The sequence below is a fragment of the Lathamus discolor genome, chromosome 9 (assembly GCF_037157495.1).
Source record: "Lathamus discolor isolate bLatDis1 chromosome 9, bLatDis1.hap1, whole genome shotgun sequence".
Classification (NCBI taxonomy): Eukaryota; Metazoa; Chordata; class Aves; order Psittaciformes; family Psittacidae; genus Lathamus; species Lathamus discolor.
Window position 1 is genome coordinate 23,100,355 of NC_088892.1, and position 539,873 is coordinate 23,640,227.

The 539,873-nt window shown below is 51.4% G+C and overlaps 22 protein-coding genes and 3 long non-coding RNA genes across 89 annotated transcripts; 16 read left to right on the forward strand and 9 right to left on the reverse strand.

The window, feature by feature from the left end:
* Positions 1–47,068: 47,068 nt before the first annotated feature.
* GDPD2 (glycerophosphodiester phosphodiesterase domain containing 2) lies at positions 47,069–57,645 on the forward strand. Its single transcript, XM_065689438.1, has 16 exons — positions 47,069–47,144; positions 49,204–49,346; positions 50,390–50,493; positions 50,567–50,660; positions 50,894–50,953; positions 51,224–51,322; positions 51,696–51,789; positions 52,222–52,367; positions 52,819–52,901; positions 53,434–53,584; positions 54,079–54,294; positions 55,083–55,234; positions 55,574–55,721; positions 55,919–56,001; positions 56,457–56,485; positions 56,770–57,645. Exons 2-16 carry the CDS (start codon positions 49,233–49,235, stop codon positions 56,820–56,822), a joined length of 1,626 nt encoding a protein of 541 aa, XP_065545510.1. The 5' UTR covers positions 47,069–47,144; positions 49,204–49,232; the 3' UTR covers positions 56,823–57,645.
* A 459-nt stretch (positions 57,646–58,104) lies between these two features.
* On the forward strand, positions 58,105–126,907 carry DLG3 (discs large MAGUK scaffold protein 3). 10 transcript variants are annotated; one of them, XM_065690091.1, is made up of 24 exons: positions 58,105–58,174; positions 60,052–60,183; positions 64,994–65,133; positions 66,168–66,311; positions 93,990–94,043; positions 101,077–101,127; positions 104,002–104,126; positions 104,536–104,705; positions 105,033–105,169; positions 105,403–105,547; positions 105,691–105,850; positions 108,019–108,175; positions 108,387–108,489; positions 113,073–113,187; positions 116,450–116,626; positions 117,259–117,334; positions 117,907–118,006; positions 120,427–120,468; positions 120,971–121,021; positions 121,648–121,749; positions 121,855–122,027; positions 122,247–122,356; positions 122,986–123,077; positions 124,433–125,369. In XM_065690091.1, exons 1-24 carry the CDS (start codon positions 58,159–58,161, stop codon positions 124,537–124,539), a joined length of 2,679 nt encoding a protein of 892 aa, XP_065546163.1. In that variant the 5' UTR covers positions 58,105–58,158; the 3' UTR covers positions 124,540–125,369. The 10 variants fall into 10 exon arrangements, with proteins under 10 accessions (XP_065546163.1, XP_065546167.1, XP_065546168.1 ...); XM_065690095.1 differs by lacking the exon at positions 66,168–66,311; XM_065690094.1 differs by lacking the exons at positions 58,105–58,174; positions 60,052–60,183 and adding an exon at positions 62,846–62,906.
* Positions 126,908–129,156: 2,249 nt separating this feature from the next.
* Positions 129,157–158,832, reverse strand: TEX11 (testis expressed 11). Of its 9 annotated transcripts, XM_065689952.1 has the most exons (29): positions 158,774–158,832; positions 158,519–158,694; positions 156,691–156,775; positions 155,457–155,536; positions 154,935–155,015; positions 154,734–154,853; positions 153,453–153,533; positions 150,899–150,984; positions 149,423–149,480; positions 148,496–148,591; positions 146,940–147,021; positions 145,189–145,267; positions 144,553–144,704; positions 143,384–143,469; positions 142,169–142,306; positions 141,607–141,709; positions 140,384–140,508; positions 140,080–140,165; positions 139,402–139,455; positions 138,743–138,783; positions 137,453–137,539; positions 136,846–136,916; positions 136,220–136,336; positions 134,998–135,070; positions 134,442–134,591; positions 133,363–133,471; positions 132,249–132,369; positions 130,499–130,663; positions 129,157–129,487 (listed from the first exon to the last, which is right to left on the reverse strand). In XM_065689952.1, the coding sequence occupies exons 1-29, from the start codon at positions 158,802–158,804 to the stop codon at positions 129,413–129,415; spliced, it is 2,808 nt and encodes a 935-aa protein (XP_065546024.1). In that variant the 5' UTR covers positions 158,805–158,832; the 3' UTR covers positions 129,157–129,412. The 9 variants fall into 9 exon arrangements, with proteins under 9 accessions (XP_065546024.1, XP_065546026.1, XP_065546025.1 ...); XM_065689954.1 differs by lacking the exon at positions 154,734–154,853; XM_065689953.1 differs by lacking the exon at positions 137,453–137,539.
* A 159-nt stretch (positions 158,833–158,991) lies between these two features.
* LOC136019605 (nuclear cap-binding protein subunit 2) lies at positions 158,992–161,593 on the forward strand. Its single transcript, XM_065689961.1, has 4 exons — positions 158,992–159,146; positions 159,271–159,452; positions 160,022–160,160; positions 160,846–161,593. The coding sequence occupies exons 1-4, from the start codon at positions 159,018–159,020 to the stop codon at positions 160,942–160,944; spliced, it is 549 nt and encodes a 182-aa protein (XP_065546033.1). The 5' UTR covers positions 158,992–159,017; the 3' UTR covers positions 160,945–161,593.
* Positions 161,594–168,443: 6,850 nt separating this feature from the next.
* On the reverse strand, positions 168,444–176,747 carry SLC7A3 (solute carrier family 7 member 3). Its single transcript, XM_065689546.1, is given in 13 exon segments — positions 168,444–170,348; positions 170,436–170,544; positions 170,659–170,825; positions 171,405–171,616; positions 172,207–172,309; positions 172,389–172,528; positions 172,682–172,904; positions 173,567–173,679; positions 173,781–173,955; positions 174,042–174,200; positions 174,400–174,802; positions 176,630–176,690; positions 176,692–176,747. Coding segments are annotated over 13 exon segments (2,040 nt in total). The 5' UTR covers positions 176,733–176,747; the 3' UTR covers positions 168,444–170,214.
* Positions 176,748–183,191: 6,444 nt separating this feature from the next.
* Positions 183,192–188,413, reverse strand: SNX12 (sorting nexin 12). The gene is made up of 4 exons (XM_065689604.1): positions 188,227–188,413; positions 185,522–185,617; positions 185,186–185,310; positions 183,192–184,798 (listed from the first exon to the last, which is right to left on the reverse strand). The coding sequence occupies exons 1-4, from the start codon at positions 188,389–188,391 to the stop codon at positions 184,696–184,698; spliced, it is 489 nt and encodes a 162-aa protein (XP_065545676.1). The 5' UTR covers positions 188,392–188,413; the 3' UTR covers positions 183,192–184,695.
* A 677-nt stretch (positions 188,414–189,090) lies between these two features.
* FOXO4 (forkhead box O4) lies at positions 189,091–206,949 on the forward strand. The gene is made up of 3 exons (XM_065689587.1): positions 189,091–189,642; positions 199,530–200,765; positions 202,038–206,949. Exons 1-2 carry the CDS (start codon positions 189,262–189,264, stop codon positions 200,745–200,747), a joined length of 1,599 nt encoding a protein of 532 aa, XP_065545659.1. The 5' UTR covers positions 189,091–189,261; the 3' UTR covers positions 200,748–200,765; positions 202,038–206,949.
* A 3,171-nt stretch (positions 206,950–210,120) lies between these two features.
* Positions 210,121–216,551, reverse strand: LOC136019417 (sestrin-3-like). 2 transcript variants are annotated; one of them, XM_065689598.1, is made up of 9 exons: positions 216,184–216,551; positions 213,744–213,947; positions 213,380–213,562; positions 213,029–213,265; positions 212,838–212,949; positions 212,627–212,730; positions 212,064–212,254; positions 211,631–211,775; positions 210,121–211,170 (listed from the first exon to the last, which is right to left on the reverse strand). In XM_065689598.1, exons 1-9 carry the CDS (start codon positions 216,247–216,249, stop codon positions 211,081–211,083), a joined length of 1,332 nt encoding a protein of 443 aa, XP_065545670.1. In that variant the 5' UTR covers positions 216,250–216,551; the 3' UTR covers positions 210,121–211,080. The 2 variants fall into 2 exon arrangements, with proteins under 2 accessions (XP_065545670.1, XP_065545669.1); XM_065689597.1 differs by having other exon boundaries at positions 212,612–212,730; positions 216,184–216,550.
* Positions 216,552–217,046: 495 nt separating this feature from the next.
* Positions 217,047–220,965, reverse strand: IL2RG (interleukin 2 receptor subunit gamma). The gene is made up of 8 exons (XM_065689599.1): positions 220,803–220,965; positions 218,978–219,068; positions 218,554–218,738; positions 218,250–218,392; positions 217,993–218,155; positions 217,748–217,856; positions 217,593–217,677; positions 217,047–217,508 (listed from the first exon to the last, which is right to left on the reverse strand). The coding sequence occupies exons 1-8, from the start codon at positions 220,882–220,884 to the stop codon at positions 217,305–217,307; spliced, it is 1,062 nt and encodes a 353-aa protein (XP_065545671.1). The 5' UTR covers positions 220,885–220,965; the 3' UTR covers positions 217,047–217,304.
* A 752-nt stretch (positions 220,966–221,717) lies between these two features.
* On the forward strand, positions 221,718–257,902 carry MED12 (mediator complex subunit 12). 2 transcript variants are annotated; one of them, XM_065689575.1, is made up of 44 exons: positions 221,718–221,974; positions 222,285–222,389; positions 223,192–223,383; positions 225,083–225,242; positions 226,419–226,594; positions 226,866–226,976; positions 228,384–228,638; positions 230,178–230,324; positions 230,616–230,715; positions 231,157–231,293; positions 231,930–232,061; positions 232,458–232,584; positions 233,217–233,446; positions 233,926–234,006; positions 234,752–234,925; positions 235,203–235,347; positions 236,281–236,399; positions 236,540–236,683; positions 237,431–237,594; positions 237,855–237,986; positions 239,678–239,905; positions 240,104–240,248; positions 240,543–240,663; positions 241,355–241,456; positions 242,150–242,263; positions 242,528–242,691; positions 245,550–245,729; positions 245,908–245,979; positions 246,279–246,439; positions 246,535–246,696; positions 246,782–246,893; positions 247,138–247,227; positions 247,655–247,764; positions 248,227–248,362; positions 248,636–248,797; positions 249,349–249,726; positions 250,056–250,206; positions 250,410–250,615; positions 251,083–251,163; positions 251,384–251,601; positions 252,185–252,347; positions 255,063–255,236; positions 255,393–255,474; positions 257,474–257,902. In XM_065689575.1, the coding sequence occupies exons 1-44, from the start codon at positions 221,876–221,878 to the stop codon at positions 257,515–257,517; spliced, it is 6,486 nt and encodes a 2,161-aa protein (XP_065545647.1). In that variant the 5' UTR covers positions 221,718–221,875; the 3' UTR covers positions 257,518–257,902. The 2 variants fall into 2 exon arrangements, with proteins under 2 accessions (XP_065545647.1, XP_065545646.1); XM_065689574.1 differs by having other exon boundaries at positions 221,719–221,974; positions 255,060–255,236.
* A 3,660-nt stretch (positions 257,903–261,562) lies between these two features.
* Positions 261,563–303,669, forward strand: NLGN3 (neuroligin 3). 5 transcript variants are annotated; one of them, XM_065689582.1, is made up of 7 exons: positions 261,563–261,646; positions 279,967–280,698; positions 289,453–289,512; positions 292,028–292,177; positions 293,794–293,979; positions 299,827–300,616; positions 300,986–303,669. In XM_065689582.1, exons 2-7 carry the CDS (start codon positions 280,221–280,223, stop codon positions 301,821–301,823), a joined length of 2,502 nt encoding a protein of 833 aa, XP_065545654.1. In that variant the 5' UTR covers positions 261,563–261,646; positions 279,967–280,220; the 3' UTR covers positions 301,824–303,669. The 5 variants fall into 5 exon arrangements, with proteins under 5 accessions (XP_065545654.1, XP_065545657.1, XP_065545656.1 ...); XM_065689584.1 differs by having other exon boundaries at positions 261,564–261,646; positions 280,129–280,698; XM_065689583.1 differs by having other exon boundaries at positions 261,580–261,646; positions 279,970–280,698.
* Positions 302,779–307,381, forward strand: LOC136019228 (basic proline-rich protein-like). The gene is made up of 4 exons (XM_065689154.1): positions 302,779–303,050; positions 303,465–303,631; positions 306,268–306,419; positions 306,623–307,381. The coding sequence occupies exons 1-4, from the start codon at positions 302,779–302,781 to the stop codon at positions 307,379–307,381; spliced, it is 1,350 nt and encodes a 449-aa protein (XP_065545226.1).
* A 229-nt stretch (positions 307,382–307,610) lies between these two features.
* On the forward strand, positions 307,611–310,775 carry GJB1 (gap junction protein beta 1). 2 transcript variants are annotated; one of them, XM_065689602.1, is made up of 3 exons: positions 307,611–307,787; positions 309,022–309,137; positions 309,766–310,775. In XM_065689602.1, the coding sequence occupies exon 3, from the start codon at positions 309,778–309,780 to the stop codon at positions 310,612–310,614; it is 837 nt and encodes a 278-aa protein (XP_065545674.1). In that variant the 5' UTR covers positions 307,611–307,787; positions 309,022–309,137; positions 309,766–309,777; the 3' UTR covers positions 310,615–310,775. The 2 variants fall into 2 exon arrangements, with proteins under 2 accessions (XP_065545674.1, XP_065545673.1); XM_065689601.1 differs by lacking the exon at positions 309,022–309,137 and having other exon boundaries at positions 307,613–307,787.
* Positions 310,776–311,305: 530 nt separating this feature from the next.
* Positions 311,306–312,688, forward strand: LOC136019420 (gap junction alpha-3 protein-like). Its single transcript, XM_065689600.1, has one exon. It carries the CDS (start codon positions 311,561–311,563, stop codon positions 312,455–312,457), a length of 897 nt encoding a protein of 298 aa, XP_065545672.1. The 5' UTR covers positions 311,306–311,560; the 3' UTR covers positions 312,458–312,688.
* Positions 312,689–312,986: 298 nt separating this feature from the next.
* Positions 312,987–347,127, reverse strand: ZMYM3 (zinc finger MYM-type containing 3). 6 transcript variants are annotated; one of them, XM_065689579.1, is made up of 25 exons: positions 347,021–347,127; positions 336,349–337,254; positions 335,612–335,652; positions 335,148–335,220; positions 334,072–334,363; positions 333,453–333,630; positions 332,804–333,016; positions 332,074–332,224; positions 331,402–331,517; positions 327,796–327,882; positions 327,331–327,481; positions 326,580–326,752; positions 325,991–326,156; positions 322,187–322,245; positions 321,541–321,709; positions 320,543–320,658; positions 320,227–320,401; positions 319,543–319,689; positions 317,562–317,665; positions 316,853–317,021; positions 316,580–316,731; positions 316,013–316,127; positions 314,901–315,155; positions 314,696–314,813; positions 312,987–314,293 (listed from the first exon to the last, which is right to left on the reverse strand). In XM_065689579.1, exons 2-25 carry the CDS (start codon positions 337,238–337,240, stop codon positions 314,095–314,097), a joined length of 4,311 nt encoding a protein of 1,436 aa, XP_065545651.1. In that variant the 5' UTR covers positions 337,241–337,254; positions 347,021–347,127; the 3' UTR covers positions 312,987–314,094. The 6 variants fall into 6 exon arrangements, 5 of the variants coding, with proteins under 5 accessions (XP_065545651.1, XP_065545650.1, XP_065545648.1 ...); XM_065689578.1 differs by having other exon boundaries at positions 332,074–332,221; positions 335,612–335,655; XM_065689576.1 differs by having other exon boundaries at positions 335,612–335,655.
* A 1,010-nt stretch (positions 347,128–348,137) lies between these two features.
* Positions 348,138–363,299, forward strand: NONO (non-POU domain containing octamer binding). Of its 8 annotated transcripts, none has more exons than XM_065689590.1 (12): positions 348,138–348,294; positions 348,483–348,651; positions 351,213–351,433; positions 352,480–352,781; positions 355,015–355,110; positions 356,139–356,335; positions 356,606–356,690; positions 357,829–357,931; positions 359,287–359,329; positions 359,965–360,065; positions 360,620–360,679; positions 362,255–363,299. In XM_065689590.1, the coding sequence occupies exons 2-12, from the start codon at positions 348,492–348,494 to the stop codon at positions 362,390–362,392; spliced, it is 1,506 nt and encodes a 501-aa protein (XP_065545662.1). In that variant the 5' UTR covers positions 348,138–348,294; positions 348,483–348,491; the 3' UTR covers positions 362,393–363,299. The 8 variants fall into 8 exon arrangements, with proteins under 8 accessions (XP_065545662.1, XP_065545660.1, XP_065545663.1 ...); XM_065689588.1 differs by having other exon boundaries at positions 348,139–348,294; positions 359,956–360,065; XM_065689591.1 differs by having other exon boundaries at positions 348,140–348,294; positions 351,240–351,433; positions 359,956–360,065.
* Positions 363,300–368,334: 5,035 nt separating this feature from the next.
* On the forward strand, positions 368,335–374,503 carry ITGB1BP2 (integrin subunit beta 1 binding protein 2). Of its 4 annotated transcripts, none has more exons than XM_065689318.1 (11): positions 368,335–368,502; positions 368,718–368,767; positions 368,859–368,915; positions 369,485–369,633; positions 369,792–369,943; positions 370,157–370,215; positions 371,245–371,315; positions 371,535–371,637; positions 372,879–372,998; positions 373,455–373,517; positions 374,097–374,503. In XM_065689318.1, exons 1-11 carry the CDS (start codon positions 368,439–368,441, stop codon positions 374,340–374,342), a joined length of 1,134 nt encoding a protein of 377 aa, XP_065545390.1. In that variant the 5' UTR covers positions 368,335–368,438; the 3' UTR covers positions 374,343–374,503. The 4 variants fall into 4 exon arrangements, with proteins under 4 accessions (XP_065545390.1, XP_065545391.1, XP_065545393.1 ...); XM_065689319.1 differs by having other exon boundaries at positions 370,157–370,173; XM_065689321.1 differs by lacking the exon at positions 372,879–372,998.
* Positions 374,504–374,984: 481 nt separating this feature from the next.
* LOC136019371 (rho-related GTP-binding protein RhoG-like) lies at positions 374,985–389,363 on the forward strand. Of its 10 annotated transcripts, XM_065689510.1 has the most exons (6): positions 374,991–375,070; positions 377,490–377,525; positions 378,424–378,482; positions 383,177–383,247; positions 384,768–384,819; positions 385,045–389,363. In XM_065689510.1, exon 6 carries the CDS (start codon positions 385,064–385,066, stop codon positions 385,637–385,639), a length of 576 nt encoding a protein of 191 aa, XP_065545582.1. In that variant the 5' UTR covers positions 374,991–375,070; positions 377,490–377,525; positions 378,424–378,482; positions 383,177–383,247; positions 384,768–384,819; positions 385,045–385,063; the 3' UTR covers positions 385,640–389,363. The 10 variants fall into 10 exon arrangements, with proteins under 10 accessions (XP_065545583.1, XP_065545584.1, XP_065545582.1 ...); XM_065689509.1 differs by lacking the exon at positions 384,768–384,819 and having other exon boundaries at positions 377,448–377,525; XM_065689507.1 differs by lacking the exon at positions 384,768–384,819.
* Positions 389,364–389,515: 152 nt separating this feature from the next.
* TAF1 (TATA-box binding protein associated factor 1) lies at positions 389,516–428,501 on the forward strand. Of its 4 annotated transcripts, none has more exons than XM_065690022.1 (39): positions 389,516–389,660; positions 389,845–389,962; positions 390,534–390,650; positions 391,642–391,782; positions 392,236–392,477; positions 394,530–394,748; positions 395,181–395,399; positions 395,586–395,787; positions 397,136–397,252; positions 397,671–397,838; positions 399,412–399,539; positions 399,640–399,747; positions 400,591–400,764; positions 400,870–401,043; positions 401,128–401,232; positions 404,018–404,218; positions 405,099–405,240; positions 406,381–406,511; positions 407,109–407,189; positions 409,999–410,148; positions 410,304–410,423; positions 410,599–410,774; positions 411,436–411,677; positions 412,912–413,125; positions 413,391–413,556; positions 413,706–413,917; positions 414,142–414,250; positions 414,438–414,536; positions 415,272–415,449; positions 417,111–417,178; positions 417,566–417,688; positions 418,720–418,812; positions 418,888–418,972; positions 421,341–421,408; positions 421,494–421,610; positions 425,421–425,519; positions 425,791–425,938; positions 426,719–426,896; positions 427,931–428,501. In XM_065690022.1, exons 1-39 carry the CDS (start codon positions 389,535–389,537, stop codon positions 428,145–428,147), a joined length of 5,775 nt encoding a protein of 1,924 aa, XP_065546094.1. In that variant the 5' UTR covers positions 389,516–389,534; the 3' UTR covers positions 428,148–428,501. The 4 variants fall into 4 exon arrangements, with proteins under 4 accessions (XP_065546094.1, XP_065546096.1, XP_065546095.1 ...); XM_065690024.1 differs by having other exon boundaries at positions 392,404–392,477; XM_065690023.1 differs by having other exon boundaries at positions 391,663–391,782.
* Positions 428,502–429,799: 1,298 nt separating this feature from the next.
* Positions 429,800–458,036, forward strand: OGT (O-linked N-acetylglucosamine (GlcNAc) transferase). Of its 3 annotated transcripts, none has more exons than XM_065690026.1 (22): positions 429,800–429,976; positions 433,777–433,957; positions 435,018–435,261; positions 437,121–437,189; positions 440,210–440,326; positions 441,696–441,775; positions 442,684–442,879; positions 443,109–443,249; positions 443,453–443,553; positions 443,746–443,899; positions 444,002–444,103; positions 444,365–444,544; positions 445,790–445,948; positions 448,066–448,155; positions 449,998–450,123; positions 450,843–451,013; positions 451,138–451,254; positions 451,334–451,501; positions 453,590–453,742; positions 454,853–455,105; positions 455,911–456,034; positions 456,590–458,036. In XM_065690026.1, exons 1-22 carry the CDS (start codon positions 429,940–429,942, stop codon positions 456,762–456,764), a joined length of 3,138 nt encoding a protein of 1,045 aa, XP_065546098.1. In that variant the 5' UTR covers positions 429,800–429,939; the 3' UTR covers positions 456,765–458,036. The 3 variants fall into 3 exon arrangements, with proteins under 3 accessions (XP_065546098.1, XP_065546099.1, XP_065546101.1); XM_065690027.1 differs by having other exon boundaries at positions 433,807–433,957; XM_065690029.1 differs by lacking the exons at positions 429,800–429,976; positions 433,777–433,957; positions 435,018–435,261 and adding an exon at positions 438,820–438,964.
* Positions 458,037–458,157: 121 nt separating this feature from the next.
* GCNA (germ cell nuclear acidic peptidase) lies at positions 458,158–476,261 on the forward strand. Its single transcript, XM_065690030.1, has 12 exons — positions 458,158–458,309; positions 458,397–458,608; positions 459,718–459,762; positions 459,895–459,920; positions 462,207–462,258; positions 462,671–462,744; positions 464,205–464,636; positions 465,472–465,643; positions 467,842–467,986; positions 469,344–469,482; positions 473,246–473,450; positions 475,881–476,261. Exons 1-12 carry the CDS (start codon positions 458,295–458,297, stop codon positions 476,131–476,133), a joined length of 1,770 nt encoding a protein of 589 aa, XP_065546102.1. The 5' UTR covers positions 458,158–458,294; the 3' UTR covers positions 476,134–476,261.
* On the reverse strand, positions 475,605–483,499 carry LOC136019229 (uncharacterized). Its single transcript, XM_065689155.1, has 4 exons — positions 483,400–483,499; positions 482,302–482,932; positions 477,563–477,687; positions 475,605–476,647 (listed from the first exon to the last, which is right to left on the reverse strand). Exons 1-4 carry the CDS (start codon positions 483,497–483,499, stop codon positions 476,481–476,483), a joined length of 1,023 nt encoding a protein of 340 aa, XP_065545227.1. The 3' UTR covers positions 475,605–476,480.
* A 17,146-nt stretch (positions 483,500–500,645) lies between these two features.
* On the reverse strand, positions 500,646–513,882 carry LOC136019356 (uncharacterized). 12 transcript variants are annotated; one of them, XR_010614835.1, is made up of 9 exons: positions 513,796–513,882; positions 512,977–513,076; positions 505,331–505,431; positions 505,091–505,222; positions 504,224–504,321; positions 504,012–504,119; positions 503,279–503,425; positions 501,009–501,134; positions 500,646–500,828 (listed from the first exon to the last, which is right to left on the reverse strand). It is a non-coding gene; the product is annotated as an uncharacterized LOC136019356 (long non-coding RNA). The 12 variants fall into 12 exon arrangements; XR_010614842.1 differs by lacking the exons at positions 512,977–513,076; positions 513,796–513,882 and adding exons at positions 502,550–502,776; positions 502,908–503,151 and having other exon boundaries at positions 503,279–503,339; positions 503,453–504,119; positions 505,331–508,960; XR_010614836.1 differs by lacking the exons at positions 512,977–513,076; positions 513,796–513,882 and adding an exon at positions 511,243–511,414.
* Positions 513,883–515,045: 1,163 nt separating this feature from the next.
* Positions 515,046–516,095, reverse strand: LOC136019357 (uncharacterized). Its single transcript, XR_010614843.1, has 4 exons — positions 515,835–516,095; positions 515,399–515,588; positions 515,273–515,326; positions 515,046–515,140 (listed from the first exon to the last, which is right to left on the reverse strand). It is a non-coding gene; the product is annotated as an uncharacterized LOC136019357 (long non-coding RNA).
* A 1,493-nt stretch (positions 516,096–517,588) lies between these two features.
* Positions 517,589–518,045, forward strand: LOC136019404 (uncharacterized). Its single transcript, XR_010614862.1, has 3 exons — positions 517,589–517,634; positions 517,719–517,813; positions 517,897–518,045. It is a non-coding gene; the product is annotated as an uncharacterized LOC136019404 (long non-coding RNA).
* Positions 518,046–539,873: the final 21,828 nt, after the last annotated feature.

Sequence of the window (539,873 nt, forward strand, 5' to 3'; positions counted from 1 at the left end):
TTCTACAGATACTGGCAGTATCCTTCTGATAAAGACTATTGCAGATAAACAGAATTATTCCACCCAGACACTGTCAGGCATACGAACAGTAAAGAAAGAAAGAGAACGGCAAGCTTTGTTCTTTATCGTGTGTTTTCCATCCTCCGCCTGTTTGTAACCCTCCCCAGATACCAGCTGAGTCACCCTGCCAGGATCAAACACTGCGGGAAACCTCAGGGCAACTCCAAATTTGCAACTCAGATGAGGAAGCGTTTGCGATCCTCCCTCCTCCTCCTGCAGCTCCTCAGTCACTGATGCCTTGAGCTCTGCCAGAGCAGAAACTCGGGATCAGCAGCCGCAGACCCCTGCAAGCCCCCAGCTCAGCCCAGATGAAGTCCCTCGCTCCTGAGCCCTCCAAAAAGCACAGCAGAAGCCCACAGGAGACGAGCTGTATCCTAATGCACATGCACAAGGGGGAAGCATTTACTAAATTTTAAGTGCTTGAATTAGGAACTTCAATACTAGTCCCTTAACACAGTGCTCCGAGTGCAACGCACGGGGGGGGTTCAGAAGCCTTCCAACCCAAACCACTCTGTGGTGCTATGATTCTGGCAGCTACGGTCACAGGTGAGACAAAAACCTAGCTATGATATCCTAGGGAGCAAGGCACCAAAGAGTGCCAAATAACCCAACAGCATCATCGCTTGGTCACTGTACCCAGTCCCCGAGGACAATGAGCACAGGCTGTGTACACATACTGCACAGAGCCATCAGTGCTTCCAGCTCAGGGGTTCCCCACTCACCACAGCTCTGCAGTGCACCAACAGGGATGTTATCCCAAGTCTTCTACAGAGGAAGAAAGAAACCGCATTAAGTGATGAAGAATTTGGTTTGGGTTTTAGATATAAAGAATAAACTTCACCTGATGAATTCACTCTGGCAGGTTTCCATCTTTTGCTGTGTGACTGCACTGATGTCTGATCAGTACACCTAAACACCCTCTCTTAGCGATGCTCCTTTTCCCTGCCGGCTGAACAACCCGCAGTTATATCAAGGACCTTGTGTTTTGGCTGGTACAGGTGTTTACAATCCTCATGCACCAGCTACTCTCCCCCCAGCCAGGTCAAGCACCCAGATACAGCACCTAAGTACAGGAACTAATTGGTCTTTGACACATCCTTATCTTGTGCCTGATGAAAGCCGCTTGATCAGTACAAGAGCAGCCACAGAAAGCAATGAGAGGTGGTTCTGACAGCAGAACTGAAGCCACACGCTGTGGAACAGTGTGAGAGGTGTTCCTCTTCCCTGCTAGTTAGCTGTGGGCAGGCAGAGTGGATCTTTGCGACTGTATCAGAAACGATAACTTGTAATCTTGGAGTCCTCACCGGCCCTCACCCTGCGGCAGCCTCTCTGCACAGGTTTCATGAAGTGCTCAGGTGATCGCAGATGCTGGATGATGCCGGGTTGGAGGTGGGGATAAAAACACAGGTTTGTTTCCTCATTAAGAGGGGGAGAAGCAGAAGAAGAGGAGCTGGGACAGGCGGGTGGGAATTGTGATGAGTAATTATCGGGTTTTAACAATAACCAAGCTATGATCTGCAACACAAGTAACTGGAAGGGATGACAAGAGGTCAGCCGCTCCGATCTCTCGCAGAATCATTGTGATCTCTTCCAAGCAAGTCAAATCTGAATTTGTCCCAGACCAATTCCAAGCCCAAGACAACGGCTCCCTACCCTCTCCCACACACACTTTAAGAAAACGCATCCCAGCCGAACGAGACAGCTCACAGCGCTGCTTCCCTTGCTTCCTCACATAAGCTTGCTTTTTACCATAAAAATACGAAAAACACAGAATCAGCCAGGCTGGAAAAGCCCTTTCAGCTCCTCCAGTCCAACCGCTCCCAGCACTGCCAAGGCCACTCCTGCCCCATGGCACTGAGGCCTCATCCCCACGGTGTGCGAGCACTTGCAGGGCCGGTGCCTGCAGCCCTGCCCTGGGCAGCCTGTTCCAATGCTGAGCACCCTCTGGGGCAGGAATTGTTCCTCAGCTCCATCTGAACCTGCCCTGGGGCAGCTTGAGGCCGGTTCCTCTTGTCCCATCCCTTGTTCCTTGGGAGCAGAGCCCAGCCCCTCCTGGCTCCATCCTCCTGGCAGGCACTTGTAGGGAGCCATCAGGTCCCCCCTGAGCCTTCTCTTCTCCATCTGAACCCCCCAGGTCCCTCAGCCCTTCCCCATCACACTTGGGCTCCAGGCCCTGCCCCAGCTCCATTCCCTTCTCTGGCCCTGCTCCAGCCCCTCAATGTCTCTCTGCAGTGAGGGGCTCAGAGCTGAGCACAGGATCCGAGGTGCAGTCTCACCAGTGCCCAGTGCGGGGGCACAATCCCTGCCCTGGCCCTGCTGCCATAGCAATGCACAATTTACAACCTCTTCAGCAGACGGCCTCACCAACAGGTTATAATGCAGAGTTCAGGACATTCTGACGTAAAACAGGACGAAAACCAATCAAGGGGAACAGAAACCCATCAACACTTCAAGCATCTGTGGATTTTTGGGGGTGAAGGCACAGCAAATACCGCTCCCACAGATGAGGCGAGCAGCTGCTCCTTGGTCAGTAAGGATGTGGTGTAGGTGGTAGGTCAGGCTGTTTAATCCTTACAAGGTTTAACTGAAGTTGGGTGAAACGCTCAAGTAAAACCCATCCTAAGCTCATGTTTACCTCACTTAGCCTGCAATGAGTTAATTTTCTCTGCTAGCCCCCGATGAGACCAAACACTCTTTGGAAGCTGACAGCAATCTTGTACAGCGCAGTGATAAGATGCTATTTTTATCTGTGGCAGCCCACACTGATGAAGAAATGCTCAAAACACCCCACAGTTCACAGCAGTTTAACCCAGGGCATCGCCGACACCGAGTTACCAAGTGCTCTGTAACCACCCAGCTTCATCCATCTGCAGAAGGGTCCTTGGAATTCAGTGCACTGAAGATGGGAGATTCGCGACTTTCGCCTGTTGAACGGAAGGTTACTCAGGTTGCTGGGCTCTGTGTGTGTCCTTAGTGTCTCGCTCAGGACATCTACACCAGACTGAGAGCTACCTCTTGGGCACTGCTCCTTCTCTGCAACCTGCTCTAGTGGAAGGGGTCCCTGCCCATGGCAGGGGTTGGAACTGGATGAGCTTTAAGGTCCCTTCCAATCCAAACCACTCTGGGATTCTACAATATGAAGTATAGTGTATATTTAATACATAAAATTATACTTTTAATTTCACAAAGAGTTGGGCTTTGCTTTCTGCCTCTGTCCCAGTCACATACATGACTCAGACCAGTTATTCCCCCATTCAACAGTTATTTCCCCATTTGACTGCGTGGCTAACTTGAAGACAAGGTTTAAACCACGACATCTTCACAAGCCTAAATCGTCACAGAATCTTTAGCTTCCCCAGCGCCCAGCCAGGTAACACAGCAGTTCATGTCCCAGAGCAGCTTGTCATACTTGGTCCAGGCCTCACAACACACATAATGCCACACACCTTGTTTGACACCAACAGCCTCAGATTAACACAACAGCATCATTTCAGACATCTTTAGGTACTGCTACGTGTATTGGTCTTCCCCAAGGCACACACACGCTAGGCTGTGGGCAGCACCAGTGACAGCCTAAAGCATCCTTTGCTTTAAAACACTTCACATTACTTGACTTTCACAAATCCAAGCCAATCTATGGGACTGCTGCAACTTTGTCATTTGGTGGAAATGGAAGAGACAAAGCAACAAGATGCCAGCTGACAGAAGCAGCTCATTTGTACCCATGGATGGACTTGGAGAGAGCATGATCTAACCTTGCCAGAACCCCTGAGGGCTTTCTCCGGCTGTGTCCTTGCTGAAGCATCGCACTGAAGAGAACAATTCTGTCCTGCCAAGGAAAAGTGACTGAACCACAGAGCTCCACCACCCAAAGTCACCACAGCCTCACACTGGGGTTTCCACCAGCTTCATCCTTGCAGCAGCACAGCCCGAGACAGCTCCATTGTCAGAAAGCCCCCATTACATAAGGTTAACCTGTAGTGAGGGATTCCCTCCCCTTTACTAATCTAGGATGGAGCTGATGATTAAATCCTCATTTGCAAGGCTGACCACATCTCTTGCATAAAGGGATCACTGCTAGACAGCTATACCACATACCCAGTTAATGGTGATTTTTATGATTTGGGCTCCTAATGGTTTCTTAGTCAGAAAGCAGTTACAGAAAAGCTTCAGTACATAAATACTGCATAAATTATCATAACTTCAGACAAAAAACTGGTTGGCATTCTAAAGCTGACAAACTGTATGTTACAGTAGTTAGAAAGAGTACAGAGTTCACGTACAACCTGCAGAGAAGCACGTATTGCTCCTATCCACTTCTTACAAACTGGCAATCACAGATGGTCTCATAAAAGAATTGGAACAGAAAATAATCTTTGCATTTGGAATGTGCAAGTTCTCCATCTACATTAACAGATTCCTAATTCACAGCATGACATTCAATGAGAGACACCATGGTAAGGGGGTTGGACATTTTAACATACTTATATAATGAGCAATTACGTGGAATATATTCAAAAACAGAACTTTCTGTAGGTTGGGAAGAATCCACGATTAGTAACCATCTCCTCTCTAGAAACACTGATACCTTGGATGGATTACGTGGATTGTTCGGTGCACTGATGCTGAACATTCTCCGTATAACAAACGGTGAACCTGACCTGAAAAAGCACCAGGAAACTGAAAATGGAACAACACAATGACATCCTGCAGCACTTGACAGCAGCTTTGCAAACAGCCCTTTACGGCAGTTCAGAGGGTTCTTTTTTCCAGCCATCTCAATAATGCTACTTTTAGTTTGTTGTCAGGAACAGACAAGGGGCTGCTCCTCTTCCCCTGCCAGGCAGCACAATTCTTCCCTGTGAGGGTGCTGAGGCGCTGGCACAGGGTGCCCAGAGAAGCTGTGGCTGCCCCATCCCTGGCAGTGCTCAAGGCCAGGTTGGACACAGGGGCTTGGAGCAAGCTGCTCCAGTGGAAGGGGTCCCTGCCCGTGGCAGGGGTTGGAGCTGGATGAACCTTAAGGTCCCTTCCAACCCAAACCAGTCCAGAATTCCATGAAAACCAAAAGAGCCACAAACTCCACTCTTCATGCACACTGCTGCGGGAGGGAGATGGAGATGACCTGAAGAAAAGGGGTGTTCCACAGATGTACAAAGGAGCTGACATCCTGGCACACCAATTCCCTGACCCTTTGATTTCTTGGTACGTGCTGCAAGACCACTGCCCTGTTCCCAAGGAACAGCAACAGCACCCTCCTTTAGAGCAATTATCTGAGAAGTTCATCAATTCCAACATCGCCCTCCCAAGCCCCAGCCCACCTGCACACCGTTGCCAAGCAGAAGAACAAGGAAGGGCGTGATTTTGTTGATGGAAGTGAAAAAGCTGCCGTTAACTTTGTTATTCTTTGGTATCAATCATTCCACCTCCGGAAGTCTTACCATGCGATGTGTCTCGAAGATGAAGGACTGCATGGAAAGTGTGCAATTAGTTCAAGCCAATACCACATGGAGTCAAAGTGACCTTATTTCAATCAGTGAGAAAGGCAATAGAAAAGCACCCGCACCTGCAGTCACTCGCACAAGCTGCTTGTGCTATAAATCATTTAGTCAATAATGATTCATAACAAACACAGCTTATTTTAGTCACTTACAGCCTGAGCTTGTAACCTCAGGTGCACAGACACCGGGCTTCAAGTGGGAGCACTGTGCTGGAACTGCCACTTCCTCCCACTCCATGTGGGGTACCCCTGCAATTCCTGCAGTGTGCTTTATATTTGATCCTTGTAATCATCAGCACGTTGGCTTTGTTGTTGTTGCAAGCACACTAACACAGCTTTGTTACCTCTGTTTCTATGCATCATTGATCTTCATAAGCCAGGATCTTAAATACTAATACTTGAGCAAGAGTTTTGGTTTAATTTAGTTCTTCAGTGCACAAGTGATAGGTGAGGTCCGAACAGGACCTACAAGCTGCACTAAAAGCTGTTGTGATGACAGGAACAGCTTAGTCCCACGGCAAGGCATCGGTCAGCCATCCTAGAGAGCCTGCTGCTCAAACCCAGCCTGGACCACGCTTGTGAGCAGAAGCCCTGCACAGCATCCTGGACTGGCAGCAATGCTTCTCTGTGCTGAGGAGCTGGTAAGCCACACAGCCCACAGCCATTTATCATTCTCTCAGGTCAGAGGACTGCTTTGCAAACAGGATTTAGCCCATGAGTCACTATTTGACCTTCTGTCTCTAAAAAAAAAAAAAAAAAAAAAAAAATCAATTATCAGCTCAGATTGCCTTTCCTCTGACTCTAAAGCCAGAAAGAAAGCATCTTGGATGCTCTCTCTCAGAGTGGGAAAGAGAAATCTAAAGCAGCATCATGCCCGCTTTGATCTTTTCCTCTCTTATCAAGTTCTTTAATACCAAAGTGTAGAGACAAAAAACCCTTGACCTCCTGCAGCACTGGTCAGCAGACTCCATGCATTTATTGTCAGGGACCCTTGCACACAGATGATTAGCACAGAAGAGCTAAAACTGTCTATAAACAGTTACATTTGACTGCGGTGTAAGGGGCCACCTTAGCCTGGGAAGGGAATCCCCAAACTGGTTTGTGTCAGCTCCCCCCGTTCCAACCCCCTGCACAACGTCCCTCTGGTGCTGCTGCCCCAGAGCCGGATCAGGGCTGCAGGGGGGGTCTCCCCAGAGCGCAGCAGAGGGGCAGGATCCCCTCCCTGAGCTGCTGCTCACGCTCTGGGCACGCAGCCCCGTATGAATGAGGCACCTCTAAATAACCCCGGTGAGTAACACTTGAGCAGCACATCAGGGTGAGTCAGCAGAGCTGGGAGATGCTTCACTCAAAGGTGATGGCATTTCTCAATCCATTCAAAACCGTGACAAACCAGTGAAGGTCCCGCACAGCGCCTTCATCTCCCCTCCCCAGCAGGGATGCACATGGAAGTCACACACAGAAATGTCTTCCAAGTTAACCACCAGGAACATCACTGAGAACTCTTTAGCAAAGGTCTTTGTAGCTACAATGCATTCGTAAAGGTAAAATGCATTTTCCCAAGTTCAACCAAGTGATTTAGCACAGGAACATTGACTCATTTCACAAGCGCTTCACGTTTAGTTCTCAGCAAAATTAAACCTGAGGAAGGAAAGCTGCTCCTATAGTATTAAGATCTTTAGCATCGTTCTCATTCCTCCCTGCCTTGCCTCCTTGCTTTTATATTTTTCCACACCCAGGGAAACAAGCACACACCGCGAGCAGGAGTCGCTGTCAGTTTAAGCCTTGGCTTGCGGCTTCCAGCAAAACTCCAGGCTGTTTAAGGATTTCCCCCACGTCTCCGTGTCCTGAAATCACCCCCATGTCCCAGAATACTCCGTTCACTACAGCTTCAAAGCCCTGGAGGTTTCCACAGCATGAAAGCAGACACTCCATATGCTTTTATCATAGGAAACAGCGGAGAGGGGACCCGAAGCCCCTTCCCCCATCCCCCTGCACCAAGGCAGGGCTGAGGTATCCCTGGTGGGATGGACGGCTGTCACGCCACCTCCACAATCACGCAGAAGACAAACACAGTTCGGACGAGCAGCTAAAGCCGAGTGCTCCACACAGGAAGGCAGCTAGTCGAGAACTCCACGTTTGATTTGATAAGGGATAGCAGAAACAGCACGTTACCCGACCCCCTTCAGGGCCGGCGTGACACCGTGACACCGGGGCATGCCGCAGGGTTTTACATATGCGCTTTGGGAGTTGTGGGTGCCTGGGAACTGCATTCAGGATTAGCAACGTGGGGATCGCACGGAGCGGAGCCAGCCCCCGGCAGCAGGCACTGCTCGTCTCCAGCCCTGCTTCCACATCCCATGAAGGCCTCGGCCACGGCACAGCTCTGACACCAGCAGCTTCCTCTCCATCTGCAGGAGCAGCCCCATAACCCAGCTCCCAGGAGACGTTGGCCACAGAGGCTTGGCTGCCTTGGTCACCTTGCACCACATACTGTCATTGAAGGTTTTCATTTACGGCTCAGTCTTTACACGTCTTTAAACCTCATTTTTACTAAAAAAAGAGATTTTGTATGGGAGCAGGGATTCCCCCAGGGTCACGCTGCCCAGCAGAAACCTTTAGTCTGAAGTTACGATTGCAGTCACCTTTAGAGAAGATCATGATTTCTTCTGTGCCATGGTACTTTGAGATCTCTGCTACTGCATCACTGCAACACAACCTCTGCGCCATTACACACCCGTAAGTTCAAGTTTTACCTCACTTTGGACAGAAACATGTTCCTACCTCCCTTTGGTAAAGGCTTTTAGTCTGTTTTATAGGTCTCTATTTTGGGAATAATTGTGAATTGACTGCAGAAATGGACTGCTAAATTAAGAAGACGGAAAAGGGTCTTTTAAATCCTAGGCAGCTTTAGGAAAAGGGATTTTGTTGTAAGCCCAGAGAAATATAATAACTTTGATGCAAATTCACTCACCCACAGTCAAATAGCATTTCTTTGTTCAATAGGCTCTCAGCTTCCCCTTTGGAATATCAAAAATCCCCGCTTTTAGGTGCATGTCTGCATGTTAGCAACAAGAAAGAATTTTGGCACTAAATTCAAACTGCTTTCCATGCGGTTGGGAAATAGGGAAAAGTTGTCCTTGAATGCACAATCACCAGAACCCGACCAGACGTTTTTGAGCGACCTCTTCAGCTAAGCTGAAGCAGAAACACCACTGAGCCACCAATCCTCCTCCTTCTGGACTCAGCACCACGACATCAAGAAGCGAGCCATTTCAGAGAGGGGGGCCCACTGCTCCAGCCCAGGCGTGAAGTCCCTGCCTGCTGTCTGACAGCATGCGCCAAGGGCTTCTCAGCAAACATCCTTTCAGCTGCACGTCTCCAATATGAAGCTCAGATGGAGCTGATGCAGACAAGGCAGAAGAAAGGCCCTACAAACCCACTGCACATGTGGCAGTGAGCCGCTGGGGAGGCTGTGCAGCCGTCTCCTCTGGGGCTGCTGGCACAGGGGAGCAGTGGGACTCCAATGATGGAGGCAGTCAATGGGCACTTCCTACTGCTCTTTGGAGGAGGTTTAACCCTGCTCCGGGTGTCTCTGCACATTCAGACCACTGCCTCCACACAAAACCTCTTGCCACTGGGGTTGCTACAGAAAAAGCCTTAACCAGAATGATCCAACCCACCCGCAGGAGCTTCAAAACAGGCAAGGAAGAGCTGTCAAGTCATTTCAAAGGCTAGGCTGAGTTTTGATTTGTTTTTCATCGCCAACAATACAGCTTGGAAACAGTTACCAAGGAATGAAACGTGCACTAACAGAAGGAGCTGCACCCTTTTTGCAGGGAGAACTTAATCTTTTTAAAAAGCAAAGCAAAGACAATTTCTACGACTGTGACCCTCCTGCACTCCCCCCTTCTCTTACTCAAGGATTGTACACAAGATGGAACCATCCCTTTCTGTATTTTCTGGCTTTCGCAAGAGAAAAAGGAAGTAGCCCTTCATTTCCAAGCTAAACAGCATTTGGGAAACAGCTTTCAGCTGAATTAGGCTTAGAATGTGGTGCTTAATGAAACTCATCTGAAAGCTATGGGCTGGTACTTAATTAGAAAAGGTTTCAGCTCCTGAAGAAATCACTACTTTGTTTTTTGGCTGACAGCGATTTTGAGCAATGATGCCTCTAAAGGGCTGAGGATTTACAGTTCTTATAGAAGAGGCAAGTAAGAGGCCACGGGGGGCAGAGGGGATCCAGTCACGAAGTGCATCACGCGCACAGCTTTGCCATGAAGATTTGCAGTAACTTCCACCTTGCTGTTCAAGGTCCAACCCTCAAGACACCACCCAACTCTCATAACTGACTGCAGAAGGGAGAGCCAAAAGCACTATCCCATTCTGCAGTCAGGTCACTCCAGTGCTCCACTTTATCCCTCTTCTTTCAGGTCCAGGTTCCCGGTAACTGACACACAGTAAGAGGTGAGATTATCTGCAGCAACCATTTACTGCCAGCACAAAACCATCAAGAATGGAGTGAAGAAGAAAGAGAAATCATCCATTTATTGCTACTTCTTCCTTTCTTATTACTGCCATGAAAAATGACACATTGCAGCATGCTGCAGCACAGTATTTGCTGTAAGATACATATTCACCAAAAGGGTTGTCAAGCATTGGAATAGGCTGCCCAAGGCAGTGGTGGAGTCACTGTCCCTGGAGAGATTTAAAAGGGATGTAGATGTGGTGCTCAGGGACATGTTTTAGTGGTGGATTTAGTTACTTGTTGGACTCAATGATATCAAAAGTCTTTTCCAACCTAACCAATTCTGCCATCCTGTGAAGCGGGCTTTCCTCAGCACTGTGTTACCAGGAAGGCTTCACAGGTGGGTCTACACTGAAATATGTGACACTGTAGGTGCAAAGGACCACATCAAAGGCAAAAGTAAGAGGTCAGAGGTTCAAAGGCAAATACAAAACCAGTCCTGGAGAAGTGGGGTACCAGCATCTCTGCAGCCAGCATAAAATCACAGAATGGTTTGGGCTGGAAAAGACCTTAAGATCATCCAGTTCCAATGCCCTGCCATGAGCAGGGACACCTTCCACTAGAGAGCTCTGCAGAGGTAGGAAAATGCATTCTGATGTGGTTGGTGACAAGCTTCCCATTACACCCATACCATGCCTTCATTCTCACAGCAGCAACAGTGATCTCTTCTTCACTGTAGCATACATGAAGCAGAACATGTCTGAACATATCTTTGCAGACTCCAGACAGAGACTACTAGAGCCTGCTGCTCTCCATTGATTTTGCCATGCTGGCCAATTCTGTGCAGCCCAGTCTGCAGCTCGGAAATCAGCTTCCCAGAAGAGTTCCAAGGTTTTCCCTTGGAACAGTTAAAGAAGGGTTTTTTGCAAAGGTTCAGGTTATTGCAAAGTACCAACACTGCCGACCGTGAAGTGGCTGCCAACAAGATCTAAGGAATGAAGACGGACTTCTTGGCACCAAGAGCTGTAAGATATGCTGTAGCCTACCATAGAGCTATCACAGCTCTTCCAGCATTCCTCACTTCCTCTGTGTTTGCATATCTTGCATATATTCACATATCCTTATTTCCCTCTTTTATAGCAGGAGAAACCTCTCAAACCTATGTTTGGGTTCATATCAATGGCTGGATGTGGTTCTGGGCAACCTGCTCTAGTGGAAGGGGTCCCTGCCCGTGGCACGGGTTGGAACTGGATGAGCTTTAAGGTCCCTTCCAACCCAAACCAGTCTGGGATTCTATGATTATCTAACAGAACACAGGCGATAGAGCTCTTGGTAGGTATTTGGTGTGGAAAGACACAGACCCATGTCCCCTACAGGAAAGGACTGGGCTCAAGAGCACACTGGAGCAGCTCATATTCAGTTTCTCATCAACCAACGTCCCCCAGGTGCTTCTCCTCAGGCTGCTCTGAATCACTTCTCCACCCAACCTGTAGCTGGGCCCAGGATTGCCCTGACCCAGGTAGAGGACCTTGCACTTGGCCTTGCTGAACTCCATGAGGTTGGCACTGGGCACCTCTCCAGCCCATCCTGGCCCCTCTGAGTCCCATCCCTTCCCTCCAATGTGTCAACAGCACTACACAGCTCAGTGTTGTCAGCAAACCCACTGAGGGTGCTCAATCGCACTGCCCATATCACCAACAAAGACACAGAACAGGATCAGTCCCAACACTGACCCATGAGGGACATCACTCATTACTGGTCCACTACCTGGACATGGAGCTGTTGGCCACAACTCTTTGCATGCAGCCATCCAGCCAATTCCTTACACACTGCATGGTACATCCATCAAATTTATCTATCTCCAGTTTAGAGACAAGGATGTCATGTGGGACAGTGCCAAACGCTTTGCACAAGTCCAGGTAGGTGACATCAACTGTTCTGCCCCTACACATCAGATAATACATCAAGATCCTGAGCACACAAGTTCTGTGCTAGTGCCTAAATCTGCCCATAAACAATCCATTCACCCACCTCACTCAACCACAGTCTTCTCTCCCATCCACCAGATGCTCAACAGCTCCTCACCAAAATAGGACCTCAAAATTTGCTCGTAGCATCTATTCCTTCTCCACACAACTTCATACCTGAGGCACGCGTCTCCAGGCCCACGGAGTCCCACATTCAGCCAAACCCACGAGCCACTGAGCCCTCACAAGCACTGCAAACAGAGCACACTGCAGGAACCTTTCCGGAGCCACCAACAACCCCTCCCCTGCCCAGCTGCAGCTTATTTAGGGCTCTTCTCCTAACGAGTACCAGCATGATCCCTGCTGTAATTAGCATCCACCCCACACTGACCTTAACACCTTCTGCAATAGAAAGCAGTTGCTGAAAGCAGTTTTTCACGACTAGAAATAGCATTTTTCCCTTTCTGTGCTTTCCCAAGTGCTCCAGGAGTATTTAAATTCTTGGTGCAGACTGGGGAGGTGGGTGCTGGAAGCTGCTCTCCCTCGTTTCGTGCTAATTTGAGAGGAGATACTTGCCAGTGTGGTCTGCTCCCAACTACTTCAGTAAAGAGGAGGCTGCTGAACCAAACACATGTGCAAGGCACAAGGCCTTGTGCTTCTTCAGTTTAAACTCATGAGTCCTCGATATCAGCTTTCACACATGCGTGTAGCATCTATCATTTACTATTAAATACCATGAAAATGGGTGTTAAATGTTAATCTTACTGCTTTTTTCCCCTGCTCCTTCTGACAAAATTACGTGCTTTGACCCCACACTCCTCAAAGAAAGGAAAAAAAAAGATACAAATTGAGCTGACCTCTCAATTCCCGAAGGTTAAACCAATCTGGCACCTTGCATTACCTTCGGAGCCCAGTTGCCCAGGTGGCAGTTTGAGCTTGCAGCAGGTTAGGGAGCTGGTTAGGATACCTGGGACCCCAGGGCAATGGCAGTTCAGAACACACTGCAGGTGGAGCTGCTCTCCCAGTCATGCTCCAGGAAGGCTGATCCCATTCACTCCAACTGAAGGGACTGCTGGAACAAAGGAAGAGACCAGCCCCTCAGGCAGGTTGCAGCACTTGGCACAACTCCAGTCCTCAACGCAAACCAACATTCCCAGGGTTTTCCAAAGCAAGTTGTCCGGGGCCACTACAGCAAGAACTGAAAGGTTAACTCATGTAAATATCACGAAGCTGCTTCTTCCTCCACTGACAAGAGGAAGAAACATCTTCAGGCAATGGTTATAAATGGGACATTGACCCAGCGATGATCTATTACATCCAAAGACTGCTGCAATTGCTGGAGAACACTTGGACTGCATCTACACAGCCAGTCCTGATGGGATAAAATAAGGTCCCATGGGGAAGGTCAGGCTTTTGGGAAGATGACTTGTTCTAAGGAACCTGAGTGAATTTTTCCACTTCATCGGTCACATGTATTAGAACAAAAACCCAGTTACTGTTTCTGACTGATTTATTGGCAGGTCTTGGTAACCTCATTCCAGTAAAAATGCCAGGTTTGTGTCTTGCAGACCAGGAGGATTCAGAGCTTGGAACAGCAACCTGCTGCCACAGAGGAAGCATGAGATTGGCTATGAGAAGAGCAACATGGTTCTGTCAGCAGAACTTGCTGCAATGCTGGATCCAGTCATCAGAAGCATTTTTCAGCACTGCAGAGCATATGAAGACATGAACTCCTGTCTCTGCACACTGCATTCAACTGGAGGCTAAGTCATTTGCGGCAGATAGCACATTTCCAACTTGCTTTGCAGTGTTACCAGCCCGGCTTGCAGGAGGGACTACAGCGAGTTCCATACGTGCTTAGCTTCCCTAAGAAATGCCAGCTGAACAAACCCACCATGCTCTAAAGGCCATATTCCTGTTCTTTAGCACACGGGCTATGGCTAGAATGGGGGTAAGATTCCTTTCCCAAAGTGAAGTCTCACCTCTGTCCCCACTGCACTTTAGGGCAAAGGAGGGCTCACAGGAGGCACTGCCGGTGTTTCTTTGGCTCCAGGTCCTCCCTGGACCGGCAGCAATGGAAGGAGAGAATGAGAGCCAGGAACGGAGCCGCTCGCTGCCTCATTGCAAGACCCAGGCAAGTCGGAAGAGTAAGAGTGAGAACTCGTCGGCTGAGGCAAAGCAACAGCTGCTCGCACGAGCAAAGCAACCCAAGGAATCCATTCCCCTCTCCCCACCCGCAGGCAGCGGTGCAGCCATTCCCAGGCCAGCGGGGCTCCCGCACACAAGTTCCTTGGGAAGACAAATGCTGTAACTCAACGAGAAACCGAACACGAGCGCTTCAGCGTGCGCTCACAGCCCACGGACCACCGCTGGGCTGGGCTGCATCAAAAGCAGCGTGACCAGCAGGTCCGAGGACGTGATCCTGCCCCCAGCTTCCTCCGCTGAGCAGGATCCCATCTGGTCTGGAATATCCCTGGGGCCATTTGGGATCAGGTGTCCCCCCCAATTCCTCCTGCACCCGCAGCCCCCCTGCTGGGGACACGAGGACCGGTGTCAGTTTAATGTCACCAGTATCTTCAGCTGCCAGAAATGGTAAACCGATGTGATGAACGCCATGTGCGCTCTGGTCAGAGCCACCCTCACTGCAACGGAACAAGGGAAATGCTATAACCATGTTTGTGATCAGGCAGAGTATGAACCAGTTGCCGTGTTCCTGCAGACCAGCGTATACTGGTAATCCACCCACCAACAGGATCTCATTCCTAGCACGCTGCTCTACAACAATCTCTGCGACAACAGAATCCTTCTCACTAAAAATCACACTTTCCTCAGGGATTTGATCCCTGGCTTATTATTTTGCATTTGAAAATCTCCATTTGCTTTGCATGAGAGAAATGAGGCCCAATAAACCGGGGCAAACACTTTGCAAAAGGCCAAAACCATCACTGGCAAGGGCAGAAAATCCCCCTCTGGAAGCCATGAATCAAACCCACTCAAGCATGGAAGAGATACTGACTGCTCCTCCTATTACCCTGCAGAAACAAACAAGTTCAGAGCTGTGCTGAGGATGTTGCTCAGTAATTCCCTACAAGAATCAGACTTGATAAGTGAATAAACTACTTGTACCTTGTATTTGGCTATTTTATCTAATTCTAAAGGGAATTACTGTAAGAAGGAAGCAGCCCTCTCTAACAGAGCCTGCAGCAGTGCTGCCACTTCACAGGCCTGGGGAAAACCTGGAAAGTAAAAAAACCAACATTAAATCCCCTTCTGATAAGGCAACAGGGGAGACCTTATCATGTCTTTCAGTGCTTAGAAGGGGCCTATAAGAAGGATGGGGAGAGACTTTTCAGCAGGGCTGTTGCAGCTGGATGAGGGGTGATGGGTTTAAACTGAAAGAGGGAGATTGAGGCTGGACATGAGGAAGAAACTTTGTAGAGTGAGGGTGGTAAAATCCTGGCACAGGCTGTCCAGAGAGGGGGTGGATGCCCCATCCTGGAGACACTGCAGGCCAGGCTGGATGTGGTTCTGAGCAGCCTGGTCTGGTTGAACATGTCCCTGCCCATTGCAGGGGTTGGACTGGGTGAGCTTTGAAGCTCCCTTCCCACCCAAACCATTCTGCAATCTGTGGTATTCGACCCTTGCTCATCCTCTGAAGTCTTACAGGTTCCATGGATTTATACAAAACAGTGACATCATTTGATCTACTCAAAGCAAATAAACAAGTGTTTCCCCAAAACACCTCTTACATCCAGGCCTGAGCAGGGCTGCGCTCTCAGTTACACTGCCACAGCTCCTGACTAAACCCCCATCCACTTGCAGTCAGATGGTGTGAAAGAAATTGGAAGAAACGGGGAAAAACCAACACACAGAAACAAGCAAACAAAACTGCACACCCACAGCTGAACCATCCGGGATCACCAGCGAAGGGGGCATTTCTCTGTAAGCCAGGCTTCCCCATGGACAGAAAAACTCCTTCCCAGCGCCACGCTCCTGCCGAGAGCACGGCGTGATGCTCTGAGAGAGGCACCCACCCCTGAGCCATCCCTGCACCCCTTTCCGTACCTCCGGCAAGGGCCTGCAGGGCCAGGCCAAGGGGAATGGCTTGAACCTGCCCGAGGGGAGGCTGAGCTGAGCTCTTAGGCAGAAGCTCTTCCCTGTGAGGGTGCTGAGGCGCTGGCACAGGGTGCCCAGAGAAGCTGTGGCTGCCCCATCCCTGGCAGGGTTCAAGGCAGAGCGAGAGTCTTGAGACAACCCAGCAGGACCCCGAGCGCTAACCCCCAGCCACGAGGAGCGGGGGCAGCAGCGCTGGGGCCTCAGTGGGTCCTGCTCCCGCTGCCGGGCGAGCGGGCCGATTTTCAGGAAGCGTTTCTGGCTCTCACGGAGACTACCGGGACATTTTCTTTCCACACACGACGCACAGCGCGGGAGCAGGTGGCAGCGCTCCCTTTCCTGAAGCTGTACGCAGTCAAAGGGTTTGCAGACACGGCCGTTGCTGCTCTGCCCCATTCAGACTACTCCACACACAGCAGACAGCACAAGTTCGTGTTCTCCTGGGAGACACGGCACCACGCTGCGCGTCAGCGGTTCCCTCCCGTCTCCAGGCCTGCCTGAACTATGACAGCTTCAGTGCCGGCACAAACACCCGGAACACGTTCCCCCCACTCAGAGCACCAGATCGCCCCGAGGAGCCCAATTACAGCTCCCAGGGCACCTGAAGCCAAATTCCCAGCTACAGGACGCTCACGAAACACCAAAACAAAACCCAGTGGTGGACTGGTTACGTGGCTGCTTTTTCTGGTTCATCATCAGCACTCCCAGCACCGCGCAAGCGTGCCGCAGCACCCCCTCAGAAAGGCTCCTTTCTGCTATGATTTCAACAAGTTCAGTGACTACTGAAGGCCCTCTCAGCTCAGGGTGAATGACTTGGGCTGTTCCTTTCATGGCTGGCTCAGTATTCAGATTTCTCAATAGGCTCAATCACAGATCTCAACACGCTCATTCCGAGGCAGAGATGCAATGAATTTCTACTCTCAGGTGTAAACTACTCAACATTATGTGAAACTAGATAAAGATCAGAACTGAACCGTTAACATCTGCAGTATAGGCAAGAAAGCAAAAATAAAGAAAATATGTTTATTGTCTAGAAAACAGGAAAAGTTGATAAGGAAAAATGGAAATGGTTCTTCCCTTGAAAAAGGAAGCACAAAGCAGGAGATGTCAGTGCAGCACCCAGACAGCTGCGCCATTGTGTAACACAGATTTTCCCGATGATCACAGAAGCCTGATAATAATTCTCTATCTCAGACAGGAATAACAATTCTTTTGTTCTGGTTGCTCTTTGGCTGCTGCCTTTCAAGTAGGGAACAATCACTTTCAGTTTTCAGAGGGAGCCGAAAGAGATTACCTGCATTTCATCTCAATCAAAGCTGTCCCGTCTGTACTATGCTCTATATTTGAATCTTATTTACTTATGTGAAGATACTTCATATGCATTTAGCTTTACGCATTGTGTATTACTAAAAACCCAACAAAGCAGAGCCACGCTCTGTTTCCCTGACTGTAAATGCAATGTTGTACTTTGATTTCAGAGATAACAGCACTGGGGAGTGAATGCAGACAGGAGGCATTAGGATCAAACTACAAACGGTGCCTCACTGAGGTGCAGGTAAACTTCTAAAGCCGCCAACTGCTCTGCCAAACCTACAGACAGGCTCGAGGAAGAGTTTCAGCAGTGAACAAAACAAACACCATACCCCAAACCAGTCACAAACCAGTACCCCCCATCAGCAGGCTCCCACCATAGCCATGTGCATTTCTGCCCTATGCTTTACGCAGTAGGTGCCCTCAGGTGCGCTACTCCTTGTGCCCACTGCAGCCTGCCAGTTCCAGCAAATCCTCACCTTACCTGTGTTCCCGGACAGAAATGTGTGTGTGGTAGCACTGATCTGCTTCTCAGATCATCACAGTTTGTAAAATGGCATCCTTTGGTATGCTGACAGCTACAGCCAAGTATTCTACCTAACTTTCTTGCCCGTAAGATAAGAGAATCTGTTTCTTTACTTGCTGTTAGACATGATTTTATGCTCTTGTAAATACAGTGTGTACAAACACTTTTGGACGATTACCCTCAAGGATTGTCTTGGGATGTAGATAACTAGAAGAAAATGAGGTTGGAGCATTGCTCACTCTAACACTTGCTGGATTATGAACATGCTTTTTCCTCATAACTACCTGAATTCTTGCCAATCAAGAGCAATCGCTCACTCAAACCCAGAAGCGCCAAGACTGGCTTTGGGCTGGGGCTGCATCCAAACACTGCTTTCTCTCCACCTTTTGCTGACAACTTTCAGCTGAAGATAAACAAGTGGCAAACATGGCAAAAGAATCTACATATGTGCTATTCATCAAGCACATGTAGTTCAGGGCTGTACCTAGAGCTCAGCAGGTCAAATCAAAGCAGCCCTGGCACTTTTGACATCACCACCAGCACCACAGTAACTGCAGTCCTGAGGAAAGCCATGCTAAGCAGGTGGCTAATCAGCAAACTAGGAAATGATTTGGCAATTCCTACCTAGCTCCTGGGGGATAATCATGCATGTCACAAGCTGCCAGCGTGGCTGAGCATCCAGTTGGCAGGCGAGGCCAATTAAGGAGGGAGTAGATGAAGACATGAGAGAAATCTTCGATTAAACTCCAACTGCCTGGCGCATTTGATGGGAGACAGCAGGGACAAGGCAAGAGACCCAAGTCCTCAGGGGACTTCACTCACACAGCAACCGTGTGCTCACTTTGGTACAGCAGCTTGAAACATCGGGAAGAAAAAGAGTGGTGAGAGTAAGTGCCTCTTGCCAGAGCAGTGGAGCCAGGAGCATCTCTCTGTACATCACTCACCTACTGCTCAAGCTCGGAACCTCAGTTCTGCCTGGCTGCCTTGAAGCGGTAAGTCCAACTAGCACTGATACTGCCTCTGCCTTGCCTTCCTTTCAACTAGGCACTAAAATACATTGGAAGAATAAGGTGGTAAAAAACACAGCTAGAATTCAGTTTTGATCATCTCTGTTGGGCACTTGGAAAATCACCTTGGAAGTAATGAAATGCACTGCTGGCTGCCCTCAGCCAAGAATCACCTTGCTCTGATCAAACACCCAACAACTAACAGGTTCTGACTTTCGGCAGGGCACACGTTACATAGACCAACTCTTGCTCTGATTGCTTCAAGCGCTGTACTTTTCCTCTTAGCATAATTCATAGCACAACACAAGTACTTTAGCACATAAATTAAGCTACCTCCAAACAGACCAAGATTAAATATGCTAAAAAGCTTTCCGCAGGTATAGGTTGGCTGAGTCATTCATTGCATTTACAACATTGAGCTACAAAGCAAGCCTAAAGTGAAAAATATAGCACGGCAAATAGAAGTAAAAGATCCTTTTGGATATACTTAAGCAGCAGCTGAAATGCATGCTCAAAATAACCTGATAGCCAAAGCTTACAGCTTTCTAGTGAGTATTTCTTGCTTTGTATTACATTACTGCTTTGCAAAAGGACATTTGGAGAGATATTTGGTTGGAGGACAAATTGCTTTTTGAGTAGAAGCTTCACCTTATTTCAAGGGATTCTTTTGTGGTTTACATTAGTTGGGGTTGGAACTGGATGAGCTTTAAGGTCCTTTGTAACCCAAAATATTCGCAGTTCCGTGATACGTGAAGTTCAAACACACAGCACTGAGTCATCATCTGAGAAACGTAGACACTCCTGAAGGAAACGGGTCAGAGGATGACCAAGATGCTCTTCCTGTAATAGCATTTTCCACGACAGCATCACTTACTTGAGAGCGGGGCAGATGTCTACCTGTTTGCTTCCTGCCAAGCTCAGGGCTCTCAAATCCTTCTCAAAGGCTTGGGAAAGCAGGAGTTGCTCCCACCAGTGCGCTATTCTTCTCTTGCCCTCAGTTAATGCACAGACCGGGGCGGGGGGGAATGGAAGAACCAAGGCAACATTCTTACTTTTTTAATGGAAAAACTTGACCTTTTGTGTCTCAGGTGCACACTTCAATTGTAATTCATCCAAATGCAGAAGCTGGCACCTAGGAGCTGCAAGCTTTCATTATCTTTCACTACATTTCCAGGCCTAAATTCTCCAGTCTAAAGAAAAACTGATATTTAGGTTATTATAGACTTTTATAATACCCCCCTACTGGGACTCCTGCCGCGCACAGAGAACAGCAGGAGCCCCATAAGGTAACCCATTAGGTCAACATTTCCCTGAGAAAACAAGTTTTAAGCAAATGTACCAGCAGTTTGGGAAAGCAGCAGATTTTCAGTTCCTGGGCATTGCAAGTGCCATCAGAAGACAGATTGCAGTACCTGTCCTTCCCCGTTTCCTGGAAGAGACCTCAGTTAACTGCTTCTCAGAATCCTACTTTCCCAACAGAAATACTGCCCTGGTGCTTAGGTTTCTGCCCAGCAGCTGCATGGGCTCAGGATGTCAGCGGTGCCACCAAAGCTCAAAGCTGCCAGGGGGAAAACCGTGGCGCAAGTCATTACTGCCTGACCTTGGCCAGAGGCACGACAACAGTCACAGTGCAGGATGAGAACACTTCTCACTGAGGCAGCCAAGTCGCTATTGATGCTATTTCACTTCAAGGGTACGTTCTGAAGAACCAAAGCCTTTCAAGACTTCTGCTACATTAATGTTGAATACAGCCTGAGACACGACAAGGGGCACCAGGCACCCAAGAGGCTGCTCGTGAAAGGGAAACGCTGTTCCCTGAAGTCACAGAACTAGAAGGGGTCACAGAAAGAAAGCAGTCACACACAGCTCTGCCGTCCACTTGGCTGAAACTTGCAGGCAGGTCCATGGCCACATTTCTTAAGTGATTTGGGCAGATCTCTACAAACCCCTCAGAGCTCAACCTCATCGCTGCCATCAGCTGTTCTGACCAAACTTGTGCTGTTCCGCAGGGGATTCATTCGTCCCACAGCCAAAACAAATTGTTTTCCTAGCCAAATAGAGATAAGCAAAGGAAATCTCAATAAAACTGCCTTCCTAAGCCCAGCACTAGTCAAAATAATCAGTCAGGTGCATTCTCCTCGAGTTTTCCACCACGGCCACATCCGGCTCCTCTCAGACCAGAGGCACAAAAGCCCTGGCACCTAGGGAGGAGTGTTAAAATCCTCAGCATGGTTCACTCCTCTTCTCCTGGAGTCCAGACTCGCTATTACCAATGCGGTCCCAGCACAGCACTTGGGGTTCTTACCTTCACACAGACAGATCACAGAAGCAATCAGTGAGGCTGGGCACAGGTTCCTCCTCTGGGAAATGTCCGTGTCTCTGATGCAACCAAGCCCTAACCCTTCAGAGGGGCAGCGTGTTCCTCAGAACCCACAGTGACATCATTCTGGGCGCCTTGCTACAAAGCCCCAGAGACACAAGGAGAGCCAACCTCTGCCTTAGGTGCCTGGGTCATCAGTTCTGCCCCCTGCGAACACACAAAACCCTATCTGGGACCAGCAATGACACAGCCCAGCAGGTCTGAAGGGCAGCAGAGAGGCACACACAGGGAATCGCTCATGCCACAGGGTGTACTCCATAGCAGGTCACTTCCATAAAGCACACAAAAGGTTGCATCCCAGCTTCTCATACAAAATGCGGAGTTCATTTTAGGGTGACACATTAACTTAAAAGGCTTTTAACTTAAAAGGTACATTACCGTGACTGAAAGCAATATGCATTTAAAGTCTATGATAATGTTATTTTAAAGCAAATGCTCTTCCAGGGATGACTTCAAAAGACTAAATTGCAAAAATATCACAGGAAGTGATTAATATGCTAATAGTCATTCCAAAGGCAATGGGATTCTTTCCACACAAGAGAACTGGTTTGATTTCCCTTTCTAGATGCAGAAGTAATATATTGTTATAAACATAGATAAGCCTAATTTTAGAACATATGGACTCTGCCATGTGGTTGTTTACTTAGATGGGTGCTTTAATTTGTCTTGGCACTTTCTAGTGTTTAGGGTGTCTTTCAGGATAAGGAAGAGATGTATGGACACATTGTGGGCTAAGACAGGATATAATTAGAAAGAAAAAGCTTTACAAGATCCTTCTTTATTATATCCTCAACACTGAACACATTATCTAGCTCTGTATCCTATAATAGAGCACTCAACATACACGAAAAGACAAACCAGGAATTAAAATAGCACCATGAACAGCCCTCCATATGTATTTCTAGTGAGAAGCACCATGCAGAGGCAAGCCAGCTCAAAGAAACCAAATGAGTGCATGTTTTTCATGTATAAATTTTGACTTATCTGTTTAGAAGACATTAAACAGATCCCTGAGGAGCCCCCACCAGCATCTTGCTCACAAAAAACTAACTAAATAAATGCTAACTATAGCCTTTATAAAACTGTTTCTTCACCAAATAGAGCTGTACAGGCTATTTTAACTCAAAGATTCCCTCAGCCAGTAGGTTAAGATGGGCATAATTCGGCCAGATCAGTCAAGATGAAGGCCTGCAAGATGTGGATCCTCTTTCTATATCCTGGGACCATGAGAGCTGTGGAGGAGCAAAGGGAGGGCAAATACCTGCAAGGAAACAGCCAGGTTTGACATTAGCAGATGCTGTGCGGCTCTCTAAATAAACCGACACGTTACCGCCTTGCCATGCTCCTGCTCACCAAGAGCATCCATACACTGGTGTCGAAGGCAAGTTTTTAACCTGTTCCCCAGTCAGACAGCTGAAGAAGGTGCACCAGCAGTCAAGCACCATCGCAACGTGTGGAGCCACAGGAGGAGCTGCTGGAGGCTCTGGCTCATCACTGCCTGAGGGGCTGTTTGAGGAGCACCCATCTCTAAAGTTCATTGTACAAGAGCTTTTCACCTCGAGGCTTGCAGACAAACTCAGAGCAGTGCTGATGCCGGGCACTTCTCTGCTGCACCACCACCAGCCTTGGCCTTTGGCTCAAGTGCAAAACATAGAAGTTTAACCTGAAAACGGCTTTGCATTCAGCCAGTGCTGGGTGGGAGGCTTGTGTAGGTAAGAGGACCCCGAGGGCAGCGGAATTTGTACACAACTATGAAACATGAGCAACAGAAGTGGCATCTTCTGCACAGGGAGGAGTCGGATGGAACTGTAACTCAACTGCCTCCACAAAGAGGAAGGTAATCAAAGTGTGTTTGCATATCAAAGGATAACGGAGCCGCAGATAAACAACGTTTCATTTGCATTCTTACAAATTCCCAGAATTAATCAAAGCACAATATAAAATTTCCCTAACTTAATCAGCACGAACAAAAGAGAAGCGGGAGCCCCTGTGTACTGCTTTGAAGATTCATTACTGCTCAACAGCATCCTGATGGCGTTCAAGTGCAATTAGAGAGGGGTACCAGAGCAGAATGCATTCAGAAAGACAGAATCACAGAGGCAGAGGACTAAGGCAGTGCCAAAAGACACTGCAGAGAAACACAGTGTGAGGTGACAGCTTAATACCAGGCATATTCTCTTCAAACTGCAGCTTTTATTTGATGCTGCCTTTTTTTTCCCCCCTCTAAATTTATTCCAGCTTGTAACCACTTCACCAGAACAACATTTACCACTCCATTTTCAAACCATCAGCAAGAGGGACTCCCGCATACTGATACTGCTTTGAAATGAATCCCTTCTCTATGGTGATGTAAAGATACCCTGTAGCTGTCTGACACTTGAGACAAGTTGACCACTTAAAGTGCATCTCCCATTAAGCTGAGAGGGTCAGCGTGGAGAAATGGTATCACCCAGTGACAGGTCTAAGGCTTCCACTACAAGCTCTCTCATAGCAGTAGATGGTGTATAAACAGCCTGGACAACAGTGGAACAGCAGCAGTGAAAGCTGCATCATCAAAACCAGGACAAAAAGCTTAAACAAGAAAAACATTTCTCTGCAAAAAGCTTTCAAGAATCCATCACAGCAACTGCGAAAGGAAAACAGCATCACCAATCCCAAAGCTTTCCTCCAGAAGACTGCCTCATGCATAGAACGCGCAGGAAGTAGCGGCATGATAAGAAAACCCTGACTTCAAAGTACACAAGAGTCAAGCTATTGGTCATTTTCAGGACAGAAGAATCTGCCCTGTCATTTACATTGGACAAAGGACTTTGGGTTGGGGTTCTGTGACGTGGTTAATTTAAACCTTGGCAAACCATTGAGCATGTTGATGGGTTCATCCTCCAATGCTTCAAGATATCCTGTGTCCCTTCCACCACTGCCATCAAGGAAGCAGCAGAAATACTCCTTGGATTAAACCAATAACGTTAGCGCTTTACCAGAGGAGAGCCCTCACGTCCTTCCATTTGTAGTCGCTGCTGGCTTTGCAGTCAGTGCAGATCAGCATTTCTGTCGCTTCACAGAAAACCCCACAACAGTCAGTACCACGCCAAACTATTCACTTGAAAGAGAGATTGCACCTCCTGAATCAAATCCTCCCTTTTGCACTGCGTTAGTGACCAGGAATTTCCAGACTGGACAAAAGCTGCTTTCCTTCCGAGCAGAGAGATCACATCACAAGTCAGCATAACTAATCCTCTGCTGATTAAAACTGAATACAAATCAGTATTCTTCTCATCCACCCATCAGATTTAGGAATTCACAAACTAAGCCCTCTCAGGAGTCAGGAGAGAGAGAAATGTGGTCTCATTTGAGGACTGTTTCCATGCAGAATTAGGCAGGTCCATGTGGGCACGTTAATGGGGAGGGAGGGAACAAGCAGTGATAAAATCAGCAGCACATAAAGCACATGGCCTTGGTCAGCCTGAGGATGTCTGTGATGGGAAGGGTAAAACCCACCTCAACAGAAGTGCAGGATGCTCTTTTCCTTAAGGGGTTTCTCTGATGTCTACAGACAGTTCTCATCTGTATGGGGTTTATGTGGCAAGGTTTTAGTCACAGGGGGTGCAGGGGTGGCCTCTGTGAGCAGGGAGCAGGGGCTGCCCCCACATTGGACATGGAGAGGAGGTTTCCTCACAGGACCTGTGGAGGACCCATGCTGGAGCATCTGTTCCTGAAGGAGTGCACCCCATGGAAGGGCCCATGCTGGAGAGGTTTGCGAAGGACTGGATTTCATGGAAGCCATCCTGGAGCAGGGGAACAGCATGAGGAAGAAGCAGCAGGAAAGAAGCATTGAGAATTGGCTGCAACCCTCTTTGCCATCCTGCTGTGCCACTCAGGCTGGGAGGAGGTAGAGGAGCCAGAAATGATGGGGTGAAGTTGAGCCTGGGAGGATGCGGGATGTGTGGGGAAGGTGGGTATAGTTTTGTCTTTGTTTCTCACTATCTTCCTTTATTTTTAACTGGCCATAAATGAATCTCCCCCAGGTCAAGCGTGCTCTGCCTGTGCCAGTGACTGGTGAGTGAGCTCCCCTGTCCTTACGTCAACCCACAAGCTGCTTCCTCCCATTTCCTCCCTCCTACCCTGCTGAGGAGGGTGAAGGACAGTGGTTGGGTCTGGCTACCAGCCAAGGCTAACCCACCACAGCACCTTAATCAAGCCTGCTGGTACAGTTACAGCAGGGATGCAGTCCTGGTGACGGAGCACAGGGGTGAGCCAGTCTCAAGTTAAAGAGCTCTGTTATTCTCCAATTTGACACAATTACCGCTGCCTGCATCTTGCAGCTCTCCCACATTCCTGAAGGCAAGCACTCCTTTACAATGGAAAACTAGCTAGAAACAAGATTTCTGTAAAGGCTCCACCACATCCTCAGTTATATACTCAATTATTCTACCTGGGCATACTGCACTACATAGCTTGCAGCCATGCACGCTAAGGTACAGGATAAAAGGATAATGTTAAATACATAAAATGCCCTAGAGGAATAAGACTGAGAATAACCCATACATGAGATAGCTAGGAAGCAAATACAGTTTAAAACAGGTTGTCATGGGCTTAGAATGCTATTATAAACTAAAGGGACTTTCACCCAGTGCCCAAATACTTACACCCCTGCACTTCAACAATGACAAATACAAACTCCAATTTAACTGGGCTCCAGCACAAAAGCCTCCAGAGCAGCCTCAGTGCTGCGCTGCAATTGCTCTACAGGGGCACTACAGCTATCTATTACAGCCCAAGAAATGAGCCCCAGCAATCATTCATGCTGCAGCAGTGCCAAGCAACTTCACTGAGGACACTTTGTGCTCCATTCCACTCAGGAGTGCACTTGGGAGCTGAAACTCAAAACCAGCAGGTTGAGGGAGGGGATTCTGCTCCTTACTCTGCTCTGGCGAGACCCCCCTTCAGTCCTGCACCCACCTCTGGAGTCCTGAGGACAGGAAAGACATGAACCTGTTGGAGAGGGTCCACAGAAGGACCACAAAAATCAGTAGGGGCTGGAGCACCTCTCTTGTAAGTAAAGGCTGAGAGAGTTGGTGCTGTTCAGCTGGAGAAGAGAAGACTCTGGGGAGACCGTATTGTGGCCTTTCAGTGCTTAGAAGGGACCTACAAGAAAGATGGGAAGAGACTTTTCAGCAGGGCCTGTAGCAGCAGGATGAGGGGTGATGGGTTTAAAAGAGGGAGATTGAGGCTGGACAAGGGGAAGAAACATTGTAGAGCGAGGGTGGTAAAATCCGGGCACAGGCTGCGCAGAGATTCAGCAGTATCCTGAAGGCACTAACTGCCTTTCCTGCAATAGTGGCCCAGGCTATTTAGCCAGATTTGCCAATAAAAACACAGCCAAGACAAAACCCTATGAAATAATTCAGTCTCCTCCTTTATCAAGTTTATCCTTGCTGACTGCAACAAATCCCAACTGCTTCACTAAGCCATTTTAATTGAAAGCACAATCCCAGCCTGCTGGATTAGCATAAAAAATGAAACCATGTGTCTGTGTAAGAGAAATATTACTTTTCAGGAGAGCTGAGCAGCTCTGTGGTAGATACACAGCACTCTTTACAGTGCATTAATAGTCATTTATCGGCCTTAAAAGGACACCCCAAAACCAGAGGATGGGTCAGAAAGCCACGAACACATCAATGTAAAAAGAGAAACTGGCAACTCAATCTTCCTGTTGAGAGAGGATGTTAAAACAGAAAGAAAACATAAAAGGCCATTAAGTAATGTGGAATGGGAGAGCTAAGGGCACCAAATCAAAGTTACGAGTTCAAGCATATGTAACCTGCACAGGAAATGAAAGCAAACCAGGAAGGTATCAAAAGCAAATATGGCTGGAGAAAACTAAGCTGGGGCAGTTAAGGGAAATAAAGCTTTTTAAAATAGAGTGAGAACAAAAGGAATCTCAAGGCAGACACAGCTCATTGCTACATGCGGCTGATAAATCCTAACCAGGGATATAGACTAAGGAAAACACACAGATACGTGGGAACTGCTTGATTGGGTTTTTAAGCAGAGACACAGGCATCCTACCACACACAACACAAAGATTACAACCAGGAACAGAGGAAGAACCCACTTACACTGTTCATTTCCAACCAGCACATCCAGAAGATTTGCCTCTATGAATCTGTAAAGCACCACTTGGATGAACAGAAGCGTTCTAAATCCCGTGTTCCATAAATCCCATAAACTGAGGAATTTCACAAGTCCTGAAGGACTCCCCGGGTGCTTTCAAGATGTACAAATGACACAATGGAATCCCAAGGAGCTCTAGCCTGGATAACATGATGTGACTCCCACAGAACAGATACTGTGAGTCTCATGCCAAAAAGTGATTAGAAGCTAAAGCTCAATTAATGACAGTCAATGCGGTTTCCTAGTCTTTCTGTGCCTTTCTAAGTCTTCTTGAATAGGCCTGTTAGAGCTGACAAGAGCAAGGTACCTATTTTGATATACTCCATTTGAATTCCTCCAAGGTGTTCGGATGTAATTCCATCGGATGCAAGTCTTTTGGTTTGAGCTATTTGCTTTCCCCAAATATAGCAAGTAGAACTAAAACGATACACAAAATAGATTAAAAATTTACTTAGTATCAGGTCTTTGAGTTGTTAATGGGAAAATATCCATTAACATGAACATCGCTGGTGGCCGTCCCAGAGCGCAGTGTTCAACCAAGAGCTGCTCAATATTGTTACAAGAGGCATAAAACCTTTGCTGAAAAAATCTGCAGCTAGCCCAGAGTTCAGTAGGGTAATAACAGGTCACTGATGCAGGAGCATCTGCATTGCCTCCTGAATAGCCACAACCCAGCCAGATCTGGATTAACACAGCCGAACACCAGGTAATGGCGATAGGGTTAACCAGCTCAGGGTGATCTCAGCATCTGTCTGCAGCACCCTTCCTGGAATGGAAAATAACCATCAAAAGCTGTCTCATATCAGTGATCATATATCCAGCACTAGTAAAATGTTGCTAGAAAACCACATGCATTCCAAAAAAGAGGTACACGAGGACACAGGAACACGGGAATGCATTCACAGGACAGATATAAAAACTACCCAGGAAAGCAAATTCCATGGAGAAGAGCAAAAAAGCTTGGAGATGTAAAAAGGATCTGCAATTACCCTATGATAATCTCACAATGAAGTCAGTGGTGAGGGATTTTTCTATCTGATGCATATAACAGAATCCAATGGCTTAAGAGTTAAGCTTGCAGAATTTAGCCTTGAAGTTAAGGTTTAATTTGGTAATAAAGGTGAACAGTGGCATAGATAAATGGGAAATGCAGCGGAGGAAACTGTATCCGTTCAGATCTTTGAGGCAGTCAGCTCATTTGAATTCATCTTCACAGATGTGTGCAAATGAAGCAAAGCGGGGTTTGAGCTGGGGAATCCTGAACACAGCCTGGGAATGACAGCAAGACACGAAATGCCAGAAAACAGAGGACTGAAAGCAGACAAGCCTCTGCACTGCAGTTTAATAAACTCTTTGCTACTGCAAATATCAGTAGGTGCCTCATTAGGGTTCACTGCTACAGACACATAACAAAGATCAGGCGAGTTTTATGTTGCTCTAAAAAGGATGATCACAGCTGAGAAATAAGCACATAACATCTCAAAAGCATCTGAGTAATCTGCTCACCACACACACGGATCACTGCAGACATGCTGCCACCCAGCTGCAGGCAAGCATAGGAAGAGCCCCAGCTCCCAATTCAGCTGACTGCTCCCCTGCTAGCTGGAGCACTACCCCTTTCCCTGTCCCATTTTGGTTTCCACATTTGGGCTGCTCTCTATCTTATCTCCTTGTGCTTTAGTGGGTACTGAAAGAAATACTGTGAAACCTAATCTGGAGGCAAAGATCACAGAGAGCTGTGGATAGAGAGCCAAGTCTTGTACCATATGGCAAGATCCGTATCCCAACAGAAGGGGCAGCAGCCAAAAATCAGGCTTTACTGCTGTGTTGTATCAGACAGTACCAGGTTGCATCCCTGGTACTGTCTCCACACCCAGCATTAACTCTGGCCCTACTGAGGCAAGCTCTCCAAGGCAGTGAGGAGGGGTGATAGTCATCTTGGGAGCACATTAGCTCAATGCTAACTCCTCTCCCAGTGAACTTGTTTGTGGCTCTTCCACATCTGTATGATCATCCAGACTACCCAGATGAGCTAGTGAAGCAGCACCCAGATCCAGCCCTTGCACAAAACCAAAGAAGCGTAACGATGATGTGACACATGTATCTTCACCAAGCTCATCCCTAGTTTTCCTCCAGGGTAACAAAGTACAGCAGATGATGCATCAACTCAGCTATACACCAAATTCTGCCTAAGGAATCTAGGTTTAAGATTTTCCATTAGGTTAAAATAGTTAGAATCATGGAATGGTTTGGGTTGGAAGAGACCTTAAAGCTCCTCCAGCTCCAACCCCTGCCACGGGCAGGGACCCCTTCCACTGGAGCAGCTTGCTCCAAGCCCCTGTGTCCAACCTGGCCTTGAGCACTGCCAGGGATGGGGCAGCCACAGCTTCTCTGGGCACCCTGTGCCAGCGCCTCAGCACCCTCACAAGGAAGAGCTTCTGCCTCAGAGCTCAGCTCAGTGTCCCCTCGGGCAGGTTCAAGCCATTCCCCTTGGCCTGTCCCTACAGGCCCTCGCCCAAAGCCCCTCTCCAGGTTTCCTGCAGCCCCTTTGGGCACTGGAGCTGCTCTGAGGTCTCCCTGGACCCTTGCTGAAAACTTAGTGCCTCGTGAACAGTAAAAGAAAGGCAGATGACAAATGAGAAGCACCTTCTTGCACACTGCTCACACACACGGGCTCGAGGCAGCACTAACTACCGCTCTGATGACATTTCAATTGTTTCCCAGCACTTAAGAAGTAACCCATAAGCCTCAGACACAGCTTTCGGCTGTTCTTGCATAAGAACCCACATTATCCATTTCACCAAAATTCCAAGTACTTATAACTGGTGACAGCTTCTGTCCCATGAACATCATTATGCAGAAAACAGTTCAGTGTCAAATCAGCGGGATGTTAAGGACAGGCATCGGCACTCATGCACAGCGTGCAAGTGATGGAGTCAGCCCCCCAGGGTCTGTACAACCCCTCTGCATTCAACAGTGCTTCAAGGAACAGGGAGAAATCCCACAGGAGCTTCACATAATCAGACAGGAAGGAGCACAACCAGGGGCAAGGAATTCCCTGTGGATGTGTCTGTGGAATTTCAGCATTTCATCCTATACAGCACTTTCCCTGACTGGAAACCACAAGATTTCTTTTCTGAGGAAGACCTTCTCTCCTACGAGGCAAAACTGAGTAGGATTTATCCACCTTGTTAGGAGCTCAGAATTACCCTGCCTCTTTTGGAAGACCTCAATTGTATTACTACAGCATCAGGTTTTCCTGTGACAAGCCCTGCTTTGAGAGCAAAATGGAATGAAGCAGGTTTAAAAACAGGCAGACAGAAGAGGAGTGTTTCAGTATAACAGAAAGAAAATGCACAGCAGCAAAGCCAACTAAAGTTTGCCTGTTATCCCCCTGCTTTTGCAGCTCAGGAGACAAGCCATGGCTCCACCACATTTCACACTTGTTGCTTTGGGAAGTCAGCAACTTCTGTGCTCCATTAAGGAACTGTAGGGAGCACAGCTGACTGACCCCTGCATGGAAGCAAAACCAGGACATGGATCAGGGCACAGCCTGGCAGAGGCATCACACAGCTCAGTATCCATAGGGAAAAGTGTCAGGGACACTCCAGGGAATGTCCATGGTTTTCAGTGAGCTCTCAAAAGCCACAGCATAGACCAGACATTTAAGCAATCTCTCCATACAAGATGAGCATTTTCCTAGTTCCAGGAGTCTGAACCACAAAATCCCATCATGGGAATATCTTTAAACTGAGCACTAAATAGATGGATTCTAACCCTGGGGCGCTGCTCACCCGCGTTGCCCACAGAAAACTCAGGTTACTTAATGGAGTAGCCCAGTGTGCACCTACAGCCTCAAGTTTCCACCCATGCCAAGCAGAGAGATGCAGCCACAGAACAGCAGGTACTGCAAAAAGCACAAACTCAATTGGACCAGCGTTTCGGAAGGAGAGGTTGGCTGGTTGTACCAACCAAAGCTGTGTTCCACTCCAGTTTCCAAACGTGTTTTCATCATAACTGGAGCTACATAGCCCGAGGAAGCAGAGGTCGGACAACACACGGCCCACAAGGCGGAGGTCAGATGAGCCAGTTGCTTCACAGTTCTGTTTACAAGGGACATTTTTCACCTCCTTTGTTGACCCCGTTTGCTCTGACACATGCAATGGTTTTAATTCCCAGCTATGTTGAAACAGGTTCAGCTGCATTCCCGTGAAGCCAGAGGAATAAATGGAGATGTGCAATACAGGCAGGCTTACCGCTGCGAGAACTGCTGGCTCTGGGAGCCCTGCAGTGCCGTACCTTCATCTGTTTAAGAAAAAACAAGCTTCCAACACAAACCAGGCTGGGATCCCACAACCACGCAGCACATTCGGGGTAGCCCTGTTCTTGGTATCGCTCTGTGTAGAGGTCACTGCTCGGACCATAGGAATGCCAAGCCCTGCAAGTCACTTAAGGATGAAGCTGTTTCTCCACTTAAGACCATGGGATCAGGCTAAATGTTTTCGGTCATGAGCAAGAAGAACCCTGCCTGAGGTTTGCTAGCTTGTAGATCAATGCTTTCCTTTCCCTTTTAAATGACTTTCCAACTTCTGACAAGTCTCCAATCACCTTGTTCTTTCCTACAGAGGGGAATTCAGAGATCTGAAGTGAGAATCTCTGTCTTCTCAAGAGCGAGTCAATTAGTGGCCAACACGGCCAAAAGGCAACACTGTGGAGCCAGCCTGGTTATAGAACTTGCTGCCTTGGGTCTGCAGGACAGACATCGTGCACCAAATAAAGCAGCTGAGAGAAGATCTCAGTCCCAAGAAGTGTCTGGCTCTTCCGGACCGAGCTTTACTCAAAGTCTGTAGCTTCTCATGATCCTGCTCACCTTCCCCAGCCCTCCGCAAGGGCCCTGAGAATGATCTGTTTACAGTCTCGGACAGAAGCAGGTATCTGCCCAGCTTCCCCGGGCAGGAAAGCAGCACTGCTTCCCACAGACAGGCTGCTCCGAGACACAAGGTTTGTGCTGAGTTCACATCCAGGTGCAGCTCTAAGCCAGAGGCAGGATATTGCTTAACAGCTGATGGCTGGTATTTTACCTTGGAAGCAGAGCTTGTTCAGCAGTGCCTGCAAGGATTCAAGGGGGAGAAGCTCTAGCCTACAGCCATGACTCTCTCTGTAGAGCCTGATGTGCCAGACCAGACCTCATGTGTCCTGATACAGCCCAAGCACCTGAAGCATTGTTTATGGGTTACAGCAAAGCAGTCAGAAGCAGCAGAGCATTCTAATTGCTTACAGACATTGCTAGACAGGCCACAGCTGCCCTTGCTTCGACCTTCAATAGCCACACTTCAGCTTCTTAATTAAATAGAATTTATACAAGCGAAAAAGCCAGAATAAACAAGTGAGAGTGGTTCTTTCCTCTGCACTCTCAAGAAACTGCCATTTCCCTACAGTATCATTCCTCCATTCTCCCAAGACTGCACACTTGCAGCACAAGACCATGCTATGCTACAAGCCAGGCTGTGTTCTGCCCCACTATAACCAACTTTTCAGGTTAAAGCTTAGGCAGAAGCTCTTCCCTGTGAGGGTGCTGAGGTGCTGGCACAGGGTGCCCAGAGAAGCTGTGGCTGCCCATTCCCTGGCAGTGCTCAAGGCCAGGTTGGACACAGGGGCTTGGAGCAAGCTGCTCCAGTGGAAGGGGTCCCTGCCCGTGGCAGGGGTTGGAGCTGGAGGAGCTTTAAGGTCCCTTCCAACAGAAAACAGTCTGGGGCTCTGTGAAGTCCTGGACACTCACTTCAGAAGCTCCATCTTGTGCCTGTGAATGAGGTAGAAGAAGTTTTCATTAACAAGAATTTAGAGGGGAAAAAAGAAAAAAAGAAAATGAAAAAGACTCCTAGGACAGAGTCTTTACCCTGAAGGGTTCTTGAACCTCTGGAAGCTGCCTCTGAGTAACAGCAAGCTCTGAAGAGCAACACTCAAATGCAATGAAATGCACACTCCTTGTCCATTCTAACAGCATCTCTTTCAGGGTATGCACATTCTTTACCAGTTGTTAAGACTTCTTCATGCAGAGCTATGATCAATTGTGATAGTCCATCATGACGCTCTCAAGCTAGCTACTCAAGTTATAAACGAAAGCCTATGCAGTCTTCCAAACCTCCCTGGCAAGACCCTGTTAGTTTTAGACACTGCACACCTTTGGGAGGTTCAGCCTGAAAGATACAGCTGGCCTGATGCTCAAAGCTGTCACAGAACTCAGTGCCACAGGGGAGCACTCAGCAAGTGCCGAAGTGTTTTATTCTAGCATCTAGAGCTGAGAAATGGAAGAGCAGCTCCGTAAATTCAATCATGGTTGTTGGAAGAGCTGAAGAGAACCTCTCCATTTCTTATCATACGTTTTAAAAGGGGAAAAAGCCTGGCTTGTAAGCTGCAGCGTTACAAACACTGTGTAACTAGCACTGTAAATTCAGCACCTTCCATCGATTTGCCATTAGCATTCCATGACTCAGAGCCACCCACCATGTCAGGTGGGAGCAGGCCAGTACCTAATGCAGTGACTCTCCTAGCAGTAGTAGTACATGATCTTTTTCCTCCCTTTGGGATGTTTGAATTAGCACCGCACGGTGCGGCACAAACGTGCAATAAAGCACAATGAAGGACAAAGAAGTAAATGCTCTCAGCTCTGCTGCTAATCCAAATACAAATACCAACAAAGCAGTTACGCTTCTCTTATTCAGGAGCCCAGCAGTGCAGTGAACGCAATTTATTCTACAACATCCTCCAGGGACTCCTGGGAGGACAACTTATCCAGGAACTCCCGGGACGCTCTCCCCAGTGCTGCCTGAAGATAGCCTGTTTGTGGCATTTTACCACAGCTCGACAGAACAGGGGTAAAATCCCTGGCTGCGACTTCCCTGCACTGCAAACAGGGAAAGCCACATCAGTACTGCCCTGACTGGGGCTCCCCGCAGCAAGACAGGGAGCAGCCTGCCCTACTCAGGAACAACACAGGATTTTGCTAAGCAATTTCAACATAAACCAAAGCATAACAGCAGTGCATAAGGGCAGGGCAATGGGCAAGGTTAAGAGGCAAATCAACTAAAAGCCAAAAGAAAGGAAGATAAAACAGTGGGATCTCTGATGCGCCTGATGTCTACGGCAAAGCATTAAGTGCCAGCCCTGGTGCTTCATCACAGCCCTGACAGCACATCCAAGTAGGGCCTGCTCCTTCTCCTGGCCATTACCCTTCCTCTGCTGCTCTGTATAAGCTTTAGTACATTGCAGGTACCTTTAGCCTTTATACTGTCATCACATTAATGCACAGTGTATTTCACCACCATGTTCTGACTTCAGTGTCACACAGCAACTGTTGTGTTCAGGGCTCAGCTAGTTTCAGAGCAGTTTATGTCTTTAATAAGCTACTTGTGTCATTCTCCTAAAATCAGGCAGAACACATGCTTAAGGAATGGGGCCCATGTTGCAGGAAAACTTGTGTGGTTTGTCTGCTGTGAACACTCAAGGAATAGGGATACACTGGGAGCTTAAAGAGATGATGGTTATTCACAGAATCACAGGATGGTTTGGCTTGGAAGGGACCAATGCATGCAGAAGAGTTCTGGTGCAAGAGGCAGGCCAAGCATGACCACTCTATGACTTCAGCTGTCACAGCACATGTGGAAGCAGAGGGTGCACACAGCTGACCTGCACTGGCACCCGCAGGGATGCTATCAAGCTGGCTAAGCTAGACTGGCACCAGTGCAACATTCAGCTGGTACCATCATCCTCGTGCACTCTGGGTTTCCACACTCACACCATTCCAGTGGCAGGAATGGAATTACAGCCCCTGATGAGAACTGTATCAAGCAGCATCACTTTGTTTCAGTGAGTGATTATAACAAAGGAATACAGCACTGTGCTAAAAGCACAGCCTAGTGACTAGACTGAGGTACCAAAAGGTGTTGGTCCCATTGGTTTCAGTGACTAAGAAATTCACTCTCTTAAGTGTTTTTCTAGAATCCTGTTAAAGAGATTTGACCTTTAGGTATTTAACCAGATTTAAAGATCACATGCTTGGCCATTTCCTGGCACATAAATCCCAGGTAATACCTGCACCCCCAAGGGTTACTGTGAGCTGTGACGTGATCACCGCCATCTGCCCACTGCAGCAGGACACTTGGCTGTGTCTTGCTGGAAGTGTCCTTCCCAAAAGCCACCCCCTGGCACTGTAGTTCCCATATGGACATACCACCAGCAGTAGCTTCTACTTCCAAGCAAGACCCACTTCTGTGGGTCTTCTACTCCAGCCCAGGACCCTCTAGATTGCCTGCACACTCGAATTACGCATTGCTGAGGCTTATCTCACCCGAAGTCCTTATCACAGATACTTGTTTATCAGAGGCAAAAGGTAGCTTTCTGCTTCCACTGAAGACCACATACGGAACTGGTATTAAGACTCTGGAATAGAAAAATTGCCTGATGAAGTCTCCAACACAGCAGCTCCCTACCACAAAAATTTATTGCCAGTTTGGGGGTCCTTCCATTAAATTTGTTCACATTTAAGGGTCTTAAAGTGCATGTGCTGCCACAAGTATTTGCAGGAAGTATGAAAGGTGGCTCCCGGGTGTGAGGATGATGCTCCCTGAGTCGGAAGAGGTCACATCTCACAAAGCCACAAAGAAAAACTGCCCAAAGCACACAGGATTACCAGGACCAGGTAGAGGCTGAGTGAACAAGAATCCATCTGAGCTTATAGCGAGTGCCCTCCTCTGATCTCAGTCCGGCCCAGAGCTCCTGCTCCCACCACCTATCTCACACTTACACTTCCCCCCAGGAGCTTGCTCTTCGCTGCAGAAAAGCTACTCCAGACTTCGGGCGAGTCTCACACTGCTCCACAAACATCTGCTTCTCCAGCAGCAGGAGCTGGGAAGCAAACAGACTCATGCCAGGACTGATTCCACCAAGCCTGACCTGCTGACTCCAATGGTATACGCAGGGATGGGGCGAGAAGGTGTGGGAAGATGTTAACTTGCATGGGGAGGCTACCAAATAGTTCTGAACTCACTCATACCTCTTGCTTTCAAAGCAGTCACACCAATACGCAGCTGGATTCAACAGCCAGTCATGCACTGTGTGGGGAGCAAATCATTTGATACAGGATTATTTTTGATATAGAATATTCTGTTCCTTCAGATTAATAACTGAGCTGAGCAAGTGTCCTCCTTAGTATGCATCATTTTAAATGGTTTCCTATAGTTAATTTCCAGGCAAGGGCAATCAAGTGATAAGGTAAGTGATAATGCAAGCAGTAATGCATGATGCACCTTGAAGTGCAGAACCTTGGAATAAAAAAACTCATTTCATCATTAAGAGCAAATGTTTTCTCAAAGTCAGAAGAATCAATATCATCTGCCTTTTGGTGCAGCAGACACCTAGGGAATAAGTATCTCAGTTGTTTAATTTCTTTAAAGCCCTGGCAGCTTCCCAGAATTACTTATACTTCTTTCTAGTTATGTGCCTACAATTTTCTATCCACGTTTGCATAGAGGGTTTCTGTTCAAGTAGCCCAGAGTTACAACTTCCTTCAAACAGGGGCTTGAGTTATTAATCTTATTGCTTAATGATTAACTTCAGAAATTAAATAACCAAGGACAAAAGTTTTGTCAAGACTTGAGCTGTTGGCACGTCCCCGCGGCACTGATGGATGAGCCCAGGATCTAGCATTTCTTTATGAATATTCTATTACTGTAAAGGAATGAATTATAAGTATTTCCGCTTGTTGTTGACTTTCACTGCAAGAAGTGTCATTTATTTTGGTAGGATCTATGCAAGTGTGTCTCATGCCATCTGGCAACCTCATTTGCATGTATCACATTGTATACAGAAGCATCACTAAGTATCTGCTTAGGTTTCCTCAGTGTGATACTTCATTTTATTATCAGTAACTGTTTTCATTCTACTCACCAGCAGTAAATCCATCCATTTCCCAGCTAAGCATTTCACATTCCATTTAATCTCAGGCAAGTTTCTTCTTACACACTCAAACAGAATAAGACTGCAGATGCAGATGTCATTGCTTTGTAGGGTCCTGGCCTTCAAGCACACACAGAGGCGGAAGCCAACAGCCTGCAGGTTTGAGGTGGCTGGTGCACAGGCAGGGTCCATACCACACACTTGAGGTAGTGAGGGAAGGTAATGCAGTCACTGCCAACACACACTGGCAAAGCCACTCCCTTGACCTGCAACACCACCAGGAATGGCCTCCACTAGTACAAAAAAGGACCACTGTTCCCAATAATCCCATCTACCCTCCACATGAGATTCCTCTCAGGCACTGTACATGGGATAGCCAGGTCCTTCTCTAAAGCGAAAGGGAAAGGACAGCCCTGGTACTCCATTAACAACAGACACAGGGGTAGGAAGTTAATAAAGAGCCAGAAAGAACCATCTGCATCACCAAGCCCTACCATTTAGGAAGCTGCTCTTAATGTTTCACCCCTCTGTGACTGAACCAACAATGTTCTTGAAATGAACAGAAACAATGTGCACCACAGTTCTCTGGGCCTCACACAAAGGAAAACACCCTCAGAAAGAAGTCCTTAGAATGTGTCTCAGAATTAAATGTTAACTTTAACCAGCTGTGTTAACTAACACCCCAGGAAGTTCCCTCGTTAGTTACCGCAATACAAAACACCTACATAATGCATACATAAGTAGCTAACCATGCATTATTACTTCAGTAAATCCCCCTAAACAGCTAAAGATATGTATATTAATCAAGAGTCCTGATCTGAGAAGTTGGAGCATTCCTCGGCTAGGAACTTCTTGCTGGATTCAGCAGACTCCAGTGCATCTTTGCAATTAGCGCTTCCATTTCATTAGAGTAGGATGAATGAATGCAATAAGCACAACAGATGGGAAGAAGAGGGGTTTGCATTATTCTGTCCTTTCATTCTCAGAGGTATTCTAGAGTAGGCAGAGACAAGAACAGATTTACACCCTCAGCTGGGGGCAACTGTATTCAGAACTGTCCCAGCATATCTCGCAAGTATACTTGGCTGGCAATAACCAACACAGAGCTGAGTTTCCAACAGTTTGCCTCAGCTGAAATCCTAATTCTTTATTTCTAAGTGATAATTTTTGAGTGACTTTTCAAAGTGCTTTATCTAAATCATACCATGACAAACTCTAAATAAATAGCATTGCCTGGAAGTCACAGACCTAGTTATGATCCTTAACTTCTAGAACATGCCTATCTACAGACACTACAGATGAGCAAAGCTCCACAGCCTGACTCAAAGATCAAGTAGGATCTGTAATCTCTGGTCTCCAGAATTTAGGGGGCCCTAACAACTTTCCATATGTTTACCTCCTACATGAGGTCTCCATCCCTTAAAAGAGTCAAGGCAGAAGCATCCTCTTTTTGTTCACTTCATACACCTCTCTTCAATTAAGGTCATTTACTGACTACAGCAATTGCTAAATACTGACATTCACATGTACTTGAAATCCTGTAACTGCTCAGCTGAATAGATTCATGCTGAGTGTTACTTTTATTCCAGAGACATTGGAAATGCAAAGGAATCCCACAATGCATGTACTCCAAGCATCCAAGAACATCATACTTTCTCCAGCCACGTCAAGAACTGATTTTCATGCGCACCATTAACACACTGGCTCTAGCAGAGATATTTCAAGCAAAGATTTACTTTAAATGGCAAAACTAACACACAGGGAATCGGGTTTGGGGTTTTTTATTTTCTTTTTCCAAATACCTAAGTTTGGAAGAGGTCAATCATCACACACTTGAACAAGAATCTCAATTCTGCAGCTCCTCCTTTGCCTTCAATCAGCTACCTCAGTCACTTGAATTAGTGATACAAGGCACAAATGGTTATTCACAGCTCATTTCAGTTTTCTTTAAGATTTCATAAGCTAATACATATACAACATTTTCCTATTTCCACTATCCCAATGGCACCCTTTACACTGAAGTCCTACTTCCATGGCAGCCGTTTCATCACCAATTTTGTCAACACCAGGTAACTTGAACTGCAGACCAAGCGTGAGCACAAAGGAAAAAGAGAAAAGACTAAATCACGGGCGTACCCACAGCCTGAAGGCCGACAGTGATGCGCCTGCTGTGCTTAAGCTACTGGAGGACCACCCTCCCCAGTCATGGGACAAAAACTTACCTCCCTGTGCTGACAGGGGGACCTGGCCAGAACGAGAGAAAGCAGAATCCGGGAGCCTCCATTCCGAGCAGCGAGCGCCACCGACAGAGCCTCGAGTGCTCGACGGGACTCGCGCAGGAGCCGGCAGCGCCTTTAACGCGAGCCGGTGACTCAGCGGGGCAGCGCCGGGAGGGGGGGCGGCGGCAGGTTTAAACCGGTCATCGGTGGCTCCTGCCGGTCCTTTACCGAGGAGAGCGGCCCCGGAGAGGAGCCCTGGGCACCGGGGCGAGCGGAAGCACCGCACCCGGGAGCCTCCGCTCCGAACGGTGCGAGCCGCCGAGGGACCGTCGAGGGCGCGACGCGACTCGCGCAGGAGCGGGCGGCTCGTCACGTGACTCACGGGGGGCGGTGCCAGGAGGGGCGGCACCGTCCTGGGTGGGTGAGGCAGGCTCCGGGGCGCGCCCGTCGCAGGGCCCGGGCCCGGCCTGGGGGCTCGGCTCGGGCTGCCCCGGCGGTGGCCGAGCCGCTGAGAGCGGAGGCTGCAGCGCGCAGCTCGGGGTGCAGGAGGTGCCTGCAGTGGTCTGCGGAGGCGAGGGTGCGCAGTGGGCAGGGCTGCACTCGGTGGGGGTCCTGCAGCAGCGGCCGAGCTGCGGGAGACTCTGAGTAGGGCAAAAGATGTCAGGGGGGCTGAGAGGGAGCTGGACTCCTTGCTCCAGGCTCAGACTGTGCAGCGGCCACAAGCAGCTACCACAGCGCATACAGAAAAGGAGGAGGGTGTAAAGGCAGGAAGCTGGGGCTAGTAACAAACAAAAAGGGAGGAATAGGGCAACCAAAAGTAAGGGGCTTCCTCCAAAATGCAACCTCCCCACCCAGAGCAGCTTCACAGCTCTGCAGGGGGCTAATGAGGAAACACCACCGCACCAGGTGAACATCCTCCTGCTGATGCACCAGTAAGGAGGATCACTACTGGAGCTTTCAGGCGAAAGCGGTGGGTCCTAGCAGTGGGTGACTTTGCTTTGAAGGATACAGAGGCCCCTGTCTGTCTGCCTGACCCAGTCTTGAAGGAGGTGTGTTGCCTACCACAGGCTTGAATCAGGGATGCTGCTGAGAAGCTGCCTGGTCTACTAAATCCTGCTGTTACCCACCCAAGCACCTTCTTAACATAAAGGTAAATCCTGTGAGAAGATGTTAGATCTGTGTATAAGCATCTTCTCTAGTGAGCACTCCAGAGGGATGTGCCTGGACATTCTTAGTGAGTGAGAAGGTTTCACAGGAGGCAAGACAAAGAAAATTATACTTGCACTTTAAGTTCAGCACAAGAAAAGCAAAAAAACCAACCAACATGTTGGTTGATGTCAGGCAAATAGCATCTTCAGCATTGCACAAGCACCTTCTGCAATCTGAGGCACCAAGTATAAACACTTTGTCCATAAACAGTAAACATGAGAAACCGCAGGCAGCTGTACGAGCCCCAGAGATACAGATAACACAGTAGCTCTGAGAAAACACATACGCATGCAGACCACTAGCTAGAAAACCCCCATACACAAAGCCCTTTGTGTACTTAAAGGCTCATAAGAATATCACATAGAAGTTACCAGTAGGTATCTATAACAGTCAAGGAAGAAAACAGACTGCAGACAGTACTAAAGCTTATTTTCTTTAAGTACTATAACACTGCAGTTATATTAAACAGTTCAGTAGAACATTTACCTGAAGATATTCATAACTGAAAAAACTTCAAATAGGTGCAAGAAAATAAGCCATAAATTAACATGGCCAGAAAGGTACACTGACAGGGAAGAACAAAATTTAAGCTATTCTGGACCCAAAGTGCTGTCTTTGTAAGTAAAAACTACTGCTCTGTTAAAAATGCTATATACTGGCTTCAGTACAACCCAGCTATATCCCCAGCCACACACACAGACACTCCCCTCCCCTCCAGATTCCTCACCACTCCCTTGCAAGGGCCTTTATATGAGCCTACCCTCAGCACAGCTCTCTGGAGGCTGAGCCTATAAATTTGGCAATGGCAAAGAGCTGCTGCTTATGTACACTAGGGTCTGAAACGAGAAGCTCCCTCGGTCCGGTAAGTGCCAGTTTAGGGCCTTTTCTTGGGTATTTTTTTCAAGTCTGATGTGGGTTTTTGTATGCTTGTAGTAGTAAAATATGGGATCCAGATAAATTACATGTGTAGGAAAGTTGATTTTATAGAAGTCTCTAATAGAAGTGAATTGTCTCCCTTAAGACACCAGGAATGGCTCCAATAGTGTGAAACTATCTGATAATAACAGCTTGTAGGTATTAGGCGGAAAGTGTAGTAGTACTGCAGCTACAATGGGAGTACTACTGGCTGCAGCACATCATGACTCTAAAGTGTTCTTTATCCTTAAATGACATATCAGAGAATAAGGAAGTGATAGTAAAACAGACATGCAAGAGGGCTTTGTTCTCTCTGCCTACATTTATAGAGCAGAGAGGGTAGAACCCCATGAGTGATAAGGCTAGCAGGGGGTTAGAAGCGGCACTCTGTGAGCAAGGACTGGCTTGAAACTCTCTGTGTTGATACTTGAATATGAAGTGAACACTGAACAAGTTAGGAGCTTGGGCTGTATCTTAATAGGTGTTTGCGGTAGTTTGAGAGTTGAGTCTTTCTTTGTCAAGTATTTAAGCCTGGTTTTGACACGAATGCTGCTTCATAGTCTTATCCTCTCTAGACTGCTGTTAGCTTCTTACTACTGCTCTAATAAAGTATGCGGCTTACCAGTAATGTCAGTGAGCGGTAATGACTTCATGGAAGGCTTCCAAAAGAAGGAGAGAAGAAAGGCAGCTCAAGCAACAAGTAGAGTTTGTGATACACAGCGTGCCTTAACACAGTGATCTTGCAGTTGCTTTTATAGCCCCAAAAAGGGGTGGAAATGCTGCTCCAACAGTAACTGTAACCCAGAACAGAAATTAAAGATCTGTCAGAAGCAACCACCGGATAGCAAAGGCTTATCCCAGTGCAAAAATAATGGTATCTCTTAAAAGTTAGTTAACAAAAAAAGCTAAATAGGAAAGTTTCTGTAGGAGAAGAGCAGCAGGAAGTGGCAAATGAGATATTTTATGCTTATTGACAAGAGAAGCAGTGGTTTTTTTCCTGGAAAATCACAAGTAGTGGTCAGAAAATAGAATGAACTACTGATACTGCTCAAGTATGTTTTTCAGTGCAGAGCAAGTGGAACCAGATCTGTGGAGTATCAGTTACCCCATTCATTAAGCTATGCATACAATTTAACTTCCAGTAGAGGTTACTATCCCTATAAAGAGAATTGACTAACTAGAAAAACAGGTTTGCTGCAATTGAATTACTGAGCTTCCTTTGCAGACTATACAGAAACCAAAAATACGTAGTTTAAGATGTAGAGTTGCATGAGTGTACCATGTGAGTGTCCCTTCGAGAGCATCTTAAATGTAATGCGCAAGATTGGTCCAGCTTGTTGTTGTGTGCCTTCAGCTAAGTATGCAAGAGGGCAATTAGGAAATGGCAAATGATAAACATCTTCAAAATCTAAACTCGTTCAAGTTCCAGAAAGCAAAAGCTTCATCAGAACTAGAATAACTGTTTTGGTCCTTGAAACGGTCAACGAAGTCTAACATGCAAACCTCACAGGATGACCTCTGAGAGAAGCATCACAGTCTGGCAGCTAAACCTTTTCAAACGGAAGCAAGACTTGCCAATTGGGATTCTCTTTTTTCAGGGAGCCCCACAAAAGTCATCTTTGCCTTAACTAAGAGTTAGTTTCCTAACTGTACATATACTGCTCACTGAACAGATTGACTTCTGTTTTTCTCCTGGGCTCTTGTAAAAGTCTGTGTTCTCTACACATTAATAAATGTATCTGCATAAAGCACTGAGGGGTGCTAGATCCCTCTGGGGCTCAAAGCTGCGCTGGTGCAGTGTCCAACCTGGAATCTGCTCTTACCCTGCAGCCTGAACTCTTAACCTTCATCAGCATTTGATCTGCAGAGCTCCTGCCATTCATCTCAATCACAACAATGAATGATCAGCGCTCCTGAAAATCAGCCCCGTGCTGGTTTCAAGTGCTCAGGAAATGAAAACTGTGAGGACCACCCCTGAAAAGTTTGGGTCAAGTGATTTGCCTCACACCGTACAGGCTCAGCGGTGAGGCCTGAAACAGTTCTCCACGGAGGTTTTCCTCCCGCTGAATGACATTCTCACAACCTGCATTCCTGACTGCATTCCTGATCTCCTCACCCAGCCGGCTTCTAGGGGCAAATCTCTGATCCAGAGGTTGTTCACTGCACCCTTTAATTCCTTAATTCCTTCTGGCCTTTGGGAAAAAGTGAAGCTAACCATTGAGACGGGTGCCATGACCTGACGCCCTCCCTTAAGCAGGAGGTTTACCTTCTGAGTAACTCTTTCCAACAACTTAATTTCTTAATGTGCCTACACACGGTAGCTTCAAAAGGGAGCAAGTTCTGTGTTACTGCAGCATGTCAGCAAGGGGAGAGTTTTAGATTCCTGATGGAGAAGTCTTTGCCTTGACCTATCAGTGTCTGCAGGTCAGCTACCAGCTGGGATGGAAGCACAGCCTGTGCACTGGATGTGAAGCGCTGACAGCGGAGTGACACACTGCATTGCTGTAGTCCACTGCAAGCTGAGAGAGTGTGAAATAATGGTTTTAGAAACCTTGCCCTTTCATCCCACGCCTTGAGCCCTGCGGGAGATTACACGAAGGGAAAGCACTCCCTGACACAGTCAGCTTAAGGGCTGTATTTCTTGTAGATAGACGCAGGCCAGTGCAAACAGGAGTAGCTGAACAGGGGCTTACACCGTGGCAGGGGCTGGAACTGGGTGCGCTTTCAGGTCCCTTCCAACGCAAACGCTCCCTTGGCCCGTGCAGGCTGAGGGACTCGGCCACGCAGCATCCCCAGGGCTGGCTCCTCGGGGGCAGCCCGGGGCAGGCCGGGCCCGCTGCTCGCGCGGAGCGGAGGCGGCAGGAGGCGGGTGCGCCCCGTCTCGGAGCCCCCGCGGCTCGGCTGCGTTACCGCTGCCGGCTCCCGCTGCCCGGGCACCGGCTGCCCCCACGGAGCGGCCCCGGCACCGGCCCCGGCCCCGCCGAGCGGCCGGGCCCCTGCGGCAGCTCCCGGGGGCGGCGGGGCCGGAGCGGGGCCCGGCCGAGGCGGCGCAGCCACGGGCACAGCGCGCCCCCTGGCGGCTCTCCCGCCGCACGTGCCAGTAGCCGACATGGCTGCTGCGCCCTCAGCGCCTGCGCGGGGTGTTGCCCTCGCCTTCGGGCTGAGAGGGGCGCGCCGGGCGCTGCCGCTGCCACGGGGCCGAAGCCGGGGGCTCCCCAGCCCTGCTGCAGCCCCCTCAGTCTGGAGTCAGCCAGGCTGGAAAGGCCCTTTCAGCTCCTCCAGTCCAACCGCTCCCAGCCCTGCCAAGGCCACCCCTGCCCCACGGCACTGAGGCCTCGTCCCCACGCTGTGTGAGCCCTTGCAGGGCCGGTGCCTGCAGCCCTGCCCTGGGCAGCCTGTTCCAATGCTGAGCACCCTCTGGGGCAGGAATTGTTCCTCAGCTCCATCTGAACCTGCCCTGGGGCAGCTTGAGGCCGGTTCCTCTTGTCCCATCCCTTGTTCCTTGGGAGCAGAGCCCAGCCCCTCCTGGCTCCATCCTCCTGGCAGGCACTTGTAGGGAGCCATCAGGTCCCCCCTGAGCCTTCTCTTCTCCATCTGAACCCCCCAGGTCCCTCAGCCGTTCCCCATCACACTTGGGCTCCAGGCCCTGCACCAGCTCCATTCCCTTCTCTGGCCCCGCTCCAGCCCCTCAATGTCTCTCTTGCAGTGAGGGGCCCAGAGCTGAGCACAGGATCCGAGGTGCGGCCTCACCAGTGCCCAGTGCGGGGGCACAATCCCTGCCCTGGCCCTGCTGCCGCACTGGTGCTGATCCAGGCCAGGATGCTGGGGGCTTCCCGGCTGCCTGGGCACAAGCTGCTCATGCTCAGCTCCATCAATCAGCACCCCCAGCTCCTTTCCCCTGAGCACTTTCCAGCCGCTCTTCCCCACGCCTGGAGCGTTCCATGGGGTTGTTGAGGCCCAAGTGCAGGACCCGGCACTGCCTTGTTGAACCTCATCCCATTGCCCACAGCCCATGGATCCAGCCTGCCCAGACTGGTCTTGGTCTCATTGCTCAGTTCTCCCCTCCCCACTGCCTAAGCTCTTTCTTGGCTCAAGTGGTCCTTCGGTCCCCTCACTGCTCACTGCTTCATCTCCTATCACCTGCAGCCCTATCCCCGACATCAAACACCCGTAATCTGGTAAAATGGGCTCTCTGCATCCTGGGGGCTCTCCTGGGGCACCAGCCCATTGGGAAGACCCCTGCCCGCCAATCTGCTCTGTCCTCTGGCACAGTGGTTGGTCCATGGCAGACCTGGCAGAGCATAGAGATGGATGCGGGAAGTGAGCTGCTCACTGCTGATGAAATTTGGGCTGCGGGGCTGCTTGCTCGGCCTGGCAACATTCCTGGCCCGTGCAGTGCTTTCTCCCCACTCCTTGCATGTGGAGTAATGGGTGTTACTACACACCCCATCCTGCAGTGCTCGGGACCCTCCGCTGACAAGTCCTTGCAGATCATGGAGCTTGTTCCATGGTTTGTGCCAAAGCTGTTGTAACTGGTGTGGAACAGGATCAGCTGCCAGGGCTGAAGCTTCTGCCTAGCCTGGCAGTTGCTGTGTCACTGCAGGTGCTGTCACCCCCTGTCAAACAGCTTTCCTGGCTCCTTTGTAAGTGACAGATCCCAGAGGTCCCCTGAGATCCCAGTCAGCCACAGAGTCACAGAATGGTTTGGATTGGAAGGGACCTTCAAAGCTCATCCAGTCCAACCCGTGTTCAACCAGACCAGGTTGCTCAGAACCACATCCAGCCTGGCCTGCAATGTCTCCAGGATGGGGCATCCACCCCCTCTCTGGACAGCCTGTGCCAGGATTTTACCACCCTCACTGTAAAACTGATGGAGCATGTCACCGACATGGGCACGGCCAAGCACCCATCCTGCACCCTGGCTCACCAGGACCTCTGCCTCTGTTGAGACCCGGTAGGACACAGCAGCGCTGAGCCCCAGGCAGACGGAGGGCATCGTCCCGCCCGCCCGCAGAGCTGCCATCGGGCCCCTGTCTCGGAGCCCTTCACCTGCAGCTGAGCGCAGCGCGGTGCCGGTGCCTCCGCAGCGCGGAGCGCGCAGACACTTTCCCCCGTGCCTCCGGGAGCGCAGCGCGGAGCGGGACGTGCGCGCCCCAGCCCCCCCGCACGACGGGAAAGGCTCCCCTCGACTTCCCCCCCCCCCCCCCCCGCTGCCCCGGGCCCCCTCCCCTCTGTCCCGGGCGCGGGGCCCGCCCCTGCGCGGCGCTGCGGGCGGGACCGGCCCCGCGCGGGCCCCGCGCACACCCCGGCGGGTGTGAGCAGCGCAGCGTCGCGGGAGCAGCCGCAGGTACCGAGCGCCGGCCGCCGGGGCGGGGGGAGCCGGGGGGCCGGGCCGGCCGCGCGGGGCGCGAGGGCACTGCTCTGACCGCGCGGCTCTGCCCGGGGCGCCGGGGCACGCCGGGGCTCGGCATCAGCTCCTGCCCGGCTCCGCGGGGCAAGCGGGTCTTGCCCTTGGGCTCTGGTTGTGCTGTGCCAGCACCGCTGCGGGGTGCGAGTGCGTGCCGCCGGCCGGGGACTGCGGCAAGGGGTTTGTCACCCCTTCAAGCCCGCTGTGTCCCCCACGCGAGGGCCGGGGGGTGTCTGGGGGGAGCTCCTGACAAGAGTCCCAGCACCCCTTGGAGCCAGAGGCCAGAGCAGAAGCTGAGCGGGGTCAGCTGCACGCTTAGCCTAGCTCTGGCTGGGACCAGCACCCCGTACAGCGGTGGTGCGCAATAACTACTGGTGCTGGTGCTGCAGTCCCACTCGGAACTGGGGACAAGTGTTGGCATTTTCCTCCGAGCCCTCCAGACAGCACCGCGGTGAAAGTTTGTGGCCAGTCCCATGCCACCCCGCTGTCAAGCTCCAGTCCTGGCAGCAGTAGCCTCTTGAAGCAGCTGAGTGCCGAAGTTCTGCTGGTCCCCGCAGCCACTCCTGCTGTACTTTGTACTCTGTGGGAGCCAAGCCAGGCAGGGTTTCCCTGCTCTGCCTGTGTGAGCACCGAGAGCGGGACAATGCAAATCCCAAGGGATGCTGGCTGAGCCCAGGTGGAAGTGGTGTCCTCTGCTGCTGGTGACAGCAGGGATATTAACCTGGAGCCAGAGCCCCTGGGCATCAGGGAGGGAAACTGCCAGTCCCAGGGCTTCCAGTGCTTGCATGAAGGCTGGCTTCCTCGGTGGGATCACTGAGCAGGTCACAGCTGCTGATCTGGTCCGTAGAAGACAGAGGGGGCAGCAGATGTGGCCACCGCTGTGCTGCTCCCCATCCCCTGTGCCTTGGCTGCCTGGAGCTTATGCTGGCAGCCCCAGACCTCCCCCGCCTGCAGAAGCTGACTGGAATGGGGGGTCCAGCTCTTGGGACGGTACCTGGCTGTGCATGCCCCAGTAGCTGCTGCTTTGTGTGGGTTCTGGGAGGAATCTCTGCACCCCAGCCCTGGACACCAGTGTACTAGTGGTATTTGTGAGCGAGGTGCTGCCCTGGGGTGCTGCTGTGGAGGAGAGCAGGCTGACCTTAGCCATACACAGGGCACAACAGAGCCACTCTGGTGTAGCTGGCGGGGGCTGGGAGGGCCTGGGCTAGCTCTGCTCCCCTTCTCCAGGTCCCCGGCTGGGATGGGACACGGCTGTGCTGGGCACACCCTTGTCCGCAACACTGAGAGGATGTGGTCAGCTGGCTGCCATGCCTGGCGCAGTGATCACAGTGAAATGAGAGTCTGGCTTAATCTGTGGGGTGATAGTGCTGCGTGGGTGCCTGGCCTGTTGGGGAGGTTGGGATGAGGAGGGGCATCAGCTTCAAAGTAGGGCAAGCGGTATTAGACATGGGGTTTCTCAGGGTGGATAAAGAGAGACCTTATGTGGGGCTCCCCGAGCTTTAAGGTCCCTTCCAATCCAAACCATTCCATGATCTGTGACTTCCCAGGGTGTCTCGTGTACCCCTAGGGGCAGGAGCCCCAGGCTGTGGCATGGGGCTGTGTGGTCCTTGCAGCTCCTGGGGAGCCTGGGTGCAAGGTTATGTCGAGCTGGACAACAAGGCCGCAGCCCCTGGAGCCTGCCCAGTGCCCCTGGCTCCCGGTGGAGCACTGAACCCCAGCTGGGGATCAGGCCGGGCTCCTGCCAGCCCCGGGCTTGTTCGGGCTCGCTGAGCAAAGGGTCCCAGGGAGCCTGCTGAACAGGCTGGGCCTGCACCCCCTGCTCCCGCTGTCCCTGGCACTGCGCCTTGCCTGGGGACACAGCCAGCGGCCCCGCTACGCCACAGGGCTCTGGGCAGCGCTTCCCAGGGTACCTGGCCTCAGGGTGCTGCAGTGCCCCATCCCCAGGGGCAGGGGTGGTGTGTTGGGAGGTCTGTGCCAACGCGCTGTGTGCATCCCGCAGGATACCTCTGCCTGGGACAGCCCAGCGCTATGGCAGACCCTCCCGGCTGCGGCCGGCCCTGCGCCACGTGCCTGCTCTGCCTCTACAGCTGCCAGTGGATCACGGCCAAGAAAGAGAAGAGGAAGGGCCTGCAAACCACCAAGGTGATACCATGTGGTGGTGGTGGTGCTGCTGAGCTGGGGCTTGCCAGCCCCTCTGCGGGAGGATCAGTGGTGGCTGGGTGGGGAGCAGCTCTGGCTGGCGATCTCAGCCACTGCCACTGGTCCTGCCCCAAGGCTGAGCCCCAGGAGAGCTGGGGTGCTCCCTGGCACCCTGAGTGCGCGGGAGCAGTGAGGGGTGAGGCGGCTGTGCTGGGTGACGGCAGGGGCAGAGCGGTGATGCTGAGCAGCGGCTGTGCCGCGCTGCCGCAGGCTCACGCGTGCCCGGAGCATGGTGCTCCCTGCGGGCAGGTCCCGGGGTGCCGAGAGCCCGCCGAGGCACGTGGGAGGCAGGGCTGCAGGGCTGCGGGGCTGGGTGTGGGGTGCGGCGAGGGGAGGGGGTGTCCCTGCCAATTTGTGACTGCGGAGGGGAGAGGCCTGGGATTCTCCAAGGTCTCCAACTCCCATGGGAGCGGCTGTGCCGCTGCTTGTTCTGTCTTGCCTGGAATGTGTGAGCTGGGCTGGGCTGCTGGTGCCCCACGCAGCACCCCTAGCGCCCCTCACCTCCCCCAGAGCACAGGGCTGGGGGCTACAGACCCTGAAGTTGCACCCAGCTCCGGCTGGGCACACAGGAGCGGTCTGCAGGCTCGCCAGTGCAGTGACAGCTCTGAGGCACTGCACCCTTCTCATGCAGCCCACAGGTCACGCAGCTGGAAGGGGACAGAACCTGCCCCTGCCCATGTCCAAAGTCCCAGCCTGCTCCCAGGAGCTGCTGCATGGGGCAGGAGGCAGTCCTGCCGCAGGGACTGTCCTCCCCAGGCTGCCATAGGCAGCTGTTTTGCTTTGTGTAGGAGATGCCGGTCCATCTTCCTGTAGCATGGGTCCAGCTCCTGGGCAGCTCTGTTCCCTCTCCATGGGGCAGCTCAGTGAGCCGGTGCCTGCTGTGCCACCCTGTGGCTGCAGGCTGGGTGCTCCCCAGGGCTCTCAGAACGTAGCCAGCAGCTAGGTGCCCTGGAGGTGTGTGCATAGGTGTCATCTCTGGCTTTCAGTGTGACTGCAGCTGGTTCCTTTTCCTCTTCTGCGTCTTCCTCTTCACACTGGTGTGGCTGTACTTCGCCATCATCATCCTCAATGATTTCCACAACTTCAATGAGTGAGTAGGATCCCATGTCCAGCCTTGCTCCCCATGCCACCCCTGCCCCTCTGACTGTCCCCTTTGCTGACAGGTTCATCTTCAAGCAGAGGAAGTTCTGGCTGGACTGGTCCCTGGTCTTGCTCATAGCCACGGCTGTGCTGATCACCTACTCCTCTGTGCTTCTGGTGAGCCCCACTGGTGGCATTGGGACTGGTGGGGGTATGGAGCTGAGCTGAGCATGAGCTGGCTGCCATGGGGAAGCCCACAGCATCCAGAGCTGGAGCTGGCTCAGCCTGACCTTGGCCAGTGCCTCTGCCTGTGTCAGGGGGCCAGAGCTCCTGTGGCCGAGTCCTGTGCCCTTAGAGGGCTGAGGTGTGGGGTACAGCCCAGCCCTGACGTCTCCTTGTTCTTCTCACAGGTCCTTGCTCTGTGCTTGCAGCTCTGTGGCCAGCCCTTGAAGCTACACTGGCTGCACAAGGTGAGAGACTGGGGGTGCAGGGAGCTGTGACCAGCCCATGGAGCTGCATACGGCTGCTGTGTCACCAAGGGGTGGCTTTGTGTCCCCGCTCACCTGGGCTTAGTGCCCCAGCCATCTGTTCCAGATGAGAATATTCCCCTTGCTCAGAGCACGGGGTACAGAGCTCCTCAAATGGGGGAAGTGGGGTCTCAGGACTTGCAGGGGCTCAGCTGGGAGCTTGCCTGCAGGATACTGTGTGCTCCTCTAACTGCCCTGTGCTGTGCCCCACAGACCCTGCTGATCCTCACTGCCCTGGTGGTGGCTGCAGCCTTCGCAGGGCTGGGAATAAAGTGGGCGGAGGAGTGGAGAAGTGCACGTACCTCCCTGCAGGTGAGTGCACTCCCCGATACCTGGGACTCCCCCGCGGTACCCAGCCCGTGGGGATGAGCTGAAGGGTGGTGACTGGAGCCCCCAGCATGGCTCTGTGCCATGGGGGTTAACTCTCTGCCCTTGATTCTACTTCCTGGCAAGGCAAGGTGCTGAGGTGCTGCTCCTGCTCTTGCAGTCCTGCCTGCAGCACTGCAGTCAGGGGGAGGAATGGCGGCTGGATCAGTGGGGACTCTGTTCAGATCCCTCCCAGGAGCCCAGTCCCTCCCTGGCACTATGGCTCTTCCGGCAGTGGCAGATCCCTGGCATTAGAGCATGTGGGTTTGGGGACAGGGGCTGGGCTGCTGCTGGCTGACACCCTCCTTTGCCTCTCCAGGCAACAGGTCCCTTCCTGCACATTGGAATTGTGGGGGGAATGACACTCCTTGCCTGGCCCCTGGCCAGCTTCATCTACCGTACCCGCAAGACAGGTAATGCCCCTTCCAAGGTCTCTAGCTCCCACCTCAGCTGGTGCCCTGCTTCCTCTCACCCAGCTGAGTGGCACTGGTGGCACAGTGGTGCACAGAGAGCATAGGAGCAGTGGGAAGAGGTCCCCAGCTCTCAGCCTGGTAGTAACACCTACTTCTGGCTGCTGCTTCTCCTGCTCAGTGTTGGGGATGGTTTCAGCCCTTGCTGAAGGAGGGCTATGGATGGCAGAGTCCTGCAGAAGTGCTGGGCTGGAGTGCAAGGACATGTAGTGGGCCAGGAATAAATCTGCAGTATTCCTGAGGCTGGGGATGCAATGCCTGACCTAGGGGCACCATAAGTTAATGCCAGGTGAAGCCACCTTGGCTTATTCCTGACAGCCCACAAAACACTTCCTCTGCACCTCACCCCTCTGTCTTCTCTGTCTCTGCCTGCAGGTCTCAAGGTGTTTCTGCTGGTTCTGTATTGCATGGTGATGACTGTGCTGTATCTGGCTCCCCTGGGGATCACCTCCCCTTGCATCATGGAGGAGAACCAGCTGCCCCCCAAGCCAGCCCTGGTTGGCCACCGAGGAGCACCCATGGTGAGTGACCAGCACCGGCAGCATCCTGGCACATGGTCAGGGTGGGTGGGGCTAGTGAAAGCCAGGTTGTGCCTGGCTGGGGGAAACCAGCATCAGACCCTTGCTGCTGCAGGCCTGGATGAGTGCTGGGGTCCCCACACCAGCCAGGGCAGCACAGAGTTGGAGATGGATGAGCACGGGATGAGGAGGGCAGAGCTGTTTGCTGAGTGCTTCTGGACCAGGAGCTGGCGACCCTCAGCAGAAAGCCTGGCTATGTGGTGTGGGCTGGGAAGCAGGGACTAGGCAGGCTCTGGCTGTCTGCACCCAGCCTTTTCCATCCTCCATGTCTCATTATCCTGCTCTAGAGTCCAGGCAAGCTGCTGGATGTAGCCAGACGGAGCGAGTGCCTGCATCCTTCCCCTTCCTGCCCCTGCCCTCTGCACTAACACTATTTCTATCATACCTTTTCCAGCTGGCCCCCGAAAACACCCTCATGTCACTGCAGAAAGCTGTGGACTGCAATGTGCAAGTCTTTGAGACAGACGTCATGGTGAGGTAAAGGGGCAGCAGGGGCTCAAATGGAGGAAAGGGCCTGTTGTATGCTGGGATGTCACCTCTCATGTGGGGTGTTCCAGAATACGCCTGGAGGACTGGTCCAGCCTGTATCTGGAGCAGCCCTGTTCAAAGGGCTCTGCCATTCCCACCTTGCCAGTGTGGGACTGGCTCCAACTTGATGTCCCAATGATCTGGGAGAGGTCCTGGGTTTCTGTCCTTCCCATGCAGGTTGTCTTCCAGGGCATTACTAGGGAGGTACAGCTTGGAAAACAGACCATGACTCTAGCTCATCTTATGTAATCCTGTTACGGGGAGAGCTGTTGCAGTGAGCAAGGAATTACTTGGTTCCTGGCTTGGTCTCTAGGTGCTCTGTACCTTCCAGACACTCACCCTTTTGTGTAGAGGACCACAAGTAGGCATTAAGGGTGGGGGTTACCATAGCAGGGCAGCTTGGGAGAGGGCAGAAATGCCAGGGCAGGGACAGGAGAAAACAGCTTGCAGCACAGAGTTTCCCTCTTTGCTCCTTTGCCAGTGCTGATGGGGTCCCATTCCTCATGCATGACGAGGAGCTCACCAGGACCACCAATGTGCAGGATGTGTTCCCTGAGAGGACTTCCCTTAACAGCACCGCCTTCAACTGGACAGACCTGCAGCAGCTGGATGCGGGCAGCTGGTTCCTGGAGGTCAGGATGCTCCTGGGGTGGCTGGTCAGGGGTGGGTGAAGCACGAGCCCTGCCCTGGGGAAGGTTCCCGCAGGAGCACTGGTCCTGGCAGACACCTGGACACGGTGCAGAAGCACTTCCATGCCTTCACGAATCCTGTGGGTGCGGTTCTGCCCCAAGCTGGGGTTTGTTCTGACTCCTCAGCTGAGTCACGGAGGAGGCTGGTTTGAGGGGGGATGTCTCGTGTTCGCTCCGTGCTGCACAGCTTGCCTGGGCTTGGAGAAGCTGGGGCAAAGCTCTTCCCAAAAGGTGACTAACCAACTGCTGAGCTGCTTGAACTGTGCTGTTAGTGGGGAAAAGGGGAGAGGTGCCCCATGGATGTGCAGGGGAAGCATCCCTGTGCCTGTCTGCATGTGGACAGGCCGGGGTGGGGAACGGAGAGCCTGGGATGGGCACCAGCCTGGGAGGTGAAAGCTTATGGTGGGGCTGCCCATGACTGACTCTTGCCCTTGCAGCGGAGGCCGTTTCCCACCGTGCAGAGTCTCTCTGCTGGCGATCGCTACTGGGCAACTAAACAGAGGATCCCGTCCCTGAAGGAGGTGCTGCAGGCAACCAAGCAGAGCAACCTCTCCATCATGTTCGACCTCCGGCCCGAGAACCACAGTGACTACCAGAGCTTCGTCAATGCCACCCTGGAAGTGATCTTACAGTCGGGCATCCCACTGCAGCAGGTGAGCTGGCCACAGCCCCACCGCTGCCAGGCCCTGCTGTCACTAAACATCCCTGCCACCCCATACCCACAGCTCATAAGTGATCCCTGCTGGGGAGCACTGGCCAGCCATGGTGTTTCCAGCTGGGAGAAGCTGCCAATAATCAGAGGGTTAATGCCCACAGCTTCAGATACCTGAAATACTCTGGTTCCCCAGCACTGGCCACCCTGGCGTGCAAACAGTGACTCAGCCTAGGGAGGGGAGCAAGAGTGCCAGCAGGGGCAGGAAAACAGTGCTCAGGCTTCCACTCACCACGCTGGGCCACACCTCTCTCTGCAGCTGTTGGACTCCTGCAGCAACCTCCTGTGTTGCCTTTGCACTTCATCTAACCTCTGCAGCACAGGAGATGTGCTGCCCTGAGGGGATGAATTAGCACCCAAATGGTGCTTTCCCTTCTTGGCTTTTTGGGAATGGAGAGCTGGAGGGGATGCAGCAAAGTCTGTGTTGTAGTGTTGACCCAAGATGCACCCTTGCTGCAGAGTTGGGGACAAAAGGGTGTGCTGCTTGATCCACTCAAGGACCCAGAAAGGACATAACTGCTGCAGCTTTCTTAGGCTGGAACTGCTTCCTCCCCTCAGTGGGGTCTTGGCTGAGACAAGCTCTTAGGAAACCCTCCTGGCTGAGATCCTCGTGGAGGAGCTAAGCATAGAGACAGAGGCAGGGAGCAGCTGTCTGAGCAGAGCACGTGTGCCTGAACCAGCTCTCTGGAGCACCTCTCCTCTGCATGTGCTCTTCTGGCTCTTGCCTAGGTCCTCTGGCTGCCGGATGGCTTCCGGGAACAGGTCAAACAGCAAGCCCCAGACATTCAGCAAGTTTACGGACGGAAGAGACTCCAGGATGAGAAGGAGCCGCTACTGCACGTGAATCTGCCCTACCAGGACATGAGCTCTGAGGAGATCAGGTGAGAGCTCTGTGCCCAGGAGCTGTAGGGCCTGAACACTCCCCCAGCTCTTTCCTAGGGGCTGGCAGAGGTGGGGGCCAGCTCAGGCCAGGTGCTGAGAATGTGTGCTGCAGCCTTATGACAAACATGCTTTATTAGGCAGGGCTGTTGCAGGGGATGGAGCTGGCTGCAGTCCTCTGCCTTGCCAGCAAATCCACCCCAGATCTGGCTCTCCAGACAGTTGTTCCATGTGGCTGCAAATGCTGGATCACATCCCAGATATACAGTCCTCTCTGGCTGTACACTGAGTGTGCTGGCACCTTGCTGTCTGCTGCTCTGACCACGGCTATCCCTATGCAGGCAGTACCATCGGGACAACATCTCTGTCAACCTGTATGTGGTGAACCAGCCCTGGCTCTTCTCAGTGCTGTGGTGCTCTGGGGTGAGCTCTGTCACCACCAACGCCTGCCAGGTGCTGAAGGAGATGAAACGCCCCATCTGGCTGCTTGTAAGTGACCCCTCGATCCTTCATCATGCCCCACAGCCCTGTGCCTCAGGCACATGTGGGTCCCTTTTCTGCCCCAGCCCTGGGCAGCCAGCTGCCTGGAGGATGGCTTTTGCTCAGTCCTGTGCTGGCACGGAGCAGAAGGGATGCTGGCACACCACCCCTGGCTGGGGCTCATGGCTTGTCTCGTTTCCTTGCAGCCCAGCAGCACATACCTCATGATCTGGGTTGTTGTGGACTGCACTTCCTTCCTCACCATCCTCTGGGCCTTCTTCTTGCTCAAGTACGTTGGATCCCTTTCCCTCCTTGCACCCGCAGCTCTGTTGGGGGAGGCTGTAGCGTGCCCTGGGTGGGTGGTACACACTCAAACATGGGTGTAGCTGCTGCCACCCCTCTCTGAACTGAGATCCTGGGGGGCTTCTCCTGTCTGAATAAGTGAGAGAGCAGTGTGTGGAGGCAGCTTTTATCACCAGGCTGCAGCTAGAACTCTGGCCTGACCCTTCCTCAAGCCACTGGATGCCTTAGTTTGCGTTTAGTGAACACTCCACACCCCAGGGCTTAGTAGGAGGAGGCTGGGAGACCTTGGCCCTGCTTCTTTAGCAGTGCTGCAGACACAGAGAGCTGATTCTCGTATAACTCTTTTGTCCTGGGGGGCCCCACAGTCTCCGAGTGGGAGCTTGGAGGATGGGCAGGGAGGCCAGCCAGACATGCTAACATCGATCCTATTCCATCTCCTAGGAAATGCTCACAGAGAAGACGGCCGGCGGGTGAGTGTGCAGGAATGTGAGCAGCGCTCCCTCCCTCGCAGCCCGGCTGTGCCTCCCGGGCAGGCAGCTTTCTCCAGCTGAACGTGACAGAGTGGTTTGGGATGGCCTGGGGAGGGAAGGGAATCCCAGCCCAGGGAGTCCTGCCCTTAGCAAACAGCCCTCTGGGGCAGCACTGGGGAATCCCACATTCCCTGGGACTCCTCAAACCTGCTTTTCAGGCTGCATTGCCTGGGGCTGCGGGATGGTGCCCAGGATGACAGTTGGTTTTCTCTGTGTCTCCCCAGAGTCCAAGACAGATGTGCTGCTCACAAAGATCAACAGCTTGATGCAGGAGTGATCCCTCAGGGCTGCTGCGGTGGAGGGCAGCCAGAGCCCTGCACTGCTGCAGTGGGGAGCATCCCTCAGGCCAGCTTCAAGGCTCCCATCCCCTGTAGCCTTCCTGGCTCCTTTCATGGTGCACAACTGCCCTCAGCTGAAAAGGCCTGGAAAAGGGTTCCCAGTTCCCACGGGCAGGGAGGAACTGGAGTCTTTGCAGGGGTTTCCTGGGGCTGGCTTGTGCCTGGAGGCTGAGCACTCATTCAGCGGGGCTAGGGCTGAGACCTCTGCCCTGGCCTTTGGAGACTGGTTGGGGGTTTGGGTCACTGTTTGGTGCAGGGGAAGGGCAGCTTCTGCCTGTCATCAGCAACTCTGCAGAGAGGTGCTGGATGCCCCATCCCTGGAGACATTCCAGGCCAGGCTGGATGTGATTCTGGGCAACATGGTCTGGTTGAACATGTCCCTGCTCATTGCAGGGGGTTGGACTAAATGAGCTTCGAGGGTCCTTCCAACATAAACCATTCCATGATGCTAACTCTGCAGCCAGAGGTGGGAAACCTTGTTTGAAGGGCTGCTCCTGGGGGCTGCCCTGCCCCTTAGCTTGAGGAATGGGACAGGGGGGTTGGGGGGTGTTTTTTCACTAGCTGCAGGGGAGCTGAGCCCTGCACACCCTTGTGCTGCACACAAGTTCTGCCCCTGCTGCTGCTGGCTTCATGCTTGCACACCAGGGTGCTGGCACCCCATGCAGCACTCGGTGCCTGTTGCTGTGTGGGGAAGGGAGCAGAGCCTGGGGCTGGTGGCGGCTGGGGGGGCAGGACCACAGTCACGGTCCTGCTGCCCCAAGGCTGCGGGGATGGGCAGGGAGGGGAGTGGTGGGGCTCAGGATGCAGCAGGGCCTGGAGCTTGGGAAGGGGTCGGGTCAGTTCTGGCTGGTTGTATTTATGTCAATAAATGGGCCAAGTGGCAGCCAGCGCCCGCGACGTGACTCGTCCGGTAACTGCGCCCTGCACCGCGCTCCGCGCCTGGCGCCGGCGGCGATCCGCGGCACGCCCGTGCCACCTAGTGACGGCCGGGGGAACCGGGCCGGGCCCTGGCGGCTGCGGGGCCGGGAGGCCGAGCGGAGCCCGCGAGCGGAGCCGCGCCGGCTGCGGGCGCGGAGCGGTGCGGGAGCGGGGCCGGGCGGCGGAGCGCGGCTGTGTCCGGCCGCGGGTGCGCGCTCGGTGCCGGCGCTCCCGGGGCGGTGCCGGCGGGGGGCGGCCCCTCGGCCGGTCCCCCCGGGGCGGGGCGGGGCGGGGCGGGCGGCGGCGGCTCCGCGGGGGCTGGCACGGAGCGGAGCGGCCGCTGGCCACGGCGCAGCGATGATCCGCAGGGAAGGTAAGGAGCGCCCTGCCCGCCGCGCTCAACAAGTGCTGCCCTGCCCGCTCCGAGCCCCGCGCTCCCGGCCTGCCCTCCGCGCTGCGCCCGGGCGCTGGCAGCCGAGGACCGGGCGCCCCGGCTCCGTGCGCTCGCCGGGGGGTGCGACACGTGGGGTGCTGCGCTGGGGTGCTGCGGGGAGGGCAGGTTGGGGGTGGGCCCCCAGGAAGGGTCTCCTCAAAGTGGGGTTTGCACCTGGAGGCATGGCGAGGTGCGCCCTGGGCGCCAGAGGCTGTTCGGGGGCTGAGCAGGGGTCCTCTGGGCTCTCCCCCGTCCTGGAGGCGAGTCCCTGGGTTCGGTGGTCCAGGGCCGGTGCTCACTGCTCCGGGCGCCAGCAGCGCGGGGCTCAGCGCAGGCTGCTCGTTGTGTGCAGCTGGGGCTGGGATGTTCGCACCAGGTTTGCAGTGTGCGTGCCCTGCTGTGGTGGCCCTGGAACTCCACCTGCTCCTTTAGCTTCTGCTGATAAGGACCGGAGTGACCCGGCGAAGATGACTCAACCCTGCCCAGCGGATGCTGGGCAGCGGCTGAAGACGTTGCCTGATCTTGCGGGGAAGGAAGCCCTTAGTGGCAGCACAGGGCTCAGATGTCCATAAAACCCAATAAACCTGGAGCCCGGGGAAGTCCCTGCTCTTCCTGGAGCCAGCATGGAGCTATTCCCGCTTCCCCAGGCTCCTTTCTCTGTTCTGCTCCCATGATGACTCCATGTGGGCCAGTGTTGAGGCAGGATCTGCTTCCCCTACAGGCCAAGGAGGAGCTGGGTGGGCAGCTGGCCGTGGGAGCTGGGACAGCAGGTCACACACACCCCAGCAGACACAGGCCCCTTGTCTGGTGACCTGAATTCCCTGCTGGGAGCATTGGGATGAGCAGGGTCACCCTTTCTGCATGAGTTCCTGGGTTAAAAGATGAGTCCCCAGCAATGGCGGGGGACACACAGACGCTCTTTGTCTGCAGGCTGCCTGGGTGACAAAGGGAAATAGGCACTGATAGGGCTGGAACGGGCTCAAGGTCCATAGGAGCTCCCACCCGCCTGGGACATGGGTCACATCTGGAGCTGGGCTGGCAGCTCCAGGCATCTGCCCAGAGGAGCACCGAGGTGTTCTGCCACAGACCGATCCCAGCTCCACTCAGTTGGGCCCGAGGTTGTCTCACAGCTGTGATGAGCCCAGGCTTCAATGAAAGCACTGCTTCATGGCAGCCCCCAGCTCCCTCCTTCCCTGACGTCAAGGCATCGTGTTCCTTCCCCTGTGTCTCCTGCTGCCCAAGGCTGCTTGCTGCATAGAGCAGTTCTTACCTTACACCCTCCAGGAACCCAAATTTCGCCACTCCTATAGCTGAGCTGTTTGCAAGATCTTGTGCTACATCAGGAGGCTGTGCTCAGCTTTGCTGCAGCCATCTGGCCCCACAGACTGCAACTGGTAGTGTTCATAGCCCTGTGTAACTGGGACGTGTCCAGCTCCTGATCAGCTTCTCTGCCCGGGAGGTGGCTGAGGAACTGCGGCTGCCCAGAGCCACAGGGTTTAGAGGTGAATCAAGATGGGTTTAGCCCCTGATTGTCAGGGTTGAGGGAGGCCAGCAGGCAGAGCCACCCCCCTTCTGTCCTTGCCCAGCCCTGCCACAGCCCTCGCACCTCGCAGCAGGATTTGCTCTTGTAGGGAAGTGTAAGGAGGTGGTTTTGTGGTTGTCTGGCTCTTAAAAACCCAGAGCTGGAAGACAACTTGAGGCACTGTCCAGGTGAGCCCCTTTGTGCTGCTCCAGGGCTGCACTCGAGCCTTCCCTGCTGATGTCTGTCCATCCATCCTCCAGCACTAAAGCCTTGTTACCCTTGTGTTTCTCTGCAGACACTGAACGGGCAGTGGAAATCCTGACCAGATACCAAAGCACCCTGCGGTCCCCAGAGGAGCAGGAGCTAAAAGCCTCCATTGGAAAAGTCTCACACATCTTCCAAAGTGAACTCTTCCAGGCTCTGCTGGGTAAGGCCCTACCTTGCAGTCCCTGGGGCTCTGTGGTCAGATCCTGCACAGGGGCCTGTCTCTGACCAGGCTGAGTGCAAATACAGGAGTGCCTGTAACGCTGGGGAGCTGGGCTGTCCTTCCCCTCCAGAGCATGGGCAGGAGATACCCAGGTCAGGGCTGCAGTCAGGTGGTTGTGGACAAGGAGTAAAGCCTTCTTCAGGCCATGCCTCATCTATCCACCACTTACTGAAGGATGCTGCTGGGCAGTGCCTGATCTACCCAGCACCCACTAAAGGGTGCTGTAATGCTGTGAGCACCCTCTGTGCATCGCAGGCATGGTGTATCCACAGCCACTGCGGGCTTCCAGCTCTGCTGCCACACCAAGGACACCCCACCACGAGGCCTTGCTCCTCTCTGTGCCCCTCAGCCCCATCACAACCTGCCAGCCGGGAGGGAAACTAAATTTGTCTGTCTTTAAGAGAGACCCACACGCACCCAGCTCCTTTTGGGGTATCCTGGTCTTTCCTGCACTTAGACCCACAGGCATTTGGGAGTAACACACAGTGCAAGTGGCTCCACTCCACACAAGAAATCCTTGACAGCAAGGCTCATCCTGGGGCTGGCCACTAGGAAATGCCGGTTTGAGTGTGGCTGTTCCTCTTAGTGCAGAAGTGGTGTAGAGAGTGTGTCTGGGGAGAGCCCATCCTCACACACGCCCAGCAGCACAGGGATGCTGGGCAGGTTTCCCACTCTCCAGCCGCGTGTCCTGGTGGCAGCGGCGCTGTGCGAGGGAGTGCCGCTGGGTTGCTGGTGCCCTTCTCGCCTGGGTGAGCAGGACGTGGGTTCCCTTCCTCTGGCTGTGTTTACCTAACGAGGAGTTTGCATTAATTGCTCTGCCCCCCGGAGCGTGGGTTTGTGAATTCCTCTCTCCCGGCGTGGACACGGGTGATGCTGTGCCGGCCGCGCGGTCCCTGGGCCCGCACACAGCGCGGTCTCTTGGTGTCCATGGTGCAGCCCAGCCGCGACGGCTCTGGGAGGACGTGGAGCGTCTCTCTCTGGTTTGCTTTCCGCCCCGTTCGCAGCGAGCTGCTGTGTCTGTGTCTGTGCCCTGTGCCGGGGCCACGGCGCTGCTTCGGAGTCTGTTTGCGGGAGGATTTGCAGCAGAGCCGCGGGTCCGTGTCCCAGCGCAGGGGCTCCCTCTTGCTGCCCCGCACTGTGCTGGGCGCCTGTGGCTCTGGACGGGGCTCAGCACACAGCCCGCTCCAGTGGAAGGTGTCCCTGCCCCTGGCAGGGGTTGGAACGGGATGAGCTTTAACGTCCCTTTCCACACAAACCAGGCTGGGATTTGATGACGCTACGAACATGGGGCTGCCGTTTTTCCACCCCTGGGAAACACGAATGCGTGAGCGTGGTACAACCCTGTCCCCAGGTTGTATGCTCCTGCAGGTAATGCTCTCCTGAGACGGGTTGGCTGGCTTGTGTTTGAACACTGAAGTGCATCATTCCATAGTAGAGCCACCGGAAGTGCCAAACAGCATGGAGTTTTCCAAGTTAGTCTACATGGAAAATGCCAGGGATAGAGATGGTTTTCCATAGGGCTTTTTGTTCAGAACAAGCTGAACTGTGGACTGTAGAAGCCCCAGTTTGCCCAGCTCCAGGGGAGGATCTGCTGGGATGTTCACATAAAACCTGTGTGGTGCCCAGGGCTGGATGTATCCATTGCTGTGGACGTGTCCGGTGTTGCTCTGCACATGCACCATTTCCTACCAGGCTCCTCCGAGCACAGCCCAGCCCCTTTAAACCCTGGTGACCACCAGCACCCTGTCCCCAGAGCTGCCCCTGTGCCGGGGTGCACTGATCCTGCCCGGGCGGCTCGGCGCAGCAGCGATGGCTGCGGTGCAGGAGCTGCTCCGCACTGGAATGCACCAGCCCCAGCTCCGCACAAAAGAAATTCCTTGGCTGTGCAGAGGGAAATGGGCTGTGCTGCTCCCTCCTCCTGGCGCCTCTCCTGCGTCCCAGGCCATGGAGCCGAGCGCGTGACTTGCAGGAAACTGCCCTGCAAGGGCTCGAGGAGCCGGGGCTGGGGATGCTGCAGCTGGGCTGGGTGGTCCCAGTCCCGCTTCCCCTCTGCCCCACAGGGAGATGCTCGGCCTCCTCCAGTGCTGCTGACGGGGCTCGCACCCAGACCCTGACCTTTCCTTCCCAGAACCAGGGCTGAAAGAGGCCGTTGTGCCCTGTGCAGCTGCACGGGGCCTGTGTGCTGCCAGCAGCCCGAAGGGCAGCGCTCCCCTGGGAGCCCTCTGGGGCTGCGCTCCGATGCCATGCCCGAGCAGGGGCTGGTGCAGACCCCACCGAGGGCTCCCACCCTCCCTGTGGCTCCTGTGACCCCCGGAAGGGTTCCTCACACAGAGCCCTGCTGCTTGCAGAGGCTGGGGGAGAGGCGGCTGCTGCCAGCCCCGGTGCTGCTGGGATCCCTGGTTATGGCTTCAGCAGCTGCTGCAGGAGTCGGGGTGGAAAACTGGAGTCACCTGGAGGGTTCTGAGCCCTGAGGATGGCTCCTCCTGCAAATTAACCAATAGCCAAGGATGGAAACCAGGAGCTTGCTCAAAAGCTCTGCTGTGGCTTTCAGTCCTTCCCTGGCAGCATGGGGCTGGTGTGAGGCTGGAGGCTGTGCTTGGGGTGAATGCGGTGGCAGAGCTGATGAGAGCGCAACACTGGGCAAGAAATGTCATTTTCTGAAGGTGGGTGCGTGCACTGCTGGCTCCAGGGTGTTGCTGGCTCCAGGGTGCTGCACCAGCCTTCAGCTGCTGGTGCCACTGAAGTATGTAATGACATTTGTTTGACCCCAGGAGGAAGCTGTTGCACAGATTCTGGTCTCTGTAAATCTTGGTTACTCTTCCTTATTCGCTCCAGAGCAGACTGACAGACAGGAACGGAATCTGGGGGTAGGACAGCCCAGCTCCATCTTTTGCTGCCAGCGTTCCCTTCCTGAGGTTTTTCAGGTGATGCTGCTCTCAGAGGGCACAGGTGGGGCAGACGGGGCCGCGGCTTGTGATGCCCATCAGAAGTGCAGGAACCTCTTACTTATCATTAATGCCACTTGCGTGTGTCCTGAAATGCACCCCCGTCACAGCCATACCCGAACCTCACCGCCAGCCCTGAAGCTCCTCCCAGCAACGATTCCCTCTCCTGGCAAGCACCTAAAGTGGGCTGAGGGTGTCGGAGGTGGGAAGTGGCTGCTCGGGAGCACAAGCTTCCTGCTCCGTGGGCTCCCTGCCAGCTTGGCTGCCCGGGGCCGTGTTCCTGCCGCAGATGGGTGGCAAACAGGGACGCTGGCAGCCGTGCACCCCCACGACGGGGTTGTGCAAATCCTGTTTTCATTCCTGCGACGTTCCCTGCGTTCCAAGGGTAATCCACGCAGGCAGGAGCTCCGCTAGCCCGTTACGCAATGCCTATTTTCATAACCAGAGGGTTTTGCACAAAAACAAAGCCCCGTTTGTGTGGCTGCGCGATGGCTGCTGGCCGGGACCTCGTGTCTGACGGGGGGGGTTCGGGAGCTGCCCCCGGGGCAGATCTGGAGGCTCCTGTCACCACCAGCAGCCCCGTGGCCCCCGGCACACAGGGCAGAGCCTGGCAGTGGTGCTGCGTGAAGGCTGCAGCACGGCGCTACCTGGGCATGTACAGCAGCTCTGTCCCTGCAGCCGGGATGCGCCCAGGCAGCCCCCAGGAGCTGTGCGATGGGGGCCGAAGCTGCTCCTGTCCCGTCAGTGCAGGGATGTGCTGCTGTGCTGCATGGGCACGTTGTTCAGCACAGGGGGAGAATGGGGACTTGCATCTGGAGGGGTCAATCCTGCTTGGTAGAAGCTTCCCTGGGGAGCAGCCCCTGGCAGGGCTCACCGCGTCCCTGCTCACGCTGCCCAGCGCTCACCAGGTTTCCTCTGGAAACCCTTATAAAGAGGGCATTTAACCCCCTGCGGCACCTCCTGTGCTTCAGGTGAGCAGTTGCACATCGAGGGGCTGGGCTGGTCCCAGGGAGCACCAGGGCAATGGCCACGGTCCCTCCGTGCTGAGACCCCCACTCGCCCTTGAGGTGGCTCCAGGAGAAGGTCTCTCCAGCCTCCTCCAGGTACAGCAAATGGGCTCCGGCTCCTGCCGCAGCTTTCCCTGCTCCAAGGGCTTTCCCTGCTGCCATGACTTTGGGGCTCTGCTGCCCTTGCCAGGCTTCCTGTTTCCCCGGAGCTTGAAGGGATTTATTACCCTGTTGCACCTTCTGCAAGGCATTTACAGGCTCTCCTGGCTGACCTCTTGGAGCTTTACCTTTAACCTGGCAGCAGTTACCATCCTTCCTGGTTTTCACTTGGACGCAGGTGAATGCCTCCTTGTCTTCACCACCCTCCCTTCCCCTGCGGCCAGCCCGGCTTTCCTCCCTTTTGCCTTTACACTGTCCCCTGGCCGGGCGCGGGGTGTTTGACCCCGTGGCAGGGGTTGGAACTGGATGAGCTTTAAGGTCCCTTCCAGCACAAACCAGTCTGGGGCTCCGCTGCTGGGCAGGGTTCGGGTTTAGTTGCTGTGGGCTGTGTGGTCGCTGCCTGTGCCTTCCAGAGCTGTGGGGCACCACGGCTGAGCCAGGCACCCCCCTGCACCCCTTGCCTCACAGAGGGGACATAATGGGCAGCACAGCAAGGGTGAGGAGCCAGCAGAGCCTTGTCCCAGGCGCCATCCCCTCACAGGGAGCTCGCACTCGGGACGCTCCAGCGGCAGAGCGGGTGCCAGCGGTGCCGTGGGTGCTCGGGGCCAGCCCTGGGGATGTTTCCGTGCTGTTTTGCAGATATCCATGAGTTCTATGACTTCACGCTGCGCTCCGCGCCCCTGCAGCCCCGCAGCCCGGACACGCACCAGGGCACCGCCCGGCAGCAGCGTGGGGCCGGCTCCACCGTCCCGCCCGCAGAGCCCCAGCGCTCCCCCGAGGTAAGAGCTGCTCCGGTGCGGTGCTGCAGGGCCAGACCCTGCTGCCTCCTGCCCAGCAGGCGACAGGGACGCAGGGGCCGCTGCCAGCGCAGCCCACGGCCAGGTGCTCCCACACCTCCTGTGCCGCCGCTTGTCTCATTAAGGAGGCTCGTTCTCTGGGTCACAAGTGTTAATTGAATTACCCCTGGTGCACACAGCTCCAGTGCTAGATCCTGTCCTGCTGCTGCAGCTGGATTAGCTGCTCCCATCTGACGCTGTCCCCTGCAGAGGCATTGGGGCTCTCTGATCCAGCCGCCTCGCAGGCCGCTTTTGATAAATAAAGCAGGTTGAGTCTTTTAAGTTTCCCTTTTCAGGATTTTCCCCAGCTCTCAGATGACTCCTGTCCCTGCTCTCTGCCTTCTCTTTAATTTTCCGCAGCCTTTTAAAAGGTACGGCACGAGGTGGGGAGGCAGGAGGTGAGAAGTGAGGTCTCACCCCAAAGGCACCAAGGTAAACGAAATTGCCTTGTGTCTTTGCAGGCCCTTTCCCCATCCCTGTCTTGCTGCCACATGCCAGGGATGCCGTGGGATCCCCCTCAGCTGGGGATGCAGGGACATTGGTGCAGAAATGGAAAGATTAAGTGAAATAAACCTACCAAACGCCAGATTCCTGCCTCGGGGACTGAACTGGCTTCCCACCACACGCCTGTGTGGACAGCAGATCTGAGCGGCGCTCAGGGACAATGGAGCTGAACTCTGCTCCTAAGGAGACTGCAAGGAAGTTTGATCAAGAACAGGGAGGACAAAACTGCCCCCAGTCAGTGCAGGAGGTGTCTGTGTCCCTCTGGCTCAGGCCTTCCCCGACCAAGCCCAGCCCGCAGTGACCGCGCTGCCCAGGGGCCGGTGCGCGGGCGCCCACAGGCCGGCAGGATGCTCCCTGAGGGCAGCGCGGTGCCGTCCACCGGGGGCAGCTCCGTGCGGCCCCTGCAGCCGCGGCGGGCAGGGCCGCGGGCGGCCGCGCCGCTCTGCCTGCACGCACCGCCTGTGTCGTTCCAGGGCGGCGAGCGGAGGCTCCCCGCGGGGGCCGGGGGCAGCGCGCCGGGGACGCCGCCGCGGCTGGTGAAGGTGACGGCGCGGAGGACGGCGGCGCCGGCCCGCGTGTGCAGCCTGGTGCTCGGCTCCCGCAGCGCCCGGCCCCAGGTGAGCCCCCGCGCCGCCAGCCGGGGGGGCAGCTGAGGGGACGCGGTGTGCCCCCGGCACCGCGGGAGCCGCCTCCCCGGCCGGGCAGCGCTGCCTCAGGGCTGCCCTGGTGATGCTCAGGCTGGGAAGCGCTGTGCCGGGGGGGGTAGCACTGGAACCGTGCAGTCACGGATGAACCGGGTTGGAAAAGTCCTTTAAACTCACCCGGTCCAGCCCTTAGCCCAGCGCTGCCAAGGCCACCCCTGCCCCACGGCACTGAGGCCTCGTCTCCACGCTGTGTGAGCACTCGCAGGGCCGGTGCCTGCAGCCCTGCCCTGGGCAGCCTGTTCCAATGCTGAGCACCCTCTGGGGCAGGAATTGTTCCTCAGCTCCAGTCTATACCTCTAATTATCCCCTTGCATTAGCAGTTACCACGGCCCAGTGTCAGCCCTCAGGCCTTGAAGGGCTATGGCACAGAAGTAAAGAGGCTGTGTGGAGCTGGAAATCCTCCCAGCCCCATCCCTCTCGCCCCCAGCGCTGGCACACTCCCACACTGCAGATTTCCATATTTGTTTTCTCTGAGCTCTGAAATGGCAGGTCCATTCCTCAGCTTACCAGGAGCTTTTCTCTGCTGTCTTATTGACTTGGAAATGCTGTTTCTTTGGATGAGCATTGTAAATCTCAGCTTCCTCCTAGTGCAAGTGCATCGTTTGGGATATACATTGAAGGGGGCTTTTAGGGATGAGCCAAGGGCAAAATGCCTTTTTGGGAAGGGGTGAGGTGGCCAGGGTGGACAGATGAGGCTCACTGCGGATTTAAGATGATCTGAAAATGATGTTTGCCTTGGGATAGTTTGAAATGACGCTGTTTGCTAAATCAAAGTCTTCTTCTGAAGTATTTTAAAGACAAAAATTGCACTGCTGCTTCTCTCTCCTTTATAAATGTCTCCTTCTTACTCTGGACTGCAATAAAATGGGTAATGCCCCATTTGTTTTCCCTTCCTGTTCAATTTCTCCTTTTCTTCTTGCTTCTCTCTCTGTTGTCAAACATTCCCCAAATCTTTACTGGTTTGGAAGGCCGGGGGGATGGTGGCTTTCTGGGCACGACAGGAGGATGAGTCTCCATTCACCAGTGGGAGGGAACGCGACTGTGGATGAGGGGGTCACAGGGCAAAACCCACGAGGGCTGCGAGCTCGAGGGGTTGGGAACAGTCGCATTTTAAGGATTTTCTTCCTAACTGTCCCAGGCTGTGGAGCACAGCGCCTCGTGCCTCCAGCCCCAAACCTCTGGCTGATCTGCAGTGCCTCCTTTAGCAGCAGCCACCTCGCTTTATTGTTCAGGTTTCACGCGATGGGGACTCTGTTGTGTCCCCAGCCTGGCTGGGCTAATGCACATTTACCCTTCCCCTCAAAAACCTGCACTTTGCTGCTGCATTTCTCTTGCTTTAGCTCCCAGCCTCAGGAAATGCTGCTGTCTTTGTTTGCTAGGATAAAGAACTGTGGCAATCAGAAATGTTCCCAACATGTAGGTATTTATAGATGCATCTAAGTTCCCTCCTAACTTTCCCTTAGATAAACTAAACAGATTGGCTTCTTCCCTCCCTCAGTGTGAGCAGGTTGTTCCAGGCTTGAAATAATCCATGCATTCTTTTCCGAAGCTCTTTTTATTTTCAGCCTCCTTTCCCAGCCTGTGCCGGCACAGGGCAGGAGCCAGGGCTCAGCACTGGCACTTCTGGGGTCTGCCATCTATGGGGGCTGCAGGTGCCAGCCCCGAGCAGGCAGGAGATGGGGGGAACAGGCAGGACAGGCCTTGCAGGGGCCTGCGCTTGGCAGAGCTTTCTCATCCCAGAGGATGGCCACAGGCAAAGCAGGGACCTGGAGAGGAAACAACATTGGGATGGTGGTGTTCAGTGCTGGGCTTAGCCGTGCCCTATTCCTGATGGACAGTCAGCTTTCTGCGGAGACCAGCAGCTTTCCTGGGAGCTGGGACCAAGCGGTGCTGGATTGCTGCAGTCAGTGCTGCTCCCCTGCGGCAGCCCCTGTGCTGGGATACAGGGGCCTTTGACACAGCAGTGAGCCTGTTCCATAGGATGTCATCTTCATGGCTGAATGCAGCCCTTGTCCCAGCAGAGCAAGAGCATTTCCAGCAGTCCCCTATGTCAGCAATCTGGACCATGACCTGGGATCAGCCGTGCCTGGGGGCAGGCTGTGCTGATGGACCTTGCTTTGCATCCTTCACTCCTGCGTGAAGGCACTAAGGACACCTCATCTGCTGCCCAGCACCTCTTCCTGTGGTGGTTCTCAACAGCCCCAGCATTCAGGACAGCACTGGGGCTGGATAACATCTACACACTCAGCTCCTGCCCACTTCCACAGCGACTTCCTGCTCCCCAGCCTTTGGTGCATGATTTTTGCCATGGGCAGTTCCAAAGTGGGTTTCAGAACACCTGAAATGGCAAAGGGCACTTAGAAGAACTGGAGAAGCTTTTATAATGGATGATACTTAATGCTAGGGCAGGAGGGCATCAGCTGCAGGGCAGAGCAGCTGCCCCTGGTGCTATCAGCCCAGGAACAAGAGCCTGGCAGACATGCTGCCACTGATAAAAGGCAGGATGATGAACTGCTTTGTCCTGCCTGAAGTAAGTGCAATTCTGTTATTGCATCCATCAATGTAAATAAGTTTTCTGTTGTCCTGGCTTTGTCCTCATCCCTGCCTGCAGCTCTCCCCAGCAGTGATAGAGCAAAAAGCCACCACAACCTGCTGTGGCCAGCAAGAGACATGAGAAATAAATTGCCTCTCCACACAAATGCTTCCAGGAACAGAAAGTCTCCTGTCTGCTGGTGAGGATGTGTGTGTAGACACTGCGGTGTGCAAATGGCTGCTGTGAAGGAATGGCTCCCGGTAAATGCAGCAGCAACATGTGCTTCCTGACGGCGAGGCTTTGGGATGAACCCATCCCTCCAGGGGAAAGTGAGTGCTCAGCCCTCAGTGGGGCAAGAGCAGAGGGACTCCGCTGGCTGAGGTGCCCCGCTGAGGCGCTCGGAGGCACAATCGTGCCCGAGCAATGGGGTTTTCGTTTGCCAAATCCTCCATTTCAACCTCTCCACAGGCCCCGGGGCTGCTCCAGGGCTGCAGCGGGAGGAGCCGGAGGATGCTCCACTCGCAGGCTGGCAGGAGGCTGCTGCTCTCGGGAAGGGCCGCACAGGGAGCGGGGAGCGCAGCTGTGGATATAAAGGAAGGGGAACAATGATGCTGATGAGCAGAAGTGGTGCCTGCTGCGGGGAGGGGCTGCTCTTCCTCTCCACCCTCGCCTGCCGCGCCGCGCGGAGCTGCAGCCGCTTCGGCTTCATCCAGGGCATCGCCTGCCCGAGCATCCGTCTGCCCTATAACCCACGGCTCAAGCGCCAGCACGGTTGAAGGAGCTCCCGGGGGATATGGCAGTGAAAGGAAGGCTATGCACGGCGACCGGCTGTCTGCCGCCCCATCCTTCTCTCAAGTGTTTATTCCTGGTTCCTGATTTGCCTTTGGCCGAAGAGAAGGGCTTTCCTGTGCTCTGCGCCTGGACAGGATGAGGCTGGCGTGTGATGGATGCTGCGGACCTGCCCACTCCGAGCTCCCTGCTCCCCCTGCTTTAGGCCTATCCCTCTGCACCTTCTCTGCGGGGAGAGGGGAAGCACCAGGAGGCCACTCGCTATTGCGAGGAGCATCAGGGCAATGAAGCAGGTCCCTGATGCAGGGGAATGGCTGACAGTGAATGCAGACACCCACCATGAGGTTGCACGTGCCCTGCTGTCCCCTCCAGCCCGTGTCCCTCTGGGGCTGGCAGCAACCGCAGCCATTGCTGCAGGCCGGGCTGGCCACTGTTTTATGTCGGCTCCAGCTCAGCAGCATCAGCCCTGCAACCCCAGGACCCTGGGAAGTGGACAGTGCTCACGCAAGGGGAGCAGAGGAGTAACCAGCTCCTGGAGGGACCCCCCCTCCACGTTATATCCACCACGGCCCAGATGAGCCGGCTGCTGCTCCGGTGTCATCTGAACAGCTCTGTGCCCACAGGTCACTTCAGGGCTCTGCATTCAGATGCTCTCCAGCACTGCAGACACAGGCTGTAAAGTCAAAGGGCTGAAGCCAGAAGGGTGTCTGTCTGCAGTAGCATGTTCAGACTGAACCCTACGTCAGCCCTGCAGAGCACGGGCACCTGGCTGGGCAGCTGCTGCCGGTGCCCAGGGATGCTGCTGCTCACAGCAGGGTCAGCATGGGCTGTGTCAGTAAGGGTGTCACTTCAGTGGATGTTTTGGGGTTGAATGGCCTCAGCTTTACCGAGGGCTCTTGCTATTCCTGCTGCAGAGATGAACAAGGAGATGCTTAGACCTCAGTTCTCCCAGCTCGGTACAGAGCCACCAGGCTGTCAAACCAGAGGCTCGTGCATGGCCACCTGTTCCTACTCATCTGGGACCTTCTGTCTAAAACCAATGGCAAAAGGAAGACCCTTGGCAGACCTGAGGCTCTACTGGCTGTGCAGCCTCTGGAGGCCTTGACAGACACCGGGCTGTTGGTCCTTCCATTCATCCAAGTCACTGTCATTGTTCTGAAGTGTTGTGTGATGGTGGAGTGCATGCAGCGCTCCCAGTGCAGCGGTGGGAAGGGGACAGTGAGAGGAAGGAGCCTCACGCGTCATCCAGATGAGCCTGGAGTCCGTCCATCCATCCATCCATCCATCCATGCATGCATCCCCCCTCCAGATTCAGGCTGCAGCTTCGATTCCCTCCATCTCATGCCCATGCCCAGGGGAGCACAGTGCTGGGGCGACTCACACACGTATTCACATGGATGGGTTTCATGCGTAGCTCTGAAGACAAGAACTGAGACCGGTCACAGGCAGCGCACTAGGATTCAGACTGAACAGGGGCCAGCCCCACCAGTGCCTGGCCCAGGAGCTCCATGAGCCACCGCACTGTCCCTGCTGGGGCTCTGCCTGCCTTGCTCAGGAAGCTTCCAAAATGAGCCAGTGCATCCTCGGTGCAGGGCCCCCACAGCAGCACCCAGGTCCCTCATTTCCTGCTTTGCCTTGAGGGGTGACTGACCACGTTCCTGCTGTGACCAGAGCAGTGCTGGAGCCCATCTCCTATAGCACAAACCAACCAAGGGCTCGCAGAGTGCAGAGCCTCTGTGCCCACAGCAAGGTGTGTGCCACCCTTCACTGCCCTCACAACCACCCCAGCATCTGGGGAAGCTGAGGACACATCTCCTGGGGGCACTGCTGCAAAACAAGCGGCCTCTCCTCACCCTGTTTCGAAGGAACAAACCAAGCTCGAAGGCAGAGCCTGACAGGCCAGCTGCTATCTGGAGCACTGGAACTGGGAGAGCGTCACTGCATCTTAATGGCATCGGGCTGGACAGAAATCAGGATTCTGGTGGCAGAGGCAATACCAGCACTGTTAAAAATAGAGCAGCCACGATAACTGCTCATGAAGGGTTTTAGTCTTTAGGATTTGGAGGATCAGTATCAAGTATCTACGCTGAGAGATCCATTATCCCCGGCACTGGTAGGAGCTGGGGGAATTGCAGGGGCGGGAGGGCAGCAGACGAGTGCAGAGCTGGGAATCGTCCCTCATCTGCACCTGCAGATCCGAGTGCCCTTTGAAAGGTGCTCTCCGATGTGCGCTGCGCGCCCTTGCTCCTTGTTCCGCGCTGCCTGCCTGGGGTTGCAGCACACATGGCTGCCGCAGTGCAAAGCACCTCAAGCCAACGCATGCCCTGCTGACGGAAACCAGGGCTTGCTCCAGGGCAGCGCCTGCCAGAGCCCTGCAGCCTGCAGGCACAAAGCACCTTGCAGGAGTCTTGCTGGCATTGCACCTAAAGCTTATTCCAAGTACTGAGGCTCGGGCAGAGGCCTCCTGTGGTCCATGGCCTAGATAAGCTCTGGGGCTGGCACCACTCAGGCACAACGGTGCCTGTGCCCGGAGCACTGGCATGGACAGCATCATGCCTGGCTCGCTTTGCTTCCCAGCCTCACGACCAGCTCCCCACCTGCACGTGTCCAGACAATGCGGCAATGTCCGGCCAGGCTGTTCCCCTCTTGTGAGGCTAATTTTTAGAGCAGATCATCTCCCAGCCTGGGCTAGAGCAGGCTGCAGGAGCCGTGGTGGAGCGAGCGAGGGGCACTGCGCTGCAGTGCAAGGGGAGAGCCAGGCGGGTCCTGGGCTGGAGTCACTGCTGGAAGCAGGGGCAAGCTCTGCCTGCGGCTTCATGAGCATGTTGTAGTCCTGTTCCTGCTCCGTTTGCCCCCAGTCCCTTGGCACGTACCCACAGCCGGGTCCCCTCTCGGTGGGGGCACATTTTGCATTGCTGAATCGTACAGGGTGTTTTTGCAGGCAGATTTTGTAAGATCTGAGGCTCTGCTGCTGTGGGAGTGCTCCCACTTCACTGCTTTGGTTCAGAACAGGAGTGAGGTGATGAGCCCATTCTCCCCGCTGCCTGCTCTCACTGCACTGGGGCTCAGTGGCAGAGCTCACGGTCTGGCTTCCTTTGGGGTGGAACTCAACCCAGCTGTGTGCTCTGGCCCCTGGGGATAGCCAGTTGCTGGAAGCCAACCATCCTATGTCCAAACCAAGCCCTGAAGCCAAGACCGGGGGAAATGGCACATCATCCATCACCCAGGGCTTGTGTTGCTGGTGTGTTGCTCCTGAGGAACACATGCCATAGAATCACAGAATCCCAGACTGGTTTGGGTTGGAAGGGACCTTGAAGCTCCTCCAGCTCCAACCCCTGCCACGGGCAGGGACCCCTTCCACTGGAGCAGCTTGCTCCAAGCCCCTGTGTCCAACCTGGCCTTGAGCACTGCCAGGGATGGGGCAGCCACAGCTTCTCTGGGCACCCTGTGCCAGCGCCTCAGCACCCTCCCAGGGAAGAGCTTCTGCCTAAGAGCTCAGCTCAGTCTCCCCTCGGGCAGGTTCAAGCCATTCCCCTTGGCCTGGCCCTACAGGCCCTTGTCCCAAGCCCCTCTCCAGGTTCCCTGCAGCCCCTTTAGGCACTGCAGCTGCTCTCAGGTCTCCCCTTCAGGAGCCTTCTCTTGTCCAGGCTGCCCCAGCCCAGCTCTCTCAGCCTGGCTCCAGAGCAGAGCTGCTCCAGCCCTCGCAGCATCCCCATGGCCTCCTCTGCTCTTGCTCCAACAGCTCCGCGTCCCTCTGGTGCTGCTGCCCCGGAGCTGGATCAGGGCTGCAGGGGGGGTGTCCCCAGAGCGCAGCAGAGGGGCAGGATCCCCTCCCTGGGCTGTATATGGGTGTTACGCGCTTTTGGGGGGGGTGGCTCGCAACCGTGCGCCTTTAAGAGGGGCCTGTGAGGCCGCTGCGGTCCTGCGGCATGCGCGCTGATTGGCTGAGCCGCCGGTGGGCGTGCCGGGAGCCGGGTCAGCCATTCACAAATTTCCAAGCAGCGCTTCCTCCGTTAAAGGGGCAGCGTTGGGGCTCTCCGGCCCCACTGCCGGGGCAGCGGTCTTCGTTCGACCCCGGGCTGCGCAGGTTCCCAGCCCGCGCAGCGTGTCCTGGCGCTGCGCAGCCCTGACGAGGCACCGGTATCTCTGGGTTCCGTGGGCAGTGGGAGCTGTTGGATGGGTTCTGCTTCATCTGGAAGGGGCAGGGTGGAAGAGGGAAAGGGGACCCACAGAGCTCCCCTTCTTGTCCCCCATGCACGGTAGGAATAAGGCATCCCAGGGTGTGTGGAAAGGTCTCTCTGGGCTCGTCCGTGCTGCCCACGACAGCTCCAGAGCTGGGCAGAGTGGTGCTGACCCCTCATAGCAATTTCAGAGCCATGTGTTGACCCACTCAGAGAATGGGACTGGTTCCTGCAGGAACCTCCCTGTTGGGAGCCCACAGGAGCTGACTTGTGGGGCTTCAAGACAAGCAGGGTGCGTTTGGCTGCCACGCACGGACAGCTCAGGACTAGTGAAAGATGCAGGGAAACAGATGTCTGGTGAGGTCACACTCAGCACAACCAGTTGGAGATCAAGGTACAGGTCCAGAAACATAAACCCAACCAATTCTGTTGAAGACATGAGACTTTGGAGCACCTCACTGTGCCTCGGGGTGCTGAGGTTGTGCCCTGGTTGCTATTTCGAGTGTTCCTTCTGCTCCACCAGCCTGGAAATGTGCTTTGTTCCAAAGGAAACAAAGGCTGGGCACCCCCGGACCAGCAGACACCTCAGTGCTGTGACTGCTGTGGCCATGCAGCAGCCAGGCTCCCCCTGCACCCACAGCCAGCCCAGGATCCAGTGCAGGAGCCTCTGCCCGGTGATGGGAGGAGTGGCTGTGGGTGCTGGAGGCTGTCAGGAAATCCATAAGGCCTGCTGCAGCTGATTGCTGCACAATAGAGCCCCAGGCTCTGCTTTACAGGGCGAGAGCTTGGGCTCTGCTGGAGGGATCTGGTGCCGGTCTCCATTGCTCCTGTCCCCCAGCACAGCCATGGAACACGTTTGGTTGGCTGCAATTTGAATTGCAGAAAGCAGCTGGAGGGGTTGATTGAAGACCTTCGTGCTGCTGCTGCCACAAGGAGCTGCACAGTGGCACCAGGCAAAGGATGAGGGGTCATTAATGGAATGAAAATGGTTTTGCCCTGGAGGAGAATAATTTGCTCGGCAACTGCCCTGAGAGCACGGAGAGCCTCGGTCCCTTGGTGCCTGGTTATTGCTATCCCAGCTGCACGGTTCCCAGCATGAGTTGGTGCCAGCGGCAGGGAGGAGCAGTCGCAGGGTGAGGTGTTTGCGATCATGCTTCTTCCCACTCACCACGACTGTACAAACCCTCCATGGCTCACAGGAGCTGCTGGCCCCTTTTGCCACCAGCGTGCAGCCAGCTCTGCAGAGTGCTGTTCAGTCGGTCACAGAGGACTAAGCTGGAAGCGACCTCAAGCATCGTCTGGTCCAGCCTCTCTTGGCAAAAGCACGGTCTAGACAGGATGGCCCCGCACCCTGCCCAGCTGAATCTTGAAAGTGTCCAACCTTGGGGAATCCAACACTTCCCTTGGGAATAATCTCTTCAGTTTCTTCAAGCTTTCTTTGACAAGCAAATTGGAAGTTGCAGCTTCCTGCTCAATGGGGATCTGTGGTAGCGCTAAGGAGCTGATGGACCATGCTGAGTTCAGCTGGCTCCTCTGTTCTCAGCTCCCTATGGCTTGCTCCCCTCACTCATGTACCTCCCAGTGCTCCCAGTCCCCAGCGGGTGGCTGCAGACTCTCCTGCCAACCCCACGCTTTGGACATCGGGCAGCTTTTTGCAGATGGTCGCGGTCAAGAAAAGTACCCCCCCCCGCCCCAGCCCCATGAAAACCATCACCTGCCCATGGCAGGGGTTGGAGCTGGATGAGCTTTAAGGTCCCTTCCAATCTAAACCAGTCTGGAATTCTGTGATTCCATGACAGTGCTCATGTGACTGTCATCTCCGCAAGGAGCTGGCTGCCTTCAGCCTGCCCCCTCTGCTGCTCCTAGGGAAAGGCTGTAGGTGCAACAGCCCCCCAGCTCCTGGTCCTTCACACCTGCCTTCCTCTTCCCGCAGGACATCGTGTGAGAGGAAGGAAGCAACAACAGGGGCTGAAATGCCAGCAACACCAGATAGCACCTAGCTCCATGATGCCTTTGTGCCATGCAAACAGCATCATCTCTGGGGATTTCTTGATGCTTTGCTGAAATTAGCACCTGCAAAAAGAGCAGCTGCCAAAGCTGCATTTAAATCAGACGGGCAGGCTTCTGGTAGGAAGAGAGGAGGGAACAAGAGAGCTCTTGGTTTCCTTGAATTGCTTCCTTCCATGAAGGCACCTGCCTGGAAATCAGCTCCCAACTGCTCTCGCCCTGTTCAATGCCCACATCACTGGGGTGAGATGCCTGCGGCAGCACTGCTCACTGTGCCTGCCTTGCCAGGGCTGGGCACCCCAGTGCAAATGTCAACACTGTCTGGACTCTGGCACCGCCACTCCCAGTAGCCAAAGCACCAGTACTCACTGAAGGAAACTGGAGAAGCGCAGGGTGCAGATGGCCCTGGCCTCCTCTTGAGCTCAGTAACGTGTCTGAGTCCCACGCAGCGTTAGGGAGCGTTGTAAGCAGGCGGCAGCAAACAGGGATTTTACTTCTTCCTTTTAGTTCAGGTATGTATAGTTCACTACAGAGCAGTAGCCAAGGTGGGCTTTTACTCTCAGGCAGGAGACACTGGCCACCTGCATGTTTCTGCAGGGCTTATTGCTCTGCTTTGGTGCAGCAGTGGGAATTAAACGCCTCTGGAGGCAGCTAAAATGGGCCATGGGGGTTTTCAGAAGGGGAGCTGCAAGTGGAGAGGGAAGGGCTCTGGTAGAGCTGCAGCCACTGAGGCTCAAGGACCACAGACCTTCCTTGTGGAGGACGAGCTCCAGTCTCCCATGGCAGGGGAGGGGGATCAGGTGCTTCTCCCAGTTGTTCACTCTGCTCCTTATTAAAGCATTTTTCCTTAACAGGTCTTGTCCTTCGCTTTTGCACTTCCCCGCTAAGGGAATGACCGTGTCCCTGTGGCCCCCCTCCAGGCTGAGTGGAAGGAGGAGATGTGTCTGGCGCAGGGCAAGTGCCAGCACTTGGGGTTGTCAACTCCGTGTGTGCCCCTCCCGGAGCTCTCTCCCACCTGAGTCAGCCTCTTCCAGACACAGGTCTCCTCCCATCCCAGGGTGGGAACAGCCACGGGCAGGAGGTTTGCAGCCGGGCTGGAGCAGTAATCTGTTGTGCTTGTGTTGCTGGTTCTGGGCACACCTCATTGATGCAGCAGCTCCGAGGTGTCACAAGGTGAGAGGCAGTGGGCAGCCATGGTGGACTTTTACCCTCATGCAGCAGACACTGGCCCCCTGCATGTTCCTGCAAGGCCCTGCTTTGGTGCAGCAATCCCCTACCTCAGCTTCACCCCAGCCCCAGTCCCTCCCCTCCTTCCCACTTCTGCCCTCACTGCTGCAAGATGCCCTCTCTGCACCAATGACATCCCCCACCCCGATCCTCCCTGGCCGTTGAGGGGGTTCAGCACCTCTGCTGAGCACAGGACCCTCCTGCAGGGCCAGCACCCTGTGCTCTGGGAGATGACACAAGGAGCAGTAGAAGATGTGGAGATGATCCTCATTCCTTAAAGCCTGAAGGGTAAAGCTCTCTGTTAGTGCCAGCACTGCATGTTTTCCTGCCGTGCACACAAACACAGTTTTTCATTGATTAAAATAACTCTGAAGAAGCTCTCTTTGCATGCAGGCATCCAATCCTTCCCTGCCTTAGTGAGCTCCTGGGGTCTGCAGCATCCTGTGGCACTGAGCTCTTTAGGGCAGAAGCACTTTCTTACACACAGCTTTTGGCTTCTTGCTGCATCTCTGGGTCTTTGGGTCAGTGCCACAGTGTACCCAGGTCCCATAAATGATTGTTCACCAGCAGGAGGCCCTGGGAGCACAGGATGAGGCTCGCCAAGGGAGCTATTCCTGAGCTATCAGCTGCGGTGCTGTGCTGGCTGCTGGAGGCCAGCATGGTGGGGACAGGTTCTCTAGACTTGCTCACCAGGGCACATTGTGACTGGCCTATCTTGCAGCTGGGGGAATTTCAGTGTGGTGCAGCTGAGCTGCTCCATGGCATAGAGCAAGGAGCATGGTGGAGGTATCGTGAGCAGCCCAGAGGCAGTGAAGCACAGGCTGTGCTGCAGAGGATGGGACCTGCACCGTGCAGTGGAGATCATGGGGCTTGGGGACAAGGGATGATGGGGTGTGTTCTGCCCTCTCCTGTCTGCCCACAACTCACCATTTCACTTGGCTGGTTGGGACCAAACGCAGCAGGAGCACCTCTGTCTGTGCTGGGCAAGGGCAGCAGGGATTTGCCATTGCAGTTTGGGGAGCTGCAGGCATTTGCTTTTCCTCCTCCTACTGCCCTGCTTGTGTGCAGGGCCTTGCTGGACCAGCTGCATGGGGCCAGCAGGAGCCTGCAGCTCCTTCAGCCTGAGCTGGTCTGTTGGACCAGCACATCCTGCAGCTCACCTTGCAGCCCCCTCCTGATTCTGCCTCATTCCTTCATTGTAACCTGCAGGACCCCATTGTGCACCTTCCATTGCTCTTCTACGTAGTTATGTACCATTCCTTTAACTAATTCTTCATCCACCCTAATGTTTATTACAACCAATAAGCATTAGGAGGTCGGATTCAGATTCTAACTGGTCAGACATGGGGCTTTGTAATGTTCTTTTCTTTCTGCCCTTCAATTTGTGTGCCTCTTTTCTGAACTTCTTCCAGTCCAGCACTAATGTGAGAGAAGTGAGAGGCTGCCTGAGCAGAGGTGGGAGACGGCAGCAGGGGGAAGGCCCAGCAAAGGGTTTCTACACCCCCAACACATCTGTGGCTCACTGGGCAATTGCAGCATTCCCAGGGCGCTGTACTAGAGCACTTGGCAGCATCTCATAGAACTACAGAATCCCAGGCTGGTTTGTGTTGGAAAGGACCTTAAAGCTCCTCCAGCTCCAACCCCTGCCATGGGCAGGGACCCCTTCCACTGGAGCAGCTTGCTCCAAGCCCCTGTGTCCAACCTGGCCTTGAGCACTGCCAGGGATGGGGCAGCCACAGCTTCTCTGGGCACCCTGTGCCAGCGCCTCAGCACCCTCACAGGGAAGAGCTTCTGCCTCAGAGCTCAGCTCAGTGTCCCCTTGGGCAGGTTAAAGCCATTCCCTTGTCCTGTCCATATGGGCCCTTGTCCATAAGCCCCTCTCCATGTTTCTTGTAGCCCCTTTAGGCACTGGAGGTGCTCTAAGGTCTTCCTGTAACCTCTTCCCCAGGGAAACCTTATTTTCAGCAAAGCAGAATGAGAGCTGATGCGGGAGTGCCACAGAGATGCTGTCGCTGGGCTAGCTGCCATGCTCCAGTGTGGACCATTGCAAGCGAACCCCTCTTGGTGTCACCCCTAAAGCCGGCAGAGCTGCCCATCACCGCGGGGCCTGGAGCTGCCTGCTGAGGGTGAGGGCGGGGATGGGGACAGAGTGTGCGCTGCCGAGTCCTGTTCCCTCCGCATGCTGCGGGCACCCCCGAAACCCGCTCCAGGGAGCTGCCCGGCCGGGGCGCTGAAGGGACCGGAGCTCCCTACCGGGCGGGGCGGGCGCGGAGGCTCCGCGGGCGCGGATTGGGCACCGGGAAGAGCAGGAGGGGCCGGGCGGGGGATGCTCCGCGCCGCCGCAGGTGCCGCGCTCCCGAACCGCGCCGCGCCGGGCCGGGCCGGGCCGAGCTGCCCCGGGAAGTGGAGCGATGCCGGCGGCGATCACGGCGCTGTAACCCGCACCCCGCCTTCCTCCTCCTCCTCCTCCTCCTCCCTCCCGCGAGTCCGGGGGCGCCGAGGGGGCGAGGAGGCGGCGGCAGGCGCGGCGCGGGGCGGGGGCCGCCGCCGCCCCCCGAGCATCCATCCATCCCTCCATCCCTCCCTCCCTCCATCCCTCCCTCCGCGCCGCCTCCCTCCCTCCCTGCCGGCTCTATGGTGTGAGGGCAGCGATGCACAAGCACCACCACTGCTGCAAGTGCCCCGAGTGCTACGAGGTGACGCGGATGGCGGCCCTGCGGCGCATGGAGCCCCCCTCCTACGGCGAGTGGCAGCACGAGCAGTACGGGTACGGCGGGTACGGTTCGCAGACCCTGCCCGCGCCCGGGGGCGCCGCTCCCGCCGCCCGCGGCAAGGCCAAGCTGGGAGGGGGCCCCCCCCGGGACCCCGCCGCGCTGAAGCCGCCGCCGCCGCCGCCGGGGAAGAGCGCGCCCAAGGTGAACGGGAGTGGCCCGGGCTGGTGGCCCGAGTGCACGTGTTCGACCCGCGACTGGTACGAGCAGGTACGGGCCAGCCCCGGGCCGCGGCTCCCCGGTGCGGGGCGGGTGCGCGACGGGGCGGGCGGGGACCCGGGGCGCCCCGGGGCGCGCGGCGCGGCCGTGGCAGCGTCACCCCCGCGGCTCCGCGGGCGGCTGCTGGCGGTGCCGGCGCGGTTGTTGCGGCTGCCGCCGTTGTCGCCCGGGCTCTGCCGCCGGCAGCGCCGTCGCTGCCGGGCGCGCTCTCCTGGCAGCCCCGCGCCGGGGCCGCGCGAGGTCCCGCTCGGCGCAAGGCGGGCGCTGGGCGCGGTGGGTTCGGACTCCTCGCCCGGGTGCTCGCCGCTCCCGGTGCCGGTGTCCGAAGCCCCGGCGCTGCGGGCGCGTCCCGCCGTGCGCGTTCAGCGCGGGGTGCGCTGCCCGCTGGGCAGCCCCGTGGGCTGGCTCCCGACCCGGCACCCGCTCCCTATGGATGCGGTGCTGCGTCCCTGCTCCCCACATCATTACGTAACGCGGCTCTGGTGGCTGGCGAGCGGTGTGCGTTCTGCCCCGATTCACTGCCTCCATTTCTTCCCACACACAGTCATTTTATTAGTGCTGTCCTCCAGGACCCATTCTCAGGCTGTCTCTCTCTTTCTCCCCTAAATGGAGAGAGCAGTCTTGATTTGAGCCCCCAGCTCAGAAAATGGTTGGGTCTGTTTGCAAAGCGTTAAAATGGAGGCTAGACCCTGCCTGGAAAACAATTTACCCTGCTTTAGAGAAAGGGATCTCAGTTTGCTGCTTCTGCCTCTTTCATTCATTATCTTCAAACCTCACATGATTTCTTATTGATCCTTCTAATTATTATTTCAAGATGCTGTAGCAGGCAGACACACAGGAATCAATGGGAATTCTCTCCTCCTCTCCCCTCAGAAAACACAACCCTCTTCTTCCCTTCCCGTTTTTTTCTTCATTACAGTCTCAGTCTGTAGCTCTGGTTGAAATAATTAGATTCAAAGCTGATACGCTCAGATGATGTTTACAGAAAGCCACCCAAAACCCACCTTCTTAGCAGCCTGGTCCTGCTTTCTGTCTCTTTCTCTGCCACTCTTTGCATCAAAATCAGCCCCAGCTCTCCCTCGTTGGCTGATTCCTGGCAAGCATTCTTCCATCTTTGCTTTCCTATCTATCCCTTCCCTCTACCCAGCAGCAAGCTCAGGGATCTGGGGAGGAGCAGGGAATTGAAGCATGTCTGCTCCCTCCTTTCCACTCCTGCTTGCATGGCAGGCCCGGCCCAGGGCTCCTGTTGCAAGGGGAGGAAGCGCTGCCAGCTGCAGTGCTGCTGTGGCAGGCTGGGCAGGGAGCTCTTCATGGGTTTGCAGTGGTGCAGGAGAAATCATTGTCTCTTTGTGGTGCTGCCACGGGGCTTGGGCTGCTCTGAAGGTGCACGTTGGGAATCTCTACTTGGCCTCAGCCCTTCTGAAGCTGAAAATAGTAATAATAATAACAACAATAATAATATCAGAAGCTCCTCACGCACTGCAAGTGACAGAGGATGCCAGTGTGTGAGGCTACACGGGCATGGCAGGAGCTGCATGTAGAGTGTGACGTGTGTGCTGTGTGTGCTGCCTGTATCAGAGCAGGCAGCCTTGCTCCCTGGTGTGTAGCAAATGTATGCAATGAGTAAAGCTTTGCAGCAAGTACCTCAGCAATGCCCCCCTTCTGATCCGAGGGTGCCAAGTGCCTGAGCCGTCAGGAATCCATGTTCTTCCCAGTCCTGTGGTGGGCAGAGGGACAAGAAGTGGTAAAATGGCAATGGCTGGGCATAGCGTGTTCCCAGGCGGACAGGTTTGGCTCTGGGAGCTGCTCGTTCCTGGGAAGGTTTGGCCGGATGCTGTGGATGCAAAGCTGGTTTGCAAAAGCTTGAGGAGGCAGCTCCAGCCTTCGTGTCCTTGGGAGCCTTGGCTACCGGCAGGGCTGCCCCTTTAACTGAGCTCCCTGTCTCTGGAAGCGCTTCCAGCAGCAGAGGGGAGAAGAGGTGTGGGGCCAGAAGCCTCCCCAGGACAGCAGGGATGGGTTCGCTCCTGGGCAGCTTCACCACCTCTCATTTAAGCCTTTTTTCTCGCCTTGCTGCTCCACGTAAGCAGGGGAGCGTGCGCAGGCTGCGTGCGCGGGGCTGGCCGCGTGCGTGCATGCTGACATGGGAGGCGTGCTCACGGTTGCATATGGTGGTGGTGGATGTTCTCTGACATCATGTGTGCTCACAGAGCCCGTGTGCAGCGGGTGGGACGTGCCCACATGTGCTGCCCGACACATGGCATGGTCCCTGCATCCACCCGCTTTCTGCCAGCCCCAGTGCCCTCTCCCCCTGCCTCACCCTTTTCCAGGACACAGATTAGCTTGCTCAGGCAATGCCAGTAACTGAGAACGCCTAATCCTGACCACAGGGAAGGAGGAAATATCTGAGCTCTGGGTTTCTCATTTCTCTTTGCTTTGCCTTTTTGCTCTCTCTTCTGAGATCTCTTTCATTTCTTCTCCCTTATCTATCCGTCTTCCCTGTTCATTAGTCCCCGCTCCCTGCCCTTGCTATCGTTGCTGTGCTCCATTGTTCCCATGGCCATTCCTCTGGCTGGCCCTGCACCCTCCTTGTCCCCCCTTGCTCGCTGATGCCAGAGAGGGGTGACAGGAGAACTCCAGCAATGCTCCAGAAGGGAGCAATGGCAGTGCCACCCAGGGAAGCATCCCTGATGTGCGGCACTAGAGGACCAGAGCACTTGGACCACTGAGGGTCCGGCAGCAGCCGGCACATTTCCTTCCCACATCCTCCACAGGGAAGATCCAGCCCTGTGGGTTTAGTTCACCCTGAGGTCCCTGGTGCTGGGCACAGTGGCTGGAGCCTAGGGTTTTGCCAGTGTTTTCGTGTCCAAGGGTGGCTGGGGCACAGAAGCTTCCTCTAATGGCTGTGGAAGGGGCCAAAGGCAGAGCAGGTCCCAAGCATGTGGTTGGGAAGTGCCCCAGGTTTTCTGGCCCTGCTTGGCCAGAAATGCAGTGTCCTGCTGACCCCACTTCCCACAGCCCCCTTCTCCCTCTTGGAGGGGTAAGGAGGATGCAGAGTGGGGTTAGAACAGCATCAAAATGAATCCCTGACCACCTACAGGTGCCCAGAGCATGGAGGCTTGTGTGGCTCCCCTGGAAGAGGTCATGGCCAGGCAGGTGGAGGAGGGGGACAGGTCCTCCCTGCCCATCTCCAGCAATGAGTGTTCCACCAAAGGCAGTTTCTTTCCATGCACACACGTTGCTTGGTGTAGCTCCTCCTGTGCACTGGGCATTACCTGGAGGAGGTGGGCACAGGGCGGCTCCCCTTGTTGGAGTGTGGAGTCTCCAGGTGCTGCTGGATCTGGGGCTCCTGGCTCTTGCGGCAAAGGGAGGACGGAGCCTTGTGGAGGCCATCGGGCTGGGTGTCCGTGTGAGGAGCAGGCACGGCTGCAGGAGAGGAGGAGGGCGCCGAGGGCAGGCGGGACACGGCTGCTCCGTGCGAAATGGCTGAAGCCCCAGATGTTCCCTGGGGAGGTGCGAGGGAGGGTGAGAGGAGCAGGGTGCCGGGACACGGAGGCAGTGGAGGTGGTGAGGTTGGCAGGGTGATGTTGCTATGGCTACTCCTGTGCTATTCATAGAAGAAATTAGCTAAATCTTTGCACTGAAAGGTGGAGGAGGAGGGAGGAGGAAGGCGTTCTCCACGTTCGGTGGGAAGGAGAGAAGCCAAAACAGGAAGGGGGTGAAGTTTTCCTCCTTTGCTCTGTGCCTGCACGTGGAGGGGCACTGGGGGAAGCGCCGCTGCCTGCCCTGCCCAGCATCCAGCATCCAGCTCTGCCTCCCTGCAGAGAGCCCACACCGCGCCCTGCGCAGCAGGGCGAGCTCTGCATCGTGCCAGGAGCACAGGAGACATCCTGTTAATTAAAGACAGGCAATCTGTGGAAGGTATTTTTGGCAACCTAAATGTAGATACAACTGTAGTGAAACTTGCCCCTTGCGGCTGGCTCTGCAGCTGAACACGGCGCTCCTCTGCTCCTGACCCCGGCCACCAGCTCGGTCCCTGCTCCCCCTCCACCTCCAGCATCTCTTCCAGCGTGTCCTCCCACCAGCCGGAGTTCCGAAAGGGTCTTCCCTCTCCACCACCCCTCATCGCGCTCCACTCCCTCGTTGTGAGTTTGATTCCCATCCCACAGACCTGTTTGTCACCTCCTCACTCTCGATGTGTAAATCTGCGTGTCTGTTCCTAATATATCTCCATCTGATTTCACCTCTCAGCTCGTTTCTTGGGCATCTCCGTCTGGTGATCCTGCCGTCATCACCCAGTTGAGTTGCTATAACCAAGCTCTCAGCTTCTGTCCTGCCCCCAACCCCAGCCTCGCACCCACTCCTGGCCCCACAGTTCTGGGGGCAGAGGAGAACTCTGATGGCCTTGACCTTCCCCTCCTGCCACCCAGCTGGAGCCAAAGCCCAGTTCATGCTTTATAAAGTCATTCCCCATCCACATGCATTCCCTTGGGGAAACTTGGGCATTAACACCCAGATGCCAGGTGAGCTGGTTCCTTTCACCCACCCCAAAGCATCCCATGTCCTGCTGTCACCCCTGGGCCAGGCTGAGTAGGCCCAGATGTTCTCAGGTGCTCCTTCCCAAAACATACCGAGTTCATTTAGGAGAGGACAGTGGTGGCAGGGCGGTTGGAACTGGATGTTTTTTAGGTTCTTTCCAACCCAAACCATTCTATGATTCTATGATTTGTTTCCTTGGTTTCTTTGTTCACCTGTAAGACTTTTCCCCCTTCCCTTGTGGACGTGAATCCCTCATACAAGGGGCTGTGTGCTTGTGTTTGCTGACCCTTCTGACACATCCCAGTAATATGGTAAGGCGTAACACTGGAATTAAGAAAGCGGAGTTGAAGGACTTGAGCTTAGCCCTGCTGTGGCAGGATTAGCAGCTGTTTCAGGGGGGATGCAGCCAATGTGCAGGTGGCTTGTTGTGAAGAACCGGGCTGGCAGGAAGAAGACCTTCAGCCCCCACCAGCCCTCGCTGCTGCTGGAGGACTCTCCCTGCTCCCTGTGGCTGTGCTTTGCCCGATGGTTTTGGGTGTTACGTGGCTGGGACCTGCCTAAGCCCCGTCCCGACCAGCGCGGGGATGTGCCAGCCATGCTCAGTGTGTGCTCCAGGGCGGAAGGTGCCATGGGGGGGTGAATGAGAGGGAACCGCAGGGGGGGCTGTACCAGAGGCCCCTCCACGAACCCGGGCTGCAGCAGGGGGTGGGAGGTGGAAGTGAAGCAGAAGCTGCCGCCATCCCTGGAGAGCTGCCTTGTTCTGCTGCGCCCCTCTGCAGGGCATGTGCTGGGATGGGAGGAGAGGAGCTTCCGCTCCTGCTTTAGCTGCGAATGCTCATTTAGAGAGAGAGGAAATCATTAAGACTAATCAGGCCGTAATCAGCCAGGGCCGTGGCTGGGTGTTGGGGGCCTGCAGCGCACGGGGATGCAGGATGCTCTCCCTGGGGACTGTGGTCTCTGGATCCAGGGAGGGAGCAGGGCCAGCACTGGTCTGCACTGGGACATGAGGAGTTTGGTGTGGTTGGGGCATGCAGGGCTCTGTCTGCTGCCCCAAACCCTATGTGCTGCTGGGGGTGACAGTGTATTCCTGCCTCTGCATCACAGCTGGAATGTGGGAACAGGCATAATGCTATGGGCTGTGCTAATGCTCACAGCTGGTCTTAGCACATGCAAAAGGCGACGACACAGGGATCCCTCAAGGGCCCTCAGTGCAGATCCAACCATGTATTATGAACATATATGAGGGACTTGGAGGTGGAAACCTTTAATACAGCGTTTAACAAATTCAGAATCGCTGAGTTTGAAATGAAGTTCCTGGTTCAGTCTGCAGAAGCGCACTTGGATGGGGTTTGCTGAAGGACTGCTCAGCGGGTGTGATTATTTTGGGCTCACATGGTGCTTCAGAGCACCTCGGACCAGGCCCCAGAATACCCTTTTGTCACCTTTGCATTAAGTGGAGTTTGGTTCAGGGCTCTGTGGATGGATTTCAGTTTGGTTTTGTCCCACATAAACATTTTTTGTAACAGTTTGTAACAAGGAATTACTAAAGAAAAGGAAATGGGATATTTTGGTCCCAGGACCAAAGAAATCCTTATTTTAGTGATGTCTCTTATTCACTACTTCTTTTTCCCCTGTACATGTGTATTTGTCTGATGGGGGGAGGAAGCACATGAGTCTTTCAGATGATAATAACTCTTCCTGTGAAGAAAGGGAATTGAGTCCATTGCATTTGGTGTTGCGGGTCAGAGGGAAGCTCTGGAGCCCAGCAGCAATGCAAACTGGGTCACTTATTTTAGCGGGCTGAGCTGGAACAGGATGTCTGACTTTCAAGTGTGAGCACACCGGCCTCAGTGGTTCCTGAATGGAAACTCGGGCTCCGCAGGGCTGCTCTCCGGGGAAGCTTCCCCCTTCCCGCTGAGTGAAGGCTTTTCCCAGTCCCTGTTCGCTCTAAAAGAAAAAGGAACAAAAGACTAAGAAACGGCACCAAACCCAAGGCTGCCCCGCAGCAGCCGCTTGTGTCCCATTGCACTGTGGGCGCTTCAGTGGCTCTGCCAAACATCCTTGTGACCGGGGACCTTTCAAGTTCCCTGTTTCCGGGTGGCCGCAGTGCTTTGAGCTGGTGCCGAGGTGGCCTCAGAGCCTGCCCGTGCCACTGAGCCAGCCCAGCTCTGCCCCGTGCCAGGGCAGCCGGGACTGACACGGACCCAGGGCTCCAGAGCCGGCCCCAGCAGCATCCCCTCCGCTGTTCGTGCCACGTCTGGAGCTGCGCAGGAGGAGGGCGCGGGGTCAGGCTCAGCCTGGCCTCCCCTCCGTGCCTCCCCCTTCCCAAACGGTGTCACCCAACAGGGTGGAAGGGAGGGGAGGGAGACTCCTCCTGGCCGTGAAACTCTTCAGCCTCCCCAAGTTTCCAGCCTCTGATTTCTTTTGCTCCCTTTCCCCATCTCAGACTGTGGAAACCCCGAGGGATGTAGCTCTTCCTCAGGGCTCTGTAGCCCTGTGATGCTCCCAAGCACCCGTGGCTCTGGCCACCATGTAAAGAGCCCATGAAGGTGAAAAGAGGTGAGCACAGGGAGCTGTGACAAGGGGACCAGCCCCTGGCAGCAGTGGTGCCTCTGCCCTTGAGAAGGGAAGGGGTAGGAAGGCAAAAGCATGGATTTGGTACTGAGATGTAGGAAAAACCTTGCATCTCTTGAACCAGTGGTGAGCCAGGATTTGGTACAGGAAGGTGTGTGCTGTGTTTGTTAACGGGAGGTGTGTGAGGTGGCCTCCCTGGGCATCACCAGGTGAAAGACGATGGGGTCCATAAGCATGCAGGCATCTCAGGGGAGCTCAAAGCAGACTGGAAGGGTGATGCCAGAACCTCTCTGCTCCATGTCCCTGCCCTGCAGCAATGGCAGACCCAGGGTGCATCCCTTCCCTCACCTCGGGCACAGGGAGCTTCAGGAATGGGTTTCTGTCTGCCCTCAAACCCAGGCTGCTATGGAGGAGCTGTGTCTTCTTGGGTGCTCCGGGAGGTGATGTTTCTGGCAGTGACTTCTCTGTGTTGGAGCAGGAGCCAGCCCCAGTGTTGGGAAAAGCAGCATCTGTGCAGCAGGCAGGGAATGTGGCGTGGAGCAGATGAGCCTGTGGGAGTTGCTCAGGGTGAGTGGTGGTGAGCAGGGGCTCTCCATGTGTGCTGTGCTGGCAGGATCCGGGCTTGCTCCCGCGACAGGGATTCATCATTAGCTTAGTGCATCCCGCTGCTGTGTCAGCAGCACACCGCTCCTCTGTGTCCCAGAGCCGGTACCTGTGTGTTCACAGCCAGTGCCCAGCACTGCGGGGTGCTGCCAGGGAGCAGCTGCTCCCATAGCTGTGAGTGCACAGCTTTCTCCGTGCCTTCACACCCAGTAAAAGAGAAATCAGAGCAGATGGAGCCGGGCTACAAGCAGCCCTCTGTGTCCACCTTGTTTAGATGCTTCTGTTGGGCATCTCCCTGCTTGGCCTCTGCCCCTGAGAGCTTTTAAAAGGATGTAAGGATTGAATTTCCCTTATCTGCAGAGCCATTTCCTGTTGACTGTTACTGTTCTACCTCGGATGGTGTGAAGCAAGGGATATTAAAAGGCAGATTGACTTTCCACTCTGATCCAATCTGGGGAAGTTGCAGAAATAACGGAGTTATTGTTGGAGTTAGTACTTGGATTCTCATGCACTGGTACAATGTCACAGATAGTCACCCTGTCCTGTGCATCCCTCGGTACGTGGCACATGGGGCACACCAGCCTCCTGTGCAGACCAGCTCTGCACATTAGGCCTGCCATTTGTCTCCTCGCTTGACCAATCTAATAGCTTTTTATGACGAGATGGCAAGGTGGGTCAACAAGGGCAGAGCAGTGGATGTCATCTACCTTGACTTCAGCAAGGCTTTTGACACTGTCTCCCATAACAACCTTGTATGTAAGCTTAGGAAATGTGGGTTAGATGGGTGGACAGTGAGGTGGATTGAGAACTGGCTGAATGGCAGAGTTCAGAGGGTTGTGATCAGTGGAGTGGAGTCCAGTTGGAGGCCTGTAGTCAGTGGTGTTCTCCAGGGATCAGTGCTGGGTCTGGTCTTATCTAACTTCTTTATCAATGACCTGGATGGAGGGCTGGAGGGCACCGGCAGCAGGTTTGCTGGTGATGGGAAGCTAGGGCAGTGGCTGATACACCTGAAGCTGTGCTGCCTCCATAGGCTGGAGAATGGGACAGAAAGAAACCTGATGAGGTTCAACAAGGGCAAGTGCAGGGTCCTGCCCCTGGGGAGGAAGAACCCCAAGGACCAGCACAGGCTGGGGCTGACCCACTGCAGAGCAGCTCAGCTGAGGAGGACCTGGGAGTGTTGGTGGATGCCAAGTCCCCCATGAGCTGCAGGGCCCTTGAGCCAGGAGGGACAGAAGCGTCCTGGGGTGCATCGGGAGGAGCGTGGCAGCAGCTGAGGGAGCTGATCCTCCCCCTCTACTGACCCTGGTGAGGCCACGTCTGGAGTCCTGTGTCCAGTTCTGGGCTCCTCAAGGAGCTACTGGAGAGGGTCCAGGGGAGGCCACAAGGATGCTCGGGGTCTGCAGCATCTCTGTCATGAGGAGAGACTGCAGGGGCTGGGCCTGCTGAGTCTACAGAAAAGCAGATTGAGAGGGGATCCCATCAATGCAGATCAGTCTCTCAAAGGCAGGTGCCAGGAGGAGGGTGCCAGACTCTTTTCAGTGGTGCTCAGTGACAGGATGAGGAGCAATGGCCATAAACTAAAGCACAAGTTTCACCTCAACATGAGGAAGATTTTCTTTCCACCGTGGGTGGCAGAGCACTCACACCGGCTGCTCCAGCAGGTTCTGGAGTCTCTCTCTCTGGAGACATCCCAAATCCACCATGGACACGTTCCTGTGTAACCTGCTCTGGGTTGCCCGGCCTTAGCAGGGGGTTGGACTAAATGATCTCTAGAGGTCCCTTCCTACCTAATGATTCTGGAATTCTGTGATCTCTGGAGGCTCCTGTTTGAGTCCTGTTGCTGGTTAAGTTGGAAGTGATTTTATATGTGGGCACAATCCAGTTGCCATTGGCCAGGGATGTCTGCAGTGCAGGTTTGCTGTCTGGAGGAGGTGCATAATCCTTGACCTCTGTGGGCTGGCCTGTGCTGGCTGTGGAGGAGGTGAAGCTGCTGCAGAGCTTCAGGATTTCAGCTCTGGAGAGAATATCTTGAACTTTCTGTTCAGTTTCCCCGCTTGGTTCCCGTGTGCCAGACCTGAGAGCAGTCCTTGGGGAAATGAAGCTGCGGCTGCCCCATCCCTGGCAGTGCTCAAGGCCAGGTTGGACACAGGGGCTTGGAGCAAGCTGCTCCAGTGGAAGGGGTCCCTGCCCGTGGCAGCGGCTGGAGCTGGGTGAGCTTTAAGGTCCCTTCCAACCCATTTTTGTCTGGGATTCTATGCAATGCCACAGGACAAGGCTCAGCCCTTGGAAGCAAGCGAATGAGCCTCCTATGTTTGCATTTAATCCCAGCTTTTCCTGTTGTTGAAATTTTGGCAAATTCATCATATTCTGCAATTCCTACCTTTTTCCCAGCAGATGACAGCAATCGAAGCAGAGGTGAAGGGTGATGCCCATAGAAGTCTGGGGCTTGGCTGCCCCCAGAGGACTGTGTTTAGTGCCCGTCACTCATCAGGAATACAGCCCAAGGCAGGGGTCCCTTTCGGGTGACTGCCCAGAGGTGATATCTGAAGGTGTTTGTGAAAGGCTGCATCCTGCTCCTGAGGCGTGTCAGCCGGTGTCACACAGTGCTGCTCTCTGTCCTGCTGCTCCCTGCACATGCTGCAGTGGAAGTGCTCCAGCCCGTGGGGCTGTGGGCTGTGGGGAGGAGACTTCCCTCTGCCCTGCATGCAGACCTTGGCAGCTTTAGCCAAGGAGGCAGTGGCCCCAGAAGTGCTCCAGGCTCTCCTGGTTCCTCTGCAGTAACCTTGCTTCGTTAGTTCCTGGGCTGTGGCTGCCACTAGGATCATTGTGTAGTGCTCAAGCACTTGGTCGCTTGACACATGTGAGGCTCTGCTTCTATCAGCCCCCGTGAGACCAGAGAGCTCTTGAATCCTGACCTTCAAACCTCATTCCCCTTCACTGCTATTCCCTTCAACTCCTGTTGCTGCCCAGATTTTCCCAGCAGCTGTCCTCTGCCTTGCTGGCTTTGCGCCTGGATCGATCTCTCTGCCTTTGTGCAGTGACCCCCCTCACTCCCCAAGGTCCACCTTCCCTGCAGCCTCCTTGTGCCTCTTCCTGATGGAGGGAGTTCAGGGCACCTCCAGCTCTGCTGGGCTTTGGTGGTCCTGCTGACGTGTGGTTTGCGCTGTAGGGATTGGACCTCTTCTCTTTCCATTTGTAACCCCTCCAAGCACAAACAGGGCTTAGTAAATAATAATAATGTAATGAAGCCATTTAGATAGAAGATCTGACAGCCCCCATTGAATGTGGCCTGAATGCACAGCCGTTTCCTCCCTGCACGCAGCAGCCTCCTGCTCCTTAGGGCATAAATTACTTACCGTTCCCTATAGAATTGAGGGCATGGTTAATTCATCAGCATGGTCCTGCTGCCCAGCAAAAAGTGATGACGTTCTCTCCCCTCCCCTGGCTAGCAGAAGGCTCAGTACATGTGCCTGCCTGATAGAGGGAGGCAGAGGGGTTTCATTTTCAGGCCCTCTGCTTATTTCCGAATCTTAGGTCTTGCATGACCCGGTGGTAGAGTAGGCAGGGTGTACATGTTGGAGTCTTTGCTAGTGGAAGTCAAAGACAGTGCACAAACACCTTTCTTGTAGTAGCTGGAATAGCTGGCCACAGGAGGCAAGCAGGGATTTCCTGGTCTGAATTCCTCCTGACCATGTGTGACTGGGTTTCAAGCAGCTACTCGCAGCATCTCCTGGGTCCCATCTGGAGCCTGAGTGGGAAATTGTGCTCCTAGCAGTATTTTGAGCTGTAAGAATCACTAGTGTGGAATGGCTGCAAGGATGCTCAGTGCACAGCGAGCAGGCTAGACAAAGTATTTCCTTAGGGTTCACCACTGTGTGAGCGAGGCAATGTGATGTGTGATTTGTAGGCTATTAGCAATTCAACAGAGAGACTGCAGTAGGGCTCAGTGGAGGACTCAGGTTGGACCTGCAAAAGCCTCTATGACATCTTACAGAACATTTCTCCCTGGGAGGGATCCAAAGCATCATTTGTGGAGTTGAAGTCATATCATAAATCACAGGGCACGTGATGGGCTACATTCACTTAGACTGCCTCTCTTGCATCCTTCCTGGAAACTCATCTGGTAAGAGCTGACCTCTGGCACATCAAGCTTCAAACATCCATCGTTTGTTAATTGCTGGCAGTAGAAGTGCTGCTTTTTTTTGCCTTGAAATGTGGAATCCCTTCCTAGAATTGCACTGGGGACCAATAAAAGCCAGTGCCAGGTTTAATATATGCTATCTCACAAATTATCTAGATTAAATACAAGGACTGTGTACTGCCAGAGAGGGGATATTCCCAGCTCAACATTGCTTCTGGGCCATGGAGATCCCAAGACACTGGACCTGAAAATTGCAATGCTCTTATGCGTGTGGGAGGGGTTTGGCAGTGCTTGGAAGTGGTCATGTCTGCCTGAGCTAGAGAATTAACTGCCATAAAAACTATGGGTTTGTAACCAATAGTTACAGCTGCAGGAGCTATCAGAAAGCATCTGAATAAATCAGATTAACTCCCTCCATCCATGAGAGCAGAACCTTTCCGGGCAAGATTTAAACTATGATCTGGTTGGCCCCAAACTCTCCCGCCTATGAACTGAGGAGAGTGAAAAGTCCAGAAATATGATCAACTAAACAAGGGATGGTGGGGACTGCCGTGCTGGGTAACGTGGGGAAGCTCAGTTCATGTAAACCCAGAGAAGGGCAATGAGGCGGTAGCCTGCTCCTGTGAAAGTAGCGCAAGCTCACAGAGGCCATTGGACTCTGCAACCAAACCACCCGTGTTACTGAACAGTGGGTGCTATTAATTGCTGCACTACCCCACACCTTGACTTGCTTGGTTCTGACTCTGTTGTTTCGCAGAACCACAGACTGGTTTGGGTTGGAAAGCACTTTAAAGCTCCTCCAGTTCCAACCCCTGCCACTGGCAGGGACACCTTCCGTTAGAGCAGCTTGCTCCAAGCCCCATCCAGCCTGGCCTTGAACTATTCTGACACCCTAAAGCAGAGGACTCACCTCCCCTTGTAGCTCGTATCTTTTAGCATTTCCCCGTCTTGCTCTGGCTGCTCTCCCCGCAAGCCTTGGAATGACAGTGCAAGTCCTGGCTCCCTCCCGGCCGCTGCTTTTGCGCCACTTGCTGTTGTGTGCCCGCAAGCAATGTCGGCTTTGTCATTAACCTGAAGTTGCTCGCTCCCTGCCGCCTTTCCCTCGCGCTCCCGCTCGCACACAAGCAGCGCTTCCCCTCGCCCCGGGCAGGGGCTGCGCGGCGGGTTCCGCGCCTTCAGGAGGTTGCGGTGCTGGACAGCTCCGGCGCGGCGGCCCCCTCCGGCCCCCGCAGCGCCCAGCCTCTTCCTGCTTCCTCCTGCCTGCTCCTGCCTGCTTCTGCCTGCTCCTGCCCTCTTCTGCCTGTGCTTGCCCTCTGCACCTGTGTCCCTCATGCGGTATGTAACGAGCTAATGACCAGAGGGAAGCCCAGGAGGACGAAGAGCCTCTCTCTGGGTGCCCCTTCTCAGGGCTTCCCATAAACCTCACCTCCTAATAGGTTTAAAGCATGTGTGTGGTGGTGACCCGAGGCTGCTGAGCAGAGGGTTTACTCCAGGGATAACAAGGATGAGGGACCAAACACTGCCACCTCTCCAAGGGCATGTTGGCCCCATGCTTAGGAAGGGCAGCAGCGGCTGCTGGAAGGTATGTGAAGGCCTCGAGGCTTGTCTGCTGGCAATATATCCCTCCCTCCCTCAGGACTTCCTTTCCTACTGCTCTTATTTCCTAATCCCTCATGTGGGTTTCAAATAAGGTCTGGTGCTGGTGAAATTCTGGCCCAAAGCTGGGAGTTCCCAGTCCTCCCTGTCTCCTTCCCAGCAGCTGAGGCCATGGGGTGTTCAGGACACACCAGGCCTGAAGAGGAAATTGATGCCCAGATGATGTGTGTGGTCCTGCTCCTGCCCAGGGCTGTTGGGCACCTGGAGGAGAGATGAGAGCAGAGCCCTTCCTGCGTTGCTCCCTCCTGCCTGGCCCAGCGGGTCCATGGTGGCATGGCATGGGAGAGGCAGTGCACTGCGAAGGGCTGGGTTTGCCGCTCAGCTTGGTGACATCCCACTTTTGTCTCCTCACAGGCCAACCCCGCTCCCATTATCGTGAACCCAGAGTCGCTGGAACAAGGGCTCTCTGTAAGTCTCCTGGTTTTGTTTTGCTTCCTTTGAACAGGCGATGTGTTTTCCCTGCTCAGTGGTGTAGGAAAGGCTCCTTCAGCACAAGGAAGCCCTGGTGAGGTGGCAAAGGAGCCCAATACCTGCACCGCATCCCCACAGCACATCCCACTCCCAAACCTCATTGGGGTTGAGTGATGCTGAACAGGGCCAAGGCAAGCAGCAAGTGATGCTGGGGACTCCAGCGCAGGGAGGGCACAAGGCAGGAGGCACTTGGAGGGGCACACTGTGGGGTAAGCAGGCATCAGAGGAGCAGGAGAAGCTGGGCTGGTGGCAATCCCATTTCGAGGGGATCTTACCACCCTCTACAACTATCTGAAGGAAGGTTGTAGTGAGGTGGGGTTGGTATCGGGTCCCAAGGAATGAGGGATGGGACAAGAGGAACCGGCCTCAAGCTGCCCCAGGGCAGGTTCAGATGGAGCTGAGGAACAATTCCTGCCCCAGAGGGTGCTCAGCATTGGAACAGGCTGCCCAGGGCAGGGCTGCAGGCACCGGCCCTGCAAGGGCTCACACAGCGTGGGGACGAGGCCTCAGTGCCGTGGGGCAGGGGTGGCCTTGGCAGTGCTGGGGAACGGTTGGAGTGGATGAGCTGAAAGGGCCTTTCCAACCTGATTGATTCTATGATTCAGGGCTCCCACACAGCCACTTACTCAGCCTCCCATGCAGGGTGGCTGCTGGGGCACCCCTTGGCTTCCCACACTACCTCAGCCCCTGCAGCAGCCCCTGGGGAGGGAGGCTGGGCTCTCTGGCACTCGCTGGCATCTCATCCACTGGTCCTCAGGGCAGCAGGACCCATCGCGTGCTGCTCTCCTCTCCCAGCACAGGCTGCCAGCAGCTGAGCAGTGCTTGGGGACTGTTTGCAGGCACAGTGCATTTGGCACTCTTGGCGTAGTGTAAGGATAATCCTGCTCCGGTTGTTGCAGAGGGTTTGTGTGCTGCCGCTTCCCTCCCCAGAACGTTTGCGTATCCTTCCTGCTGGAGCAGTGGAGGGAGCAGGGTGGCCAGCACGGCTTCCTGCAGCACTAGCACCTTGCTCGTGGGGGGCTCCCCAAAGGAATTCAGTTGACAGCTTGCCAGGACTGGGTGCTTTGCACCTGCTTTTCTTCTGATGCAGCAGATTTCAGCTCCATTTCACATTAATGGAGCAGCACTGGGACTGCGAGCTGGGGCTGGTTTGTCTTTGGAGCCATGCTGGAGGGCTGAGGGTGACTTCTGGTGGTTGAACCTTCCTCGTAAAGAACTGCAGATCTCAGCCCATGGTGGGGTCAGTGTGCACCAGAGCTGAGCTGGGCTGGTTGGGCATGGCTATGAAAGGGAAGAGGAGCCCAGCTGAGACCTCTGCAACCCTGTATGGTTTAATTATGCTTTGGGTGCTGAACAGAAGACACCCAGCACTAGGGAGGAAGGTGATGGTGCCTCTCTCAGCACGGTGGTCCTGGGTCCAGCAGCCTTGTGTGAGCGTGGCACCAGAGAGTTGCTGTCCCCAGAGGTTTCCTTCCCAAAATGCATGGTGGGGCAGGGTGTTGGTGGTGTTAGAGGCTTCTTGCTGGGGAGCCCAGCTGCAGGGCAGCGCCGTGCCCTGCACTCACCTGCTGGTGCCTTTCTGTAGGGGGGTTCCACGGTAAGGTGGAACTGAGGCAAGGGAGGGCTGTGCTGTGGGTGTCCCTGGATGGGAAGTCTGCTGTCACTTTGTACCCTCCCCAGGAGGGACATCGCCTGCTCACCACCGCAGCCACCAGCACCACATCCCCTGCCTGACTTTGATTCCTGTCAACCTCCAGCCCGGAAACCCTCTTGCCTTCTATTTCATGTCATACCAGCATAGAAATGAGTCCTGCTCCATCCTTTCCTTCCTTGGGGTGCCAGGCTCCAGGGAAAATAATACACCCCAGAACCTCCCATTCAGTGGTTTCCTAGGTCAGCAAAGAAGCCACACCAGGGGTGTGCTGCAGAAGAGCACCCAAAATGACAGATCTGGAAGCATGATTTTTGTACAAACCCAAAAGGCAAAGCCTGTTGGTACAGTGTGTATTTGGAAGGGTTAAAGTGACATCTTCCAGTCTTTAATTACTTAACTATTCAATGCTTTCCTTAACGATAAACAGATGGATGTAGTCTAGTTCCTTCCTGTTCTAGCTCCATTGATTTCATTGGACTCCCTCCTGGGCTGAATTTGGCCTCGGCTCTTTATCAAGAAGTCTGCTCCTCATTTCAGTCTCTGTCCACCCACCTCCATCCCCAAGAGCGTGAGGCACCAGCAGCACCGTAAGGTAGGAGCTGCCGCACCAGGGCCAGGTCTCAGCTCTGCTGCTGCAGCTTGTGCAGACCCCAGCACCTCAGGGTGTAAGAACCCTGTGAGTGCTTATAAAATCCCTGGTGTATTAGAAGCATCCTCGAAGGATAAGGACGGGTGCTGGGGGGGGTCACCCAAGCCAGCTCCATGTCGTTGCTCACAGTTTCACCCTTGGTGCGTTCTGCCCAGCAGGTCCATAGGAGGAGGATGGAGCCCAGTTCCCATGGTGGAGGAGGATTGAGCCCAGTTCCCATGGTGGATGGGGTGTCTGCCTTTCCGAGCTGCCTCTCTGCGGCTGAACCAACCTCTTGCTGCCCAGGGTGCATGGCAGCTGCTGCCAGGCAGCCCCAGGATGGGCACAGAAAGTCACCCCAAAGCCCTTGGGAAGCTGACGATCCCATAGCCTCACTCCGGGGCGCTCTCTGGTGCCTCACTGCCCAGCTGCCACCTTCTTAGTCTCTAAGCCAGGTCTGAGGAAGCCAAGTGCTTCTCAGGCCTGATCCCAGTCAGTGAGTGCCACAGGAGCCCCAGGCTCTGCCACCAGTGAGCAGAGAGGCCACCTCCTTGTGTAGCACTGACTCTGCTGTCAGGCTTCAGACCCCTTCATACAACCCCAGACTGGTTTGGGCTGGGAGGAACCTTAAAGCCCATCCACTTACAACCCCTGCCACGGGCAGGGACCCCTTCCACTGGACCAGGCTGCTGCAAGCCCCTGTGTCCAACCTGGCCTTGAGCACTGCCAGGGATGTTCCCCATGCCCGGGCTCAGCAGACTCAGCCCCATGGCCCTGTGGCACCAGGCTGACCAGGAAAGCAGTGTCTGGGGACTGTGCACCCATTGGCCCTGTGGCCATGCACACAGCAGGGTGAGGCCAGCACTCAGCTGGAAGCACATTAGCAGGTCTTGGTGCTGAGCAGAATGCGGGGAGGTGAAGGGAGGGAGCGCTCAACCTCTTTCCTCTGGGCCCCTGCAATAGGAGAGATGCCTGGGGCATCACCAGGCACTCTCCACCCCCGGGCCGATTGGCACTGCTGGGCACTGACCCTTCATGCTGGTGCATGGCTGCTCCATCACCACATCCCAGATCCTGTCCCCATTGTACTAACTGCAAGGTATGCGTAGATCCTGCTCCACAAGCAGCTGCGGGCAGCGTTATCCTTCCTGCCAGTGACTTGCTCTTGCAGCCTGGTGGGCTGTTTGGCTTGGGTTTGAGGAGCCTCATCTTGGCCTTCTGAATGTGGCCTCCCTTTTTCATTTAAAAGCAAACAAACAAACCAAACCCCAAAGCAAATCCTGCCTCCATCAAACTGCACAGCGCGATCCACGTGCACTGGCGCGGTGCTGGCCGCGGAGCCTGCAGACAGCTTGCAGTAGCTCTGGAAGGTGTGTGCTCTTCTGTTTATCAAGTGAGCGTTAACTCTGCAGCCTTCTGTTGATGATTTAAATGTCATCACCGTTTCCCTGCTGCTCGAAACATGAGAGGGAAGCGAAGGCCAGCAAAGGAGGCCTCTTCCTGAGCCCCCAGGTGGGTTTGCTGTGTGGGAAGGGTTTGGGGAAATATAGCCTTACTCTTTTCCATGAGGAATGATGTGGTGCTCAGGACTGGGATACACCAGGAACAGCTAATTAGACCCCAACACCCCCATCAGCTCTGCGGGCGTTACACAGGGAGGTGGGAGCAGGGTGGGATGCACTCACCCTGTTGGGGGTTGGAGCCAGCATCTCCTCACTGTGACAGCCTCAGGCAGGAGCTGGGAGGTGCTGGGGGCACCAGCAAGGAAGTGGGGGAACAGTCTGCAGCAGGGCCAGGTCCCGGCAGCTCCGGTGGGAGCCATGGGGAGGCTTTGCCGTCATTGAGTGACTGGCATTCAATTTTCCAACGCTGGAACGTTTGCTTTGTTGGCTCGTTCCCTTGGTTACATGGTATATATTAAGTTCTCCATTTGGCTTCCTTATGCAATTAGCCAGCATTCTTGTTGCATGGACTTTGGAAGTACAACCAGAGCTAAAGCTCCGTGGTCAGGCCTGGCTGCCCCCGAAATGCCCGCCCGGAGCAGGCTGCCCCCAGCACCTGCCTCACTGGGCAAAGCGCCTGCAACGCTTGTGTTGGGGAGTGATGCAAACCAGGGCCCAGCCCCGGGGTGCAGGGAGCAGGGCTGCCCCGGGCTGACCTGCCTGCAGCGGGTGTCCTGCCAGGGTGTCCCTGTCCCCGCTCGCTCGGCGGGGCTGGCGCGCTCCGCGGCTCACAGATTGTCAGCGTTTCTGCACATCCCCATCCTGTAGGTATGTATGTGCTGTTCCTCTGCGGCCGTGGGTGTGCATATGGCTGGCTGTGTGGCAACTGTGCTGAATGCCAAAGCAGAGAGGACAATGTGTGTAGTAGCGAAGGGTGCCAGGAATCCGAGTTGCTGGAAAGCCGGGGAGAGGCGACGCCGTGCCCCACGCTCCCAACTGTGGAGATGAGATGAGCCTGGAGGCTGTGATGAGGGAGCCTGTGAGGGCAGCGCGAGCCCGCGGCTCCCAGGATTAGTCAGGACAGCAGGATGCGAGGAGGGAAAGGCAACCCTCGGCAGATGGGGAGCCTGCAGCGAGGGAAGTGATGCGGCCCTGCCCGCAGGAACATGGGCCAGGGCAGTGGGGTGGCAGGAGATGGCACCAGGCACACGTCCTCATCCCTCTGATGCTGTTGGGGATCCTGCTTTGGGTTCAGACCACCGTTCCCAGTGCTTTTCCATAGGAGGGTCCTGTTTGAGAGCTGACCAAAGCTTTTCCCTGTTTGCTGGGAGGATCGGAGCATCGTGATTTTGGAGCATCTGGATGTGCTGACCCTGAACCATGCCCTGAAATCTTCTCATGGCTGAGAGGCACCAGGCATGCAGCATATCCACAGAGGGACAACCGTCTCAGCCCATGTTCCCTAGAGCCGCCATCCCATCTGTCCAGTCTGGACTCTTCCCAACCTCATCCTTCTTGAAATGCAGTACCCGCAACAGGGTGTGGAATTGCTTTGGCTTCATCAGGCCTGAACTAGGCAGGGAATGAGGGTGCACGGCTCCATCCCTGAGCCTGGCATGCAGAACTGCTCTTCCAGCTGGGCATCCAATTGTTCTTGTGTAGAAAAGCTCCTGTTTCCTCTTCCTACCTGTGCATAGGGCCTCACAGCCACCTTGCTGAGTTTCCTGCCACAGTGTCAGATTTAGCATAAATGATGTTTGCTGTCCCTTCCATCTAACGACACAGGGGTTTGGAGGGAGGCCGCGCTGTGGCTCCACAGGGCTGGAGAGCAGGGAGCTGGGCCAGCAGGACAGAACTCGTGCTGCCGCTGGATAAAGGGACTTGTATCCGAACAAAGCCACAACAGCTCTGGATTTTGACTCGGAGCACATCTGGAGGTGGCTGCATGCATCCTACAAGCCATCAGTTAACGGTGGATGTAAAATCCACATGAGAACCCTGCACGTTGTCCGGCACCGCAGGCAGAGGCAGGGCTCCATGAGGGGAGAGCTGTTTGTCTGCCACGCCACGGGTCCCTCTGTCTCTGAGTCCCAGCCCTTGTTTTCCAGAGTGAGATTTGGAGGTTGAGTCCCCTCCAAAACTGTTGCTGTAGAGTGTAACAGCTCTGGATGTTCCAGCCATAGAGCCATGGAATGGTTTGGGTTGGAAGGGACCTGAAAGCTCCTCCAGCTCCAAGCCCTGCCACGGGCAGGGACCCCTTCCACTGGAGCAGCTTGCTCCAAGCCCCTGTGTCCAACCTGGCCTTGAGCACTGCCAGGGATGGGGCAGCCACAGCTTCTCTGGGCACCCTGTGCCAGCGCCTCAGCACCCTCACAGGGAAGAATTTTCCCTTTAGCCCCACTTTAGGCATTGGAAGACTGTTATAACAGCCAATTGCTTTGCAAATCTTGCCAAATTTTAGACCTCAGCAGCTGTTTATGGCCTGATCGTGATGAAAAAACTGCAGCCTTCTTTTTTTCTGTGCACTGTTGCTTATGGGGAAAATGGAAGGTTTTGAACTGTACATTCACCGTTTCTTATTTTAGAGCCCACAGTTGCATCCCTTTTGTTTCAAGCCATTATGTTTCCCAGAGCCCTGCTTTGCATGCTGGGTAGGGAGATTCTGAAGCCTGGGTGTCAGCGCTCTACAGCACTGAGAAGGCTACAGCATGTTTTAATCTAAAGGCATCACAATGTCTTCCCCTCTCGCTGTGCCCCACACTTGCACCTTGTTTCCTCTGCACCCAGCTAATTCGGTCAAACAAATCATTCTGCGCTCCCCGTTAAGAGTCATGCTCCTGAAGCATTTCAAAGATATAAGCTGTTAAGGGTGCTGATTATTTTTTCACTGTACACGGACCGACCCCTTTCTTTCCTTCCTGCAGCACTGAATTCCCGAGGTTAATTACACACTGCGTAACAAAGGCGTTATTTCTTCTTGTGCCTCCGGTTGCGTTCCTTTTCATGGCTGGAGAAATGAGCCAGGAGAATAAAGGCTTTGCACTGAAGTGCATTAAAGTCAGTGGGCTTTGGCTCATGCCCAGAAATAAAAGCAGTGCCCGGTTTCATTCCAGGGCAGGCTCAAGTGGTTGCGTTTAAGCTTGAAGGCACAGCTTTTAGGTTGGATTCTTGATATTCAGCTGCCAGAGGGGAAAAGCAATTCCCGTACCAGCACAGAGCCGTAATACGCTGTCCCCCTCTCCCCAGGTGAACGGCAGCGATGGGATGTTCAAATACGAGGAGATCGTCCTGGAGAGGGTAAGTGCTCTTTACTCACTCACCTGCAGCTTCTGCTGCCTCTTCCCACCCGCGCCCCCCGGCATCCCCATCCCCGCACCCTGAAAGGAAGGGCCTGGTCCCGGGTCCCTCTGGAGGTGTCGGGCTCTGCCTGCCCCTGGCACGGGGAGAGGGGCCTGGATGCTGCGCACCCGCAGCCCCTCCAGACCGGAGGGGAGGGTCAGAGGCGTCTCCCTCGCTCACACCCTTCACCCACACAAACCGGGGGGCTCATGGCTCATTGCCAGCGCCGGTGCCGGGAGCTCTGCTCGTGCACAGGCACCGCTGCCTCCCTGCTGCCCGCTTGCCCAGCACCCGGGCACGCAGCCTGTGATGCCAAGCGCCAAGGATGGGTTTTCTGCTGAAGCGGGGGCAGCTTCTGCTCGAGTCTTGTCTTGGCTGTTGGTACCACGGGGCTGATCATCGCACCAGCCGCACCTAAAATCACCTCTCCCTGTGGATGGGCCTTACCCAGGGGTGAGCCAGCACCACGCAGGGCAGAGAGGGCTTTCCCCTGGTGCCCAGGGAGCAGCAGGGATGGAGAGGGAGCAGGAAGAGCTGCCCAAGGGGGGGTTGGCAGGGGGCTGCCCATGGCACCTCTCATCCTCCCTGCTGCCTCAGCGGTGGCTCGGCGGGGCCGCGTCGCAGGGGAAGACGCATCACTCATTCTGTTCCTCTCTGCCTTTAGTCATCTCCCTCCTCCCCTCGCTCTGCATCACGGCGGTGGGTGGACGGAAGGTTATCTGGGGCTGCCGCCTCACCCACCGCTTCCCCGCGCGCCTGACGGAGCCAGCCCAGGGGATCCTGCCGCTTGGGCTGAGCGCTGCTCGCTCGAGGCCCTGTTCAGAAGCAAAAGCCTTGTTTTCAGGGATTCTTCAGAGCATCCTTTATCCACAGCAGGCGCAAGGCGGGAGCCGGCAGGGCTGCGTGGGGAGGCAGCACTCGTTGCTGCCCCCATTTCAAAGCCTCAGGCAGCGAATCCCTCTCCAGCAGTGAGAAACCATGAGGGAAATTCAGTGCTTAACAGCCGGGCCAGCATGGAACATACCCAGGTCCTTCAGCTGGTCCCCAATGGGATCCAACAGCTCTGTCTCACTGCAGAAGCATCTGGTGCCTGCAGATGAAGCTGTCCCCTTGCTGGGGTGTTTGGGTCCCAGAGATGACCTCAGGGTACACCAGAAGTGCTGGTCTGACACTGTTATTAATCCTTGTCATTGCTGTAAAGCTCATCCAGCCTCCACCCCTGCCACGGGCAGGGACCCCTTCCACTGGAGCAGCTTGCTCCAAGCCCCTGTGTCCAACCTGGCCTTGAGCACTGCCAGGGATGGGGCAGCCACAGCTTCTCTGGGCACCCTGTGCCAGCGCCTCAGCACCCTCACAGGGAAGAGCTCCTGCCTCATATCCAACCTAAATCTCCCCTGTTTCAGTTTGAACCCTTCACCCCTTGTCCTATCACTGCCGTCCCTGATGAAGAGTCCCTCTCCAGCATCCTTGTAGGCCCCTTCAGATACTGGAAGCTGCTCTGAGGTCTCCCCTTCAGGAGCCTTCTCTTGTCCAGGCTGCCCCAGCCCAGCTCTCTCAGCCTGGCTCCAGAGCAGAGCTGCTCCAGCCCTCACAGCATCTCCATGGCCTCCTCTGGCCTCGCTCCAGCAGCTCCACGTCCCTCTTGTGCTGCTGCCCCAGAGCTGGATCAGGGCTGCAGGGGGGGTGTCCCCAGAGCGCAGCAGAGGGGCCGGATCCCCCCCCCTGAGCTGCTGCTCACGCTCTGGGGGTGCACCCAGCACACGTTGGGGGGGGGGGGGGGTGTCTGGGCTCAAGCACACAAGGCAGTGGAAGCCAAAGCCAGTCTGAAGACCCCTGCATCCCCAGGGGGAGAAGCACAAGCCCCAGCACGCTGCTGTTGCTCGATGATCCTGGGAAGCTCCTTGTGTCCCTCCTGGTCACGGGTCCCCGTAAGGAGCACTTTCCCATCACCTAATGCTGCGCTGGGGCTGTGGGCAGCCGGAAGGGTGCTTGGCTCAAGCCTGTCTGTGCATGAGAGGCGGGTACGATCGGATGTGACTAAGTGTCAGCTCTTCCGCATGAGCAAACAAGGCAAAGAGCCATCTGATTTTCAAGGCAGAGCAAAAAAAGCAGGAATTGTCCACTTGCATCAAGCACAGAGCTGGAAGCAGCAGTTGTGAGCGTGTCACTGATGGGAATTCTACAAGCAGGAGAGGCGGCACAGGGTCAGGCTGCTCATCCCAGGGTGAGCACCTCATTCCAGCTGGAAGGGAGCTGGAGATGCAGCACGGCCCCTGCGTTCCCCTCAGGCAGACTTCAGCTCAAGTGCCCTCCAGGCACGTCCAGGAGGAAGAGGAGGCAGAACTGGAGACCCTGCCCCATCCCGGAGCCCCCTCCACTCATCCCTGCACAGTCTGGCGTCAGCACTGGCGCTGGCTCCGTGCCGGGGCTGCATCCCAGGGGCAGGGGTGGGCTGCGGGGGACTGGAACCAGCCCCGCTGCTCCGCGCGCTGCAGCGCTGTGGCTCTGCTGGGGAGCAGCCAGCGAGGGGAGGTTTTCTCCCCTTGCCAAGGACCACCCCCTCCCAGCTCCCCGCCTGCCTCAGCCTCTCTCGGCAGATGTGGTGGCGAGGGAGGTCCTGGCGGCTCCCACTCTCCGGCTCCATCTGCTCCGCGCTGCCGCACCGAGCGCCTCGGCCGAGCGTGCCGGCGCCCTGCGGCCACGCACCCCTCTGCGTGCCCCGGGTGCTGCAGGGGCTCCACGGCCTGGGCAGCCGCTGCCGGTGGGAGCTGCGGCGGGAGGACCGGAGCGGGGGGTGCCCACGGGAAACGACGGGTGTGTGGCTGCCCGCAGGGGAACTCCGGCCTCGGCTTCAGCATAGCGGGAGGGATCGACAACCCCCACATCCCAGATGACCCGGGCATCTTCATCACCAAAATCATCCCTGGGGGAGCCGCAGCCATGGATGGCCGTCTGGGGTAAGTAGCAGGCCAGGGGAGCAGCCCCGTCTGGGTATCACCCCGGATCTCCCTAGGGACCCTCTAGGCAGCTCCTACCCCACTCCCCTCCCATGGTCCATTCCTCACAGGGAATTGTCCCCTGTCACCAGCCTCCTGTCTGCTGTCGTCCCTCCTCCTCTTCCTGCGCCAGGCTCCTGCTCCCATCCTTCCCTCTGTAGCCCCACACCACAGCCTTTCCCTTCACCTTTCATCTCCATCAGGGTAGACCAGTCCTGCTGCCTCCCCCTTTCACCCTGGGAGTCGGGATCTGGCCAGCTGGAGCATCTCAGGGGTGTGTGTGGATGGCGGAGGGTGGCAGAGGTGTCAGGAGGAGGGGGCTCGGGCTGGTGGTTCCCCAGGGAAGCCAAGGGCTGCCCTGTGCCCACAGGGTGAACGACTGCGTGCTGCGGGTGAACGACGTGGACGTGTCCGAGGTGGTGCACAGCAAAGCAGTGGAGGCCCTGAAGGAAGCGGGCCCTGTGGTGCGGCTCGTGGTGCGCCGCCGGCAGCCCCCACCAGAGACCATCATGGAAGTCAACCTGATGAAGGGTCCCAAAGGTGAACCCCTCACTCTGCTTGCAGGACCGGGGTGCCCCATGGGACGGTGTAGGGTGACCCCTTGGTGTGGGATGCCATGGGGTGCAAAGAGGCATCACAGGGAATATGGGATGCAAGGTGGCATTGCCATGGTGCAGGGTGCCATAGGGTGGATGCTGTGGGGCACAGGGTATGGGGCAGCCCCACAGTGTAGCACATGGTGGCTGGGCTGGCCTATTGCTGCGTTAGGGGCAGGGTGGGGAGTGCAGTGAGGCAGAGGGGCTGCGGTGCCAGCCCAGAGCTCTGTCCATCTGCCTGTCTCTCACCCACCCTCTCACTTCCCTCAAGGCCTGGGGTTCAGCATCGCCGGGGGCATCGGGAACCAGCACATCCCCGGGGACAACAGCATCTACATCACCAAGATCATCGAGGGAGGCGCTGCCCAGAAGGACGGGCGCCTGCAGATTGGGGACCGGCTGCTCGCGGTAAGCCCCGTGCCACAGCCTTCACCGTGCCGCGGTGCTGGTCCTGACCCGGCGTTCCTTGTGCTGGCAGCCCCATGCCCCTGCCCGGGGTCCAGGGGACATGTGAGCTGGGGACAAACCATGGGGATGGGACCATGCCTCCGGAGCTACTGCAGAAAACTGCTTCTACCCACTGCTGCCTGCCCCCTGCCTGCTCCCTGCCTGCAACTCATGCAGCCCCTTCCCTCCGGCAGGTGAACAACACGAACCTGCAGGACGTGCGGCACGAGGAGGCGGTGGCCGCCCTGAAGAACACCTCTGACATGGTGTACCTGAAGGTGGCCAAGCCCGGCAGCATCCACCTCAACGACATGTACGCGCCCCCCGACTACGCCAGCAGTACGTACGGCGCTGGCCACTGCTGCGGCACCGGGCACCGCGGGGCCGGGGGGATGGAGAGTGCCGGGGCGATGCTGGGCTGGTCTCCACTTCCATGTCTGCGGATGGATTTCTGCTCCTGATGCCCTTCTCCTCTCTCGCAGCCTTCTCGGCACTGGCTGACAACCACATAAGCCATAACTCCAGTATGGGCTACCTGGGCAGTATGGAGAGCAAGCCTGCTTACCCTGTCCCCCAGCAGGTGACTCCATCTCGGTACTCTCCTATCCCTCGGCACATGATCGGGGATGATGACTTCACCAGGTAAGTGCCAGGCATGAGCATCCCTAATCTCTGTTCCTTCTCCTTCCCTCTCTTTCCCTCTCTGGCTGCTTGACCTCATCCCCGCTGCTGGTGCAGCCTCAGCTGAAAGCCTGTCTGTGGGTGCGCAGCACAGAGCTTTGGGCCCCGCAGTGAGCTCCAGCCCTGTGTACCCCTCAGCTCTTCCTCCTGCTCCTCCCTGAGCTCCCTTCTCTTGCTTGTTTTACAATAGCTGGAACTGTGTCCCAGCTGAGCTGTGCTGGGGACAAAGGGCTCGGGGGAGCACAGCTCTGGATATGAGCCCTCACTGAGCGCATCCCAAACCTCCTTGCACTGGCTGCAAGAGGCACGGCCCTCTTTTCCCTACCAGCACCTGCTGCATGGGCAGGTTTGTTTCCTGAACCCAGGAAATAGAGAGGAGCACATTGTTCTGAGCCATGCAGAGTAAAACTTCTCCAAAGCTTCGTGCTGGGGACAGGAAAGTGAGACCTCTCTGGCTGTGCTCTGCTTGCTTGACCCACAGCTTTCCCTCTCTACAAAAGGAGGTTGTAGTGAGGTGGGGTTGGTATTGGGTCCCAAGGAATGAGGGATGGGACAAGAGGAACCGGCCTCAAGCTGCCCCAGGGCAGGTTTAGATGGAGCTGAGGAACAATTCCTGCCCCAGAGGGTGCTCAGCATTGGAACAGGCTGCCCAGGGCAGGGCTGCAGGCACCGGCCCTGCAAGGGCTCACACACCGTGGAGGCGAGGCCTCAGTGCCATGGGGCAGGGGTGGCCTTGGCAGTGCTGGGGAACGGTTGGAGTGGATGAGCTTAAAGGGCTTTTCCATCCCGGTTGATCCTATGGCTGCTGATCTGTGGGAATGGCGCTGTGGTGGCCCTGCTGCAGCACGTGCTGGCAGGCACTAGAGGATGGCGCTGCTGTGCCCAGGCCCCTTTTGTCACTGCTCAGCCACTGTCCCCACCACAGCCCCCTGCCATCGGACAGGGGACAGGTTCACAGCCTGCGGTAGGCACAGCACTTCCCTCACCCACCCAATCCCAGCACTGAAAACCTCCTGTGCCCCACCGAGCTCCACAGGACAGCTTCATCACAGCGGCTTTGTTTGGTCATGCATCACCAAGGCTGTGCAATGAGACCACTGAGGTCCAAATGCATCGTACTGGTGTGGAGAAGACCAGTGACACCCCTGGGAAAGGAGCTGTCTCCCAGGAGGCTCCTGCCAGCTATTCCTGAAGGGGAAGCAGACTTCCAGGCCTGGATCCAGTTTCCTGCAGTAAATCCTGCTACCTGCACACATGAAAGCACCAAAGCCTTCTCCCATCTGTGCAGGTGACAGCAGTGATGCCCCAGCCTGGCCTGGTGTGCTGCAAAGGGTGTTTTTTTGCTCCAGTGACCCGGGAGCACGCTGCCAGGCTTCAGGACTTCGTGCTGCCTGCTCGGCCAAATCTTATTCCCCAAGATTCCTGATCTGCTTGTGTGCCTGAGCCCCATTCCTTCTCCGTGTGTCGCCAGCCCACCACAGTGGGTGTGCTGATGGTCCCCAGTGTCGTGCTGGCTGTAGTCATCACCAGCCTGCACTGGCATCATTGAGTCTTTCTCATTTTAATGCAGTGCTTGAGCTGAGAGCTGCCATTGTTCCCATCAGAGTTGCATTTTCTTTTCCCCAGGATTTTTGTGATTCCAGGCAGCCTTCCTGCCTTCGCCTGCCTGTTGTTTGAGCTGTGAAAGGATTAAGTCATCATTGAAAAATGCAGGACTTGTGTTGAGCAGTGCAGGGCCTGTGGCATGGGGAGTGTGGGGTGCAGGCACACTCGTTGTGCTGCAGGGGTGCAGAGGGACTCAATCTCCCCTGTCCCGGCACAGCCACACCGCTCCCGGTTCCCAGGCTTGCAGCATCCTGTGCCACCTCTCAACCCCATGGTCCTGTACATGATTTAACAGTGGATGCTCTGTCTCCACCCATGCTCAGTCTCCTGCAACTCCTGCTGTTGCCCACACCTCTCCTGGTTTATCATCACCTCCTCGGTGCCAAAGGCTGCATCACACCAGGCTGCACTTGGGATGACTCCATCCCTGCTGGTGTGCAGGAAAGCCTGGGCACAGCTGACGCTGTCACCAGCTTCACTGCTCCTTGCCCTGATGTCTCCCTGCCCCACGTCTGTCCTTTCAGGGAGCCCCGGAAAATCATCCTGCATAAAGGCTCCACCGGCCTGGGCTTCAACATCGTCGGAGGGGAGGATGGCGAGGGCATCTTTGTGTCTTTCATCCTGGCCGGAGGGCCGGCCGACCTCAGTGGGGAGCTGCGGAGGGGAGACCGCATCCTCTCGGTGAGTGCCCCCGGCCTGACCCAGCCCCAGGGACACCGGGACATGGCGCGGCAGGGCCAGGGTGGGTTTGAGCCCTGGGTGCCAAGGCTGGAAGCGGCCGGCTCGGGAGCTGTCCTGCGGCGCAGCGGGCGCCGGGCGGCGCGGCGCGGGGGCAGGGGCGGCGCCGGCGGTGCGAGCCCTGCGGTGCAGCGGAGCCGCTTTGTCCCGGCAGGTGAACGGCGTCAACCTCCGCAACGCGACCCACGAGCAGGCGGCGGCGGCGCTGAAGCGCGCGGGGCAGACGGTGACGATCGTGGCCCAGTACCGGCCCGAGGGTACGGCCCGCGGCGGGGGGCGGGGCGTGCGGCGGGGGCGGGGCGTGCAGGCGAAGGGGCGTGGCGCCCGCTGGCGCGCGGGCCGGGAGGCCGGATCGAGGCGCAGACTGACGAGGGGCGGGGTCTGGGGGGCGTGGCTGTCGCTGATTGGCCGGCGCGGCGGGGCGGGGCGGGGCGGTGGCATCCCGCCGGCGGTGCGTGCGCGGCTTTGTGCGCGGCCGGGCGGCTCCGGGGCTCAGGTGAGCGCGGCCACGCCGGCTCCGGGCTCGGTCCCCCTCGTCCCGGGGCCGCGGCGGCGGGCGGGGCTCCGGGGGGGGCTGGCGGGCCCGGGGCACCGCGAGGCGCCGCTCCGTGGGGTCCCGCGGGCCTCGCCGGGGGCCCGGGGCTGCGGCGGCCGCCCCTCGTCCTGCGAGCGCGCTGGGCTCTGGGCACCCCCCGCTGTGGCTGCGAGCGGCGCCTCGGTGCTGGGTGCGGGCTCGCGCCCTGCTCCGAGCATCCCTCCTGCTGCGCGGCCCCGGAGCTACCGGGCACCACGTCCGGCCTGCAGCTCCCTCCGCCGAGGTGCCGGGGGCCGGTGGTGCCCCGAGGGGCAGCCCGTGGCCCCGGGGGCGAGCTGGCCGCTGCTGCGGACCCCCGAGCTGGTGGGGCTGGGGTGTCCCGGGGGACGGCCCCTACAGGCCCGGAGCTGCGGCCGCGCCGCTGCCGTGTCCGAGCGGCGCCGTGCCGGGTGCAGCGATTCGAGTCGCTCCCGGGCCCCACTGGTTTGTTCCCGGCAGCTCTCGTCCTCTCGTGGCAGGCCAGTCTGCTGCCCCTCGTGTGCCCGAGCAGTCGGTGTGTCCCTGTCCCTGCTGGTCCTTCTGCATCCCGTGGCAGAGGCCACTGGGGCACGGAGCCCGTGGTGCCGCTTGGGGTGTGCTGAGGGTGTGGGGTTTGTTTGGTTTGGCGTGGGGTTTTTTCTCTTTCTTTTTTTCCAGGAAGCACTTCTTGCTTGTGTGTCTCTGGCTCCTTTTGCCACTCAAGCCTTGGCAAAGACGCCAACCAAGAGTGCTTCCTAAATGTCAAACAGGACAAAGTGGTTTGAAACCCGTGTAGACTGGGGCTGAAATGTCAGTGCTTTGTAGTCAGTGGCTTTCCAGGTCCGCGATGGTTCCTGGCACATGCGGGCAGCAGCACCCGGGAAGCAGAGACACTTAGATTGTTGTGTCTTGGGAGCTGACCTCAGCACTCTGGAGGCTCAGAGGCCTGGGAGCCAAGGGAAAGGTCTCCCTGCTGTGAGCCTCTTGAGCAGGTGAGGCTGAGTCCCCTTGAGGGGACGTGAGCTCCCAAATGTTTGCCTTTCTGTGTGCATTGTGTCTGCGGAAAAGAGCAGGAGAGCTGGATCATAGAGTGCTCAGAAGGAGGAGATGCTGGTGGAAAGTGGCTTTGCCTTTGCTAGCAGGGAGGAACTCCTCAGAGGATGGCACCTTGTCTCTTTACACATGAGCACAGACAGGGCTTGCCCGTGGGGTGCTGGTTGGGCATTGGAACAGGCTGCCCAGAACAGTTCTGGGGTCACTGTCCCTGCAAGGGCTCACACACCATGGAGACGAGGCCTCAGTGCCATGGGTTAGGGGTGGCCTTGGCAGTGCTGGGAACGGTTGGACTGGAGGAGCTGAAAGGGCTTTTCCAACCTGGTTGACTCTGTGAGTGCACAAGTGCTCTGCATCTGACCCCTCGGGTCCTGAGGGGGCAGAGAGGCTGCTTGCACAGGTCTTGGGGAATGAGACCTCACTGTGGCAGGCACTAGGAGGGGAAACAAGCAAAGACAAAGCCAGGGAAGGACAGAAAGAGGAGCTGCATCCTGCCTGGTGCAGAGCTGCTGCTGCAGGCCATCAAGGAGGAGCAGGCTGCTCCCTGTGAGTGTCTCTGAGCAGTTGTGAGCACTTCTCTCGCTGAGCACTTCTCTCTCTGACCTTTGTCTGCCACTATCACAAGTCCTTGTGTTTGGCAATTCCCTCTCCTTGTGCCCCACAGAGCCTCGATATTCCTCACCTGAGAAGAGAAAAACCTGCAGGGCAGCATTTCTCTGAGCAGCCTCTCAAAGGGAAGTGCCAGGACCATGCAGTGACTTCTAAGAGCTTCCAAGCTTTCCCCATGGCCACACCGCACTCTCAAACCCTACCCATCCATGAGCCTATGCCTGCATGCGCATGCCCCGTGCAGGGCCATGTCTGTACTTTAACCCCACAGCAGGTGTGTGGGTTCAGGGTGGGGAAATGCTGTGCTGGGGGGAAAGATGGAGCTGGGGTAGTGTATGCAGGTGGAGCCTGTGTCCAGGCATCCCTGGGCAATGCTGATGGCCTGGCTGTGGGCAGGCGTGTTGCACACCTGAGAGAGCTGGGCATGGGCACGAGGCTTCATCGTGGAATGGTTTGTGTTGGAAGGGACCTTAAACCTGCTCCAGCTCCAACCCCTGCCATGGGCAGGGACACCTTCCACTGGAGCAGCTTGCTCCAAGCCCTGTGCTGGATCAGTCCCTCTGCAACCTGGGCAGTGCAGAGTGGCTGAGGGTGGAGCAGGGTTTCTGTGGAGCTGCCCAGTGGGTGCAGCACGCGTCCCATCCCTCCTGGCACGTGGCACGGAGCCGCAGTGGCACCGCTGCAAGAGGTGCCCGGTCACCTGCTGCATATTTGTCAGTCTTGATAAGCGTGTCCTGAGCGCGCCTGGCTTCTGGGTCCCATGGGAATGCCGAGGAGGTGGGCATCAGCCCTGCCTCACCTCTGCAGGACATCTCCTTCCAGGCTGCGGAGGCAAAGAGGCTGTGAGCCAGGGAGCAGAGGCAGGAGCGCTGCTTGCTGGGGTTTATCTGCTGCTGTCTGCTTGGAGGCTGCTCCAGTGTGTGGATGAGGGCTGGTGGCAGCGGGGAGCATCCCGTGCTCGCTGCTGGGGTAGCTCTGCCTCCTCCATGCTGGGGTTTGCTTTCGGGGCTGGCTGCTCCGTCCTGTGCCCTCCACAGTTGGAGCAAGCACAGGTTGGGAGCTCTTTGGAGACCCTTCCTCAGAGACCCTTTGTTCCCTGGGGATAAAACCAGAGCAGCCCCTGTGTCCAGCAGTAGCTGCTTCTGGAGCATGCTCCTCTGGGATGTGGGACGTCCTGGGACAGGATGAGCTGTGCTGCAGATGCTCAGGTCACCCCTGTGTGAGCTGAGGGGTGTGAAGGGAATCTCACCTCCTCTGCCAGGAGCTCCATCAAACCCTGCTGCTGCTTTGGTGTCGCGCTTCCCTTTGCCTATAGAAGAAGCCTTGCCCGTGCCTGGGCGCTTCTGTTTCCTCCGCGTGCAGGGAGGCCGGCCGAGCAGCGGGTGCCCATGGGGTGGCTGCGGTCTGGTGACCGTGCTCAGTGTGCGGCACCCCTGACGTCCCATGGCAGGGAAGGGGCTTCGCACGGCGCCTGTCTGCGCTCCGAGGCTCTGTCACCCAGCCGGGGTTTTTCCAGCCTGGAAGCAGAAACGGGTCTCTGGGGGTTGGGTGCGGGAGGCGGACGCTCAGGCAGGTCTGGCTGCAGGGGTAAGGGCTGGAGAGGCCGGAAGCAGGGGCTGGCTCTCAAGCACAGCCCACAGCGCATTCCTGAGCAGCGCTGTTCCCCTGCCTGGTGCAGCTTCTGCAGGCCCGGCAGCAGCGAGCCCGGCCCCTCTGCCGGGGCTCCGCGCACTTGCCTCTGCTCCTGAGCCGCTGTGCCGCTGCCTGCCAAGCCGCAGCTGGGCCCTTGGGCTGGGGACAAGGCTTCTCTAGGCAAGTCTTACAGCAGGGATGAGGCCGGTCCCCGCGCTGGGACACGGGGCTGGAGCCGTGGGGTGCTCAGGCAGCAACCTCAAGGGTCCTGGTGCCGCGTGAGCTGCGCCGGTGCCGGCAGCCACCCTGGGCTGCTCCATGCCCAGCAAACGTTCCGTGGCCGGCCCTGGGTAAGCAGAGCTGGTGCCTCCACCCTCAGCCCGACCTTTACACAGGCTGAAGGTCGGGCTGGCGCAGCAGCAGGCGCCGGCGTGGAGGCTGCTGCCATCCAGGCGCCCAGCAACAGCTTCCGGAGGGTCCTGGCTCCGTCTGGGTCTCTGCCACGGGGATGTAGGAGGAAAAGGTGAATTCCTTCTCCCTGCTCCCCTCCCGTGGGCCAGGCCCATGCTCTGCGTCCCCCCTGCCCGTGGCTGCTGGGCAGAGGTGGTTGTGAGTGCTGCGGTTGTGCCGTGCTGCTGCATCCAGACAGTGACTGGGTCCTGGGGCAGGGGGAAAGCGTCTCCCTTGTCTCTGCAGGTCAGTGGCTTGTGGAGCTTGCGCTCTGTGGGTCAGTGGCTTGCGGAGTCCTGCCTGGTGCTCCCTTGCTGTGGTGGTGGAGGGCTCAGCACCCCTGGCCTGAGCTGCTCCTGCCAGGGTTTGGGTCCTGATGCAGTGCTTGGACTCTCCTGGGGTGCCTCAGCCTCTTTGGCATCATGCAGGGGCGGGCACAGGCTCATGGCGAGATGCCCATGGACGGGCTCGAATGGCCTCTGTCAGCACTCACCGATATGGGGGCAGCTCCTGCCTGCACTGACCTCTCCTCTCTCCCTGCAGAGTACAGCCGCTTTGAGTCGAAGATCCACGACCTGAGGGAGCAGATGATGAACAGCAGCATGAGCTCCGGCTCCGGCTCGCTCCGAACCAGCGAGAAGAGATCTCTCTATGTCCGGTAAGGCTCAGTCCCTCCTGCCTCCCCCCTTGCTCCAGGCAGCCAAAGGCGGGTGAGATAGTGCGTCCGTCCCCACCATGCAGGATGCAGGGTGGGATGGTTCAGCCTCTGGGCAAGCGTCTCAGAGGCCGAGAAAGCAAGTGCGATAGAGGCATCGAGGGGCCCGGAGGGTGCAGCAAGGGGAGCAGTGCTTCTGCACTGGTTTGCTGGGACTGGGTGCTCTGCACTGGAGAGCCTCTTCGAGGGGCTGCTCTGCTTTGGGAAGTGCTGGTGTCTCTGCAGAGCCCTGGGCAGCCCACTGGGGACCACCGGGAAATGGGAAAACTCTGGGCATCCAATGCTGCTTCTGCCCCATGCAGCTTTGGGCAGCATCTGGGGCGCTCTCCTCGAGTCAGTCCCTGTAACAGACTTCTCCCCATCTCCTCCCACCATTCCTGCAGCAGGATCTGGCAGGAGGGGAGATGAGCTCTTAGGAGGATTATTGCTCTGAGCCCTCAATGCGCGCTTGGTGCAGAGCCAGACGCAGGGCAGGCAGCGGTCGAGCAGCTCTGACTGCTGCGTCCTGCACCCTGCTCGCTGCCTGCCTCCTGCCACCAGCACGAGTGGGGTGGCAGCTGATGAGTAATTCTAACTGGGTAATTAAAGTAATCCTGTAAATCCTCCTCTGCCCAGCCTGTTGTGGGTGGGGGCTGGCAGACACAGGGGATGCCTCTTCTTCCCTGTGAGAAGGGTGACAAGGGGTGGGGCTGCATCAGCCTCAGCCTGCATCTCCCACTGCATGGCTGGATGCTCCATGCAGAGGGGCTTCAGGCTGTTGCTGGACCTAGTGCAAGCCTGTTCTGGCAGGACGGGAGAACTGCAGTTCTGGTTTGCTGCAATTCACCACTTCCTGTGGGGCTTTGCAGGCGTTTTGCTTCATTTAGCATCTGAGGGCTCTGTGCTGGGGGTGAGCAATGAGCTGGGTACCATGCTGAATAAACATCATCTCACTAGTCCTGTCCTCGCTCCCCTGCTGTCTCATGAACAGCCTTTTGGGTGGAGCAGGGTTTAGGCTGGGTCCAGCTTGAGTGGAGCCTGTGAGGCTTCTGTTCCCTGCCTGCATGTGTGCTGTGTGGATCAGGGCATGCCTGCGAGCCAGAGAGCTCCCGCTGCCTCCAGGCTGTGTGTAGCACCTTGCATCTCTTGGTGCATCCCTCCACGTGGCTTTGGTGGCCTCCCTAGCATTGCATCCCCTCATGTACAGCTTCAGACAGAGGCTGGGCAGTGCCTTGCTGAGGGGGTGATCCCAGGGGAGAGCTTTACCCCAGCACGGCCCTTCCCATCCCACCCGGTCTGTGTGGCTGCACACCCTGCAGGGTGCTGGTGCTCCCCGCAGCGCCTGGGCTGCCGGGCTCCCCTGGGCGGGGTGGTTTCGAGCACAGTGTACCCGAAACCAGCTCTGCTGCTGCGCTGCGGCCGGGACACCAATTACAGGACAGAACTGCTTGAGTCAGCCCCGCGCCGCTCTGTGGCACCCTGCTGCCGGAGCTGGGCACCCCGGTGCTGCTGGAGCCGGCTGCAGGTGCCGGTGCTCACGGTGTGCTCTGGAGCTGCACCAGCGCAGCACGGGCAGGGATGAGGCAGGTTCAGTGCTGCCTGCCTGTGCACTGCCCTGGCACCGGGGCCGTGCCGCGCGGGGATGGGGTGAGGTGGGCATTGTGCCTGGGCACCAGCAGGGTGCCGTGGGTGTCCCTGGCGCTGCTCCGCTGCCCTCCAGCCAAACCGTCTGCTCTCCTGGCTGCTTTTGTGTGCTGTGAGCAGAGCAGAGCAACCACGCTGCTGCCTGGGCCTTGCACCCTGTGTGCCGCAGGGAGCATCCAGCCACAGCACGTCCCGGGTGCTGGCACGGTCTGGGGCTCGTCTCCGGGAGCATCCTGCCTTGGGGAAGCAAATGCTTTGTGCCTCAGCTTTGCAGGGGCACGGCCCTTGTGCAGACCTTGCTGTGCCGCCCTGGGATGCCGGTGGCTGCTGGAGGAGGAGGCAGGAGCTGCGGGGCCAGCGCTGCTCTGCAGGACAGGGTGTGGGCAGGCGCCCTGCAGCCAGCCTGCTCGGAACCAGCCTGACCAGTTCCCCAGGCCTTGGCTCTTGCTTTGCTTCCTGGCTCCGGCCTCGCCGGGGCCTCCCGGCCATGCACAGCCTTATCTTCTGGCCAGGAGCTGCCTGCGAGGGCTGCTCACCTGCAGCAGGGCGCCCTGCGGCCCTCGGGTGCAGAGGGTCTGAGCACTCAACATCGAACAGTCCCGAGAGGCCTGAAAGGTTCCATTGCCCAGCGCTCCCCTGGCAGCGCTGGAGCAGGGATGGGGCCTGAAGAAGGGCCCTGCAGAGAACATGACCCATGGTCCCTCGTCCTCCCCTTTGCTCCGTGTGCTTTCAGGCCCCATTACGAGCCCGGTGAGCACAGCAGAGGGTATCCCTCCTGGCTGAGGAAGGCTCCTTAGTGCCAGCATTCAGCCAGCAGCCGGCCAGTGCCTGTGGAGCCTGGGCTCATGCTGGGCTGGAGGCAAGCGGGGCCGGTGTCCCAGGAGGAAACAGGGATTGCGCTGCCCACAGTGGGGCTTGTAGTGACTGTTCCCTTGGTTTGCCTGGCTGCAAAGTCGCTATCGCAAAGCAGACGCTGAGATCTGACATTAGTGGAATGAATTGCATGTGAAACCACTGGGAGCAGCTTGAGCGTGTGAGCTGCAGTGGGGCGTGCGATGGAGCCTGTGCAGGGAGGCTCTTACTGCTCCTGGAGTGAAAAACCAAAAATAAACCTTTTCTGGGGCCGGTTGGTTTCACACGGAAGATAATTTTAAACTAAATAAACCATTCTTGGGAGTCTGAAAAGGATCAGTTGTGGAAGCAGCTATGTATGTACCCTCAGCTGTGTTCCTGGGCTCTGGACTAATGTATCTCTGGACATATCCCTGGCAAGGGGCTTTGGGCAAGGGCCTGTAGGGACAGGCCAAGGGGAATGGCTTGAACCTGCCCGAGGGGAGACTGAGCTGAGCTCTTAGGCAGAAGCTCTTCCCTGTGAGGATGCTGAGGCGCTGGCACAGGGTGCCCAGAGAAGCTGTGGCTGCCCCATCCCTGGCAGTGCTCAAGGCCAGGTTGGACACAGGGGCTTGGAGCAAGCTGCTCCAGTGGAAGGGGTCCCTGCCCGTGGCAGGGGTTGGAGCTGGAGGAGCTTTAAGGTCCCTTCAGCAAAAACCTTCCCGTGATTCTGTGATCTGCTCCTCCTCAGAGCCCTCTTTGACTATGACCGGACCCGGGACAGTTGCTTGCCCAGCCAGGGGCTCAGCTTCTCCTATGGGGACATCCTGCACGTCATCAACGCCTCCGATGACGAGTGGTGGCAAGCCAGGCTGGTCACTCCGCACGGCGAGAGCGAGCAGATCGGGGTCATCCCCAGCAAGAAGAGGTGAGTTCTGTCAGCAGGAGCGGTCCCAGCCGTGCCTCCCGGAGCCCTGCAGCCCTCGGGGCTCTGCTCAGGGTGGGCTCTTGCTGTGGTCCCAGCCCGCTGTGGCCGTGCAGCCTGAGGGCACCCCAGCTGCAGGCTGGGGCTGTGTGGGGGGGTCCTCTAAAGCTGGGGGAGACTCCAGGGGAGGAGGGGAGTGCTCAGCCCCCGCTGTGGTCGCTGTGGAGATGAGAGCTGGTGTTGGCCAGGCTGGGGCTCCAAGGGAGGGCGAAGTCACAGACTCAGGCTGCTCCTTGCAACCTCTGACAACCTGCGTGGCTCTGCAAGCCGGGTCCCCTGGGATGGGAAGTCACAGGGAGCAGAGGAACCGGCTGCCGTTGCCTTCAGGTCTGCAGTGCCAGACCCGCCTCTGTCCTCCATCCTGTCCCTCATAGGAAGCTTGGCTTGTCCTCATTCCTGCTCCTGCAGACGCTGGTCTTGGCAGCTCCACATCCATCCCTCTCAGGGAAGGAGCTGCCCTTTGTCAATAGGGCCACCACCCGAGGGTGCACAGAGCCATCTGGGGAGCCAAGTGGGCAACACAGAGGGTGCCCACCTGGGACTAGCACCTCTTTTTGCCCTTTAACTTTGATCAGGGTGGAAAAGAAAGAGAGAGCGCGGTTGAAAACGGTGAAGTTCCACGCCAGGACTGGCATGATTGAGTCTAACAGGGTAAGTGCCAAGCTGGGGCTCAGTGGGGCACCCAGAGCTGGGAGCTAGTGGGGGCAGCCGGAGCTCCCAGTGGGGCAGCTGGAGCAGTCCCAAAGAGCAGCACTGAACCTGCCCCAGAGCTGCATGTGCTTGTCATGAATCCTCTGTGGCTGCAGGGGGTGAGCAGAGGAGCCCAGGATGTGTGTGAGCGCTGGGGAAGGAGCCCTGGTTGGAGTGGTGGTGGAGCAGAGCCCGTCCCACTGTGGCCCATGGCTAGGGGCTGACTGCAGGCAGGTCATGCAGGTGAAGGCAGCTGCCCTCACCCCTCACAAAGAGTGCTTCGTGAGTGGACAAGGAAGGGAGAACGGCCTGGCTACCCCTGCAGAGCTGCTCATTGCCTGTCGGCTTCCCAGCATCCCTGCCACATGTTTTCTCCATGCTTATTTTTTTCCCTGCATTACAGTTTTCATGTAATCTCCATTATTCCATTGAGGGTATCCGCCCTGACCCAGCTCCTCATCGTCTCTTCATTTTAATTTCCCCCCGTGTTAAACACCGCTGTTTTCTCTGTCCTCCATCTCCATGTTCTTCAGTCGATCAAAACGAAACGTAAAAAGAGTTTCCGCCTCTCTCGAAAGTTTCCATTTTACAAGAGCAAAGAGAACCTGGCCCAGGAGAGCAGCAGACAGGAACGTAAGTAGCAGCTGGCTAGAGAGGGCAATGCAGCCCTCAGGTCCCCTGCCTCGGGGGGAGAGGTGTCCTTAGCCAGCGGTCCTGGCTGCTCCGCAGCCGTGCGGCACCAGGGACGGAGCGGAGCTGGCACGGACGCTGCAGCTGCAGGCTGGCGCTCTCTTTCTCTCTCTCATGTTCAATGTCTTCATCCTTTCATCCAACTTCACACCCGCCTGACCCCGCTACGCCTCCCGCCGCCCTCCCTCCGCTGCGGGCTCTGCTCCCTCCCTCTGCCCGCCCAGGGCTCTCCTGTCCTCAGCTGCCGCCTCCTGCAGAGCTGCTCCTGCCCCTGCCAGGCCCGAGGAGCTGCAGGGGTCCCGGCTGCCCTCCCGCAGCTGCCCTAGAGGTGACCTGCACCCCCACCGCCCCCCGCAGCGCTTCCCCCAGGATAAACCCCGCGGACACGGGGGCGCGGAGCCCACCTGCAGCTGAGGCACATCTCCGGTAGCTGCAGGCCCTGGCAGCACCCCAGGGCTCCCAGTGAGGGCAGGGTCCCCCCCACGCTGACAGTGCTGGGGCTGCTCACCAAACCCAGCGCCTGCTCCTTCCGATGCTCGACTGCATCCACTCCCTGTGCGCGCACCCGGAGCGCTCCTCGCGCCTCAGGGCGGAGGAGCCGGGCTCTGCCCCGCTGCCAGCGCAGGGAGCACTTCCCCTGCACACCAGGGGCTCTCGTGGGTGTGATGCAGAGGCAGGAGGTTGATGCTGGGCTGCTCCAGGGGCTGCCCAGTCCTCTCTGCTGCCCGTGCCAGGCTGGCGCTGGCTTCCAACGAGCTTAGCAGCCAGCAAGAGCTTCTGGCCTGTGCTAGAGGCTGAGTCTCTGTGTCCGGGTGTCTTGTAGTGCCTGGGCTCCAGCCAGCTCCGTGCTGGAGCCGGGGGTCGCTGGGGCTCTGCTTTCCGGCAGTGCAGGACAGTGACTTACGGCACAGGGATGGGGCAGGCACCACTTTGCCAGCCCACGTCACAGTGAGCTCCCTCCTCGCGCTGTGCCGCTGCCCACCCCAGCTTGCAGCAGGGGGTCCTTGCCCCAGGGGCCCACAGCCCGTGTGAGCACCGGCTCACACGTCCCTGCCATGCACTGCAGGGCCGGCTGTGCCGGGGGGCACAGAGCCGCTGCGCCCGCTGCTGGCCCTGCTGCCCAGCCGCTCAGTGCCAGCAGTGCTGCCCTGGCCCTCTGCCCGCCCCAGACCCAGGGTGGCCCTTGGGGGTCGTTGGCAGAGGGGGTAGGCTCAGCGGGGATGGGGGTCCAGCCGTGCGAGGCGAGACGTTGGCAGCAGGCTGATGGTGTCAGCTCTGACGACACTTAACCTCACTTGCAGTTGCAGCTCTGGGCCGTTCTGCACTCCTGTCACTAATGCTGGTCTGGCTCTGTCTCCCCCGTCCCTCTGACTCCCCTCTCCTGCACTCTCTTCTCTTCCCCCTCTCCCCTTTCTCGCTGTCTGTGAAATCAGGACTTCCCTGGGTTAAGTGACGATTATTATGGAGCAAAGAACCTGAGTAAGTGGAATTTGGATGCGCATCGCTCTCTCCGTCGCTGGCATGCCTGGTGGTGCCTGGGCACTGCGCTGCCCCGGGACGCTGCGGGGCTGGAGGAGCCGCTGCTGCACGTGGGAAGGGACGGGGCCGTTTGCTTGGGATGCTGCTGTGCCCTGAGTGTGCCCAGCGAGGGCTGCGCTGCTCCTCATCTTCCTCTGCTCCTGGCTGGGCTGGCTGCTGGTTGTAGCGCTCGGAGCTGGGGAGCCGCTGCCAGTGTGGGTGGGAGGTGGCCGTGACCACAACAGGCCTGCTCTGAGAGGGGGTGACGGTGTTTGGAAGCGTTGCTACCGTCCCCTGGGGCACCACGTACCCAGGGCTGCAGAACGGTGCTGGCCGGAGCCCCTTGGTCCTCCCGGCTGACTGCGGGTCCAGGGCAGGCAGTGGCCAGCAGACCTGTGGGGCAGTTGCAGCACTGGATCAGCCTGAGCAAGCAAAGCCCCAGACTGTCCCCTCTTGTCACTGTCCTGTCTCTGTGAGTCCCAGCCCCAGGGGTAGGCTCCCTCTTCCCTACCTCTGTGCTGCCGTGGAGCTGTGCCTTCCCTGTCCCTGTGTGCATGCTGCACCCGCTCCCCCTGCAGCACCCCCCTGCGCCCTCCCCGTCCCTCCCTTGGCCTGGGAAGCCCAGCACCAGGATGTGCTGCCCACATGTGCCAGGCAGCCCTCTCCTGGCACCCCGGAGTAGCCGACTGTCCCCTTGCACATCCCTGGTTTCCTAGCAAAGGGTGGGAGATGCTGCCCATGCCCATGCGGGTGCTGGGGTGGGTGTTTGGGGTCAGTGTGCTGGGTGACAGCCGGGTGCCTGCTGCCTGTGCCCCTTCTGAAGGGGTATGTCTGGTTCTTTGCAGAGGGTGTGACGTCCAACACCAGTGACAGCGAGAGCAGCTCCAGTAAGTGCATCCCGCCTGCTCTCCCGGCCCTGTGCACGTGTGTGTGTGTGTGATGTGTTGGCACTTCCATCGTGTCCTGTCCTGGTGGTGTTTCTGCCCAGAGGCTGGTCCTTCCTGCTGGTGACACCCAGATGCTGCAGCCAGGAGGAGCAGGGCCTTGGGGCAGGAGGAATCTTGCCCATTGCTCTCCTGGCTTCAGGGCTCTGCTCCAAGGCTCAGTGGTAGGTTCCCATCCATGGTGGTCCCCATGGTGCCTGCTGTGGGAAGCAATGGCCAGAGGTCGGGTCTGTAGCGTAGGTCATGTAGCGTCTAAGCCTGTACAAGAGCATGGGGGTCCGGCTGCAGGGAATGCTCACCCTGTCCCTGGCAGCTCCTCTGCATACCCGCAGCTCATCCACCAGGGCAGATGGAGCATCCCAATGGGCCCCGAGCCTGCAGCAGCGGTGGGGTGGGGGCACTGGGGCTGGGCAGCGCTCACCTGCCTGTCCCCGCTCTCTTGCAGAAGGACAAGAGGACACCATCCTGTCGTACGAGCCCGTGACGCGGCAAGAAAGTAAGTCCCAGCGCTGAGCTGCGTGTGCCTGCTCCAGCGCAGCGGGACCAGTGCCACCTCCTCCGGCCCCGCCACAGCAGCACCGCGCCGGGGAGCACCAGGGGAGGTTCTGTTCTGGTGGTGCAGCAGGGGCCGGGCACGGCACCGCCCCGTGCGCTTTCCCTTTGTCATCAGCAGACAGTGCCTGTGAGCTGCCCCGCAGCACCAAGGGAGGGATCCAGAGCTGACCCTGGGCTGGGCTTTAGTCCCCAGCTGAGGACAGGGCTACCCTGTCCTGCCTCCGGCCAGGTCCCTGCTGCAGGGCAGCTCCCCCACCCAGAGCTCTCGGCAATTGTCCCTGCTCAATTCTGCATCCCTGCAGGCTCAATGGTCCCAGCCTCGGTGGCCTCTCCTTGCCAGAAGCTGCACCAGAGCCTTGGGCTCCCATTGCTCCCCCAGCTCCATGGCACCCTCGCCCAGTTGTGTGGCTCCTGCCCTGAGCACGGGGGCAGCTTTGCTGGTCCATGTCCTGGAGACCCAGCGCCCTCCCCGGGGCCACACGGGGGGCTGGGGTCGGACGGGAGGGAGGTGCTGGTGGTGGCCAGGAGCGGGGCGGACGCGGCTCAGGCTGTGGCTCCTGTCGGCAGTTCACTACGCGAGGCCGGTGATCATCCTGGGGCCCACCAAGGACCGGGTCAACGACGACCTCATCTCTGAATTCCCGCACAAGTTCGGCTCCTGCGTGCCCCGTAAGTGCCTGCCCGCGCCTGCGCCGCAGGAGGGGAGCAGGGGTGGGAGGGGGCCGGGAGCACGGGGCACGCAGCGCTCGGGCTCACCCCTGGTGCCCTCTGCAGACACCACCAGGCCCCGCCGTGACAACGAGGTGGACGGGCAGGATTACCACTTCGTCGTGTCCCGGGAGCAGATGGAGAAGGACATCCAGGACAACAAGTTCATAGAGGCTGGGCAGTTCAACGACAACCTCTACGGGACCAGCATCCAGTCAGTGAGGGCAGTGGCGGAGCGGGTGAGTGTCCGGTGGGAGCAGGACATGTCCAGTCCAAACCCAGGTGTGCCTGGCAGTTCTCCTCCTCTCCCCTAAGTGAGCAGAACCCAAGGCCACTGGGAGCTGGCTCGTGTCTCAGGGCTGGTGTTTCATCTCTGTGGTCCTCTTTCGGAAGCACATTGGAGCAAGCTGCTTTGTGCACTGTGTGGGAAACTCTGATCCCGACTGTCTCCTTTCCAGGGGAAGCACTGCATCCTGGATGTGTCTGGCAATGCTATCAAGAGGTTGCAACAAGCACAACTTTATCCCATTGCCATTTTCATCAAACCAAAATCCATTGAAGCGCTCATGTAAGTACAATGCCACGTTCTGTGCCTCTGCTCTGTGCTTCTCCAGGGTGAGCAGCTCCGGCACATCAGGGCTTGGCATTTCTGCTGCCTCTGCTCTTTAGAAAGCAGCAGAAGTTGCTGCTGGTGCTGAATTTGTCCCCTGTTAAGAGGAGCTGGGCCACTGCTGTCTCTGTGGTGTCCCTCCACATCTAATGCCATGGTGCATCCAGGCTCCATGAATTGCTCTGGCTTAAAGCATTTCATTCATCCCAGAGAGGATTATCCATGGGAAATCTAAAGATGTTCCCAAATGTGCCCGGTGTAACCTGAGTGCAGCCAGGAGAGGAGTGTTCTATGATTCTCTGTGAGGAGGCTCGGTAGCTGGAGATGCACTGTGAGATCAGAGACTGCCGGCACCGAGGGGTCTGGGTTTGAGTCCACTCGTGTGCTATGGTGGCAGGGGGGGTGGTGGTGGGCAGGGCGGGTGGGAGCCAAGGCAGCAAAGAGCATGTGGGGAAGGGTCCTGCCCGCGGGCGCTGGGCCCTGCGCAGCTCCGGGTGTCCGGGGGCTTCCCAGGCGCCCAGCTCCAGGGGTGGGCTTGCTGCTGTTCCCCGCTGAGGAGAGCTGAGCGGGTCTCTCGCACCCGGCAGGGAGATGAACCGGAGGCAGACGTATGAACAGGCCAACAAGGTCTTCGACAAAGCCATGAAGCTCGAGCAGGAGTTCGGCGAGTACTTCACAGGTGAGCGTCCTGAGCCGGCTCCTGTCCATTGACCTCGTGTTCCAGCAGCTGTGACCTCCCTCCCGGCACTGTCCCAACCACGGCGTCACGGGAGCGTGTCCAGCTCCATCAAAGCAGGACAGAAATGGTGCTTTGCCAGGAGGGCTCTGCCAAGGGCAGCTCCAGGAGCAGGGGACAGGAGTTAACCCGCTCTGGAGGAGGGGACAAGTCAGGCAGAGTCAGGGAGCGCTTAGTGCCAGCTTTAACAGCATCCCCAGGCCCCCAGCGCCAGGCAGGGGAGCGCAGCACAGGCTGAGGGCTGCAGGGCTGCAGGAACAGAGCTCCCTGCACAGGGGGAAGGTGTTTTCAGAAGAGAAAAGTGTCGGTTGCAAGAGGGAGGAGAAAACGAGTGACGTGGTGGAGACTGCCCCGAGTGACTGCAGAGCCTCTCCCAAGAGCAGAGCCAGTCCAGCTGGCTTCTGAAGCAGAGGGGCTGCCTGGCACTTTGTGCCTGCAGAGGCAAGTGGCTCATGGCACAGACATCCCTGGGCATTAAGAAACTAACGTCTGCAACATGATTAGATGTGAACAGGGCAGGGAGAGAGGCAGACACTGGGCTGTCACCTTTCCTCCAGTGCAGTAACTGTTCCATAGAATCCCAGATGGTTTGTGTTGGAAAGGACAGGACAAGCGGTGATGGGTTCAAATTGAAATGGGAGATTTAAGTTAGATAATAAGGCAGAAGCTCTTCCCTGTGAGGGTGGTGAGGCGCTGGCACAGGGTGCCCAGAGGAGCTGTGGTCCCCTCCTACCCATCCGTTCTGTGTGCATCTTCCTCCCTTGTAGGCAGCACAGTGAAGTGCTTTGTGTTGAGCCCGTACTGAGCAGCCAGGACTGTTGCTGGTCTTTGTGCGAGTTCCAGCTGGGAGCAGCAGCCGCACACTGCCCTTTCCAGCCAGAGAGCACTGCAGTTCCCACCTGGCTGCAGAGGAGCAGCAAACAGGAGGAGCCCTCAGCAGAGGCTGCAGGGGACGAACAGCCCCGCTTGGGGCACACGCACGGGCTAATCCATGCGAGGGCTCTGGTCCCCGCAGCAGCGCAGCCGCAGCCCGGGGTGCCCTGGCACCCTTTGCCAAGCTGATTAAGTGCCCGCTGTGGAGAGTGCTCTGCAGCGGGATCAGCTCTCGCTAATCCCCTTGGACACGCTGGGTTAACCCCCTGGTGGGGGTTGTTCATTCACTCGCTGACCGTGCCAGCACCGACTCCTTCACTGCGGGGCTCACCCCGTAGCTACCCCCTGCAGGAGCCCTTCCTTCGGCTGGTGGTGGGGAAGGCGCTGGCGGATGCTCAGGATCTTGCTTGTTCTCTCCTCTCCAGCCATTGTACAAGGAGACTCTCTTGAAGAGATCTACAGCAAAATCAAACAGATCATTGAGGACCAATCCGGGCACTACATCTGGGTCCCGTCCCCAGAGAAACTCTGAAGATGTCCCCCTCCTGCTTCCCTGCGAGCAGAAGATCTCTCAAGTCCCACCTCACCCGAGCCCTCTGCCCCAAGGGGGGGGATATGAAAACTATTCCTGCCCCTTTTTTAGATCGTCGCAAAATTGAGTTTTCTAGTCCTGTTTCTTTTGTTGGGATGAACTCATCTCATTCATCACGTGACAGTTCCCGCTGTTCCTGCATGGACCTTCCCACTGCTCCATTAGAGACAGATGAGAACCCATTCAAGGTCGTTTTTTATTACTATTATTATTATTATTATTATTATTATTAAATCAAGAATCGACACGGGAGGAGGTGGCTGAGGACTAACGTAAGGAACGTAAGGAACAAGTGAAGCGATGGACTCTGAGCACATGAGCTAGTATCAGAGCTCCAGGGGCATTTTTCCAAGTGTGACTGTCGGGCAGCTCTGAACAGTGCGACAGAAAGGCAGCAGAAAGCTTTTTATTTATCTGTATATGTAATTTATATATAATATAGAGAGAGATATTATATATATATTATATATATATATGGACGTGGACTGGGAAACCGGAGGGACCTCTCGTGAAAGGCACCGCGTTGCAAGGAGCTCTCGGCTCCTGTGCCCCAGCCCTGGGTGAGGGGAGTCCCCGTGGGCAGGAGGAGCTCAGCCAGTCCCGGGCACCTCGGAGGCGACTCCGGCCGGGCCCGGGTCCATCCCTCGCCCTTGGCTTGCGGGGCCGGGGGTGCAGCAGAGCAGCACCACAAGGCGCAGCTGCTCTGGAGCCGGCCCCAGCAAGGGAATGGATGATGCTACATATTAAATTGCACATTGTTTTCCACACCACGTACGTGTTTGCATGAGAGGTTTCCTTTTGGTTCTATTTTTTTAAGCTGATTTTAAACCAAAACCATGTTGTGTTGCTGTGTTGGCTGCTTTTTGGTTTTTTGGGTTTTTTTTTTTGTTTTTTCCCACTGTTCCATTTTTCTCTTGTTAATCATGAACTGAATGGGTATAAAATCAATTTTTTTAACTTACTTTTTTAAACTGGCTCTCTTGTAAATAGAATCCAGAGCGACAATGGTTAGTTAGGAATTACTGTACCGGCCACGTGGAACAAATGTACTGGCTGTCCTGTGTTGCTGTGGGAAACCCAGGACGTTGAGCTGGCCCTGTGCCTGTGGGTGCAGGTGAGGTGACCCCCTCCAGCTTGGGGCAGTGCACTGGCATTCCCTCTGCATCAGCCACGGGTAGGAAGAGCCGCAGCTGTGCCTTGGATGGACACTCACGCTTCCCACATCAGAAACAGAACTGAAGAGCTGCTTCCCTGCTCTGTGCCACATTCCCAGCTCTGCAGCCTTCCCAGGGGAAGGTCCATCCTTCCCACACAGCAGGGATGGCTCCGGCTGCTTCGGGAGCTGGGGCTCTGCCTCTGCCACCTGTGCATAAATCCTCCTCCTGACACTGGGCTCTGCTCCCACTCACGGTCCCCTTAGGAGACCAAGCTGGGTGCCCTGTGGGGCAGGCGCTGCAGTGCTGCACCCACTGCTGCACTTGGGGGCTTTCAGGGGAGGCGACTTCGCTGGCCCTGAGCTGAGGAATGTGTGGCTTTGAGGACAGTGGCTTCCACATCATGGGAAGAGCCTTGTGTGAAGCTTGGGGGGAAGTTGCGCAGCCTTGGAAGAAGAGCAGTGTTGGTGGGTACTCGTAGCACAGGGAGAGGAGCTCCCACCTTACAGAGGACTCGTGAATGCTGTTTCTTAGTCACAGTGCCAAGCACCAGAACAGAAGAGGTCACCCTGTGAGCAGAGCAGGTAAGTCTTGGTCCATTCTCCCTCCCCTGTTTTACAGGGATAAGTGAGGGGTGCTGGTCCCCATTCCTGGTGGCGGTGGTTATCAGGGTGTCAGTCGGTGGAGGCACACACAGGCTACAGGAGCTGCTGTAGGACTCTGTACAGCCTGGGGAGAAGCTGTTGTTACTCCTCCTGCACCACACGGAGCCATACAGAGACCGAGCTGCTTCCCGGGACAGAAAGCGGTGCCGCAGGCAAGGAGGATGCTGCTGGTGTGGGACTGACCCTGCATGAGGAAACTTGGCAACAGATTCCTGCCCCGCTGGTCCTGCCTCAGCTTCCAGTGTCAGCCCCTGGAGAAGTGGAGGGGGTGAAGCAGAAGCCCTTGAACTGCCAGGGACACCGCTCCTGCCTTCTTTTTCCTTTTCCTTTTCTTTTTCTTCCTGTCTCCCTCCCATGAAGTCACAAGGAGAAGAGGATGTACTCCATGGCATAGCTGATGGTTTCGAGTCGATCAGGACAACGCTTGTTGGTTACCAGTGCTTCTTCCAAGGAGACGTATATTTTTAATAAACAGAGAGTTACAAAGAACTCTGTCTTCGAGACCTTCTTGTTGGTTCCTTCACTGGGTGCTGGAGCTGGTTTCTGGTGCTGATCTTAGCGACTCCCCAAGCCGTTCTGTCCATGCAAAGCGGTAACAGTGGTTTAAAACAATAATAAAATGTGGTTTTTTGTAGTGTAAGGTGGTCACTGAGAACCTGCCTGAAAGGAGATGAGATGGGAAAAGAAAACCACAAAGGAAGGAGTGGGCTTGTCTGCTTATTTACAGCCATAACCAAGCCACTGAAAAGCTCTTCTAGGTGAGTGCTTGTAACACACATTGGCTCTGGTCTCAGACCATAGACATATTTTGGGTCAGGGCTTGTCTTTACAAGGGGACTCTTCATCAGGACAAGAGGTGATGGGTTCAAAGTGAAACAGGGGAGACTGCGATGAGCTCTTAGGCAGAAGCTCTTCCCTGTGAGGGTGCTGAGGCGCTGGCACAGGGTGCCCAGAGAAGCTGTGGCTGCCCCATCCCTGGCAGTGCTCAAGGCCAGGTTGGCCACAGGGGCTTGGAGCAAGCTGCTCCAGTGGAAGGGGTCCCTGCCCGTGGCAGGGGTTGGAACTGGAGGAGCTTTAAGATCCCTTCAACACAAACCAGGCTGGGGTTCTATTCTATGTATTCCTGCTCAGATACAGCAGCTTTGTAGGGTTTAACATGGTAGTTAGACACAGGGAGCAGAAAAGTTGTAATGACAACAGCTATGTTTTCCTGGTACCTCTGAACGCAGAGACCAGGAGCATTCACTGGAAGAAGAATGCGGTTCATATGGTACTTTATCATTGAGCTGCTTCAAAGGGGAGAGGAGTTTGGGGTTTAACTCTTGAATTGGATGTTATGGTTTCCTTTCAAACTGCACACAGAAGTGAGGTTTTAGGGGAGCAGGGGTGCTGTACCTAGCATGGGCATGGAGAGTGCAGACAGGTCACAGTTTATGAAGCTCATTAACCCGAGAGCCACCTCAGTTCCAGTGCACAGCCTGAAAAAGCTTCAGCCCTCTTCTAATTACCTTCATTTCACTTCAAATAGCCACGCTTAATGCTGGCTGCCTTTGATGACTGTGTGTAATTGCTGCTGCACTCACTGGGCAAACATGACCTTCTCCTCTGGTACAGTGTGACACCTTCACCTGTGAATGTGCTTGTGCAACTGAGAACTAGTGGCCAGACCAGCCCCTCTTCCTGCTCCTCCAGAATGCTCAATGCAGCCACATTCCTTGTGGCTCCATGGTAAAAATACCCTCTCCCTGGACCCATTCCCCAGGTCACTTTGCATTTCCCTTGTGCCTCTAAGGCTGTTGCTGCTCCCCTAACAGTTCAGAAATCATCAGATAAAGGAAAAAAGATGGGACATAAAATACAGCTGGGGAAAGGGGGGATGTGTGTGAACTCCTGCCCCCGAGGGTCCAGCTGTGGTGTCACAAGCAATGAGGAAGTCTACAGCTGCAGAGCAAGTGTCAGCACAGCTGCAGCTTCCCTCCACACCAACATGTCCATAAGAAACTGCTGCTGCAATGCCACCCTCTGGAGCAGCCTGTGAGCACCATGGGAGGATCACCCAGTTTCAGCCTTTTCAAGCCAGCAACTGATTTATATCCCACATCATCTGAGGTGGGCTACTGAACCATAAGGCAACGTTCAGCCTAGTGAAATGAAATAAGCCCTGGACCAGCCTGCACTGACACTGGCAAAGGCAGTGCACAGACACCTGCAAAGTAGGGCGCTTGCAGGCAAAGTGCCTGTTGGGAATGGTCACTGGAAATCCAGCTAATTGAGATCTGACCCAGCTAGGAGAAGAATTCTTGTCCTACTTAAAAGCTATGGGAAATACTAACTGTGAGTGCTGTGTGACAGTTCATAGATCTGATCGAGTAGTCAGTTTGAGTTCTCATCAGTAAATCTGGGAATGTAAAATATTTAATAAGTACAGATTAATTGGTGGTAAATACTATTTACTATTTATCAGTTACGCTTACAATATGTATCTTAAATGTGCCATGCATGCAAAAAATGCCACTCACCAAGCCATGGATGCCTGGTGTCAGGTAAGGGATCTCTCAGCCTCCAGGGGTAACCACAAGAGGTGGCCCTGCTCACCGGGAGATCCCTGTTTTATGTAGCAAGGCAGCTATGCCATCCAGAGGAGATGCCTGGTCTTGGAATACTTTTAATGTTCTCATTGCCACTTACTACTACAGCCAGGTATTTAACTCAGCCTGTTACACAGGAGCAGACTCATCTCATGAAAAAAAGTTAAATATTTATTTCTAACTGTTGAATACCTGCAGAGAATGAAAACTATTGCCTAGAGGAAAACAATTCCATTCACTCAAAGACTTCCTTAAAAGTACATAGCTTAATCACTAACAAGGAGATCCTGGCTTCTCTTGTACTGCTCCCGTGACACCATGCTTCCAGAGAGGTGACAGCCTCTTTCATCCAGCAGAACATTTCCAAGGGACGCTCCTGTCCTCCTTTTTGCACTTGTGACTCTCATTATCCTTGCTCGTTTGAAAGAAACCCTTTTGCTCTGTCCAGTTTGTCCAGAACCTCACTATAAAGACCAATCATCTGGAGAACATAAGCACCATAGTTGTCAATAAGGACGGATAAAGTTCTATCATTTAACTATATAATACAAGAAAGCAACAGGGAACAGAAGCAAGGGCATAGGTGGGAGATTACCACGAGGTTCTATACCTAAAACTGATATCAAGATTTTGGCACAGGTTTGAATACAGTGGTTTAAGAAAAAAAGAGTTAAATCAGTGCAACCTGACAAAGGTAGGTTTATTTATACTGCCATAACGCATAGTTTATAGCTGAGTCTTACATCAGGGAATAAACCCACTCACAGAACCACAGAATGGCTGAGGTTGGAAAGAAGTGATCTCCATACTTACTGTCTTAATGGGTGTACTTAACATGGTACAAAAACTGTGACCAGCTCTTGACTGCCCAGCTCATGCATAAGAGACTGAATGATGTCTGCACACACCAGCTAGGCTGAGCTGTGCTGCAGTCTGGGTAGGGGCACTAACCAAAAACCATAGAGAAGCTTACTTGTGACAGAGTAACAAACGGTGTCATTGCTTTCTACAGAGATACTAGCCCTGAAACTTCTCCACCACCTGTAGAAGTGGCTAAGCTACACCTGAAAAGATGAGCTTTAATAATTATATTCACATCAGTTTAAACCCTATTTATAAGATTTATAAGATTATACTAGAAACCAGGTTTGAATGTGTTCATACAGCTGATCTAAGTAAAGTGGTACAGCACCTTGACGTTAGTGAAAGCAAGCAACGTACAAGGGTTCTCCTATGGCCACAAACAGACAGAAGCTGATTTCCAGACAGGCATTCACATGACCCTTCCAGGAAAGGAGACTTCATTATGCTTTCTACTGTCTATCAAAACTTTCCTGGCCTCACTTTGAAAAAGCCTTTTAGCATCAAGCTCTCCCAGAATATGTAGGTACCATGAAATTCTGCTGTGGTTTCTTCAGGCAGATCCATATCTAAAATTCAGGCCAGACCTTAAATCCCACATCCTCAAATCCATCTGCTTATGCTTACTTACATGGCCTTCATAGGTTTTCTTCAGAGATCCTAAGTGATTGAGGAAGCGCATTCCTAATCCACACCACTGCTCAGCTTCCCTACATTTCCCAACAGTATACTGAAATATTCCTGTATTCCATGCTCTTGTCATCAACCAAAGGATCTCCATCTCTGGGTAAGCATCCTGGAGTAATAAAGAAGAAGCAACAGCTCATCAGAAAATAAACTTTTCACTTTAACCCTGACAAGTCAAGAGTGCATTAGAGTTTGGTTTTAGAGTGGGAAAACAGTAACTTGGGTTTTTTTTTCCTAAGCAAAGGGCAATTCCTAGAGTCGTCCTGTACTTCACAGTTCATCTGCACTACTGCCAAACACCTTGCTTCCAACATGGGTAAGTCATGTTGCAATTACCTATTGGTAGATCAGAAAATACAATTCTGTGGGACTCGAATGAAAGCTGCCTTTGTAACTGCAGAAGAGTAGCAACACCCTACAATGCTTGAACATGGTGGGAAACCGATTCAGCTGGAGAAGGGAAGGACAAGAAATTACTGATTTGTCATGCAAAGCCTTAAGGGGAGGCTGGAAGGACTTCTTTTCACCTTTGATAGATACTTCTCATCCTAAGTAAGAGGACACAATGAATTTCTGAACTAGAGCATCCGTTTCTGAAGAGGAGATGTAAATCATGAGTGGTGCACCAGCTTTCTAACTGATAACAGACTAACGTGATGCCCCAGTGTCCTCCTCCTATTACAGTACCAATTAGTACCTGTTGCCATGAGCAAGACTGCAAAAGAAGGGCACCCAGTGCTGTAGAGTTTTGCTGTTGTATCAGTCCACATTAGCATTTCATTTGAAGCCCTCAACAAGAACATTATTAAAATTAGAGGTGAGGACTTCAGTGGAAGGCAGGCATGAATGTGGGGACACTGGTTTTCTGGGAAGTCAGGAACAACGTATCTTTATGCCACTTTCATAAAGAAGAGACATTCAAACCTTAACCAAAAAAACAGCCATGCAATGGAACGAAGCTATGAAACATGGCATTGGTTTACTAGTCCTGAACAGGAATACTTCTTAATGGACTTTTACCTATCAAATTTTAAGTAGAAATGTCTTAACTTCCTCAGTACAACTGGCTTCACTGTACAGCATTTTGCTTCAGGCTTGAAAGGAGCAGCAGAAATGCTTAAAGAAAGAATGATTTTGCTCTCCATAAACCTGTCCTCACAGAAACAAAGCACGTAGTACCACAGGAACCAACAGCTCAGGTCTAGGAATCCGGTTCTAGGTCATTTGGATAAAACAATAATGTAGTAAGTTCCCAAATACATTTAACAAGACAGAGCTGAGAACAAAAGCAAGTCTGGAATCCAGATTTCAGCTGGCTTTAAACTGAGCTGGAAAAGTAATCTGCATTTAAAAAAACCCTCAACATATTCAGTGTGAGAATGTAGAAGCAAGAGGAGGAATGATGGGATGTCTCAGCTGCAGATGTTTCTAAAATAGGCACTGAAAACTTGGCCTTGAATGTCTCTAAAAAAGCCCTTACAAAATCCAGGGAACTTCATAATTTAGTCATAAATATCCAAGAGGCATTTCTTTTGAGGTAATGTCAGCGTATCTTCTACTGAAGAAATCTTGGCTGCTCAACACATCACACCATGCACTGCTCACTCTACTCATCATTCTCAGCCTGATGAGATTTGTTATTTTTCATGTGCTCAGGATCATCCCCCAGCCTCTTGTTCTCCTGTTCAACTCACTGTGCTGCTGATTATGCTCAGACCATCTTCAAAGTAGTCCCACACCTCCTGCAGTACACAGGCATCCAGGTCTGTTAATCCAGTTGGTAAAGAGAGATTTATCAAACTATGTAAGCATTTGCTGAGAATTGAAACAGAGCAGAAGAGGAAAGGTTAAATACCATGTGCACCAACAGCCAGCTTTTAGTATCAGCATCACAGTAACTTACGTCTCGGCAATTGTTACACAGACAAGTCCACCCTGGTGCTTATTACATTCCCATTATTCAAGCAGAAACATGCATTTTCCTAGTATCAGATCTCATTCATACAAACTATGCCAAAAGAGAGCCAAGAGAAGCAAGCACTTCATGAGTTTCATTGCTAGGTTCTAAAGTAACACAAAAGGAAACAATATTTTCTAGAGTGCTACATGTAACAGCAAGGAAAAAGTATGCTTTCTAACTTCCCCAACAAGAAGTAAGGAGTCAGCAGCCTCAGAAAATCAGTAATAAATACATGGCTCCTGAAATGGGGTTTTTCCTTCTCAGCCTGAAGGGAGAAGAGCAATATTAACAGTTGCCTTTGCCGAGGGGTTAAACTTGGAAAGGAAAAAAAAGGTTGTTTCTGGGATATGAATAAGTGAGAAGGCCATGTGCCAGGTTGGTTTTCAGATTCCATAAGGTAGAGCTGTTAGAGAGCCAGTTACCCAGCAAACTGATGGACTGTGGCATCGTATCACTAACTTACAACTCTTGGCTTTCTTCTCAGCACTTAATTTCTCTTGTTAATCATCTCTTCATTGTCTTAGAAATACCTAGTTCACTACTACCAGGGTACCATTTGAAATTAACACCTTCCTCACAAGAAACAGCCAGAGACCTCTGGATATAGTTTTCATTTTCCTTCCTCAATAGATTCATTTATGGGAAATAAAACTGTCTCAAAAAATATGCCCAGGAAGCACCTCCCAGTTAACACTATTAGACAGTCACGACTGAGAGGCACAGTGGTTGGCTAGCAAGAAGTGGAACCTTGCACATAACCTAAAACCCACTTTTTCTATTTGGAGGCCTTATTCCCTGTCAGCATCTCCAGGCACGGGCTCATGGCAAAGCTGAGTGATAACACTCACCTGAATTTCTCAACATCAATGACAGTCTGCTTTCTGTGAAGGTTTAATGCACTCTTGAGAGCTTTCTTACACAGTACAGGATACCGAGCTGGAGATTCCATTGCTAATGCTTAAAACCAAAAGGAAATTGAGACAAAAATTACTGGAGCCAGACTTTCATCTCATTGGTCACTAAAGTACAGCATGATGCCTGCTTGTGATAAACACATGCAAAGGGATGTGTTGAATGCCTGGGCTGGCCACAAGCTAGTGACCAGTCTACTACTTCCTTACTGTGCAGATCGTCAGTGAGGACTGTAAGGCAGAAGCACAGTGCATTTCATACTACTGCTCACTTCTGGTGCAGAAACCCAGAAATATTGCTGGGGGAGGGTGTCTAATGTAAAGACTTTTGTTTGTGTCCTTGAATGTAAAGACTTGATTGGAAAAAATAGGCAGGGGTGAGATGTCAGTATAGTGTTTTCAAGCCCAGGCGTGTACTCTCTCAAGACAACAGAGAGAAGCAGGTGTTCATGCAGTCCTACAGAATCACCTCCAAAGATTTGCCATGGTACTTTAAATTTTACTCATCTTCATTTGATCCTACTCTAGATTCTCAAGGAGGCATGACTAGGACTTCGTCATGAAAGCATGGTGCAGTATAGAAAAGTGCTATTTACATATTGACAACAGTAAGCTGAAACTGTGTATCTATCCAAAGTCCACATCTTAAACCAACTTAAGCCATCGATCAGATAGGGTCATTGTCTGGCCTTTGCCAGTTTGAAGCTTGTAAAAGTTTAGCGGAGTAATCTTTTCCAGACTCACAACCAACTCAAATGTCTCAGGGTCCAGAAATGGAAGGATGTCAGAAATTTCTGGTTCATCATCCATGTAATACAGTCTTTCAAAAGGCAGATCTCCTGATCTTACTGAGATCCTAAAGCGGCTTTGCTTCAGGACAACATACATATGGCTAGACCTGTTTTCTGGATGCTGCACAATACCCGATAACCTTGGTCATCCCAAACGAACAGGAAAGGGCAACAAAAGTTAGTTCATTACTTAGAGAACTACGAAAGCACAAATGCAGCCCTTACATGCAATAATTTCTAGTGTCTTGACCTCTATTTGTGGTTGCTCCCAAACTGACTCCATAAGGTTGTGGAGTGCTGGATCATTCAGTTTGGATCTTGCTTCAAATTCATAAAGCAGCAGCAATGTGTCTGTTGGGTCTTTAGCAAAATCTCCTACAGAAGAGACAGAATTACCTGAATGTAGGGATTCATTTTCTTAAAGGCACGTGGTACCACAAGGTATAAATTTTGCTTCCGACAGGCAGGAAAACCATTAAGGTACTCAGATTTCACAGCAGATCAAGTGGAACTCTGAAGCAAGCTTGGATGGAAGCCTCAAATGTCCAAAGCAAAACCCCACCACTATGCCTCCTCCTCAGTAAAAACCTCTGGCTTGTCCGTAAGTAGCTAAATTCACGCAACCACCCGAGGCAAGGTAACAGTTAGCAGCAAACACTTTTATCATCTGCTTCAACAGGCCTCAGCTGAGACAGCAATTCTGTACGTCCTGTACTTTTCATTGATACAGTGACTAAGTTTAAGAGTTGCATGTGCTGAACAGACACATGCTGTAGCTTACCTGTTAGCTTGAGAATTTTCCAGATCTCCTTGCATGCCTGGAGGTGCTGAAGAGCCTGACTCAAAAGCTCCACCTATTTCACAAAATTGAAGACGTTATTTTTGTCATAGTTTTAAAAGAGAAAGGAGTGTACATGTCACAGCAGGAAGGATCTTTATACCCAGCTATAAAATAAATTAAGAACCAGCCTAGTTAGAACATCATCTACGTGGGTTACTTTTCTTTGTTCAAAGACCTCCACAACTCAGACAAAGCCTCTTCACACCAAGCATTCCATTGGTCCAGAAAGAACCATCTGGGTTCCTATGAAAGATCATTTCTTTTACCTCCCAAAGCATAAAATAGTGCTATTGAGAGTGACAAACCCCTAAATCCCACAACACAAATTGCTGTGCATTGCACCCCACAAAATAAGTTTCTACCACAATCACTGTACAGCAGACTTCCATGCTTCTGTCATAAGCACTTACATCTTCCTTCATCTTACCACAGTAAGTGCAGCACCCCAAAAAAGGATGCATGCTTAAAAAAACAAACATAATTGTGAGCCTTATCACAACCAGACTGGTAACTACTTTCAGCAACGGCATAATCCTAAAGATGCAGTAATTATCTGCCTGACCAACCGATGCTCAGCAACAGACTCCTTACAAAACATTTTAAGGTAGGCTTAAGTTCCTCTAGGAGAAGGTACTGCCATGACCTTTGGTTGAAAGAAATCTGTTCAAACTCACAGAAATCTAACATTTACGATTGTTTGGAAAGCACGAGGTGCATTAATACTAATGAACTAGGTTCTCCTGCTTACATTCTTAATCTCTGGATGCTGGAGAGGGACTCTTCATCAGGTACTGTAGCAACAGGACAAGGGGTGGTGGGTTTAAACTGAAACAGGGGAAGTTAAGGTTAGCTATAAGGAAAAACTTTTCCCCTGTGAGGGTTCTGAGGCACTGGCACAGGTTGCCCAAAGAAGTGGTAAATGCCCCATCCCTGGCAGCGTTCAAGGCCAGGTTGGACAGAGCCTTGGGTGACATGGTCTAGGGTGAAGGCGCCCCCGCCCATGGCAGGGGGGTTGGAACTGGATGATATTAAGGTCCTTTCCAATCCAAACCATTCTGTGATTCTCAATATCCTGAGTTAAAAACCCCTAAGACTTCAAACTCAAAAGACAAAAAAATGCTCCGTGATACCTACAGCAGCAGTTAACTGAGCACTGCCCTACCTGTTCAGAAGGTGGTACTGGTTGTCTCGCCATTTCCAGATCAACTGCAGCTGCCATTAACAGGCATGTCTTCTGGGCAATTAGAACAGCTTTGTCCGAAGGACAAAACTGGGACAACTGACACCAAAAACAGGGAAAGATAATGAGAATTAAGCCCATATAAAACAATTTTGTCATGGACAGATGACTGCTGAGTCTCCTCGATGACACTTTCAGTAACTAGTCATAACTACATAATCATACTGCAATTGTACAACTACACAAGAAGATAAGATGTAAAACGTGAAGCAGTGTTGGAGTCCCCTCTCTACAAACACTTACAAAACTGACAGTGTTGGTACAAGCTCTGTCTAGAGATTTGGACTAGAGCATTTAATAGGTTTGTATTAATGATACAGTTTTCAAGGATCAGAATCCATTTATTTTAGAAAGTTCTCACTGAAGTCCAAGTTTCTTATGACATTTTTAAGCAACAGAATGTAAAGTATAACAACAAGTCAGATTCTTTGTGCCAAAGCACTCCACCTTCAGAGCCAAGGAGATACCCGATACACAAATGTAAATTCCAACAGACCTGGGCAGGTGACTATTCTTCAATCACAGATACTATCAGCAACAGTACGTACCTTGAATGACAGTAGGAAAAAATCCCTCATCTTTCCAGGGCAGCCCCTGAGCTGTACAGCCAAGTTCCAAGCTAGCAAAGACATAAAAAATGGAGGCTAGAGTACAAATCTTCAGCATTACAGGCATGCCCATCTAAGCCCCAGTTACAGGCAGTTCATTCTACAATTCAATGGGCAATAAGGGGGCTTTTATTGCTCTTAGCAGCATGTTTTTTTAGACACTGAAGAAAACCGTTATTCTTTCTGTTTGCCTGATTTTAATTTACTTCTGTAACAGTCCTGGTAGTGAAGGGCTAAGAGAAAAATGGTGAACTCTTCAGAGTTGTATCATGGACACATACAGTTCCTGTAGTGAAGGAAATAACGTATCAGCTCTCCCATCAGTCAAACAGACCATGTGTGAGTCTTTGTCTTGAGAACTAACTTAAAACATGAGCCGTACCAGACAGTTTCAGAAGACAGGAAATGCAGCAGAACTTTCAGACTACCTAAGGCAGGTGAGAACTTTTATAAATCTACTACATCCTTAAACACTTCTTTCTTCCTCAAGGTCTGGCTGAGTGGAGGCGGAGGGGATTCAGTTTAGGTTTTGTGAGTGCCAACCTACCAACTTTCCTAAACCAGTGAGCTTCGAGGACCTTCATGTCCCCTGTAAACTTTTCATCTGTGAAAGACTCAGCAAGTCTCTTGTGAGCTGCAAAAAATGTGTTCAACAGATCAGTAACACCTTCTGAGCAGAAGAAAAACACATTTCCAAGCCTAATAACTGCACTACAAAACAGAAGTTTCCAAAACTCCCATGTAATTACTGGGCAAGAGTTATTCTTACAACTTGCATCTAACATGCTTGACCAGAGAGGATACAAATAGATCAAAAAGTTCCTCAAACAGCATTTTTGGTAAGATAGATAAGGCTGCCAACAAGTTCTGCCTTTTCAAAGTGTACTGACACTGAAGCATAATGCAGAAGAGTTTTACTTAACTACACAAAAAGTTGAGGGGTTTTAAACTGAGTAACAGGTTTGAGGCCTTTCTGCAAGGAACCTGGAATTCATTCAGTTCCAGCCTTCATACTCTCCTAGTTGCAGAAGGAATGGCAAGTGTATCAAAAGCTCCTACAATCTCATTGACTTCCTTGACCAAAGATCAGAAAAGATTTAGGGAAAGTAGATCTTTCTTCTGATGGAGGAAAGGCCTCCGTGAAACTCCTGTGCCTCGCAAACAGACAACTCTTTTTCAATAGGCAGCACAACTTTAAAGAGGGAACCCATTTTGACCAAGCCTCTCCCACCATTCAGCAGTTTGCAGGTTTCTAGGCCTTCCAGGGCAACAAAAAACCAAACCCAAACCATTACCTTCATTTAAAAAATGCTCCCTTTTGAACAGCAGGAACAGCAAAGTCACCACTGTCAATCAATGTCATAGAAAGTTACCCCGCTAATTCAGTTTACAAAACCAAACTTTTGTGGTAGTCCTGCTGCTAGAGATACTAACCTTGGCCCTGCCAGTGAACTCAGAGTAACAGACTGTCACTTGAGGCCATCCAGATTGTGGCTTGTGCCCAAATATCTGTTGCTTGCATGCACGGCCTTATGAAGGATTAAAGGGAAACTGCCTGAAAGAAACTGTCCCTTTGCCTGACAGAAGCTCCCAAGTACGGGCTTTTCTAAAGTTTTCCCAGCACCAGCCTGCAAGCTTTCCACAGCAAAAACCTCTAACACTGAGATCCAACTTCACAGCACTGTTGAATCTCCAGTCTGAATTTCCACTTATTTCACAGTTGGAAACCTGGACTGAAACAGGGAGCGTAAACACCTGGTTGGTATGGACCTAATCCGATAAGAAAATGTTCACAGATGGAAGAACTACAGAAAATGTAAAGAAAACAAAAGTGTACCCAAGGTCAAGTAAGTCAGCATCGAGTTGATATCTTCATCTCTAGGATGGAGGAAAAATTAAGTTTTAGAAATTGTTCCATTAAGTTTCTTACAACAGAACACATTATTTATGTTGGAATACATCTCCCTAACTATGGATATAACAATTCTTCCCCTAACAAACACCTTGGGCATTAGAAACTTTCACCATTTGAAGATGCAAGAGTACTGAAAGACCAATCTGCAGCAGTGAAGGCTGTTGTAGAAATGCAGTAGGAGATTCTCTCAGTGGCTGGAGCTGCAGGTTAAACTTCAAACCCCACTGACACTGCACTGTTTCCTTAACAGTCAAAACGCTGCAGTACAGTTCTCCTAAGCTAAAGCACCATTTGCAAAGTGGCTGCTCCTCAGCAAGGGAGGTCCCGCTCTGCAGTTCTCACTCGGAGCTTCAGAAAGATACCACATCCCAGTGTCAAAGTGCCTTAGGCCACCTTCCCCATCAAACACTCCTGACATTCTTACACATTAATAAAAGTTGGGAAGTCATCTGGGTGGACTTTTTACCAGCACAAAAACTGATCTCTCGCTTACTCTGCAAGAAAATAAGCCCAGCAAGAAAATATTGCCTCATCTGTACAACGTATCCACCACCAGAAAATGATTTTGCAAATGGACTCACTTTTTCTCTTCATTTTCTGCCATGACCTTTGACAACGTAAGACGAACCAAACATCTAAATACGAGGGAAACAAGCAATGAAGAAACAAGACTTTTTTTCCAACAGTGTTCTTTGTCCTAATTTTCCAGAAAGAATCCCACTTTTCTTCCATATACTATCAGCCCATGAAACTCACAGAAGAATTCAAAGTGTCCAACTAAGAATATTATACTGTTTCTCACCCTATTGCCTTATTTTATAAATCACTCTATTAACTCATGGAACAGTAAGTAAATAAATGTACTTTAACACAGGTTTTAAGCAAAGATGGGAATAAATACATCTGTCACAGTATTTGTTGTTCTAAACATGATGGGAGTATTTCAGTAAAATACTGCTCCATCAGATGATACAAACTGGTATTTTCATCAAATATATCATTGGAATTTCATTAGAGTTGTTGTTGCTCATCTGTTCACAAAGTAATCCTAAAATTCAGAGCAACTAATGCTATTTGCTTGAGAAGGACTTGGAACACTGGTAGATATCAAAGTTCAGGCTTCAGATTCATCTGCAGCACCAAAAAGACTGATAACTAATCTCTCATCTACTGTTTACCACCTTCCTCAGTATAATACAGTCTTTTTGAAAAGAAAGCAGAAAAAAACATCTTTGCTCATAAATACATTCAATTCTCACTTTAAAGCTGCAAATAATTGTCGGCAGTCTTGTAAATGTTCAGCCAAATACTCCAAAGCTTTGATAGCCACAACTTGCTGTTCATTCTGAAAAGAAATTGAAACATGCTTTGGATAAACTGCATTACCTCAGTTACTACCAAAAAATCCCAAACCCCCAATTTCTACTTTGCATTACACAACACATTTGAGTACCTCGGAAGCATGAAATACTTCAAAATGCATGAGATACACTGAAATACTTAAAGTAGGCCAGGTTAGAGCTGTCCTACTTACAGCAATAAAGCAAAGACAATGTTGTCTACCTCTAAAGCGATTTGGGCAGCTAAACTCAGGAGGTTAGTGCCTGTATCTTCCTCCCCTCTCAGCTTGTCTTCATGTTGAGATGACTTTTCTGCTAGCTTCCCCATTTCAATAACTGCTTCCACAGCTGAAATATACATAGGAAACATTTAAATGTCTTTTTGTAGAAGCAACTGGAAGGTGCAAAGTTCCACTGTTTTAATGAGGCGTTAGCAACAACTTCTGAAAGGCTGTAATGTTTTTAATATGAAAAACCAAGACAAGAAAACCTGACCACAGCAGCACTTCCCCACAATTACGTGTTTCTTCCTAGAGAGGTGCCAAAAGGCTTTTCAAGCTCCTAATCTAAGGGAATAAGGATGCCATACAAATTAAACTAGCTCACATCCTTCATTTTGTTCTGCTAAATAACTGTCACCAAAGAGAGAAGACTTTCTCTAATACATTGTCTGGGCATGATTCCAAGCTCCCACATCTTGGCTTATAGCAAGTGTGCTGCTGCTTTTATGTTCACACTGTAGTGTGGTTCCCACTCTATAGTATGTGGGCAAATTAAGCTGTCATTAAAAAAAATGTATAGAGAAGAATTACTTGGCACAGAATTCATCAGAAAATAAGCTCTGCACGTTACTCTGTGTTCTAAGCAAGTATAGACTGTAGTTCTTAATTTTCACTACTTCAGCTAAGATTCTCATTAAAATATGGAATCGCAGAACTCATTATCAAGAAGAAAGTCTACAGAGATTTGTCATGCTGGAATTCATCTCAGTAATTCATGTATTTTCTGGTAACTTCAGGCTCTACTTGTCCAGAGAAACTAAGAGCAGCAATAATGGTTCTGTTAAGGTTCATTTAGCTCAGCATCCTTTTTTTCATATTGTATATACACACATAAGAATATTAGAGCAAGTAAGTCTACAACGATGCTCACCCTGGGATGCTGCTATAGCTTCTGCCCATGAAAAGGTTAGAAACTTCCCAGCCAGAGTCTCCATTCACACAGTATCAGCAATGGCAATGGACTCCACATATTATATATTGTGTGTACAAAGAATCCCACTGTCAGTTGAAATCTACAGCCTGACAGTTTCAGTGACTCTACAGACCTTTCTAGCTACCCTCTATGGTGTTTCGTTCAAGATGAACAGTCCAAATCTGCTTGGTATTTTCTAACTACTCAGGACTTCTGTTCCTTATAGTGAACTCCTTATTTTCCAAGTTCTACCTTTATTAGTATCTTTCTCCATCACTGCAATTTTATAGACACTGAATTTAGTAAAGATGCTGTTTGGATCACATCTCTCTGCTTCTTTAACTGCCTCTTTAGCCTATTCACAGAAGAGATTAAAGGAAATCAGTACAATGGCACTTAGAAATCACTAATATAATTTGCAATAAAACAGAGCTAAAAAGATAAACAAAGTGACTTTTTGGCAGGGCCTGTTGTGGCAGCACGAGGGCTGCTGGGTTTAAACTAAAAGAGGGAGGTGGATGCTGGACGTGAGGAAGAAACTTTGTACAGTGAGGGTGGTAAAATCCTGGCACAGGCTGTCCAGAGAGGTGGTGGATGCCTCATCCCTGGGGACATTGCAGGCCAGGCTGGATGTGGTTCTGAGCAACCTGGTCTGGTTCAAGATGTCCCTGCTCCTTGCAGGGGTTGGACTGGATGAGCTTTGAAGGTCCTTTCCCACCCAAACTATTCTGTGATTCTAAGATTAAGTCCCAATGACATAGCTACAAAAATAAACGCAACACAAATAAATCAGTATCTACACATATGTATGTACCTTGTCAACTTGTTTCAGGTGAAGATGGCAAGAAGCCATGTTCCTCTGCAGCTTAGCCAAGTTCTGATCTATCTGTCCAGGGGTGTAGAAACTGACAGAATAATTGTACCAGTGAAGAGCTTCAGAATAGCTTTTTGCCTGAAGAATTATAGCCAAACAAACAAACACCCTTATTGGGGTGATCAAACTGTCCAAATTAGGATAATCAAATATACTGCAGTGCAAGCTTTCTCCTAGAAGAGTGATCTACAGGCAACATTCACTGTAGAACTGCCCCTTTACCTTTTCCTACTCTTCCCTTATTCTATGGCCATTCTCAAAGACAGGACACTGGAATGAACGGGTCATCCATCTAACCCAGAAAGGACATTCTTAGGACTAAATACAAAATAGAACTATTATTTCAAAAGCCCTCTGTGTTCACAACACAAGGCAACTGAAACTAGGAGAAAAAGACAAAATGCTTATCCCATTTAGATTGAGAACATTGATGATACTCTGCTGAACATGGTACTCCCAACTATAGTTACAACTGGGACAGAGAGTTTAGTTTAAAAGAAGGAGGAAGGAAGCTGTGTCATCAGCAAAATTCCTTCATGACTAAACAGAGGAGAGGTAATGAAATGGCACATTTTGTCTTTATATACAAGAAACAAGCATATGACAGAAATACAAGAGTAGAACATGAGCTCATCTCCCCCAGAATACTGAAGGAATAAGGTTTTGAATAACTGAACTTATATACACTCACAGGGAGAATACACATGAACTAAGATACAGTGTAAGCATCCAAAACTACTTCACAGAAGCTAAAAAGAACATCAATGTACAAATGATAACAGTTCACTCTCTTTAAAGAAGCAACCAACCACCAGAGAGTAAGAATTGTAAACCAAACAGCTCAACGTAAAGACCATTTTCAGGTTTTTGTACCATTCCCAGGGCAGAACCAGAATGCTGGGCTGCACAGGTTCCTTGGCTGATCAGTTCTGGTCATAACTGTTCCCAGGTACAAACCTAAAGATGAGGCTACCTGAAACTTGATGTTGTAATGGAAAACAGCACCCAGCTGGCTGAAAATAAAACTACTGCCAAGTGGAACAGGATTCTTAGTAACAGTTCGCACTCCAACCAAAACCAGACACACCAAAGAGGTCAGAAAAAGCAGATCTTCATTTTCAGTCATACAAATAACACTACTGTTTGGTCCCAAACCTCATAATGTTTGGCAGCCATGTCCCACAAGATGATGTGCAGATGGTTCAAGGCTTCAGGCAACAGCTGTTTCCCAGTATAATGACCTGAAAAGATACTGCAAATCATCACTTTACAAGAACTTTTAAGAAGCACACTGAGAAGTAACTAAGAACTCTCTGAGAAAGAGTGTCCCACATCCTACAACAACCTTATAACAGTCTTCCAAGGGGGCCTACAAGAAACCTGAAGAAGGGCTTTGGACAAGAGCCTGTAGGGACAGGACAAGGGAAATGGCTTGAACCTGCCCGAGGGGAGACTGAGCTGAGCTCTTAGGCAGAAGCTCTTCCCTGTGAGGGTGCTGAGGCGCTGGCACAGGGTGCCCAGAGAAGCTGTGGCTGCCCCATCCCTGGCAGTGCTCAAGGCCAGGTTGGACACAGGGGCTTGGAGCAAGCTGCTCCAGTGGAAGGGGTCCCTGCCCGTGGCAGGGGCTGGAGCTGGAGGAGCTTCAAGGTCCCTTCAACACAAACCAGCCTGGGATTCTATGATTCTATGATACAATAAAGAAACACCAACCCAGCAATAGTTCAGCCGAGACTCAGTGCTGGTGCTGAGGGAAAATCAAAGGAACAAATAAACCAAAACAAAACCACAAACAAACAAACAAAAACCAAGCCCACACCAATACGGTGAGTAAGAGAAAACTGTTCTCATGCTTGAACAGTGCAAATGTAGCTCCTGCACCTCCCTGGATGTTATATAGAATACGGTCTGATTTCCAGCAGATCTGACAGTCAAAAAATATTACAGTGTTACAGGTGCAAGAGACCTGAAAAAGAAACTGCTGCTTAGGTGCTTAAAGAAGGATATGCAACATGGTTTAATACTGACAGAAATACATCAGGCTGAAGGAACAAAGTATTAACGTTACACAGAACTCTGATAAATATTTCTAATCCCACATGTATCAGCCACACACAGTCTACACTAAGAAGGAACAAGTGAATTTAAGACTGAGCTTTACCATGATTGTCATTCATGATGGAAGTGAAGAATTGCCATACAGAAGAAACATAAGGGAAAGCAAAGGAAGATGAGAATAAGCCAAAATAAAAGTGAAAATCAGAATTCAAGACTTCAGTCAACTAAATCCAGCTTTCAGCAAAGAGCAGCAGAAGATGGATACAGACCTATAATAATTTCTTCAACCTTCTGCTTAGCAAGCAGCTCTCTCTTACTCTGCAACAGGAACTCGATGTGGAGCAGGGTAATTCTTCCATGGTTAGGTGACGATTCAAATCGTTCAGAAACAGACTTCAGAAAGTCCAAACCAACTGATTCCCTGTTCACACAGATGTAGTTTTAAGAGGCTGCACAAGAAGAGCTGTTAATTTTCCATTCTAAAGAGTAACATATTCACGCCATACAGCGTGTTTCTCATTAACGCTACTGGCAACCACACAGAGTTAAGGTGTGAATTTACTGCAGTTCATCTATTTAGTTCTGACTTCATATCAGCACACGCTTGTTTCACAGTATTCACAAGAGTTTACTCCTCACAATGAAAGAGTGAGAATTTACTGCAATATGGAAGCATATCCATAAGAAATCATGATGGAGCATTCAACAGCGTGAAATGTCAGCCTTAAGTTGTTTTGCAGGAACTTGCTCACCCTTACACTGTTTTCCAATTATTCAAGGACTCCTTCTTCTGTGGGTTTTATTTAAAAAAAAAAGCATCAATGTATAACAGATATTCTTTGCTTATAAAAGAACATCATGAAGCCCAAATATTGTGTTCACCCCCCTAAGTGGTGCTCTCATACCTTCCATGATCCAGCAGCAGTTTGGCAGTATTCAGACAAAAGTCTAAAGACATCTCGTGGTACAGGAATTCTGCAACAGCTAGACAGAACAGAGCAGTAGAGATTACTTATCAACCTGGACACTTACCTGCTCAATTTACCATTTACCTCTTACAACTTCTTTGGAATAAAACAAATAAAACCCCCAATGTAATAGCTCTAAAACCAAAGGAAGACTAAAACATGTCTATAGTGCTTTGAGTTTCCTTTCACTGTACAGTTCTTGCAGTACTACAGAAAGGTGACAGACTGAGAGCCCAGGAATTCTGTCCCTGTGTCTCTCTGAACAGGACCAGCAAAGGCATTGGTAGCACAAACTTTTGCCTCAAGCTACTTTCCATCAAAATGACTCATCCTTATCCAGCAGGAACCACTTAAGACTGAGGTCAGTGCTCACATTGCAATGGGAACTACTTAAGCCTAATGCCTTTAGCATCAGCTGTCAAACTGGTGCTTAAAAATTAAGATACAGCTTAAAAATTGCTAGACTGTGCTGGATGGTTAATAACAAGATTTAGACATTTGTAGCTTGGATGAGATCAGAGAAGGAACACACAGGACATGACTTTAAGAGCTGTTGTTAAAGGAAGCATTTCTAAGGCACCTGTGTACAAATGCACAATACAAAGTTTTAGTCAAATGCCTAAAACTTGGCAGGAGCCTTCACTCAGAGAAGCTGCAGTGCATGGACAGACACCCTCCTGCCAGCCACACAAGACAGCTCATTAGTGAACGTGCTTCAAAACTGAGTCTTAGTAGTACTAACATAAGGTGACCATGCTGTGATAGACAGCACCGTGGCTTCACAATTCAAATGGCACAACAGAAGCCAACTATTGCAGTGGTAAGCTTTGAACAACTGTCCACTGGAAAGCTGGCTGAAATTCCCCAGGAGCAATGTGAAATGGAATTCACAGTCCTGCTGGTCTGGCAGCATCCAAACCAATCCACTCTCTGCAAGAAACTCCTCATCCCATCATACATTTATTTCTCATAGGATTCATTATGCATCTGATGCTTTCCAACCATACAGAGCCTCTCTTTCTTAAGATTTCATTACTCATGGAAATAAACTCCTCCTTTCTATATTAAAGTCCCCCCCAAAACTTTCTTCTCTCATGCCTATGGAAAAATCAGTTCTCTTCAAATGGCAAGTTTGAGGGATAAGGAGAAAAGAGCTTATTTGCCCTAGGTAAATTAAACTGGTAACATGGGTTTATAACAACACACTGCTGAGCACTTCACCTCTCTTGGCCAAAATCCGCAAAATCACGCACACAGCATAGCAGTGCTTTACAAGCCTTTCTTCTGTGCTGTCTGTGTGAGAAATAATCCACCTTCACCCTTCCTGAGTAACCTGTGGCCTATGTCTAAAATAAGCCATACCTTTACACTGCTGTATTTTCATTGTCGTCATTCTAAGAGGCTTCAGAGTCTTCCCTCTTCCCTATTTCCAGCAGATCAGTTTAAATCCCAACAATAATAAAACAATGCTTAATTCAAACTTACATTAGCACTTGGATAAATCCTCTGTGAACACTGACTACTAGGTCTCACCCTCCAAAACCAGAGCAATATTTAGCTAATGAAGACTCCTCTAAAACACACCAGAAAGGGATTTATTTTTTTGTCTTCTCCATTTACAGCTTGAGCTATTTCTCAGCACTGGCACAGTATGACCTTCATATGAGGCCTATACAGAGCCAGGATACCTGAGTTGATATCTTCATCTGATGCTCCACTTTTAAGAAGGATTTTCACTTTCAAGAAGAACCCTGCTGGATGCAAATCCTCCTGCACAACGATAAGCAACACATTACTTGGACAGCCGGTTGTAGAATAGAGATCCCATGAGAGTCCAGCACATTCCTAATCCACACAAGTATCAGGAAATCACAGAAACTCCACTGTATCCTTTTTCTGGTTTAATAACAGAAACAGTAGGCAGGCAACTGGTAATATTTTCTTCTTAAATGCAATGTGCATCTGTATTCTTTATTGTTATACTGTTAAAAGACTATAAGGACAATGAAAGCAAGAGATACATGATTCCCATTTTGCTGTTGCCCATTTCCAATATCTTTAAACAGAAGCTGAACAATACTGAATGATAGAAACATTTCCTGCTTTTCTATGTGTGAATTGGCTGGATTAGTCTGGAATTAATATAAGCAGGATTCAAAGTAGCTTATAATAATACAGAACTTAGGAAAGAACAACAATGGGCGCAAATGGATATAATGAAGCCTGTATGCTACAGTTCTCCTTGAAATACTGCACATTTCAGATTCTAGAATAAAAATTTTCTCCTAGTTTTCCATACCCTCATACAATATCAAAGCACATGTTAGCAAAAATGATTATTAAAACACTCCCACCTCAAAAGGTTTTGCAAAAGTAAATACAGTAAAAGCTGCAGAGGGCTCTGGTACTACAGCAGTGTTATGTGAATGATTACAGTACATTGTCTTTGACCCTGATCTCATGAGCACATGCATCATCATCTCTGTGAAAGTTTTAACAGCATGTAGAAAACTGAATTTGAGCTTTCATTTAAATGGGATTTTGTACTTCAAACTTGTTTTGCATGAAACAGATCATGGAAATTGTAAAATGGCCAAAGACAAGCAAAAAACCTTCAAATTTAAGTTACTCTAACCTGAGGAGATAGAAGCATAAAATTAATTCAAGTCTTTATATGGGAAACAGAATCTGTGCAACAGCAAGAAACCTCACTGCAGGGACTGCTTAGATATGTATGACCTTTCTTCAGGGTAGCTGGTATGTTTACACAGCTCATTTGTCAAGTTCCATAAGAAACACAGTCATGTTAGTAAGGTGCAACAGCTAACTGAGTTGTTTAAAATAAGACTGATGTAGTAGCATGGCTGCACAGCTTTCAAAACTGAACACTGTCTGGCACCTAAACATTTGTATAGATAAGACGGGGACTCAATATGTAGTAGAGTTCAAAACCCTTGCTTTGGGTTATAATATGACAGAGAAATTTCAGTCATATCATTGTCAAAGGACCTCACTATTAACATGAAGCACCAAGACAGCTCTACATCTACATGCAAAGAAGTATTATCTATTAAAAAGCTGTGAGTGCCAAAACATACTTATGAGTATGAAAACCAAACACAAAGCAAACACACATTCATCTGATGTCAAGGACAACACACCATTCATGTGGTCCATATTACTATGTTGATAAATGCTTGAGTTTCAACTATTACACACTATTAATACAGCAACACATCACTACCTGATTTGCCAAGCTCACAGCTTTCAATGCCTTGTCAAGATACAGATTGCAATCCCACTCGAAATAGGCTGTAGCCAACAACCGCAGCACTTTAGCCTGGAAAGAAAAACAAACTGGAAGTTTAAATGCCATGCAAAGAGAAAAAAAAATATAGCCATGCATGAACATACAGATGGATACAAGACTTAAAATATAAGATCATGAAAAATAAAAGTTCTTTGAGTCAAAAGAATGCCTGTCTGGTATCAGACATATCAGGTGATTGCTCAGTTCTGAAGTGCATCCAATCTTCAGCACTGCAACTCACACAGGACATTAATCAACTAGGGTTCAGAGGAGAACAGAAGGGTAGCAGGGAAAATCAGAGGTCTGGAAAAATAGAGTGAAAGAAGAAACTGGAGGAACAAGAGGCACAAACTTCACCGAGATGAAAACAAGCAAACAAACACCACCATCACAAAGACATATGTGATAATTGCCTTCAAATAAGTGATATATATAAAGAGGAAGAGATTAAAATCTTCTCCATATCCACTGTGGGTAGTAAAAGGAGTAATAAGGCTTATGAATGTGGCAGACAAACATTACCAGAAATGACACTGATGTAAGTGATGATGCCTTGAAAGAAGAGGGGAAAGGGAAGAAGAGATGGCTGTTCAGGCTCTACTTCAGCCTTACTCTCTACAGCTCAATTTCTGTGAAAAAGTAGATTCAAATGTGATTTAAGGGCACCCATCAGTGACTGAACTCTCAGATTGACACTCACAGCAACTGAACTTGCAACTCTGACAGACTTTCTAGCAGACAGTACTAAAGAGGAGGCCAAAGGATCACTGGTCAGGTTTGGCACAGTAGAGGCCAATGATACAGTGCAGTCAGGGCAACAAAATCCTGCTACTGGTAAAAAGCAACTTCTTTCTTTCTTACCCGCATTTCTTTGCCAAGAGAATATTTCATGTCCATCTTTCCAATGTCATAGCTCTGGCTATCAATGATAAGCAGAAGTTAGGATTAAATGAGAGGACAGAGAGAAATTCAGCCAGTCTTCTGACATGTGCAACATTCTTGTCCTTTCCCACTTCTTAACCAGTTAGAAGCCACAGAAATCATGCAAACTGATCTCAGTACTCACTGGAGAACAGAAAATTTTGTGTCCATTCTAAATCCTTACATTGAAAATCGTACTCGATCAGCTTCTCCAGCCTCTGCACCTTCTGCAACATCTGGTCAATCGTTTCAGTAGGCTTTATCAGTTTTAACTATAGGGGGCTTGAAGAAGCAAGCGTTCTCAATCTCACTTGACACACAATACAGTCATACACAAAATTATACATGACCCGCTCTCAAGATCACAGCAAATCAATATCAAAGACAGAAACAGGATCTGGAGTCATGATCCCCCCCTCTTTGCCTGGAAATTAAATGACAGCACAAAGGACCACCTGGGAGAAAACGCACTGGTAATTCCACAAAAGCAGATTCGATGGGAAATGGTGCGAATGAAGAACTGTTAGAAAGAAAAAGCAGTAACTGGATTTGTTTCCTAAAGCAGTATCTCCTCAGAACAGGAAAGTCGGAGCCCACTAGATGGAGCCACAGCTCTTTCTCCAGATAATTATTTGCAACTTAGAAAGGTTACTTCCTCCTCAAATTCTGCCATCAGCACCACAAGAACAAAATAGAATCTCCACAGCATCAGCTTTCTGAGCATTTCTACAAATGCTCTTTGACAACATACGTGACCATAACTATTCTGAATGTGCTCTGTTGCCATTCATTTTTTCTGACTATTTGAAAGAAAAACAGGAAGAAATAAAAACAAATTTTTTTGAGCTGAGGCTGTGGCCGTACCATGAGGATACTCCTCCCCATACCCTACATTTTTAATTCCTTAGTAGTACCTCATTACTTACTTGGATCCTACCCAAACCACCTCTAAATACTCCTTTTCACCTTGATGTTTCATCAGTCAGGGACTTACTCTCAATGAAGCACCTCCTCTATGAGAAATTCAAATGCTATTTAAAACAAATCCATTTTAAACCATTTCAAATAATTTGTCCTCTCTTTTCCAAAGTTTTCAAATCCCTTTACTACCATTTATGAATGGCACAAGAACTGGGAACAGCCTCTTCTCTCTGAAAGAAGTGTTAGCGAGAGAATTGACGAGAACCATGGAAAGACAACTTTCGTTCTAATGACATGAAAATCCGCATGGACAGCAGATATAAATGTTAGGCACCAGAATAAGACAGTCACTAAGTTCCTGCTCAGCTCATTTGTTTCAGGTAAAAACTTGTATTCTCATATTTTTAGTTAAACCTCTACTTCTCCCTTGCCCCTTCCCCTCCCCCAACTTTTTTACATCTCAAAAGCAGGATTTTGTTTGCCTCTGCACATTACCTGAGCCAGAAGGAGCTCTGTTCATACCTCTTCAGTTCATAGGTTTCCACTCCAAAATTGTAACAGAGGATTGACAAGTAACAGGTCTGTAATGAAAAACTCCTCTTTCTATAATGTTCTCATAGAAACATCATGAAAGCTCTTTAAAATGCACTTTACTTCAAAGATATATCCAGTTACCACTTCTGACTTTATACAAGGGGATATTGAGTATGACTAAAACAGAATCATAATTGTGTGGGAAAGTGAAGCATCAGTAACCAGTCCAGAACATGCAAACCCGTAGGATTCTTGAAGCACATAAGGTAGAACAGTTCCTCAAGAAACCATGCTGAAAGCACTAGAGCTGTAAACCAAACAACAGATGTTAAAACTTGAGAGGGGGAAACTGGAATATTGCAACTTCATTTTTTTAAATGACAAAAGCAGCTTTCTAGAGTTCAGTGTTGCACTTCTCCCATGGAAGGCTCCTTCCCAGCAGGTCTCTTTGGGGTTAAAAAAACCTCATCCACATTACAAGTTTTAGGAGAAAACTGTTTTGAATACTTGTCTATTCAGAGCACTGTACTTAATCAGTCAGCCCTGACGATGTCTGTTCATAACAACTTGTCTTTCCTCCGAAATGATTTGCAGCTGTCATATGTTGTCCAAAGAGACAGAAAATACATTTTATAATGCTAACAGGCTGCCATTATTTACATCAATTTTGCCTCTGCAGTAACTTGCTTTTCCGAGTATAAATGATGCTTCTTGCAAGTGACTCCAGATTTCAAATCCTCAGGCAAGAATGAGAGAGGCAGCACAGCATCTTGCTTCAAATTTGTTGTTTATCTCGTTTCAACCCAGAGACAAAAGCACAGGTGCAGGAGGCATGAACCAAACCCCCATCACTCTCAGATGTGAAACCCTTATTTTCATTAGTTCATTTGTGAACATTCTCTTTCCAGAGCAGAAAGGTCTCTGTACTGAGAGGGTTCCATGCAATAACAGTGTAGGCATACTGCGGCATATCCCAGACACTTACCTGCATGCTTGGAAAAGAAGTATTTCAAATGATAATTAAAATCCTATTTCAGTGAATGACTGTGTTCCAGGTGTCAAGCCTAACACTAAATATCCCCAGAAACCTGGCACCTCTCTGAACAACAAGTGTTTGGAACAATTCCAGCATTTCATCTACAGGGCAAGAGGTCACAGTTACGTTTCATAGATCACTGATGATCCACAAGCTGCAAATCCTCTCCAGCTGCTCGATGGTACCATAACACAAGCACCTCCTTGCGATGCTCTGCAAGGGCTTTCTAGTACAACAGGAGCCTAGAAGGGCCAAGGACTGAGGGCTTCCTAGTGCTCAAAAGGTTTAGAGTCACTCAGCCATCACCAGCTCTTCCTTCCTCCTCACTGTTTAAATACCACTCCTTAAGCCAGAAGTAAACTGTATCGCTCATGATTAGAAACCCTCTCCTTGTCTGCATCAGTGCTCCTGGTTTGTGAGGAGCATTCATCATGAGAAGTTTAATATTATTTAATGGAGGAGTTGAAGCAGAAAGCATTAATTTAAACTGAAATGATACAAAGATGCAGTGAGCTCTGCTCTTATGATTCAAACCAAAGCTGGACCCCTGCAACTGCCTCAATGCACTGAACAGCACCATGATCACTCAATGCACTGAACAACACACTGATCACACAAAAAGAAAACCCAGCCCAATTTAAAAGTGGTTGGAGTTGAATCGATTAAAACCCAATTAAACTCCAACCAGATTTCCTGCACTTCCCTTTCAGAATCCAGGTCTACTCTTTACATTTTATTACCTGTACCACAGAGACAGGAACAAAATGCTTCCTAAATATTGGGAAAATATTTAAGCAAGCAAACGAAAATGCATGTGGGGAAGTTTATTCTGATATAAATATATTAGTCTTTTATCTTTACCAACAAAGAACTCATCTGTATACACCTGAATTTATTTCTCTGGACATTGTTCTGTGACATAAAAACTACAAAAACCCTCAGTTTAATGCAGTGGGAAGCCTCCATTCATAGCTCTACAGCTTCATGAAGATGAAGATTAGTACTGAGAGCAGTGACAGACTTGCATATCAAAAACTTAGTGACTCAGCTCTTCTCTTGTCCCATCTGTCTCCAGACAAAAGTTCACGTGGGTACAAGTGAGGAAGATGAATATAAGATCAAGCTGTAAAATGCAGCTGGTTCTGTACAAGAGTAGGTGACACTTTCAATTTAGACATCATTTTATCCTGCTTGCTGATTTGTCTTCTCTCATTCTTTAGGAAGAGTTTATCGTTCTAGTTTGAATTATAAACTATGAGGAACAACGGCAACCAAAAAAAAATAACTTTGAAGAAAAAAAAATGCTGGTTTCATGCAAAATTTTCAGTAAGGAAGTTCAAATCAAGCAAGCACAGAAGAGAGAACACAGTTCAGGGTACTTTCCAGGATTGTTATATGGCATGTGTCATTCTTGAATATACAGAGAGGAAAGAAGACTTGCCAAATTTGGAGTGATAAAGAAGAGATTATTTCACTTACCTCTTTTGGCAATTTCATCAACATATCTTTGCAGCGCTGTATACACATCACTGCTTTCTGAAAATCCCCTTGAGCAACTCCCTAAGAAAGCAGTAGAGCATGCTAACAAACTGTACTGAGCAACATGGCTTTAAAATCCACTAAAATAATGATTCTCTAAAAGAGGACTTGGGTTTTTCACATTCGGTAAGGCCAGGTTTGGGATTAGATTCTGTCCTTACAGTAATACTGTGTATCTCTATATATTGCCAGATGATAGAAACATCCAGAAAAACACAGCAGTCCCTAGGTAGTGTGGAAAGGCCAGATGCATGGAAGAATCAGAATCATACAATCATAGAATCCCAGACTGGTTTGGCTTGGAAGGGACCTTAAAGCTCCTCCAGCTCCAACCCCTGCCACGGGCAGGGACCCCTTCCACTGGAGCAGCTTGCTCCAAGCCCCTGTGCCCAGCCTGGCCTTGAGCACTGCCAGGGATGGGGCAGCCACAGCTTCTCTGGGCACCCTGTGCCAGCACCTCAGCACCCTCACAAGGAAGAGTTTTTCCTTAGTACTTAATCTTCATCTCCCCTGTTCTTTCCAGTGTTAAGGTTTTACAACAGTTCACCACATCTCAAACCACCTCTCCAATAATTTAAGGTTCCCTTTTGCCTCCATGATCAAATTAAAAATTCTGGCCACTGCTTTGGCTGCTTAGGGAAGCTCTTGAGAATTTGGAGACAGTCCTCCTGGATACTGAGGTCAGTGCCATGACCAGCAAATGCAAGTAACTACATTTTCTATTTACACTCTTAGGTCTGCAGTACTCTGTAGTATTGATGAAATACTCAGAAACTTCAGTCAGGCACAACAATGCCTCGCTTTAATGAGTGTCCAAAGGGACTTGCCTTGCTGTGCACATGCTATGTGAATGCAGTGTGGGGACCCAGGCTCTACACCAGACCTATCCCCCTTCTTCAGCCAAGCATGGGACACCTCTGGAACTGACATATTTCTGATTCAGAAAGGCAGCTGTTTGCTTCCTAACAGCCATGTAAGCCAAATCAGAGAGCAACAAATCTGAACTAGCAGAAATGACTGCAATAAACGAGTCAAATTAAAAACCATTACATGATTGCAACACTGGATGCAAACACGAGATCTGCTATCTTACATCTAAATGAAGGAAACATATCGCTCAGCAAGTCCTCAGTGCCAAGTATTCATACATCTAATAACTGGGTCGGAGTTTCCCCTCTATACCCCTTGTGACTTATGAGGAAAACTGGGAAGAACACATACTGATTCAGCCTGATAAGAAAGTACTTTGAAGAGGTTCTTTTCCACATCAGCTTTGTGCACATGAATATCTGCTTCACCATCGCTCCCCTCAAGTAACTTCGCATACAGTTTTTCTATACTCTGGAAAACAAAGTGCAGCATCACCCATGGAACCTACAAAGAGATGTGTTTATAAGAAATCAAAACTGGAAAAGAACTTACACTCATGGCAATCTCCAGAAACTCATCAGCAAGATCAGGCTTTCCAATATCTATCCATCCTTTTCCAGTTTTCATAGACATCTGAAGAAGAAAATTGTATGTGCTTTGTGAAAGTAGTCACTCTCAGGAACAACTTTCAAGGCAATGTTAGATCTCATCTCACTGATGCACATATCTGAAGTAAGAGAGGGCTGTTTCACCTCTCCACTTTCTGACAAGCACTTCTCATGCCTGAATGAAGTCCTGAACACTTAGATGCACCGTAAGACATGGTGCCCTATTAGACAGTAAGATACTGAAATAAATTAGTGTGCTGCTCGTGTAACATTTTTCCATATGACAAAGCTGTAATGCCAACTGCACTGATTCAGCAAGGTATCCCTGTGATAACACAGGTTCTCCATTCAGCTGGTCTATTCCCCCGAAGTCCATTTACTCCCCTTCCAAAGCTTCCCAGACAGGGTTTGAAGGTTTCCCTTGGGGATCAGCTGTACTTCCCTGCTCACCCACCACTGGTCTTACCAAAATCTGTCTTCGGATAGTTGCCTCTGGAGGATCACTGCCTTCACAAAGGCACAACAACCTGCAGGCAACAAACCGTACTGCAAGAAAACAGGGCAGACATTCCTGAGTTCACTGTTCCTTTGGGGTTTTTGTCCTTCAGAAAGTCAGGCCCTGTGTTGCTGAAAGACTGTTTGCTACTTTAAATTACAAGAGAGAAAATCTGAAAGCTTCAGGAGTCAAAGCAGTCTGACTTTTAGCCAAGTTGCTTAAAACAGCTTTTCAGGCAGTAAGGAAAACAAACATATTCTCAGAATCACCTATTAAACACTTTAGAGAGAGTTTAAGTTAAACACACAGTATTAAAAGACTTAATTACATTGCAGGTGCTTACAGTAACATGTCTTGAGAGCCTCAGAATAGCCTTCAGCAAGACAGGGAAATGAAGTTTAATAATCTTTACATTCTCAAAGTAAAAAGAAAAAATATTTCCAGGCCTTCCTGATACATCAGGGGTAGAAAAGACATCACTTAATGTATTTAAAAAAGCCTCTCCCTGGCCCTTCAGGTGTGATAGAAGATCTGAGAACATTACAATTACTACTCATTTGGGGTAAACTTACCCTTTCCCTTTACCTGATAAAATTTATATAATGCAGATTATGCCTAATTTTGACTATAATCCCTTAAGACAAAATTGCAGGCCAGATGTTGCAATCCTGCAGAACCACATAAAGAACAGGAAAAGACCAAAAGCTCACTTCTGCTTCCCCCCAGCCCTCCTCCAAGTAAATCCACCAGCTGTGTACCTGGCTAAGGCAGGGAAGTAAAAGAGGGTTTAGTTTTTCTATATGATGAGATAGTTACACTAAATAAACAATTTCATTTGATGTAAATGAAGTGGCCAACGGTCTGAAATTTGTATCTGGTTTTCCCATAAATTTTTAGATTAAAACCATAGCATCAGAAGGCAAATTACTGCTTCCTTTGGTCACATCACCTCTTTACTGATGCTGGCATGAAAAGGGGGAATAAGAATACCAACACTGAACCTCTGTGTCAAGACCACTATTACATGGGGATGCTTCTTCCTAAACTGTTTACACAAGGCCAGCTGCATATATTCCTCTGCTTACACCCTATCTGCAAAGATCCAAACAGGTCTACAGCACCACATGTATGCCTTGTAACAGAGTTTCCTTTTCATGCTACAGCACACAAAACAGGTTGAGGAAAGTATGGAACACATACGTACGTTTAGCTCTTTGCTCATCATTGACAACAGAACCCGTGTGTTTGGTCACAGCCCAGTTCCACAGGCTTATTGCACCCTCTTCAACCTGAGTAGGAGAATTCCATTAGATTCAGTTTTGTCCTGGATTTGGGTCACATGGAAATTTACTAGTGGCAAAGGAGCCATCTTTCACGTGTATCACAGTAATGACCTGCCCACGTGTTTGTGCAACTCCCTTTTACGTTGGAGTCAAAGGTGTGAGCTTTCCATGAAACTGTTCTATGATCCCACAGGGAGATCTGGGACGGTAACCTGAAAACAGGCATGCTAAATAGACCACACAGCATTCCTTCAGCTAAAAGTATGGATCATTCTTTTCCATAAATCCATCATCGAAGGAGAACCCTAAGCAGCTGGCAGGAAGCACATGCTCTTCTCACACGGATATTCCATCAGATCCATTCGGTCTTTTATGAAAGGCTATTTCACAGCAAAACATGACCTACCCATCTGGGACCAAGTTTTCTCACCAACATTCACAGATACAAAATGTGTGCAAAAGCACATCACCAAACCCAGTCGATTCACTGGCAGCTTTCAGGATACATCATGTGCATTTTGAACACGCTTGAAAAGCTTGGAGGTTTTGGAAAAGAGCTCCAGGCATTGTATCGGGATGTGCAGTACAGCTTCACCTCCTTTGCCTATCAAAAAAGAAAACTAAGTAGTTTAATTATTTTAAATACCTCCATCAGGAAACTTAGCAAAGAACAAAGGCTACTGACTATATACTCTTGTTAAAAAGATGATTCAGTCTTACATCAAGGCAATAAGCTCCTTTAACAACCCAACTTGAACAGTTGCACTTCCATCACTTCTAATCCTTGTCTCTGTGGCAGATCTTGCCTACAAATATGCTCTTGCCTAACTAGGAGTCATTTCATGGCCCCTTTCATTGAAGAGATCAGATTACAAATGAATGATTACTCCTTTCTGTCAAACTGACAGCCCAACTGATCCAGTAGGAACTGAAGGTCACCAGTTCTATGCTCCTGTATTTCTTTACAGACTGCACCAAGAATTACTTTCTGTTTATTAAACTTGCAAACCTGCCCTGCTCCTGTCACAAACACACGACTTTTAAAATCACGCTTCCTTTGACAACAATCGCTCCGAGTTAAATCTCTTTCCAAAATACAACTATGGAGGAAAAGGTTGGGCAGTATCTCATCGGCCTTGCTTTTATTTCAGAACCATGATTTGCTCTTTTAGAGAAAAACCTTCTTTAGTTGACATTTACTGTTTTATAAGAACTCCTCTAGAAGAAACAAAGAACCCCAGCCTGGTTTGGGTTGGAAGGGACCTGAAAGCTCCTCCAGCTCCAACCCCTGCCACGGGCAGGGACCCCTTCCACTGGAGCAGCTTGCTCCAAGCCCCTGTGTCCAACCTGGCCTTGAGCACTGCCAGGGATGGGGCAGCCTCTTCCTCAAGCACCCACTGTTGATACTGGAATCCAAGTACAGGGTGAGCAAGACCTCTCCCCTCATCCAGTACCAACACCTCAGTGCACAGCGCTCCCTGCTTGTGTTTGTACTTGAAATTACAACTAGACACTACCAGAAAAGTGACAGAACAAAACCGCTCAACATCACTCAGGTACCAGCAATGCCGCTCGTGACCATGCACTTTCACACCTATGATGAACATGGCGCACGCACGACCCTTTCCGCTTTATTCCGGCCTTCCGAACTCGGGAGCTGAGGAGACGCAGCCCCCGTCCTGTTCACTGCCGCAGCGCTGGGGCCACGGGCTCAACCGGGCCGCAGAGGCAGCGCCCCCGGCCACCAACCTGGGCGAGCGCTGCGGCGTGCGGGGACGCTCCGTCGGGCGGGCCGGGAGCCCGCGGCTCCAGCTCGGCCGCTGCGCCGCCCTGCTCGGGGCCGCTCCTCGCCGCCTGGAACAGCTCCTCGGTGCGGGCGGCGATGCGGGCCGGCGCCTCCTCCCGCAGCAGCTCCCGCACCAGCCCTTGAACACAGGAGGGGGGTGAGGGGGGGTGAGGCGGGGCCCAGCGCGGGCGGCGGGGGCCGGGGCCCGCCCCCGGTACCTGCCAGCGCCGCCAGCCGCACGGCCGCCATGCCCGCGCGCGCCCCCGCCGGCGGCCGCAGCTGCGGGAAAGGCGCGGGGCACGCCGGGACCGGCGCCGCGGCCGCGCCGACGCCGCGCTTCCGACGGCTCCGCTCGCCGATTGGCTGCGCGCCGCCGCCGCCCCGCCTCCCCGCCCCGAGCGACAGGCGCCGGGGCCAATCGGGCGGCGTGGCGGCCGGTGCGGGAGCGGCGCGGTGGTGGCGATGGCGGCGGGGGGAGAGGGCTCCCGGAGCGGGCGCGGCGGCGCCTCGGGGCTGCTGGGCACCACGCTGAGCGGGCTCAGCAGCGACTCCTACTGCGAGATCAGCCAGTACCGCGACCAGCACTTCCGGGTGCGCCCGCGGCGGGGCCGCGGTGGGGGGCGGCGGGGCTGGGCAGGGCCGTGCGGCGAGCGGGGGGGGCCCGGCGGGGCCCGGCGCCGTGCTCACCGCGCTGCGCGCTCCCCTCCGCCCTCAGGGCAGCCGGCAGCTGCAGGAGAAGTCCCTGAAGGTCTCCTCCACGCTGTATGTGGGCAACCTGTCCTTCTACACCACCGAGGAGCAGATCCACGAGCTCTTCGCCAAGTGCGGAGACGTTAAGAGGATCGTGATGGGGCTGGACAAGATCAAGAAAACCCCCTGTGGCTTCTGCTTCGTGGAGTATCCTTTGCGGTGCCCCGCCGCAGACAGCCCGTGTGCGCGGCTGCCGCCTCGGATTCCTCCCTGAGCTCTTGCATGGCCGGGGCACATGTTCACTTTTCGCACCTTAACTTTAGAGCTGGGCGAAGTAGCAGGGTAAGCCATGGCAGCACTCCCAGGCAGAGGGTGCACGCTCGTACAAGTCATACCCTGAACTGTCTTTGCTCTCCTGTGAGGCCTGCCCCTCGTGTTCAAACTCAGGCAAGTTTCACAGAGTATAAGAAAACGTTTTACAGGTTTCTTGCCCTTAGCAAACCTTTGACACGTTTGTTTCATCTACTTTAGAAATAAGCGATCCTAAGCTACTTCTTGTCTGTGCAGGTACTAGCATTCATGTTCAGAATCCCTGCTGAGTGGGAGCTATCTTTAGTTTGGGCTTATATGAATACAGTATTTGATCCCATAGAGAAGAGCAGTTAGGGAAGGAAAGGCCGGAAGGCAAGAGTTTTCTGCCTCTCAAATACAATAGTTTCCTTTTATTATCCTTGTACCCAAAGAGTGTGCTTATTTCTCCTTATAGTATGCTCCAGGTACTACACAAGAGCAGATGCTGAGAATGCCATGCGCTTTGTCAACGGCACACGACTAGACGACCGCATCATTCGAACTGACTGGGATGCTGGGTTTAAGGAGGGGCGACAGTATGGAAGAGGAAAGACTGGAGGACAGGTAAAGGCAATCCCAGTTCATACCTTGAACTTGATCCCCCTTAGACTGTGCTAGTTTTGTGTCATGCAGAAGAGTGTGTAGGCTGTAAAGACCTGACGATGAACTTAGCCACTCCCAGGCTGTTTCAGTAACTGATGCCTAGGGTTAAAAGCTAGCAATGGAACTTAAGGCCATTTCTTTGTAGGACTCCAAACTTCCTGCTATGCAAGCAGAATGGCACCTACATTCAAACTAACATTCTTAAAATTATGTAGATTTGCATGGAGGGGGACAGTGCAGCTACCAGGCTAATGTCATCATCCAGCAGGCTGCCTTAGTGCAGAAGTGAGATTCCTTTGCACATCTGGAGAAAAAATACCCTCAATGTAGGGGAGAAAATACCCTGGAAGCCAAGCCTGGCAATCCAGAAAGCGGGATCACAAAGCTGAATCCAAATATTTTGGGATCTTGTTTGCTTCTTGTCCAAATTTAAGACCTCAGCCATCAGATGTATCCTCACTTACCATTTTCATCACAATTACCACCTTTTTGGTAGATTATTTGAAGAGATTTCAAATGAATCAAAGTACTTCTAACCTGAACTTTAGTTCTCCACCAGCTGAGCAAGGAGGGGGTGATGATCCTGAAGCCTAGCAGGAGACAGGCAGTGCAGGATGCTAATGCCTGTGTTCCTGCTGTGCCCCAGGTGCGAGATGAGTACCGGACAGACTACGATGTTGGAAGAGGTGGCTTTGGCAAGATCGTTCAGATGCAGAAGGCGAGTCATCAGCCTGCGGTCTATTAGTTGCCTCATGGATCCTAGCTCGTAGAGGGCTTTGTCCTTCCAGAGCTAGCCCTGTTCCCAGATTTTGGATTGGGGTAGGGAGCGAGATCCAAGTTCCAGCGAAAGGTGACCCTCCTTAGTCTGTGGATGTACGTGTATTCATTCCCCCTTCCTTCTGGGCTAGAGAGGATGTTCTGTGCTGGTACAGGACAACAAGGAGAAAAAATGGAGGATTCTGGGTGAGAAGAAATGCAGCATGTCCCACACACCTTGTGCTAGGATAGTCTTCACATTGCAGCTCTGCATGTGGCTTCCTTCCAGCTGTGACTGCAGCCATGCTTTCTCTCATGTGAAACTGAAAAGCTTACCACTGCCAGAGCCCTCCAGGTGCCTGGGCACCTTCTGCAGGTACATAAGAGATTGGGGTTTCCAATTTACAACCTCACCTGCTTACAAAGCAGTATCGCTCTTTGGCTGAGAGAAGTGAAACACGGTATTATCATCCTCGTGGAGGTGCTTGTCTGCACATTTAGCCCCTGGGTTGGTCAGGGCCTGCAGAGCATTTCTCTTTGTGATGCCCAAAGTGCTGTGTGGCTTTTCACATCCTCAGTGTTCATTGTGATTTTGTTAAAAGTGGCTTGTAATGTTTTAAATAAACAGTTGGAATATATCTGGCTGAGATGGAGTTAATTCAACCCCTAGCAGCCCTCCTAGTGCTGGGCTTTGTATTGCTAACTAGGTGTTGACAGCACACCAGTGTTTTGGCTGCTGCTGCTGAGTGCTCCCCAGCATCAAGGCAGTACATCCAACATTCCCCCATCACCAGTAGGCTGTGTATGGGCAAGATCTTGGGAGGGGACAGGGTCAGGACAACTGACCCCAACTGACAAAAGGGAATACATTCTTCCCTCTGAGGGTGCTGAGGCGCTGGCACAGGGTGCCCATAGAACCTGTGGCTGCTCCATCCCTGGCCGTGTTCAAGGCCAGGTTGGACACAGGGGCTTGCAGCACCCTGCACTAGTGGAAGGTGTCCCTGCCGTGGCAGAGGCTGGAGCTAAATGAGCATTAAGGTCCCTTCCAAAAGAAACCAGTCTGTGGATCTATGATACTCCATGCCATATGACATCTGCTCAGCAATGAAAGCTAAGAGAAAGGAGGAGAGGAGGGATATTCATTGTTACTACATTTGTTTTCTGGAGCAACTACTATGCTTGCTGAAGCCCTATTTCCTGAGAATTGTCTGGATGTCACCTGATGATGGGAAATAAAGAATAAATCTCCTGTTTTCCTTTGCTTCTGCACACAGCCTTGTTTCTGCTTTATTAAACTGCCTTTACCTTGATCCACGAGCTCTTTTCCATCTTAATTTCTTCCCCTCTGTCCTGGGAGCAGAGGGGAGCAGCTTGGTGGGCATCTGGTGAGCAGCCAAGGGCAGCCCACTGCTGTCCTTTTTGGTACCTAATGTGGGGCCTGAGACAAGGGCAGTTTCTGTACCCCACAGGCTATAGCTGCAGCAGTTACTCAGGAGCAAGCCTCTGTGCAGCTCACCAGGTTTGTTGACTGCTGATTTGGGAACACGTTAGTACAAACATGGCTCTGTGCTTTGCCCTGGCACTGGTGGCCTTGCTGTGTGGAAAGGATTAGGGAATACATCTCCCTCTTCCTACCTGGGATTCACATGGGTGGTTTTATTACACAGGCTCCTGAGGTCCTTGCTCACCCTTAAATGAGCTGTTTGATACTACTAACATGCTATGGGGTTTGTGGAATCTGGTGTCATCCCTGGGTGGGGCAATACTGGAGCGTGCCCTGAGGTGGCTGGTCCCTGGGTGCAGGGTGTGCAGAAGGGTTTGGGCAGGTATCACCTCTCGCAGCCTGGGACTTCATAACTGAACAGGCAAGTAACCCTGGGCAGCCACTGGGCCAGCTGACAGCAGGGTGCCTTGCCTACCCCTGTAAAAACCAGCATCTTCTAGCACTGTACTGGGGCTTGGCCTGTGCCTCCTGCGCCACTGTTCAGTACTGTCAGAGAACTGTGGTTCAGACAGGGACCCAAACCACCCCTGCGTACCCTGACAGACTGGGGTGCAAACTACATCTGAGAACATGATAGTAGAGATTGGGACCTAAACTGCATCTGAGGACACCAGGGTCGAGATAGGGGCCCAAACAACAAATTTATCCCAGTAGTGAAAAAGGTAGTGTGGACAAGGAGGGCAACAGGCCCATATCATCAGTGAGAAGAGGAAGAAGAGGAAGGGTTTGGCCAAGCAGCTCGTCCTTCAGACAGGAAACTGGAGGAAGAAGTGAGGGAATTCAGACAAGAAGCAGAATCTGCCTGGTCTCTGACCTCGCCAGAGCCTCGAGACGTGGAGAGATAGAGCTGCCAGAGGGGTGAGTGGGCTCCTGCCTGTCACCAGGAGCTGTTTGTGAAGCTGTTGTGACGTGTATGGCTGCTCTGAGGAAGACAAGTCCTTACTTTCCACACCAGCAAGTTCTAGAACTTTCCTTATCCTATCTCCTGTTCCACAATCAGAGGAGTGTTTGAAGCAAACCAAGGACACAGTGTGTGCTTCAGAGAGCAAGGAACCAGGAACTCCCTTCCCTGTGTTTCTGAAGAGCTTTCTTCCCCTTTTCAGAAGGACGTGACTGAAGAACCTGTTCTTTGGGTCCAAACAGCGGGCCAGAGGAGATGAAAACCCTTCCTGAGCTCTTGCCAACAGCTGGGCAGGTAACTCCACTGGGGAAGTGAAATCCTGCCTGTGACCTGGGGTTGTATTATGCAGATAATTGCAGCTGCTCCCTGCCCAGTAACGTGTAATCATGATTTTTCAGGCATTATCTTATCCGAGACAATAGAAACAGTTGCACACCCGTCTGTGGCCCAGGCACATAATTCAGTTCAGTTTACCACTCTCCTTACCCCCAGGTCTTGATAACTGCAGTCACATTTAGGTTGTTGAAGTGTCTCCTACCTGTTTGTTCTGGCGGTCGGGCTAGGGTTAGGGTTAGGGTTAGCACATGCAACTGTCACAGCCTTTGAGGGAGCTGCATGTTCGGTCATCAGGAGGTTGAAGCAATGACAGCGCTGAGAAGAGCCCGTGGTGCAGCCTGCTCCTGAGGTAGAGGTGGACTGAAAGGAGCAGGACATTGACTTAAGAGCAAAATCTACAAGCAGGCATCTGTCCAGCCTGGCAATGCAGCATCAGCAAGAGGTCCCCTGTGGAGAATGTGAGTTACAGAGGGAATACTTGCCTGGGCAAACAGCAGGGAAACAGGAAAAATAAGGAAAATGAGGAGAGGTCTCAGCCGTGAAACTCTCGGATTAGCAGAGGAATCTCTTGTGTTCGCTGCAGGGAAAGGTAAGGCAAGCTTCAGTTTTGCTCCTGGAAGAGCCTGGTGTGGCCTGTTGGACACATCAGTCCTATGTATCTGACAGAACATGGAGGAACCTGTTGAGGCAGATGCCTGGGCTGGTTTATGACTGCAGGAGGCATCTGCCCCTGATTTTGTGAGATGCTGTGATTTCGTCTTTACACAGATCTTCCTGTTCCACTCACTTCAGTCTGGAAGAAGAGTGTCTCCTTCAGCAAGTCCCAAACCAGAGCTAGCAATCTGTGCACTGTTCCTCTTTCAACATAACCTTTGCAAAGAGATTTGTGCTGACTTTCATTCAAATACATGTATTTGCCGAAAAGCATCCACCTCAAATACTACAGCTACAGCAAATGTCAGGATCCCTTCCTCCTCCTACAGCAATCCCAGGCAGAACCAAAGAGAGATGACAAAGCTCACAAGTCAGTAGCTGCTCACAGCTCTCTGCCTGTGCTGCCATGGGTAGGTACCCCCATGGCCTGTGCTGCACCGGTCAGAAAGGTGTCCTTGCCAAGAGCTTTCCCAAAGATCCTGGCCCAGCTCCTGGCCAGGGCTCACTCTGTGCCTTGGAGACTCAGGCTCCAGGGCTGCCTTCCAGCCACCTTTCACCAGCACACAAAGGTCCTGTTATGAGAGAAACCCCTTTGTCCTCACATTGCTTGGGCAGTGCCAAGCCAACAGACTGAGACCTGATGAGACCCAAGAGAAAGGGGGTGCAGCTTAGCAGCAAGCACATGGCTGCCTCCCCAAGGCGTGCTGGAAGCAGAGCCCTCGTTTCCCTGGCCAGCAGCCATGCTCCTTCTGTAATGAGCTGAGTTCACGCCAGCACCAATCAAAGGAGCTTAAACCATCCTTCAGGCTTCCTGGGGGATCAGGAACTGGACTCCAGTGAGTTTCTGCTGGATCCCTTGTGATCTGAGACATAATTCCTCCCAGACAGAGAAATTAATCAAGCGGAGCAGGTTGGCCAGGAAACGATGCTCCTCCTCAGGCTCCTCAGCCACGGTTTCTCTCAGGGACACCACACTCAAAGCCATCTGACTGGGGAGGCTGCCTCGGCAGCTTTCAGAATCCAGTGATAAGAACAAGAGCACACTTTAGAGGAATGGCAGCATGATCGCCATGGTGCTCCCCAGCCACCCATGCCCTTAGAAGACCCTGATGACCTTCCTTTCCCACTGGTGTCGTACAGGATCCCACCTTTTGCCATGCACCCCAGAGCCAGGCCCACCATGCTTGGCATCCCAGTGCCTGGGAGATGAGGTGGACTGCCTTGTCCTCCACCCCCCAGAAGCAGCAGACCAGCTCACGTGGCTGGGCACTGTCACACCCCAGGAAATTAATCATGGAACCCCAGCCTGGTTTGGGTTGAAGGGACCTTAAAGCTCCTCCAGCTCCAACCCCTGCACAGGCAGGGACCCCTTCCACTGGAGCAGCTTGCTCAGAGTCCTCTTCCCGGCCATCTCCTCCCCTGCCAGAGCCACCATCAGCTCCACATGCGGCGCTGGGGTGGCTGCACAGCTCCAAAGGGTGCTGTGGTCCATGCTGACTGAGCTGGGGCCTCTCACCCAGCCTGTGGCACCCGCATGCACTGCACCCGAGCCATCTCCAGCCTCCCCATCCCTGCTGCACCATGACCCTTCCTCTTGCACCGCCCGTGCCGCCTCCACCGTCTCCTCTGCACGCCGCTCGCCCCGGCGGTGGGGCGGGTGCGGGTGGGATACACTGCGAGAGGGACTCGGGAGCCCTGAGGGCCGCGGGCGCCGGGCACAGGCGCGGGGTCACCGCTGTCACCGCGGCGCTGCCAGCCCCGGGCCGGGCTGGGACAGACCCTGCCCTTCGGCCGGTTCGCAGCACGGGGGGAGCCGGAGCCGGAGCCGGGCCGGCGGCAGCCCTGGGGGGGCAGGAGGGAGAGGCGGGCAGCAGGTCACGGAGCCAGGCCTGCAGAGGCAGAGCGAGGGGAGCGAACAGGGGTGATGAGGGAGCTGCCATCCGCGGCGGCGGGGCCGGGAGCATGATCAGGCACACGCAGCCTCCCGCCAGCGCCTGGGGCCAGCAGCTGGGTCACGGTGAGCTGAGGGGTTGGGACCTGCCCGGAGCCGGTGAGTAAGGAGCGATAGGAATCTCCCCAGCACCGCCTTGATCTCGTGGGGCTCCCCTGCGCGGGCAGGGCCAGCAGCACAACAGAGCGCTGAGCCCTTTGCCCTGTCGCACCAAGGACCCCATCTGCACCGGGGGCATTCCCTGGATCCTGGGGCTTGCGCCCTGCTGATGAATGCATCCCACTGCAGAGCTCCGCTCCCCTGGCTGGTCCCCCGTGGGGAGGAGGATCTGAGGGTACTTGCTCACCGGTCCCGCAGGGAAGAAGGAAGCTCTTTAACTCCTCACGGTACAGCGTGGACCAGCAGCCTGAATTCCCAGAGCGAGCGCTGTGCCCACGGCTTGGGCCGAACGCAGCCCAGCCAGCAGCCCTTCAGCTCCCCTGTAAACCGGGGCAGGTGGCAAAAGGGAGGTCACGAACCAAGCCTGGCTCCCAGGGAAGCCTCCCAGGCGGCACCACAGCCCGGAGCAAAGCGCAGGAGCAGGCGCCAGCCCTGCCTGCGCTCCTGCCCGTGCCCGCTCTGCACAGCGGGCAGCAGTGGTAGAGGCGCAGGCAGGGGAACAGCTCCAGGCTTGCCTGGCTCCGTGCAGGGCTCCCCTGGGAGGCTGACGGGCGGGCAGCAGGCAGAGCACAGCCTGTGCTCCGGTCTGGGTGGAAATTCCCCCGGTGATGAGCAAACCGCAGGCAGCTGTGTGCAGGGATGGAGAGCAGGCTCTGCTGATCGCTGCCTTGCCTCAGCACAGGGAATGGCCCCTTCCACAGTGGCACTGGAGGGGAAAACTCATCCTGCATCCCCAGCATCCAAGAACCTTCCCCCGGAACACGCTTCCCTTCTGGGCCCTCTCTGCACAGGAGAGCCCCGGGTGCTGTTGGCACCTCGCAGGCCACACACAGGCTGGCGCAGCAGCAGCGGGAGCCAGTGCTCCCCTGTGCCAATGTGCCTGGGCTCAGCTGGGTGCTATTCACCAGCTGCTGCCATGCTGGCATGCCCCATCCCTGGCAGTGTTCGGAGCTCTGCCAGTCCCAGTAGGTGCCCAGGTTGGGAGCGGTGTTCAGTGGGATGGTCTGGAGCCAGGCACGGGCATGCCCGGGGCACAGACCCACATATGGCCATAGGCATGGCTGTGCACACGTGCATGGGGACACAGACACATGGGGGGCTGCAGCAGTGTCAAGCCGGGGCAGGGGCTGCAGCCCTGCCACAGGCCATTTGACCGCTGGGCTTGCACAGCAGTGCCTGAAGTTGGGTGCAGGGTCGCAGGGGGATTGGTGGCTCACGAGCTGCCCCAGCCAGGAGATCCCCAGCCGGCAGGACGGTGGGACCGGTGCTGCACACTGCGCGCAGGCATGAGCAGGGAGCAGGAGAGCCTGTGAGGAGCCAGTGCCAGAGCCCGCAGAGCTCGAGGGCTGCAGGCTGAGCCCCTGGCAGGGCACCCTGAGCCACAGCCCCTTGTGCTGCGGGCACAGCCGCAGGGCAGTGCTCAGCTCCAGCCCCGGGGACAGGCAGAGCTGGTGGCGTGGGGCCCGCGCCGCTGACCGTGCAGTGACCCTGCCAGAGAACAGGGAGCTGCCAGACCCACGCACGATCCATCTGCCCTGAATTAGTTTGGTTTGCAAAATAATCCGTCAGGGCTGACTTAGACCAGAGCAGAACTGAGGAATTATCTTCTCCCACGGCTGCAGCCCAGCTCCTGGCACGCTTCCTCGGCATTCCTCTGCCATTGCCGGAGCCTCCAGGGGATATTCCCAAGACCTTCACTGCCGCCGCTTCCCTGGGAGCTGGTGACACAGTGCTGACCACCCCTGTGCCTGGTGTCCTTGCACAGCGGTGCCGGCAGCGCTGAGTTGAGCTGGCCTGGAGCACTGCTGCATGGTTCCCTGCCCAGGGACAGGGTCTGGGCAGGGACCTGACCCAGCACCGCAGTCCCTGCTCTGCACTGGCACCAGCTCAGCACCCAGCCTGGCAGCAAGTGAGGTCCTGCCCAAGGGTTTGTGATGACAGGGCTTTAACACAGGAGGCAGCAGGACCAACAGAGCCAAGCACTTAAAAAAACATTTAGTTTAATAGGTATAAAAGTCAATATTAAAGTACCAGCTCTACAGAGGCATATGAGGTTGGACACCGGCATGGCTACACTGGACATCTTCACAGACACCCGAGCTGGACGCTCACACCAAGCAGCACTGCCAGGCAGCACGGGGCTCAGCATGGACAGCACCAGTCCTGACTGGTCCAAAACCCGCCCCAGGGAGCACGGCGAGCAGGGCGGGTGAACAGGGCATGGCACAGCAGCTTGCACGGGCAGCGAGCGGGATGGGGAGCACCGGCCTCATGGCCAGGGCCCGGTCTGGGAGCCCTGCTCTGGCTGCCCCCGCGGTGGCCAGCGTAGGCACCAGGCAGAGCCCATGAGAGCGGAGGCTGCAGCGCGGAGCTCAGGGTGCAGGAAGTGCCTGCACTGGGCTTGTGAGGAGAGGGTGCGCAATGGGCAGGGCTGCACTTGGTGCTTCCTGACGCAGGGGCTGAACTGCAGGATGCTGTCAATAGGCTGCAAGATGTCAGGGAAGCTGAGAGGAAGCAGGAATGCTTGTTCCAGGCCCAAACTGTGCAGGGGCCTCAAGCATCCGTTGTAGCTCATGCAGGAAAGAAGGAGGGCATTAACCCAGGAAGCTGGGAAATAGTAACAAAAAAACCCAACAAAAAAAGGAGGAAGAGGACAATTAAAAGCAAGGGGCTTCCTCCTAAATCTGATGTCCCCACCCAGAACTGCTTTGCTGTTCTGCAGGGGACTAAAGAGCAAACACACTCGCACCATGAACAACCGGGTGATGCACTGGTAAAGAGGATCTCTACTGGTGCTGCTGGGAAAAGGTGGCAAGTTGCAGTGCTAGGGACTCTGAAAGGCACAGAGGCACCCATCTGTTGGCCTGACCCAGTCTCAAGGGAGGCGTGTTGCCTACCAGGGGCACAGATCAGGGACGTTGCAGAGAGGCTGCCTGCTCTAGTAAGTCCCACTGACTATTACCCACTTCTAGTGATCCATGTGGGTGCTAGTGATGTAGATAGCAGTAGCCTGGAGGACATAAAGAAGGACTACAGAGCCCTGGGAGAGGTGGTCAGGGGCTCTGGAGCTCAGGTTCTCTTTTCATCAATTCTCCAGGATAAAGGGGAGGGCCTTAAAAAGGCTAGGTGGATTTGGCAGGTTAATAAATGGTTTGAACAGCGGTGCCATAATCAGGCGTTTGGGTATTTAGAACATGGGACTCGATTTGGGAGGCCAGGTCTACTTGAGGCTGGCGTTCCAAGGCCAGGTTGGACAGAGCCTTGGGTAACATGGTTTAGTGTGAGGTGTCCCTGCCCATGGCAGGGGGTTGGAACCAGATGATCTTAAGGTCCTTTCCAACCCTAACTATTCTATGATTCTATGGGATGGCACAAGAGATGGGTTCATCAGCTGAGCTTGTGCTGCCAGGAAGCACCAGGCAGTACCAGAATGAGCAGCCCCAGGCCTTGTTGCACAGCCTGGCGCTTGGAAAGCACAAAGAGGAGGTGTTGACCATGGCCACATAGACAGACAGCACAAACAGAGCTGCACCATTGTCACTGCCCTCAGCACGGCTGAGGGGGGCAGAGAGCAGCCCTCAGCCTCCTGGAGCTCATCTCTGGTACCGGTACTCTGAGAGGGGAATGCGCAACGCACGACCTGTCTCCGTGGTCCTGGCTCTTGGGACTTGCTCCCGTGGGAGAGGGGATGGATGTTCCGTATCTCAAAGCAGGAATACTGGCCGAGGTCCTCGGAGTGCCGGTGCCTGGTCCCTCAGACTGCAGCAGCGCTTGGGCCAGAGTTCAGTCCAGGCTGGTGCAGAGGCTTTTCTCCTGCGGCGCAGGATTCCTCCGCGGTTTTCCCTTCCACGCTGTTTCGGATCCCATAGCCAAAGTAAATCATAAAACCTGCAGGAGTTTCCACAATGAAATGCAGTGTAACAGCCCCCCAGGGGAGACCCGGCAGGCACCACGCTCCCTCTGCAGAACACCTACCCACGGCCATCCAGACAGCAAAGCGTACCCAAGTACCAGCGCTCAGCTGTACCATCAGCAGGATGTTCACAAAGATGCTGAAAATTGGCAGGAGGGGGAGGAATGGTACCTGCAAGGGACAAGACATGGTACCTGACACTGCTGCGAGCCCTGGCAGACCCTGCAATGGCCCGAACCCTGCCAGGGCCCGTGGGGGTGCTGAGCTGCTGGGGGCTGCGCTCACTTTGAAGTTCAACCGCACGTTGCTCTGTGGCTGCCTCCAAATGATGATGGTGGGAATGAGCAGGGCCGTGACGAGCAGTGCCAGGGCCGTGATGCAGCCCACGCTGCCGTCCTTCAGTGCCGACACCTTGAGGGTCAGCACCACGCAGATGACCGTGATCAGTGTGGCTGCAAGAGAGGCAGCAGTCAGGGGCCGCACAGCACGTGGGACCCTGAGCCTCACCAGTGGCTGGGCTGAGGCACCCGCTCCTCCTGGTCAGGTCCAGCATGTGCTGCCTCCTGCACCCACCCCAAAGCCTCAGGAAAGGGCTTTGCCGGAGGAATGCCAGCGCGAGTGAGGGCAGCCTGCACGTGGCTGAGCTCAGCCCCAGCTCTGATGTGTTGCCAGGCCTGGCTGCACAATTAAGCGCTGTTGGATGGATCAAACCTCACTGGCTGAGCCCGAGCACTCTCGGGGACCTGAGGCCACCTTACTGGGTGCCAGCCTGGGCCAGGCAAGTCACAGGGACCACCTGCACATGCCTGGCTCAGCAGCCACGTCTTCCATCAGCTCGCGTGCACGCCGAGCCCAAGCAGTGCCCTGCGCTGGGCACCCTGCTCAGGGCGCAGCGGGTCCGGGGCACGCAGGCGCTGTCAGTGCTGCCCAGCCGCTCTCCTCCTCCTCACATGCTCACTGTCCCCTCCCGGCCCTGCGGAGTCCCAGCGCCGGCAGACGAGCACATCAGCTGCTGGCTCCCGCACACTCACCGACGAGCGACACGCAGGCATAGACGATGCGCCCCGAGAGCGCGGTGGGGGTGTCCGTGGGAGGGTTGAAGAGCGTCGCCAGGGACAGCGTCTCCTTCTGCTGGGCGCTGGCGGTGGTGACGGTCGGGTTCATGATCACCCTCTCCTCCTCATTCCCGTTCTGCTCCAGCATTTCCATAGCCTTCGGGGAGTTCAGCTGCCCCGACTGGTACCTGAGCAGATGGGACAAGCTGCAGCAGAGCCCGGGGGGATGGTGGGCAACACGCTCATACCCGTCCTGCTCCTCCAGCCCTAGGAGCTGCGCTGGCAGCAGCCCTGTGACTCCATGGATGTGCCCAGAGGCACTGCGCAGGCTCTCAGAATCTTAGACTCAACCGGGTTGGAAAAGCCCTTTCAGCTCCTCCAGTCCAACCGCTCCCAGCCCTGCCAAGGCCACCCCTGCCCCACGGCACTGAGGCCTCGTCCCCACGGTGTGTGAGCACTTGCAGGGCCGGTGCCTGCAGCCCTGCCCTGGGCAGCCTGTTCCAATGCCTGAGCACCCTCTGGGGCAGGAATTGTTCCTCAGCTCCATCTGAACCTGCCCTGGTGCAGCTTGAGGCCGGTTCCTCTTGTGCCACCCCTTGTTCCTTGGGAGCAGAGCCCAGCCGCCACCTCACCACAGCCTCCTCCTGTGAGCATCCTCCACCCTGGGGCCTTGGTACTTCCCCTGCCTGCATCCCCCAGGAGAAAGCTGTGGCCACGGCCCGGGCTCAGCACCAGGCACACGGACCCCGCACGCCAGCACAGGAGGGGAGGCACCCACCGGAGGATGAGCACGCACACCGCCACCAGCGAGTAGGCCAGCAGCGTGCCGATCGACATGAGGTCCACCAGGTCCTTCAGGTCAAACAGGAAGGCCATCACCGCTGCAGTGAGGATGTGTGGCATGAGCACAAGTCCAGAGCACCACAGTGCCGATTGTAAGGCAGCAGCTGGGAGCCATACCTGCAAGGAGCCCCGAGGTGATGGTGGCTGACAGAGGGGTCTTTGTGCGGCTGTTGATGCTGGACAGGAACTTGAAGAGCAGCCCGTCCTCCGCCATGGCATAGATCACACGAGGCATAGGGAACATGGAGCCCAACAAGCTGCAGAGGGAAGAGGTGGCTCAGGGGTGCCAGGCGAGCTGTCCTCAGGGACGGGACCGGCTCTGTGCCCGGAGCAGGACAGCAGAACCCGCAGCCCAGGTGGGGCGCATGCTGCTGGTCCCCATGCCATGCCAGGGATGGAGCCAGTCCTACCTGGTGGAGAGGGCACAGAGCGAGCCAACAGCAACAGCGTACCGGGCGGGCTCCCAGCCCACTGCCTTGAAAGCCTCGGGCAAGGGGCTCTTCTTGTTCAGGAGGAAATAGGGCACCATGAGGGTCAGAGCTGCAGAGACCCCGAAATAAGCCACGAAGCAGATGAGGAGGGACACGATGATGCCAATGGGGATGGAGCGCTGGGGGTTCTTGGCTTCCTCCCCTGTGTGAATACACAAGGCAGCATCGGTCCCCGCTCCACAGCCCAGCCCCGGGGGACGAGCGCAGAGGGGCCGCTCGCGGCAGCGTGGGGCTGACCAGCAGCAGGCAGGGGCTGCTGCAGAGGGGCGGTGTGGGCGCAGACCCCCGTGCGTGTGGGCACAGCGAGCAGCCCCGCGGCACCGTGCTCCTGCCGGGGCTCCATGACCCGCGCAGGAGGGCAGGGGTGGCCGTGGGGCAGCCCGGGCCGGGAGGCAGGGGCAGGGGCTCAGGCAGGACGGTCTGTACCAGCCACCCACGAAGCAGATTCCTGGGAGGACGGGGCCGGCGGAGCCCCCGGGGCAGCGTGGGCCTGCAGAGCTCTCTCAGTCCCAAAAGATGCTGCACGGGGCTGGGAAATGACCCGGAGAGTGCAGCAATTCCCAGCGCTGGCGCGGCCTCGGCTCGGCAGCAGGGAGGCTCCCGCTGTCCCGGAGCTGCCGGCGCAGGCAGCGCAGCCCTGCTCCCACCCGGGCACTGTGGGGAGCCCCTGCTCCTGCGGGCCCTGGTGTGCCGGCGCAGCTGGGGACGGGGGAGCCCCGCAGGAGCAGCGGCACAGGCCGTTTCCCACAGCCCGGAGCGCCCTCCCCGCGGGCCCCAGCCAGCTGCGCTCGCCCGCGGCAGTACCTGTGGTGGCGATGCAGTCGAAGCCCACGAAGGCGTAGAAACAAGTGGCAGCACCGGTCAGGATCCCTTCCAGGCCAAAGGGGACAAACCCGCCGGAGCCGAAGTCTGTTTTCCTGGAAAGGAGGGAGGAGAGCAGCTGCCATGGGGTACCCGCGCTGCAGGGCCGGGGCCAGCCCTGGGCCGGACTCTGGCATGGCACTGCTGCTCTCCTCACTTGACCAGCGGCTGCAGGTACGAGAGGTTGATGTAGTCCTCCTCTGAGAGCTGCCAGTTCTTGATGTCTCCCTTCACGAAGCCAGCGATGATGACAAAGCCCAGCACCACCAGGTTCATCGCCGTGAAGATTTTGTTCACGATGGCAGACTCGTTGACGCCGAAGGCGAGCAGCGCTGTGGGGATGGAAGGGGTGAGCGGGGAGCTGCCGGGTCCCTGTGCCACCACCTGCAGTGCCCTAGAGCCGCCCGTGGGCACTCACCAGTGAGCATCCCGATCAGGATCAGGGCAAAGAAGTCCGGGCGCTCGGCCAGCACCCCTGGCAGGTGCAGTGTGGTCTTGTTCATGAAGAAGTTGGAGATGTGGTTGTCGATGATGTTGTCAAATGCCGCGCTCCAAGCTCGAGCCACGCTGGCTGTACCTGGTCAATGGCAAACCCGTGCATCAGTCTGCGGCCAGGACAGAGCAGCACCAGCCACCCCAGCACCCACCTCCCCACTGATCCCACCCCACACCCTGCACCCACAGCACCACATGCTGGCCCACAAGCCCCCCGCACTGCCAGTGTGGTGCTGGAAGGAGCCCAAGCACATGTGCCAGCACCGAGCCAAGTCCCACACCTATCACGTAGGAGAGAATGAGGTTCCAGCCAGTTGTGAAAGCCCAGATCTCGCCAACGGTGACGTAGCTGTAGAGGTAGGCAGAGCCAGTCTTGGGGACGCGGGCCCCAAACTCTGCATAGCAGAGTCCAGCCAGTACCGATGAGAGAGCAGCCACCAAAAAGCAGAGGACGATGGAGGGACCTGCCATATCCTTGGCCACCTCCCCAGCCAGCACGTACACGCCAGCCCCCAGCGTGCTCCCAACTCCCAGGGCTATGAGGTCCAGCGTGGAGAGGCAGCGAGCGAAACGCGTGTCCTCGGAGCTCAGATCCACCACGCGCCGGCGGATCAGCTTCTTCCCGACACTGGCCATTCTTCCCTCAAAGTCCTCTCGTGGGCGGTGCTCAGCTGCTCGAAGCCCCTGCAGAAGGGAGCGTAGGAGCACGAAGCTCAGTGTCCTGCAGGACCCACGCTGTGCCCACTGCAGCGGTGCCTGCTCCCAGCTGACCCATCAGCACTGAGCCCTGCCACGCTGGTGCGGCAGAGACCGGTGCTGTGCGTACCCCACGTGCGCAGCGAGCCAGGGCTGAACCCGGTGAGCCCACAGTGGGGACCAGGCTCATTGCACAAGCGCTGCGCGGGCCCCACCACATGGCCCTCGGGCACATCCCAGGGCTCGCCCACTGTCTCCCAGCAGCTCCCCACTAACTTGGCTGCCTGGAGATCCCTCAGCCCAGACTTGCTGCTGGCGCATCCCTCCGGCCCCGCGCGTGGGCACACGCAGCAGCAGTGCCACGGAGGAGCAGCATTCCTCCAGAGGCGGGTTTGGCTGACTCACTGGGATGTGGCCGTTCCTCCTTTGCTCCCAGCATCCGTGCTACGCCCTCGGCAGGGCTGCGTGGCCACACACGCAGCACAGGCACCGGAGCACATCCCTCGCGTGCCCCACAGGCTGCAGCTCTCCTCTGCAACATCCCTTTGCTCCCAGCAGCCATCTGTGCCCGAAAGCTGCCGGGAGACGAGCACCCTGCAGAGCAGGCACCTGGCACAGGGTGAAAGGAGCTGCAGCCTCCCAGTGCCCACAGCCATGGCTGGTATCCTGTGCCCAGTACCACCCAGCCTGCAGCACCTTCTCCATGCCGCCTGCTCCCTCCCCTGGGAAACAAAACACACTCCAGCTAGTGCTGGACTTGGCTGCCCTGACACCAAGCTGTGTGCATCAGTATCAGTACACAAGGGGACAAGCTTGTGACCCTTTTCCTCTGAGGGGGATGATGGTGTTTGCATTGGCAGCCGTCAGCTTGGCTTCCCCATAACCAGCAAACCAAAGAAGGCTCTGGGGAGACCTTAGAGATTCCAGCGCCTAAAGAGGCTCCAGGAAACCTGAAGAGAGGCTTTGGACAAGGGCCTGTAGGGACAGGCCAAGGGGAATGGCTTGAACCTGCCCGAGGGGAGACTGAGCTGAGCTCTTAGGCAGAAGCTCTTCCCTGTGAGGGTGCTGAGGCGCTGGCACAGGGTGCCCAGAGAAGCTGTGGCTGCCCCATCCCTGGCAGTGCTCAAGGCCAGGCTGGACACAGGGGCTTGGAGCAAGCTGCTCCAGTGGAAGGGGTCCCTGCCCGGGGCAGGGGTTGGAGCTGGAGGAGCTTTAAGGTCCCTTCCAACCCAAACCAGGCTGGGATTCTATGAAACCTCTGCTGGCACACACCGCAACCTCTATTCAGTTCTAGCCCAAGGAGCCGTCCCAGCCCGTGTGCGGCTCTGGGACAGGTTTCGAGGGACCACCAAGTGCCCGGAGGGTTCTGCTGCCCTCCGCAGCGGTGCTGGACGGATCCCACCACCTCTGACACCCGAAAGGAGCCATCTCCGCGCGCCGCTGGCGCGGGGCCGGCAGCGGGATCGTGCTCAGCCCTTCCGCAAAAACCGCGCCAACGGCCCCGCACAGGAGCGGCGCGGGCCCGGCTGCCCGCCGGAGCGAGCCCGTTAAACACCCAGACCCCCAGCACCCGTCAGAGCCAGCCTGGGGCAAGTGGCTGCGGGGGCCGCGGAAGCAAGTGGCCCCGGGGAAGCTGGCCGAGCCGCGCGGAAGCCACGTTGTCACCAAAGACGGGAGAGCATCGGGCGGACAGAGCGGAAACGTGTCGGGCGACAAGCAGCGCATCCCGGTACCCGCCGCACCCCGGTTCCCAGCGCGTACCGGCACCGACCGCCCCCCGGGGCATCCCGGTACCCACCGCACCCCGGTACTCACCGCACCCCGCCGCAAGCCGGGGGCCGTCAACCCCCCTCGGGACCCACCCCCCCAGCACCCGCGGCTCGTCTCCAGCCCCGAGGAGCTCGCAGCCACGCTCCATCCTGCCGGGAGCCCCGCGCTGCCCCGGCGACGGGGACCGGTACAGCACGTGCGGGCGGCGGCTGATGCAAGCGCAGCACCGGTTGCGCCAGGCCGCGCCCGGCCCGCCGGAGGCGCCCGCCGCGACTCACCGGTGGCGCGGCTCGCCTTGTACCGGCGCGGTCCCGCTCCGCTCGCCCCGGGACTGCCGCCGCTGCCGAAGGGGTTGGAGCGTGGACCGGGCTCCGCCCGCCGGGTTCCGGATCGCAGCGCCCCAGCCGAGCATGAGGAACAGGCACCGGCGCTCGGCCATGCCCCCGAGCCCCCGGCTCGCCGCAGACCCGCCCGCCGCCCCGGGGAAAGGGCTGGGCGAGCGGAACAAGCCCCGTCCCCTCCCAGCCCCACCGGTGCCCCGTGCTCGGCCGCCCTCCAGTCACTGATGTTTGTTCTTTTAACAAAACGAGGCATAAACGGCTCCGGAGCGGGGGTCAGCACGGCTCAGCACAGAATCATAGAACGACAAACTGGTTTGTGCTGGCGGAGACGTCAAAGCTCCTCCACGGGCAGGGGCACCTTCTGCTACAACCTGGCCCTGAGCACTGCCAGGGATGGGGCAGCCACAGCTTCTCTGGGCACCCTGTGCCAGCGCCTCAGCACCCTCACAGGGAAGAGCTTCTGCCTAAGAGCTCAGCTCAGGCTCCCCTTAAAAAGCCACCTCCTCTCCAGGCTGGACCAGCCCGGCTCTCAGCCTGTCACAGGCATCTCCCGTGCTGCCGGGAGAAAGCCATGGAGGAGGCGGCAGTGCCGGGAGGGCAGAGCCAGCCCCGCTGCCGTGAGGGGAGCCCTGCCCCGGTCCCCGCGTCCCCCGCAGCCGGGGGCTCCTGGCCAACGCTTCAGGCCGCGGCCGGGGCCCAGGCCCGCTGCAGCCTCCTCAGCTCCGGGAGCAACAGGCAGCGCCGAGAGGTGCGAAACGCGTCTCGGCGGAGCAGGCGGGAGCTGGCAGCATCCTCCGCAGCCGCCGGAGACTGCTCCTGCTGCAGCCCCCGCAGCCAGCCCCAGCCCGGCCCGCGGGCAGGGCTCTGCTGCGGCGCCACCGGCGGGGCCGCGACGGGCAGCACCAGAGGCAAAGCGCTGCGAGAGCAGGGCGGGCAGCGAGCACACACAAGGGCGGGGGAGGCAAAAAGCCTCCGCTCGGCAAAATGACCTCAAGGCAATGGAAAGGGGCCTGTAAGAGAGATGGGGAGAGACTTTTCAGCAGGGCTGTTGCAGCAGGATGAGGGGTGATGGGTTTAAACTGAAAGAGGGAGATTGAGGCTGGACATGAGGAAGAAACTTTGTAGAGTGAGGGTGGTAAAATCCTGGCACAGGCTGTCCAGAGAGGGGGTGGATGCCCCATCCTGGAGACATTGCAGGCCAGGCTGTGCGGTCGCTTAAAAAGTGACCAGCATTCCTGTTCCCCAATACCTTCAAACGCCAATTGCCAGGGCCCACACCTCAGCGGTCCAACCAGCTCCTTCAGCAGCCCCCGGCCATCTGCTCTTCCCATGCCCAGGGTCGAAGTTTTGAAGGCAGTTTTCCTCCTACCACCAATTATTTGAAACTCAACCACTTTGTGGTCACTGTGACCAAGCCAACCACGGATTGCCACTTGGCTCATGAGTGCCTCTCCATTTACAAATCTAGGGAGGCACCTTTCCTAGCTGTCTCCCTTAGTACCTGCACCAAGTTCTCTTCAACACGCATGTTAAAGGAGGGTACGGCAGACTGGAGTGCACCAGACCTGTTTGCCTTGGCTACCAAGCACTGAGCAGGTCTTGGAGAACAGATGGAACATCCCAGTGCAGCCACCCCTGGAACGGGCACAGGCTGCATTCCAGGGCAGCCAGGAACACCAGCCAGAGGTAACAGGGAGCAGGAGCAGTCTGCTCTTCCCAGCCCATCCTCAGGATGCTGCCAGCTCCAGCCAAGCCAGAGTCCCCAGGGTCTCACCCAGACGTTAGGCAGCGCAATGAGCAGACTGCATCAACCTGCCGAAGAGAAGGCAGCACAGCAGGGCCTCCAGCACTGGCTGGCAGGAACAGTAAGGGACTGAGTCCCCAGAGCTGCTTCCCCCCAACCTGCACCCACCAGCTGATAAATGATAAATTGCAGCTAAGTGGCTGCAGAAGCCCAGTGTGCCATCAGCCACCACTGGCTCTTCCCACATCCAGCACAAAGGTAGTTTTAAGGCAGAAACCTGGATGCTGCCACCACCACATCCAAGCATCCCACATGGAAGCGCTGCGTTTGTCCAGGAAGGCTTTCCCAGAGCCATGCCGTGCCTCCATCTACCAGCACCCACCTCCTCCACGCAACTGTGGCTGAGCAGAACCAGCCACCAGAACCACCGGGCACAGAGCTGCCCTGCCTGCCCAGGAGAACAGCGGGCAGCACAAGGTACTAGCCCAGCCCCAGGAGACAGCAAAGCCTCACTCACTGCAAAAAGACACCTTTATTTTAAATACAAGGTGTGTAAAACAAATTAGCTCAAAAGTTTCACATATCACTGTCCAACAGCTCAGGTGTGCAAACAAGTAGCTCTTGTGGGTGTGTTCCCATGTGCTGCTGCGAGGCTCTCCTCGAGTCACCACTTTCCTCCACTTCTGGGTCTTCCAGACAGATTCCTGGGGAGCAAAGGCAGCATCAAAGCTCTGCTGCTCCCAGCACTGAGCACCCACCACACAGAGAAGGCCACGAGCTGTGTGCCCCTTCCACCAAGCAGCCCTCAGTTACCCTGGCAAGGGATCACTGGAGCGTCCCTGCAGCCCGCTTGGGGCAAGGGCTCACTCCAGCTGGAGAACGTACCTGCTGCTCTGAGCCGAGCCTGCAAGGAGCAGATCGTCTGGCGATAGGCTTCACACTGGGCAGTCTTGTCAGCTGCAGGCAGGAGGCAAGCAGGTGTGTTCCCAGCCCATCCTGAACTCCCCACACCCAGACCTACCGGCAGCAGCACGTGTCCTGCTCTGCCCCAGGAAAGCCAGCTCCAAGAATTCTGGAGCCTACACAAAACCTGGAGAGGGGCTTTGGACAAGGGCCTGTAGGGACAGGCCAAGGGGAATGGCTTGAACCTGCCTGAGGGGAGACTGAGCTGAGCTCTTAGGCAGAAGCTCTTCCCTGGGAGGGTGCTGAGGCGCTGGCACAGGGTGCCCAGAGAAGCTGTGGCTGCCCCATCCCTGGCAGTGCTCAAGGCCAGGTTGGACACAGGGGCTTGGAGCAAGCTGCTCCAGTGGAAGGGGTCCCTGCCAGTGGCAGGGGCTGGGTGAGCTGTAAGGTCCCTTCCAACCCAAACCAGTCTGGGATTCCATGATTCTATTCCCACAGAGCTGCAGGGCCCAGCCTCCAGATACAAGTGCAGGCAGTATCATTAGGATTGAGGGTGTCCCACAGCCCCCAAACCAGCCAGCCTCATGTACCAAGCTCGCCCTTCACTCGCTCCAGCTCGCTCTTCACATGCTTCAGCTCCTGAGACAGCCGATCACCTGCAGACTGGCAAGGGCAGATTCTCAGTGTGATGCAGGGGTGGTCACCCCCTAAAACGAGCTGCAGCACAGCTCTAGCACAGCCCATCCTGTGGAGGAGCACCTCTGCAGGCAGCACACACACCCCAGCGGACCTCTGGGCTTAGGGAGCCCTGCTCAGCGCGCTCAGCGTGTCAGAGCAGAGCTCCACCTGACATTCACCCCTCTGCAGGAGCCTGAGCCTGCTCCAGCGCAGCACAACCGACACCCCGGCCTCGCACCCACCGCTTCCAGGGGTGCTTAGTGCAGCAGCGGTGCCTGGCAAAGGGGCCATTGGTCACTCGTCAGAGAGCACCTCCCAGTGCCTGTGGGTTACAAGAACCAACTGGCAGGAGAGCAAAGAGCCCCAAAACTGCTGGCAAAAGCACAGACGCATGCTGCAGGTAGGAGATTTCACACCCTGGAGCCTCACTTTGCGGCAAAGCTCTGCTCACCCCATCCTAGGGATGGATCAGGAGGTCTGAAAGTGACACCAAAAGGCACAGGGGGTGTGCACCTTTCAAAAACCTCTGAAAAAAGTAACTGGACAGAAGCCTGCAGTGCCCTGAGCAGCAGAGAGGGGGCAAAGCCACGCAGCAAATGCACAAGGTCTTGCGCAAACCCTAGGAAAAGGCTAAAACAGCTCAGGTGCCAACCCAGAAACTGGCAGCCGCAGGCGCCATCACCTCCCACCTCCTGCAGAGCTGACCCGAACCACGGGCTGAGCGGTGCTCCGTGGTGCCAGGTCACAGCTGGCTCTTACCTGCTCAGCAGTGACTGCATCCTCACACCCTGGGGTTGGGCCAGGGGGTATCTCACTACGAACCTCGTACACCCACGTCTGGTCAGCCTTACCTGTGGAGAGAAGCGTCGTCACCAGACACTGCCATTCCTGGCCCCTCCTCAACCACGCTGCTGCTCCGGATCAGGGGCAGAACCTGGCCAAGGGAGCCAGAGGTCTTCAAGCCCCTCCAGCACAAGAGCTGCTGCTGGCCTGGCCTGTACGGGAGCTGCTGGGAGAAAGTTCTCCTGCACAGCCCAACTCCCAGCAGCGCCGGGCTCCTGCCCACGTCTCCCCAGGCTCAGCCCAACATAAGGTGAGAATCCACCAGAGCCCAGTGCAGAAATGCAGACTCTCCTCACTGTGCCATGACCTGTGCCATGATGCTTGGTTTTCGGCAGGCCTTTGGCAGTCAGGAGCCAAGTAAGCCCCAGAACGGCTCCTTTCTACATGGGATGAGCTCCAACTCCCTGCTCCTGCATGGGACCACACCATGGAATACTGCTCACCTGCTCCCGAGACAGTCCCAACCAGCCGTTCTTTGCTCTCATCATTCTTCCTCAGCTCCTGGGTCCTATTGCACAACTGCTCCTTTGAAGTCGATCCTGAAGTGGTTGGAGAGCAGGAACGGAAAGCAAAGCGCATCAGCTTCTGCTCGGAGAGCCCTGGCAGCAACACGCGCTGCCCAGGGCCGCTCCCTGCCCCACGGATGAGCCAGAGCACCAGACCTGCAGAGGCTCTTTGCTGGATGCCTCTCCAGGGAAAGGGGCTCCCCTCCTCGGAGCCCAAGCACCCTCCCGTCCCTTCCTCAGGATCAGTCCTGCCCTGAGTGCCCTTCCCAGGGCAGCAGCTCCCCCCCCGTGACGCGGGGGCCTCCAGGCTCCTGCCCAGGCTCCCTCTTACCGCAGAAGCGCTTGGGGGAAGCCACCTTTCCCAGAGGCCGCAGCCGGGAGCGAGAAGCCGCGGCAGGGAGCGCAGCGGAGAGCCCCCGGGAGGGCTGCCGGTGCGCCGCAGCACGGGCACCACCTGCAGCGGGCAAACAAGGCACAAACGTCAGGCGCCAAAGCAGCGACAAATGCCCCGCGCCGGGCCAGGGTAACGCAGCCCAGGGCGCGCTCCTGCGCTCCCCGGCTCTGCCCCTGCCCCAGTCCCTCCCGCGCCCCGCAGCTGCCGTTACCTTCGGCCCCTTTGTCCCGGAGGGCGGGTTTGGGAGCGCCCGGAGGCTGCGGCGGCCACGGAGCCCTGCCCGGGGGCTGCAGCCTGGACTTGGCCTCCGGCACCGGCCTCAGCTTGGTACCTGCGGACAGAGAGAGGTCGGCGGCCGGCGGAAGCAGCCGTGCTGCGGGCCCGCCCCACCGACCCGGCTCACCTGCGGGCTGCGGGAGCCTGGATCCCGGGGCACCGAGCCCCTTCCGGCCCCTGGGGAGCTCCCGGACCAGCGAGGCCCGTGCCTGGGACCGCCGGCCGCCGCGGAGCGGGGTGCGGGCCGCGGGGCCCTGCCGGCCGCAAGGCTGCTGTGCGGCCCCGCGCCGGGCCGCGGCGCCAGGCAGGGCCTGCGGGCGGGCGGGCCGAGAGCCGGCGGCGCGCGGCGGGAGACACCGCGGCGAGCCCCGGGCCGGGGTCGGAGCCGCGGCCGCCTCAGGGCCCGGCGAGCGCGGGCGGGCGGCGGCGGCGGCGGCGTCCGGGGCCGCATCGCTCCCGGGCGGCGGCTCCGGCTGCGGCGTGGAGGTGACGAACCCGGCGGGTTCGAGCCAGAGCGCGCTGCACTCGCCCGGCCCCAGCGAGGGCTCGGCCGCCTGGCGCAGGCGCGCGACGATATCGAGGCACTCCTGCTCGAAGAAGCTGCAGAACAGCGAGGGCGACGGCGGCGGCACCGGGGGCACCGGCGGCACCGGGCCGCTCCCCTCCCGCAGCGGGCCCGGGCGCAGCGCGGAGTCCTCCCGCCACATCCCGCACCGGCCCCGCCCCGCGCCCCCTGCCGCCGCGGAGGAGCACCAGCACCCCCTCCCGCCGCGGCGCCCCCTGCTGCCCGGGAGGACCACCCGCACCCTCCTGCCGTTGCCCCCCCTGCTGCCCCGGAGGACCACCCGCACCCCTCCCGCTTCAACGCCTCCGCGCAGCGCCCCCCCGGCCCCGGTAGCGCCCGTTAGACGAGGCAGAGACGTGGCTTCACAGTGGTTTAATGCTAACGGAACGTTACACTGGACGGGATGGAGACAGCTGGGCGGGCAGGACGCGGAGGGCACGAGGAGGGGGCCGGAGCTGAGCCGTGATTGAGGCACGGGCGGCCGCCTCCGCTGGCACCCACTGCCCTCCCCGGGCCCTCGGGGCAGCTCCCTCCTGCTATCAGCTACTTCTGCTCCTCCCTGAGAGCCCCCCCCAGCAGCGCCAGTGCCTCACCGGAAAACCCAGAAGTGCAGGCCCCGGGGGCTGCATGGCAGGGATGGAGAGCAGTCACTGCAGGCACGTGCTTAGAGAAGGGCTCGACTGTGACACCACAAAGCGACCACACGCTCACAGACCAGCCAGCCTTGACCTGAGCAGCCCGAAGCTGAGGCCCAACCCCGCTCCTCACAGCTGGAGGAGCTTTCAAAGGACGGTTCTGCTCCAGCAAGTCACAGCCTCGTGGTTCCCCTCAAGCTCTGAACGCTCTCCTGACCAGTCCTGTGTCCTCACTTCCGCACAACAACTGCCTAGCTCCCCGCAGAACGGGGGAGAACACGCACAAAGCCTCACTCCTCCCGCTGCACAATCAAATGCTAATCCAGGACTCACTGGCCATTTTCTGCCAGTCCCTTTCCGGAGGTGAAAGGGACCTCAGCCCAGGCCCCACTGCTGGGCTCCTCCCGCGGCAGCCACCACACAACAGCCCCATCAGCCCCCCAGCCAGACCTGTCTGCTCCCCTCTGCTGCCGGAGCACGGACTACGATCACCCCGTGCAATAGAGCACCCCAGCACATGCTGCCGCAGCCCAGGCTACCCCAGCTTCCACACACCAAAATGCCCACAGAGAGCACATATCATGGAAACCCCTCGAGCTGCCAGCAGCACATTAGGAAGGAGGGAGATTAACACAGATACAGCACACGGGTCCGTAACGCAGGAGGCTGAGAGCAGGAATAGAGGAGGACCTTGCCCAGGAAAGTCTCAGCACTTCCAGACAGTGAAGAATGGGGGTTTCATGCAGGGTGAATGGGGTGGATGAGAGACCAACACACCCAGGCACCTACTTGCTGCTCTGGATAGTCACTAAAACTCTTAACACCTGACGTGATCCCTGACCAACATGACAACTGCTATTCTTCAGTCTCCTGCAGAGATGCCTGGGGGCTGCACAGACAGGGGGGAGTGAATGTCATCTCATACCTTCCTGTACAGGGAGAGAGGCAGCTCCTACACCATAATGCCATAAGCAAGTTCCTGCTCCACACCTATTCACACCTGCCCCTCGGCACAGGACAACACACTCACTTGCATAAGTCTTCATACTTTAGGCCAAGACCACAGCCCAGTAGAACTGCTGCCAGTTACAAAAGAGGAAAATACTGAACAAACTGGGAGGTTCAAGAGAGGAAAAGCTGGTTCAGAGAAGACAGATTTAGTGTAAAAATAAATGTCATTTTTGCAGGAAGGAGGGTGGAATGGAGGAAGACGCTGCCAGGTGCTCCTACTGGCGCACTTTCCCTGGGACGTAGTTCCTATCAATAGTCTCCTCTTGCAGGAACATGTGTAAGCAGCGCTCGTTCTGTGCCAGGGGGTGCCCAGCAATTCTGGAAGAGAATAAGATGTGGGGGTCAGCAGAGCCACCAGCAGGACCCTGACCGTGCCCTCCTCACAGAGCAGCCAGCTGGAGGCACCCAGGCTCAGGCCATGGTCACCAGTCAGCAGGGCCAAAGAGAGCTGTTTGAGCACAGTGTGCTCCCCCCACACCACATCCCAAATCCAGACCACCCTGTCAGTGGGTCTCTGCGGCACAGCTGTCCTGTAGTATCCATGTCACTCTCAGAAGAAAACACTGAGCAGAACGCACAGCCTCAGCACCGTGCTTTCATTACCCAGCTGCAAACACGGCACCTGTGGGCAGGCTCCCTCCCGGCCAACCCACGGCCCTCGTGGCTGGAAAGGCAGCACACAGCAACGCAGGACATGGAGCTTACTTGTTAATAAACTGTTCTAGTCCCTGTCTCCGCTCCTCAATGAAGGACTCCTCAAAGATGCCTTCGTCTCCCCGGAAGGGAAGCTGTCGTTTCAAAGCTTTTCCAGGCAGTGGTGGCACTACAATCTGAGAGCACAGACCCATCCTTGTCAGCACAACGGCCATCCATGAGCGGTTTGCCCATGACACTCACCTCCAGCCCCATTATGTGGCTAGAGATTAAACCCCAAGAGCTGCCCACCACCACAGCCTCTCTTCTGGGCGGATCAAGATTATTGCTACAACTGTTCCCATATGTCCTGGTTGCAGGAATAGGCAGGTCTCAGCCAGGCCTCACCTTACTGTCTCGTTCCAGCTCATTCTTCAGCCATTCAAAGTCACTGTACCGTCTCCTCACACACGACTCTTTCAATTTGAAGATCGGGAGGTTTGTCTGTAACAAAGAGAAGCAGTTAATGTGCAGGTTGCTTTGGAAGCCAGACAGGATTTCAACATGTAACTGAAACCTGAAGCTGTGTTTAGAAAACCAAGCCCCCTAAGAAAGAGGCATCATGAGCACACCCAGCTGCTTTATTTAGGACATAAGCACTGAAATACTTCAGAATCAAGCAAGTCCTTGCCAGGCTGCTCAGAACCACTCCCTCCCCTCAAGTGACTATTTCAGGAGCACACCCCCTTCAGGGGCACGCTGGAACCAGGGCTCACAATCAGAGAAGGCTGATTTCTTTCTTTACCCCCGATTTCTCTTCTTTTTGGAGTGATCTGTGAGAGAGCTTCACACCAGCCTGCAGAGCAGAAGAACCTCAGAGCCAACACTGGCACTAACAGGTAAGAGCTAAGGAAGGAAATCTTGTCCCAGCAACTGCTCAAGGTCAGACCTCACGCTACAATCCTCCCTAGGAACAGATCACTTGCCTTAACAAGAGAGCAGCCTTTTCATCTCTGGCTCGTGTCACTGGAGGAACGTGCAGCAATTCCCACCTTCCTCCCCATCACTGTCTGAGACTGATGGCTACAGCAACTTCACATTTACCCCATCAGCACAGCTGAGAACATCCAAGGAACAGAAGCAGGCAGACCTTCTGATAAGCAGCGCCCAGATGAACACAGGTACTGCTGCAATGTGTTTAACTATGTTCTTAGGAGGTCTGTGAAATAAAATCAACAGCTTTCCACTTTCCAAGTGTCTCTGCAAGAGCTAGTTTTGTGGGACTAAGAGGTTCTCCTTGCCCCCTGCCAGGCACCCTTTGGCTGGCTGATGGAAACCAAGTGTCATAACAGGAAAAGGCAAACACCCAACTCTGAAAGGCACCAGGGGCTTGGCCATTAAATCACACTGTGAGCAGGAGTCAGCACCAGCGCTGTAACACACACTACAGGGAGTTTGTTTCAGGGGAAGCTCAATTTTACTTCTTTGCACTATCAGATGCAGAGCTGTGAAGAGGTCGCCAGCTCAGCCTGGTTAAGGCCCAGGAAAGAGAACTCTGCAAGAAGTGCTCGGCCTCTCTGCACACGGCTGGATCATGGGTTCTCTGTAAAATGATCAAGCTGACTTGGCAACATGGACAGTGGGATCAAGCACCCTCAGTAAGTTCACCGACAACACCGAGCTGTGTGGTGTGGTCCACACACAGGAGGGAATGGATGGGATCCAGAGGGACCTGGACAGACTGTAGAGGTGGGACCATGTGAACCTCATGGAGTTCAACAAGGCCACATTGCCGCCTGGGCTGGGGCAATCCCCAACACAAACACAAGCTGGGGGAGACTGGATGGAGCAGCCTGAGGAGAAAGACTTGGGGGTGTTGGGTGAGGAGAAGCTCCCCATGACCTGGCTTCAGTGTGTGCTTGACCCCAGAAAACACCATGTGCTGGGCTGCATCCCCAGAGTGTGAGCAGCAGCTCAGGGAGGGGATCCTGACCCTCTGCTGCACTCTGGGGAGACCCCCCCTGCAGCCCTGATCCAGCTCTGGGGCAGCAGCACAAGAGGGACGTGGAGCTGCTGGAGCGAGTCCAGAGAAGGCCACGGAGATGCTGCGAGGGCTGGAGCAGCTCTGCTCTGGAGCCAGGCTGAGAGAGCTGGGCTGGGGCAGCCTGGAGAAGAGAAGGCTCCTGAAGGGGAGACCTGAGAGCAGCTCCAGTGCCCAAAGGGGCTGCAGGAAACCTGGAGAGAGACTTGGGACAAGGGCCTGTAGGGACAGGCCAAGGGGAATGGCTTGAACCTGCCTGAGGGGAGACTGAGCTGAGCTCTTAGGCAGAAGCTCTTCCCTGTGAGGGTGCTGAGGCGCTGGCACAGGGTGCCCAGAGAAGCTGTGGCTGCCCCATCCCTGGCAGTGCTCAAGGCCAGGCTGGACACAGGGGCTTGGAGCAAGCTGCTCCAGTGGAAGGGGTCCCTGCCAGTGGCAGGGGTTGGAACTGGGTGAACTTTAAGGTCCCTTCCAAGCCAAACCAGTCTGGGATTTTATGACCCAGGCGGGGTAGCTGTACTACACTGTTATCAGGTCCTGAGATACTGCTTAGCACTCCTTTCTCCTCTCCTGCTCGAGATACCCAGCTGTATGCAGTCACGCCTTGCTCAGCAACCACCCAGCAGTGCCCAAGTGCCAGGCCATGGACTCTCGAGGGCAGAGCGGCAGGAGCCTGCTGAGGCAGCACCCTCCCCGTCCCTGTGCACACCAGCGCTCGCTGCCTGCCGAAGGGCCCCTGCAAACCCACCAGCCCCGGCGCTGACCTTGAGCCCCGGCCCGCGAGAGCCGCAGGCAAGCTGCCAGCCCAGCCCGGCACCGCCGGGCCCGCGGCGCAGCTCCCCAGCCCCCGACCGGGCACCCCGAGCCCCCGGAACGCGCCCGGGACCGCCCTGGCCGGGTCCCGGCGCACCCACCGCGCAGGCCGCGCTCGACCCGAGCAGAGACCGGCCCGGCCCGGCCCGGCGCAACGCGTGCGGCCTCCCCTCCCCGAGCCGTACTCGCGGCCGCTGGCAGCGCAGCCCCGCCCGGGCCCCCACGACCCGCCCCGGGCCCGCAGGCCCCGCGAGGGCCGCACCCGCATCCGCAGCTCGTAGCTCGTGTATCTGGCGCGGCCCATGCCCACGGTCTGCGGGTTGAAGATGTCGATCTCGAGGAAGTTGCTGGGCGGCCCGTACGCGTCCGTGAGGTCCTGCGGCTTGGCGTTGAGGCGCCGGGTGTCCGCCACCGCCGCCTCCGACATGGTGGTGCCGCCGCCGCCGCCGCCGCCGCACCCGGCCCGCCCGCTGCCGCAGCCCGCCCTGCCTGCGCACGGCGCGGCGCCGCCCGCCCGCTGCCTGCATAACTCAGCGGGTATCCAGGGTTCGGGGCCCCTCAGCTGCCGCCGCGCCCCGGCAGCCAGCGCCACCGCCTGCATAAGCGGGGTAGGTATTCAGGGCGCGGGGCAGGACACGGCGCAGCCCCGGAACCTGCACGGCGGGGCCGCTGTCGGCGCCCCCCGGTGCGCTCCGGCCCAGTGCCCGCGGGACGATGCTGAGCCCTGGGCAGCGCCGGCCGCCTGGGCTGGCGACCGCGGCGCGGGACCGCAGCGCGTACTTAGGAACTGCGCCACAGCGGGCTCTGGGCGGGGCCGGCTCCGGGCGCTGTTCGGGGTGCAGAGGGCCGGGGCCCCGGAACATGGCTGCGGACTGGGGGGCTCGGGCCCGTCACGGCCCGCGCTGAGGCGTGCCCCGGAGCCGGGCTCCCTGCCGGGGCGGAGCTCCCGGACCCGCACCCCCGAGCGCGGCGGGCACAGAACCGAGGCGGGCCGGGGGCGCGCCGCCTGCCACGCGCACCCTCCGTGGCCCGGCCCAGCCCCCCCGGCCCGGTGCACGCTGGGGTTTGTAGTCCTCCTGCCGTGCCGCGCCGCGTACCCCCGCCTCGCCGGCACTACGGCGCCCGGCGTGCCCCTCGCGCGCAGGCGCAGTGCGCGGCGCTGCCCGCTGGTAAACAGAGCGGCGCGGCGGGGCCCAGCGCTCACAAAGCGGCGCGGGCACGGGCAGGGCCGATGCGCGGCCGTGGGGTCGCTCAGCCCCAGAGGCGACGGCGCTGAGGTGCGGGGTGGGCAGGACCCATGGCGGAGGCCGGCGGCGCCGCGGGGGCGCCCGACATCGACCCCGACTTCGAGCCGCAGAGCCGGCCGCGCTCCTGCACCTGGCCCTTGCCGCGGCCGGAACTGCCGGCCGAGACGGGCGGCGCGGCGGGCGCGGCGGAGGAGAGCGCGGGCGGCGCGGCGGCGGGGCCCGGGCGGGCCGAGGGGGCGCGGGCGGCGGCGCGGAAGGGCGGCTCCCGGCGCAACGCCTGGGGCAACCAGTCCTACGCCGAGCTCATCAGCCAGGCCATCGAGAGCGCCCCCGAGAAGCGGCTCACGCTGGCGCAGATCTACGAGTGGATGGTCCGCTCCGTCCCCTACTTCAAGGACAAGGGCGACAGCAACAGCTCCGCCGGCTGGAAGGTGTGCGGCGGGGCGGGAGGGATGGGCTCGGCCTTCGGCGGGGCGCCCGCGGCGGGCCGGGGCCGGGGCGGCGTGTCGAGGAGCGGCTGCCCGAGGCGCTTTCCCGCTCCCTGGCCTCGCCCCGGCACTTCCCTGCGCTCGCCTGTCGCCGCTCGTCCCTGCTGGGGTTCGGCGGTGGTGCCGGCGGGGGTCCGCGGCCTCTGCTCTCCCGAGAGCCGCTTGGCCGGTGCGGGTTTGTCCGCCCGGGAGCGCGCGGACGGGGGTTTCCAGCCCCAGCCCGGGCTCAGGCCTCATGCAGTTGCAGCAGGGAGGAGCAGGCGTCTCTGGGTGGGTGGTTACGGCGCGACCCTGCGAGACCGCTCCGTGTCCCCTTCGAGTTTGGGAAGTTGTCCGGGAAGGAGTCAGGGGCGGTTAAAAGGGCTGTGGTAACCGCTGTGCAGCGCGAAGCATCAGTTGAAGGGTTTTTAAACACAAGGCCGTGGTGCTTTGTCACATGACTGTGCTGAAGCTCCATATAAATAACTGTTTCATAACAGGCATTCTTGGCTTTCAGGAGACTCCGTTTAAAAAGGCTGCTGTGTCCCAGAGCAGCGTCAGTATTGCGGCCACGCAGGGATCGGCAGCCTCGGCTCGAGTTCAGGAAAGTGAAAGCAATATCCTGCTCTAGGGTCTCAGCGTTGTATTCTTCTCTTGCTCTGGAAGTAGGCGTGTGGGAAGCTCTGTTGAAAGAGCTGTTCTCAGTTTCTGTCTTCTGCAAGCAGCAGCCGGTTTGTTCCCATCTTTTTAGTCAAGCAGACTCCAGTGAAGAGGAAGGGAGATGTGAGAGTTTTTTTGCCAAATAGTCTCTTGGGCTGTCCTGATCTATTACAGTGGATGCTGTGGTGACTGTAGTCTAAAGACTCTGTTCTCCTGCTCTTCCTACAGGCTGGAATTGTGCTTGTTTGGCTCTCGGTTGCAGTGTACCTCTCCGTTTGCGGTGTTGGTTAGCAGTTTATCACAGCTTGAGCCAGTGTGGTTTAGGGCTTCCATGACTCCAGCCACGCGCTCCTCTGCCTGTATGACTGAGCAGTAAGTCAGCACGGAGAGTGAATTCTCCCTTTTCTAGCAGGTGAGCTTTAGCTGGCTCAGCTCTCTCAAGTGCACCCGATGTGGTTGCATGAGTAAGAATGTTTGCCCAAGGAGAAGGTAGGAATGCGGTGAGAGGGACACAGATGTCACAGCCTAGGCTGGCACAGGTAGATAGAGAGATTTAATCTTTTCCATGTATCCTACTCACTGACAGGCCCTGAAGAGCGCACGTTGTTTGACTGAAACTTTTTTCCCCTCTCCTTTGTGCAGGTTGAATCCTCCTAATTAAGTTCTGATTTGGGGCAGTCCTTGGGTGCATTTTCTTTCTCTTCAGAAGATTTGGTGCTCTCACTGGAAGATAGTTCTTGCTTCCTCAGGCTAGGTGTGCTGTCCTGGTCCTGCTGCCACTGTGTGGAGTCATTACTTTGGCAGACAGCTTATGGAGCTGGTATATTTTCTTTTCAGGAACATAGCAGTACCTGTTCGGCGGCAGTGCCCGAGACTAAAGTTCAGTGTGGCTTCTGAAATGCGCCCACTGATACTGTGGGGAAGGTGGGATATAGCTAAGTGTCCAGCTGGACTGGATGCTACCTACTGGAAAAGGTAGACTTCTGGCTATATTAAGTGTGGCTGTTCTTTTGCTGTATTCATTTATGTGCAACAGGACCATCAGTCTTCGTGTTTACTCTGTGGTTTAACTGTTTTGGGAAGTGCAGTTGGACAACTTGCAGAAAGGTAGGAATGAGAACTTGTGCATGTGTGAGATCCCTGCTCAGAGGCTGCTGCTGGAGCTGTATTGTGATGACTTTTCAGTGGCAAATTCAGTTGTAGCTTTTCATCCTGGGAACAGACTAACTCAGGCTGGCTTTAGGAGGGGAAGAGAACAGAAACCTCTTCCCAGGAAAGATGAGAGAGGGAAGAACGCCAGCAGTGGTGGTGGCAGTCAGCCTGCCTTTTGATTAGTGCAGTTTCAGACCCTTGATTTGAACCAGCAGACAGAAAACCATGGTAGAAATGCAGCTGGAACTGTTATAGTGCCAGGGAAAATGCTTATAAAAACTTATTTTAATTTTTAACAAATACTGTCAGAGTTTGGGGGGTGTGGGAGTGTGGTTAACCTTACGTGCTCAGTAAGAGGCTGCCCTTTCTTCCCTGTTCTCTCCAGTCCTGTTGGCAGGGCTTGGCAGCATGTGTGCCCCATCGCATGTGACTGCAGAGGTCTGAATTCTACTCTTGTTTTGTTATGTTAACGATGTTAACAAACAGCTCTATAGATTTGCAAGAGGTTTTGTTTGTTTTACTGACTTTAGTCTATTTGCATCAAGGTGCCTTGGATGGAGGCAGGTTAGACACAGTTTTAAAGATGAGGAATCAATCAAACCAGTTCAGTTTGATTTTATGGACTTCGAGTAAATTATTAGAGTTACTTAAATTTCATTTTAATGAATTAAATTTTATTACATTTATGTAGGTGTGTGTTTTATATTTAAGACAAACTGAATAAACATGTTTCCTCAGCTGAGGAATGGACCTGCCTGGCTCTTTGTTGTCGCTCTTCTGGTTATTTTTAAAGCTGTGGAGCTCTGCTTGCTTTTCTGTTTATTTATTTTTAATAATCTGTGAAGTAAAAGGAAATCTTCTGGAACTGTTTTTGCTTTATTGATTCCTCAGTTTTGAACTGAATGAGTTGGGATAAAGGAAATTGATGTGGAGCTGCAGCTAAATGCTGATGCAGCATTTGGATGCCTGTGAAGATTACAGCTCCTAGTTCTGGTATTTCTGTGTTGTTTGGGCAGAGCGGTACTGATAATGCATCCTATCTGCATATAGTGTAGCTTTAATAGGGAATTTTAAATGGGAATTTTAAAGAAATGTGCCTTTAAAAACTTTTTAAATCTACTTTGGTTAGTATAAATCCCATCAAGTCATTGTTGCTTCACAAGTACTTTCCAGCTGTCCTCCTCCACTATACAATGGGGGGAAATGCAGCTGTTGCAGACTGCCAGGGTGTAACCCCCGTGGATTCCGGAAGGATCTGTGTTTCGAGGAAGGTGGTGTTTGCTGTTCTTGAACTCCTCCGAGCACTTTGTAAAGGACAGATTTGCTGGTGTGCAGCTGAAGTTAAGAATTAACCAGCCTGAAAGGCAGAAATGACCTCTCGGGGATGTGTGTGGTGCTGCTTTGTAATCCTCCCCTTGGTTCTCTGCAAGCTGCTCTGTGCATAAGAGGATAATTCCTTCTGGCTTTGTGATTACTTGGAGAGGAAGGTGTTGAGGCTTTTGAATAAAGCAGAAGTGCATAAGCCCCTCTGAAGCAGCCTGATGGCTGCATTTCTCGCATCCATGAGAGGGTCCAGAGGAGAACCACAAAAAACATCAGGGGCTGAAGCACCTCTCCTGTAAGCAAAGGCTGAAAAAAATGAGGTTGTTCAGCTGAAGAAGAGAGGACACTGGGGAGACCTTATTTCAGCCTTTCAGTGCTTAAAAGGGGCCTGTAAGAAGGATGGGGAGAGACTTTTCAGCAGGGCTGTTGCAGCATGACAAGGGGTGATGGGTTTAGACTGAAAGAGGGAGATTGAGGCTGGACGTGAGGAAGAAGCTTTGTAGGGTGAGGGTGGTAAAATCCTGGCACAGGCTGCCCAGAGAGGGGGTGGATGCCCCATCCTGGAGACATTGCAGGCCAGGCTGGATGTGGTCCTGAGCAACCTGGTCTGGGTGGACATGTCCCTGCTCATTGCAGGGGATTGGACTGGGTGAGCTTCGGAGGTCCCTTCTCACCCAAACCATTCTGTGAGTATGAGCAAGTTGGACACAATGAAGAGCTGTTAAGGACAAGTTAAGGACTTTTCTTCCTCAGTGAGACATCCTGTGTATTCTCTCAAAGCTGTTGTCTTTCCCTTTGTAGGAACAGAATGAACTTTAAAGCTATCATTTTCACCCTCCAAAGATGCTTCACTGGAGCAGAAATTGGGCATTTCCTATGCTTGCATTGGAAAGGAAAGAACAAATGATGCTGCAGTGTTGCCTGAGGCAAGGGGGTTGGAACCAGATGATCTTTAAGGTTCCTTCCAACCCTGACCAGTCTGTGATTAGTTGCAGGGGGCTGAAGTCACACCTCTGCATTCTGGTACTTCACCTTGATTCATGTGTGTACCTGTAAATACACATACTGTATGTGTACAGCTCGGGTAGTTGTATTATGATTTAAAAATTGCCAAGCATTCTGCTTGTCTGAAACGGAATGTGTCATCCACCTGGAAACTCAGCTTGCTCTTCCTCTTTGTTACAGTAGGCAGCGTTTTACTTTCAATCCTTCCATTCCATGCTTGTGTTGTATGTGTATGCCTGCAGTTGATATTAACTGTTGACCACATGCATCAGGAGACCTGGCTGAGGGCTTTTGGGGCCTTGCATGTGCCCTGCAATTCAGTTTATGATGACAGTGACTTCACAGCTTCCAGTGCTGTGGTTCCCAGCTTCTCCCAGAGCTGAGGGTGTCTGACTTTTTGTCAGAGCAGGCACAGAGCTCCCTTGGGTTGGAGCAGCTGCTTGTCCTGTGGCCCTCTGAAGCTCTTCCATCTGGCCAGCAGACAAAAGCAAGCCTGTCTGTCTTCCGGACTCTGCCTGCAGTAGCTGGTAGGTTTAGCCGCATTATATTTATGTTTTGCTAATATATTGAAGTAGTGTATACAAAATTATGTGAACCCTTCTTTTGGTAAAAAGTTTATTGTTCATCTGTTCACTGTCCCGTTGACTACTGCTCCCCTGGCTTCTGTGGGGTTTAGTTTTGGTTTCTGTAGTCAGACCTACAAGAAAAAGCAATGGTTGGTTCCTAAAGCGGTCACATCATCTGTTTGCTTTTATCCATCTGGATTGTGCTGGAGTGTCCCCATATCTTTGAAGAATTTTTTTTTGGCTCAGAATTGTAGCTTCTTAACATGGGCAGGTGAAGGCCCAAATCACTCCTGGGAGAGCTTGCTTATTGCACAAAGAAACCCTTTACCTGGAAGAAACATCTGGTGGGAATGCTTCACACAGGTTTGCTCTTGACTTCTAGTAATGATAATATCAAGGTGATGATTTGAGAAGACATTCAAAGTATTTCCCAGTCTTTGCTCACAGAGGCATAACTGACTTGATGCTGTAAAGTAAAAGCTTGGTACAAATTCAGACCAGTTAATCGGTAGTGATGGTGTAGGTGCTGCTTCCTTCTAAATTGGGATTATTTTGGTTTCTGGAAGTTGCTGCCCTGAAAGGGGAGGGAGGGTCTGGCTCTTTGAATTCAGAGTAGCTGGGGCTGAGTGGAAACTGCTGGACTCTTGCCACTGCCTTGTATGCTCCCAAATGCATTCATGTGGTGGTAGTGATGTGTGCTTGTGGCAGCAGGATGTTCTCTGTCCCAGCTGCTGACAGCCTAGCTGGGTTTCGTTAAAGTAGGGGAGACAATAACAGAAGCTGAAGGACAGTTGTTCAGAGGCTGTAGTGGAGAGTTTAGCAGGAAAACCTGAGGAGCATGGGTGGGTTTTGTCCATCAGTCTTTCTTTTAACAGAATCTTCCCTTTTAATCCCACTAATCCTTAAATCATATGGCCACAGCAAGCAGTGGTGAGGAGGGAGGAAGGCAGCTGGTTATGGCAGGGTGTTGGCAGTGACAGGAGGATGGTGGAGTGCTGGATCTGGACAATGAGGCAGTGTGTAGGAGGAAGATGATGGTCTGAGTGTGGGGTTACCAGCTGTCCTGTTTTTCAGGTGGGATAAAACATACTGGCGAGTAGTCAACTGTGGTGAGGGCCCACCATTGCAATGAAGGAATACGTACTTAACCCTTGTTAAAGTGACATTAACGGCTCCTTCTCCCAAACAAGGTGCAATGGTCTGAGTAAGTATGGAAATGTAAGATTAACTTTTTCACTTGAAGCCTTACAGAGTGTAGTTGTTCCCCTCAAAAGCAGGGGAGAGCCTGTCCTTTGGCAAAAGGCCATTTGCCCCCTGCAGTGCCAATCAAATTACCTGGAGAATTTTCTGCTATGCTTTCCTGCTCCCTGCCAGTTTGTTCTGGAAAGCTGCTTTTCTGAAAGATTGTTCCTTGCAGCATGGCTTAATTTTCCAGGCAGTCCTAGGAAAAGGCTGCTCCTGAGCTGCTGGTATTAATGTGTTCCAGCAAGTTTTTTCTGCTCTGTCAGCTTTTGATATACAATAAAAGCTGTTCAGCTTTTGTGGTATATGCCTGCCTGTCCTGGTAAACTTGAAAATCGCCTTGGCCTTTGTTTTTTAAAGAGCTAGGATTTTCTTCTTCTGGGTTCCCACTGAAATCTTACAGAAAGGAAAACGTAGAGGCCCTGGAGACGCTGCAAGGGCTGGAGCAGCTCTGTTCTGGAGCTGGGCTGAGAGGGCAGGGCTGGGTCAGCATGGAGAAGGCTCCCCTCTTGTACTGGGGGAGAAGGAGCTGGATGCAGTGCTCCAGGTGGGGTGCATCTGTGCTTAGGAGAAAGTACATCGCAGGAGGTGAGTTTAAACTTGTTTTTTAGAATGAGGAATCTTCAAGTCTGAACAAACCATCCTGAATGTTCTGACCTGCTCTAAGTAAAACTTTGGGTTTGTGGTTGATTACCTCAGCCTTACCTACATAGCCATATAGTCCCCTGGAAAGGCTTTCACTGGCATGCTCTCTTCTCTTTGCGTTTTTTCATGCTATTTGGGTGTTCATGGCAGCTGTCCAGAAGGCTGATCCACTGGGATAGTTGCTTGGTTGTGCTGTGAGCTTCTGGGGGTAATTTCCCATCCTGAGACTGAAGCACTGTTTTTTCCCATCCTGAGACTGAAGCACTGTTTGTTGCTGGGCAGTGTCTGCAGCACCACTGATGCTGCTGTGGGGCAGGCCTGGTCCATTGCTGAGGAGTGCTCCTGCCCTTTAAATAGGGCTGGGAGATTTTATCAAAATACATATTCTATGTTGTGGTAACTGAGATGTGGCGAATCGTGGGTGTCTGCTGCTCGTCGTGCTCCTGTGGCTGGGCTGTGTGTCCTAGCTTGTACCCCAGTGGTTGAGGCCCAGTTTGAACAGGCTCAGTCCAGTGTACAAGAGATGTCTCCAGCCACACTCTTGGGTTTTTTTCCATACTGTCATGGATCTCAGATGGTTTTGTCAGAAGATAGCTCCAGAAGTAACCTCTGATCTCCATGGGTTACACATACAGACTGCCAGGTTTCCTCTGCAATGCTTAACATACAGTCACAAGAGCCTGTATAAGGTGTGTGAATAAACAGCAATAACCATCCCAAACTACTTGTTGAAGAGGTCCCTAAGAATTTGGAGGGTTCCTGCCTCTGCCTTTTCCTTCAGGTCATGTTTTCTTATGGTCAAAGATGTTGCAGAGCCAAGATTTTGTGTGGATGGCAGGTGCTCGGCCCACTGGGGATCCCGCACTGCTGAAGCTGAGCATCTAAAAAGTTAATGTCATCTGTATGTTTCTGGTTTGAGTTGCTCAACATGGAGCAAGGAAACACGTCAGGGTTGCCTGGGCAACTCAGCTCTGTCATTTCCCTCTCTCTCAGGTTTGACCTGGAGTTCTGTCATTTTTAAGGGAGGATAAGGTTGCTTTGCAGTTGGATTGGCTCTCTGAGCAAGCTCATAGGGTCACAGATGCTTATTTATTAAAGGAGCAGAGTCTGAAGATGAGGAAGGAGTACTACAACAATTACCTGTTTCTGCAGCTATTAGCTGTTATGTCAGTTCAACAGTAACGTGCAAAACCACTTTGAGACTGTTTCATAAAAGGCATTAGGCGTCACATATCTGCGTTCTTGTGAATCATACGCTTACTCCAAGATGTCTTTCTTCAAGCTGTTTTTCAGCCAAAAAATCTAGAAAACTGCTTACTAACATTGTCCCTTCTGATACCCAAAGTGGAGCTGTTTCTCTTGAGGTCTCGAAAGTGCCAGTGTGCCTTTGCTGCCACAGGAATCAAAACCTGCCTGTAGCCATGCAGGAGAAGATGACAGAATACTTGTGACGTTTTGAAGTCCTGGACCTACTGGTTTAAAGTTCCATTTTAGTAAATTAAGCTGAACAATGGGTGGTTATGAGTCTCCAAATGTACACTGTGTGTACAAGCTATTGGGTCATTCCTGACAGGACTGGGTGTCATCATGAGTTCACAGGTTCCTTTCAGAAGAATAAATGAAGAATTGGTGCCAACCTGGTGGTTCCTGTTGCTGCAGGAGTATGCATTCACAGTAATGCACATCAAGCTGGGAAAGGAGGGGGGGGGGATTCTTTGGAAAGGAAATTAACAGCCCTCTGGGAGACACGGTACCAGTCTGAATTGCTTTCTTCAACACTTGAAGGGAAAGCTTTATTTGGAGAAGATGCCAGCAGGAGTGTGGTATAGCTGTGACTGCGAACAACTCAAATCATAAAGCTGTGTGAGAGCATTGACTAACACATGTTCCATCAGGCCCTGGCTCTGCAGTAACCCTTGGGGCGCTCTCCAAGACAGAGCGCATGTATGCTTTGATACTGATTGCAACAAGCAGTCAGTCTGCTCCGGGTTCCCAACAGCCAAAGCTAACAGTGATTCTCGCACCTTCTTCCCTCTCCATGCAAACTTTCCACTTTCCCTGTATTGTTTATCTACATCTGCTTTGTTCTAGGATAGTACTTTTGGTGAGGTGGCCAAAATTAGCCTGGGGTGGACATGTCTGAGAGGAAAAGGGTGGGGAGAGGGAAAGCAGCAGGAAGGAAGAAACTGTTGAGAGGTGGTGGGAAAGGGTGGTAAAAGCACAGTTAACTTGCTTCAGAATTAAGAGAGAATGCATGAAAGCTGAAGGCTGCTGTTTGCCTTTTAGTTTGTGTGAGAAAGATCTTGCTCTTGGACCACTGCTATGCTACCAGCGTAGCATCTTTCAAAGATGTGTTTGACCATCTAAACAAATGAAATGCAAATATCACACACATGCATGACACAGGCCTCAAGGGGAGTTCATGGAGGATCTGTTCAAACGGAGTTACAGCTTGCTCATTCTAAAATACCAAGGTTTTTAGCAGTTGTAGGATGGAAATTCAGCTTGATGGTGGTGTACAGATATGTCATCTTGCAGTTTCCAGCAAAGCCAAAAGAAGGGAGTTAGGAGGGGCAAGGAATGTATGTTGCCAAATGGAAAGGTGGGAGAGACTCAAATTGGCATGTGCTGTGTCTACCGAACATCTTGCCCTATGAGAAACACAGGCAGAGGAAGGCGTGCTGCCTCTGTGCCCAGGGAGGCTGGCAGGCTCCAGGATTCTTAGGACTCTTGTTCCACAAAGTTTCCCTTGTTTCTCTGGCTCTGGGATGAAGATAGTGCTGGGTGTACGGAATTAGAAGTGGTTTGCTCTTTCTCTTCACACAGTCTATTTTATTTGCTGCCAGGCTGTGCATAAAATGTTCAGCCACGGTTATACTCAGTAGTGGGGTTGGCAGCAAAGTGGGAGCAGCATTAGCTCAAATTAGGCTTATGTTGAAGCTGCAACCTCTATTTGGGAAGGGACTTACTTGCTCTGGGGTATGCCTAGTTTTTGCAGATTCTGCATGGGCTTGAGAAGTTCTTTTGTTACAATTTTGCTAGTTGTAGTTTCACCCTTGGTGCTGTGGTGAGATATGGCACTGCATGCTAGTGCTGTCAAGCATGTTCAAGGAGGAATAGCAGGTTTTAATGGGTAGGTCTTTGTTATAAGTTTATTCTCTATTAACTGTCTGAATACGTTTGTGCTCGTGCAGTGTCTCGATGGGAAAGTTCCTCATATCCTGCTTTTGTGTTTCTGGTTTTCTGTGTCTTTTTCAGAACTCTATTAGACATAACCTGTCCCTGCACAGCAAGTTCATTAAAGTCCATAATGAAGCTACAGGGAAGAGTTCTTGGTGGATGCTTAACCCTGAGGGTGGTAAAAGTGGCAAAGCACCAAGAAGAAGAGCTGCCTCCATGGACAACAGCAGCAAACTTGCAAAAGTCAGAGGTAAAGCATCTAGAAAGAAGCCTCCTCTCCAGTCTGCTCCAGAATCTACTGCTGACAGTCCTGGCTCCCAGTTCCCTAAGTGGCCTGGGAGCCCATCCTCAAGAAGCAATGAGGACTCTGACATGTGGAACACATTCCGGCCTCGAACCAGTTCCAATGCAAGCACCATTAGTGCCAGGCTTTCTCCTATCCTGACAGAGCAGGATGACCTCCATGACGAAGAACTACTTCCTTCTCTGGTGTACTCAAGTGCATCCAGCAATGTTCCACCTACTGTGACTGAGGAGCTTGAGCTCATTGATGGGTTAAATTTGATGTCTCCCAGCTCATCTGTGTTATCTACCCAGCAATCTGCCTCGAGTGGTCAGATCCAGAGAGATTCCAGCTTTTCATTGCGGAATGCAGCTGGTCAAACCACTACTTTCGGCAATTCCCTGTTTAACCCTGTTGATATCTCACTACAAAGTTCTGTCAGCCATTTTTCTGCCCCTCAGAGCTTGGAAGCTCTTCTGACATCCAGCTCTCCACCTCCAAGGGATGTTATGATGACTCAGGTGGATCCAGTTCTCCCGCAGACTGGTAACAGGATGAACAGCCGAACTCTTCTGCTTCTAGGTGGACAAGCTGCCCAGAGTAAGATGAGCCCAGGCAATCCACAAGGAAAGCCTACAGAGCAGCAGGCAGAACCAGTCAGTGCCAGTGTTTTGCCATCAACACTTCCTATAGTAACGTCTCCTCAGAATACTGCCAGCATCACCAGTTTGAAGGCTCCACTTTCTGCAACAACTGCCCAGGCAGTCCAGCTGGGCAGTCCACTGCTTCTTTCTTCTGCTAGCCCTGCTCCCTTGGGATTGAACCAGGACAGGCTGCCCATTGACCTGGACATTGACATGTACATGGAAGACCTTGAATGTGATATGGATTACATCATCAACAGCGAACTTATGGATGGAGAAGGATTGGACTTTAATTTTGAACCCGTTTTGTCTACTCCCAGCTATCCCAGCACCTCACAGGCCTCCAACCATACGTGGGTACCAAGCTAACTTCAGGAGCACAAAAAGGTAGGTATAGTTATGTAAAATGCTACAGCTCTATGGTGGGAACAGCCCTGTCTGGGATAGTTCCTGTGCCCAGCTCTGCAGCAGTTAGGTGCCTCCTTGGAAGTGCAATGCTCTTTGAGTAAAAAAGCTTCTGGGAGAGCTGCATTATCTTTTTAGAAGGAGAAAAAGCTAGGTAGATTTAACTCACCAGGTAGTAAAGTAGTAAACTCCTTTATGGAGTACAGCAGCAACCTGAATGAAATTCCTGTTGTCTCTCACTACCACAAGAGTGTTTTTGAAATATGCAAGCTGTCCTGTGGTCCTTGGTGCCTTCATTGCCTGGGCTGTTCAAATATAAAGCAGGGAAGCTGAGGGAATGTTTACTGAAGGGTAGGGCCTAGTAGTGGTGAAGATGTGTCTATAATCAAATGCTTAAGAGGTAGAACATGAGCTCTTAACAACATAGTTCTGTTATAGGAGCTGTCTGATATTAAAATTGTAAAATCTGATATTATCTGATATCATAGTTATAGGAGTTATCTGATACTAAAAAAAAATGGACTTGCTTTGTTCCACCCATGAAGTTCACAGAATCTCAGCCTGGTTTGTGTTGAAAGGGACCTTAAAGTTCACCCAGTTCCAACCCCTGCCACAGGCAGGGACCCCTTCCACTGGAGCAGCTTGCTCCAAGCCCCTGTGTCCAACCTGGCCTTGAGCACTGCCAGGGATGGGGCAGCCACAGCTTCTCTGGGCACCCTGTGCCAGCGCCTCAGCACCCTCACAGGAAAGAGCTTCTGCCTAAGAGCTCATCTCAGTCTCTAAGTTTGTGGGTAGATGGAGGATTTCTTTAAGTGGATGAGATAAAGAGTTTTAGTGGAGGATTTCTAAAAAGTCCTTTGTTTAGTCTCTTCCCTGCCAGGTGCTGTTCGTGATTGCTTAAGGTAGAGAGTAATTTTCCTTGCTACTTTCTTGCAATGCCTGTGGTGTTAGCCAAGTCCTTCTTTAAACCTCCTTATCTTGCAGAGCTTCAGTGGTGCCTTCCAGGAGTACTTAATTTTTACCTTTGTGCTTTTGTCTTTCCTTCTCAATTGTACTCCAAAGCTTGAAGCTGAGCAGTTGTATCCTCCACTTGACTCTCCATTGGTCAAGGTCTCTTGTGATCTGTGCTTGTTCCTTGATGGAAGCTGGCATCCTTTGAGCAGCAGGGGCTGGTGAATAGTAATTAACTCCTTATCTGTGCATCCAGGATTCCCACTGAGACTGAGATCTAACTGTTCTCTTTATTCTTCCTAGTGTCCTTCAGGTTTGAAGATAGGGTTCTGACTTCACTTCCCACCCTGGCAGAGAAAAGAATGGAGCATGTTGGATTGAGTTTCCCTGCATACCATGCCTTGGGCAGAAGGGGCTGCCCGCCTGGGAAGAAGGGACGACCTGCATCTGGCTGCAACAGGAACAGCTTAAAGATAACAATCCTGTTGTGTGTCATGGCTCTTCCTACAAACCTACCCTGTCTTGAACCATCTGGAGAGACCCTGGGCTATACATGTCCGAAGAGGAGCACTGGTAAAAACCTTGGCCAGAAGACTCTGTGCCAGGCACTAGCATTTTCCCATGTTGAAGAGTTGGGTTTGCTGGAGGAATCTCTCAGTGGCTGTCCTCTCTCTGCTATGGCAGCAGGTCTCCCAGTGCCTCGGGCTGGTGGAAAGCTGGCTCTGCTCTCTCTTGGCGTGCCCTCGGGGGCAGAGTAGTTGGATGTTTTGGTTAAGCCACCAGATTTGCACTTGGTATCCCACAGGCTCGCAGAGGAATTGGAAGGAGCTCCCTGGTGGAAAGCCTGTGGGGAAAAAGGTGCGCTGTTTCAGGGCTTGGTTTCAGTGTTTTGGTGTGCCCACTCTGGAGCATCCAGCATCCTGCTGCAGGGAAGGGTGGTGATCGTGGTGTAGAAGGCTTCCTCTTGTCCACCTGAGTGGAACAGGAGGACATAGAGTTTTTCACTGTGCCATCTGAGCCCCATTGAATCAGAAGCATGTTTCAAGAAGTCCCTATGCTGTTGTCAGCAATTTCCTGATACACCAGGCTGCTGTAAAATAAGAACAGGTGCTAATAGCTGTTCCTGGGACATCAAAACATCATTTTGGGTTTGTTTCTGATCTGTCTTGCTACAGCAGAAAAATGGAAAGCCTGGGTGTGGCCTTAACAGAGCCCTGGTTGCTTTTCAGAAGGGCATTTTCTATAGATGAAATATTTTTGTACTAATCTGGGAACTTTCTACAGTGAATATGAAGCCAATGTTAAATGTGTCCCCATTAGGTGTATTAGGCATCTCTCCCTCTGAGAAGGTACCAGTGACAGACTTCTCTTTCAGAGCTGTATTAGGAACAAATGCATTTGATGTTTGATAATGTATATGATTAAGGGGAAAGAATTGGCGGGTCCCCGTGGTTTCAAACCACCTTGGGGAAGACTTGTACATTGTTGTAATCTATATGTAAAAGTAGCTGAAAATTACATAGATGCTTTTCTAAACCTTTTTAAATATATATTATATATTTTAATTGAAAATGAGAATATTGGATTAAAAAAACCAACAAAAAAACCCCACAATCCCACACTTCCTGCATCTGTCCATGTGATACCAGCTAACGGTACAGCATGGGAGGGAACAGGCCTAAGGCATTTGGGGCCATGAAGCTGAAAACATCATTGGAAGGTCAGGAAGGGCAGCCCAGTGTGAGTGGGGAACAGCTGCTCTCCCCAGACCAGGCAGGAGGTGCCTGCATGGCTCTGAATTCAGCCACAGCCACTCAGCCTCCTTCCTCGACTGGGCTGAGACCATGATGTGAGGAATGCTGATCAGCAGCAGCACACTCATTCTCAGCTCATCACTTCGGTAGCTGGACTGCAGCTGGTACATAGAACAGATTCCCTAGTCTGCTAAGAAGATGGTGTGGACTGGGTCATGCTTAGGTCTGCTGGCACTCTTGGTAGGCTTATATGAAAGGCAGGATCAGTTGTATTTGGTAGCTCCCTTTTTGATTTCTGCAAGGTTTTGTTTTCTTGCTGAAGTTTCTGCTTCTGTGGGAGGACTTGGAGCATGTAGGCCCACCCTTAGGAATGTGCCTGGGATCCTGCCCTGTCTTTTTGTTCTTGCAGGCCAGAAGGTAGGATTCAAGAGTTCAGTTCATTAGGTGTTGTGTCCTGTCTCGGGTGTTTGCAGTGGCAGGATCTATGTGAGACATGCTTTCATGGTGTTCTGGTAGGCTTGGTCTGGCAGAAAGTCTTTCCAATCCTTTCTGAAGGTTTGTATCATGCAGTGCAATGAGCCATACTGTTTTACCGCCTCGTCTGCTCTGTTTGCATGGGTTTAATTTCATTTTCATTTGAGTGGCAGTGGGAAAAGCGGTTTGTCTGGTTACCTGCAACAAGTAGTCTTCAGCAGTCTTACTTTTAGCATGCTGTGCCATCAGAGCCTTTGAATTGTTGGATAACCTTTGCTTTGAAGGCTGCCTCCCTGGCAGACCTCATGGTGATACGTTTCTAATTTACCCACAGTCTGCATGTCTGGTAACCCCTCATTGTAAAAACAAAAAAGCAGAGCCTAAGCTGGAACCCCAGGCCTTGCAGACTGGAGTCGTGTACTGGCACTCTCACTGCAGTTAGTTCATGACACAGATGGATAGATACCCTTCCCACAGTCACCTGATGGCATGTGCTGCACAGGAGAATCTGTGGCTGTTCTGTGCTGCAGTTCATAGATCCGGAGGGATTTGTGTTCCTTGGCACGTAATATGCCACCTTGTCAGCTTGGGCCCGAAGGGAAAATGAACCCCATGATCTCCAGAGCAAGTTGACTGCTGATGCTTCACAGCCACGTATCAAAGGACAAGGCACTGGTATGTGTGGTCATGTTACCTGAATCTCTGGCTCATTTCCCATTAAAATGGAGTCCAAAGCAATAGGAAGGGCAATAACACCTATTCACTGGGGGGGTTTCCCCATGCTCCCAGGCTGGACTCCTGGGGACACTGTTGGGGACAGGAGCACCTCTGGCTGGAGTGCTGCTGTGGCAGTGTGCTGACAGCAATGTCTGTCTTGCAGCAGTCTGCAGATGCTCTCTGTCTCCTCAACACAACAAGAGCCAGCAGGGGTTGAGGAAGTCTGAGAGTGTCCTAGCGCTGAGGATGGTGTTCAGAGCCTCATGGTGCTCCCAGAGTGCTCAGTAAATCATTGATATAATGTTGCAGGCTAAAGCAGGCAACTTGGCTTCTCCTTTCTGTGTGTGTGTAGCAGGATAGCTCGGATCATGAGCACAGAGGGCAGGGGTGCAGAGAATTCAGGACTTCTCCAGCCCCTTCGGAAATCACTTCCTTCTCATAAACTTGAGCTTTTCTAGGCTGGGATGTTTCCTTGTAGGACACAGGAGACTTTACATTTCCTAAACTGCTGCTTGCTGAAAGGCTGATCCTGGCTCAATATTTCTTCACTTTTTTATATTCTTGCCGGAAGTGTTTGCTGCTGAGTGCAGCCGGATTCAGGAGCATGTCTTGGTGTGTCTGCATCCTGCAGACCCCATGCCTGTGGGCTGGTGTTTGCTGTAGTGAAGGGTTGGGCTGGGATTTTGAGAGCATCTGTGAACGGGTTGGGGAGGGAGGGGGACAGTGACATGGGGAGTGATGCTCCTGGGTAAGTGCCTGAGGGGAGTGTGCAGGGAACTTCTGTTGTGCTGTGTGGGTTTTCCTTGTCCTTGCCTTGGGTGACAAGTTTCTTCATCTCCAGAGGATCAAATGCCATCTTCCATGATGTGAAGCCAGTGTGCACCTATGGGCTGCAAAGGATTTGGGTAACTAGGCCTGTGAAGCCTAGTATGAGGCAGACTTGTTGCCTTGCATTACACCTGGTTTAGCAAACTGCTTGAGCCTTCTTTATAACAAGTGCATTTTGCTCTACTCCCAGCTTCCTCTCAGAGCTTGGGATATTGAAAGCTTCTTGGAGCCCTTAATTTTCTTTGTTGGTGTGTCTAAAGCCATGTCATCCCCTACTCTGTGCTGAGTAAAACCAGCTGTCGGATCATCCTGGTAAGTGGGAGGAATGAAGCGTTTCAGAGCCCAAGTGCATTCATAAGCTAGTTTCATACCAGAAGCAAGTAGCACTAATCAGCTTTTCCAAAGGAAATGCCTAGAAAGCTCTCACGTAGTCAATAATTTCTTAATTCTCTTACTTAGTTGCTTATTTATAGCTACACTCCAATGCTTCAGGGCTAGCAGTGCTCCAGGAATGAGAAACCTGTGTCTGGTGCCACAGGTAGAAGTGCCTTGGCAGTGATGGCCTGGATGTCACCACAGTAATACTCAAGTTTGGGCCCATTATCAAAAAAAGCCCACAGGAAATCAGTCGGCGCTGGGGCATGAACATGAGCAGGGGTAGCTTACTTAGGGTTTGCCTCAGTTGCGAGGAAAACATGTTCTAATTAAGGTGGGGAAAAGCCAGCAAGAGGTGACTCCTGAAGCCTGGAAGATGTGTCCGTGTGAAAGCTCTGCGGCATGTGGCAATTCATGACTGTAGTTGCTCGCCCTTCAAGCAAGGGATCCCCTCTCTTCAGTAGCTTTTATGTCTCTCCCTGCAGCTGGTGTGTCTGTGGGTGGACAACCATCTCTGGGTGGAATCAAGCCTGCATCCGGGATTGTGGTGTAGAGCAGGGAGGAGAGGCAGCGGGAGCTAAAGCTCAAAGAGCTGATGGTGTTGCATTGGTGTTCTCTGGCTAAGGCAATGTTACGGTGTGCAGTAGAAAGGGATGCTTGCAGCTGGTGCCGTGGTGCTCCCCAAGGTGTCTTTGAGAGGTTTGGCTGCACAGAGATAGGTCACTGCTCCTGAAAGGAGCTCTGTTCATTGGGCGGTGGGGCTGGATCTGTGAAATGATGCTTGCAGCACAGTGGAGTCTTCACTGGGTGTGATCCCAGAAGGGCTCCTGCAGTGCTGGCACAGACATTGCTGTGCACAGGGCAGTGCCGCTCACGGTCGGTTTCCAGCATCCCCCTGCACCCACTCCTCACCATTCTGGTTTTTACATAGAAAAGTCCGGTTCTGTTTGCTCCTGGGAGCAGTGGAGCCCTGCCCCGCCGCAGGCTCTGGTACCTCTGTGCTGGCAAGGCTGTAGAACGGGCTAGACTAGGGGAGAATGTTTGACAAATAAAACCCTGTAATCCTCGCTGTGTCTCCTGCAGTTTGTTCTGCTTCTCTGGCATGGTCCAGTTATTTGCTCCTTGCCCTTGGCTTCTACCCTCTGCCTCTTGCTGGGGCAGCCCCCCTGAAACGCCCCTGAGCTGCCAGAGGTGGAGGGGTTGCAGTGGTGCAGCCCACAAAGGCTGTGGTCTCTGCAGTGCAGAGCCATGGTTACAGCTTGCTGGCGGTTTGTGGGGACCCGTGGGGATGCCAAGCCCTAAAACTGACCCTGGGGAGTTCTAGCTTCTGCAGGACTAGTCTAGAGTCCTCCTTGCCCTTGCAGAGCTCTGCACACAGGAGATGGCTGTTCATTTTATATAGCCACGTTCAAACGTGTTTGAGTGTCAGCAATTCTACCAGTTATCTTTAGGGACAGAGAAATGGATTTGCTGGTACTCTCTTCTTTCAGCCACCTCATGCACGAGCAGATGCTGACACTTCATTAGGACAGATGAGCACGTGAGTGAGCTTTTATCTTTGCTCGTGGGCCCCAAGTCCTCCATCAGCAAAAGGAAGGTTACTGCACCTGAGGAGCACTTTTGATATGAGAAGATAATGGCTTGGAGCTGCCCATCAAAGGGGACGTGAATGTCAGAGTGGAAGCCAGGAGCTGGTTATTGTTTGGGACTGCTCAGGGTTGTGCAAGTGGGTAAGAGGCCTTTCTGGGTAGGAGCAGGCTTCAGCTAAGTGCCTTAGGGCCTCCTCCCTTGACAGGAAGCAGGTAGGGATGCAGATACAGGCTGAGCCAGTGAAGCAGCTTTTGAGGAACGTGGTGGAGTCCTTGAATCAAACCCCATCATTTGAACTGTGAGGGTGCTGAGGCGCTGGCACAGGGTGCCCAGAGAAGCTGTGGCTGCCCCATCCCTGGCAGTGCTCAAGGCCAGGTTGGACACAGGGGCTTGGAGCAAGCTGCTCCAGTGGAAGGGTCCCTGCCCGTGGCAGGGGCTGGAGCTGGAGGAGCTTTAGGCTCCCTTCCAACCTAAACCATTTCTATGATGCAAGCAGGTCTGTGCTCACAGCGGGGATGGAGCTGCAGGACATTGAGCCACTCTGCCCTGGGGTGCTCTGTGCACCACAGCTCAGGACAGACCCTGCAGAAGATGAGACCAGAGCTTCGATCGTGTGGCTTTGGAGTGGAGGCAGGTAAGAAGTTCAGAGAGAAAAGGGTGAAGGATTGCACTGACCTGGTTAGCCATGGAGCAAAGTCAGGGTGTTTACAGAGCCAGCCGCTAAAAATGGGAGCTCCTTAGGGAAGCTGTCTGTTCTGCATCTGCTCCTTGGGCACTTCTTAGTGCTTCCTGCACAAGTGTAATGTGGGTGCTGTTGGAGAAGCAGAATGCTGGGTTGGATTTTGCAGATTGGGTCAGGGTGGATGCATTCAAAACTCGACAGAGCAGGGACCGTGCATTCTCTCATTTAGTGCTTTTTATGCCAATTGGTACTGGGTACTTCAGCATTGCCAGGGAGAGCAGAGCATGGAATAGATGCCAGGCTGGGACCAGGGTTCGTTGCTAGTCCCAACAGCTGTGTGGGTTCAGTGGACCTGATTTACAGTAGGTCAGCCTTTCTTGAGACCTCTTGGCTCCCTCCAGTTGCCAGCACAAGCATTTTGCCCTGTGGAGGAGGTGCCTGTAGAGCAGCAGTACCTGAACACAGTGCACCAACTTCACCAGCTTTACTGCTCAGCTCAGGTTCTGGCCAGGGACCTGCTTTCCCCTGCTGCTTGCTTGTCAATGAACACTGCTCCTGTGCCACCAGTGATGGGACCCTGTGTTAGAGCACGCTGGGAGCGGCCGCTGCGCTGTTTCACATGGCTTTTGTGGTGGAGGAGCTGGCACATGGGGAAGGCACTGCTGGGCAGTGGGGAGATGGTGGGGGCACGCTGCTGGCTCATGGCAGCCCAGGCTGTCCCCAGCTCCCATGTGCTGGTTTTTACCCCTTCCGCCTCTGTGGTCAGACCCAGCAGCCACTGGTCTGCTCCTGCTGGGTGCGTGGCAGGGCTGTGGCAGTGAGCTCTGCTGCGCTGCTCGCTGTTCTCTGCAGGCCAACACTCACCGTTCCTGAACCCCCCAGCCTGGGGCCAGCTCGGCTGCTGCAGAAGCAGTCCCGGCTGCCCTGCCCCTGCCTTCATGCTCCAAGCTCCTGCAGCAGAGCCGGTGACTGCTGCGGACGTGTGCCCGCACCCTCCCCTCAGCAGGTCCAGGTAAGGTCACGGTGTCCTGGCTCCCACGCAGGTGTGCTGGGCATCCTGCCGGTCCCCGCAGAGGAACGTGGCGGCTCTCCTCCCGGTCACAGCGCAACAGAGGAACAGCCTTGTCTGAGCAGGTGAAGGGGGCAGCAGGGCAGAGTCAAAGCGCTGAAGTTGGGTTTCAAAAGCTGACCTGCAGTTACTGCTGTGGGTGTCGAACTGTCCTGTAGTGTTTGGTCAACGCTTCTCCAGAATCCCCCCACCACCTCGACTCATCTGCTGCAAGACCTGCTTGGGGCCTGATGGTAACTTTGGTGACTCCGGAGTAGGTGGTTGCTTCATCTGCTGCTTTCTGCTGCTCTGAGGTCCCAAGAGAACAAGTTGTTTGTGTTGGGGATGGGGACTGGCACTCTCCTGGCCTTGCCAGCAGCAAGGTCCTGGTCCTGGTTAGGGTCACAGCCTGTGGAGCCCTTCATCTTGCTGCTGCAGCTGGTGCTTGTTCTGTGAGTTAAGAGTAGAGTGGGAGCTGCCCTGGCTCCTGCATAGATGGGGGCAAATGGGAACCTGCTTGCACCCATCCCTGGCAGTGCTCAAGGCCAGGTTGGACACAGGGGCTTGGAGCAAGCTGCTCCAGTGGAAGGGGTCCCTGCCTGTGGCAGGGGTTGGAGCTGGATGGGCTTTAAGGTCCCTCTCAACCCAGACCAGGCTGGGGTTCTATGATTTATGATGTCCTGGGGCTGGGCAGCCCTTGCCCCCACCAGTACCATGCTGCTGCTGCCAGCAGAGCTGGCTGGGGGTGCACTGCTCCCTTCTGAAGGGCTCACCCCTCCTGGGAGCTGGCTCCTGTGCATGTCCCCCAGCCCCGTGGGGACAGCGCCGCTTTGCAGGGGCAGAGCAGTGAGGCTGCGGCACTGAACCACGAGCAGGAACCCTCCCCAGCCTCTGGCAGAAATGAAGCACGCAGCCATGTCAAACATAATGTATTTATAGCAAAAATAGGCTTATTTTCTGTAGCTTCCATACACAAGGTTTTCTCCCCCTACCTTTACACAGTAAACACGAGTGCAGCAGCGAGCGCAGGGCTCAGGCTCCCCCATGGCCTAGCCCCCCGCTGTGGCTGCCCTCCATGCTGGACCCCCCAACCCTCCCACCGTGGGCAGAGGCTGGGGCAGGGGCTGCCTCCATTCACATGGGATGGTGCCCCCCTGGGGAGACCCCCAGCCCAGGGGCAAGGAGATGCTCCTGCACCACGAGGTTAAGCAGCAAGCGGGCAGCTTGGGCTTCCCCCTCGCGTGGTGCTAAGCACACGCACCTCACGCTGGCTCCGAGGCCTCCCCCGTTCCTCCGGCCCCTCTGCTGATGGCGGGCAGAGGGGGGCTTCGGGGCAAGCTTCCCCCCCAGGAGCTGCCCAAAGCCTCCTGCAGCATCCCCAGGCCTGAGCGCTGTCGGAGACCTCGCCGGGCACTGCCAGTGCCAGCAGCAGCCCCCAGCCGGGAGCTCTCCTCGGCCGGGGCTCTGGCGCACAGCCCTGGCGGGCAGCACGGGCCGGCGCCAGCGCTGCTCCCCCCGCAGCCCCGGACGCGGCTGCTCCGCCGCGCGCTGCCCGCCGCAGGGGAGCAGCTCTGCCCTCGGCCACGGCTCCCGCGGTGCCGCAGCCCCGGTGCCCTCCCGCCTCCCCCTGCCCCGTGCCTTTGGCGGTCCTCCTCGGCCGGGGTCAAGTCTCCGGGACCACACCAACATCTCAGCAGCACGGACTTGCCTCACAGTTTGGTAATTGCACGTAATGGGGCCACTCAGTGAGCCCCACGAGGGGGAAAAGGGAACAAGACAGTCAAGTAAACTAAATTGAGCAATCCCTCGCCGTCCGCCCCAGCACGAGTCCAGAGAGAGGACGCTGCCCGGCCCTGCCGCAGCGCAGCTCCCCACGGCCTAGGAGACCATGTACTGGGTGATGGCCTGCAACGCGTACAGCAGCTCTGCCTGCATCCGGGCTTCCAGGATGAGCAAGTTCACGTGGACCTGCGGGACAAGCAAAAGCAGTTGAGGTCACGGCAGGCAGGGCAGCGGGGCAGGCATGGGGCAGGCAATGGGGCAGGCATGGGGCAGGCAGGGGGCAGGCAGGGGGCAGGCATGGGGCAGGCAAGCACCCATTGTGGGGAGGGAGGCTTTTGGCACAGGCCAAAACGCCACCGCGTGTCCCAGCGCTTCCCCCCGGGCTCCTCCGGCCCCGCAGGCTGCGTCTGCCCCCGGTGCCGCGCAGCGCCCTGCGCCCGCCGCTCGCCGAGCTGCTGGAGGCTCTCCCAACGGGACGAAGGCGCTGGAGCCCCCGCAGCGCCGCTGTGCTCGGCGCACCGCGCGCAGCCCCGGCCCCGCTGACCCCCCCTGCACCCGCCTGCTTTGGTGCCTCAAACGCTTCCCATTGACCCCCGAGCACCTCAGCCTGCAGCCTCTGCCCGCGGGGCCTGCAGGCCCGTCCCACCTTCTCACTGTGCTTGAACTGCCTCCAGAACCTGTCAAACATTTCCGAGTTCGTCTTCTCCGGGTAGCAGGTTACAGTTTTAATGTAAACTTTGAGCACTCGCTCCAGGAGCTGGTTCACTTCTGCATAGTCGTAGTCATCGTACCTGCAGGGAGCACAGGGGCGACTCGCGGCCGGCACCACGTCCCTCTGCAGCACCTCACCTGTGCTCTGCCGCGGCCGGGGCACACGGCAGCGGCCACCAGGCACTGAAGTTCCAACCCTGAAGAGCCCTGGCCAAAACCGAGCATCTGTCCCCTGCCTGTTCATCGGGGTAGGCGACTCCCTTCTGCTGCTCTCCCAAGCCCCTCTGCGAGACAAGCCAAGTGCCCAACCCTCCTCCCTCCTGGCTGAGCTCGGTTCCTGCCCGTGACCACGAGGCTGGTTTCCCTACCTAATGCCAAACATGCAGTGGATGTAGTTCCAGATGCCCCGCTTGAAGACCGAGGGTTCGCAGCCTTGCCGCTTGGCCATGGTGCTGCTTTGCAGACCATCCACCATACGAAACTTCTCATCCAGGAGATGCCCGATGTCAGAGTAGAGGCGGTTGACCAGTGAGAAGCCGTGGTCCTCCCAGGAGTAATCCTGTTGAGCACAGCAAGAGCCTTTTACACCTGCGAACAGGGTCCTGGGGCGTTTCCAGGAACGAGGGGCTGGAGACCTCAGGATGCAGCAGAATTCAGTAAGTTTGCTCTGGGCGTGGTTTGCCACAAACCACAACTTCCCTCATCAGGCAGGTTTTGAACCTGGTGAAATGCGAAGGAATCAGCAGTCCTGGGGGACAGGAGCCCCTGGCCCCGTCCCTCTCCCCAGGGCTCACCGGGCCAGTCCCCTCCCAGAGCTGAGCTTCCCTGCACAGACGTAGCACAGCAGCTGTGCCAGATGTGTGCCGGACAGGCACCCTGCGGCCACAGGCAGAGCCGGGAAGAGCAGGAACCTCACCTGGACTCTGAATACCTGCGTCTGATCCTCATCACGCCGGGCAAAGTCCTGGTACCCAAAGTCGGGGTCCTGCATGTAGCACGCGAGGTTGGCAGCACTGGTGACTGCCCCGTCGGCACCTGTGAGAGGGGAGAGCCCCGCGGATGGGGCAGCCCGGTGCTCAGCCCTGCTGCTCCTCCCCGCCGAGCTCCCATCCTGCACACACACCTCCACTCGTGCCTCTCACCTTCCTCTCGGTCCTGCTGCAGCAGCCTGGTCTCCTCCCTGCCCTCTGTCTCCATGTGGATCCGTTGCATGCGTTCCCGGAGGGAATCCAGCTCCATGCAGGAGTCCAGGGACTGCACAGACACAGGCTTGGCGTGAGGGCAGCAGCCCGGCCACAGCCCTGGCCCCCACGCACCCACCTCAAGGGCTCACCCGCTTGCGGTTGATGCGCAGCAGCTCCTGGCTGCAGCCGTTGCCGGTGGTGGCTTCGCAGAAGCACTGGTTCCCGGGGGACAAAGGCTTCAGCACGCCCCGGCCCCCCAGCCCCTCGTCCTGCTCACAGCCACAGCCGAACACGAAGCTGGCGAGTGCATGGCAGTGGGCCAGGAGGACAACAGCGTGCACCAGCTCTGCCAGCGACCAGCTCCACTCACTGATCTTCAGCAGCTTCTGCAGGACAGGGACAGACCAACCATGGGACACAGGCAGGGCGCCAGCCCCGCCGGGGGATGCTGCTGCCCCTGCCACTGCCCTGTCCCTGTCTGACAGCCCCTCTGCCAATACCTCGATGTGCTCCTTGGTGATGAGCCATGGCCGGTGCGCCAGGATCTTGTTGATCTCGTTGAGGTTGCGGAGTTTTGGGGGGATGAAGTCGAGGCCACGCAGCCACTGGGGATCTCCCCCTGCACGCAGGAACTGCAGCACGTGCAGGTTCACCAGGTACCGGCACTGGTGCCGGGCGGCTGCCTGCAGGAGCAGCGCATCACCAGAGCCGCCCGGCAGGACCAGCACCCTGGGACCCCGCACCCACCTCCCCCAGCCCTGGCACACCCTGACTGCGGCCTCTGCAGAGCAGCCTGAGCACAGGCTCCCTGGCGATGGGAGCAGGGAGTCCCCCGTGTCCCCGGCCGGGCCTGGCAGCGCTCACCATGATGGCGATGTAGTGCCGGCAGTCAAAGGGCAGCGGCCCATCCATGTGCATCAGGTAGTGCTGCATCTTGAGGAAGCTGTCAAGGTACTGCGGGTGGTAGCCCATCTGCTGGGTCACCGCCTCCAGCCGCCCCCAGCTCGCCAACACCTTCACGAAAAGGAGCTGGGGCCGCTCGGGATCGCTGCCGGACATCTTCACTACCTGCGGGGAACACTCCGCTGAGCTCTCCCCGCGGCAGCAGCGCGGCCCAGCCGGGCCCAGGCTCCGCGAGGGGCTGGGATTCCCTCTCCTGGCCCGGTACTCCCAGAGGGACACCATGAGGCCAGAGGGCAGGGGGAGCTGGGCACTGCCTGGCGCAGTCACTGCTAGCAGCAGGCTGCAGGAAACACAGGGTGCTCTCTGCTAGGGAGAGGGCACTGCCTGGAGAGCAATGGGCAAACCACGTCTGATGTTTTCTTGCCGGCTGAGGCAAAGGCAACGCCTCCTAGGATGGAGCATCCCATCACCCTTCCCACCAGCGCCAAGCTGTAGGGCCCCTGCCCTGGAAAGCCAAGGGGGAAGCGATGTCTTGACACCCACCATATGGTCAGGAGCACACTGGGGGGCTCAGAGGCGTCCCCATGCACTGCACTCCTGACGCAGGTGCTGCAGCACACGAGACCCGACCACCAGTGAAAACGCAGGCGGGAACGCGGCAAGGGGCGTCCATCCGTGGCCCCAACACCACAGAGAAGGTGGCCGGAGCAGAGAGCAGGGATGTGCAGCCGGGCAGCTCCTGCGGCCCCACAGCTGTGCTCCAACCTCCCACCCAACAGCGGCTCTGCGCCTGCAGCCCGGCCACGAACCCCGTGCCAGAAACCACTGCTCCTGAGCCTGGGCAGCACCCTCAGGTGCGGTGGCTGCTCCTCCCCTCCCAGGCTCAAACCCAAATCTCTCCTGGGAGCAGCCGGCCTCACTGACACTGCTGTCACCTTCCTTCCACCCACCCGAAGGCAACCGCAGCATCGCAGCAGCAAACCAGGAGCACTGCTGGAGACCAGTGCCTGCTGCACTGTGACCTCGGGCTGTCCCTGCCCTGCCGAGCACGGAGCAGTCGCAGGAACAAACTCCGGCTGTTTTCTACCATCCTGCAATTCTGAGGAACACACCACTGCTCAGGATCAAAAGATTTACTTGATGCCATTTGGAAAAGAGCACCCAAACCCCAAATCAGAATGGTGAGGGGTGAAGAACACCGGCTTCTCTGTCACACAGGAGGAGGTGCAAACCAGAGACCTGTGAAAGTCCCCCTGCTCAGGGAAACACTCAGGACATCGGTGGAGCATCATGGACATGAGGTGAAATGTCCCTGAGGACACCTATGGACTACAGCCACTGGTCTTCTCCTGGCGGGCAGAGGTGGAGGAGCAAGGGGCCCTTCTGCTCCCCCAGGAGAACGTGATCTCCAGCAAGGAGCCATGCCAGCAGCCCGTAGCCCCAGGTCTCCTTGCTGTTTGTCCAGGTGAGGATGGAGTGAGGGACCAGGCAGATGTAGCTTAGAAGGGGGGGATGAAGGAAGACGCAGGGCAGCCTCCACCTCGGCTGAGCTCTCCTGCCTGCTCTCTACGGCAACGGCTCAGCGCGGCTTCCCCCCGGCACTGCCTCTCGCACTGCCCCCGGGGCCCCCTTCTTCAGCCTCTCCGGCTGTAACCCTCCTCCTCCTCCTCGTCCCTGCACGCTGGGCGGGGGGGGCATCCCTCACCCCCCCCGGGTCCTTCCTGCGCCCAAGACCCGTGAACCCCCCGCAGGCGCTGCCGGGCAGACAACGGGTGGGCGGCACCGTGCGTGCGGACCGGGCGGGAGGCCCTGCGCCCGGAGCGACGGGAGAGGGGCCGGGGGCCTCGGGCCCCCGCCTGTCCCCCGCCCGCCGCCCCCGGGGCTCCGTTCCCGCGCGAGGCGACTCCGCTGGTACCGGTGGCTCCGCCGGTGATGCTCGCTGAGGACGCAGCCACAGCGGGCACCGCTCGCCCCCCCCCCGCCCCGGCTCTCGAGGGGACGGGAACGCTGCTAGTGCGGGCGGTGGGGGTCCCTGCGGCGGGGCTGGCGGCCCGTAACCGGGGCCCCATTGTGCGAGCGGCGGCGGCGGCAGCGCCCCCGGTGCGCGGCGCGAGCAGTGCAGGCGGAGAGAGAAAAACAAGTTTGATTGGCAGTGATGGAGGCACGGCGCCTCCCGCATCCCGCACAAAGGGGACGGGGACGGCGCTGCCGCACCGGTACCGGCACCGGGCCGCCGGCCACCGCATCGAGAGAGCGCGACCCCGCCGACCCCGCGTAGCACCGCCGGGGGACGGGAGTGCCCTGGCCTGCTAGCGCTGCGGCCGGGCCGGGCCGGTGGCGGCGAGCAGAGCCGAGCCTGGTGCTCCGGTACGGGCTCCGGCGGCGGCAGGGCGGGTCCTACCTGCCCCGGCAGCCGCTGGCACCGGCTTCCTCGGGGGTGCTCCACGCTCTGTGGACACACGATCATGGTGAGCCCGCGCCGCGCCGGCGACCGGCACCGGTCCCGACCGCCGGCAGCACTGACCGGGCTCCGCGGTAGCCCCAGCCGCGGGGGGCGTACCAGCTGCCGCACCTCCGCCAATCACCGCTGAGAGGAGGCGGGGCCTCCGCCACCATCCCACCAATCGGCGGCGAGGGGGCGGGAGCCGGCGAACCACGTGGGCAGGGACGGAAAGTTACCTGTCCGTCAAGCACGGGGGACACGCCCACCCAAGGCCGCAGCTGCTCGCCGCTGGGGGGCGCTACGGCACCGCTGGAGGAAGTGAGCCCCCATCCCCCGTTCCCGTGTCCCCCGTTCCCGTGTCCCCCCGTTCCCGTGTCCCCCCCGTTCCCGTGTCCCCTCACTCTCATGCCCTCCCCTTCCCTCGTACCCCTGAGTCCCGGTGTCACCCCACTCCTGTGCCCCACCTCCCCTTAGGCCCCCGTCCCCGTGTCCCCCTGTCTCTGGGCGCTGCACCCCGCAGACCACCCAGTGCACCCCACAGAGCAACTGAAAGCAGGATGGAGCCAGGAGGGGTCTGCTCTCTTCTCCCTAGGGATGGGACAAGAGGAACCGGCCTCAAGCTGCCCCAGGGCAGGTTCAGATGGAGCTGAGGAACAATTCCTGCCCCAGAGGGTGCTCAGCATTGGAACAGGCTGCCCAGGGCAGGGCTGCAGGCACCGGCCCTGCAAGGGCTCACACACCGTGGGGACGAGGCCTCAGTGCCATGGGGCAGGGGTGGCCTTGGCAGCGCTGGGAGCGGTTGGACTGGAGGAGCTGGAAGGTCCTTTCCAAGCTGGGTGACTTTATGACTCCATGAGCTAGCACACGCCCGGTGCCGTGGCCCGCACGCCGCGCGCCGGGCAGGACACACACTGGCCCGTGCGGTGCCGCTGGCGCGCAGCCGGCAGCTGCCGGGTCACTGGGGCTGTGGCAGGCAGCGGGGCTGGGGGTCCCAGGCTTTAGGTGCGAGCAGGTAGCAAGGGCCGCGGAGCAGCAGGGCTCAGGCTGCGGGGTGCAGGCACGCAGGGCGCAGCGGCACGTCACACCCCCGTGTAGCTGCTCTGGTAGGGGTTGTGCTCGGGGGGGGCGGCCGGGGCCCCAGGCACCGCAGGCGGGGGGTGGTTGCTGCCCTCCCAAAGGGGCTCGTAGCTGGTGCTGGGGGGCAGCTCGCTCACGTAGCAGATGTTCTCGCTGTAGTTGGGCTTGAAGCTTTCCACGACATCTTTGGGCACTCCAGCCCATTCCTACAGGGAGCAGAGTGGGGTGAGAAGAACCAGCAGCCAGCCTGGCCCCAGCCTGCGGGGCAGGGCTGCCTGCAGATGTCTTACCTGGAAGTTGCCATTGTGGGTGATGAAGAGCTCATCAAAGTTCTTGCTAGGGTTGGGGATCCGCGGCATGAGGATGACCCACACCCTGTGCAGGACAGACGTGTTGGAGAACGGCCCCAGTGATGCTGCCTCCCATCAGCCCCCCCCCCACTCACCTTTCCATGCGCACCAGCAGGATGACAAGGACCAGCAAGATCAGGCAGGAGGCAATGGGGACTAGGACTGTGTGGATCCAGAACCAGCGTAGCTGCTCCTCTGCTGCGCCTGGAAAGAGCTGTGGTGACATGGGCCCACGCTGGTGCACCACCATGGCAGTGAGGTGGGCACGATGGTGGCCCTTGCCTGCCAATCCCAACCATCCCCCAGCCCACCCTGTCCCACTGCAGCACTCAGGACCTACCCTTGCTGGTGGAGTTGTTGCCCCAGACCACAGGGACGCTCCATTCGCTCCAAAGCTGGGTGCTGCCGCAGTAGCTGTTGATCTTGCTGCGCACATAGAAGGTGTAGTACTTCTCATGGTCCATGCTGGGGAAGGAGAACATGTCTCCATTCACCCGGTGCTCCTACAGGGAGATGTGGGCCATGTGGTGAGGGCCAGCACTGCTGTGGTGCATGGCTGGTCCCCAGGCACAGTGGTTGCATCCCAGGGGCTCTCACCGTCCAGCTGGTGTCCTTGTTGCTCTTGTACTTAACAGCGTGCTCCAGGCACTGGGATTTGGGGTATGGGGAGCTCCAGGTCAGCTGCAGCTGGTTGTTGCTCACATTGTGGATGGTCAGGTTGACGGGGGCCTCTGGTTTCACTGCAAGGCACAGCTGATGCCCAGTGAGTGCCGTTCCCCATGACCCAGTGGCCCGAACACCAACTGGGACATAATGGAGCAGCCCTGGAGACCCACAGCCCAGCTCCTGCCCCCTGCAGCAGCCCCACAGAGGAGAGTGTGTGCCCCCCACCACTCCGTACCCAGGTCCTGCAGCTCCATGCTCTTGCTGAGTATCTTCAGGGTCCTGCTGCCGAGACTGGCATTGAGGAGAACATGGAAAGGCTGGAACTGGATGATCTCGTTCTGACTGAAGCGGCAGCCAACGCTGATGCCATGGTCCTGCAGGTAGTGCTTGCACTCCACTACAGGGGATGCTTTGTCGTACCTGTGCCACAACAGGTTACCAGAGCTCCTCAAGACCCTGCATGCTCCAGCCCTCCCCAGCACCCCTCCCAACAGCCCATTCCACCCCTCTTGCTCTGGGGATGGAGAGTTCCCCACTCCGGGCTTGGAGAAGAGGAGCAGGCTGTTGCTGGGGCAAGCAACGCTGGCGGGGGCCTCCTATGTGGGGACCCACTGCTGGACACCCTGCTGTGGGGCTGGCCGTGGGGCAGTGGCACCTACCAGTAGTAGAGGGAGTAGTTGGCTGTGAGCGTCTCTCTGCTCCCCCACGTGCAGGTCATGTACTCCTCGTTGAAGAGGACACACTCCACCCCTGCAAGGGACAGGCACTGCTGGGCACCGCGGAGGTGGGTGGCCGTGCCAGGGGCGCACTGGGCAGACACGGCACAGGCCAGGAGGCCCTGCACATCCCTCAGCTTTCCTCCATGTGAGCCAAGCCAGCCCAGCTCTTCCCAGCCCACAGCACCGGGCTGCCACCAGCCCTATCACACAGGCTGTGCTGGCGATGCCCTGCATCCTGCTCCAGAGGAGCGCTGGCCAAGCTGCTCTCCCTGCCGCATCCCTGCTGTTGGCTCCTCTGCTTGGATGTGGTGTTTCACCCCGACGTCTTCATCCACTCCCTTCATCTGCTGTTCACAGCCCCAGGCACCGTGGGACAGGATGAAAATCCCTCCCTGCCAACCCGTTTTGATTGTGCCATGAGAAAACTGGGCATTTTCCAGGATTTGTGCCTGATGTCCCCACCTTGGCTAAATTCTTCTCGCTGTTGCCCTTTTGGGTGCTCGCAGGTGCCCACGTGTCCTTGTGTCTGGTGAATGGGGCTGTGCTCCCCACTGCAGCCCCTCCACCACAGACCCTGGCTGTTCAGCCTCCATAGGAAGCACTGCTGAGTGCCGGAGGCTGAGCAGCCGCCCCAGGCACCCACATCGTCTCCTCTGCCCCCTCCTTCCACCACGCTGTGCCAGCCCTGGGCCTGACACACAACCAGAAGCCACATCCTGGGCTGGCTGGGGGCTGCGGGGCCCCCCGCGTGGTGCGGGTCCCTGCGCCAGGCATCGCGCCGCGGTCCACTTCGGCAGCAGTGGCACAGCCCACTGCGGAATGAGCGACTGTAATGGACTGGGGCACCTCACAGCGCCCTTGCCAGCGTCACAGCAGCTGCTGGTGGCCGAGAGCTGCCCTGGGGGCTCCCCGAGGGTGGCATTTTCCCCCTAGAACTCGGGCACTGGGACACGTGGTCTGTTCTGTGAGGTCCAAGCCACCAGCCAGCGCCGCTTTCTGGGTTGGAATGTCAACACGATGGAGCAAACAGGCTTTGCTCTCTGGCTATTTGCACATATGGAGATGGAGGGCACCTCCCTGGAAGCCCAGGAGATGCAGGGATATGGAGGGGCTGCGGCTCCATGGGCAGCTGGTGTTTTACTGACACGTGCCAAGAAGTGGACTTTTCCTTAGGAAACAATGGCTGGGGTGAGGGTGCTGGTGGAAAGAGGAGCTGCTGTCCCCAGCCCCTGTCTCCTTCCTGAGCATGGCCCCACCGACAAGAGCAGGATGAAAAGGGCGACTGGCACAGATCCACCGTCTGATGCCCTCCCTGTCTGATGCATGGGGCTGATAGGACCTGCACATCCATGTCCTGCTGCTGCCCCTCGTCCTGGCCTGCCACAGGAGACCCCCATGGCCAGTGTCCCTCCTGTAGCACTGACAGGGCCAGCACCATCAGAGCCATAGGGCCGGGAGCTATGGGGCCAGTAGTGCCATAGGCCCAGGAGGCAGCCGGCAGCCATGCTCTAGCACTGGGGAAGGAGCAAGGACTCCCCACAGGGCAGCCAAGCGCAACGTGGCTCTCCTGGCAGTCCCACTCAAGGGGGTATCGAGGTGCTGGGTGTCCCAGCCACAGGATTCCCGGCTATTCCTAGGGGCCCGCTGGCCCACACAGCCCCATGCCTTGTCCTCAGGGTCACCAGGGACCAACATCCCCCAGCCCCACCACCCATGTGGCAACCACAGCCTCCAGCCCTGCGCCGAGGCCCATGCGTCCCCTTACCTGGGGGGCTGCGGGCAGCAGCAAGGTGGGGGCCCAGCCCGAGGAGGAGGACAGAGCCAAGGAAGGCGCCGAGCACTGCCATGGTGGGGTGAGCCGCAGGATGAGTGCGAGCAGCCTCTGCGCACAGCCCACCACGCAGGGCTGCTGCTTCCGCACCCGCGCTGCTTCCTGCCCCATGGCACCGCCCCACGGGTGACTCCTGTGGGACACACGGCTCACTCCAACAGGGCCTGAGCGCCCATCACTCTGGGGCCTTGCCACCCTTCCTGCCCAGGCCCCACAGCTCACCCCTCTGCGTGCCACTGCCTCATGCTGCCGGGTCCCCACGGCTCATCGCACGAGCTCTGTCCTCCACGAGCAGTCAGCGCGGAGATCGTGACCCACAGCCCGCCCGTGGGCATCCCGCGTTGGGCCCCGGGGACCAGGCAGCGCTGGCAGACACGGGCCGTGCCGGGGGCAGGCACCGAGGGCCTCACAGGAGCAGCTGCAGGAGCAGGGGACAGTTACAGGGGCGGTCTGGGGCGCAGTGGGGTGCCAGTGATGGGCAGTGACAGCGGAACGGTCACCAGCACAGCCACGGGGGGGGCGCTCGGGGGAGTCGGTGGTGGTGTGGGGTGTCCGGGGCTATGGGGGGTGTAGGGGCTATGGGGGGTGTCGGGGCTATGAGGGTGCCCCGGGCTATGGGGGTGTCCCGGGCTTTGGGGGTGTCAGGGCTATGGGGGTGCCCCGGGCTACGGAATGTCCCGGGCTTTGGGGTCGGCGGGAGCAGGACGGCGATAGCCGGGTGCTACCACGTGACCTCAGCCCGGCGCTCCGCCGGCGCAGCGCCCCTCGGGCGGCCCCGTGATTCTTCGGCACTTTCCGCCTCCGCTCGGCTGAGCTCGGGCCCTGCCCTGCGGTGCCTGGCGCTTTTCGTCTTTCCCCGGCGCAGCTTCGGGCCGTTCCGGCGCCTCTCGGAGCGCTTGTGACAGCACCGCGGCGCTCGGGCTTCTCCGGCAGCGCTCGGTGTCCCCAGCACAGGGCGCAGGCGCGGGCGGCCCCCGCGGCCCTTGTTGTGGCCGCGCCGGCCCGGGATGGCGGCCTTCGGCGTCCTCAGCTACGAGCACCGCCCGCTGAAGCGCCCGCGCCTCGGCCCGCCCGACGTGTACCCACAGGACCCCAAGCAGAAGGAGGTGCGAGGGTCCCGGGGCGCGGGGCCGGGGGTCGTGCCTGCAGCCCGCGGCGGGGCTGGGGCTGGGGCTGGGTGAGGAGCCCCGCGGCCATCCCCGTGGTGGCTGGGCGAGGGCGACCCTTGCCGGGCCCGGGGAGCCGGGGTTCCGGTGTCCCAGCGCTCGGCAGGGGCGCTGCCTGCCACCGGGAGCCTGGGGGAGGCCGGGATCCGCCGGGCCCTCGCCTCGCTTCGGCCCCGCGCTGGCCGAGCCGCCGTGGCCGTGGGGTGCGGAGCGGCCTCGGCGGGCCCTGCTGACCGCGCTTCCCTCGCAGGACGAGCTGACCGCGCTGAACGTCAAGCAAGGCTTCAACAACCAGCCGGCGGTGTCCGGGGACGAGCACGGCAGTGCCAAAAATGTCAACTTCAACCCGGCCAAGGTGAGCGCCGGGCGGGCGGTGGGGGCTCGGCAGGGCCTGGTGCCTGTGCGGGTGGGCTGCTGGGTCCTGGACGGTGCTGGGGCTCGTTCCTTCCTGGGGTCCGGGCCCAGGATGCCCTTCCCTTCAGGATGGGTGTCTCAGGACCGAACTGTCTCTCCCTGTAGAGTCAAAGTTCTGCGTTCTCTTGGAACTGTGTCCCACCTTTGAGAGAGTAGGTTCTTGTCTTGGTCTGTGTTAAACCAGCATCTGGAGGTCCTTTATTCTTATATAGTTCTTATATTCCATAATTAAAGCAGAGGGCTAGGATACTGGAGATGAGAAACTTACTGGTTTGGTTACATTATGGCCGTGGTATAAGAGAAGTAAGATTTCTTGAAACCTCTGGCAATTTAAACATGCGTTTCAGTTCCAGTTTTGTAATCTCTAAAATCAAGGTGTTGACTTCCTGGCCTCCCTGACCAGAGGACTAGTGGTGACCTGGGATGTAAGGCATCAGTAAGCACCATACATTTGTTTTCCTTGGCTGACATCTGTCCACGAAGCCTTCTGTCTGGTTTGACAGGTGTTTATAGAGAGCTGTGTCCATCTCAACTCGAGTCCCTACTTGGTCATTTTATGAGTTGTCTAGAAACATTCCTCTCTGCAAGTACAACAAAGGCAACTATGGCCTGGGTTTATTTTTTTGTGTAGATACCGGGGAGACTGCTGATAGGAATAATAAATGAGATCTTAAGCACATAGAATAGATCTCTGACCTGTGAACCTGTAATTCATCTTTTTTTTTTCCCCTTCCCCTCCCCAGATCAGCTCAAATTTTAGCAGTATTATTGCAGAAAAGCTGCGGTGCAATACATTGCCTGACACAGGAAGACGGAAACCCCAGGTGAATCAGAAGGATAACTTTTGGCTGGTGACAGCACGTTCCCAGAGTGCCATAAACAACTGGTTCACAGACCTGGCTGGAACTAAGCCCCTCACTCATCTTGCTAAGAAGGTATGTCACAGGAGAGGCTGCCTGGCAGGGCAGAGCATTTAATCTCTGCTTGTTTCTGAAATGTTTTTATAGTAGGAGGTTTTTATTATTTGGAGATGTTTCTTCTCCATCTCTTGAAGCTTTCGGCTTGAAAAGAGTATCCAGGGGTTGTAGTGCACTGGCTTCGTCATCCCCACTCAGGGAACTGGTTCCTTGTCTGTTGTCTGGAGGTTGTGCAAGCTTTTTGCTTGCATGATACAACTGATCTATTTAAAGGCTTGGCTGGTTTTTCAGAAGAGCTGCCACTGTTGCCTCTGCTCTGCTGTTTGGATTAGGGCTGTTCATATTGGGAGGGCCTGTCAAGTTCTCAAAAGCCAGTGAGAATTACTGGGCATAATCAGCTGAGTGACTTCCCAGGCTTTGGTTGCAGTGACACATTTCTGGTTTTAAGTTGAGAAGTGTATGTGTATTATAGCTTGGTCTCAGCCAGGCCACAGCATTTCTGTGCCCTGGCACCCAGGGCTAGGTAGTTCCCTGATAGCACTGAATTCTGTAGAATATGAAAGAAGATAGAAGGGTCTTACTCTGCATTGTATGAGGCCTGGTAGCAGGGGGAGCTGATTCTTTGTCAGGGTGGGCCTGTAAATAAGGAACTCAAGAATCGGGTTTGTAATGAGCAAAAATATAACTTCCAGTTGTGAAATGGTACCATAAGTAGCTTAGAAGCTGGAGCTTGGTCCTCAGTCTTCTGAGTCACTCTGGGGGGAAAATAATCAGATTTTCACAGAATCTTGTCTCTTTATAAGCTTAGTCCTTGTGTCTGTCTTTGCATGCTGGCTGTCAGTTTCCTGAGGTCACTTTGAAACCTTGAACCTTTTGAGGCCTTCCCCAGGTTTCTGCAATGGGCTCCATCAGTTTTCATGGACTTAGACATGGAAGCAGTGACTCTGTAGTCAAGTAGTCTGTCTTTGTGTCTCTGAGGCATCAGAATGGTTGGGAAGAGCATAAGAAACACAGCAAGTGAGTGATTGAAGCATTGGTAGTTCAGGTAGTGGGAGACTTGGAGCTAGCTCTCAAATGGACACATTCCATGTGAATTTGTCTCATTCCTCTGTGAACATGGGCATACTTTTGCTCTCCATAATACTGTGTGTAAGTGAGCCTACAACTGTGCTGTTTCTTGTGATGTGTTACTGCTTCCTGGTTTATAGATCTTCCGTGTGATGATTTCACTGGTATTCTCCCCAAATTGTATCTTGAATTTTGAATCTTGGCTTTATGAATCCCTTTTTACTATAATACTCAATTCCCTGTTTCTCACAGTCTTTTCGTGATGTTACAAGGCTTTTATAACCATTCCGAAGAGTCCTGTCTTCAGTCTGTAGAGTAGATACTGTATATTTCTGACTCAGTCTGTATCTTTTGTAGTTTTTTACATCACCACTGGAGGATACCCTCAAAGCTGTTTTCAGGATTCGGGGTGTGAATTTACAGTAATGTAATTGTGTTTTCTGTTTTCCTTCAGTTTGTTTTGTTTCTGTTTATACTGAAATGTGGATCTGGTACTTTGTGACCAGAGGTGAATTTTTGCGGTGTTTTGAGATGCAGAGCAACACAGTACCTTTTTCACAGCTTGCAGCACCTGCAGTGTGTGCAGTTGCTTTGGAATGCTTCCTGTCTCTGTCCTTGGTTGCAGTTCTCCTTCTCAATTTTGTTACAGGTGCCAATCTTTAGCAAGAAGGAAGAGGTCTTTGGTTATTTGGCGAAATACACTGTTCCAGTAATGAGAGCAGCTTGGCTCATCAAAATGACTTGTGCTTATTATGCTGCTATCACAGAAACCAAGGTGAAAAAGCGTCATGTCATTGATCCCTTCATTGGTAAGCACTGGTTTTATCCATCCCAGATGTTTTCTTCTCAGCCTGCTGTTGAATAGTAAGAGGTGGCCTGGGATTCCATATATGCTTGTTTCCTGCTTGTAAGTCCTGGTGCTCTGACATGAAGAACTAAAACAACGGGTCCCACCTGTGAAAGTACACTGTTGAACAATAAGTCTTAGCAGCCACAAATACTTCCTGAAAGCCTACCTCTTCGTTCTCCCCCTTAAGTTCTCTGTGTCTTTCTGCTGTACAACCTGTTGGGTTTTTTTTTACCTTACAAAGACTGTAAATGTTATAATTTAGCAATGACTGATTGGCTTCTTCTCAAGTGAGTAAGTATGTTTCCCACAGAATTCTGGTGTGTTACTCCCTGTTTGTGTTTCCAATTTGATTTAGCCCCACTGGATCCCATATCTAACATCCTTTGCATCCTGGCCTCCCCCAGATTACATAGTCTAGGAGAGCTCCTCTGGCTGTTTTCTGGTTTCATAGACTCCCAGACTGGTTTGTGTTGGAAGGGACCTTAAACCTCGTCTGATTCCACTCCCTGTGTCTTTTCCACAGGCAGGGACACCTTCCACTAGAGCACCTTGCTCCAAGCCCCTGTGTCCAACCTGGCCTTGAACACTGCCAGGGATGGGGCAGCCACAACTTCTCTGGGCACCCTGTGCCAGTGCCTCAGCACCCTCACAGGGAAGAACTTGTGCCTAAGACCTCATCTCAATCTCCCCTCTGGCAGGTTAAAGCCATTCCCCTTGGCATGTCCCTACAGGCCCTTGTCCCAAGCCCCTCTCCAGGTTTCCTGTAGCCCCTTTAGGCACTGGAGCTGCTCTAAGGTCTCCCCTTCAGGAGCCTTCTCTTCTCCAGGCTGACCCGGCCCAGCTCTCTCAGCCTGGATGAGGAATATTTCTTCCCAACTTTTCTTGTACAAAGTAACCATGCCCCCTAAACATGGAAGTTTTTCCCCTTGTTTCCTATTTCTTTGGATGCCTTTTCTTCCGTACCACCCCCAGGCCACAAGCAAGCTTAATATTGTGTCACTTAGTATTCTTTCTTTGTCTTTCTGTCCTTTTGAAATGACAGGAACACTTTGTGTTTCTTCCTCTGCACCAGCCTGGTTCTTTCCTGCTTCTGTTTACCACAACACTCATTGCTGACCTGTTTCCCCCCCTCCAGAATGGACACAGATCATTACCAAGTACCTGTCAGAGCAGCTGCAGAAAATCGCAGAGTTCTATAGGCAGCTCCCAGGGCAAGGATGTGGTTCACCGTCTGGTCCAGTGCCCCAAGAGGTGGAACAAGCTTTGAAGCAATGGGACTACAATGAAAAACTAGCTATGTTTATGTTCCAGGTGAGGCACTGAAGGGGGCTGCTGTCTGTGTAGCACAAGAAGGCTAGGAGAGGTGGTACAAAGTGACTTATTTTTGCAGAATATTCTATTTCTGTGAATAGACTTGTAGAACTGGAGGTAGTTTTGAGCTCAGTAGGAGGAAAGGGGTAGTACAGAACTATGCAAACTTCTAGAATGATTTCCACTGTTAAAAAGCAAGCAGCTGCTGTTGCTCTGCCTGTCTGTCATGTTGCTTCAGCTTTTGTTTTGCTCTGCCTGAATCTGTGTGCAGGATGGCATGCTGGACCGGCATGAATTCCTGACGTGGGTCCTTGAATGCTTTGAGAAGATACGGTCAGGAGAAGATGAATTTCTGAAAATGCTCCTGCCCCTGCTGCTGCGGGTGAGAAATATATACCTGGTGCTGACTTCCACTGTTGTCTGTCACCTTCCTGTCGCCTAAGGGAGGATGAGCTGTTTTGCACAGAGAACATTCTGGAAGGGACCTTAAAGTTCACCCAGTTCCAACCCCTGCCACAGGCAGGGACCCCTTCCACTGGAGCAGCTTGCTCCAAGCCCCTGTGTCCAACCTGGCCTCGAGCACTGCCAGGGATGGGGCAGCCACAACTTCTCTGGGCACCCTGTGCCAGCGCCTCAGCACCCTCACAGGGAAGAGCTTCTGCCTAAGAGCTTATCTCAATCTCCCCTCAGGCAGGTTAAAGGCATTCTCCTTGGCCTGTCCCTACAGGCCCTTGTCCCAAGCCCCTCTCCAGGTTTCCTGCAGCCCCTTTAGGCACTGGAGCTGCTCTCAGGTCTCCCCTTCAGGAGCCTTCTCCAGGCTGCCCCAGCCCAGCTCTCTCAGCCTGGCTCCAGAGCAGAGCTGCTACAGCCGTTGCAGCATCTGTTTGTTGTGGGCTTTTTTTCTTTTTTAATATAAATTATAATATAAAGGGCTCACCATTTATTCCTTTCAGATATTGCAAGAAAGCCTCCACAGCTCTGCAGTTTGTTTGGTTGGGTTTTTTGGTTTTGGTTTTTTTTTTTTTTTTTTTTTGGTTATAGAAGTTAGAAAATTGCAAATTGAGTATTTTGGCCATTAAAAAAAATTATAGAGAAAGCCAACATTGCCTCATGTTTTACAGCTGCAGGCCCCCTCCCTCCCCACTACACCCCCAGAGTCACCCCTTGAAAGCAGAATTTAACACAGTGGCCTTTCAAGTCAAGAGTAAAATGTTGTACAGAACTAACCAGGTTAGTTCCTAAACCATCAATTTCTATAGAAAGCACAAAATACTTCAAATGAAGTCAGAACCAGGAATGTAAAATGGGAGAAGAAGAAGGATCCATTGAACAGTTGCTGGGCTTCAGGGGTGGCTGGGAGCCACAGCGATCCTTGCTTATGGAAGGAGACCTTTTACTCCTGCTGTCTTCTGCTTCCTTCTCCTTTACCCTGTTTCCCTGCACTGGACTTGGTAATCCCTTGCCTGTGTCACAGCTGTGATACTTGGTCTCACTGTTCAACCGTACATGACAACTGTTTCTTTTTTCTTTCCTGTTGCAACACTTTCTAGGCAGACCTTTGGAACTGGGTGTGGGTGCATTTTGATACACAAAGTGATTCCCTTAGAGCATTTAAAAGGCTTTTCTGATGCTTAGTAGCGAGTGGCCAATACATGATGTTTAATGAGTTCTCTGTAAAAAGGGACTGTTATTGCAAGGCAGTGCCACACAGTATCTGCTTCGGACAGTCAAGTGTTTCTCTTGTGTTGCTTGTAACAAGGATTTTTTCCCCTTTACTCTTCCCCTGCAGTACTCTGGAGAGTTTGTGCAGTCTGCATACCTGTCCAGACGTTTGGCCTACTTCTGCACCCGCAGGCTTGCTATGCAGCTGGATGGTGCTGGTGGGCACCCACCCCACATCTTGTCTGCCCAGACAGGCAATGCTCTTCCTTCAACTCCCACCCCACAGCCAGCTGCTGGGAATCCTCCTCCCAGCCCTTTCAGTGACTTGCTGCTGTGCCCCCAGCACCGGCCAGTGGTTTATGGGCTCAGCTGCATCCTCCAGGTAGGTTTGAGTAGTGGCTGGTGATGCTGGCATCAACAGGGAGAGTTGTGTGCCATCGCAGAAACGTTGTTATAGTCTGAGTCAGCAACTTCCTGAGTACAGAAATATCAAACCATGTTTGCCTGAGGGCAGGTCTTTGCTGAGGTGTTACAGAGCTTTTGTACCAATCATCAGTGCTGTAGCAATGCCCTTGACTGTCTTGCATGAGAAAAATGGGTTGGAGTAGAGCCTTTTGCTCTATTCACAGGTGCCCCAGATAGCTGGGAAGCTTTGCTGACGAGGGGATGAGAAAGAAAGGGTTGTTTCACCTGGAGTACGTCAATAACAGGTTGTCATCTCGGGAAAGAAATTATGTCAAAAATGAAAGTGTGTTTTGTAAATTTGTGAGCTCTTCAAAACAAGCAGCCCCTGTCATGGGTTAAGCCCAGCCGGTAACTCAGAACCACACAGCTGCCTGCTCACTCCCCATCTTCTTCCCCATAACTCACAGAGGGATGGGGAAGAGTTCAGTTGTTTGGGTTTTTTCTAGTTTGTGTGTGATAAAACATGTCTTCTTAAACACAGAAATACTTTGAGGAGCTTTAGGAAAAATATATGAGCATATACACCTCAAAGATGTGGCTGATTTGGGGTTTAAACACAACCTGCTGAACAAGTTGGTTAACGATGGTCTGATCTTTTTTGCTATGTCTTAGAAAAGTTCTTCTGATAGAAAATCTACAGATCTGATCTGCAGATAGTAGATAAGGCTAAGGCAGAATAAGACCTAGAGGCTGGAAGCTGGAGCTGGGTAAAGTCAGGCTAGAAACATGCATTTCTAATGGTGTACATCATTAACCTTTGCTCAGGTGTTCTCCAGATGTGGTGAATTCTTTCATTTGAGTGTTTAAAACAACCTTGGTTGTCCATTTTAATGTCTGGTTCCTTGTGAGCCAGAAGCTGTAGGGGTGTATCCTTGGGACTGTTCAGTGAAGTCTTGTTTGTTTGTCTGGGTGTACAAGATCACAAAAGAATGAAAATAAATTTATGATAGTGTTATTAGAATCATTACTATAATCATACTTGTGATTATTAAATAATACGGTATAAAGTGTTTGGGTTTGTTGACTCATGTTTCTTCTCACACTTTGCTCTTGATGAGGGCTGTAAGCCACAAGTGTAAATGTTTCTTCTGGACCACACGGGCTGGGGTTGTGCATTGGCTGTGTGAGTTATAGAAAATAAGTTCTGTTTAGGAGCAGCAGGGAGCTCTGCAGCCATGTGTACTGCGTGTTCTGGTCTTGGCTTCCTAAGCATACCTAGGGCAAGAAACTCAGTGCAGCAGAAGTAGTAGTTTCTTCTTTTCTACTCTAATATGGTCTTTAGCCCAAACACTTTGAGAGCTTAAACACCCACCCCCACTCCCCCCCAAATAGTAAATACTTATGCAGGATGATGAATGTCTGGGTGTGGGATAAAGGAGTGGTTATTTCTGTAGAAAGTACTTGAACTTCATTGGTTTTGACCTTTCAACCATACTGACTTTTCTGTCTGCTGCAGAGTATAATTTTATGTTGCCCAAGTGCCCTTGTGTGGCATTACTCACTGACTGATAGCAGGATAAAGACTGGCTCTCCATTGGACCACCTACCCATAGCCCCATCCAACTTGCCCATGCCAGGAGGGAATTCAGCCTTTACACAGCAGGTGAGCAGCCTTCGAAAAGGGGGCTCTTGTTGGCCCAAGGTAGTAGCTGTATCTTAGCTCTTTCAGGATTTTCTTTTCATGTTGTGTGATAAGCAGAGCTGGATGTGCTGTCTCATTCACAAGGAATGAATTGCTCCCATTCTGCTATAAGCAAGAGAGTGATGCCCTTGGAGGATAGGCAGAATCTAACCTCAAGTAGAACTGCTGTCATGCTCTTTGTTTTCTGATAATTTTGTACCCAGTACTTGTAAAGCATCTTCTTGTATGTTTACACAAGTGCATTGCTTCCAGGTTCGGGCAAAGCTGCGTGAGATTGAGCAGCAGATAAAGGAGCGTGGCCAGGCTGTGGAGGTTCGCTGGTCATTTGACAAGTGCCAAGAAACCACAGCAGGTAACTTGCTGTAGGTTAAAGTTTCTTTCCCCGTGTTTCATGTGTTACCCTGAGAAACTTCCTGTCTGGCTGTTTTCTTTGGTTTTTTCCTGTGTGCTGCTGTTGGTGTTTACTGTCAGCAGTGGGTGAAACACAAATGGCTCTTTTTCTTTCCAGTGCAAAATCTTGCTTGGGTCCTATTCCCCAGGTATAAAGAGTTCATGTTACTGGAAGCTGGAAATGCGGATCAGAGAACTACACTTTTGTATACATGCCGTGTTCCGATGCTTTCCCCCTAACATCAGCTGTTGGCTGCTGTGAGAGTCGCGATACTAAGCTTGGTATCCTTGCCTGACTGGTACAGCTTTCCTTAGGCAGTCTCCTGAGCTTACAGGAACCTTTGCTCCAGAGTGTGTTGTGCCAGTTGCCAAGTATGCATTTCTCTTCTCTGTTCTCTTCTAGGTTTCACTATTGGTCGTGTCTTGCACACTTTAGAAGTTTTGGACAGCCACAGCTTTGAAAGATCTGACTTCAGCAACTCTTTGGATTCCTTGTATAACAGGATATTTGGGTTGGGTCCAACCAAAGACAGTCATGAGGTGCCTTGGGACTTTGCTGCTGGGTCTGGTCTTGCATGTGGCTATGTTCCTTTTTCTGTTCCATGGTTACTGTCCTGTATCTGCACAGAGCTGACCAGGCGGTGGCATTTGGCTAGGAGATGCAGTTGCCGTTGAAAAAGATTTTGTACAGCCTTAAGTTAGGGAGGTACTAAAGTGAGAAAGGGGGGTCCATTCTCTAGAAAGTCTGCACTAATAAATATGTGTAAGCTTGAGAGAATCTACACAGCCATAAGAAGAGGTCTTGTGATGGAGGACATGAGTCCAGATAGCACATTAATGATTAGGACATATTATGTGTCTGAGAGAAGTAAATGCTAGCCTCGTCAAATTCTGGGCTGGCACCTGCTTCCTGGCAGTCAGAGCTTACAGTTCAAGTTCCTTTTAGCCTAGGAGGTGACATACTTACAATGTGTAGGACCATAGTGCTAGCAATGCTGTATTGGCTCCTGGCAGTGAGCTGCAGGAATGATAGCCTGCATACTCTGTATACTGCTCGAAGCTGGTTTTCACTCTGTGCTGAGATTAGCAGTCTGTAGATGTCCTGCCTGAAGAGAAGATTTTCTGAACCTCTTCTGCTTGGCTCAGGTTCTCACTGCAGTGCTTGTATCTCAACAGATCTCCCCTGATGACGATGCAGTGGTGGCCTTGCTGTGCGAGTGGGCTGTCAGCTATAAGCGATCTGGGCGCCACAGGGCTATGGTTGTAGCCAAACTCCTGGAGAAGCGTCAAGCAGAGATAGAAGCTGAGGTACGCCCTTATTCCTGGAAAGCTAGCAGTGGTGAGGAGAGGAGAAGTTACCCAACTATGATTATCTACCTTGCATCAAAAAAAAAAAAAAAGGCTGATCAGCACCTCTTAATGCTGGTGCTGTTAATTATGGCATTTGTTCCATCTAACTCAAAGTAGGTCATAAATGAGCCTGTGGGATGGTGTGTATCCCATTTCTTGACTACATTTGAAGACAGGTGGTTGCAGTGCAGAAGTACTGGCACACTTGGAGACTGAAGTGGCTCACAGAAACCTGTGTGGTGGCTTTCCTATAAGTGCAAGATAGGAGAAGTCTCTTGAAACTTCTTTTGGGGGTTTATGGATAGTGATTTTCTCCTCCGAGACAGCTCGCAGTACTTTTATCTGTTTCTACAGAGATGTGGGGACTCCGAAGTTGTGGATGAGAAGGGCTCCATCTCCTCAGGCTCTCTCTCAGCAGCCAGTGCTCCTGTCTTTCAGGATGTCCTTATGCAATTCCTTGACACTCAAGCTCCTATGTTAAGTATGTAGTAAAAACTTGTGGTCTCACAGTTTCTAGCTTTCCCTCTGCTGCAAACTTTGTGCGCTCTTCTCTTGTGTGTAGGTCTTGAATGTACTTTAATCTCTTTCTGGCTTTCTTGTGATCCAGAGCATACCTTGGAGAGGGAAGGAAAGCATCCTGGAGGGCCAGGTGACAGAAAGATAATGCAGAAGCACTTCTGTTAACAGAGCATTGGCTGAGCATAAATGAGTGCAGCCTAATTTGGAATAGTTCAGGCTGAGAATTAGAGTGAGGTTTCTAACTAGTAAGTGACAAAGGTCTGGAATAGTCTCTCAATGGAAGTACTAAAACATATTAAGGGGGACAGGATACTGTCAACTCTGAATGAGGCTAGTTTGTACATGCAGAAATGACACTTCCAGGCTGAAGTCCTATGTGTCTGGTCTGAGGGATTAACTGGAGAGCTTCTGACTTAACTGCTACCTGTTGAAACTGAACTTTCTGGTTTTAGTCCCTTCTGTAATCTCACACCTGTGTATCAGTCGCTATGTTGAGATCTCTGGAAACACTTTAGTCCTAGGTTAGGTGGCTGCTGTTGCTTAGCATTGCAGAAGACTTCTGATAGCCCTGACTGCCTGTGCTGTCCTTTTCAGCTGATCCTGGGAAGGAAAATGAGAAGGTGGAGTTCTTTAACCTGGTGCTACTGTTCTGTGAGTTAATCCGACATGATGTTTTCTCTCACAACATCTACATGTGCACACTCATCTCCCGGGGTGACCTTGCTATGGATTCTCATGGGCCTCGCCCGCCCTCACCCTTTGATGACCCTGCTGAGGATCATGACAGGAAGGAGACAGAAGGAAACAGTGGCATCAAGCTAGAGGTGAAAGCACAAACATCATGGCCCTCCTCAACATGTCCCTGTGTTGTGCTTGCCTGTTTTTACCAGCTTTGCAGCCTCTTTGCTGTTATCTACTGGAGGATGTACCAGTGACTCATGCTTCTCCTTTCCCCAACCTATTTTTTTAGCATTTCAGTTTCCAAAGTAGAAAGCTATGTCCTGAGTGGCTGGAAAGGGCCTGCAGAATGTAAAAGGGTAGACAGGAAAATCTTACACTGCTCAGAGCAGAGCAGCATATAATGAGGTGCTGTGTGAGGCCTGTCCATGATGTTTGCAGTGTGTTAAGCTTCAACTTGGGTTGAAGGTCCGGGAGTGTGTTGGCATATTGCTGTCACTGTCCAAGTGACAGCAATATGCTAACTGTTAAATAAATGTTGTTCCTTTAAAATGCTGTGTTAAATAAATATTCTCCTGTTTTCTGGTACATCACCAGGTTCTAAAGCTGCTCTGTTTCTTTCCAGGACACAGGTCTTTCTGAGCCCATTGACATTGACCACAACTCCAGCATGCTTTTTGATGACATGGAGAAAACAGATTTTTCGGTATGTTTCTGCATTTTCTGCCTGCTACTCAGTAAGTAGGTCAGTATGTTGTAGTCAGGGCCAACAGGTGCCTCGCTTTTGTGTGTTTCCTCTCTTTTGTAGAGCCAGAGAAGTGACAGTGTTGTTCTAGTGTGCTGGAGGTGTCAGGATTGTTCCAGTGTGCCCAAGGCTCTGTGCAACCTGGCCTTGAACACTGCCAGGGATGGAGCATTTACCAGTTCTTTGGGCAACCTGTTCCAGTGCCTCACCACCCTCACAGGGAAGAACATCACCCCTTGTCCTGTCACTGCAGTCCCTGATGAAGATCATGGTTGCAGAATGTTTTGAAGCATTTAACAATAAAAATAACTTGTGTTGTTTGAAAAATCCCTAAGTACCTTCATTCCTCTAGCCATTTCTGGCCTTCCAAGATACATATTAGGCAGGTGTGATGTACAGACCTGTGGCTTTTCTGTGGTTTTCCCAGCATCCTTGCTTGTTCTATGGAGGTGGTTCCCAAAATATGAAGTCATAGTTACTTATATCCCACTGTTTTTAACTTGATACACAACATGGAGCAGAAGCAGAAATGAGAATAGTGTCTTAGCACATTGCCTTGGTCATTGCCCTGAGAACTGGATGTTTCTCCAACCCTCTTTCTTCCTGCTCCTTTTTAGGCCTGAGTAGGTGTACCTTCCTTCAGCAGTCTTCACTGTTGCATGACCATGTTCCCTAACTACCTTTTCTTGTTCTTACGTCTCCCTAGATGTTTTCTCCTCCAATGCATTGTGAATCTAAAGCCAGCCCTTCCCCTGAGAAACCAGATCCTGAAAAGGAAGCAAAGCCTCTGCTGAAGGATAAGTCTGTGGAAGGAATGCTAGCATCGCTGTATGACCAGCCTCGGCACATCCAGTATGCAACACACTTTCCTATTCCTCAGGTATGAGACCTGCTCATAACCCCTCCCCTGTTGCTGCCTTGTGCTCCATTCATGAGGCTGCTAGGTTTCCCTGCAGTACTGCTGAGGGTGGGTAAGGAGCAGTTATGCTTTCCTGCACTGCTGCAGGAGGTGTGTTACTCAAGATGTCTCCTTGCTTATACCCAGAACAACTTCCGAGATGAAGCTTTCCTCTTCCTTTGAGAGATGAAGATGTAAACCAAGATGAAAGCATTCAGGCTTGCGGTTGCTAATGCAGTTGCCTTTTCTGGTTCTCTAGGAGGAATCATGCAGTCACGAGTGTAACCAACGGCTGGTAGTTCTTTTTGGTGTTGGAAAGCAACGGGATGATGCTCGGCATACGATCAAGAAAATAACCAAAGACATTCTAAAAGTTTTAAACAGAAAGAGCACTGCAGAGACAGGTTAGTAGAGTCTGAGCTTCTGAAGTGGAAGCATCTTTCCAGTTGAGTTGTCTCCTTTGGGTTGCAGTGAAAGGATTTTGTATAATCTACAGTGCCTGATAAACTCCGTCAGTCACTGAAAGTCTGGAATGGTGCTCTGTTTCCAGACATACTAACCAGCAAGTGAGATGATTGGTTTCCTGCTGGCAATATCTGTTTAATTAAAACACTTTTCTTCAGTAGAGCAGTAAGTCATGTCTGCTCAGAGTGAGACCCTGGCCAAAGCTTCTGCTTTTCAGATTTTCTTTAGTCTTCCATTCAGATGCTTGCACAAGAAGTAAAGAGGACTTTGCCTATGCATATTCAGCAAAGACTTTGGTTAAATGTAGCATGCCATTATGCTTGGGGTACATGCTTAATACATTGGATGGGAAATTTGGATAGCTGTGTCAGGATCCATAGAAGGCCTCTGACTTTCATTGGCTGAGAATCTGGCTACAATTTTTTTCTTTTGTCTTTTGGTCTGGTTCTTGGAAGGTAACTTGAAATGTGATAGAAAGATGATTCTTTCAAAGAGATGGGGTGCTCTAACAGAGAAATTTGGAGGCTGAACATCTCCAATACAGAACATCTGTCCTCAGGGAATTAGTGAACATCTAAACAGAGAGAAAGTATTTTCACCTCCAAAGATTACCTTCACCTGCCGCTTGGGATAAATAAGATATTAACCCTGCTGTCATTCTCAGGTTAGGAGTTCCTTCCTCAGCAGTTTATTATTTTAAATTCAGGATAGTCCTTATCAGCCTAAGGTGTGGGACTCAGGCTTTTTGGCTATGCTGCATGGCAGGGGCTGATCTTGCTAAAGGACTGGCAGGTGCTAATGGTTGATGTCTAGTCCTCTTCTGGTGAGAAAGGTCACCTAATACTGTTTTCTGGTCCTCCCAACTTTGGTAGGTGGAGAGGAAGGCCAGAAAAGGAAAAAGAGCAAGCCAGAAGCATTCCCAACAGCTGAAGATATCTTTGCAAAGTTCCAGCACCTTTCTCACTTTGATCAGCACCAAGTCACATCTCAGGTATGAAATTTACGGGACCACTGTCCTTCTTCGGCTCTGTGTTCTTCAAGTTACTTACAGCAGCTCCCTGGAGGGAAAGGGAGATGGGCCTGCTGAGTGACTTCTTCACGGGGAGACTGTATGTTTTCTTGCACTTGCAGGTATCTCGCAATGTCTTGGAACAGATCACCAGCTTTGCCTTGGGAATGTCATACCACCTGCCTCTGGTACAGCATGTGCAGTTCATATTTGACTTGATGGAGTATTCACTCAATATCAGTGGTCTCATCGACTTTGCCATCCAGGTAAGCCAGTGTCCTTAAATGCTTTCTGGGTCAGGGCTCATCAGCCTGAAAGGCAGCAGCTCTGCACAGCAATAGTTGGGCTTCTGGAACTGTTGGTGACTCTCTGACCTGTGTCATGTCCTTGCAGTGCTCCTGAGCTACAGCTATTAAGGATAGGTTCTGGCAGGTAGTGTTACATGTTGTGTTCTGAGGATTATTCTTCTAGAGTTTCAGGGTTGCCTCCAAAGGACTTGCATTGCATCTCTGTCCCTGGCTGCAGAAAGGCCCTGTGCTGAGTGAGAAGGGAGCTGTCTGTCTCCAGCAGCTCTCCCACCTCACTGCCCTGGAAGGATCCTTGGCACATAGCAGTACAGGCTGCCTTCTGGATCCTGCTAAAATCCTGTTGCTGTTTCTGCAGCCTGTGTCAGCTGTCTCTTGAAGCCTTCCTGTGGTTGCTGATGGAATTAAGGCTGTTAGCCTTAAAAAGGGAGCTTGGTAGAGACTTACTCAGCGTAGAAGTACCAAACAAGCTTCCGGCTACTATCTGTGGCCATATCCCAATCGTTCCCTGATACCCTAGCACTGACAGCCCTTGGTACATGGCTCAAGTATGGCATAGCAACCATTTCAGGAGTACATCTCTAGACACAGAGCACCTGTCAGTCCCTTTCCTGGCAGGTCCTATAGGCTGGTGTGGTGTGCCTGCTCCATTTCTGACCATACCTTACCCCTGTGGCTGTTGAAGGGTTTTTCTGTCATTGAGTGCAGTTGCTGAATGAACTGAGCGTGGTGGAGGCAGAACTGCTGTTGAAATCCTCCGACCTTGTTGGCAGCTACACTACCAGCTTGTGCCTGTGCATCGTGGCTGTGCTGCGGCACTACCACTCCTGCCTTATACTGAACCAGGACCAGATGGCTCAAGTCTTTGAAGGGTAAGGGAATCTTCCCCTCACTGTGTGGAAGGAAGCAGTATATCTTCTGGTGGCTTGTAAGGGGCAGGGATATATCTGTATCCTTCCTAAATGGCAGCAGCTTTGTGTCTGGAAGTTCAGCTCATGGAATTTGTGGGGAGCAGGGTATGTTGCCCACTGAGCACTGCTGCTGTGAGGTCAGGAAGATATCTATGTAATGAGGTTACTCCTTCAGATTTTCTTCTTGTGTCCCTGCAGCAGTTATTTTTGTCTCTATGCAGTCTGTGCGGGGTGGTGAAACATGGCATGAACCGCTCAGATGGCTCCTCAGCAGAGCGCTGTATCTTGGCCTATCTCTACGACCTGTATACCTCCTGCAGTCACCTCAAAAGTAAATTTGGGGAGCTCTTTAGGTGAGTATGAGCGAGGTGGGATGCAGTGGGTGCTGACGAGTGTAGAACCTTGTCTTAAGCTTTGCTTGTAATCTTGTTTGATGGGGCTGTCCCTGAGATCCTCTCAATGGGGAACTGAAGTATCAGCTGTTTCACAGGCAGTATTTACCCATGTATAATCTTAGATTGTCAAATTTGTTTTAGTACATTGCCTTCAGTAGTCCTCTGTACCTCCACAGGTCTTTTCTTACCCCACTCCTAAAGAATAGAAGTAGAGAGGTCTATTCCTACCAAACTGATGAATGAGCAGTGAGTAAGTGAGTGAGTGCTGTGGCTGCAGGTGCATTGGAGTTCTTTGAAGGAGTTCATCACACATACGGAAAGGAGAAACCTCATCTTAGTCTACCTGAATTCCTGAAAGTTGGTCAGAAGGGCTTTAGAGTAAATGGCCACAGATGAAAAGGAAGGCTCTAGCAGGCAGCCAGTAGGTTAGAGATGAAGCAAAGGAATGGGAAGAAGTTAATAGTTTGAGGGTGATCCCTTCCTGAGGAGTCCTGAGGACTTTGCTAGTGCTTATGCTGTTCTCCTCATTGGAAGTTGTATGATTGGCTATATCAGAACTTTTCATATAGCTGTTATTCAGCATGTAACAAGAGAAGGTGGCTGCAAGTTGTTGTAGTAGGGCACAGTGATGGTGACAAGGTGATAAACTGGCAGATGAAGTTAAGCATAAAATAATTGCACGTAGGATTGTCCTTGACCCCTTCTAAACTCTGTAGGTATGGATATATACTACTGCCCGAGCTTTAACAGATACATAATTGAGAGTATCAGAGTGTTCAGTAACAGTCAAAAATGCAAATTTAATATTAGGTACTGTTTGGAAAGGAACAGAGATCAGATCAGAGAGCATCATTAGATCACCATTTAAGTCATGGTACAACCGTGCCTTGTGGTTTGGGGCAATAGACTCCAAAAAGCTTGAAATGAAGTTAGGGCCAAAGGAGAATGGATATATGACCAGAGGTTTGGAAGGACTTACTTATGAGGAACTGAATCTCCTCACCACATGAGAGGAGATCAAGGGGAATGATAGAAGTTTGTAAATTCCTGCTGATATGGAAAATAAACTGGATGTTCCTTTTTTATAATGTAAGTACAAAAAGGAATGAAGGGAAAACAAGAAATGGTAGGTTCAGAACAAAAGAATAAACTTCATAGTTCTCACAGTTATCATGGAACTCATTCCATGTTGTGAATGTAAAAAATTTATGGGATTCAAAAAGTAGGTGGGCAAATTTTCATGAAGATCTGTTGAGGAGAGCATTATCTTTAACTCTGAACATCTGTGAGCCCTAGATTGCAGCAGGGTGGTGAAGGATGTTGGAGCAGTATTGCTGTGTGCCTGCCTTGCTCTTAAACTCTTTGGGCATCAGCTGCTCTGACATGAGGGGCTGAGCTAGGTGTTTCCCCAGTCTGAACTGTAATAGCCATTCCTATGCTACATTCATCCAGTCCACAGGTAACTTCCAGGTGCTTCTACAACAAAGGACCACCTTCACTCTTCTGGCTGAGGCTTTGCTGGTACACAGTGATCTTGAGTTTCCCTTGTTCTTGCTCAGGGAGGACTTGTCTTTCAAGGATTGCTTTACTTATCAGAGTTCAGTGGAAGCTTACGTTTTTGTATTCCTAATCTTTCCTGTCCTGTTTAGTGACTTCTGCTCCAAGGTGAAGAACACAATCTACTGCAATGTCGAGCCATCTGACTCCAACATGCTATGGGAACCAGAGTTCATGATTGACACTATTGAAAATCCATCTGCACATAACTTTACATACACCAACCTGGGCAAGAGCCTCAATGAAAACCCAGCCAACCGCTACAGTTTTGTCTGTAATGCACTTATGCATGTGTGTGTGGGACACCACGACCCAGACAGGTGAGAGGCAGAACTTGCACAGTTCTATTGAGATAGTAAAATCTTTAGGTGAGGGTAAGAAAGCCAGTAGCCATTCCTTAGCTATCTTGGGTTGTGAGGAAGAAGGAGCAAAGGCTGGGGTCCCTTAGAGAATCACTGACCTGATGGCAAGCATGAGTAGCAAAGTTGACCCTCTGTTTTTCATTGTTTGTTTACCAGGGTGAACGACATTGCTATCCTGTGTGCTGAGCTAACTGGCTACTGCAAGTCTCTAAGCGCTGAGTGGCTGGGTGTGCTCAAAGCTTTGTGCTGTTCCTCCAATAATGGGACCTGTGGCTTCAATGATCTCCTCTGCAATGTTGATGCAAGTGCAAACATTCAAAAGGGGAAAAGGAATTGAAGCAGGAGTGGAGGGATCCCGTGGGAGAAGGCAGAAATGAGCAAGGGATGGAGGCTTTGTCTTCTGAGGACAGGGGAAAGGCTTTGAAAACCAGGGCTACCTTTTGGTGTTATACCTTTTGCAGCCTGGGCTGCTCATGGACATTGACCCGGGGTTATGGTCCTTCTGCCCCCCAGCTCCTAGGCAAGCTGAGAAATTGCTGACAGAGGGAATGAGGCAGAGGTTGTTGTGATCACTGGCTGGTATCCTCTCTTCCAGGTCAGTGACTTGTCTTTCCATGATTCCTTGGCCACCTTTGTTGCCATTCTCATTGCCCGGCAGTGCTTGCTGCTGGAGGACCTGATTCGCTGTGCTGCTATCCCCTCACTCCTCAATGCTGGTAAGTACATCCCTGCAGAAAACTGGTCTTTAGTCTCAGTTCTGGCCCAAAGGCCTGTGCTTGAAGGGTACTTTGTGGTCTTCATAGTTGTGAAACATGACTCCAATACTTCTTTTGTAGGATAGTACTAAAGTATTGAGCTTTTTGCTTTAGAGGGTTTCTGGCCTTTTGGTTTCTATCAAAAACTGGTTGTGCTGAGGTTTTTCAGTGTCTTGTTCTCTGGAGTTTTTAGTGCAAGCTGAAATAAGCACAGAGAGATGTGATCAGCCACACTGTCTGACCAGCGTACTCGGCTCTGAACTCCAGTAGTACTCCTCCCACTGCTGATGTGGTTCAGCTTAGCATTTTGGATAGAGCAGCCAGCTGACCAGCTGGGCCTACAGTACCTGAGTTACTTTGCCTTTACTCTGCCTTCCTAGCTTTGCCCGGGGGTTTGCAGTACTCAGACTCTGACAGGGTGAGGTTGGGAAGATGGAGCAAGCAGAATGAAGTGCATGTCACTGGGGATAATACTGATTGATTTGCTCACTTGCATGTGAATTGCTGCACATGCTCCATATTTGTAAACACAATAAGGCTGCTGCAGCTTCTCAACTGTCTGCTTCAGGGCAGTGCACTGTGAATAGCTTTTGGATTGAGAGTCAGTGTCCCAGTGCTTAAGAAGTCTCAGTGGACTGTTCTCTTTACATAGCCTGCAGTGAACAGGACTCGGAACCAGGAGCACGCCTGACCTGCCGGATCTTACTCCATCTCTTTAAGACTCCACAGCTGAACCCATGCCAGCAGGATGGCAGTAAGTGAATGGAAGTAGAACCTTTCTTTATTGTGAAAGTACTGAGGCTTTTGCACCCCAAGAAAAGAAATACTGGTCCAATGATTAGAGATCATAACCTGTTTGCTTTCAACAAAGCAGGCAAAGCCTGATAAACTACTTTCTCCAGAGAACAAAGAAGACTATCCTTCCATTTATGTCATTCCAAGGTATCCAGCCATGCTGGGGGAGAAGAGGCCTTGGAGGCAGGAAACCAGCCAGTAGAGGTGGCCTTGCTGTCACTAAACCATTAGAGTAATGATCACTTCTTTTTTGTCTTGAGCTTTGTATAGCTTCTTAACTTGGTGCCAGAAGCTGCTATTTTGCAGCGCTCCCTTTTTGTCTGGAAGCAGTCCAGGAAGCTCTGGTTTTGGCTCCTCATCAGTATCCTGATAGCTCAGATCTCAAAACCCAGCCTGTAATCCAGTTAGGGTAGTGTTTGAACTTGAATTCGTGCCACAGGCACTGCTCCCCATTTGGCTATCATGGTTTAGTTTCATGATTTGCAGTATGCTTCATGAAACTTAGTTAAATGGACCCCATGTTAAAACTGGGAAAAGGACTTGCCTCAGGATTCTCTGAGCTGGATTCTGAGGTACAGGCTGGCATATAATTCAGGCAGCTCTGGATTTCTCTCTTGCTGAGTATTGCCCTTCCTCATTGTCCTCTTTGCAGACAAACCCACGGTGGGAATTCGCTCTTCCTGTGACCGTCACTTACTGGCAGCTTCCCAGAACCGGATTGTGGATGGAGCGGTCTTCGCAGTGCTGAAGGCTGTCTTTGTTCTGGGTGTGTACCTGTGTTAGCCTGAACCTCTCAGAAGGTTTTTTAGGGGGTGGGAGAAAGGCACTGCATTTCATGCGTTTGGCTGTGTAGAAGGGCAGAGGAGGTCTGTTTTGGTGGATATGTGGCTTGTCTGAAGCCCTTTGGTTGAGCTGTAAATGTGCTTCATATCAGTTAGCTGCAGAGAGACTTTTAAAAAGCTCAAGATACCTTGTGGGTCAGTCTGGGTTTAGCATTGATGGTTAAGTGACACTTGTGCTTTTCTTGCAGGAGATGCAGAACTGAAAGGCTCTGGCTTTTCCCACCTTGGAGGTGTTGATGATCTCATGGATGATGAACTGGGTGCCAGGAAGTCCGGTGGTCGGGTAGTAACTGTAGAAACAGCTAGCTTGGATATTTATGCCAAGTATGTACTAAGGAGTATATGTCAACAGGTGAGTCTGTCCCATCTCTAGATTTGTCCTTACCCCTTCTGCAGTGAGATATATCCCATATGATTGGGTTTGGCAGGTATTTCTGTGAAGAAGCTTCTGCCACATGATGGTGCAAAGGACTGCTCACTCTTAGCAAAAACCAGAGGGACAAGCAGTTATCCAGAATTGGGTGTTGCAGTATGCAGGGATTGCACGTCCCCTTTGCTTTGGCAGCAGCACAGGGCTCATGTACAAGGGGAATGTCGGGAGTAGTTTGCTGAGATGTCTGCTGGAGTCAAAGAAGATAGGACAGTTTGTTGAAATGATAAATGGTGCCTTTCAGAATGCAGCTGAAGTGTTGCTTGCAGCTAGACTGTTAATGTGTCCCCGGACTTTGCAGTGCCCTGTTTAGTTAATTAAAGGAACAACAAAAATATTTTGCTTAGCCTAATCTGACAGTATTGGTGTTTCTGTTCCTCTGTGGAAAACTGACATTTGAGGAACCAAAACCTGGCTAATAAGGTACTTGGTTGCAGAATAGATTGGCTGTTACCACTACTATATGAAAATGGGTGTTGCAGGTTGTCCTTGGTTGCAAATTTATTCTGTCAACAGGAAAGATGCAGAGTTACAATCTAAAACCTATATTCTGTATTACTAATGTGTAAACACAGCACATAAGTGCTGTGTTGTCCTCGTGCTTTGTGGTGGTGTTGTTCATTAATTGGCTAGCTATATAGCAGTGTCCCAGCCCACCAAAGAAGATTTGGAGCCACCTGTTTATGAGCATACATTCAACATACTTGGTGTTACTGAAAAGTGGCTTGCAGCATTGGCAGAAATAGATACTTGCTGGTCCTAGCCTATGCAGGAAGGACTCACAGTAGGTAGAAAGAGAGTGTGTTTGTACATGAGGGAAGAGCAGTATCAGGTATCACTATTCATACCAACTGTTGGCAGGACCGGTTATGTAGAAGTGAGCATTACAATAGACTGCAGCGAGTACCACCAAGTCGTGCCAGAGCTGCAGGGTTCCTACAGCTGGAAGGGGCTGGTAAAATGATGCATTTAATATTACCACCTCCAGTGTGACCAGTGGATGCTGCAGGACTCACACTGTCAATTCTGGAATGTCTGTAGCATGACTTAAACCATGGCTTGTGATTTCTGAAGCTCTGAAAATGCAGCATCACATATTCAGGTGTATGTTTTGTAATAGACTTCATCATGAGGGGGTGCAGAAAAGGAGCAGATGATAGAATTAAATTAAAGGTTTCTTAGGTGCAAATGATTATGACTCAGTTGCTGCTCTGCCCTTAGGCCTGTTTAAATAAAGAAGCATAATTGTGACTGGCCTTTTGAAAAGGTTGGTTTCCTAGAGCTGTGATAAACCACCATGGGAACCAAGAGGGAGGCTTTGAGTCAAAGGTGCTGACTTGAATCTGGCAGTTGGGATGGTGGGGATAGTGCTTGGAGAATGTGTTCATAGTGCTCTCCTGGGAAGAGACGGATGAGCGGCCCTTTCAGTATTGTAAAGCCTACAGAGGTGCCTGTTTTGTAAAGAAATACTGCAGAGAGGGGCTAGAAGTCCCTCAAGGTTGAAGATGATAGTTGATTCCACCAATAAAGTGGATTAGAGTTGAAGTCTGAATTCTTTCAGGAAGCTGAACAAGTGACATAAAAGATCTTCCCGAGGATATGCATATTACATAGGTGAGGAAGAGAAGTTTCAAGGGGTTATGATGTAGCAACACTAGAGGAAGAAATGCAGTAGGCATTGGATATGCAATAGGTCATGTGTACTGGCAAAGTGAAGACTTCATCTGGGATGAAGCTGAAGTTCTGGGCTGTGGATTCACAGAGATTTAGCCTTTTCAGTCTTTGTGCTGTACTTAGTGCTTAGCATGCTGGCTGCTGCTGAGAGGGGCTGTTCCCAGCTTTCTAGGCTTAGCACCAGCACCTGTGCTTCATGAACTGGGTCCTCATCTTTTCTCCTGTAGTTGTCACTTCTCAGTGGAAGAATTTTCTGATCAGGCTCGCTCTGCAGCTGCAGAAGTGCTTGTGTAGCAGTCCTGTGTAGATTTAAATTTCATGAATTTGCTTAATTGATTTTCAATGTGAAAAAATCCTGCAGTAACGAGGGCTGCAGTTAACTGTAAATTGTGTGAAGAAGCACCTACCCCATGTTTGCTTTGGAAACTGCTGCCTTTATTTTTATTGTACATTTAGGGAGCACCAACTGAATTTGAGAGGCTGACAGCAATGGTTTTCTGTCTACCTTCTCATGATTTGTGACTGTAAGTGACTTGGGTCCAGTCAGTTGTTTCCCGATCCAGGCTTTGAGAAGTAAAGTCACTGTTTTTTACTAAGGATGGAGTGTTTTTTCCATCACAATTTGCGAATTAAGGGGTGTACTTTTCTGTAAGATACGTCCTAGTGTAGTCTTAGCTGTACCCCTGAATTTCTTAACGTAGGACAGCTCCAGGGCTTTGTTGTACAGGAAATAGACCAAATAATTAAAAGCGATCACCTCTGATCTTTTGAGCCCAAGCAGCAGTGTCGATGGAGCCTAGGCATGGCAGGGACTCTGTACTGTTAAATCACACCAATATTTTATCAAAAGAAAGAGCAGCTACTGTGTTTCACCACTGCTGACTTGTCAAAGTTGATGTTTCCTCTGTTGTGATTGCTGTGCTGTGCCTGATGCCTGCTGAATCAGGATAGTACAGTTCATGAAGAGAAATGATTATCAGGCATAACTGCTCACTAATAAGGCTTTTATGAGTTTATGTTCCCTGCATCTCTCTGAAATTGAAAGCAGAGGCGCCAGTTTGGAGTCAGACATCAGTTTGTCTGTGCTGACTGTCTTCGTCTTGCAGGAGTGGGTAGGTGAGCGATGTCTGAAGTCCCTCTGTGAAGACAGCAATGACTTGCAGGATCCTGTCCTGAGCAGCACACAGGCCCAGAGGCTGATGCAGCTGATTTGTTACCCACACCGTCTGCTGGACAATGAGGAAGGAGAAAATCCTCAGCGCCAGAGGATTAAACGCATCTTGCAGGTACAGGCTCCTGGCAGTATCTGAGCGTCCTAGCTGCCTGATGTAGCATTAGAGTGGGATTGTCCAAAATGCAGCCCTCTGAGGGGTCTGACATTCATTATCACAGGTGCTGAAGGTGTGGGTTGAGGTTGCTTGATGTGAGGTATGGACTCATGAAATATGCACGTGTGTGTTGCAGAATCTGGACCAGTGGACCATGAGGCAGTCCTCACTGGAGCTGCAGCTCATGATCAAGCAGACAACAAACAATGTGAGTTCCTGCTCAGAGGGACCATAGAGGGATGTGTGTTGCCATTGTTGAAGTGGCTACTTATGAGGTGGTGGGGAGGTGGCCTGGCAGAAGTGGGAATAGGGAGAAACTAAACTAAGAGGGTGTCAGGCCTGTAAAAGCAAAGCATGAGAAGGATGCAATGAGTCTGAGACCTGAAAAGCAGCAGACATGGAGAAGTTGGCAAACTGGGTTTATATTGAGTTGAGTTGAATTGTGCAAGCCCTGTCAGTGGGTGCTCTCGGAGCAGGACTTTGCTACCTCTTCTTTCCTATCTCCAGGAGATGAACTCCTTGTTAGAAAATATAGCCAAAGCCACCATTGAGGTATTCCAACAATCAGCAGAGACCAGCTCTGCTAGCTGTGCTGGCAATGGAGTCAACAATATCAGTAGCTCAGCAAGTGCTACGCCTGCCAGTAACAAATCCAAACCCATCCTTAGGTAGGTGTAGTCCCAGTATGCAGTTGCCTCGTATATAGAGAAGTCTGAATCGTATGTTGGATGGCAAACTGGTTTTCTCTCCTATGTTGTCACAGCTCCCTGGAGAGATCAGGTGTGTGGCTGGTGGCCCCCCTGATTGCCAAGCTTCCAACATCAGTGCAGGGCCATGTGCTGAAAGCTGCTGGAGAAGAACTGGAGAAAGGACAACATCTGGGGTCGTCATCCCGCAAAGAGCGGGACCGCCAGAAGCAGAAGAGGTGAGTCCTGGGGACGGGGCAGACAAAGCTTGCTGTGCTGATCCCCCAGCCTGGCAGCATAGCTCCACCTCTGTTATCTCTGCAGCATGTCCCTCCTAAGCCAGCAGCCATTTCTGTCGCTGGTGCTAACATGCTTGAAAGGACAAGATGAGCAGCGGGAAGGCCTCCTCACCTCTCTATACAGCCAGGTTCAGCAGGTAGGTGTCTTGGTTCTCCCTTCACTTCCCTTAAGGGCTTGCTCCTCCAGCAAGGCTATTGGGCACATCCTCAGGGATGTGGTCTGTCTTGATTACATGCTCAGCGCTGCAAAGATCTTAGCCTGGTTGGTATGTGGTCCTTGAACTGACCATCTCTGTCACTGGACAGTGGGCAGCGCAAACAGCTCTTTATAAACTTGAGCATGCAGTTTGTGAGCCCTGTCCTCTCTTGTACATTTCATAGATAGTAACAAATTGGCGGGAAGATCAGTACCAAGATGACTGCAAAGCCAAGCAGCTGATGCACGAGGCCCTCAAGCTACGGCTGAATTTGGTGAGCAGTTGCACCAAACTGTATGAGTTGAAGAGTTGCCTGCTTCTGTCCTTTCTCTGGAGCAGGCACATGCTGGAGGGGGCTATATATGTTCTGAGGCAAGGAAGTAGGAGAGGCACTTGTGCTGCTTCTGGGTGTTGAGCTCTGAGTGGGATTGGGTACATGGAAAAACTCTTTTGCTGTATTTTGCCAGGATGAAATCCACAGCCTTGTCCTCTGTTTTGGAGAAGTGCCTTCCCATTTCAATGCTTTTGCATTCCAAAGCACTACTACTTGCATCTGAAGTTTGTCCTGCTGACTGCAGTCTGCTTCAGCTCTCAGCAGGAATTGTTGTAGTACAGGAGTTGCTCTGGTTTAACTTCCTTTCTCACTTTTAAATTGTATTTATTCATGGTCTCCTTCTGACTAAATTACTTTTCTCTGCCAGGTGGGAGGAATGTTTGACACAGTTCAACGCAGTACACAGCAGACAACTGAATGGGCTGTGCTTCTCCTGGACATCATCAGCAGTGGCACTGTGGACATGCAGTCAAACAAGTAACTTTCTGTCACTTCTCAAGCGAGGCAGTTGTTAGCATGGCCCCTTTTCTCATGTGAACTAGCTGTCTCTCTAGATTATTTGTCAGAAGTACTGTGACAGCCAAAAGAGACTTCAGAGTAATAGCAGGCTACAACCTAGGTCATAGTATCCAAGTGCACTCTGACAAATCCAGAGCAAATATGGCTTTCCAGTTGCACAGAGGTAAGCAGGGGAGAGCTGTTTTTTGGAGAAGCTGAATGGATAGACAAGAGACCAGTCTTAATCTATGATACTGCACTTGACTCAAGTGTGGACACCCCGTGGTGAATAAGCAAAAGGAGGATTAGTGTGGGAGGTTAGTCTGAAGAGTGCTTGGCACTTCTGACTCTTGGCAATCTAGTAATGTTTGGTGTTACTATGATGATAGAGGCTTTATATCTGCTTCTTGGTGGCTCTGATCTTTCTGCTCTCACCAACAGTGAACTCTTCACCACCGTGTTGGACATGCTGAGTGTCCTCATCAACGGCACCCTGGCTGCTGATATGTCCAGCATTTCTCAGGGCAGCATGGAGGAGAACAAGCGGGCATACATGAATCTTGTCAAGAAACTCAGGGTGAGGGACACCAACCCTGTATGGGAAGCAGTGTATGATGTGTAGTGCTTGACAAGCTATGCAGATTTACCTGGGTCTCACAAATGGTACTTGTCCTGTTGCTGCTGTTCAGATGAAGCAGTGAGGGTGACCCCAATGGCTCTGTAGAGCTGAAGGGTGAAAAGGTGTGAGGTAATGCAAGGTTGGAAGTTGACACCAAACAAGTGGCACAGATGGGCTTTGGATGACTTTTCCTAAGCAATTATTCACGTCTTCTCTATTCCACTTGTGCAGAAAGAGCTGGGGGACCGGCAGTCTGACAGCCTCGAGAAGGTGCGACAGCTGCTGCCACTTCCCAAGCAGACCCGAGATGTCATCACCTGTGAACCTCAGGGATCCCTCATTGATACTAAAGGCAATAAAATAGCTGGATTTGACTCCATCTTCAAGAAGGAGGTTAGTGAAGCCTTTTTGTCTGCATCATAGCTCTTGAGTGCAGGTGTCACCTTGTCCTCTGATGCCTTGAGTCTGCACAGCTTGAGAGGCCTCTGTACGTAGTGCCTTGTTGCCTGTTGAGCTTGAAGTGGCTAGCTGTACACAGACAAGTTGGCACATGACCATGTCCAAAAAGGGCAAAGTTGGGTGTTAAAGCTCAATGATAAATGCTGCTATGGCCTTGAGAAGCTATTTAAATTATTAATTTATTAATTATTATTATAAATATTATGGCTATATAAAGCATAAAGAGAAACCTGTAATCTCTGTCATGTAAGTTACTGGGCAGTACCAGTGTGCAGAAGACTGGCAGAAATGGGATGAAGGAGAGTGGTAGTTATTGATGAAAGTCTTTAGAAATGACTGCATGTGGAAGAGCAGGGACCATTGATAAGGGCTCAGGCTGTTTACTCAGACACATGGAGTAGAGCCTGAAGAAAGCATTGAGTTTCCTGTACCCTCATAGGAGAAACAACAGGGACTTGGAGGTTCTTGTCTCTTTTGCTTTAAAGGGTTTGCAAGTCTCTACAAAGCAGAAGATTTCCCCTTGGGATCTGTTTGAGGGCTTAAAGCACTCAGCCCCCCTCTCCTGGGGATGGTTTGGGACAGTCCGGGTGGATCGCAAGGTGTCTAGGTTTGAGGAGCAACAGAGGCTTCTTCTGTACCACACGCACTTGAAACCCAAGCCCCGCAGTTACTACCTGGAGCCGTTGCCACTGCCCCCTGAAGAGGAAGAGCCTCCTACACCTGTGGCTTTAGAGCCGGAAAAGAAAGCAGCGGAACCAGCCAAGGCTGATAAAACAAGCTCCAATCCTGCCACGTCTACTGAAGAACGCAAGAAGAAACAGAGCAAAACCAAGAAACGCAACCAATCTGCCAGCAAAACCGAGGTAATTGACTGCCCAACAGCTATGGGCCTCCCCATCTGCTAGTCACAGAGCACTCCCACAGAGCTCTCTTCCTGAGGAGTCTGAGAGTGGCATAATGGTGAAGATGGGGTGTGTTTCCTCTCAGCTGGGAGTGCTGGAGCTCTGTCCCACTCTCGCTAGCCTGCAGCAGAGGAGATATTTCCTTAATACCTGATGGGAGGGAAGAAGGCTGCCCAGTTCAGATAGCGTCCTGGGCTTCCTCCTGTGGACTTTGCAACCCTTTCATATTCTTCATCCATCTGTGAATTCCCAGTGGACATTGATCTTTTACTCCTTCATTGTCTTTGCAGGATTTTGTCTTGGGCCCTAGCCGAGGGGTTTCATATGGAGTTGGTATGCCTACAGATCTCTTGCATCACCAGTCAGGAAGCACTATGTCAAGGCTGGCATATGGGCAATCACCAGTGGGTCTCTATGCTCAGAATCAGCCTCTTCCAGCAGGTGGGTGCATGGGAGAGGTGAGTGTATTGCAATTCTTTGGGAGCCTCTTGTAAGAACCACTTCTGTGAGATGGTGCTATGCAGGTCCCTCCACTTTCCCCTACGTCTCCCTCCCACTTTTCCTGTTATGTGTCTAGTGATGAGCAGTCATTCTGGATCAGCAATAGCATGGAACTTGACAGCCTTTTTCTCTTCCTCTTGCAGGTGGCCCTCGCCTAGATACATCCTACAGACCTGTACGCATGCCACTGGGGAAACTAGTTCAAAGTCGTCCTCCCTATAGTGGTGTACTGCCTCCAGGGATGGGGAGCATGATGGGCATTGACCCTTCTTACAAGCCAGCAGTGTACAGACAGCAGCCTCCAGTGTCCCAGGGACAGATACTGAGGCAGCAGCTTCAAGCAAAGTTGGTAAGTCAGTGCTGTGCTCTTGCTAGACCCCACAGTACAGCAAGCCCAAGCTGTTTGGTTTGCTGGGGTTGCTGTCCCTCCTAGCCAGAGCTCTCAAACCCTATCTGTTTCTGCCTGAAAAGTTGGTGTCTCCTCTGTCTTTTCTTCTGGTGCAGCACTGTGTGTATCACCTGCTTTGTGGGCCCATGTCACTAACATGGTGGAGGCTGTCACTGGGATGCACATGGGCATCTGTGGCAGTGAGAGGGCCACATCCCATCCTGGCTATGGAGGAGTCGGGATGTTAGTGGCCTGTTTGTCCCAGGCTGGGATGAGGCAGAAGTCATTAGCATCTGCATGCTGTGCAGCAGCCCCATATGTTTAGCAATGAAGCTACTTGTCTGGTTTGGTGGGAGCTGCCCAAAAGACAGCAACAATGTCCTGCCCTTTGCAGATGTTGAAAAAAGTGTTTCTCTGTGGCCTTCCAGCAGGGCCAAGGCATAATGGGACAGCAGCCTGTGCGACAGATGGCTCCAACACCATCCTATGGAGCACTGCAGCCCTCCCAGGTAAGTGTCAGCGACCACAGTTAAGACTGGCATCTGACTCCAGCACAGGGCAGCATCTTCATCTCTGCTGCCAAATTCTCATTTACCGAGCATCATGAATCTGAATCCCAGAGATGGGCAGCCTTGTGATAGTATTTGCAAGAGTCTGATGTCCTCTTGTACCAGATCCCTTTTGTACCTTTGACCCCATGACTGAAAAAGGCTTTTTGTTTCATTTCAGGGTTACACATCTTACGTCTCCCACATAGGCCTTCAGCAGCATCCCTCCCAGTCAGGCACAATGGTACCTCCTACCTACTCTGGCCAGCCCTACCAGAATTCCCACCCCAGCTCTAATCCTGCCCTGGTGGATCCTGTTAGACAGATGCAGCAGAGACCAAGTGGCTATGTACACCAGCAGGCTCCTGGCTACGGGCACACCTTGGGCAATACACAGAGGTACCTCCCACCCTACTGGATGTTAATAAGCTGTATTTCATCAGACAACCCTAACAGCAATTCATGAAGAGCCTGTTCTCTGTGCTTAGTTCACAGCATCTGAGTCCTTTGCACCCTCGGGGACATCTTTCTCTAACTTTCAGTCCTGGAAAGAAATAGAAAGAGAGGATGAAATTTGGAGATGCTAGTTGCAGGCAGGAGACAGTGTTAGCAGCCAGAGAAAGAGGTATTGGGAAGTATGAGAAAAAATACCTGAGAAAGTTATAGTTTTGGTTTTAATAACCAGCAGATCACCATCTAAGGGCTAGATATGGGATTTCCACTGCTCCTGAGCAGGCATAAATCCAGCATGGAAACCATGCAGAAAAGGGGGCCAAGGGCTGTTACTTACGGCTTCTAGAAAAACAGGTTGTTTGCAACCCTTGAGAGGCCCTGGTGTCCCTCACCTTTCTGCAGAGAGGTAGCATGGATTGCAAAAGGGGCTGTTTGGGCTGCTTTATTGATGGCAGAAGGTGGGTTTGGATTAAAGAAGCTGGCCGCCCATCAGTGTTTTACTCCATGAGCTTGTCCTGTTCTCTTGCAGGTTTCCTCACCAGTCAATACAGCAGGCCCCCATGATGAGTGGGATGAACCATTTGGGTCCCCAAGGAGTACCCTCAGGAATTCGACCCAGCCAGATCCTGCCTGACCAGCAGCAGCAGCAGTACTTGAGGCAGCAGCAGCAACAGCAGCAGCAGATGCTGAGGGTGAGTGGTTGCTGACAACAGAAAGGCTGCTGGGCCTGGAAAAGGCTTGCTCAGAGCTGCTTACCTCTGTGTCAGCAACTCTGCTCTGCCCCTCTGAGGCAGGAACAACGTCAACTCAATTCAGGCCTGTCTGTAACAATTTGCTAGTTGGTTCTTCCTTCCTTAGAACTGGCCATTTGGGGTGGAGACACATGCTGCACTGCCTTTTGCCAATCACCCAGCATGAGCCAAAGGGATGTTAGTAGCAGTAAAGGTCTGCCTAGACCACTGTGGCCTGCAGCCACCTCTTCCTCCTCCAACTGAGCCAGTAAGATTGCACAGAAAGCTAGCTGTTAATGTTGCAGGAGCTAGAAACAAAGTGAAAATCCCCCTGCCCACACAAGACATAGAGTTGTTCCTTACAAGATCATTTTTAGGGCTATAGCTGCATTTTCACAAGATTAAACACTGGTTGCAGTATTCAGTGGCAGGAAATCTGGTGTGAATCAGTCCTGCACATCTAACAGTGGATGGTGAAAAACTGGTCTAAAGTGAGCTTTTTAGACCCAACTCTAGATTTGAAGAAGTTCAGAGGCATGTGTCAACAGACATGAGTATTCCATGGATTTGCATTATGGTCTTATGAACGTTACATGCTTATATGATGTACAACTATGAATACATTTCTTGGAGTTACAGAAATGTATTGAACTGACAGAAACACAGAAATAGTTTGGTTGGTTGTTGAGTTGCAAGGTTAGGAAACCTGTAGAATATGGGGAGACTACATGGTACAGAGTGCTATGGCTTTGTATTCTGAGAGGGACCTGGGTGTGACAGTGGTTCCTGCAGAGAGCTGCAGTCCACAGTATTTGAGAATTGCTGCCTTGCACTGGACAAGCGATTGACCATAGGATGGTCAGCAGCTTTTAGTGCTTTTGATGAGTAGCACCACCTGACTATTCACTTGGTTTCTTTAAGCATTCTTCATCAGTCATAGTTAGGAAACAAACATGTCTCAGACAAATTGCTCCCACTTCTCCTAGCTCAGTAACTTCATGTAAACCTTCAGCTTTTAGCTGACATCGCTTGGATGCTTAAAAAACATGTGGAGTGCGTGAAATCTCCCGTTACTGGGACTCCTGCTGTGTTATTAGAGGCATACCAGATGCAGAGCAGACTCCTGATGCTTGGGTTGACTGTCATGGTGCAGTAGCTTGTAGAAAGGAGAGATGGCCTTTTGGTTTGTCTTGCATGGGTTGGTAGTCATCTCTTGCAAGAAGGTAGGACATGAAATCAGGAGAGGTATCCTGGCTCATTTAGCCAGCCATGTGCTTTCTTGTGAACCCAGGTCATAGCATCCATTTCAAGAACCTAAGTGGCCAAGCTGGTTTAAGATGAAAACTCAGAGGCTCTTCTACAAACTCATTCCCTTTTGCCTTTTAATCCTTGATCCAAGCCTCAGTGCATTTGTGACTGCTTCTTGTATCCAATTATTATTGTCTGCTCTGTTCTACTGTTTACTGGCTCCTTTTTCTCTCTGCTGTTTACTCAATGTATTCCTAAGCAGCACTTGCAGCTTCCGTAGGTCCAGGTTTTTCTAACCTCTTCATAAAATACTGTCCCTTCTCTTGATTGTATTTTTGTCTGTTTTCTGAGTCTGTTCAAGGTTTGAACTTTACCCTTTAGAGCCGGTGGTTGAGACAGTACCTAGCATCCCCATGGTGGTTTTCTGTGATATCATTAGTGGTTTTCTAGATCTGCTAGAAATTCTCTGTTGACCTAGAGTTCAAAACTACGTTTGGCAGGTGGGAGAAATATCTGAAAATTAGGAGAAATTTAAAACGCTGAGGAAATAGGTAGGTATATTCTGACTCCAAGTCCAACATGCTGAATACTCTTCTCACCATAACTAGTTCTGTCAACATCTAGGTTGGACCACTGCATTCAGTTGTATCTGCATCCTTATGCTGAAGTGCAGCGCTGACTGGTGTGAGGGGCAGAGAAGGGTGGCAGCAAGATAAATCGAGGAGCTGGGGAATGTAACTGAGGTGAAAAGGCTGAAATAGCTGGGCACTGAGCGGGAGGGGCAGAGACAAGAGGAGAGAAAAATCGCCAAAGTTCTTGTCTTCAAAAAAAAAAGCCAAACCTCCCCCTTATTGTGCCTTGGCTGGAGGACAGGAAATGGTCTTCAATCATAACACTGGAGAGTCAGGGTAGAGGTTAGGGAAAACAGTAGCAGGAGTACGTGTGACCTGCAGTGGGTTGTGTAGGGAGGTTATAGGAGCTCTGTTGCTGCCTCTGGAAAAATTTTGAGGGCAGGTCAGGCAAATACTCAGTGAAGCCGCTATTGCTGATCTTGCCCAGGAGGCAGGGGAGGAACCAGCTGACCTCCTGAGGTAGCTCTTAGTAGTTTTCTTTGGTTTTTTGTTTGCTGCTGCTCATTCCCCAGCTGACCAGTAGACTCGTAGCTCTCTTCCTGCTGTCTGTCAGTATCTAATCTTGCAGAAAAGCTTTACTTTCCTGTTACTGTTCCTGTATTTCTTGACTTTTCCCAGCCCAGGTCAGGGTCTTGGTGAAATTTGGGTAATTTAGGTACCTGTAGAGAAATTGGTGTAAGAGGGTTGTGTTACTGCATGGAACATCCTTCCTCCTTCAGTCCTTCCTGTACCCTGTTGCTGTGTGTATTGCCCAGAGAGTTCCCTGATGGTCCATTTTCTTTTGTCTTCACAGCAGCAACAGCAGCAGCAACAACAGCAACAACAGCAGCAGCAACAGCAGCAGCAGCAGCAACAGCCACAGCCACCCCAGCCGCAGCAGCAACCCCAGGTCTCCACAGTGCCTCAGCCACAGGCGCAGGGCCAGCCCCCAGGGCTGGGGATGCAGGCTCTTCCCCCCCAGCAGCCCATTGTGAGTGTTCGCTCAGAGGTAGAGGGACATGGTAGTCCAGCACAAAGCCAGCAGTGCTCCACCTGCATCCCCCCCTTCCCCCTCCCCTGCACTTCCCAGGGCTCTGTGTGTGCCAAGCATGGTGGTGTAGCTATAATGACACTTCTTTCTTTGCAGTTCCAGCGCCAGGGCCTTCAGCAGACACAGCAGCAGCAGCAGACAGCTGCTCTGGTTCGACAGCTCCAGCAGCAGCTTTCCAGTAAGCCTTAGTGTTCTTGATCCTGTCTCTTGTCTCCTCCCCACTGTTTTCTGTTGGTAGGTACCCTGTTGTAGAGAAGCAAGGCCAAGCCAGACTGTCCGTCTGAGGCCACAAATGATGCCGACAGGGAGGTGGCATCAGGACTTAGAGCTCCTGGTCCGAGGGGATACAGTAGCTGGGCAGGCAGTGCTTGCCAACTTGCGAGCAACCTTCCAGATGCTCCTGCTGCTGCCTGCAGAGGGAAGAGGGAGCTGAGCCTTTGTAGGGACTGCCATGGAGCTTGCCTGAAAGGAGCTGGTCTGGAGCTTTAAGGCATCCAGAGGTATTTCCTCTGCTGCTGATGACCTCCAAGTGGCACAAGGAGGCTGTAATGCTGGGGTACTCTCTTGGTGGATGACCCAGAGATACTGTGTTTATGTTGTGATTATGACAAGACTTCTTGGAGGCGGGGAGGGTGTTCTGGGAAGTCTTACTGCATGCTTGCTGTGTTTGCAGTGTTATGTGGGCCTCTGTGGCTGCCAGCAGAGACAGGGTAATGGCATAGATGGTGTTCAGTCTGGCACTGTATTCCTATAATCTGCATTGAACTACTGGCTGGGGAATCTAGAAACAGAACCCAGTGTCTGTGCTGTTCCCTTCCCAATGACCTGCTGTTTTACTGCCACCTCACTGGCTTTTCTGCCATAAAAATGATAGGCATACTATGAAAATGCCCAGAAATGGACTGCCAGGGGTTTTGCAGTGCTTTAAGTGTGGGGCTGTGCTAAATGTATTAATGTGGAATGGGGACTTGGAAATTGCACTTATACTTGTTCCCTAATGAAAAATTTGTAGCCCTTGTGACCAAAAAAAAAACCCATCCCCAAAGCAGCAGTTTTAAGTGCTGGGTTTCCTACTGGTCTGATTCACAAACCACAAGTCTGTGTGAGGATTCTAGCCAGGACATTCAAGTACATCAAGACCTCATATAAGCATCTAAATGTATCGTAGCAGAAGAGCCATATTTTTGTATGCTCTCTGTACAGCAAAGAGCTGGTTTACATGGGCCGTGTATCAGCATGCAGCTTCCATGCTTCCTCAATGGGTTTGCATCAGTTCCATCTGGAGTTCCTATTTGTAGTGTCTGGGATGCGGTGGAAAGCAGGACACAAACCAAGAACAGCCTGTAGGAGGGGCACAAGAATACTTTGGCCCCAGGATAGACTCTGTTAGGAGACTCCAGGGTATCTGAATGTGCTATTGTCCAGCAGGGTTGAGGAGAGCAGGCTAACCAGGTTACACTGGTCTCCTTTTACTTAATCTGACTTAGGATCAAGCGTGCTGATGGGGTTTCAGGAAAGAATGACAGAGTTCCATTGTAACGGGACAGTACTCGAGTGTCCTGTGAGTACTGTACATCACAAAACATCAGTCCCAGCAGTCTGGAAGTTCATGATGCTCTTGAATACAACTTTATCGTGTTTCCTGCCCTTTTTGTGCTATCTGGAAGTCCTTTAGCATGTTACTTCATTTGTACTGAGATACTGACAGGGGGCCAGGATGGTTGTCTCTGAAACCTTCACTGGCTTTGGTTTCTGGGTGTGCCGCAGGATGGGTGTTTGGCACTGGCTGAGCAGCTGTATGCCTGCAGGTGCTGTGGAATCTTACAGGCTGGTTTTTCTTTCCAAACTAGAAAGAACTTATCCCCAGACTCACCCTCCCAGCTCGCTGCCTCCTCTCAGGGTTTTGTGATGCTGCACCAATTCCACCACAAGGGATAGGGAGATTGCTTCTGGAGAAGCTTCAGCCTCAGGACTGGCACATTATCTGTGTCTTCCTCAAGGGATGTGGGTCTTGACTGTGGTGCTGCCTCAAGGCTCAGAGAAATGAGCAGAGCAGAAAGTGCCATAAAGGTCATACTTCATGCCTGTGACATGCTTGTCATTCGGTGCTGGTGGTGTGGGGAGAGGGATCTGTTTCCTGAACCAGACCTTGTGACTGTCTGTCTTGACCTCAACAGATACACAGACACAGCAGAACAACAACCCGTTTGGACGCTACTGATCCGTGGCACTTCAGCCTGATCCAGGAGGCAGACGTCACTGTGGACTGCACACAGCCTCTCCAGCCTGACCCACGAGCTGGGGCTGGCCCAACCTTTGTCCTTCGGCCAGTGCTGCTGCTGCCTGTCTCACAGGGAGGTGCCAGGAAGATGGTTTTGTTGTACAGAGAAAGTGTTTTTACTATCCAATTTCTACAGATGTTTATGGAGATCCCTTGTGGCTTATAGTCTCCCTCCCCACTTTAGTTTCAGTTTTTACTCAGTTTTTAGTATTTTTGTTAAAATAATGATTAAGACATTGTAAAATTTTGTATTTTATTTATACCAGATGAACCCTGTACTGCAGACATTCTTGGATGAATACAGAGAGCTTACTTTGCAAAAGAAGTGTGTATTCAGAACCTGCCTTTCCTCCTCAGCACTCCATCCAGTACAGCCCCGCAGCACCTCTACACATGGTCTCTTTTCCCCAGTAGAACTAATGTATGCCTTTTCAGCTTTTGTGAATGGCTAAATAGTTTGGCTCGGGAAAGAAAGCCCTTCTTCCCTGTTTGTTTCATGAGCTGGCGTTCATGCGCTTGCAAGGCTTTGCATGTTCCAGAGTTTTACTAGTGGCATGCTCCACCAGGACAGAGGCACAAAGCAAAGAGGGACTTGCATTGCAGGGCAGTCCTGGGCCCTGACAAGCCCAGCTTCCCAGGCACAGCAGGTGCTGAGGCTCAGGTTGGTACCTCTGCGGTCTAGGAGGAGCTGCAGCCCAAATGTGCTCACAGTACTTTTTTCACAGCACACTTTTGCTAATAAGCACCAAAGCTCCTCTGTTCACTCCTTCCTGACAGCCACAGTGCTTGTCTGGATGGGTAACATGCTGCATTCTCAACTTTTGACCTGGCTAATGCAGCGTGCTGGCATGGAGTCGTACCTCTGTCTCTATAGCAGCCTGCTCTAGCTTAGTGCTCTCTGTTCCTGCTGTCTGTTGGAACCTGGAAACCACCTTTCTTCTCTTTGGTTCTTTCTCAGCAATTTGCTTGTGGACCATTTGACCTGTGGTTCCCCGGGTAGCTTCTCTTGACCAATGTCTTCTGTCCCATCTGTGTGGGATAGGGTGAGGTTCACAGGGACTTTATGGAAAAATTACCCTTGATCTTAATCTGAGGGCACATAACAGTTTTGTAGGGTAGGCCACAGCAGGAAGGCAAGTTTAGGGAGTGGAGAGGAAGGAGGGATGCTGAGGCTCTAGCCCTCAGACCCATGTGCTGGCAGATGTATCTCTGGCTGCTGCTCCAAGCGTTGGATCTGCTCATCTCACACTGCATGTTCCCTGGATCTCTGTAGGCTCCTGCCACCTCGTTGCAGGTGGGGTAGAAGATGTTGCCGGCCAGGCCTGATGGAGATGGGCGCTCTTCCCTGTTTAGGAGATATGTGGAGGGCTGCTTCCTCTATGCATCCCTGCTCATCCCCTTCCATAAGGATCAGGCTGGGGAGCATCCAGGAGCTGGCTGCGCGGTCCCATCACACCCCAGGGGGAGGTGTGGACGAGGGGCTCTGCTTTCCTGCAGCCTGTGCTGGGTGCCCTAGGAAATGGAAGCCCTGCTCAGTGCTCCAGAGGAGGGCTGGGCTGGGCAGGAGTGCCTGGGCCAGCAGAGCTCACTCTGGGCAAGCTGAGCACTGGCTCTGGCCAGAACAAGCCCCTTTTCCTGGTGTGTGCAGCCGGGGCTTGCAGCTCCCTCCTTGCCAGCCCTGGGAGGCAGCTGGGTCTGCGCCAAGTGGCTTCTGCATCCATGCAGTGACAGAGGTGGGAGGAGGAGGGCTCTGCAGGCAGCAGCCAGCACCGGAGTGGGGTGGCAGGAGGCAGCACGGCTCTCAGCAGGGATGCTGGAGAGAACGGAGTCGGGTGCTGCCCTCCTGCTTTGTGTCTGGTGAAAGCACCCCAGGCCTGCTTGGCCTCCCTTGGGGAAAAGGGATGATTTGTCCCTTCCTGGGGCTCGGTGCCGATGCAGGATGAGCAGGACTCCGGAGCTCCATTGTGGTGGCAAACCCAGGGCTCCTGGTCTCCAACAACCTCTGGCTGCCAGAGGTTTCCAGTGGGTGCAGAGGCTGCAGCGTGCTGTGGGACTGGGCACCCTGGGAGCTCTGTTCTGCCCTTGCTGGCTGCATGCCTCGGAGCCGCTGTTGCTGTGCTGCACATTAGCACGGAGCAGCTGCAGCTTTCAGCAGGTCTGACGGCTTCCAGCCCTCCTCCTCCTCTAAATGCTGCTTGTGAAAGAGCCGGAGGCGACCGGGGGTGGGGGGGTTCATTAGATGCTGCCCATTGAGTAATGCAAGCAGCTGCCCTGCTGTGGCCACTGGTCCGGGGTGGCAGTGTTTGCTGCTGCTTCCCCGGGGTGGAGGGGCAGGCCCAAGGGGTGCTTGGGCAGGGTCCATAAGCGGCGTGGGTCCAGCACAAGGGGAGAAGCCCGAAGTTGTGCAAAGGCTCGGCACAGTGGGGTGATGGGCAGACAGGAGCAGGCTGTGTCCCACGCACTCCCCCCTCCCACTCTGCCAGTGCCCAGTGCTCCCAGTGTGGTGCCCGTGATACACCATGACCCTGTCCTGGGCTGGTTTTGCCTGGCAGTGGAACAGAAGGAGCCCGGCCTGCTGTGGGGCAGCTCTGCGCTGGTCCAGGGGCCCCTTCAAGGTGCTTTTCAGGGCTGATGAACCCTGGTGGGCACTAGGCAGGGTTGTGCATCCATCCCACAAGGTGCTGGACCGAGCTGGCTGCTCAAGGGCGTACGGAGTTGGCGGTGTGCTCACCCCGGGTGTAACCGGGCAGCAATTGGTCAAGCTGCCACCCATGGTCGCTGGGAGAGGGTGCAGGACGGGAAAGCTGGGACCTGTTCTGCAGCAGGGAGAAAGTGCTGGGGCCACTGAAGCCCAACCAGAGCAGGGTGCCAGGGATCTCCCTGTGGCTGGATGGTCAGCAGCTCACCGTGTGTGCTGAGGACACGGGAGCACTGGAACGGGTGCCTGCCCTCTGCATGCTGCCACAGGAGCAGCTTAAACAGGAACCGGCGGCTGCTCTGCAGAGCCAGGGTAGGGTCTGGGTTGCAGCTCTGCCAGCAGGAGCGAGGCAGAGCCCAGCTCCCCTCGTCGGGATCGGAAGACGTAGAGGTGTCTGCTGGTAACTGCATGTCCTCTTTGATCCGGCATCGCAGTCGCCTCTGTCCTGGGTACAGCAGGGAGATGCAGAGACCAGACGCATCCAGCAGGACTCAGATCCATGCCCTGTTTCAAATGATCTCTAATCCCATCAGGCAGCACTGGAGCAGAGGTAGCCCCGCCATGGGCAGAGGCAGGCTGGAGGAGAGGAGGCTCCTGCCAGTAGGCTCTGAGCGAGGGGAAGACATTCCGCACAGGGGAACGGGAACCGACCGGAGGTGCTGGGTCTTGCCGCACGGCGCTGCTGGGGCCTGCGGGGCTGTGGCTGCTGAGGCCACAGCCCTGTGCGTGGCGGGGGATGCGGGGGGGCAGGCACCTTTGCCTGGCCCCAGGGCTGAGGCTGGGACAGGACGTCCCTTACTGGGATCTGGCCAATCCTCTCTGAAGCCGCCAGGCGCTGCAGAGCAGCGGTAGAGCCTGGGGCTGCTCCCCTGGCGTGGTTCTGGAAGGTGTGGGATGCTGTGCGTGCAGACAGGTGCGCCGGGGCTGCAGAGCCTGGAGCTATGCGGGACGGGGGGCAGGACCCACGCAGAGGAGAGGAGGAGGGTGCAGGGCGCAGCGGGGCAGGATGCCGGGATCCCGCGGTGGTGCAGGATGCCGGGGTGGAGATGCCCGGGGCGCTGCAGGATGCCCGGGTAGCAGAGGTTGTCCCCGTGGGGATGCTCCTACAGACGGGGCCGTTCGCCAGGGATGCAGCGCGCCCCTGGGTGCGAGGGCGTCCGGCCGGGACGGGGGGGTCACGGTAGCCGGAGGCTGCCCGGGGGGTGCGGGGCCAGCGCCGCCGGCAGCGAAGGGGTGCCGCGGCACGGCCCCGCCCCCGCACGCCCCCCGTGCACGCGCCGCGCGCTCCCGCTGCCGAGGCCGGCCGGACCGAGAGGGGCGCGGAGCAGCCGCTGCCGCCACCGGCATGGCCCAGCCCCGGCAGCCCCGGCGGTGAGTGCGCCCGGGCCGGGCCGGGCCGGCCCGCACCGCGGGGGCTCCGCGGGGGAAGGGGCCGGGCCCGACGCGCGGGGGTCCGGGGCCGGCCGCCGCGGGGGTGATGGGGCTCCGGGGAGGGCGGGTGGCCGCGGGCCGGGGCCGGTGTGGGGGCGTCGGGAGCCGGGCTGGGCAGCGGGGCGGGAGTTACCGGGTGGTGCCGAGCGCGGCGGCGGGCACCGGCGGGGGTTAACGGGGCCGGATGAGCGGCCGCGGCGAGCCGGCGGGTTGCCATGGCGACGAGCTGAAAGGGGGATTGTGCGCCCGCCTCGGCTGCGCGGCCCCGGCCCGGCGCGGCCCCGGCTGGCCCCGTTCCCTGCGGAGCAGCCGCTGTCCCAGCGCCGGTGCTCCCGCTCCGGCGCCGTGCGGGGTGCCGGTGGGGGTGTTTTTTTGGGGTGCAAGGATGCGCCGGGTGCTGTCCGGCGTGAGGTTGCGGTCGTGAGCATCCCCTGGTCAAGGGCAGGCAGGAGATCCCCGTGGCTTAGATTAGTAGCCATTGTATGGGGAATTACATTGGCCACTGGGCTTCTGGAGCATGGGGAATGACATTGGTAGTCGGGCCTCTGGCGCTGAAGGGCATCATTCCCTGTCTCTCTCTTGGGCAGTCAGCCAGGCTGAAGGCAAGCTCGGTGGCAAACGGGCTCTATTGTGCTGGTGGTGCTGATCCCCGGGCCATGTGGTGGGTCAGGCTCGTGGTGCCGAGTTGCTGGTGGCTCCGTTGATTCGCACTGAGGCTTTCACCATTTGCCTTGAGTTTGGCTCTGTTGTGCTCGAAGCCATGGAGCAGGACAGTGTGGTGGGTGACGGTCAGCACCGGGGCCTGCCCACGCCTAGCGCAGTACGGGAGAGGAGAAGTGAGGAGGGATGCAAGGCCTTTGGCCAGCCGGTCTGTTTCTGGACTAGGATCTCCCATATGATAGCATCTCCTGGCGCTTCCACTGGCAGCCCTTCCCAAGGCCACAGGCCTCCTCTGAGGAGGTGGCTCTGCCATGGAATCCCTGTGGCACTGGAATTCTCTTTTTGTCCTTTGCGGGTGTCTCATTCGATGCCATAGGTGAGGGCAGAGGGGCTGGAGATGCCCTTATGGCCAGGCTGACACATCCAACTCTCCTTGAGCCCCTGCACTGGCCATGCTTTGTGTCAGCCTGGTGGGACCTTCCTTCCTCTGAAAACCAGGGTGGAATAGGGGGGCATCTGCAGCTGCGCAAGGGGTAGATGCGTCCTCGGGGGCTGCGGGGGACCAAGGCAGGGGTGATGCACCAGAGCACCCGTGCCAACCCTGAGGTCCCTCCTCCCACCCGCAGGCTGCAGGTAGCCACCCCCAGAGCTGGTGTCTGCAGAACGGTGGCGGGCTGACATTTAGAGGTCACACTGAGCACGGTGCATGTGTTTGCTTCATTTGCATTCGCAGTTAGCCCAGCTCGAGGCTTTGCCACTCACATGTGCAGTTGCCATGGTTACGTGTGCGGCCGGGATGTGGAGTTGGGTTGGACACCTGCAAACGCACAGCTCAACCCCAGAGCACCGGGGCACAGGCAGACGCCGCCAAGACGCAGGCGGCCCTTGCACCCTGCTGCGAAGCTGCAGAGCCCATCTCGGCATGGTCTGCCCGTGCCTTGCACAGCCTCAGCCACCCAGACTCAGCACGGCAATGGCTGAATGTGAATCTAGGGCAGTGCTGTGGAAGAGGAAGGTTGAGCCCATGCCAAGCCTGTTGCTCTGGGCCTTCCATTCGGGTCTGTCTCTTTCCCAGACCCCAGAGGGCTGGCGAGCACGTGCTCAGGAGCCGGGCAGGGCTGGTGGCTCGGTGCGGGCTGGCAGCGCCTTGCCCGCAGGCAGGGGCCTGCTGAGACTTCAGAAGGCAGCATGAGAATTGTCAGAGCCTGCACCAAGGCTTCAGCTGAGGCCGCTGCGTCTCTCCGGGCTCCTGGGGGGTCTGCTGCAGGTGCTCAGCTCCAGCACAGGCAGGGTCTGGGTGCATTTTGACCGCAATCGCACTGAGACCATGAGAGAGAACAAGGACACAGTGACAGCCAAAATCCTTTGGCAGGTCCACGTTGGCCTTGTCTTTGTGTCAAGTGAGGAGGAGTTTTAGGACAGCAAGTATGGAAGGCACCCTGAGGAGATCGAATCTCTAAGCTCTGTCTAAACCATCCCTGAGCAACATCAGCTCAGCCAGCTCCTAAACCTCCCCCACCACAGCAGTTCTGTTGCCTCCCAAGCAGTTTGCTGCTGTCTACCCATATCCTTCCTGCTAGGAGCTACTTCTTTGCAGTAAGTGGAGGAGAATGGAAGTCCTTTTTGCTCTGCAGGAGCAACTGTGACCTCAGACAGACCAGTGTGGGGTAACTGGTGGCAGCTGGAGGAATTCAGTAACGGGAGGAGGGTGGAAAGCGGTGGGGATGTGGAGCATGTGCCTGAGCATCAGTTGCGGTGGAGCCATTCAGGAGGCTGTGGAATCTCATAGCAGAGCATGGAGCTGAGCATGGAGCAGAGCTGAGGAGCTGCTGTCCTGGGGCTGTGCAGCATGGGCAGGGGGACGGGGCAGGAACAGCTTGGTTCTGTCCCTAGAGCTTTTGATGCCATTGGGGTGGGACAGTTTTTGGCTCTCTGCAGGATCCCAGACAGAGATTTCTCCCTTGATGGTCTGTGGTTATTGGCTGCTGCTGACAGGGAGTTTCAAAAGATGCTTCTTAAGCAGGGTTTGGTGTTTGTATCAAAGTGGGTCTTGGATCTGCATGGGGGAAGGTGGGGGTACCTCAGCAGAAGGAGATGGGTTGGATCCTGGTGCTGGGCTGCTCAGGGGGTGCTGCATGGTGGATGAGATGCTGTGGTGGTCTCCTAACATGGCCCCGCGGCTGGGGCTGTGCCCAGCACCTTGTGCCGGCCTTGGCAGCACCGCAGCGCGTGTGAGGGGAATGAGGAACAGGTCCTGCAATTGCCAGTGCTGGCAGCGCGACCCCACGTCATTCACATCCTGCAGTGAGCCTGACTGTGGGGTCATGGGGAGAAGTAGGAGCAGTGGGAAGACAAGGGGGCTTCTGGCTGTGGCTGCCAGGTGTGTGCAGCTCCTGGAAGCTTTCCTTGGCTGGGAGGAGATGTGCTGCTTGCTGGAGGCTTGTCTGGGCTCAGTAGCTATCTGGTATTGCAGCCCTTGATGGAACCTGCGCTCCTGCTTAGTCCTGCAGTTGTGTGGGGAAGCTCTGCCCTTGCACTATGCTTCCTTTGCCGTGTTGTCTGCCGGCATCAGGGCAGGGAGGGGGGTGTCACAGTGTCTGTGAGCAAGACTTCACGCTGGGGAGCTCTGCTTGGGCTGAGGCAGCCCTGGCAAGGAGCTCAGGGGATCGCAGGAGAAGAAGCCTCCTTCCTTCTCTCCAAAGTGCGCCTCGGGGGGTGCGTGCCCTGCCAGGAGCCGTGGCCCTGCCGGGGGCCGAGCGGTCACCACGGCCATGCCAGAGCGGCCGGGCAGAGGCTGGCGAGTGCTACAGTGCTTGCACTGTGTGAGAGCAGTGCTGGGTCTGGGCCGGGGCTGCCGCGGCTCTCTGAGGGTGAGGATGGTTGGCAGAGGAAGGCTTTTCACGTGGGCTTGGAGAGCGGGCTGCTGTGAATGGCCTTTGGTGTGTGACGCGGCTGCAGGCACTTTGCCTCCATTAGGCATTCCTCAGCTGCTGCTCTAAAGGAGTGGGAGAAGAAACTCAAGTCTGTAGCACGGCCAAAGTGTCTGCATGCCGCTCACATGGAGGTGGCCTTGTCCATGTCCTGGTGCTGGCACCAGTGCTAAAGGAGCTGTGGAGGTGAGTCTGTGAGGTTGCCCTCACACCCTTCCTCTACCCCTACGTGACCCCAGGCATCACTGAGCAACTTGAGGAGTCGTGGGACAGTGATGCAGGAGAAGAGGAACAGCCGCTCTGTGTGTCTGCCTCCAGAGCTGCCCAGGGGAGCACCGGACAGCCCTGTTGAGATCCTCGTGCAGTCAGATGCCTGGAAGTTGCAGCAGAAACGGTCACAGGTCTGATGGCCCCTGTGCAAAATGGCTAAAGAAGGCAGGGCTCCTAAAACTGGAAAAGAAAGAGCAGAAGATGAATAAAGTACGTCTACAGGAGGCCATGAGAGAAGGCGCACAGGTGAAGTGTTCAGTTTCCTTCTATGCAAGTCCAAGGTCACATCAAATGAAGCTGGCAGGAGGTGCCGAACAGGAGGAGGGGCATCGCCTCTTGCAGATGTGCTGTCAAATTGCAGAAGTCCTCAGAACAAGGTGGGAGCAGTGAAACCTTACCTGGGTTCCAGGAGAAACAGGATGAATGCAGGGAGGACAGGAGGTTCCCTCAGAACCAGGAAAAACACCAAGATGTAGCTCTGAGTCGGCAGCTGCTGAACTGCAAAGTGCTCATAGGTCTGAGTACTGTCAAGAAAGGACACTGGGCAAGGTGGGCCCTTGGTCTGACTGTTAGTTTCATAACGTTGTGCCTACCAGCAAGGGTGGAGCCAGAAGGGAGCACTGGGCTTTGGTGAAGAAGGATGGGTTTATCCTCGTCCATCTCTTGTGTTCCTCTGCTTGGCACAGAGTGACAGACTCCTGCTCAGTCCCACTTACTCAGCACAGAATGCTCTCCCCACATGATGGAGGTGCAGCCAGCTGGAGAGGTGGGACCTGTGTTAAGCACCAGTCCTCTGTCTCAGCATCACAGCACCCTTTGCTGGAGGCTTCTGATGGAATATTGTCCTCTGACCAATTGCTAATTCAGTTGGTTTGAAAATCATAGAATTGGTGTCATAGAATAGTCTAGGTTGGAGAGGACCTTCAGTGGTCATCTAGACCAACCCCCTGCCATGAGCAGGGACATCTTCAACTAGATCAGGCTGCTCAGAACCACATCCAGCCTGGCCTGCAATGTTTACAGGGATGGCACATCTGGATGGCAATATCCCTTCGCTCCTGTCTCACCCGGCAGTTCTGCCTGAGTGGTGGCACTGTGGCATCCTGGCCACAGGACACACATCTGACATGCTGGCAACAGAGCTGGAGTCTCATCCTGGCATTGTCCCAGTTCCCCGTGGGATCACCAGGGATCTGATTTTCATCTCTTTCAGTCCCCTGGCTCTGCCAGTTCTCACACACATCAGGGAACATCAGTATAGGGTTTGTTCCTGGTTTCATGCCCAGATGAGAAATGACTTGTGTCCTGCTACCAGTGAGGGTCCAGTTCAGCCTTGCCTAGGTGTACGTGTGGTGCCAGAAGGGTATCCCACGGCTCCTCAAGCAGTGCAAGGACAGCAGAGAGGCTTGGTTTGGGAGAGGTTTGCTTCTTGTGGGAGAAGTAGACTTGGAGAAGAGGATGCAGAGGTGAGTTAGGGATCTAGCAGTCCCCAGTGGGACAGCAGTGAGAGTGGGGCAGCAGGATGAGGAAAAGCAAGGCTGAAGCTCAAGAAGACACTCTTTCCCATCCTCATGATTTCCAGGAGGATCCTCTCTGCGAGGGCTGAGAGAAGTATCCCATCAGCACCGCAGCATCCTTGCAACCACAAAACCCACATCTGCCCTTTGCAAGCAGCCGTAAGGGACAGATTCTGTGCCTCAAGACAGAAATGATCTCTGTTGTTGTCATGGAATCCCAGCCCAGTTTGGGTTGAAGGGATCGTAAAGCTCCTCCAGCTCCAGCCCCTGCCACGGGCAGGGACCCCTTCCACTGGAGCAGCTTGCTCCAAGCCCCTGTGTCCAACCTGGCCTTGAGCACTGCCAGGGATGGGGCAGCCACAGCTTCCCTGGGCACCCTGTGCCAGCGCCTCAGCACCCTCACAGGGAAGAATTTGTGCCTAGCCTCATTGCCATTTTGGGCTCTGTCGCTGCTGAGCTGCCTTGATGAGGATCTGGTGTTGCAGATTTGGGCAGGGAGCTGCTGTACTTGGATGCTCAGGGCTTTAAGGTGGTTACCTGCTCTTTGTAACAAAAACCTCCTCCCCTGTCCATGAGGAGCAATGCTTCCAAAGTGGGCATCTGCTGAGGCTGAGCTGTGCTCGGGGAGCTCTGAAAAGAAGCAGGGAGCATGGGAGCTGCCTTGGCACTGGGGTTGCCTTCCCTTGGCATTGCTGGTAGTAGCAGCCTGCCCATACATGCTGCTTCATCCTGGTCTGCTCCTTCTGGAGAGACAGGGCATCTCCAGGCTGCTCCAGCAGCCTGTGCACTAAAACACAGCAAAGAATTTTTTCCCAGAGATTTTAGGCTTTCTGCTTTTTTTATGCTTGAAGAGAGAAAGTGTGGGAGGAGAAAGGTACAAGGGAAAATAGAGAATAAATTGGGATTAAATCTGAACAGGCTACCATCCTAGCTGCTGGCTTGCCCAGCTTCCAGTTCTTAGCAAGCCCAGGTTGCATGAGAAAAAGTCAGACTTTGTAGAGCTGCCCTGGCTGCAGCTGAGCCCCAGCCTGAGGGGCTTCCATGGTCTTCTGCTCAGTCATGCCAAGCTCTGGTTTCAGTTTGGGAATGTGAGCAGCCAATGGCTTTTGCTGAGGGCGGGCTTCCCTGCTTGAGCAAGCTGCTTCTCTTAGTTGAGTAGAGGCTGTTGTGGGCTTGGGCTGAGCCATCTGACTGCATGTTGTCCTTCCAACGTGACAAGAGGGTTGTGGACCTGCTCGAGCAAGTCCGGAGGAGGCCATGGAGCTGCTGCGAGGGCTGGAGCAGTTCTGCTCTGGAGCCAGGCTGAGAGAGCTGGGCTGGGGCAGCCTGGACAAGAGAAGGCTCCTGAAGGGGAGACCTGAGAGCAGCTCCAGTGCCTAAAGGGGCTGCAGGGAACCTGGAGAGGGGCTTGGGACAAGGGCCTGTAGGGACAGGCCAAGGGGAATGGCTTGAACCTGCCCGAGGGGAGACTGAGCTGAGCTCTTAGGCAGAAGCTCTTCCCTGTGAGGGTGCTGAGGCGCTGGCACAGGGTGCCCAGAGAAGCTGTGGCTGCCCCATCCCTGGCAGTGCTCAGGGCCAGGTTGTAGCAGGTGTCCCTGCCCGTGGCACGGACCTGCAGCTGGATGAGCATTTAAGGTGCCTTGCAACCCAAACCAGTCTGGGATTCCGCGGCACCACAACTGTGCAGGCTGGCAGCAATGTGCAGTACCTGTGACAACGGTGGCATCAGACTGTGACCCTGCATGAGCTGCTTGGGTTGCTCACGGAGCACGCAGCTTCCGCGTGTTTCCAGAGCTCCCGGGGAGACCTTCGGGGTTCCCGGAGAACCCAGCCGCTCCAGGGCGGGCTCTTCGCTGGCCGGCTCAGACGCGCGTCTCTGGATGCCGCGCCAGCGGCCCGCGCTGGGGGCCTCTGCGCCGGCAGCCCCGGGGCTGCCCCTGCCCGGGTGCTGCCCTGGGCCTGGCGGGCGGCGCCGCCTGCGCGGGGCCGGACCCTGCCCGGGGGCTCCCCCTCCCGCAGCAGCCGCGGTCCGCGGGGCGGGCGGGCGGCGCCCGCAGCGCCTCGCCCTGCTCGGGAGCGCGCGCGGAGCCCTGCTCGCGGGGGAGCCGCGGCCGGCCGGGAGCGCCCGCGCAGGGTCCGCCGAGCCGCGCGGTGCGGGCGCGCGCCGCGGGCCCCGCCTGCCGGGCTCGCCGGGGCTGACGTCAGCTCGGAGGAGCGGCGGCTGCCGCAGGACGCGGGTCCTGGCCGCTGCCCCGCGCTGCCTGCGGGCGCGCAGCCCCGGCGGGAGCCGCTGCCCCCGGCCCGGTCCGCCGGGCCCTGCCCGGCAGCGGCGCGCCGGGAAGCGGGAGGGCCCTGGCGCGCAGGGCGGGGGCCGCGCTGCTGCCGGCGGCGGTGCCGTTCCCCGCCTCACGTTCAGGCCTTCCCTTCCCGATGTTTCCGGTGACTGCCGCCCGCGGGCGGGAGCAGAGGAAACGCGTTACAGCGTTAGCAGATGCAGCTTGTCCCGGCCTGCGCTCTTTGCTCTGCGTGCGGTGCCACCGGCTGCCACTGCCCCCCTTCCCTGCCCCGGTCCAGAGCTTTCTGGGCGTGAGTGCTTTGCCCAGAGCAGCCCCCTGCGGAGATGAGCACGCCAGTGCTGTGGGGAGCGGAGCACGGTCACCCAGGCCAGCCAGAGCAGAGCTGGGACTGAGCAGTGCCCTGGGCCTTGGTGGTGACAGCCACTGGGGCTGTGTCCCCAGGCATGCTGCAGTGTCGTGGAGTGGTGGGTCACTGAAAGGGGCACCAGCGTCATGGCGACAAAACAATTGTTCTGTCTGGATGTTGCTTGCTGGACAGAGGAAGTGCTGCTCCCATGTCCCTGCTTGGCTCTTGCAACATGGTCAGAAAATCACGTCTGGCCTTTGGTCAAGGCCATTGACACTAACACACAATTCAGCAGCTTGCGTCAGGTGGGGTGTGCTGGGCACTTGCAGTAGGGTGACGGGCTTGGGCTCATCTGGGGCATCTCTTGGGCACAGGACAGGATCTGCAGCTCTCCTAGCTGTGGGAAATGAGGGATGTTCCATCCTGGGCTCTGGGTGCATGGGTCTGCATGGAGCCTGTCTGGGACTAGGGACTGTTGTAACAGGATGGAAGTGGTACGGATGGTGGAGGTGATGCTAGCTCAAACATCTCCTAGGTCAGCTTTCCTGAGCATTGCCACCGCTGACTCTGCAGTGAGGAAATGATTTAGTGCTGGACTGGAATGCTTGGACTTTCAAGTACAGTAAGGGAACATGCTGCCTGCGCTGTGACCTGGAGGGGTGGCTCTGTCAGGATGGCCCATACCTCATGCATAGGGATTTGCTGTCCCCATAGAGCCACCCTGCTCCATGGACTTGGTAGCTGCATTGGTGTCACGTGGTACAAGATAGGGTGGTAATGGGTGGTACAGGAAGGTGGTGCTTGTACACCAGCAGATAACTTGTAAACTTAGCACAGGAAAACTGGGTATGTCGTGTTCCAGTTTCTGTGGAAAAGTTCATTCCCACTTGTCTCCGGTTATTTTCCTCTTATCTGCTCTTTGCCCTTGGTTTTGTTACCTTTAGCCTGGGTCATCTTCATGACCTGGTTTACAACTCTGCCAAGCAAAACTTTGCTCAGCTCCCAAGGAGTGGTGGGTGGGCAGTGGTGTGAGGCAGAAATAGGTGTTGGGGCAGGTGTTGGTAAAGGAAACAATCCGTTTTCAGCTCTGCCACTGAAACCAGAGGCTCTTACAGCCATGGTCTGGATTACAGCCAGTGGTTGAGCAGTTTTTGCTTCCTAACTGAGTCAGCAAAACTGAAACATTGACAACTTATCTTGGGTGTAGCTGTTCCCATTCAAGGCACTCGGGTTTTGTTGCCCACCCTCTCTAGTCACATTTGCAGGAAGTCTCTGTATTTTAAGCTGCAGTGGGTTCCTCTGTGCCCAGCCCACCTCCTTACATTTATAGAGCCTCCTCCAGGCCATGCTGGTCCATGAAAAGCATTGGCTGTGCACACACTCAGCCTGCCTGCAGCCACCACTGCTTTCTCATCTTTCCTGGGAACATGCAGAAGGCGTCTTGACCCATTATAAGCACAGGTGGTGGTACAGGTAGGACAAGGCTTTCTGCAAATTGCCCGTGGCCCAGTTGGTTGGAGGAGGTCCATGTCCTTTGCGAGGCTGGGTTTCCAGAAAGGAGTTTGAGGGACTGCGGTATGAGAGAGTTTTGTGAAAAACATTCCATCAGCAGCTGGGTTTCATTTTTGTTGCTTTGTTTGGGGTCTTTCAGAAATGGGGATGTCACTGCATTGAGCCAGGCTCTTTGGGTCACTGAAGTCTCCTTTCTTTATTACATTTCAAACCTGCTTTTTCTGACATAAGAAATATGAAGGTGTTTGCACTCAGAGTTTCAGAAGCTTGTTTCTCTGAAGAGCTGTGTGATTGTGTAATTGCTCCCTACTGTGGTTCGGTCATAATGATCCAATTTAATTTAAATATCCGGGCCCATGGTAGTTTCTGGGGCAGTTGTTTGGGAGAGGATGTAGGAGCCCTGACTCTGGCAGATGTGAGGGGGATGGTGATGAGCAGCTGGGATAATGTCACAGCACGGCTTGCCAAAGCTGGAGAAGGAAGTGAAGGAATGCTGCTTTGTGCAGACAGCTCTCTTTGCTGGGTGAGATTTACACTCCAGTTGCTAGCTGTGGAGTGTTGATCTCGGATTTGTGAGTGAGCTTATATTGCCTTAAACTAGGTGCCGGTTGCCTGTTTGTGATATTATGGAGAGCAAGCAAGTTGTCTTGGCATGAACTTTGTGCTGGTGCCAAGGGCTTGCTGAAAGCAGATTGTCTGTCAGCTCACTCCTGAATAGATGTCTGGAAATTCCAGGGTTCTACACTTCGGCGTTGTCAGCCACCTGCCCGTGCAAAGTGAGTGCTGCAGTAATTCTGCCATTTATGAAGTGCCGTTTCCTCTAGAACAGAATATTTCAGTTGGAAGTGACCTAAAATGATCATCTAGTCCAACCGCCTGACCAATTTAGGGCTGACCAAAAGTTACTCAGAACACTCAGTGAAATTACTAAGGGCATTGCCCAAATGCTCCTCAAAAACTGAGAGGCTTGGAGGGCACCAACCACCTCTCTAGGAAGCCTGTTCCAGGGCTTGGCCGCGCTCTTGGTGAAGGGGTGGTCACACACTGATGTCTGGTCTAAACTTCCCCTGGCACAGCTTTGGGCCGTTCCCACTTGTCACCTCGCTGGATCCCAGGGAGAAGAGGTGAGCACTTCCCTCTCCATCTCCTCAGGAAGCGGCAGACAGCGGTGACGTTGGTCCCCTGTCTAGCCGAGGAGACGCAGCCTGCCCGGCAGCTGTCCTTGCCTGTCGCGCCTTTCCTCCGACTGCCAGCCGGGATGGAGCTCGAGAGCGGCCGGGCGCTTTCGCTGGAGGCGCTGGGTGCCGAGTGGCCGGGCTGGGGAACCGGCCCGTCCCCGGGCGCGGCGCGGCGCGGGCGGTGCTGAACGGACAGCTCCCGCCGCCTCCGCCGCGGGTGGGACCGGGGGCACCGGGCGGCCTGCGCCGCCCCGCACCATCCTCGGGGCACCGCCGGCTCCTGTGGGTCGGTCCTGCCAGGCCGGACCAGGCACGTTCAGGCTGGAATAGAGCGATGCCACGTCCAGCTGTTCCAGCGACCCCCCTGCATGGCTTCTGGAGTCTCCTCCAGAGCTCTCTCATCTTCCAGGCTGGGTCAGGCTCTCAGAATGAAACAGAATGGTTTGGGTTGGAAGGAATGTTGAAGCTCCTCCAGCTCCAACCCCTGCCATGGGCAGCGACACCTTTTACTAGAGCAGCTTGCTCCAAGCCCCTGTGTCCAACCTGGCCTTGAGCACTGACAGGGATGGGGCAGCCACAGCTTCCCTGGGCAATCTATGCCAGTGTCTCAACAACTCTTCCTTTGCTGCCTGTTGCTCTGGCTGGGGAGCAATTGTGTGCCTACCCGTGCTAGGGCCAGGGGACTGTGTTTGCTGTTTAGACAGAGGTTCTCATTAACCTCTGCCCTTGCAGGGAAGCATTTGTAAAATGGAAACTATGCAAACAGCAAGGTGAAGGAGAGAAGAGCTGCTGCCATTTCTTCACGCTGGGGTCAGGGAAGCTATAACATGAGATAATCCAGATTATTCCTATCCAGAACGTGGCACTAAATGGCCTACTTCCAGCAGTTATCCCTGAACCATGTGGAAACCCAGCAGCCCACCAAGAGGCTGCTGCCACTGCTGCCACTGACAGGCAGGGACCTGTCACACAGCAGCTGCTGGCTGTGCCACATGGCCCTGCTTCAGCTTCCCACCAGAACCTGGGAAGCAGGGAGTGGGAAGGTCAGTCAAAACCTAGACCAGCTGAAGGTGAGCATGGAGCCCACTCCAAAAGAGCCCAGGCTTTCAAGCACAGTTGTCCTGAGGTCCTCTATAGAGGCCCCCCTCTGCTTGCATTGGCAGGATTGGGTGCTGACCCCAACACTGTCCCTGTTGCAGTGCTCACTGGCTGTCCTTCAGCAACACTGCCAGTCTCAGCTCAGTGACACTGAGAAACCTCCTGCATTTTGGGGTCTTTTGGTGCTAAACAGGAGGTGGAAACAAGCCAGGCTATCTGACCTGTGGGGTAGTGTGCCTTCTGGAGCCAGGCATCGAGCAGTGTGCTGGCATTCAACACCAAAACTGCCTGGAAAGGCTGAAATGCAGGCAACGGAAAGGTCCACTTTGCCCCGGTGTCCTTCCCAAGGCAGGCTTGGCTCCTACATGAGGGAATCTTTAAAGGCCAAGGAGCAAATGCAGGTAGGCCATATTGCAGCAGGAGGCCATTGGCACCACAGCAGAAGTGGCCCTTGAAATGTCTGTTTCTAGAGATTTTGGTAACATTCTCCTGTTCTGAATGGGAGCTCTCGAGGATCTTGGCACATGTCTGGGAGTTGTCAAAGAGCTTCTGTCCCACATATGTTCTTGCAGCATTGAGGAACTTAACTGACACTTCTCACGTGGTCTCTCATCCTCTCCCCAGGGCAAAGGATGTGCAGTGGAGTGTGTTGTAGGCTTCTGACATCCAGCTTACTTTGAATACTGGTGGTGCTGTGAAAGGCAAGACACAGGGGTGTTTCCTGCACTTGAAGCAAATGAGGGTGACGTTTGTGACTGTTTTAGCTTGTGTCCCATCAGAGTGACTGTGGTGCTGACTGTGATAGACATCAGGGGTGCTGCAGATGTGCCTCTAGGAGAAACCTAGGGAGTGAGATGGACACCGAAGAGACATGGGGTGACCTCTGCAAAGCAGAGAGCAGATGTGTGCGGACTTCATGGTGCTGGGAAGCCCCCTGAGTGTTCTGCTTTGTCAGTGTCCTAAATGCTGAAGTCTTCATGGCTGGGGAGGCCGTAGTTTGCTCAGATGGTGACAAATACTGAACAAATGAAGGCAGGGACAGAGCTGCCAGCCGGGGTGATGAGAAGTGTAGGAGACTAGGCTGGAGGGGACACCGAGGGGGTCAAGATGGACTTGATCCACCCATCTGCCATGTAGCATCCTTTCCAGATATGCATGGGGGGCTTTAACTTGACTCTTACTATGAATGTAATGCTACTACCTAGCATGAAGTTCAACTTCAGACTGTTCTGACCTTTATTGCTGTGGCCTTTACGTGTTATTAACCTGTGTCCTCTGATTTGTCTAGACTAGCCCCACTCTTCCAGGTGTTGTCCAAGGATTTTTGGTGGTCTTGCTGGTCTCCTGTGGCCTCTGTTAGTTGGTCCAAATTTTTTGGGGAGGAGAACAGTGTAATTACTTGATGTGCCTTTATGAGCTGAGAGGAGAGCAAGGTAATTCACGTGTCTTTATAAACTGGCTGTTTGCACATCCTACTGGATTCTCCTGTTTTTAGGCGGCAATGACGTGCTGCTGTCTATTCTTCCGTGGTCTGTTTGTGCAAGTGTTTCCCTCCCGACGACTTACAGCCCTGCCCATCATCTCTCAGCCCTTTCCCCAGTCTGGTGGGAGTGTGTCAAATTCCTGCCCTGGTCTCCCTAGCGCTGGGTGTCACGTGCAGATTTCAAAACGTCTGTTCTGTCATTTAGCTCATTCATGGAAAAGGAGAGCAGGAGCAGCAGCAGCAGGGCTGACCGTTCTGAAACCCCTTTTCAGTGTAACTTCAAGCCACTGGTAGCCATATATTACGGTGCACCAGCTCTGTGATGGACCTGAAGTCCTGGGAATTGCTCTCACAGTGCTGTGGGACCAGGAAACACCTGCCTGTGCCATGGATGGGTAACTTGGGATGGGTCAGAAAGACCCACAGGGCACAGTCCATAGCACACAACCACCAGCTTCTCAAGCACTGGCCCAGGCCACAAGCATCAGAAGCTGCAAGTCAAGACCCTGCTCTTGCCGACAGGCTGGTGGGAAGGTTTGGACCTTGCTCTCCCTGGGCAGGAGGAGGCAGAGGTTTCTCATGCTGCTTGCCAGATGCATGTCTGCGGTGGGGTGCCTGGGCTGGCCGTTTGCTGCCTCTCACTGTGATACAACAGGGTCATATGGTGAGCAAAGCTACAGAAGGCAGAGTGGCCAAAGGGTGCAGTGGGACATCCTGTCTGCTTCCTGCTGGGAGGAAATCATCCACCAGTGCCAGCTGGGCGGTCTGAGGTCCTGGTCTCTCCTGCCTTTGGACCACGCAGAGGACGGAGCCATAGCACCAGCGTGGTGAGCTTGGGGCTGGTCAGCCTGAGTGCTGAGGGGCAGGAGGCTGGAGCCTGGCAAAGGCTCCAAGGCAAGGGCAGGCTGCCTACGTGCATCGCCTCGGCTGCCTGCCAGGGAAGGTGTGGATCCAGCTCGTCTGGCTGGTGTGGAGACGCCTGCCTGTGCATCTGCAAGGCAGGCTTCCAGAGGATCCCACCCGCCCAGGTTTCCATGGAGAGCATTGAGGAGGGAGCTGTCTGGCAGACAGCGCAGCCCTGGAAATGCGGATAGAGCATTTGTTTTCATGGCAGATGAATAACTCCCCCAGCAGCCTCGCTTCCTCTGCTCACCCACCGGCGCTCTGGCAGAGCGACCTGGGATACCTGCGGTGTCTTTCTCCTGCCGGCTCCTTGCTGTGGGCTTATCTGAGCATCCCCAGTATCTGCCCAGCCCAGCCCCGTCTCCCTTCCAGTTGGCAGGCACGGCTCCTGCTGGCGCAGCGCTGCCGGGAGCCAGCAGCCATCTTTGCTGGGGGATGCACTTGGCTTCGCAGCTGGAGGCAAGAATGGGAGCGCTGTAGGCGGGAAGTTGCGCTCCCACCTCCTGTGGGATGCGGGGGAATCGCTTCCCCGAACAAAATGTCCTTTCTCGGGTTTCCCAGCTTTTTGCTTCGGAAGGCCAAGGGCAAGCTTAAGAGCTGATGCGGCAGCGGGCAGCAGTGAAAGGCGCATGCAATGGCCCCCGGTGAAGGGGGCTGAACTCTAGGTTTCATGGCACTCTGTCAATATTAAATTAAGGTTAAATTCCCATCCGGCATGTTGTGTTAACATGAAATTACAGCAGAAAGCACAGAGCACAGAACAGCAGTATGAGGGTATATGATGTGTTACAGGGGTATTGTAATCATCCCAAATGAGGCGTTTGAAACCCAGGGAATTCCAGATTCAGGGTTTGTGTCATGTTGGGGGTTTGTAATTGAAAAACAGTCAAACATAGGAAGGCTCAGAGCAGCATGTCCCTGAGACTGTTTTGGGTGCCTGCATTCTGTGCTTGTGGAGACAGGGGCAGATGGAGGGAAAAAGTCTTTTAAAATGATAGAACCAGATGTGGAATTACAAGTGCTAGAACACCACGATCTCCATTTGGGTGTTAAGGCACCATGGCTCTCCAGGGGAATGTCAGGGCTACTGGGTCTTGACTGTGCGGTTCCGTATCTGGACATAGTTGGCTATCGCTAGCGTAACTCACCTCTGTGTCTGATGCTTCATAAAGCTCATAATTGGAGACAGATGCAAGTCCTGTAGTATCATTTTATATAAGTTAAAGATGTGTACTTGGAGCTTTAATTCTATCTTAGCTTGTGGGTTTTGTCTTCAAATTTACATGGTTTTCATAAGCTAGAAGAACCACGGATGAGGACTGAACAAAACCCCAAGGGAACATCATCGTAACGTAATTCTGAGGAGCTGCAGCAAGCAGCTGGGTTTTGGCTGTGTTTTATAAAGAGGTTCCTCCTGGTGCCGGGCTCGGGCGGTCACGCTGGGCGCATGGCTGCTCCAGGGGCACAGGGCAGGAGGTGAATTCAGCCCTGGCTTTGCAGTTGCTGGGAGCTGTGGAGCAGTGCTGCCTGGTGCTGGGAAACGGCTTGGCTGGAGGAGCTGGTGGACCAGTGATGCCCACAGCAGCGTGTGGCCACAGCCTGAGGAAGCTCTCAAGTCAGGAAACCAGCTGGTAAAGCCACCACAGGCAGGGCTGTGGTGCTCTTGCAGAGGGAAAACCAATGACGGGTCAATTGAAATGGCTCTGTGGGGAATTGTGGGCACTATCATAGAGACTGGAAGCTGCCTGTAGCTTCCAGTCATACAAATTAGATTTGACAGTCATTAGTAATGGGGCTTTATGCTAACCCACGGACCCTCAGCAGATCTGCGCTGGGCAGTTTGCCTTCCAGCAATGTCAGGCAGAGCGGTGGGTCTGAAGCACTTGTGAGAGCCCATGTGGGACTATTGCAGCTTTGGGGGTTCCCCAGCCATCATCGCACCCCTGGGATGTCACTGTTCGGCAATTGTCACTTCTCTGCTGCAAGGAATATTAGGTGAAGGATGGATTTCCTCCAGAGCTGGAGGCACTGTGTTGCAGGGACAGCTCCAGCAGCGGCAGGGCAGGGCAGAGCCTGGGGTCCCTGGGTGCCGCAGCTGTATTTCTGTCTCACGATACACCTTTTGTTTCTTAGGCTGTTTGGGTGTAACGCAGCAGGGCTGTTCTGCTGGGTATGTTGCTGTCACTGTTTGCTGGGGCAGGAGGAGGTGGAGCGGGACAATGGGCTGAGGCGATGGGGGTCAGGGGTAGAGCAGGATCAGCCCCAGTCATGATAGCTCAGCCCTCCCATTGTCCCTGTGCTGTGGAGGGGGCAGTAAGTGTGACTGCTTCTCCCCATCGTTTGTACCACCCTCCTTGTCTGGCATTGCCTGCCGTCCCTCCACGGCCCAGTCCCAGGAGGCCTTGGGCAGGCTGGATGCAGCAATGTGATTTTCTGGGCTGTTTCTTACTATGCTGGATTTCTGAGCCTGCTGTGTTCCCTGGGCACATCTGGAGGGCAGGCACAGCACAGGCCCATTTCCTTAGTGGCCAGCAGTGAATTGCCTGCACATGTGCAGTGCAGCTCTGAGACACCCTCTGTGGTGGGATTTTTGTTTGGTTGGGGTTTTTTTCTCCTGTGGATTTTCCTTGCTGGATGAGGTGCTCTCCATTCGTGGAGTCCCTGCACCAGAGCCGCATCCTCCCATCCGCATACAGCTCTTATTTTGTGCTCCAATAATTCCAAGGCAATTCTGCTCCCTTCTGAGCTTGGGAGAGATTTACCGGATGGGCGTGTAAGGATGCTCTGGGAAAGAATGGAGGTGCCCCATCACCTCTACCATCTCTCCCAGGGTAAGGACATGTGGCTGACACAAGACAAGCATCCCCTGACCTGCTACCAGGCAGGGACTGGGCTGCAAAGCCCGAGACATGGATCTTGGCCTGGGGCTGCTGCTGCTCTTGCCAAGCTGGGTGAGGATGAGAGCGGCTTCTGCGGCTGCCCTGGTCTCAGTCCCTGGGGAACGGGGTGGGGGGCGGGGAGGGGGCTGCCCTTGCATAAACCAGAATGCAGCAGGCAGCAGGGAGGTGAGGAGCAGAGCACTGGAAACCCACACAGCCTCCAGCAAGGGCTCTCCTGCACAGGAGCTCTGCATTGGTCCCCATTTGCAGCTCCTGCCTGCCCTGCCGGCCCCCCTGCCTTACCCCTTGCCTAACCCCGTGCCTGCCCCTGCCTGCGCCCCGCATGCCCTGCCTGCCTTTCCCCACGGGCCCAGGGAGGAGCTGCCACATCTGCTTCACACCCTGCTGACAGCCGGGTGTGGGGATGTGGGAGCAGAGCTCTGCCTCGCCAGGGACTGCTCGGGTGGCCAGGAGGCAGGCGGGTACGGGGGCTGGCACAGTGGGACAGGGGCTGTGCCCATCGCCTGGGTTGTGCCTGGGTTCTCCCCGCTTTGGCCAGCAGCAGGTGGAAGGAGAAAGGTGGCTGGAGAGCATGTGGATGGGCAGGATGGGTGTCTGGGTGGTGACTCGTGGGTCTGGTTTGCTGGTGTGTGAAGTGGGGTGGTGGCACACAGGCAGGGGAGTGATGCTGGGGTGCAGACCACCTGATGAGCACTGACTGCAGTGTTGGCTTAGCCTGGAGGGGAGAGGGGCCAGTGGGCTGTGCTGGAGAGCAGCGGCGCCCAACAGGTTCCTAGTGTGGAGGGATGGTGCCAAGGAAGTGGCACTGTCCTGCTTATCTTCACACCTGTAACCTGCTGCTGACACCTTCCTGCAGCACAGGGCAAGGGCACCACACTGCTGCCCAGGGCACTGCAGGGCTCACTCAGGTGGGGCAGAGGCTGGGCTGGCTTCTGAGCACTGGGGACAGGCTCTGCAGGCAGGGACAGATGCCATCTGTGTGTCTGTACATGCTGTACTGGTGCTGCCCGCGCTGGCCTGCTCCAGAGCTGCCTGCCTGGGTGGTGGCGGAGCCAACGAGCACCCATGGGTGGGAGGGTCTGGCCAGGGATCTGGCTCCTTCTCTGCGGGAGCTTTTGACTTCTCCCAGAGCAAGTCTGCTGTTAATTCCCTCCATCTCCCCACAGCAGCAGCAGTGCCCCCAGGGCTGGGCCGTTGGCAGGCAGGCAGCAGCAGCAGCAGGCAGTGGGGCGGCTTTGAGGACCCATCTCCCCGTGGTCACACTCCCAACTCACCCATCAGAAGGTGCGACTCCTGACTCCTGGCTCTTCTGCTCCGTCTTTTCCCAGTGGGCAAATTGGAGGCTTGGCATGACCGGGATGCTCTGAGCCCTTGCCCCAGGAGCTTCAGGCCTGGATGTTGGTGCTGCTCCTCCCGGACAATGTGGCTGATACTCTGGAGAAGCCCTCTCGTGTCCCCTGTTCTCCAAGTGCCTGAGCTGGTGGCTGGCTGGGATCTGCGCCTCGCCCTCTGGATCCTGAGCTTCACCTCAGCATTCGTTCACATGGAGGGCCAGGTCTACTCACCCACTGTCAACACGCACTATGGCAAGTTACGGGGAGTGCGTGTGCCGCTGCCCAGCGAGATCCTGGGGCCCGTGGACCAGTACCTGGGGGTGCCTTATGCTGCCCCCCCCATCGGGGAGAAGAGGTTCATGCCCCCTGAGCCACCACCATCCTGGTCGGGCATCAGGAACGCTACCCACTTCTCACCGGTCTGCCCCCAGAACATCCACAACGCTGTTCCTGAGATCATGCTGCCCATCTGGTTTACCTCCAATTTGGATATTGTAGCCACTTACATCCAGGATCCCAACGAGGACTGCCTGTATCTCAACATCTACATCCCCACGGAGGATGGTGAGTCCCTCCGGGGTGCCCGCAGGAGGGCAGGGGGGGCCGCTCCGCCCCTCCCCAGCAGTGGTTGGTCTCACCTGGGTGTTGTGTTTGAAGCATGTGGTTGTGGACCCTGCAGCATGCTGTCTGTTTGTTTCAAGCTTTCTCTAGCCACGCAGCTCGCCTTCTTGCCCTCAGCTACCATCTCTGTCTCGCGTGCTCCTGCTCCTCCACCACCTCCCAGCTCCCCCTCCCTCCACCTCCATGGCATTGTCACGGGTTCCTCTCTTGTGTTGCTAAATCTGAATCCGACTCTCTGACCGCAGATCCACAGAGTGACAAGCTGGTTTGTGCTCCCCAGGCGCCAAGTGCCAGGTTCTGTCTTGAGTTGGTTCGGGTTCGTCCCTCCCTGCTTCCCACCCTCCCCAGGTCCATGCGCTAGTTGTGGGTGTGGGCTGCGGCTGGGAGGAACACTCTCTGCCTCTCCCTGGGAAGGTGCTCTGGCAAGGAAGGGACCTCGGAGCCCTTTTCCGGGCCTTGGTAGCGATGGGAGTTTGGGGCACTGGCAGGCACATCGCCTGGCTGCCCCCCTGTCTGCCGGCGGGACAGTGGTGGAGCAACGAGCCTGGGGTGCCAGGGACCCACGGGCACTGTCCTGTTGGGGTGAGGCTGAGTGGGGCCGGGTGCCTCCTTGTCTAACCTTTTCCTTTGTAGGAGATCCCACCTGAACTGTAAGTAGAGGGCAGAGGAGGCAGCGCCTGCCCGTGCGCCCGCCCGAGCCTCACCGCAACAGGAGCCCCCGGGGGTTTTCAGCAGTCTGGAAGGACCTGCAGTGGGTCTGCTGCATGCAGCGGGGCAGCCTGGGGGGCCGGTGGCTTTTCCCAGGCCGACTGGCTCTGCTCCTCTGTGCCCGGGGCCCTTGGCCACGGGATGCATCGCGCCTTCCTTCCCGCCCAGCACGGCTGGCCCAGAGTTTTCCTCCCACGGCAACGCTCCCTCCCCACCTCCCGCGGTCCCGGGGGTGGCGGGAGGGTGGCAGGGTGGTTGTGATTGCATGCCCACTCCCACCCGTGGAGCCTCCTGTTATTTTGTAGTATTTTATTCATTTTACAGTAAAACGGATTTCCAAGGAATGCACCCGAAAGCCCAACAAGAAAATATGTAGGAAAGGAGGTATGTAGCAAGGCGACCGGCAGAGAGGCACAGAAAGGAAAGAGAGAGAGAGCGAGAGGGTGCTTGGCCGGGCCCCGGCCGCAGCATTCTCCTCCGGCACCTCTCTGTGCCGCCACCCAGACTGCGGGCCCTCCGAGCAGCCCATCCTATTGCCCCACACTTCCCACTCCAAGGAGCCACACAGACGCTCCAGTCACCTCTGCTCCCTGACCATGGGAGCTGGGACTGGTGCCTGCTGGGAGCACAGGTCTGGGAGCAGGTCAGAGGAGGATGCTCACGTTGCTCCAGGCCTTTCAGGAACAGCTTCTCTGGGGCTGAGCCTTCATCCCAGTGGCACCAGGAGCCTCCCAGTCCCTGGGAATGAGAGCCTCTGATGGCAGGTAGCACTTAAATGCACCCATCCCTTATGGATGCATTCCCCCTCAGGGGTGTATGAACCCCCTCAGGGAAGCATGAGTGTGATGGGGGCCTGCAGCCCATCCTGAGATAGGCAATTACCCTGTTGCATCCCTGGTCATTTTGCATCCAAACCTCCTTGGTTAAAAGCATCTCCTGGCTGCATAAATGCTACCTGCTCTAGTGGAAAGTGTCTCTGCCTGTGGCAGGGGGTTGGAACTGGATGAGCTTTAAGGTCTCTTCCAACCCAGACCAGTCTGGGATTCTATGTTCTGCCTCAGCTCATGGTCCTGCCAATGCTGCTCATGCTCCTGTGCTTCTGCCAACCCTGCCAGTGAGGACCTGCTCTCCACCCCTGGCATAGCATGCTTCCCAAGCCCCAGTCGAGCACTTCCAGCTCAGACACATCTCTGCTTTGCTTTGTCTCCATCCCCAGGGCTGCACGGGGCTCATCTTACTGCACTTTGGGGCAAAGGGGAAAGCTCAGCCCCCTTGCCCCAGAGTGATCCTGTGATCCCAGCCAGTGCTGTGGGCTGGGGAGTGGCGACAGGCAAATGGGAGCTGGCTCAGTGCCTTGTTGGACAGAAGACATTGCCCACCCCACCGCATGACCCCTTTGCAGGCAGGGAGAGCCTGGGCTGCTCTGTGTGTCCCCAGGCCGGATGTGTGGGCACACAAACAGCCACGCTCTTCTGGAAGGCTCAGCCCAGGGAGGGGGTGTCTGGTGGGCAGGGGGTCCCTGCATCCCGGCCACCACCTCCCTGCACCCCTGAGGTTGAAGGGCCGGCGCAGCTGGGCTTGGATGTTTGGGGAGCACTTTCCTTCCAGCCGTTTCCCCGAGGTTTGTTCCTGGATTTCTTTGCTTTGCTTTTCCTGTTGCTGCCCTGGCTATTCACACGCCATCCCTCTTGAGTGCCAAGGCTGGCCCTGAAAGGGCTGGTGCATTAGGGAGTCTCTGCACGCTGCCTCCGGAGCTGGCTGTGCCAGCGATCACCAGCCACTTCAAAGCGCTTCCTCTCCCGGCCCTCCCACCGGCTGCTGGGGCTGGCGGACCCCCTCCATCCCCAGCTCTAGGCCAGTGCCAAGGAAGCAGGGTCCGCATTATGGCTGGAGGAGGGGGATGATACAAGACGCAGTGAAACATCTCAGGCACGCTCATCTCTTGGTTCTCCCTCCCCGTCAGCTCTGCTCATGGGCAGAGTTTCTTTGCAGCCCATCTGCAGTTGCCTCTGGTCACCTCCCTGATGTGCCCTCTGCCCTCACCAGGCTTTGCTGGCTCAGGGACCAGCAGATCTCCTGAGCTGGCCGTTTGGGAATCCAGGCATGATGTGCTGATAATTAAAGCACCTGAACACTGACACTGCCATTGGCTCAAACCGAGTCCCTTGAGATGAGACACAGGCTTCCCAGTCCCTCATTTGTGCATCCGTTAGTAGTGCCTGAGGTAAGGATCGTGCACCTACAGTGCTGATTGTTTTGGGCTGTGTCATTTGAACATTGGCTTGCTCTGGAATATTAATGATTATTATTTGTAAGGCCACATATGAGCAGTGAATAAGCTCTCCTCTTACAGAGCAGTATTTTGGCGGTTTAAAATGCCTCAGCTCCCACCTCATTGGAGTTTTCATTATTTCTGCCACTCCTAAGCTCAGCATATTCCATAGCAGCCAAAGGACTGAGAATTTATCAGAATTTATCCCTTTGACAAAAAGAAAATCTCCATTTCCAGACCCAGTTGCCCACAATAATTTCCTATATGGACCTTTACTATGTGCCAGTCTCCTCCGTGCACACTGGTCCCTTCACTGGGAGCAAGGTATGGCTGGTGCCAGGGGAGTTGATAGCTTTGAGGCTCAGATTTTCTGTGAAAATAATGCTGCCCACCTGAAGAGCACGCGTGCACACACGGTACAGAACCTATGTGCAAAATGCAGCTCTGCCCTTTGCTTTGTGCTGCCAACACTTGCAGCCTATGCTTGGCTATGGTAGGTGCTGCTTTTCCCTTCACCACCAGTCTGGGCAGAAGCTCTTCCCTGTGAGGGTGCTGAGGCGCTGGCACAGGGTGCCCAGAGAAGCTGTGGCTGCCCCATCCCTGGCAGTGCTCAAGGCCAGGTTGGACACAGGGGCTTGGAGCAAGCTGCTCCAGTGGAAGGGGTCCCTGCCCGTGGCAGGGGCTGGAGCTGGAGGAGCTTTAAGGTCCCTTCCAACCCAAACCATTCCATGATTCTATGAGCAGGTGGATGTCATTTTCAGAGGCGAAAGGTGTGGCTGCCCTGCACATAGCAGCCCTCCCTAGTTTTTACTGCCCTAATCTCTCTAGCTGGGTCTGTGCAGAGCCCACGATGCTGCAGGGACAAATGTGCCAGTCCAGCATCTTGCTCTGCTGTGCAAGGCTGGCTGGAGCTCCCAGCAGCTCCTGGGCTCGAGATGCACTTCAGATGCTTTGTGGGAGAAGCATTGTGGCTTCTCCGCTGCTTTCCAAGGAGTAAACGTGTCTGAGTACTGGCTGAGGCTTCCCTATGGCTGTGTGACTCCTGCAGTGCTCCCTTGCTGGAAGGCTTCTCACCAGCCTCCTGTGTAACCTGGTGGCTTGCAGAGCTGGCCTGGTGCTCCTAGGGCGTGATTTGCAGAGGTGAGGGTGGGTGTTTGTGCTGGTGGGGGCAGGAGAGCGTGAGATATAGTGCTTTTATGGAGTGTGCACAAGGATGCAGATTAGTCCTCTACATCACCCATGGACAGGGAGGGGCAGGGCAGTACTGCAGGATGCTGCAGTCCTGGAGCAAGGGCCACCCAACACAGGTCCAAGGGCAGCTGCCCCTGCCTATGGGGTGGTGCAGCAGCAGGGTCAGCAGCTGTCACAAGTCCTGGTCCTATTCCTTGTCAGTCCTGGAGGAGCACCTGAGCCAGTGTGACCACCAGCATGTCTGCCTCTGGCTGTATGTGGCCATCAGATGTGGTAGCTGCTGTGGGGTCCTGCTCCCCATGGCACTGCTGCAACTGTGTGAATGCCTCCTGCACTGAGGAGGGGGTGCTGAGGCTGCCCACAGCCACCCTGAGCAGATGTCTGGGTCAGGAAAAGTGTCAGCTCAGGTTCCTGCTCTTCTCTTATCCACGCCATGCTGAGCCAGAGGCTCCAAGGACTGAGGCTCCTCTCCCTCCTTTATCTCTGTTTGCACTGGTGTCAGTGCTGTTGGCACAGTTTACTTAAGATAGCATAAATCTTGTGTGGATGCCCCTGCTTCAGGGAAAGTGATTTCATTTTTTACTGAACTTGAGCTTAAATCTTCCTAGAGCCTTCAGATAAGACCATGTGCATTCTTCCTATCAGCCTGAACAATGTCACTTCACAGTCAGCTTACAGTGAAGTGGAACAACAGGCATTCACACTGGGTGAGTGGAGGACATTTTTGATTGGTAAAGAAGTAAGAGCCTCGAGTCCTTTTGGTTTTTCCAGCTTGAATCCATAAGCTTAAACACACCCTCATGAGGGTGGGTGCTCTGTGGCTCTGTGTGGTGGCCTTTGCCAGTACAGAGGAAGATCTCTGGACCTGGGGGTCCTGGTGGACAAGTTGTCATGAGTCAGCAATGTGCCCTTGTGGCCAAGAGCAGTGGTGTCCTGAGCTGCATTAGGAGGAGCAGGTCAAGGGAGGTGACCGTCTCTCTCTACTCACCCCTGGTGAGGCTTCATCTGGAGCACGGTGTCCAGTTCTGAGCTCCCCAGTATAAGAGCAACATGAAGCTCCTGGAGCAGGTCCAGCAAAGGGCTACTAGAATGATTAAGGGTCTGGAACACCTTTCGTATGAGAAAAGGCTGAGGGAGCTGGGTCTGTTCAGCTTAGAGAAATCTCAGGGGGGATCTGTTCAATACATAAAGGTATCTGAAGGGAGGGTACCAAGAGGATGGAGTCAGTCTTTGCTCGGTGGTGCCACGCAATAGGACGAGAGGCAGCAGGTATAAATTAAATCACAGGAAGTTCCACCTGAACACGAGGAAGAATTTTTTTACTGTGATTGAGCTTTAGAATAAGTATCTGGGTGGGTTGTGAAGTCTCCTTCCCTGGAGATACTCAAGAGCGGTCTGGACACTGTCCTGAGTGATGTGCTTTAGGTGACCCTGCTTGAGCAGGAAGGTTGGACTAGATGACCTCTGATGATCCATTCCAACCTCAGCCATTCTGTGATCTCCTGGCGTTCTTGAACATGGCAATAACCACTGGAGGGAGGTAATGTAGCAACGTGCAAGACATGGGTGAGGGAAGCAAAGCTGTAATTGCTCTCAGGAGCTGTGTGGAGTCAGTGGGTCCTTGTGGAGGTGAACAATATAGCGAGAGGCAAAGAGCCTGCTGGTTGCAGCAGCCTGTGTTCACCATAAACCCCACTACCTTGGCACCTTCCTGCTGGTGGGGAAGGCTCGTGCTTTGCGTCTGCCATGCCCACAAACTGCCACTGTTCCTCTTGGGCTGCATTACTGCGCTCCTGCTTTGCTTAGCTTCTCAGCACTGCTTTCTACTGTCCCTTCTGTGGTGTGTGTAGCTCAGGTTACTTTAGGCTTGTTCCAGCCATCCCTAGGCTCAAGGGCAGCAGTCTCCAGCCAGATCCCACCTTGCTCAGCCAGGACAGTTGCTCGGGTCACAGGGATGTTGTACACTGCCCTTTCTTACAACCTGACAGCTCCTCATAGCTGGTTACTCCATCCCTGACTGCATGGAGACCTTTGTCTCCTGAAGGAGACCAGGCTGGAGGGCTGCCGTCCAGTTGATCCCAAGGTTTTAACAGCACCAGGGCCCTTGGCAGTGGAAATGGATCTCTAGCTGCTTGTGATGGGCTTCCCATCTCTGAAGCACAGTGCGGATGAAGGCTTGTGCCTGCAGTCTTCATTAGAGAAAACCCTTAGCAGTCCCAAGGAGGTTGGCGCACAGCATCGATGAGCCAATATTGCACAAGTACTTTGCATTTTGCTTTCTGGGCTTGCAGCTCTTCCTAATGAAGATGCAGTAGGTCAAGCTTGCAGCCTCCTGCAAACGGGCTGACGGGAGCGCAGGGAGGGAAGGAGGTAGCAGTAAGGGGGGATTCTGGGGCCAGGGGGCTGGGGTGAGAGCTTGCGGGGATGGCAGTGGTGTTGGGTGAAAACAGGAGAACGATGTGAGGAGCTCAGAGGATGGCTGGGTGGTGAAGCAGGAGTTAGGGAGGCAGGGCTGGGGCATGGAGGCGGTAGGCTGGGAGGTGAACTCTGAGTCAGAGGAAATCAGGACGGCACTGGAGACAGCAGAGCCATCACTGCCCCAGGCAGGAGCAGCTCCACCTCACCTCTTCCTGGCAGTGTGTGTCTCACCTGGTCACACCAGGCCGTTCTGCCAGAGCTTTCCTGCCCTTTTTGCCAGGAAGGTTTTCTTCTCATCCAGCTTCGGGCTGCCTTGGGTAGCCCCAGGGCTGCCTGTGCTCTGCACAGTGGAGGGGGAGTTGCTCCTCCACCTCACCGCCTTGCAGTGGCCTTTCCTGTGCTGGGGTGCTGCTGTAGTTCCCATCACTCTGCTCCCAGGATTCACATGACCCACCTCCTGCAAGCTTTTCATGCCTGCAGATTTTTCAGTCTTGTAAAAGGGATTTTTCAGTCCTTTAAAAGGGATTTTTCCAGACTTCTGGTCGTTGCTCCTGACTCTGGGTCATATCTGCTGAAGGTGTTGTGCAAGCATCCTGCCCTGATGGGGCTGCCCCACAGCCATTTCAGAAATCTTACTCCCCTATCACAGATCCCTTTTAAATGCAAATCCTGTCCCACTCCACGCTGCCATCTCTGTTATCTCTCACCCGGGTCGCCTGCAGGATCCCACTCCCGGTGTGGCAATAAGAATAACTGGTCTTCCTGTCCTGTACTCACCTCGTTGTAGCTCGATCCAGCTGTGGGGCTGCCCCTCGCTCACAGGAGCCTTGTTTGAGGCTGTGCGGATCCCTTGCTGCAGTGGCGATTGGGCCCTTTGGCGATGGCAGCAGGGATCAGCAGGTGCCTGGCAGGACCCTGCAGCCCTGTGTGTCTGGGAGAGGCCCCGGGGCAGCGCAGGCACAGGGCAGGCAGTCCTGCCCTGGGGAAACCCTGCTGTCACTGCCGAGGGCACCCTCACCCAGGGATCTTGTTTGGTGCAGGCACTGGGCAGCAGAGCACCGCAGGTGCTAGTCTGCAGCTCTAAAGGGATAACAGGAGCACAGCCTCTTCCGGAAATTTGGGGCTGATGGCACTCCTCGGCTTTGTGCTCACAAGGGCATGGAGCCTTGGTAAAGGTCTGCACTGTGTCTGCTCCCTGCCAACCCAAAGGCCACATCTTCTGGCCCACGCCAGCATCACGCAGCTCAGGAGGCGACGTGTTCGGTGCTCAGCATGTGCCACCTACAACAGCATCCCACAGTGCTGGGCTGAGGTTGCTGGCCCTGGCACCATGGGTTTGCTAAGCATCATGTAACAACTGGGGCACTCAGGATGTTACAGAAATCAGTATTTTTTGGGTTCTGCCTTGATCGGGGCCAGCTGGTTGGTGCCTTTGCAGTCAGCCATGTGCCTAGTGTCTGAGCAAGGGAGTTGGTACAGGGCACCGGGCCGTGCACGGAGGTGCCTGTCACAACGGCTCCCTGCAGTGCGCCACGGGGGGCTCGTGCTGCGGCACTCGTGGTCTGTGGCGTAGCTGTGCTAGGCAGGAGCGGCCATGTGCTGCGAGGTGGTGACAGGCGGGATCCCAGGTGGAGGCCAGAGGCTGCCCAGGGCAGCCCTTCACGTGGCTGTCTGTCGGCAGGGGCGGCAGAGCTGGGAGCAGGGGTCCTGCTTGCACCTGGGAGAGGAGCCTTGCCCTGGTGCCAGGAGCCGAGGGGCTGCACGCACGTGGGGCCAGGCTGGGGCGCAGGAGGATCAGCGAGCGCCTGCGAAGGCTGATCCAGCACCGGCGCCGGTGCCGCCGCAGGCCCCGTGCAGGAGCGGGGAAGGGGCCCGGGGGAAGCAGCTCCCGGGGCGGTGCTGCCGCTGCCCTGGCGCTGGCAGAGGTGCAGTGTGAGTACCAGCGGCGCTGTGGGGCACAGGCCTGGCCCCAGCGGCTCTGCTATCACGCTATTTTTGAATTCTCTTTTGTTGTTTTGTTTCTTTTTTGTTGTTGTTTTGGTTTACGTTTTTGTTCCGTTTTGGTTTTGTTTTCCTTTCTGTTCTGTCTCCTCGTGTTTGGTCCCTAGGAGCCAGCGCTAAGAAACAGGGCGAGGACTTAGCGGATAATGACGGTGATGAAGACGAAGGTATTTCTGTGCTTGAGGCTGCCACTGCATGACACGCAAAGCAACTCCGTTTGCCTGCCACCCGCTGCCATCCCCAGGGAGCCCTGTGTGTGTCCGTGTGCCGCAGGCGGGCACAGGGCGGGGGGCAGGCTGGCTGGCTGTGCAGGCGCCCAGGCCCTTCCCCTCCTCGGGACTCGTGGGGTGTCCTCTGCTTTAGGAGGAGTTTGCTCCCACTTGAGCGAGGGCAGGCAGGGAGCATGGCAGCCTGGGAGGAGAGGTGCCCTGGGGCACCTGGGCCATTTCACCCTGAGCCCAGTCACACCCCACCACCAGCCTCATCCCTCTGGACTTGGTGACACAGAGCTGGGAGCCAGCGACCTCCTCCCGCATCCGGGCCTGCCGCGGGCGTTGCCGTGGACTGGCCATGCCAGCAGCTTGGCAACCTTGGCGCCTGCAGGGCCGTGCGCAGGAGACCCACAGTGCGCTTGGACACGGTTTCTGTTCAGTTCTCTCCTTCTGCACTCAACATGAGCAAGGTCTTGCTTGCCACCAGAGCATAAGCACCGGCTGAGGCAGAGCGAGTGAGCTTTCAGCAGATGTGATCCTAGATTTGCGCCAGGGCTAAGCGAGCTGCAGAATAAGCTATTTTTAGTGAACCAGGGTTGTTCATCTGCAGGGTGTGGAGCCGGTGAGTTTGGCTGCAGGGATGTGAAGAGGAGGCAGCAGGAGAGGTTGGCCAGGGTGCAGCCCTGATGTGCAAGGACAGTAAACCCTCATGGTGTGCAGGAGTCCCAGTGCAGCTCAAGCACAACCTGGCAGATGGCGTTTAGGAAACAGACGAAAAGCTTTTTCCTTGGCAGGACCACAGCCCCATTGTTTTCTCCCACTGACCTGTGCCCCGGGATCTCTTGTACCAGGGTGTAAACTGGCATTCAGCCTAAGTAACTTAACTGTGCTAAATCCTGCACATTAAAACGTGCTGCAGCCACTGGGAGCCATTGTGGTACATCTGCACATTGCTGCCATTCTGCTGCAAGGAAGTCCCTTTGTACGCTGGTGGGAGCATGTGGCAGGGAGGAGAGGACACAGACATGGATGTTCCTGCACTTTGCATTTCAAGCAGGTGGTTTCTGGGAAGAGTTCTGCTGTAGCTCTGCTGCATGGGCAATGTCTGTCCCCGAGACCCTGCAAATGCTTTTTGCTCCCCAGGTCTGTGCATTTGCCTGGCTTCATCCTGGCGATAGAAAAAGTGCCAGCACAGGTTTTGGCATATGCTCATTTTCCCGGATGGAAGAGCTTTTCCATATGGAAGGGAGGCCACCCTTAGCCATGCCTCAGGCCACAGCTGGAGGTGGGGGATGTGAGAGGTACCCATCAGCAACCCTCTGCCATGGGCAAGACACAGGGAGGTGTGGACATGGGCAGGGGTTAGGTGCTGAGCATCCCTGGCCAAGCATCCCTGCTGCGCGGTGCTGCTGTACCTGCGGGACCGTGGCAGGGCTGGCTCCTGCCTGGGGCCTGGGGCCGGGGCTGGCAGCGAGCTGCCCCAGCAGGCAATGCAGCCCACCAGGGCGAGGTGCTGGGTGCGGGTGAGCGTGAGGGAGGGCAGAGTCCATCAGTGCTGGGCACCACAGCTGCAACCACCTCCTCCATCAAACATGGGCGAGATGGACCAGGAGCAGAGCATGGGTGTTCTTCCCTGTGCCTGGGCTTGGCTCCAGGAGGGACCCCAGGCCAGTGGGGCAGAAGGGGAAGGATGTTCCTCTGGACAGGGCCGGTCGAGAGAGGGAGTGTGGCTGCTCCCTGTCCCCTAGGCTCCCACAGTCCTTCCTCCCCAGCCCTCAGGGCCCCATTCCCCAGTGTCACTCCATGCCTCATGCCCTGTCCTCGTCTGGACGCTGTGCTCACCTCCCTGACACACACACATGCACACACTATCTGCCTCATCACCATGTGTATGTCTGGGCACTGGGGTGCCATGGGTTCACAGTCAGGCAGCTGGCAGGTTTCTACCTTCCCAGAATGGATGGGAATGGGGGGTGTGGGGAGAGCCAGATGTTGGAGCACCCACAGTTGCCCCTGCTGCCTTCCAGGTCCTGCACACCCCCATCCCTGCCCCCTGCAATGCCAGCTTCCAGGACTCCTGGAACTGAGGGCTTGGGTCCAGCCAAAGACAGGACATGGGGCTACATCCTGGGGCTGGGATCTGCAACTCCCACCCACAACAGAGGTGCCGTTGGTCTGGCTCCCACATACAGCCAGAGCAGCTGGGTACAGCTGGCATCTCTCCCAAGTGTGATGAGACCCCCAAGGGGACAGCAGGGCAGAGGTGGTGCAGAAAGGGGCTGGCAGGGATGGTTCAGTGGTCGTTGGCCTTGGAGGTCCATGCTATGACCACCAGGAGAGCTGTGGGTTTGGTTTCTAAGCCCCTGTCCCCAGTCCTGGCAGCTGGCATTGCCCTCGTCCTTGGTCTGCCTGTGGGGCAGGGTACTGCAGCCATCAGCAGGGTCCTGTGTTTAACCACCTCTCCTTCCAGACATCCGGGACAGCGGGGCCAAGCCGGTGATGGTGTATATCCACGGTGGCTCATACATGGAGGGCACGGGAAACATGATAGATGGCAGCGTCCTGGCCAGCTACGGGAACGTGATTGTCATCACCCTGAACTACCGCGTTGGAGTGCTTGGTATGGGCTGGCCAGCGTGGGTGCAGCAGGGCAGTGGGACCAGCAGCCACAGCTGGTGGGTGCAGAACCAGACATGAAATGGGAGGAATGGGACCCAACAGGACGGGAGCTGCACTGTGACAGGCTGCCTCCACCCTCTGCCCCGGACACTGGGGTGCAGTGGGGTCTGGTTCCTGGCACTGGCCCCCTCCAGGCGCATTTACACAACCTGGCTCAGCTGAAAGCAAATATTGGTCTGCAGTTAAATAAATAATAAATGTGCTTACCCAGCATCTCTTCCTGAGAGGGCTCAGAGCAGTGAGCTGTCAGTGGTACGGCCTGGCTGCCCCTGGGGACCCAGCAGCTCTCCCTCCTCAGGCACGGGCTGTCCCCAAGCCAGCTGAGCTACTGGGACCCCTGCAGCCCCCCACCGTGCCCTGGCTCTCTGCAGAAGGGGTCACAGAAAGGTGTTGGGTGTCATATAGGGGAGGGTCGCAGTTCTGATTTCATGAGCCCTGGTGACCTAAGGAGGTGAAATGGAGGCACAGGGTCAAAAGGCAGTGCTATCCCCTGTCTGCTGCAGCAGAACCCCCCATGACCTGGGACATGAGATCTGCCTGGAGCATCACTGCTGCCTCCCTTAGCAGCAGGTAGAACAAGGGGTGCGGAGGTTTGAGGAGAGCTCCTTCTCAGTCAAACTGCTGCAGGGCCAGCTCTCTCCCAAGCCATCCAATGTGGCACGGCTGCGCTCCTGACCAGTACCCATGGCAGCATATCTCTCTGACAGCCTCCAGACCCCACAGTCTCCTGGGGAAGATCGCAGTTAAAATAGGCTTTCCAGTAAAAACAAGCCTATTCAAGATATTTCAATATTTAAAGTCAACTCTCCTAAGACAGATAGGAGCAAATTTAAGAGACATACGTCACAATACGAAATAAGACTTTAATGGTGTCATTATTATCTCCATTGAGGTGGTGCAGTGTGCCAGGCCAGAGCACTTCCAGTGCTGGAGCAGCAGCATCAGCGCCACTCCCTGCCTGCCAGGGTTATCTGCCTGGATTTTACCTCAGCACCTTGGTTTTGGCTTCCTTCTTCGAGTCAAAGCAAATGAAACACTGATAGCTTATCTTGGGTGTTGCCTTTGCTATTGAAAACATTTCTCAGCATCTTCCTCACTGCGAGACATTGTATTTTAAGCTGCAGTGAGTTCCCCTCTGCCCAGCCCACCTCCTTACATTTATAGAGCAAATGCTAGTTTGCATTGCTAGTCCACGGACGGCATTGGCTGTGCCCACACTCAGCCTGCCTGCAGCCACCACTGCTTTCTCATCTTTCCTTAAGAGAGTGCGTGAGGTGTCTTGACGTGTTATTAGCACAGCTGGTGAGGCAAGGGTAAGGACAAGGCTTCATGCCCATCACTCACAGCCCTTCACCCCTCTGCGCTGCACAGAGGGTGGCTGGAGCTCAGTGGTGTCCCTTCTCCAGCTTAGAGCTCACAGAACTTTCTCGGTAATGGGGTCTCGTGCTGTGGTAGGACAGGGACCTATAGAAGCTCCTCTAGGCCAGGGGAAGGGAGGTGGGAGGTCAGGATACCCCCTGCTTCCTCATCCCTAACCAGGCTCCCCTTGACTCACAGGGTTCCTGAGCACGGGGGACCAGGCTGCCAAGGGCAATTATGGGCTGCTGGATCAGATACAGGCGCTGCGCTGGGTCAGTGAGAACATCGCCTTCTTTGGGGGAGATCCCTTGCGGATCACTGTCTTCGGTTCCGGCATCGGTGCCTCCTGTGTCAGCCTGCTCACCCTCTCCCACCACTCTGAAGGTAGGTGCCAGCTGTGCCTGAGGATGCTGCGGCTGCTGATCGAAGCTGGTACCAGCAGCCACCCCAGCCGAGTCAGGGCTGTGGTTTAAGTAGTCACTGGTGAGAGTGGAACCCAGGGCTGGGAAGCAAAACCTTCTCATCATGGGCAGGGAAAGGGCAGCAGCAGAGCACATGGGAGCCAGGGATGGAGCTGGTGCTCTCAGGACTTGGGGCTGCAGCCCAGGCCGAGCACCTGGGTGTGGGGAGAGGTGGGGACCCCTCCTGCAGCTCTTTGCCCATGTGCAGGTGTGGAGGGGGTGCAGGATATCTTGCAGGGCACTGAGAGCACAGATCACGGTGCTCGGAAAGGCATTCATACTGGAATAGAGGGGAAGCCAGACCTGAGTCTGGGGAGGCATGGAGCACCCCATCTTGTGAGACTGGGCGAGCTGTGGAAACGCAGTGGAAGTGATATGGTTGATATCTGTAAATATAGCGGAGTGTTTACTCTAGATAAAGAAATGAATTCCTTATGCTAGAAGATTGTGTTGCCATAAGAGCAAATGCATGTAAACCACCCACAAAGATTTACATTGAACACTAGGAAAAAAATTAACCATGGGAGTAGAGGTGTTCTCAGTAAATGTCCTAAAGGAAATGGCAGGCACAAAGCCTGAACTGGTACACAGGTAACTAGTCTGCCAGGGTCTTGGTCACAGGGCTTTGTACGAGGGTGCATCCCTCTTCTAGTGCTGTGCTTCCAAGCATAGTGCAAGGGAGAAGATTAGGCATAAGGGCAATGGATACAGGCATGAGTTTGCACCTCAGAGACACACACAATTGCACTTGAAGCTGTTGGAAAGAGCTGCAGCCCAGCTCAAGAGCCTAGGAACCACACAGGAATGGAGACCTTCAGCAATGCTGATGGCATGGTGGAGGGTTTATGGGAGGAGTCTGGTACTGGCCAGGCTGCTTGCAAAGCCTTCCTCTGGCCCAGGGAGCTGTTGATGGACTGATTGCCCCAGTATTGAAAGCAGGAATGATCTCAGACCAGGCTGCTGCAAAGGTGGTTGCACCAGCACCAGCATCATGGTCTGCCTGGCAGTACTTGACGTGGAGGTTTGCAGGTGCTGCTGGTGTTAGCTGTAGTAAGAGGCGGCAGAGCCTGTGCTCATGATAGGGAATGAAGGGCAGCATCCTGCTGAGCCCAGACCTGCCACAGAGCTCGTAGGATGCTGGTGCACCATGGAGTCAAAGGCAAGCCCAAAACACCTCTCCCAGTTTTATCCAGCTGCTCTTTATGGTTAAATTTGCCTGATTCCAGCATACCATTCCGCCACCCCCATGCACAGACCCACTGCTGCGCTGGGCTCTGCTTCCCACTGATGACCCTTCCCCAGGAGCACATCCCCGCTGCCCATCAGCGTGCCCAGTGGTCATAGCCAGCTGCCAGCCTCTCCCTGGATGGCCCGGGGAACTGGAGAGGCTAAGACATGCTGCCATGGCTCAGGGGATCAGAGAATGCAGAGGGGCTCCAGAGCTTTTCGTGTGGGGAGATATTCCAAGCATGGGATAACCCACCAGGTTCTGTGCTCCCTCTGTGCTGGGGCCAGGACACAGCCAGCACTAACTCACCCTGTGCAGAGTGCTCCTGCTCTCGGGGTGGCTGCTCCCACTGCTGAGCAACCCTTGGCTCCCCAAGGACCAGAGCTCTGGGGGATGCTCTGCCCCACAGGCCTGACAACAGAGGCATGTCTGGACCCTGGTGGGCAGCTGCTTCCCAAAGCTGAAAGCACATATGGAGCTGTGTTGCCTGCTCAGGCCACGTCTGTTCTGGGTGAGCCCCTTTCCCTGCTGCCACAGGGTGCTCAGGGCACTTGTGCTCTGCCTGTACTCCTGCAGGGGCACCCAGTGCCTGAAGTGACCCCCTCTGTCATCCTGCTCCCCTGTGCCAGCTCCTGAGCAGGATGCTCCTGGAGCTGTTGGCTTGGGGAAATGTTAATGGGTATTAGACTACAATAAACTTCAGGAAAGTGTGAGTTATACCCACATTGCCGCTGATGACGTTGCAGTGCTAGAGCAGGGTGGGACCTCACTGCTTTTGGGGTTTCTGGGGTAGGATTCTCAGCTACCGAAAGCCGCACTGGGCACTGGGCAGGCAGCAGCTCTTCAGCACACAGGAGGAGATGCTTTTGACAGACAAAACCAGAGGATGTTTTGCTTGTGTTAGATGTTGAGTAGGGTGTAGGAAAGGAGCACAAGTAAATCTTTGCAGATTTCTGAGCAACAGGCAGGGCAGGGAATGCTCTGCAGCTGCAGGGGCCTGTGTGGGGCTGTGCCACCCCTCTGTGGATACCTAGAGCTCTGTGTGCCCTCCTACCCTTGTACAGTCACCCTGGGCAGAGTGGGCACAAGGGCGGGGAGTATTTCATAGGCTGAAAGCTCCTGCAGAAAGAATCATAGAATGATTTCAGTTGGAAAGGACCTTAAGATCATGAAGTTCCAACTGTCCTGCCACGGGCAGGGACACCTTCCACTGGAGCAGCTTGCTCCAAGCCCCTGTGTCCAACCTGGCCTTGAGCACTGCCAGGGATGGGGCAGCCACAGCTTCTCTGGGCACCCTGTGCCAGCGCCTCAGCACCCTCACAGGGAAGAGCTTCTGCCTTATCTCCAACCTGAACTTCCCCTGTTCCAGTTTGAACCCATCACCCCCTGTCCTATCACTACAGTCCCTGATGAAGAGTCCCTCTTCAGCATTCATGTAGCCCCTTTCAGACACTGGAAGCAGCCTCAATATTCTCAGCCTGTCTTTATATGGGAAGTGCTTCATCCCCTGATCATCCCCATGGCCAACATAAGAAAAAAGGTTTTCTTTGTTCATGCTGAGTGTGAAAGGCCAGGGAGGGGATGCCAGGTGTAATGCATTCATAGCACTTCTTAGAGTGCTCCTCTCCATCACAGGAGTGGCTGGAGGCAGGCAGAGATTGCAGGGATGTGCTTTTGGTCCAGGAGTCTCCTCTCTGGGATTGGGTTCTTGCCTTGTCCTGCTTCTGGCAGGGCACCCAGAAGCCAGAATGCCCCTAAGGTTGTAGACTGGTTTTTATGGCCAGATGGTGACACCTCTTAGGAAGCAGGTCTGCGTGCTTGGCTGCCTAGGTAGCCTGGGTAGAAGGGAGCAGCATGGAGAGAGGCTGGGGATGGAGGGGCTCATCCCCGACTTTCCAGCCATGAAAAATACTGTTGTGCCAGTGTAGCGCTTCTCAAGTAACATTAGGCTTTCTGCCACTAAACACTGCATCTGCCTGTGATGTCCTTTGCTGCCCCATCCAGGCCCAGTGCCTGTGGTGTGGTCCTCCGTGCATCACAGTGACGCCGGGTGCCTGGCACCCTCACTGCTGTGGCAGGGGAGCTGCTGCCAGCTGTAAATGCTGTGAGGCAGGAAGGGAGTGCTCAGTGTTGCAGTGTTTCATCAAAGCAAAAGGCCATGAAATGACCTCAAAAAAGCTCTGCTCCAGAGCACCCATCTTCCTGGGGACAGCCATCTTCCAGGGCAGCCAGCCCTGGAGCAGGGCAGGGAAACTGCACTGAGATGCACCATGAAGATCAGGCAGATTTGTTTTTATTCCATCAAAATAAAACTCATTTTGATCAAGAGCTATTAATGAAGCTGCTAATTTGTGCCTGCTCTGCCAGGTGCTACAAGAGGCAGATGCTGGAGGCTGTTGCAGCACATGCTGTGTCTGGCTGCCAGGGGCACCCATGCCTTCCCTGCCAGCCTCAGCCCACGTAGGTGGGTTGGTTCCTCACCAAAGTGCTGCTTCTCTCCCCAGGCCATGCTGGGGCAGGACCAGTCGCTGCTGTTCAAACCTCTTATACTTCCTTTGCCCCATCTCCTGCTCTGTGAGGGCTGGTGCCCTTCACTGCCAGCTCTGTGTGTGCTCCATCCTCAGCTGGACAAGGCACCCAGCACCCTGCTTGGAGTGGGGCTTGGCACAGACAATCCCAGAGGTGTTTCTAGTCTCAGCTCCTGTGCAAAGCAAAAGGGAAGTCAAGAGCTGGTGGCAGCCTGCAGCACGAGGCACCACCTGGCACAGCCCTGGGCCCACTGTTTGACTCCCCTCTGCTGTGGCAGCCAGCTCTGCAGGACCTGAGATGCATTGGGACCCTCACCTTGGAGGGGAAGAGACAGGGAAGACAGAGCTGCATCTTCCTGCCTGGGCCCCAGCAGGCTGGAGAGCTCTGGGGTGAGCTGCAGGGTAGCGATGCCTCCCTGGGATGCTTATTGGGCTTCAGTAGGGTGCTGGCATGGAGCAGGAGGGCATGGCAGGACTGGGTCCTCACAGATTCCTGGGTCCTCCTGGATCAGGACATGGCCATGCAAAGACACAGCAAAGGGACTCCATCAGGGACACAGCCAGTTGGTGACACCAGCTGCCTGTGCTTCTGCAGACAGGGGTGAGCAGTGGCAGAGTCCAGTCTGGTGGGTCCATCTGGGAAGTGATGCTGCTGGCAGGGAGTGATTGTTGCTGGGACAGCATCTCCTGAGAGACAGGAAACCTCCATCCTGGCCCTTTGGCACGTGGGTGATGCTGCAAAGCAAGCAATCCCATGGCCAGTCTCCAGCTTGTGGGCTGGTAACGGCTTTCTAGGGCAGCAGGAGGTGAAAAACAGAGCTTGTGACTTCCCTTTGTCCCAGTGCATGGGACTGTACATCAGGTACTTGGCAGAGCAAGAACTGTGCGTACAGACAAGAGCTATGGGCATGGTGGCTGGGAGCCAGGAGCCTCCAAACACTTCAGCTGGAGGAAGGTGCATGCTTTCCCCTGCAGGGTGACATGGCCTTGGTTGCACAGGGAGTTTCATGCAGGCACTCCATGATTCAGGGGGCCAGGGGCAGCCTCACAGCCACCATCCTGCTGTGCCAGCAGCTTTCAGGGACCACCTGAGACAGTCCCTCATGCCAAGCTAGTGTCAGGGTCTGACAAGGGCGCAGGCAGCACCCAGGGTGCCAGAGAGGGCTGGCCCAAAAGCAGGGACCCCAGGGTGCACCCCAAGCCTGGCTGCCTTTCATGGCCCCGGAGGCTCCACTTCCTCACCGCCCTTTGTATTCCTAGCACAAGCGCCATTGACATGGGGTTGGAGCGTAGCCACACATTCCTCCGCCTGGGCCAGGGCCTTTGTGGCCCCGTTTTCCAGGGCGAAAGTCCACTCCCTCTGTGTTCCCAGTGGCAGAAAGGCCCTCTTTGTGCATCTGGCAGCGTTCTTCTGCAGGGCCGGCTTGGCACCGAACAGCCCCAGCTGGGCAGGAAGCGGCAGGGAGGGGGGTGAGGGGGACCCTGACAAAGCAGTAGGGTGGGACATGCAGGGTTAATTGTCCCCAAGCAGGCATTAACCCTCCCGCTGCTGCCAGCCTGCAGCCACGCTGCTCCAAGAGGCCACCCTGGGCTGGAGGATGCTCTGAGTGGGGCAGCACATGCCCTCGGGGCTCAGGACACCCTGGGGTGGCTGGACAGCGTGAGCTGCTCAGTGGGCCAGGCTGTGATGTAGCCATGGTCCCGCTCCTCCCCACAGCAGAGGGGTGCCAGGCCATCCCCGGCGGTGGGAGCACAGCAGCCCTTGGTTGCAGCCAGGAGAACCTGCTGCATGCCCAGTCATCACCTGGCCACTCAGTGGCCCTGAGCTGACCCCCTGTGCGAGCCTGCCTCAGAAGGCAGCACAGCCTGGGTCAGGGCCAGGTATGGGCTGGAGTGCTGGCTCCTTGCAGGGGTCCAAGGGCATCAATGTCTTCTCCATGGTGCATCCCATACTGCAGCGCTGGGGTATTGGAGTGGCACTGTGAGCTTCCCCTGCCCCTTGCCTGTCTTCCAGGTCTCTTCCAGAGAGCCATCATCCAGAGCGGCTCTGCGCTCTCCAGCTGGGCAGTGAACTACCAGCCCGTGAAGTACACCAGCATGCTGGCTGACAAGGTGGGTTGCAACGTGCTGGACACAGTGGACATGGTGGACTGCCTGCGGCAGAAGAGTGCCAAGGAGCTGGTGGAGCAAGACATCCAGCCAGCTCGCTACCATGTGGCCTTTGGGCCTGTCATTGATGGGGATGTGATCCCAGATGACCCAGAGATCCTGATGGAGCAGGGCGAGTTCCTCAACTATGATATCATGCTGGGGGTCAACCAAGGTGAGGGCCTGAAGTTCGTGGAGGGTGTGGTGGACCCTGAGGACGGCGTCTCAGGCAGTGACTTTGACTATTCAGTCTCCAACTTTGTAGACAACTTGTATGGCTACCCTGAGGGCAAGGACACCTTGCGGGAGACCATCAAGTTCATGTACACAGACTGGGCCGACAGGGACAACCCTGAGACACGTCGCAAGACTCTGGTGGCTCTCTTCACTGACCACCAGTGGGTAGAGCCATCGGTGGTGACGGCCGACCTGCATGCCCGCTATGGCTCCCCCACCTACTTCTACGCCTTCTACCACCACTGCCAGAGCCTGATGAAGCCTGCATGGTCTGACGCGGCCCACGGGGATGAGGTGCCTTACGTGTTCGGGATCCCCATGATTGGCCCCACAGATCTCTTTCCCTGCAACTTCTCCAAGAACGACATCATGCTCAGCGCTGTGGTGATGACCTACTGGACCAACTTTGCCAAGACGGGGTGAGTGGGGACGGGTGCTGCTGTTCTGGGGGGCAGTGTCCTGCCTGGTGCGGAACACTGAGGCCCCCGTGCCCAGAGGTTAGTGTGCTTCACCTCCAGTGGGGTCAGGGCACAGAGAAAAGCTGAGCACAGGCTAGCTCCTGGAACAGGACCCCACCAAACACAGGGGTGGGGAGGTTGGTTGGCCATTGGTCATCGTGCATGGGATTCGATCAGGATTGGAGTGCTGTCCAGCTATGCAGGACTTTTCACCAGCCCCGCCTTTGCCACCACTGGCAAAGGTCCCCCCAGCTTCCATTTCTGTGTCTGGCTCTCCTTCCTCATCTCTGGCTTTCCCAGTGCTAGCTCTGTTTTGCCTGTGTTTTGCAGGGACCCCAACAAGCCTGTCCCCCAGGACACCAAGTTCATCCACACCAAGGCCAATCGGTTTGAGGAGGTGGCCTGGTCCAAGTACAACCCCCGTGACCAGCTGTACCTGCACATCGGGCTGAAGCCACGGGTACGTGACCACTACCGGGCCACCAAGGTGGCTTTCTGGAAGCACCTCGTTCCCCACCTGTACAACCTGCACGATATGTTCCACTACACCTCCACCACCACCAAAGTGCCGCCCCCTGACACCACGCAGAACTCCCACATCACCCGCCGCCCCAATGGCAAGATCTGGACCACCAAGCGCCCTGCCATCTCACCTGCCTACAACAGTGACAACGGGAAGGAGAAGTGGAGCCCAGAGCAAGAGGCAGGCACCCTGCTCGAGAGCCCCCGTGACTACTCCACGGAGCTGAGCGTCACCATCGCCGTGGGCGCCTCCCTTCTCTTCCTCAACGTGCTGGCCTTTGCCGCCCTCTACTATCGCAAGGACAAGCGCCGGCAGGACACGCACCGGCAGCCCAGCCCCCAGCGTGGCACCACCAACGACATGGTCCATGCGCCGGACGAGGAGATGCCGTCCTTGCAGGTGAGCCAGGGCCACCACGAGTGCGAGGCTGTGCCGCCTCACGATGCCCTGCGCCTGGCTGCTCTGCCCGACTACACCCTCACCCTGCGCCGCTCTCCAGATGACATCCCGCTCATGACCCCCAACACCATCACTATGATCCCCAACTCGCTGGTGGGGCTGCAGACCCTGCACCCCTACAACACCTTCACCGCCGGCTTCAACAGCACGGGGCTCCCGCACTCACACTCCACCACGCGGGTATAGCCGCCCGCCACCTGCGCACACGCATGCCCGCACGCACATGCACGCACAGACACTGGCAGAGGGACTGCCGGGGCCAGCGGAGCTCCCCGGGAGGAGAGGCAGTGCCGTGGATGGTGCGGCTCTGCAGCCGGAGACCTGCGGGGTCCCAGCGCGGCCGAGGCCCGCTCCCCCCGGCGCTTTCTTTCGTTCCTGTCTAACTTTCGAGAAGTGCTTTGACTCTCCCTGCCTCCCCATGGGTCGCCTGGGGGCGCTGCTGGGATGCAGGGGGGACACAGCGCAGCCCCCGCGCCCATGCCCTGGCACAGGCAGGCAGGAGGGGACCCCGCTGGCAGCAGCCACGGGGCTCCCTGCACCAGGGCTGTGCCTCCCCCAGGGCGATCACATCTCCAGCGCTCTGCCTGCTGAGCTCCTCTGGATGGATGAGGAGCGATGAGTGGGGCTGGGCATCCCGTCAGCTGGTGCGCAGCATCCTTGGGCAGCTTGCTTGGCATCCCCAGGGCCCTGGAATCGGCTCCTTCCCAGTGTTGAGAAGCGGCCGTGGGTCATGGTGCTACAGGCAGAGGGAGCAGGCAGGGCCCAGAGACCTGGCCTCGTGCTGGGTGCAGGCGCTGGGGCTGGTGCCGGGGGCTGGGGACCCTGGGCGCAGAGCCCCGGGCTGGAGACTTGGCACATCCACCCCTCTTTGCGCTGCAGAGAATCTCTTTTGTGTCAGTTGTTTCTCTTTGCAGAGACGTTTTTTAAGCAGATCTTTAGTTCTTTACACAACTAACGGAGTCGCCGCGTTTTGTCCTTTGTAAAGATTTTAAAACCAAGTGTTCTTGATACAAAATAAAAAGCCAGTTGGAAGCCAGCTTGTGCACACGGTGCTGGCGCCCCACGGCCCCCACGGGCACAAGGCAGAGTGCTGCCTCCTGCCCTCTTTTGTATTTTTGATATTCTCCCTCCTCTGTCGCCCATGCCCACGTGTCTCAGCCAAACAGCCAACCCAATGGGCCGGACGGCGGGCACCCACGGCCCCAGCCCTCCCTGCTGCCACCACAGCCCCTGCCACCCACCACCCCGCAGGGGCATCAACTGCTGTGAGCACCATCTGCCCGCACCCCGAAAACCAGGGCAGACCCTCAGCACCATGTCCCAGTGGTCCCCAGCCCACCCTGCTCCCTTGGGGGCACCCCAGGTCTCTTCACCACTGCCCGCGGGCAGCTGTGCCCTCCCTGCTCCCCAGCGGTTTGCAGCTTGCGGCAGGGTGTGCAGCACTGGGGGCACTGGCAGGGTTAGGGTGAAGCTGCTCACCAACAGCTGCTCTGCCGCCCGCCTTGCTCCTGCTGGGGCCTTCCCCCCATCGTGGGGTGACCCCAGCTCTGGCATCTGGGGCATGCAGCTGGTATAGAGCAGGGCTGCTCGAGTGGGCAAATGGGGGTGATGGGGCTGGGAGACCCGCTCGGCTGGTGGTGGCCACGGAACCGCAGGCAGCTGCGGGTGGCAGGGCTCAAGGTTTTGGTGCATCTGGGTGTGGGAACCCACATGGGGCAGCCCAGTCTCAGCTCCCCCCATGGCGGGCACTGGCCCCCAGGGCAGGGCCTGAGGAGGCGTGAGGAAGGATCAGGTCCTGTGGGGACACCATAACTCATCCCTGTGCAGTCGGTCCGGCTGGCAGACGCTGCCAGAGCTGGCGGCCGTGACGCACCGGTGCCGGCTGGCCCTACAACCTGGGGCCAGCACACCCCGGCCCTGCACCCTGCCACGGCCCCGGGCAGGGCTGAGGATCCTCATTGGAGAATGTATTTATACCCTGTCACCCGCGCAAAGTAACAAATTCCAAATAAAACAGAAGTGATATTTTTAATAGTAGTGTGTCTTAACGTCTTCTTGGAGTGTGCAGGGGCCAGGGGCTACCAGGCTCAGGGGGGCCATGGCTGTGCCTGCTGGCAAGGGGTCTGGGCAGTCCCCATGTCTGCGGCACCCACGCTGCGGGTGCAGCAGGAGGATCCTGGGATCACCCCAGCACAGTACACATGCAAACCAGCAGTGTGGGACCCAGGTGCTGCAGTGTGGGGGGTCCCCGCTCGCCACCAGCTCTGCTGCCCCACCACCACCATGTGGGATCTCATCTTCCCCTACCCCCCCCCGCTTTTCCCAACCCAGCTCCCTTCCCCCTGCTTGCCAAACAGAAAAGCTGCTGGTTTCATTTCTTTTTAATGTAATTTCAACTGGAGTTGCCATGGAAACCAGGCATGGGGCCTGAATTGCCTGCAGGCAGCATGCAGGCAGCAGAGCCAGGGCTGAGCCCCAAGCCAGGGGGGCAGGGGGCAGGCGAGGAACAGTGGGGGACTGCATGGGGGGCTCTGCCCTGCTGTCCCAGGGCCCATTGCAGCTACCGTGCCACTTGCACATGTCACCCCACTCAGCACCGTGCTCCAGCCCCTGTGCCAGATCCCCCCAGTGCTGCCCAAGGCAGGGGTCCTGCAGCCCCTGCCAGCCTGTGCCCTGTGGTCTGGAACAGCAGTACATGGCCGGCAGCATGGGCATGCCCTGGGAGCACCAGCCAGGGATGCTGGTGGACCCCTCACTATGGGGCAGATGGGGAGGGTAGGGAAGGTTCCAGTGGCGGGCAGGGTGACATGCCATGCTGTGCTGTGCCACCAAGGGCAGGGACACTGCGGGGCAGTAGCCACAGAGCCAAGCTGTGATGGGCCGACGGGACTCCTGCCCAGGGCTTGGGGCTGCCTTCCCTTAGTCTTTTTCATGCCAACAAACAGAACTGCTCCCTGCAGGTTCAGATCTCTGGGCAAGAGAGAGCTGCTCATCTGAATCCAGACCTGCAGCCCCTTCCAGTGCTGCCCCAACTGCTGGCCCCTCTGATCCACACCACCTGGCAGCCGCAGGGCTGCCATCCCAGTGCCCTCCATTGCAGCCACCAAGTGCCCCTGGCTAATGACCAGCTGGGAGAGAAACCAAGGTAAAAAACTCACATCAGGCCACGGGGTCAGGTTTCCATAGAAATGCTGATGCTCTGCAGCATAGCTCCAACAACAGCCCCTTGCCGTGTTGCAAGCAGCAGGGCCAGCCCTGCCTGGTGGCGAGAGGCCCATCCAGGTGATGTTGGCATCACCAGCTGCCTACACTGCGGTGCCCAGTGCCCTTTTGAAGGGGAGATGCCTCCCTGCCCCACAACAGGGGCTTGCCCTGCCATTCTGTCCCCCCTCCTCATCCTTGCACAGCCCTAGCTGCCTGCTGTCCCTGTGTTCCAGCACGGCCACCCCAGCTAGAACCCTAAGGGTAATCTGGTGACAGATGACATGTTGCTATTACACTGTCTTTGCAAAACTCCTGAGCCTGCCATCTGTCCAGGGTGTCCTTGACCATTAACAGTGTTTTTTTGGAGACCTGACAAAGCCCAGGGGACACTGTGTCCCAGAGGGTACATGCCATTAACATCTCTGTGATGATTGTGGGACACCCTCAGCTTCAGAGGACATTGCCCAGAGCTGTGGCTGCCCCATCCCTGGCAGTGCTCAAGGCCAGGTTGGACACAGCGGCTTGGAGCAAGCTGCTCCAGTGGAAGGGGTCCCTGCCCGTGGCAGGGGTTGGAGCTGGAGGAGCTTTAAGGTCCCTTCCAACCCAAACCATTCTATAATTCTATGATCTTCAGGGCTGCTGGCAAAGAGAAACATGAGGAAACTGCACCACAAAGGTGCCCCTGGCATGGGGAGGGGATGAGTGAACTGTGCCTGGCTACTTCCTCCTCCAGGAGCCACAGCCAGGAGGAGGGCAGGGATGCTGCTCTGCACAGCAGCATCACTGGGACAGTGTCCTGGTCCCTGATGCACCCAGGACAGCAGACCTACCGGTGGCAGGACAAGCTGTTACACCATGCGCTGCAACCCACTCTGCACCAAGCTGCAGTGGCACAAAGGATTCCTGTGCTCACCTGCTGCCAATGCCTTTCCCAAGCAGAGGTAAAACACAAACCAGGGGGTTTGTCTCTCTGAGGACGGCAGCGTTGATCCAGGGACTCCTGTCCTGCCATCAGCTCAAGACTGGATGCCTGGTGGCCCCTACACCATCCACAGCCAGCCAGGCTGAGCCATGCTTGGGGCCACCCCTGCCCTGGGCAGGACAGCAGGAGCAAGGGAGCTCTGAGAGCCTGCTCTGCAGCATCCTTTGCCTCCTGGCAGTGGGGATGTTTCAGCAGTGGTTGGAGCTGGGTTTCCTCGCAGGCTGCTGGGCTCTGAGGTCTCTCCCTAGCAAGATGCCAGTAGCTGCATCACTCTGGTCCCACCATCGATGTTGGCTCAGCCCTGCCCATCTCATCAGCTTGTCTGCATGGGACGTGCTCGCGTCCTCGAGCTCTTCACTTGCAGCTTCAGAACTTCAGATACCCAATTAACCCCGTAATTAATGTCATTAACAAAGAGCCCGTTGCTGGTCCTTATGGGCACAGGTGGGGCAGATTTCTGCTCACTGGAGGCAGCTTCAGCTCCAGGCTTCGTACAGCTTGCCCTGGACGGGCGGCTTTTGCACAATCGCTTTGCAACGGGCGCCAGTGTCGGGAGACCGGGACCGGCGGTCAGCGGCGGCCCCGGGCAGGGGAGGGTACTGCCCGCTGCCGCCCATCTCCGGCGCTTCTGGTCCTTCCATAACCTCCCGCTGAGGACAACGGGCGGGCAGGCAGCGGGCAGGCAGCGAGCAATGGGCAGCAGCGGGGGGGCAGCAGCGGGGGGGCAGCAGCGGGGGGGCAGCAGGGGGGGCGGGGGGGCAGCCGCTCCCGCTCACACGCGGTTTTCTCCCTTTTTCAGGGGGCTCCAGGCCCGCTCCCCCGCGCTGAGCCCCCTCGGGCGCGCGCGGCCCCACCGCCCGCTCGGCCCGGCCCCGCAGCGCCCCCTACTGCCACCGCGGGCGCAAATGGCGACCACGACCCCGCCGGCCCCGCTGCCCGCAGAGCCCACGGAGCCCCCAGCCCTGCTCCCAGCACCCCGACTGCTGCCCCCCAGCCTGACTCCTGCACCAGCCCCCCCAAACCCCCAGTGCCCCCCAGTCTGACCCCCCACCAGGGCCCCCCAATGCCCCCTCCCCTCCCTGGCCCCTCCAGCCCCTTGCCCATGCTGTCCCCTCTGCCTTCTCCCGTCCACTTCCCAGGCGCATCTCTTCCCCGCACCCCGCTCCGGGCAGGTCCCCCCGAGCCCCGGGATCGCGGCCCAGGGCGGTGCCGGCGGCTGCAGCCGCTCCCGCTGCCCCCGGGCGCTGCTGACTCACCCAGCGGTTTATCGCGGGCCGAGATTGCGGCCCCGGCCGGCCCCACCCGCCCCGCATCCGCCCGGCCGCCCCCGGCCCCCGCCGCTCCCCGCACCCGCCACGCGGCGGAGGGACCTCCCCTCGGCCCCGGCGCCCCGCGGTGCCACCCCCGCCGTCCTCACGGGGGGGTCTGTGCGGGGAGCTCCGTGCCGGGGGTTCCGTGCGGGGTCCCCGCGGGCCACCTCGGGGCAGAGTCGCCGCGTCCCGGCGCCTCGCAGGGTGCTGGGCGGCGGGACCTTGGAGCGGGCCGTGAGCCCGGTTAATCGTTGACCGCGTGTTTGCTCATCCCCGCGGCGCTTTTACACACTAGGTCTGGGTGCTGGTGGCTCTGCGGGGCCACATCAAGGCGCTGCGGCTGCGGAGCGGGGCTCCGCTGAGGGCCATGTGCGGGGCTCGCGGGGCACGTGGCAGGGAGGGCGCGTTCAGCGGGGATAGCGGCGGGGGCGGCTGGGAGCTCGAGGGGCTTCCCCCGCAGGGCCCGTCCCGTGCGGCGCTTCGGCCGAGCGCGGCCGGGCGAGCCGCGGTGTTTACTTGGCAGGGAGCAGGCCCTGGAAGGAGCGAGGCTGGCTGGGAGGGGGTGACGCGCCGCAGGGCAGTATAAAGTCCAGGGCGCTGCGTGGAGGCTGAGGCCGCTGCGCTCCTGAGAGCTTTGCCTGTCCTGGCGCTGAGGTGAGAGCCTGGGGGGCGCAGCACCGCTGCGGCGCTTGCCACACGCCTCCCGACTGGGGGGGCAGTGGGGGATCCAGGGTGGGGGCCTCAAAAGGCTTGGCCATGGTCTGGGGAGGGTAGAGCCAGGGGTGCTGGAGCGCTGGTGAGCACAGAGCAAGGAGCAAAGCTTGGCTGGGGCACCTACTGCCCTCCCCTCCGCTCCACCAGAGGGGCTTTGCCCACCACTGTTCCTGCAGCTGCAGGCATTCTCACCCTGGGATAAGGGGTGAAGGTACCATTGGGGTGGCACTGTTGCCCCACCGATCTGTAGGTCCCCATCTGGTAGATTTTACTGGATGTGCTGCCCCTCGCTTGAAGCTGGGGACAAAACCCGAGGGACATGTGTCACAGAGGGGAGATTTAGATTAGACATTAGGCAGAAGCTCTTCCCTGTGAGGGTGCTGAGGCGCTGGCACAGGGTGCCCAGAGAAGCTGTGGCTGCCCCATCCCTGGCAGTGCTCAAGGCCAGGTTGGACACAGGGGCTTGGAGCAAGCTGCTCCAGTGGAAGGGGTCCCTGCCCGTGGCAGGGGCTGGAGCTGGAGGAGCTTTAAGGTTGTTTCCAACCCAGACCATTCTGTTTCATTCTAAGAGAGCCTGACCCAGCCTAGAAGATCAGAGAGCTCTGGAGGAGACTCCAGAAGCCATGCAAGGAGTCGGTGGAACAGCTGGACATGGCATCGCTGTATTCCAGCCTGAACGTGCCTGGTCCAGGCAGTCCCAGCACCCTCAACAGCTCTTGCTGCTAACACCGATCCCCTGGCAGCAGAGCCTCAAGGATATGGGGGACCCATGGGAGCTGTAGCCAGCTCACTCAGCCCCACAGGACCCCACAGACTGCTAAACACCATGCTGGGGAGCAGCCAGACCCCAGCTCCAGTCATGATGCCCTGTGCCATCCCTGCAGGATGCTTGCAACAGGGTGTCCATCCAGCCCTGTGGTGCCTGTGGCACAGGTCCTGATGGGCAGAGCGATGAGCACCCCATAGCCAGTGGTCAGGGGGGACCATGGCCGGTGCAGGGCTGGGGGGGAGCGGGTGTGGGGCTGTGTGGAGGGAATGCAGCACACAGGCACTTTGTTTGGCCAGGGTGGGCGGAAGTCAGGGTGTTGGATCTGAATGCTAAAGTGTGTTGTTCAGGGGCCGATAAAGGCCTCATTGTATGTAAATAGTTTATAAAGCAGCATATGACTTCCAGTGCAGGGCAGTGGCGGATAGGGACGAGGGCAGGCGGAGCAGAGCTCTCCGGTGGGAGACATGAGACCTTAGAGGGGCCAGTGGGGGCAGCTCGCGAGGACCCTTTCTCACCGGCAGGTATGCGCTGCTGGGACCCTCCACACCGGGGGTGGCCGGGGGCACGTCCCAGCCTCATGCTGAGGGTGGGAAGCAGCTCCTGGGGCTGCTCAGTGCTCGTGGGTGGTCCCAACAGGGTGGTGGGGTCTGCGCTTGGGATGTGGGATCACCCCATGCACCCAGGCAGGGACGGCACTAGGAGGGTGGAGATGTATGGCTTTGCAACTGCCAGCTTGGGGCTCCTTGGCCCCACTGCTGCAGGAAATGGGGAGACGAGAGCAGGGAGGTGCTGGTGCAGAGGAGCCTGCGCAGGTCTTTATGTCCGTCGCTAGCGGAGAGCTCAGTGCTGGGTGTGGACTGGGCATCCCTGCAAAGGTGTGGGAGCTTCACCTCCATCCTCTGTGGCAGCCAGGGGTTAGGATCCCTATGGCAGTGTGGGGTGGCAGGGCAGGAGCAGCTGGCACCAACCCGTGTCCGGCCTGCCCTGAGCCGTGTCAGCAGTGGGAGCCACACTGCTGTCTGTCCGTCTTGCTGCCCACCTCCCAGGGCTGCGGCGCTGCACTGCTCCCTCCTGGAACTGTGCCGCTAGGGCTGCGACAGCCCGGGGCCCGTCCCACTCCTAACACCCTCTTGCTGCTCGCCCCTGCAGACGTGAGGAACGATGAACTGGGCTGGCCTGTACACAGTGCTGAGCGGGGTGAACCGCCACTCCACTGCCATCGGGCGCATCTGGCTCTCCGTCATCTTCATCTTCCGGATAATGGTGCTGGTGGTGGCAGCAGAGAGTGTGTGGGGGGATGAGAAGTCCGCCTTCACCTGCAACACCCAGCAGCCTGGCTGCAACAGCGTCTGCTATGACCACTTCTTCCCTATCTCCCATATCCGTCTGTGGGCCCTGCAGCTCATCCTCGTCACCACGCCAGCCCTTCTCGTGGCCATGCACGTGGCCTACCAGCAGCATCAGGAAAAGAAGCTGCTGGTGCTGACGGGGCATGCAGATCCCAAGCACATGGAGGAGGTGAAGAAGCACAAGATGCGCATATCGGGTTCGCTGTGGTGGACGTACGTCTGCAGTGTGGTCTTCAGGCTGCTCTTCGAGGCTGTGTTTATGTACATCTTCTACATGCTCTACCCGGGCTATCAGATGATGCGGCTGGTCAAGTGCGAGGCTTACCCCTGCCCCAACACCGTTGACTGCTTCATCTCCCGGCCCACAGAGAAGACCATCTTCACTGTCTTCATGCTGGTCACCTCCAGCATCTGCATTGTCCTCAACATGGCCGAGCTGGTCTACCTGGTGGTGAGGGCCTGTGCCCGCCGAGGCCAGCACAACTCCAACCCATCAGGGAAGGGCTCCTTCTATGGGCACAAGCTCTCCTCCGAGTACAAGCAGAACGAGATCAACCAGCTGCTGACGGAGCAGGATGGCTCCCTCAAGGACATGCTGCGGCGCAACCCTGGGCTGCAGGAGAAGGGCGATCGCTGCTCTGCCTGCTAGGGCTAGCGTTGCCGTGGCCCCAGCCCTTGCCCCTGCCCCAAAGCTGCCCCAGGGCCCTGTGCTGTCCCTGCCCCTGAGGAACAGCATCCCTCAGGCGCCAGGCCAGCCCTTCTGGATGTCCAGGAGGGCATCTGGGGCCATTAAATCTTGTTTCTCAGGCACTGCCTCCCTCCTTTCTGCTCTGGATGGGACATGCCAGGGGCTTGGGTGCCAGTGTAGGGTGCCTGCCCCTGCACCCTAGCCTAGATGGGTGCCCCCAGGGGGTGTGGGTGCTGCAGTGCCCAGGTCGGCTCATGGCCATGATGCCCTGGCAGCTGTCATGAAGGAGCAAGTGACCCCTGGGTGGCATTGAGCAGTGTCCAAGGGCTCACGCTCCCCCAGCACCAGCCCCTGCAGCCCCAAATATATTTAGAAAAGTGCCCAGACCAAAAATAGAGGTAAAATATTTCTGCAGTGGCTGCCTCCTCTGCCAGTCACTGTGAGAGCCACCAATGGGGCACACAGCTGCCTCATGCCCCCATAACCCTGCACCTATCAAGAGCCAGGCAGAGCCGGGCGGACCCATCCGCATGCCGCCGAGGAGCCAGAGACCAGCCGGGAAGGGGCCCTGCAGCACCTGCACCACCTTGCCGAGGGAAGCCGACCGCGCGGGAGCAGTGGGCTCTGCCCCACGTGCTGGCCAGCGGTGAGGGGTCCCCTTGCCGCATTGCCCCCACGGTGCTCCCGGCTCGGCTGGGCTGCTTTCTGCCGGAGGTCTTTGCTCCTGCTGCCCTCCCCACGACAGGTTAGGAGGTGCCATGGGATGTAGGGCGAGGACAGCCCAGGGGCAGCCTTGGGTCGGGTCGCTGCACATCTGCCTGGCCAGCGAACGGGGTGGTGGCTCGGTGGGTTGCGGGGTGGTCACGGCTGGAGGGTGGCTGTCTTGCAGGGCACGGCGGCACGTGCCATGGGGGACTGGAGCCTGCTGGGGCGGCTGCTGGAGAATGCCCAGGAGCACTCCACGGTGGTGGGGAAGGTCTGGCTCACTGTCCTCTTCGTCTTCCGCATCCTGGTGCTTGGGGCAGCTGCTGAGCGTGTCTGGGGTGATGAGCTGTCTGGCTTCTTCTGTGACACACAGCAGCCCGGCTGCCAGAACGCCTGCTACGACAGCACCTTCCCCATCTCCCACCTCCACTTCTGGGTCCTGCAGATCATCTTCGTCTCCACTCCCAGCCTCTTGTACCTGGGCCACATACTGCACCTGGTGCAACTTGAGGGGAAGGCACAGCAGCAAGCGGTGGCACGGGCCATCAGCAGGGCCCGGCGGCAGCGCTCAAGGCAACCCCGGCTCCCTGCCAGGGACATGCGGGGACGGGTCTGCATGCGGGGAGCCATCCTGAGGACATACGTCTGCAATGTTGTCTTCAAGGCTCTCCTGGAGGTGGGCTTCATTGTGGGCCAGTACGCCTTGTACGGGTTCCAGCTGAAGCCCCTCTACACCTGCAGCCGCTGGCCCTGCCCCAACACCGTCAACTGCTACATCTCCCGGCCCACCGAGAAGACCATCTTCATCCTCTTCATGCTGGGGGTGGCCTGTGTGTCCTTGCTGCTCAACATGGTGGAGATCTACCATCTGGGTTTCACCAAGTGCTGCAAGGGGCCAGGCCCCAAGTCCTGCATCCTGCCCAGTCCTGGTGGTCCTGCAGGGCCCTGCAGCTCCCGTGTCACCCTGCCCAGCAGCAGCAGGCCCACAGCACCTGGCAGAACCCCCCCCAGCCTAGCACCCCTGAAGAAGGCGGGTGCATGGCTAGGGGTGGCCAGCGGGTCCCACAGGAAGGTGCGAGGGGCAGACTTGGCAGTGTGATCAGGGCCTGATAAGATGCTCTGGGATGGGCAGTGCATGGGTGGCCACAGTGGTGGCTCTGTCTCTGGGCCTTGCCAGGCTTGTGGCACGAACCCCACAGCCAGCATGAGAGGGGCTCTGTGAACATGGCTCAGCCACAGCCTGTGCTCCTGGGAGCAGGGGCGCTCAGAGCAGGGCTGGGCTGGGGCCTGCTAACCCAAGGGGAGCAAATAAAACACCTACTGCATGTCACTCGCCTCCTGCTCTGCCACAGTCACCCCGGCATCGCTCTCCAGGTGGTCCATCCCATGGGCAGGCTGCATGGCCATGGCAGAGCCACTGCAGCCCTATGGGCAAGGGCTGGTACACACAGGTACAGGGTCAGGAGCCATCCTAGCACACCCGAGCGGCCAGCAGCATGCCAGTGGCCAGAAAAGGTAGGAAGTGCAGGCAGGGCTGGACAGGAGCAAGGTGCACAGCAGCAACGGGACACCAGCCCCGCTCTCCTGAAATGCCCACTCCATCTGGCAAGGGGAAGCAGGGGCTGCCGAAAGTTTTCCGCATCTTTATTTGAAATGAATGGTTTCCAGAGACACAGGGTTAGTCCTACTGCCCTGGCATCACTACAACAAGACTGGTGAGTGGCTCACTCTCCACATGGAAACAGAGAACAGGTGGCCCCGGGCCAGGGACCAGAACAATATATACAGGCTCAATAGGAGACCCATGTACAGCTGAAGAAAACCGACCAAAACACAAGGAGGGGCAGGAGGCAGCAGCACAGCCGGGGCCAGGCTCAGGCACCCTGCTGCTGCAGGAGGGAGGGCGCAGGCCAGGCAGTGCTCCTTGCTTCTGCCCGCGGCTGCCTGAGCCCACAGAGGCAGCAGAGGGACCCACAGATGGCACCTTGCACCCGGTAAGGGAGGTTAGGCCAGGAGAGGGGACAGGGGGGAAAGGGGAGCAGCGATGGCACAGACCCGTCTCCATCAATTTTCCACCAACTCAGAAAATATTAACGAAACTGAGGCAGGTGGCCCAGTGGTGTACACAGGAGGTGTCCCCTCAGTGAGGCCAGGGCTCTGCCCTCATGTTCCAGCACAGGAACCTCTCCCACCCCTGGGAACAAGCCCTTTCTCTGACACAGCAGCTCTCAGGATGCCAGGGGTCCTTCCCAACTGGCTCAAAAACACCATCCTGCTGCAGCAGCAGAGCTACCCTTCCTGCTGGGGCACCTGAAGCCTCCTCAGGGGAGGTGAAAGGAAGGGGGGAACTAAAAACCTGAGGGCCACTGGTCCCAGACAGCGCTCTTCAGTATTGTGCAGTTCAGAGGGGGTAGTGTCAGGGCTCTGGGTAGGGGAAGACAGGGCTTGGCAAGGGAAGCTGCCCCAGAGGCTCTGCCCCACTGTGCTGTGGGGGCTGGCCCTGGGGAAGATGCTTACCCAGCAGCCAGGAGAGGGGGCACGACTGAGTGTGGGGGCCACGTACAGAGAAGAGGCCTGTGATGAGCAGGATGGGGTGTCCAAGTCCAGTAATGACAAAGGGACAGCACTACTGCAGCACCATTCCCTCGCACGCTGCACAGCCCCCAGCCTGTAGCCGGGGGCAGAGACACGAGGCATCCAGGGCTGGGGCATAGCCAGCCTGGCAGCACCTCACTCTTAGTCCATGTCATCCTCCAGACTGCTGAGACGACTGTGCTCCTCATAGATCTCCCTCACGACCAAGATGCGGTTCAGCATGCTCTCCAGCATGCTCCGGTCCATGGGGATGACCGAGTACCAGAGTGGGGACTCTGCAATGCAGGACCGTTCGGGCTGCAGGTAGAAGACGTCGTTGCGGGTCCGCAGACTCTCGGGACTGTAGAGAGAGAGTGAGGTGAGCCCTGGGAAAGCCTGGCCTGCCCTCAAGACTATCCAGGTGGGGCTCAAGGCTTGTCACAGCCTCTCATCCTTTGGCAAGATGAGGACACAAACTGAGTCTGCAGCTCCTCGCTCAGGGCCAAAGCCCCTAAGCAGCCAAGCTCGCACTGCAGGAGTACTCATACTGTACACTCCTGCCTGGCTGGAGAGAGGAAAGTAGTGGAAGGGGGCAGAGAGAAGCATTCTCTCAACCATGGTCTATACAAGCAGTGCAGACCCTGAGCAAGGCTTCACACTCAAGTACAAATGTTTGGGGAGCAGCAGCCACTCCACAGGGTCCCACCAAAACTGAGGTAGCCTTAAAATGGCATATGCCATAGTTTTCCAGAGAAAGCCTCACCATTTGGAGAGGTAAAACTCATAGAACTTGACTGGGCATCGAAGCGGGTTCATCCTGTTCTCCCGCTGCTCCAGCATCGGTACCTCCTCTTCACGTTTCCGCTTTCCAGAGCTACCATCTGCAGAGGGGGAGAGAGCAGGATCATGGCTGGGACCTGACAGGGGAGGCAGGGAGAGGGGCACAGAGATGCTCTGTCAGACCCTACCTCGGCCTTTCTTCTGCTTGGCAGGAGCATAGTAGCGGATGCTCACCACCTTTGACATGCCACGTGCCGTGGTGCACTTGCGGGACTGGCGCACCACGTTGGTGAAGGACAGCTGCATGTGCTCCTCTGCTGTCTGCAGCCCAAAGAACTTGGTGTTGAAGAACATGAGGGTGTTGAGGAGCACAAAGGGTGAGTAAACACCCAGCTGCTTGCACTCCCAGAGATGCTCCTCCTCAACACGTGAGAAAACTGTGTCTGCAACACACAGAGGAAGAACCAAGTCACATCAACAGTGCCTTTGTGGCAATCCCTTCATCCTGCTGAGGCAAGCTAACTGCAAAAGACTGATGCTTCACAACACCCCCTCTTCCAAGAAGTTATTTCTCCAGAGCCATCTGCAGAACTAAATGCTGGCTCTGGCCAGCCACAAGCTACTTCAGAGCACAGCCAAACTACAGGCCAGAACCCAAATCAATCTAACTACTCATTCCTATAGATGGCCATAAATGTCTTCCAGGCCAGTGCTCCACCACACTCAGCACAAGATGAATGAAAAGCAACAGGCAGGACAGACATTGCCAGACCAATATGCAGAGTCTAGACCTGTGAACTAACCGCTGCCAAAACAGAACAGGAAGGCAGTACAGATTACAGCATCATGAAAAGCCTCTGCCAAGGCTCTAAGTTAGTTTGCTCACAAGGCAGCAGCACAGGAACCCTGGCCAAACACATAGTACAGTGTGCAGGGCTCACCCATCTGCTGGGAACACAAATACATGTGCCCGCATGCCTCCAAGCTTGGTATCCTCTTTGCCAAACGGTAGAGACATCACTATAAAGAGCTGTAAAGATTCAAACTGTCCCAGGACGCAAAACAGCCATGCTCTGCTCCCAGCTACCCTGACTCTGGGCACAAGAAGCTACTGAAGCATGAACAAGGCCAGCTCTGGTGTCACTATGGGTCAGTATGACCCCAAGACACAGTGAGACTGTGCTGCCTATACCAAGGAAGAGGGTTGAGGCTGAGGGAGCACTATTAGACTGGAGGGATCCAAGGCTAGAAGCAAAAACTGGGTACATGTGGTGACTGAAGGTACTTTGGAGACACATACTATTTGGTAAGATCGTGGGTTGCCAGCCACTCAGGGACTTGTTCAGCTCCTGCACGAAGGTCAGGTAGTAAAGGTCTGTAAATATATTCACCATACGATTGTTCTCGAGCAGGTACTAAAAAGGACAGAACACACAGTCAAGAGAGACATGGTAGCACCTGGAATGCCAACCCATGCCAGAGAGCCCAGAGCCCACACAAAGAGCACCCCTCCTTGTAAAACCAGACCTGCAGGGCAGAGTCCTAAAACCAGCTGCTTCTGAGAGCTGTGAGGAAAACCCTGGGGTATGACACAGCAGGCTTCGTGCTGAAGAAGTGACTGAGTTTGGGGAGATCTCCCAGCCCTCCTCAGGGATGTGCGAAGCTGGGGAATAGCTGCCACCCTGCTACTGGGCTTGGGAACAAAGACTGAATGAGGCAGGCTGCTGCCCCGGGACAAGGCTCTGAAGGAGAGTTCAGTGAGCCTCTCTTGGTCCCCAGAAGGCAGAATAAAGGGTACAAGGTACCCCACACTAGATCCACACTAGGTCTGGCTGTGGAGGACTTGAGGCAGCAAGCCCTCCCTTACCTGCTGAATGCCAAGGCAGAGGTAATAGATGCTGTCTGGTTCGTAGCGCTCCCCATTGGGCCGTGTTATCTCCTTGACAAACTGGGCCAGGCCATAGTTGAGCTCAGCTGCTGTGCAGGCCAAGATATCTTCCTTGATCCTCATGGGCTTGGCTGAGGAGACAAGGAAGGCAGCCTCAGGCAACAGCCTGCAAGGGCAGGAGCACCTCAGCACCCCAGGACCCAGCTCCTGGGAGGTTTCTGCCACTCAGCCCCACCGAGACATGGCACTTACGGCCAAAGCGTAGCTCCTCTCCCTTGCTCGTCTCTCCTCCCGCATACTTGGCTTGCACCCAGGACTTCCAGGCATTCACACCGTACGAGTAGTTCAATACTGTGCAGCTGGGCTGGCTGCTCATTGAGTCCCGGGAACAGCTCTCAGAGAGCACCAGACGCTTCTGCCCCTGCAGAGAGTTGTAGTGTGAGACTGGGCACCTACCCGGGACAGATGCAGGAGTCCTGGCCACCCCTCAGACCTGCTGACTGCCAGCTCCCTCCCCACTGTACCTGTGTGTGTGCCAGCAAGCATCCTTGCCAACAAGGCCCATTAGTTATGAGGAGCACAGGCAGGAAAGAGGCCAAGTCTCACATGACCTGTGGCATTCAAAGCTCCTCTGAAGTGACAGGCAAGCATTTTCATTCCATGAGTGGCCCACAGGCCAGGCATGCCCCGAAAGGAGAGGGCACAACCTTCCCAGCACACCAAAGCCTCTGGCACACTTCACCTCATACACAGAATAACAGAATGGTTAGGGTTGGAAAGGACCTTAAGATCATCCAGTTCCAACCCCCTGCCATGGGCAGGGATGCCTCACACTAGACCATGTCACCCAAGAATCTGTCCAGCCTGGCCTTGAACACCACCAGGAATGGAACATCCCACAGAGCAGCTCCTACTCCAAGCCCAAAGAGCATTAAACAGGCAATACCTATTGAAAGCTCACCTTTCGGACAGCACGAGGCAGATCTTGCTCTGTGGACACATCATCTGGTCCCACCAGTCCACAGTCAAATAGAAAGTCCACGCTGGGGTTGATGTCTAGAGGGTCTGAAAGTAAGCACAGGCAGAAGGGCTCAGCTGAGACTTCTCATCCTGTCCCCTGCCCTGGTCTGGTTCTTACAGCAACATGAAGAGGGAACATGCAGCTCAACACTTCACACCATCCACCTCTGTCTGGCATGAACTTTTAGCCACAGCCCAACAGACGAAATGCAGCTCTGTCAGATGCTGCTAAGCTTTCTTAGACTAACCAGAGCCCCACAGTCTTCCTTCTGACAGCTTTTTTTGTTTGTTTGTATTTTAAACCTGAGGAACATTCCTCATGCTCTTGTGCCAGGCCAGCATGGCACAGGCACCCTAATCACAGAATCCCAAGGATTGGAAGGGACCTCAAAAGATCATCTAGTCCAACCCCCCTGCAAGAGCAGAGTAACCTAAAGTACATCACACAGGAACTTGTCCAGGCGGGCCTTGAATATCTCCAGTGTAGGAGACTCCACAACCTCCCTAGGCAACCTGTTCCAGTGCTCTGTCACTCTTACAGTAAAGAAGTTCTTCCTGATGTTAACATGGAACTTCCTATGCTCCAGTTTACACCCATTGCCCCTTGTCCTATCACTGGATATCACTGAAAAAAGCCTAGCTCCACCATCCTGACACCTACCCTTCACATATTTGTAAAGACTGATGAGGTCACCCCTCAGTCTTTTCTTCTCCAAGCTGAAGAGACCCAGCTCCCTCAGCCTCTCCTCATAAGGGAGATGTTCCACTCCCTTAATCATCTTTGTGGCTCTGCGCTGGACTCTTTCAAGCAATTCCCTGTCCTTCTTGAACTGAGGGGCCCAGAACTGGACGCAATATTCCAGATGCGGCCTCACCAAGGCTGAGTACAGGGGGAGAAGAACCTCTCTTGACCTACTAACCACATCCTTTCTAATGCACCCTAAGATGCCATTTGCCTTCTTGGCCGCAAGAGCACATTGCTGGCTCATGGTCATCCTCCTATCCACCAGGACCCCCAGGTCCCTTTCCCCTTCGCTACTTTCCAGCAGGTCACCCCCCAGCCTGTACTGGTCCATGGGGTTGTTCTTCCCCAGATGCAAGACTCTACACTTGCCCTTGTTAAATTTCATCAAGTTTCTCCCCGCCCAACTCTCCAGCCTGTCCAGGTCTCGCTGAATGGCAGCACAGTCCTCTGGTGTGTCAGCCACTCCTCCCAGTTTTGTGTCCTCAGCGAACTTGCTGAGGGTGCACTCAGTTCCCTCATCCAGGTCGTTGATGAAAATATTAAACAGCACCGGTCCCAGCACCGACCCCTGAGGAACTCCACTAGTCACAGACCTCCAGCTAGATTCTGCGCCATTGACCACAACTCTCTGCCTTCTTCCTTTCAACCAGTTCCTGATCCACCAATTCCTGATCCACTAATTCCCTGTCTTTTCCTGCTAGCATGCCTCAGCATTGCTGTGCTCCTGCAAGTCCCTGCCTCTTCTTCCATGTTCTGCCTGCTAATGGACACACAGCAATTCTGCTGTCTCACAGGATGTCATGTCCTGTCCAGGTCTCTCTCTTGCCTTGCTGGATCCTCTGAAATGATCATCCATAAGCATACCAGTGCCGCTGCTCTGGTCTTAGTGCTGTTAACACAGCTTCTCATACCCCCTTCTCTGCAGACCTATGATCACAACAGGTCAGTTAGTCTAGGCAAACACACACTCCTTCAGAAGTGTTGATCTCCTCACCCCTGCTGCAAGCAGTCATCTGCAAGAACTCTCAGTTCCTGGCCTCAATCCTGCTCAGTCAGAGGGGACAGGGAGGCAAGTTCACTCAGCTCCTAATGCTGCTGGCAATGGTCAGCCAAGGGCAGTGGGAGGACCCTGCTGCAGCATGAGCAGTCGTGCATGCCTGCTTCATCCAGCACTTACTCTTAGGGAAGTCAGCCTCCAGGTCCTGGCCCGGCTCATCGAGAACATTTGCCATCTTGACAGCCATAGCCAACACATCGTCCCGTGCTGGTCCAAACAGATCACAGTCCTCCAGGAGGCCCTCTGCACTTTGGTTACTCACCAGGTCTGCAATGCAAAAGCAGATCATAAACCCAACTTTTAAGAAAGTGTGTTGTCTGTTTTGCCTGTGACAGCTGGGAAATGAAGTCAGGCTCCCGGCAGCAGAGCAGGTCCATAACATCTGCACTGCCCAGCTTTCCCTGGACAGCAAGGAATCTGATGTTCTTCCTTGCCACAGCCCTAGTCACTAGTGCTTGAGGAATGGAGCCCCCAGTAAAAAGATCTGTGAGGTCAGGACTGCTGGTCTTCTGCCTGTGAAGCTGCTTTAGGCAAGAGCCTGAACCTGAATAAACAGTGCTGCACATGTGCCACAAGACTGGCATCCCCAAAAGGGACAGTGGCAGACACCACTTCCTGCTGCAGCTTTTCCCTGCTGGTACCTCCTCAGCAGAAGTTGAGGACTTGCTCTTTCCCGTTGCCTTTTCAAAGGCTTTGGAAAGCTTTAGGAGAGCTGCAGTTCAGGCAGATTATCCAGCTTCAAGAGCTGGCAAACCCCACATCATCCCAGCTGTTGGGCCAGACCAAACCACGGCAGAAACCTACCACACAGGTCTGAGGAGGCTTTGTCCAGTTCCTCAGCCTCTGCAATCATTTCAGCCATGGCCAGGATGTCAGCCTCCAGGGGATTGGAGGGGATCTTCACCTTCAGCTCCTCAATAGTCTCCACAATCTTATCTGTGCTCTCCAGCGTGGTGGGCAGGAACATTGGCACAGGTACCTGTCAACAGCAGCACACCAGGCAGAAAACTGACACTCAGCCAACTAGTGCAAAAGCAGAGGCAGGAGAAGAGGATGGACACAGAAGCAAGGCAGGATCAAGACAGTAAGGGAACACAAGCAGGTGGAGTGTGTCGCTTACCGGGACAGGCATGGAGAAAGGCACAGGTACTTTCTGGCAGTACATATGCATAGGCACAGGCACGAAGATCGGGACAGGGATTGGCAACACAATCACCTGGGGCTTCCAGTCAGCCTCTGACAAGAACAAAAGTACATCAGTGAGCTTGCTCCCAAGCAGCTCCTCCACCCAGCCCTGCTGTGCACTGCCACACCCCAGCCATCCAGCACCAAGGCCTTCTAGTCACCAGCTTTTATGACTCATGGGCAGACCTGGACCAACAGCAAGCCAAACAGCCCTGCAACAAGAGAAGCTCAGCAGAGGTGCAAGCCCTGCTCTTATGTGGCCCTACTGAGAGTTACCTTGCATATCACAGAATCCCAGACTGGTTTGTGTTGGAAGGGACCTCAAAACTCATCCAGTTCCAACCCCTGCCACGGGCAGGGCCACCTTCCACTAGAGCAGCTTGCTCCAAGCCCCTGTGTCCAGCCTGGCCTTGAACACTGGCAGGGATGGGGCAGCCACAGCTTCTCTGGGCACCCTGTGCCAGCGCCTCAGCACCCTCACAGGGAAGAGCTTCTGCCTAAGTGCTCATCTCAGTCTCCCCTCTGGCAGGTTAAAGCCATTCCCCCTTGTCCTACCACTACTTGGTCTTATAAAAGGTATTCTGGAGACCACACACACACATGCCCAACAGGAGCTACACAGTGGAACCTGCTCAGCAGATAGCCCCTCAGGCAAGCTGACAATCTCCAGAGGAAGAGTTGTCCCACAAGAGGTGGGATCATGCTGCAGTGCTCTCTGTGTCTCTCCTTTTGCTGCTGATGGAAATGGGCTCCCTACCTCCCACCCTGCTGTGTGTGCCCTGCAGCATCCTGAGACTCTTCAGCATGGTGCCAACAACCCAGCCACTCTGCACAGCATTCCAAGCTGGATTCACATTTATTCTGGAGCAGGGACATGGCACTGGCCTTTTCAAAAAGCTCCTGTAATCCTGTCATTATGTCTTGTTTTCCTACCTGTTTGACATCCTTTGGACTTCATTTCTATCTTGCAGGAAACGCCCCGGTTCTGCATCAGTGGCTTACACATGGCAGCTTTGTTTTTCCGAGGGGTGGCTGGAAGTACAGGGGCAGGGGGTGGCGGCGCAGCTGGAGACATCTGGGCTGAGGAGGCCTTTGCTGAGAGCTGAGGAAACACAGAAAGCAGGAGGTTGGTGTCCACCTGGGGCAGCACCACCTCTTCTCCACCACAGGTACAGCTGGAAGGACTCCCAAAGCACCTCCTGGAGTCTGGCACACATAGACCTGGAGAAGGACTGCCAAGCTGCTACTACTACAGCGAGCCTGTACTGCACCTCTGCAGCTGCCAGCAGGGAGCCTGGCACTGCTGGGACAGTGACTGTCCCCAGGCACAGGGGAGCACAGTGGCAGGCTGACTGGGAACCTATCATCAATTCCCAGGGAATGGTTATTCTTCCTTCTTGCAGGAGATATGCTGATGCTGTCCTCCCCAGCAGCTCTTACCATCTCCCACTACTCAGCCATCTTAGAATGTGCTGGTGGCAGAAGAATGAAATCTCCCTGAGCAATGGCAGATCTGCCCTCTCTTTGGGGACAGCCACTTTGTGCTATTTTGCAAACTCCTACCTCCAGTGTGCCTTACCGTGTTAGTCTCTGCCTTCTGTAGGGAAGGAGCAGGTGGCTTTGGCTCTGAAGTCTGACCTGTAAGAGAAAGCAACAGCTCTAAGTTCAAGAGCTCCTGGGCCAACAGGTCCCAGTGCTGGGACTGAAGGTGGCAGCAGCTAGAGCACAGGGACAAGCTCCCCAGAAACTGCTCCGGGCCGCTCCAGGAACAGTTAATGCTTCCACAATTTCTAGTCCTAGCAGCTCAGAAGACACTACACCTACAAAATCAAATTATTCCCATGTCATTTTGTGCTCCCTTACAGTCCACCCAATCCCCATCACAGCAGGTCAGGAGAAATCCCAGCCCCTTGTAGAGAGAATCCAGGGCTCTACTCCCAGCTCTGCCTATTGGCTTGCTGTACCGAGCCATGGCCCCTCCCTGTGCCTCCATCTCCCTGCTACAAAGATCTTGGCAAAGTGCTTAGAGATCCCTAGGAAGAAGGTGACAGAGCTAGCAGTAGCACTGTGAGATATCCCAGAAAGCAAAGACAGCTTTGCCCCAGCCCAAGGGATGCAATGGATTTCCCCTAGGAAAGAGGGGACCACCTGCAGGGAAGAGGCACGTGGTGGACACTAGTCTCAGGTGGTGACAGCATCATCCTGGCTTGGATGATAATTCCAGCTCATTTGCGCTGCAGAGAACCTGCACCCATCTCAAAGGCTGATGAGCTAAAAGAGCACCTTCATCCAAGTCTCCAGTGAGCCCTGGTTACCCATGTGGCTGGGAAAGAGCTGCCTTCTACAGCATTGACTAACCATGAGCCATGCATGAAGGAGAAACTTGCAAGGAAAACAGCAGGTCTCAGCACCCAAAGGGAGTGGCAGGTCCATTTGCACCTCCTACACAGATGGGCTCTCCAGGAAAGACCCAATGGACTTTTGCACCGTGCAGCTTTCCTCTGTCCCAAGGAAATGCAGGATTGCTCTTGAAAAATTGGAGGCCCAGAAGGCTTCATTTGCTGACCACCACATGGGGATGGGCAAGTTCCATTTGGAGGAAGCTCCTTAGCCTGCAGCTGAGCATTCAGCCATAGGATCTGCAACAGTCTCAATGGGTCCAAGAACTCCCCCTCACCAGCCCAAAGTAGACAGACAGCAGGTCTAGGTGGGAGACATCAATGGCTTGAATGAGAAAAGACAAGCTATGGAAAATGAGCAGAGTTTCTGCCACAGCAGAATCAAAAGCAAAGTTGATTGCCCCACAGACCAATGATTCAGAGCTAAGGGAAACAAGATCCTCCTGCCACAAAGCTCCATGTGCTACATGTTCAGGCTTCCAGGAAAGCTGCAGCCTGTTCTTTGCTCTCATCCCAGCACCAGCCAGGAGCTGCAAAGAAGCTGCACTGCCTGCACCAATCATGACTTCTGACCCTCTGTCCTCTCCAGCTGGATGGCCCCATGCAGAGCCAGTTCCCCTTGGAAGTCTCTGGGCACAGTTCTGTGGCAGAAGCTCCTCAATCCCTCATCACACAGACTGTTCCCAGCAAAGGAATGGCCACTTTCATTGTCAGCCAGCACTCCCAAGATCACTGGGGTGGCAGCAGCCACTGGGTCACAGGAATGAATGGTTTTGGGCAACCACTGGCTGCAGGAGAAGAAGCAAGTAGTCAGCAGCTCTGCTCAAGATGGGCCTGAAATCCAGACAGTCCCTTGTGAGCTGGCAACACAGCTACCAGGTACACAGGAGACCCTGGCTGGATGAGGCAGAAGCTATTCCTCACCATGCACTGACAAATTGCTCCTCCCAAAATCCCACACACAGCATTCTGGGCTGGAAAACTCTTTGTGTAAGCACATGGCAGGCCCTGGCTCCATCACCCTTCCTCAAGCTTAGCGGCATGGCACAGTCCTGGGACAAGGGTGTCCACAACTATTCCACAACTAGCAAGGAATGAGTGTGCCAGGACACACAGAGGGTCCAGTGCCACCAGCGTCATTCACCAAGCATGGCAGCTGCTGGGGCAGATCAACTCAGCTCAGCTAAGTGCTCACCACTGCTGATAAGCTTTTCGTTGGCTGCCCTCAAAGCCCTGTGCCTCACAGGGTGCATGGAGAGGCAGCTGTGGCATGGTGAAGGGTGGTGCCCCACATGCCGAAAAGCAAAGTTCTTGAGGGACCTCCACAGGTGTGGCAGAGACGCGGATCAGAGGGTGATGGTGGTGGTAGTGAAGGTACCTCTGTCTGTGGTCCGTGGCTCCAAGGAGAAATGGTGTGAAACATGCTTCCCTCTGCAGGCAGAGCTTGCTCTCTGTGCCTGTGTCCCAAAAGCAGTGTTACTAGTCCCTCACAGGAGAGATGCCTTGAAAGGAGCAGGCAAATGGAACAGCATGGCCAGGGCTGTGGAATCACCTGATGAGCTACATAAGCCAGCAAGTTTAACACCTCTTCCTCCCCTGGGCAGCAGGACAGTCTGTTTCCCATCGAGCAGACTCCCCCTGGGCACCCCTGTGCCAGCAGAAAGTAGAAACCAACACTTCCTTATCCAGGTCACTCCAGCGTGCTACCACTTGAGCAGTTGCCTCATGTAGCCTTTTATGGAGGGTGGCTCTTGGAGGGCAGGTTGAGAGTCCCCTTGCTGGGGGAACCTGCTGCTTCTGGCAGAGCAGCTCTGCTTTGCTGACTAAGCAGCACTGACATCCACAGCTTCCCCCATCTTGCATTCCATCCAGTGCTGTCAGAAGAGGAACCAGGAAGAGTCTAGAGATGGAGGATGAGGTCTCTCGCCGGAAGATTGTCTTGGTTTCCCCTTCTCGGTGCACCCCAGTCAGGGTTTTACACCTCATGCCTTTTGCTGCCAGAGAGGGCGGCAAAGCCCTGAGCCTGTGATGCAGGCATCTGTAGAAGCTTGACGAACCAAAGCGAGTCCCACCATAAGCTGCAGGTATTTTAACAAGATCACACAGATTATCTAGGAGATCATGGCCTATGAAAGACCAAGCAGAATGAGACTACACAAGTGTCCAAGGGCCAAGGGATGTCTTGTCACTGTCACTACGAGCACCTTCCATCCTGAGGGACCCCAAAGCACTTTGCAATCTTCCATGAGCAACTGGCTCAAGTTAATGATAGGAAATGGGGCAACAGGCAGTTAAAATCTCCTCTCCAGCTGGAACTCCACAGATGCAGAATGGGGTTATCCGGGACACGGGGTTGGCAACTCCTCAAAGCTGCAGCAATCTTTGGGTAAGTGGTAGGACTCCAATCTAACATCACAAGACAAGAGTGCTTCCAGCAGCTCAGTGCTCCCTCAAGATCGTTCTAGGTTCAGCTCTGGCTGAGGAGAGCCCACCTACAGCATCACCAGCACCACTTCCTGCAGCACCCTGCTTTTTCCTTGAATGTTTCCCATCCAAGCACTGACCTGGCCCAATCCTGATTAGTTTATGAGATCTGAGAAGGTCACAGCTCGGAGGTGGTGTGGGGCTGCAGGTGGATTATCATGCCAAACCACGCTGTCCCCTAACCCTGTAAATCGAGTTCTCCGCTGGCAACATGAGGATGTTAAATCCCTGAGTATCCTCGCTAAGAGTGTGAGCTACAGGCAGCACGCTGGCACCGGCTCCTCCCGTCTGGGCCCTGTGTGTCATAGAACCATAGACGTTAGAGATGGAGAAGCCCCATTAGGTCCCACTCCGTCCTTTTCCCCCCCCAAGGGCCAGTGCAGGATTGTTCCCTAGCGTCTCATCCAGTCCTGGGCAGGAAGCTTCCACCCCTTGCTGTTCAGTCTTCCCTGTGTCTCCTGGACTGAGCTATGCAGGTCCCCTCCCTCCCTCCTACTCACTGTTCAGCAGGCTCTCGGGCCCCTTCTGCGTGTCCAGGTTGGGCTGGTTCTGTTGGTTGTAAAATCGCAGCAGACACTGCTGGTTGCAGAAGTGTTTGATTTGCCCCCGCCAGTGGATGGTTTCCAGCAGCTTCCCCTGACGCTTGCAGGCATGGCACCGAGCTGCCTAAAGCCCGCATCAGCAGGAGAGAAACAACGAGTAACTAACCACACCCCCTCCGAGTGCAACACAACTCTCCGGTGAAAGGTGCACATAGCAAGGTGCTGTGAGCTTCCCCACAGCAGTGCCCTGCCAGTGCCAGCCGGGGCCTCCAGCGGTGCGAACTTCTCACAGCAGCACTAGCCGCGGATCCAGCACTGTGAGCTTCCTCAGTGCAGTGCTCTGGCAGGATCAGCTGGGGACTCCAGCTACGTGAGCTTCCCCGTAGCAGTGTCCCGTCATTGCCAGGCAGGACTCCAGCAGTGCCAGGTTCTCCGCAGCAGTGCCAGCCAGACTCCAGCAGTGCGAACTTCCTCAGTGCAATGCCCACATATCTGGGTGCTGTGCCCACCACAGCACTTAGCACAAGCTGCCAGTGCCAATACTGACCTTGAAGTACCAGAGCAAGTATTTGCTTTTGCAGTCTTCACTACAGAAGTCCCAGGTACTGCCCTCCAGCTGCTCGGTGACCGCCCGCTGGCAGGTCTGAGAACAGTAGGTGCACGTGATGCAGCACAGGCCCAGGTTCTTGGTGAAATCCTGTTTGTAAAGAAGCACACACCCTGCGGAGAAACAATAGGAGTGAAACCTTCCCAGGATGAACTGGGGGGCCTCCCTGACCCAAACATGACCAGAATCCAGGTCTGCGGAGACAACAGAGCACACGCAACACACTGTAGGGAACAATCCAGCACTGGCCCCTGGGGCTGGGATAAGATGGGACCTCATGGGGACTTGCCATCTCTCACCTCCATGCTTCTAGGAAGAGTCTGACTCCAACCTCCTGTGTGCAGGAACCCAGCAGGCAGGGCAAGGCCAGGTCAGGCCAGCCCAGACGCAAGAGTAGAAGTGCATGATGACAGGAGGAGCGGAGCTGCCACCTGCTGTCTCCCCAGCCCCCAGAGAGAGAAAAGCTGTGAGAAAGCCCTCCCCAAGGACACAATGAACGGTAAAGATCTTGCCCTAGGGCCTGGCTGGACAGCAAGCCATCCCCACGACAGTCCTCCCTTCACTGCATGGCAAGGCTCTCGCCCCAGGGCCTGGCTAAGAGTCTCCCCTCTGTTCCTCTCCATGCTCTCTTCTCCTCCCCCAGCATGGGCTGGCCTGGGAGCTCTGCCTCTCCTGTGCCCTCCCCAAGTACCTTCGCTGCAGAAGTTCTTCTCCACTCCAGAGAAGCGGATCTTCTCATGCAGCAGCTTCTCCTGCTTGCAGTGTTCACACTGAGACACCACGCCATGCAGCCGCTTGAAGTCCTCACAGCAGTCCTTGCAACAGAACTGATACACCTTGTCCTGCCAAAGAGACCACCACCTGGTCAGCCAGGCTTGGCAGGAGGTCCCCACGCTTCTCCGGGAAGCAAGAGCCAGACTACAGGTTGAGCCAAGTCCCCAGCTCTCCTGGCACAGAGTTTGGCAGAAGAGGTCTCCTCCTGCCCTTCTGACATGCTGCTGAACATCAGGAGTGCAGCATTTGGTGTGCAGTCTCCAGGCACATTTCTGCAGCTAAGGCCTTCAGAGCACTGGCACAGGAGTTCTGCTTTGAGCAGCAAGATGAAAGAGGTGGGGTTGGCCTCCACCTCAACATCTCCTTGGGGTAAAGTCCTCACCTGCCAGTCTAGGATCTCCGGCTTCCCACTGAAAAGATTGTGGCAGTAATGGCAGTTGAGGTGGATCCCACCTTCGGGGCTGGTGCGCTGCAGGAGACAGAGACAGCTCATGGAGAGAGACACATGCAAAGGGCAGCAAGCACCCGCTTCACACTGCCACCATCTCCTGCCTCCTCCACCACTCGCAGCAGCCCACTTGCCCCTGCTCAGCCCTGCGCTTGGGGCCTCTGTCAGTGACTCACAGTTAGTCCATCACATCATGTTTCGAGCTCCTGGCAAGCAGATTCTTGAGCAATTTCACTTTTCTTCCAGTGTACTGGGTCCAGCTCTTCTCAGGAAGGCAAGCTTTCAAGCTGCCGTCCCTCTGGATTTAAACACACTAAAGAGATGGGGGATCCACTACCTCTTCTGAGAATTCCGCTACAAGATTTTGAAACATAGGGGCCTAATTTCTATTTTCAAGGTAATGGAACTTCAGAATTCAAGCAGACATTCTCATCCCGCCTTTCTCTGCTAGATGAAACAGCCATTTAGCACTCAGTGTCTTGTCCACAAGGACATATTTATTAATAAAGTCATCTTCCTGATTTTCTTTCTGATAACCTCAGATAAGATGCTCTGTGACTGCCTCAGTACATGTATTTTTCAAGCCCAACTGTAATTTTTCTTTTTTTTAGCATACTTCAATTTTTTTCTTCAATATTGAAAATCAATTGGACATCTCATGAACACCCTCCCTATCTGTGCAACATTCTAGGCAGCTCTTTTGCTCCCTAGCCCCCAGACTTTAACTCTCTGTTCCTCTGCTTGTACTTGCAATATCTTAATTAATCCTTCTGTCTGTGCTTGTAAACTGAGATATTCACATTGAATGGCTTATCTGCTGTACTCCCAAGGCCTTTATAAATCCTTCCTTTCCCAGAACTTACATCCCCATACTACCTGAGTAAGGCTGATACAGGATCTTGCAGTAAAACAACGCTGTGTTCAAGCACATGTTAGGAAGAATCAGTCTTGTCAGGCAATCCAATTGCTTTCCTTTCTGTGACTGCCCTGACCTTAGCAGGAGTTAACACTTCACCGGTTTTTGTTTCATCTGCAAAATTTTATCATGCTTACTTTGACTTTATTGCCAGATGATTGATGAAGATGTTCAACCCCATGGGCTTAATACCAATCCCCAAGAAGCCATCTTGAACCACTCTTGTCAGTGGTTTTCCTGACACAAGCGTGTTCTAAGATCCGCCAGCAAGACAGCGTCCAATCCAGGTTAGGCACAGGTTTACTCATAGGTTACAATCCTGACTTCATAGCGGCAATAAATTCAAGTTACATGAATTAAGTAAAGACTCTGGTGACTGGAAAAGGGGAAACATTGCAACCATTTTTAAGAAGGGCAGGAAGGAGGACCCTCAGAACTACCAACCTGTCAGCCTCACCTCTGTGCCTGGCAAGCTCACGGAACAGGTCCTCCTAGAAGCTATGCTAAGGCATGTGGAGGACAAAACAACACGGCTTTACCAAGAGCAAGTCTTCCTTGACCAACCTAGTGGCCTTCTATGACGGAGGGACTGCATCAGTGGACAAGGGAAGAGCTATGGATGTCATCTGTCTGGACTTCTGTAAGGCCTTTGACACAGTTCCACACAACATTCTTCTCTCTAAATGGCAGTGATGTGGATTCCATGGATTGACTATTTGGTGGACGAGGAATTGGTTGCATGGTCGCATCCAGAGGGTGGTGGTCAACGGCTCAATGTCCAGATGGAGATTAGTGATGAGTGGTGTCCCTCAGGGGCTTTTATTGAGGCCAGTATTATTTAACATCTTCATCAATGACGGAGACAGTGGAAACGAGTACCCTCACAAGTCTGCCTCTGACACCAAGCTGTGTGGTGCTGTTGACATGCTGAAGGGAAGGGATGGGATCCAGAGGGACTGGGACAAGCTCAAGAATTGGGCCCATGTGAACCTCATGAGGTTCAATAAGGGCAAGTGCAGGGTCTTACACATGAGGCAGGGCCACCCCAGTATCAATACAGGCTGAAGGATGAAGGGATTGAGAGCAGCCCTGCCAAGGACTTTGGGGTACTGGTGGATGAAAAGCTGGACATGAGCTGACAACGTGTGCTTGCAGCCCAGAAACCAACCACATCCTGGTCTGTATCCAAAGCAGCGTGGCCAGCAGGTTGAGGAAGGTAATTCTGCCCTTCTGCTCTGGTCTGGTGCAACCCCACCTGGAGTACTGTTTCCAACTCTGAAGGCCTCAGCGCAGGAAAGACATGGACCTGCTGGAGCAGGTCTAGAGAAGGACCACAAAGATGCTCTGAGGGCGGAAGCACCTCTATGGAGACAGGCTCAGAGCGCTGGGGTTGCTTGGCCTGGAGAAGAGAAGGCTCCAGGGAGACCTTACTGCAGCCTTTCAATAATTAAAGGGAGCTTATAAGAAAGATGGGAACAAACCTTTTAGTAGGACTTGCTGCAATAGGACAAGATGTAATGGTTTTCATTTAAAAGAGAGGAGATTTAGATTAGATAAAAGGAAGAATTTTGTGCAATGAGGATGGTAAAATCCTGGCACAGTTGCCCAGAGAGGTGGTGGATGCCCCATCCCTGGAGACTTTGCAGGCCAGACTGGATGTGGTTCTGAGCAACCTGGTCTGGTTGAAGATGTCCCTGCTCATGGCAGGGGGGTTAGACTGGATGAGCTTTGAAGGTCCCTTCTAATCCAAACTATTCTAGAATTTAAAGTCTTATGAAGTCTACAAGTGTAGAGCCTCTACAGGCACTCTGCGAAAACCATTCATGATCGCAGCAAAGGATAACATCAAACAAACAAAAAACATCCCACCAACCAAAAACCCCAAAAAAGAAAACCCAACACAAGAAGCATAAGAAAAAATACCTCACAAACCCAAATGCTGCAACTGTCAGTAACTCTCTACCTTCGAATTCTCTAAGGTTTTCACAGTTGCCCAAAGCATGTCCTGACTTAAGTTTCCCAGGTCTTCCTGCCTGTTGTTCTTTGACAACTCTACAAAACTAGTATTTTTCTAGTTGCCTTTGAATACCACAACATTTCACATATGCTGAAACATAACATCAGGAGATTGAAAACCACTAGTCAAGCCTTTCAGGATTATTAAACATGAGGTATCCAGGCCTTCTGCTTGTCAACTTTAAGGCAACACATCCCAGAAGTCTTGTGTTCCTTGGTGACATCTTGCTCAGAGGGCAGCTCTGCCCCTTTCCACCCCACTAGCAGGTGCTGACCATGCTCTGTTAGCTTACTGCTGCGCTTTTGCTCATGTCTTCATAAAGCCACTACATCCCAAACCGCTCACGCAGCACAGCTCTGCACTGCACTCCCACTGGGCAGAACCTGACAGATGGGAGTGAATTACAGTCCACCTTATCCCAATGGAGAGAGAGGAGATAGGGCCAAGACTGAATTATGGGCAGCTACAGTCACTACAACTCTTGTACTCCATCAGAGACTTTCTTATGGACCCTCCCTGAGGAGCTTGAGGAAGCTGAAGCCTCTGCTAAGTGCGAAAGGAGGCACAAGCTCTATTGCCCAGCCCAGCATGAAGGATATTTCAATACCTGGAATTTGGTCCAGCAGCTGGGGCTGCAGAACTGGTAGACAACCCGGTCTGTCTTGTTGTAATAGCAGGGTTCAGACAAACTCTTTCTGCAGAAGCTGCAGGGTCTAGGGGCACCTGATGAAACAGACAGGCATTGGTGAGGGCAGCATCACAGGATGTGGGACTGGATTCTGAGGATGGCATGGAAGCTGCTCACTCATTCTTAGTATGTCAAGTTATTATCAAAGAGCAAGGGACAAGAACACCAGGAAACTAAGAGCAGATTCTGCTAGGACAAAAATGTTAAACATGGATGGAAAGCAGAGTGTTTCAAGGAAGTGACCCTGGCTCTACAGGAATTTGGACAAAACAGGCTGCATATTGCATCAGAGACCACACTCATTCCTGGACATCCTGGTACTCCATGTAATGGAAAGAGCAATGCCAGCACAGTAGAGCACTACAGCTGCCTTCTGCATTCTCAAGAACAGCAATGTATACTACCCCTCACTATTAAGATGTCTACATGCAAGGGTTCCTCCCTCTCCAAATCTCCTCCACTTCTCTCACTAGACTCCTCCCCAGGCAAACAACACACCTTCTTTCCAGCCTCATCCACAAGCAATAAATGGTACCAAGGAAGGAGCTAGAATGGACAGGTGACTGGTTCCCTGTATGTAGGTGCTCTTACCAACCAAGCCTGACTGCTTCACTTTGTGGGAGGTAGTGCAGCAAATGGAGCAGAACAGGCCCATCTTGCCACTGCGATCCACGTTGGGCAGCATGTCAAAGTTCTTGCACAGTGTCTTGCACCACATGCATGGGTAGACCCGAGTGTTCTTCTGCAAACACAGAGCAGATCAGAGCTCCCAGGGACACCATCACAGCCAAGGAGGTCCAACCCTCATATCCTACCCCACTACCACATTCACCACTGGGCAGCTCTCCTGCAGGAACACCTGATGCCAGAGCCAGGCTCATAGTCTGCAGGTTCAGGCTGCCTTTGGCACCTCACCCTCTCAATTCATGGATACTCTGGCAGGAATACAGAGTTTGGCAATCCCACCAAGACAGTTAAGCGCAGCCTGCTCAGGCTACTGAGAAACATGCTCATCTTTGGGGAGACATCCAAAAGAAGCCAGCCCATACTAGCTACATATACCAATGTCACTGCACAGTCCAGCTTATGGAGTGCCTGACCCATGGTCTGGTCCAAGAGGGGCTGCATACAGAATAAATAAATTCTGTTGGCCTGCTTTGAAGTTTCTCCACAGCAATCTCTTAAATGCTTTGTCATCAGTAAAAGGCCAAGGGGATTCAATTCACCTGCTACTTACTGCATGAAGTGCCCTGTACCACCCCAAGCAAAAGAGCTGTGTGCCCACAAAGAACCTCCACCCCAGGCAGCTGTCTCCACTCACTTTCTTGTAACTGCTGAGACAAGCAGAGTCGCAGAAGCGTTTTTGCTGGCCTTCATGGAAGAGGTACTCCAGCGGCAAGCCCTTGTTGTAGATGTAAAGTCCACAGTTATCACAGCAGTTGGTTTTCAGCCCCTTGGTGGCCCGGAACTTGGTGAAGCAGGCATCACTGCAGATGCGGTGAACCACGCTCCCATTGCTGACCTCATGCTGGATCTGCAGAGACATTACTCCTGTCACTCCCCCAGACCACCGTATGCCTCCTTCCAACACGTGTGCACCACTACAACCATGTCCCCTGGGAGAACAGGCTGCTACATGTAAACTGGGCCAAGTACCACGATGGAAGCTGGAGCAGACTCAGGCTGACCTCCATCACCAAAAGTCAGCAGAGCAATCTGGGAGAGTGGAGTAGCAGGAAGCAGTGAGCTTCAGGGTGGGGAGAGGCAGAAGCCTTACTTCTTCTGCTGTAACAAGGGCTAGTTCACAGCAACAAGGAAGGACCTGGCAGTGAGTCCAAGCCGATTCAGGTGCTGAGACCTCACACCATGGGTGAACCCAACAAATGCCCTGTGATGGCCTCCAGGCAGGACCATGGTCTGCAGGTCACGAGCACCTCATCCAGGACATGAAGGACAAGGGATCCATTTACCTCACCAGGTTTGTAGCAGACACTGCAGCGGCTGGTGTCCAATACATCTGCAGACTGATGTGCTGGTCTGTGCTGCTGGGCCTCATAGAGTGAGAGGCAGACGGAGGTGCAGAACTCATGGAAAGAGCCTCCTGAACCAATCTGGGCAACCACAGAGTCCTTGGTGTTCCAGATCTCCCTGGGATATGGAGGGGATGTGTTACAGCAGAGGCACACCAGTTCTGCCAGGAAGGTACAGGACAGCACACTGCAATGCACAGGACTTCCTAGGGTCCCAAAAGGGTGGCAAGAACTGTCTCATAGCACCTGCTGTCCCAAGCCAGAGATATGGTGCCTGAAGACGGAGCATGCAGGAGGTGGTTTTGAGAGGAGGCTGAGATATGGGGCATCACGTGTGTGGACAGGCAGGGAAAGGCAGTAACGTGAAGAGGGTGTAGGGAGCATGGGATATATGGTGTGAGAAGGAAGACATGAGGCAGCAGCTGGCATTGGACAGGAGTGAGGTAGATGAATGGGAAGCACGAGGGTCACAGGGATGGCGACTGGCAGGTAGAGCTGTGGGGTAGGTGGATGGGGTCACAAGCAGGGGAGCATTGAGGAGAGGGAAAGGAACACATACTTTTTACAGAAGGTGCATATCTTCTTGCCAGGTGGTCTTTTGGAGAAGGTGGTGAGACAGGAGCTGGAGCAGAAGAGCTGAGGGAGCCCTTTCCGCTGGTAGGCAGTCTGGCCCTTCTGCAGCAGCGTCTGGCAGTTGGCACAAGTCATCTTGGTGACAGTAGAGCGGGCAGCTCGCTGAGCCAGCTGAGTGCGTAAAGACATGCGAGTTGAGCGGCGGGTGCGAAAAGGAACAAAATCCTCATCATTGGGATCATCCACCATGGCATCAGAGTCTTCATCAGAGACCGGAACTGCAAAGCAGCATAGAAAGATGCACAGTAATCCCTCATTAGAAACTGAGACAAACCTCTGCCATGAGACACATGCTGAGGCTGTCTGGGGTCACCTTTCTGGAGTCCCTCTACATGCTTTGTGCCTGTCTGGGTGGAATGATAAAGGGACCCTTCAAAGATATTCTGTTGGAACTGGAGATGAGTCAGCAGGTTTTTGAGCAAACTGGACTTAAGTCCGATTTATCTCTAGGATCAGGATTTGCCAAGATTGAGCAGAAGTCCAAAGCAAACATTTACAGCAGGAAACCCTTCAAGCCCTTAAAAGGACCCAGCTGGATCACCAGCTTCCAGCAGAGGCAGGCAATCAAGGAGCAACATAAAAATACTAGGGAATAGCAGGGTGACACTCAACATCTCACCCAGACACTTCATGGTCTTCTGCAGGAAAAACCCCTAAATGTAATATTCCTTCAGAGAGCCTGCAGCCATAGAGACCAAAGGCAGAAAGTTCCTGGCTGAGGAGACAGAAGATGGATTTCCTGGGAACAACCCATCTTCCTCTATTACTTGGTGTTTGTAAAAATATCACAACCCTCCCTGTAATGTATGTGCCTTGAGAGAGCAAGGCAAGTACCCAAGGATGAAGACTCATGGGGTGAAGGTACCTATTCTGCATAAGAGGAAGGTCTGTACAGAAGCTCCAGCGTTCCCACTGCACTCACACCATAAGCCACCTGCCCACAGTAAGCCTGCACCCTGTTCTTGGGCTGAAAACAGGCACTGGCCAGCTCTAGTTACTCACTGCTCTCTGAGGAGTTCACAGTTTCAGGCCTGGCAGCTTCTGATCTTCTGGCTCGTTCACTTCTTTTCTGCTCCTAGGAGACATTAAAAAAATATCTAGGCTAAGCATCTGCTAGGACAAGCATGGACAAATATCCCAGATGATGGTGGAATTCCAACTTCTGGGATCTGCTTTCCCAGTAACTAGGCTGAAAACGTGTAATTCCACAGATACCTGACCAGAGTTGGCAACACAGGAGATAGGAGGAAGTAGGCTTATGAGAATGACATTCCAGCTGGAGGTAGCAGAAACACTCTGAAGACACATTACAGCACAGTGGCAGTGCACAAGGATCATTCCATCACAGGAGACATGCAAACACCAGAGGAGTGACGAGACAGCCAGTGTCCCTCACAGGGTCTGTCAATGCCAGCCACCCTCTATGCTCCTGTAGCATATACATACTTTGACTGCATTATCCTTACCTTCTCAGTTGGCAGCTCGCTCCCCTTCCCAGACAGGCCTTCTTCTGGAACAGAAGCACAAAAGACGTTTGCATCTAACATCTTGCTTTTCTCTAACAGAAGGGGACAGGCATTCCTCAAATGCAGCCACTCTTTGGGTCAGTCTGCACATAAGGCCTCAGACAGTCCTGGCTAAGAAGCACAGTTCTGGTGGTGATCAGGCACAGGAAAGCTCCTAAACCATCTACAGCTAGAGATACAAACACATGGCCTGGGAGAAGTCCTTTAAGGGGAGATCTCCCTGCAAGGGAGAGGCATGCTGGACAGTTGCCTTCAACTGCTTCTGACCAAGACTGAGCATCTCCTGAGGAGGTCCAGGCTAGGCAGAGGGACTTTGCCTACTGGAAACATCTTCTAGTTGACCCTCAGTTTCAGCAAAGAAGGAACTCCAGTGATGAAGCTGAGGTGCAGCTGCAGCTTTATCAGGGAACCTCCTAGCTGACACAAGCATCAAAAAACAAAGTTAAAGCTATGAAAGCTAGAGCAAAAGCTTGTGTGCATCAAGGGAGGAGCTGCCAGAGCATTATTCCCTGTAAGCAAGACTCCTTCCCCAAATCTAGCCCATCAGGAGCATTGACAATTTCCATAACAGGGGACGATGGGCAAAGTTGAAATGCAAAACAGACTCTAGCTTCAGCAATGTGCAGGATGACCTCCTGAGCAAAATGAAGCCAAATTCAGCAGAGATAACGACCTACCTGCAGGTGGTGAGGCTTCCTGTGCTTTCAGTACACTATTTTCTTTAAGTGAGCTGTTCCCACTATTATCCCCTTCCTCTGCCTGGTTTTCCTCTGTGGGCTCAGGAGGCAAAGCTGCAGTTCTGTTGTCCATGCTCAGTTCCACCTCTGATTCCCCTGTTGGCCCTTCCCTCTGCAAGGGTGAGCTTTTCCTTGCTGCCTTCAACCTTGTCTTCTTTGTCTGTTTAAGACTGGGTTGGGAGGGGGCCATTGGCAGACTTGACTGCTCTGTGATTTCTTTCACGGCTGGGGCACTGCTGAGGTTCCCAGAGTCAGGAACAGGCTGTTGGGGTGATTCAGGGGTGTTGTCATCAGACAGTGCAGGAATAGCAGCAGCACCATCTTTCTTAATATCCCCAGAATCACTTCTTGGTGAATCTCCCCCTTCTTTCCATGTTTCTGGAACAAGAGCTTCCCCAGAGAGGGCAGAGGAGTCTGCCGGTCTATCCTCCACTTCCTGGGAAGGATGTACCTTATACAGTGCATCCAGACCCTCTGATTTATCCTCTGATTTATCCAGCTCCACCAAGTCAGCAGTTTTATCTGAGTCATCCAAGGCATCAGGTTTCTCCAGCATATCTAAGACAGCAGGTTTATCTAGAACAAGGTTGTTTGATTTGCTTAGTTCTGACAGGCTGTCTGCTTTCACTAGAAGGCCCAAGTTCCCATCTGCAGTCATCTGCTTAGACTGGTCCCAGTCAGGGGGCTGAAGTACTGAAACTTCCTCAGTAGAAGCTGTTTGGGAGCCCAGGAGATCTTCACCAAACTCCATGTCAGCAGGAAGATCACCAATAAGCGGTTTGTCAGGCAAGGACAAGGGGTCCAAAGATCCTGGAAATTCGCTGGAATCCATTTAGAAGATGGCAACTGGAAAGGAGAGAAAGACTTGCAAGTTAATGAAAAGCAGTCTAACACAGCACATGAATTGTCTGCTCTTCTGAACAAGTTGGAGTAAAACAAGGCAGCAGGACACAGGAAACCTGTGGGAACTCTACAGCCTCCATACACCTCATCACAGCATGGCAACCAGACTTGCTTAAGATAAATGACACAGTGGGGTATTAGAAATGACTTGAGTACCAACTTGAGGCTTCACACAGCTGTTCTGTGGTGTGTAAAGCCCCCTTCCCTGCCTTTGTCTCACCAGACCTAAATAACCTGGCCTGTCCTTTCTCCTGGTCTTTATTCATGGAGCTAACATATCTATTTTTTAAATAACTTTTCTCTTAAACATAGAGGCAGAAAGATCTTTACAGGTCTGTAGACTGTGCCTTGAACAAGATACAGGATGAGAAGATGCAGGAATTTTGTCAAAGGACAGATATAAACAGATATGAACCATACGAACCATAAACTACAGCTATAGCATAGTCTCAAAACTGTAGGAGATAACAGTCACAGAATCCCAGACTGGTTTGTATTGGAAGGAACCTCAAAACTCATCCAGTTCCAAACCCCTGCCACAGGCAGGGACACCTTCCACTGGAGCATCTTGCTCCAAGACCCTGTGTCCAAAAGGGCCTTGAAGACTGCCAGGGATGGGGCAGCCACAGCTCCTCTGGGCACCCTGTGCCAGCACCTCAGCACCCTCACAATGACACAAGACAAGACCAACAAACTTAATGGGAGACAATATTGATCTTCATCAAGGAACGTAGTGATAGGACCAGGGGGAATGGGTTCAAACTGAAACAATGGAGATTTAGGTTAGACATAAGGAAGAAATTCTTCAGTGTGAGAGTGGTGAAGCAATGGAACAGGTTGTTTAGAGAACCATTCCATGATTCTGTGATTCTAAAACAAGCTGTTAGACACTACAAGGAAGGCACAAGAATCAGAAGATGTGTCACCAACCTAACCACCACTATTAGAAATATTCTAATTCTAAATTTGGCACTGTTTTAGGCCCTGAAGCAGAAGATTCACTATTCCTGTCTATTGGGGCTTACTATGGGCATAACTCACCTATGTGAATGAAGGAGGAAGGCTGAAATAATTTCACTGGTGAAGCCTGATTAATTCATTCATTGCATCCTTCCCCCTGAAAGAATAACCAAGTCTCACCCACGGATGGTTTGTTCAGAACTGAACAGGACACCCTTGGACAAAGTACCCAACTTCTGAAATTCGTTTAAGCAAGACTTTAGGGAATTGTACCCTACTCCATACCCAGGAGTTCAAAATCACTGCCTCCTTATTTTATCTTAAAACACAGAGACAATTTCTGTTTCACAGCAGCCGATAAGCACTGTTCCCACTATCACAAACTACACAAGATGTAATCTTCAGAGATTCCCAGCAAGTTTCACCACTGAAGACTTTGATGATTCCATTCACTCTTTAGTTACAGAGGAGACGAAGCTTCTGGAATGAGCCAATTCAAGAGCAATTCAGGAGCTAATATGTGTTTTCAGGTGGCTGACAGAAAGAATAACAAAGTAAAACAGAAATAAAGACATTTGAAAGAAAGCTCCTAAGGACTGGAAGCAGGTGAGAACCCTCCCAAGATGATAAACACATTTTTTCTGCTGTTCAGAAAGCAAACAATGCCTCCTTCTCCAAGATGCCCCCCACCCAGATTTCCAGACAGACAGCAGACCTTACAACAATAAGCAGCAGAAAGGTGAAGTCACCAGATGCATAAGGAAAGTTTATTTATAGGTATACTTAACAGGACTAACATCCTCCTCAAATTCACCTTCAGATACTCTGCATGAGTCTGCAATGAACCACAGAGGCAATACTCATACAGTAGTCACCAGTTTCAGCTGGCCTAGTCTTTACTTGGTAGAAATAGACTCTGGGAACAGTTCAGAGCATAAGAAATCCATTTGGGCATTCCCTCCCAGAGAATAACGCAAGCATCAGTTCAACTATGATCTTGCCATGCTTCTCATGTGCTCTACAAATAGACCAAAAGAGTCTGGTTTCAACAGTGCATACCTTAACACTGATTTCAAACTCTGGGTGCAAGACCATCATGATCATAGAATCACAGGCTAGTCTGGGCTCAAGGGACCTCAAAGCTCATCCAGTTCCAACCCCTGCCATGGGCACTGACACCTTCCACTTGAGGAGCTTGCTCCAAGCCCCTGTGTCCATCCTGGCCTTGAGCACTGCCAGGGATGGGGCAGCCACAGCTTCTCTGGGCACCCTGTGCCAGCGCCTCAGCACCCTCACAATGATGCAAGACAAGACTGACAAACTTAATGGGAGACAATACTGACCAACAAAACGGTCCTAAAAAGAATAAATAATCTGCAGATTAAGTTAACTCCAAACTATTGGTATGTGGTTGGGACAGATACACAGACCTTTCTGCAGACCCAGGAGTCTGGAGTAAGACCACTCAAAATGCATGCTCTCGTTGGAAGCACAGCACCTGCCCTTTCTGTTCAAGATCCAACCCACTTTCATCAGCTCTGACCAAAAGACAGCAGCTCTGTCTCCAGCAGAACAGCTCATGCATTCTGGTGAATGACCCAAAAATTTCTTCTTCACACACGCAAAGCTAAGGACTCCCGCAGTCAGTCAAACAAGAGGACCATGTATTCTAATACCCTGTTCCTACCAAGAATAGATACTTGGGAAGAGAGAATAAGACACAACTAAGAGGACATTCCTCTTTGGCACATCCTCCAATCAAGTGGCAATCAGCTGCTGAAGAACTGCTTGAGTTGCACTGAGACTCTTACCAATAAGAGTCTGTACTGGGCAAATCCTCTCTGAATCTGCCTAACCCCCTCTCTGAACCAGTGTCAGTGGCAATGTGTTCTGCAGCCCAACATTTAGGTTTAAAAATACTGTCCTTTTGTTTATTTGAAGCATGCTGGAGCAGAGCTCTGTGAGAAGGCAACACGGAGAAGGTAAGTGCTGACTTTTGATGTATTAAGCCAGGTTGTAAGGGGCTTGCAGCAAGCTGCTCTAGTGGAAGGTGTCCCTGCCCATGGCTGGGAGTTGCAACTGGATGAGCTTTAAGGTCCTTTCCAAAACAAACCATTCTACGATTCTATGAATCTGGAAAAGCTGATGGAGTTTGAGCTGAGGCAGGACCCAAGGAGGTGATGTTGACAAGCAGTCTGAGCAGGAAAGCAAGCAATGTCCCTGGCCATCACTGCAATTCTGTTTCCCTTCAGTGAAGTCTTTACAGTGGTTTTCAGCTGCCACCTGATGAGGATGAAAAAGGCATCCCTCAGAACAGGAGAGAACTATGCTTTCCAGCTCTGTGGGTCACTCTGAAGTCAAACTCAACTTGAGAAAATTAGAGCTGCAGAAGGGTAAGAAATGCTGCTTCTGTTTGCATTCATTCACATTCTTATTGGCTCTCTGCTGAGCTTCAAGGTGAGTTAGGCTTCCAACTGAACATCCACTTCACCTTTGGTAAAGTTTTATCTCATTTGCTCCAACAGGAAAAAAAAAATAGCTTATAGTTTCTGGCAATGCTGAAATGATCCACCACAAGTCATTGTCTTTTTTATTCCAGAATCAGCTAATGCACAGTTCAGTTGCTGAGCTCTGCTTGAAATCTTTCTCTTTTCTAGCCACATACCTGGCAGTGAGGAGAGCACACTGGAAAATGACTTAGCCAAACGAAGAGGACGCAGTAGATATGACTGCTCTGCTGGACATTTGGAAACTCCTTACTTAGGAAACAGCACCATCCTCTCCAGAATACTCGGCAACAGATAATCCTGGGAAGATCAAGTTCAAGGAGTCCCCTGCACAAAAGTCTGAAGCAGACTGCTTCTCAGGTAGCATGCAAGAGTTCCTGAAGAAGCTGTCCAAGGAAAACTGTAGCTGCCCCATACCTTCCAACCCAAACAACTTTGAGATTCTGTGATTCCATGATTCTAAATGATGGGAGGGCTGAGGGTCTGCCCCAAGTGGGCAGGACTGGCATAGAATGCAACACTGACAGCCAGATCCAACACGTTACTACCAAACCTGACCTGCATTTCCTGCCAAAGGAGGGGAACATTGATCTCCTCTCAGACCTGGAAGCTCAGAGCGAGCCACCTCTACCAGGACACCCAAGTACACCAAGCGACTACCCGAGACTTTATCTAGCTTATTAAAGACATCAGTGGTGCTGTAACTGTGCAGGTCTTCCACATCTCAGTGCCCTCAGGTAACTACTGGCAGAGGAATATGTGGCCTACCTCCAAAAAAAAGAGGAGCTATCATCAGACATTTAATTAAAAATGGTCAGTAAGAAAAAAATAACTGTAACAGATCTCTCTTGATGAAGTGAATACCTCAGAAGTCTTTCCTGCCCACAAAATAGCATGGCCATAAAGTTACCATTTTCTTCCAGCAAAGGAACAGCAATTGCTTGGGTACCTATCCTAGACTTTTGTTCATGGGTATGGATATGGATTCAGATTTTCAAGACCTTTGAAGGCTGAAGGGATTTATCTTTTTTGCTTCTAGAGATCATTTGAAATATGAGAAGTGTTAATAGCCACAAAAAATTAGAACACTTATATCAACATCCCAGGTAATCCCTACCTACAAGTTCTGTAAGACCTGAGCAGATCTATGGAGGAAGTTCCTACTTTTTGTGCCAAATTTTAGAATAAACAGTAACTCCCAACCCATCAGACCATTACCATCCCATTCTTGGCTAGTGTCTACACTTGATGACATATACTGAAAGAGCTGAGATGCTTCATAGAACCATAGAATGGTTTTGGTTGAAAGGGACCTTAAAGATCATCTGGTTCCAACCCCCGTGTCATGGTTTTCAAATAACAATAATAAAAAAACCCACCAAAAACCCAACAAAAAAACCCAACCCAAAACCCCCCCCCCAAAAAACAGTAATGCAAGAATCCCACTGCTTTAAGAATCAACTATGATTCAGGAAACACCTTTCAGTGATAAGCCTATTTTGTTCATTGAAAAGAAACGGGGAGCCATGACCCATCTCAAAAAAAAAAAAAACCCCACAAGGTAAGATCAACAGGAGAGGACTCTTTGGAGATACAAACAAACAAATATGAGGACTCAAACACCTGGATACCAAAGCTGGACAAACTCAGAAACACCTCTTTCCAGATTAATACTCCCTACAATTACCCCAAAGGAGGATGGAGCCAGGAGGGGCTGGGCTCTGCTCCCAAGGAACAAGTGATGGGACAAGAGGAACCGGCCTCAAGCTGCACCTGGGCAGGTTTAGATGGAGCTGAGGAACAATTCCTGCCCCAGAGGGTGCTCAGGCATTGGAACAGGCTGCCCAGGGCAGGGCTGCAGGCACCGGCCCTGCAAGTGGTCTTTTCCAACCTGGTCGATTTAGATAACTGACCAGAGATATGGAAACCCTCTGTGACCTGGAGATTTTACAGCAGCATCCTGTGACTGTCCAAGTCAGCTATAGCTACTGCAGATGTCACTGGTCAACTTCTTCAGCTTGTGCTCTGCAGGCAAGCCTCAGTGAAAAGTTGTCTCATCTCACAAATGTGTTATTGGTTCCCTCAGAGTGCACCCAGCAGTAGTTGTCACTACATACCCTTCAGGACAGTCTTCATTGTCACATGTGACTGGAACTGCCTATGCAACGGGAACTGGTAGAAAGGGTAAAGAAGGAACTTCCCAGAATATCAGCAGCAGCCTTAAGACTCCAGTGATGGCTTTTAACAGCCCCAAAGCCAGAAGGTACCAAGTTCACCACTAGACTTTTCTACAGCAGGAGCACCAGCTTAGGGTGCAGGTCTCAAACTTTGTGTAGCTATTTCCAGGATGGAACTAGAGGAATGAGGGGCTCTTAGGAACTACGGGTTGGAACTGGGTGAGCTTTAAAGGTCCCTTCCAACCCAAACCATTCTATGATTCTACGATAGCAGTCACTCAAATCAAGAAAGCCTGAACTCTCCAATACAGAGCAGATGGAGCTGCAAAACAGCAGAACTGTCTGGAATTAGATTTACCAGATTTCCTGCAACACTTCAAAAGGTACTTGACAGCATTGCTCGGATGTCAGCACTGGTTGCTGTTAACCCAACATCTCTGTATTAGTAGTAAACTCTAAGACAGCCAACAGGAGCATGCTCATCCATCCAAGACACCATCCTGGCAGCAGCTTCAGCTTGAAACTGCTTGAAGACTCTCATGTCTTTGCATAAGACCAAGATATCCCCCCTGCCAAGCACTAAGCATCAAGGCTTTGCAACAGAGAAAGGAGCAACACATCTAAGTACACCCTAACACAACTTGTTTTGTTTACATATGTTAAGACAAGAGTCTTAGCAGCAATGCCTGGAGAGCAATAGCTTCTAGAACCAACTGCACTTGAAGATCAAGTCAGAGAGAAAACTCTCCTGTTACTTGTACAGCTTTGTGTCTGTAACATGAATAAGCAACGTTTCTTCCAAGGCTCACCACTTGCCACTAACATCTGCCCCACCAAAATAGCATTATACACAGGGGAAGAAGGTGGGTGGGTAAAAAACCTTTGGGAATACTAGCTGAAGCACAACAGAAAAGCATGGAGGTGCACAGCATGTTCAAGCAGCACCTGTTGAAACTGCCTTGATGATAAGAAGACACTGATTGAAAGACAGAAATAGACAGTAGACCTGGAAGCGGCCAGAAAGAAATGGCCTCAGGGTTTCTGCCTGTTGCCCAAATGCTGCAGGAAGGCGTCTGACCAGGCTGGGAACAGGCCACAGGCTCCGGCTCTGAAGGTCCTCAAAACTTAACCAGACGAAGCCCTGAATGATGCAGTCTCAAGTCAGCTTTGCTGTGAGCAGGTCAGTTAGACTAGAGACTTCCAGAGGTGCCTTCTAACTCCAATCTGTGATTCTTTGAATAAACATTACTGCACGGAGAGAGAAGACAAGAGGGCAGAATCTCAGGAAGGGTGCACCTTTGAGAGCAAGCCACCTAATTTTTTGGCTTTACAGAGACAAAATACTGGAAGCTCAAGGTAAGCTGTCTCCTTGGCCTTGCTGACAAGTCTCAGAATGCTCTGCAAGGTGCCTGCTGCCAGGTCCCCAAACACGGATTCCAGTGTCGGGATGCTTCACCTCCCGTGCAGCTGTACAAACTGGCACTGGGTAAGGCTGTGTTGAACAGACCAATGTCTCACCCAGCCTAGTGACTGACTCTATTCATTCTCTTTATGCTGCTGAGGGCTAAGCAGCAGAACAGGCTTACAGGAAGTGGCCAGAAGACACCCCCAGAGCCCACGGCCAGCAGGACTGGTGAAGGTGGTCTCAAGCACTGCCCTTTTCTGACCTATGTTGCCAGCAGAGGGAGAAGTTAAAACACTGCTGAGATTAAAATACGACCTCAGTGAAACCTTACTAGAACAGCCTTTGCTAAGCTAACAAATTCCTTGTCACAGATGCAGCCTATTCCATGCTTCCCTTGGATTGCTTTTGCCATAACCCTTCTGCACTAGAGGCTTTTGCTAGCACACCTGTGTCCATCAGGGTCATGCATCCCAGCATCACTGACCACAGAACACCCCTGAAAGAAATTACACAAGGGGCTTTGCTCCCAAAGGCCATGGATGCAGCCTCAGCCCCTTGTTCTGGATGTGGAGGAATCTGCTGTGACTTACTGTCAAAGCATCCTCCAAAGCAAGGGCACTTGCAGTAAGAGGGATATAAGCAGCTGTGGAGAGAAACAGAGATGGTGCAAATATGTACACTGGGGCTGTGAGCTGCAGCTTGGCCATTATAGGCAGCAGCTCTGTAGGCTGTGGTTATTCCTTTAGTAAAGCTGGACTGGCAATAACAGAGCTACAATCATATCACCAGCTTTGGTCCCAGGATAAGCAGTGTTAGACAAGAAAATGCAGATTAGTTTTCTTGGAGAACGTAGCAGCCCTGAGAGGGAAAGAAGCTACAGCCTAAACCAAGAGGCTGAAGCACAGCAGGAGGAGAAGGCAAGAGCACAAATGAAGCAGCTCTCACCCTCATCAGAAAGAGATTTCAGAAACCGTTCCCCAGCACTCAGCTGAGCTGCCTATCCCCCACCATCACCTGACACAGCCCATGGTCAGCACTGCCTCTGTCCACACAAGCAACCTGTGACTGCTATGGCCTCTTCCCGTGCCAGGCACCCACCGCAGCCAGGTCCCAGCCTCGCCAGTGCCCACCGTCCTGTTTTCGGGGCCAGTCCTGCCTCTGCAAACCCATGGGAGACACTAATTCACACAGGGCACCTCGCTGGCCACCGCCATGCTGCTTACATGCAGCCAGTCAGAGAGGCTTCAACAGGTCAGGGCTTGGTCTCTTCCAGCGGCACCAGCAGCCCTGTAGAGCTGCTCCTTTCTCTCACAGAGCCTGGTCCTCGAGGGCAGCGCATGGTGCCCAGGAACCCACAGACTCACTCCAGGCTCCGCCCTGATCCAGAGCCACCATCCCCACACAGGGGGAAGCAAGACGGAGCAGGTGGCCAGGTCAACAGACCTGCAGCTGCATGCTTTCGGAGCTCCACAGGCTCCACTACTCCATGTGGTGACAACAGCATCAAGGCTGCGCCGCCCAAAGCCTCTGCCCAAGGCACGGGGAGAGGTGACCAAGGAAGGCGCTGGGGCAGAGCACCAGGTGGGCACTGCCCCACGGCAGGGGCAGGGCTGGGCACTACCGAGGCAGGTGCTCCAGGAGCGGCCATCAGCCCCACGAAGCCCAGCACGCCTCAACACGAGGCGGGGGACGCCCCCCCCCCGCGCCCCTCGCAGAGCGGCTGCGTGCGACGGCTGCGGCACCCCGAGGCCCGCGCGCGGCGAGCGCGGCCCGGAGCAGGGTTCCGCCCTCCCCCGCAGACCCTGGCGCGGTACCGGCCCCCCGCCGCAGGGCGCCCCCAAGCGGTCGCCACGACCGGGGTGGGTGGTGCAAGCCCCGCCCCCTACCGGAGCGACAGGCCCCGCCCCCCGGGCGGGCATCCGTCCGGGACCCGCGCCGCACGCGCCTGCCCCGCCCCCCCCCGGGGGGCCAAGCACCAGCGCCCCACGCTCGGGGCGCTGCGCGGCCGCCGCTCCAGCTGCCGCCCCGGCAGCCGCAGGGAGGAGCCTGCGGCCGGCACCCCTCATACCTGGCACCCAGCGCTGCGCCGCCCGCGCTACCCAGAGCCCGGATCGGGGTCGCGGCCCCTTTAAATGGAGGCGCCGCTCGGAGCCCTCAGCGCGCTGCAGCCTGCAGGGGGGCAGAGGCAGCGCCCTATTGGCTGTACGGAGCGAGGGACGCTTTTCTATTGGTCGTGGCGAAGCCTGGGCTCGCGAGACTCTCTTGCAGACGGCGGCCTCGGAAACGCGGAGCACGGAGTCCAGGATTGGCGCCTCAACCCGCACTGCCCCGGGCGGCAGGAAAACCCGAGGCGGATCAGAGCGGCGGAGCAGGGCCCGTGAAAAGACAGAGCGGAGCCGAACGCGGGCAGCGCCCGTTCCCCGGCGGGGCACGGCGAGAGGCGGGGGGCCGTGCGCGGCGGGAGGCGCGGACCGGAACGGGGTGCCCCGCTCCCCGCCGGTGCCCGCATGGCCACCCGCAAAGTGCGGAGAGGATCGCGAGTAGCAAGATTGCCACCCCCTCCCCCCCCCCCCCTTAACCCTATCGCTGCCGCTTCGCACGACCCGGGCCCGCTGCCGACCCGGGGAGGCCCACTTCGACCTCGCCGCCACAGCCTCTACCTGCCCGCGGGGGGAGCCGCCCAGCCGCTTCCAGGCACCGCCACCGCCTCCCCGGAGCTGGAGAGTCTCCCCGGGGCGGTGAGTGACAGCGCGACTGGGCGGAGCTTCCGTGGGGCCCGGGACGCGGCTCCGCCCCTAGGAGGGGCTGCCCCGGCCACCGCCTCCTCCGCCTCCCCTCCCCCGCTCAGGCCCCGCTCCCTCCCGTACCCGCGGCACCCCGCGGGCTCCCCGCACGCTGATGACACCCCCGACACGGGCTCCCCCGCCCACGGCGCCCTCCAGCACGCACCCCTCCCCCGCCATGCCCCCGCGTGCCAGGCCGTCCCTCCCAGCTCCCGGGGGCTCTCTTCCGCCCGAGGGTGATCCCACCGCTCCCCCCCGGGACACAGCCCCGGCCCGATTCCTTGTCCCCCGCGGGGTCCGCGGTGCGCAGCGCCGGGGGCGGGAAGAGAAGTCGGGGCGACCTCCGGGGAGGGGAACCGGCCACGCCGCCGGCCGCACTCGCTCCGGCAGGGCTGCTGTGCCCGGAGAGCAGGCTGACCACGGGCGCACGGCGCCCGGGCCGTTACTTGCGGCAGGGCGCAGGACGGTTTACTGAAAGGCAGTGAAATCGCCCACGCCGCGACCGCCCCGGGGCCCCGCAGGCCGGCTCTTCTTGTCGAGCCCTGCCCGCCCGCAGCGGGGCAGCACCGCCCCGGCCGAGGGGGCTGGCGGGCAGGGCGCAGGCACGGGGCTGGCGCTCCCCGAAGCTCGCCGAGCGCACCAAGGCCGCGGTTCTGCCGCCGGCCCCGGGCACGCAGCGGGGAAGGAGCAGAGCGTGAGCGCACCGCGGCACGCGCCCGGCCCCAGCTCTGTCTCTTTAAAGCGCGCGGCCCCTGCCGCGCCTGCGTGTGCTCCCATCCCACTGCGCCTGCGCCGCGCGCCCCGGCGGCCGCTGGGCTCCTTTGTCCCTCTGCTGCCGCGCACCCAAGCCTTGTGCCCGCCGCGATGATTGGCAGCGCGCGCGGCAGGCTGCCGCCGCCGCGGGGACCAATCGGCTCCACCTGCAGGGCTTACGGGGTGGGATGGTCCCGCCCCCCCTCGCCCAGGGGCTGTGAGTGGCGGCGAGCACGGCCAGTGGCGGCGCGGCGCTGGAGACGGAAGGCCAATGGGAGCTCGGGTGGTGGGCGCCGGGTTAGGTTGCGCGAGGAGTGCTGCCTGCGCCCGCGTTCTCTTCCGCGCCGCTGAGGGGATAGCAGGCCGCCGTCTGCCGCGGAGCCGGGGTCTGCCGCCAGGTGAGCCCAGACGCGGCGGGCCTGGCGCTTGTAAGCGGCCACTGCCACCGGGCCTTGCTGCGGCCTGCGCGGGCCGCCCCGCCGGTGCATGCGGCCGCTGTGGCTGGCGGGCAGGCCTCGGCGAGGCGGGGCAGGGGTCGGTGGAAGCCGCCTGGGGGCCGCGAGCGACCGGACGTGTCTGCTTTCAGGTGGGGAATATGCAGGGCAACAAGGGCTTCAACATGGAGAAGCAGAACCACGCTCCGCGGAAACAGCACCAGCCGCACCCGCCACCGTCCATCCCCGCTAACGGGCAGCAGGCCAACAGCCAGAGTGAGTCCCGGGCTCGCCGCTCCGGGCCGCCCGGCCCCGCTTTGGGTAGGCGTTGAGCGACGGCCCTCGCTGCGTAGCGTAACTTCGGGTCCCGGTCGGCTGCCGGCCCGCACGGGTGCGGCGGGTCTTGGCAGAAACTAACGAACTCGCTTTTTCGCTTTAAAACAATAAGCTCTCAGGCCCTCGAGCAAACCGCGCTTGCGTTCGCTGTCCGGTCGCAGTAGTCGGGCTTACCCGTTGTTGCAGGTGGGGGTTTGAATTGCAGCAGGGTTATTTTGGGGGCTTGTTTTGCTTAATCTGTTCAAAGATGGATACAGCTGCCGAATGTTTGACGGGGGTTTGTTCGTAAGTTCCTTGTGCTCCTGAAACTGGGCAGTGATGTAGAGGTTCCTTTGTCTCAAATTCTCAAGAAAAGCTCCCTTAAAAAAGGAAGTTCAGGAAGTCTTTGAACCTCTAACAGTGTTTCTGTAAACGTTGAAAATACGTGATGTCCCCTTTCCCTTGCCTCAGTTTCTTTTTGTAATCAAACCGTAACGGGTGGCTTCTCAACACACGTTTTTCTACGTGCTAGCAAAACGAATCTGCTGTAAGAGTACAGCTGTAGGAAGAACGTTGTTAATAGCAATTTGCAGTCGCATGTTAAGACGACATTTTTACAAGGGAGGGACCAGCTTTACTTAATATTTTGACATTCAGGTACTAGCAAATACTGAACTAGTGTGTTTCCAGGTTTTTTCTCAATCATTGTGGCCTGTAGTTCTGCTGTTGGGATACAGAGGAGGTGCTTCTGAGCTGAGGCAGCATCAGTGGCTTCTGGGGCCTTAACTGATCTGTGTTGATAGTTTAGAAGTGTGGCAGCAAGGTACTGCAATTAGCATTTTCAGGGGAAGAAGTGCTTTAGTTATATTAGTTTTTAACTTTTTAAGTTCGGACACTTTCACTGTTCAAACCAAAACACAGAGAAGTCTCGTGCGCTTTTGAATGATTCCTCTGGGGGGAAACACAAATCCTGGGCTAGTAAAAAAATTCCTGCATATTTTTATTAGATGGCTCCATTAAACAGGTTCCTTATCAGGTCACAGAAGATAATAGACAGGGATGGCAGTCCAGTCCTTTCCAGGCAGGTTGGGAACAGTGCAACAGAACAACTGTATTGTGGTATTCTCACAGGGATCAGCTTATAGTGAGGGACTGTATCTCAGATTCCTTTGAGTGAATCTGCTCAAGGCAGGAGAGTGATAGTGGTATAATTCTGCTGTAAGTCCCTCCTAGTGTGCTCACAAGCCTTGCAGTTAATCCCCAAGCACTTCTGCTAATGGTGTGACATTCACGGGACGAAACACTTATGCACCCTGCCTGTGTGAAGTAGATAACTTCCACTGCTCTTCCACAGGTAGTACTTTCAGATTGATTTTATTTATTATTTGATTGATTTTATTTGTGTGTGTGTGTATGTTAGTCATAGATGTGTGTTTATTCTATAAAAGAGTTGTCCTTACATGTCTTACATGAGTTGTCTTTGCATGAATAGCATTTCCTGATCAGTGCCATGCTTTATAGCGTGAATCAAGCCACTCATGATCATAGTTTTATTTCATATGTGTGACTGTGAGATGTCCTCAGCAAAGCAAAGGAGTTGCATTCTATGGCTTGCCATCTGTGTGAGGAGGTTTGATATGCATTCAGGAAAATGGGATACAGGAAGATAGAGTGATGATAAAGCCACCTCTGTATCTGGCATGTAACAGATCTTCCAGGATTGTGCTGGACTCTTGCTGAATTAAGGGTTAAAGTTTGTATATGCATGCAGGGATTTCAGAATGTTCCTACAATCTGTCCAGTTTCTTAGTGTTAGCTATAGCATCACTTACTGGATATAGGTTTTGTTCATGAGCGTTGTATTTTTTTCTGAGAAATCACCTGTATGGCTGGGTTTTGGGAGGTGGGGTTTTTTTCCCCACCATTTTCACCATTCCAGCATTCTCTCCAGCTTGGAGCCCAGGACTCTAGAACCCAAATCCCATCTCGCAGAATGACAGCTGTCTCAGATGTTGTCTGTGGGCAAAATTTCCTCTTGTTTGCATGTTTGTCTGGACATCTGGGCTTGGAGTTTGGGCAGGGGGGTGGTGGGGTTAGAGTCTTTGTTTAATTTAGTTTTGCTTGGTTTGGGTGGGGGGAGAGTTGTTTGGGGTTTTGGTTTGGTTTGTTTTTTGGTTTTTTTTTTTTTTTTAGTAAAAATCTGGTTGCTGGCCAAACTGGTATTTCTATAATTGTTCAGGTTGTTAACAGCAAAGTCCTGTATTGTGTCTACAGTTGATTTTGTTGCGGGCCAATCATCTTGACCAGATTTCCAAAAGTTGGGCGAAATATCTTTGAGCTGCAGTGTTGTCCTTTTCTCCAGTTCTAAGTTATCTTTCACTGTTGTTAATGAGTATTGAGGTCCAAGCACATTTCTTTAAAAAGAATATAGACCTATTCTGAAATCAGATCCCTTTGTTGCTGTAGAGATTTCTGGAGAGGATTGAGACTGAAGTGAATGGGTGGTGTTGCCTATGTTTCTGTGTTCACTCTGATGAAACCTAATAGAATTTATCCCCCAACTGTAGAGCAGCTGTGTACCTTATTCCCCTCAGATGAAGGCCTGACTATTGACTTGAAGAACTTCCGGAAACCTGGTGAAAAGACCTTCACCCAAAGAAGCCGCCTGTTTGTGGGGAATCTGCCCCCTGATATTACAGAGGAAGAGATGAGAAAGTTATTTGAGAAGTACGGCAAGGCAGGTGAAGTCTTCATCCACAAGGATAAAGGCTTTGGCTTTATCAGGCTGGTGAGTGACATGCTACCTTTGGGGTGTTTTGTGGCAGTGACTGCTGGAGGAGTGTTGCTAATTGAAAGTAGCAGATGTTCAGATAGCCTGCTAGTTAAGCCTCCTGTTGATTTTAGTAACCCGGAATATGGGATCAGCTCCTGCAAGTGGTTTGTCTAGATCTTGTTATGAAAAGGAATGTGAATTCAGGCAGTTTGTGGCAGGATTTATTAAGTTTATTTATTAAGGCTTTATCTGATCATGTTATTCTGAAGTCAGCTGGTAGAAAACAGAAGGAAGATACAAGTGTGATGCTGTTATAGACAAGGTGACTTCCATATTCTGGAAGGGCTGAACATGGAATTTCTATGGATATAGGAGGTCATGAGGTATTACTGGAGTGGTGAATGCTCTTGAAGTAGGGGATCTCTAGGTGATTACATAGAAATGTAACTCGGAGCTAGGTAGCTACCAACACAGAGTAGTGGTTCTTGGACTTTATTGGATCATGTACTACCTTTTTGAAAGTCTCAAGGTGAGTGGATGAAACGTAAGGTTCCCACACCAAAGTCATAACTTTGCTGTAGTGTAGTTGCCTGGTGGTGACTTAAATGAGTGGAAGTGCATGAAACTGGCATAAGGTGTTTTTTGTGGATTGTCATACAACCAGCATTTCCTTTGACAGTTACCAGACTTGGCTAATAGTTGGATCGTTGGATTTGTTTTTTTCTTTTTTTAAATCTTTTAAGAAGAATCCTGCTTTGTAGCCTTAACATAGTTATGGCTGATACATAATGATCATTTAATTGTTTGCTTAGTTTGTACTGGCTGCTGAATTAAGCTTATGGTGATACATTCCCCTGCCCTACTCTGCACATACCTATTCAGGTAGAGTAACAACTGATGGTAGACAACAGCTATGGTTTGTTAAGGCACTTTTTACCATGCTGTGGGAAGATTATTTGTTCCTCTGTGAACTACTTGATCAGCAGAAATAGGCTTGTTCTGACACTGTCTGATTCTGTACTGCATTGAGCATTTTAATGATAACTTTTTTTTATCTTCAGGAGACTCGCACTCTGGCAGAGATTGCAAAGGTGGAACTAGACAACATGCCTCTACGTGGGAAGCAGCTAAGAGTGCGTTTTGCGTGCCACAGTGCATCACTGACAGTCAGGAACCTGCCTCAGTTTGTGTCCAATGAGCTCCTGGAGGAAGCCTTCTCAGTGTTTGGCCAGGTGGAAAGGGCTGTGGTTATTGTGGATGACAGAGGACGATCCTCTGGGAAAGGCATTGTGGAGTTCTCGGGGAAGCCTGCTGCTAGGAAAGCCCTGGATAGATGTAGTGATGGGTCTTTCCTGCTAACTACGTAAGTATGGAGGGTGAGAAATGTTACACTTTCATGTGTGCAGGTTGAGGGGTGGCATTGTCTTGTGAGCAATGTTTCTTGACACCAGAGCAGGACAGACAGGGCGGAGGTGGTAGGTGGTTTTTCCAGGGAGAATTTTACTGAGCTTTGTTCCAACAAGAGTGAGTCTGCTGAAACTCGGGTCTGAAAACTTTATTCTGGGAAGCTGCTAGTGGTGTAAATGCATGAAACTTATCAATAAGCTCTTTCTTTCTGGATAAAGCCTTCTTAGGGTGATTAAAGCAGCATTTAAGAAGCAGGAGCTGTTTCAGAGACCGTCCGTATGATTTGTTATAAATTAAGCTCAAGTGTTAATTGTGCACTCTGGGTCGCTTCAGAAGGCAAGTCTTGGGATGGGACTCCACTCAGCAGCAGGCACTACTGGTGTGGAATGCTGATCTGCCACTGTGAGCATGGGATCTGTCAGAGGAGGTGGCTGGGTAGATGGTTTGGATTTTTCGCCATAATAAACTTTGTTGCGTAATGATTCAAGACCAAGGAACAAGGCTTGTTCTTGCGTAATTATGTCAACTTGCTCAAGTAAACGACTAATTCTGCATGCATTCCACAGCATATGGCTTGTCGCTCTAACTCGAGCGATTTTTTGATCTCTTGGAAATAAAATTACTGTATAATTTGTATGAATACATCTAGAATTTGTGAAAAGAATACCTCCTGAAATTGGGGCTGTACCCCTCATTTCCAAAAAACTTTATAAGCTTTATACTTCTCACTTCCCTCCTTGTTCTTGGAGGCCTGCATATGGCAGAATCATACACCCATGCACAACACATTCTGTTTCAAAGAGCACATGTTGGGGTTTGTTGTTGTTTGGGTTTTGGGGTGGTGGGCTTCGGTTTGGTTTTGGGGCTTGGTTTTTTTTTTGTTTGCGTTGGGATTTTTTTAATAGCTGAGGGCTTTCCCCTGAGACTCTTTGGGGATAACCAGCTGAGTGCATAGTGCTCTGCAGAATTGCCATCAGGGAGCTTTTGCTGATTCAGAAGCTTATATCCTGAAAGAACTGTGAAAACATATTTTTAAAAGTGATCATGCAAGACTAATCACTACCAGTGTATGACTGAGAGCACCTGAGGGTAACATTCAGTCTTTTTGTAGCTCTCAGTGCATCTGGTATCTGGGACAGCAAAACAGTATGTTGCTTATTTCTAGTTATGGTTTGGTTTTAATTAAATTTGTTCAGGTTTGTCCTAGTTCATGATGGTAGCAGCTAGATAAACTGATTGCAGTTGGTTCATGTTGGAAAATAAGACTGTTCATTTTGAAATATGAATATGCCACTTCAAACTGAAAAGCTACATTGTGGATCTTCAGATGAGGAGAGATATTGGCCTCTGTCCTGCCTTCCTGCTGGAGTCTGGCCACTGCAGCTTCCTCAGCTATGACAAATGGGGTTGAGGGGCTAATGAGAAACTGCAGTGCTGCTGTGCTGAGAATGAGCAGTGTCACTGCTGTGGTGGGGAGTTAATTCAGAGATTGGGACGGCTTCTGTTAAATACTTTCTTCTTCAAGCAGAAACCAAGAGGACAGAAGCACATGTGTGCAGTGTTTGTGTTGTGAAGTGCACCAGTGGATTTTTTAGGGAGGGGGGGGAAGGGAATTTAGGCAGGGCCCAACAGGTACTTAGGGCTGCTTGGCAATAATGGCACATGGTAATTTTTACAGGAGAGTATGTCTGAATGGTAAAGCCAACAATCTCCAGTGAGGAGCGTGTAGTTGCTCTTTGCTTTATTTAGGCAGCTATAAAAAGGAACGCAAAGACTTGCAGGCCATGGTTGGCCACATAGGAAGAGAAGAAAGGGAGGGATAAAAAACCACACGTTCTAGGGACTACAAGACTTCATACTGAGTAGATCCTACTGGAGCATGTCAGGTTTTAGTTACGCTGTTAATTTGAGCCAGTAACTGCAAATATTCTTTCAGTACAATTTTGGTTTAGATTCAACAAGGATTTTGATAAACAGTTCAACTCCCATTCTAGAAAGAAAGAAAAAAGTGTTCTAATTGATTTCTGGTTTCAGTTTGGTTGAGATCCCCAACTGCTCTGGATTTCTTTGGGAGTGCTAAAAGCACTCTTACACAAGTTCAGACACAGTACTTTTCCTACAGGCTGCAAGCTTTCCTACACTCCAAGCTCCTTAAATTTCCTTAAAAGCGCATAATCTTTTCTTTACAGATTCCCTCGCCCTGTCACTGTGGAGCCCATGGATCAGTATGATGACGAAGAGGGACTACCAGAGAAACTAGTTATTAAAAACCAGCAATATCACAAGTATGTGCCTGCCATGTGACAGGAGATGAGATTACCTGTGGACTAAGGCATTGAATAGTGTCTCAGTTGTCAGAGGGTGCCTTGTCAGTGCTCTAAAGGTCGTCCTTGTTTCTGTAAATGTGACCTGATTCTGGAAAGAGAACGGTGTACTCTCTTCTCTTGCCATGGTCAGCTGAAAGCAAGCAGTGGGTTTGGATCCACACTGCTGGACAAGACTGGCAGCCTCCACATGTCTGTTTCAGTTCTTGGAATAAAAAATTTTGTCAGTTTGAGATAACATGAGATCCCCTTGCTCAGATGAGAAGCTGAAGAAAAGACTTAAGTTATGCGCTCTTAAGTGTTACAGAAAGTCTGCAGAGGAAGCAGGTTTGAACCCACAGTGAAAATTTAAGGAATGATATTAATAGCCTTAGGAGATTGTAGAGCTATTTATGTATAAGGCCATGGTCTTTGAAGGCTTCCCAGTATAAGTAGGTATCATGTGATCCAGGCAGTGGGAATTAGTAAACAATGTGAGGTCATGAATTTTTTGAGTAAGAAAGACTACGGAGCTTCAGAAGCTGAGAGGCTGCATTAGGCGTAGTCATGTGCTTCAGGTTCAGGGGCTGCAGAGATTAGTGAAATACACCCATTTGGGCAGTGCTTGTTTCAGAGGTGGATCTATCCATAAGATACAGAGCAGGAGCAAAGGCTGTTTCTTTCCAGAGTATTTCTAAATAATTTTTTGTGTCTTACAAAAGCAGTACCATTGCTTATTATGGAGGAGAGCAGGACAGTTTCCATATATAATTAATTCTCCAGGAGAATTCTGCCAAAGCTCTCTGTTCAATAAGCTGATTCCTGAGGAGCAGACACTTAGGCATAGCTGTTTGTGAGAAAATAGAAGGCAAAGTGGTTCCTTACTTGTTTTGCTAAGAAATGCTTTTCTGACTGTTAAAAGGATCTGCCATGGCATTTAACGCACAAGTGTGTTTTTTGGTTCCTCCTTGCTCTGTTGAAGCATTCACTAGCTCTTCCTTGCTTGACAGGGAGCGTGAGCAGCCTCCTCGGTTTGCACAGCCTGGCAGCTTTGAATACGAATATGCCATGCGTTGGAAGGCTCTAATAGAAATGGAGAAGCAGCAGCAAGAGCAAGTAGACCGCAACATCAAGGAGGCTCGAGAGAAGCTGGAAATGGAAATGGAAGCAGCTCGCCATGAGCACCAGGTTATGCTCATGCGGCAAGGTATCAATCCAAGATAAATACAGTACCAGAATATGGCCCTGCAACATCCAGGGGTGGTACCTTAGTAGACTGGCTGGAGACCACTGAAGTTGAGCAAAGTTGAGCTGCTTGACTTGTAACCAAGCACGGTGTGGCAAACAAATGGAGAGATGTTACTGTGTTGCTGGAGGCTCTGTTTCCTTACTCTCGTGTGTTACGGTTCTAGTTCAGGAACTTGTTAAGAGATGGCATAGGAGATGAGTTTGGGTTATTTACTTTTGTCTCCTACAGATTTAATGAGACGCCAGGAAGAGCTGAGGAGAATGGAGGAATTGCATAACCAAGAAGTACAAAAACGTAAACAGTTGGAACTCAGGTAAGGGAGCAGGTTATGGGCTGTGAACCCATAATATTATGGAATAAAATGGTTCTTCAGTGCACCTAATTGTTCAGTGTAACAATTTAATTACCTAAAATGTGACTTGTTTTGGACTTTTTTGTTCATAGAGGGAATGTACAGGTGGTTTAGGATGGAAGAGTTAGGAGTTTCTTCCTCTGATTATTATTTGGGGGTTTTTACAGTTCTGTGTCTCAGTTTAGCTCCTTGACAGAGCAGATAGAAAAATCAGAATCAGTGCAGTGATTCAGTGCTGCAGGTTGGAAAACTCTGTTCTAGCATCTGTCTCTTCATTTGAGGGATAACTTAGTCTCAGAGATTTCTCTTTCCATTCCAGCTCTTTTTTATCTCAGGCTCATTTTGAGAAGCCCCAGGAAGATCTCCAGAGTACTTCTATTACAGAAGGGTCTTGAGAACTGTTTGGCTTGAATGTATTATGTTGCATGTTGTCGGCATGTATTTGGGAGCTGCTGTGTACATAGAAGCGTTTAGGTTGGAAAAGACTTTTAAGATCAAGTCCCACTGTAAACCTAACTCTGCCAAGTCCATAAGTAAACCATGTCCATAAGTGCCACATCTATACATCTTTTAAATACCTCCAGGGCTGATGATTCCACAACTGCCCTGGGCAGCCTGTTCCAGTGCTTGAGGGCCCTTTCAGGGAAGAAACTGTTCCTAATACCCAATTTAAACCTCCCGTGGTGTCACTTGAAGCTGATACCTCTTGTCCTGTCACTTGCTACTTGAGAAAAGAGACCAACCCTCGCCTCACTACAACTTCCTTTCAGGCTGTTGTAAAGACCAAAAGGTTGCCCTTCAGCCCCCTTTTCTTCAGACTAAACCACCCCAGTTCCCTCAGCAGTTCCCCATGAGAGATATTCCTGGGTGTGTTCATATTGTTTTTATAATGAACTCCTTAAAATGAAAAGTGTTGGAAATGTGCACAAACATGCACATGCATGTTCTCATTATAAGGTACCTAATATTTTACAGCCTCAGCAAAATAATGTTCTTAAAGTTGTAGATTTCCAAACAAGACCAATTGGGCAGCATTGCAATGCTGTGATGCAAATGGTTGGGCTATATTGTACTGAGTGTTCTTGGACCTTTTTTACAGGCAAGAGGAAGAACGCAGGCGCCGTGAGGAGGAAATGAGAAGGCAGCAAGAAGAGATGATGAGACGCCAGCAGGAAGGCTTTAAAGGGAATTTTGCTGATGCGGTATGAGTGCTTCTACCTTCCCATTACATCTGGACACTGACATTAAGGTTTTGCCCTTCCACAGCACAAGGCTTTCTATGAATGCTTAACTTGTTGGTTGCTAGACTCTACGTTTTTAGGGTATTCTGCTCTAAATTATTGACTCCCTCCAGTCTTAATGCAGCTTAATCTGGGGAATACAAATACCCCAGTTACTGTCCCACTGCTGTTCGCGTAGGGCCCTTATAAGCTGTCATGCTGTTCAGAAGAATATATGCTAACTGATGTTATTCTAACAGTAACAAAGATGTAGTCTTGAAGGATTGCTGCAGAACCCTGTTATGGTCATATGGCCAGTTATATCTGTAGCCTGCAGTCTGTCTTAGCCATGCTCAGATGAAATGTTCCCAGCTTGAGGCACTGCTGCAGGCAGGATAATTGCTTGTAGTTGGTAAAGTATTTTCTTGTAATGTAAAATGTGTGGTACGTGCCTTTTAATAGTAGTATCTTTAGTTCTATAGAGAACAAAGCGTTTCCAGTCCCAGCAAGTCCAGCAAGTTTCTGTTCAGCTGAAGTGCTGTTGAGGTGGTGTAATGGCATAGAGGCAACTGGGTGGCAGTGTTCTTGTATCCTCATGAAATATTTAGCTGTTTTCCTCGGGTCAATTTATGTCAAACCAAGAGAGCCAAAATGATGTAACTTACCTAAATATGTGAATATTAGCCTGTGTAGGAGAACTCCTGGTTTCTCTAAGTAATAGTGCCTTCATATGCTAAATAGCGGCACTGAGACTACAGGTAAAGTGTAATCTGTTTTTCAGTTCCCACTATGGAAAAAGTAGTACCCTCACTGAAGTGAGGTGCTCCTAATTTTGCAGTGGGGGAGAGCTGTTGTGTGTGCTGTGCTCTATTAGTAAATGAGAAACTGAACTCGCTAACTGGTATTTTAATGCAAGTGACCCACTGCTGTGTCTGTGTAAGCTTGCATTCCTTTCAACTGGAAAAGCTTCTTAGCTATGCTGAGAAAGTAGCAAAACTATCTCATGTGTTACTGCTGCTCAGTAGATCTTCCCATCCAGATACCAGATATCTCTTAATGCTGCTGTTTGGCAAAATCTGCATGCACAGCTTTGCTGCTGGATGTTTTACCATGATTGTGAAAAACAGTCCTTCAGAATGAGATTATTTTAAATAAGACTACGTGTTAAGCAGTTGCAGTGTGAAGCTGCCTCAGATCCTCTTTTTCTTAATTAACCCTGGGAATGACTTTTCTACAGTTTCAGCAGCAAACCTCAGAACTCAGTAAACTTGGGTAGTAACATTTTTTTTTTTTAAGCTTGAACTTTTATCATTTGAAATGCGTGTCTGTTTTTCCAGAGGGAGCCACCAGACATGCGGATGGGACAGATGAGTATGGGAGGTAAGAGTATTCTCTTTGTTCTGTGCATGTTCCTTTACAAACTCTGTACAATTTTTGAGTAGTCTTATTTTATTGGCTTTTATTTAGAAACTCAGTTGTACTAATCTTCTCCCAGTTCAGTAACAGGCAGTGTTCACATGACACCAAATCACAAAATCTGGGTATGGGGCACTACTGCACGCCCTGAAAGACTCAGTTCAGTAAGCAAAAAGACTTTGTTGACGTTGCATCAGACCCATAGTGTGCTTCAGAAGTTTGTACTGATACAGAAGCTGGTATGACAAATAGCGCTAGACTGTGAGCCCAGGAAATAACCTTGATCACCGTACTTCCATATTTTGACTACATGGTTCAGGCCATGTGTACAAGAGCGAGTGAAGAGGCTTAGTGGTTACTGAAGGTGGTGAGGGTTAAAGCCTGCTGTAGTTTCAGATAATACTGGAATGCAGTATCGGTTTGTCTTGACCTGGTGGTGCAAAGCTAGCTAATGGATTAGGCCTCTGTCCCTGAATATAGCACTACATGGAGCTTACACAGTGCCTGCACAGTGTTTTGTGGCTCTGGAGTGATGAGTAGACCTCAGTCATTGCGTCTGCCAGGACTGTTCTTCAGTCATCTTTTTCCAGGTACCATAGGCATGAACAATAGAGGAGCCATGGGTGGTACCAATGTCCCAGCTGCTGCACCTCCTGCAACTGGTCCTGGAGCTATGATACCTGATGGAGCCATGGGAATGGTAATGTATCTCCATCTGCTTTTGTGCACACCTTTTAAATACAGATTGTTTTCATTATTAAGCAATGAAAATAACTATGCTGCTGAAGTTGAGCTTGTTTGTCTGACTAGACCTGTAGCTTAACTCCTGCTGAAGTCTTGAAGTTAATCTTGCCTAGGTCCTGGCTGATGATTTTTCAGAAGATTGAACTAAGTCTAATAACTGCTTACAGTCTTAGCAATAATATATGGTTAATTTTTAAAAGTCATAATGGAAAGCACTTTGTTGAATGTGTGTTTTGTGAGTAGGTTCTTGCAGGCATAAAGCCAGGCTGCTAGGACCAGTTTTAAAAACAGTTCTCTCCTATGCTGATAGGCTAAAATGAGTATGGTAATAATGAGTATGCTCAAATGAGTTCAGCTCATTTGCTTAGGAGGTAAAGAGCAAACAATCAGTGGAGGTTATGTTTCTTTGTTTGCCTTTTTAAATTTACATATTTAGTTTTAAGCTTTACTGCAAAGCTGTACAATAGACCATGGCTTCTGTGGCATCTCTCATTCTTCTTTGTAATACAGAGCATCAGTCCTCTCTCAGTGTCAGCACTCCCAGACAGCAGCAGTACCAGCAGCAGTCAGGTTTGTCCCGAAATGAATCTTCCTTTAGCAGTTCGTATCAGTTGGTCTAATAAACAATTCTCCTGCAGACCTTCCTTCTTAGACTTCTTGATCCTATCATGAATGCTACATTAGGGATTTTTTTTGTTTGTTTGCCATGAAGAACAGCTTTATTTAGCTATAAGCTTTTGTACCTAAGTGGTGGGGACACTAGAGTGGCTGAGGTTAAGAAAATATGTACTACACAAGGAGATTAAGGGGAAGATGAAGAGAGAATTTGAAAGGGGAGGTAGTTCAGATCAGTGTAATGAAATAATACACTATTTCCAAAAAACAGTAAGCTGTTTTTCTAATGGACAAAAATATGTGCAGTCTTCTTAGAAACTATACTGGCTATGTACTTGTTTTTAGGAGTTGCTGGGCCATTGAATTCCAGTTTTTTATTCAGGTAGGGAGCAGTTACTTGCTCCAGCTGCTTGGAGTGGTTGCAGTGTCCTTCCCTGTGGTGTATCCTACAGGAGAAGTTCATGATTTTTCAGCTTTTTGTCTGTAGGGAGGGGGAAAAGGTAGGAGTGCTGTGTTACTGCTAGTGCCTCGCCTGCCCTGCTGGTGAAGTGAGCATTGAGAATCCCTAGGGACCTTCCCATTGACAGTTTCACTGAAGTTGGGGTCAGGCAATACTATGGAGTCATCTACAGTATTTATACTAATTATGATGTGCATATATGTATATCACATAACACTGCATATTTATGTATCACTGCTGTAAATCTGTGGACAAAGAATACATGGAACACAGGAGCCTGGTGTAAAGCAGCTCTCCTCTGTGAAGTCACTTAGCCCCAGTCTGGGGGAAGGAAGAGGCAGTGGTTGCCTCTAGAACCTTCCCCAAAGGAAGTATCATGTCCACCATGAGGACATTAAAGCAGTGGAGCAGGTTGCCCAGGGAGGTTGTGCAGTCTTCATCCTTGGATGTTTACAAGACTGACTGGATAAAGCTGTGCCTAACCTGATCTGACCTTCCAGCTGACTCCACTTTTGAGCAGGAGGTTGGACTAGAGACCTCATGACGTATCTTCCAACCTGAATTATCTTTTGATCACCTCCCTTCTGGAAGCAAGAGGCTGTGCAATAGCACTAATCCAGCTGGGAAAATGGAGAGCCAAAGGAATGGAAATAGCAGGATAGGATTACAGTACAGACTTATTTTGGAATTGGAATATTGTGTGCACCTGGGTTGTGGTAGTGCTGTAGGATCGGTATATTGCCCCCTTTGTATTCTATTTGGGTGAAGGAATATGATTGGAATGTGAAGTCTTGCTTGCCCAGGCTGCATTACTCACACACTCCACTAGTCTTTGAGACAGTGCAAAGTGTATTCCAGTGTGCTTGACTACAAGTTACGCAGCGAAAGAGACTTGGGCCTGCCAGTCCAGTTTTAGGGCATGGGGGCTCTTTTATGAGCTGAAGTTCTGTAGCAAGGTCAGCTGAAATTGTGAAATCCTGGTAGAATCTGAATCAGCTCAAATGGTGTCTGACTGCCCATTGTTCCTTGTTTTTCTTCCCTGCCTCTTCTGCATTTGTCCTCATCACAAGACTCCACCACCACCTGCAGACCGCTTTGGCCAGAGCGGTGCGATGGAGGGCCTTGGAGCGATGGGAGGGAATCCACCTGCCTTCAACAGAGGAAATCCAGGGGCTGATTTTGGTTCTAACAAGCGTCGCAGATACTAACAGGATTAAGCTACTCCCTGCGCACACCCCAAAAAGGAAAGGAATCTTGGCAGGCCACGCAGGGCTCAACTCAAGGGGGGAGGGTGATGATATTAAAAATAGTTAATTAGGGCCTGCTTTGGTAAAGCCCCTCGAGGCCAAGGAGGGCGCAGTCTGACTGGTAAAGGTTTTAGAAGAATTCATGTGGTGCATTCCTATAATTTCAATGTGAAAAATAGGTTCTGGGAGGCTGCTGTGGTTGTTAAGCTGGTAAAATCCAGCAAGGACCCTCATGCCTTGACCGTCCCAGGTTTCCTGTTTGCAGCTGGAGTCCTGAGACTAAACTAGATAAAAATTGCAGTGTCTTGGCATTTTTTTAGTGTAGTGTACCTTGCTGAAGAGCACAGGGAAGTTTCTGGAGAATTAGGGCAGCATCTGGGTACTTTGCAGCTCCCATGATTCTGTAAATTGCTAAAGCTCCAAATGCTCTATCATGTAGTTAATTGGGGAAGATTTTATGTTCGGGGTTATTTTGGTTTTGTTCTGTTTATTTTTCTTATAACTTGTAGTTACTCCTTTATCTGGACCATCTGTTCCTTTAAAGTAGTTGCCTGTCGTGTGCAGCCAGAATGGCTGTGGGAGGCTCTTCTTTGGATGGATTTTTTTTGATAACGTGTTGTATTGCTGTTCATTTTTACTGGTAGTAAAGTACAATCTATTGGATAAAGATACTGTATCTCTTGCTGAAGATTTAACTAAAACAAATGTTTGTATAGTCTTAACCTTGCCTGTCTTTTGTGTAGAAGTACTACAAGATTTTTCATTTAGTGTAAACTGTTTGAACACAAGTTGTAATTGTTCCACTAAGAAGTCTGAGTTTGAGGAATGTTACAGGAATGCATTATTAAAGTGGATTTTAAGCCTTTTTTATCTGGTGTCTTCTTTTATGTGTGTTTGGTTTGTTTATTTTTAATAAAAATGTATCCATATGGATTGGAGTAAACCATGCTTCAGGTTATGGTGCAAGAGTTGTTATCGCATAGCTCTGAAAAGAGAGTGTTTAACCTCTGAGGAGATTCACAGAATCCCAAATTGGTTTGTGTTGGAAGGGACCTTAAAGCTCCTCCAGCTCCAGCCCCTGCCACGGGCAGGGACCCCTTCCACTGGAGCAGCTTGCTCCAAGCCCCTGTGTCCAACCTGGCCTTGAGCACTGCCAGGGATGGGGCAGCCACAGCTTCTCTGGGCACCCTGTGCCAGCGCCTCAGCACCCTCACAGGGAAGAACTGAGCTTCAGCCTCTGCGCAGAGGGGAACACTCCCCTCTCCATGCTGTTCCAGATTGCTGGCTGTTACGGAGTTGCAGACTGATGAGGTATTTTGACTGTCATGAGGAGGAAACCCTTGCTCTTTGCTGTCATATCCAGTCAGCTTGTTTAAAATGCATTTATGCAGAATCAGTCCATACCAGATAAAGGGCTGATGAGCAGTCTGTTCTTTGAATTTTGCTCTTAGTTTTAAACTCCCATCATTTTTGGACTTAAGAAGTTACAACTTGTTCTTTAGGCATCTTCCCCTAAACAAGTGGCTGCATTTGCAAGAATCAAAGAGAAATCTGACAAATCTACCTTGTACGTGGATAATTTGTGACACCAAAGCAGCAGACAACCATTTTTTGGTTTTTTGGCACACCATGTCTCGCCAGAACCTGTCCGTTACTGCAGAAAGATAAAAGTGGTGTAATACACTGAGCTTCCTACACCAGTGAGCTACCTTTGGAAGCTGAAAGAAGGAAGATGTGATTTCCTATGGCCTTGCTGACAGAAGCCATTGTTTGTGCTGCTGTCTTCATTGTAGTTCTGGTACCTGACTGTCTGTGTGGTGAGTCACCTCTGTGCCAGAGGTAGCTAAAAAGAGAGGAAGAGAGCAGGGAGCTCAGCCAGGCTCCCACTGCCTTTAGGACACCTTCCCGGCCCATTCTGCTCTAACTGAGCTCATGACCATGTTTTAAGGTCACAGGGCCCTCAAAGCAAAAACTAAACCCCCACACTTCCCACCAGTTCAGCCTGTTCCAGGCAACAGGTTTTTATTACAAATGCCAGCTAATGATGGGAAAACTGCATCTTCAGATTAGACTGAGCTCTTCATTTTGGACTGGTTCCTGTTGATGACCAAAGTGTGCTTTTTGATGTGTTTTCAGAGCAAATTAGCTCCTTTAGTAGCTCAGCTCTGAAGAGAGAAAATTTTCTCTGGGAGAAAGGCAGTGCCTGAGCTACAGGGAGAAAATTCTCATCAACTGGGCAGCTGATTCCAATGTAAAGGTGTAATTGTTCAATGAGACCAGTGTTGGGGCAATAGCTCTGTAATAACTCAAGCTGCAGAAGGGCAGTGTTCTTGAATGGAGAGATGAAGATTGCCCACATGCCCATTTCTGATGATTTTTATGGTCTTTTTCCAAGCTGTTCTCTCAGCTGTTGCGTACAATCAGTACAGACCTCTTGGACAGCTGCTGGCACTGAGCAGTGCTCACAGAAGAACAGTTGAGCAGAAATTTGCTGGAGAATTGCTCACATATATTCTTATGGGGAATATTTTATTTCCTAGGTAACTAGAACCTGAATTCTGCCTACTAGCATATGTAGCTGTAGTATTTATGTCAGGGATTTTCCTTTCTCTAACCAGCCTTTTGTATGGAGGAACGACTCCATGCTTTAGGACTGAACTCCCTTCACACTGCCCTGGATTCCACAGGGTATCCTGAGGACCCAGGGTTGAGCAGGAGTTTCCTTCCATAGAGGCATCCAGCATGTTCTCCCCAGGACTCTGGGGGACTGTTTTAAACTGACCCTGATCATTCAGGGGCAAACACATTAAGCTGGGTTTAAGAATCATTTAGTCATTTTTTTACATTTTTGTTCTGTTATACATTAAGTGCACATGAACCAAATAGGCTCTACTTTTAATTCTCTGCTGCCCCATTCCTTGCTGGCTTTAACCTGCCAGAGGGGAGACTGAGATGAGCACTTAGGCAGAAGCTCTTCCCTGTGAGGGTGCTGAGGCGCTGGCACAGGGGGCCCAAAGGTTTCCTCTGGAGTGCATCTCTGTTTCACCTTGTCCTCCCTGGGGAGCCTCCCTGGTGCCGAGAGCTGTGGACACCCCAATCTACCCTTTGTCGCTGACAGGCTGTGCTCCTGGGAGGTTCTGACTTCCAAGCCTCATTACCTGCAGACCTTTGCAGCAGAGCAGCGGAGGAGCAAGGGCAGAGCAGTGCTGCTGTGGGCTGCGGGCTGCTGCTCCTCTGGTGCTGAGGAGGTTCTGCTCAGCTGCGGCCCCCCATGTGTCTGCTGGTCCCTCTGCAAGGACAAGCCTTGCTGTGAGGCAGCCACAGCATCCTCATGGTGTTTGCTCCCAGCATGCGTGACAATGCAAGCTCCCGGTTCTCGCTGGCACTGGGATGGTGACAGCTGCAGCCCTGCTGCCAGCCTGTGGAAAGCACAAGGAGATCTGAAACCCTATCGCTCTGTCCATCCCCCAGAACTGCAAATTCTCTGAGCTTCGTGGGTCCCAAGTGATCCTGCCTGCCTGAACAGAGGCTCTGGATGCCATCAGCAATTGTTTTACCCATCTTTAAGACTGCTGTGTCATTTATTGTGTCTTGAGGCACTGCAGACCTTCGAGGGAGGTATCAGCTTGAAACCATGTTGTTCATGCGAGTATGACAGTTCCCCAGTGCCCTCATGTTTCCCTCCTAGCTTTTGGGTGGATGTGGGTTTATACACAGGCTATCCAGGTCTGAGGAGGGCTGGTGGTGACGGTGGTACATGTCCTTCCCTCCTGTGGGGCTGTCTTCCTTGCTAACAACGTGGTGGAGAAAAGCCTGACGTTACTGCTGGTGATGGCTTCACAAGGTGAGGATGGCAGACCTGAGCTGGAGGTGAGCAGCAGTGCAGTGCAAAATGAGTCTGGAGTCGTCTCCTTGGTGACCTCCAGAACTTTGGCAAAGATTCATCCTGACTCTGGACTTTGGAGATCCCCTCGCATCCTGCGGGCTGTTGTAGGGGGATTAACTGGGCTAAGCCAACATCATGGGATGGGAATGGGGTTACATCAGCCACAGTGTGTCCTGTGGGTTCCCCTCCCAAGCAGACTCCCTGAGCAGCTTCTACCTCAGGGATCAGTGTTGGGACCGGACTTGTTTAACATCTTCGTCGCTGACATGGACAGTGGGATTGAGTGCGCCCTCAGCAAGTTTGCCGATGACACCAAGCTGTGTGGTCCGGTTGATACGCTGGAGGGAAGGGATGCCATCCAGAGGGACCTTGACACGCTTGTGAGGTGGGCTGATGCCAACCTTATGAAGTTCAACCACGACAAGTGCAAGGTCCTACACCTGGGTCGGAGCAATCCCAGGCACAGCTACAGACTGGGCAAAGAAGAGATTCAGAGCGGCCCTGCAGAGAAGGACTTGGGGGTGCTGGTCGATGAGAAAATGAACATGAGCCGGCTGCAGTGTGTGCTCACAGCCCAGAAACCAACCGGATCCTGGGCTGCATCAAAAGGAGCGTGACCAGCAGGGCGAAGGAGGTGATCCTGCCCCTCTACTCTGCTCTTGTGAGACCTCACCTGGAGCATTGTGTGCAGTTCTGGTGTCCTCAACATAAAAAGGACATGGAACTGCTGGAACAAGTCCAGAGGAGGCCAAGAGGATGATCAGGGGACTGGAGCACCTCCCGTATGAAGACAGGCTGAGGAAGTTGGGGCTGTTCAGCCTGGAGAAGAGAAGCTGCGTGGAGACCTCAGAGCAGCCTTCCAGTACCTGAAGGGGGCCTATAGGGATGCTGGGGAGGGACTCTTCGTCAGGGACTGCAGTGACAGGACAAGGGGTAACGGGTTCAAACTGAAACAGGGGAAGTTTAGATTGGATCTAAGGAGGAAATTCTTTCCTGTGAGGGTGGTGAGGCACTGGAATGGGTTGCCCAGGGAGGTTGTGAGTGCTCCGTCCCTGGCAGTGTTCAAGGCCAGGTTGGATGAAGCCTTGTGTGGGATGGTTTAGTGTGAGGTGTCCCTGCCCATGGCAGGGGGTTGGAACTGGATGTTCTTGAGGTCCTTTACAATCCTGACTATTCTATGATTCTATGATTCTATGACTTGTCCTTTGCCCTGTCTGGTACGGCCAAGGGCTTATGTCAAACCAAATTCCTGAGCAGAAATGCTCTCCTGGTGCTGTGTGCTCTGGGAGGTGAGGGCAGCGCCCAGGAAACTGAGGTGTCCAGCTGCCCCTGCAAACAGGAACAACGAAAAGAAAAGAGTGTTTGTTGCAGATGCTTGCAGGAACTAAATAAAAGCTTTGATCTGTAGAGTTTTGTAAAAGAAAACCCTTGGGTCCCAGAATGGGTGCAGGCAGCCTTCTGGATACAGGGCACCCGGGTGACATTTTGTGCTGTTCTTCTATGGTGACAATAATCTTCATCCCTGGGTTGCACAAGACCCTGCATCAAAGGGTGTCCTGGCCAAGTGCACTGTTTGGTCAGCTGGAGCCCCTGTCAAGCAGACGGCAGTGGTTTTGGGGCTGGGGCAGGTCAGCACAGGTTTTGCTCTGTGACTTTGTGAGGTTATTTCCCTTCTTTTTCAGGAAAATTTTAGCTGCTTCTGTAACTGCTGAAGAAAATGAGAGCATTTTGTCAAGAAACATCACAGGTTGCCCTGAGCTGACTGTGAGCACCGGGGTGCTGCCAGCGCCTCCATGCCAGCTGCTGGCAGGACAGTGGGTGCTGGAGGTCCTCTGCCCAGCCTGCAGTGCCCACCCCTCTGCTGGGTGCAGGGCAGGACAGAAATGCTTCTCAAGATAACGTGGGTGCCGGGTCCTGTCAGCTGCTGAGCTGCTGTGTCCATCTTTAGCCTGCTCTCCGGTTACCAGCCACCTCCTCTGGCTGCCTCCAAAGATAGACAAAGCCGCCTCCCGGTGCCTGGGCTGGAAACTGTGGGAAAGCAGAGGGGGAGGATCACAGGTAGGGATGAGACCAACAGATTTTTGTGGAAGGAGAGAAGGAAGCCACAAGTACACCTGAGCTATGGCATCGCTGTGCTACAACAAGGGCTGTGGGCAGAGGTTTGATCCTGAGCACAACGCCAGCGGTAAGTGGGCTCGTCTGCTTTGTACTGGGATGAGTGGGCTGTGTGCAGTTTTCCTGGTCTCAGAACCAGCTTTGGCTGTGACGCCATGGCCTGAGCTGCCAAACAGGGCTGAGCTGAGCCCCGGATGGCAGGAGCTGGCTCAGAGCTGCTGGGTGTCAGAGGTGGCTCATGGGCAGGATTGCTCCTCCTGAAATCCCCTGATTTTCCCTTTTCAGATTCCTGCCTGTATCACCCGGGTGTCCCCATCTTCCACGATGCCCTGAAGGTGAGTGGGGCACGAGCCACGGCTGTGGCTACAGCCTTGTGCCTGCTGGGATTGCCTACGCCTGACCAGTCTGTCATCTCCCGGTGCCCAGGGCTGGTCTTGTTGCAAGAAACGCACAACAGACTTCTCAGAGTTCCTCTCCATCAAGGTGAGCGACCCACAAGCACAAATGCATCCACTGCTCCTCTGTCCTCTCCTCCTTGCCCCTGCTCTGTGCTGTTCTGCCCCATCCTGTGCCAAGGCTGCCCTCTTTGCCCGTCAGGCAGGGATTTCCTATCTGCTTCCAAGGAGCCTGCAAGGGTGCTACTCTCAAAGTGTGGGGCAGGCAGTCCTGGAGAAGGGTGTCCAAAGGAGCTATAGTCCCCTACCAGAATCCTGCAAGGGTGAACACAAATGTTCCAAGCATAAGCACAGCTGTGAAAGTCTGAGTGGTGCTGGGGTCGGGGGGGAAGGAGGCAGCAGAGGACCAAGGATGTGGGAGAGACTCTTGCTGCCCTTCAGCTATCAGGCTGGGGTGCAGCAGAGCTGAGACCTGTCTGCCATGGCCCTGGTGAGGCTGCCACACTGTCTTGCCCCTGGGAATCCCTGCAGCCTCAGCCCCTGCCCTGGTGCAGTATCAGAGCCCATCCCTGCAGGACACAGAACCTTGCAGGGCTTGGGAGCAGGTGCCAGATCAGGGAGGACAAAGCAGGCACTGGGCTTGCCTCTGCTGCTCAGGGTTGCACAAAGGGATTTCACAGCAAGGAGAAGCCTCCTGAGCCTTTCAGCCAAGGGGAGACCTCAGACAATCAGAAGGCCAAACCAGTGGAGGAGCTCATCGTCCAAGGACCAAAATCAGCTGAGAAGATGCAACGGGAAAGACCAAGGTGAGGTGGGCCCAGCTAACAGTGTTGCCTTGCGGTCCCACTCCTGCATGCATTCTGCACGCGTTCCTGAGGAAGTGCTGCTCTTCCTCTGGAGAGGCAGAGACACACTGCAGAAAAACCCAAACCCTAATTCCGCCTTTGCTGCTGCTGTTTCCCAGCTCTGATGAGCCAAGACAACTGCTGCCCATTAAAGTATCCAGGTCTCTGGAACAGGCACTGGAGAAACTGAACCTGTCCTCCAAAGACAAGGCACTTGAGGGCAGTTGTGCAAGTAGTGGCGAGCTGATGGACGGCGTTGGGATTGCAGAGGGCAAGTTCAGTGTGGGGTTTTGCATGGCAGGTTCAGCACAGGCTGGCAGGTGCTGCATGCTCAGCACCAGCCAACCCCCAGAGCTGTATCTTGAGGCATGTTGCAATGAGCTGTGCTCAGGGGCCATCCATGAGAAGCTGGGGAGCTGGTGGTGGGGCTACAGGGAGGGTTTGGGGGTGCATGCTCCAGTGTGAAGCTGTGCTGCTCTCACAGGAGAGACGACTGCCCAGGTGAGAGTTGGCACCACCTGCAAGAATGCAGCCTGCAAGGTGGTGAGTACCCAGCAGGTCCCATCTTCACATGGCCAGCAGTATTGCAGGTCCAGCTTAGGGGCTCGTCTTGAGTTCCACAAGGTGCTGTGCTGGTGGCAGGCCCCATCAGCTCTGTATGCTCCTGCTCATCCCAACCCTAGAGCAGCTGACTCTGTCACTTCCAGCCACATTCCTGACAGAGGCTTCTAGATTCCTGATTGGAGGTACATTTGCATTTCACTGCTGCTAATTGCTTGCAACGAAATGTAGCACATATTCAGGATATGGGCATATAGATAAAATGCACATGGAATAATTCCTGTCTACATTTAATTAATGCATCAGAGCCCAGTTTGTATCTCACCCCAAGGCCACCTTGCGCAGCCTCGAGGAGTCCACCCGGACCTGGATGTGTTCCTGTGTAACCTGATCTGGGTGGCCCTGCTTTGGCAGGGCGGTTGGACTGGATGATCTCCAGAGGTCCTTTCCAGCTCTGAGAATTCTGGGATTGTGTGTGCGGGAGAGAGCAAGCTGTGGAAGGGGTGGCAAGCTTGGAAAGCGGCAAAGAGGGAAGCAGACAGGGAGCAAACGACAGCAGGTGGATAAGGACGTGAAGCCGACATGCTCTGGGAAGGATGGGAAAGGACAGGATGGACAAACAGCCCCTTGCACCTTGCAGCAAGTTTCTGTGGTGTACAAACTTGCCCACTGACCTGATGTTGCCCAGTCCTAGCCTGGGATCAGGCTGTGTTTGGGATATGGCATACAGGAGGGCTGCTGCCAGGGTGTCAGGGATGGCTCTGGGGTGCTGGTGAGCTCAGGGTGGCTGCTCTGATGGCACAAGCAGGGAGCAGGCAGCATGGCCAGGGTGCCAGAGAGGCAGAGTCCCAGAGTAAGTCCTCACAGATCCTGGACCTAGTGAAAGGGTGATGTTGAGCATCATGCTGTGTGCTAAGGAGGGATGGGCACCAACAGGCAGGTGAATGGCTGTGTCATGCTGCGTCATGCCTGAGGCACAGCCAAAGATTTCCTCTGCTTCTTGCTCCACAGGTCTACCAAGGCCCAGAAAGCAACACAGAGGTTTGTACTTTCCATCCCGGTGTTCCTGTCTTCCATGAGGGGTAAGAAACAACTCTTCACCAGGAAGCAAACTGACCCTGCTGAGGGCTGTAAGTGACACATTGCAAGGCTGTGTGGCCTCAGCAATGTGGCCGGTGCAGTTGTGGGTAACACCCCCGAGGTGGGCAGGGGGAGCTACTGGCTCCAAGCCGCTCTCCCCTACCGTCCCCGCAGCCTGCTCCTGCGGGCGCTGCCCGCTCAGGCCGCCGCTCTCTCTCCAGGGTGAAGTACTGGAGCTGCTGCGGAGTCAGAACCACGGACTTCAGCACCTTCCTGGAGCAGCCGGGCTGCAGCCGTGGGCGGCACTGCTGGGCAGGGAAGGCGGTAAGAGGGCTCTTGACGGGGGGAGCTCTGTGAGCGCAGTCCGGTTGCTGGCACCCGAGGGTGCTCCTTCCCTTGCCCTGCATTCACACAGGGTTCTGCGCTGAATTCTCTTAATTTTCATAATCGCCACAGGTGACTGTGCGGGGTTGAATGCCTCATCTTCACACATCTGCTATTTAAAATGCTGCTCCTGCATTCACAAAACGTGTCAGCTCTCACAGCCAGCAGCAGACGTGCAACAGGAAGCTGTACAAGGCAGGATGCTGGCCCCAGGCACAGCACAGGCAGCGCTGACGGCTGCTGCACAGGGGCAGGCTGCTGAGCATGGGGAAAACCCTCCAAAAACCCTCCAAAGTTTTGTCAGATGACTGAATCTGGTTTTAATGAAGCTTTCCCTCTGCAACTGCTTTTCAGGAGGGATCTCATCTATATAGCAACATGGTGTTGTGGCAGGGAAATAGGGAGAATATCTGAATTCCCAGTGTTGTGTGTGTATGTGTAAGCTTCCCCAGGAAAACTCTAGGCAGTAAACACGCTTGAGCTAGGAACGCCGCACCGAAGTGGCCCAGGATATCACTGAAAGTGCACCATGTTCCTCTGAGCTGGGGCTGCTCTGAGCAGCCTCCTCTGACACCAGACTGTACTTTGTCCTGGCGCAGCAAACATGTAGTGGATGTAAAGGAAGCTGCAGGGAATGGACTGTGATGTTGTGATGCATATGCTTTGTGCTAATTGTCACCTGAGTTTGGGGCTGGGGCTCATCCTGTGGCATTTCTTGAGCTGGCAGTGGTGAGGACTGCTGGGGGCTTGTCTCCTGGAGATGCTCCAGAAATGCCTGGTGCAGTCAAAGCTGCCTGTGGCACAGATGAGGTGTGGGTCCTGTGGGAGAAAAGTGGAACATGGCCAGTTGGGTCTCATCTGCCTCCAAAATTTAGCATTGTGGTGTGATCCAGCAACAGTCCTCACACTGCCCTCCAGACTGAGTTTTCTGGCTCTGCACAGCATGTATGAGCTTGGGCACAGCCAAGTGACTCTGGAACAAGAAGGGGATATCTCTGGTCTTAACATGTCCTTAACTGCCTCCCCTCAAAAAAAAGCACAAAAGGCAGGGTTTGATCTTGTTTGGCTGATACCAGCCTCAGCCAGTGCTCTGCAAAGGAGCATCCTCTGGTACAGACATCCCCTCTGTTTGGTGTGTTTGGGCTAGACACTGTGCCATGATGGGTTCCTCTCCATGGCAGGACAAGAAGGCAGTGTCATGCCGGCAGGACTGGCATCAAACCAGCAGCCAGGTGGTGGTGACTGTCTATGCCAAGAACCCGCTGCCTGCCCTCAGCAGTGTGAAAGCCAACCGCACCATGGTGAGTGGGGCTGGCAGAGCTGGGCTGGGCGGTGCGCTTTCATGGCACCTGATTTTGATCAATGGCCAGGAGCCGGCCGTGTGCCTGGTGCTCTTTGATGGCCTGTTTGGTCTATTGCTGCAGCTGGGGTTGGCACTGCCAACCTGCTGTCACAAAGCTGAGAGCCCCTTGGCTTCGCTGCTGCAGGAGCACCTGCCCAGCCACTCTGGCTCAGCAGCTTTCAGCCTCAGTATGTGGCTTTGGTGATCCAACTGGTGGCACAGGTAAACTTGGCATGCTCTGAATGGGCGTGAAATGCTTCTAGGGGGTGAAATGATCCCAAGGGTATCACCAGACCATTACACCAGAGCCAGGACATGGGATGCGTTATGGTGCTTTGAGGCAGATACACTGTCTGGGGAAGAGTTCTGGCTGTGATGTGCTACCCACTCAGGTAATTTTCTGTTGATCTTTCAGCTTGAGGTTCACGTTATCTTTGAAGGGAATAAGATTTTCCAGGCTGAAATGAATCTTTGGGGGGTAAGGTTCTGTTTACTCTGATTTCCCTCTTCCAGTAGTCTGCATGGGGCTGGGCTGCAAAGCTGCAAGCCAGCCTGTGCTTTCTCTTGTTCCTGGGCCAGGTCACCCATGTACTGACATTTATAGCCATCTCTCTTTGGAAATACCTTTGGGGTTATGCCTCTGTTTCAGAGGCTCTTTGATTTCTCCACTGCTTGCTGGCTGGGGAGGAGCAGTGGGACTCAGGAATTTATGTGTGTATTTCTCACCTTTCTTTCTGGTGTGTGCTGCTGGCTGTGGGTATGCCTGTGTTTCAGCAGCTTTTACTGCTGTGGGGAGAGGGCTGTGCTGCAGCCCTGCATGCGGCTGTGGCTAGCTGAGCTCTCCTGGGCTCTGTACCAGCACTGCACTGCTGCTTAGATGAAGCTGGACACCATGAAGCTCAGCTGCAGCCCAGGTTTCATCCTGCTCTATCTCCTGGCACATGAGGAGAAGAAATTCTGCCTCTCTTCTGTGGGAGGGCTCTGCCAGAAGGGAAAGGATGAGCATGTGCTGCCTGCCCTTCTCTGCCCAGCTCGCTGCACTTTTCCTTCTCTCTAGGTCATCGAAATAGAGAAGAGCTTTGTGAGTATGGTCCCTACCAAGGTGGAGATCACACTTTGCAAAACCAGCTGTGGCTCCTGGGCCAGCCTGGAGCTCCCCCAAAGCAGGTCACACTCCTGTGGTGAGCAGAAGGCTGCCAGCACAAAGGAGCCTAGGGCTGTACAGGAGGAGGATTCAGATGACAACTTGAGCTGGTCAGAGGACGATGAGGAGGAGCTGGAAATGGCAATACCAAGCAACTGACAGTCAAGCGCTTCAGTGGCTGAGCAGCGCTGGTTCCTGAGCTGCTGGGAACCTCAGCACCCGCTCCAGAGGAGCAGACCCGGCTCAGAGCCATGTGCAGGCTGCAGCACACCCTCTCCCCTGGTCAAGCGGCAAGTAATAAAAAGCCAGTGCAAAGGTCACATTCTGAAATCCCTGACAAGTGCTTAAGGAACACCAGTGAGCTGAGCACCGCCATCCTCTCCCACTCCGGTGACCAGCCGGACGGGACAACGGCAGGAGCTCCAGTGCCTGCCCCTCGGGTCGTCCTGCCGGACCCCGCTGTCTCTACCTCGGAGGGAGCCAGGCCCAGGAGATGTCAAAAAGGAGATGGCACCGCAGCCACGAGCGGAACGACCCCGCTACCGCGGTGCCGGCGGGGACCCAACGTCCCCTCGGCAAAGGCCTCTACGGCGTGAGGGGAAGGCCGCGGAGGGCGGGGCGACGAAGGCCTCCGGCTGCACAGCGCCGGCGCGCCGCAAACCGCGCGAAGCTGCCGGGCAGCGGGCGGACCCCGCGCCTGCCCCACCCTCCAGCCCCGCCCCGCCCCGCCCCGCCCTCCTGCAGCGGCGCCCCCTGGCGGGCCCCCTGGGCACCGTGGCGCGGCAGAGGGCGCGTGCGCGCGGCGCGGCAGGGGCGGGCGCCGGGGTGCGGCCGGGTCGAGGGTCCCGCCGCCGCCCCGGGAGCTGCGGCCGCCGGCGGCGCGGGAGGTGAGCGCGGTGCGGGCGGCGGGCGCGGTGCCGGGGCGCGTGCGGCAGGGGCGCGGTGCCGAGTGGCGTCCCCGGGCTTCCCGCCGGCGGCGGCTTGGCGGGCCCTGCCGGGCCGTGAGGTGAACCGGGCTGAGCTGAGGTGCGGTGGCTGCGGCCCGGCGGCGGAGCGGGCCCGTGCGGGCCCCCCGCGGGTGTTGCTCTTCGGCGTTGCTGCCGGGCGGAGGCCGGCCCAGGCGGCGCGCTGAAGGGCGTGTGTGGGGGAAGATCCTCGGCGTCCGGCCGCCGCCACTCTCGCTGTCAGCGGGGCGGTGGCCCGCGGCCGGCGCCGGCCTCTCCCCGCCTGGGAGCTGCCGCGGTTTCCTTCCCCGGAGAAGAGGTTCACGCGATGCCCCGCGGGTAGCGCGGCCGGCTCCGGAGGAGGGAAGCGAGGCAACCACCCCCCAGCTACGGGGCGAGTTGCGCTCTGCGTTCACAGAGGGTGCGGAGATGCGGTGCGGGTCCTGGCTTCTGCAGGCAGGCTTTGCCAAGGTGAATGTGCTCATCAGGGGGCCTGGGGATGCTGGAGGCGTAGGGGAAGCGGAATGAGTCGGAACAAGGTTTTTCTTGTCCCATTTCTCTCCCAGAGATGTGCAGGGAGGGGGAATGGCTCCGTGCACAGGTCCTGCACTTCCTTCTTCTGTTCGAAGGTTGGGCTGTTATAAAGTCAGGCTGATGCTAATCTGTATCAGAAATGCAGTGACAAATTTAAGGTGACCTCTGCTCCCAACAGATTTAATAAAAAGTTGGTGTATGGCGATGACTTACTGTTTTCTGAAGGTCTCTTGTTTCAGTGCCAAGGGTGGATTTTCCTTTATAGGAATACATAAGACTAGTCATATTTGATCAGCTCTCTAAAAACTGCCAAGTTGTTGTCTCAGGAAGAGTAGAGCAAGATAGTGACTTAAAATCTTTTGAGTGCTGAAGGCTTTCCACAGGAGTTTCAGGTATTGTCTTAAGCTTGCTTTCGTAAGCTTAACGATGCTCTTCTTGAGTTTTACAAACTCTCAGGATTGGTGTAATCCTGTACTGAGGAATTCCTAGCTTAACCGCAAACCCTGAGAAGCAATGCTACCTTTGATTTGTTCTGCACCTCCCTCTTTCTGATTTAATGTCCCTTCAGTGTTTGGTTTTGGGGGTTTTTGTTTGCTTAAGACCCAATGAATAGTCACTGTCCGTTTACTTTTTATAAGCACTTGTGATTCTAATTGTATTTACTCTGAGTTGTAAAAAGAACCCCAAAACCCACCAAAAACTTTAAATGCTTTTGTTTTTTGTATTCCTATGGTTGCAACGTGTGTCCTGTGCTGGGGTGCAGTGGTCCTTATGCCACCATCATCAGCCATGTGCTCTTTCTCCCAAGCTTAGTTTTTGATTATAAAAGGTTATGAGTCTTGTCTTTGTCAGATGTAAAATGCATACATTGAAGGCTCTGTTTGGCCAGTTTTCCAGTGTTAACTATACACAAGTTTTTCTGTAGGGAACTTTGAGACATGTTCGGTATTTTAGATTACCACTTCCATTAAAAAAAAAAAAGCTCAACAAAAAAAAAGGATGTTCAACAAGGCCAAGAGCAAGGTCCTGCCCCTGGGTCGGGGCAGTCTCCAGCACAAACACAGGCTGGGGGAGACCAGATGGAACAGCCCTGAGAAGAGGGACTTGGGGTGTTGGGTGAGGAGAAGCTCCCCATGACACGGCTTCAGTGAGCGCTTGAGCCCACAACCCCCTCGTCTGCTGGGCTGCACCCCCAGAGCGTGAGCAGCAGCTCAGGGAAGGGATCCTGCCCCTCTGCTGTGCTCTGGGGAGACCCCCCCCCCTGCAGTCCTGATCCAGCTCTGGGGCAGCAGCACAAGAGGGATGTGGAGCTGCTGGAGTGAGGCCAGAGGAGGCCACGGAGATGCTGCGAGGGCTGGAGCAGCTCTGCTCTGGAGCCAGGCTGAGAGAGCTGGGCTGGGTCAGCCTGGGGAAGAGAAGGCTTCTGAAGGGGAGACCTTAGAGCAGCTCTAGTGCCTAAACGGGCTGCAGGGAACCTGGAGAGGGGCTTTGGACAAGGGCCTGTAGGGACAGGCTAGGCACAATGGCTTTAACCTGCCAGAGGGGAGATGGAGATTTTCCTGGTATACACATTGTCCTTCAAATACAACAGTGGCTTTGATATAACTTTTCTAAAAAAACGGTGTTTGAAGTGCCAGTGAATGCCAGGTGATAAAAAATGATGGGAAGATAGACTAGAAATTGGCTTTCCTTCCCCCCCCCCCCCCCCCCGCCCAAATAGGAATCAGGGATGCTTTAGCTGGATTTATCATTCATCCTGCAATGTGCTTAATGTGTCTTTTTACAGAACCTCATGTCTGAGGTAATTGTCTTTTCTTCTCTTATCCAGCAATAATGGATAAGGCATTGCCACAGTCTATAAAAGGTAGGACAGACATGTTATTTGCTCTTTATGAACTGACTGTGATACCCAGAGCTCTGCATGTCTTGCATGAATTCATTCTTCTGCATGTGGTTTCAATAGGAAAATCAAGTTTAATACTATGCAGCTTTTGGTTGTGCAGGATGCCTGCCATATTCTTACACTGGTGATTTAAATATCTACTTAAATCCTGGTTTTTAGCTCCTGTATGATTGTGCAGCGACACCTTGATGTAGTGTTATTTTACCAGCTTGTTTCTAATGCTCTTTGCAAATATTTGTTATCCAGTAAACAATCTTGGGATCACAGAATTTAAGGTCACTGGTACTTGGTTACTAATATCATTGCTCTCCTATAAAATTTGGAGTATGAGTGTCTGTAGTAAAAGTGTTGATGCAGTGAGGTTTGTCTGGTTGAGGTGCCCAAATACCTCTTGCAGACCATTTAGTTTTCACTGTGGTTCCCCAGAGAATACTACTTACATGGTAAAGCTTATGTTTGATTCATCCCTGGAAAAAAAATAAATCTGTAAATTGGTAAACCAATTTCAGCCTAATTTGACAAGGAAAGAGATTTAAAAAGCACTATATGAGAGGTTTTGGATGGTTTCTCTTATTTCTTCGAAAAAACTTTTTGTGCCAAAAGGGGCAAGCCCTTTCTAGCATTCACACTGAAGAAACAACCAGAGAGAACTCGACTCTTGTTAGGCACCAGTAGTATGTGCATGGGTGCTGAACCTGCAGGCAGAGCTCTGCAGAAAGCAAGCTTGCTTGATTCAGGTGTTCACATGGAGTCTTGGGCTCCATGGTTCTTGTGCTACTGAAATCTGGTTTGGCTTGCTGATTCCCCCCCTCTCTGCTGCCACTCAGGCTGTTGCTGTCTGTTTTTGTTTCTCTTGCAGGTTTCTCTGGCAGGACAGAAAACAGTGTGGAAAACTGTGAAAGGCACTGAGAAGTCCAAGTAGGTCATTCATTGCTGAAGGGTAATAGGAATGGAGTCTCCTGTTTAACTTTTTTACTCTTTCTTGGCACGCGTTCTAAAAGTCTGGCACTAAAACAATGGTTAGTAAGCTGAGCTGTTGTGGAATAGTAACACAGTCTTAATTAAATTGCAGAGAGCCCTTTCTCTTTCCTGTCAGGTCTGGTGGCTAAGCTGCACACATGAAAACTCTTCATTCCTTTGCATGACTGAGGATGGTAGCATATACTTAGAGCTGCTTTATCTACCCAATGCATTGTTGAATGTTTCTGCCTGACTTCACCTATCGGGCAGATAGAGTGAATCATCTCTGATCCAGTTTTTGTTACTGGAAGATGAGCAATTAAGTCATTCAGATTTCTTAACTTCTTCTGCTTGCTTCTGATAAAGCAGTGTCAGTCTTCTGAGCCTGCAGAACAGGGAGAGATTGATAAAAGGTTGTGGTTGAACAGAATAACACAGCTCAGTTTAGGTGATTTTAACTGAACTCCTGCTGCGTTTTCTTGCTCTTTTTTTGGCCAAAAAAACTGGAAACAGATATGGAAGACTTGACAAACTGTGAAAATGAGCAGTATTAAAGCTGAAGAGCAATATTAAAGCTAAAACCTGCCTAACAGAGAGGCATGTGGTGTTAACGTAGCAACGGCAGAGGCGTATCATGTTAAGAAGTAGTTCCTCTGCCAAGAATTTTTTGACATGCAGGTATTATAAAACCCATAAATCTGGAAAACCCCAGAAGAATGTAGGTTCATGTTTCCTCTCTGTTTTCTGTCTCTGTTTTCTCCCTTCTCTAAGTAGAGATACTAAAGGGAAGATACGGAAGTTTTTTCTCTCTCACAAAAAAAATTGATGCAACATGAAGTTATTCTGTGATTTCACTTATGATAGCTTTGTGGGAACAGGGAGTGGAATCCAAACAGTTAATTTCCCTAGCAGATGTCCAGCTGGGTTACAGGAGAGCAAGCTGTCCATATTAATGCTACCAGTAGGATAGGTAATTAGCTCAGAATGGGAGCAGGTCTCCAGATGATGTCTTGACATGTCGACTGAAATCTTGTACATTCCAAAGGAAGTGCCAGGTGTGCAGGCAGCTGCAGACTTTGCAGTATCTTCTGAGAAGGAAACTCACCCAGTCAGGAATGCCAGTTTTCTAATCAAAGGCAGTGGTGGACAAGATAGAAGTAACTCTCAGCTACATATTTTTGCACAACACTTCTTTGTGGATTGTTTGGTTTTGGGTGGATTTTTATTTTATTTTGTTTTATTTTAATTATTTTATTTTATATTTCTACGCAAATGATTCCCATTCTGCTGTAACTGCTGGAACTCTTCATGTTCTGATGATCTTCCACTTCAGTTGTAATGAAAGCTCTTTGGCAGGACTAAGCAACCTGAATTACCTCTTGCTACTCTTGACTCACTCCATTCTCTTGCTGAACAACTTTTAAACTAAAATTGGCTTTGAAGCTTGTGCCCAAGCTTTTCTGTTTCTAAATTCTAAACCTTGGTTTTGATGGTTGACATGTTAATTTGTATTTTTCTTTTTCCCTTACCTCTTCTTTAGAAAGAGTTTTTCTCTCTAAAGTTTTTCCCCGAAATTCTTTTGAAGCTCACCAAAAAAGCCTCAAACAAACCCTAAACTATTTTTTCTACTCTTGGTAATGCTTGTTGGTAATTTTGTTTTTGAAGCATGTTTTGTTTTGGTTCCCCCCCCCCCCCCCCCCAGTATACATTTATATTCAAATAGCATGCTGTGCCAAGTTCAGAGGTGCTGGAGAAATAAAAAGAATTTTCCATGCAAATTTTAACCCCAGCTACTTGCTATCTTATGAGAGTTTTATTGCTAGGGAAATCGTTTACAAGAAAAGAATAGAGACTTCATGCATTTTGAACAAAGTGATACGTGGATTTACTAGAAAGGTCTGATGGAGGTAATATTGTTTGCTTGGTTGTGGCTTAAATGAAGAAAAGCTTTGTCTTCCACATGTAAATATTTAACCACAAGACACCAGGTCACAACATGAAGTTTCTGGGGTGTAGGAACTTCTTTCTACTCTTTTCTGGTTATGATTTACCTTAATTTTTTTTTTGTTTTGTTTTTGTTTAAGACAACCTACTTTAAAGGAACCCTGCACAGAGAACATACTTAAAAGCCTACAAGCTCTTTAACTGTATTTATAGAATCATAGAATAGTTAGGGTTGGAAAAGACCTTAAGATCATCTAGTTCCAACCGTTGTGCCATGGGCAGGGACACCTCACGCTAAACCATATCACCCAAGCCTCTGTCCAACCTGGCCTTGAACACCACCAGGGATGGAGCATTCACAGCTTCCTTGGACAGCCCATTCCAGTGCTTCACCACCCTAACAGGAAAGAATTTCCTCCTTATATCCAATCTAAACTTCCCCTGTTTAAGTTTTAACCCGTTACCCCTTGTCCTGTCACTACAGTCCCTAATGAAGAGTCCCTCCCCAGCATTCTTATAGGCCCCCTTCAGATACTGGAAGGCTGATACGATGTCTCCATGCAGTCTTCTCTTCTCCAGGCTGAAAAGCCCCAACTTCCTCAGCCTATCTTCATATGGGAGGTGCTCCAGTCCCCTGATCATCCTCATGGCCCTCCTCTGGACTTGTTCCAACAGTTCCATGTCCTTTTTATGTTGAGGACACCAGAACTGCACACAATGCTCCAGGTGAGGTCTCACAAGAGCAGAGTAGAGGGGCAGGATCACCTCCGACCTGCTGGTCGCGCTCCTTTTGATGCAGCCCAGGATGTGGTTGGCTTTCTGGGCTGCGAGCGCACACTGAAGCTAGCTCATGTTCAGTTGCTCATCGACCAGCACCCCCAAGTCCTTCTCCTCAGGGCTGCTCGGAATCTCTTCTCTGTCCAACCTGTAGCTGTGCCTGGGATTGCTCTGACCCAGGTGCAGGACCTTGCACTTATTGTGGTTAAACTTCATAAGGTTGGCATCAGCCCTCCTTACAAGCATGTCGAGGTCCCTCTGGATGGCATTCCTTCCCTCCAGGGTATCAACCTAACCACACAGCTTGGTGTCATTGACAAACTTGCTGAGGGTGCTCTCAATCCCACTGTCCATGTCACTGACAAAGATGTTGAACAAGACCAGTCCCAACACCGATCCCTGAGGAACACCACTCGTTACTGGTCTCCAGCCGGACATTGAGCCATTGACCACAACTCTTTGCGTGTGGCCATCCAGCCAGTTGTTTATCCACTGAGTGGTCCACCTGTCAAATTGATTTGTGTAGTTCATACTTAGCCTGATGCTTTGGCATGTTTGCATGGAGTTACTTGTTACTGGAAATGTTGCTCTTCTAAAATCCAAGCCTTGGTGAGGTAAACGAATATACTAATGCTGTGAGAGAGCATTTGTGTTCCAGGCTTTTTTGTTACCCTACTACTGTTCTCTGAATTGAAAGCTCTAATGACCTCTCAAATAAAAGCCCAAGAAAATACGCTTTGCATAGCACTTTGATTATAAATGTTAAATCAGGTTGAGTCCAACTACTTTAGCTTCTGATGGTATGGGATAATGTGGCTTTTCAGTTTACATATATATGAAACTGCCTCTATTGTCTTAGAATATTGGTGTTCACATGTCAGTGACCGGTATGTGCAGGTAGGGGTGCAATTCTGTGATACCTTTTCTTTCTGTGAAAAGCTGTGGACAGAAATGCCTAGAGCTATAAGCCCTTGGGGGAGCACATGGTGTGTGTGAGAGATCTGTTTCCAAGTCTTTGCAATTCGTTTATTTCAGAAACTAGGAACTGAGCGCATAAAGGGTTTTGTGTATCTTGTTCTCCACTAGACTTTTGTTGCTATAGTTGAGTTTTTATTTAGTGTATCCAGCTGACTTAGCTCTGGCGCCACTTGTTACGGACTGATCAAAAGAGTGGTTTGCTGCACAGGTAGTTCATTTGGGAAGAAACTTTTGCTCTGGAATTCTTGGTCACTACTAAGTTTTTTCAGCACAGCATCTTCTAGTAGGTACTATAGTTGTTTGAAGTAAATGCAGGAATAGGCTTTAAAACCTGCTCTTCATGATGTGGTATGGTGGTATTTTGGCAGCAACAGCCGCGTATGGTCTTCCTCCCCCAGGATTCATTCCCACCATATGCCGCCACTGGCTTGGTTGTAGCAACACTGTTGATTGTGGTACTAGGTGGTGAACTGGGTGAAACAAGTTATCACTTCAGCACCTGATCACAGCTGAGGAGGTGGCACACTACACGGTGGGAAGGGGAAACAGGGTGTGGAAACTTCTGAGGAGAGTGTTGCTGCTGGTGAGAGTGTGGCAGTGTCTCAGAGTAGGTACTGATCTGTCTTACAGGGGGAGCAGCAGTAGAGACAAGGTTGGGGAGTTACGATTGCATCTTTAGGCAGAACAGTGTTATGGTATTAAAATACATGCTCTCTTTGTCACTGTTTGCTCGTAGCAAACCTTTGTGTTCAGAAATACCCTGTGTTGTATGTTGCCGGCAACAGTGTTCAATTTCTATTAATAATGTAATGCTAAAAATGTTTAATTTGTATTGTTTTAACTAATTTTGTATTAAAAGGGACTTCAACTTCGGGGTTTACAAAATGCAAGAAATATTTCTAAGTCTCTACTTTGAAAGAACTTATCTTTTTTTCTAATTTTTTTTTTCCTAGCCTTATTAAGTGAAAATCTTGGTGCAAGTGTTCTGGAATAATAGATGCAGTCCTGCTGTCAGCTTTTGCTGGTCAGTGCTGTTCTTCATTTACTGATTACTTTTACAATATGCACTTGCATATACATCTCTCTTTTCATGTGACTGGAGCCTTGAAACGGGATGACTGTGATTTTTTTGATGTATGATGAAAATCACCTATATGCTTTTCTGCCAAAGCTCAAAAGTATGTGCCAGATTTCATTTCAGGTGATTCATGTTGTTTTAGAAATGTCATTCCTGCCATTTTCAAAAAGGATAAACTGCTTCTGTAACTTCTTCCTGCTTGTTTTCCTCCAAATTTTTCCCATCCTGTGTCCTGCTGGATCTTTCTGGAACAAAGTTTCTGTACTGCTTCCCACCACTGACTGGTTTTCAATAGTGCATGTGTACATACATTGACACTTCCTTAAGCATTGTATGTTGTAATGACCACAGTTGATACCACTCGAGTTGCCTGTTGCAGCTTTGTGCTAAAGCTTAAGTCTATTTTCACTTAGTACAGAGGAACCATGTATGCTTTCAGTGGGCGAACAGCAGTATGTGGATACAGATACAGACTTAATCAAAAACGACAAAGCTGAGACTTAAATGGTACTGAGTTGTTGATTTGTTTGGATGGCCTTGAGGATGTTGGAGGGAGGGGGTTCCATGACTTCTATAGGTGAAGTACTTCACTATGTTCCCTTCGCTATTTGGGAAGTGTTGGAGCTGTGATCTTCCTAGAATAGGCAATCTAGTTCCTCCCACTATTTGTGTCTTCTGTTTGAAGCGGTGTATTTGCTGCTGCTTGCAAGTTGAGGATTACTGATAGTACCTCAAAGGCATTTGGGTGAAAAGGCACATGCAAGTTCAGGCTAGCAGTGGAAGCTCCAGACTATAACAAATGTACAACAAATGACTCCTTGTAGTTGTTCCATACTATATTCAAAGTTCCTGATGTTCATGTGATGAAAGAATGAATTTAGTTTTAGGCTATATCCATTTGATTATCAAGCGTACACATCATGTATTGGGAAAAGGATAGGAAAGCCTTTAAGTATCACATACCTCCTCTAACAATTTCACAGTGCCTTGGAAGACTGGTTGCTGATCCTTCACAGCATGTATTTTTCTAATATTCAGTGTATTATCTGTATTGTAACTCAAGCCTATTAAGTTGTGCTTGTTCTGCTACTGATTAGTGAGACTAATCTGTTCTTGGCTCCTTCAGGAAAAATACTTATGTATTCTAATCTGGGTACCATGGCTAGTTGTATTCCAAAGAATAACATTTTCTTGTAAATGCTACTTTCTGAACCTTTTATCGGGTATCCTCTAAATAATGCAGTTTCTTGAGGTATGATTGCTACAGTGAATTATAGTAAACTGTAGCAGTGCAGCCCAGTTTAGTTTATTATAAAATTTTTGAATGTTTCTTTGCTTAGGCAGTAGACTATGTAGCAAGAGGTGTGAATCTTGGAGGGGGTGTGTGTATGGAGGTATGTGTGAACCTATAAATGACAGAGTATCTTGTTACTAGGTCTGAGGTCATGATCCCTTTCCACTTGCAGGTACCTCTAAGGACTTGTCCCTTTGGCTGTGGGGAAACTGCCTGGCAGTAAGGCAAGACTGTGGGAATTTGGCTAATTTATGTGGTTGGAGTGCAGCCAGTTGTCACTGAGCTCTCAACTCCTTGCATCTCCGTGTCACTATTGCCTTTCTAGCCTATGAGCGCTTCACAATGGCTTCTGAGACACTGAGTATGTCTAGCTGTGATAAGAAATTGTTAGCTTATCTTTAAAATTACTGTAATTGACTGTGCTTTTTCTGTTTTCTTGCTTTGTGCAGGACTGTTTCTGGGTAAAGAATGCAGACTATAAAGTGTGTAGTTGTTGGAGATGGTGCTGTGGGAAAAACTTGTCTTCTCATCAGCTATACCACCAATGCCTTCCCAGAAGAGTACATCCCTACTGTGTTTGACAACTACAGTGCCCAAATGACTGTTGATGGCCGGACTGTTAGCCTGAATCTCTGGGACACTGCAGGCCAGGAGGAATATGACCGTCTGCGCACTCTCTCATACCCTCAAACCAATGTATTCGTCATCTGTTTCTCCATTGGTAGCCCCTCTTCCTATGCAAATGTGAGGCACAAATGGCATCCTGAAGTTTCTCACCACTGTCCAAATGTTCCCGTTCTTTTAGTGGGCACAAAGAGAGACTTAAGAAATGACCTGGAAACAGTCAAAAAGTTGAAAGAGCAAAGCTTGGCTCCCACTACCCCGCAGCAGGGAACTTCACTGGCTAAACAAATTGGAGCAGTCAAATATTTGGAGTGCTCAGCATTGAATCAGGAGGGTGTTCGTGAGGTGTTTGCTGAAGCTGTGCGTGCAGTTCTGTATCCTGTGACGAAGAAGAACACAAGAAAATGTGTCTTATTGTAGTTACCTGGAGTGATGGAGGTTCAAAGTTGAATACTGACTAGAATCTTGGAGGGCTCTTTAATGAGTTAAATTGAAGATTCGCATCTTGCACTAACAGCTCTAAGCAGAAATGCTTTATGCAACGAATATTCTTGCAGTCTTATTGCTTCAGGGAAACCGAAACAGAGGGTTTTTTTTTCTAGCTGAGAGGTCAAATATCTACTTTATTTCTAAAGTTCCAGTCTCCAGCTTCTCCAGGGATCACTTGGCTTTTGTCCTTATTTTGTGAGGAAAATAAAAGAAGGTACTTCTTTGAAGCCAGACTTCTTTACTAGATAGACATCAGTTACTAGATTTGTTTGAAAAGCACAGATTATGATAACTTTGCTCTAAGTATAGCTGCTGCTTTTTCCATCCCTTATTTTACTGATCTGTTTTACAAGCAGAAGTCTGACTATGCAGTTCTTTTGATTTGTCAATTTAAGTCTTGAAAACAATTTGTTTACATGCAAAAATGCCTGAAATATTTCTGAGATTCACCTTAGAGTGAACTGTGATCATTTATATGAAGAGTTAGCATATGGTGTGTTTAATGTAATGAGCAAGACCCAGGGAACACCTGCAGTGATTTTAATAGAAGTAGGAGCTGATTTCTCCTAATGTACAGAATTTAGGATAATGATGAATCACTGAAATGAGCAATTTTCATACTTTTGAATTGGAGAGGTGAAAGAGTAGTTTAGATGCAAGTCTTTCATAATAATCTAAACTGAGTTTTGATTTCACTCTCCAAAGAGATTTTGCACCTTGAGAATAAAGTTCAGTTACCTTCTCAGACTGCCTGAGGTAGTTGCAATGACACTTCTCAAAACAAGATTTTCAGTGTGATACCTTTCATGAATCCCAGAGACTTGATAGCAGCCCATTTGCCATTTGCTCTTGAGGAATTCATTGCTTCACTTCTTACTGTTCTTGGGCCACCACCTGAGATTTTTATGGCATATTGCGTTGTCTCTTTTCTGGGAGAACACTGACAGAAAATTTAGAGGTTCTGTTTACAGGAACCAGGAGCTCTTGTTTCTTCCTGGCAACTCACTCATGGTTTCAGCTAAATTTATAATGGTTAGTCAGTCACTGAATAGATTTACTTGGGCAGTTTTTTTCTTTCTAGTAGTGATCACTTAATATAAACTCTTTTAACTGAAGTTCTATTTACATCCTTTTTAACTTTGTTTAGCATCTCTAGTGAATGGCAGCTGGCTTTTACTTTCAGGGTGCACTGTTCTTGATGTGTCATTCCGGGACCATCTGAGGAGTGAGTGCATGAAACCTTCCTTAGACTTAACCTTACAGCTTGGTGGTATGAAAGCAGCATGCTTCAAAGCTACTTTGTGTGAAACCAGTGGTGCTGGACTGAGCTTTGTTGTCTGAGATCGACAGTGCTGTCTTTGTCTGGCTGCAGCCTCAATGGGTAATTCAGGACTTGCTTGCTTGTGATTCCCACACATGCAAAAGTGCACTGGTGTATATCCTGGACAGAAAAAAAGCCTCATTTTAGCATGAGAACAGAGAGTACATCAAGAAGGGTTTAGGGATATTGGGTTAATTTGACCTTGCTTTATCTGATACATGCGAAAATACCAGGTGGACAGAAACATTCATATTTGTGCCCTAATTCCCTTTCAGGAGGATATGCCCTTCTTCAGCTGGTGTAACTGATGCTCCAATTTCTGTGTATCTGAGATACGCTTGTATTGGTGTTACTTCAGCAAACTGCAACTCATAATTTATAAATTGCAGTTAAGCCAAATACTGGTATATGTGTCTAATGAACCAATGCAGAGGTCCAAATGTTGCCTTATTGCAAGCAACGCCAAAATACCTGTTATGTGTGTTTGCAGAAGCTTAGGGACTCTGCGTATTTTTCTTCACCAAGTGCCATTGCACCTCTTGCACTCATGGAAATGCTGTTCCAGATGTGGCTCCCATTGCAGTGCCCTGCAGGCTTGTGAGGCTGTAGTATTTTAGTTAGGTAACCTCTACTCACGATGTTCTGCCTTTACTTTAGTAGTAGGCCTTTACTGTGGGCTTGACTTGGAGGTAGTAATTAACTGTGCCTTGTAATTCAAGATTATTTTCTGTAGGTAAATTTCAGTAACTGCATAAAAAGGCTTTATCTTGTTTACAATATATTTATGTAAGCCAGTGCACGTGGGCGTTTTTAGTGCTAGTCAGGCCTAAATCAACTGTCTAGTCACCCCAGTGCAAGCCCCTTTGCTTCATTCAGAGATGTACTTCAAAGTGTGACATGTTTGAACTGCTCTTGAATACACTTAATTTCAACAACAGGCACCTCTTCCACCCCACCCCCCCCTTTGCTACATATATTTGCAATTTTGTACTGAAACTACTACTGTTTTAAAAAGTTTTTACTTTTTTACATACTGAGATCTTTTAGTTCTGCATATTTTGTGGTTATTCTGAACTGGATGACAGTAACTCTGTGGAGAAGAAATCTTGTGAGCAAGTATTACTGCACGCCCCTCCTGTTCCTGTAGACTCACAGAGCAGCCAACCTGGTGTTAACTGGAAGAGAGTGTATTGAGATAAAATTCATCCACTTAATCAATTTATTTGAATTGATTACATTATCCTAGAACACTTTATCCCCATCTAGATTACTTACTAAATCGATCACACAACAGTATGGAGGAGAATAACATGATAGTGATGAAAATGAGCAGAAGGTGAACTTTGAACACTATCAGAAACTTTAGGGGATTTGGTGTACCTCATTAACAGTTGCTTAGGTGTCATGTGTTTCTGTTGCTTTCTGCCAGGAGCAGAAGCCCTGCTTGGCTGACAGCTCAGCTGGTTTTCTCCAGCCTCTGCTCTTCATGAGGAAGAGCTTCAGGAGCACACAGATACAATGAGCTTTTCCATTCAGTGGGCATTCTAAGTTTGTGATCTTCCATTCCCTCCCTGCCTACAGTTCTTGATGCATTTTAAGTAGTCCAGTGCTTCAGTCTACAGCCCGTTCTGTGCCTTCCACATGTTGTTTTGGTTTTTCTCCAGTGGACAGGAAGCAAATACAGAGTTCACACAATGCCACAGCTGGATTTTATCATTTTTTTTTGTTTGTTTTAATCAAGAACATTTTGGGAGATCAAAAGACATGAGTTAAGCTGTGTGGGTTTTCTCTACTGTTCAAGGTTCCTCAGGTTGTTACTGATAGGAATGCAGTGTGTATGCCTTAATTCGCAGAAGAGACTCTCTATGAAGAGGCTGATTTTAATTTTTCAGTGCATGAATGATTTCTGAAATAAGTGCTTTTTGAAATACAGCTGAAGCCATCCACAAGGAACTGAGCAGTACAGGAACTGTGTGACCAGAGGATGATACGGGGTGTGCTTAGATGGGCAAGTGCTTTCTCCAGTTTGTGGCGGAGCTATTTCTATGGAACCTAAGGGGGAAGGGCCTTGCCGTACTGTCTCCCAGTGCCGAACCTTGCTCGTGGTGCTGCCTGGACTTACCGCGAGGAGCCAATGGACTGAGAAGCACCCATCGGCGTCGGGAGCTCAGGACTCCCAAGTGTGGTACTGATACATACACTGGCGACTTGATTTTATACTATAAACTTGTATTACAGCTAACAGTTTTAAAGGATTTTTTTGTTGTTGTTTTTGGTTTAAATTATGCAGAATTATGTTGCAATAAACTTTTTCTCCTCTTTCTGTCTCTCGTATTAACTGCCCCGGCTGCTTGTAACGCACCCGTTCTAAACGTAGTTCTTTCCTGTGGAAAGCCATGCCCCGTTTCTGAGATGCAATAAACCGCTCCCCGGTGAGCGCTGGAGCCTCCGCGCTTCCTTGGGGCGGGGTGGGGCCGCTTCCGGTTCCGGGTCAGAAGCGTAGCGATGTCGGACTCGGAGAGCGAGGAGGAGGTGGAAGGAGGCCGTGCCGAGCCCTTCTCTCTGGCCGGGTTCCTCTTCGGCAACATCAATGAGGCGGGGCAGCTGGAAGGGGATAGCGTCCTCGACAAGGTAGGGCTGTGTCGCTGCGTCGCGGGCTGAGGGACGGGAGAGGAGCCCAGTGCCCAGTGGCGCGGGTCTGCGGCGGGCCGGGCAAGGGGCTCTGGCGCAGGCTGCAGGGTGGGATCGAGCCTGACAAGGGGCCCGGCCCTCCTGGCGGGGCCTCCGCGCTGGGACGTGGCTCTGGTCTCCCCAGGAATCCAAGAAGCACCTGGCTGGGTTGGGTGTGCTGGGACTGGGCAACCTGATCACCGAGATCACAGCCAGCGAGGAGGACAGCCCGGAGTCGGATGGAGCCCACCTGGATGAGGAAGGTTAGGCACTGGGGTGCCTGCAGTTAAACCGTAGAGGGGCTGCAGGATCAGAACTCTTACTGGCGGGGAAGAAAAGCACCCAGATAATCATGCAGGGAATATTGTGATTTATCTGATCAGAGTTCCTCTAGCAAAAGGCCTTTCCTTTTCCTTGCCAGAGTGACCCCACATTATCTCCTGGTCACTTTTACACTTGTTCTCTTTAATTTTTATATAAGTGGGTTTTTTTTTACTTGTTTCTCCCTCATAAATAAGTTTATCCTATGTTTCCCCTGTGTTAAACCTATTTACTGCACAGTCTTATCATGTCCCTTTTTTTATTTAAACTGCTTGTTGAACAGTTTTACTGAGTAAGTGAAAGGTTTTTCTTCTGCTGAAGTTGGTTACTTACCAGTCTAGATGGGAAATTCAGAGCTTTTGGAGCTGTTGGTTGGAGTGATGTTAATCAGATATATATGTTCCTTTAAGAAAAGAAAACATAAGACAGGATTCATGTGGACACATCGAAGTCCGGCATTAGTTATCCATACTAGGATAAAGTTCTGTGTGACTAGACTTCTTTTCTTCCTAGGCTGGGTTAAAAGCACAGAAGATGCTGTCGATTATTCAGATATTAACGAAGTGGCAGAAGATGAGAGCCGTAGGTATAAGCAGGCAATGGGCAGCCTGCAGCCAGTTCGAAGACCAGGTAAATGGGGTTATTGTTACAGCTGTAGCTGTAGAAGGTATTTTGGGGCAATGGGCCTTGACAGTTTCTATATGGATGACATTGTACCTTTTCACTCCTTGCTTCAAGAGTCTAATACAAGCTTTTGTAGAACTGTGTTCACTGGATGAAGCCTCTGGTTGGTATCTTCCTGTTTTAATGAATTAGTTCCTCATTATACTTAAACTATACTCATAAAAGAAGCTAGGACCCTCCTTTTGCTCTGGGAACCTCTGCAGAGAATTCCCAATACCTGCTCATGTTTTGTTAATCAGTGTTCTTAAGAAGAGGGTTATACAGCAGGCCTGGTGCTTCTTGGAGATACTCAGAGGTAGAGATAAGTAAGGTCCTGATCCTTTAGAGAGTCACTTCAATCTTAATATTTCTCTCCTGTTTTACCCTGATTTTTTTTTTTTTCCCCTGAAATGGCTTTCTGCAGAAGGCAGCTTGATTCTTTTGTTGGTCCCAGGGATCTCTGCTCTGGAAAAGATTTTCAAAACCATGAAGCTTTTCCCTTTCAGTAGCTGCTAGTGTAAATGCTAAATCTTTGCCTTCCTTAAAGCTGCCTTACATTTAACCTTGCTGTTGACAGATTGTGGTTAGCGGGATGTAAAGGTGATTAGGACTTTTAACCACATTTTTACTACATTTTTCTTGATTCTTTACAGCTTTATTTGCTTTGCAAAGCGTGAATAAGGGAAGTGATAGCATAATATACATGTATATGCTAAGTGCTTCAGTCATCTTTCTGTCAGTTCGCCTTTTCCCTTCCTTCGCATTTTCTTAAATTTCAATCTTGCAAACGAATATGTGCAGAAAGCTGAACTTGTGTGAGTTCTGCATCGTGTTACAAAATGAGGATGGTCTCCTCATGTAAGGGAAGACATGCTCTTCTCATCAGGTTGAGACAGGTATAAGATAGTATCAATGGGAAGGGTGCCTGGTTCCTTCTTATTGTCTGTTTAATATGCAGTCTTGTCTCCTGACTGGTTAGATGAAGATGAGGATGATTATGATGCTGACTGTGAAGATATTGATTCCAAGTTGATGCCACCACCACCACCACCTCCAGTACCTGGAAGGAGAGAAGATGAAAAGGACACGGCTGCAGCTGGTGAGTGGGAACTTCCTTCCTCTCTCTGGCAATGTGAATATCTGAAGGAAGCAAACAATGATGTGCAGCAGTTCATTCTGCAGCAAGCACCACATGTCATCAAAATTCGGTCTGCAGACTGCATCTAAAGGTGGGTTTTTATCCTGATGTGCAATGGTAAAGGATTGTCTGAAATGTAAGGTGAAACATTTTATTTCCAGTGATTGATAAAATACTGATATTGACAATGAAACTGCTTTTTTTTTTTTATCTCATCCTCTCAGTTGTGGCTGGGGAATTCACCTGGAACGCTTAGGATAAAATGCAAGGTTAAACCAGAATGGTACTCATAACACCTGCAGAGGCTTAATTTTTGCATACCTTGGTATAAAAACAGTAGTTGTGGCATTATGGGGTTGTATTAGGGGACAGGGAGGAAACCTGTTTGTTTATAAGGTGCTTGTTCTATTGTAGTATCTGAAGATGGAGACGGTATCATTTTGCCCTCCATCATTGCTCCTTCCTCTGCTGCCTCCGACAAGGTGGATTTCAGCAGCAGCTCTGATTCTGAGTCAGAGATGGGACCTCAAGAAGCCAGGCAGGCAGAATCCAAGGAAGGCAAACTCACACTTCCTCTTGCAGGAATCATGCAGCGAGATGCTACCAAACAGTTGCCAAGTGTTACAGAGCTCTTCCCGGAATTTCGACCAGGCAAGGTATTGTAAGAGATGTGAGAGTGACAGAAACTGTATCACGTAAGCCTTCTCAGTATGCATCGTACAGTATTAAGGCTCTGTAGTAAGTAATCATGTAGATGTTCTTGCTCACCTCAGTGCCGTCTTTACTTTCTGTGTGCTGCTGTTTCCAGACTGCTTAATATGCAATGCTTTTCCTGCCATTTGCAGGAGTCTCTTAAAAAGCATCATATAAATCAGGGTGTGAAATAGTATTTTGCAGTTCTGTAAGACCATAGCACAGATATCTTTGAAATTTTTTTTTTTTGAGTTAGTAGAGAATACTGTTGCCAGATGATTAAAAACCATAATGCTAATCTGTCTGCTTTCTTTTTTTTTTTTTTTTCTGGTGAATACTTGCTCCTCCTTTCATGCTGTCCTGAACCTGGTGTGCTCTTTCTAAAAGAGCACATTTGTGATCTGTATCCTTTATTTAATCCTCCCTTGTAACTGCTTGGAGTATGGATCAGAAATTACCACAATAACAAGCTGGCTGAAAGAATGATAATTTCTCGCACAAAGCAAATTAATTATGATACTTTCCTAAATAATACCAAATAGCAAATGTAGTGGATGTATTTGAGTAATTATTTTGAAATTTTTAAAGCTGTCGAGAGGAAAGGTAGGAGGGGAAGGAGAATAAAGACATGCTTATAGTTGCCAAACGGGGGGTTGGGAGCCAGGATAACTTGGATTCATTGGGTGCCTCCATCACAGGCTTTATTTAAGCAGCTGAGTACTTTGCATAATTAAATGGCATGCTTTAATGATTTAGCTGACCTCTGTCTATTAGAAATCTAGGCGAGGCTCTAGGACAGAAGTTAGCCTTCTGAGTGCTCCTTCGGCTTTTGCAAATTTGGTGTTTCCTGTGTTAGTGTATTTTGTATCAGTTGGTGTGCTCATTTCTTTGCTGCTCCCTATATTACATTACATCACATCAGGGACTGGCTTGATGTTGAACATGCCCAATGGGTGTAGAAATCAATGCGAGCTGTTAATGCTGAGCACTTTTCGTAATTAAGCCATGAGCACTAGAGCTGGCAAAGCCTGAAATCCTCTCTATTTTGCTATGAGGATTGGCTGATGTCTGAGAATGTGTATGTTAATGTAGCAGTTTTTCTTGATGAAACCTCTTAAAATAGCAGGTGGAGAAGCAGACTTTTGTGCTTGATTTAAACTGTTAGCAGCTTGCCTATGTCTGAGATCTTTGCCCTTTGTCTTGGCCAGAGGGTTCAGAAGTAATATGAGGGAGTTTCGGGAAGAAGGATAACATAGATGTGGGCAGAGATGGATGGAGTGGCTGTATAAACATTATTCCCTTTGGGAATCATCGTAACAGGTTAACAGGGAACATTAATAGGATGTCTTCTTACAAATCTTTGTTTTTTCAGTTAGTTTGTGAGTAATGCTTTCAGTGTTCATGAGAGTGCTCTGAAGAAGCAGTTGTCAGTGCTTGAAAACCTGCAACCAAAATTGTACTAGAAACAGAAGAGAAAGTTTGTAATTGTTATTAGTGTGGGTATGGAGTATGCATGTAGGGGACCTGCATTATGATGGAAATAAAAATGGGTGTACTCTTTCTGGACCATGGTATTTGTTGTTATCTGGCTGCTTAAGAAATCTCTGCTTCTATAACTGTCTTTTGGCTTTGTCTCTTTTGCTAATAATTTTATCAACTCTTCTTGAATCTCCCTGTGTCTTTTTCAAGGTTATGGATTGCTCAAATGAAAATAATTATTTCCATGTGGCATCTTACCACATGCTCACTATGTAAAGGCAGACTTTCTTCCATCTGTTGAATTTGTGTCTGAAATTAAGAATAAATCTTTTTGAAAAGGAAGGATCCATCAGATCAGAAACTTTTTTCAAGTATAACCAAGAGATTGTTGATTGCATCGGGGGTTGTGGTACAGGCCAAGCTTCTGAATTTTAGAGTGTTCTTTTTCATTACTGTTTTTCAGGTGAGGAAAAGACAGGCAAGCATTCCACAGCGGTTTTATTCTTCTCTCTTTTTTTTTTTTTTTCCTAATCTAGGTACTGCGTTTCCTGCGTCTCTTTGGCCCTGGAAAGAATGTTCCATCGGTTTGGCGTAGTGCCCGAAGGAAACGCAAGAAGAAACATCGGGAGTTGGCACAAGAAATGCAAATACAGGAGGGTGAAGTTGTAGTTGAGAGTGGAATGGAAGGAAAATCTCCTTGGGAATATGAGTTTGCTGCTCCTCCTCCTCCTGAGCAGTGCCTTTCAGATGATGAGGTGGGATATCTGAGACTTAGAGAGGGTCGCCAGCTGGCTCTGGGGGTAGCAGTGGATTGGACAGCAACTTTTAGAATAAAGAGCTTTTCCTCCGTAGTAAAACTGGAGGACAGGGTTGGCTTGTATTCCAGCTTTGCAGAAGCTCTTCTACAGATACTAGTCAGTGGCTTCAGATGATTGCTTCTTACTGAGAAGGCTGCATCTGTGGTACAGGATCAGTAGGAGAGTTTATCCGCTTTGTATCAAGAAGAAATCTCTGTGTTCTTGGAAGTCTAATTGCAGAACATTCTTAAGGGAGCTAGTAAGTATGGAAAAGCAATTCTTAGAAATACTTTTCTCTCCTGAGAATAAGCTTGGAAACTTGGAAGGAAGAAACCTCTTGCTGACACTTAGAGCAGTAGTGTAACTGTTCCCTCCTTTGGTGTGCTTCAGATTACCATGATGGCACCTGTGGAATCAAAATTTTCCCAGTCAGCTGGTGATACAGACAAAGTAACAGATACCAAGCCGAAAGTGGCAGAATGGCGCTATGGGCCAGCACAGCTCTGGTATGACATGCTGGGGATCCCTGAAGATGGCAGTGGATTTGATTATGGTTTCAAGCTGAAAGAGAAGGAGGAGGAGGAAACTAAAGGCCATGCAGATGAGGAGGTGAGAGGGGAACTGTAAGGGATGGTGTGGAGATTTTTGTGACACAGGAGGTTGCTGCACAATGAGAGCTTGGTGATGGTCCAGTGGATGGTTGTGCACTGTGCAAAATTGAAACTTTTAATCTTTCTCCTTTAGTTTGAAAGTAGAGTCAGTGCAGGTCTTCAAACAATTATTCTTTCCTTTCAGGATGCAAGGTTGATGGATGAGAAGGATGATCTGCTAGCTGATGAGCACTTCCTTATGGTGACGCAGCTCCAATGGGAGGATGATGTTATCTGGAATGGAGAAGATGTCAAGCACAAAGGGACTAAGACACAGCGAGCAAGTCTGGCAGGCTGGTTGCCATCCAGCATGACTAGAAATGCTACCGCATACAATGCCCAACAAGGTAACTGGTGGTCTCATATGAACTGTACTTGCTGTAGCTGAGCTGACCCATTGCATGATTTCATCTCAAGTAAAGAACATAATTCTTCCTGTCAGGGAATGTTTTTTTGGAAAATCACAGCTCTGCTAAGAATTTTGAGACTATTGCTCTCTTTTGAAGAACAGAGTTGGTCCTTTCTGTTAAAGAGAATATCAGCTATGGCTTTCTTCTCACCATGGGAATACCAGATGCTAGATCCACCTACACTGGTATCAAATAGTGCCGCACTTAGGATGTCTGCTGTTTATAGGACAATGGAATTTTCTTCGTATACTTGCCTTTTTTTTTTTTTTTTCCTAGCTGGAAGAATTGTGTAAAAAATCTTCTGAAGTGTACTCTGAATTAATAATGATACTCTGTTTTTTTTCTAGATAGGAAGTAACAGTTCTTACAAGCCTCAGACTTCTCTTAGATAGAGGTGGATTTGAAATTTAAATTGCTTGTGTAGAATGAATGCTTATCATCAGTTATATCTTACCCTGCTTCCACAAGGAAAAGCTGATGAGAATGTCAGATCTTTATTGGGTACTAGTATCAATCCTTTACTGTTCAGCTATGAATACAAGACACTGAGTGGGTAGGTGAACTGGAGATAGCTTTTTGTAGCAATTTTTGTTTCAGCACAGTTGTGCCTTTGCTATTCAGGCCTGGGCTTGCTGTGCTTGAGTCCCATCAAAAGCTGCAGTAACATGTTAAACATGGTTGGTCTCTTCACGTGTGTTATATCTCATGCTTTCTAGAAGTATTAAGTGACATAAGCCACATGTGAGCATAGGTGAGTTGGTCTGCCCCGGGAGGAGCTGCATCCACAGAACGATTCCTTGAGGTCTGTTTGATCATCCTTTTTTCTTTGACGATGACGTAAGACTTCTCTGCCAGAGGCCAGAACAACAGTTCTTTCAATAGCAACTGTCTGCTTAAGGCCTTTCACTTTTATAGGGACCGTGTAGAAATTCATGTTATCTATTGTCATGCTGCATATGCAAAGCAAGCCAAACCTAACTTCAAAGAGACTGCAGACTTCAGTAAGCTGTGGGTGAATGTGTTTTGTAAGTCAGTGTCCCTGCTCATGGCAGGGGTGGAGCTAGATGATCTTTAAGGCCCCTTCCAAATCATACTATTCTGTGATTCTATGAAGTCTTACCCATGCTAATGACACATTGACACTCTGTGATATGAGCAGTAGGCCCATCCTGTTTCAGGCTAAACATTGCTCTTCATGCAACCCCCATGTTCTGATTTAAGCCAGTGCAATTCCCCCTAACCCTCCCACTCAAGCTGAGTTTACTTTTGTTTTCCTTCTCTCTAGGTTTGAACCGCAGTGGCTCTTTGCTCAATCCGCCAATTCCACTAGTACAGAAACCAAATGTAGCAGGAGTCCTAGGTATAGCAAAGGGCAAAGAAAAGCAAACGCCTGAACAGCAAGGTAATAAGGATGTCAATCTTTGGCCTATGAATAGATGCATGTGACACGTGTTTCTGTATACAGACTTGTATTATGCAAACTTGTGTTCTGTGCAATAGCACGGTCATTTTTTTGGCAACAAGGTATAGATAAAAGGGATACTTGTTTGCTTTATAACCTGTTAGAGGCCATATTTAATTTTTGGAGATTCTCTGTGTTTCAATGGAGCAAAATCTCAAAGGGCTGGTAAAGCTGAGACTTGGGGCTCTGCTTTCTTTTTGCTTCCAAGAGTTTTCTTTTACCTTTTAGAGATCCTGGCTCAGGAGGCACTGAAAGACGGGGAAGGATGAGAGAATAAGATGTGGAGATGAGTTTTGAAATGGTTTTCTGCAAGGTAGTATATAGAACTCTTAAGGATTCTACTTTATCATTGTTTCAGTTTCTGTGGACGAAGACAAGACCTGGTACTCTATTTTTCCAATTGATAATGAAGAGTTAGTATATGGCCGTTGGGAAGACAATATCATCTGGGATGATCAGGCAATGGAAACCTACTTGGATCCCCCTGTCCTAACACTTGATCCAAATGATGAAAACATAATTCTAGGTATGTTTATGGCATCCATAAATTTGGCTCAAATGGGAAAAGACAAGTGGAAGAAAGGATTTATAGTCACAGTGTAATGGGGATAAATGGATTGGGGAAATACTTACAGTCTTTCTTTGTTCTAGCTTTTGAAGATGTTTTGCAAGTAATCAAAGGCCACAGCAGAAGATGCTAGTAACTGGTGTCATATATACTTTCAGCTCCCAAGTTAAAAAGCAGTAACAACAGAGTAGAACTTTTAATGCCCTGAAACTTAATTTTAACATGATTAATCTGACCCTTGGTGTGTTTTAGAAGCAACTGAGTTAATTTTACTTGCATGCTTGTTGGTTTGAACAGGGAAGGTGGAGAAGTAAACCACAAACTAGCCCATGCTATTCTCAAACATGGCTTGTATTCAAAGCCTGAAGAAACAGACTCCTTAAGCTTCTTTCAGGCTAAGGTAATGCACATGGGAGCAATGACTTTGCATAATATCTGTTAGCATTTTTGTTGCTGCTACAGACTTAGTCAGTATCCCTGAAGTTTGATTTGATTGTATTCCCTGCTTGTACTGCTGCAAGCTGGAGAGATTTTTCTCTTCTTTGGACACTAAAATCACCAGTTTCTCTTAGATGTCTCTTTAGATTATCAGTCTTCAAACAGCCTTATGTAATTTAAGGTTAAGCATATCTTGCAACACTTTTGTATGGCCTGGGTTGCATTTCCTTCCTCAGGAAAGTGGTTCAGGTCTAAGAATTTCTGTATTTATTGATTGGAATGTTTTGGCATTAGTCAGCAACCTTGAAAATCACTCTTAACTTGAGCTTGTTGGAGACGGACTCATACTCATTTGCAAGATTGAAACTTAAGAAAATGCGAAGGAAGGGAAAAGGCGAACTGACAGAAGGATGACTGAAGCACTTAGCATATATGTATGCTAAGTATGCCTATATATGTATATTAGTGTTTACCAAGCCCATGTCACTAGGCCCTGAATCTTGGGTGAAAACTGTACTTGGAAAGTCCTAATTTGCTAACTTAAATTCCAAGAAAGTAGCATGAATTTTTTCATGAATTCCTTTTGGGTTCAACTCCATATTATCTTTGGATTCTGACTCACTTTTGTGTTTTATATATGTGGGGAAGAAAAGGATTACTAGTACACGTAGTCAGGAAGCAGCGTTGACACTCCTGTTGCCTTGACTCTCAACTCTAGAATAACCTTGGCAGAACTATTGGCTATTTCTTGTACTTTTAATGATTAGTTTATTGGTAAATTTTGTGTTGAGCAGAGGATAGACCAACCAATCCCCACAATATTCTCTTCCCACTCAAATCTACTCACTGCTGAAGAAGGTAAGGTAGAGATTTAAACATGGAGCTTTTCTCTGTTTGTTGAACATGTTTCATATTAACCAGCATGGAGGAAAAGCAGGAGGAGTGCAGGAGGGCAGTCAGCTTAGAAACTGAACATAAAGGCAAAAATGTCTGGATCAAGCTGCAGCTCAGGAGGAGGTTGTGAGAAATAACAAATCCATGTTTTCTATACCCCAGGGCAAGTGCCCTGCAGTATGATTGCTTGTGTTTTTAGAAATTCCTGATGAAAAGGAAGAAATGACTTCAAGCTCTCCATCCAAGGAGAACAAGAAAGAATCTTCTCTAAAGAAGAGTCGAATCCTGTTGGGAAAAACAGGTGTCATTAAGGAAGAACCACAGCAGGTCAGCATAAACTTTAGCACTTTGCAGGTTGGGAATGATGTGGAAGGGGCAATTTTTTTCTTTCTGACATGTCTCCCTCTGTGTTTCAAAATTGAATTAGAACATGTCTCAGCCAGAGGTGAAAGATCCCTGGAACCTGTCCAACGATGAGTTTTACTACCCCAAACAGCAGGGCCTTCGAGGAACTTTCGGAGGCAACATCATTCAGGTAGTCATAGTAGTATTCGCTATAGAGTGAGAAATAGATAGAATGTCTTGATAGGAGGTTTCTAGCTGAGAGTATGATTTAGGATTTGTAGAAAACCAGAATTTGGATTACAGCAGGTCAGTTAAGTGTTCATGAGATTTTTAATATTGTTTGACTAAAAGATTAAGGAGTTTGAACTAACTTTTCTTGATTGCCCCATCAAACTGAGGTTTAGATGCTAAGTCTTGCTGTGTCATACTTGCCACACATTTGTATGGTCTGTCTTTCTGGAGTGCTCTTCTTTCTGAAGCAGTAGTAGGAGGGCAGAATGTGGTGCAAATATTCTAGAGGTGGGGCTGTACGTCTGCTACTAGTGGTGTTTTAATCTAGATATTATAAAAATAATGTAGATAATGATGAATTTGAAGCACTGCTCACTAGCCTTGGCTGAAGATGTAGTATTTTTTTCCTCCTTCAATGTGGTATTAAGTGAGCCCTTCTAAAACCTCATCTGATTCCAGCCTCTTCTTTAATAGGAAATATTTATGTAATTCTAAATGCACTGCTTTCCCACTGCAGGGATAATGCCTTTACATGCTTCTAGTTAATTAAAAAATCTTCTCTTTCGGTATCATTTGAAATATTAAAAATACTGTTGTCTCTGTATGGAAAGGAAAGATTTATATATGGCCTAATCACTTTCTGTCAAAAGGCGACATGATGATAAGTGAATCTCAATGCACTAGTGTCACTGCTAGCAGACCTAAAAATATTATCAGGTTCTGTCATATAGGGGTTAGTAGGATGATCTTGGTTTTGAGATGATAGATCTCATTCTTACTGCACATTTTGTTCCTGTATTAGCACTCTATCCCAGCAGTGGAACTTCGCCAGCCATTCTTTCCCACCCATATGGGTCCTATGAAGCTCCGACAGTTTCATCGGCCTCCCCTGAAGAAATACTCTTTTGGTGCCTTATCACAGCCAGGGCCCCATGCTGTGCAACCTTTACTGAAACACATAAAAAAGAAAGCCAAGGTACAGTTATTTTTCTCTGTGTCTGAAGTCTGCTGTGGCTCTGTTTGCAGAGCAGATCTGTCTGATGTGCTGTTTTCTTAACATTGTTTTTTTTCACTAGCACAGATGAGAGAGCAGGAGCGTCAGGCTTCTGGTGGGGGTGAAATGTTCTTCATGCGCACACCGCAGGACCTAACTGGCAAGGATGGAGATCTCATCCTTGCTGAATACAGTGAGGAAAATGCCCCTTTAATGATGCAGGTTGGCATGGCAACAAAGATAAAAAATTACTACAAAAGGGTGAGTATGCAGGTTTTACTGTTGGACAGTGATTTTCTTCTGCTTCATGCTGAGTGCTCACTGCACCTTCGTTGCACGTTGCAGAAACCTGGCAAAGATCCTGGAGCTCCAGATTGCAAATATGGAGAGACTGTTTATTGTCACACTTCTCCATTCCTGGGTTCTCTGCATCCAGGCCAGTTACTGCAGGTAAGAAAAGCAAGCATAAGAAGACAGAAAAGTTTAACATGGAGTAATAGGCAGAATGCTTTGTGTCCTGTTTATTGAATCACAAATAATGCTGAACTTCCAAAGAACCTCAGATTCAGTTTCCTTTCCAGTTTGTCTTTTGTTTACTGATAATTCAGTTCTTGGTTTGTGGTTTGTTTTGTTTTGTTTTTCAATCTCTGTTGTATGTGGGTTTTTTTAAACTATTGTAGGAACGATAGGAATTGCAGGAAGTGAATCTTTGCTGCTTTGCTTTGGAATGGTATTATAAATACTCTTACAAGAGGACCCAGTGGAAGGTCAAAGCTGCTTGAATGTTGGGAAGGTGTAGAAAACCTAGGTGTTGGAGGGTATAAAAATCACAGATTTGTCATGGTCCGGGTTGAATGAGCAAAATCTTAGGTGTACTTTCTGAGAACTGCACTACTAGTTGTCTGCTGATGTCAGTCGGGTTTATAGACTTCTGCTTTTATGAGCATTCCTCTGTTGCTGAAATACATACAGCTGAGATTAGGAGAGGAATTAAGAATATTGTGAAGACCACCTGCTTACAAAATTCATGATAAATGTATAAAAATATCATGTAATGCTAGCTGCTCTTGCTGCAGCAATAATTCTGTCCATGCAGAAAAAAAGTAAGGTGAAGGTTGGTATTAGAGATTCATCACAGAACTGGCAATACTAGTGGTTCAAGCCTGAGAAGACTTCATTTGGATAAAGCAGGACTTCTGGAAAGCTTGAAGTGAGAACAAGGGTCATCTCAGGAAAGCTTTGCAATGTGGGTGAAGGTTGTGTGGGAGAGTAGAAGTGGGTAAGGCTAGTGGAAGCCCTACAGGTAGGGAAAACCCCTTATAAAAGGATGGTCTTTCCAGTTAAACTCAGTCTAGTGCCTCCTTGGTGCTAGTTTAAACTTTCTTAGCTTTAAATGCTGAACTTTGCTGCTCTTTGTTTTTCTGGTTAGGTTCTTACAACCTCCATTCCGGAGCAAAGTCTTCAGTCCTGGTTTCTGTTGCCTTCTCCCATTCCGACCTGTGTGTGTGTCCCCTGGGCTGGTTTCTGTGGTTATAGTGTTCTTCTGCGTATCATAGAATCATTGTAGAATCACAGAATGATTTTGGTTGGAAGGTTGCTCCAAGCCCCGTCCAACCTGGCCTTGAACACTGCCAGGGATGCGGCACCCTGTGCCAGTGCCTCAGCAGCCTCACAGGGAAGAACTTCTGCCTAAGAGCTCATCTCGATCTCCCCTCTGGCATGTTAAAGCCATTCCCCTTTTTCTGTCCTTACAGGCCCTTGTCCAAAGCCCCTCTCCAGGTTTCCTGGAGCCCCTTTAGGCACTGGAGCTGCTCTACGGTCTCCCCTTAAGGAGTCTTCTCCAGGCTGCCCCAGCCCAGCTTTCTCAGCCTGGCTCCAGAGCAGAGCTGCTCCAGCCCTCGCAGCATCTCCGTGGCCTCCTCTGGACTTGCTCCAACAGCTCCACGTTCCTCTTGTGCTGCAGCCCCAGAACTGGATCAGGACTGCAGGGGGGCTCTCCCCAGAGCACAGCAGAGGGGCAGAATCCCCTCCCTGAGCTGCTGCTCACACTTTGGGGGTGCAGCCCAGCACATGGGAGGGTTCTGGGCTCAAGGAGACACTGAAGCCAGGTTATGGGGAGCTTCTACTTACCCAACACCTTCTCCTCAGGCTGCTTCATCCAGTCCCCCCAAGCCTGTGTTTGTGCTGGGGGTTGGCCCAACCCAGGGGCAGGACCATGCACTTGGCCTTACTGAACATCATGAGGTTCTCATGGTTCCACCTCTACAGCCTGTCCTGGTCCCTCTGGATCCCATCCCTTCCCTCTGGCATATCGACCCCACCACTCATCACTCGTCTCTACTTGAACATCGAGCTGTTGAGCACAACTCTATGAGTGCAACCATCCAGCCAGTTCCTTATCCACTGAGTGGTCCATCCATCAAATCCATGTCTCCAGTTTAGAGACAAGGATGTTGTGTGGGACAGTGTCAAATGCCTTGTACAAGTCCAGGTAGATGATGTCAGTTGCTCTTCCCTTATCCAAATTTGTCAGGCACAATCTGCCCTTAGTGAAGTCATGTTAGCTGTCACCAATCACTCCCTTGTTGTCTGTGTGCCTTAGTATGGTTTCCAGGAGGGTCTGCTCCATGATCTTGTTGGGCACCAAGGTGAGACTGACTGGTTCCCTGGGTCTTCCTTGTTTCCCTTTTGAATGTGGCAGTTGTATTTCCCATTTTCCAGTCAGCAGGAGTTTCACCAGACTGCCATGGCTTCTAAAATATGATGGATAATGATTTGACATCTACATTCCCCAGTTCCCCCAGGATGCACGGGTGCATCTTGTCAGGTCCCATGGTCTTGAGCACCTTCAGATTCCTTAGATGATCTTGAGCCTGATCTACAGCAGGCAGTTCTTCATTCTCCCGGTCCCAGCCCTTGCCTTCTGTGATTTGGACAGTGTGGCTGGAGCTATTTGTGTGTTTTTTCTGTCCCTTTTAAAGTGCTTCCTTAAAGGTTAGTCCAAAGAGTCTTTCAAACTCTTTCTGCATTTGTAGGTTTTGTTACGCTTTTGTGCTTTGTTGGTTATTCTCTGCATAACGAAGGAATGTTATGACTGTGCACCTATGTACCTTGTGGTATGAATGAGGCTGTACCACTGAAATGACTGTTGTTTGTTGTAATGATCTTTTTTGTTGAGTTGTAGAAAATTTTATCAATACCTGACTTTAAAACTTTGATTTGTTTCTCTGATTAGGCATTTGAAAACAACCTTTTCCGGGCGCCTATCTATCTACATAAGATGCCTGAAACGGATTTCCTGATTATCCGGACACGACAAGGCTATTACGTTCGAGAATTAGTGGATATTTTTGTAGTTGGTCAGGAGTGCCCACTTTATGAAGTACCTGGTCCCAACTCTAAACGAGCCAACACCCACATCAGAGATTTTCTGCAGGTATGTGAAAAGAGGCAGTTTGGAGATCTGAGGGGTCTTTGGAGAAAGCCCATGACATAGGCATGGGTTTCATGTCGACAGCTTTGCCCTGAGATGTTCATTGCCCTGCTGTGGTTCCCTTTCTTTTTGTTGCTGCGAGGTGAGAGCAAGATAAGAATTGGAGGTTAACCATACAGATCATTTTGATTGTCATATAAGCAATTATATATAGCATGCTTCCTCTGTTTATTTGCATCCTATCTGATAAATATATGGTAGAGGCTAAAATAAAATGTTATATGATTGTATAAAGTCTAGGAAACTGAAGAATTTAGAATGAACTTTGAAGTGGTTATGCTAGATAAAATGACAGTTACTTGGATTTTACTAAAAGGCACTAAGGGATTTTTTTGCAGGTTTTTTTCTCTTTTTCCACATAATTGGAGTTGCTTCATAGGTTTTTGTTGATTTCCTAGATTGTGAGGTAGGTAAGCTTTCGGATTGTCAGTGACCATTCAAATAAATATCCACAAATTTAGATTTTTGAAAACACTTCAAGTAACTTATTGTCAGTTTAATTCAGAATTATAACTCAAGAGGTACTTGCAGAGTGGTAAAATCCCTGCTGTACTCAGAGTTCAAATTTCTGTACCAAAGCATGAATATTTCTAATGTGGTAACACAGAATGTCAAAACAACTTATTTTTCCTCATCTGCTACTCACAAACAGCTGAACCTGAAGCAGATATGTGGCTTGGAAAAGTTCAGTAAGTAAATTCACAAGAAAAGAGGGGTCTCTAGTAGGAAGTCTGAAGTAGTCATTATAAACAGCATTGTCTGTGCTGTCCGTGAGTTTGTTGCATTCTTTCTTCAGACACCACAAATGAGTTTTGTTTTGTAGGTGTTTATTTATCGCCTCTTCTGGAAAAGCAGAGACCGTCCTCGGAGAATTCGCATGGAAGATATCAAGAAGGCCTTTCCCTCGCACTCGGAGAGCAGCATCCGAAAGCGGCTAAAGCTTTGTGCTGATTTCAAACGCACAGGTAAAGATCTCATGTGGTGGTCAGCCATTCTTTGCTGCTTTTGGAGTTTCTTGTCCCTGCTTGTTGCAGGGGGTTTGGACTAGATGACTTCTGAAGTCTCTTCCATTCTGTGATTCTGTGAAAACCTCCTCCTGATAAACAATTTCTGAAAACATCTATTTGAAGAATTTAAGTAATCCGATAGGAGGTTTCCCCCCCCCCCCCCCCCCCCCATTTTTATAAATCTATTTCTTTTTGGCACAGGTGTGCTTGATGGTGAAACATGACTACAGTCTAGAAGTTTTTTTTCCCATTTGGGCAATGATTTACTCCTGAAGTAACAATGGACGACACCAACACATACACGTTTCCTTCCCTCTGTGCATGGCCATGTTGTGTTTGCAAGCAAAAAATGCCACTAGAAGCTTTTCCTGTCTTCTCGGGTCTAACAGTGCTCTGAGAGCCTGAGTTCTGACTTTTCTTCCAGTACCTAAAGGGGCCCTACAAGAAATCTGAGGAGGGACTTTTTGCAAGGGACAGGAAAAGGGGGAATGGCTTTAATCTGCCAGAGGGGAGACTGAGATGAGCTCTTAGGCAGAAGCTCTTCCCTGTGAGGGTGCTGAGGCGCTGGCACAGGGTGCCCAGAGAAGCTGTGGCTGCCCCATCCCTGCCAGTGTTCAAGGCCAGGCTGGACACAGGGGCTTGGAGCAAGCTGCTCTAGTGGAAGGTGGCCCTGCCTGTGACAGGGGGTTAGAACTGGATGAGCTTTCAGGTCCCTCCCAACTCAAGCCATTCTGTGATTGTATGAGCTTTTTGTATATACATAATGATAAACAGGTGGTAATACAAAGCGTGTTCATGGGGAAAAGTAGTTTGAGGAAGTGAAAGATTAAATGCTTTTGGAATGCAGTTTCTACACTGAATATGCATGAATATACGATATTTTGTTGATAAAATAGGGACAGAGTTAGGGGTATTGATGGGACAAATGCAGAACAAAAACATCTGTCGTTTTTAGTGGTCTGAGTGTCACGGATTTGTCACACTTGCTCCTCTTGCCAGCACTGTAGCAGGATACCAAATCTTGAAATACAGTTGGAATTATGATGGCATCCAACATTTTTGGGAAACTACTTGGTGTTTGATCTGTGCCTTTTTCAGGGATGGACTCAAATTGGTGGGTTTTAAAGCCAGATTTCAGATTGCCAACAGAAGAAGAGATCAGAGCAATGGTATCCCCAGAACAGTGCTGTGCTTATTACAGCATGATTGCAGCTGAGCAGCGACTGAAGGTAAGTGCTCCTTATAGGCTGTAAGAGAAGTTACTGCCAAGTAGTTCTGGAAGGCTGAGACTAGGTAACACCTTCTGCCTAAAACTAATTTTGCTATAAAGTAGGGACATTAGGCCCCTGTGTATTACACAGCTTGCTGAGTTTTCTGCTGTGTAAAAAGGAAGTTAAGGTCTTAAAGAGAGAGACATTCTTACCAGCTATTATTTAGATACTGAATTAGCTATGCTAAAGGGTAGCAAAAGGAAGATATGAGAAAGGGCTTATGGACCTACATGGAGCTCTACAACAGAAAGTAACCAGTATGTGGCTGTGAAAGACAATGTTTTTTTGTTTTGTTTTGTTTTTTTTGTTTTTTTTTTTTTTGTTTGATGGTGGGTGCAGTATTTAGTTATGTGGCTTGTCAAAATACTGGGCAGTCTGCACAGTATCATCTGTGATACTGTGGGATGCAGTGAATCCTGTGAACAACTGTCGGTGGAATTGTGTTTGTTCAGCATGACAAGCTTCCACAGGAAATTCATAGTATACCTCAGTTCTCTCTCCAGTAACCTTTCTAAGACTTTTGTTTTGCATTTTTTCCCTAATATTTCTCTTCAGGATGCAGGTTATGGGGAGAAATCCTTCTTTGCACCAGAAGAGGAGAATGAAGAAGATTTCCAAATGAAGATTGATGATGAGGTACTGTCAAAGTGATGCGTGAGCATGCATGCCAATATATAAATCTACATGGCAGGAAAGAAATGAGGCCTTTAAAGGACATACTTGAAGTTGGACTTCAGCCAGTCATTCACAGTCTAGGAGGTTCCTCGAGTGCATTGATGATAATTTCTTAATGCAAATGGTGGACGTACCAACTAGGGGAGCAGCGCTGCTAGATTTAGTACTCGCCAACAAGGAGGGTTTGGTCGAAGTGGTGACGGTCAATGGCAGCCTTGGCTGCAGTGACCATGAGATGGTGGAGTTTAGGATCCTGTGTGGGAGGAATAGAATACCTAGCAAAGCCACAGTTCTGGATTTCCGAAGGGCCAACTTTGGCCTCTTCAGTCAACTGCTAAGGGAAGTCTCATGGGAAAGTGTACTAGGCGGTAAAGGGGCTCAAGATAGTTGGTTAGCATTCAAGGACCGCTTCTTCCAAGCTCAGGATCGGAGCGTCCCAATGAGTAGGAAGTCAAGTAAGGGATCTAGGAGACCGGCGTGGTTAAACAAGGAGCTGCTGGGCAAACTCAAGTGGAAAAGGAGAATCTATGGATTATGGAAGGAGGGGCTGGCCACTTGGGAGGAATATAGGACAGTTGTTAGAGGATGTAGGGAGGCAATTAGGACAGCTAAGGCCTCCTTGGAACTCAATCTTGCTAGTCGGGTTAAAGACAATAGAAAGGGCTTCTTCAAATACATAGCAAATAAAACTAAAACAAGAGGCAATATAGGCCCACTGCTGAACGAAGTGGGTACCCTAGAGACAGAGGATATAAAGAAGGCAGAGGTGCTGAATGCCTTCTTTGCCTCTGTCTTTACTCCTGCAGACTCTCCCCGAGGGCCCCGGATTTCTATAGCCCCAGAAGGAGTCAGGACAAAGGAGGAGTTTGCTTTGGTAGATGAGGATTGGGTTAGGGATCAGCTATGCAAACTGGACATCTGTAAATCGATGGGTCCGGATGGAATGCACCCACGGGTGCTGAGGGAGCTGGCGGAGGTCATTGCTAGGCCACTTTCCATCATCTTTGGTAAGTCGTGGGAAATGGGCGAGGTGCCTGAGGATTGGCGGATGGCAAAGGTCACACCAATCTATAAGAAGGGCAAGAAGGAGGACCCGGGTAATTATAGACCGGTCAGCCTTACCTCCATCCCTGGAAAGATGATGGAACAACTTATTCTTGACTCCATCACTAGGCATATCAAGGATGAGGGGGTCATTAAGAACAGCCAACATGGTTTTATGAGGGGGAAGTCATGTATGACCAACCTTATAGCCTTCTATGAGGAAGTGACTAGGTGGAGGGATGATGGTAGAGCGGTAGATGTGGTTTTTCTTGATTTCAGTAAGGCATTTGATACTGTCTCCCACAGCATCCTCATAGATAAGCTGAGGAAGTGTGGGCTTGACGATCAAGTAGTGAGGTGGATCGAGAACTGGTTGAAAGGAAGAAGGCAGAGAGTTGTGGTCAATGGCGCAGAATCTAGCTGGAGGTCTGTGACTAGTGGAGTTCCTCAGGGGTCGGTGCTGGGACCGGTGCTGTTTAATATTTTCATCAATGACCTGGATGAGGGAACTGTGTGCACCCTCAGCAAGTTTGCTGATGACACAAAACTGGGAGGAGTGGCTGACACACCAGAGGACTGTGCTGCCATTCAGCGAGACCTGGACAGGCTGGAGAGTTGGGCGGGGAGAAACTTGATGAAATTTAACAAGGGCAAGTGTAGAGTCTTGCATCTGGGGAAGAACAACCCCATGTACCAGTACAGGTTGGGGGTTGACCTGCTGGAAAGTAGTGAAGGGGAAAGGGACCTGGGGGTCCTGGTGGATAGGAGGATGACCATGAGCCAGCAATGTGCTCTTGTGGCCAAGAAGGCAAATGGCATCTTAGGGTGCATTAGAAAGGGAGTGGTTAGTAGGTCAAGAGAGGTTCTCCTCCCCCTCTACTCAGCCTTGGTGAGGCCGCATCTGGAATATTGTGTCCAGTTCTGGGCCCCTCTGTTCAAGAAGGACAGGGAATTGCTTGAAGGAGTCCAGCGCAGAGCCACAAAGATGATTAAGGGAGTGGAACATCTCCCTTATGAGGAGAGGCTGAGGGAGCTGGGTCTCTTTAGCTTGCAAAAGAGGAGACTGAGGGGTGACCTCATCAATGTTTACAAATATGTGAAGGGTAGGTGTCAGGATGATGGAGCTAGGCTTTTTTCAGTGATATCCAGTGATAGGACAAGGGGCAATGGGTGTAAACTGGAACATAGGAAGTTCCACGTTAACATCAGGAAGAACTTCTTTACTGTAAGAGTGACAGAGCACTGGAACAGGCTGCCCAGGGGGGTTGTGGAGTCTCCTACACTGGAGATATTCAAGGCCCGCCTGGACAAGTTCCTGTGTGATGTACTGTAGGTTACCCTGCTCTTGCAGGGGGGTTGGACTAGATGATCTTTTTAGGTCCCTTCCAACCCTTGGGATTCTGTGATTCTGTGATTCTGGACTTAGTAGATCAAATGTTCTTGTAACTTTTTTGAGAAATTTGCTGCAATGCTTATACGTGTGTTTGGGAATCTTTCTTGCCAGGTCCTTTTAGGACTAAGCTTTTTGCCTTAAATGCCTTTTATGAAGTATCTAGCACTTGGTTGTTTATAGAGGTTTCATCAGGGCAGCCAAAGGGTCCGGAAGTGGAATTCACCCTCATTATGTCAGTTGAATAGTTCTCAGTATGATTGGAAGAATCCAAAATAAAAAGCTTGGAATTCATGGATGACAGTAGAATTATGAGGACATGTTTCCTGCTGGCAGGTGCGCACAGCTCCATGGAACACCACACGAGCCTTCATTGCTGCTATGAAGGGCAAGTGCCTACTTGAAGTGACTGGTGTAGCAGATCCTACTGGTTGCGGTGAAGGATTTTCTTATGTGAAGATTCCAAACAAGCCAACTCAGCAGAAGGTATAGCCCCAAGATTGGGTTGGACATGAAGCAATAACTGGAAAGTCATGTGGGAGAAATGGAGTAAATATGGGGCACCAGGAACAGAAAATATCAGATGAGCCTAGGAAAGACTTAATTGATGACATTAATAGGCTGCATCTTTCTCTGAACAGGATGATAAAGAACCTCAGCCAGTGAAAAAGACAGTGACTGGGACAGATGCTGATCTGCGCCGACTTTCTCTCAAAAACGCCAAACAGCTTTTGCGTAAATTTGGAGTGCCTGAAGAGGAGGTAAGCATGGGCCTGGAGCAGGTTACAAAGTTCTCTTCACTAGCAGATTCAGCAGCTGGTAGTGGAAAGGATGTGTCCATTTCTGCTCTGACCTTGGGTGGAAAGGGGTTGAAATCCACAGTGAGCTCCCTCAGTTGTCTCTAAAGTCATTTCTAATGTGTCTTCCTCAATGCAGATAAAGAAGCTGTCCCGGTGGGAAGTGATTGATGTGGTACGTACAATGTCTACAGAGCAGGCTCGTTCAGGGGAAGGTCCTATGAGCAAATTTGCACGGGGTTCTCGGTTTTCTGTAGCAGAACATCAGGAGAGGTACAAAGAAGAGTGTCAGCGCATCTTTGATTTACAAAATAAGTAAGTACTTATCTGATGTTTACAGCCTTGAACCCCGCCCTGTTGCCATCTTGAAAGTCCAGTACTGTGTATGCCTGGGGCTTACTGATACGTAGTGGTATAGATGTTAATTTGGCTGGTTGGGCCCACAAAATATAGCACTGAGAAAGAGGACTTTGGCTGTTAATAGCAACTTATGGGTTAGCCCCCATATTTTCTTTTTCTCGGTGTGCCCACCCACCTGCCCTTCTGCCTGTCCTGTCTGTCCTTTCTGTCTTTTTTTTGTTCATTTGTTTTGTTAACAGCAGTTTACCATCTCTCTCTTGGATAGCAACTACCAATTCTATGTCCTATTATTTAGAACTGCCAAAAGAATTAATCATTGTCTGTTAGGCCAAAACCTGATAGTGGGGAGGGAATATAGTACTGTTGATGATGGAGAGAAAAACTTGTTGGAACAATCTGGCTAGGAACAATTGATCTTTTGGACATGGGGATTACAGGAGGACTGAGAAGGGAATATGTTATGCCTATTCTTGTAGTGACCTGCAACACTAATTTTCAAACCTTTGTGTCATTTACCATCGATTTTCTGGGAGGGTAACAGGCTCATTATTCTGGGGGTTGGGAGAGAGATGTGGAGGGGCAACAGTAACTGACTTTCAAGAGCCTCCTGTTTCAGGGTTTTGGAATCCACTGAGATCCTGTCAACAGACACAGACAGCAGCTCAGCTGAAGACAGTGACTTTGAAGAAATGGGAAAGAACATTGAGAATATGTTACAGAACAAGAAAACTAGTTCTCAGCTCTCTCGGGAAAGAGAAGAGCAGGAACGAAAGGAATTGCAAAGGATGCTTCTGGGAGAAGACAGTGGTAATGACAAAGAGAGGGTCAGAAAGGACAGGAGAGACAAAAAGGGGCTGTGTAAGTAACTTCAGCCACCAGAATGTGCCTGGGAAGGTATGCAGAACTTTGTGTCAGGTTGCGAAGTGTGCTGATCTGTCCTCTCAGGGGAGAATGTGGATTTCTTACAGGGAGAATGTACAGACATGCTTATCTGGTGCTTCTTCTTCTGAGAAGTCACTGGCTGAAAATGCATTTAAAGTGTTTTCTTTGCTCTGTAGCTTTGCTTATTTTGAACTATAAACTTAATCTGGTATTTCTTTAGATATTCACTGCTGCTTGCTGCTTGAGTTTCCCTTTTTTTGGCGGGGGGGGAGGTAGTGGGAGGTTGGAGTGCTATTTTTGAATAGCGATATTCTCAAGATGTATTCGCAAACAGTTCCTGCAATCAGCTCCTGGTTTTCCAATTGGATCATGTTTGTAAACACAGCTATGTGTGTGTAACAGGTAGGCACAATATGTAGGTTGATAGTGTCTGTTACACTTTTCTGTAGTGGTGTGTTTGGGAGGCAATTGGGCAGCTGGAGATGTCTCTCTTTTAAGTGCATTCAGGAGAACTTGGCATGTACCTAAACTAGCAGGTAGAAATATCTGACCTGTGAATGAACTTCTGTCTGTATGATGGAGCTCATGAACACTCTTTCTTGCTGCATGTGTATAAGCAAAGTTGAACTCTGCTGTGTCTGGGTCAGCATTATTGTTGCTGTTGTAAACACAGATCAGGAATAAATCACTAATTAAATAATTACTGTAATAATTTAGTAAGGCATATGTGGAAGACTTGCTGATGATTATTGCCTTATGAAATTCTATCTGTTATTTTGAACAGAATCTCTGTGGTCACATGAGACAAGGCTAGCTCACTGGCTGTAACACATGGTAGAATTGGGTAATTGTTGACCTTCAGTTTCTGCCAGATCTCCACACCTATGATGAAAACCAGTGTGACTATAAGCAATCTGCAGGGCCTTAATTGCAGTTGCCTTATAGGTTGTGCTTAGGCACCTGCAGGTCCTTGTTGACAAGTTGTTCCTTCTGTCTTTATAATCCATGTGGATAATTCAGTAGTTAACTTTGTTTCAGATTAATATATGTCACAGTAAGAAAACATGAACAAGCAAGGGAAAGACTTCTGTTGCTTAGGTTTTCCTGAAGTGTGTCTTAGAAGCTTTTAAGCCAAAACTATCTGCTGATTTAAACAATATGCTTCTACAGTGTGAAAGAAATTAAAAGTAAATTAAACACTTTCTTGTAGCATCAGCTTCAGGAGCCTCAGCAAACTCTCACAAAGATGACGACACTGCCTCTGTAACCAGCCTTAATTCCTCTGCCACTGGCCGTCGCCTCAAAATCTATCGCACATTTAGAGACGAGGATGGAAAAGAGTATGTGAGGTGTGAGACAGTTCGGAAGCCTGCAGTTATTGATGCCTACTGCCGAATACGGACTACAAAGGATGAAGAGTTTATGTAAGACCTATGTATTTTTTTTTTCTTTTTTTTTCTTTCTAATTTTGTCTGTAGACTACTTCATTTTATTGGCAGTATGAAGAAATGTAGACTTTAGTGTAAAAGCCCGGCACTTATGTAATTATGTAGAGAAATAAATTCAATGGCTGTCCATTTGGAGGGCAGTATGAATTTTGTGCAGTGGTTAATATGAGAGAAGAGCACCTGGGAAATCATCAACTCAAACAAAAAACCTTGTGTGTTGTGTTTTGGTGTCCCCCACCAGACGGAAGTTTGCTCTGTTTGATGAACAGCACCGTGAGGAAATGCGTAAGGAGCGGCGCAGGATCCAGGAACAATTACGGCGGTTAAAACGGAACCAAGAAAAAGAGAAACTTAAGGGCCCTCCAGAAAAGAAGCCCAAGAAAATGAAAGAGCGTCCAGACTTGAAAGTAAGCACATCCATTCGTAAAGCGTACTAACAGGTCTTGGGGATTGGAGAAGTTTTCTGTTCTAGTGATGTACTAGAGGATTTTAATGATACTTTGCCTCTAAACTAGGAGCCTAATTCTGGTCTGTCATCTTTCTTATGCTTCTGCAGCTAAAATGCGGAGCATGTGGTGCAATTGGCCATATGAGGACTAATAAGTTCTGCCCTCTCTACTACCAAACAAATGCCCCACCTTCTAATCCTGTTGCAATGACAGAGGAGCAGGAGGAAGAGCTGGAAAAAACAGTAATTCATAATGATAATGAAGAACTCATCAAAGTAGAAGGAACAAAAATTGTCTTGGGAAAACAACTCATTGAGAGGTAAGGGAAGAAGCAGAGATACTGATGGATAGTAAGAAAAAACAATTTACAGCTTAGTGAAGAATACACGTTAGTGTATTAATCACAAGAAAAAGTGGCAGGGCTTTGCGTAGACTATTACTATAGTATTTTGATTGTGTATTTGGTGTAATGGCTGATGAGGACAAATGGTCTCAATTGACAGAAGGGCTGGAGAAAGCAGTCTGTGTTTTTGTTCTGTCTAGTGCGGATGAAGTTCGCAGGAAATCACTGGTCCTGAAGTTTCCCAAACAGCAGCTTCCTCCAAAGAAGAAGCGGCGAGTAGGGACAACTGTTCACTGTGATTACTTGAATGTGAGTGAAGATGTTACTGAGCTGATGGCAGCATCTCTATTTCTGTTTGTTCCTGCTGGCCAGTTTCTTTACTACTCCTGTGCATCCTCTACATGGACCAATAAATTAATAAATTGCCTAGCATTTCTGTGGGTAAATATTTTGCATCTTGAAACTGCCTTAACGTTTCTGTCTCTGATTTCTTTAGCGTCCTCATAAGTCTATCCACCGACGGCGAACAGATCCCATGGTGACGCTGTCGTCCATATTGGAGGGCATCATCAATGACATAAGGGATCTTCCTAATGTAAGTTTAAGCTATGAGACCAAAAACCTGTGTATTAAGCAATAGGGTTGAGGTAGGTTATGTGTTGTAGACAGCAAAATTAGGGTAGGCTTTTCTCAGGTGAGTGTAGGCCACTCCTTTTTCCCTCTGCCCTGCACACGGTTAGTGTGCATTATTTCTAAAGTTATTTCAGCTCAGAATCTTTTTGAGATGAAAATGTCCATATCAGAAAATACAGTTGAATATATCTGTATTGAGATATATTCAAAGCCTGGGATGTGGGGTGTTTTTTTGGAGTTTGGGTTTTGTTTTTTTTTTTTTTCTGTAAAAGAAGAAAAGGATAAATAATGCTTGATGTAGCAACATGGAATACTTTGATATATGTGGCACTATGCTTCTTTAGTTCACTGTTTCTGACCAGAATTTTATCAGAAACATGTGAAATAAAAAGATTAAATTGAAGATTTGAGATTTTCAGGTTCAGTTTCTTGACTTTTGTGCCACATAACCAAAAATAGCATTTGAAAATGTTTGTGAGAATCTTCTTCTTACAATGGTATTAAAGAATATATTGTAGAAGAAAGTGATAGCTGCCGTGGGGCTGAGCTTATATATTCCCTGGTGCATTTAGGGAGCTGATCATGTAAAGGGGATCATGTATATATTAGTACTTATTGAACTGAGGATAGTTAAATTTAGATTAGCTGTGCTAGTATTGTGTGTAATGAGCATTCATTCTTTTCTTTTCATCCTCAGACATACCCCTTTCATACTCCTGTAAATCCAAAAGTTGTCAAAGATTATTATAAGATCATTACTCGGCCCATGGATTTACAGACCTTGCGTGAAAACGTTCGTAAGCGCCAGTACCCATCCCGAGAAGAGTTCCGAGAACATCTGGAACTGATTGTTAAGAACAGTGCAACATACAATGGTAGGCTATTAACAGCATAGGGAAACTGTTTTTGCTGATGCATGAGGTGTGAATCTTTTAGAAATAATGAAAGCAATAGAAAAGTAGAATAAATTCACTCAGAGATGGCAACAATAAATGTTTTTACCAGATGTACTAGAAAGCCTACATTAACATTAATAAGTAATTCATAAATAAGGAAGAAGTGGACTCTAGCATTTAACAATAACTAAATGATAACTGTGAATGCTGGAGAGGAACTTTCTACAAGGGCATTTAGTGATGGGACAAGGGGGGATGGTTTCAAACTGACAGAGGGAAGATGCAGATTAGAAGTTAGGCAGAAGCTCTTCCCTCTGAGGGTGCTGAGGCGCTGGCACAGGGTGCCCAGAGAAGCTGTGGCTGCCCCATCCTTGGCAGTGTTCAAGGCCAGGTTGGACACAAGGGCTTGGAGCAACCTGCTCTAGTGGAAAGTGTTCATGCTCATGGCAGTGGTTTGGAGCTGGATGATCTCTAAGGTCCCTTCCAACCCAAACCAGTCTGGGATTCTATGATTTTGTGTAGTAACTGAAGTTCAGTTATGGACCTATGTGACTGAAGACACTGGTGCATGTATTCATAGAATCATAGAATGGTATTAAGTCAAACTGCACTGAAGCAAAGCCCTGCATATGCCCTTCATACAGGGTGAGCAAAGCTAAGCAAAACACTGTTTTCAGTAACATACATTATGACTGTCCTTCCTTTTTGCTTTCAGACATGGACTGGTGCTGAGATACTTGTGAACTGTTTTTTTAATATTATGCTCTAGTGAATGAGTCTTTCAATACAAATAGGAATAATTCACACCTGTTGAAGCCATTCCCTTGGAGCATGCAGCTTTGAGTTTACTGTAATGATTTTGTATATTTTACTACTTGCAGTATTTTTTTCCCATTTGGGAAAGTCAGAAAGCTAGTTTAAAGAAAACAGTAGACCATGCATTTACTAAGGAAAAGTGCTGATTCATTGAGCAACTATAGGTCAGCTGTATTGTGACCACTCATAGAAAGGTATTTGTCCAGAAAGTATTTATTTGACAGATAAAAACCCTTCCCAGCTGTGTTGTGTCTCTGGGCTGTGTAGCATCCAGGGTAACATTGACAGCACTGATTTTGTCCTTACTGTTTCCTTTATTATTTTGTCAGCTAAATCCCTGTTTTATCCTAATAAATCAGATTTTTTTTTCATACTTCTCTTGCAAATATTTGTTTTCATGTGTGAGGCATCATGAAGTAATTTAAAGCTGCAGTTTTCATGATTCCTTAATGTCCATCTTGCCTTCCTTAGCAGTTCTGCTTCAATGACTGATTTAGTGAAGAAAACAGAAATTTCATGGCTTACACTCTGAAGACTAGCTAAAGGTGGAGGGCTTAGAAATCAGCCTTCCATGGGCACAGCTGCTTTCCTATCGGGTTTCCAAACCTTAACAGAATGTGTACCAGAAGTGTGAATATTTGCTACAAATAATATTTTGTCATATGAAATCCATGCTATACTTTAGTAATTGTGTGTATTGAGAATATACTTGCTAGAAATATAGTCAGTGATGCTTTAGGAGTAAAGATTAAGTCATATTAAGTGACACTGTTGCCTTTTTAATCGGGCTGGAGTTTCTCACTGTACTTGCTGTGTATTTGCAGGGCCAAAGCACTCATTGACACAAATATCTCAGTCCATGCTGGACCTATGTGATGAAAAGCTGAAAGAGGCAAGTCTTGTGAATGAATTGTGGTCAAAGCGGAGAGCGGAGGGATGTTCAGACATGGTGGAGGATTTTGAGGATAGAGGACTTGTGTAAGCAAAACAGAGCTTTAAGGAGAATAGTAGAATAATGAGGGAACTCCCCCCTACCCTAAGATGTATTTGAATTTTTACAATTGTAAACAGTTCACATTAGAGTCTTTCTCAAAAAACAGGTGCTCATTTATTACTCTAGTTACTTTATCTTGTATGTAGGCTTGTATCTAGGCTATTATAACCCCCCTTACAAGTGTCTTCATGAAAAGGTGAATGGGAATCTCTTGGGACAGAGTATCCTGACATTAACAGTTATTAATCTAGGGTCAACCACTGATGTTCCTTACTTCTATTGCAGAAGGAAGATAAACTGGCTCGATTAGAAAAAGCAATTAATCCCCTCCTGGACGATGATGATCAAGTGGCCTTTTCCTTCATTTTGGATAATATTGTCACTCAAAAGATGATGGCAGTTCCAGATGTATGTAGCTTAAGTAGAATGTGTGTGTCATATGCAAAATGTGTTGATTATAGTCCTGTGGCTACATATTTACCTTGTGATTGAAAGAGTACTCAGCCGGGGAGCTGGCTTGTGATTTTCTGAAAGGCACAAGCACACCTGTACTCACCCTCTTCACTAGAGCAAAAGGCCAGTGAAGCCTGGGTTCCAGGTCTTTTTCCTTCTGCTCTTAGTCCTGAATTTTTCTTGTGTCAATCTCCCATTAATATGAAATCACTGATTTTCATTAAGCATACTCTCCTGCTCCTTATAGCACTTGCCTTGGTAGCACTCTGCAGAGTTTCCAGATGTACACGAAATACAAGCTGATTTCTAATTGATCAGGTTTACCCAGTATTGTACTAGTTTGTTAGTATTAAAAAAACCCAAAAGCCTTTAAACTTATCAAAAACTGCACATATCAAGACTTCAGTGTCATTCTGTAGTGTGCATTGTGTCTGGATGGAGTAAGGAACAAGACTCTGCAGAGGTTACACGGGCTTAATGCCCGTCCTCTTAAATTTGTTGGTTCCATTCTCTGTTGTCACCATGTGGTCATTTCTGATGTTTAGAAAGGATTTTGGAGTTCTTCTGTGCCATCTCACCATGATGAGCAGATAAATGGGTATATATAGCCCCCATTGTAAGATCAGACCTAGGTTTATGTTTGTTTATTGTACAAGCAGTGAGTGTTCTTGCTGGACACTAGTTTCATGGTGGAGGAAACAGTGATGTAAAATAGAAAAGTCCTTTATATGCTTATTAATATTTTGTATTACATATTCCTGCGGTCAAACAGGTTGCAACAGGCTTAGTTAAAAATCCAACTGGTAGATCTTTTTAATGTGTCCCTCCTGAAGCTAAATGATAGGGTTCAAGACACCTTCTGATGAATACTTCCCATATATTTTGAGTGTTAATCAATTCTGGAGATTGGCTTTATGAAGTTTGTAGTTCAAACTAAGAAATTCTACACAGACACTTTCTAAACTTGTCTGTTTTCTTTCCTTCAGTCTTGGCCATTTCATCATCCAGTTAACAAAAAGTTTGTTCCTGATTATTACAAGGTGATTGTTAATCCAATGGATCTGGAGACTATCCGCAAGGTACGTAGCTTGAACTGAGTAGCCTCTTGAGAGATATTGAGACCTGGTTACTTACTGGGTGATGATCTTTTCCAGAATATCTCCAAACACAAATACCAGAGCAGAGAGACTTTCCTTGATGATGTTAACCTCATCCTTGCCAACAGCATTAAGTACAATGGTAGGTGGTGAAAACAAGGTTACAGCTTCCTTCTGTACTTAACTGAATACATCTGGGCAGCTGTTCTATAGTGCTGTTAAAGCCTGAAGCTATGAATCCTGACCCTGATTTTAGCTTGCCTTTCCTGCAGAGAAAGTAGATGCTTAAACAGTGATATTTTCACTATTGCATGGTGCTTTATTTGTCATCTTGTGCAAAATGGGGCAGTTAACCTCTGGGGAGGATTTTCTCCTTGTTCAGTACACATCTCTGCTTCAGGGATTTGTTTCCTTGAGACTGTGACAGGGTTCAACTGTCCTATTTTCTAAATAATATTTTTAATGATGTCACAGACTGGTTGCTCTTTGTCAGCTGAATGTGAACTCTGCTTTATAGGATCTTAGAATCAACCAGGTTGGAAAAGACCTTTAAGCTCATTCAGTCCAACCATCCCTCCAGGACTGCAAAGGCCACCACTAACCCATGGCACTGAGGCCTCGGCTACACGGTGTGTGAGCACTTGCAGGGACGGTGACTGCAGCCCTGCCCTGGGCAGCCTGTTCCAATGCCTGAGCACCCTTTGGGGAAGGAATTGTTCGTCAGCTCCATCTAAACCTCCCCTGGTGCAGCTTGTTTGTCAGCTCCTCTTGTCCTATCCCTTGTTCCTTGGGAGAAGAGACTGACCCCACCTCACTACAGCTTTCCTTCAGGTAGTTGTAGAGAGCGATAAGGTCCCCTGTGAGCCTCCTCTTCTCCAGACTGAACTCCTCACGTCCCTCAGCCATTCCCCATCACACTTGTGCTCCAGGCCCTGCACCAGCTCCGTTGCCCTTCTCTGGCCCTGCTCTAGCTCCTCAATGTCTCTTGTAGTGAGGGGCCCAGAGCTGAATGCAGGATTTGAGGTGCAGCCTCACCAGTGCCCAGTGCAGGGGCACAACCACTGCCCTGGCCCTGCTGCCGCACTGGTGCTGATACAGGCCAGGATGCTGGGGGCTTCCTGGCTGCCTGGGCACAAGCTGCTCATGCTCAGCTCCACCAATCAGTACCCCCAGCTCCTTTTCCCTGAGCAGTTTTCAGCCGCTCTTTCCCATTCCTGGAGTGTTGCAGGGGGTTGTTGTGGCCCAAGTGCAGGACCCGGTGCTTTGTCTTGTAGAGCCTCATCCCATTGGCCACAGCCCCTTGGTCCAGTCTGCCCAGATCCTTGTGCAGAGCCTGCTGTCCTCCACCAGATCAACACTCCCACCCAACTTGGTGTTGTCCACAAATTTACTGAAGGTGCCCTCAATCCTCTCATACAGATCATCAATGAAAATACTAAACAAGCAAGCCCTGAGGGACACTACTAGTGACTGGTCATCAGCTATATGTGACACCAAATACCACTACTTTCTGGACTCTGCCATCCATCCAGTTTCCAACCCAGCAAAGAATCCATTTATCCAGGCCATAAGCAGCCAGTTTCTCCAGGAGAATGCTGTGGGAGACAGTGTCAATGCTTTACTGAAGTTCAAATAGACAATGTCTACAGCCTTTCCCTCATCAACCCAGCGGGTCAACTTTTTGTAGATCAAGCAGGACCTGCCCTTCATGAACCCATGCTGACACCCCGGTTTTCCCGCATGTGCTGTGTGATCTCACTCCACATCATCTGCTCCAAGACTTTCCCCAGCACTGAGGTCAGGCTGATAGGCCTGTAGTTTCTGGGGTTCTCCTTCCTGACCTTTTTGTAGAGTCATTACATTGGCCAACCTCCAATCATAGAATCATACAATGATTTGTGTTGGAAGGGACCTTAAAGCTCATCCAGTTCCAACCCCCTACCACAGGCAGGGACTCCTTCCACTAGATCAGGTTGCTCTAAGCCTCGTCCAACCTGGCCTTGAACGCTGCCAGGGATGGGGCATTTACAACTCTCTGCATGTGGCAATCCGGCCAATTCATCCACCGAGTGGTCCATCCATCAGATTCACGTCTCCAATTTAGAGACAAGGATGTTGTGTGGGACAATGTCAAACGCTTTGCACAAGTCCAGTTAGTTGATGGAGACCTGCCCACTAGTCTGCTGATAAATGATGGTGAGTGGCTTAGCAAGTTTCTCTGCCAGTTCCTTCAGCACTCTTAGACTTGTGTATGTCTAGGTGGAGCAGGGGGTCACTAACTGTTTCTTCCTGGATTATGGGGACTTTGGTCATTTCTTCATCTCTGTCATCCAACTCAGGACTGAATACCCTGGGGATGATTGGTTTGACTATTTCTCCTTAGATTAGAAGGCGTTGGAATTTAGGGACCTGTGAAGTGAAAGCTATGTAACCAAAAGCAGTCATTCTGTTTCAGCAGCTAGAACTGAGCAAATGTGCGAATATATAAAGAGATTCATTTCTTCCTACAGGCCCAGACAGTCAGTACACAAAAACAGCCCAGGAGATTGTAAACATCTGTTACCAGACTTTAGCTGAGGTATGTGGACTGCTCACCCTATTGCAAATTTTTTGTATGTCTGAATTTTTAATTCTGCAACTTTAGCAAGCTTCTTTCTTTTTAGTATGATGAGCACCTGACTCAACTTGAGAGAGACATCTCTACTGCTAAGGAAGCAGCACTAGAGGAGGCAGATCTGGAAAGTCTTGATCCTATGACCCCTGGTCCCTACACTCCACAGGCAAGTGACCATGCAAAGTTTTCACTTCCTTTTAGTTTCAGTCGCCTGCATGTTTGATCCAGAATTGCCTCTTTGTTTACTGTTCTCCGTCTGCAGTTTTCTTTTTACTGGAGTGTCTTTTTGAATAGTGTGTTAGCAGCTATTTTTAAAGGATAAATATGAGAAGTGGTTATGATGCTTCAGAGGGTTAGATATCTAAGACAAAAAAGGAAATTTCCCAAACAACTTGCAAAACTGATCAAGGATGAGCGGTGTACTGTCAGGCACAACTGAGTGTTGATTGGAAGCTCAAAGCATGTGCATGTGTAGCAGTTTGAAACCTTCAGAAGACAAGCAGTGGAAAGGTAAGGAGAATATGAAGAAAAATCAATGCTGTAGTTCTGAGAAGAAGCCAAAGAGCTGTTTCGTGGGGGTATGATTTAAGAGGCTTATTGCGATGAGCAAAGAAAGTGCTTAATATGGTCAATGCAGTCTGACTCCTCTGCATTCTTTGGTGGGATTCTTTAAACTTCTTTATTTTGGTTCTAATGGAAATAACATTTTTTTTACTCTTTATATAGCAGACAGTTGTGTGTATTAGTTATTTTGAATGTATTCTAGACCAAGTTGGAAGCATTATTTTTATACTACAGATTGTATGACAGACTGCTTTTTAAGCATTTACATTTTGACAACATTTTATAAGCTATTCAGACTTCTTTATTTTTGTTGTCTTGACTCAGGTTGTTTTTAAAAACATTGGTAAAAAGCCTTACATGAATGACAAGTTAGTTCCTGAAAAATAAAATTGCCTTTGGAATGTGCCCAGTAAATAATGATTCAGGGAATGTCATCCTAGTGTCTGAGATACAGAATGAATCACAGAATCACCGAATGGTTTGTGTTGGAAGGGACCTTAAAGCTCATCCAATTCCAACACCCTGCCACAGGCAGGGACACCTTCCATTAGAGGAGCTTGCTCCAAGCCCCATCCAACCTGGCCCTGAACACTGCCAGGGATGGAGCATTTACCAGTTCTTTGGGCAACCTGTACCAGTGGTTCACCACCTGCACAGTAAGGAACTTGTGCCTTATATCTAAACTAAACTTCCACTGTTTTAGATTAAACCCATCACCCGTTGTCCTGTTGCTGCAGTCCCTAATGAAGAGTCCCTCTCCAGCATCCTTGTAGGCCCCCTTCAGATATTGGAAGGCTGCTATGAAGTCTCCACACAGCTTCTCTTCTTCAGGCTGGTTTCTGGGCTGCAAGTGCACTGAAGCTGGCTCATTTCAGTTTCTTAATGACCAGCACCCGCAAGTCCTTCTCTGCAGGGCTGCTCTGAATCTCTTCTTTGCCCAGCCTGTAGCTGTGCCTGGGATTGCCCCAACCCAGGTGCAGGACCTTGCACTTTGCATTGTTGAACTTAATGAGGTTGGCATTGGTCACCTCACAAGCGTGTCAAGGTCCCACTAGAGCTAATCCCTTCCCTCCAGCGTATCAATCGAACCACACAGCTTGGTGTATCTTTGGCAAACTTGCTGGGGGTGCATCAGTCTCACTGTCCATGTCATTGACAAAGATTTCGAACAGGATTGGTCCCAAAATTGACCCCTGAGGGACACCACTCATTACCCATCTCCAGCTGGACATTAAGCTGTTTACCACAACTCTCTGCGCATGGCCATCCAGCCAATTCTTTATCCGTCAGGTGTCCATCCTTCAAATAGTAGAATGCAATTTCCGGACAATATTTTAACACCATCCATCTTGCCCCACAAAAAATAAAACAAAACAAGCCCCAAAATGTAGCATCTTAGGCTGTTAGAATGGACTTGGTAGGAATAATGGTTGAATTCAGTGGGATGAGAATACTGAAACTGAGTGTCATGGAAAAAGACCTTCCTGGCAATGGGAAGTGTCAGGCTGCAAGGGAGTCTTTGGAGATTAGCTGTTGAAACTATCTGTTGACACATTTAGAGGAAAATTTCATGGAATCGGGGATGATTGCAATACCTCAGAGAATGGGGGACAAAAATGTCACTCTCCTTTCTATCTGATGGTTTCCTTCCCAAGACCAGTATTACCTGTTATGATTTTTTTCTACGTTGGTTATCAGGAGAGAGGAAAAGAAGCCCGAGCAATGAACTGCCTATTAGTTGTCTATTCCTTCTCTGTGCTTGCTAAAGGGAGACCTTCCTGAGCTCTCACTTTCATCTGAAGGCCACTCTTTCCCTCTTCTTCTTGGCTGGAGATACACTCTCATTTCCCACACTCCCAGACTTGTCACAGATGGCAGGTCTGGTGATGGTCGCTTGGCTTTAGTTTCATTTATTTCAGTTGCAGTTGTGATGACCAGTACTTACCTCTATGTGTCTTCAAGAGTTGGACTCCAGGCTATAAAAAGCAAATACAGCAAGTAGAGAGCTGTCTGTGATTACATGTCTGTTTAAATTCTTAGGAAGCCTGTTTTACCTAATTTAAGCATTGCTGCTGCTGCTGCTTTTAACAATTTCAGGATTGTCATGATATAAACACGGTGTATTATAAGGGTATTTTATCGAAGTCCTAATATGTAATTTCTCAGGAATTCTTCAGAGGTCGAAGGGCATGCAAACTCCAGACTGACTTTTAGAACACTATCCAAACTCCTCCCTCCCCCCCTTTTTTTGTTTTCTTTTGTTTTGTTTTGTTTTGTTATTTAAGGGACTTCTGAGACAGTGATTTACACAGAATTGACTGAAAGTTGAATCTTTGCTATTTCATATGTGGTAGATCTTTTCCAGTTCTGATAGCAGCATTTGTGATTGGAACACCATTTCCACTGTAGGAAGGGAAATTAAAAGCAGCATGCTGAATCAACCCAAAGGTTGATGTAATCAAGTATTCTGTCTCTGGCAGGGACCAGAAGTAAGCAGGTGCAAACATACAGTAATTTTTCTTAGACTGAAACCTCTTTGCTTCTGGCAATTGGCTGTTCAGGCACCTTAAACTGGTGTTGTGTCTGGGCCATTGTATTTATGAGCTGCAGAAAGGACTATTTGCTATAAATTTGTCTAATCCCTTTGGAGTCCATTTAGGATTTTGGCCTCTGTAGGATTGCACTGCATAGAAGCACTAAATTCTATTTTAAAATCTGCTGTTTGGCAAACTTCAAGCCTGAGATTATGAGCCATTTTATTTTACCATGTTCTTTAAGAATAAATATCCTGTCCCTGAGGGACACCACTTGTTACTTGTCTCCAGCTGGACATTGAGCCATTGACCACAACTCTTTGTGTGTGGCCATCCAGCCAATATAAATACTTCCATCTAGTATTGGGTCTGTCTCTAGATTTGAGAATGTCTTCTAGATTTGCAAGCCTTCAGCTTTCTATAGACTTCCAGTTTATAGACTTTGGGACAGAATCTGCATGTCCTCTTTACCCTGGACTCGTAGTGACTGAGGGAAGAACAGGAGGGAGAAGACCAGGAGAAGATTTATTGAAACTGTTGTCTGCTTTTAAAATAATTTGTGAAAATGAGCACGTTTTAAGACCTGGTGGTATTTTCCAGAAGTAGCTTGGTAAGCAAAGAATTACAGTGCTGTAAGGCTGGAGATTCCCTTTTCAACTATGAGCATGTGAGGGTAAAAGTGTGTGGAGACTGTATGCTCTCTGATCTTGGAATAAAGAGAGAAGCAATCCTTGCTCTGGGAGTGCTATACATATATTTTTCTTTTCGTCTTTACCCCCTTTACTCCCGCACCCATCATTGTGGTCCAGATGTCAGTCTTTGTTTTATGTCTGCTAGTGCCTCCCTCAATGGTATTGCTATTTGTGTTCCCCATTCAGATGCGCCAGGGGCGAGGTAGGCTGGGCGAGGAAGACTCTGACGTAGATATTGAAGGGTTTGATGAGGATGATGATGGGAAACCTAAGACTCCAGCCCCAGTGAGTATATTTACAGAAATCCCAGCCACATGATGACTTGCATACTTGTGGCAGGTCTTCATAGTATATGGGCTGTCTTCTGTGTCTGCCACCCCGAAAGACAGCAGTATTGATAGCAGTAGCTAGACTTTTAAATGTAGTTTGAAAATATTAGTATTATGAAATGAATGAATACTTCAGATTGAGTAGTGTAATAAATCATAGGCATGTCATGGAAATGGCAGCAGTAGTTTATACGTTGTTTGACCTTCACTATCCCTGTATGACCTAGGAAGTTGAAGATGCAGATGGTGACCTTGTTGATGAAGAAGGATCAGCACAGCAGCCCCAGGCCAGTGTCCTCTATGAAGATTTGCTCATGTCTGATGGAGAGGATGATGATGAGGGCAGTGATGAAGAGGGAGATAATCCTTTCTCATGTAGGTGTCCTTTTTTAGAAAAGGTTGAATAGGAACTGGTTGTTTGCAAAACCAGCTAATCTCATGCTTTCATCACAAAAACATGTATCAGAGAGATCAGAGCATACCTGGGATTACGTAGGCCACATGGTCTAGCCATCAAGAAGGAAGACAGACCAAAGGGCAAGATGAGAAAATTGGCTGAACATAAATGGAATTGAAAACAAAGAGGAGTAGGAGTGCTCTAAGTACAGACACAAAAGAAAGCAGACTTAAGACAAGATTTGGTCAACTGCATTTCATAAAGTGAAACTGCACATGGTTCTGGAAAGACTGAGACTATGATTGGGCCAAGAATGGGCAGTTTAGTAGAAGCACAGCATTCAGTTTAATAAGAGAGAGTGTGGTCAATGTATCAAGAACTGGGAGAGGTGTCTGGAGGTTCTTCAGATTATTTCCCTGTTTTACTAAAAAAACTTGCCATGCAGAAAAGTTCATAGTGGCAGTTAGTGGTGGCTTCTGAAAATTATTAGGGGCAAGGACGGGGTAATTATTTGGAGTAGACAAGCAAATAAGGTCTTTTCGAGTAATGGTGGTTGTGAGATTGCTTTTGAATAACATCAGAATTGGGCACTCAGTAAGTGGTATTGCTTTACAGATACCCTTTCTGCTACCTTGTGGAGACCCTACTTCATATACATGTCTTACAGTCCATATTGTAGCCTTTAAACAAATAGAGTGGGTATGCAACTGACAGAACAAAACTGTTGGATTTGGACTAAACATTGCTTTATTACACAGCTATCCAACTAAGTGAGAGTGGCAGTGACTCTGATATAGAGCCCAATGCAGTGAGACCTAAACAACCTCATGTTCTTCAAGAAAACACACGAATGGGCATGGACAATGAAGAAAGCATGATGTCTTATGAAGGGGATGGTGGGGAGACAACTCATGTTATGGAGGACAGTAATATCAGGTAACTGGAGCTGAAAATCCCTTCTCTTCAAGATTTCTGAACTGTTTATCATAAGAAGCTGAAGATTATCTCATTTCTTTTACTTTTTGTCACTGTTTTTAATGTTGCACCCATTATTACCATGATTGCAATTTACTATTTATTGACAGAAATTCAATTCTGCTGTTAGATATTCACTGATAAAAGCATTAGCTAAATTTAAAAAAGAAAAAGTGTTTTTTGTCAGATGATTTCCTGTACACAGTGGTTTTTGAAGACTACTAAAGGCTTTTATAAGTTGTTTTGGAAACTGCAAGATGCCTTTGAAATTCAAAGATAACTTAGTCAATTAACTTCACGGGGTTTGTTTTGGGTTTTTTTTTTCTAAGAACAAGCATTTCCTTACTTGAAAAGAAACTGCTTGGTTGCAGTCCAAATGAATAGGAATATGCGTAGTCTGTATTTTGGAAGGAGGTCCATTATTAGAAAATGACAAGTACAGCACTGACTGAAGAGAATCTACTCTTTCTTCTGTGGCCATTCCGTAGAGTATTAGCAAAAGATTTTCCAGGGTTTGCTTGTTTTCTTACTTGTGAAATTTAGTCCCTTAATGTTACTAATAGCATTACTTTAATGATATTATTATGATGTTTGCCCAATAAATTACCATAGAGGTAGCTATGTCAGGTCAGGCAAATGGTTAGTCCAGCCCAGTACCTTGGCAATAGTTAGCAGAAAATGCTAGAGAAGATGAGAATGGACCATCTACCTGCCTGTCCACAGTAAAGGTGATAGATGGAAGGTGTTGGAGTGATGATTTTCTTCCTCTGGGTGCATTTGAGTAGGATGAGGATGCTGAGAGACAATTGTTTCATCAGAAGAACTGTGGGGTTTATTTTAAATCTGGCCACTGGCAGAATTGAAGTGTACAGTGGTTCTGAGTATTCCACAAGGACTTCAAGCTGGGGAACTTTTACAGGAGTTAAATACAGAAATGTCACTATCAGCAGATGATATGAAACAGTGGTATAATATGAATATCTTCTTTCTTCCAGTTATGGCAGCTATGAAGAACCAGACCCAAAATCCAACACACGAGATACAAGTTTCAGCAGTATTGGAGGGTATGAGATCTCGGAAGAGGAGGAAGAGGAAGAACAGCAGCGCTGTGGCCCAAGCGTATTGAGTCAGGTCCATCTGTCTGAGGATGAGGAAGACAGTGAGGACTTCCATTCCATGGCAGGAGACACTGACCTGGATTCAGATGAATGAACTCCCCTTCCTGAGTTGATGGTCATCCCAGTTTGGTATAAGGAACAGTATACTGTGGACTGTATTAGCAAGAAGTAGATTTTTTTAATGTAGTATTTTAATTGCTGATAAAAATGTGTGATGTGATTGAGTAAATGGTGAAAAATAAGCCTTGGACATGCACGCCCTGCTGAGGTTTTGGGGTTTTGGGCTGTTGTAGCCTGTGTAAGCTCCAGGATGAAGATTTGTATGGTTTGTTCTTCAGTTTTAGGTCAGTATAGACATCAAATAATTTCTCATCAATACTGGCCTATTGGATACATGCACTTCTGTCAGGAGAAAAAAACCTACTTGGATTAAAGTAACTGTAGTTGATGACCTAGTGTCGTGGTTTAAACAAAGTGAGCCGGGCCGCGTTGGGCGCCAAAAAGAACTGTCGTGGTTTAAACCCAACCACAAAGCTCATTCACTCACTCCCCCCCCCTTTTTTTTTTCCTCCCTCTTTTTTTCCTTCCCCCCCTGACCCTCCCCGCTCCTGGAACGATGGGGAGGAGAATTGAGAGAATGTAACTCCCACGGGTTGAGATAAGAACAGCCCAGTAACTAAGGTATAACACAAATCACTACTGCTACCATCACTGATAATAATAAGAGAAAATAACAAGAGAATACAATACCACTGCCAAATGAGTTTGAACCCCCCGAAGAGAGACCGTGCCCTTCCAGGTAACTCCCAGTTACCTCTCTGGGCATGACATGCTGTGGTATGGATACCTCTTTGGCTAGGTTGGGTCAGGTGTCCTGCCTCTGCTTCCTCCTGGCCTCCCCTTGTCCCCGGCAAAGCATGAGACTCACAAAGTCCTTGGCCAGAATAAACATTACTGAGCAACAATTAAAAACAATCGGTGTTATCAGCTCTCTGCCCAGGCTGGAAGTCAAAACACAGAGCTTGCACCAATTACTAAGAAGGAGAAAAACAGCTACTGGTAAACCCAGGGCACCTAGGAAATCATCATTTCATAATATAAAGGTTTCTCTCTGGGACCACAGCATGAAGGCCACGGCTGGGGCCGAACCCCAGCTGCCTGTTTTAAATACTGCAGTGAACAGCTGCGCTGTTTTTTGGTTTTTTTTTTTGAAGTTGCTGTTAGTCCGAGAAATCAGAATGTGGGCCTTCGAGTCCTCAGGAAGGTTCATTATTGACAGGGCGCCCTCAGTTTCGGTCACTGCGGAGGCACACGCGGACCCAAGGCTGTGTGTAGAATTTTGTTGCTGGGGTCACTGTGAAGAAATTCGGGGCCTGGACCCCGCTCCTGCGGCCTGGCCTCGCCTTCCCGGCAGTCGTTGCGCCAGGAGCCCCTGCCTGCACCGCGGGCGCCACTGCGGGGACACCGCACCACGGGAGCTGGGGGCAGTTGCGCACGCGTAACTCCGATGCGTTTGTTGCAACGGCTGTGCGGAAGGATACCTGAACTGATTAGAGCTGCGCAGAATGGAGAGGCCGCTTGTCGGAGAACGGACTTCTCGGGAAGAGACGAAGAAAACGCTTCTCGAAGTCCCTCCGCCTCGTGGGGCCTCTCTGCACGCCCGGTGGTTGGCTCCTCCCGGACTACTTGCTTTGCAGAAAGTAGTTCCGGCCGCAGCCATTCGGCACCTTGCTGCCTTCCGCCACCGCCATTTCGGAAGCTGCTGCTTTAGCGTGCCGGGGTTGTGGGTAGCTCGGTCTTGTGTTGCCTGCCTCATCCGATTTACTCTCTCCGCACCTGTGGCCCTTCTGCTGCTTCCACCAGAGCTCCGCCGCCACCCTTTCCTGATGGCGACCTCCGTGGGGAACGTGGCTGACAGCACAGGTACTGTGGCCTGCCGAGCGGGGACGGGCGCGCCGAGGACTAGCGGCGCCGCAGCCCTGCGTAGGCCGGGCCTTACCTTTTCCGGGGACTGCCCAGCGGCCTCCTTCTCTGAGGTCGCCCCGAGCGCGGCTCTCATCGGGCACTCTCCTGGTGGAGTTTTCCAGAAGCCAAGGCCTGGGCGAGGTGGTGGCTCCCGCCGCCTTTGTGCTTGTCCCCCTCACAGTCTCGGGGTGTCGACTGGCTGTCGCGGCCTGCCGGCGGGCCGGGCTCGTCCCTCAGTGAGTTCCTGTCCTTGCTGCTCTTGGAGGAGCACGGTTCGATTGCTTATTAGTGCTGCGCTCTCTTACTGTTTGTTATATTTATCCGACTGTCAGGTGACTGCTTTAGAGGACGACGTAGGATAAAAACCTGATCCAAAATGTACGTTGGCTGCTCCTGAAACTCTAGCTACACTTAAAGAGCAGTTCTTCTGTGGCATAGCCGAGAAGTATAGTGCTTCTCTGGGCAGTAAGATGGAGTGCTGTAGCTAAGAAAGATCCTATTCTGCATATAGCTTACAGATCCATAACTTGGGGTATTGGGGAGAATAAAGGAGAAATCGCATTTTGACTGTAGAGCAAGGAAAAGAAGTGTTTTTCTTGTTGAAAGGGCAATACAGCCTTATCTCTCAAATTTTGGAGGGGGAGGCTCTGCAAGGAAGAGTATTAAAAGCTGAAAAGTCTGGGAGAAGTAGTGGGGAAAAAAGTAGATTCTCTGGAGAAAGAGGTGGCCTAGCAGTAGAGAGATACAGAAGTGGAGACGGAGAAGCAAAGTACTGCAATAAGATATTTTGTTGCCCCTCAGCTGGGGCTGTGTCTAGTCAGCGAGGCCACAGCACCCTTTTGCGGCCTTGATCTGTGGAGGTGAAAAGAACGTGTATACTTTGGGAGAGTCCTGTGCTCCTCATCCATCATCACCTTCCTTGGTAATTGCTCCTGTCTGGTCCTTAGGTTTTACCTAAATGTAAGGTTGATCATGAGTGTATGGCAAGTATTTAGAATGTTACTTCTGGGGGAAAAAAAAACCCAGTCTTAAGTACATTTGTGATCTCTGTGGATTTTATTTTGCTTTTATTCTGTAGATGTTTTAGGAAAGGTCGTCGTGGCATGTGCTAGCCTTTTCCAAGGTCATAGTCAGAGCATGTAGCACAAGTTAGCCTAAGTATGCAACAGTAGGTAAGAGATTGATCTGTCTGTGATTATTCACTGCAGCTGTTTTCTTTGGAAATTGATTCAGCGAGCAACCGTTGATGGCTGTGTTATGGATTCTTTGGGTTGTGGAACTTCAGCCAGCTTTCTGTTAAAAGTTCAGCTCATGTTGAACTGTGATAAAGGTGGCCACCCACTTAGTACTTTTCAGTGAGTTTTTCAAGGCCCATTACTAAAATATTTGTTTGGAAGTAGATGGACTGGCTGTTTTAAACTGAATTTTAAAGGTTTGTGTAATGTCCTCTGCCGGGCTTTGTTTTGTGCTGGCACTTGGTAAAAGAAAAAAAAAAGTGTTTCACTTATTTTGTTGCTTTTGTTAGCAATTCTTACTCCCACACGTTAATTACAGTAATTCTGCAGCACCTTATTTCTTGCCCTGGGAGGTGGAACTTAAGTTTCGCTTTCTGCTTCAGACAAAATGTAGCATTTAGATAATGGTTGGGAGTGTCTTTCCAAATGGTGATGAGAATTTAAGTATAAACTTCTTTGGGTTTTCTTGGTGTGTGGGTTTTTTTTTTTTCTTTTGGTTTTTTTTTCTTTTCCTCTGTCTGGATTCACTAATGTTTGCTTTGTGCCATGGGCAGAACCTGAAAATACACAAGACTGCCAGAGATCTTAAACCTATGTGGCTGTTAACAGCAGGAGGGAGGGAGTGAGGAACAGTGTATTGGTACTCTAGTACTGTTATTACTGTCAGCACTTTGAATGTTTATAAATGGTACTTCCTTCTCATGTTCAGTAGCAGTTGTTACCTGTTTATTACCAGTGGGTTTAACCAGATAATGATGTCCACTTTTCTCTTAGTCATGTTCGGAAACCTGTTAAGCTAGGTTCATAGAAAACAGAAATCTAACCTGGCTGAAGATACATTACTATTAATTTGTCAGGTATCTGAGAGTAGCTTTACTAGTTTAAACTTACTGTGAATCATGTTCATGTTTTTAGCACTGACAGTGTTATCTGGAAAAACAACTTCAGTTACACTATTTCATTTAGTGGGTGTAGTCTTATCCGCAAAACCTGCTAGAGCTAAAAAAGCGATTTTGAAAGTGATTTACAAAAACCCCAATTTCATAAAACAAACACTACATAGTAACTCTGTACCTAACCTCTTTGTGATTATTTTATTGTCTTCAAAGTTCTCCCTAAAGAAGAAGATTTTTATGGTTACAATATAATTGCAAAGATACATGTATGCAAGTGTTGAGGTGCTTCCTTGTATTAGGAAGGATTTATCTGTTTCGTTTAAATTAAAAATTTTAAAACTACATCCAGGTGGCAAGTATTTAATGAATTAAGTGACTTCAGAGAAGAGAGGCTTGCATTAATCAAACCTTTTGATAGTATAAGTCATTAATATAAAGACAGAATTGGAAGGCCAGCACTTCTTCCTGGGATGAACAGTTGTGTTTTTTTTTTTCCAAGCTGCACTTGTGTGTATATTAATAAAGAACTGTGCTTTGTAAGAAATTTTATTTGCTTTTCACACTTAAAGTGGTGTTCTGTTTAAGTATTTTGCTTTCCACAATTGGATCTTAAATACTACAACCATTTTGTCACTCCCATTCCAGCCAAGCTTCCAGAAGCAGTAACTCATTTCCTGTACCCTGTTTAATGATTCTTTCTGTAGGCCAGTTGCATTATGTTGAAAGTGTGTGTTTGTCTCTCATCAGATTGGTGCTCACCAGCACTAATTTTTGTTGTGTGAGGGAATTATAGAGGATTCAAGGAATGACTTTTTTTTTTCCTTCCTTTAAGGGTTTTTGCTTTTGGTGCAGCAAAAACTTTGTTTTGCTGAAATCCTTTGAAGTCTTTGTCTGCTGTCCTTCATTTCCCTATTAAGCTTTTAGAACTTTTTTTTAATATTAAAAATCATAAGATATAAAGTTTGGGGGAGAGTAGAGGAGAGTCATTGCTCTGTTAGCGCTACTACTGTTATGAACCAAAGTACAGTATCATGTCATAGAGTCATAGAATGGTTTGTGTTGGAAAGGACCCTAAGATTATCTAGTTCCAACCCCCTTCCATGGGCAGGGGCACTTCACTACTAGATCATGTCACCAAGGCTCTGTCCAGCCTGGCCTTGAACACTGATAGGGATGGAGCATTTACCAGTTCTTTGGGCAACTTGTTCTGGTGCTTTACCACCCTGACAGTAAAGAGTTTCTTCCTTATATCCAACCTGAATGTCAGGAATATCTTTAAAAATACTTGAGGTCAATGCAGAACATTTGCAAATACTCACAGCCGTTACAGTCTACATGTCTTTTATTATTAGCTGATGAAGTCATGGACTTGTACAGGTAATGTTAAAAATAGCAGTAATAGGGTAGGGCATGAACATCTGAGAGTTCAAAATTTGATGTGCTGTAGTGTTTTATGTCATCTCAAACATTTTCATCCTTCAGTTATGTATGTGCTTTTGTATTGTTTTTTTGGGGGGGTGTTTTGTGGTTTTGTTTTTTTGTGTGTATGTGTGTGTGTTTGGTTTTGTTTTGTTCCCATTATCTAACTTTTTGTTTTCCCCCCTTAAATGTTTTGGTGATTCTCCAGAACCAACGAAACGTATGCTTTCCTTCCAAGGGTTAGCGGAGTTGGCTCATCGTGAGTATCAGGCAGGAGACTTTGAAGCAGCAGAGAGACACTGCATGCAGCTTTGGAGACAAGAGCCTGATAACACTGGTGTGCTTTTGTTACTGTCGTCCATTCACTTCCAGTGTCGCAGATTGGACAGGTAGGAGACTTAAGGAGCTATGTCAAGCTTTCTTTGTAGTGTGCTCCTCTAATAGTACTGAGCATAGCTGATTAAAGTTGTATTCTAACACTGATTTCCTTTTTTATCGCTGAGTGCAAATACTGACTAACTTCATGGCAGCAGTAAGGACTGGTCAAAAATAATGGTCTTCCTTTTTGAATTTTGTTAGGGTAAGATAATACAAATTAGAATGGCTAGCTTTACAACAAACAACAGATCTTGCCATTATTCTCATGTTATTTTAATATTGCCCGCATTAACTCAACCATACTTGTGTGTACTTGGAGGTATTTACATGTGTAAATAAAGGCTTATTTATGCCACCTGCAAGGTAGGGGTTTATGGTTTTGGTTTTTTTTAAGTTTCAAGACTGATAATTTGCTGTGAAACGGCATGCTGAGTTAAGGATTTTTGTCATCTGAAAGTTGCGTCTATATGCTTTCTGCTTGCCTGTTCCTGATACTGCTTTCTGTGCCTCAAGCATTTTTAACTTCTCTTGATCTAGCTGTAAATCTGTTTGTGCTAATGACCTTTGGACTGAAATTTGTTTTATATAGGCTTCTGAATGAAGTTGTAATAACAGTTCAGATACAGGGAAAATAAAATGGGGGAAGATACAATGGAATTTTACATCTACATCTGTCAGCTGTGTCTTGCTTCTTGAAACAAATACTGAGTGGGACCTTACTTAAAGCATACAAACGTTGAAGAGGCTTCACAGGATTTCTGTAGTGTTTTCTCCAAGTGCATCAAGTTCAGGTTTGGTGAGGTGACTTGAGCCCTACTTACTGTAAATGAGAGTTATCTTTCCTAAGCAGAATCTCAAATGGGAGCAGGGAAGGTGATAATTTAAGCTAGAACCTTAAACATAACACAGTTCTGTAAAGCAAGATTTGTTGGCTATATGTTTGGCTCAGTTAAGCATGAATGTTCATTAACAAACTGGGTAAACAGGCAAACACTGAAAGTAGATGGTGTCTGTTTGGGTTTTTTTGTTTGGTTGTTTTTTTTTTTGCCAATTCGTTGAATTTTCTTCCAGGTCTGCTCACTTCAGCACTTTGGCTATTAAACAGAATCCACTGTTGGCTGAAGCCTACTCAAATCTAGGCAATGTGTACAAGGAACGTGGACAGCTACAAGAAGCAATTGAACATTACAGACACGCACTACGCCTCAAACCAGATTTCATTGATGGATATATTAATTTGGCTGCTGCGCTGGTAGCTGCAGGTGATATGGAAGGAGCAGTACAGGCATATGTGTCTGCCCTTCAGTACAACCCTGTAAGTAATGCTTTGTTTTTATAGAAGAGCTCCATACTTATTGTCGCAGGACACACATATAGCAGGTTTCAAGCAAGTGATAAATGTTCCCTCTAATCTGTACACCATAAACTTGATAATCTACTTAATACTTCTCTTAAGGATCTTTGAAAGACTTGTGTTACAAAAAGTTTTATATTGCAGTACGGTAAGGGATGCTGATTGTGTACTTATCTGTGTTTTTGAAATAACAAAAAAGCAAGAATTCGCCCTCTAAGCTGAAGTCAGATGTTTTGGTGAATGACCTCATACTTTAGCTTTGTGTGCTTTAAGGTATTATTATTACAGTGAGAGAATCACTGCTCAATCTTTGAATGCGAGTTCTTAAAAAATCATCAGGTATGACCTTATCACAGAGTCAGAAATTTCATGGTGATGAGAGTGGCCTTCCTTAGATTTTTCACTGGGGGCTGGTTTAGAGAAGCATCATTTTTATGTTTCATAGGCTGAAGCTGAGTTTGTCAAAAAGAGACTTGTATAAAATAGATCTAGTATTTGGATTTTTGATTGTAACTCTTTTGAATTGACATTTTTAGTAAACTGTATCAGACTGCTATCTTCTATTCACTTTGTATCAAACTTAAATAATTTGTATAGTACTACTCAATATGGTGAAGGTATCTACTTGCTATTTGGTTGTATATTTTGTAAAAAATACCCCAAACCAAAACTTGAAATGCAGCATTTGTCTGGTGTGCACATATTCTTTTTGCTTTGGAAAAGCAAATGCAAACCCAGTCCAGCAAGAGCCCGGAGTCCATGTTCTTCAGGCTAGGTGACCTTGTCAAAGTCATTATGCTAAGTGTAGTAGAGCTGGTACAGTACTTCTAACCAATGTAAGATGGTGTTTTCTTAAGGAGATTTGTTTAGGTTAGAAAATTCTTTTGTTAGCGTTGACAGAAATGTCCCCATTTTCTATGGTCTTTACTGCTAGATAGTGCCTGTGCTGTGGTGAAACATGAAAGAACAAGAATGCATTGCAAGACTGTTGAAAACGGATGTGGAAAAACAAAAGGGGAGAAAAACTGCAAAATCATTATGAAGTCTATTTAAAACCTATTTAAAAGAATACAGGTTTGCAGTAGTGCTTTAAAAAAACAAACCCAAAACCAACCACCCCCTGCCCCGCCCCCGAAAAAAAAAAAGAACACACCAGGGAGGGGGGTGTGGGTGTGGATCTTCAGGAAAGCTGGAGAATGGCTTTTTTCAAGGACATGTAGGATAAGGAGAAACAGCTTTAACCTGCCAGAGGGGAGATAGAGATGAGAGCTGAGGCAGTTCTTCTCTGTGAGGGTGGTGAGTGCTGGCACAGGGTGCCTGGGGAAGCTGTCGGTGCCCCATCCCTGGCAGTGTTAAAGGCCAAGGGGCTTGGAGCAGGTGTCCCTGCCCATGGCAGGGGTTGGAATTGGGTGAGCTTCAAGATCCCTTCCGGCACAAATCAATCTGGGATTTTATGATTCATACTTATATATGTATCCTGTATGTATGTTATGATTCGTACTTACGTATGGCAACAGAACTTAAGCTGCTTGTGGCAGGGGGCATTTGTTTTTTGTTTTGTATTTCCATATGAAGAGGAATTATATGAAATACTGCTTTTTTACTTCGCTCTACTTTCTTATGGTTGTATTGTTACAGTACTAAAATCAGTAAGATAGTCTGTTGGTTGTAAATATTAGGTAAAAAAAAAATTAACATTTGTGATGTATTTTTATTTAAAATGAGCTGTAGAGGACTGGGGTTTTCCTTTGAAAGTTCTCTGTGAAGACCTTTGGGATGTCTGAAGTCCTGAAGCTGATAGTGTGATTTTGATGTTTCAGGACTTGTACTGTGTTCGTAGTGACCTGGGGAACCTGCTGAAAGCCCTGGGTCGCTTGGAAGAAGCCAAGGTAGGTGTTGCATAGAATACATGTAAACATCAGTGTTTTGAAAACCTGAACTTTGCACCAAGTCTTCAGATCTGCGCTGATCTACAGACAGTCTGAGAAACTGCTGAAAACTGAAGGCACTGAAACACCCCAGAGTAGTTGTAGGGCAAGATATGGCATGTCCATGTTTAAAAGTTGGTTTAAGTCAAGAAATGGAACATTACCCAGCCCTTCTGCTGAACTAGACTATCTGATACCATTCTGAAGTATTGGGCAGGGGCTCCATCATGCTCTTACCTGGAAATAAGTAACAGACCTTCAAATCTGAGGCTTGTCTGATCGTGCCAAGCAGAGAGCATGTGTTTAGCTTGAGATCCCTGTACAATGCAGGTGCTACTGAAAACGCTGCTCTTCTGAAGTCCTTTGTGGCTTGTAAGTGGAGAAGAAACTTATCCAAATGTTTCCTTGTAATATTGGCTTTTAAAGATTTTTATTCTTTTAACTTTTCCCTTCCCTTTATAGCGGAAGAAAGGCTAATAAATGATCAATAGCTGCAGTATGTGACACCCCTCCCCCCCAAGTATCTTCACGTCTTCCCTCTCCCCTCCCCCAAAATAAAGAAATCAGAAGGACAAAGCTGGTTTGTTTGGGAAATGAACTGATCGAAAGAAAACTTGCTGTAGTGGAAAGGTGGCTTCTAGCAGTCTTGTGTTTCCTAAACTGCGAATTTGAACACCAAGATGAGTTTAAAATTCTTGGCATATTAAAACTTGGATTGCACAAAGAAATTGTCTTGTTACAAGCCACCTTACGCGTCCGCGCTGCAGGGGTGAGGAGTGTGGAGAAGTCAGAAACACTCTGGGCTCCATGTCTGTCACTCCAAGCCCCACGCGCATGCTAAAAAGTGGAGTGTATGAACAGCGTAGCTGTCTGTTTGGCTGCAGCACCATTTGGGGGGGGTTGTGATCTTTATGGGGTAATGGGAGTGCAGGTTCAAAGTTCACTATTTTTTTTTGATTTCTCATCACAACTTGGATGTGTGTACTGTCCTAGGGCAGCCTGATTGATTTGGTCGGATCCAGGTTGAAAATATTTTGTAGTAGCATTTAGGGTTTGAACAGTCTTGGTGACACTTGGTCCGCCCACCAAGCGGACAGCTAACATGAATTGCACTTCACTGCAGCTTTAGTGTGACTGGTATAGGCCAAGACACTGCGCCTGCCTTAGGTTGCTGACTTCTTTGTTTCAGAGCTCTGGAGACACCTAGTTTGAAAGTGTTATTCTGTTTTGTGAGAATTTAATTAATGAGGAAAAACATCTTGAGTAAATTGCAATGTGTTTCTTTGGTTATCAGTCCATTTGAAAGATCAAGCCAGCAGATTCCTTACAGTTTGAACTAAAATTAAATCTCTTTGTAGATATTTCAGAGCCTTTCTTCCAAAAAAAAAAAAAAAAAAGTCCCTGCTGTATGCAATTGCCCTGATTAACCCTCTCCTGTCTGCATGTCTCCCTTGTTACACACAGATTGTCCTCATTCCCATGTGTTAAGACATGTCCAAAAAAATTGCAATTGCTTTGTTGAACTCTTACTAATGATCTTGTTTTATTTTCTCTCTTGTTTTTGGTTTTTCACCACTGATATTGTATTTAGAAGGTTTCAGGTGGGTGAAACTTCCTATTCCATGCGTAAGGTGCCTCGCTGAAGGGAGCTCGAGGCCTGGATCTAGGGCAGACACACACCTCCTCCTCCTCTTCCAGCAAGGAACGCACCGAAAAGTCACATGATGAGAAATATGGTAACGGGTTTGTAACTGCCACAGCAAAACCATTTGCCTCCATGCCTGAATCTTCTGTCTTGTGGCTTCAGAAACAGCTTAAAATATTTAATTACAAGCAAGTAATATAAGAATATTTTATACTAGTAGCCACAAATTCTTTCAAAGAAATAAAGTAAAAGTAAATTTTAATTTTATTTATTTGTTTGTTTATTTATTTATTTAAGAAATAATTGGAGATAGTTAATAGTAAAAGCTTCTAACTCTTCTGGTTGTTCATTTTTTTCCTTTTTTTCTTCTTTGTTTGGATTGCAGCGTTCTGCTCTTCTGATGATGCGCTGTGATCCTGCAGTAGCGCAAAGGCTGCGCAGCGGTAACGCGCATTGCGTGCGATTAAGCCCTCGTGAACGGTTGACTAGATGATTAATCTCTGATTGGGTGACTGCCCAAGCTCCAGGCTGTAGCCTTTTGGATAAAATTGGGATGTAATGCATTTTAGAGTCCAGACATCAAATTTAACATGCGAGTTTCTGTATGGGCCTGCCTGGTAGATTAATGATTCTGATTGGCCGTTCACTGGACCTAGGGGCAATCAATCTAGCAAAGCAGTTCGCAGCGATAGCGTGGCGCCGTGCTGTTTAGGATGCGCAGCGATTTCTTGCGCTTGCATTACAGGGACCTAAACCTTCATGCAATCCTGTCATTTGAGGTTTTGAAGCTGCAGATGATGGAATGTACATGAAGAAGCTGTGAAACAAGATACCCATTGGGTGTATCAGCTCACTTGACAAGGACCGTTAAAACTGAAGAATCTTTTTCAGTAGTTTTTCATTTTTTTAAGTAGTTTCTATCTGGTTTAGAATATTTCACAATTTCATAATTTATTTCACAGCAAAGTTGTTTTTACAGAGTAGGGATTTTGTTTTTATGCAGGTGGCAGATACTTGCACTGAGTTACTTGAATTGTTTCTAAGATGATTCCTGTGGTGACCTGATGTCTAAAGATATGTTAATTTGTTAGCAGCATAACTGAGAAATGGTGGGCTTGCACCTGGGTTTTGGTTGGCGCTGGCGCAGGATCAACAGCAGTTTGCAGCGCATTAGTTTTGGCGCAAGCTAGCCTATACTGCAGGGTCACTTTTGGCTGTTTAGAGAAGGCATACTAACAATCTTTTTTTCTCTTTTTTTTTTTTTTTTTTTTTTTTTTTTTTTTTTTTTTACAAACATCCCCTGTCCCTTGTATCTTTCTTCTTTAACTGTTTCAAGGCCTGTTACTTAAAAGCAATTGAGACTCAACCAAACTTTGCAGTGGCCTGGAGTAATCTTGGCTGTGTTTTCAATGCTCAAGGAGAAATTTGGCTTGCAATTCATCACTTTGAAAAGGTAACTATCTAAACCCAGTCAGCTTTGCTGCTAGTTTTTATTGTACATGCAGTTGTTTGCTTGTAGGTGATAGAAATTTGATCAGCAGAGAACTTCTTATGAGCCTGTTAGTTAACATCCCATTAGTTACCATCCTCTGTTGATCAGTGTTTCAGGCTGCCTGTATGCCACCAGAGAGATATATTCAAAATTGCCCTAAGAACTTCACACAAATGTCAAATATAAGAAAATTCAGTAAGTTGTTTCGTGGTTCTTTTCTGGAATAAATTTTTCAAAGCCTAATCTGGTGGGAATTCTACGTGTTTGATAGGTGAGAGGAGGAAACAACTTTCTGCTTAAACTGATTTTTCCATGTGATTTTGTTTCAGGTATTACTGTCTTTTGAGTAACAGAGGAGATCAGTTTTAAGCGTCACACAAATTCCTCTTCTCCAGAATTATTTTTCACGACTGTGGTTCACATTTCTCTATATTGATGTCATTAACTAATTTTCTTATACCTTTCACTAAGTATCTAAGTTGCATCTTAATTCAGTTTGTATAGTCTCTTAAGTTTCTGAAGTGACTTAAGACCACATTTAAGTGGTGACATTTTCTTTCTGGTAGTCATGACTTAAGATCTACAAAAATGTTAACTGCTTGGGATTTTTTTTCTTTTTTAATCTCTGCCTAGTTAGTGGTAGATTATGAAGTATTTTAATTTGGAAAGAATAGTTCCTGTAAGAAAGATTGTAAGCGTGGCCTGACAAATACTCAGATATAGCTTATTATTGCATCTTCTGTAACTTTGTTGGGTCTAAATTTTTTTTTGTGCTTTATTAGTTTGGAAGGGAGTGTTTTAGTTTAACAGCTACTGAATTTTCCCTATATATGCAATGAATTTGCTCTTTTCTTGCTCTTGTGAACCTGTCTCTATTTTCCTATGCTACTAAAGTTTTAAAATGCTGTCCTATTTTGCGGTAGATCAAGGATGTGGATCAGGTTTTTTAGCGTTTTCTTGCCTAAAACCAAATTAAAGGCAGCATGGCATGGGTAGGCAGGAGTGTTAAGTATGATCAACCTAGCATGAAATGAATGCTTAACGCTTAATTCTGCAGTAGTTGCAACTGACTGGGTAAGCAAACGAGTAAGATTGAATATAGTGTATGCTGTCATTTCTGCAGGTAAATGGCTGATGCTCTGTGATTTATATAACTCTTTCCTTCCTTACTAGGTAATTGATAAAGTCTTAGGTGCTTACAGATTGGGTTTGTCAGATCAAAACCAAAACAACCACAAACAAAAAACAACCAGAAGAAACAGCCAGCTAGGTTTCATAGGAAATGTTTTTGTGTTGATGCTCAAAACTGTTACTTCAAAAATATTTTCAGGCTGTAACACTTGACCCAAATTTTTTGGATGCTTACATCAATCTGGGAAATGTCCTGAAGGAGGCAAGGATATTTGACAGGTAAGCAGATAAGTATTGTTGCTCTCTCAGTGCCCTGTCACATGTATCAAGATAAAAATTAGCTTCCTGATATAAAATCATTTTGGGACAGCAATTGGATTATAATCTCTGGAGGCTGTAGTTTGTGGCTTTAAATTTAACACAAGCTTGCAGGGAACAGGTTAATTACTCTAACTAGCTGCATTGCACTCTGTAAATGATACAGTGATTTCTCTTTAACAGTGAATTAATGGACCAAACAGGTGCATGTTTCCTCAGCATTTTGGAATTTACATCACCTTTTTGAGAATTTATTTACTATGTACATTGTTGTGATTTGTTTAGAAATAGGATATTGAATACATCTGTCATTTTGATAGTGCTAAAGGAGCATATAATTAAAAATCTCACTTTTGAATAAAGTGAAGTTTGAACTGTAACTAAAGCATGATACATAGGTTAGTGGAGACAATAAAGACATGTAATAATATACTGTTTATATTGTTGCAGTTGAATAATGAACTGGAAAAAAGTGGAAAAAGTCTCATGCTTATCCTAGTAATGAAGAGTGCTTAAAAAATGTAGATGAAAGCTTTCCTTTTTTTCCAAAGACTTAAATTTATCACTGTACAACATCAGGTGGGAGGAAGACATTCCTGTTTTATGAAATATTTCTTCTAGTCTGCTAGTCATTACAAGATTCAGCATAGCTTTAAAATAGCATTCATCATAATACCTTGATTGTCATTTTAATTCAGGCAGTACTCTTCTGTGTTTTCAGTAACATCTTACAGGATGGATTTGTGTGTGTGTTAATACATACTCCTTGAAGTTTGGTGGGTTTTTTTTATGTAAGTAATTTTTTATGACCAAGGTAAATAAAATTGCTGTTCTGTGGATAATTGTTTACCTTGTTTTTCTTGTTACAGAGCTGTAGCAGCTTATCTACGAGCCTTGAGTTTGAGTCCAAATCATGCAGTTGTGCATGGCAACCTTGCCTGTGTGTATTATGAGCAAGGACTAATAGATCTAGCAATAGACACCTACAGGAGGGCTATTGAACTGCAACCCCACTTCCCTGATGCCTATTGTAACTTGGCCAATGCCTTGAAGGAGAAAGGCAGTGTAAGGAGTACTTTTTTCTTTGTAAATTTTTTTAAAAGTACATGAATGCTTATTTTAGGCACCAAGTGTCACCAGCTGTATCATGATGAGATGTTACACTCAGTCATGAGGAAGAATAATTCTGGAAATCTCCACCTTGAACTTGTTCAAAGTGATGGTATAATGATTTCCCATAAGCAGTGCTGTTACAACAAAAATTACCATATTAACAGTATCCTTTTTTTTGAAGGTGGTAGAAGCAGAAGAATGCTACAATACAGCTCTGCGACTTTGTCCCACTCATGCAGATTCTCTCAACAATCTAGCAAACATCAAACGGGAACAGGGGAATATTGAGGAAGCTGTCCGTCTTTATCGGAAGGCTCTTGAGGTACAGTTGAATGTAGGGAGGGAGAGATGTGGAATTCAAGTTGGGAATGTGTAATAAGACAATTTTTTTTTTCTCTTTTCGGTCATAAGCGAAGGAACATCTCTTCAGAGACCCAAGTCATAAGAGGAAGATTAAGAAATACACAAGCTTTTTTTTGATATCATGTACTTGAGAAATTTGAAAGATTGTACTTTTTCTTCCAGGTGTTTCCAGAGTTTGCTGCTGCGCATTCGAATTTAGCAAGTGTTCTGCAACAGCAAGGAAAGTTACAGGAAGCTCTGATGCATTACAAAGAGGCTATTAGGTAAATGGATACTATCTGTAATAGTCCCAGTCTTTCTTAACAGGAAAGTACCATAGCTCTTTAGAGAAAGTGGCTTATAGTAGTGTATTTTAACTCGGATAGTTGCTTTGCAAACACAAAAATTAGTATGGTTTCTCTTTGGAGGAGGAGCTTTTATTGTTCATGATAATATGTATTATCTTTATTTTTCAGAATCAGCCCCACATTTGCAGATGCTTACTCTAATATGGGAAATACTTTGAAGGAGATGCAGGATGTTCAAGGAGCTCTACAGTGCTACACCCGTGCCATTCAGATAAACCCAGCTTTTGCTGATGCCCACAGCAACCTGGCTTCTATTCACAAGGTAACATATGCAAATGATTCACTCCTAAGAGTATGGTGGGGCATTGTGAGTACTTACCCTAAGTATATTTTTATCTGCTGACTCATTTCTGTGTCCTTACAGGATTCAGGGAATATACCAGAAGCCATTGCCTCTTACCGCACTGCTCTCAAACTGAAGCCTGATTTCCCAGATGCCTACTGCAACTTGGCCCACTGTTTGCAGGTGAGGAAGATGAGGCTGCGATTGTAATTCTTAAGATTTTTCTCCAGAAAATATTAAGTATGCTCAACAAATCAGTAATTTAAATTTACAGAGTGGACTTAAGACTTAAATCAGAAGATAAGACTATATAGTAACCAACAGTTAATACTGAAGTTTTCACTTCCATTTGTGAAAGAAGCATTAGTCTCAACTTGTGAAATATGTGGTGTAGATCAAGGGAAGCTGTTGTCCTAATACTCTCAATTTCTCCCCTTTTTCTAGATTGTCTGTGATTGGACAGACTATGATGAAAGAATGAAGAAGCTGGTTGGCATTGTAGCTGATCAGCTGGAGAAAAATAGACTGCCTTCTGTCCACCCACATCATAGCATGCTGTATCCGCTTTCTCACAGTTTTAGGAAGGCTATTGCTGAGAGACATGGAAATCTGTGTTTGGACAAGGTAGGAAGTTGCAATTCAAGTACTTTGGTTTTCCCTGTTCGTACTGAAACTCTTAATACTCACATAGTTGGTATTAGCCTTTGTAAGGTTTGAGTCCCTGTCCTGTAGGGAAATGATGCATACTGTTACTCGTCTAGTTTTGAAAAGTACGTATGAGGTGTTGTTTTGCAAAAGCAGACTGGGTAAATTATTTCCTGACAGTAAGATAAATCCAGGCAGCTGTGTGATAGTATCTCTCAAAATCTGGTCCTTTCCAGCATCTGTAGTGCTTGGAACTTGACCTTGCCTCTAGAGAATCCTTGCTGGAACATGAGTTTTCTGTTCAATTAACTCTGGGCTTTCAAAATGCACTTGCTATAGTGGTTACGGCGGCAGTGTTATAGGGGCGATGCATCACATTAGGAAAGATTTGTGGTTACTCTGTTCTGAAGTACTTTGTGTACAGTAAGTAGACTAGATTATTCCAAACCCACATATTCTCTTGCTGAATTGCTTAACTTGTGTGCTGTTTCCACAAGTCTGCACAGCACCTCAAGCTGCTGAGAGTGCAGTTGCAGTCAATGGCAAATTCCTTAACTAAAATTTGATGCAACTTTTTTTTCTTTTCAAGCAGAAGGCCATAGCTGTGGGGACTTTTGAATGCTGAGATGGTTTACTTGTGCAGGTTGCAGTTGTAATTGAAAATGCGCTGTCAGCTAGTGGAAGGGTCTGGTTAGCTAATATAAAAATCTTAAACTTCAGAAGGTAACACTTAGCTTTCAAACTGGCTTGTCTTAACAGCCTGATAATACAGGCTGATGTCTGGGGAAGATGGTGAGTATGAGAACAGAAAACATGCTGTGGTGCTTTACAGAAATAGTGTTCTGGTCGCAAGTGGCTTGTACCTTGAGAACTTCCTGGTCATAGTGGTGTGGTATCAGTATATTTAATAATCAGAATACTTGAAAATACTTGGAATACTTGAAAAATAAGCTGGTAGAAAAGCAGTAATGTCAGCTTGGAGTAGTTACATCTGTCTTTGGCTGAGTGTAGGTACATGACGCATTGTATCACAGTTTGTGGATGTGACACGCTGCTCCAGTGGAGTATATACAATGCAGGTTTGAAACAACTGCCCACAGACCGCTTACTTGAATGTGGGATAAGGCTAGTTCTGCAAACTCATGTGTTGGGGATTTTTATCCCTCTGTTTAGCATTTGGTTTTGGTTTTTGAGTTTATGAACAGTTGTGTGTTTTCTTGACAGATTAATGTTCTTCACAAGCCATCATATGAGCATCCCAAGGACTTGAAGGCCAGTGAAGGTCGACTTCGCATTGGCTATGTGAGCTCTGATTTTGGAAACCATCCAACCTCGCACCTAATGCAGTCAATCCCAGGCATGCATAACCCAGACAAATTCGAGGTAAAAATATAAATGGCATACTTAAAGCATTAAGTATGGCTGTAAGTGGCATCTTTTTCTTGGTGCAGACAGGTAAACTAGGAAAGGGCAAATTTTGTTTCTAGGCTGAGTTTTTCGGTTTTGTTAGTTTGTGTTTTTTTTTTTTTGTGGGGGGGGCAGGGTTTGGTTTGGTTTTGGTTTTTTTTCCTCCTGTTAGTGGGCTTTATGCTATGGGTTGAAGAGTTCTCCAGCCCAAGCTCTTTTACCAGTATGAAGTGTTACTTAGAAAGTAGGCAAATTAGATACCTGTCCTTAGAATTAGAGTAGAATTTATGGTCCCTGGAAAACCTTTTTTAAGTTTCTGCAGCTGTTCTTCGTGTAGATGTGGTTTAGTATCAAGCTGCTACTGCCTGGTTATTTCAGGTTTACAGACAGGCATCTGTTTTTTTGGTTTTTTTTTTTCTGAATTTGTTTTGTTTTGTTCACTCTCTGCTGCTGCTATTGTTTTACATGCATTTTAATTTGGGCTACCTGAATTGCAAATACGAACTTCAGTTTGGTCTGGCTATTGCTTTTTCAAAAGGAAATGATATATTACACTTACTCCAGAAGGAGACTACAATTTAGCAATGCTAAGGACAGTTGTGTCTATAATTACTTGTATGTCATGTTAAGGGATTTAGTCTGTAAATAGATCTAATTCCCAGTTATGCTGTTTGCCCCATGACTTTTTAAATTGCTTTGGTTTTGAGCTCCTGTTTCCCATGACCTGAGAATTTGTTTATCTCTGTAAGGGACTGTAAGTCTTTCCTTCTTGCAAAACGGTGGTGTGTTTTGTTTTGATTTTTGATCTTTCTTGATTTTTGTGGGTGTCCCCCCCCCTTGCTTTTTCCTTGTTGTGAAGTCGTTGTTGTATGAAATGCTTATGGCAAAGCTGCATACTTGAATTACCAGAAGTATGACTATGAAGTGGAATTTTTCATGAAACAAATTGGTGGTCTCAGTACGTGGGGTGTGGGGAGAATATATTATTTAACCTTCAACCAGTTTAAGACAAAGGGCCAGCTCTCTTGTTCTGGATTTGTAAAGCTCTACAGAGCTAAATTTAAATGGTAAATGGAAGTTCTCTATTATTTTACTAAAAACATGCTTTTTCCTTGCAAGACAATAAGTTTTGTTGGTGCAATTTGTTCTATATTTGTATGTGCTAGGTTAGTGAAAGATGCCTGTTTGCATAACCTCTGAAACTTGAATTTGTCAGGTACATTTGCGGTTTCTTAACTGGGGAGAACTAGTCACCATTTAAAGAATCTGTTAAAAAGCTTCCCCAAGGCTTAGCTTTTCTGTTTAACCTTAGTCATCATTGTGATTCTCAATTACAAATTCAAAGGTGTCTTGTAAAAGGTGTTCTTGGAAAATCTAATGCTTATGCAAATACACTTGTTAAAATTACTTTATCTTGCACTGATGAGAATATTGCGTGTATATATGCCTATGTAAGATGCAGTGTCATACTCGAGCAGCAGCACTAGGTAAAACTGGGTCCTGATGCAAATGTGTCAAAATGCCTAATGTCTCCTTCCCTCCCCTTTTGTCTTCTTTCTCAGGTGGTAAATGTCACACAAATAAATAGAATGCAATTTATTTATTTGTAAATTATATATATTTGTAACTGATAAAATTTATAAGTTATAATTTAAAACTATCAATTTAAAATGTAAATTAAATAAAACTTAGATTAAATTATAAATGAAATGATTGTTATTATAATTAAATTATTAATTTTAATTTGAGTTATAAATTAAACTAAATTATAAGCTAAAATTTTATAAATTATAAAATTTAGGGATGTGAATGCTCCATCCCTGGTGTGGTGTTCAAGGCCAGGTTGGACAGAGCCTTGGGTGACATGGTTTAGTGTGAGGTGCCCCTGCCCATGGCAGGAGGGTTGGAACTAGATGATCTTAAGGTCCCTTCCAACCCAAACTTCTCTGTGATTCTATGATTTATGAATTAGTATGAAACTAGATGTAACTTTGCTAGTGTAATTTAAAATTGCAATACCATATCTTTTAGAGCAAAGTGATTTGTTGGCAAGTTCTTGCAGATAAGACAATTTTTGGTGCCTTGTATTGTAGGTATTCTGTTACGCCCTGAGCCCTGATGATGGTACAAACTTCCGTGTAAAAGTGATGGCTGAAGCAAATCATTTCATTGACTTATCTCAGGTGACATTTTTTTATGCGTTGACCTTTTAGCAAACCTAAAAGAAGAAAATATCAACCTGTAATTTTGTGATGTTCAGTTGAAATAATTTCTTGAATACTGCAGATGTTAGTCTCGACAATTTGGGAGTTTGTAGTTATATTGGTGTTATGACTTAACTGGGATGTAGTGGTTACTGTGTGACCTCTGTGATTATTAAAATATCTACCAAACTGCTAATGTTTGGTAACATTTGGTAAACTAGAATGTTTGGTAACACTTACAGGTGGTTTTAGGTTTTTCTTTTTAAGTTCCATGTGAAAACTGATGGGGATTTCAGTATGTACAGAAGTCGAGGAGTTGTTACCCTATTTTAAGATAACTGACAGAACCGTAAAGCAGCATGGAATAATCTGTGTACATTAATAATGGAACTGTACTGGCACCAGGACATTCGCAGATTAGTTGACAGATGACATTTATATGTAGTTTTTAAACTCAAGTTGTTCAGAACCTGCTCTCATAAGTAAAAATGCTAAATTGATGTTAGCAGAATTGCTCTTTGAGATGGATTTTTGTAAAGTCAATTTTTTTAAAATGTTTTTTTAGAGTGCCAGTTATGCTTGTGGAAAGCCATCCATATCCTCCTGCATTTGCAGCTGTGGATGTTTAAAGCCCTGGATTATAGTGAAGAGAGCAGCAATTTCATATTCATTGTTGCACCTAAGAGTTCTCAAAGAAAAACTATTTCCTTTGCCCAGAGTGATGTACTGAGTTTTCTTGAGGCATCAAACTTGTATTTTTAGGTTACTGTGCAACATGTAGAGATTTGTACAGAAGGGTCAAACAGGTAGAAATCATTTGCTATTGCATTATAATGATCTATTGCATTAGCAGTGTAACTCAATGAAAGTTAGAATATGGCAACTCTGTTGGTCTGTGTGGGGATATAGCTGCCCATGTGCATGCATTTACCCTGCTCTAAGATGTGAAGTAGCTTTCCCTTTTTACAAAAGTGAAGTACTTTTATGGTGCATGATAATTTTAAGAGTGAGTCAGCATTAGCAGTAGCTGCAGAGTAGTTAATTGGCTTCCTCTTGATCCTCAGTTTGAAGCAATTTCTGTGCATCACCTTAGTTTGGGAATCTACCAGTTGAGTTTTGTACTGCCTACACAAGCTTTGATCATTAATTAAGCCTTACAGGAGTGGTGATAGTGGAGCTGTTCTATTTTAAATAGCCTCAGTTTCTAGCCTGAGGTTTTTGTTTTACTGCTGCTGAACTAGATGTCTCAAATATTTTTTTTATCTGCTTGTAGATAATGACTAATTATATAATAAGTAGTTGGGGGAATTTAAAACTGTTGGAAATTGTTTGCCTTTCAGTATTAGACAGGAAGAGGTACACTGTAATTTCCAAGGCTTTACTTCTGTTCTTGCAAGTCATTTGTAATACCTTGTGTGAAGTTCCTGCTCTTCTTTGCTTTTGATTTAGCAAAGAACTGAAGCAGTTTCAGTGTTGCTTGAAGCTTTTTCTGTGGTTCGTTTGTGACATTTTTCTGCATGACTTGCTGGGCTTGGCAACACTTAAGTATTGAAGAGGCAATCTTCATGTACCACAGTTAAAATTTTTGTCATCAACTGCTTCACATTTTGGCTTCAACAAGGAGTTTTTTTGAGTTGAGGACTTTTTACTCCTGTTTTTATAGAGGTATGGGATTTAAGTCTCACCTGAATTACACTATGCAGTTGGCATTTATCCCTTGGTATGCTGATGACTAATCACATTTATTACTAAAAGCCTGAAAACAAAAACAACTTATGTTGTTTTTTTTTGTTTTGTTTTGTTTTTTTTTTCTTTCTTCAGATACCATGCAATGGAAAAGCAGCAGACCGCATCCATCAGGATGGGATACACATTCTCATTAATATGAATGGTTACACCAAAGGAGCCCGAAATGAATTATTTGCTCTGAGACCAGCACCTATTCAGGTAACTAAGTTAGAGGGCTCTGTATCTCCAAAAACCGCCTTGTAAATAGGAAGAGTTTCTCTTTTTCTTCTGGCAGAGTGGAAAAAATGTTGATTTGTGAAGAGAGACTTTTTAGGGCTTGACATGTGTGAGGCAAATAGGATCATTTTGTTGAAGCAGAGTAGTTTGGGGTTTTTATGTGCTTTATAGGCAGTTGACTGTGTCCTGAAAGAAAACTCTTGTAATTCTGTACACTGCTTTCTTGCATTAGTGAGAACAAAGAAAAGGTATTTGAAGCAGTTGTGGAAATAAGTCGTTGCATATTAAAATTTCTTTAGCCTTACAGAAATTCTAGTTAGTCAGAATCAATGTGAAAGGATTTTCTAAAATGCCTATGGAAAAGAGAATAGGAGACGCCTGAATCGGAGTCACTCTAGATTATGGAAGTTGTCTCAGCTAAGAGAAGCTGTAATCACTGATTAGTTAGTACTCTGGCTATAGCTGCATGTAGTTGGATAATTTGGCATTTTGCTTGAGACAAATCCATTTTAGAACATCCTTGAACTGTTCACTGTCTTGGTTGTGAAAGCTTGGGATTAGTGATTACTCTTCAGGTGATAAAGCACAAGAAGGAACTTGAATCTGTAGGCTGAAAATTTAACTTAAAATGCATTGATCTTTTAACTTCCTTTATTTTTGCAATGCACCTGGGACTGGAGCCTTGCTTTCCTGTGTTTTAGGCAATGTGGCTAGGCTATCCTGGAACCAGTGGGGCATTATTCATGGATTATATCATCACAGATAAAGAAACTTCTCCAGTTGAGGTGGCTGAGCAGTATTCAGAAAAATTGGCGTACATGCCAAACACTTTCTTTATTGGAGACCATGCCAACATGTTCCCCCATCTGAAGGTATGTTGGAAGATAAGGCAAGAAAAGTAGGTGTTGTTGTCCATAGTTGTGTTTATAAAATGGCATTTAGTATATTACTTGGTAAGAGCTCTTTTAACTTTTTTAAAACTTTTTTTTGTAACAGAAAAAAGCAGTCATTGATTTCAAGTCCAATGGTCATATTTATGATAACAGAATTGTTTTGAATGGCATTGACTTGAAGGCTTTCCTTGACAGCCTCCCTGATGTCAAGATTGTTAAGGTGAGAGCTACTCCTTTGTGTATTCAATCTTATGGATTGAAGCTAGTACTTTCTCTGATGCTTATGTGATTTATCTTAGATGAAGTGTCCTGACAGTTGTGACAATGCAGACAGCAATGCTGCTCTCAGTATGCCAGTCATTCCTATGAACACAATTGCAGAAGCTGTGATTGAGATGATTAATCGTGGGCAAATTCAGATAACTATCAATGGATTCAACATCAGTAATGGACTAGCAACTACTCAGGTGAGACATTTCATTTTCTTGGGGTTTATATGTGTGTGTGTTTACATAGCAAGGAAGAACGTCCTCCATGCTGTCTGTCCGTTTCCTCCTTAATTTGTTTAGTTCTCATACTTCAGGAAATTCACAAATGTTATAAGCCACAAATGTACTGGAACATGAACTTTCCCCCACAAAGACAGAAAACGTATATCAAGAGGTGTCTGAAGTCCAAAAGAATTTCATCTTGTTGCATAAGCAGGACACTTGGCTGTTCAGAAGTTGAAGACAAGATGTACTCACTGCCTGCAGCCTACAGGGCATTTGTGAGCTGTTACTCAGTTTCAGTTGTGATTTTTCCTTTAGAAAAAAAAAGAGACAGATAATACAGGCAAAGTTATTCCACTGTGTCTCAACAATGTTTATTTATCTCCTTGCATCCTTCTGAACTACGTACTATACCACCAGCCCATGGTGCTTTACAGTTCATGGGATTTTAGTGATGGTGACGGTTACTGGTTTTGTTTAATACTTCTTCCTTTTCAAAACAGTTACTCCTTTTTCAAAACACCATATTTTGACATTGGCATAACTCTGTAGACTTCTGAATTTTTAATTTACAGTCTTCAGGAGACTCATTAATTTACACAAGACCTTTTATTATTACTGTTCTATTTATGTGTTGTATCATGCCTTGGTTTTGTTTTAGGAGTTTTGTTCACAGCCGAACAGAGTTCAGCTTTCATTTAAGTTGGTAATAGGTTATGTTCTAGTTTGGTTGATAAGTTTATTAGCATTTTTTCCTGAAATTATTCTCCTCTGAGCATAATAGAGAATTCTTGTCTTGGCACTCCACCACTAAGATGAAGCAATATAAGCTGTTGGCATGCTTTTAAACCAGGATTTCTGTATTTTGATCACAATAATATAACCTTTCTTTGTGCATGTTCTAATTTAATATCAGCTACTTTTGGGCATAGGTCAATGAAAACTCTGCATTGTGTTTTTGAGGTCTCCTTAGTGACCTGTAAAAGAGCACTGTTACTAACTTACTGAACTAAATTATCTTTGCTTCTTCTAATAGAGTCAGTGACTGAGACACTGTCATTCATATCAAATTAGTAAACGGTACGCTTGTTCTGGCTGGCTGCCCTGCCACTGAGCTAAATGTTAAATATGTATGGAGAGGAAAGAAAAAAAACATCTGAATAAGACTCTGTATCTGTGTTCTGTCTGTGCTGTAGCGTTTATCTTTGATCCCACCGTTGGCTGTCATTATTAAAAAAAAAATAAAAAACTGACAATCATACTTCATTTTACTAATCCTCAAGACTCTCGTGTGGTATTCTGATTATCCCAACTTCGTCCTCTGCTGTTTTTTTATTAGCCTATGCCTATTCTTTGTGAAGGCTGTAAGATAGGTTCTTTTTGAAAAGTCCATATATAACTCTTCTAGTCTCATTTTCAGCACCTCCTGTTACTTGCTTTTTGGCTAGTTCCTTACAGTCTGTCAGTTATATATTAGTCTGTCTCTTCAGTCTTGACTATCTGTTCGGTGCTTATCTTCAAAAAAAAAAAAAACCCACCTGCAAAAAAAGCCAAAAATCAAACCACAGAAACGCAGTCAGACAAGAAAACCCCCCTTTGCTTTCTAGATAGTTGTGTTTGGGTTTTTTTTTTTTTTTTTGTTGTGTTTTTTTGTTTTTGGCTTTTTTTTCTGAAGGCTTAACTTCATTTTTGGTTCACAGAAATAAAGTGACCTTATGGAGAGGAGGAATCTGTGTGTAACGCCTTTTCATATGATTCATCTTTTCAGTTAGTTAATTAGAATTTTGGGGAGCTACAGGAAGGGCATGAAGATGCTCAGTGTTGTGTGCCTTGGTGGTTGCAATGTTGTGGTATCCACAAGCATGCATGCATAGCAGTTAAATTCTTGTTGTGGAAAGGTACATAATTATCATTTGGTATAATAAAACCCAAAGGTATAGTTCCAGTAATGGGTGGTGCTGAGGGGTGGTGCAGTGTTTCTCTGCCCAGTCTTGTTCCTGCACTTTCAGTGTTGCAGTAGTGTTTGGGGTTTTTTAATTATTATTTTTTTATATTTTTATTTAGATTAACAACAAAGCAGCCACTGGTGAAGAAGTTCCACGCACTATAATTGTTACTACCCGTTCTCAGTATGGCTTACCAGAGGATGCTGTTGTATACTGTAACTTTAATCAGTTGTATAAGATTGATCCTTCCACTTTACAGATGTGGGCTAATGTGAGTATCTGTATCTAATACGAAATCTAAGGTCAGAGTTCTGGAACATAGCTGTTCTGTTCAAGTTAGCAAAAACTTCATGCAAGTTAAGACTGAAAATGTTCTGTGGAATACATTGACCCTGAGCTATTTGACTCCTTATGATGCTCATGTTGCAGTACTTGGTGTTAACAGAAAATAGAATTTTTTTAAAAAATTGATTTCAAATCACATCTGTGCTTCTACCCAGTTAAAAATTGTGTTAAGCTCAAGTATACTGGTATTACATTGTGAAACAAGTTTGGTCTTTCTTAGTCTGCGCAGTTAAGTCATGGAATCGTAGGATGGTTTGGGTTGGAAAGGACCTTAAGATTATCCAGTTCCAATCCCCTGCCAGGAACAGGGACACCTTCCACTAGAGCAGGTTGCTCCAGCCTCTGTCCAACCTGGCCTTGAACGCTGCCAGGAATGCAGCAGTCAAAGCTTCTCTGGGCAGCTGATGCCAGTATCTCACCACTGTCACAGTAAAGAACATCCTCCTTATATCTAACCTAAGTCTTCCCTGTTTAAGTTTAAACCCATTCCCCCTTGTCCTATCACTACAGTCCCTGATGAAGAGTCCCTCTACAGCATCCTTGTAAACTCCTTCCAGATACTGGAAGGCTGCTATGAGGTCTCCATGCAGCCTTTTATTCTTCAGGCTGAATAGCCCCAGTTATTTACTGGCCTTGGCACTTGATGGATGTATAGATCTGCGAAGTGAGCACATATCATGGTTCAGTTTATAGTGTACTGCTGAAAGTTACTTGAGGGGTAGTTTTTTGGATTCCATAATATAGGCCTATAAATAAAGGAGTTCATAAATTTCAGTACTTTTTTAAGTTGTGCTCTGTGAAGTACTGCTCAGAGTTGCAGTTTCTCTCGGTGGGATTAGGTAGAAATGTAATCCTAGTTATTCTGCTTGAAATGGTGATCTGTTCTTCCCCCCCCCCCCCCCCCCCCCCGCTTTATACCTCAGAAGACTAAAGTACTATACTTTTTGCTTCATTTGGTTTGGGGTAATTCCTTGTTCAAAAAAGGATATTGTTTATGACTGAGCTTTATGTATTTGCTTCTTAATTTTTGTTATAGATCCTAAAAAGAGTTCCAAACAGTGTGCTGTGGCTGCTGCGCTTCCCAGCTGTAGGAGAACCCAATATTCAGCAATATGCACAAAACTTGGGTCTTTCCCAAAACAGAATAATCTTTTCTCCTGTTGCCCCCAAAGAAGAACATGTGAGGAGAGGACAGTTGGCTGATGTTTGTCTAGACACTCCACTTTGCAATGGGCACACAACTGGGATGGATGTACTCTGGGCTGGGACTCCAATGGTCACTATGCCAGGTAATGCAATGGGGGAACCTGCATAGAACAGATCATAGAATAGTTTGGATTGGAAGGGACCCTCAATGGTCATCTTAGCCCAGTACTTGACCCCTCCATGAGCAGGGACATGTTCAACCAGACCAGGTTGCTCAGAACCGCATCCAGCCTGGCTTTAAATGTTTCCAGGGATGGGGCATCCACCACCTCTCTGGACAACCTGTGCCCGGATTTTACCACCCTCACTCTACAATGTTTCTTTCCCTTGTCCAGCCTCAATCTCCCTCTTTTAAACCCATCACCCCTCATCCTGCTGCTACAGGCCCTGCTGAAAAGTCTCTTCCCATCTTTCTTATAGGTCCCTTCTAAGCACTGAAAGGCCGCAATACGGTCTCCCCAGAGTCTTCTCTTCTCCAGCTGAACAGCACCAACTCTCTCAGCCTTTACTTGCAAGAGAGGTGCTCCAGCCCCTAATGATTTTTGTGGTCCTTCTCTGGACCCTCTCCAACAGGTTCATGTCTTTCCTGTCCTGAGGACTCCAGAGATGGATATAGGACTGCAGGGGCATCTTACCAGAGCAGAGTAGAGGGGCAGAATAACCTCCCTTGACCTGATGGTCATGCTCTTGGATGCAGCCCAAGATACGATTGGCCTTCTGGGCTGTGAGTGCATGCTGCCATGTCATGGATTTGAATATTGTTAATTTTAAAACAATAAACAGCAGGCCCAGCAAATGATGCTGCCTCCTGTAGATGCAAAAGTATGACATGCACTGCAGTATATTACTTTGTAAGTTTACTCCTGTATCAATTTTGTCTGTTTACAGGCGAGACTCTTGCATCACGTGTTGCTGCCTCCCAGCTTACTTGCCTGGGTTGTCTTGAGCTCATTGCAAAAAGTAGACAGGAATATGAAGATATTGCTGTGAAACTGGGAACTGATCTGGAATAGTAAGCAAACTTACTGTATAATGTGTTAACAATAAGAAAGGAAAGTGCTGGCACTGCTGAGACCAGTACTTTTAATCTTGCAGATCTTTTAACATTTAAAGGAGCTAGGCAATCTTCATCTAGAGCTTTCTTGTCTTGCAGTTAACTCAGCTTCTGCTTTTACAGTAAACTTAACGGTGCTGCCTGTTCAGAAGAAATTGCTCATTTGCAGTCAGTTTACCTTTTCATTGGTGTGTTTTTTTTTTTTTTTTTTTAATTGAAAATTAAGCAGTTTCTCACTTGCTGCAAGTTAAAATAATCCTGTAAAGTCCCTGTAGTAACGCAGCGAGTTAGTGCATTAATACTGCAGCTCTTCTGAGTTGAGGTGATCGTTCTGGTCTGTATCAGAAATTATAAGGGGATGAAACAGTATGAATTTGGTAGAAGTGGGGGAGCAGATATTTTTGAAACAGTTGCACTGGCATTTCTGGGTTAGCTGAAAAGTGCTTGGAACCTTGTGACCTGTTTAACTTGGGGTTTGGGTTTTTTTTTTTTTTGATTTTTTTTTTTTGGTAGCCTGAAAAAAATTCGCGGCAAAGTCTGGAAGCAGAGAATATCCAGTCCTTTGTTTAACACGAAACAGTACACAATGGACCTGGAGCGGCTTTATCTTCAGATGTGGGATCACTATGCTGCTGGCAACAAACCGGACCACATGATTAAGCCAGTAGAGGCCAGTGAGTCTGCATGAAGAGACAGCATGCCCACCTGGAATTCTCCAGGAACTGAGCCTCTTAAATACTTCTGTCGAGATGATGAGCTGAAACTGTGCATTTCTACTTAAACTGCCTGGTACTCTGTGGCTGAAGTAATACATGACAGTGATTAAATCACAGCCAGATTTCTTTCTTGCATGATAGGGAAAGACTCATTAAGAGCTTTGGATCCTTTTATTCCATGAGGAGTTTGAATGGGATTGAGCTGTGTACATGTGAGCCTGTATGTATGAATGACATAGTGGTTGCTGGGGGAAGTTTGAACTGCCCAACCAAATATTATGACTTCGTGGACTGATTTAATCTTCCTACAAATCTCTCTCCTTTTACGTGGATTGGGAATTGGAGCATTTTAACATTGGATTTTGGGTAGTCCTGCTGGTATATGTGTGGTTAATTAATGTGGCTCCCTGCATTAAATTCTAAACTGTGTGGACTGAAAGGGCAGATTTGCTGGTGGAGTCGTCTTCTTTTTTTTTTTTTCCAATAGGTTTTATAAACCACTTGAGCCTGTATCAGCCTTCTAATGTTTGACCTGTTATTTTGGAGCTCTCTATAATGTATTGGTTTAAAGACTTTGGGCCTTTTTTGTTTAGTTTTTAAGCTTCTCAAGTAACTCAGCTGATTGGCTTCATTAAGGCAGCTGTTTATAAAACCAAATTTGATTTGAAATTAATTCTCCCCACAAGTGTTTGAGGTAAACACAAACTGGTGCCAAATACAGCTCTTTCAGGAATGATTTTTAATTATGTATAGAGGCTCAGTCCTAGGAACTGTAGCAAAGACTTTAAACAGAAAATAAAGCTTTGGTTTGCCAGTTTGATTTGACCAGTGTTTCACGTTTGCTGCCCATGCGCTGTTGCTAGAGAAGTATTCTGAACAGCTGGCCTTGCATCTTTCTTTCTGTAATTTTGTTTTAAATAGTGCTATTTAAATTCATATGTATTTATTTAAAAAGCAGAAATAATCTCCAGTAAGTGCAGGTCTTGCACATACATGTTTCTGTTAGACTAAACCCACCCAACCATGAAAGCTCTGGCGTTTGTGCCTGCTTAATTCACAAGTGTTATTGGGGGCTCACACCAGGTTGGTTTTTCTGCCCTTCCCTATGCTGTTAACTCGCACACTGTATTATCTTGCAGGTCGAGGACTGTGTGTAAATTACTGGTTTGGTTTTGAATAAGCAACACCAACATTCCCCAGCTCCCCGCTCACCGGTGGGTCAATATAAACGAGTATCAACCTCGCTCCTCGTGCCATTGAGTTTTGTCTCCTGGTTGCAGTTGGCTTGACCTCCCGTTCATGCCGGGGCTGCCGCTCCCTGCCGGGGAGCGCCCCCTCTGCGGCAGCGGGGCCGCGGCTGCTCTCCGGCGCTGCGGGCGCTAGGGCGCCTCGCTCGTGCTGATGGCCCCGGACGCGCTTGCAGCCGCGGTTTCCTCCGTGCGCAGGCGCGGAGCCCCGGTGCCCCGGAAGCGCTGCGGAGACGCGCGCGCAGTTTAAAGCGGATGGAGAGGGCGGCGGTGCGTGGGGAGTCTTCGCCTTTCCCCCGGCGAGGTCCGCCGCCGGTCTGCGCTCTGCGCTCTGCTCACGGTCTCTTTCCTCTGCAGCTCGAGGCGGCACGGGACGGGGCTCCGCCGCAGCAGAGACGCCTGCAGGCCTGCTGGGCCGGTGAGGGCCGCGGGAAAGGCCCCGCCGCTGCCACACCCCCCCAGGGTCAGTGCGGGGCCGGGCCCCGCTCCGGCGGCCGCTCCTCCAGCTCCTGCGATGGGGGCTCCTGCTGTGGTTTGGCTTCGGGCGGCAGCAGCGCCGGGAGAGAGAGGTGAGGAGGCGCTTGGCTGGGCACAGCCCCCTCTCCTGCAGTATGCTTCCTGACTGTATTGAAACGTAGCTTCAAGTTAGGGCTTCAGACGTTTTACAATAGTTGGTTGGTATTAGCATGTATCAAAATTATAGTCTTTGAGATACTTTGGGGGTACTGGTGGATGAAAGGTTGGACATGACCTGGCAGTGTGCTTGCAGCCCAGAAGGCCAATCGTGTCTTGGGCTGCATCCAAAGGAGCATGACCATCAGGTCAAGGGAGGTTATTCTGCCCCTCTACTCTCCTCTGGTGAGATGCCCCTGCAGTCCTATATCCAGCTCCGGAGTCCTCAGGACAGGAAAGACATGAACCTGTTGGAGAGGGTCCAGAGAAGGACCACAAAAATCATTAGGGGCTGGAGCACCTCTTGTAAGTAAAGGCTGAGAGAGTTAGTGCTATTCAGCTGGAGAAGACTCTGGGGAGACCTTGTTGTGGCCTTTCAGTGCTTAGAAGGGACCTATAAGAAAGATGGGAAGAGACTTTTCAGCAGGGCCTGTAGCAGCAGGATGAGGGGTGATGGGTTTAAAAGAGGGAGGTTGAGGCTGGACAAGGGGAAGCCTCATCTTATAAGAGCTTTAGGAAAGCTGCTGTTTGTTAAATATTCACAGCAGCTGTGTTAAAGTGTACTTTATACAAAAGTAGTTTGTTTTTCCTTGTTGTATGTTTTGGTGTTTCAGACTTCATACAACACAGCGTCCTCTGCCTGATTGTATACCATGTGTAAGATGAGAAACAAGCTTTCTGTCCCTTCTGAATACTGATAAATACTTAAATTTGAATTGAAGCTAATGTAATGGTCTAAGCTTGTGTTTCCAGATGGTTCAGTTGTTCAGATTTTGGCAGTGAATGATTGCTACTTGACTATTGAATGTATATAGTTGTTATAAATTTAATATGCTGGTTCTAATATTTCTATTTAAAATTAAGCAGTTTACCCTATTTGAGACATTCAGTGATTATTTCAGTGTGTATTTGCTTCTTGGTGGTCACAGGTACTTCAGGGGAGATGCAGATGTACTTGCTGTTGACCTAATGTTCTTGATACTATTCTGCATTTAATTTTTTGCAGCCATGCCCTGTACGTCTCTTCAAGCAGTGATGATGAATTTGAAATGTGTGAGTAATAGCACATTAGGGTTTTTTCCTCTGAAGAAGTATGAAAGTGACATGTCTAATTAAAGTGAAGTAGTTTTATGCATCATTTTCTTTCCTTGCTCCTGCTGCAAAATAGATTTTCTCCTTGCAGTGCAGTGTTGGTAGCCGTATGCCACAGTGAGTGTTCTTGAATCTTATGTCTCAATCCTCAATGCTTTTTGCCTTGCATTATTTTTCTTGTTGCCTCAGTTTTGTCTGTTCCCTATAACTTGCTTTCTTAGACTATAGAGCATCTTTGAATAACTGTTTTCTCTAAGCAGTTGCTGTTCCAAATATGTCTAAACTACTCGGAATTCCCTCTTGCATGCTTTTCCTTCATGACTCTTAACCACTTAGATGTTTTTGGGTTTTCATAGTGGTTCAAGGTCTTGGTATGGTGGAACTCTGTACTGAATTTTACATGGTGTCTTCTGCTGTGCATAACTTTATGTCTAGCCTATACATACAAAACCTGATGTTTGCACTTTTCGTTTTGTTAATAGCCATTAATGACTATTGTTTTGTGCTAGAGTAATTGAATACACAGTGGTTTGGGTTTTTTTCCCCTTGCAAGAGTTCTATTTAGCTTGTTCCTTAGATGAACTAATCATGGCTCTACCACACCTCAAGTGGGTTTCAAGCTGGTGAGTAGTTTAAAGGTTTATAAATATGTTTGCAGTATGTTCCTCATTATGTATTCAAGATTTGAACAGAGATGGTAGTAGAAATGGTAAGACAAGAAGTCATATCTGTTTATTTTGCCTTCTGCATATCATTCTTCTGTTAGTCCAGCTGCTTTTAAAGCAGGTTTCTCGTTACTTTAGAGTTTATACTGTGCTCCATGTCAGTGCCATGTGAATGATCTTAAGCATTGTCAAGCGTTACTGCTTACATCCAGTTAAATTCAAACATGATGTATATAGTTCACTGCACTACTATTGGGCTTTCAGATCTGATAAATATTTCAATACTGTCCATTCATTAAGTTATTAGCTCCCTCCCTGTAATTTTTAAAGTTGTTTGATAGTCTGCTCTTTTTTTTTCTACTCTTATATGTTTGTTATTTTTTTTTTTTGCCTCCTTCCAGGAGGCTGTTGAGGCCGAAGTCAAGTGTCAGCTCTGGTATGGAAGGTAGCTGAGAGTGTAACTACTTGGGTCTTAGAGCAGAATATTTGAAAAGCTATTCTACTGCCATGCTATCACTATACTGAAAATTGTAGGAAAGGGTGAAGGAAAAATATGTGGCAAGAGATGAGAAACTAAAGGGAATTGATTTATTAAGTAGCAAGTTGTATTTGTCTGTAAGCCTTTGTCTGCTGGCATTTGTTCTTCAGTGAGCCACCTTGATGAAGTGAATTGGAAGGCAGCAGATGCCATGTTTACTTCTTTTGTGATGAAGGTAGTGGTGAAGACTGCCAGGTGCTAAAGTTGAAAATAACTCACTGCTGCAAACACTTATTGAGCTTCAAGTTCTTGAATTCTTTTTTTACCCTTCCCCTTGTGCCCTTCTTCAAAGATGATAACACTCAGTCCCATGCTCTGCTAATGGCACAGTGCAAAAGTTCAAAATCCCATTGAAGTCATGCATGCAGCTTTGGACTGGAAGAGCAAACACTCCTTAAGTGCTCTTGTGGCTAGTTGTGTTTTGATGAAGGGACAATGGTTTCCTTTCTCCCTAGCCTGATTTTTGCTTTAATGAAGTTTGTTCCCCTTCAGCTTTCTTGAATCTCTCATAATAATTGAAATTTTGATGGCATTTCTTTAAGACTCACTGCTTCAAGCATGTGTAGTACCACTGCTTGAATGGTGTTTTTGTTGTTAGCAGTCACCACTGCTAACTCCTGGAGTGATTAAAACGCAGTGGGGTATTGTTATCATTTTGTTTGACTTTTTTTAGGGGGGGGTGGGTTTGGATGTTTGGGGTTTTTTTTTTGTTTGGTTTTTTTTCTTTTTTTGTGGGGGGTGGGGTTTTTTTTTGTTTTTTGAGTCTCTTACTGGAATAACCATATGGACAACTCTTCGCAGCAGTAAAGCTATTACCTGCAGGTACTGAAATGCCTGGAGAAAATATTGATAAACCCATTCAATTCCATCCCCAGTGGTCCACGTATATGAGAAGGCTCTACTGGATAATGCAAGATACATAATAGCACTTCTCTGGCTTTGTGCTGGGCAAGGATTGATTATGAAGGAAATGCTAGAAAGCTGCCGTCAGCTTTAGGGAATTGAGAGTTGGAATTATATATAAAGGATTCTTGTGTTTGGTATCTGTTTTAGTTTTGTGGGGGTTTTTGTTTCGGTTTGGTTTTTTTTGGTTTGTTTTTAAGACTTTAGACCAAATTCTTAATAAAATTTTCTCCTTAAAAAAGAAGAGCGTAACAAAAGAAATGGAACTTTGTTCTTAATGATGTTTTCTTTTTTCAGTTTTAGCTAGAATGAAAACTCCAAAATCTATTTCAAAAAAGGCATATGTGAGGTGAGTGCTGTAATTAATGGCTTTTTTATATTAAGTTTCTGTATCACATCTGCTATTCAGAATACAGAAAAATTAGTAAAAGTTTTAGTGGTTCATAGGCAGATACGTTTATAGGAGTGAGCACAGACAGAAGTTGGTGTTCAGTCTGTATGTTCAGGTCAAATGTAAAATGGTATGTTTGGAGGTGTACATGCTCTGTTGCCATTCCTATTAATGAATGTGGTTGGTAACATTTGTTGTGAGCAACTGATGTTATATTGTGTTTTTTTTTTTTTGTTTGCTTTTTTTATTTGCTTTTTTTGTTTGTTTTTTTTGTTTGCTTTTTTTGTTTGCTTTTTTTACTAAGGCATACTTACTCTTCTATTTTCCTGTTTATGCCTCCCCTTTTTCATGTTATTTGTTCATTTCACAGTTTGAAGGACTCAATCGATGATTTGGATGATTTCTGCTTGGACTTGAAAGTGAGAAAAAGTCCAACAAAGCATGGCAAGTCAACAGCAAATACAGAGCAGGCATTTTAATGGGTGGAAAGTTAGCATTCATTTCTGAGCTCATAAATTTCTGGGGGAGCTTGTTAAACATAAGTTCACTTTGTCTCTTGCTTGAAGCTTTTCTATTTCCTATGGGAGTAAAAGAAGAAAGTATGCTCATACTGTTCTGACAAGTATATATTTTGAAGCATTGCTGTAGATCTGTAGATACAGACTGTGGACTACCTGCTAGCATTTGGGTCTCTGAAAAGAGTACAACTCATGGCTGATTGGACTGAGCAAATGTGGGATGACCACTATGAAGAGAGGATGTAGGATATGTATATTAGTGTTCCAGTGGCTGTAGTAGCTCATTCTGTGGTCAAAAGACACTGAATAAAGAAAGAAGGTAATTGTTGGTTAGCTAGATACCTTTGATTCAATGCATGTTTTGGCCAAGGTGTTGCAGAGCCACAGATAATGCTTTAATTTGGAGTTTTTATAGCCAAGGTCCTATGCATAATCCTGTTAACACTGGCTACAAGATGCTCAAGCAAACCATTACTTGTGGGGCTTCAGTGCTTGTCTAAGCAGAGGATCCCTGTTTTCCCCCAAGGGATGGAAATTGCCTTGGTTTACTAACATTCAGAGCCTGACTTCACCTGTCTGGTGCATTTCCCATTGACAGGTGCAAGCTGGACTTCAGCAGAATGAGTGAACAGGGCTCTGGAATTCTTTACACAGCCAGTAGGCCAGTGATCAGGTGATAGAATTTTGGTAGATGAGGGATGATAACAGTGATCTCATGTGAACCTAGAAAAGCTCTGATCCCTGATAAAGAAGGATGGGATCTTTTGCAGCTGGTGAGAATGTCAACCTTGGAACATGTATACCAACTGCAGGCTGTAAAAAAAACTATTGGAATGGTTTCTGGAGGGGAAATGGGGGGAAGCACAGTGGACCAGAAGCATCATTAAAAGAAAAAATAAGTCACCAGGAGATCTGACAGGATCCCTTGTTCCTGATAGGTCAAATTTGAGATGTTAGAAGCCTTGTTTGTTGATAGATGTGCACTTTGTGCTGTAGGTATGGTCTGGTCTTCACTTGGTGGTTGTATAAAACTTTAGTATGAAATGTTCAGCTTCTACATGCACATAGCTTTTGTTACTGGGAATGAAAATTACGCCAGCATTAGTTACTATTCAGAATTGTTAGGCTTGATGGCTGATGTGTACATACATGTGGTTTAAGGTAATTAAAAAAAAAAAAGAATTAAAAAAATACATCTTTCAGTGACTTTCCATTTAGTATGACGATAAATGGGCAAGGTATAATAAAGCAAATGGGAAGGTATGTTTCTATTCTTTGTATTTTCTTATCTTTTTCAAGGACTTTTTTCTTTTTTTTCTGTTAAGACGGAGGTAAATTTCCTAACAGAAATTACCAAAACTTTTAGCTGTTTCTTTTGAATTGCAGGACAGAAGGATCTTCAGACCACGAAGAAGTGGATGCCTTCTGGAAAGAAAAACAGTTGCTGTCAAGAACTGCAGTATCCAGAGGCTTCAAGTGACACTGATGATTCTGTCTTTGTAGAATCTGACTACCAAAAAGGGGGAGTAAAAGACCTGAAAGAGATTCAGAAGTGCATAAAATTCCCACCTCCACAAAATCTGAGAGAGTCAATCTCCAGAGGCAGTCCAGACTTGCAACTCAGAAGGAGAGAAAGGAGCTGTGAAAAAAGTACAGAAAATAAAGTGCCAACTGTGGCATTACAACAAAGTACAGAGATAAAATCAGATAGCTCGGATGGTGAATTTGAATCATTAATAGAACAGATAAGGAAAGAAAGTATACCTCAAAACCCTATCTTAGGCACAAATAAAACTGTCCATCAACCAAGCACAAGAGGTGAGCAATTGTTCTTGCTTACTTGCAAGCTACTGACAGCAATGGTGTAGTGCTGGTTGCCTAATTATTTTCATTTGTGTGACATATGTTTTAGAAGTGCAGCCCAGCATCTTGCAATTGAATTTGATGCAATCAGAAACTATTCCTCTGAACATCGTGATTTTATTAGTCTTGTGGTATCAAAGTTTAAGTTTTTCAGCATTGCTTGTTTTATAATTCCTGTAACTGTAGGCATTTTAAAAATTGTTCTGAAAACAAATCTAACTGGTGGTTTTGAATGATATTCCCCAGCCAACAGAGAGGAGGCCTACTGAAACCACAGACCTTGAAGTGGTCCTTGATTTCTGGTGTGAGGGTCACTCATTTTACTAATCTGTTGAGATGTGGAATGGGGATATAGGTAGCTATCTGATCACAACTTTGATTGTGAAACAAATAATGTGACTTATGGTACATGACAGAAGGTTAAAGTAATTTTTTTTCTTAAAATGGTGTCTCTGCATTACTGTTCCCAGTGTGCTGGTGGTGTGTTTTGAATTGTGAAGTGTTGCAGAAATACCTAAGTGAGGTCACAAATGTTTTTCCCTCCAGTTCCTCCTAGCTGAATGTTTGAAAGCTTGGAGTCTGCCACTCCTTCATTGAATGTCAATTTTTGTACTATATAACAGCAAATTACCTTTCCCTCCGTTGTATAAGCCTTTGTATTCAAGTATGCACAGTAAGAGTGTGTGTGCTGATGTGGAATATTTAACTTTTTCATCTTTGTCTGTTACTTGGTTGCTGATGTCTGTGTTCCAGATTCTTTGTAATCCTGTGACTCTTTCTGTTGAACTAGAAAATAACAAGTCACCCTGTGAAGATAGCCAGCCTTTGAAAGGGATGGGAGTCAAGACACCAAGGCCAAATGCCATTTCACTTCAAGAAACACCTTCCAGGATAATGGCTTCTGCAAGAATTCCTAGGAACAAATTGGTCAGTTGCTCACAATCAGCAAATACAGAAGAAAGGTAGATTTGTTTTTTTGTAGGTTATTTTTTTTTTCCCCTACTATGTTCTTTGACCAAATATAGGTGGACAAATAGATGCTAAGCATTTTGCTTAGGATGACATTCTGATTTTTCTGGTACCTAGAAACTTCTGCTACCAAATCAGCAGTTGTTAAGTAGCTGTAAATCAAAGCTTTCAGTCACGGGTGTTACAGGGAAAATATAAACTAATCTCTGCTTAGAGGATTTAATGACTAAAAACTGTGGCAAATACCAAATCTTTTTTGTAAATGGTAGCTCTCTTGCTATTCCGTGTCTTGGCACAGCATACTTCTAACATGGCTGGCCCTATACATTCTATTTATCCATCTGCTATTTGTGACCTCACTTAGGTCACTTAAGACATTTCTGTGACACTTTACCAGTTCAAAATACATCACCAGCACACTGGGAGCAGTAGTGCAGAGACACCATTTGAATTAAAAAATTACTTTAACCTTCTGTCATGTACTATAAGTCACATTATTTGTTTCACAATCAAATTGTGATCAGATAGCTACCTATATCCCCATTCCACATCTGGACAGATTGGTAAAATGACTGACCGTCACACCAGATTATAGACTCTATTTATCCATCCAGACTGATGCTATTAGTAATACTTGCCTTTTTAACAAGCTTGCTTTGATATTTTTGACCTCTGTTCTCAGAACTTGCAGAATTCATCTTTTTCTACAGATGCAATTTAAGCTTTTCAGGAGAACATCCTTTTCATTTATGGTGGTAGCTGCCTTTGTTCTGCCTTTTAGCCATGTGATGTTTCCTTTAGTCATTTTATGATTGTGTATACCAATACAAAACCTTTAAATGGTGTCTTCAAAGCTGATGCTTTGTCAGAATGCTGCAGTATTGGAGTTAGTAAAATACCTGCTTCCCCTGAGTGAATTCTTGAGGATTCCCAGAAGGTAAGGAGAATGGAGCGAGGAGATGGCTGGTCTGTTCTCCCAAGGAACAAGTGACAGGACAAGAGGTAACAGCCTTAAACTGTGCCAGGGGAGGTTTAGACTGGAGATTAGGAAGTTTCTTCCCCAGAAGGTGCTCAGGCATTGGAACAGGCTGCCTAGGGAAGTGGTGGAGTCACCATCCCTGGAAGTGTTCATACACTGTGTAGATGAGGCCCTCAGTGCCATGGGCTAGTGGTGGCCTTGGCAGTGCTGGGGAACAGTTGAACTTGATAATCTTAAAGGTCTTTCCCAAGCTGGTTGGTTTGATGATTTCTGTGTTTCTGAAAATACTCTTTATTGTGGGCAATCATGTTAGGGCTGTTCAGATATGGATCAAGTTTTAGTATAATAATGCCTCACTGTGTCACAAAGATCTGAGCTACCCTCTTTTCCTATTTAGGAGTCCTCATAATCTAGTTTTGTGAATTAATAAAGTAATTTCAGATCTGTTGATCGAAGGAGGTGATCCTGCCCCTCTCCTCTGCTCTCATGAGACCTCACTTGGAGTATTGTGTACAGGTCTGGTGTCCTCAACATAAAAAGGACATGGAGCTGTTGGAGCAATTCCAGAGGAGGGCCATGAGGATGATAAGGAGGCTGGAGCACCTCCTGTGTGAAGACAGGCTGAGAAAGTTGGGGCTGTTCAGCCTGGAGAAGAGAAGCTGCATGGAGACATCAGAGCAGCCTTCCAGTATATGAAGGGGGCCTATGAGGATGCTGGGGAGGGACTTCATCAGGGCCTATAGTGATAAGACAAAGGGTAGTGGGTTAGAACTTAAACAGGTGAAGTTTAGGTTAGATATGAAGAAGTTCTTTACTATGAGGATGGTGAGGCACTGGAATGGGTTGGCCAAGGAAATTGTGAATGCTCCATCCCTGACAGTGTTCAAGGCCAGCTTGGATAGAGTCTTGGGTGACATGGTCTAGTGTGAGGTGTTCCTGCCCATGGCAGGAAGGTTGGAACTTGATGATCTTAAGGTCCTTTCCAACCCTAACTGTTCTATGATTCTGTTGAAATAGCTCTGCCCATTCATGCCCCCGAAGGGGGAAGAAGATGCTATAAGCCAGTGCTTCCCACTGCCTCCTGAGGGCAAGCCAGAGAAAAGTCAGGAGACCTTTATGTCAGTGGCAGCATCCCAGAGATCTTTATTGGCTGTGAAATGGCTATTACTTTTCAATTTACTTCAGTAAACTGCTTTATGTTTTTTCTTGCAGGCTCAGGGTGTGCTCAGTTGCTGGCTGTTTCTTGCAAGATCTCTCAAATCCAGGTTCCCACTATGTGAGGTATTTTAAGAAAAATAAAGAGGAGTTGGCATGGAAACTCTACTGCCTGTATAATAGCACCATCTTTGACCAGAAGGTTGGCTTCAAAACAAAACCTACAATTTTTAAAATGTTAAAATGTTGCTCCTTGCCTTCTGATGTGATTGCTCTTTATCCTCTTCAGTTAGTAGAAGTTAAGGTTTACAACAATGGCTTACGTTTGGATTAGTTCAAGCAATTTCTTTGAAAGGGTTTTATCACCACTGTGGTGCAGCAGTTTACAGCTTGACTTGCTTTCCCAGCTGTAGTGGTGTACCATCTGTAAGCGAGCAGTCTGGATGTTGTCCAAGAGTCCTTGCTGCTACATGATGGGCCTTTGATCAATTTCATGTTGTGTTCAAATTGAAGGTTCAATTTCAGAGAACTGCTGTCTTGACCTTTAAATCTTCCAGGATACTGGAGACTCTCCTCTGGTGAGAAACATCTGTGAAAGGAAGGATGCTGCTCTCAGTAATTCCAATAGCATTTTCTTAAGGAGGGAAAAGGTGTCTGTGCAGCTGAGAAAATGTTGTGGAGCTGAGCAAGGACATATGGAGGTTGTGAAAGCTGAGCTGATCAGGCTGACTGCTGCTGAAAGCAAAATATTTTGCTCACCAGTGCTTCAGCTGTGTACCTATACTAGCACTTAGCTACTTTACTGCTAGACCATTTATTTAAGCTTATTAAGTAATTTGGATGACAAAAAAACCTGATAGTAAAAGAACAGAGTTAACTGAGATAGATATTATGAGAGGGGTTATCAAATCAGGAGCAGCACAGAGAATAAGCAAGGGATGATTATTCACCCTCTTGCAGTGTGAAGGTGCATCAAATTAAAATGGCAAGTTGCAGGTTCAGAACAACCAAAGCAATTGGTACTTGACCTCTAAATTATTAAGCAGTAGAGCTTCTGATAGGGGACTATAATTGTCGTCTGTCTGCTAACCATGCACGCGTTTAAGAACGTACATATATGTACTCCCCAAAACATAAGAAAACACTTCTAAGGTCTATTTAATAAAGAGGAACCATCTGTGGCTCAGTGAGGTGGTGTCTTGCAAAATTGTTAGCAAAAATAGAAGTTAATCTTTTTTGAAGAGGAAATTTTTCTGCTTCATTGCTGACCTTGTATTTCCTCTTAAGCAGCATGTGTTAGCCACTGTTGGAGGCAGAATAGAGGAGCCAAAGGACTTTTTGTCTCATCCTGTGTTGTGAAACTCCTAGTGTTGGTTACAGAAAAATTGATGATGGGAATGACAAGGAGGAGGGTGGGTTTGCATCTTGAATGAAAAGAGTGTTAAGGGCACTAACAGGCACATCCTCTGCTGGCTTTGCAGTAAATATAAGGGGAAGCCAGAGGTCCAGAAGGAGAGATGTAGGTGAGGGCAGATTACACATACTCTTTTGCTTTGCAGTTACCAGACAAAATGGAAATAATCTGGAATAAGAAAATGAGAAAAACAGCAGGATATTGTGTAACTGGGCAGACAGAAGGTCCTGAAGCAAAGCGTTACGCTCGTATAGAACTTTCTGAGAAAGTCTGTGACTCTGCAGGTAGGTAAAATTAAAAAATATGTTGATTCTTCTCTGAGAAAGTGAGTTCTAGAGATAAAAACATGAATGTGAGGCTTAATTGATATGGAACAGGCCCCTGCTTTGATAATTCATAGTATCTTGAATAAATATTTCCATTAATTGTAGTACTTGTCTTCACAACCCTTCTGAGAGGCTAGACAAATTTACAGAAATGTGGGAACAGAGATATATTAATGCTAACTGCAATGTTTAGTTTATATTATTGATTTGAAGAACTGTAGGTTACTCATGTACTATAATGGCTATCTAAAATCTGACTCATCCATCATGGCTAGCCACCTTGTTGGTCGTATTTGAATCTGGAATAAAGATAGGTCAGTGTCAAATTAAGTTCTGTTGTATGGTGGGTACTGTAACTTCTCCCTCATCCCCTCTCAATTTGGGGAACTTAATGTTTCACTTACCATAGAAGAACCAGTTCTGTAAATGATAGAATAGAATATTTTTAAGTAAACTTAATAAATCTTATTATAGATCAGATCATGAGAGATCGTAGTATCATAGAATCCCAGACTGGTTTGGATTGGAAGGAACCTTAAAGATTATCTATTTCCAACCGGTTGCCACAGGCAGGGACACCTTCCACTAGAGCAGGTTACTCCAAGCCCTGTCTAGCCTTGCCTTGAACACTGCCAGGGATGGGGCAGCCACAGCTTCTCTGAGCACCCTGTGCCAGCGCCTCAGCACCCTCACAGTGAAGAACGTCTTCCTAATGTCTCATCTCAGTCTCCCCTCTGGCAGGTGAAAACCATTCCCCTTGTCGTGTCCCTACAGGCCTTTGTTCAAAGCCGCTCTCTGGCTTTCTTGTCGGCCTTTTTTATTTATTGGATGACTTATAAGGTGTTCCTGGAGCCTTCCCTTCTTCAGGCTGAACAAGGCTAACTCTCTCAACCTGTCTCCATAGGAGAGGTGGTCCAGAACTGCTCTGGAGTTACAACATATTTCCCTGGGAATCTGCTTTTGAGGGCTTAGTAGTCCACAAGTGCTCACCAGTTTTTAGGAAGTACCTTTTAGAAGCAGGGGACCAAACAATCCTGTGTCATAAGTCAAGCAGACAGGGCAGGAGACTAGCTTGGCTGAACAGGGAACTCCTCGTGGAGGTCAAGGGGAAAAAGAAGTTGTATGATCTCTGGAAGTAAGGTCTGGCTTTGCAGTAAGATTACAGAGCTATGGTATTTATATGCAGGGTGAAGACATGAAAGGCCAGAGCTCATTTGGAGTTGAAACTGGCCAGTGTTGTCAGATAAAAAGGAAGGCTCTTTTAAAAGTACGTTAATAGCAAGAGGAGGTCCAAAGAAAACATTGGACTGATGTTTGTGATAAGCAGACTAAATAGGGATGAATGAAAAAGCAGAGGTATTTGATGCTACTTTTTGCCTCAGTCTTTACTAGAACTGTCAGACCTTGGGCTGCTCAGTCTCCTGAGTTGGAGGACTACAAGTGTGGACACTGAAGTTGTCAAGAACCAGCTGTATGTCCACATACATGTCACAAGTCCATGGGGCCTAATGGGATTCACCGCACAGTACTGAAAGAGTTAGCCAAAGTTATAGCAGGACATCTCTCGATCATCTATGAAAGGTCTTGGGAGCCTGCTGACTAGAAGGCAGCCAGTGTTATTCCAGTTTGCAAGAAGGACGGGGGAATATGCAGAAAACTAGAGACCTGTTAGTCTAACCTCACTTTCTGCAAAAATTATGGCGATAATTGTATTGGGTACTATTGAACAACAATTAAGGAATAATATAAGACACAGTCAACATGGGTTCACAAAGAGAAAGGCCTATTTAACTGATTTGATATCCTGCTATGATAAGGTCACCCACTTAGTTGATGAAAGAAGGCAGTGGATGTAGTTATTTTGGTATTTAGTAAGGCTTTTGATACTGTCCCTCACAGCATCCCACTGGACAAATTGTCCAACTGTGGGATGAATAGGTTCATGGTGTTCTGAGTGAAGAACTGTCTGAAGGGCAGATCTCAAAGGGTTGCAGTGTGTGGGGCTACATCTGGCTGGCGACAGCTCACTGGTGGTATTCCTCAGGGTTTCATTATAGGGCCAGTCCTGTTCAATATATTTATCAATTATATGGATGCAGAAGTTGAATGCACCTTTAGCAGAGTTTGCTGATGGTACCAAACAGGGATGTGTTGTTAACTCTTGAGGGAAGATGGCCTTGCAGAGGGATCTAGGTAGATTGAAGCATTGGGTGATGATTAATGGGATGAAATTTAGCAAGTCCAAATGTTGGATTCTGCACTTGGGATGAAATAATGCTGGGCACAAGTATAAACTGTGAGAGGAATGGCTGCAGAGCAGCTCTGCAGAAATGGATCTGGGGTGCTGGTTGACAGCAGGCTCAGTAGGAGCTAGCAGTGTGCCCTGGCAGCCAAGAGGGCAAACTGGGGTGCATCAACCACAGTATAATTAGATGGTGAAAAGAAGTCACTATCCTGCTGTATTCAGCTTTGGTGTGGCCTCATCTTAAGTGTTGTGTGTGGTTCTGGGCCCCATAACATAGTAAGGACGTGAAGGTACTTAAACGTATCCAGAGGAGGGCAACATAGCTGGTGAAAGGTCTGGAAGAAATGGCCTATGAGGAGTGACAAAGGACTTTGGGTTTGCCTAGTTTGGAGAAAAGGAGGCTGAGGGGTGACCTCATTGCTTTGTACAGCTTCCTGAAGAGGGGAATTGCTGAGCTCCTCTCCCTGGTATCCAGAGATAGGACATATGGGAATGGTTCAGAGCTGTGCCAGAAGACCTTTAGACTGAACATCAGGAAGCATTTCTTTACCATGAGGCTGGTTAAAAACTGGAACAGGCTTTCTAGAGAGGTGGTCGATGCATCCCATGCCTGTCAGTGTTTAAGAAGCATTTGGACAATACCCTTAATACCATGCTTTAACTTTTGGTCAGGCAGTTGGACTAGGTGATCACTGTACGTCCCGTCCAACTGAAATATTTCATTGTAATTGTGGAGAAAATTTAGTACTCTGCTGTACTTGTTTCTGGAGGAAAAACGTCAGTGTTACAAAAAATCAATGAATCTTGGTCTATATAAAGGTGTTTAGGGTCTCATCTAAATAAAAAAAAGAAACACCACCCCACCCCACCCCCCCCACACCCGAAAACAAAACAAAAAAAAAACAGAAAAAAAGCCCCCAAAACCAAACCAACCAAGCACAAAAAACCCAAACAGATTAGGTGTGTAGAGAAGTAACTAGGATTCAGAATTAAGGCTAATCACAAAACTAGAAATCCACTGAGAAAAATCTTGTTTTGGGACATTTTATCTGACCAAAACATTGGTAATTCCAACCTCCAAAATAAGTCATAGAATCGTAGAATGGTTTGGGTTGGAAAGGACCTTAAGATTATCTAGTTCCAACCCCTGTCATGGGCAGGGATGCCTCACACTAGACCATTGTCACCCAAGACTGTCCAAGCTGTTTTTGAACACTGCCAGGGATGGAGCATTTACCACTTCTTTGGGCAACTTGTTCCAGCACCTCACCACCCTCACAGTAAAGAACTTCTTCATTAGATCTAACCTGAACTTGCCCTGTTTAAGTTTGAACCCATTACATCTTGTCCTGTCACTCAAATCCCTGATGAAGTCTTGCATCTCTGTAATAAGTGTTAAAGCATTGACCAAGGATGAAAGTCTGTACTTCCCTGTACCTGACTGGTATCAGTATCTTTTGTTTGCCTTACCCCAAGATCGTCTTCGAGACACGCTACTGCATGAAGCTTGCCATGCAGCCACCTGGCTGATCAATGGTGTTCGCGATGGACATGGACGATTCTGGAGATACTATGCCAATAAATCAGCTGTGATTCATCCAGAACTGCCGATAGTAGCACGTTGCCACAGCTATGAGATTAATTACAAATTCATCTATGAGTGTGTTCTGTGCAAAGCTACGTGAGTAATGTTTTGGTCTTGCATTTGACTGTGTATTAACTTTGTCTCAAATTTGGCAGTCTCCCATATCTGGAAATGATGGGTCTCTTAAACTGGGGTACTCTTGAGTTGTCACTTCGCACTTCCTAAGCCGTCAGAACCTCATTATGCCATTCCACATGTTTGTTTTCAGGTAGTCTCAATTCCATTTCAGAGGTCAGGACAGGCTGAAGTGTCTTCTGAGAGCCATTGGTGATGATGGAAGGTCTTTGTGAAGCAGTAAGAGATCAGAATATGTGCCTTGGCTTTTAATGACATGGCAGGAAAAGGTCACCTCATGTGGCTGCTCTCACCTTTCAAACATTGCTCAAATGATGTAAATTTGGATTCACCTTTTACTGTAGTAAATATTGAGTGAACTTGTGAAAGTTTTTGACCACTTAACTCTGATGTCATGATCAACTGATCCCATTATAGGCTTTTTGGTAGGAGGAGTATTTCCACTCTTATCTAAGTACTACATCAGAGAATCAGCTAGGTTGGAAATGACCTTTAAGATCAACTCTGTTACCCCAGGACTGCCAGGTCCACCTCTAAACAATATCAAGAGTAATACATGTAGGCCTACACTGATAGAACAATGAACGGATCTGGCACATCCCTGTAGAATGCATGTAAGTAAAATACTAGCATGTGTTGCAGAAATGAGCCATTCCAAGTCCATTTGACATCTGTTCACATTTTACATTTTGGAAAGTAACATCTTTGAATGTTAACTTTGAATGTGACGTGACAACAATCTAGGTTTGATCAAAGGAAAAGCAGTCCACAGGGAGTGCTAGACATGGCATGGTTGATTGAATTGCTTTTTATATGCTTATCTTTGTAAAGATACCAAGGATCATCTGATGCTGAAGGAAGTCAGTAGTAACTGGAATTCAAAAGCAGAACAAATCCCCATTAAAAACTAGGCACGAAATGTGTCACAGTACTTAGATACTAGAATAAAGTACCAGAAGAAATTTTCTTGGATTTGTATCTTTGACTAATTGAATTAAGACTAAACATTTTTCCTAATCTTGTTATAGTAGTATTAAGTAAAATGTGGAAACCAACAATATAATGATTTCTATTGGTTTAAAACTATAAAACCTATAGTCAGTTTTCTAGTTGATCTTTTACCTCATGGACTCTTTCAGCTTGTGTATCTGTTAAAGGAAAATAGGTATCTGCAGCCACGCAGGTGTCAGCAGCACTGTGATGTGAAGAACTGAAGTTGGAGACATACCTACTGATAGATTGCAACAGTGGTCATCAGACTTCTGTCTTGCTTACTGTATTTGTTAGATAAGAACTACATGTGTTGCTGACATCAAGCAGAAGTAATAGTTGCTACAGTAATTTCCCAGGTTTTTTACCTTTCATGGGTGTGGAAAGTGTCACCTTTTCTGGAGATCATAGCTGACCCCAGGCTTCTGTATGCAGTGACCTTGGTCTCAGTGGGAGAGCATGAAGTTTTGTGAATTCAGTTCTGCATAGCCTTGGAAAATGGCTGACAATGGTGTTGGGGGGTTTTAATATTAAAAAAGAATAAATTTTCTCCCCCCCCCCCCCCAGCTAAATGCATCCTTACAAAGCATGCATGGAATTACTTTTTTTTTTTTTTTTTTCCGTCAGGATCAGGCATGCTACTTCCAGAAGCACCAGAGGGAAAGGAGTATTTCATATATAAAAGAATCTTCCTGAAGTAGTTAATATGGTTATGCAATGCATTAGTTACTTAGATGCAGAGCATTGAGAAGATTCAAATACCTAAAGGGAGCTGACAAGTTTGGAGAGGACTTCTCACAAGGGCCTGTAGGAACAGGACAAGGGAGAATGGCTTTAACCTGCCAGAGGGGAGATTAAGATTAGACGTTTGGAAGAAATTATTTTCTAAGAGAGTGATGAGGCCCTGGCACAGCCTGCCTGGAGAAGCTGTGGCCGCTTCATCCCTGGAAGTGTTCAAGCCAGGTTGGACGGCGCTTGGAGCAAACCTGGCAGGGGTTGGAACTAAATGAGCTTTAAAATTCTTACCAACACAAACCATTCTATGATTCTATGATAAGATTTGATGGTGATGACTTTGGGGAGAAACTTGAAGGAGGGGTAGTTGATACATGGGTTGTGGAGGTGTTTTGAATTGTTGCAGCACTTTATACGACTAGACTGAGAGTAAAAGAGATACAGGAAGGACCCAAGCTGAAAAAGCAGTGGAAAAAGTTCTGGGGTAGAGAAACATATAATACAGGTTCGATTGTTCCACTGTGTGAAGTATGTAGTCTGTTCCTTGTTCTAAAATGCTAGCTTAGAAATCTGACCTAAGTAGCCTGGCAAAAGAGAAAGGAGCCCTTTCCTACATGTACTGTCTACTGCAATTGTGAAATCAAAGTGCTTATTTTTCCATTTCAGGACTGGACGTCATTCCAAGTCTCTGGACACAGAGCGCTTTGTGTGTGCATTCTGTGGGGGGCAGCTGGTCCTGAGTCGGCCCACGCAGAAGGGTGCCATTCCTGCTAGGACACGTCTAATGCCCTTTGCAAAGCATGTGGAAGAAAACTATGCACTTACTAAGAGAGAGCAGCCTGGGCTGAGTCCTGCAGAAGACATGCAGGAACTCGGTGCTGATTTTGCTGTAAAAACTAGGCTTCAAGATTCCATGTAATATCTCAATACACTCCTTTTTTGATGCTATTTAAATTTTGCATGTAGTAGCATGTAACATTAGTCTAAGAATGTGTTTTGGAATATTTCAGATACTATTTTGGCATTAAATACTTCTAATGAAGGAAACCTTACAGATTTTTCTAAAATTGGCAGGAGTGAACAAGAAGTGTAATGATGATGCAATATAAAAGTCAGTCTCAAACTTCAGAGAAACATCAACTGTGCCTTGGAAAATGCAGTTTGAGGCTCCTCATGGGACAGGCTTGTTATGTTGGGCATTTTCTGAATGGTATTTACATGTACTGCTTCATAGCATGTCGTCAGTGGCTCCAGTGAGCTGTGGATTTACTCTTTCACCGGGGTAGCTGATACGCTGTAGACTGTGTGCTGAAGAACTGCTAGGTGTTCATCTGTCCATTCTTGCTTAGATGCAAGATGAATCCAGGCAGAAAAGCCGAAATCCTCTGCTCTGTCTGGATGGCAGTCCACGGCGGTGCGGAAACAGGGCAGTTCTGTGAGTGAGAAACGGGCGCCTCAGCCAATGGGAGCAGTGGGGGGGCAGAGCGGAAACGGGGCGGGACTGAGAGTGACTGACAGGCGCCACAGCCAATGGGAGCCGTGGGGGGGCAGAGCGGAAACTGGGCGGGACGGAGAGTGACTGACAGGCGCCTCAGCCAATGGGAGCCGTGGGGGGGCAGAGCGGAAACTGGGCGGGACTGAGAGTGACTGACAGGCGCCTCAGCCAATCCGAGCCGTGGGGGGGCAGAGAGGAAAGAGGGCGGGACTGAGGTGACTGACAGGCGCCACAGCCAATGGGAGCCGTGGGGGGGGCAGAGCGGAAACGGGGCGGGACTGAGAGTGACTGACAAGCACCTCAGCCAATGGGAGCCGTGGGGGGGCGGAGTGGAAACGGGGCGGAAACAGGGCGGGATGGAGAGTGACTGACAGGAGAAACAGCCAATGGGAGCCGTGGGGGGGGCAGAGCGGAAATGGGGCGGGATGGAGAGTGACTGACAGGCGCCTCAGCCAATGGGAGCCGTGGGGGGGCAGAGCGGAAACGGGGGCGGGACTGAGAGTGACTGACAGGCGCCTCAGCCAATGGGAGCCGTGGGGGGCAGAGCGGAAACGGGGGCGGGACTGAGAGTGACTGACAGGAGCCACAGCCAATGGGAGCCGTGGGGGGGCAGAGCATAAACTGGGCGGGACTGAGAGTGACTGACAGGAGCCACAGCCAATGGGAGCCTTGGGGGAAGAGCGGAAACGGGGCGCGACTGAGAGTGACTGACAGGAGCCACAGCCAATGGGAGCCGTGGTGGTGGCGAATACTTAACGGGGCCACTCACCGCCACCCCCCCCATCTCCAACACCTGCAGTACCGCGCTTTGGCCACAGGATGGCAGCAGCTAGCGCTGCACTGAGCCACTCACCTGCCCCCCCCATCTCCAACACCTGCAGTACCGAGGTTTGGCCACAGGAGGGCAGCAGCGACCCGTGCCCCGCGCCACGCCATGCCCCACCCTTCCCACCAGCTGCAGTACCGACGTCTGGACACCTGGTGGCAGCACACGCTCACTTTTCCGCCCGCAGCCCAGTTTAGAAATAGACAAAAATGGCTTAAAATAGGTTAGAAATGGGGGAAAACGGGTTAGAAACAGAAAAAAAAATGGCTTAAAATGGGTAAGAAATGGGAAATAATGTGTTTGAAGTGGCAAAAAATTGGTTAGAAATGAAGAAAAATGGTTTAGAAAGGGCCAAATGGCTTAAAAGAGGATAGAATCAGACATAAAAGGGTTACAAATGGCTAAAAATGGCATAAATGATGTTAGAAGTGGCAAAAAATGGGTTAGAAATGGTCAAAACCGGCTTAAAACTGGTGACAAATGGGCAAAAATGCGTTAGAAAAAGAAAAATGTGGTTTAAACGGAGTCAGAAACAGGCCAAAAAGAGGCAGAAATTGAAAAAAATGGCATTAAACAGGTTAGAAGTGGCCAAAAATGGGTTACAAACGGCGAAAACAGTTTAGAAATTGCAAATAAAAGCTTAAAACGGTTTAGAAGTGGGCATAAAAGCGTTAAAAACGTTAAAATGGGTCAGAATTTGGCAAAAATGGGTTGGAAATGGCCAAAACCACTTTAGAAATAAAAAAAAAAAAAAAACCAAACAAAAAACCAACATTAAAATGGGCTATAAATGGGAAAAAAACTGTTAAAAAAAAAAAAAAAAAGCCAAAATGTCTTTTCGGAAAGTCCCCTCCGCAGGGATCCGAGCGGAGCCGAAGCTTTCCGAAGGGAGCCGAGGGCGGCAGCGGCCGCCCCCGGGGGGCGGGGGCCTCGCGCAGGGACCCGAGCGGAGCCGAAGCTTTCCGAAGGGAGCCGAGGGCGGCAGAAGCCGCCCGCGGTGGGCGGAGACAAATGGGAGGTGAGAATGGGGCTGTTGGCCCGCCCCCTGCGTGGTTGAGGTAGAACCCCATTGGCTCCTATAGACCCCCATAGACCCCTATAAACAGCCTATAGACACCTATGGACAGGCTATAGACACCCCATAGACCCCTATAGACAGCCTGTAGACACCTATAGACCCCTATGGATACCTGTAGACACCTATAGACAGGCTATAGACACACATAGACCCCTATAGACACCTATAAACAGGCTATAGACACCCCATAGACCCCTATAGACACCTATAGATAGGCTATAGACACCCCATAGACCCCTATATGCACGCGAGAGCCATACAGACCCCTATAGACACCCCTATAGATACCTCATAGAGCCCCACAGACCCCACAAACACTCCATAGAGCCATATAGACCCCTATAAACACACCTATAGACACCCCATAGATCTGTATAGGCAGTGCATAGACCCCTATAGGCACTCCATAGAGCCATATAAACTCCTATACACTTCATAGAGCACCATAGACCCCATTAGACCCCCTATAGACACCCCTATAGGCCCTTATAGACACCACATAGAGCCCCACAGACCCCTATAGACACCCCATAGATCCGTATAGGCACTGCATAAACCCCTATAGACACTCCATAGAGCCATATAAACCCCTATACATTCCATAGAGCTCCATAGAGCCCCATAGACTCCTATAGAAACCCCCCAGACGCCCATAGACCCACCCAGACCCCCATAAACCCCCCATAGACCCCAAATAGATGCCCCATAGGCCCCCATAAACCCCCATAGACCCCCATAGACCCACCCAGACCCCCATAAACCCCCCATAGACCCCAAATAGATGCCCCATAGGCCCCCATAAACCCCCTATAGACCCCCATAGACCCTCAATAGATGCCCCATAGACCCCCCAGACCCCCATAAACCCCCTATAGACCCCCCCAGACCCCCATAAACCCCCCATCGACCCCAACAGATGCCCCATAGACCCCCAATAGACCCCCATAAACCCACTACAGACCCCCCCCCCCAGACCCCCATAGACTCCTACAGACCCCCATAAACCCATACAGACCCCCACAGACCCCCCCAGACCCTCATAAACCCCCTATAGACCCCCCATGGACACCCATAAATCCCCTATAGACCCCCCACAGACCCCCATAGACCGCTATAGACCCCCATAGAGCCCCCCAGACCCCCATAAACCCCCTATAGACCCCCCCCCAGACCCCCATAAACACCCCATAGACCCAAACAGATGCCCCATAGACCCCCAACAGACCCCCATAAACCCACTATAGACCCCCCCAGACCCCCATAGCCCCCCATAAAGTGCCATAGACAGCCTATAGACCCCCATAGACCCCCCCAGACCCCCATAAACCCCAACAGATGCCCCACAGACCCACAACAGACCCCCACAAACCAACTATAGGACCCCACCAGACGCCCATAAACCCCCATAGACACCCTATAGACCCCCCAGACCCCCATAAACCCCCTATAGACCCCCCATAGACACCCATAAATCCCCTATAGACCCCCCCAGACCCCCATAAATCCCCTATAGACCCCCCATAGACGCCCATAAACCCCAATAGACCCCCCAGACCACCATAAACCCCCCATAGACCCCAACAGATGCCCCATAGACCCCCAATAGAACCCCATAAACCCACTATAGACCCCCCCAGACTCCTATAGACCCCCATAAACCCCTATAGACCCCCCACAGATCCCCCCAGACCCCCATAAACCCCCTATAGACCCCCAACAGGTGCCCCATAGACCCACAATAGACCCCCACAAACCCACTATAGACCCCCCCAGACCCCCATAGCCTATAGACCCGCATAGACAGCCTATAGACCCCCATAGACCCCCATAAATCCCCTATAGACTCCCCCCCCCGAGCCCCATAGACCCCTCCAGACCCCCATAAACCCCCTATAGACCCCCATAAACCCCCTATAGACTCCCAACAGATGCCCCATAGACCCCCAACAGACCCCCATAAACCCACTATAGACCACCCACAGGCCCCCATAGACCCCTATAGACCCCCATAGACCCCCCCTCTTGTCCCTTGACAGGACAAGGGGTAATGGGTTCAAACTGAAACAGGGGAAGTTTACATTGGATCTAAGGAGGAAATTCTCTCCTGTTAGGGTGGTGAGGCACTGGAATGGGTTGCCCAGGGAGGTTGTGAGTGCTCCATCCCTGGCGGTGTTCAAGGCCAGGTTGGATGAGGCCTTGGGTGGGATGGTTTAGTGTGAGGTGTCCCTGCCCATGGCAGGGGTTTGGACCTGGATGATCTGAAGGTTCCATCCAACCGTAACTATTGTATGATTCTATAATATGCATGTCTGTCCGTAATGAATATGTATGCTCAGTGACTACAGAAGGACGGCTTGTTTAGCAATTCAGAGACACAGGTTAGGAGGAGCTGTCCCCCGTGTCTGCCGGCGCCGCAATAAAGAATACCTGCTTGAACCCTGAACCCTTTGTTGGCGAGTTTGTTCCTGGAGTTTTCTCCGACCCACCATCGATCCCCATATCTCCCTAATCCCCCCATAGATGCCGACAGACCCCATTATGGGTCTCCAGACCCTCAACTCCCCCCATATCCCCCTCTAAACACCTCATATCCCCCCCATAGACCTCATAGAATCCCATTTACGGAGTCCAGCCATCCATATCGCCCCATAGACACCCTGTCTCCCCCCATATCCCCCCACAGAATGCCATGTTGGCACTCCAGACTCCCATAGTCCCCCATAGACCTCCATAATAGGACTCGAGACCCTAAAATTCCCCTCATATTCCCCCATAGACCCCCATGTAGGGACTCCAAATCCCCCCATATCCTCCCATATTCCCCACAGAACTCCATGAAGGGTCTCTAGAGCACTATAGGCCCCCATCTAGGGACTCCAGATGCCCATGTCCCCCTTAATCACCCAACAGACCCCCAGAAAGGGTCTCCAAACCACCACAGAACCCCAAGTAGTGACTCCAGACGGCCGTATGCACCCTAATCCCCCCTCAGACCCCCATGGAGGGACTCCAGATGCCCAAATCCCCCCGTATTCTCCCACAGAACCCCATGAAGGGTCCCCAGACCACAATAGGCACCCATGTAGGAACTCCAGCCGCCCATGTCCCCCTTAATCCCCCAATAGACACACCATATCCCCCCACAGACTCCCATGAAGGGTCTCCAAACCAGCACAGAACCCCATGTAGTGACTCCAGACTGCCATATGCCCCCTAATCCCCCCTCAGACCCCCATGCAGGGACTCCAGACCCCCAAATCCCCCCCATCAACACCCATAATGTGACTCCAGACACCCGTATCCTCCCATATTCCCCCATGGAACCCCATGAAGGATCTCCATCACACTATATACCCCCCTGTAGGGTCTCCAGACTCCCAAATCCCCCCATAGATCCCCATAATTGTACTCCAGACGCCCAAAGCCCCATATAGACCCCCATGTAGGGACTCCAGAACCCCATATTCTCCCTAATCCCCCCCCCAGAACCCCATGTAGGGTCTCCAGACCCCCAAATCCCCCCATAGATCCCCATAGTGGGACTCTAGACCCTCAAATCCCCCCACAGAATCCCATGTAGGGCAAAGGGGGGGGACTTAGGGGAGAGCGGGAGGTAAGGGGAGGCAATGGGGAGGTAATAGGGAGTTAATAGAGGGCAAGGGTGGAGCCGTGCCGAGCCGAGCCGAACCGAACTGAGCCGAGCCGTGCCGTGCCGAGCCGAGCCGTGCCGAGCCGAGCCGTGCCGAGCCGTGCCGAGCCGAGCCGTGCCGAGCCGTGCCGTGCCGAGCCGAGCCGAGCCGTGCCGAGCCGAGCCGTGCCGAGCCGTGCCGTGCCGAGCCGTGCCGAGCCGAGCCGTGCCGAGCCGAGCCGTGCCGAGCCGTGCCGAGCCGAGCCGAGCCGTGCCGAGCCGTGCCGAGCCGTGCCGAGCCGAGCCGAGCCGTGCCGTGCCGAGCCGAGCCGAGCCGTGCCGAGCCGTTCCCAGTTATGGAGGGTAATGGGAGGAAATGGAGGGTGACAAGCGGGCACTGTTAGGTGTCGGCTCCTCTGGGACAACCTCGGAGCCACTCGGACACCAGCGGAGCCGCAGCTTTCCAGAAGGGAGCGGGGCCTCCCGCAGGGACCCGAGCGGAGCCGAAGCTTTCCGAAGGGAGCCGAGGACGGCAGCGGCCGCCCGCGGGGTGCGGGGCCTCGCGGAGGGACCCGAGCGGATCCGAAGCTTTCCGAAGGGAGCCAAGGGCGGCAGCGGTCGCCCGTGGAGGGGGGGGCCTCGCGGAGGGACCCGAGCGGAGCCGAAGCTTTCCTGAGTGACTGACAGGCGCCTCAGCTAATGGGAGCCGTGGGGGGGGCAGAGCGGAAACGGGGCGGGACTGAGAGTGACTGACAGGAGCCTCAGCCAGTGGGATCCCTGGGGGGCGGAGCGGAAACGGGGCGGGACTGAGAGTGACTGACAAGCACCTCAGCCAATGGGAGCCGTAGGGGGTAGGAGTGGAAACGGGGCGGAAATGGGGCGGGACTGAGAGTGACTGACAGGTGCCTCAGCCAATGGGAGCCGTGGAGGGGCAGAGCAGAAACGGGGCGGGACTGAGAGTGACTGACAGGCGCCTCAGCCAATGGGAGCCGTGGGGGGGCGGAGTGGAAACGGGGCGGGACTGAGAGTGACTGACAGGCGCCTCAGCCAATGGGAGCCGGGGGCAGCAGAGCGGAAACGGAGCGTGACGCAGAGTGACTGACAGGAGCCTCAGCCAATGGGAGCGTAGTGGTGGCGATGCTTAACGGGGCCACTCACCGCCCACCCCACAGTCTCCAACACCTGCAGTACCGCGCTTTGGCCACAGGATGGCAGCAGCTAGCGCCGCACTGAGCCACTCACCGCCACCCCCCCCCATCTCCAACACCTGCAGTACCGCGCTTTGGCCACATGATGGCAGCAGCTAGCGCTGCACTGAGCCACTCAGCTGCCCCCCCCATCTCCAACACCTGCAGTACCGCGTTTTGGCCACAGGATGGCAGCAGCGACCGGTGCCCAGTTTAGAAATAGACATAAATGGCTTAAAACAGGTTAGAAATGGGGGAAAACGGGTTAGAAACAGAAAAAAAAATGGCTTAAAATGGGTAAGAAATGGGAAATAATGTGTTTGAAGTGGCAAAAAATTGGTTAGAAATGAAGAAAAATGGTTTAGAAAGGGCCAAATGGCTTAAAAGAGGATAGAATCGGACACAAAAGGGTTACAAAGGGCTAAAATGGCATAAATGATGTTAGAAGTGGCAAAAAATGGGATAGAAATGGTCAAAACTGGCTTAAAACTGGTGACAAATGGGCAAAAATGCGTTAGAAAAAGAAAAATGTGGTTTAAACGGAGTCAGAAGCGGGCCAAAAAGAGGCAGAAATTGAAAAAAATGGCATTAAACAGGTTAGAAGTGGCCAAAAAATGGGTTAGAAACGGCAAAAACAGTTTAGAAATTGCAAATAAAAGCTCAAAACGGTTTAGAAGTGGGCATAAAAGCATTAAAATGGGTCAGAATTTGGCAAAAATGGGTTGGAAATGGCCAAAACCACTTCAGAAATACAACCCCCCCCCCCAACCAACATTAAAATGGGCTAGAAATGGGAAAAATGTGTTAAAAAAAAAAAAGCCAAAATGTCTTAAAATGGGTTAGAAATTACAAAAAATGGCTCAAAACGGGTTAGAAATGGTCAGAAATTGGTTAGAAGTGGCAAAAAAAGGCATAAAATGGGTTAGAAGTGGCCAAATTAGGGTTAGAGATGGCCAAAAATGGTTTAGAAATGGGGAAAAAAAGTTCAAGATGGGTGAGAAATAGCCAAAAAATGGCTTAAACTGGTGAGAACAGGGCAAAAATGGGATAGAAATGGCCGTAAATGGCTTCTTCTTTCCCTCCCTCCTTCTTTCCTCTCCCTCCTTCCCTCTCTCCTTGCTTCCCTCCTTCCTTTTTTCCTTCCTTCCCTCCCTCCCTCCCTCCCCCCTTCCTTCCTTCGGAATGAGAGTGAATACAAGAGCAGAGGTTCTGAGACAATCTAATGGAAGATAAGGTAAGAATACAGTTGAATACGGGGAAGAGAATAGAAGGGAAGAGGACCTAAGAGATTACTAGAGAAGAGCATCCAGGGGAAAAGAATACCAGGGAACGTAAGAGATCTAACAGAATCTAAGATTAGAGAGCTGAAGAGCATCTAAGAAGAGAATATAGGGGGAGAGAGTATCATTGAATAGAAGAGAATCTAAGATTACAAGAGTAGAGAAGAGAATCTAAGAGAAGCCAAGAGAGAAAAATTGAAGAGCATACAGGAAAAAGGAAGAGAAATTTAGAGAAGCTAAGAAAAGGAACTGAAGAGACTGTAAGAGTATACCAGCAAATAAAACAGAAGGGAATCTAAGAGAACAATATGTAAGCAAATATAGAAGAGAGACAGGAATAAGTGAAAACACTATACACTGTAAGACAATAGAGGAGAAAATAAGAAAATGTAGGACTACAAAAAAAGGGAAGAGAATATAAAAGAGGGAAGAGACTCTTAAGAGAGCAAAAGAGAAGGGAATAGAAGAGAAAGGAATACATGAGAAGGGACTATAAGAGAATCTAAGATAAGGGAAGAGAACGTAAGAGGAGAGAATTTAAAAGAAAAGAGAAGGGAATAAAAGAGAAGAGAATATAAGGGAGAGGAAGAGACTAAGAGAATACAGGACAAGAGAAGAGAGTAAAGAGAAGGGAATAGAAAAAAATGTGAAAGGATACAAGAGAAGGGAGGAGAAGAGAATAGAGATTAGAAAAGACTAGGAGAATAGATGGAAAGAGAATATAAAAGAATCTGAGAAAACAGAACCAGAAGGGAAGGGAAGAGACTATAAGAAAATGGAAGAGACTAAGAGAATAGAGGAGAACAGGAGAGAAAAGAGTACAAGAGACGGGAAGGGAAGGGAAGAGACTGGAAGAGAGTATTAGAGAAGACAAAAGCAATGTGCTCCTGGCTTGGTAAGGTCTTTATTTTTTCAGGACAACTATCTGACTTCATTAAAAGCAGGAATCTTTAAATATAAATAGTCTTGTCTGTCGTGGAGCTCCAAACCTTTGCAGCAGTCATCCAGCTGTGAGAGGCAGCTGCACAAAGGGAATCCTTTCTCTAAGGCGAGCAGCTGAGCAGCGACCTGTTATAGCCACCCATCAATGTCTAGCTGCACGGCGACACGAATGCCACCAACGGAGCAGATAAGCTCTGGCACCAGCCCCGAACAGGAGGGGACGCTGCTGCGTGCACGGAACGCAGAGGCAGAGCGCTTGCTGTGTGTGCACTGAGTAGCAATAACAAGAGTTTTCCATTCACATCCCCAGCGGCCTTACCTCTTCCTCCCGTGCCACTTTGCCGTGCTTCACTGCGGCACCCGAGGACCTTGTCCCTATACGGCTGGGTTCGTGAGCACACCGCGCGCCGGGCTGCCTGCATCACCTGCGGGGCTCTGTGATCACCAGGCTGTGGCAAAGGCAGCAGTAGAGAGAGGTCCCTTGGAAATGTGCTGTCTGCCTGCAGGCACCGCGCTGTTACGGCACCTCCTTGAAATCGGGGGCTAAATACACATCTCTGTCCCTGCGAGTGGTGCCCGGGCCTGCCGGGAAAGCGAATCTGTGGACTAGGCTGCGTGTGTTCTGGTCTGTGAGCCCCCCGTCAGCTGTGGTACAGCGGAAGTCCTGTCACTGTAAAATGTTTGGCAGATAATACCCTTTAGGGAACTAGAAACCCGCACTAATGCTGTGTGCCTGGCAGGCTAGGAAAGGTAGATACATTTGGGGTTATGCACACGAAAGCTCTACACCTTGATGCGGTTCAAGTGCCATTGTTCCTATAGGCAGATGGCAAAGCAGCCTCAGGCCTCCTGCTGGGCTCAGGGGTCCATCAGCTGCACCAGAGGAGCCTTGCTTTCAGGACGTGACACTCGCTATGCTGGTAAGTGACCAGTTCAAACAGGCTGAAATGCAAGCGAATTTGCCCAGAGCTGGGTGTTCCACTGGTACCGGTACTTGTGGTAGCAAACATTTAATGAGAACCACATGCTGAGCAGACCTCAGTATTTCAAACAAGCCAGTTTCCCCTCCCTGGCTGCATTACACTATGTTCCTCCAGATGAACTGAACCTCATGTCAGCAAAGCACTTTAGCTCAAGGTACCAAAGACGAGCTTCAGCAAGGGCACAATCGCACCAGACACACCAAAGAGCGTGAGGAGGAGAAGCCCCTCCGTAAGAAAGAAGGGTAGCTGTGGCTTTGGGGTTTTAAAGAGACCCTCAGCAGCTGCAGGGAAACACCTGCATGCCCTGGGGTTCTAACCATAGGATCACAGAACGGTTTTGGCTGGAAGGAACCTTTAAAGGTCACCTAGTCCAACCCCTCCCCTGCAACGAGCAGGGACATCTCCAACTACATCGGGGGGCTCAGAACCACATCCAGCCTGGCCTCGGATGTCTCCAGGGACGGTGCATCCACCACCTCTCCGGGCAACCTGTGCCGGTGCTTTACCACCCTCATTACAGAAAAATAATGGGACTGACCTGCAGTGCCCGGCTCTCCCTCCCTCCGGCCCTTGCCTTCTCCTCAGCAGTGCAGCTCCTCTGCTGCAGAGCTGGGATCCCCTCAGGAAAATCAACTCTGAGCCCTGAAACTGCCCCACGAGTCTCCGCCCACACAAGCGGGTCAGGATAGCAACGCTTTGTCAAGCTGTCGCGCACATCACCTAGACGGAAGACATCGTAAACAAGGACAACACACTGGGAGTACTCTGGTGGACTCCCATCGGGTTGGAAAGACTGCATGGGTTCTAATTCAACAAAGACAATACCAAGAGCTGTAAACTCTGCTGGCAGTACCCCAACGTCAAGAGGAAACTGGGGAGCTGCATTGTTACAACATCCAACAGGATGATGAGAAAAATAGTGGTAATTCCCCGCAGAGCTGCTGCAAAACAGCCTGCAAGCAAACCGATTGCTGCTTAGGCAAAAAGCAATGCAATGGTCTCAAATCAGGAAAGCAAATCAAGCTGAGATTTCCTGTGACAATGCTTTCAATTACATGAATGCACTTGACTGGAAGGGAAAAAAACTTCTTGATTTAAGTGCGCAAGCAAGTTGAACAAAATAATTCCCTCCTTGTTCAAGCAGAGGATGTGGTTTTGCTCCGATTTACTGGCCCCAGGTGTTTCTATAGGAGGATCTAGATCTGTCCAGCTGTTGAAGGGACACTCTGCATTTATGCCAATGTAAGAGGAAACAAAGTCCTGCATCCAGATCTTGGGCCCCAACTCCAGAGGGACGTGGAGCCGCGCAAGTGAGCCAGAGGAAACCATGGAGATGCTGAGAGGGCTGGAGCACCTCTGCTCCGCAGCCAGGCTGAGAGAGATGGGGCTTGTTCGGCCTGGAGAATAACAGGTTCCTTAAGGGGGGAAACCTTAGAGCAGCTCCAGTGCCTACAGGGGCCACAAGAAACCTGGAGAGGGGCTTTGGACAAGGGCGTGTAGGGACAGGCGAAGGGGGAATGGCTTTAACCTGCCAGAGGGGAGACTGAGACGGGCTCTCAGGCAGAAGTTCTTCCCTGTGAGGGTGCTGAGGCGCTGGCACGGGGTGCCCAGAAAAGCTGTGGCTGCCCCATCCCTGGCAGTGTTCAAGGCCAGGTTGGACAGAGGGGCTTGGAGCAACCTGCTCTAGTGGAAGGTGTCCCTGCCCAAGGCAGGGGGTTGGAACTGGATGAGCTTTAAGGTCCCTTCCAACCCAAACCATACCACGACATTTTTCCATCCCTGGTGATAGGCAGGAAGGTGTCAAGTCCCCCGCTCCCCATCCCTCTCTGGGGATCAGCACTCACTGTAGGGGCAGCTCTCCAGCGCACAGGGCAATTCTCCTTTTGGAGACAGCCTCCTGGAAGGATGCAGCCATTTCATCCTGTTTCAGGGAAACACCTCTCCATGTGCTATCATCACAACCGGCCACAAACTTCCCCTTTGTTGGGGGAAGAGAGGCAAACTGATGTGTTTGACTCCTGGAAAAGCTCTGGGGTGTGATGAGAAACATCCTGCACACAGGAAAAAAAAAAAAAAAAAAAATCAAGTAGTTTTGGGAAGGCCTGGCAAACTGCTGGACCTCGAGAAGAGCTTCACAGAAACTGCACTTTCCTGTTACTGTCAATCATTTGGGCTATACAGGCTGAGATACCAGAACATTGGTGTTACTGCAGATAAAGACTGTGAAGGTAGCATTTTACCCTGGCTGCTCTCCTCAGCCAAAACCACTGCAGCAAGCTGGGTTAATGCGTGGATTCACATGCTGCCAGCAGCAATGCAGCCTCTGCTGCTGCACCTTTCTCTGCACAGTCACCCCAGCTCTAAACCTGGCTCCCACCCACATTTGCCTAGGGGCTCTTGTGCCTCTCAACACTCCCTCATGTTGTCTAGGCCTGAGGCTGCATTGAAGGTGCTGCTCAAATGCTAGAAACACCAGATGAAGGGACAACACTTGCAAGGGAGGCTCTTTAAGTAATACTTAAAAAACTAGTGCTCTGACCACTTTTAATTTTCTTGCAATGCACAAATGAGCACACCGGGGCAAGCTCTCCTCATTAAATTTCAGTGTGACAGAGCAGAATCTCACAGTGTTTGTCTTAAGTGATTCTCTTTTAATAGTAAAAATACATCGTTACTTTTACTGTTAAGCAGGTATCCTGCTTGTATAGGTTTACTAGATTATTTTCCATGATAGATAAAATAACCAACTAGAACAGTCAACAATGAGTAGTAACCTCCAGGTCTGTCACCTATGTCAACTGCAGCTGGATATTATCTCTACCCTTTTCTTTATACAGCACTTCTGATTTTGGCAGAATAATGTTTTAAAATACATTGAGACATTGGTTAGCCAAATGCTTCCCTATGATTCTACGATACAACGTTAGGTACAATGACCTACCTCCTTTCGCTAGGCGAAACTCCAGGGTAATGGATATTTCGTAGTATCAGAATTAGCAGTGGAATTCAGAACGCTCTTTAGCCAGGCCCTGAAATATTTAACATGAAATAAGATACAACCTCCCCTACCTCGACTTCCAGACAATAACCCAGAAAGGACTGCTTCAGGGAAGCTTACTCTTGCCTACAGATAACAGCAAAAAAAGCATCTGAAGAAAATAACATAATTTTTCAAACCCTTTTTTTGCTCCCCCAAACACATTTTCTTGCTACTTTCTGTTGCCGGGTTTCCTTTTATAGAGAGCAATGATTTATGGGAGAACTCCTGACTTTCAACCAGCTGTAGCCACTGCTGAGATCAGGGAACAAACCTGACCTCAGTTAGGCAGGGAGTAATCTGCTTTCAATCCCTCCCCCCCCGCCCCCCGCCCCCCCCCCCCCTTAAATGAACACAGTATATTTGAGAGTATTTTTCTTGTATAAAAAAACCAACACAATCAGCAGAAGGATATGAGGGGAAACGACAAAAAATGAACAAACTAAGTGCTCAAAGGCAAAAAATGAGCACTTTTCCACCAACAAATCCTAGTCTAGTGAGTGTATGTGTTATATTTATTAAGTAAAACAGTACAGAAATGACTTGATGATTACGCTGAAGCTGACTGAAGTTTCTCCATCTATTTTCACCTTCCACTTGTGCTGCTAGAATCACACAAACTTGCTCTAAGGTTAAAGAGCTGAGAGCACAGTGTCCCAGAACATTTCCTCTCTTAGTTGTGCACAGTGTTTGATTCATAACCCAGATCTTGTCTAAAGAGTCAGCTTCTGTCTGATTTCTGTTGGTGTCAGTTCAAATCCTACCGCTGCAATAGGAAGTAAAAGAATTCTCTGGACTCCACCTCCAGAAGGCAGAGTCTTAAACGCCTGAAGCACACCTCCTCTGACCCTGAGACACACTCATTAATTCCGGGTGCCTCAGAGGTTAGACAACATTTAAACCAGCCTGGCAGTGGTGGACGGTTAGAGACAGCAGGCCCTCCAGCTCCAGCTCCTCCAGCTGAAACCAAGAAGTTTTGGGGAGGCGGTGGAAGACAAAGGGACAGTTTCCCTCAGCTGTGGGGTGTCTGGAGGTTTGCACAGGGACAGGGGAATTAGCTTCAGGTACCACAGATCTGACACAGTCTCAGAATCCAGACCCAGATAGTCAGAGATGACACGCTGCAGGCTGTCTTGTGCCAGTGGGATTGTTTTAAATATGCTGCCCTTTTAAGAGAAAGCAGTGAAGCTCTTGTGAAAACCACAAGTGATGACATTTGTCGTGGTTCATTCCACAGCCTCAGGTCAGCATTCAAGAAAATTCAGTGACCTGAATGTAAACAGGTCTACAAAAGATGCACAGAGTTTTTCGTCTCAGTTCTGGGGCCCTCAAGGAGGGGGCATACACAGACAGAGAGAAAAATGCCTCTCCTTATCTTCATCAGGACTTAGTTATCACCTTCTGCTTCCCCATTGTGAAGGCTGAACACAGAGCAAGTAGATTTCCAGGAACACAAGCGTTTTTCACTCTCATCACTACTGCGACTGCATTATGTCCCCTTACACACACACTAGTAGCCTTGCAGAAAAAGTATAAAGAGAATTTTGCCTACTTCTATGACTGCCATATGCAGAGAAGATTTACCAAGGCAGAAACTGTAACAAGATCGTGACTGAATCTCCTGAATATCTATTAACGGATACCAAGTTTAAAGGGCACTCACTAAACGCTAACCATGTTTGCCTGAGCTGCAGGTACACCCTGAAGTCTCTCTGGAATCCAGTACGAGAAACAGTGAGGTCAGATCTGGGTATTCCTTTAATATGGTTGTAACAATGCCACGTGCCTGTTAAAAAACAATCAAGATCAAGTGTTTCTGAAGAGTGCAAAGACAAGGCTGGGGTTGTTCTAAACCTTGACTGTGAAGTGTTTTGCCCTCAGCATGTCAAGTAAGCGAAACCCAAAAACACATTACTGCAAGACTAGTCAGCTATAACATCACATCTATAGAAAAGCAAGATCAGTGCAAGTGAATGCAGACTAAGCACACCGTGATTAGATAGTTCAGGTTGCTACATCTGGTGCCAAGTACCAGCACAGATGGATTCTTACTAAATTTCGCTGCCATTTAAGCCCTTCTCACTTAACCATGTTTAAACCTAGGCACTAGCTATTCCAGCTACAGCATCTAATTGATGTAATCACTTACTTTCAGTGCCCAAAATTAAGCAATACGTAACTCAGCACATAACTCATTAAGCACATAACTCAGGAGCCTTAAGAACTGGTTTGACACGCTCTGCTCTACCACTGTGGAGTACTTAAGTACTAAAGGATACTTGCCACAGTACCACAACCACATGGAAGTACTCCATCACCTCCTGATACATACAGACCTTGTGAGGACTGTTAACGTAAGGCTTGCAGAACTGCTTGAAGTAACTCCACTGATTGGGTTTGTATCTGTAGGAAGCCTGAACGTCAGCGTAGGTCACAAACCTGCCTGGGCTCTCTGAGACACAAAGCTGCAAGAAAAGAAGGGTTTGAAATACCATAACTTCAACATGCACACTCTGTGCTTAAAGACAACGCCATCTTTGGGCGACAGTGTCGTGGTTTAAACCCAGTCAGCCATAAATCAGCCATGCAGTCTCTCTCTCACTTTCTCCCTTTTCTTCCCCCTGCTCCCAGAGGGACGGGAAGGAGAATCGAAAGAATATAACTCTCACGGGTTGAGATAAGAACAGTTTAGTAACTAAGGTATAACACAAATCACTGCTGCTACCACCAACAATAATGATAAAGGAAATAACAAGGGAAGAGCATACAACACCTCACCACTCACCAATCGAAAACTCACCTCATCCAGCCTGACCAAACACCTATCGATACCTTGTCCAACCACGCAGTGAACTAGCCCTTCTGGGTAACTCTCAGGTACATCCTGGGCATGACTTGCTGTGGAATGGAATACTTCTTTGGTTGGTTTGGGTCAGGTGTCCTGTCTCTGCTTCCTCCTGGCTTCCCCTCCTCCCTGGCAAAGCATGAGGCTCAGAAAGTCCTTGCTCAGACTAAACATCTGAGCAGTAACTAAAGACATCGGTGTTATCAGTGCTGTGCCCAGGCCAAAAGTCAAAAACACAGCACTGCACCAGCTACTAAGAAGCAGCAAAAAATGACTGCTACTGCTGAACCCAGGACAGACAGACACGCTCTGCAGTTAAAAAGAATGCTATCTTTATACAACCTATGAAATTAAGCCACTGCAAACTGCTGTTGCAGTTAAACAGTAAGCTGGGGTACCAAATGTCTGCCAGAGAGTTCTGAAATTGAAACCTAAAAGGACATAAGTAAAGAAAGAAAAGGAAGGGGCCTGCTGGACACCTGCACAGGCAACGCATGGCCAGAAGCCTGTCCACAGAGCACCAGGACAGTCTAGAAACAAGAGACTTTCCCAGAAACTAGTCCTGGAACATTTTCAATTCATCCTCAAGTAACCTCCTGTGACACTACGCTCATTTTCAGCCGCACGCAGTGACCAGCCAGGTCAGACATATTCTGTCCTGTAGGGTGCTGGATGCACAGGCTGCGCACTGGGCCATCCACAGCTGTCTCATATATTAAAAGCACGAGGATTCAAAGGGCGTTTGTAAAGCTTTAACGAGACAAACTCCGTTTCATCTTCAGACGGCATAATTTTTAGATGGAAGAAAATTCCGTGAGCAACCCTTAGACCAACTGCTGCCACATCTAAGGCCTTCAGCTCGACGGCCAGGGCAAATCAGCAGCAGAGCACATAAAGACTCTGCCTGTTCTCAACAGGTTGAGACTTTAAATCATTTTGCATAAACAGAGAAGCCCTAAAGCCACCCAGTCTGGTAGCTCGATGCGTCTCCTGCTACAAGCACCTCCCAAGACAGATTGAGATCTGGATCAGCTCCCTCACAATGCTGTCTCTGCATCTGGAATACTAAGCATTTATGAAGAAACCTGATGACTTTACTGCAGCAAGGCTGGTGTCCAAAGTGGGGGAAACCAGAAGAGCAGCAGCAGCAACTGAAGTCAACAGAAAGGCTGTGATGAGCTGGCTGGGGTCCCCCAGGGCACAACACAGTCTATTTGTAGAACAAAAGGAGCACAATGAGCCCTGCCCCTGCTGCTGCTGCTGCAGACCTCACTCGTTTCATGGAGAGAGAATTTCAGTCTCCAGATCTTTCAGCATCTTAATGCTACAGTGAACAGCCTCATTTCCAAACTAACTGCAAGCTTAGATCCGAGGAAATAAACAGGGGATTCCTTGGCTACTTTCTAAATGGCTATTTCCATCTTCCCCCCTTTCCCTACCAATGAAGGTACGGTGTGAATTAAGGGCCCTCCGGGTCACCCGCCCCCCTCCCCCCCCGGTTTATTTACTTCCCCCCAGTACCGAGCACGACGTGCTGCGGTATGTATGGAATACGCCTTTGGCTAGCCCAGGTCCGGCGTCCTGCCTCTGCTCCCTCCCGGCTTCTTGTGCCCCTCCTCACTGGCAGAGCACGAGGAACCGAGCAACCACTGAAACGTCAGTGCGTTACCAGCGTTATTCTCAGAGGAAAGGCAAAACTCAGCCCTGCACCAGATCCTAGGAAGAGAATTAACTCTGCTGCAGCTGAAACCAGGGCAAAAGGGGAGAGACAAGCACAGCGGCAGGGCGCAGGATGCCGGGTCAGGAGCCTCCGAGGCGCCTGAGATTCATCAACGGAGACGAAGGCAGAATCAAGCGCGCCAGGGGCTCCTCACCCGGCTCATCCCCAGCAGCCGCAACCCTGCCGCACTGGGCGCTGTGAAGCTTTCCGCGCCGGGCGGCCAGAGGGCAGGAGACGCCCCTCTGCGCCCGCCCGAGCGGGCCCGCCTCCCCGATAACCCCGGCCTCCCAGTGGGCTCGGACCTCACCTGCTGCCGCCGCTGCCGGGACCCGGACCCGGGCCCTGCCCGCCGCCATGCTGCTCCCGGCAGCTGCGCATGCGGCACCGAAACGGCGCGCGGAGGGACCGGGGCCGGCGCGCGAACGCCGGGCTGCGGCCACGAGCACCCCTCGAGCCCACCCGCACCCCAACGCGGGTCCCCCGCAGCCATTGTTCACCGGAAGCCAGCAGCCACCACGTGACCCCGGCCACTTCCGGGGACAGCAGCGGGGACAAACGCGGCGGCTCATTCGCGGAGGCGGGGCTGCAGTACCGAACTCCGGGCACAGGATGGCAGCAGCGAGAGCGCCGGGCGCCACACGGCGCCTCCCCCATACCCCCGCTGGACCGATTTTTGCGGGGATTTCCCCTCCCGGCATCCCCCCCGCCCCAACCCTTGCAGACCCAGAACGAAGGGGGTTGGAGTACTTTGGGGCCACCACAGCGGCTCCGGCTCCGCAAGCACAGCCCTTCATGGGAAGGTCTTTGTGGGGGAATCAGCCCCAAATCAGCTGTTACCCCCTTTCTTCAGAGGATTGCCCCCCAATCCTCTACTCACCTGCTCCTCTCTCGAATCACCGCACCCCAAACAACACCACCCACCCCCCACACTCCCGTTTTTATTCCCCGCTGAAGGGGGATAAATCCCATAATGCTCCGCGCTAAAAGTGGGAATAGATCCCATAATCCTCTACCGCTAGGGGAATATATCTCATGAACCTCCGCACTAGGGGGTATATCCCATGATCCTCTGCGGCAAAGGGACTATATGTCCTACTTACCGCAGAGGATTATGGGATATTCTCCCTGTCGCAAAGGCTCATGGGATATATCCCTCCTTTAGTGAGGAGGCTCATGGGATATACCCCCCTTTAGCTCGTCTCTAATCACTTGGCAACTGCTAATACGCGGGTTCGGGTCCAGAGTAGGACGAATTCTGGCCCCCCCCCCCCCGAACCCAGCAACCCTCCCACCCCCCCCCCCCCCAAACAGGTCCCAAGCGTTTGGGAACCCCCAAAGCCCCCCCACAAATGTTTGGGGTCCCTCCATCCCAAATAACACCAGCAGGCGGCTGCAGTGAAGGGGGTTTATTCCATTAGGGGGGGGTCCAATGTACCGTGGGGGGGCGGAGCGGAAACGGGGCGGGACTGAGAGATACTGACAGGCGCCTCAGCCAATCCGAGCCGTGGGGGGCAGAGCGGAAACGGGGTGGGACTGAGAGTGACTGACAGGGACTAAGCCAATGGGCGCAGTGGGGGGGCAGAGCGGAAACGGGGCGGGACTGAGAGTGCCTGACAGGCGCCTCAGCCAATGGGCGCCGTGGGGGGGGCAGAGCGGAAACGGGGCGGGACTGAGAGTGACTGACAGTCACCTCATCCAATGGGCGCCGTGGGGGGGCAGAGCGGAAACGGGGCGGGACTGAGAGTGACTGACAGGCACCTCATCCAATGGGCGCCGTGGGGGGGCAGAGCGGAAACGGCGCGGGACTGAGAGTGACTGGCAGTCGCCTCAGCCAATGGGCGCCGTGGGGGGGCGGAGAGGAAATGGGGCGGGACTGAGATTGACTGACAGGCAATTCAGCCAATGGGAGCCGTGGGGGGGGCGGAGTGGAAACGGGGCGGAAACAGGGCGGGACGGAGAGTGACTGACAGGCGCCTCAGCCAATGGGCGCCGTGGGGGGGCAGAGCGGAAACGGGGCGGGACTGAGAGTGACTGACAGGCGCCTCAGCCAATGGAAGACGTGGGGGGGCAGAGCGGATACGGGGCGGGACGGAGAGTGACTGACAGGCGCCTCAGCCAATGGGAGCCGTGGAGGGGCAGAGCGGAAGCGGGGCGGGACGGAGAGTGACTGACAGGCGCCTCAGCCAATGGGAGACATGGGGGGGCAGAGCGGAAACGGGGCGGGACGGAGAGTGACTGACAGGCGCCTCAGCCAATGGGAGCCGTGGAGGGGCGGCGCGGAAAAGGGGCGGGACGGAGAGTGACTGACAGGCGGCTCAGCCAATGGGAGACATGGGGGGGCAGAGCGGAAACGGGGCGGGACGGAGAGTGACTGACAGGCGCCTCAGCCAATGGGAGCCGTGGGGGGGCAGAGCGGAAGCGGGGCGGGACGGAGAGTGACTGACAGGCGCCTCAGCCAATGGGAGCCGTGGGGGGGGCAGAGCGGAAACGGGGCGGGACGGAGAGTGACTGACAGGCGCCTCAGCCAATGGGAGCCGTGGGGGGGCAGAGCGGAAGCGGGGCGGGACGGACAGTGACTGACAGGCGCCTCAGCCAATGGGAGCCTTGGGGGGGCAGAGTGGAAGCGGGGCGGGACGGAGAGTGACTGACAGGCGCCTCAGCCAATGGGAGCCGTGGGGGGGCGGCGCGGAAACGGGGCGGGACGGAGAGTGACTGCCAGGCGCTTCAGCCAATGGGAGCCGTGGGGGGGCAGCGCGGAAGCGGGGCGGGACGGAGAGTGACTGGCAGTCGCCTCAGCCAATGGGCGCCGTGGGGGGGCGGAGAGGAAACGGGGCGGGACTGAGATTGACTGACAGGCAATTCAGCCAATGGGAGCCGTTGGGGGGGCGGAGTGGAAACGGGGCGGAAACAGGGCGGGACTGAGAGTGACTGACAGGCGCCTCAGCCAATGGGCGCCGTGGGGGGGCAGAGCGGAAACGGGGCGGGACTGAGAGTGACTGACAGGCGCCTCAGCCAATGGGAGACGTGGGGGGCAGAGCGGAAGCGGGGCGGGACGGAGAGTGACTGACAGGCGCCTCAGCCAATGGGAGCCGTGGGGGGGCAGAGCGGAAGCGGGGCGGGACGGAGAGTGACTGACAGGCGCCTCAGCCAATGGGAGCCGTGGGGGGGCAGAGCGGAAACGGGGCGGGACGGAGAGTGACTGACAGGCACCTCAGCCAATGGGAGCCGTGGGGGGGCAGAGTGGAAGCGGGGCGGGACGGAGAGTGACTGACAGGCGCCTCAGCCAATGGGAGCCGTGGGGGGGCGGCGCGGAAACAGGGCGGGACGGAGAGTGACTGACAGGCGCCTCAGCCAATGGGAGCCGTGGGGGGGCAGAGCGGAAGCGGGGCGGGACGGAGAGTGACTGACAGGCGCCTCAGCCAGTGGGAGCCGTGGGGGGGCAGAGCGGAAGCGGGGCGGGACGGAGAGTGACTGACAGGCGCCTCAGCCAATGGGAGCCGTGGGGGGGCAGAGCGGAAGCGGGGCGGGACGGACAGTGACTGACAGGCGCCTCAGCCAATGGGAGCCGTGGGGGGGCAGAGTGGAAGCGGGGCGGGACGGAGAGTGACTGACAGGCGCCTCAGCCAATGGGAGCCGTTGGGGGGCAGAGTGGAAACGGGGCGGAAACGGGGAGGGACGGAGAGTGACTGACAGACGCCTCAGCCAATGGGAGCCGTGGGGGGGCGGCGCGGAAACGGGGCGGGACGGAGAGTGACTGACAGGCGCCTCAGCCAATGGGCGCCGTGGGGGGGCTGAGTGAAAGCGGGGCGGGACGGAGAGTGACTGACAGGCGCCTCAGCCAATGGGAGCCGTGGGGGGGCAGAGTGGAAGCGGGGCGGGACGGAGAGTGACTGACAGGCGCCTCAGCCAATGGGAGCCGTGGGGGGGCGGCGCGGAAACGGGGCGGGACGGAGAGTGACTGCCAGGCGGTTCAGCCAATGGGAGCCGTGGGGGGGCGGCGCGGAAGCGGGGCGGGACGGAGAGTGACTGACAGGCGCCTCAGCCAATGGGAGCCGTGGGGGGGCGGCGCGGAAACGGGGCGGGACGGAGAGTGACTGACAGGCGCCTCAGCCAATGGGAGCCGTGGGGGGGCGATGCTTAACTTGGCCACTCACGGCCACCCCTCCCTGTCTCCAACACCTGCAGTACCGCGTTTTGGCCACATGATGGCAGCAGCTAGCGCCGCACTGAGCCACTCAACTGCCCTCCCCATCTCCAACACCTGCAGTACCGAGTTTTGGCCACAGGATGGCAGCAGCTAGCGCCGCACTGAGCCACTCACCTGCCCCCCCATCTCCAACACCTGCAGTACCGCGTTTTGGCCACATGATGGCAGCAGCTAGCGCCGCACTGAGCCACTCACCTGCCCCCCCATCGCCAACACCTGCAGTACCGCGTTTTATCCACAGGATGGCAGCAGCGACCCGTGCCCAGTTTAGAAATAGACATAAATGGATTAAAACAGGTTAGAAACGAGGGAAAGCGGGTTAGAAACAGAAAAAAAATGGCTTAAAATGGGTAAGAAATGGGAAATAATGTGTTTGAAGTGGCAAAAAATTGGTTAGAAATGAAGAAAAATGGTTTAGAAAGGGCCAAATGGCTTAAAAGAGGATAGAATCGGACACAAAAGGGTTACAAAGGGCTAAAAATGGCATAAATGATGTTAGAAGTGGCAAAAAATGGGATAGAAATGGTCAAAACTGGCTTAAAACTGGTGACAAATGGGCAAAAATGCGTTAGAAAAAGAAAAATGTGGTTTAAACAGAGTCAGAAACGGGCCAAAAAGAGGCAGAAATGGAAAAAAATGGCATTAAACAGGTTAGAAGTGGCCAAAAAATGGGTTAGAAACGGCAAAAACAGTTTAGAAATTGCAAATAAAAGCTCAAAACGGCTTAGAAGTGGGCATAAAAGCGTTAAAATGGGTCAGAATTTGGCAAAAATGGGTTGGAAATGGCCAAAACCACTTCAGAAATACAAACACCCCCCCCCCCAACCAACATTAAAATGGGCTAGAAATGGGAAAAATGTGTTAAAAAAAAAAAAGCCAAAATGTCTTAAAATGGGTTAGAAATTACAAAAAATGGCTCAAAACGGGTTAGAAATGGTCAGAAATTGGTTAGAAGTGGCAAAAAAAGGCATAAAATGGGTTAGAAGTGGCCAAATTAGGGTTAGAGATGGCCAAAAATGGTTTAGAAATGGGGAAAAAAAAGTTCAAGATGGGTGAGAAATAGCCAAAAAATGGCTTAAACTGGTGAGAACAGGGCAAAAATGGGATAGAAATGGCCGTAAATGGCTCCTTCTTTCCCTCCCTCCTTCTTTCCTCTCCCTCCTTCCCTCTCTCCTTGCTTCCCTCCTTCCTTTTTTCCTTCCTTCCCTCCCTCCCTCCCTCCCCCCTTCCTTCCTTCGGAATGAGAGTGAATACAAGAGCAGAGGTTCTGAGACAATCTAATGGAAGAGAAGGTAAGAATACAGTTGAATATGGGGAAGAGAATAGAAGGGAAGAGGACCTAAGAGATTACTAGAGAAGAGCATCCAGGGGAAAAGAATACCAGGGAACGTAAGAGATCTAACAGAATCTAAGATTAGAGAGCTGAAGAGCACCTAAGAAGAGAATATAGGGGGAGAGAGTATCACTGAATAGAAGAGAATCTAAGATTACAAGAGTAGAGAAGAGAATCTAAGAGAAGCCAAGAGAGAAAAATTGAAGAGCATACAGGAAAAGGGAAGAGAAAATTAGAGAATCTAAGAAAAGGAAATGAAGAGACTGTAAGAGTATACCAGCAAATAAAACAGAAGGGAATCTAAGAGAACAATATGTAAGCAAATATAGAAGAGAGACAGGAATAAGTGAAAACACTATACACTGTAAGACAATAGAGGAGAAAATAAGAAAATGTAGGACTACAAAAAAAGGGAAGAGAATATAAAAGAGGGAAGAGACTCTTAAGAGAGCAAAAGAGAAGGGAATAGAAGAGAAAGGAATATCTGAGAAGAGACTATAAGAGAATCTAAGATAAGGGAAGAGAACGTAAGAGGAGAGAATTTAAAAGAAAAGAGAAGGGAATAAAAGAGAAGAGAATATAAGGGAGAGGAAGAGACTAAGAGAATACAGGACAAGAGAAGAGAGTAAAGAGAAGGGAATAGAAGAAAATGCGAAAGGATACAAGAGAAGGGAGAAGAAGAGAATAGAGATTAGAAAAGACTAGGAGAATGGATGGAAAGAGAATATAAAAGAATCTGAGAAAACAGAACGAGAAGGGAAGGGAAGAGACTAAGAGAATAGAGGAGAACAGGAGAGAAAAGAGTACAAGAGACGGGAAGGGAAGGGAAGAGACTGTAAGAGAGTATTAGAGAAGACAAAAGCAATGTGCTCCTGGCTTGGTAAGGTCTTTATTTTTTCAGGACAACTATCTGACTTCATTAAAAGCAGGAATCTTTAAATATAAATAGTCTTCTCTGTCGTGGAGCTCCAAACCTTTGCAGCAGTCATCCAGCTGTGAGAGGCAGCTGCACAAAGGGAATCCTTTCTCTAAGGCGAGCAGCTGAGCAGCGACCTGTTATAGCCACCCATCAATGTCTAGCTGCGCGGCGACACGAATGCCACCAACGGAGCAGATAAGCTCTGGCACCAGCCACTGAACAGGAGGGGATGCTGCTGCGTGCACGGATCGCAGAGGCAGAGCGCTTGCTGCGTGTGCACAAGAGTTTTCCATTCACATCCCCAGTGGCCTTACCTCTTCCTCCCGTTCTTCACTGCGGCACCCGAGGACCTTGTCCCTATATGGCTGGGTTCGTGAGCACACTGCGCGCCGGGCAGCCCGCATCACCTGCGGGGCTCTGTGATCTGCATGCCTGGCAGGCTAGGAAAGGTAGATACATTTGGGGTTACGCACACGAAAGCTCTACACCCTGCTGCGGTTCAAGTGCCATTGTTCCTATAGGCAGATGGCAAAGCAGCCTCAGGCCTCCTGCTGGGCTCAGGGGTCCATCAGCTGCACCAGAGGAGCCTTGCTTTCAGGACGTGACACTCGCTATGCTGGTAAGTGACCAGTTCAAATAGGCTGAAATGCAAGCAAATTTGCCCAGAGCTGGGTGTTACTCCCACTGGTACCGGTACTTGTGGTAGCAAACATTTAATGAGAACCACATGCTGAGCAGACCTCAGTATTTCAAACAAGCCAGCTTCCCCTCCCTGGCTGCATTACACTATGTTCCTCCAGATGAACTGAACCTCATGTCAGCAAAGCACTTTAGCTCAAGGTACCAAAGACGAGCTTCAGCAAGGGCACAATCGCACCAGACACGCCAAAGAGCGTGAGGAGGAGAAGCCCTTCCGTAAGAAAGAAGGGTAGCTGTGGCTTTGGGGTTTTAAAGAGACCCTCAGCAGCTGCAGGGAAACACCTGCATGCCCTGGGGTTCTAACCATAGGATCACAGAACGGTTTTGGCTGGAAGGAACCTTTAAAGGTCACCTAGTCCAACCCCTCCCCTGCAACGAGCAGGGACATCTCCAACTACATCGGGGGGCTCAGAACCACATCCAGCCTGGCCTCGGATGTCTCCAGGGACGGTGCATCCACCACCTCTCCGGGCAACCTGTGCCGGTGCTTTACCACCCTCATTACAGAAAAATAATGGGACTGACCTGCAGTGCCCGGCTCTCCCTCCCTCCGGCCCTTGCCTTCTCCTCAGCAGTGCAGCTCCTCTGCTGCAGAGCTGGGATCCCCTCAGGAAAATCAACTCTGAGCCCTGAAACTGCCCCACGAGTCTCCGCCCACACAAGCGGGTCAGGATAGCAACGCTTTGTCAAGCTGTCGCGCACATCACCTAGACGGAAGACATCGTAAACAAGGACAACACACTGGGAGTACTCTGGTGGACTCCCATCGGGTTGGAAAGACTGCATGGGTTCTAATTCAACAAAGACAATACCAAGAGCTGTAAACTCTGCTGGCAGTACCCAAACGTCAAGAGGAAACTGGGGAGCTGCATTGTTACAACATCCAACAGGATGATGAGAAAAACAGTGGTAATTCCCCGCAGAGCTGCTGCAAAACAGCCTGCAAGCAAACCGATTGCTGCTTAGGCAAAAAGCAATGCAATGGTCTCAAATCAGGAAAGCAAATCAAGCTGAGATTTCCTGGGACAATGCTTTCAATTACATGAATGCACTTGACTGGAAGGGAAAAAACCTTCTTGAATTAAGCACGCAAGCAAGTTGAACAAAATAATTCCGTCCTTGTTCAAGCAGAGGACGTGGTTTTGCTCCGATTTACCGGCCCCAGGTGTTCCTATGGGAGGATCTAGATCTGTCCAGCTGTCGAAGGGACACTCTGCATTTATGCCAATGTAAGAGGAAACAAAGTCCTGCATCCAGATCTTGGGCCCCAACTCCAGAGGGACGTGGAGCCGCGCAAGTGAGCCAGAGGAAACCATGGAGATGCTGAGAGGGCTGGAGCACCTCTGCTCCGCAGCCAGGCTGAGAGAGATGGGCTTGTTCGGCCTGGAGAATAAAAGGTTCCTTAAGGGGGGGAAACCTTAGAGCAGCTCCAGTGCCTACAGGGGCCACAAGAAACCTGGAGAGGGGCTTTGGACAAGGGCGTGTAGGGACAGACCAAGGGGAATGGTTTGAACCTGCCAGAGGGGAGACTGAGACGGGCTCTCAGGCAGAAGTTCTTCCCTGTGAGGGTGCTGAGGCGCTGGCACGGGGTGCCCAGAGAAGCTGAGGCTGCCCCGTCCCCGGCAGTGTTCTAGGCCAGGTAGGACACAGGGGCTTGGAGCAAGCTGCTCTAGTGTGAGGTGTCCCTGCCCGCCCGTGGGCAGGGGTTGGAACTGGATGAGCTTTAAGGTCCCTTCCAACATGAACCATTCCAGGATTCTGTAAAATGCAGAAGCGGGGAGGATAACTACAGGCAAACCACAGACCAATTGGTGAAAGCAGAGGGTAAATGGATTTCCTCTCTTAGCAATGTCTGAGGAGCATCTGCTACAATTACCAGACATACCTCCGCTCTCCTCTGTTGCTTCCCATTAGCAGAAACTTCTCTTTTCTTTTTGGTCTTGCAGCTGAAAGAAAGAGGTTAAAAAATCTTCTGGAGCTCCCGAAAGGGTCTGTTCCGGCACATTCAGTGTCCACGCGAGAGCACGCTGCTCTGAAACAGAAGGGTTCTTTTATTTACCGAACAACAAGAACCGGGTTTTTCTTCAGCTCAAGAAACTGCTGACATGAGTCCACCACAGCATCAACACTGACGAGGCTGACAGGCTGGTGCGTCTAATACCAGCTATCACATCTTCCACCTCGCTTAGCTTAGGTTTCAGCACAGCTGCTGAGCACCACTGCTCGCCACCAAACACCGGTTTGGGAAGTGCCGAGTGGAAAGTTCTGCCACCATTTATTTAGCCAGCAGATCGACACTGAAGACCAAATGGGGATAAAATCTCCTACGCAGGAGGAGGAGGTGCCAGAGAAACCCTTAAGTACCAGTGAGCTGGTGGCGCTGGGCACCAGCCCTGTACACGTAGCCTGTGCCCATCCTGCAGCCACACAGGCTGGCCCTGCTCCTCCCGGCCGGGATGCCGGGCTGCACGGCCCCCACACGTCCTGCCTCTGCTGACACCTGCTGCCGACTCTGTGGCCCTAAACCAACAGGTAATACCACTTGGGGTTCATTCTCTCTTGCTCTCTGTGAACTGCTGCTCAGGGTCCTGCTGGGGCGGGAGGGAGGCATCAGGTACCTGGTTTCTGTGTGGCAGCGCAGCCCCTGCGATGCAGATATCCATGCAGGAGGTCGTCATCTCTTGCAGTTTCTGTGCTTACTCCAGCGTATTCTCTGGGCACTTTACCTGGAAGATCACAGCGCGTTATTTCCTAACAGTAGCTGGGAATCGGAAGCTAAACCCATTCTAACACGGGAAACAAGCGATTCAAAAAACACCCCTTTTCTGACCAAATGAGCCCTTGCATCCACTCCCAGGGTCTCCTGAAGCAGTTCCGTGGTTAGGGTGGTGACATTACCGCTTTCAGGGGATGCGGTGACAGATGAGCCTGAAAGAACACAGGTTTCAAGATAAGAAAAGAAGAAAGTGCTGTGCCTTAGGTCACTGTATTTGAGAGCTGTGAACAACAGCAGCAAGGGCAGAGCAGGCAGTTTCCAGATTTCTTTATGCTGTTTGGAAACAGCGAGGAAAAGCCCCTCACCTAAGCGCTGTGGCCCTCACCCAGAGCTCTTCGACCCCAGAGGCAGTGTGTCCACTCACTCTTTCTGGCTGTGCTTCCCTGCCAGGTCAGCTCGCTGCCCAGGGCCTGGCCAGCAGCGCCCATGGTTGCATTAACACCCCCGTGAAGTACTGCCCTGCCCAAGTCTAGTCTCCTACCTGTGCAGCATACATACTACATCTTTGCTGACAGCTACCCGTCCCTTTGAGAGGGAAAACCACGGCTGTTGCCACACATGTGGCAGGTTTGAGGGCAGCTGATGCAGAAAATGCCACGCTGTACACCATGCTTCCCGCCCTGTTTTCTTCTTCTTCTCCTCCCTCTGCTCAGTCCAGGTCCCTTCCCTCACACTGAATGAAGGTCCTCATTCTGCCTTTTAAAGTACGTTTTCAAAGAGAGCGAAAGAAACCAGACACAAACTGTGCCTGAACTGAAAAATAATCCGCTGCTTAAGGCGGCTGCGTGAGCCTTGTCGCCCTTGCAGCTGTCAGCAAGTACACTGCTATTAACTACCCCTGGAAAGCAAAAGGCTTAGGGTCCCCATTAGCCCGTTCGCCTTTATGGTGTGCTGTCAACGCTCACAACGGGCATCACTTACGTGTCCAGGCGAGAGGTGTTCAGCAAGGAAGACACCTTCTGCTTTCAGGAACAGCACAGAAGGCCTTCAAAAACGCTCTCTCCTGTAGGATCCCCTTCTGGGCTTCTGCATCTCACTGGTTATAATGAATGCCTGTTGCAAACAGATTACCATGAAAATGTTCCCTACTTTGAAGAGAGACAAAGGTTGAGCCGTATCAACCCGTTCTCCTACCGTTAACCCAGAAAGCAAACAACTTACTTGTTCTGCAACCCCTGTCACGCTCCTGGTTTCTGCCTGTTGACATGGGGCACCCTGCCCAATTTCCAGTGAGCTCCACTGAAGTTGTCTACTCTGAAATACTGAAAAACAGTAACGCGTTCGTGCCTGTGGCCTCCTGGATAGGCCCTCTAGGATGGCAAATAAAACCTGCTGTTGAGATACCATTTGCTACTGTTTCGTAACCTAAGAATTTCAGAGCAATTTCTCCTTCCCCAAGCGCAGAGTGTTCTACTCCAGGAAGGACCACAGGCGAGGCACTCTACTAAATAAACTAAACAGCTTCCATGGTTTCAGCCCAGCCAGCAGCTAAGCACCACACAGACAACCCTTTACTCCCTGTCGATGCCAAAACCAGTGTAAATGTGCTCAACCATTTATAGTTGGCATTCCTACACAGAGCCAAGCTTGCTGCATTTAGAGCTGTGTGGAGTGAGTGTTTTTCTCTTGTAGGATGCAAACTGAGGCCTCCCACTGTTCGTGTTCTACATTAAAAACATTAAGTGTTTCTTTTTCTCATTGTCAACTAGAAATCTGTTGACGTCGCAATCCCAGTCATCGTGAAGTCATGGTTTTTGTTGTTTGCGCTGACTGCTAGGAAGACAAAAAAGGAAGCATTTTTAGCAAGTGATAATAAAGCTATGTCATGGTATTATACCTAGAAATAAACATTCATTCATCGCCATTATACAGAGACCTCTATGACTAATGCTAAACTTATACCAGAGATTGCGCAGAGAGACTCAGCTAGCACGATATAAAAGCTGCCTTACAACAGGCTACTTACACTGTAACCCAAAAACGAGCAAGCAACTTCCCGATTACCTGAAGATGCAGACGCTACCTGGGACAAACGTAATTATCTGCTTTACATGCCAAGCTATAATGTTTGTTAACGGTGGGTTTCCAACACCCGTCTTCAGTCAGAACAAAACCTCAGCTCCGTGAGCGCTCCCAGTAAATGGAACAGTGCCTTTGCCACAAGAAACCATGCAACCTGGCCCACGACAAACTAGCAGCCATCACACAGCACTGCAATAGCAAACCGGGAGGACAGCGACACTGCGATCCATGCATCTTTCCGATTTCCTTGCACAGGAGCCTCGCTCGCAATAGGAGGGAGTGGCAGCCACAGTCCAGCAGAGCTCCAACAAGCAGGGCCGGACCACTGCATTCTGCTAATGCTTCAGCAAGACAGAACCCCTCTGTCCCTTGAAAGGAAAAGATGCTGGCAATGGCTTAAACTTTAAATGAGGAAATTGATGCTGCAGTAAAAACTCAGGCTGTGGGGAGCAGGGGGGACGCAAATAAGATGCAAAAGAACACGCAAGGAAAGCAATCCGGATTCTTGCTTCTGTGTGAGCAGCCATCAAATGCAGCAGTTTGGGCCCTTCTAAGCAGAAAAGGCAGGGGCTGGCATGAGGCATTATTTCACTGTGTTGATACTGTGGGAGTAGGAAGACGGCTCTAGTACAGACAGACCTGCAAGGCAGACAAGGCAGAAATATTGCCCGACAGAAAAAGGAGGCAGGAAGCCCATCAAACCTGTCTATTAGCTAACTGTACCAGGAGCACAGGAAAACCTCACGAGAAGGGCTTTCTTTGACAGAGAAACAACCTCAAGCAGGACACCAGGCAGAGCTTACAAAGGAAGGAAAAACAACTGTACAAAACACAGTTAAATCTTAGAAATTAAGAAGTACAAAGATCAAACAGGTCTCAGCAAATTCCTCCCTTAGACATGAAAAGTTACCTACAAATTACAAGCAAAGAAGTGAGATCACCTAGTACTGCTGCTGCTGCTGCTAAAAACAGCAAACTTGTCCAGGTAAGGCCTGAAAACCACCCTATTGCTTTGTCACAGCTTTCAGTAAGGATGAAGAACCCAGAAAGTCCAGAATTTTAAAGGCACTGGCACATGAAAACTCACACCAGCAACGAGGCTTTTAATAAGTCAGACCAAACAGGGCTGGCGGCAAAGATCACCAAACAGAGCCCCTGCTCTTCGTACAGGCGCCGGTTCCCAGCAGTGTCCCCAGACTACCCCGACGGAGAGCTGCCAGCAAGGAAGGGAGGAAACAGCCCACGTCACCTGCACTGTGCCACACGGCGACAGCGCTCACAGGGCTGAGACAGGCCGAGAACTGCTGGGGCAGGGGACACCACCAAGTGAGCATCGCTGGCCCGACAGAGGGGATAAAACCTGCAACTGGATGGAAGAAAGGAGCCATAAGGAGCTGCAAGAGCCTAGAGGGTAGCTGGTACGGAGCCGAGGTGGAGAAAAGAAAAGCACGAGGAACCTGACCCAGTGCTGTCCAGGAGTCACACAGAGACCCAGGAGCCGCACCAGGAGCCGCACAAGGTCTCTGCAGGTAACACTTCTTCCCAGCTTTGCCTCCTGGTAGCTGGTGCCGAGTTGCTCTGACATATCCTGGTGAACGTGACCATCACAACCAGCTGTTTTGCCCCCGGTAACATGGTATGTCCCTCCCTTGAAGCCTCACCAGGCCCACGGGAGACACAGCTGCCCTTATCTGGCGACCACAGCGCCAAGCTGCAGATGGGAAGCATCACACCAGAGAGATGTTATGAGCTCAGCTCCCTTCGGGCTTCATTTTGCCTGCTCATGGTCAATACTGCTAGTGATTGCCTCGATACAGACACCAGGAATGTGTGGACAACATCTGAGGATGATGCAAAGCGCTTTCTGTACAGTGGTGAAACTTTCACAACTCAGGAGCTGGGGGACTCGGAAAACTGAAGTACTAACAAAGACCATGACATGAAAATGACAGTGGTTGGGGATCAATGAGCTGGGCGTACTAAGTCAGTAACTAATTTATAAGCTTCCACCAACAAGCAGCCTAAGAAAGGCAAAATCCGTCCCTGGAAACGCAAGAGAAGCGTTTAAACCAAGCTCTATGCCGAGCATACTCTAATGACAAGGAATTAATCTCAAAGGCTGGTTTGTAATGCACAGACAGACAATGCACAAACACTTCTGAAGCTGCTTTAAGACAACCTGGGAAGTGGGAAGGGGAAATGCGCTTGCCCAAGACAGCAGTTCAGGGTACTGCAACCCCAGAGCAGTCACAACGTCAGCAGGTACAGGGGCACAGTGTCACGTGTTCTCGGCATTGCTGGTGGAACAGAAATATGGCACGAGAGAATTACCGTGATTCAGAAGTGACGCAAAGACGCGACGTGAGAGAAGGGAGGAGAGAGGGGATTGGGTGTTGCTAGGAGACGGCCGTGAGGGTGACGCCTGGTGGGGAGAACGGGCATTGCATAGAGCCCCATAGGGCCCGAGAGAGCCCCATAGAGGCCCCGGAGAGACTACAGAGATCCCACAGAACCCCATAGATGGGTCTTCCACCCTAAGCCCGCCCCATAGCGCACCTTGTAGAGCCCCACAGAGAGCAGCGCCAGGAGCAGGAGCCCCCCAACAACCCCCCTAGCATGTGGGGCAGGAGGCTGGGGGGCACTGAGTGCTCCAGCTGGGTCTGGAGCTGTGGGGCAGAAAGAGGGGGATGGGGGGCTGCCCCATAGAGACCCCAGAGGGACCCATAGAGCCCCACAGAGACACATAGAGCCCCACAGAGACCCCATAGGGAACCACAGAGACCCCATAGAACCCCCCATAAACCCTCCATAGCCCCGCACAGACACCCATATCCCCACTGGACCCCATTAGCCCGGGAGGGGGGGTGGTGTGTCCTTGGCTGACCGCCCCCCCGCGGCCCTTTACCGCCCCCTGCAGGCCACACTGCAAATCCCTGCCTGCACCCCCCATTGACACCCAATAGAGCCCCACAGCGCTCCATAGACGCCCCATAGCGCTCCACAGACACCCCATAGTGCGCCATAAACACTCTTAAGCCCCCTTGACCCCCATTTCCCACCTCCTTCATCCACCCCATAGTGAAGTCCTCCCCGACCCCAAAGCGCAGCACTTCAGGGGGGCTCCATGGGGCCCATTTGGCACCGGAGCTCCTGACACAAGGCTGTGGCGCAGTTCTATGGGGCATAGATGTGGGACAGAGCTTAAGGGGCCCATAGAGCCCCATAGGGACCCACAGAGACCATCAGCACATCAGGTAAGCGAAACCCAAACATGCGTTACTGCGAGACTGTTCAGATATAGCACCGCACCTATAAAAAAGCAAGATCAGTGCAAGTGAATGCAGACTAAGCACACCGTGATTAGATAGTTCAGGTTGCTACATCTGGTGCCAAGTACCAGCACAACTGGATTCTTACTAAATTTGACTGCCATTTAAGCCCTTCTCACCTAACTGTTTAAACCTAGGCACTAGTTTTCCCAACTACAGCATCTAATTGATGTAATCACTTACTTTCTGTGCCCAAAATTAAGCAATACATAATTCAGCACATAACTCAAGAGCCTTAAGAACTGGTTTGAGACACTCTCCTCTACTGCTGTGGAGTACTTAAGTCCTAAAGGATACTTGCCACAATACCACAACCACATGGAAGTATTCCATCACCTCCTGATACATACAGACCTTGCGAGGACTGATAACACCTGGCTTGCAGAACCACTTGACTATCTTCGTACAACCCATGAAACTAAGCCGCTGCAAACTGCTGCTGCAATTAAACAATAAGTTGGGGTACCACTTGCCTGCCATAGAGTTCTGAAATCGAAACCTAAAAGGACATAAGAAAGAAGAGGAAGGGGCCTGCTGGACACCTGCACAGACAACACACTGCCAGAAGCCTGTCCACAGAGCACCAGGACAGTCTAGAAACAGGAGACTTCCCCAGAAACAAGTCCTGGAACATTTTCAATTCATCCTCAAGTAACCTCCTGTGACACTACGCTCATTTTCAGCCGCACGCAGCGACCAGCCAGGTCAGACATATTCTGTCCTGTAGGGTGATGGACACAGGCTGCGTACTGGGCCATCCACAGCTGTCTCATACATTAAAAGCACTAGGATTCAAAGGGCGTTTGTAAAGCTTTAACGAGACAAACTCCGTTTCATCTTCAGACGGCATAATTTTTAGACGGAAGAAAATTCCATGAGCAACCCTTAGACCAACTGCTGCCACATCTAAGGCCTTCAGCTCGACGGCCAGGGCAAATCAGCAGCAGAGCAGATAAAGATTTTGTCTGTTCTCAACAGGTTGAGACTTTAAATCATTCAGCATAAACAGAGAAGCCCTAAAGCCACCCAGTCTGGTAGCTCGATGCGTCTCCTGCTACAAGCACCTCCCCCAAGACAGATTGAGATCTGGATTGGCTCCCTCACAACGCTGTCTCTGCATCCAGAATACCAAGCATTTATGAAGAAACCTGATGGCTACTGCAGCAAGGCCGGTGTCCAAACCGGGGGAAACCAGGGGAGCAGCAGCAGCAACTGCAGTCCTCACTGACAGTCTCAAGGGAAAGGCTGCGATGAGCTGGCTGGGGTCCCCTAGGGCACAACGCGGCAAGGTCTATTTGCAGAACAAAAGGAGGGCAATGAGCCCTGCCCCTGCTGCCGCAGACCTGACTCATTTCATGGAGGGAGAATGTCAGGCTCCAGATCTCTCAGCACCTTCAAGCTCCAGTGAACAGTCTCATTTCCAAACCACCCGCACGTTTAGATCAGAGGAAAGAAACAGGGAATTCCGTGGCTGCTTCCTAATCGGGTGTTTCCACCTCCGCCCCTTCCCCTGCCAGTGAAGGCACAGTGTGAATTAAGGACCTCCGGGTAACCCCCGCCCCGGGTCTTTACTCCCCCCAGTACCGAGCCCCTGGCGCTGTGAGGCTTCCCGCGCGGGCAGCCAGCGGGCAGGAGCCGCCCCTCTGCGCCCGCCCAAGGCACGGACGGACGGGCGGGCCGCCGGGCCCGCTCGCCTCCCCGATAACCCCGGCGCGCTCGGACCTCAGCTGCTGCCGCCGCTGCCGGGACCCGGACCCTGCCTGCCGCCATGCTGCTCCCGGGCGCTGCGCATGCGGCACCGAAACGGCGCGCGGAGGGACCGGAGCCGGCGCGCCAACACCGGGCTGCGGCCACGAGCACCCCGCGGACATGCCCGCACATCAACCCGCAACCGCGGCGGCCACCACGTGACACGGGCCACTTCCGGGGACAGCAGCGGGGACAAAGGGAGCACCACGGCTCATGCGCGGAGCCCGGGCTGCAGTACCGAACTCTGGACACAAGATGGCAGCAGCGAGACACCCGGGCGCCACACCGCCCCCCCCAGCCCATCATGGTGTGGTCGTTATGTGATCGCTGTGGGGTCTGTGCGAGTCTCTACCGATTGCTGTGCATCTCTGCCACAGCTCCTTGATGCAAGACTACTTTCATCACGTTGACAACTGATTCATAACAGATATCTGAAAAAACAACTGCAAAATTACCACCGAGATGCTAAAAAACAACTCAGTTAATAACCACACAACCTTTTATCGCCAAAGACTATTGATGAGCCCAGAACCTGTAACCTCCATCCCAAGAAAACGCACAAGATTTGCCTCTAATCGTAGTACACACAGACTTGCACTACAGATGCTCCACCTGGCCCAACTACTGACCATGAGCAGAGCAACTCAAGGCAATCACACACACACACAAAGAACACTACAGACTCTGAGAAACCAAAATAAGAGAGAAAAATCTGAAGAAGTAGACTACCTCCCAGATGGAACACTACATCCACCCAGATCACCTGCACAGCCGCAAGAGCAACGCAACAGGGCTCCTCAGGAGCCTGAGAACAAAGTTCAACATGACCATGTGTTTCCAAAAACAACCACAAAACCTGACATGATGGACATGCAAAAAGCATGAAGACCCATGAGCACGACCCAAAATTCAAGACCCAAGAGCATGAAAATGCACAGACTATGTCCTAACCAATGCAACAGGATGCCAAGATAACAGATACGAAAGCAGCCTGGAGACACTCAGACACTCTGGCTCAGACACTGACTCTTGATATACTATCACACCCACTCACAAGCAGACTCTCTGGCCCTGACTCATTAATTACAAGCTTATTCCCAGAGCTCTTCTGTCCATTCACACAGATCACGAGGAGTAGACACCTACACTGATTATAGAAACCCACCACCTACGTTCCAGAGCGCAAGAGCTCCAGCTAAAAGAAAACCAGAGACAGAGAACTCTCAATTAGTTTATTAACATGGGATACTATAGAGATAGTGAAGGATACTTCTCATGGTTGCTTATCTTACTGTCATGGGTTCTTTTTGGCACCCAACGTGGAGCTCGAAGGGTTGAGATAACAACAGATCTGACAAGATTAATAGTAAAACAACCGTGGTGGTTTATACAAGGTCAGCCATAAATCATGCAATTGCTCTCTCACTCCCCCCCCTTCTTGCCCTCCCCCTACTCCTGGGGGGACAGAGAGGAGAATCGAAAAGAATGCAAATCCCACAAGTTGAGTTAAGAAGAGTTATTAATTAAGGTAGAACACAAGTCACTACTGCTACCACCAATAATGATAATAATAAGGGAAATAACAAGGGAAGAGAATACAACACCTCACCACCAGTCGACAGATAACTCGCCTGCCCCCCAGCCAAACTGAGCACCAACCCATACCTCATCCAACCCTGCAGTCTCTAGCCCTTCCAGGTAACTCACAGTTAGATCCTGGGCATGATGTGCTGTGGTACGGAATACCTCTTTGGCTAGCTTGGGTCAGGTGTCCTGTTCTCTGCTTCCTCCTGGCTTTCCCTCCTCCCTGGCAGAGCATGAGGATCAGAAAGTCCTTGGTCAGACTAAAACATTTGTGTTATCAGCTCTGTTCCCAGGCTGGAAGTCAAAACACAGTGCTGCACCAGCTACTAAGAAAGAGAAAAAAAAGACTGCTACTGCTGAACCCATGAGAACACACTTACGAACCCCAAGGACCCTGTGAGGACCATACACAAACCAGCTCCGAGAATCATCATGGCCGTGTGAGGTGGCAGACTCAACCTTAGCGGGCGTCCCCGCGCAGGCAACGGTCGCCAGGGTGGGATGAGCTTCTGCCTCCCTCACACGGCATGAAGCTCGGGCTTCCATACTCGCAAGCAGGCACGCTCTTTGCCACGCAGGGGGCCAGCCCACGTCGCAAGAAGTGGCCGACAATGTCTAGGAAGGTCTGCAAGGGTCAGCACTTTTCCAGGCAGTTCTAAAGCACAACTTCCCGGGCAGGCACCAAAGCCGGACTTTTCGGGAAAAGCCCAAGCAGTACACCACAAGAGGGAGCCAAAGAGAACTAACAGTACTTGCCCATCTTAGTGTGTTTCACCACGGACCATTACTTCCTATTGTCCCCGACACAACACCCCAGACTCTGACCATTTACCTCCAGGCACCCTCTACTGTGTCCTCAGACATTCTGGCTCAAATACTACATTGGAATGCTACATCTCAAACCCCTTCCTGCCACTCTGACATTGTCCCCCACGCCCTCACCTCCGACAGGAGGCCCTCTACTTAGCGTGCGTAGTGCCATGCGTCTCGAGGCGGCCTCACTGCTCGGAACTCCCACAGCAGATGACAGCCATGTTGCTGTCCTTGCCAAGTTCCTCTTCATCATCTGACAGAAACAAAAAAACGGCAACACGTTGTGCTGGCCGTCATCTCCAGCATCCCAGCCATCTATGCCAGCCTTTTCTGTAACTCTACTTCACCTTTACATTATGCTCACCTACTCCCAATCTATTGCAGAATACAATGCTGGGCTTCTCCTGCACTCTAGGACCTAGGAGCACAATAGAAAGAAATGACCATGGTGCTTGTAGAAAATGACCAACCCCACAACCATTATTGTTACCTCTCCGACTCACCTCAAATACTCATCTGACTGCAGAAGTAGAACGCAAGACCTGCAATAACCAACACTACTACTGAACCCTTTGCCATGTTATTCTCAGCTCTTACTCACCACTCACGCAGACAACCTTCTCACAGCCCTCCTCAGCTGGCAGCTTCACCTCTCTTGATTTAAGTGTGGCACCTAAAAAAGAAATGGAAACAGGCACTCATGGAGAGAAAAACAGAAGCTTTGGCCGACCCTGAAATAAGTTGCTACTGGGGTGTTCCAAGCATGGCTCACCTTGACTGAGTCATCTGAATGTTATTTTTCAGCTCGAGTGTAAGGATGAGTTTGAGCCAGGGAATCTTAGCCAGGTAGTCAGAACCAGGAATTCTGTGTTAGAATCAATTTGAGATTTGTGTGGATGCATGAGCCAGTCAGTGTCAGACTGAGCCTAAGCGAGTGTGAGGAGAAGTCAGCGCCAGAGAATGTCTGTGCAGCTTAAACGTGAGTATGAGTCTGAGCCAGTCTGTGTGAGAGGGAGCCTGCACTGTCTGCCAGTCTTGAATGTGAGTCTAAGCCAATGAAAGCCAGAAAATTAAAGCCGGGGAGCAGGCAATGAACCAGAACCAGACGAAACAAGACCCAGCTGTGGATCGTCAGGGTGCTCTTATCCCAGCTGGGGGTTTGCCCCACCCCTGACCCAGGTCACTGAGGGAAGGGCTGGGGGTGACACCCTCCCTCCCTAACACAGTCAAGCTGTAGCGGCCCTACCCATGTAAGCTCATGCTACAGAGTAACCCCCTGCCTTTCCCTCAGCCCCATGCTACATTTCAAACCCCTTCCTGCCATCCGGACCTTGTCCCCCACCCTCCAGTCCCAAGCAGCAGTCCCTCTACTTAGCTTCCATAGTGCCATGGGTTTCAAGCTGGCCTTGATGCTCAGAACACCCACATCAGAGTCCTGTGATCTTGCCACAGCTGCCAAGTTTCTCTTTATCACCTGCAGCAAACAAACGAGCAAACAGGATCACACTGTGCTGGCCACCATCATCACCACCACCCCACCCACCAGTGCTGGCCTGCTCTGTAACAGCCCTCTTCCTCCTTCAAAGCTCATCAACATTGTGCTTGCCTGTTCCAAACCCACAGTGGAGTCCGACATTGAGCCTCTCCTCACCTCCAGGTCCTAGGAGTACAATAGAGACAAATGATCACCCTGCTTGCAAAAAGTGACCGACCCCACTATCCTTCTCCTTACCTGTCTGACTCACTTCAAGCACTCATCCGACTCCAAAGGTAGAGGGCAGCCCTGCAACACCGAGCACAAATACTGAACCCCTTTGCCATGCTCTCCTCAACAATTAAGCACCCCCAACACACACAACCCCCGATCTTCTCACAGCCCTCCTGAGTTTGCAGCTTCACCTCCCTCGAGTTATCTGCAGCACCTAGAAAAGAAAAGGGAACATGCACACACTGACAGAGATACAGAAGCTGCACCCTTCCCTCAGGAAGTCCCATCTCTCTCTCCTGTCACTTTACTACTCATCCACTAGCCCTCAGAGCTTTTCCATCCCTTTATTCTAACGTGTACACCCCCTGGAATACACCACCAACAAAAAGTAATTGCAGCTTTATGAAAATGACAAGACCCTAAAATAAATTGCTGCTTGGGTGGTCTAAGCTTTGCTCACCTTGGCTAAATCACCTGAATGTCTTTGTTTAGTTAGAATGTGAGAGCGAGTCTGAACCAGGAAGCCTGTGTTAGTCTCGATGTGAGACTCGTGTGGTTGGGTGAGCCAGTCAATGCCAAATTGAGCCTAAATCTGAACTAGAGTGTCTGTGCTGTTTAAGTATATGAGCCTGAGCCAGTCTGTGTGGAAGAAAACCTCTTTGAGACTAAGCCCTAGAATGTGAGACAGAAAACCCCCACCCAGTCTGAAACCAAGTATAGTTTTGAGCCCAGCTTCATAAAGTGAAGCTATGGAATCTGAGAATTTTGAATAGAAAACTAAGCCCCAAAAAGAAACCCAAGAAGTTAAAATCAGAGAGCAGCCAAGAAACCAAACCCAAAACAATAAAACCAGGTGCACCTTGTCAGGCTGTTTTTATCCCAGCAGCTGGTTTGCCCCACACCTGAGCCAGGGCACTGGGGGGGGTTGTGAGTAGGGCCTGGGGTATATAAGGCACAGCTTCGGAGTAAGGGTCTTCTTTAGGATTTGATGCTATTCAAGGTAAGGTCTTTGGGGTGTTTTGTGGTTTTAATGATGTGTGTATTGCTTTTGTTTTTTGAATTCTTTGAAATGATTTTTTCTGAGCTAAATTTTTTAAGCCATCTATGGTTTTGCATCTTCTTGTATTAATGAATTTTTTTGTGCTGTGGTTTTACTTGAGGTGCTGTTGTTAGTGGTGGTGTTCAGGTAAGTGTTTTTATTGCTCTTAGCCACAGAACTTAAAGAAAAATTTGTTTACAGTTTATGTTCTTATTACTTGTCTTTTATTTCTCATAAAATAGTTATAACAGTGGTTACTAAACAAACATTCCATTTATATGTTTAAGAGTTACTTCAAGAGTGCCTTTGGGTTTGTGCTCTTTCAAAAACTAAGTTGGACACTTGGGTCTAAAGAATACCAAACATAATATTAATGTTCTTTTAGGATGTAGTGACTGTTAAATAACTGATGACTTTTTGCAAGGAAAGGTAAAAGAATGCTTTTCAGCTTGTATATTTCTCATTTTAAAACTCTAAATTACAGAGTGCTTGTTCATTACAGTCTGCATATAATAAATATTTCAGGGAATTTCCTTGTCTTAGTCTACAGAATGTTGTGTGGCAGTTCTTTTATTTTTTCCTTTTACTCCTGTTACTGCAAATGATAAAAATAAATTGGGTGGGTGCAGTAAACACCCATGTGTCTAGTGTGGGAGATCTGAGCAACAACTTTAGTTTGAGACTTATGACACTATAAAAACTAAGCAGAAAGAAAAGTTTTCCACAGAACAGATGGGGGAAACAGCATCAGGATAGCAGAAAGAGATTTGAAATACACCATGGGGATGAGAAAAAATAAGTGGGACTTTTTTTAGCACCATCTTATAGTGGGCAGGGTAGTACAGCTTGACTGTTTTAATGAGTGCATTAGCTTGTGAGCTGTTTTGGTGCTTCCAACTCACTGCTAGAACTGAAAGTGTTAAGCTTGTTCTTGGAACTTAGTCCTTTATATACTGAGTGCTTGTGTTGGCTGGTTAAAAGCTGGTCAGGCATTCGTGTTCCTTACTTACAAACATAAAGCAGAGGACAGCTTTTTTTTCAGTCACATCAGCAGGAGCCTTCTAAGGGTTTCATCCAGCTTCCAGTTCCAGCTATGAAAAAGTAAAGGGTTTCATTTTGTGCGATGCCCTCATGTTTGAGAAGAACATGGCAAAAAGATTTAGTATTTGTTTGGTATTGCAGGTCTTGTCTTTTATGTTGGGAGTCGGATGAGTGCTTGAAGTGAGTCAGAGGGATAAGCAGAAGGATTGTGGAGTTGATCACTTACGCAAGAACCATGGCAATTGGCTTCTGTTGAACTCCTAGGGCACGCAGGGGAGAAGAGGCCCTGCATCAGACTCTGGAGTTGCTTTGAGACAAGCAAGCATGGTGTGAGGAGCTTGGGAGGAGGCAGAAGGAAGGTAAGGAAAAGGCTGGGCTGGATGCCTGGGGTGCTGGAGATGATGGCCAGCACAACGTGTTGCCCTTTTTTTGCTTCTGTCAGATAATGAAGAGCAACTTGGCAAGGGCAGCAACATGACTGGCGTCTGCTGTGGGAGTTCTGAGCAGAGAGGCGGCCTCGACACGAATGGCACTACGCAAGGTTAAGTAGAGGGCCTCCTGTAGGAGGCGAGGGTGTAGGGGACAATGTCAGAATGGCAGGAAGGGGTTTGAGATGTAGCATTCCAATGTAGTATTTGAGCCAGAAAGTCTGAGGACACAGTAGAGGGTGCCTGGAGGCAAATGGTTAGCTCTAGAAAAAGCCAAAATGTGCTGGAGTGGGCTAAACTGTTCTTGGGTGGGCTTAATTGCACTGGACTGAGCTAAAGTGGGCTGGACTGGTCTGAATTGGGTCAAAGTAGTGCCAAGCCATGCTGTGTAGCAAACGAGCTGTTTTGCCTGTAGCAAGCGAGGGTGGGCTGAGCTCTGCTGGGCTGGACAAGGCTAAACTGTGCTGAAGTGGGCTAAGCTGGGCTGGACTGGTCTGAAGTGGGCCAAAGTGGTCTAAACTCTCCTGAAGTGGGCCAAACTGGGCTGAACGGTGCTGGAGTGGCTGAAGTGGTCTGAATTGGGCTTAACTGTGACAAAGTGTTCTGGATAGATGTGAATTGGGATAAACTAGGCTGAACTGGTCTAAAGTGTGCTGGGCTGGTCTGAAGTGGGCTGAAGTGTGCTCAAAAGGGCTACGGTGTGCTGGATGGTCTGAATTGGGCTAAACGCTGCAGAACTGTGCTAAATTGGTTGGGACGGGTCTGAACTGGGCTGGGCTGAGCTAAGTTGGCCTGGCCAGGGCAAAACTGGTCTGAAGTGGGCTAAAGTGGGCTGGGCTGGGCTAAAGTGGAACGGACCTTGCTAAAGCTGGCTGCGCTGGGCTGAAGTGGGCTGAAGGGGCTGGGGTGAGCTGGAATGGGCTGGACAGGGCTAATGTGGCCTGGACTGAAGTGGGGTAAAGTGTCTGAAGTGAGATAAGCTGGGCTGGACTGGTGTGCACTGGGCTAAACTGGGCTGTGCTGGGCTAAAGTGGTCTGGAGAGGTCTGAAGTGGGCCAAAATGTGCTGGAGTGGGCTAAACTGTTCTTGGGTGGGCTTAATTGCACTGGACTGAGCTAAAGTGGGCTGGACTGGTCTGAATTGGGCCAAAGTAGTGCCAAGCCATGCTGTGTAGCAAACGAGCCGTTTTGCCTGTAGCAAGCGAGGGTGGGCTGAGCTCTGCTGGGCTGGACAAGGCTAAACTGTGCTGAAGTGGGCTAAGCTGGGCTGGACTGGTCTGAAGTGGGCCAAAGTGGTCTAAACTCTCCTGAAGTGGGCCAAACTGGGCTGAACGGTGCTGGAGTGGCTGAAGTGGGCTGAAGGGGGCTTCACTGGGTTAGACAGATCTGAGCTTGTCTGAAAGTGACTGGACTGGGCCGAATTGGAGTAAATTTTGCTGGGCTGGGCTGAACTGGGCTGAACTGAGGTAAACTGGCTTGAAGTGGCTGATCATGGCTGGGCTGGGCTGTGCTAAACCAGGCTGAACTGTGCTAAAGTGGGCCTAATTGGGCTCAGCTTGTCTGCGCTGAGCTGCAGTGGGCTGGGCTGTAAAGTGGGCTGAACTGGGTTAAATTGGGCAGGGATAAGATGGATTGGGCTAAACTGGGCTGGACTGAGCTGGCCTAAAGTACGCTACGTTGGTCTGGGAAGGGCTAAAGTGGGCTAAACTGTAGTGGGCTGGGCTGCGTTGGGCTAAAGTGGGCTGGACTGGTCTGAATTGGGCTTAACTGTGACAAAGTGTTCTGGATAGATGTGAATTGGGATAAACTAGGCTGAACTGGTCTAAAGTGTGCTGGGCTGGTCTGAAGTGGGCTGAAGTGTGCTCAAAAGGGCTACGGTGTGCTGGATGGTCTGAATTGGGCTAAACGCTGCAGAACTGTGCTAAATTGGTTGGGACAGGTCTGAACTGGGCTGGGCTGAGCTAAGTTGGTCTGGCCAGGGCAAAACTGGTCTGAAGTGGGCTAAAGTGGGCTGGGCTGGGCTAAAGTGGAACGGACCTTGCTAAAGCTGGCTGCGCTGGGCTGAAGTGGGCTGAAGGGGCTGGGGTGAGCTGGAATGGGCTGGACAGGGCTAATGTGGCCTGGACTGAAGTGGGGTAAAGTGTCTGAAGTGAGATAAGCTGGGCTGGACTGGTGTGCACTGGGCTAAACTGGGCTGTGCTGGGCTACAGTGGTCTGGAGAGGTCTGAAGTGGGCCAAAATGTGCTGGAGTGGGCTAAACTGTTCTTGGGTGGGCTTAATTGCACTGGACTGAGCTAAAGTGGGCTGGACTGGTCTGAATTGGGCCAAAGTAGTGCCAAGCCATGCTGTGTAGCAAACGAGCCGTTTTGCCTGTAGCAAGCGAGGGTGGGCTGAGCTCTGCTGGGCTGGACAAGGCTAAACTGTGCTGAAGTGGGCTAAACTGGGCTGGACTGGTCTGAAGTGGGCCAAAGTGGTCTAAACTCTCCTGAAGTGGGCCAAACTGGGCTGAACGGTGCTGGAGTGGCTGAAGTGGGCTGAAGGGGGCTTCACTGGGTTAGACAGATCTGAGCTTGTCTGAAAGTGACTGGACTGGGCCGAATTGGAGTAAATTTTGCTGGGCTGGGCTGAACTGGGCTGAACTGAGGTAAACTGGCTTGAAGTGGCTGATCATGGCTGGGCTGGACTGGGCTGTGCTAAACCAGGCTGAACTGTGCTAAAGTGGGCCTAATTGGGCTCAGCTTGTCTGCGCTGAGCTGCAGTGGGCTGGGCTGTAAAGTGGGCTGAACTGGGTTAAATTGGGCAGGGATAAGATGGATTGGGCTAAACTGGGCTGGACTGAGCTGGCCTAAAGTACGCTACGTTGGTCTGGGAAGGGCTAAAGTGGGCTAAACTGTAGTGGGCTGGGCTGCGTTGGGCTAAAGTGGGCTGGACTGGTCTGAATTGGGCTTAACTGTGACAAAGTGTTCTGGATAGATGTGAATTGGGATAAACTAGGCTGAACTGGTCTAAAGTGTGCTGGGCTGGTCTGAAGTGGGCTGAAGTGTGCTCAAAAGGGCTACGGTGTGCTGGATGGTCTGAATTGGGCTAAACGCTGCAGAACTGTGCTAAATTGGTTGGGACAGGTCTGAACTGGGCTGGGCTGAGCTAAGTTGGTCTGGCCAGGGCAAAACTGGTCTGAAGTGGGCTAAAGTGGGCTGGGCTGGGCTAAAGTGGAACGGACCTTGCTAAAGCTGGCTGCGCTGGGCTGAAGTGGGCTGAAGGGGCTGGGGTGAGCTGGAATGGGCTGGACAGGGCTAATGTGGCCTGGACTGAAGTGGGGTAAAGTGTCTGAAGTGAGATAAGCTGGGCTGGACTGGTGTGCACTGGGCTAAACTGGGCTGTGCTGGGCTAAAGTGGTCTGGAGAGGTCTGAAGTGGGCCAAAATGTGCTGGAGTGGGCTAAACTGTTCTTGGGTGGGCTTAATTGCACTGGACTGAGCTAAAGTGGGCTGGACTGGTCTGAATTGGGCCAAAGTAGTGCCAAGCCATGCTGTGTAGCAAACGAGCCGTTTTGCCTGTAGCAAGCGAGGGTGGGCTGAGCTCTGCTGGGCTGGACAAGGCTAAACTGTGCTGAAGTGGGCTAAACTGGGCTGGACTGGTCTGAAGTGGGCCAAAGTGGTCTAAACTCTCCTGAAGTGGGCCAAACTGGGCTGAACGGTGCTGGAGTGGCTGAAGTGGGCTGAAGGGGGCTTCACTGGGTTAGAGAGATCTGAGCTTGTCTGAAAGTGACTGGACTGGGCCGAATTGGAGTAAATTTTGCTGGGCTGGGCTGAACTGGGCTGAACTGAGGTAAACTGGCTTGAAGTGGCTGATCATGGCTGGGCTGGGCTGTGCTAAACCAGGCTGAACTGTGCTAAAGTGGGCCTAATTGGGCTCAGCTTGTCTGCGCTGAGCTGCAGTGGGCTGGGCTGTAAAGTGGGCTGAACTGGGTTAAATTGGGCAGGGATAAGATGGATTGGGCTAAACTGGGCTGGACTGAGCTGGCCTAAAGTACGCTACGTTGGTCTGGGAAGGGCTAAAGTGGGCTAAACTGTAGTGGGCTGGGCTGCGTTGGGCTAAAGTGGGCTGGACTGGTCTGAATTGGGCTTAACTGTGACAAAGTGTTCTGGATAGATGTGAATTGGGATAAACTAGGCTGAACTGGTCTAAAGTGTGCTGGGCTGGTCTGAAGTGGGCTGAAGTGTGCTCAAAAGGGCTACGGTGTGCTGGATGGTCTGAATTGGGCTAAACGCTGCAGAACTGTGCTAAATTGGTTGGGACGGGTCTGAACTGGGCTGGGCTGAGCTAAGTTGGCCTGGCCAGGGCAAAACTGGTCTGAAGTGGGCTAAAGTGGGCTGGGCTGGGCTAAAGTGGAACGGACCTTGCTAAAGCTGGCTGCGCTGGGCTGAAGTGGGCTGAAGGGGCTGGGGTGAGCTGGAATGGGCTGGACAGGGCTAATGTGGCCTGGACTGAAGTGGGGTAAAGTGTCTGAAGTGAGATAAGCTGGGCTGGACTGGTGTGCACTGGGCTAAACTGGGCTGTGCTGGGCTAAAGTGGTCTGGAGAGGTCTGAAGTGGGCCAAAATGTGCTGGAGTGGGCTAAACTGTTCTTGGGTGGGCTTAATTGCACTGGACTGAGCTAAAGTGGGCTGGACTGGTCTGAATTGGGCCAAAGTAGTGCCAAGCCATGCTGTGTAGCAAACGAGCCGTTTTGCCTGTAGCAAGCGAGGGTGGGCTGAGCTCTGCTGGGCTGGACAAGGCTAAACTGTGCTGAAGTGGGCTAAGCTGGGCTGGACTGGTCTGAAGTGGGCCAAAGTGGTCTAAACTCTCCTGAAGTGGGCCAAACTGGGCTGAACGGTGCTGGAGTGGCTGAAGTGGGCTGAAGGGGGCTTCACTGGGTTAGACAGATCTGAGCTTGTCTGAAAGTGACTGGACTGGGCCGAATTGGAGTAAATTTTGCTGGGCTGGGCTGAACTGGGCTGAACTGAGGTAAACTGGCTTGAAGTGGCTGATCATGGCTGGGCTGGGCTGTGCTAAACCAGGCTGAACTGTGCTAAAGTGGGCCTAATTGGGCTCAGCTTGTCTGCGCTGAGCTGCAGTGGGCTGGGCTGTAAAGTGGGCTGAACTGGGTTAAATTGGGCAGGGATAAGATGGATTGGGTTAAACTGGGCTGGACTGAGCTGGCCTAAAGTACGCTACGTTGGTCTGGGAAGGGCTAAAGTGGGCTAAACTGTAGTGGGCTGGGCTGCGTTGGGCTAAAGTGGGCTGGACTGGTCTGAATTGGGCTTAACTGTGACAAAGTGTTCTGGATAGATGTGAATTGGGATAAACTAGGCTGAACTGGTCTAAAGTGTGCTGGGCTGGTCTGAAGTGGGCTGAAGTGTGCTCAAAAGGGCTACGGTGTGCTGGATGGTCTGAATTGGGCTAAACGCTGCAGAACTGTGCTAAATTGGTTGGGACAGGTCTGAACTGGGCTGGGCTGAGCTAAGTTGGTCTGGCCAGGGCAAAACTGGTCTGAAGTGGGCTAAAGTGGGCTGGGCTGGGCTAAAGTGGAACGGACCTTGCTAAAGCTGGCTGCGCTGGGCTGAAGTGGGCTGAAGGGGCTGGGGTGAGCTGGAATGGGCTGGACAGGGCTAATGTGGCCTGGACTGAAGTGGGGTAAAGTGTCTGAAGTGAGATAAGCTGGGCTGGACTGGTGTGCACTGGGCTAAACTGGGCTGTGCTGGGCTAAAGTGGTCTGGAGAGGTCTGAAGTGGGCTAAACTGTTCTGGAGTGGGCTAAACTGTTCTTGGGTGGGCTTAATTGCACTGGACTGAGCTAAAGTGGGCTGGACTGGTCTGAATTGGGCCAAAGTAGTGCCAAGCCATGCTGTGTAGCAAACGAGCCGTTTTGCCTGTAGCAAGCGAGGGTGGGCTGAGCTCTGCTGGGCTGGACAAGGCTAAACTGTGCTGAAGTGGGCTAAGCTGGGCTGGACTGGTCTGAAGTGGGCCAAAGTGGTCTAAACTCTCCTGAAGTGGGCCAAACTGGGCTGAACGGTGCTGGAGTGGCTGAAGTGGGCTGAAGGGGGCTTCACTGGGTTAGACAGATCTGAGCTTGTCTGAAAGTGACTGGACTGGGCCGAATTGGAGTAAATTTTGCTGGGCTGGGCTGAACTGAGGTAAACTGGCTTGAAGTGGCTGATCATGGCTGGGCTGGGCTGTGCTAAACCAGGCTGAACTGTGCTAAAGTGGGCCTAATTGGGCTCAGCTTGTCTGCGCTGAGCTGCAGTGGGCTGGGCTGTAAAGTGGGCTGAACTGGGTTAAATTGGGCAGGGATAAGATGGATTGGGCTAAACTGGGCTGGACTGAGCTGGCCTGAAGTACGCTACGTTGGTCTGGGAAGGGCTAAAGTGGGCTAAACTGTAGTGGGCTGGGCTGCGTTGGGCTAAAGTGGGCTGGACTGGTCTGAATTGGGCTTAACTGTGACAAAGTGTTCTGGATAGATGTGAATTGGGATAAACTAGGCTGAACTGGTCTAAAGTGTGCTGGGCTGGTCTGAAGTGGGCTGAAGTGTGCTCAAAAGGGCTACGGTGTGCTGGATGGTCTGAATTGGGCTAAACGCTGCAGAACTGTGCTAAATTGGTTGGGACGGGTCTGAACTGGGCTGGGCTGAGCTAAGTTGGCCTGGCCAGGGCAAAACTGGTCTGAAGTGGGCTAAAGTGGGCTGGGCTGGGCTAAAGTGGAACGGACCTTGCTAAAGCTGGCTGCGCTGGGCTGAAGTGGGCTGAAGGGGCTGGGGTGAGCTGGAATGGGCTGGACAGGGCTAATGTGGCCTGGACTGAAGTGGGGTAAAGTGTCTGAAGTGAGATAAGCTGGGCTGGACTGGTGTGCACTGGGCTAAACTGGGCTGTGCTGGGCTAAAGTGGTCTGGAGAGGTCTGAAGTGGGCCAAAATGTGCTGGAGTGGGCTAAACTGTTCTTGGGTGGGCTTAATTGCACTGGACTGAGCTAAAGTGGGCTGGACTGGTCTGAATTGGGCCAAAGTAGTGCCAAGCCATGCTGTGTAGCAAACGAGCCGTTTTGCCTGTAGCAAGCGAGGGTGGGCTGAGCTCTGCTGGGCTGGACAAGGCTAAACTGTGCTGAAGTGGGCTAAGCTGGGCTGGACTGGTCTGAAGTGGGCCAAAGTGGTCTAAACTCTCCTGAAGTGGGCCAAACTGGGCTGAACGGTGCTGGAGTGGCTGAAGTGGGCTGAAGGGGGCTTCACTGGGTTAGACAGATCTGAGCTTGTCTGAAAGTGACTGGACTGGGCCGAATTGGAGTAAATTTTGCTGGGCTGGGCTGAACTGAGGTAAACTGGCTTGAAGTGGCTGATCATGGCTGGGCTGGGCTGTGCTAAACCAGGCTGAACTGTGCTAAAGTGGGCCTAATTGGGCTCAGCTTGTCTGCGCTGAGCTGCAGTGGGCTGGGCTGTAAAGTGGGCTGAACTGGGTTAAATTGGGCAGGGATAAGATGGATTGGGCTAAACTGGGCTGGACTGAGCTGGCCTGAAGTACGCTACGTTGGTCTGGGAAGGGCTAAAGTGGGCTAAACTGTAGTGGGCTGGGCTGCGTTGGGCTAAAGTGGGCTGGACTGGTCTGAATTGGGCTTAACTGTGACAAAGTGTTCTGGATAGATGTGAATTGGGATAAACTAGGCTGAACTGGTCTAAAGTGTGCTGGGCTGGTCTGAAGTGGGCTGAAGTGTGCTCAAAAGGGCTACGGTGTGCTGGATGGTCTGAATTGGGCTAAACGCTGCAGAACTGTGCTAAATTGGTTGGGACGGGTCTGAACTGGGCTGGGCTGAGCTAAGTTGGCCTGGCCAGGGCAAAACTGGTCTGAAGTGGGCTAAAGTGGGCTGGGCTGGGCTAAAGTGGAACGGACCTTGCTAAAGCTGGCTGCGCTGGGCTGAAGTGGGCTGAAGGGGCTGGGGTGAGCTGGAATGGGCTGGACAGGGCTAATGTGGCCTGGACTGAAGTGGGGTAAAGTGTCTGAAGTGAGATAAGCTGGGCTGGACTGGTGTGCACTGGGCTAAACTGGGCTGTGCTGGGCTAAAGTGGTCTGGAGAGGTCTGAAGTGGGCCAAAATGTGCTGGAGTGGGCTAAACTGTTCTTGGGTGGGCTTAATTGCACTGGACTGAGCTAAAGTGGGCTGGACTGGTCTGAATTGGGCCAAAGTAGTGCCAAGCCATGCTGTGTAGCAAACGAGCCGTTTTGCCTGTAGCAAGCGAGGGTGGGCTGAGCTCTGCTGGGCTGGACAAGGCTAAACTGTGCTGAAGTGGGCTAAGCTGGGCTGGACTGGTCTGAAGTGGGCCAAAGTGGTCTAAACTCTCCTGAAGTGGGCCAAACTGGGCTGAACGGTGCTGGAGTGGCTGAAGTGGGCTGAAGGGGGCTTCACTGGGTTAGACAGATCTGAGCTTGTCTGAAAGTGACTGGACTGGGCCGAATTGGAGTAAATTTTGCTGGGCTGGGCTGAACTGGGCTGAACTGAGGTAAACTGGCTTGAAGTGGCTGATCATGGCTGGGCTGGGCTGTGCTAAACCAGGCTGAACTGTGCTAAAGTGGGCCTAATTGGGCTCAGCTTGTCTGCGCTGAGCTGCAGTGGGCTGGGCTGTAAAGTGGGCTGAACTGGGTTAAATTGGGCAGGGATAAGATGGATTGGGTTAAACTGGGCTGGACTGAGCTGGCCTAAAGTACGCTACGTTGGTCTGGGAAGGGCTAAAGTGGGCTAAACTGTAGTGGGCTGGGCTGCGTTGGGCTAAAGTGGGCTGGACTGGTCTGAATTGGGCTTAACTGTGACAAAGTGTTCTGGATAGATGTGAATTGGGATAAACTAGGCTGAACTGGTCTAAAGTGTGCTGGGCTGGTCTGAAGTGGGCTGAAGTGTGCTCAAAAGGGCTACGGTGTGCTGGATGGTCTGAATTGGGCTAAACGCTGCAGAACTGTGCTAAATTGGTTGGGACAGGTCTGAACTGGGCTGGGCTGAGCTAAGTTGGTCTGGCCAGGGCAAAACTGGTCTGAAGTGGGCTAAAGTGGGCTGGGCTGGGCTAAAGTGGAACGGACCTTGCTAAAGCTGGCTGCGCTGGGCTGAAGTGGGCTGAAGGGGCTGGGGTGAGCTGGAATGGGCTGGACAGGGCTAATGTGGCCTGGACTGAAGTGGGGTAAAGTGTCTGAAGTGAGATAAGCTGGGCTGGACTGGTGTGCACTGGGCTAAACTGGGCTGTGCTGGGCTAAAGTGGTCTGGAGAGGTCTGAAGTGGGCTAAACTGTTCTGGAGTGGGCTAAACTGTTCTTGGGTGGGCTTAATTGCACTGGACTGAGCTAAAGTGGGCTGGACTGGTCTGAATTGGGCCAAAGTAGTGCCAAGCCATGCTGTGTAGCAAACGAGCCGTTTTGCCTGTAGCAAGCGAGGGTGGGCTGAGCTCTGCTGGGCTGGACAAGGCTAAACTGTGCTGAAGTGGGCTAAGCTGGGCTGGACTGGTCTGAAGTGGGCCAAAGTGGTCTAAACTCTCCTGAAGTGGGCCAAACTGGGCTGAACGGTGCTGGAGTGGCTGAAGTGGGCTGAAGGGGGCTTCACTGGGTTAGACAGATCTGAGCTTGTCTGAAAGTGACTGGACTGGGCCGAATTGGAGTAAATTTTGCTGGGCTGGGCTGAACTGAGGTAAACTGGCTTGAAGTGGCTGATCATGGCTGGGCTGGGCTGTGCTAAACCAGGCTGAACTGTGCTAAAGTGGGCCTAATTGGGCTCAGCTTGTCTGCGCTGAGCTGCAGTGGGCTGGGCTGTAAAGTGGGCTGAACTGGGTTAAATTGGGCAGGGATAAGATGGATTGGGCTAAACTGGGCTGGACTGAGCTGGCCTGAAGTACGCTACGTTGGTCTGGGAAGGGCTAAAGTGGGCTAAACTGTAGTGGGCTGGGCTGCGTTGGGCTAAAGTGGGCTGGACTGGTCTGAATTGGGCTTAACTGTGACAAAGTGTTCTGGATAGATGTGAATTGGGATAAACTAGGCTGAACTGGTCTAAAGTGTGCTGGGCTGGTCTGAAGTGGGCTGAAGTGTGCTCAAAAGGGCTACGGTGTGCTGGATGGTCTGAATTGGGCTAAACGCTGCAGAACTGTGCTAAATTGGTTGGGACGGGTCTGAACTGGGCTGGGCTGAGCTAAGTTGGCCTGGCCAGGGCAAAACTGGTCTGAAGTGGGCTAAAGTGGGCTGGGCTGGGCTAAAGTGGAACGGACCTTGCTAAAGCTGGCTGCGCTGGGCTGAAGTGGGCTGAAGGGGCTGGGGTGAGCTGGAATGGGCTGGACAGGGCTAATGTGGCCTGGACTGAAGTGGGGTAAAGTGTCTGAAGTGAGATAAGCTGGGCTGGACTGGTGTGCACTGGGCTAAACTGGGCTGTGCTGGGCTAAAGTGGTCTGGAGAGGTCTGAAGTGGGCCAAAATGTGCTGGAGTGGGCTAAACTGTTCTTGGGTGGGCTTAATTGCACTGGACTGAGCTAAAGTGGGCTGGACTGGTCTGAATTGGGCCAAAGTAGTGCCAAGCCATGCTGTGTAGCAAACGAGCCGTTTTGCCTGTAGCAAGCGAGGGTGGGCTGAGCTCTGCTGGGCTGGACAAGGCTAAACTGTGCTGAAGTGGGCTAAGCTGGGCTGGACTGGTCTGAAGTGGGCCAAAGTGGTCTAAACTCTCCTGAAGTGGGCCAAACTGGGCTGAACGGTGCTGGAGTGGCTGAAGTGGGCTGAAGGGGGCTTCACTGGGTTAGACAGATCTGAGCTTGTCTGAAAGTGACTGGACTGGGCCGAATTGGAGTAAATTTTGCTGGGCTGGGCTGAACTGAGGTAAACTGGCTTGAAGTGGCTGATCATGGCTGGGCTGGGCTGTGCTAAACCAGGCTGAACTGTGCTAAAGTGGGCCTAATTGGGCTCAGCTTGTCTGCGCTGAGCTGCAGTGGGCTGGGCTGTAAAGTGGGCTGAACTGGGTTAAATTGGGCAGGGATAAGATGGATTGGGCTAAACTGGGCTGGACTGAGCTGGCCTGAAGTACGCTACGTTGGTCTGGGAAGGGCTAAAGTGGGCTAAACTGTAGTGGGCTGGGCTGCGTTGGGCTAAAGTGGGCTGGACTGGTCTGAATTGGGCTTAACTGTGACAAAGTGTTCTGGATAGATGTGAATTGGGATAAACTAGGCTGAACTGGTCTAAAGTGTGCTGGGCTGGTCTGAAGTGGGCTGAAGTGTGCTCAAAAGGGCTACGGTGTGCTGGATGGTCTGAATTGGGCTAAACGCTGCAGAACTGTGCTAAATTGGTTGGGACGGGTCTGAACTGGGCTGGGCTGAGCTAAGTTGGCCTGGCCAGGGCAAAACTGGTCTGAAGTGGGCTAAAGTGGGCTGGGCTGGGCTAAAGTGGAACGGACCTTGCTAAAGCTGGCTGCGCTGGGCTGAAGTGGGCTGAAGGGGCTGGGGTGAGCTGGAATGGGCTGGACAGGGCTAATGTGGCCTGGACTGAAGTGGGGTAAAGTGTCTGAAGTGAGATAAGCTGGGCTGGACTGGTGTGCACTGGGCTAAACTGGGCTGTGCTGGGCTAAAGTGGTCTGGAGAGGTCTGAAGTGGGCCAAAATGTGCTGGAGTGGGCTAAACTGTTCTTGGGTGGGCTTAATTGCACTGGACTGAGCTAAAGTGGGCTGGACTGGTCTGAATTGGGCCAAAGTAGTGCCAAGCCATGCTGTGTAGCAAACGAGCCGTTTTGCCTGTAGCAAGCGAGGGTGGGCTGAGCTCTGCTGGGCTGGACAAGGCTAAACTGTGCTGAAGTGGGCTAAGCTGGGCTGGACTGGTCTGAAGTGGGCCAAAGTGGTCTAAACTCTCCTGAAGTGGGCCAAACTGGGCTGAACGGTGCTGGAGTGGCTGAAGTGGGCTGAAGGGGGCTTCACTGGGTTAGACAGATCTGAGCTTGTCTGAAAGTGACTGGACTGGGCCGAATTGGAGTAAATTTTGCTGGGCTGGGCTGAACTGGGCTGAACTGAGGTAAACTGGCTTGAAGTGGCTGATCATGGCTGGGCTGGGCTGTGCTAAACCAGGCTGAACTGTGCTAAAGTGGGCCTAATTGGGCTCAGCTTGTCTGCGCTGAGCTGCAGTGGGCTGGGCTGTAAAGTGGGCTGAACTGGGTTAAATTGGGCAGGGATAAGATGGATTGGGTTAAACTGGGCTGGACTGAGCTGGCCTAAAGTACGCTACGTTGGTCTGGGAAGGGCTAAAGTGGGCTAAACTGTAGTGGGCTGGGCTGCGTTGGGCTAAAGTGGGCTGGACTGGTCTGAATTGGGCTTAACTGTGACAAAGTGTTCTGGATAGATGTGAATTGGGATAAACTAGGCTGAACTGGTCTAAAGTGTGCTGGGCTGGTCTGAAGTGGGCTGAAGTGTGCTCAAAAGGGCTACGGTGTGCTGGATGGTCTGAATTGGGCTAAACGCTGCAGAACTGTGCTAAATTGGTTGGGACAGGTCTGAACTGGGCTGGGCTGAGCTAAGTTGGTCTGGCCAGGGCAAAACTGGTCTGAAGTGGGCTAAAGTGGGCTGGGCTGGGCTAAAGTGGAACGGACCTTGCTAAAGCTGGCTGCGCTGGGCTGAAGTGGGCTGAAGGGGCTGGGGTGAGCTGGAATGGGCTGGACAGGGCTAATGTGGCCTGGACTGAAGTGGGGTAAAGTGTCTGAAGTGAGATAAGCTGGGCTGGACTGGTGTGCACTGGGCTAAACTGGGCTGTGCTGGGCTAAAGTGGTCTGGAGAGGTCTGAAGTGGGCTAAACTGTTCTGGAGTGGGCTAAACTGTTCTTGGGTGGGCTTAATTGCACTGGACTGAGCTAAAGTGGGCTGGACTGGTCTGAATTGGGCCAAAGTAGTGCCAAGCCATGCTGTGTAGCAAACGAGCCGTTTTGCCTGTAGCAAGCGAGGGTGGGCTGAGCTCTGCTGGGCTGGACAAGGCTAAACTGTGCTGAAGTGGGCTAAGCTGGGCTGGACTGGTCTGAAGTGGGCCAAAGTGGTCTAAACTCTCCTGAAGTGGGCCAAACTGGGCTGAACGGTGCTGGAGTGGCTGAAGTGGGCTGAAGGGGGCTTCACTGGGTTAGACAGATCTGAGCTTGTCTGAAAGTGACTGGACTGGGCCGAATTGGAGTAAATTTTGCTGGGCTGGGCTGAACTGAGGTAAACTGGCTTGAAGTGGCTGATCATGGCTGGGCTGGGCTGTGCTAAACCAGGCTGAACTGTGCTAAAGTGGGCCTAATTGGGCTCAGCTTGTCTGCGCTGAGCTGCAGTGGGCTGGGCTGTAAAGTGGGCTGAACTGGGTTAAATTGGGCAGGGATAAGATGGATTGGGCTAAACTGGGCTGGACTGAGCTGGCCTGAAGTACGCTACGTTGGTCTGGGAAGGGCTAAAGTGGGCTAAACTGTAGTGGGCTGGGCTGCGTTGGGCTAAAGTGGGCTGGACTGGTCTGAATTGGGCTTAACTGTGACAAAGTGTTCTGGATAGATGTGAATTGGGATAAACTAGGCTGAACTGGTCTAAAGTGTGCTGGGCTGGTCTGAAGTGGGCTGAAGTGTGCTCAAAAGGGCTACGGTGTGCTGGATGGTCTGAATTGGGCTAAACGCTGCAGAACTGTGCTAAATTGGTTGGGACGGGTCTGAACTGGGCTGGGCTGAGCTAAGTTGGCCTGGCCAGGGCAAAACTGGTCTGAAGTGGGCTAAAGTGGGCTGGGCTGGGCTAAAGTGGAACGGACCTTGCTAAAGCTGGCTGCGCTGGGCTGAAGTGGGCTGAAGGGGCTGGGGTGAGCTGGAATGGGCTGGACAGGGCTAATGTGGCCTGGACTGAAGTGGGGTAAAGTGTCTGAAGTGAGATAAGCTGGGCTGGACTGGTGTGCACTGGGCTAAACTGGGCTGTGCTGGGCTAAAGTGGTCTGGAGAGGTCTGAAGTGGGCCAAAATGTGCTGGAGTGGGCTAAACTGTTCTTGGGTGGGCTTAATTGCACTGGACTGAGCTAAAGTGGGCTGGACTGGTCTGAATTGGGCCAAAGTAGTGCCAAGCCATGCTGTGTAGCAAACGAGCCGTTTTGCCTGTAGCAAGCGAGGGTGGGCTGAGCTCTGCTGGGCTGGACAAGGCTAAACTGTGCTGAAGTGGGCTAAGCTGGGCTGGACTGGTCTGAAGTGGGCCAAAGTGGTCTAAACTCTCCTGAAGTGGGCCAAACTGGGCTGAACGGTGCTGGAGTGGCTGAAGTGGGCTGAAGGGGGCTTCACTGGGTTAGACAGATCTGAGCTTGTCTGAAAGTGACTGGACTGGGCCGAATTGGAGTAAATTTTGCTGGGCTGGGCTGAACTGAGGTAAACTGGCTTGAAGTGGCTGATCATGGCTGGGCTGGGCTGTGCTAAACCAGGCTGAACTGTGCTAAAGTGGGCCTAATTGGGCTCAGCTTGTCTGCGCTGAGCTGCAGTGGGCTGGGCTGTAAAGTGGGCTGAACTGGGTTAAATTGGGCAGGGATAAGATGGATTGGGCTAAACTGGGCTGGACTGAGCTGGCCTAAAGTACGCTACGTTGGTCTGGGAAGGGCTAAAGTGGGCTAAACTGTAGTGGGCTGGGCTGCGTTGGGCTAAAGTGGGCTGGACTGGTCTGAATTGGGCTTAACTGTGACAAAGTGTTCTGGATAGATGTGAATTGGGATAAACTAGGCTGAACTGGTCTAAAGTGTGCTGGGCTGGTCTGAAGTGGGCTGAAGTGTGCTCAAAAGGGCTACGGTGTGCTGGATGGTCTGAATTGGGCTAAACGCTGCAGAACTGTGCTAAATTGGTTGGGACAGGTCTGAACTGGGCTGGGCTGAGCTAAGTTGGTCTGGCCAGGGCAAAACTGGTCTGAAGTGGGCTAAAGTGGGCTGGGCTGGGCTAAAGTGGAACGGACCTTGCTAAAGCTGGCTGCGCTGGGCTGAAGTGGGCTGAAGGGGCTGGGGTGAGCTGGAATGGGCTGGACAGGGCTAATGTGGCCTGGACTGAAGTGGGGTAAAGTGTCTGAAGTGAGATAAGCTGGGCTGGACTGGTGTGCACTGGGCTAAACTGGGCTGTGCTGGGCTACAGTGGTCTGGAGAGGTCTGAAGTGGGCCAAAATGTGCTGGAGTGGGCTAAACTGTTCTTGGGTGGGCTTAATTGCACTGGACTGAGCTAAAGTGGGCTGGACTGGTCTGAATTGGGCCAAAGTAGTGCCAAGCCATGCTGTGTAGCAAACGAGCCGTTTTGCCTGTAGCAAGCGAGGGTGGGCTGAGCTCTGCTGGGCTGGACAAGGCTAAACTGTGCTGAAGTGGGCTAAACTGGGCTGGACTGGTCTGAAGTGGGCCAAAGTGGTCTAAACTCTCCTGAAGTGGGCCAAACTGGGCTGAACGGTGCTGGAGTGGCTGAAGTGGGCTGAAGGGGGCTTCACTGGGTTAGACAGATCTGAGCTTGTCTGAAAGTGACTGGACTGGGCCGAATTGGAGTAAATTTTGCTGGGCTGGGCTGAACTGGGCTGAACTGAGGTAAACTGGCTTGAAGTGGCTGATCATGGCTGGGCTGGGCTGTGCTAAACCAGGCTGAACTGTGCTAAAGTGGGCCTAATTGGGCTCAGCTTGTCTGCGCTGAGCTGCAGTGGGCTGGGCTGTAAAGTGGGCTGAACTGGGTTAAATTGGGCAGGGATAAGATGGATTGGGTTAAACTGGGCTGGACTGAGCTGGCCTAAAGTACGCTACGTTGGTCTGGGAAGGGCTAAAGTGGGCTAAACTGTAGTGGGCTGGGCTGCGTTGGGCTAAAGTGGGCTGGACTGGTCTGAATTGGGCTTAACTGTGACAAAGTGTTCTGGATAGATGTGAATTGGGATAAACTAGGCTGAACTGGTCTAAAGTGTGCTGGGCTGGTCTGAAGTGGGCTGAAGTGTGCTCAAAAGGGCTACGGTGTGCTGGATGGTCTGAATTGGGCTAAACGCTGCAGAACTGTGCTAAATTGGTTGGGACAGGTCTGAACTGGGCTGGGCTGAGCTAAGTTGGTCTGGCCAGGGCAAAACTGGTCTGAAGTGGGCTAAAGTGGGCTGGGCTGGGCTAAAGTGGAACGGACCTTGCTAAAGCTGGCTGCGCTGGGCTGAAGTGGGCTGAAGGGGCTGGGGTGAGCTGGAATGGGCTGGACAGGGCTAATGTGGCCTGGACTGAAGTGGGGTAAAGTGTCTGAAGTGAGATAAGCTGGGCTGGACTGGTGTGCACTGGGCTAAACTGGGCTGTGCTGGGCTAAAGTGGTCTGGAGAGGTCTGAAGTGGGCTAAACTGTTCTGGAGTGGGCTAAACTGTTCTTGGGTGGGCTTAATTGCACTGGACTGAGCTAAAGTGGGCTGGACTGGTCTGAATTGGGCCAAAGTAGTGCCAAGCCATGCTGTGTAGCAAACGAGCCGTTTTGCCTGTAGCAAGCGAGGGTGGGCTGAGCTCTGCTGGGCTGGACAAGGCTAAACTGTGCTGAAGTGGGCTAAGCTGGGCTGGACTGGTCTGAAGTGGGCCAAAGTGGTCTAAACTCTCCTGAAGTGGGCCAAACTGGGCTGAACGGTGCTGGAGTGGCTGAAGTGGGCTGAAGGGGGCTTCACTGGGTTAGACAGATCTGAGCTTGTCTGAAAGTGACTGGACTGGGCCGAATTGGAGTAAATTTTGCTGGGCTGGGCTGAACTGAGGTAAACTGGCTTGAAGTGGCTGATCATGGCTGGGCTGGGCTGTGCTAAACCAGGCTGAACTGTGCTAAAGTGGGCCTAATTGGGCTCAGCTTGTCTGCGCTGAGCTGCAGTGGGCTGGGCTGTAAAGTGGGCTGAACTGGGTTAAATTGGGCAGGGATAAGATGGATTGGGCTAAACTGGGCTGGACTGAGCTGGCCTGAAGTACGCTACGTTGGTCTGGGAAGGGCTAAAGTGGGCTAAACTGTAGTGGGCTGGGCTGCGTTGGGCTAAAGTGGGCTGGACTGGTCTGAATTGGGCTTAACTGTGACAAAGTGTTCTGGATAGATGTGAATTGGGATAAACTAGGCTGAACTGGTCTAAAGTGTGCTGGGCTGGTCTGAAGTGGGCTGAAGTGTGCTCAAAAGGGCTACGGTGTGCTGGATGGTCTGAATTGGGCTAAACGCTGCAGAACTGTGCTAAATTGGTTGGGACGGGTCTGAACTGGGCTGGGCTGAGCTAAGTTGGCCTGGCCAGGGCAAAACTGGTCTGAAGTGGGCTAAAGTGGGCTGGGCTGGGCTAAAGTGGAACGGACCTTGCTAAAGCTGGCTGCGCTGGGCTGAAGTGGGCTGAAGGGGCTGGGGTGAGCTGGAATGGGCTGGACAGGGCTAATGTGGCCTGGACTGAAGTGGGGTAAAGTGTCTGAAGTGAGATAAGCTGGGCTGGACTGGTGTGCACTGGGCTAAACTGGGCTGTGCTGGGCTAAAGTGGTCTGGAGAGGTCTGAAGTGGGCCAAAATGTGCTGGAGTGGGCTAAACTGTTCTTGGTGGGCTTAATTGCACTGGACTGAGCTAAAGTGGGCTGGACTGGTCTGAATTGGGCCAAAGTAGTGCCAAGCCATGCTGTGTAGCAAACGAGCCGTTTTGCCTGTAGCAAGCGAGGGTGGGCTGAGCTCTGCTGGGCTGGACAAGGCTAAACTGTGCTGAAGTGGGCTAAGCTGGGCTGGACTGGTCTGAAGTGGGCCAAAGTGGTCTAAACTCTCCTGAAGTGGGCCAAACTGGGCTGAACGGTGCTGGAGTGGCTGAAGTGGGCTGAAGGGGGCTTCACTGGGTTAGACAGATCTGAGCTTGTCTGAAAGTGACTGGACTGGGCCGAATTGGAGTAAATTTTGCTGGGCTGGGCTGAACTGAGGTAAACTGGCTTGAAGTGGCTGATCATGGCTGGGCTGGGCTGTGCTAAACCAGGCTGAACTGTGCTAAAGTGGGCCTAATTGGGCTCAGCTTGTCTGCGCTGAGCTGCAGTGGGCTGGGCTGTAAAGTGGGCTGAACTGGGTTAAATTGGGCAGGGATAAGATGGATTGGGCTAAACTGGGCTGGACTGAGCTGGCCTGAAGTACGCTACGTTGGTCTGGGAAGGGCTAAAGTGGGCTAAACTGTAGTGGGCTGGGCTGCGTTGGGCTAAAGTGGGCTGGACTGGTCTGAATTGGGCTTAACTGTGACAAAGTGTTCTGGATAGATGTGAATTGGGATAAACTAGGCTGAACTGGTCTAAAGTGTGCTGGGCTGGTCTGAAGTGGGCTGAAGTGTGCTCAAAAGGGCTACGGTGTGCTGGATGGTCTGAATTGGGCTAAACGCTGCAGAACTGTGCTAAATTGGTTGGGACGGGTCTGAACTGGGCTGGGCTGAGCTAAGTTGGCCTGGCCAGGGCAAAACTGGTCTGAAGTGGGCTAAAGTGGGCTGGGCTGGGCTAAAGTGGAACGGACCTTGCTAAAGCTGGCTGCGCTGGGCTGAAGTGGGCTGAAGGGGCTGGGGTGAGCTGGAATGGGCTGGACAGGGCTAATGTGGCCTGGACTGAAGTGGGGTAAAGTGTCTGAAGTGAGATAAGCTGGGCTGGACTGGTGTGCACTGGGCTAAACTGGGCTGTGCTGGGCTAAAGTGGTCTGGAGAGGTCTGAAGTGGGCCAAAATGTGCTGGAGTGGGCTAAACTGTTCTTGGGTGGGCTTAATTGCACTGGACTGAGCTAAAGTGGGCTGGACTGGTCTGAATTGGGCCAAAGTAGTGCCAAGCCATGCTGTGTAGCAAACGAGCCGTTTTGCCTGTAGCAAGCGAGGGTGGGCTGAGCTCTGCTGGGCTGGACAAGGCTAAACTGTGCTGAAGTGGGCTAAGCTGGGCTGGACTGGTCTGAAGTGGGCCAAAGTGGTCTAAACTCTCCTGAAGTGGGCCAAACTGGGCTGAACGGTGCTGGAGTGGCTGAAGTGGGCTGAAGGGGGCTTCACTGGGTTAGACAGATCTGAGCTTGTCTGAAAGTGACTGGACTGGGCCGAATTGGAGTAAATTTTGCTGGGCTGGGCTGAACTGGGCTGAACTGAGGTAAACTGGCTTGAAGTGGCTGATCATGGCTGGGCTGGGCTGTGCTAAACCAGGCTGAACTGTGCTAAAGTGGGCCTAATTGGGCTCAGCTTGTCTGCGCTGAGCTGCAGTGGGCTGGGCTGTAAAGTGGGCTGAACTGGGTTAAATTGGGCAGGGATAAGATGGATTGGGTTAAACTGGGCTGGACTGAGCTGGCCTAAAGTACGCTACGTTGGTCTGGGAAGGGCTAAAGTGGGCTAAACTGTAGTGGGCTGGGCTGCGTTGGGCTAAAGTGGGCTGGACTGGTCTGAATTGGGCTTAACTGTGACAAAGTGTTCTGGATAGATGTGAATTGGGATAAACTAGGCTGAACTGGTCTAAAGTGTGCTGGGCTGGTCTGAAGTGGGCTGAAGTGTGCTCAAAAGGGCTACGGTGTGCTGGATGGTCTGAATTGGGCTAAACGCTGCAGAACTGTGCTAAATTGGTTGGGACAGGTCTGAACTGGGCTGGGCTGAGCTAAGTTGGTCTGGCCAGGGCAAAACTGTCTGAAGTGGGCTAAAGTGGGCTGGGCTGGGCTAAAGTGGAACGGACCTTGCTAAAGCTGGCTGCGCTGGGCTGAAGTGGGCTGAAGGGGCTGGGGTGAGCTGGAATGGGCTGGACAGGGCTAATGTGGCCTGGACTGAAGTGGGGTAAAGTGTCTGAAGTGAGATAAGCTGGGCTGGACTGGTGTGCACTGGGCTAAACTGGGCTGTGCTGGGCTAAAGTGGTCTGGAGAGGTCTGAAGTGGGCTAAACTGTTCTGGAGTGGGCTAAACTGTTCTTGGGTGGGCTTAATTGCACTGGACTGAGCTAAAGTGGGCTGGACTGGTCTGAATTGGGCCAAAGTAGTGCCAAGCCATGCTGTGTAGCAAACGAGCCGTTTTGCCTGTAGCAAGCGAGGGTGGGCTGAGCTCTGCTGGGCTGGACAAGGCTAAACTGTGCTGAAGTGGGCTAAGCTGGGCTGGACTGGTCTGAAGTGGGCCAAAGTGGTCTAAACTCTCCTGAAGTGGGCCAAACTGGGCTGAACGGTGCTGGAGTGGCTGAAGTGGGCTGAAGGGGGCTTCACTGGGTTAGACAGATCTGAGCTTGTCTGAAAGTGACTGGACTGGGCCGAATTGGAGTAAATTTTGCTGGGCTGGGCTGAACTGAGGTAAACTGGCTTGAAGTGGCTGATCATGGCTGGGCTGGGCTGTGCTAAACCAGGCTGAACTGTGCTAAAGTGGGCCTAATTGGGCTCAGCTTGTCTGCGCTGAGCTGCAGTGGGCTGGGCTGTAAAGTGGGCTGAACTGGGTTAAATTGGGCAGGGATAAGATGGATTGGGCTAAACTGGGCTGGACTGAGCTGGCCTGAAGTACGCTACGTTGGTCTGGGAAGGGCTAAAGTGGGCTAAACTGTAGTGGGCTGGGCTGCGTTGGGCTAAAGTGGGCTGGACTGGTCTGAATTGGGCTTAACTGTGACAAAGTGTTCTGGATAGATGTGAATTGGGATAAACTAGGCTGAACTGGTCTAAAGTGTGCTGGGCTGGTCTGAAGTGGGCTGAAGTGTGCTCAAAAGGGCTACGGTGTGCTGGATGGTCTGAATTGGCTAAACGCTGCAGAACTGTGCTAAATTGGTTGGGACGGGTCTGAACTGGGCTGGGCTGAGCTAAGTTGGCCTGGCCAGGGCAAAACTGGTCTGAAGTGGGCTAAAGTGGGCTGGGCTGGGCTAAAGTGGAACGGACCTTGCTAAAGCTGGCTGCGCTGGGCTGAAGTGGCTGAAGGGGCTGGGGTGAGCTGGAATGGGCTGGACAGGGCTAATGTGGCCTGGACTGAAGTGGGGTAAAGTGTCTGAAGTGAGATAAGCTGGGCTGGACTGGTGTGCACTGGGCTAAACTGGGCTGTGCTGGGCTAAAGTGGTCTGGAGAGGTCTGAAGTGGGCCAAAATGTGCTGGAGTGGGCTAAACTGTTCTTGGGTGGGCTTAATTGCACTGGACTGAGCTAAAGTGGGCTGACTGGTCTGAATTGGGCCAAAGTAGTGCCAAGCCATGCTGTGTAGCAAACGAGCCGTTTTGCCTGTAGCAAGCGAGGGTGGGCTGAGCTCTGCTGGGCTGGACAAGGCTAAACTGTGCTGAAGTGGGCTAAGCTGGGCTGGACTGGTCTGAAGTGGGCCAAAGTGGTCTAAACTCTCCTGAAGTGGGCCAAACTGGGCTGAACGGTGCTGGAGTGGCTGAAGTGGGCTGAAGGGGGCTTCACTGGGTTAGACAGATCTGAGCTTGTCTGAAAGTGACTGGACTGGGCCGAATTGGAGTAAATTTTGCTGGGCTGGGCTGAACTGAGGTAAACTGGCTTGAAGTGGCTGATCATGGCTGGGCTGGGCTGTGCTAAACCAGGCTGAACTGTGCTAAAGTGGGCCTAATTGGGCTCAGCTTGTCTGCGCTGAGCTGCAGTGGGCTGGGCTGTAAAGTGGGCTGAACTGGGTTAAATTGGGCAGGGATAAGATGGATTGGGCTAAACTGGGCTGGACTGAGCTGGCCTGAAGTACGCTACGTTGGTCTGGAAGGGCTAAAGTGGGCTAAACTGTAGTGGGCTGGGCTGCGTTGGGCTAAAGTGGGCTGGACTGGTCTGAATTGGGCTTAACTGTGACAAAGTGTTCTGGATAGATGTGAATTGGGATAAACTAGGCTGAACTGGTCTAAAGTGTGCTGGGCTGGTCTGAAGTGGGCTGAAGTGTGCTCAAAAGGGCTACGGTGTGCTGGATGGTCTGAATTGGGCTAAACGCTGCAGAACTGTGCTAAATTGGTTGGGACGGGTCTGAACTGGGCTGGGCTGAGCTAAGTTGGCCTGGCCAGGGCAAAACTGGTCTGAAGTGGGCTAAAGTGGGCTGGGCTGGGCTAAAGTGGAACGGACCTTGCTAAAGCTGGCTGCGCTGGGCTGAAA

Coding starts and splice junctions, on each gene's coding strand:
- LOC136019605 (XM_065689961.1), top strand. CDS start 159,018: ATGGCGGCGGGGGGAGAGGGCTCCCGGAGCGGGCGCGGCGGCGCCTCG. Junction 159,147..159,270: donor ACCGCGACCAGCACTTCCGG/GTGCGCCCGCGG, acceptor CTCCGCCCTCAG/GGCAGCCGGCAGCTGCAGGA. Junction 160,161..160,845: donor GAGGAAAGACTGGAGGACAG/GTAAAGGCAATC, acceptor GCTGTGCCCCAG/GTGCGAGATGAGTACCGGAC.
- TEX11 (XM_065689952.1), bottom strand. CDS start 158,804: ATGGCGGCCGTGCGGCTGGCGGCGCTGGCAG. Junction 141,710..142,168: donor ACCTGAAACAAGTTGACAAG/GTACATACATAT, acceptor TTCTGTGAATAG/GCTAAAGAGGCAGTTAAAGA. Junction 133,472..134,441: donor GACACTAGAAATTATTGCAT/GTAAGGGCTGCA, acceptor TTTGGTTTTAAG/CATTAGCAATGGAATCTCCA.
- NONO (XM_065689588.1), top strand. CDS start 348,492: ATGCAGGGCAACAAGGGCTTCAACATGGAGAAGCAGAACCACGCTCCG. Junction 356,336..356,605: donor GGTTATGCTCATGCGGCAAG/GTATCAATCCAA, acceptor TGTCTCCTACAG/ATTTAATGAGACGCCAGGAA. Junction 359,330..359,955: donor GGGACAGATGAGTATGGGAG/GTAAGAGTATTC, acceptor ATCTTTTTCCAG/GTACCATAGGCATGAACAAT.
- ZMYM3 (XM_065689576.1), bottom strand. CDS start 337,240: ATGGATTCCAGCGAATTTCCAGGATCTTTGGACCCCTTGTCCTTGCCT. Junction 335,656..336,348: donor GGAAGCCTCACCACCTGCAG/GTAGGTCGTTAT, acceptor CTTCTGTTCCAG/AAGAAGGCCTGTCTGGGAAG. Junction 314,294..314,695: donor GAGTTTTACCTCTCCAAATG/GTGAGGCTTTCT, acceptor CTCTCTCTACAG/TCCCGAGAGTCTGCGGACCC.
- TAF1 (XM_065690022.1), top strand. CDS start 389,535: ATGTCGGACTCGGAGAGCGAGGAGGAGGTGGAAGGAGGCCGTGCCGAG. Junction 405,241..406,380: donor TGCTGATTTCAAACGCACAG/GTAAAGATCTCA, acceptor TGCCTTTTTCAG/GGATGGACTCAAATTGGTGG. Junction 406,512..407,108: donor CAGCTGAGCAGCGACTGAAG/GTAAGTGCTCCT, acceptor ATTTCTCTTCAG/GATGCAGGTTATGGGGAGAA.
- GDPD2 (XM_065689438.1), top strand. CDS start 49,233: ATGGCAGACCCTCCCGGCTGCGGCCGGCCCTGCGCCACGTGCCTGCTC. Junction 55,235..55,573: donor ATGAGCTCTGAGGAGATCAG/GTGAGAGCTCTG, acceptor ATCCCTATGCAG/GCAGTACCATCGGGACAACA. Junction 56,486..56,769: donor ACAGAGAAGACGGCCGGCGG/GTGAGTGTGCAG, acceptor GTGTCTCCCCAG/AGTCCAAGACAGATGTGCTG.
- LOC136019229 (XM_065689155.1), bottom strand. CDS start 483,499: ATGGGGGGGGGTGGCGGTGAGTGGCTCAGTGCGGCGCTAGCTGCTGCC. Junction 482,933..483,399: donor TGGAGACTGTGGGGTGGGCG/GTGAGTGGCCCC, acceptor CCATTAGCTGAG/GCGCCTGTCAGTCACTCAGG. Junction 476,648..477,562: donor GTTGGAGATGGGGGGGGCAG/GTGAGTGGCTCA, acceptor TCTCACTCACAG/AACTGCCCTGTTTCCGCACC.
- MED12 (XM_065689574.1), top strand. CDS start 221,876: ATGGCGGCCTTCGGCGTCCTCAGCTACGAGCACCGCCCGCTGAAGCGC. Junction 236,400..236,539: donor AGCACCAAGTCACATCTCAG/GTATGAAATTTA, acceptor TTGCACTTGCAG/GTATCTCGCAATGTCTTGGA. Junction 247,765..248,226: donor GTGGACATGCAGTCAAACAA/GTAACTTTCTGT, acceptor TCTCACCAACAG/TGAACTCTTCACCACCGTGT.
- LOC136019228 (XM_065689154.1), top strand. CDS start 302,779: ATGCCCACGTGTCTCAGCCAAACAGCCAACCCAATGGGCCGGACGGCG. Junction 303,051..303,464: donor GCCCTCCCTGCTCCCCAGCG/GTTTGCAGCTTG, acceptor ATCCCTGTGCAG/TCGGTCCGGCTGGCAGACGC. Junction 306,420..306,622: donor GCGGCCCCGGGCAGGGGAGG/GTACTGCCCGCT, acceptor TCCCTTTTTCAG/GGGGCTCCAGGCCCGCTCCC.
- LOC136019420 (XM_065689600.1), top strand. CDS start 311,561: ATGGGGGACTGGAGCCTGCTGGGGCGGCTGCTGGAGAATGCCCAGGAG.
- LOC136019371 (XM_065689511.1), top strand. CDS start 385,064: ATGCAGACTATAAAGTGTGTAGTTGTTGGAGATGGTGCTGTGGGAAAA.
- NLGN3 (XM_065689582.1), top strand. CDS start 280,221: ATGTGGCTGATACTCTGGAGAAGCCCTCTCGTGTCCCCTGTTCTCCAA. Junction 280,699..289,452: donor CTACATCCCCACGGAGGATG/GTGAGTCCCTCC, acceptor TTTGGTCCCTAG/GAGCCAGCGCTAAGAAACAG. Junction 292,178..293,793: donor CTACCGCGTTGGAGTGCTTG/GTATGGGCTGGC, acceptor CTTGACTCACAG/GGTTCCTGAGCACGGGGGAC.
- GJB1 (XM_065689602.1), top strand. CDS start 309,778: ATGAACTGGGCTGGCCTGTACACAGTGCTGAGCGGGGTGAACCGCCAC.
- DLG3 (XM_065690091.1), top strand. Junction 65,134..66,167: donor AGCCCCAGCGCTCCCCCGAG/GTAAGAGCTGCT, acceptor GTGTCGTTCCAG/GGCGGCGAGCGGAGGCTCCC. Junction 108,490..113,072: donor GGCCCAGTACCGGCCCGAGG/GTACGGCCCGCG, acceptor CTCTCCCTGCAG/AGTACAGCCGCTTTGAGTCG.
- LOC136019417 (XM_065689597.1), bottom strand. CDS start 216,249: ATGATCGTGTGTCCACAGAGCGTGGAGCACCCCCGAGGAAGCCGGTGC. Junction 213,948..216,183: donor GCCAGCGGCTGCCGGGGCAG/GTAGGACCCGCC, acceptor TGTTCCCCGCAG/GTAGTGAAGATGTCCGGCAG. Junction 213,563..213,743: donor GGCACTACATCGCCATCATG/GTGAGCGCTGCC, acceptor CTGCTCCTGCAG/GCAGCCGCCCGGCACCAGTG.
- IL2RG (XM_065689599.1), bottom strand. CDS start 220,884: ATGGCAGTGCTCGGCGCCTTCCTTGGCTCTGTCCTCCTCCTCGGGCTG. Junction 218,393..218,553: donor CATGGAGCTGCAGGACCTGG/GTACGGAGTGGT, acceptor TGTGCCTTGCAG/TGAAACCAGAGGCCCCCGTC. Junction 217,678..217,747: donor CTGCTGGTGCGCATGGAAAG/GTGAGTGGGGGG, acceptor TGTCCTGCACAG/GGTGTGGGTCATCCTCATGC.
- OGT (XM_065690026.1), top strand. CDS start 429,940: ATGGCGACCTCCGTGGGGAACGTGGCTGACAGCACAG. Junction 435,262..437,120: donor CTGCCCTTCAGTACAACCCT/GTAAGTAATGCT, acceptor TTGATGTTTCAG/GACTTGTACTGTGTTCGTAG. Junction 456,035..456,589: donor CTGGGAACTGATCTGGAATA/GTAAGCAAACTT, acceptor TTTTTTTGGTAG/CCTGAAAAAAATTCGCGGCA.
- SNX12 (XM_065689604.1), bottom strand. CDS start 188,391: ATGTCGGAGGCGGCGGTGGCGGACACCCGGCGCCTCAACGCCAAGCCG. Junction 185,618..188,226: donor GCTACGAGCTGCGGATGCGG/GTGCGGCCCTCG, acceptor TCTTTGTTACAG/ACAAACCTCCCGATCTTCAA. Junction 184,799..185,185: donor CTAGAACAGTTTATTAACAA/GTAAGCTCCATG, acceptor ATTCTCTTCCAG/AATTGCTGGGCACCCCCTGG.
- ITGB1BP2 (XM_065689318.1), top strand. CDS start 368,439: ATGGCATCGCTGTGCTACAACAAGGGCTGTGGGCAGAGGTTTGATCCT. Junction 368,916..369,484: donor CAGAGTTCCTCTCCATCAAG/GTGAGCGACCCA, acceptor TCTGCTGCTCAG/GGTTGCACAAAGGGATTTCA. Junction 373,518..374,096: donor CTGAAATGAATCTTTGGGGG/GTAAGGTTCTGT, acceptor CCTTCTCTCTAG/GTCATCGAAATAGAGAAGAG.
- FOXO4 (XM_065689587.1), top strand. CDS start 189,262: ATGGCGGAGGCCGGCGGCGCCGCGGGGGCGCCCGACATCGACCCCGAC. Junction 189,643..199,529: donor ACAGCTCCGCCGGCTGGAAG/GTGTGCGGCGGG, acceptor TGTCTTTTTCAG/AACTCTATTAGACATAACCT.
- GCNA (XM_065690030.1), top strand. Junction 458,609..459,717: donor AGCAGCGCCGGGAGAGAGAG/GTGAGGAGGCGC, acceptor AATTTTTTGCAG/CCATGCCCTGTACGTCTCTT. Junction 462,745..464,204: donor AAAAAGTCCAACAAAGCATG/GCAAGTCAACAG, acceptor TTTGAATTGCAG/GACAGAAGGATCTTCAGACC.